The 542692-nt window shown below is 32.2% G+C and overlaps 18 protein-coding genes and 2 non-coding genes across 50 annotated transcripts; 10 read left to right on the plus strand and 10 right to left on the minus strand.

Moving 5' to 3' along the window:
• Window positions 1-26735: 26735 nt before the first annotated feature.
• On the minus strand, window positions 26736-30139 carry LOC146540964 (uncharacterized). The gene is made up of 4 exons (XM_085193996.1): window positions 30072-30139; window positions 29719-29784; window positions 27026-27148; window positions 26736-26814 (listed from the first exon to the last, which is right to left on the minus strand). Exons 1-4 carry the CDS (start codon window positions 30137-30139, stop codon window positions 26736-26738), a joined length of 336 nt encoding a protein of 111 aa, XP_085050122.1.
• Window positions 30140-86729: 56590 nt separating this feature from the next.
• On the minus strand, window positions 86730-147520 carry LOC146540965 (irregular chiasm C-roughest protein-like). 5 transcript variants are annotated; one of them, XM_085194549.1, is made up of 20 exons: window positions 147386-147520; window positions 112606-112843; window positions 108743-108893; window positions 102670-102750; window positions 101394-101545; window positions 99515-99606; window positions 98828-98936; window positions 98523-98696; window positions 96987-97089; window positions 96630-96763; window positions 96232-96358; window positions 93949-94094; window positions 92832-92985; window positions 92329-92552; window positions 91627-91776; window positions 91379-91470; window positions 91010-91158; window positions 90665-90763; window positions 90033-90092; window positions 86730-88539 (listed from the first exon to the last, which is right to left on the minus strand). In XM_085194549.1, exons 2-20 carry the CDS (start codon window positions 112777-112779, stop codon window positions 88481-88483), a joined length of 2430 nt encoding a protein of 809 aa, XP_085050675.1. In that variant the 5' UTR covers window positions 112780-112843; window positions 147386-147520; the 3' UTR covers window positions 86730-88480. The 5 variants fall into 5 exon arrangements, with proteins under 5 accessions (XP_085050675.1, XP_085050757.1, XP_085050839.1 ...); XM_085194631.1 differs by having other exon boundaries at window positions 90020-90092; XM_085194472.1 differs by lacking the exon at window positions 86730-88539 and adding an exon at window positions 88973-89092 and having other exon boundaries at window positions 96232-96355.
• Window positions 137964-142610, plus strand: LOC146540966 (uncharacterized). Its single transcript, XM_085194118.1, has one exon. The coding sequence runs from the start codon at window positions 137964-137966 to the stop codon at window positions 142608-142610; it is 4647 nt and encodes a 1548-aa protein (XP_085050244.1).
• A 55458-nt stretch (window positions 147521-202978) lies between the features above and the next one.
• Window positions 202979-205172, plus strand: LOC146540967 (uncharacterized). 2 transcript variants are annotated; one of them, XM_085188397.1, is made up of 3 exons: window positions 202979-203112; window positions 203271-204163; window positions 204837-205172. In XM_085188397.1, the coding sequence occupies exons 1-3, from the start codon at window positions 203110-203112 to the stop codon at window positions 204943-204945; spliced, it is 1005 nt and encodes a 334-aa protein (XP_085044523.1). In that variant the 5' UTR covers window positions 202979-203109; the 3' UTR covers window positions 204946-205172. The 2 variants fall into 2 exon arrangements, with proteins under 2 accessions (XP_085044523.1, XP_085044530.1); XM_085188404.1 differs by lacking the exon at window positions 204837-205172 and having other exon boundaries at window positions 203271-204285.
• Window positions 205173-205750: 578 nt separating this feature from the next.
• Cbl (E3 ubiquitin-protein ligase CBL) lies at window positions 205751-271741 on the plus strand. Its single transcript, XM_085198982.1, has 13 exons — window positions 205751-206488; window positions 254726-254872; window positions 257596-257739; window positions 258730-258855; window positions 260190-260305; window positions 260677-260783; window positions 261308-261420; window positions 261612-261694; window positions 262052-262143; window positions 266461-266698; window positions 266931-267046; window positions 267126-267696; window positions 268071-271741. The coding sequence occupies exons 1-13, from the start codon at window positions 205947-205949 to the stop codon at window positions 268286-268288; spliced, it is 2613 nt and encodes an 870-aa protein (XP_085055108.1). The 5' UTR covers window positions 205751-205946; the 3' UTR covers window positions 268289-271741.
• On the plus strand, window positions 233276-233346 carry TRNAS-GCU (transfer RNA serine (anticodon GCU)). The gene has a single exon. It is a non-coding gene; the product is annotated as a tRNA-Ser (tRNA).
• Window positions 271742-272055: 314 nt separating the features above from the next.
• Uvrag (UV-resistance associated gene) lies at window positions 272056-282456 on the minus strand. Its single transcript, XM_085197846.1, has 10 exons — window positions 282193-282456; window positions 280859-281006; window positions 278349-279460; window positions 278020-278188; window positions 277377-277549; window positions 276765-276988; window positions 275656-275820; window positions 275361-275484; window positions 274938-275027; window positions 272056-274523 (listed from the first exon to the last, which is right to left on the minus strand). Exons 1-10 carry the CDS (start codon window positions 282265-282267, stop codon window positions 274002-274004), a joined length of 2802 nt encoding a protein of 933 aa, XP_085053972.1. The 5' UTR covers window positions 282268-282456; the 3' UTR covers window positions 272056-274001.
• A 5538-nt stretch (window positions 282457-287994) lies between these two features.
• Window positions 287995-292350, plus strand: LOC146540971 (uncharacterized). The gene is made up of 10 exons (XM_085194143.1): window positions 287995-288000; window positions 288303-288374; window positions 289450-289521; window positions 289599-289664; window positions 290008-290139; window positions 290725-290775; window positions 291177-291227; window positions 291343-291453; window positions 291792-291872; window positions 292038-292350. The coding sequence occupies exons 1-10, from the start codon at window positions 287995-287997 to the stop codon at window positions 292149-292151; spliced, it is 756 nt and encodes a 251-aa protein (XP_085050269.1). The 3' UTR covers window positions 292152-292350.
• Window positions 292351-292485: 135 nt separating this feature from the next.
• Window positions 292486-294643, minus strand: LOC146540972 (uncharacterized). Of its 3 annotated transcripts, XM_085187957.1 has the most exons (4): window positions 294117-294257; window positions 293793-293900; window positions 293320-293441; window positions 292486-293078 (listed from the first exon to the last, which is right to left on the minus strand). In XM_085187957.1, the coding sequence occupies exons 3-4, from the start codon at window positions 293362-293364 to the stop codon at window positions 292527-292529; spliced, it is 597 nt and encodes a 198-aa protein (XP_085044083.1). In that variant the 5' UTR covers window positions 293365-293441; window positions 293793-293900; window positions 294117-294257; the 3' UTR covers window positions 292486-292526. The 3 variants fall into 3 exon arrangements, with proteins under 3 accessions (XP_085044083.1, XP_085044075.1, XP_085044066.1); XM_085187949.1 differs by lacking the exons at window positions 293320-293441; window positions 294117-294257 and adding an exon at window positions 294505-294643; XM_085187940.1 differs by lacking the exon at window positions 293320-293441.
• On the minus strand, window positions 294070-296676 carry LOC146540973 (zinc finger matrin-type protein 5). Of its 2 annotated transcripts, none has more exons than XM_085187979.1 (4): window positions 296147-296676; window positions 295834-295968; window positions 295196-295447; window positions 294070-294565 (listed from the first exon to the last, which is right to left on the minus strand). In XM_085187979.1, the coding sequence occupies exons 1-3, from the start codon at window positions 296271-296273 to the stop codon at window positions 295206-295208; spliced, it is 504 nt and encodes a 167-aa protein (XP_085044105.1). In that variant the 5' UTR covers window positions 296274-296676; the 3' UTR covers window positions 294070-294565; window positions 295196-295205. The 2 variants fall into 2 exon arrangements, with proteins under 2 accessions (XP_085044105.1, XP_085044096.1); XM_085187970.1 differs by having other exon boundaries at window positions 294070-294811.
• Window positions 296677-297450: 774 nt separating this feature from the next.
• LOC146540974 (uncharacterized) lies at window positions 297451-298969 on the minus strand. Its single transcript, XM_085194228.1, has 3 exons — window positions 298907-298969; window positions 298000-298681; window positions 297451-297860 (listed from the first exon to the last, which is right to left on the minus strand). The coding sequence occupies exons 1-3, from the start codon at window positions 298967-298969 to the stop codon at window positions 297451-297453; spliced, it is 1155 nt and encodes a 384-aa protein (XP_085050354.1).
• Window positions 298970-299430: 461 nt separating this feature from the next.
• On the plus strand, window positions 299431-307118 carry LOC146540975 (proton-coupled amino acid transporter-like protein pathetic). The gene is made up of 10 exons (XM_085194241.1): window positions 299431-299439; window positions 300834-300949; window positions 301276-301420; window positions 301800-301930; window positions 302284-302417; window positions 302936-303052; window positions 303713-303910; window positions 304636-304741; window positions 305070-305286; window positions 306737-307118. Exons 1-10 carry the CDS (start codon window positions 299431-299433, stop codon window positions 306932-306934), a joined length of 1371 nt encoding a protein of 456 aa, XP_085050367.1. The 3' UTR covers window positions 306935-307118.
• A 1528-nt stretch (window positions 307119-308646) lies between these two features.
• Window positions 308647-407547, plus strand: RyR (Ryanodine receptor). 17 transcript variants are annotated; one of them, XM_085188063.1, is made up of 118 exons: window positions 308647-308846; window positions 326508-326633; window positions 334055-334204; window positions 334557-334610; window positions 335009-335026; window positions 335999-336076; window positions 340409-340527; window positions 341245-341314; window positions 341534-341733; window positions 342542-342724; window positions 343015-343186; window positions 343305-343474; window positions 343569-343693; window positions 343812-344015; window positions 344142-344311; window positions 344708-344898; window positions 345454-345594; window positions 345926-346080; window positions 346242-346383; window positions 346879-347089; window positions 347199-347276; window positions 347570-347700; window positions 347922-348012; window positions 348367-348516; window positions 348831-348984; window positions 349582-349709; window positions 349970-350050; window positions 351321-351420; window positions 352502-352619; window positions 352711-352791; window positions 353206-353318; window positions 353499-353610; window positions 353790-353926; window positions 354252-354377; window positions 354837-354954; window positions 355254-355392; window positions 355847-355918; window positions 359381-359526; window positions 359973-360116; window positions 360590-360764; window positions 361022-361219; window positions 361615-361720; window positions 362617-362728; window positions 363191-363331; window positions 363606-363743; window positions 364265-364417; window positions 364927-365042; window positions 365241-365415; window positions 365826-365929; window positions 366348-366481; window positions 366750-366839; window positions 366961-367085; window positions 367173-367355; window positions 367624-367671; window positions 367958-368075; window positions 368387-368601; window positions 368691-368838; window positions 369084-369278; window positions 369366-369497; window positions 370374-370503; window positions 370864-371012; window positions 371286-371434; window positions 371794-371956; window positions 372358-372550; window positions 372733-372810; window positions 373203-373326; window positions 373517-373610; window positions 373821-373958; window positions 374535-374549; window positions 374895-374912; window positions 375228-375384; window positions 375531-375853; window positions 376175-376207; window positions 376846-377000; window positions 377324-377501; window positions 377759-377894; window positions 384645-384769; window positions 385203-385323; window positions 385539-385728; window positions 385870-386119; window positions 386339-386483; window positions 386797-386909; window positions 388003-388074; window positions 388871-389029; window positions 389288-389515; window positions 389938-390050; window positions 390944-391037; window positions 391328-391456; window positions 391693-391830; window positions 392094-392114; window positions 392434-392613; window positions 392840-392960; window positions 393470-393580; window positions 393882-394009; window positions 394458-394588; window positions 394892-395052; window positions 395370-395571; window positions 395940-396101; window positions 396429-396585; window positions 396809-397011; window positions 397405-397608; window positions 398785-398870; window positions 399771-399797; window positions 400131-400230; window positions 400445-400576; window positions 400857-400950; window positions 401109-401144; window positions 401737-401895; window positions 402255-402348; window positions 402738-402880; window positions 403218-403348; window positions 403714-403872; window positions 404294-404501; window positions 404764-404895; window positions 405296-405452; window positions 405822-405931; window positions 406338-406440; window positions 406841-407547. In XM_085188063.1, exons 2-118 carry the CDS (start codon window positions 326577-326579, stop codon window positions 406942-406944), a joined length of 15501 nt encoding a protein of 5166 aa, XP_085044189.1. In that variant the 5' UTR covers window positions 308647-308846; window positions 326508-326576; the 3' UTR covers window positions 406945-407547. The 17 variants fall into 17 exon arrangements, with proteins under 17 accessions (XP_085044189.1, XP_085044197.1, XP_085044205.1 ...); XM_085188071.1 differs by lacking the exons at window positions 392094-392114; window positions 399771-399797 and having other exon boundaries at window positions 398785-398912; XM_085188079.1 differs by lacking the exons at window positions 376175-376207; window positions 392094-392114; window positions 399771-399797 and having other exon boundaries at window positions 398785-398912.
• Window positions 381584-383871, minus strand: LOC146540977 (uncharacterized). Its single transcript, XM_085193563.1, has 6 exons — window positions 383842-383871; window positions 382804-383673; window positions 382601-382714; window positions 382184-382376; window positions 382008-382039; window positions 381584-381930 (listed from the first exon to the last, which is right to left on the minus strand). Exons 1-6 carry the CDS (start codon window positions 383869-383871, stop codon window positions 381637-381639), a joined length of 1533 nt encoding a protein of 510 aa, XP_085049689.1. The 3' UTR covers window positions 381584-381636.
• Window positions 403954-404026, plus strand: LOC146540978 (U4 spliceosomal RNA). Its single transcript, XR_014878723.1, has one exon. It is a non-coding gene; the product is annotated as a U4 spliceosomal RNA (small nuclear RNA).
• A 367-nt stretch (window positions 407548-407914) lies between the features above and the next one.
• Window positions 407915-412217, minus strand: GPHR (Golgi pH regulator). Its single transcript, XM_085188263.1, has 9 exons — window positions 412023-412217; window positions 411711-411874; window positions 411492-411598; window positions 411267-411370; window positions 410673-410794; window positions 410032-410252; window positions 409583-409764; window positions 408879-409064; window positions 407915-408361 (listed from the first exon to the last, which is right to left on the minus strand). The coding sequence occupies exons 1-9, from the start codon at window positions 412062-412064 to the stop codon at window positions 408101-408103; spliced, it is 1389 nt and encodes a 462-aa protein (XP_085044389.1). The 5' UTR covers window positions 412065-412217; the 3' UTR covers window positions 407915-408100.
• A 559-nt stretch (window positions 412218-412776) lies between these two features.
• LOC146540980 (uncharacterized) lies at window positions 412777-415107 on the minus strand. 2 transcript variants are annotated; one of them, XM_085188249.1, is made up of 3 exons: window positions 414955-415107; window positions 414567-414841; window positions 412777-414483 (listed from the first exon to the last, which is right to left on the minus strand). In XM_085188249.1, exons 2-3 carry the CDS (start codon window positions 414747-414749, stop codon window positions 413185-413187), a joined length of 1482 nt encoding a protein of 493 aa, XP_085044375.1. In that variant the 5' UTR covers window positions 414750-414841; window positions 414955-415107; the 3' UTR covers window positions 412777-413184. The 2 variants fall into 2 exon arrangements, with proteins under 2 accessions (XP_085044375.1, XP_085044369.1); XM_085188243.1 differs by lacking the exon at window positions 414955-415107 and having other exon boundaries at window positions 414567-414934.
• Window positions 415108-416871: 1764 nt separating this feature from the next.
• Window positions 416872-421912, minus strand: LOC146540981 (transcription initiation factor TFIID subunit 4-like). Of its 3 annotated transcripts, none has more exons than XM_085188224.1 (2): window positions 421646-421912; window positions 416872-419030 (listed from the first exon to the last, which is right to left on the minus strand). In XM_085188224.1, exon 2 carries the CDS (start codon window positions 418990-418992, stop codon window positions 417001-417003), a length of 1992 nt encoding a protein of 663 aa, XP_085044350.1. In that variant the 5' UTR covers window positions 418993-419030; window positions 421646-421912; the 3' UTR covers window positions 416872-417000. The 3 variants fall into 3 exon arrangements, with proteins under 3 accessions (XP_085044350.1, XP_085044356.1, XP_085044363.1); XM_085188230.1 differs by having other exon boundaries at window positions 416872-419188; XM_085188237.1 differs by having other exon boundaries at window positions 416872-419116; window positions 421644-421912.
• A 222-nt stretch (window positions 421913-422134) lies between these two features.
• Gk2 (Glycerol kinase 2) lies at window positions 422135-444168 on the plus strand. 4 transcript variants are annotated; one of them, XM_085188218.1, is made up of 14 exons: window positions 422135-422308; window positions 433679-433761; window positions 435030-435186; window positions 435658-435759; window positions 436046-436263; window positions 436686-436795; window positions 437310-437415; window positions 437589-437778; window positions 437954-438131; window positions 438522-438602; window positions 438752-438876; window positions 439205-439342; window positions 439568-439654; window positions 441644-444168. In XM_085188218.1, the coding sequence occupies exons 2-14, from the start codon at window positions 433687-433689 to the stop codon at window positions 441739-441741; spliced, it is 1665 nt and encodes a 554-aa protein (XP_085044344.1). In that variant the 5' UTR covers window positions 422135-422308; window positions 433679-433686; the 3' UTR covers window positions 441742-444168. The 4 variants fall into 4 exon arrangements, with proteins under 4 accessions (XP_085044344.1, XP_085044333.1, XP_085044337.1 ...); XM_085188211.1 differs by lacking the exon at window positions 422135-422308 and adding an exon at window positions 426290-426450; XM_085188207.1 differs by lacking the exon at window positions 441644-444168 and having other exon boundaries at window positions 439568-440493.
• A 672-nt stretch (window positions 444169-444840) lies between these two features.
• Window positions 444841-448244, plus strand: LOC146540983 (uncharacterized). The gene is made up of 3 exons (XM_085188275.1): window positions 444841-444979; window positions 445057-446226; window positions 446599-448244. The coding sequence occupies exons 2-3, from the start codon at window positions 445093-445095 to the stop codon at window positions 446686-446688; spliced, it is 1224 nt and encodes a 407-aa protein (XP_085044401.1). The 5' UTR covers window positions 444841-444979; window positions 445057-445092; the 3' UTR covers window positions 446689-448244.
• Window positions 448245-542692: the final 94448 nt, after the last annotated feature.

The following is a 542692-nucleotide window of genomic DNA, read 5'->3' on the forward strand; positions in this document are numbered from 1 at the left end:
TCAAAATGGCATATTGAGCCTCATCATCATCATCATCAGCCTGTCTTCGTCCACTGCTGGATATAGGTCTCTCCATTGGCACGCCACTTATTCAGCCTACTTTTTAGAAATTTATTCTATGACTTTTTGACAATATTATAAGCTAAGTACATTAGGGTACTAGTATTTTTCTGGTCTGGTGAGACCCGCGCTGCGTTAAGTTTCGCCCTTCCATACACAAGCGAATGAAGTTTCAGGGAAGGCGTGAAGCTGAAAAACTATATATAGTCACCATTTTGGTTCGAACTTCGAATCTATGACCATTTCTCTCAGCAGTGCCTAATATGCTAATTTTTATGATTTTTCTCTGCCAGATTTATTTTTACATACAAATGTCTATAATATGTACGAATACGTATAAATGTTTAAAATATTATCATTTTTGTTTTCTATTGTATAGGAACCTCGAGGGAGGCTGCCGATATTTTATCGTACACTAAGAACTAACATATTACTACTAAGATACACAGAGATATAAATCAATTTCCCTGCACGTGCCAGAAACTTGAAAGGGAAGACATACTACAATTTATCTTCTGCAAATACTTCAATGGAAATAGAACTTTATTATCATAAATATAGAGCCAGTTTTGAAATAGCAAATTTAATCCAAAATTTTCAAAGGCTGTAACGGCAAAACCCTTGTGATGAGGTACAAAAGTGTTCGACGCTCTAATTTACAGAGGAACGATAGAAAATATTATATGTGGGGTAGTTTACACCCCCGTGGCTTGTACGATTGTTAGATGAGATAGTCGCCCTTTTATATAAAATATTGCTGACTTTAGTAGCTAAATTTTAGTCTTATTTCTAGTGGTAACACACTTTCCTTCTCCATTTTCCGCCAAATTAAGTATTGGATGTTAAGAAGTGAATCTCAACGCCGTGCTTAGTCTCGTTAGAAGGAGGAAATAAAAATAATGAACTCGAGCAGCGAAGGTACGTAGTAAGTATGTCACAAAAAAATAGCAAATGAAAATAGGGAACGGAGTGTCCTAACACTAGGTTCCATCTGCCTACCTTACTATATACAGAATGCAGCGTTAGGCTGATTTGTATTTGCTGTAAATTCATTATATATACAGTAACTTTAATATTTTTACGAACTTTTAATAAAATGTAAGATGATAATTGATATTAATAGTTTACAGAATTTATTCTTATATTTATTTGATTTGCTACAGTAAAAAAATATTTTTCATAGCTTATGTCACTTTTAGTATGACGAACTCGTAATACATCTTTTATGTAAATGGACCATCAAAAAGTAACGGTGGTTGCCAATATTCTAACTTTTTCTTCCGTTTATATCTTCATAAATAAAATTTTAGGACATCGAGTAGAGCGAGCAAAGCCGAATCATAGCTTAAAGTACCACCTGTAGAATATCGAGAATCCTTCTCTACTGTATAGTATGAGGACTGGCTGATAAAGGTAATGGATTTTGTAGTGGTTTCGAAACTTATTTTTTTAAGTTGGTATTTTCTTTTTTCTTTTTGAGGTGCAATGTAATATTTGTTTATTCAAACGTCGTGGAACATAGCATTTAACTTTTAATGAGTTCAACGTTAAATGAGATGATTCTAAGCATGTTGTATAAGGTACTTCACTCATTAAAAAAGTCCGCTTAAAATGCAGCGTTGAGTTCGGCCACTCAACACGCAATGTCTCAAGAATTCGTAGGTAGGTTCGAATACTAGGTTCCTAGATTGCTTTTGCTTACTCTGATGTGTGCGGAATACAGTGTAAAGTTTAAAAAGTATTAACAAAAATAATTTAAATACTAAAAAAAAACTTTAAATAGATGAAAGATTCAACGTTCACCCCTTAAACTATTTACCTGGATTACACCACCAGTAACCGGACAAACTGCTACAAATACTGTCGGCTGAATACGTAGAATAAAGCCAACGCAAGAGTTCCGAGCGCGGGATTTAGAACGTTATGTCGGTTTGCACTTTAACAATGTTTTATACTTTTTTACACTTTCGATAGTACGTCTATGCAAATGTATAAAAGAGTCATTTTCTAATCTTACATACATTTTTTTTAATTAAGCATTATTTTTAATGGAATTCGAATTCACAATTTATCGACTATACAGCCAGATACTCTTAACTGTGACTAAAAGAATATTCAAAATTCAAAATTCAAAATATTCTTTATTCAAATAAACTTATAATAAGCACTTTTGAATCGTCGAATGAACATATGAACAAAAAGCTCCCACCGGTTCGGAAGGCAGTTCTGCTGAGAAGAGCCGACAAGAAACTCAACAGTTGCTCTTTTCAAAATCAATGGTACAATCTATTACATTAGTTGGCAGCTATCCTGCATTACATTCAATAGACATTAATTCCATACATGTTTGTCCTCTAAGTATTCTTGAACAGTGTAATAAGCTTTACTTGTCAGAATTTTTTTTACTGATATAAAAGTTTATTCAAAATCTTTTACCTTATTTTACGATCCTAATTCCTAATTAAAGACAATAAATATCACATATCCTTTTCAATACGCTTTATTTGTTATGCCATTATTTTCCAATATTCTATAATTCAGATTTTTGTAATTTTTTATCGAAAAAATAATTTACCTTATTTAAGCCAGTCATAGCGGGGCCTAGCTACCTTGCAAGGGATAAGCGTGAAGATAAAAAAGTCAATGCATTCAGGATAAGCAGAGAGTCCAGTGACACATCACTTTTTTTCTAAGGACTTCCTTTTTTCCTACAGACTTGCGAAATATCAATTATATTTTTTATATCAATTATTTTTTTTAACTATTCACTTCACCTCAAGCAAAATAATCTAAACCTAAACTTTTTATCCTTTCAATATAAAATGAACGGTAAATAGACAAAGTCGTGGGCAGAATATTAACGAAGTAAGTTTAAAAAGAGTTCAAAACCTCGCATTGTTTTTGTTTAACGTGCGGTTGAACCCTAACAAACAGGTGAACGTGAATGAGCAAAAAGCAGTTACGTTTTAAGTTGCGGCCAGCTTTGTCCAGTGAATTACGGTTGCCAAATTAACATTTTATTTTTAAAGTTTTTTTGACTTTTTACATAAGTGTACATATATAAAAGTATGTGTAATGGTTTTGAAGTTATTTTTATATTTTCTGTATATTCCCTTATATTTAGTTGTAAAAATTATGTCAATATTGTCAGCTTCACGCTTTTTCCCGCATATAGAAGGGTAGATAAAGAAAACCTACTTAATGCGTCCCGAATTCGAGAAATTGGGCAGAATCAAGGCTGCCGAAAGGCAAAATAAAAATAATTCATATCCCCAAACGAGATTCGAACTTGTGACCATCGTGTTTTCAATCAGAAGCAGTCATTCTGAGCTTCCTCGTTGCCCAGATAGAAGCTCTTTGCTAACGATAACTATCGTTATTGTGTTATTTTATATTGCCAATAATTAATTTTAAAAGTGAATGTAAATAAAAACTATAATGTAAGGTAGTTTATTTCAATTATATATAAAACTAGCGCAAAGTAAACAAATTATAATAAGTTTGACATAGTGTTTGTTCAATGGTCTTTTATTGATCTCTAATTTTTTTTTCTGGTACTAATTTTACGGAAATTAACACAAACTCAGAGCTCAACGGAAGCCTCGCAAGCTGTAACTTGGTATTTAAAGACACGTCTGCCTCTCAAAACTATAATTTTGAAATAAAATAAATAAATAAGCTTCACGCTATATCCCGCACACAGCAGGATAAGCAGAGGGAACCTAGTGTTACGATACTCCATTCCCCTATTAATATTAAACTATAATTTGATATAATCTAAGCCGTCTTTTTCATACAGTTCTCGTCAAGATCACTCTACTCTCATTAATCAATTAACATTAATTTCATAATCCCCGGGTCTTAGAAAGCCCCAAATCACGCTATCGATCCTCTTCGAACAAATAACGATACTAATAACAAATCATTCGATAATCGTAATACGAAAAACGCTTCTATCGCTACAGTAAACAGAAAGTGCTTATCTAATCCCCCGAATCAACAATCCATCCAATTGGGACTCCATCCGGATGAAATTGGAAAATACGACAAACATCAAAATTGTTACATTCGGCTATACCAATTTCCATAATAGCACCCTCTTCATTACGTTGAGAAAAACATTGGAATGTAAAAAGGGATATATTTTTCTATATAAATGTGGTAAATGGGGCAGGATGAGACGTTTTTTACCATGTTTTCTTTTTGGGTCGCAGGTCCTAATTCTTTATTAATTGGTTGATGCAATCTTTAGTTTATGGTAATAATTTAGATAAAAATATATAAATCCCAAATTTGTATTTGGATATGAAATAAAAAATTGGGAAACAAATATAAAAATAAATTTCATTTTTTTTTACTATACAATAAAAAAAATCTAATTAATACATATATACACCTTTAAATATTAGGTACACAACTGCTATATGACCAAATGGAAATACTAAATTAATTTCTATTCATAATGTAACCTTGTCGAGAAGTCTCAAAAGTTTTGATGTAACTATGATTAATTTATTATTAGGTTCACTGAGTGTTAAGGTCAGTTGGTCCTTAAGTCTCTATTACTTACCCCACATATATTTATATATACATATAAAGATGGCATAGCCTCTTAGTGTAAACACGGCGATTGTGGGTTCGATTCCCTCTCGGGATCTAATTTATTTGGAATTATTTTAATTTCCTCCACCATTCAATCATTCAATTCGCAATGCCTCAAGGATTTGGCGAAAAATATGGATGGGTAGTACTGGGTTCCATTCCATCTAGTAGGGATCGAATCGACAACCGTCGCGTTTACAATCGCACGCTCGTAACCCTACACCACGACGACCTATTCCATAATAATAATTATAATATAAATACAATTATAATCACGAGACAGTCCACATTTCACTTTGAATGGCAAATTTGACTCAGCTTTATAATATTTTGAATGTACTAAATCAGTTTGTTAGACGTTTCGCGAGATCAGCAACAGAATTTCAAACTGCCGACATTCCGCTCGTGATTCTGACAAAATTGGACTCATTACCGTATCTCGTGTCAGGATTATTTGATTAGAATTCCTTGGAAAATTTTAGAAAATATTAAATTCTTGATATTTTACGTCTGCTTTTCAGCGTTGTGCTAGTTTCTGCTTAGCCAGCTGGATGTTTAGATATTGGAAAAGAGTAAATTGGAACTTATTCTTGTGTAAAAATTGAATTGTAGCAATTATAAATATTTTAATTTAATTTGAACATTATTATTAAATTAAATTTGTACAAACGAAAATTTATATATAGGGAACAGACTTAACGTTGTCTTTTCAATATATTTATTTGTAAAAAATATTCATTACTGTAAAATATTAATTTAAACAGAAAAAATAATTTTAAAATATATATTTTTTTCCATAATGTTATATAATAATAACAAAAACATACTATAACTTTTATCATACTAAACTCATAAGTAAGCGTACGCTAAAGGACCCTTCAGGCCATAATTCGGGACGGACGAGCCCACAACGCTACAGGGACAACTTTTGCACGCACTCTTGTTTTATAACGGCATTTCAGTGTTAGAGGACATACCTAGCTTGGGTAAAATATAATAATAATAAATAACATTTTTTTACACTATATGGGTATTGGGTGGGTTTACGATACGCATTTTTCACGTCAAAGGCCTGCCGTAACATGTATTAATAGATTCGGGTATTATTTTTCAATATATTATTGGGTTTTTAGGTAATATTGATAATGGTCGGTCGTAAATGAATGGGTCCGGTACAGAGCTGTTGCGGATTCCATTTTTACTTTTCTCAAAGAAATATCCAGTGAAAAAAGTGACTTAACCCTATGTGTATATTGACTTTTCGATTAAGTTTATTTCTTCAGATACATAGATTATGCTCATCCTCAATTTCAATTAAACAAAGATAAAAAAGCTATTGTTTTATTTTTACATTTTTATAATGTAAGTTAATATAAAAAGACGTATGTTGACAAAAAATAGCGGTAATATTTAAAAATAGACAAAAATTCACAATTTATTGGGATTTTATAATTAAGGATAGTACGAGAATAATGCTTTTAAGCAAATTTAAGCATTAAGCTTTAAGCAGACCTTATGGTAAAATCGTTTAAACAAAACCTCAAAATATATAACATACGCATGTAGAGGGATAGGCAAGTGGAACAAATTGTCGAGATATTCCGTTCCCTACTTCCAGCAAAACTCAATGTCGCGCTGTTGTTCTTTTTCTGTGTTTGTTTTATCAGAGAGAACAAATGATAATATTAAATAATTCATTCCCACAAATAGGAATCGAATCCTCAACCCAGTCCTCTATATAACATATTTGGGTATAACGCACTAAATTCTTATATGAAACCATCTGCCCCATGTTTTGTACCGCAAGCCTCTAGAGACGCACCGTTTATCTCTGTCATAGTGTCCGTTATAATTTCGTACAATATCCCCGAATAAAGCTATCTTGTGTTGGTATAAATTGTATAAGCTGTACGCGTAGTTTGTGCTGTAATCGATGTTAGTTTATATTTAACATTTTTTTTGCAGCAGGGTAGGCAGAGAGTTAGTGTAAATCCGCTCTAACCTCCACTTTCAGTAGGATTCTGGAGGAGTAATTAAAAATAAAAAAAACTATTTAACAGTTTCTTTTCTCGAGTGGGAATCGAACCTCAGCCTATCGCTTTTACAGGCACACGCTTGTGCTCCTGCGCCACGACTGGCCTCTATTTTTGATATAATAACTAAGTATTTTTTCGAAAATGTATAGGGTTATTCTCGTAGACTTACCATTATGAAATTTGGTAAGAAGTACCTTGCAATGCAAATAAAGGAAAAATTCCGACTGTATAAGCTTTATTTCCCGCTGATTTACCATTCTAAAATTAATACAGAACTCTCGGTGAGCAAGTTTAACTCGCACTTGACCAGTGTTCTTAAATCCATATCCGCGCTCTGTTAGATAAACTGCGGCGTTAAGTTCCACCACTCGACACACAATATCACTAAAATTGGGAATAGAGTGTCACATAGGTTCCCTCTTCCTTTCATGAGGAAAAAAAATATGAAACTAAAAAATATTCTACTCTACAAAAATACTCCATATAATGAAACTATTATATACCGAATATCTCTGAAAATATTCCTCCACTATCTCTCACTGGTATAACGCCGCTAATCTGGTTATTTATCAACCAAAAGGCACAAACTTGGCTTACCATGGTCCATCGATCGACCACTAGAACCCATGCGTCAAATTGATGGGAAAATGCTCAAAAATAAATTGAATCTTATCACCAATATATCTTTGTGCCTAATGTTGGGTATATACGTCGGTATATTTTGTACGACTGTCGCAACTGATACTTATAAGGAGTTGTCTTTGTGGGAGTTTGTGTTGTTTAGAGTATGAACATGTGTTTAAGACCCTCGTCCCCGCTCTGATACTTTGATTTTCCGCCACGATCTCGAGACATTACGTGTTGTGTAACGGAACATAACGCCACGCTTTATTTTTTTCTCAGAGCGAAGAAATGAGAACATAAAGTATTTCATTCCCTCGAGCAGAAAATGAACCCACAACCGTCACTTACCCTCTGCCTATATGCGGGATTCAGCGTGAAGCTGAAAAAAAAGCAATCGCAGATATAATATACAAATATACGCCCGTGTGCAACCGCCCTAATGCGTCGGGTTAACTAACTAAGCACAAATATATTATGGCCTTACGGAAGGTTTGGCAAATGCCTGAACAATAAAATTCATGGGTTTTTAATAGCATTCGAATAAATCGTTCCGAAATAATTCTCTCAATTTCTATAGGTTTTGTTCGCGTTCGTATGTACATACAGTTACATTCTATCGACGGACTGTTATATAATATTCGTATTGTAGATTATTTTTGGTGTGTTTATTAACTTTTTTAATATATTAGACAAACGCGAGGGTTATGGGTTCGATTCCATGACTGGCCTCAATTATTTAATTTGATTATTTATGTTGTTACCATCAAATGAAGTAAATATATTTAAATATACTTTAAGAATGTTAAAACTATTTTTATGATGATGCAAAAATGTTAAGATTTTTTGTGCCACCTAAAAACAATTTAACGAGATATTGAATCAAGTCGCCCACACTTTTGATAAAGAGTAGGCGTTTGATGTCATCTCCGTTTTTGGCGCAGGCTAAAGCCTTGCGATGCATTTAAAGTTATATTTCCACTAAACTTTTAAGTGATATTTTTCTAGATTTATTTAAATTTATATTTTTATTTCTTTGCTTTGGTGTCGAATCAAGCGCGGCGTTGAGTTACGCCACTCACGCGCCGCTTTGCAACATGCAAGCCCTTCAGAACTTGGAAAATAGTCTTAACACTAGGTTCCCTCTGCATATCCTGATTTATTTTTATATTTTTGTATACATTAGCTGACGCCTTTAATTGTATTTATCTATATACAGGGTGTCCCAGGAGTCAACGATAAAACGAAAACAGGTGATAGACCAAGTCGTCGGTGATAGTCGTGACAGTTATGAGAAAAATATAAAAAAAATCTGTGTCATGTATTTTTCATATTATATTGATTTAAAAAAATATCGGAAAGCCACTAAGTCGAAAAAGTTCAGGTATCTTAGATCCGTCATGCACGAGTCTGGAGGCATTGATCACGATCTCCAGGGTCGGATAAGCGTTGCCTGGGCTAAGTGGCGGGAGGTCACTGGTGTGGTCTGTGATAGCAGGATGCCGTCCAAACCTTTTCCGACTTAGGGGCTGGCCCAGGACTTATAAGGATAGTGCTCGAGTCCGAGCTCTCGCAGGCCATATACTCGGTCTTTGACACATTGCCAATATGCGTTTCACTCATGGAGAATGGTAATGTAATGCTAATGCTGCAGCTAGAATGTATCGGAAAAGGTACCAAAACGTTGAACATCATCCCGATTATCGTGTATTTAGATTTTTCTCTCTTCAATAAAGAAGTAATCCAGCAAGTGTCGTACCATTTCGGAATTCAGATTAAATGCGCCAACTTTTAAAGTTACTTGCAAAAACAGTGTAGTACATTTTTTTTATAGTACAGTTGGTTAAAGTTGGGTGTACTAAATATTTTGAATTTAATGTTTGGCAAAAACACGGCATTTTTTGAAAACCGATACAGGTATGTTTCAATCTTAAACTGTAATTCACAGAAGGATTACTCATGATTACATTTTAGAAAAAAAATGAAAAAAGAGTAATATTTGTAGTCTTAGGACTTAAAAAATCATCACAGGGTGTCGGTTTTTCCGATATTTTTTTAAATCAATATAATATGAAAAATACTTGACACAGATTTTTTTTTATATTTTTCTCATAACTGTCACGACTTGGTCTATCACCTGTTTTCGTTTTATCGTTGACTCCTGGGACATCTGTATATCCTGTATATAAAATTGAAAGGTCACTCACTCGTCACGAAATCTCAGAAACTACAAGTGCTAGGAATCTCAAATTTTGCATAGGAGTTACTTATAGGACGTAGATGCTCGCTTAGACGGGAATTTGCAATATTAGAATCCTAAAGGGTTGTTTTTGGGGTCGAAAGTTTGTATGAAACTTCGTTATTACAAATGCTAGGAGTCTCAAATTTTGCATGGACGTCACTTATAGGACGTAGGTACTCATGGACAGATAATAACGTAGTTCACGCAGGCGAAGCCGCGAGCGGGCCGCTAGTGTACCTATATTCTTATTGCAAATATGATGATTTTATTAATAATATAAATTTCGAACTGTCTCGAAGTTAAAAAGGTTAGACTACGTTTCTTCAGGCTATTTTGTTCAAGTATATTATTATATGTACAAACATACTATCAAATAAATTTTGCTATTGACAATATGAACAGTAAGTTTTTTTTATATATTATCATATATTTATAATCATCAAGTGTAGAATGTCCTAAAGCAACCGCCCCCGCAAATACCATAACATTTGACTCACGTTCAAGTTTTTTCAACATGGGAATTGTGCGATTCTCACTTATCACCTACTTTTTATTTTGCTTATTGTTTTAATAATTTATTTTATATTCAAACGAATCGTAGCTCACAAAGTGATTGGTGTTGACTATTAAGCGTAAAATCTAGTTTCCAGTAGGCGAACTTGAAATGCCGTTTTTATAGATTTATTAGAACGCAAGCTCTCAAACTCTCTCTATACATCGATCTCAGAGTTGAGAGCGATTAATGAATACGGGTTTTAGCACTCATCCACACCCGCCAAGGAATCTATATGCTATTTTTCTACGGTGGCTACATGCTATGTGCCAGTCACTTAGTAAACGACAGAATTTTGTATAGGGTACGCACAGCCGTAACAGCTCATGTTAAAAACGTGAAATTTGGAGAGATGTTTATTTCCGTAATGTAGATGCCCACTATGAAGGGATTTTGAAAAATTTTAACCCTAAAGGGACGAAATAGGGGTTGAAAATCTGTATGGATTTTTTTTAAATCGCCACCGATTTTTATAAAATTTTGAATTTCAAATTCTCTTAAAAATATTTCATTGAACACGTGTTTCACGGTTTATTAGAATTTATCTCGTAAACTGAAAAAAAAATCATAAATATATTTAATAAATATTCGTATGATTCAAGCGGTTGAAGCCGCGGCGGTCTACTAGTATAAAGTTTCAAAATCGAACTTAAAACTTTCGACACGACGGTCGTAAGTTCAGGTGGTGCCCCTGCGTCACGAATGGCCTCAGTTACTTTTAACTATAAACATTGTCTAAACTAACTACAACTATTAACAAATCAATATAATACGCGCACAAATTAACTTAAATTCGTCTCTGTATCAATTACAATATACGATTATTTAATCTAAGTTTATCTTTTAATGTTATTTAAAAGATAATCCTACTTAGATCAGATTACAATCTCTATTTAATCGGTATTAATAACATACATCACCATTACTAAAAATACATCTATTAACGGTATCTAATATATTGTTATTACAGAAGAGTTGTAAATTATCTAACTCGCCAGGATAGGTTTATGTGTTCAAATCCAGATATTGTTTTTTTTTTTTTTTTTGTAGACTAGCTGCCCGCGCTTGGCTTTGCCTGCTTTTCGTAAACAGTTTATTTTCTCATAGGAACTAAATTCGTGATATAATCTTATGTTAAGGGAAGTTTGCCAAAATAAAAAAAATGAGAAATAGAAGAGAATGCTGCATTTAAATCAGTGAAGCTGTTTCTGACATTAGCGTAAACAAACACTCATAAAAACAGATAAATTTTAATAAATAATTGTTTTGGGTTCCATCTCATTAATAAGGCCCCTAATAATATCTTTTTCTTATATATCTTCCATGTACAGACACCCAACCGGTACGATTTCATCATAAGTACATATAGTATTATTTAAGCATTTATGTGCCCTAATGGAAAATAACGAAATATATATATAAACAGGAAAAAAAATATAATTATAGTTGACCTGAGCTGTAAGGAACAGTAATACTAGTATTTTGACACAAATTAAATATTTAAACATGTAAACAATTCAACAAAATATTTACATTAAATCAAAATTCACTCGAAATAATCGTTCCCATTTCATTATTTTAATACTTTGTTATTGAAAGTATACTAAAATATTTGTTTCAAAACTTGACACTGTATCTCTCATGGGGGACAAGGGGAACCTAGAATTAAGTCACTAAATTCCAACTTACGTTCAAAAATAAGCCACTCCAATGAACATAAATCGAATCCACAACCGTCGCGTTTACAATCAGACTGTACCACTACACCACGAAGACCTCATATTTCACTTCAAAGCTACAAATAAGTCAAAAAATGTCTTATAATATTTTTAAATGCAATATTTACTTCTCATTTACGGCCTACAATATTCTCACCCAACATTCAAATACTATTTTCCAGACTTCGCGACGGCTAAATCTACGTTTAAACCTTTTCTGCCAACTTGACCTAGTTTTTGTGTGGTTTGAGTTATAAGATTTTACATTACAATATTTTTTTATGCTTGCCCTTTTTTTGGTTTCACGCTGTATCCCACATATAGCAAGGTAGGCAGAGGGAACCTGGGAACCTAGCATTAAGATTACTCTGTTGCCATTAAGACACTTTCGTTCCTCATTTTATGCCAAATTCTAAAGCCATTGCGTGTTGAATGGCGCAACTCAGCGAAGCGCTTTGCACTATTACCAAAACGAGGAAATGAAAAAACAAATTAGCTTCACGCTGTATCCCGCCCATGGCAGGGTAGGCAGAGGGACCTAGTGCTAAGACACTCCGTTCCCCACTTTCCGCCGAATTTTATTTATTATGGATTGAGTGGCGTAACTCAATGCCGCGCATTGCCTCGGCACGAGAGCGAAGACATGAATATATAAATTTAATAAATATTTAATTTCTTCGAGAAAGGATCGAACCCCCAACCATTCGCGAGTGTCTCAACTTTATTCTTTTTACTTGTGAATGTATTTCATACATCAAAAAGACAAAAGCAAACCGCCTCCGCTTATAACTTAACAATGAAGTGGCCACTTCAAAAAGTTTTACGTTGATTCTAAATAACTTTGCTTTTACTTGGTATTTATTGGTTGGCCTTATTACGACTAGATAGAATTACATACTTAAATGAGAAATTTGCAGGTATTTATTATTATATCATATTATTTTATTCTCAAACTTTTATTTTTACATTGTATACTTTTCTATGAGGCTGTGTGAATGTGACTGTAATCGCGACAGGTTGTGGGTTCGATTCCTACTCAAAGAAATTACATATTTAATATTTCAATTTCTTCGCTCTAGTGCAGAAGCAAGGCGCGGCGTTGAGTTTCACCGCTCAACGAGCAATTCCTTCAGAATTCAGAGGAAAATATCGTATCATCTTAGTAGTCTCTCTCCTTGCTGAAACAGAGTGAATAGAGTGAATTGAATTCAATTTTGAATAATAACCAATAATAAGATATTAATAAGACAATAATTTTTGAGAATATGACGTATATTATAGTATAAGTTTTATTAAAACAAAGCGAACCAAAGGTGGGTCACCAGATATAAATAATTACAATTTAAAGAAAAAAGAATAGTTTCGAAGGCTTTGTTCCCCATTCAATAGAACCTAACAATAAAATGAAAGAAAAGATTGTCAAAAAAATGCTGAAATTTTGGGAGACTGAAAGCTCTTGAAATTTACATTTTAATAATCATTTATATATTATGAATACAATATATATATATTTTTATTTTTTTTTGAACTCTAATGACAAATACATTATCTATATATATAAAATCGAAAGGTCACTCACTCATCACGAAATCTCAGAAACTACAAGTGCTAGGAATCTCAAATTTTGCATAGGAGTTACTTATAAGACGTAGGTGCTCGCTAAGACGGGAATTTGCAATACTCGACTTCTAAGGGGTTGTTTTTGGGGTCGAAAATTTGTATGAAACTTCGTTACTACAAATGCTACGAGTCTCAAATTTTGCATAGACGTCACTAGGACGTAGTCATGGAGACAGAAATTAATAATAACATAGTTCACGCGGGTGTAACCGCGAGCGGGCCGCTAGTATTCAATATTGTTGTTAATCTAAAATGGCCGCCCTAAACAAAATGGCGTATTTTGTATTTTTGCACAACCCTTTTATTTGTAAAATACACCATGAAAAATAACATCTAAGTACATATAAAAAGTTTTTGAAAAGATTTTTTAAATTAATATTTTATTCCAAGTATGAGATCTTACTAAAACTAATGCAATTAGTAAAATCAATAACACTAATATAAAATAAGTACCGTATACACATATAAAGTTAAACAAAATGTACAATAATATTTTTTATTAGATCACATCGTCGCCTGTTACAATCAACGTTCTCGTGTATTGGTGGGACAGGCGGGCGGACGTAGTCTGTACTCTGTACGCTTGTCATACGAGTTACGACTAAGATTGTATTTACAATGGCATGATAAAAAAAAATCTATATTTAAGAAGCCGTCGTAGTGCAGGGGTCAACCTCGACACCAGAGCGAAGAAATGAAAATATAAATTTGAATAAATATTTCATTTTCTCGAATGAGGATCGAACCCACGAGGGCCAAATGAAAACGGAAGCCACTTATCAGTAAACTTTAATTACCTTATATTTTAATGACTATTTTAAAATTATTATTGTTTCACCGTTCTGGTACACGAAACACAGCGTTGAGTTCCGCTAGTCAACACGCAATGTGAGCAAGCACTAGGGTACCTCTACCTACATGCGGAACACAGCGTAAATTTCCTCAAGTAGGAATCGAATCCACAACATGTGTCAGGTGCTAAGTATAATAAAATACTTAATAACCACAATTTATTGTTCCTCTTTTACGTATACACACTTCTAACACTGTTTCTATATAACACTTTACACTTATACACGTTTTAAAACTCATAGTTCCAACAATGACACTGATTTTAAATACTTGAACACTGTCACAATTTTACACCTTACGACAGGCAGAATAACGACGTACTGACTCAATCCATCAAAAACGTCACTTTTTATAGCCGTTCCCTTCCTCTTTTATAAATAATTATGTGGGTATTATTATTTTATATTCTGTAAAATACCCTCACACTGACAATTGTCTTACACATGTTACATTTAAAGGGCGCCACATAAATATAAATATAATTTTATATTTTCAAAGAATATCAAGAAATATTAACCGCGATGAGCGCATCCTAGCTTTAAGTCGACTTCGCAGATAACTCTTGACAAGAGTCCGGCTTCCGAGGATTTGGCTTCGGGAAAATGTCATTGTTTATTGTATTTGAAATTATATTTTATTTTAGTTTTACGAATTGTATTTTATATTTGTTAGGTCTTAAAATTTTATGGCCCTTTATACAAATACATATTTTCTTTAACAAATAATGTAGGATAGGATGGTCGTTGATTCGATTCCAGCCTGTGACCAATTTCTGTAACTAGGACTAAGCGTTGCGTTAAGTTTCGCTCAATATTTTTTTATTAGCTTCAAGCAATTTTACATTTTATCCCGCAAATAGCCAGAGTATGAAGAGAGAACTTAGTGTTCTCAATTTTCCTGTTCTGGAGTTTAGTTACGCCTACTACAAGGTGTACGTAACTTATACCTACTGTAATACATGTAACTATTCCATGTAACCTTAACAATGGTCCCGTATATTCACAGATATAGTGTAGGTAAGTACAGGGAACCTATTGCTAAGACGTTCCCCACGCACCATTCAATTTTACAGGCATTGTCTATTGTATCACATAACTTAACGCTGTGTTTTGTGACTCTACTAGAAGGAGGGAAAAAAATAATTCACTCCATTCAATGGGGATCAAAATCAGAATTATGAGATACTTAAATTTATATTATAGAGCTCAATATAGTTTTACTTTGTATAATTCCACAAATTACCCGGAAATACCTATAAATAATTCATTAGAATCGAACCTACAATCTTCACAACTCTTAAAAAAAACCTCTACACCTTCTATTACATCGTAGAAAAACCTTTTCCCATGTAAAATGTATGAAGCTAATATAGTTACTAGCAAAACGATATAATGTTTTGAAATAATAAATCATCTTGCCTTAGTATATCTTAGAACGACAACTTTACAAATTTTAACTTTATCCTGTAGGTATAAGGTTCAATTTCCATTGAACTTGTGTTGGCACTTTTTAAATTAATCAGTCGATCAATTTGCAAGTTTGCATAATAACGAAAGAAATTCATACTGTATACGTGAAATGGGTTTTATTAAATTATTGTGTCGTGTTAACGGGTTTTTTTTACTCATTTTTCAGTGTTTATAGTTAGTTGGTTTGTGTTGATTTTTTTATGTTTTAATTATAAGAGAATTGTTGAAAAAAATGTGTTCAAAAGAATTCGTTGTATAATTTTTGCCTGAATTTTAAATATTGTTTGTTCTGTGGCGGAATTCGGCTATAAAAATAATTAAAATAATGTAGTTTATAATCATTTTAGTGGGAACCGAACTCTAAAGCATTTGACGGGGTATTTTTTTAAAAAAAAAACCGATTAAGCACGAGTCAAGGTCACCTATCGAGGATTCCGTGCAAAAATTGGAGATGGATGGATGAATTTTCTGCGTGCTTAGCCAAAGCTTTCTTTCTTTTCATGTGATACCTCACTTTTAAGGCTACTTTGTTTAAGAATTTAACCACAAATGTATAGTTTCTGATTTTTTCCTGAACTAGTTCTGTAGATGCTAGCAAATGATTAAAAAAAATTAAATCAGTTTCTCGCTACATCCCGCACACAGCAGGGTAGGCAGAGGGAACCTAGTGTTAAGATACTCCGTTCCCCACTTTCTGAACGCAAACGGTCATATGTATCAAAATGTTATTTATTTATTTCTTAAAACTTATAACTATTATACTTTATACACAGTATTTATATAAATGAACATAATATTTTATACATCAAGATATACGACGTGACGTGATAGCGTGACGCGGAATCTGCTAACGTTTTGAAACACTGACAATATTGAGAGCACCCTTGGGTTTTTCGCCGCGTGGCTTTTTCCTGTGAGTGACGTCTTATTTAACCCTTTGACAAATATATAACCGCCCCTCCCGTTGCGGTTGCTGGGGTGAGATCGATCATTGATATACTTATCTTATATAATTACTAGCGGACGCGCGCAGCTTCGCTAGCTTATTTAGGGGTGAATTCTAATAAACCATGAAACATGTGTTCAATAAAATATTTTTAAGTCTTAATTTCAAATTTTATAAAAATCGGTGGCGATTTAAGAATTTTTCCATACAAACTTTCAACCCCTTATTTGCACCCTCAGTGGGTGAATTCTAAAAAACCATGAAACACATGTTCAATTAAATATTTTTAAAAGTCTAAATTTAAAATTTTATAATAATCGGTGGCGTTTTAAAGATGTTTCCATACAAATTACAACCCCTTATTTGTACCCTTAAGGGGAGAATTCTAGAAAACGATGAAACACGTGCTCAATTAAATACTTTTAAAAATCTAAATTTAAAATTTTATAAATATTGGTGCTGATTTAAAAATTTTTCCATACAAACTTTGAACCTCTATTTCACCCCTTTAGGGTTAAAATTTTTAAAAATCCTTTCTTAGTGGATGTCCAGATTACGAAAGTAAACATCTGTCCAAATTTCACGTTTCTACCATCGCGGTTAAGGCTGTGCGTGCGTCTTACCTCAGTCAGTGAGGACAAGTCCTTTTATATATATAGATGATACCTTAATAAGACGCATAAGTTTCCCTTTTGTCGCCACATTGTCGAAGTACCTTTGTCTCATTATCAGATCAGGAAATAAAAATATTTCAATGAGAATAGAACCTACAACCATCGTGTTTAAACTCGCACGCTTGTGGCCCTACGCCACGACTGGTCTCAAAATATTTTAGACGTAGTTAAAGTGTTTAATTCTACAATCGTCGCTTAGAATCTATTACTTTATAATATAACCATTTTTATAGCTTCCAGCTGTACTCCCCATAGCACGGTAGAAGGAGAAACCTAGAGTGAAAACTCTGTTATCTACTTTATGCTCAAGTTTCGAGACATTGCATCTTAAAAGGATGGAGAGAGAACTTCACTCCACCATTTGCCTTATTATCAGAATTAGATAAGGAAAATAATTTCTTCCTCCGAATGGGAACAGAACCCACAACCTGACGCGTCTCCATGCCTGTGCCCCTGCATCATAATAGATTTTCCTAATCTTTGTTGATTCATTTATTTTCATTATTGGATCAAATACCCCATGTTTTTTTGGAATACCCATAGGATTCTTACGTAAGCTATTGACATGTGACGACTAATGTAGTAACATTTGTCAGGAGCGACTGTTACAAGTTATTTCAAAGGGAGAGATCTCAACCGTATGTATACGTTGTTTGGATTTGATATATTTTTTCTATTTTTTAAATTTTATTAATGAAAATAAGATTTTTTAATTGGGTTTTTTATCAACTTCTTGTTATATAAAAAATAGATATATATATTTTATTTGTATAAACGTTTATTACAATTTTTAGGGCTCCATGCCATAAAAGTGAAAGCGACCCCAAAAAGGGGGTTCTTTTCTTATGATCTACGAAACCCTAAAAACAATAAAATAAACATTCAATTTCCAAAGCTACATCCAACAAACATACAATTAGGTAGTAAAAATGTACATAATTAGAATGTAAAGCCCAGACGACCGTGACACTTGATAGATCGATATTTGTCGTGCCCTTCGCACCGATAAGGGTTGGGATCGTGGGATACAAGGATTGTTATTGGATATGGAAACGCACCAATTTAAATTTTAAACCTACTTTAACATTTAAATATTTTCTATTGTTATTTTTGTTGAGAAGTACTAAATCAAGTATAAAATTTATATGTTTTAACGAAATTATTGTTTAATTATAAACGCCTTACAAAAAAATAAAAAACTCCCACTCGAGAATTATAAATATTTAATATTTTAATTTTTTCCCTCTGGCAACGAGGCAAGGGGTGGTATCGAATTCCGCCACTCAACACGCAATGTCTCTAGAATTCGGCGGGAACCTTACGTAACTTCTTAGCGTAAGGTTCCTGAAGTGAAGTTAAGAAAACAGTGGTATATGCCATCTAGCGATATCGATTCTGGTTATATGTACTGATTAGATAATAATTGAAGATCAAAATAATATTCCACAGAGTCCTCCATCAAAACGCACAAGTACATAATATTATAATATATTCTTAGTAGAATTTCACTCCGTATATTTTCACAGATATGCAAATGGGAGGTCGAATATAAACTTGTAATATTAAATAATTGTTTCCTTAAGATGTGTCAACGGCGACTCTAATTGAATATAAAGTTCAGAATTACGTATTTCATTATCATTCTTAAGAAATACAAAGACCATTTTGCTTATGGTAATAGGAAAATTAAAAACTGTACAAGAAAGTCTTTTATAATGAAATATGCTGTAAAGTGGATAGTGTAATAATACATTTATTTTCATTTCTTCTCTTTTTGTGACAGAGCGTGGCGTTAAGTTCTGCCATTCAATACGAATTGAAAATGTGTTAGAAAGTGGGCAGAAAGTAAGGAATTGAGAATTTTAAGTCTAGATTTTCTCTGCCTAGCTTGGTATCTACTCTACGTTCAAAACTGGGCAGAAAGTGACGGTTTAAACTATATAGAGGGTTTAAACTATAGATTTTCTCTGCCTAGCTTATACTCTACGTATACGTAAAAAGCGTGAAGCTGAAGAAGACAAAAAGAAAGAAGCTAATCGAAAGAAGAGAACAGCGTGTTTCAACATTAGGCTTCCTCTGCCTACTCTGCTGTCTGCGGGATACAGCGTGAAGCCGATTTATTTTGATCAATGATACACACTTGTGAAGTCGCGTGTTGACTTTTTATTGTTACATGCATACTTAAGTAGGTATGTATGTAACAATAAAAAGTAAACACGCAAATTCACAATGAAAGTTCACATCAGCCTATAAATATCACTAGATTTAGTGATATTCTCTGGGGATTGCGTGTTAAGTTGCGGAACTTAACGCTACAAACGCTGCAAACTAGTTTAAGTATAAATTGAATCTACGACTACATCCATATCGACTTTAACTATTTTGCCCTATACCAAATAGTTTCACAATACGAACAATGGAGGCTTGTTTGGACTTTTGTTCACGAACAACAATAGAATTTCTTTTTATATACCAAATTAATGGCGAAAATTACTACCTGTATAAAAAAATGTTTCATTTTACATCTTGTTAAATTAATGCTTAACACAATAGTGTAATTATTTAAGTACTGTATAATTAGGCATCGTTAAATGTTATTAACTTTGAATACAGGATGTTTAAAATAGGGAAAGTTGGGTTGGGAATTGTACCAGTTTTGAAATAAGGGCAGTAGATCGTTTATTTGGAACGTATTTTACTCGTCCTTTATAGTAATAAAAAAAATAAAAATTAAAAAATATTTAGAATCGTCGCTGCTGTATAGCCTCTGGTGGTACTCGCAAACTTGACGGTTGTGGATTCGATTACCAATTGGGAGAAATAATTATTTTCATTTCCTCACCCTCGTACAAATATGAAACGTTAAGCTCTGTTACTCAACATGCAATTTTTTTAACTAAATTCTTTTTTAATACCAAACTTACTTGTTTTCAAGAATATTTTGTTTAGCAAAATAAGTGCGAATAGAAATATCAGAAGTTATAATACGAATAATAAGACCCAAGTATAAGAGATTAATCCTTTTAAGAAATTTGTATTAAGCGATCAATTACGTTACTTACATGCACTTTGTTTTTCTCTATTTTTATTAATACTATTACATTATATATCTATATATATAAAATCGAAAGGTCACTCACTCATCACGAAATCTCAGAAACTGCATGTGCTAGGAATCTCAAATTTTGCATAGGAGTTACTTATAGGACGTAGGTGCTCGCTAAGACGGGAATTCGCAATATTCGACTTCTAAGGGGTTGTTTTTGGGGTCGAAAGTTTGTATGAAACTTCGTTACTACAAATGCTAGGAGTCTCAAATTTTGCATAGACGTCACTAGAACGTAGTCATGGAGACAGAAATTAATAATAACATAGTTCACGCGGGTGAAACCGCGAGCGGACCGCTAGTATATATATATTTCTTTATTTACTTAAGGTACTAATATTAATAATATTAAGTCCGATAGAATGGATCGAACCCACGACCGTCGCGTTTAAATCGTAAGCGCCTCTGATACATATTAATTCAATAAAGTTTTTGACAACCTAATTTGCTTATAAATTTAATTAATTACCACCAACGAGCCCTTAAAGGGACGTTACAACTTTTTATAGGGTCCTTAAAAACTTGCCAAAACTTAACGACACTTTTTTATTTTAATGTCGGAACCAGGGATTGACTGGTGTCGTGGGATTAATTATGGTGGTTTTTTTTTATTTGCAAATTAGGTGAGTAGGTTAATACTGTAGAATAGCAATTTTGTATAGAATCATTCTTATTTCTATTGATAAATATACATAAAAAGAAGAAATTCCAATAGATAGAAGAAATAAAAGTAATAGAATATTCCAGAGCGGGAATCAAACCCACAAGATTACAGCCAGGCGCTGTGGCCTTTGCTGTAGGCGGGAGAAGGGCGAAGTTAATATAAATCGACAACTTCGTCCGTCTAATTATACTTGCTTGGCTAAATTTAAATTCCATTAGAGATAATATTGAGTTTCTCTTTAGATCAATGAGGGGAGGGGAGAACAGAGTGACAAAACACTAACTACATAAAAAGGCCTGGATTAAATTGATGCTATCGTCGTATTATATACATGTAAAGACAAGTGCGATTCATACTCGACGAATGAATTATTTTCATTTTCTAGCATTCATCACAAACAAAGCGTAGCGTTGAGTTCAGCCACTAAACATGTTAAGGTACACTAGGTTCCCTCTGCCTACCTAGCTACGAAAAAAGTAAACCTAAACAACTTTAAATTTAAATATTCTAAAACAACTAAATTATATAAGCATTTATATCAATTTTAAATCAGACGGCCATTGTTTCCCGCAAAACGTAGAAACAAACATTTAGGGGTGGAATCTACGAAAGTGAATCGCGAAATCCGATACAGTCTATTTGTAAAGTAATTAAAACTTGCTCATTAGTACCAAGAAATGTTGAACTTATTTATTTTCGATCAACCAAAGTGCTTTAAGTTAAATTACTTTAAGCTTTATATTGGATTGTTTTCTTGTTTCTGTACAGTTAATAGGTATTTTAATAGCGTCGCATGAATTTTTGAATTATTTATTTTTCTGTTTACGTACTCTATTTTTCTTATTTAGCGAGGTATTAAAGAGATTAGAATTAAATCAATGTGTTTTTTATATTCCGTCTTTCAAGAATCAAAAAATCTAGGAAAAACCAACGTTAATAGGTGTTATCATAAAAATTCCCATAACATTGTCCGCTCATTGTCCGTTCTGGAGGCATTAAGTTCTGTTACTCAACACGTGAAAAAATTTAAAATAAAAAGTAAACATTCTCTGAGTGGGAACTGAACTCAAAGCCAGGTTTACAGTTGCATGCTTGTGCTCCTGCACCAGGACGGTCTCTATTGTGGAGATCTGCATCCACAGCCATCACAATTTCGCTATAATGACAATGATTTACAATTCTAATAATGTCTCTGAACGTCCCATATATTATACTCATATTATTAGCTGACCTAAGACTATCTTCTATCCAAGTTATCAATATTCCCATAAAGAACCCCAAAAGAGCAAAAACCCATTCAACATTTATCACATGTACGAGCACGTGTCATACGGAACATAAAATTATGAGGTGTTACAAAGAAACCGTGTCACTTGTACAATAAATCATATTCTATTAGACTCCACTTGACCCTTGTCAATTTCAGATACGGTGTGCCTGTTGGAATTTGTCTTAAAAAGCTAAGTTAATATATGGTGGTATATAATATTGTTTTATCATTAGTTTTCTGGAGATATTAGTAGATTTTGTAATAGATTAAAGTGAGATCGTTGTGGCACAAAAGTACCACAACGTGTACGCGCGAGCTATAGCTGTAAACGCGAAGGTTGTGAGTTCGATTCACACTTCTTCCTTCCCTAACTAGATGGCATTGAATTCTGTCACTCAACACGCAACGCCTACCGAATTCAACGAAAAGTGGGGAACGGAAGTGTCTTAATGGGAACGAAATGTAGTGATACCAGCTTCCCAAGTTCCTTCTGCCTACCTTATGTATGGGATATAGCATGAAGCTACATAAGTGAGAAATTTATAAAATAAAAAAAATAAATTTAATATTTATTTTTGCAGTTCTGTGCTTTTTCTCATAAAGGTTCATAAAAAAAATCGACGCAGCTTTATAAGAACCTATGGCTTAACAATCTCTGCGCTTGGAGAGCGGATTCGAATTCCACTACGCACAAATTTTGGTTGATTGTTTTAAATACTATTAACACATATATGTATGTATGTATATATATTTTATAAAATAAAAGCTTTTAAAATAGAAATAAATATATACAGCCTTTATTAATCTTCATAGTTGCCTCAAAAATATTCTTACGAAAAAACCCGTCAATTAGCAACTATCACAGAAGAGAAATTTTTCCACAAAAATTACAGAATATTTATGTTAACTTCGCGTCGCATTGTTCAAATGTTTGGATGCACAAATTTATGCGCATTCATTATGTATGGGAAGCGTGAAATTGCTAGTAGAACATGTAGAACTATGTTGTTCGTGTATATGTATATAGAAGCGTATATTTTATTGTTTATCCGTATGTTAGTTTAAGATAAAAAACAGAATCTATAGAAATATATACATACTTGTATATACTTGCAATAATAGCCCCGCAATATCCATATACTAGGGCATTTGAAAGAAATTAAAGAAAAAAATAATTATTTTTACGCATATAGCAAAGTAGGCAGAATCGACCTAGTGTTGAGACACTGCTCTTTATAATTTCCGCCCATTTTTAAGAAAATTGCGCATAAATTGTAATAAACAAATACATGCTGACTGTAAACGCTACGGTTGTTTTCAATATCCACTTGGGAGATGAGTTTTAATTTCTAGCGGAACCTAACCCCGCATATTAACCAACCAACTTAAGAAAACAAAAAGGTATTGTCTGAAAATTGCTAAATTAATAACAAACCTTCAAATTTAATCGAACCTACCATCATCACAATTACACAGCCAGATATTCTCAAACTTTACTAAACAATAAAATATATATTTACATAAATGTAATTTCCTCTGAGCGTCGCGTTGCATCCAACTTATTTTTCCACTGCAGAATGTTCTTCAAATAAATTATCGGAAAATAGTCTCACGTAAAGCATTTAAGCTATTCCCGCACTTTGCAAATTCTACATGTTATACGTATAACTGGTATTCGACGGTGGGATGGTGAAAGCGTAGGGGGATTTGAAAATAGCTATGTTGCATAACTTAATAAAATTTAAAAATATATTATTATCTTTATATTACGTATTGTGTCAGTGGTGAAACGTTATTAAATATAAGTTTTTTTTTCAGCTCCACGCTGTATCCCTCATATAGCAGGTTAGGCAAAGGGACCTTAAAATTATGATATTCTGTTCCTCCTTTTCCACCGAATTCTGAAGGTATTGCGTGTTGAGTGGCGAAACGTTGCGCTTTACTCGACAAGGGAGCAAAAAAAAAATTTTGTTGGATTCCACCAGGGGGAGTTAAATATTAAATATTTAAATTTTCTCGCTCTGATAACGAGGCAAAGGTTTGAATTACGCCATATAACACGCAATACCTCAAGAATTTGCCAGAAAGTAGGAAACGGAAGTGTCTTAACGAGAAATGATCGTATCACTACGTTCCCTCTGCCTATCCTGCTACATGCAGGATACAGCGTGAAGCTAATGAACATATATATCGTACTAATATAAGAACAATAGTTCAGTTAAGAATCAATTGACCCAATATGTGTAGCAATTCGCTAGAGACGTGCACTTGCACTTGCCGGCTATTGAGGAAGTTTGAGAAGCGCTCAAGTCCAACTAACTGTAAGAGTTTGTTATACAAGCAACCCCTTTGCGGGTGAACTTACGAGTAGTGATATAACACTATGCCTTTGTTTTAGAGTAATGATGGAACAAATGGTTATTCAAGGAAATATTCTTAAGTAACGACCCGCATGTGGCTTCGCTCACTTAAAATTGTTCATATATTATAGCCAAAATATATTTAAATTAAATTGAATTGAATTGAAATTGTAGTCTATGCGTTTGTTTTCTGATGTTTAAGTTTACTGTAAAGTTTTATTTTAATATTTAGGATACTAGTAGAAGAGGTTGATAATAAGTTTCAAGTATTTTTTCAAGGTTTTCAAGTTTTTTTTTTGATGGTAAATGATCACCGCCGCTTTATTTCGAACTCACGACCATCGCATTTCCACTCACATAATAGTAATTAAGTCTATAGATGATATAGATGAATTGGAAGCTGGACACATGAACCGTGCTATTATAGAAAAAATAAAAAATATATATAAATGTTCGTATATTACTTTATTACAACAATTTCAATAAATATATTAATAAATACGTACTAAAACCATTTTCAGAGGTTAGAAAAAAAAACCAAACAAAAACATAATATATATATATAAAATAACCTTATCAAACAAACTTTCTATATATAACGCACATATAAAGTAAATGGAAGTTACAAAGGCACTTCCACCTTTATAATCACAGGGATAGCAGTTACAAAGTGAAGTATGGAAGCCTTGTCTAATCTCAGGTGAGCTACTTGCCGAATTGTTCTGAAAGGGGAAAGCAAGAACTGTGTTATAGAATTAAATGTTTATTTTGAGACTAAAATTTAAATTTATGTATAAGTTTTTGCTGTATTTCTCGTGTAGTTAGTCAGTTCTAGTGTTAAGACATTCTGTTTCTCAAGCACCATTCAATTTTTGAGACATTGCTTGTTGAGTGACGAAATTGAACACCACGCTTTGTCTTGTTGCCAGAGCGAAGAAATTGAAATAATTAATACTCTCTAGTGGGAATCGAATCCACAACCATCGTGTTTAGAGTCAAACGAGTACTCAAACGAGTATTCAAAAATATTTTTTTATCTTTACGCTGTATATACACATAGCAGGGTAGGTAGAGGGAACCTGGGAACTTAGTGTTAAGGCATATCACTCCCACTAAGACATTTCCGTACTTCCCTTTTCAGCGAATTCTCTAGGCATTACGTCGTTTTAACTTTGCCTTGTTACGAGAGCGGGGTAAAGAGAATGAAAAAATTAAATATTTCATTCCCCGAGTAGGAATTGAACCTAAAACCCTCGCATTTAGGCTTGTGCCTTCGCCAATATGGCCTTGGCATTTAACATAATGCTATATAAATTAACATATAAACGATTACCTAATAAACTAACAGACGCCGAGTTACAAATAGTGCGGGCACAACCGTTGTCTATCCCCAGGGAAACTTCCTTTGTCGTATCACCTTTACTTTTGGGCTGGAACAGGCAAATTAATTTTGGTTATGGTTTCCAAGTCTTGCGAAAGCAGCAAAGTTTATGTTGAAATTATGGTATTATATTTTAGCTATTCGTCTCTAATATAGATTTAGAAAAGTGTTAATGATAAATTGCTTCGTTTTATACTTTGTTTAAATCTTGCCTGCACCCTGTCCATAATTTTATTTATTTATATTTAAAACGCATCAGTTACTTAGTCATTCAGACAAAGTTACACTTGAACTTTTCGTCATATAAGCTTAAGAGGAGTATAGGAGAACACTAAGAGAGAGTTTTTTTTAATTTCTTGCGGGAACGGGGAATAACAAGAATTTCTATTTTAAGACTTAAAGTCTACGCAAATTTAGTTCTAAATCAAAACTTACAAAAATATATAATTCGAATTGGAATGTAATATATATACTACGTACATACAACATGATCGATTTTTTTTGTATGGGAAATATGTATTTCCTCATTAATTGTATTAATTTGTGTGTTATATTTTTTTATTACCTGGCACGATACACTGTTTCTTTCTTAGGCGGTAGGTAGCCCTTGCTGGAACCAAACTTTGCAAATCTGTTTTTTCTGCAAACATTTTTAAACTTATTTTACTTCATTTTAAATTTTTGTGGGTAAAATTGCTTAGAACATAGAAAATACAAATACAATTACGCACAAAAGCAGATTTTTGAAGTGAAAATAATTAAAAAAAAACATATTAATTTAATAATAATATAACAATAATTATAAGCGGGCGAAGCCGCGGCTACGTGGCTAGTATAACATTCATACAAACTTTTGGGGATAATGTATAGTCACGCCTCTGGGTGTGATTTTTTGTTTGCACGGCCCGTTGTTGCCGCACGGACAGCCTTTGCCAGGCTTTAGAGACGCGGGGTAGGCGGGGATGGGGACGGCCCTGGAAAATACGAAAATAGTCAATTTTAACCTAAATTACACTCTTTTTGCCTAGCTTTATGCTGTATCTTGGATATTATATACAGGTTGAAGGGAACCTAGTGCTGAGACACTTTGTTACCCACTGTGCCCGAATTTTTTGGGATATTGTGTGTTGAAAGGAGGAAATCAACCCCGCACTTTGTCGTTGTCGCTGAAAATGATAATAACTATTTTCTCCGAGCGGGAATCGAACTAATACCCATCGCGGTTTCAGTCAGACTCTGTGTATTTAAATATAGGCTATATAAATTTCCACCCACAAACATAACTAATAATATAAAATAAATAAGCACTTTTCATTTCTTACTAACAATGTTCGTATACGAAAAAAATCTTAGTAGGTATTAGGAAAATTGATACGTTTTAGTGGTGGAAATATAGTTTCTAAAGGAATGGCGTCAGCAGTCTCGGTTCATTAGCTTTGGGGTTAACGTGGTTTAGCCTGTGTTCTAATTCAGTAATTTATCTGTTCTAACATATTATCATTCAGTCAAACATTAATGTTATAGAATATAGAGAAAGAGAAGTGGGTCACTATTGAAAATTATAAATACTTTGTTAGCCCCACGCAGTATCCCACATATAGCAGGGTAGGCAGAAGGAACTTAGTGTGTAGATGCTCCACTCCCCCACTTTCTGCCAAATTTGTTTTTTGGCTTCACGGTTTATCCCGCACTTAGCAGAGTGCAAGAAACGAAGTGTTAAGACACTCCCTCCCGAAACAAATATTCTAAGAAAACCATCTTACATCCAAATATTTTAAGTCAAACCATGTTTTTGTAAACCTATATATCTTCAAAACATGCAGTTTTCTATCTGCATTACCCGTCGCACTCAATTTCGCGGTACATACGAGTATGAGGGCTCTTAGGAGAACTTTGCTGTGCATTTTAAAGTTACATATCATTTCTACATATGATTTTTGAAATTTGGAAGGAATTCGACTAAACTACCGTCAAGTAGCATATTTTATACACATAGCCTGATTGTAAACGCGACGGTTGCGGGTTCAATTGTGTAACAAAATTCAACGTCACGCCAGTCACTTAACGTCAGGTTCTTTCTACCCGTACCTGCCTACCCGTACACTGTTTCCCATTTCCTTTTTCCATGATTAGGAGACATACTGTACGTAAATGGCGGAATGAAAAGATGTCAGTCCCCCGAGAAGAAATAAAACTTACCACTATCGACATTTACAGTGAGATTCTATATTAAAAACAACATTTTCTTAATGAAATTAAACCTTAATACTCTATCGAGTTCTAATATCCAATACACAATGTTTTCAGAAAATAATTCTTGAAAGAAAAATTCTAATATTTTTCCTTCCAATACTCGCTACTATAAGCATGTTGTTAATTAATTGGACATAGCGTTGTTATATTTTATACTAGCGGCAAACCCGCTTCGCCCCCCTTTTACGGGTTTTCAAGCGTAAATCCAAATACTGCTGGAATTCTAGGTATAAAAAGCATTTTGCTCGACATTCTTCTCTATCTACCAGTGAAATCCTCAAAAAATCAGTATAGATATTCTGGAGATTAGCCAGGGACAAACAGAAATACAAACAGACTTAGAGAGAGAAATTTCAACATCGTTTGATCTTGTAAGTAGTTCTGCATGCACTTGAAAAACGCAATTATTTTATGGACAGCCACAAACAGACACCTCAATTGTAAATATGTATAGATTTAGGATTTCATATTATTATATTTCTAGAAAATACTAGAAATTACTAGAATATTCTGCTGTATTGAACTTGGGTATGCAATATGTCGTCTGTTATTAGAGATAACTTTGTATTAGTACTCGTAAAACACATCTGTCTCGCGGTCTAATAGTTTTTGTGGTATTAACAAGGAGGGAGTTGTCATTTTAGATGGAGTTTCGTGTAGGTTTATTTATATATAGGTATATAAAAAAAGAAAAAAGCTCCGCTGTGAAGCAGTTGGGATGTATTTGCGTGGAAGTTGTCATAGATTGGAATCCCTAGCTATTTTGCTTGAGATAAATTTGTTGAAAATGTCAAAAAAAATATCGATACAGTCTTCCTAAGCCAATTCCGCAAAATGTCGGATTTAATAGTCATCGAATGTAGCATGCTAAACAGAGGGAGCCTAATGTTAAGACAATGCGTTCTCCAAACACCGCTCAATTATGAAAAAAAAAAACATAATACAACCGTCAAAGAAAAATGGTGTAAAATTTAAAAAGGTTAATATCAATAAGACATGCCTAAGTTTATTTAACTAAAACATTTTCTATAAGGTATACTTATCTAATATAAGTAGTTTTGTAACAACAAGTAGTTTAATTCTCACAATTATCCGTGAGAAATGAACCTATGAACTGTTCATGTTAAGTATGCCATTTATACTGATATTAAGAGTTTGTTTGATTAACCGCGCTAATCTCAGAAACTAGTGGTTCAAATTAACAAAATCTTAATTTATTAGGTAGTCCGTTTATTAATATATCAAGTGAACTACGAAAAAACTAGTATAAATCATTGTAATAGTGACTCACTCTCTTTTCCTGAAAACTTTCCATTTGGACTTGTCTGCGTTCATTACATATCGAAGATTGGATAAGCTGTAAAAAGAAAAATAAAATTATTGTATAAAATATAGAGATCGAGTGAATGAATTATTTGTATTTCCCACTTTGTAGTACATAGTATAGCGTTAAGTTCCGCTATTCAAAAACGCAATTCGGGGTGAATGAATGAAAAAAAAAATAGAAAATATTATGATGTAATAAAAAGAACTATAAAATTTTAGGTTAAAAATGCGGCGTTAAGCTCCGCCGGCAGAGAGCTAGCTAGCTATATATATATTATAACAAAATTATCTTTGATAACAATATACATATATAGGTACCTGGAATTACTTGTTGCTTCATCGATTTTCCGACGGGCGATCATTACTTTGCTCCCCGTCAGCCCCATTGCCGCGTCTCATTAATTTTTCTTGTAAAATTGCTTATTTTTATGCATTTTCAATGGTTATTTTTTTCACGTTTTAAAACTCACATCGTATACAATTTACTTTAAATTGGCAGATTAATACTGACAGTAAGAAACGTGTTTTTAATAATTCAAAGGAGTTTTTTGTGCTTTGTTGAATGAAATTATTAAATAGTTTTTTCTTCGAGTGGAAATCGAACCCACACTGTACTTGTGCCTCTTAATTAGCTATAAAAGTTCTAACTAAATTTTTGAATTACTATCAAATGAAATTTTCTATGAAAACTAGATTCATCCTGAAAAAACATTAGATGCTTGTGTAAATACATAGTATATTTTACATGTAGGTTGCTATCTGCGTTCGTAGAAATTTTGAAGTCTACCAAATAAGCTGAACAAATACGAAATTTTGATAACTTCCCTTTATTTTAAATTTAAATTCATAATGAATTACATATAATTTTGTAATATTTACCTATAGAATTTATCGTGGCAGACTATTTTTTTAATACTTCCTTATAATTGCATTTTAGTGGGGATAAGTAGATGAAATCTATTGAAACAGTCGCAAACAGAGTGAAGAAATGAAAATATTAAATATTTAATTTCCTCAAGGGGGGATCGAACCTACAACCTGACGCGCTTACAGTCACACGCTTGTGTTCCTACGCTACAACTGGCCTCTATTTTAGTGACTAATATAAAGCTTCCTCTAAGCATTCTTCTTTGTCGACACACTTTTTATTCCTATAACGTAATATGTATAACTTTCTCAGTATTAAAAGAGATCTATACAAAGTTTATGTAATAAGTATACCATTTCACTTCAAAGAAGCTCTCAAGAATGATTAATTCCCAATATCAATAAGTTACGATATTAACATCTTTCCACATACATCAAAAATTCGGTGACAAAATCTAATAAGATCTTCAATGTAATTGATTATATGGAGAAAAAAAAATTCTTACGAAAATGACAGCGCCCCAATTGACAATTTCAGTGCCTATGTGGTTCCTTTGTCGGTATTGTCACCTGCAAGAATGATTGATACGACGCCCACATAAAGAGGTTAGGGTGTTGTTAAGCCATGGGAGATTTGACAACGGTAAAATATAAATGATTTCGATAATAGGCTAAATGATAATTATTTTAATTATTAATATTATGCTTATTTTTGTATTTTGATTTTCATCTTAATTCATCGTTAGTATAGAAAAACACTAACTAATCCTGAATTATTATACACTTTTATTTCTAATATCCACCGCAATTTAATGTATGCTTTCATTTTATTGTTTGAACCAGTTTGTACATTAAATAATACGTAATTTATAAAAAACTCATTAATTTATTCACAAAATGTAGGTGGCAATATGCATTATATACATGGTACCATCGAACTGGTCTGATAATGGAATCAAAACATGAATGGAAGAACTAATCACAGGTTACTAGAAAACTACTACTACTATCCTATACCACTTGTAGCACTTGGTGCAGTACGTGCGCCTCCTGGTTTTTTATTTATTTGTTATAATAAACTAAGCATAAAATGTCGACTAAACTAATTTATTTTCACAAGGACAGAATTATTTGAGGCAAAGTGGAGAACCAAACATATTTTCTCAGCCTCTCATAAAGTGTAGAAATGCAATAATATAAAAATTTAAATAAATCGCTATAAGCTTATGACGTGGAATCCTTCGTAGTTGTACTTCTATTTTTCATAAAGACTAACAAGGCGTAGAATATTTTCGTGGGTTAGAGATATATTACTTTAGTAAATAGATTCGGGGGTTGTATTTTATTATTATGGCTATAAATATGCTGTAATAAAATATATTATAAATATTATCGTCATAAATTGTTAGTGTCCTGAAAAAATCTTCCTTAGGTTTTTTATACGGGTAAACAGTATTTTATATAAGTAATAGTATTAGCTAAGAGCTTATTATAAAAAAGCAAACTAAATTTGTATACGAAATTTCAATTTAATCGTCAGTAGATAAATGACTTATATTACTAGATTGGTTTAACATATAATAAGTTATTTATTCAGCTTCACGATGTATCCCACATGTAGCAGAGTAGGCAGATAAAATCTGGGAAACTAGTGTTAAGTCACTCCGTTTCCATTAAAATTTTCTTATTATATTGAAATGCCGTTCTAATATAGTGGGAGAACTTCTCACGATAGGCGAGGTTGTAGATTCGATTTCTATTCAGGGAAATATTTTATTATCGTATCCGTGCTCTGATAGACACAGGACGGCGGTGAGTTCTGCCATTGGAGACAAATTTTCCCAGGCAGAATGTGGAATATCTCTACATTCGACTCTCTTAGATATCCAGCTAAATTTCCCTAAGTGGTAATCGAACCTATATACAATATTTATGTATGCGCAACCACATTTTACCCCTAGACAGTTAGCTCATATCACTTTCAAACGTTCTCAAAAAGGCTTACATTAATTTAAAAATTTACAAATTAAATTAGGTTGGCTTTTACTAATTTAGCCTTTGATATTTAAATCTGGGTTTGATACTTACTAAAATTCTTGATTCTGTGAAAATATTTAATTTATATAATGTTATTTTAACTTGAAGTGCTATTTTCTGTCACTCCCCAAAAGGGGATTTAGACCTTTTTTAGTGTTAAGTATATAGAGCCTTAAGGGTTTAAACCAAGTTACTTTATAATCAGCTTCACCCGCATAAAGCAAGGTAAGAGAAGACAATCTAGTGCCAAAACACTCCATTCTCCGCTTTATTTTATTTCGCTCACTGGCCATTTCCGATAAATAAAATAAACTGTATTTGTAACATTTAATTTATTTGTTGCAGCCGTTATTTGAAACGTACGAAAGTAATTGTTTCTAAGATGGACATTATTTATTTTAGAATTAATACCTATGGGAACGTTTTCTTTTCCGATCTCCTTTGTTTAAGTTGTTTAACTCGTTTTAAATCTTTGTAGATTTAAGATATATTGGCTGTGTAGGAAAGATTTATCTAATGCAATAGAAAAAGAAGAATTTAAATTATAGTGCAATTTTTTTTTTAGATTGGTGTTGTATTTAACGGCCATGGTTTTATGACTATAAACGCAATTGTTTTAGGTTCGATTCTCATACGGGGAAAAATATTTTTATTTCCCACTCGAATGCGAACAGAAAATGGATATAGAAGTTGCCATATATAAACCTAGTGTAGGTTTATATACATGATAAAGCATGAAACAAGGGCACCGAGTGTGATTAGAACGCGACTGGTTCTGGGTTCGATTCCCACTCGAGGAAATGTAATATTTAATATCTTTATTTTCTTCGCTCTGGTAAAAAGGCAAAGCGTGGCGTTGAGTTCCGCTACTCAACACGCAATGCCTTCGGAATGCGGCGGAAGATGAGGAACGGACACTAGGTTCCCTCTGCCTATCCTGTTGTGTGCGGGGTACAGCGTTTTTTTGATTAAATTGAATTCATGATATTCTGTGTATTAATTTGGTCCACCCTTGCGATAACAGCTCTTTTTATTATATAGCTTACTAGCGGCCCGCTCGCGGGTAACCGCGAAAGAAATAATTAATAATAACATAGTTCACGCGGGTGTAAACCCGCGTGAACTATGTTATTATTAATTTCTGTCTCCATGACTACGTCCTAGTGACGTCTATATAAAATTTGAGACTCCTAGCATTTGTAGTAACGAAGTTTCATACAAACTTTCGACCCCAAAAACAACCCCTTAGAAGTCGAATATTGCAAATTCCCGTCTTAGCGAGCACCTACGTCCTATAAGTAACTCCTATGCAAAATTTGAGATTCCTGGCACTTGTAGTTTCTGAGATTTCGTGATGAGTGAGTGACCTTTCGATTATATATATAAAGATAGATAAACTTTCTTTTAATTTATATCAGAAATAAGGACAGGAAAGGAAATGAAAAAATTCTATATAATATTAATATTTTTATATGACAATTAATATATTTTAAGTATTTTTTATATATAAAAAAAAATGAATGAACCTTACAAGTTCATACGTTTGTCGAGAACACTCGCGGTATCTGTTCCGAATAATATAACGTAAATATAACGTACAGAGCTCTCTAAGTATTATAGCATGTGTAGTGATACCATGGTTTTTGAAATTTGGCAATTTTGTTAAGTGTTTTTTTTTTAGGCTACCACATGATTTAAACAAAAATAAAGGAAAACAACCATTTTTTTTTCAACTTTACGCTATATCCCGCACATAGCAGGGGAGGCTAAGGGAGCCCAGTGTTCAGACACTCCGTTCTCCATTTTCCGATGAGCTCTGGAGGCATTTGTCAAACATTTGTGCCCATTTTTGTAAATTTTTGTAAGTTACACATGAATATAATTTATTTATAGACATAAAAATGTAACGTTTACCTAATTATCATTTGTGGTTTATTATGTTCTCCACAGCAAGACTAGTTTGTTAAATTTGAAAATGATGGTGTCATTTTTCAAGTGTCGTCTCAAAGCCCGCATCCGCAAAGTGGCCTCAAGTGGTACTACTTTGTCTTTTGTCTACAACCTCTGTGCGGCAAAGAAAATTTTTATTCAAAACGATCGTAAAATCTTACCTTTTACTGTTTTAGCTAGGTTCTAAAGATATAATATTATTATATAGGTCCATATTATATAAGAAAATATTATAATAATTTATGTAGGGTACAATATATAATACCTTATTACATTACGTGCCTCATATTGACAGCAGCTACGCACAATACAAATATGCCTTAATATGCCCATGATGATCACCAATGCCTGGGACTGGATGATAAAAGCTAATATCATCGAATTTAATTAATTTAAAAAAGTTTTGGGTTCGAACTGAACCCAAGAACCCAACCCACTCGGGGAATTAAATATTTAATATTTTCATTTTCATTTAGTTCCAACCCTAAGCACGCAATGCTTGCAATGAAAAAAAGGTCGTAACATGAAGTGCCCAAGTTCCTTCAGTCTACCTTCACATAGCAGTAGGCACCGAGAACCTGAGAACCTAGTATTAAGACACTTCGTTCCTTTTGTCTTCAATTATAGAGCCATTGCATGCTGAGTGACGGCACTCAACACCACCACTTCCTCCAAGTGAGAATCGAACCCACATACCACGACCTCTAACTTACAACTTAATTCAAATTTTCAGGTTATGAAAAATCGACTTTCTCATACACATTCCGTAACTTTAGCTGCACATCACATTACAAGAAACAAGAAAAATTGCATGCAATTTATATGAAAAAAAAAAACCAAAGCAATTGTAGCAAAGTTGTTAGAAGAGGATAAATGGAGCAATCGGCAAGTCGCAAACTTTAGATTGAGATGGCATTTATCATTCAAATGCTACTCGGATTTCCTTTGAGCGTTCTAGCTCTAAATTGTTAAGTTTCTAAGATTTCTTTTTGTTTTGGAATATGACTAAAAGTTTTTGGGTTTTGTTTTGTTTTACGCTACCAATATAATAAATGTGAAGGTTTGCGAGGATGGTTGTTTGTTCCACTTTTACTCCAAAACGAACGGATGAATGGATTTGGATGATACTTAACAGTAATATAGCTGATACATGATAGTAACGCATAGGCTTTAATTATTGTAAAGTTTTTTTTATTTGGGTTTACTATTACAACAATCTTAAGTAAGCAAAGTTACGTGTAAGTCGCTAGTATTATAAAAGGATAAATCAACCACTTTTGCCGAGGAAAGTTTTTTTTATAGATTATTGTAGTTCTATAGGCACAATATTGCTAATGTTAAGACACTCCCGCTCACCCCATCCATCGAATTCTGGAGGCATTGTCTGTTTAGTGGCGGAATTCAACGCCGCGGTTTGTCTCGTTACCAAAGCAAAGAAAATGCAAATATTAAATATTTTATTTCGTCGACTCTTAAAGTAGATAAAAAAAAGTAATCATAAAACTAAATATCTCCTTAACACAATACATTGTTAAAACTCTTATTCCATAAGAGATAAATCAGCAGTAACCTACAAAAAACCAATTTTGAGAGCAAAACCCCGACCATATGGCAAAGGGTGGCTCGATGCTAAGATAATAGCTATTTATTACGTTTTCCTGCACAGGAAATTAAAGAACGCCGATATTATAGGAGAAATCCCATAGTATGCATTCACTTTGTTTACTTCCTCGATATAATGTGAATATGAGAAAAAATGAAGAAAAAAATTATATTCATATAGATAAACGTCTGATAGTAAATGTGATGGTTGTAGGTTCAAATTCTCCTCAAAGAAATGAGTTATTCCATTTTCTTGCTCTAGTAGGTAACATTTGTTAGAACCGGCGTTGAACTCCGCTACTCTACTCTAAATGTCTCGAAAATTTGTTATAAAGAGGAATACGGAATATCTTAATATTTCGATTTTTTTTATCTACCGTGCTCTGCCTTGACGCAGTGTAGGAACAGTAGTTTCCCAGGTTCCCTCTGCCTACTTATCTATGTGCGGAATAAAGCGTGAAGCTAAAGAAAAGAAAAAACAAGAAAATATAGTTCAAAGCTTTAATATCAACTCTTGCATAGTTAATTAATTTTAAATGCGACCGTAATGGTAAATAAATAAATCGTTTATTAAATCACGTGTTTGCGTAAATTAATTAGTGTACATAAAAATATGATTATCTGCTTTAAGTATTTACACAGTGTTAAAGATGAAATTTTACCTTATTTTTATTAAAAACAATAGCAAATATCTTGTGTAAATACCATGATTGTGGATTCGTTTCCTGCTTGAGGAAGTTATTTATTTCCATTTTTTAGCTTGGAGAAGCAGACAAACGGCCACTTTTAAAAGGTTCAAACTATCAAAAATAAATTATAAAGACAATTTTTTTTCCAATTAACAAAAATCTACAACTTTATTTTTTTAACTCAGCTAATGGGTATTCATATTGTCAAATATATGTATTTATTTAGCTCATTTTATCCCAATTCAAACTAAAAAAGAAGACAAAAACATTTTCCCCAATAAAATTGGAACCTGTTACCTTCAAAAAGAAAAGAATCACTGTACCAATATAGATTCATACATAAAATAATATACAATTATTAAATTAAACGTATCCCCACAGACTGAAAGAGGAAAGTTGTGGTACATTCTGAATTAATGATGAGAGGACGATATTATCTCGACCATTTCGTTAGAATAGTTCCTGCACGATCGCCATTTTCTGGCAAATTGGGAAAGATGGGACGGAGATATGATTACTGTGTTTAGCGCTGTATAAAAATGTTATCAAATGATAATTTTAGTAGTTTACTATAATTTTGGTATTGGAAGATTGGGGATTCTGTTTCATATTATTAGTTATAGACGGCGTTAAGTTCTGCCATTAATCTTACATACTTGGCACTCTTCACTTCTCACTCTGGTTATCTCTTCATAAGCTGTTCGGTTATGGCTTGGATTCCCACTTGAAACAAAATATTTAATATTTTAATTTTTTCGCTCCGGTGTTGAGGTAAAGCGCGGCGTTTAGTTCCGCCAAATGCATTCATTCACAATTCAATGGAAAGGCCGATTATCAAAAATAATTAAACTTTAGTAATTCTAAATACTTCAACGATTTACTGTTGTTGAGTTAGCAAGTGCATTAGTTCATTGCGGGTAGTAAATTACGCAAAGTTTAAGTAATTAGTTGAGGGCATTATATTCAGATATGGTCAGGTAAAGTTTTATAGCTGCGTGGAAAGAGTTGGCTGGTATTGTAATTAAATGGAATAAATTCCATTCTGTAGCCTTTTGGCTTAGTAGTTAGTAGCTGATGTTCTTAAGGTGGGTTCGATTAAGTAATAAATAATTCATTCCCCTGAATGGAACCCTACGCCGTCGTCGCGAAGGACGCTGGAGTTACGTAAACATTGAGAAATTTGAGTATACAGGCACTCATTTTGTATATAATAACTATAATTATAAGCTTGTAACAGATCTCTTGCAGGAAATAACTAAATAAATAAATTTCAGTTGACACCACGCGATCTCGAGATAAATGGTCTAGGCAGCGGACGGACATCAATCGTTATCCTATAAGGGTTCCGTTTTTCTTTTTAAGGTACGGAACTCTAAAAACAGATTTTTCTAAATATACTGTAAAATGCATAAATATTTAATTTAAGTATCTAAACAACCAAATATCCAATACGATGGTCGTATTACCTACTTTGCTATATGATAGAGGATGCCGAAGTACACTTGAGAGACCCTTTTATTTTAGATACGGGATAATGTTTTAGGAATAGACACTTATCGACGTAAAGGCATTGGTAGATTTTTCTTTTTTTTCTCATTTTTAAATGAGTTATTTTTTTACACGTTTTATCCTGTACAGAGCGGGGTAAGGTGAACCTAGTGTCGAGACATTCCGTTGCCTATATTTCAAACAGTTTTCGAGATTTTGTGAGAGCGGCGAAATAAAAAAATTCGTTAACCTGAGTGGAAATCGAACCTGCGGTCACGTTTACAATCAGATACTATGTTACTGTGCAGCCTCGCCAAGTTGAAGATATACCTCCATCATTCATCAGTCTTAATGGACATCGAATCCACAACCATTGTGCTTACTAATACTTGTGTTAATTACTTATCACAACCTAAATTAAATAGCTAATTAAATCGGCTTCTAGCTGTATCTCGCATGTAGCAGGGTAGACAGAGAGAGACTACCACTTAGCCGTTTTCTGGAGACATCGGTTGAGTGGCGGAACTCTACCCCACACTTTTGCCTCCACAGCAGAACGATCGACCAGGAATCGAACGCACGACCTCTCGCGTTAACACACGCTTGTGCCGCTACGCCACTACAGGCCCCAAACTAATTAAATTAATTATTTCTTTTATTACAAGTTTAATGTAATTAAAAGCGAATATAATTATAATGCCCATCCCGAGTGCAGGATTTTAGTCAACTTTTTGACACAGCGCTACCCAACTGCGAAACTACTTTTGTCAAATTAGCGGCTTTTAGCAACTTCTGTACTTGAATTTACAACAAATTACTATTCTAATGGCGCTCGAATATTCAGAACGCTTGTTGTGACCGTTTATTATGTTTCTTTGTGTTCTACGAAGCTTAGTGACGCGTCATTATGTTTTTATATTGTTCTGTCATCGACTACTAATAAAAGTACGATTTAAAGAATCTAATATTTTGTTTTAATTTCATCCTGTATTCCGCAAATAGTAGAGTAAGCAGAGGGAACCTGAGAACCTAAAGTTCAACACTCCGTTCCCGTTTAGACAGAGTTTCAATTTTATAAATATATTTTATCTTAACTTTTATAGTATTCAATGTTAAAATCATTACTGTAAATTTGTAGCACATGTTAATCTATCAGCTTTTTCTCAGTTCAGCATTGGCTTGGGTCCAAATGTAAAGTTTTTATACTGTACGATTATTTAATGATCTTTTTTAGGTTCTATTTATAAATTTCCCCTTATATTCCACGAGAAATAAAATAGAAAAATTGATTAAGTAAATAATAAGAACTAAGTTCAAATGTAGCAATGGTGAATAAAACGTTTTTAAATTAAATCAGCAGCACACTGTAGGGTAGGCAGACCAGAGCAGACCAGACCTAGTGTCAAGACACTCCGTTCCCCACTTTCCGCCGTATTCTGGAAAATAACTCCAAATATGTCACACTCCGCTATGTTTCTGTACCTATAGCTACATTACATGTTGATCTAACAACGGGAGCACCAGTACAAAATTTAAAAAAATAAAAATAAAACAACAATTATTACTCTACACTAGTTATTAGAGTTAAAGAAATGTCCACATTTAAGAAAAGGAAAGAGAAAATAGAGTGACTTATCAAGTTCTGACTAGAAACCTGACAACAGCTGGGGTGTGAATTTAATTCATACTCGAAATTAATAATTTTCATTTCCACACTCTGGTAACAAGACAAACCGAGACGTTGAGTTCGCTCTGCCATACAGCGATAAAAAATCGTATAGTCGTATAATATAAAAAATCGTACGGTATAAAAAGTATCCACGGCCGGTACACTTCACTACCATAAATATCTTACGCCACGAACAGGCAAAACTTAATACGAACTGGAAATGCGTTTTTGCACTTATTAGATTGATGCAGTAAGTTTGGGTATAGATTGGTGGATTTTTAATACCTACAGTTTAGGTATACCTGGCTATATGCAGCTATTCTACATTGTTGAGGCCGTTGGGGCGCAGCAGCACAAGGGTGTGACTGTAACGCGACGGTTGTGAGTTTGATCCCCACTCGAGGAAGTGAAATGTTTATTTACGTATATATTTCCATTTCTTCACTCTGGTGTCACGCAATGCTTCCAGAATTCGGCAGAAAGTGGGGGTCTTGGGAGTGGTTCCCTCTGCCTGTGCTGTGGGCGGGATACAGCGTGAAGCTGATTTTTTTTTGATTCCTACATTGTTATTGAGCATCAATTTTTTGATTTTCCAAATAACTTAGAAATACAAATTATTATGATATACTAGTCGTCATCTCTATGAACTAAAAGAAATCTTAGTGCTCTAGTATAGAGACACTCGTTGGATGTCTTCAGAGCAAATGTCAGCGTTCAACGCCGCTTGTTAGTCATTTTAGTTATCTGAAAATCTTCGATAAATTGAATAAAAAATCCTTTATGTAACATGGTTGTACCAAAATTAATTAAAGGAATATGCCCCATATTCCCGTAATTTCCGTCCACCCAATTCACTTTCCATCAGAATCGTCGGTACAACAAATTTAATAATTGGCCGATTGTTTATCGTTTACTGAATGAACTGAAAAATCCCAGGTTTTTTTTTTCCAGAAGATTTTCCTTTGAATTATGAACACCGCTATTAATTTACCTCCCATTGTTTGTCCAGCTGACGATAAAAACGTTTTTGAATAGGCACTAGAGATTTATCGTTTTTTGTTTAGCATTATGTTTCAGGTTTTTTTGGGTTAGGTAAATATTGTTATATGTAATTTATGATATGGTTGATAGCATTGTCTTATTGCTTATTACTATTATTTTGGGATTCGAAGGAGAGTTTTTTTTAGCTTCACACTGAATCCCGCTCACAGAAGGGTAGGCAGAGGGAACCTAGTGTTAAGCCACTCCGTTTCCCATTTACGCCTAATTCTAGAGAAATAAACTATGCTGATTATAAAGCTATATGTGCTATATGTGGTATAAGATGTATGTATATAAGATTCAAGTAGGTACTGTAAATATAAACAAACAAGCTTACTGCAATTCGTTCGTGTAATAAAATAGCTGTATGAAACGATTATTGATCTTTTTATATTCATATTTATATGTTACAGTAATAACATGCACATATTTGTAAGGGTTGTTCGTGTTTTGACAACGTATACGGAGATTTCGTTTGTATATCGTAAATTGTTTAGTTTATTATTTTTCCTCTGTATAAAAGATCTTTGTATTTGGATAATGGAAGTTGTGGATTTTCTTTGTTTAATTTAAAATAAAGTTATGATTTTTAAGCAGGGTATGTAGAAATAGCTTATTGTCGAGATATTTCATTTTCAGTTCGATTATGAGACATGGCGAGTTAGGTGGGAGTAACTCAACGCCGCACTTTAACATGTCAGAGAAATTCCCAGTGTGAGACTGCCATAAATCACATGAAAAATCGTTTAATTACAATTGCACTTTCTTTCCTCAGTGATAGGTATTTACTTATAAATATATCTCTATAATGAGAATAAAACATAGTGTAAAAACACTGCGTTTTTAGCCTTGGAAGCAGAGCGAAGGAATTAAAATATAAACTTATTCCCCCGAGTGAGAATCGAATCCACAATCGTCGTTTTACAGTCACACGCTTGTGGCTCTGCCTCCAAACCCATATTTCCTTATATATTTTTTTTTTTCTTTAATAAATTCACTAATATTTATTTCAAATAATATAAAACACTGCTCACCCAACCTTTTCCTAATCAAAATAAACAAGCATAGTTTCCATTTCCTTCTCATTACCTTCTTATCAGAAACGTGGTACGGACGATAATTCGCAAAATTAAATTATATATAGCCAGAAGGCCAACATATTAACATAATACAACTGTACCGATTCACATTATATTGTTATAAATAATTCATAATGCTTGGACTTGGTTTATTTAGTTTATATATTTAATTATTCTTTCTGCTGTAGTGTAATAAATTTGTGGATTTATATAAGATTTATTACTGACATTGTACACTAAGGCCTTTATAGTGGAGTAAGCAGTAACTGGCTGTCAAATAGACGGTTGTGGGTTCGATCCACACTTGAGAGAATAGAGTGAGAGAGTGGAGAGTTTCATTAAATACCTATTTTTCACTGCGAACTCTGCATATTATCTCAAAAGAAAATTCGCGATCTCTTTAATGAAAACAAACAAAAACATGTTAATAAAGCAACACATTTAAAATGTAAAATACTTACGTAATTAATACAAACCTATGTATATAATACTATACGTAGCGTAGTAATCTACACTAGTCGTCGAGGCTACTTGAAAATTCCATTTACAGGCTTTTGTTCCAACCACTCGTCCAACTGGCCGATTATTTGGTACTGGTACAATGTGATATTGTGAAACTGACAGGACTGACATTTTGTTAATGTTCTATTAATTTTGACTTTCCTAATTCCTAGGTAATGATCTCTTTTTTAACCGACTTCTGTAAGAAAAGGAGGTTATCAATTCGACTGTATTTTTTTTATTTTTTTTTTATGTTTATTACCTCATAACTTTTGACTGGGTGAACCGATTTTGAAAATTTTTTTATTTGAAAGTTGAAACTTCCCGAATGGTCCCATTTTTTTTTTGGTCCATGTCTGACAATGGTATCTATGAGAAAATCACATAAGTCTTCAATTTGCATTAGGTATGTGCGCGACGAATAGCCGAATAACTCAATGTCGCGCTAACCGATTTTGATGATTCTTTTATTTAAAAGGATACACTTCAAGGATAATTTGGTGAAAGTTTGGTTAGGTTCCGATTATGGAATCCGGTGAAAATTGAGAAAGTTTGAAAAAAAATTATTATACTGTAATAGTTACAAGCAAAAACTTTTTAAATTGATGTCAGAAGTCAGATTCCTGATCGTTGCATTTCTTTTAAACCAATCTCAAAAAAGAGGATGTTCTCATTTCCAACCAACTTCAAAAAAGGGAGATTCCGAATTCACCCGAATACTTTTTATGTATGTTCTTGTCAATATACCAAAATGTAACTTTGCACAAAAATAATACCTAATTAAATGAAGTTTTACATAGAACAATCACAACCACTCGTTGACAACCACTACCACCACCATCACCACTCGTTCAAGAAGCATCATTTCAAGATCTACCCATCACTAAAAATAGTAAAATAAATTAATTTTTAACAAAAAGAAAAACCGACTTCTAACAACGAACTAAAAAGTGAAAAATAATTATATAAAGATTTTATAATTTTGAAGTCGGTGTCAAACTAATGCTACAACACCTTTACTACAATATCTAATTACTAAGCCTGTTTGTTTTACTTGGCACCGACTTCAAAATTATAAAATCTTTATATAATTATTTTTCACTTTTTAGTTCGTTGTTAGAATTCGGTTTTTCTTTTTGTTAAAAATTAATTTATTACACCTATTTTATAGGAAGAAGAAATTAAAATAATTCACTTCTCCGAAAGGGATTTGAACCGCCTACCTCTTTCGTCACGTCCACTTCCATTATCTTCTTCATACTCACTTTATGGTGTTTTTTATGTTATCATCATTTTTATATATGGTAGGTGGACAACCAAGTATTTCAATATATTCTCTTCATTTATTTAAATAGTATCACATACACTGTAAGCTCAACATCCAACCTTTTATAACTTTTATTAAAATTTAAAAAAAGTTCAAAATAAGCCAACACTAATTAAGCTTTAGATAGACGAAAAAAATAAAAGAAACAATAATTAGCTCACATAGGAGCCAAGCCAAAAGCATTTGATGCGGTGTTTACACAAAACCACTACGTAATTAAGAAATAAATTACTTGATATATTCATTTTTAAGAAAATACGCTATGTTAGTGTTTTATCTTTAAGAATCTGTTACATATCGTATATAAGTGAGGATATGCGGAGAGAATTTAGTGTTAGGATATTCCGTTCTCCATTTTTGGCCCACTTAACCTTTAACTATGGACGTGACTTTTTTATAACACACATATGGACGTCGGGTCTGTCAGACCAGTGTATTTATTGGTCATATTCCGTCTGTTTTTTAAAGGAAGAAGACAATTTTATGTTTTAATTTACATGAATAGCCTCAAATCAAACAAAATCAATATAAATAAAATCGCTTTTTATTAAACTTTACGCATCACAACGATTTAAGTAACTTAAAGTCACAATTTCAGTCTTTGGCCACATGGGATGACTCTTAAGAAAATAATACTATAAAAAAAAGACAGATAATAAAATAAATATTTTTTTAACAAAATATAAAGTCTAACAATTAAAAAAAATAAAGAAATTACATCTTATGGTGTAAAATAAAAATTTTGACAACACCTCAATATAAGGTACAATTGAACATCGATACACAATGGCTTTCAACATTGTTGGCAAACAGGACGATTGCAGTCAACATAAGTATGTGTTGTCTTTCTATATATCTTATGGGGGCAAAGTATACATGTTTTTCAAGAACCCAAAACTATTTTTTTAGCTTCATGCTCAATAAATGATAGATCAGATCGCGAAACGCGAGTCAAAGTCATTCTTAATTCTTAGAGTAGTTTAGTATATGAAACGCGTCTTTTTATTTGATAAAGTGTTATTTTCTTTTTAAAATGTCGTCGTCCAATTCTTTTGTTTGATGTTGATTATAAAGTACCGATATATTTGTCCCTGACATGCTTGGTCGATCATTTTTTTCCATTTTATCATAAAAACTAAAAAAATCTAATCTTTTTTTTAGGTAAATAATATTTATATTACTAAAATATAGGACAAACAATGCAAAATAATATATGATATATAACAATAAAAACATTTGAATACAAATAATACAATTAAAATATTAAAGTATATTTTGTAATATTATAAAAATATATGGTGTTTTGAAATCATTATGTATGGGAAACATGGACGTCGGGTCTGACAGACCCAGGCCCCGTTTAGAAAGTTAAATACTCACGTGTTTTGAAGCCAGAGACACAACCACTGCTATCTACATTCATTTTGGCATTAATACGAAAGGTACTGAGCGACTTAGTGGCGGAGGTCACCGAGAAGTGGCCGATTTGTAGAATTCGTAGACCTAGATGGGTCTGTGAGACCCGACGTCCATACTTAAAGGTTAAGGATGTACCGTTTCGAACAAGTTACAACATAATTTTTGTGTCAAATAGAGTTTTTTTTCTATCATTTGGTCAGAGAGGAAAGACTATTTATTCTTTATATTTTAAGACTCTCTTTCTTCAAGTATGCCATTAAAAAAGAAGATCCTCTTTCTTCCTCCAGGTTGCCCTCTTCATTGATATTCAAAAAACACTCGGCTTCTTTGTTCTGGGTATTCAATTATTTTGTTACATCTATTAAGATTAAGTATAATTATAATTATGATCTTAAATTTTTAGTTAAGCCGTCAAGCAAGTCAACATGCATTCAGCATTTTTCTGGGATAATTCTAAAATGTTACACACAAATATATATCCACAATTTATTACTTAAATAAAACTAAATTTTACTTTCTTTCTTTTTTTAGACAGTAAGAAAAAAAAAAGACAAAATAAATAAATATTATGGCCTATTTTACAGCATATTATATTTCAAAATTCGGTAAATTCGGTAAAACCCTAATAAAAATGTAAACATCGACTCCAAGCCAGTTTCAAACAAAACCCGACACGCGTTAACGTATTAATAAAACATGAAATATTAATAAACATAAAAAAAATCGACCGAAACAAAATTCCGTAATAAATATACTGAAATTATTTTCCACTCATTTCTATGCAAATTTCCCTTATCGCGGCCCCGCAATTTCATGCGTGGCATCGCGTCGCGTCATGTAAAACCTACCGTTACCTTTGAATTTAGGAATTTTAATATAAATCGTATACTTTATATGTCTTATGAGGTTAAGTTGAGAAAAGTATGAAACTTTTAATATAACTTAGAGAAAATTTAAGCTGTCTCAGCCCTTTTAGGTTTTAATTTTAAATAATGCAAAATATTTTTCTTATATGTTTATACAGAATGTAACATGATCGATGGATCAACGGTTGTCTTTGGGTAGAGAACTTCATTACCTATCCATTTACATACATGGGTATGTAAGCCGATTTTCAGAAATTACAGTTTTTTTAAAAAAAAAACAAATTCCTGAAGAAAATTGGCAAATACAGCCTGTTGAATCTGCGCTCGTGATTTTTCAAATTCCCAAATATCTGCTGAACCACTAAAAGTCAGTACGCTGTCATACATGGCCACGAATACTTTTAACGATCAAACAAAATAACTGACCTAAAATCCCGTAGACCAAATACTGTATCGACATCACCATTATAAATAAATCGCTGCACCAAAGATATATTGCCAAATAAGTAATCTTGTATACCGTCAATTGCTGTAGCAAGTCATCCATAACCTATTTATATAATCCCATTTCTATCCAAATCTGTAGCTTAGTTTAAACTTGAAGTTATAGGGCGTTAGCGTTCATTAGTACAGATTACGTTTAGACGGTGATATAATACAAGTAATTTACTAAATTATACCTTATTTATATCTAAAATAAAGTTTAAATTATGTCAAAGCGTATCAGAAATGGCGATACTTAATCAAACGTCAATGAATAGGTTGTGTTGAAAGTAGGGTAACTAGATTTTCGTTGATAATAAAACAGTTTGCGTAAATAGGTTACGGCGCTTTAAATTTTATGATAAAATACTCTCTTAGTTTTAAGGGGATGGGGTAGCTGTAATCTTTCCTGCATTCTCGCCCTTATTTTTTGAAATAATTTCTTATATTTCATTTGACATCCGTCAACATTGCTAAAAGTTTATTCAAAATCTTTATTGTTATTCTATTGCTGCTTATTAACGAAAGAACTTATTGAAACATCATTTATTTTTCAATTATTAAAAAATACTGTCCCTCTATGGGCTGATGGAAATGGAAAACAACTAATGAAATAAAAATATTTTAAAGATGAATATTTCCCCGATCAAAAGATTAGTGATTAATAATCCAAGATAAATGCTAAATTTTTGTAAATTGAATCTAACATTGGATACCTGTCCCGATATTCCCTAAATTAATTTTAAGGAGAAACAAAAGAATCTCGTTATATCCTCAAGGAAACCTCCACCCAAACCCTCAGCTATTTAACACAAGCCTATTGAAAACACTAAGTAAATCCGATTAATTATAATCATTAGTCCACAATATTAGAGGGCAAAACGAAGCAGAGTATTGAAAGGAGTGATATATAACCAGCTCCTCTTGTACTTCGGCAGATTGCCAAGATTGAAAATGATTTTTCACACTTCAGCTCGAGTGGCTTTATAAATCTTGCGGTTTGTCGGTCTTAGTTGGTCTTTGTCTAGCAACCTTTTAGGAAAGTGAGCGTGGATCTAGATTTAGGTTGTAACACTTCTGCGTTGGTGTTTGACGATTTTTGATTTTGAAAGGATATTTGCGAGGCTAGTGGTGTGATATTTTGTTTAATAATCGCTTTTGGATAAAGCAAGGTAGATCGGGAACCTAGTGGTAAAACACTCTCTTTTTCGTTTTTAAATCAATCTAACCTCCACTAACTTTATCTCTCAATATGCTATGTACAAAAAAAATAGATAAAATAATGGTACGAAATAATTAGTCACTTAATTTAGCGAATTAACTTTAAAATTAAGGTCGTCATGGCACAGCGTCTGCCTATAAGCGAGATGGTTGTGGTTTCATTCCCCGTTCAGCAGCATGAGTTATCCAGACATATTCAAATCCACATTCAACCCGCAGCTCAAAAATTGAACGAAAAGTGGGGAACAAAATGTATGTACATTCAGTTCTCTTTGCCTAGCTTACGAATTGTGGAATACAAGCTGAGAAAAATAATTTAAAAATAAACCTGCAAGCAACATTTAGAATTTTACAAATTCTCAAAATATTTTAATAATAATCCAGTGAGGTAACGAGCAAAAACCCTGTGCATATATAAAGAGATTTTTATGATAAAAGATTTTTAGTAGCTGTTTTAGTTGGACGAAAAATCTGGGCAAAGTGCATGGAATTCAAATCAATATTCTAAGAGAGGAGGGTAGCGCAAACATGCGTCACGGGAATTTCTAAATGAGAAAAGTTTCTAACACAACTTTAAATATTTTCTACATAGGTGTATAAATACGGGATGCTGTTTATTTTATTATATGAGATGAGAATAATATAGTTCTGTTTTTGTGGCAAATACTAATTGTGTTAAACGATGCTTAACTTACTCCATTATATGGGTGTGAAATAATTATTTGAAAATTAAAATCGTGAAAATATTACTTGAAAATTCATTTTTTGATTTTAATTTTTGAAATGATAATCTCAGTTCAATATAACTTTAAAAAAATATTAAGTGATTTTCGATAGGTAAAAAGTTTTAACTTGCATATAAAATAATGGTTGAAAAATTATATTTACATATTAGCCGCAAATTTGTTTGAGTTCAATGACTTCCATGTAACATCAATAAATCTTATAAATTAGATATATTATAATAACTTAATCCCCATTAGGTCATCATTTAGTTTACAGTTTATTTTTTCTCTATAAATTAAAACGCGGCATCGCTAAAAAAAAGAAACGGTGTACCTTAACACTAATTCCTCTTTTTTCACCCTGCTTCTTCACATGCTAGAAGCTATAATAGCTCAGGATATCCTAACCTCATCCTCATACCTAGAAACCAGCCAATCCGCTAAGACAATATTATCTCAAGTATACATTTTCATTTTAAAATATCACAAATAGACATTGCAACTGCTGGGGACCGTTGGAAAAAAGTAAGCGAAAGGCAACAATTTTCTAGGAGGGATTGACAAATATTGTTTTTACGTTTTGGATATCCGCCGTTGGTGTAGGATAATTGGGTATACAGTCCAGAGAGATTGGTATGATGCCGGATTAGACTATGATTTTTTTCATTTATTTACACGTTCGCTTAGGTAGTAGTTAGTTTTCGTTTACGTTTGTCTTTGTCATTTGTTTCGTGCTTTATATTTTTAATGTTTGAGAATGTGATTGCCTTCCTCATATAGAAAATAGATGGGGAAGTTAGATTTAAGACACTCCGTTACCCACGCACCGTACAATTATTTGGACATAGTGTTTTGACTAGTGGAACGTAAACGTTGATGGGAACCAAAGCGATGCACCTAGTTAGCTTTCAATATTTGTTAATTATCCATTTATTGAAGTTTCCTATTAATATGACGTAATAAACTAATATTTGGGAGTCAGTCGTGGTGGAGGGGCACAAGAATGTAAACACGACTGGTTATGGGTTCGATTCCCACTCGAAGAAATGAAATATTTATTTAAATTTTCATTTGTTCGCTCTCATCAAGCAAAACGATTTTGGTCCTCACTGTCAATACTTAGGTAACTTTTATGAGGTAAAACATGGTAAAAAAGACAATTACAAAGAAATCATCAAGATTTAAATGACAGAAATTCCTCACACAAATGGCTTTAGAACTAATTAAAAGAAAAGTACAAGAGGTAGATCATTTAACATCTCAGTAACTAAGAAGTCACATTAATTCCTAACTTTTACAACGTCGTTTTGAAATGATTTAGTAAAAACTATGTCACCGGCTAGGACATTTTCTTGGGATTATTTTTATGTAAAATATGTACATATGTTTTTCTTTTTGTTGTAGAAAAATGCAATTTCATAGCAATATTCGTATATAATAAAGCTTAGTTAACTAATTTTAAATGTGTAGTTGCTTTTAGCTTTGTGTATGTAAATATAAAAAAATGGGGTATCCCCCAATAAATAGAAAGAGTGGGAAATTGTATGTCTACAGTCCCCCAGTTTTTTTAGGTGACGACGCTGCAATGCTGAAAAAGAGTGAAGTTGATAAAAATCTGTATTTATTTATATAAATTCCACAATTCTGCGGACAATATCTTGAAAATCGAGAGGAGGAGTTTGAAACGTAGGGCATTATTATTTTTATGTTTTCTCTGCCTATTCTGTTGTAAGAGAATACACATTTATGATTAATAGTTTTATTCAAGCAACAAAATCCTAACCATATGGTATCTATTTCCACTAATGTAAATGGATTTTTATTCTATATTAAAAGTAGACCAAAACAAAAAACGAGTTTTATTTTCAATCACAAAGTCTAAAATAGAGGACTAGCTGTCTGTGATGTTAGATTCTAAATTGTACGTAGTTCTGTCGATAGTATATTTTTAGTTTAATTTAATGAACCTGTGGCAAGTGTGGAAGACACTTACAATTGTAAAGGCGACAGGTTGTGGATTCGATTCCCACTCGAGGAAATTAAATATTTAATATGTTCATTTCACTCTGATAACAGGATATAAGCGCGGCGTTAGTTTGCGCCACTCATCACACAATGCCTCCAGAATTTCTTGAAAAATGGAGAATGACACTACCATTTGGGGGAACGAAGTTTCTTAACACTAGGTTCCCAGGTCCCCTCTAGCTACTCTGCTGATGTGTTAAGACATTTCGTTTGTACTTTTGGCTCTATTTTAGAGATGCTGCAAGTTCAAAGATGTAAATCAACGCCGCGCCTTATTTTCTTTTTACTAAAGCGAGAAAATAAAAGTAATTATTTACACCGAATAGGAATCAAACTCACAACCGTCTCGCTTACAATCAGGTGCTGCCTTAGGGAGAAATTTAGAAAAAGAGAGATTAGAGAAAAGATTCAATAAAAAATATAAGAAAAATGTTAAAACTTATATTATCAGGTCAAATAAACAATAAACCTAATAAATGTAAGTAAACGATTTCATACTTTTGTCTTTAAATCTACATTGTTTTCTATTTCCTTTGTAGCATCGTCATTGACGTTCTCATTGTTAAGAACAATACGCCTTAAGTCGTTTTGCTTTAACTGGGAAGTTTTAAATAAATTTTGGGCGAGGCGCCTTTTAAATTCATGAATCTACCTTTAATTACCCCCCACAAAAAGGGGCAAAATACTATAAGGGTAACCTTAGATATTTTATCCGGAACAACTTTTCCAAGAGTATCAGTTTTCGCTGTAAATTATTAACTTTGATATGAATTAAATAACTAATTTGTGTTTCCTAGAAAGGAAATCTCGTCAGAGTTAGAAAGCGACTGTTGAAATTGAAATGTTATAGTTTAAATATATGTATAGATACTAGTATACATTTGCCAAAATTTTCCTTGATTCAATACAAACAAGACATAATCCACACCCCCCCATTTCCCCTCACAACAGCCCCAGGAACATAACAAATCATATTATTACCTACAAGAATAAACAGGTCAATTACAATACCTAGGTTTTCTAATTAGGAATACAATTAAACTGAGTGTTCAACTTCGATTCGAGCTCACTACTTATGTACTTACCAGCGAACCGCAAATGACTTGATTGTTTGAAAGCTCCCGCAAGCCAAAATAAGCTTTAGATTAAAGGGACAAAGATCTATAATAGTATACGTTTTCAGCTGTTACGTGAAAATGCTTAGAAAATCCTTAGTTCAAACTTAAGAAACACGATAGAGACGTGACTTGCTGAAAAATTGTTATTGTTTTTGATAATATTTTCTAAAGTTATATAAAATTATTAGGTATATGTTATTCTTTTAAATCCTAATGGTATAAATTTATATACTTAAGTATAATAAAACCACAATTCTATGTGCGGGATACAGCGGGAAGGTAAAAAAATATGATTATATATTTTGTTTGACTTGAGAAAGTCGAAAACAGTTTTTTATTAAAATATCTGTGTTATGTATGAAAAGAAAATTCTAGCCTATTCGCATATTAACCGTCGTGGTACACCGCTAGCGTGCAACGTGACCACAAAGTAGTGGAAGCCAGTAGCTGCTGTAATTGTACAAGCTAATACCAAATAAATAAGGCGATTTTTCCCAATCTAGCAGAATAGACAGAGGGCATCTAGTGCCAAGATTAGATTCTGCACTGGTCGCGTAACTCAACGCCGCATTTTGACCGTTACAATGACAAATAAAATATTTTTCCTGAGCGGATACGAACCCACAACCAAAGGTCTAGTCTAGTCTAGTCTAGTTTGCAGTCAACACATTGTCCACGTGTGCTACAATGGTTTCACGAAAAAAATACATAAAAATATTTTGATAAAAAGTAATCGGTAGCTTCACGCTTTATCCTGCGCACAGCAGCGTAGCCAAGCGAAATCTGGGAAGCTAGTGCTGAGACACTCCGTTCCCGTTGAAACACTTCCGTATCCCAATTTCCGCCGAAATCCGGAAGAATTCAGTGGGTAACTAAGTTATTAAGTGGCGGAACTTAACGCCGCGTTATACCTTGTTACCAGAGCGAGAAAATGAAAATATCACACACTGGCTAGTGTGTGATATTACCGCTACGCCATGACTAGCCTCAATATACCATACAAATTTCCACACAAACATAATATAATATACTCGTATACCTGTAATAGTAATACATCCAGGATTTAGGGCGTGGCGATACCTAATCCGACGTATGGATGGGGTATAACGTAGTGGAAATTGAAGCTAACTGCTAAACGTGCCTTTCTGTGCATACAGGGGATGAACAGGTCGTTAGGGGTTGCGGTTTTGCATCTGCACTGTGCTGTGCACATGGTTTTGTTATATTACTAAAAAATCTATAAAAAATATATTTTTTTAGTTATTCGTATGACTGTAGGTGGTTGTGGATTCGATTAGCACATAGGTTTGGATATATTTTAATTATTTTATTTTTATTAACTTCTGATTGTCAACGTTACGGTCGTGGGTTCTATGTTTATTCAGGGGGATAAATTTTATTTATTTCCTCGCTATTACTTAATGTTTGGTCAATAAGCACGAAATGTCTTGAAAATTCAACGGAACAGAGTGTCTTAATATTAGGTTCCCTCTGCCTATCTTGCTAAAATAAGGAAAGAAAATTAAAATAAGTTACTAGTATTAACTTAACGAACCAAGTGGCTGAAATGTATTGAAGGGATTGTAATTAATGGAAAAATGTCTATTAAAATTACTATATTTTGTATATTATTAAGAATAACAAAGTGACCGCGTGTGATTGTGAGCGTGATGGTAGTGGGTTTATTTCCTATTCAATGTTTATAATATTATAATTATTTTCATTCCTTTCTTTTTTAAATAATCTATACAAAAAAGACTTTCAACTTTCTCTTTGCTTTATTTCTTTCTTCATTCACCGACATTTATGTACATTACTATGTATATAACCCTGAAAAATTAAATATCAAAATAAGTCAAGGAAATAACCAAAATAAGTATGCATTAGAAGCACATTATCCTTACTCCTGTATTGGATAGGATATGAATTATTTACTCCATTCCTGTATATTATTACCATATTGTTTTTGATTCTATTGCCTAATACCTGTAGGTTGCGGCGGATGTATTCCCGGTGTTTAATATTTATTAGATTTTTTTCCTATTCAAAATATTTTTTATGTATTTTCGTTAAACCATTCTGGCACGTGGACAGTGTGTGACTGTCAACGCAATGGTTGTGGATTCAGATTCGCTTAGAGAAATTATTTATTGTTATTTAATTTTTAATTTTCTTGCTCTGGTAGCAGCGTCAAACTCAACTAGGCGAGTTACGCTCCACGAATTGGAGAGACGTTCAGATGCTAGGTTTGGCAAAGGTTCCCTATGTCTATCTCTAGAATTGAAAAAAACGTACTCAACGTCGCGTTTGCCTCGTTACCAGGGCGAGGAAATGAAAATATTAAATATTTCTCGAATGGGAATTGAACCCGCAACCTGTCGCTATTACAGTCGCACTTGTACCCCTGCGCCACGACTGGCCACAATATATGTATAAATAAATAATTTAGTTTTCCCTCGACTCTAGTAAGCCACTCGACATAGATCACGAGAGCTTTTTGTACCGTAATTGATACTTTCCTTTCATTACGTATTCTCTGTACATCACGGGATTGTCAGTCGAAACTTGGGAACAATGAAGACTTTGAAGGAATTCATTTTATTTTGATCTTTGATTTACTTGTATAAGTATGTTGTTGTCGGTGCTGTTGTTGCTGTCTTAATTTACTTTGTCGTTACTTGAAATTTAAGATTTTTTCCTTGTTTAAAAAGTTTTTTAATGATTAAGTTGAGACATGTATGTTTGTACGGCAGATGTTTCTTTACATACAAATTAAATTCAAAATAAGCTTACTTAACGAAATAATACGTATATATATATATATTGTTACAAAGTTATTCTAATTTTATTTACTCATACTAGGTTTATATCACTCACCACGTAATGTCTCGAGAAATTGGCAGAAAGTGACTAGGTTCCCAAGTTCCCTCTACGTAATAGTGTGTGTGTTTTTTTTGAGTAAATATACATTATATAACTAAATATTCTGTGAATATTTCACGCGACCAAATAAATAAATACATCATCTATGAAAATTTCAACTACATAACTATCACGGTTCATGAGATACCTGGAGATAGACAGACAGACAGCGGAGTCTTAGCAATAGGATCCCGTTTTGCCCTTTGGGCACGAGGACCCTAAGAACGAACATTTGAAAAACATTTCAAAACGCGACAAGCAATTATTTTAATTCACATTACATAATATAGTCGTGACATTTTAATGCCCAAAGTCTATTTGTTTAAATCCCGTGGCACCTCGCTAGATCGCTTTATCAGACCCTACTCAAAGGAACATCTGCCAAGAAGATTAATATAGCACGATAACGGTAGTGCCGTTTAAATAACACTTATTTGGTATGAGTTTAATTTGTATTTACTATTATATTTGTTACAAGGTAAAAGACTGAATTGGAAGTAGAAACTGCTTACGGCAGTTCCGCATTCATCCTTTGAATGTTCTTAACTTTGTTAGTCAAAAAGTCTGATGTTTCTTATTAATATACGATTTTTAGGAGAAAACCTATTTTTTTCAAAATTTATTAAGTCTTTGAAATGATAAATCTCAAATATATTACAAGCAAATCAAGAAAATCGTTATACCTAAATTCAACGAACAAACGAACAACAATGAATGGCTATATTATTAGAAAAATTATACACACTTTTTACAATAGTACAGTTGTAGTACAGTTGTTGTGTACGTTTACAGATGTCTCAGGCTGACCCGATATTTAAAAGGAACGTGGAGAAAATAGAGTCCTGAACATCGCTGCTCTACCCAGTTATGTCGAAAAAAGCTCAAAACTGAAAATAAAAATACAGTATATTAACTACAATTTTATGTGCAATAAAGTATATTGTATTGTATTGTATTGTACAATATAAAAATATTGACATATACTAATAAACTAGATATAAATATTTTAATCATTATTGACGGCGTTTACAACAATATAAATTATTTTAGTCAGATTTCAGTGAAACACAAATTTGTTTTATGCTCATGCTAATACCATTTTATAAATTAATTGCGTGATTTGCATCAGTTAAGTCTAAATATGGCGAAGCGTTTGATATATTAATTGAGATTAGTTTGAAATTGAGTATTTATGGCCATTGGGCAAAGTTGCAAAAGAGCCAAGTTCATATAAAATTAAAAAATTGCATAATATACCAAAAAAATATATTTAAGTGAAGGTTTACAGGAAAAACATGACTTTGTTTAATTTTTTTAAATTATTTTTTTTATAATAAAACATTATATAATACTCATTTTATTATATATTTGAGATCGCTTAATTTATTTATTTTTAATAATTATTTATTACATTATAATTTATTTATTTACTTAATGTAGTAATGTGCTTATGAACTACTGTACATCACTCATATCTTAAGATGAAAAGAGCACCTAGATCGGTACTCATAACATGAGGACTCGTGATCCCTGACGTTTATTAACTCTCAATTAGAATAATCATGTCTTATTTCAGAAACTACCTCTTGTTCTCACTCTTTCTTCAATCTCCCCCCTATTGGATTTAATTCAACATATGCATGTATTCTTGAAATGTTCACTTCTCAGTTTTTAAAAATTCTGAAAAAAATGGTTGTACATGTATTTTAAACTAAAAAAGTGTTACTTGGTAAATATATTAATAATGAATTATTTTTATTAATTCGCTCTGGTAAGATGTCAGGATGCGGCATAGAGTTCCACCACTCAACACAATACCTCGGAGATTAGGCCGTGGGAAGGAAACGGAGTATCTTAACACTAGGTTTCCTTTGCAAACGCTGCTATATACGAATACAGGTAAAATAAGGTAAAAAAAAACAGAACATAAAAATTCCCACCACGCACAAAATATCCATACTAAATCACACAAATCTTACATACCTAGTAGGTTAACTTAACGCCCCGTTTATTATAACAATCACTAGCTTAGCACCTTTATGGGTGGCAATAAAGGAAATCGAACCTACTTCCCGTCTTAATGGCCTTTATTTGAGGGGTAGAAACATATTTTATCACGTTCCAACTTGTTTTATTGTGTTGGTATTACGACTTTTGATTTACTACGGAACGTATGGCCGAATATTATATTAGTTGCTGGTGTATTGAGTAATGTTTCTTCATTACTGTTATTGTAATCTGTAGATACTATATCTATTTATTTTGATTAATATATTCATATACACATTTTTTTAAATTAAAATCTTACGTCCTTTCTTTCTGTCCTCTAAGATTTTGTCTACAAAGTTTCGTGATAATCGGTTAAGTAGTTTTAGCTTGAAAGCGTAACAAAGAAACTTTCATTCACATTTATAATATTAATATGATTTTTAATAATACATATTAGTTAGTTTTTGAATCCCCTACCTGTCGCTCTTACAGGCACCCGCTTGTGACCCCCACAACAGCCCTCTATATTTCTTAGACGTATTCCCTAATGTACGATAAAGGCTTACAAATATAAGTGCTTAGTATCATTTCTTATTAATATATGAATAATAAATCAATTTCCTGCAAATTTCAAACAAAAAGGTTACTCCATAATTTCAACTCCTTGTTAAACCTTAGAATAAAGTAAATTAGAAGTGGTAAACAATATTTAACCTTGTAGTTTGATTATATGTATATAAAATATTATTATAACAGCTCTTATTCTAAATTATTATTTTTAGCTTCAAGATGTATCCAGCACATAACAAGACAGAAGGAACCTAGGAACCTAGTGTTAAAAATCTCCATTCCAATTGACATATTTCTATTCCCCATTTTCACAAAATTCTGGAAGCTTAGAAATGAAATTATTAAAAAAAGTTACAATCGAACCCAGAACCTGTGTTTACATTCGCATGCTGGTACCCCCCCTACGTACTACTGGTCACTATTAGTTATACATATAAAATTATTTCCACATCTCCCTTCCAATTCCCATATTTAATCTTAGTCTAAAATTCTAACCGATATCGGCTCATTAATTATTGCGTTACCGAGAGTGCCTTCAAAATAATCCGCTTTGTTTAACTCTCTAAATTATGAATCACTCATGCTCGTAGTTACGTATTCTTTTGAGCAAAGTTACATGTTACATACAATTTTATGTATTCAATTATCAGTGAATCAGGTTCACGCTGTATCCCGCACACAGTAGGGTAGGCACAGGGAACCTAATGTTAAGAAACTCCGTTCCCCATTTTCCCGAAACTCGCAACGGGATGTTTATCTTGATACCAGAGCGAAAAAATGGAAAAATAAATTTTAATAAATATTTAATTTGCTCGAGTGGGGTCGAACCCACAACCAGTCGATTTTACAGTCGTCAGTTACTCTGTACAAGAAAATATTTTTTTATATAAATCCCAATATGTGGGTTCAATCGAGAAAGTAGATTACGTTCATTTTCTTGGTCTGGCAAGTCAAAACGTTGCGTTGAGTATCGCCACTTAATATGGAATGTTTCGAAGAACAGTTGCAAGCGTAATATTTTGACACTAGGTAGACCTAGTGTCAAAACATTCCACTAGATCCCTACCCTACTATGCCCTACTATAATATACCCTAAATACAAGAAGAACTGAAGAACTGTTAAAAAAAGCAAATATAATACATTTATGGACATACACACGCTACACATCCCGTATATGTATGTCCATCTAATCAAAAAGATAAATATTCATACAACATGTTAATAGGCGCCGTGATCTCGGGCACGTCGTTATTTATTCTAAAAATGACCTCTTTAGTGCAGATTAATTAGGGTTGCATCTATGAGAGTTCGTGCTCAGAAAATTAACTCGTTAAAAGATAGGAGAGAAGCGAAGTGACAACTCTCTCAAAGGTGGAAGGAGTTAAAGATTCACCCTTTTTAATTCCCATTTGCCTTCTATTACTTTGCTGTTATAATCCGGATTTAGGATGGTTGCTAAGATACCTGGCTATTCTTGGTTTTTATATTGGATAGTGAAGAGCTATTGAAGTCGTCACCCAGTCCTCACTGGAGCTCTGGTATGTTAAGCACGGCTTGAATACCGCTACTCAAGACTTCTTGAAAGTTAGCCGGAAGGAGGAACAGAGTGCCTTAACACTAGGTTTCCTCTGCCTGCTATACGGAGAAAGCGCGCTTTGAAATGGTTGTTGTAATCTAACGATACCTCAATTATGTAAATTCGTTTAGCGGTTCTGGAGATATGAGTTAATACAGAATATTACACACATACTCGTACATACAATATATGCGCTAAAACACAATTCTTTCTTTTGCAGTTGATAAAAAATAAATAAATATATAAGGACTACAAAAAAAGTCCGGCCAAGGTCAGTTTTAATCAATTGATTCAAACGACCCTTTGATATTTCAATCCTTTTAGAATACAAAATTACTCGATTGTTCGCCTCCACGAGTAACAATTTAGTAAACTTTTATAGAAATTGTCATGAAAATTGCGTTCGATTTACTTATAAAATATTTTTTTTCTATCTTTAGAATTTATTAATATTTTTTTTACTTCATACGTATATAATAGGGTAGATAAAAAAAAATACAAACCAAATATACGGGACAAAGTATCAAAACATTCCGACCTTTACTTGTATTTTTTAACCGACTTCTGTAAGAAAAGGAGGTTATCAATTCGACTGTATTTTTTTTTTATTTATTTTTTTTTTTATGTTTGTTACCTCATAGCTTTTAACTGGGTGGACCGATTTTGATAATTTTTTTTTTATTTGAAAGGTATAGCTTCCCGAATGGTCCCATTTTTTTTTGGTCCATGTCTGACAATGGTATCCATGAGAAAATCACATAAGTCTTAAATTTGCATTACGCATGTGCGCGACTAATAGCCGAATAACTCAACCGATTTTGATGATTTTTTTTTTATTTTAAAGGATACTTCAAGGATAATTTGGTGAAAGTTTGGTTAGGTTTCGATTATGGAATCCGGAGAAAATTGAGAAAGTTTGTTTTTTTTCGTCAAAAATTAATTATACTGTAATAGTTACAAGCAAAAACTTTTTAAATTGATGTCAGAAGTGAGATTCCTGATCGTTGCATTTCTTTTCAACCAATCTCAAAAAAGAGGATGTTCTCATTTTCAACCAACTTCAAAAAAGGGAGATTCCGAATTCACCCGAATACTTTTTATGTTTGTTCTTGTCAATATACCAAAATGTAACTTTGCACAAAAATAATAGCTAATTAAATGAAGTTTTACATAGAACAATCACAACCACTCGTTGACAACCACTACCACCACCATCACCACTCGTTCAAGAAGCATCATTTTAAGATCTACCCATCACTAAAAATCGTAAAATAAATTAATTCTTAACAAAAAGAAAAACCGACTTCTAACAACGAACTAAAAAGTGAAAAATAATTTTACAAAGATTTTATAATTTTGAAGTCGGTGTCAAACTAATGCTACAACACCCTTACTACAATATCTAATTACTAAGCCTGTTTGTTTTACTTGACACCGACTTCAAAATTATAAAATCTTTATATAATTATTTTTCACTTTTTAGTTCGTTGTTAGAAGTCGGTTTTTGTTTTTGTTAAATATTAATTTTCTTTTTAGCTTAGTCTAGTGCTCTAAGATTTTCCGTTCAATTTTCAAGACATCGTGTGTTGAGTGGCGTAACTAAGCGTCACGCTTTGCCTTGTAACCATAGTAACAAAATTAAAATAATTCATACTTTCGAGTGGCAGTGGCCATAATGGTCACGTGCACATGAATTTAAAACTTCAATATTGGCATTTGAATCATATCATTTACGATACTGTAGAAACACTATTTTATTTTTACATTTCTCTCTATTTTTATATTTCTCTCTGGTGTCGGGACAAAGCACGGCGATGAGTTTCAGCGCCACTCAACACACAATGCTTCGAAAAAACAGCGGAGAATAGGGAACGTAGTGTCTTAGCATTATGTGCTCTCTGCCTATCTTTCTTTATACGGGATTCAGCGTGAAGCTGGATAAAAAAATAACATCTCGTATTATTAATATTTAACCAACAAAAAACCGAACCGAAATAAACCGAAATAAGACTTACCTATACTTTTCTCCCTCTATAATAGAATTTAAATTGTGAAAATGTGGTCTAATAGAGTCCCTCGGGTAAATATTTAAGGGTAGACCGTCAAGTTTGCGTGTTAAAGGTCGATTCTGTATCGGCTTAACGTACCCCTAGATAAGATTAGAACACTGAAATTTTACAAGACCACAATATTCTATTCAATTAACTATACTTTTGACATAAGACGCCATTGTTTCCAGATAGCGTTAAAAATAGTTATATATTTAACTTCTTTTGCGTAAAGCTTAGGAGGAAAGTCGAAAATATCGTTTTTGTTGTCCCCGTAGGAATTTTGAGACTTTTTTCTAGATTTCCATTTTTCGGATTTTTTCCTCTTATTTGTACTGTAAGTTTTCTTGATAAATTTCAGAATTGTAGGTCAAAAGTGCTCCTCTATACGTCTACTTAAATTTCAACTTTCAAGGTCCAGTAACTTCACATGTGCGTGGTCTGTCAATCACTAAATAACTGAAAAGATTTATAGATAGACTAGCGGACGCGCGCACAGCTTCGCTTGCTTATTTAGGGGTGAATTCTAATAAACCATGAAACACGTGTTCAATGAAATATTTTGAAGAGTGTAAATTTAAAATTTTATAAAAAACGGTGGCGATTTAAAGAATTTTCCATACGAACTTTCAACCCCTTATTGGCACCCTTAGGGGGTAAATTCTAAAAAACCGTGAAACACGTGTTCAATTAAATATTTTTAAGAGTCTGAATTTAGAATTTTATAAAAATCGGTGCAGATTTAAAAAAAAATCCATACAAACTTTCAACCCCTATTTCGCCCCTTTAGGGTTAAAATTTTTCAAAATCCCTTCTTAGTGGATGTCCAGATTACGAAAGTAAACATCTGTCCAAATTTCACGTTTCTACCATCAGCGGTTTTGGCCGTGCGTGCGTCTTACCTCAGTCAGTGAGGACAAGTCCTTTTATATATATAGATATATTGATGAGTATGAAAGAGGGGAACAGGAGTGTGCTACTGGTAACGGAGCATCTTATCTCTAATTTCCCAGTTTCAATATTCCAAACCTGCTATCTGCGAGATATAAGCGTAAAGCTAAAATAAATATGTATAAACCTATTTAAGAATTTCGTCATATTTGACTGAAATTACTTTAAGATGAAAATTGCTTGAAACTATAAGGATAGTATTACGTACCCTCAAAGTGAGGAGTCATCTCCCAATAATAAAGATCTCGTGATTTATCGCAGCATCTCTTCACCGTTTGACGTTTCCTAATTTCCAGTCGCTAACTTTTAACAGGGTTATGTGACAATTTAAAATTCCCTTTGACCTTTTTCTTGAAGAATTTCTTCTTTGAAAGTTTTAATATGCTTAGGACAGATACAGAATAATCTCGAGGAAGGGCTTCGTTTTTTTATGTAATTAAATTGTTTGTTTTTACAGTAAATTCAGATTAAGGAATCGTATTTGTTTCGTTTCGTATATATATATTTTTTCAAGTACCCTCCTAAACGCTAACATATTTGCTACTTAGTTTTTTTACATGTTGTATCCCGCACATTGTAGGGTAGGCAAAGGGAACCTGGATGTCTAGTGTTAAGGAGTTCTCAATAAGACTTCCATTGTCCACTTTTCGTCTCAGTCTGTCATTGCGTGTTGAGTGTTGAAACTCAACGCCGTGCTTTGCCTCGACCCCAGAGCAAGAACAAAATATATTGCATTTTCTCGATCAGAAATTGAACTCACAACCTGTCGCGTCAACATTCACGCGCTTATATACTTGAAGATTCCTTTACAAATATAAACAGCTTGCACAAGCCAACCTCCAACGGACAGGAAATTCTAAACTTTGCACGAGACATTGTCAATTTGTATAAAAGTTAGTGTCGCCCACGAGCAAACTTGGGAAGCAGTGTGGTGTTTTAATTTTATCACAATGTTTGTACACTCGGGAAGCTTTCGTTACAAAGTCGTACAGTATACGGAAAATTTTACAAAAAAGAAATAGGAAAAACCTATCTACTCCTTAAGGTCAAAAAAGCCTTTCTTTGTACCGCAAATTTTTTGGGGTCGTTGTGGCTATTCCCAATCGAGGAAGTGAAATATTTATTTACGTTTATATTTCCATTTCTTCGCTCTGGTGTCGAGGCAAACGCGGCGTTGAGCTTTGCCACTCGTCATACAATGCATTATAATTGAAAATTCCGCGGAAAGTGGAGATTGGAAATCTACTAATGGGAACGGAATGTTTTACCACTAAGCTACCTGTCACTCAGCCTACCCTGCTATGCAGCAAAGAAACGTGAACCTAAAAAAAAATAGTAGTAATGTTAGAACATTCCGATCCCATCTAACACTAAGGTCACTGTCATAATAGAGAACGGAATATTTTAATACTACATTCCCTCTATCTAACCTACTTTGTAAGAAAAAGCGTGAATCTGCTTTTACATACATTAAAACAATATCACAGTTCTAACACGTTTTGGTGCTCTATAAAATATTATGCACAAATATTTTAATAACTACAATTCCATGGAATCAGTAAATCAAGGAGAGTTATAGCAACAAGAAGCACGACGATTAGTGAAATTCATCTTACCTAGTAAACGCTATTGTTGCCGGACGTTCACACTGGTCTAGGACTATATAGGGTGTTTAGGTTAGAGCAAATTAATTAATTGTTTAATATATTAATGAATTATTTTAAATAACTCAAAAATTAATATGTAAGTTTTTTTTAGAAATGGAAATTAGAGTTTTTTTTACTGTGTTCGCTCTACCTAAAGTTACAGAAAACATCAGAAGTTACAACAAAATATAAATTTCGAAAACAACAATCCCACCAAATAACATAAAGAATTGCATATTCAACGAAAAATATGACCAAAAAACTTCCACTGAATTCGTGTTTATATCTCACGTAATTCTCTTAGCAGAACAATAACCATATATTGAAATCGTGAGCAATTATAAATACACTTTATATATTTTTTTCAGCTTCACGTTGGGATGTGTGTGTGGGTAACCAGAGGGGACCTAGTGACAAAACACTCCGTTCCCCACGCACGTCCCATGACCCATGTCTGGCGTAACTCAACGCCGTTCCTTGTTTTGTTACCATAGCAAGAAAATGAAAATATTTAACTATCCAAGTGGGAACCGAACTACATGTGTACGGATACTGAATTCGGCGGAATATAGGGTATAGAAATGTCTTAATGGGAACGTATCATCTTATCTTTAGGTTCCCTCTATCTACCCAGCTAAGTGCGGGATACAGCATCAAGCTACTAAAAATTATATACCAGTATATATGTACAAACATACATTTGGTCGTTATTTTCGAAATCGTGCGACATTCGAACGGATAAACAGTTGAAAAATGGGCATGTCACACTGACTGTGAGATATTAGCAGCTATCCTGCATTGCAGTGAACGTACAGCAGTTTTCATCCTGTCTTTATACGCTTTTCATTTAAAATTTATCGTCAATATACTGCTGTGGCCATTAAGAAAAATCTATGTCGGCACTTACTGAGATATTATTTTTATTTATTATTTATTCGGTATTAACGTGTTTTATGTGTTTGTCGTGTGTATGCAAATGTGTGTTTGTTTTAATCAGCATAAAGTTTCAATCTATATATATAAAATCGAAAGGTCACTCACTCATCACGAAATCTCAGAAACTACATGTGCTAGGAATCTCAAATTTTGCATAGGAGTTACTTATAGGACGTAGGTGCTCGCTAAGACGGGAATTCGTAATATTCGACTTCTAAGGGGTTGTTTTTGGGGTGGAAGGTTTGTATGAAACTTCGTTACTAATGACATTTGTCTTTGTCATTCGTTACTAAATGCCAGGAGTCTCAAATTTTGCATAGACGTCACTAGGACGTAGCCATGGAGACAGAAATTAATAATAACATAGTTCACGCGGGTGTAACCGCGAGCGGGTCGCTAGTTCTATATAAAATTTTGACATATTAAAACGTTGTTATTAAAAGGACAAACAAAATCCATTAACAACATAAATAAGTAAACAAGCCTATAAGGATTTCGATGTTGCTTGATGAGAACATATGGATTAGTGGTTAGAGCAGTTGGACGGCTTTCAAGAGGTGCGGGTTCACATCCGTTGAAATCTTTATACATTACATTATTTGCCAATGTCCGCCTAATTCTTGAGACGTGTTTTCTCAGCTGTGTGAGTGATGTAACTTGATTTCACGAGGAAATTAGAATAACTAATTCGCCTGAGTACGTGGTACAACCATCACATATCCCCATGAGAAATCCCAAAAATATCACTGCGTTATTTTCAATCAAATAATTCTAGCAAAAATGAACTATATATACCAAAATAAACAAAAGTATCTACCAAAAACTATACTAGGCATATTATATAAGAAAACCGTTCCCAAATAAGAAACAGCCAATTGTATAAGGCCATAACTTTTTGTAACTCCTTACATTCTAATAAATAGTTTCCCCTGTAATCCAACAACGCTAATGGTACAGGAAATTAGCCCTGTTTAATGTATCGTGGCGGGTGAATTTGGCTTGCAATAAATACTTTAGTAGTTTAGCTAGTACTAAAATTAAAGTGATGCTAATTAATTGAAATATATCGTTTTAGTACTATGCCAAGTGATTTGGTGGAAGAAGCTTTTTGGTGCTTAATTTTTGAATTCAAATTCGAAATATTCTTTATAGAAATAGCTATATACATTATGTTAAGAAGAGGAGTCAAGAAACTTAACAGGTATTCTTTTCAGTGTCAATGTTAGAATTAAATTATTACATAAACTGGCAGCAGCTGACTTTCGAGAATTCAGTATTGATGACACTTAAGGAGGGTTACATAAAAAACTACTTGCTAGGAATAAAGAGTGACGTTAAATAAAAAAATCCTAGAAATATTACTGAATATTGTGAAAGATTTTATAGTTGATTTAAGAAATTATATAGAAAGTATTTAATAGCAATTAAAAATATAGAAATTCAAATTTAAATTATTATTACAACATTAACGGAAACAACTTCATAATTAACATCAAGCTATTATTGAGCACACAAAAGCGAAGCCATTTTATGGAGAAAGTATCGAATATAAAATTTAAATTTTGCACGTCTTCTCCAAATAACCCGCACTAAGAATGAGGAACTCATTTCAAAATGCAAATGTTGAGAAATTCAAAGGTGTGAGGATGATAGCATACAAATTGAATTCAACAACGAACTGAAAGGTAATGCGTCAGAACAATCTATTTTCGATGTCGCGATTACTTGGTAATGGGTTTTGTAAACAGATTTTCGTTTTAAAAACTACATAACTTGTTTTATTTTTTGGTAGAATGCTTAGTTAAGATATTCTGGGAGAAAGAATCTAGTGTTAAGATACTCTGTTTTCTTTTGTCTGTGAAAAGTCACTACGTTTTATTAGGTAGCTGTAACTAACAACGCGTATTTCATTAAAAATGAAAAAACAAGTGATTTTTATATTTTAATATTGAAAATAGCTCTTATAATCCCGAAAAATGTCCAAAAGAAAAAAAATTACAGTACATTTTTTAAAAGCAAATCACTGTCGGATTCAAAACTGTAGCGTTTTAATAACACTGTCTCGGTGGCTATACACATATTACATAAGAGGTAGCGGAAATTATAATAGTTTATATACATATATTTATACTTATAAATTAAATCAATCATTTAAATTAACGCTTAAATAACTAAAAGATTAATTCAATGAACTGAAGATTTTCTGTTTCACATATTAAACAGGCCAGGTTGAAAGGATCTAATAACTTAAGACAGTCTGTTCTCCATTAAGACATTTTCCGTTCCCAATTCTCAAGGCATTGCGATGACATCACGACATTATGAAAGCGTATAAATAATTAACAATATCTTGATTATTGCTGGATCTACTTGATTTTGCCCAATAAATATTTAAGATCAATCGTAATTTTTTTAATAATATTTCTACTTGTCTGTCTTTATATTATGTACATTTACTTTTTTTATAATATTTATAAAAACCGCTACTCCCCCCACTATATCAGCGAGCCAACACTTCTACAAAGCCGCATACAATGTCTGCCATTACGCAGTAATTATGAATAATGACTGGCCCCGCTTTACGCGACGTGGACGGTGATAAAAAAACGGACAAAAGAACAAAAATCACCCTATTACTAATTGTGACGTGGAAAATAAACGTGATTTAACGTGACTGGTTATGTTATATTTAAATGGTTTACGTAGGTGTTTTATTTTTGTAGGTCAGAGAGTGAAAAGCAGAGTTTCTTGGAACCCAGAAAAAAAACTTTTAAGTAATTTATGTGGCATGTATCGTATTGCATCCCGTTGATCTAGGGTCATAAAATTCGGCAAAAATGAAGAATTTTAACACTAACAAACAAAAAAACTACTACAATTATATTAGTAGTTATTTTAAAAAAAAAACCAGTACATATGGCCCCAAATTTAAATTTGTCTTTTATAAGTTATATTTTTCATTCCAATACAATCACGAAATTAGAACCCTCGGTGCGTGTTTAACTCACACTTGACCAATTGTTTACTTAATTATATTTTATATACACATTTAATCAGTTCATATTTTTTTTTGTTTTAATGTTCAAAGGCTGTAAAGAAAGAAGCGTTAAGTCAATAGAACTCTATTTAATGAGGCTACCGTAATACGATCACAGTACAAAATTTATCTTAGCAGGAAGCAAAAATTTTTGAAATTAAAGATCCCAAGGGCCTTGCATCAGACAAGGCGACCCAATGTAAACATTATAAATACACAAGGATATTCCAAGTATGTTTGTTCAACTTAATTCTCTTACCCTTATTAATAAAATACACTCTGTTTCGTGTTTGTATACTTCAAAATGTATTTTTTTATTTTCACCTGTTTGAGTTGTAGCGTTAATAAATCATTGGACCAGCGAAAACGGACCAGCCCCCGGGTCAGAAAATTAAATTATTCCATTTCTTGGTCCATCTGCGTACTTTTGCCAAAATTCGTAATTGAGAGTCGGATTTCTGGTTTAACATAAAGTAGATGTTTGGGATTGATGTTGGGATTGATGGGTTTGGAGCAGCGGCATTTGTTGCGGATGATGGCAGATGGTTATGGGTTCTGTTCCAATTCGAGAGAATGAATTATTTTCATTTTTTCGATCTATTAAAAACACAAAGCGCGGCGTTGAGCTCCGCCACTCAACACGCAATCTCCAAATATAGGTGGAAAGTGTCAAGCGAATTCTTGTGTATTTAATTAGGTTTTTATATTCCAGTCTTTTCTATAGTAATAAAACTATATGTAACTTTTATAAAAATTGAGTACTTTTATTGCAATATTCTTAAGCATTATTATTAAGATCGTCTTGCTTGAAAAGTGTCAAAATAAATCAATTTAAAATATATAAATATATATAGGTAAAAGTACGAAAATAAATAATTTATATTGTAACAATTCATGTAATCATATTGAATACGTGAAAAATATAAATTTCCCATATGATAATTCTATTTAAGGTGGTAATAACTGCTTTGAACAATTTCGCCAAATTGTGTGTGACCTAATTTAAAGGGCACAGCGAGACGCTACGTTCATTTTAAAAAAACATACTTTTTACTTTAAAAAAAAACTCAAACATCTTTTTGACTAATAGAATGAATTGTAGAGGACCTTGTAAATTTTCTTATTAACTTTTTACACAAATTCTTTGACTATAAAATTAAGAAAGGTTCAAAAGGAATCTACAAAGCGTGTTTAAAAATTAAAAATGACGTGTAAGATTGTGTTTTCTAAGCCCCGCTTTAGATTTTCCTTTTGAAATATTTTTTTAAATATTTTTATATCCTTGCTCTGGTCAGAAGGATAGCGTGGCATTGAGCTCAGCCTCTTAATACGTAATGCCTCCAGAATTTAGTGAAGAGTGGGGACCGAAAGTATCTTAATTGGAACAGAGTATCATTGATTTCTGCCTCTCAACAGGTAAAGTCTTGAAAATTGTACAGAAAGTGGGGAACGGAGTCACTGACTGAATAGGTTCCCTCAGCCGACGCTACGAATTCACCTTTTCTGCGGTTTTGACGAGAACATTTGTTTATATTTTTATTATTTTATTAAGTTTATTTTGTTTTTGTCAGGTCAAAATTTCTCTTTGATTACAATTGTAAAAAATATCAGTTATTAAAAATGAAAAATAGTGTTGTTCTATTTGAAATGTATTGTACAGGAATATACGCACATTTCAACGCACAAAAAATCATTTTTGATTATAGAATAATTATAACTTTCATATTTTTTCAACCTAGCTCTAAATTTGGTAGCTATTTCCTCTGCAGCTTGCAACCATTTTTATTGGGATATTCATTAGAGTTCGTTTTAAATGCTAATTTGGGCAGATTGGCCCATTCGATGTATCGCCATATGTTCTGAACATGAAATAACTTGTATGGCCGTCGATATTTTGATATTAGGTTCTGTATAGAAAATATTATTTTTAGATCCATTTTTCACCAAGGGAAAAAGAAAAGTATGTAGGGTAAGGGAAGTAGAAAAGTATCGATAATACTGAAGAAAATTCACATAAAAGAAGCATGTAGGGACCATAGCGTTTGTTGCTCCGTTGTCTCTCGCTATACTGTAATGAATAAAGCGTGAAGTTATAACGGATTTCAATAAAATTAAAAATAATTCTTCATTATTTTATATGAATAAAATAAATGTGTGACATTCCTACCACAAGGGTGTGACTGTAACGCGACGGTTGTGAGTTCGATCCCCATTCGAGGAAATGTAATATTTATTTACTTTTATATTTTTATTTCTTCGGTCTGGTGTCGAGATAAATAAAGAGCGGCGTTAAGTTCCGCCATTCAATACGCAAAGCCTCCAGTATTCGGCGCAAACTAAGGAACGGAGTGTCTTAACACTAGATTCCCTCTGCCTACCCTGCCGTGTGCTGGATATAGCATGAAGCTGATTTGTTTAATTCCTGATTTAATTTATTTCTCTGGGAAAGTAAGAAATCCCCTGCGCCACATCTAAATTGAAAAAAAAAAACAAAACAAAATGAACAGTTACCTACTTACAAGCTAATTTAATTAATCCACCAGGACTCAAGAAGTTACGTGTTGATTGGCGGAACTCAACACCGACGCCACAACAATTGGTCTGGCTTGATGATTTTGAAATGAAAATAATTCACTTCCCCCAATATTGTGGGTTCCATTATTGATAATCATAAATAACCCTCATATATAGTATAGAACAACTTCTCGTCTTATATCTCTAGCCATCACAATTCAATAATGTAGCGAAATCTAACGCCGCTTTTATAACCACTCGATCGGAACACCTATATTAAAAACAAGAAAAAAACACTTTTTTTATATTTTTTATACTTTTCCTTATCATCCAAGCTACGGTTCCCCAAAAGCAAATAAAAATAAACATCAAATGGACGGATTCAAAAAAAAGGGCGAAATGGTAGAATATTCCAGATTTTAGATAACGATCTTTTAGAAACGTGTGCTTAATCACGCTGTCGGTTATTTTTTATTTGAATTTCGCTGGAAACCCCTTTTAAATACGAAAGCGAATTAATTTATGGTATTACTCTAAATTGCTGATTCGTAGATATGTACTCGTATATATATTTATATACGTAGTATATGGAAAATATTGCTAAATGACCTACATTTTTACTGGCGAGGATGTTCCTAAGGTGAGAATGAAGAAGAACGCACTAGGTTCCCATTTCCCTCAACCTAACCTGCTATATGTGGAAGATAATAAAACAAGTGTATCGTTCGAAATAGCTGAGTCTATTTTAATATTTACTTTACTTTCATGTGTATTTGAATATTTTTTAAAATATAATATTATGAGTCCATCATAGCGCAGCTACCTGACTGCAAACTCGACGGTAGTTAGTTCGATTTCCACTCAGGAAAATTTCTTAACTCTGGAAAAAAGACAAAGGGCGGCATTGATTTTCTCCACTAACAACATAATTATAATGTCTTGAAAATTGTACTGAAATTAGAGAACAGGGAAGGAACGTAGTGTTAAGACACTCCCTTCCCTTATAGACACTTCTGTTCCCCACTTTGTATTCTCAAAGCATTGCGTGTTGAGTAGCAGAACTCATCATGGCACTTTGCAAGGACTACTAGCGCAAGGAAGTGAAAACATTAAATATTTCATTCCCCAAAGTAAGAATCAAACGCGCAACGGTTAATAGTGTCAGTAGTATCTTAACATTACTAACTAGGTTCCCAGGTTCCCTCTTCTTACCCAGCTATCTGCATTAATAGCAAGCTATTATTTAAATTAGAGCTAACAAACTAGTATTATAAACGAAGTGAAAACTACACAGCTTCTTACTCAGCTCTAAGAACAAAATAGAATATAATAGGTCTCAAATTACTTCTACGTGCGTAATTGTGAAATTTCGTTTGGGGAACAATTCCGTTGTTTCATAATAACCTTATTATGAACTCTTATTCGTATAAGTACTTTGAAAAAAGCGAAAGTTTGAAATGGATTTTTGTTCCTTCTTCTCCATTCTTACCTTCATGACGTTAGACTTCACTAAACGTAAGGATTGTGAGTTCGATTCCCATTAAGGTTATATTTATACTTTAAATAATCGTAATTCTAATTTATAAGAGCGATGTTAAGTTACGCCACTAATCATGCAATATGTTAATATTATGCTGGAAGTGAGAAACAGAGTGTGAGCACAGTTCTATCTGCCTCCTCGCGGGAAAAAGAGGGAAGTTTTCTATATAATAAAGTATTTTGTTAATGCAGTATTGTATTATATGGATGAAAAAGAAAAAGTAAGTTTTTATTAAGATTACACCACGAGAAAAAAAAAACAAAAAACATTGAAGTCTCACACCCACCACGCCAGAGGGCAAGATACAGTCTGTTCATTCTGCAATATTCTAGGGCAGTACGCGAGACAATTATGAAATCGTTGGCGGTAGTTTGATATAATAATTATGTCAACTGACAGACGAATGCCACCTCAGTCTACCCGCGACCACGGACTGTAAAATGTTCGAAACGTCGGGTTTTTCAAGTGTATAAAACTAAATATACGCAATTAATTCGGTTAAAGACTTTCATTTAAAACGTGTAATTGTGTTGTGATGCTGTGCTGCAGTGGTAAAGTCCTGACTGAAAATACGATAGCTGTGAATTCGAACCCCACTCAAGATGGTAAGTGTTCATGTTTATCAGAAGTGTGCCTAAGAGTTTTTTGAAACTAGATAAGCTGTACTATAATTTTAGATTCACACTGCAGATTCCCACATATAGCAGAGTAGATAGAATTAACGTAATGTTAATACACTCCGTTCCCAAAAACTTTTAAAACATCTATGTAAGATAAAAACATAAATATACTATAATACTAAAAATAATATTATATAAATATTGCAGTGGAGCAATTTAAAAATGTTCACAATTTTCTATGAAAAGGTTCTTGTAAACAGCAGGAATCGAGCTCTTTTGTGCTGAATTTATAACATCCGTAGTTTAAAGAGGAAATAGTCCGTGTCGAAATGTGTTACTTTTTATTTATATACTTGAAGTTTCATTTCCGGGAGACCGGGACGGCGTGTTAATGTAAACGATGGTTGCGGGTTCGATTCTCTTATTCAACAGAATGAATTATAAAGATAGCAAGAGAGAACCAAGCGTTACGGTCTCTGCATACCTGTCCACTGTCATCAACCCCTTGTCGTCATCAACATGTCCTTCGGGGGATTCTTCATGCCTCTTACATATTTTGTTACTTATATAAAAGAAAGATTTCGTAACAATTATTTCAATGTATTACTCAGCACTATTTTTGATATTTACGTCAAAAGAAACCTTTGATAAGTTGATTAAGTTCAAAGGTTTCCCATTAAACATCTATAATAAAACATTATACGTCATAGAATTGTTGCATAGTTATATGTGGAATACAGCAAGGTAGGAAAATAGTGTCTAGTGTTTCGAGACATTACGGGTTAAATGGTGGAACCCAACACCGCGCTTTGTCTCGTTAATAGAGCGATGGAACAAGTCGTAATGCCTCCAGAATTCAGTGGAAAATGAGGAACGGAAGTGTCTTAATGAAATCGGTGTGCCTTAATACTATGTTCCCAGGTTCCCTCTGTCTACCCTGTTAATTACGGGATACATCGTGAAATTAAAAAAAATCAGCGATAAGTCTTTATTTCGCTAAATTTAACTTTTAAACAAATGCTTCCACGATTTCTTACATTGTTATGATAAATGAGAGAACATTGTTCTGTAATAATGTCGATGCAATATGCAACGTTGCTGAAACTTATATTTAATAGAAAAGTTATTTATTTACGACAGCAAATTTGTGAATTTCAGATAATATATTTGTAATATTTTATGATTTAAGTCGGGAACTGAAGTGTCTTAATGGGAACGGAATGTCTTAACATTAGGTTCCCAGGTTTTGTTTACCTCTCCTGCTATTTGGGGAACTTGGCTGGGCTTGGGATGAAACGTGATGAACAAAAACAAAATTATTAATTCCCTTTAAAAATTGGAAGGAAATGAGGAACAGAGTATCTTAACAGTAGATGCCCTTTGATGCTCTGCTGTACGCGTGTTATAATAAAAAAAAACATTATATAAAGTTATTAATAGAGAGAGTCAGGTAATTCGAAATTATAGAAATTAATTTCATTTTTCACAGCGACGTTAACTGAAAGGTAGTTAAAGTGTCACGACTCTCGAATAGTCAAACTCGAAGTTTAAATAATCTAAAAAGTATTTTCGCAACCAGACTAACTTAGTATTCCTATTTTCGCACTAAATCGATATTAAATTCTAGGACAGTGATATGTTTGTTCCGTTTTTGTCAAACTTCGGGCTCAGAACCCCATAATAAGAACCCCAAAGAACCATACCATATGGCATCGGTGGTGGTTAATGGCAGTAGGGTCAGTGGTTGACATTGTGTGTTCAAAATCTACTTAAGGCAACATTTATACTTTTTGCCCAGTATTTTTTATTGTTTGAATTTTCTTACACTAAAGAAACAGCATTTAGTAATTAGTATTTCCGGCAACCGCCGGCAACTTTATTTGTGTTGATTTACGATCATTTCCGTACTACTTCCATTTACTATTACCGTTATTGTTGAAATTTTAGAGTCTTATTGCTATTCATGTGTGGAACTCAATCCGCTTTGTTGTACCGAGGAGGTAAAGAAAATAACTTACTGTCACACCTCGAATGGAAATCGACGTTATAACCATACCATTTACAGTCAGACCCTGTCCTATTGGACCACAACGGTGTTGATTTTCAAAAATTTTTACTTCTCAACGAAAACTGCCTACCAAGAGGAATAACTTTTACTTTGTGCCATTTCATTATTTCTTGAACTTTAGAATGGACCAGCTACTACTACTAGATAATTTTATATATCGATGAGATATTTCTCGGCACCAAGTCAAAAGCCCGACGTTGAGTTTCGCCAGTCAGCTCGCAATACCTGGAACAAATCGGCGGAAAGGGGGGAACGGAATGTCTCAACACTAGCTTGCCTCTGCCTACCCTATTATGTGCGGGATACAGCGGGAAGCTGAACAAAAAATCAGGATAACAAACTAGACCATATACTTTGCAATACCTATAAACCTGGTGGAAACTATAACAAAATACAGGTCACATCTTCCAATCCATGAATAATAGAAGTTATTAGCCGATAGGCGAAAATGGAATAAATCAATATCGCATTGAGTGACTCGTCGGCTTTCTAATTAAAATGTTTTGGGCGTTGCTTTCATAAATCACGGCCGGCGTGGATGTAGAGAAATGTGTGCTGATAGTTGGATATGAGGAGTTCAGATTTTGGATTTTGACAAATGGTTTTTAAGAAAAATCTTATAGGGTGTAGCAATTGGAGGGTGATGTAGGCTTCTTTCCTTTGCTATGTAGAAACACTATGCTTAATGCATCTTAAATTTTAAATTTGTTATTATATTTTTTTATCTCTTAATAAGTATCTCTTTAGACAATCCAGGGCCGTAACATATTATCTATATTCTAATTTAATAAAGTTAAAGAATTCGTTTGGTTGACCACGCCAATCTAAGGAACTTACTAGTTCGAATTGATTTTTTTTTCGATTTTTTTTTTTAATTATACCACCTACATTACAGCACGTTTTGTTTTTTTTTATTATGGCGTTAAAAAAAATATAAGTATTGTTATTGATTTAATTACACTGATAAATGCCTACAATAATAGGTTTTCTCTTATACTTTCCATGTACACGCAGCAATCAGTTACAACTTTATATTTGTATAGATTATAGCGATTCCCTTAAATCGAATCCACAATCATTTTATATAACAAACAATCCCCTTCTAGTATTTTTAAATCGCCATCCTGTTTCACGAGCTCGTCTCTATATGAAAGGTGAAAAATGTAGCGTTCGCCGACGATTTTTCACGTCGTATTCTCCACTGTACTAATACTTGTTTGTCCCCTTTGTGGATTACAGATCGATGTTCCGTATATTTTCTTGTTTATAGTATAGAATTGTATAAAAAAAACTTTCTTTAGTTTCACGCACTATCCCTCTTATAGTATGTATACAGAGAGAAACTGCGTGTTGAATGATAAAATTCAACGCAATAAATTATTACAAAAAATTAGATATAGTGCGTTGTTGCTCAGACAGTTTTGCTTAAACAGGAAAATAATGTTGTAAATAATGTTACAACAATTGTAAATTCGATTCTTAGTGGAGAGAACAAATTATTTTCATTTTCTCTTTCTAGTAACAACAGAAACCATAAGCATTGAGTTCACATATTCAACACGCAATTACTCGAAAAATTGACGGAATGTGAGGAACGGAGGATCTTAACACTAGGTTCCCAGGTTCCTTCTGCCTACCCTACTACATATGGCTATTCCACACACTTAATGATTTACACATTCCAAGACTACTACTACTTTTTGTTTCTACCTTACATGAAGCAAAAAGTAGTTCTACCTTAGAAAATTACACCTAAGTAAGTATTTAGCATTAGATGAGTCTGCGCCCGACTCAAACAAGCCGCAACAAAGAACGCTACGGCGTTTAATTAAAATCTATATTTTATATAATAGTTTCTTTATTATTAAATTCACTTTGAGCTAATTTGACGTGAAGCTATGTAAAAATTGCAATTTTTTAATGAATTTTACTTTGCTTTTATAATAGCCTTTCTTTTGTTTAGTTCCATATTATAACCTGCTAGGTTAGGCAGAGGGAACCTGGGAACCTAGTTGAAGGTTGAACTGGATCTGGTTGAAGTAATTTAAATAGTGGTGTGGCGTTTGATACCTCTATTTGACCTACGATCGAAGTTGAGTAGAAAGTGGGAAAAATAGTGTTTTAAAACCTGCCTAACCTGCGATGGATACAGCGTGAAGTTAAAGTTAAGTTAGAAAAAACAAATCAAGGAGAAATCTCTATGTTCTCTTCAAATGAATTTGTCACACAAAACAACACGAAATGTAAAATATATACATATACATATATGTTTGTATATGTGCATACATCCAATTTCAGTGTAATACTAGGTGTATTACTCAGGTTAATTAAGACTGACCTGGCTCAGGTTATTATATTAATCTGGACTGTAACGACAGTTGGAAAGGGTCCAGGTTCAAATCTAGAAATTATTACCTACATAGTGGTGTAGACGTGATAATGTGAGTGACCTTTTGTTGGATAAATACGGGTATAATATAATAGTGTATTATTTACTAAAATCCTATTGAAAACACTAAATTCACTGACAGTGATGCTACTTCTAGTTATATAGAGTGTAGTGCGGTGAGTAATTTGATTTTTGAGATGTTTATACGCTTTAGTCAGAATGGAAAGTGAAGTTTTCAGTTCCGTTACCATGCACGCACTACTTTATGTAATTTAAAGGCAAATTAGTGTTAAAACACTCCGCCCTTCACTTTTCCTCCCACTTGATATAATAGTATAGTTATCTATATATATAAAAGGACTTGTCCTCACTGACTGAGGTAAGACGCACGCACAGCCGTAACCGCTGTACGTAGAAACGTTAAATTTGGACAAAAGTTTACGTTCATAATCTGGACATCCACTAAGAAGGGATTTTGAAAAATTTTAACCCTAAAGGGGTGAAATAGGGATTCAAAATTTGTATGGAAAAATTTTTAAATCGGCACCGATTTTTATAAAATTTGAAATTAAGATTTTTAAAAGTATTTAATTGAATACGTGTTTCATCGTTTTCTAGAATTCTCTCCCTAAGGGTGCAAATAAGGGGTTGGAAGTTTGTATAATTTTTTTTTAAATCGTCACCAATTTTCATAAAATTTGAAATTCAGACTCTTAAACGTATATAATTAAACACATGTTTCAGGGTTATCTAGAATTCACCCCCTAAGGGTGCAAATAGGGTTGAAAGTTTGTATGGAAAAATCTTTAAATCGCCACCGATTTTTATAAAATTTGAAATTTAGACTTAAAAATATTTCATTGAATACATGTTTCATGGGTTATTAGAATTCACCCTTAAATAGGCAAGCGAAGCTGCGCGCGTCCGCTAGTATAATATATCTATAGAGAAATATAGTAGTAAGCTGAAGCATTGGAAATCTGTCTTATAAGTCAACTATAGCAAGTACAAGTTGGCATAGGTCCAAAACGTTTCAGTTTTGTTACAACATAACAATTTTGTCTTCAAATAGTAGCAGAATTTCAACAATTTCAAGACGCTGAAATAAACAAACAGATCTTGAATTGGAAGTGTTTTTAGACTCTGGTAGAATGTGTCTCTATGATTTTCTTAACAATTATATACTACATATATATCTAGACAATAAGAACAATAAGAAGCCGTTGTGAGTCGTGATGGTTGTAGATTCGAGTCCCGCTCAGAGAAATCATTGTATTTAAATTATAGTTTGAGTAGTTTCGTCCCGCTTTGCCTCCCTTTGTTAAGGAGGCAAAGCCACTCAACCCCCAATGCCTCTGAAATTCGGTGGAAATTGGGGTAACGAAAGTGTCCTATTAGGAACGGAGTATCTAAGCACTAGGTTCCCAGATTCCCTCTACCTTCCCTACTCTGTGCGGGGTACAGCGTGAACCTATAACAAATATCTTTAATAGTTTTCATATACAAAATTTATTTAGCAACAAAATTTTAAAATGCACATCAAATTTCTTATTCCCAAACAAAGTACTATACATTATTTAAATTATATTTTCAAGGAAATAGTCCGTGGCCCACTCCAATTAACATATGAACATGGACGGTACAAGCGACAGCGCTAGTACAAAATTATTGTATAATTAAATTATTTATTATGAATGTTATATAAATAACCTGTTTAAAGCTTAAAGCTCAAAAATTTTGTGTTAATTTATTTTCAATTAATTATGGTTTATTGATAAATGTTACTTTTAAACGCTTGTATTTTCAACGTAGTAATAAGAAGAGTATGATTTTTCGTGCATATATATACTATGGATATGTTATATTTTTGACAAAATATGTGTGTGTGTTTGAAAAATATTGAACATATATATTTTTAGGTGAGAGCGGAGTGTCTTGACCCTTGGTCCACTTGGTTAATTAAGCTATAATTTAGATTACAACATCAGTTCTGATGACAATGAAATTACATATAATCAACATTGTTCTCAATCCAAAATGGCCGCCACAACAAGATGGCGGTATACAAATTATTGCACAACTCTGTTGCAAATGCTGTTATTTTTTCCTTGTATGGCAAATAAATAAATGAAAAAAAAAATGACAAAACTAATGACAAAAAAAAATTACAAAAATAATTTCTTGACACTCTGCAGCATATAATCTTTACAATTAACACTGGTGTGACAAATTAATGTCGGCATTGTGTTAAGGCGCACCCACAGCCATGTAGTGACCGTATACGAACTGCAAGTACCTAATATTAGCTTTAAATGTAAAATATTCGTTTTTGATTTTGTTCTGGTGTTGAAACACTCTGTTCTCCGTCGAAATCACTTCATTTTTTTATTGGTATTGGATTTTTTGTTTTTCTAATTCTGATTTCAGACATAAAGTAGGGGAGAGCGGGGCTAAAAGTTACCGAGGTAAGTTGTTCCGATGGAAATAATTTCGCGGAGAAAAGTGATAGGAATATTTAGTAACCATATAGTGAAATGCAATGTGATAGCGCACCCATGGCCAGCATATTGAACAATCCAGTGGCATCCGAAACCAATGGAATAGCACACGGGTGTCGTTGGTGCACGATTGTAAATATTTTTGCATTTCATATTTTTGGTCTATCTCACAAATTTTAACGATTAGCCTCGAGTATGTTAGTGTTTTTTTAACATTATATTACCTACTATTTCGGAACACTATTTGTAAATTATTTATGTTTTCTATATCTTATTTATATTTAATTTTTTTTCAACACGTGTTTTTGGGGCTAGATGTTCCCTTTGTTTGGGGCATGTTGTGACCTATTGTTGTGACGAAAAACTTTCGCCAATTCATTTGTACCAATAATGGGATGTAAATATTGTAATTTTTCATACTAAAAAATATTGCAATTTAGTAACATGCGGACTTATGCTCGGAAATCAACTCGAGGTTATGTGTCATATGAGTTGATGCAAAAAGCAGCGGATGTAGTTTTCAAAGATTGCAGGAATAAGATAAAAACTGTTACCATAGAATTACATATACATATTAAGTGCGAAAACCTAAAGGTATAAATTTTTTGTTTATTATTTTGGTTTAACAAACTCTAAATTAGTTTTATTTTATGTAAAATTATCTTTTACTTTTTACTTCCGTTGTTTTTCGGCTCGGTTTTTTTTTCTTCAAAATTAATTCTTTCACGATTTTAAGTGATAAGTAACCTTAAAAGGATACTTCTTAAACGAGTGTTGGTTGTGGTGGTAGTGGTTGTTAACGAGTGGCATCTGTTGTGATATGTAAAATTTGACTCAATTAGGTATTATTTTTGTGGAAACTAACATTTTGGTATATTAACAAGAAAATACATAAAAAATATTCGGGCGAATTGGGAACCTCTCTTTTTTGAAGTCGGTTGAAAATGAAAACTTCTTTTTTTAAGGTTGGTTGAAAAGAAATGCAACGATGGGGAATCTTACTTCTGACAATAATTTTAACAAAGTTTTCCCTTATTCTACTATTATCTAACTATTCCAGTATAAGTAATATTTACCAAAATAAAAACAAATTTTCTCAATTTTGACCGGATTTTATAATCAGAACCTAACCAAACTTTCATCAAACTATCCTTGAAGTGTATTCTTTCAAATAAGAAAAGAATCATTAGAATCGGTTGGCGTGATATTGAGTTATTCGTCATTTTGTCGCACACGTACCAATACAAATTTAATACTTATGTGATTTTCTCATAGATACCATTGTCAAAAATAGACCAAAAAAAAATTGGTTCCCACATGGGAAGCACTACCTTTCAAATAAAAAAATCATCAAAATCGGTTCACCTAATCAAAAGTTATGAAGTAACATACATAAAAAAAAGAAACAGTCGAATTGATAATCTTTTTTTCTTACAGAAGTCGGTTAAAAAAGATTTGTTTTTGCGCCTAGTAATTATTATGATACTGTTGATTATTCCTTAAATAAACAGGCTTTGTTCGATTATTTATTGTTTTTTATTTTGCAAATAATAGCTTTAAAAATATGGTAACAATTTACCCCGGTCTGTTAACAACTTGCCCCAAGTCGGGGTAAGTTGTTACTTTCCGACTTCAGTCATAAAAAAAATCATAATAAAAAAGTCTTACAAAGAATACCCCAAATTACTGTTTTAATTGCAAGTCTAGATGTGTAAGTTTAATTTGATTATATTGTATAAATACTAAAATCAAGTATTCGTAGCAATATTTGAGGTTAAAAAAAAATCGGAACTTTTGGCCCCGCTCTCCCCTACGTAGCTTTAAGATAAGAGATGCTACCCTTAGCTTAAAGATACGTACAGGTTCTATTATAAGATTAAATTACTTTTGTTACTGATACCATCAAACTCGGTAAAGTATTTTTAATTATATCAAACAAACAGCTTTTTCCCACATAACAGAATAGGTGAAGAGACTAGAGTAAAGATACTCCGTTTCACACTTATGGACCAATTTTTAGACATTACGTATTGACATGCATAACTTAGAAACGAGCGTTGTCTTCTTTAAAGAGCGAAAAAAATAATATATTTCATTTGCCCGAGTAGGAATTGAACCCACAACCATCGCGTTTACAATCACACGCTATCTCACTGTACCAAGGGCTCAAAGCGTAACTTAACGCACACGAAGTAATTTATTAATATATTTAACTATTTGAAAAAAAAACGCAGTTCAAAGTAAACATACAACGCTATCACATGTCGAGGATGTAATAGCGTATCTCGATATAAATCGAACTTCCTCTAAGAAGTCACTTTAAAACTTCTTAACTGTTTGTCTTTATTAAGATCAAATATCAAAGTCTAAATGCTTAGAGATACTCGTATATTACTTTGCCTTGTGACTTTTTCTGTTAATATTTTTATTCCATCGTCATAGTGGAATAGCATTCATTCTAGCATCTAAGGTCGTGGGTTAGTTTTTTAGGGTAGACAGAGGGAACCTGAGCAGCTACTGTTAAGACACTTCGTCCCCATTTAGACATTTCCGTTCCCCACTTACCGCTGAATTCTGGAGGCATTGCGTTTTTGGTAATTTGCATCGTTATCAAAGGGAGGAAATTTAATATTCAATTTCCACGAATGGTAATCGAATCCACAACTTCACAGTACAACTGGCTCTTTAAAAGCTTCTTATAGCTAAATAATAGAAAAACTTTACATATGTTATTCCGATATATAAACTATATTATTGTAAAATTTCATCTAAATTCGTTCAGTAGTTTTTGTATCAAACAATCAATTAACCTCACGAATTTTCTTATTTATATAGAAGAAGGACAAGACAGAAAGTACCACTAGCTTACAATATTACTAAGTCACTGTTTACTTCGACGAAGACCACGTGTTCTATTCCAACATATGCAATTGTTTATTAGAAATGCAAGTTGCTTCAAAGCGAGGCTTTGAGCACGACTCAATAGGCATCGTTATATAGCAGACGGAAAATTCAGAATGGGAATCTCAGTTGCTATATTCCACTCTTTACAGCAATATGTTGCTTTTAAACATATTGTATTTTAAATGGACGACTATTTTTAGAGTTTTTTTTAGAAATTATAAGCATTAGAGACATTTTGGGTAGTAAATAGAGAGAATATAGGATAAGGACACTCTGTTCTTCATTTCATGTTTGTTTTTTTTTATCTTTTCTCGTTTATTCCTTTAACATTTAGTGTTTGTTTATTTACATATTGTATCCAAATAATTAAGCTATTAAAACACGAAAGTAATTCAAATAAGTATATAAATAATTGTGCGATTAAAACGAGCGAAGCCGCGATGGGTCGCTAGTCTATAAATATATTTACAGTCATAATTGCAATAAATATAATTTAATTCTATATTTATTTAAGCAGACTCGAGATAAATCAGATAAGTCCACTACACGGCGAATGAACGATTGCCACTTACCATTCATTTAATACACATTATAAACACTCGAAAACTACCATTTCTCTTACAAATCAAGCAAATTTAAACCCAAACACCACGCCTGAAAGATCATAATGGTGATAATCTTCAGAACAACATCCATCTTATACCGAGATTCAATTAAGATTGGTATAAGTTGAACTTTAAAGCTTAAGATTTAAGGCCTTTAAGGTTTTTATAGCATTTCCAAAGCGGTCCGTCTGCATTCTGTGGATGGATCCCCTCCACCGCAATGGGGTCCTGTGGTCAACAACCGTATATTTAGTACTGTTAAGTGGAAATTTCTAGATTTCTTGGATATTCTATATACTTATCTGAGTATTGGTTACGTTTCTAGGAATATCAGTGAGTTGTATTTTTTTTTATTTTTAGTCATATTTTATGGGAGGAAAGGTTGAGGCATGGATTCGATTCTCACATATGAAATATATGGTAATTAAATATTTAATATTTTCATTTCGTCGCTCTGATAACAAGACAAAGCTCGGTGTTGAATTCCGCCACTCAACACCCAATTCTTTTAGAATTCTGCAGAACGTGGTGAACGGCAGTATCTTAATGGGAACGGAGTGTCTTAACACTAGGTTTCGAGTGATTTCTGCCTACCCTCCTATGTGCGGGATACAGTGAGAAGAAGCTAATAATAACATTTTAATTAAAATGAAACACAATGAGTTAAACATCTACCTAATTAGAATATTTCATCTGGAATACTTAGTTCAAGCGAGATAAATTAAGCAAATAGTTAAAGTCCGCCAACAACTGTTGTTCTCACGTTCATAGACGAAAAATTAAATGCTATTATTATATTCTAGGCAGTTTAATATTTAATGCAGTAAATTCCATTTGATATACTTGGTACAGTAAACGCAACGACTCTGGGTTCGACTACCATTTGGGGGAATTAATTTATTTCATTTCCTCACTTTAGTAACAAGACAAAGCATAAGGATTTCTACTCACTACTCAACACATAATATCTTTAAAATTGGACTGGAAGGGGGGAATGAAGTTTTAACACTAGATAGATAATCTATTTACTTTTCTCTTTATTTTGAGTGATTTTTCTGCTGTAATTCCGGAGAATAGTGAGGAATCAAGGAAACAAATTTCAACAGAAAAAATGTTTTTAGAGTAAACATCCCATTTATAACTCAGGACTGTGGTCCACAGAGTATCAACAAATATTTGTATCGCATGGCTTTTATGGTGGTAGCATGGTATTATTTTACCTACTTACGGTATATACTAAGATGTAAGATTTATAGAAGTGTCATACGGAACATAATATTCGTAATATATATTCGTAATTATGTTTACTATTGTATGCTACTTTTTGGTGTGCTACCTAGATATTTAGTAAAAAAATTAATCAGAAATTTGAAATTTTGTGGGTCTAGTTAAATATTTTTTTATAATATCTATTTATTTATTTTAGAATATTTTTAAAGTAAAGTTTTGCCATAAGAAAGAATATTTTAATGTTGGTGATTTCAAATCCCAATAGAGATAATTAATTGTTTTCATTTATTCGCTCTGGTAAGAAGACAAAACTAGACACTTAGTACTTACTCAAATATTAAAAAGTAGGAAACGGAGTGGAACAATAGGTTCCCTTTGAATACTCTACTATATATGCAGGATACTCTCAATCTAAAATAAACCTCTTTAATCTCTATAAAAAACTTCTAAATTATTCTATGGGCCCCCATACGTATATATTTCGTTACATCAACCGTAGTACGTCATAAAGTATAGAAAAATATTGACGTCTCGTAAACGTAACGTCCGCATAAAAGTTAGGCCTATTACACGGTTATTAATACTTAAGTAGCTATTGCTGTTTGTATGTGAAGCGGTAAATTGCTTAATTTGTGTTTAACCTACTTGTGGGAAAAGGGAGTTTTGACTTTTTTATTTTGGGACGAAGTTCCTTACGGCAGGCTTGGAAGGGATAGGGATTTCGCTGCGTGACCGAACTGAAAAAAATGTGATAGTAAAACCGTAAGAAAAATGCGTGGAATAAAACCGTTAAATGAGACGTGCGCAGGCGCGACAGTCGCATACACAGACGAGTAGTGTATAATACCTTTCTCTTTCTCCCTCTTTCTTTTTTTAGTTGATAATTTGAATTACGATGTTTTTTTTATTTTAAGTAATTTATTATTTCCTAAAATACTGAATTTCCTAAATACTTTCTTGTACTTAAATAAAAACTAATCAGCAAAATTTAAGAGAAAAATCAAGAAAACCTACATAAAATTGAGCACGACTTTTTTGCAATTTGTGTCGATTCTACATTAGCCGAAGGAACTTCGTTCCTACCTGGTGTCCCACGACACCACATTTATTTTTTTTATTTTATATTGTTTTTATGAAATTTTATTTTACAGTGTCTGCCTGAATTCCAGACATTGGCTGATGAGCTTTAAAGCCCCGTTTTGTTTTAGAAGAGGGTAGAAATAAAAATAATTTTAGTATGATTATTATCAAATTAATACGATAGTTGCAAGTCCACGAGGAAAGATCCGCGAGTGGGAATCGAACCTACAACAATCGCGATCGCGAGAGTAACCGCGTCTGTCTGTCTGTCAAGTGGCGAAACTCAACGCCGCACTTTGTCTTGTACAAGAGAGGAAATTAACTTATTCCATTCATACAAGTGCATATGTGGAATACAGCCTGAAGTAAAAATAAATAAATAAAAATAAAAGAAACAAATAAAAAAACATGTAACTTACACTCGATAGGTAGTAATTAAAATTGAATCGAACGAAACAGTCAAATAAAAACACAAGCCGCCGCTCCAAGAATTTAATTAAGAGCTTTGAATATTCGTGTCAAATGAATTCGCGTAAAATGATAATATTACATTACATTTAATTTTTCATTATATTACATTTATTTCTTTACGCAGAAACCATAGTGTTTCTCTCTTTGTAAAACTAAAAAAAAAAATTATACACAGTGAAAAGAAAATGCTGAAATAAAATTGACATATCCTATATAACGTCATCTCATATAACCTCATATCTTCTCTCCTCCATAGCCTATATAACCTCGTCGTGTTTTCTCCATATAAGGTATTATTTGTTTTAGCTTGACGCTGTATCCTGTAGATGGCAGGGTAAATAGAAGGAACTTGGGAACCTAGTGCACTCTGTTCCCATAACAACACTTTAGGTAATCAATTCAAATAATTTTGGCATCAGTACAAAATATCTCAAATTTTAACATAGAAATTGATTATAGGAACAGAACCCACAACCGTCTACAGTGAGACGTTCCACTGCGCCATAATGACCTTTATAAATATTCACAAAGGCGTATATATGTAAATAACATTGCAATAATAATAACATTGCGATATAAAAACAGACATTACAACTTGATGTCTTAATAATGAAGACGTCGTAAAGTAAAAAGTAATAACTCAGATGAAAACAGTTTTTGCATTTTCAATTATTGATCTACATCTGCGTTGTCTGGGAGTTTGCAATAAAAATTTAAATACTTAGTTATAACTTTTTATTATATCTAAGTATAATATTTCATTTTTATTGTGATGTGTGGGATGAATTATTTGTTACAAGATACTCAATTTTTCATTTTATTTCCGTAAGATTTCCATTTAGAAAGTATCGAACATGTCCCCCACATATTATATACCATACCAATAATTGCGTGTATTAAATATATTATATCATAATACTATATTTGCTGTATTATTTGAGGTCGCATAATGGAACAGCATCTGAATGTAAACGTAATGGTTGTAGGTTTGATTCCCACTCGGGGATTCATCTTATCTTAATGTAATCATTCGATCATATTTAAATTATTTTAATTTCTTGCTCTGATAAACAAACGACGGAGTTGAGTTTCGTGTCTTAACACACTAGGTTCTCTAGGAGAAAAGACTAGAAGAGGTTTCAATTTTGCTGTATTATTTTATAATAATCTTAATATTTATTTTTAATTTCTCAACAAATTGTCATCATCGATCTATGAAAGCGAATATATAAAAAAAATCTAAAAATACCACAAAGGGAAATGAAAAAAATATATACTCTTTGTTATATTTATTTGGAGAACAAATAAAAAAAAATGGCAAATTATATTCGCATGCAAACGAGAACACTATCATGCAAATATTAAAGTAATTCCTTAGCATTCCATGGATTCATGGGTGCATATATATGTACATAGTGGAGAGGAGCTCGGAGCAGTGCCTGGGACTTCCAACCCAAGGTTACACACCTTAAGGGGATTCCACTATCAGAGCTCCTCTCTGTCTAGCATATTTAGCACAAATAAAAATTGTAACTAAACAATTCAATGGTAAAAATAATATAAACACACAATAAACTGTTTTGCAATATAAATATTCATACAGACTTTATTTGTCCATTCTATTGCATAATATCAACCGGATGTGTAAACTGCTACATTTATTTTGCATATACGTAAGTAAATTTTCGTAAGAAAACGCCTTGTATTTTATGATGTAAGCAAAGAAAGTGATATATTATTCCTTTCTCCTCTCGGTTATTGAATGGCGGAAAATAGCAAGAGAAAATTACCAAAATCTTGCCTGAAAAGGTGCAACTATAATGATTTTAATTACAACAATTATATAAATATAAATTATATTAGGCTACCAAATGCTTATTAAAAACCCGTTTAATAATAATATAATTTAGGTACTTGAGGTATCGTTTAAAATATTTAAAATTATTTAAATTTCAAACATACCCACTGTTTACTTAAGACCGGTTGATATTATGCAATTAGAATGACACGTTAACACAAATAGGCCAATATTAATAATTAATATAAATCTATTGGATTTTATATTTTGACATCATTGGTTAAGTCAATTATAAACTTTATAGTATATAATCATTTAATATTAAACATTGGCACATTATTCTGAGATAAGTCTACAAAAACATTTGTTTTCCATGTGTTAAAGTCTCTGTTAAACTATACGATAGATATTTATATCGCTCTCCTTTTCTCATTATAATAAACGAAACGAGACAACTATATAAATATCTGAAAGTTAAATTAACATTAACTTATCAAACAGAAAAGGAAGGTTTCAGTATAATAATAATTGAATTCTTTGTCACTATAAAAATTATCACAGAATTATTTTTTTTTCTCTAAAGTGGCATTTTCCTAATATATTTTCTTCTATCTAAATTTAATTGATTTATCGTCTACAATATTTTTAATCGATTCGTTTTATAAAAATTGGTATTTTAACAGCATTTTCTTTCTATTTCAAAGAAACATGGCTAATGTTTTCAAACAATTATAATTAATTTGATACAACAATGACATATTTACACTTAAAGTTCAAATAATCTTTCAGCGTACATTGATATATAGTTTTTTAATCGCACTTACGTCGTTATTGCACCAAATGGGCAATTACATAGATTGACATAAAACATAGTTTCATAATACATTCTATTTTATTATAACAACTATTGCATTTTGAGCAAACTATACAATTATATAATTAAAATTAAAATATGCAAAATCAAAAAATAAAACTTATACGGTGGTTCATGCAACATTGATACTGACAAAAGCCGAAAAGTTTTTTTAAATACTTTTTTTATTCCAATTTTTTTTTCCATTATAAAAAAAAAAATGTCCATATATTCTCTATTTACACCTACACTATATATTTACATTCAGTCGTAATACTTGAGGAACAAAATATATTACAAATACTATATCAATTAATACAATTGTATAGAAATAGTCCTTTATAATTTTACACAAGTCTTATATTACACTTTTGCTATACGTGCGTTGCTTGCGTTGCTTGCGTTGCTGTCGTCGTCGTTCGATTTCCACTTCCTGTTAACAAAAACATAAATATATATAAAATATATTAAAAATCAAAATCTCTCTTCTCTTATTCAGTTAGGCCAAAAATCACTTTGGAATTTTCATACTGATTGAATGAGAATGTCAGTAGTGTCTGTCCTACAGGGAAGCTACTACCAGCTCTGAAGGCAGTTCTTCTGAGGAGAACAAGCAAAAAATGAACAGTTACTATTAAATATAATTTACAATAAACCAACAAAATTAAATACCAGACATTATTATCAAATTATCTAGTGCGCTGTAAATTTCAATAAATTAAGTATTTGTTTATAGGTATGAAAGATGAATAATGCTTCAATTCGTATTTCTATAGAAATAAGACTGGATTTAAATCTCTTTTAGGACATTTTAAGGTTCAAAACCTTTTAAAGCGTTTATTTAATAGTTTATAAAAGAAAATAATTTAAAATATCATTAATAAATAATCTAAAACTACCAAAAATCTAAATCTACTGAGTCAATGCACACTCACTGTTAGTTCGGTTAAGAATTAACAGCGTAGATATTGCAAATGGTAATGTAACTGCAATTTTAATCAAAATAAAAACGTGCTGTTAAAATCGTAAATCATAACTTCAAAATAAAACATGCACATTTACGAAAACGACAAAATATGAATTACATTAAAATAAAAGGCAAATATTAGGAGTTATTTTTAACAAGAAAATTAAAAAAACTACTATGTCTACATCTATGTGTACTTTGGTATGTTATAAAAAACATCAGCATCACGCTGTATTCCACATGTAACATGAAAGATAGAGGGGAGCCTAGTGTTAAGACACTCCGCTCTCTACTTTCCGCTGATTTCTTGAGGCATTGCGCGGTGAGTGGTGGAACTCAACCCCCCGCTATGCCATATGCTATGCCACGACACCAGAGCGAAAATATTCAATATTTCATGTTAAAATGTAAAAATTAAGTTTTATTTATTTATAAACACTCCGAAATCTTTATTGATTTCTTAAAAAAATGTTTTGTGCATTCTATTTAAGGCATAGAAAATAAATAAAAAAAAACAATATTCGTTATTGATTATTCAAAAACTTAACTATATTAATTAAGTTGTTAGACACGAAAGGCAATAATATAATAAATTATACATTAACATTAATTCAAAAACAAATTCCTTGTATATTAAATTCACTACTTACACCACTCCATGCGTAAAACTCAAAAACTAAATTAAATAAGTAACAAACGACAACGTGCAAAAAAAAGCTTATACTATGCATAAACAATAATAAATTCGTTAGATACTAATACAACTAATTAGACAGTTACATAAAAAAATCATAGTCTAAAGAAAAATTGTTAGATACTGAAGAAAGATTTATACAATTACATAATAAATTATACAATAGCATAACTAATTATACAATAACATAACCAATTATACAAACAAATAACCAGCTAGCAAACACCGTGCTTACAAATAAGCTTTACCTACAATATCTATGTACCTGGTACACGGGCGGAGTACGGCGGCGGGGCGGGTGTCGACGCCGGTTTCGCTGTGTTCACTTTTAGGATAATTTAATGTATTTTTTATTATTTATATAAATATTTGTGAAAGATAAATATTTTATGTATATAAATGTAGCTTCTCATATAAATAAATATAGCGTATATTTCCTAGCATAACAAATCAAAATTGTTTCGACGAGCTATGTGTTAGCTGCGAGCACGAATAAGTTAGAAGACAGATGATGCAAAGGCTTTAGAAACTGTATAACTTTATGATAATTTACAAGCTAATTTTAACACTACGTCTTAAATAATTCTATTTGTTTTTTAATATTATTTTCTAATTATTTTTGATATATTATATATGTATTTTAACTTTAAAACAACTTTTACTAGTCATATACCTATTTCCATGAGTATATTGAAAAGGTTAAAGGTTACTTAAGGTTACGATTAATCGAACGACAAAAAAGTGCCACTAATTAAAATATTTGTTGATTTTTTTTTATCCCATACCGTAATTAAAAATATTAAATTAAAATAAAAAATTAATTAATAATTCAATAAAATGTATTAACTAAGAAAATATATTAAATAAAAACTAAATATATGTTACATGAAAGCTTACCTGCAGAACTATTTCTAAGGTAGGGATTCCCATATGTAGCGGAGTAACGCGGGTCGATCCCGCCTTTACTTTGCTGACTGTACACTGGGACTTGTGGAGCTAAATTAAAAAAAAAAGAAATTATAAGACTAATATTATGTTCTTAAATATTTCTTCAATTTTATATATACAGTATTTACCGAAAGTTTAAGCTTATCTTATATTATAGCTAGTATAATTGTACAAAATCTTTTCTTTCTTGTGTATAATTATGGTAAAGTTTTATCTAAATCCGTTCAGTAGTTTTTGCGTGACTCACAAACTTTTACTTTTAAAATATTCGTAAGATAACATTGAAACACTTACCCTCCCCTCCACTGGGTAACCCTAAATGGTTTATAGCATCTGTATCGTGTTTCGTTCGTTGTAGCGAGTTGCTTTGTGACGGCGAGCCCGTCGACAATGGTAGAGTAGACGAGGTATCCACGCTACGTGTTAGAGAGCCTTGGAGAGACCTGATTGCGTGAAACGAAAAAAACATTACTTCACACTTTTAAACGCATATAACAGGGTAAGCAGAGAACCTAAACTTAAGAAACTCTGTTTGAGTTTGAGTTTTGAGTTGAGTTCGCCACTCAAAACGCAATTTCCTTTGTCTACCCTGATATGTACAAGATACAACGCCAAGCTAAAAAAACAAATTAACATTAAAAGATATAATAAAATATAACTTACCTAGTAGGCACGTCCAATGTCGGCGACTGTACTCGCAAGTGAGGCGGCGGCGCGTAGCCTTGCGGGTAGTCGTAGATGTAGGCGTTTGGATTCTATTACAAAGTATACAATAATATAATTGATATATTTAAAAAATATTGTTTTAAAAATATACAAAAATTTAGAAAAATTGTAGGTTTTGTAGGTGAGGAGGAGAATGCCAAATTTTCACACAAGATAATTATTAAAAAATAATCAAAAACACTTACTTTAAAATAATTATCCGCGTACGCCGGATCTGAATAATCGTTGCTATATCTAAACTGCATCATTGGCTCGTCGTGTATGGGCAGTGTCACAGGCCCGGCGAGGGGAAGCCCCCCGTTCTTGGCGTCTGACCGATCGGAATTTGTATATTCCTAAGAAATGGAGTTAGCTAGTTTATTTTTTATTAATATTTATTATTTAAGGTCTTATTGAACACACAATGTCTCGATTATTATATATTTATTTAGCAGGATAGGAAAAAACCTACAGCTACGACTCTCCACTGTCTAAAATAAAATTACTAATATCGTTTTATTTATTTTAATTTTACAATCTCATAAAAATCATCCCACTATTATTTACATCAACGTTACATAGACAAATTAAATTGTAACCGATTCTGTCGTAATCAGATTTTAGTAATTTGGCGCACAATTGCGCGTTTAATAGTCTCTTGAGTGACGTGACATTAATAGCGTAAACTTTGTATTGTACGCGTGACGTACATTTAATTTTCTATTTATAGTGGAAATACAGTATACGATCGATAGTAGCAATAATATTAGTTTCACGCACTTCCCGCATATATGTAGGGGGTTAGGTAAAGTGAAATTAGTATTTAGAGTATATAATATGCGTGTTAATATAGGGTGGTTATAGGATGCTAAGGGAAGATTATCCACAAAGAGTAAAATTTTACTTACCAAATCGTAACTCCCATCACTTTGAGGCAACTGTAATTTCAAATCACTTATATTCGAAGATCGATCGCTTTCTTTATACATATCGGTAACTGTCACATCGGGTTTTTCGTTTACTGGTTTCCTCCTTCTTCTTCTGTGACAGAGAATCAGGAGAATGACGAACGCGGAGAAAACAATTATACCAGATGTTACTCCTATTAATATTATGAAGAGCGGTAGTGTTTCTGTAACAAAAAGTATTTTTTTAAAATAAATATTATTATTTTTTTAGCTAAATAGAAGTTGTTGAATAAAATTACACGACCTATATACATGTGAAAAAAATATAGATTAATATAGTAATATAAAAAGGACCAAATAATATTTTAAAAATTCAAAACATTTAATAATTTAAATAGTACTAAACCAGTAACAGTACTAAAATATCATTTACAAGTAACGGTAACAAAACATCACTAACAAGTAACAGTAACAAAATATTATTTACTCAGAGCAATACTTACTCGTGGGCTTCAATGTGATAGCAGCGTTTGAGTTCCCATACTCGTTGGTGACACTACAGTTGTAAACGCCGTAGTGCTTAGATTGACTTGCTTGTATCACTAGACTGGACTTCACTATACCACCTGGTAAGAATTCTTCTAGTTTTGCGTAATCCTAGAATACATTTTCTATTAGAATATAATAATTATATATTTTTATTGCAAAAATATATATTTTGTTTCGACAGTCAACAAGCAATGTGCTCAAATTAGACGGAAAGTAGAGAACGGAGTGTCTTAACACAATTTTTTTGCACATTCTACTATAAATGAAAATATATTATATTATACAACTTATATAAAACAATATATTTATATTATACAACTTATATAAAACAATATATTTATATTATACAACTGTTCATACGTATGTAATTTTATTAGCAACCGTTGTATAAATTGATTGAACGTAAGTGGCCAGTTAAAGCTTCGTATGAGGTAAATATGGGTAGCCATTCGTTGTAATATAACAGTAGTGACAGCACCAGGTGGTATATTACGGTACTAAAATTGAATATACTCGTACTTCATATATTTTATAGTTTTAGTGACCTTATGTGTGTTTTGGTAATTTTTTTTCTATTTTCACGCCATATCACAGAGGTAAGCTTTCCGCTCAATTTATGGATAATTGCGTTTTAAAAAGCGTAACTTAACGTCGCACTTTTTCTTGTTATTAAAACCAGAAAATGAAACTAATTCATTCCCTTAAATGAGAATCGAACCCATAGCGCCCACTTAAAGAAGCTGAGCTAAATTTCAGCTTTGAAACATAGTTACCAAGTTACGAAAAAGCTTTATTCATTTAGATAACGACTACATACAAATCATTCTATGGATATAAATTTATATTACGATTAACAAATAAAAACAAAAAGAAAATACAAGGGTTGTTCGACCCTAAGAACTTCCTCATTTTTATAGATTATATACGGGTGTATATAAATTTATTTAATTAAAATGAATGCCAAGTTCAAAGAGAAAGGATATAATTAGGTAACGTATATAAGTGTCCATTAACACCCCATGAAAATTTGCATAATTTTAAACAGAAATATAAAAAAATATATATATTTACCGGATCTTGAATAACGCTAATTTCTTTTCCTTCGAAGTACCACCGTATGTCGTCTGGTTTGGGGACGCATAGAGCTTCACATTCCACTATCACTTTTTCACCTTCTGATCCTAGTTGTGTCCTATTAGACAGGATTTTGGGAGGACCTATAAGAAATATTCTTATTATTTAACAGCAATTATTATTTTTTATTAATAAATTTGGTGATAAGCATCAAAGGTTTTGTTAGCACATAGCGGGGTAGGTAACCTAGTGTTAAAACATTCCGTTTCCCACTTTTAGTCCAACTTTCGAGATATTGCGTGATCTACGATACTTCCTCACAGTAAAAATAAACATAATCATATCCCCCGAGGCAATATCACTCCCACAACCATGACTGTCTTAACACTAGGTTGCCAGGTTCCCTCTACCTACCCTGCTATGTGCAGGATACGTGCATAAATAAAATGAATAAAAAATTATTATGTTAAATAAACACATTGCATTTTAATAATTATAAGAAGCCAAATATGCTTTTTGCTTGCTCTTCTTTGCTTAACCGGCTCTAGAGGCAAAAAAAACGTAGATTTGAACCCAAACCCAATACGATTTAGTACCAAGATAACACCATTTCTATTTTACGACTATTTTACGTGTACAATTTTGTATGTAATACAATACGTTAATACCCCCATGCTCCGTACTAATTCAGCTTAGTAACGTTATACAGCTCATAACGTCGGGTTGATGAATAGAGTGTCAAAGTAATAAATTTACATCTTAATTATTAATATAATAATTTCTTAGAAAGGAAACTATAAAACTTCTGTATATCTACAACTTCTATTGTAATTTATATTGTTTCTACGATAGATAAAGATTTGAGGCCAGTGGTGGCGCAGGGGTATGAGCGTGTGACTGTTAACGTGACAGGTTAGGGGTTCGGTTGCCACTCTTGGAATGAAGTATTTAATATTTTCATTTCCGCGCTCTGGTGTCGAGGCAAAACATGGCGAAAAAATAATAATAAAGAATTCAAGCAAAAAATATGTAAGAATATCCGGATTATAACAGCAAAGTAATAGAAGGCAAATGGGAATTAAAAAAGGGTAAATCTCAACTCCTTCCATCTTTGAGAGAGTTGTCACTTTGCTTCACTCCTATCTTTTAACGAGTTAATTTTCTAAGCACGAACTCTCATAGATGCAACCCTAATTAATCTGAGCTAAAGAGGTAATTTTTAGAATAACTAACGACGTGCCCGAGATCACGGCGTCTATTAAAATGTTGTATGAATATTTATCTTTTTGATTAGATATATATAGCATGTGTAGTTTAGCTTAGCTAGTTTTGAGTAGAGGTTGAGGGAACCTGGGAACCTAGTGTTATGAACGGTTTCCATTTAGACGCTTTCGAGGGAATCGAACCTACAGTTGTCGCGTTTACAGTGGCACTAAAATATTAAACGTAATATAAAAAAATAAAGAAAACTGATATATTAAACTAATTATAATTTAGATGAAGCTTGTATAAAATTAACATAATTTAAACACCAAAAGTGAAATTAAGTGTTCTATGCATAAATAATTATAAAAAATCTACGAAATAGTAAAATTTGTATTTTAAATACACATAATACAAAAAATAATAGTGGTTGCTTCTGCAGTACAACGTCTAATTGTAAACGAGACTTTTTTAAGTTCGATTCCCACTCGAGGAGATGAATATTTTTCTTGCCTTCCTCTGGTAAGAAAACAACAGGACAAAGAATGGTGTAAAGTTCCGCCAGTTCACCCAAAATGTTCTAAAATTTGGACGGAAAGTGGGGAGTGAAGTGTCTAAACACTAAGTTCGTTCAACATACCCTACTATATACGGGATTCAACATAGAGCTAAATAATATGAATTACATTTTTGAATATAAAATTATTTGTGTAAATCAGTTGATATGGACGATATCGTGGCTTAGTTGTGTTATGCATGAACGAACACGATGGTTATGAGTTCAAATTTCAATTGCGGTAATTCCCGGTGTTTTTAGACAAAGAGGATTGGATTCCACCGCATAACATGAACCAACGTATATAGTCTATTACGTTTATGATTTTAAATATTTAAAATCGTTATTAATTTTTTTGAACATTTTAAAAATGTGTTTGGTGAGACAGAATGGCTAAAAACGCAATCATTTGTTAACACTAGTTTTTTTATACCTACCCCCATAAATTCAGAAAAATGTAAAAGATAAATGCTCGGCTTAAATTTATTTAAAAATTTATATTAAAGTTATAAACAACTAACCTTTAATAAATATAGTCGCTTCACTCTCAATATCTGGATAACCTTCTACACTTGCTTTACAAATGTATCGTCCGGCGCTTCGTTCGTCGACGTACACTTTAATATTTGGGGACTTCCCCTTGACCTGCTGAAAATATTACTCGTTCATATAAAAACGTTACATTTATTTTTTGAAAGTATCTAAAGGGTCTGATTTTTTAGCACACCTAACCTAAATCTCTTTATTAATATTTTCATTTCATCACTCCGACACCAAGGCACAAGCCCGGCGGAAAGTGGGGAACAGAGTGTTTTAGCACTAGGTTTCCTCTGCCTACCATTCTCAGTGCGGGATACAGCGTGAAGCTAAGTTTTATTTATTTGTTCACAATATAATAGGTGCCATGGTAATCACTTACCCCGATCCGTCCCGTCTCGTGGAACAACCACCGTATCTCCGGTTGCGGGTGACCGTCGACGTCACAGCTCAAAGTGACGGTAGAACCGACAGCCGCTTCGATGTCTTGAGGTCGAGTACGGAATGAGGGTGGATCTGTGCGGATTAAATGTTAATTGTATGTTAATTTCATTGAAATTAAAAAATAAAGAGGGTAATTACTTCTTAAAAGGAATTAATTTTCATTACAGTTTTTGTATAAATAGTGTTATTTTAAATATCAAAAAGTATTATAGAAAAATTAATTAAAAACAGAACCTATGAAATGTTTAATATAGAGACGGGACACTATGCTTTCTCCGCAAAATAAAACACTTACAAGTCACGTTAAGAGTCAGTGACGCTTCGCTTTTGCCCGCGGAGTTGCTTACTTCGCATTTGACTTTCGCCTTATTGTGTTTTCGTGTTACATTGAAGATGATCTAAAACAAAAGACTACATATTAGAGAAAATTATAAAAAGTAATAAATAAATATACTTATGCAGAAATATATAACAGTTACTTATAAAATTTGAGTGGCGCGGGGCACAAACGTGCAACTGTAAACGCGACTGGTCGCGGGTTCGATTTCCCCTTAACGAAATTAAATTAATATTTTCATTCCTCGCCCTGATATCGAGGTAAAGCACGATGTTGAGTTCCGCCTACTAGGTTCCCTAACACTAGGTTCCTAGGTTTCCTACTAAGCAGTGCAGTATACATCGTGAAGCTAAAAAAATAAACCTATAGTAGGTCATATAGCAGATATAACCATTCACGTGCGCACGTAACACGTAGTACGTAGTAGCTACGTTTCATTTAAACAACCCCCGCCTTCATTTCGAATTAATACTGAAGCTACATTGCTGTTCTGTGTTTCTAAAGCTTGTGATGTAGTTGTAGAAAATGCTATAAAATATTTTCGTTAGCGTTTGAACTATGAAGTTAAATTGTATATATAAAAATTTTTATGCCCTTTTCATATTTAATCCATTTTTCATTATTTTCCATTGCGATTATGTACTTTCCACTAAGAATAAAAAATGAAATATCAAAAACTATCTAGCCGTTTGCGATGTGAGGTATGCCAAACAAATGTACACCCAAAATAGAATATCTTCCTTCGGACGCAGTCTGGTAACAAAATTTGGTCTCATAAAATGGTTATGATAATATTTAAACTACCAAAAATACTTGTATAAGCGAAAATTGTAAAAGGATTAATTTCAGTATATAATTCACCATCAGTAACGCTTAAATTTTTGCTTATAAATGTACAAAGAAAACTTTAAGTCCATCAAAAAGTAGGTTCACAAAAAAAAACAATATTGAAAAAAAGCTGTATCGCATTCACTGGAACTAGTACTGTACAGCACCCTGAACTATCCTGTTAAATATGAAACACCCATATGATGATGCTTTACGTCTTGAATCCCTAGGCTATTAGCTCATACATCATATGTACGCAGGTACATGTAAATCAACTTCACGCTGTATCCCGCATACAACAGGGTAGGCAGTGGGAACCCAGTGCTTAGACACTCCATTCTCATCCACTTTCCGTAGAATTACGGACTTACGTGAATCAAGACATTACGTGTTGAGTGGGGGAACTCAACGCCGAGCAATTGGCTTGGTGCCAGAGTGAATAAATGAAAATATTAGTGGTGGAACTCAACTTGTTATCAAAACGGAGAAATTAAAAAAAAACCCCCGAATTGGAGGGGAACTCACAACCTTCACGTTTACAGGCATATGCTGTGTTGTAATTGGGCGGATAGAAATAAAACGGGGTGTTTTATCACTATGATTCTACTGCCTATCCTACCATATGCGGGATACAACGAAAATTACTATAACCTTAAAATAACTTACCATTTCATCAGTATAATCTCCAACAACAGGGTTATTGTTTATATACCACTCGTACAGCTGTGCAGGTGGATTTGCATCAACCGAGCACCGAACCCGTGCTTCACTGCCTTCCGGGATCTTCTTATTAATTACTTGGGAAACAACCGATATGTTTATCTTTGGAGCGTATTTAACCTGTATTTAAAGGATTTAGAATTTTAGTATGAAATTAAGAACAGAAATCAAAATGGGGTTCGAATTTATTACCATCGCTAATAAAATCTAATAAATCTACTAAGTCAAGATATTTAAGTTAATTTCCTTACTTCTATATGTACAGTGGCCATCCTATACGCCCTGTCCGCGGTGTTCTGCGCCTGACAAGTTATCGTTTGGTTGTGGTGGTCCTTGTTAGGTATTAACCGCAGGACTGATCTGTATAGACAATCGTAATAATTAAATAAAATAAATCAGCTTCACGCTGTATCCCGCACATAGCAAGGTAGGCAGAGGGAAATCTAGTGTTAAGTTCCCGTTCCCCACTTTCTGCCGAATTCCGGAGGTATTGCGATTTGAGTGGCAGAACTCAACGCCGTTTACCTCGACTTTAGAGCGAAGAAATGAAAATATGTAAATTTGTATATAATGTATATAAAAGTACTCGTAAAATAGTATATTTAATAAATTTAATATTGTATTTAATAAATTAATTCTTGTTAGTTAGCTTGAGGCCATCGTGGCGCAGTAGGACAGCATTTGGCTGTAAATACGACTATTGTAGGTTTGATCTCCACTTTAAGGAATGGTTACATATTATTTATTTTCATTTCTCCGCTCTGGTTGAAAATTCAGCTGAGAAAAAGAAGTGGAGAACGGAGTATCCTTAGTTAGGTAGTAACTTAATTCGTAAAACTGTTTTTTTAATTACAACTGTATATAGCAATAAAAGCTTGCCAGGAACAATGATGTGATGAGATTAAAGTTAAGAACTTTATTCATAAAATAGGGCTCACCTAGTTTTGTATCTTAGTTCATCTGGTAACAGTTCTATCCTGCTTTCAACATTCTTCTTTATGACTACTTGGTTTCCATCGACCCATGTGATCTGTTGAAAAGAAAAGTTATTATTTTATTTTTCATTAACAAGTATATTTTTTTAGCTTTTTGATATTATTTTCTTTTCATCCGTATAAACATATTATGTATTAAGAAGCGCAACTTAACGCCGTAAGTATATCTGTCTAAAACGTGATTTAAATCCATTCATGACGTAACCATCACATTGAATTACAATAAATATATTAAATAAGGGTATAATATTAAAATACAAGTACAACTAAATTATAAATATTATAAGAATTTTCTTAATTAATATTTATTAATAAAAACTATTTAGATATCTCTACAATAATATACTTGCTAATATCACAGCTGAGGTGTTAATTACGAAACGTATACGCGCCGTATTTATTATTATTTAAATCGAATTCAGATCAGATGTTAATTAAAAATTTATCGACTCTAGTATAATTGTATTAATTAGTTTGAATTTTAACATATCGTAGTATAATAGAGATTTTGATACAAAAATTGAATTGTAATTGATTTTTCTCTCTATTTTCAGAGAAGCCAGAGAAAATCTAATATTATATATTTTGCCCACTCCGTTACCCATTTGTCTCACAATTTTTAGGACATTGAGTGTTACGTTGCTGGCTTTTAGACAAAACAGCGTTGAGTTCTACCACGCTACTCACATCCAAAGAGCGTAAATTAAAATAATTTATTCTTTCGAATGGGAATCGAACACGTAACCGTCACGTTTCTCTCAATCGCTACGATACGATAACCCAACACCAGCATGTCAATATATTATTTGTAATATGTACTTTATTTAACTATTATAATTGGACATACAATTATGAAATATTTCCTAAGTATACCAAATAGCCATACCAATAAAATATAACAACGTAAATAAACTTTAAAAACATAAAATATCATAAATATACATCTACCCACGTTTTGCTCTAAAAAGATAGTATTTACTTATTTATTTAATCTACAACGCCTACTTAGATATCATCAATCAAGCTTACAAAGCTATAAATTGTTAGAGCTTTTTAAAATCAAAGAACTAATACTTAAAGCTACTATTTTTCATTTGGTGTACAAATTAATAATATTTTTGTTATTCAGTGGTTAAGAGGTTATCGAGACAATCGGACGTAATGGTTGTGGGTTTGATTCCCGCTCTATGGAATTGTTATTTTTATATTATTTTTACTTAACAATAAAATAAATAGCACAAAAACAAAAAGCGTAAAGTTAAAAAAGTATGTTTTAGTTAAACCTTTATTAAATTAGTAAAAGCTCTCCTACGGCACAAATATTCCTTCAGATGGAAATCGAATCCACAATCTTCACCTTATCATTGTAATTTGCTATTACATCAACAACGTAAATAATTGCGTCATACTAAAATTATTACAATAAATTTATGTTTATACTTATTATGAGTATATTTTAAACTGACCTAATCTGATTTATGTAATTTCAATATAATTTTAGATGAAACCCATTTGTTTTGTTTAAAATATTTGATGATAATTCAAGTGGGTTTTACAATTTTGTATAGCGTTTGGGAAAAAATTTGCAGAGATTACAGTAGTTTAAGAATTACATAAGATTTTTTTAGACTACTAGCTAATATTTTAGTAACATTTTTAAAAAAAATGTATCTAGTATTCATACGTCTCCTTCTCAGTTTTCTGGACTATAGTATATTTGTACATATGGGGCAATCATAAAATCTCCTAAATTTTGCTGTGGAAAATGAAGTGTCCTAACACTACGTATTAGTAATTATATAAAATAAATTATTTCACTCACTTCTGCAGCAGGTTTTCCACCTTCAGAAACACATTCTATATCTACAGGCTGGTTCTCAATGGCATCTATGAAGGCACCTTGTAATATCCTCGGAGGTTCTGGCGCTATTAGCACAGTGAGTTGGGCGTATCTTGAACGGATCGGTGGTTCACCTAGAATAGAAAAAAATATAATATAATATATAATAAAGTAATTAAGGCAGAAGGCGATAATCGAATTTTTTGCAAGATTCAAGAGCGAAGAAGTACAAATATTAATAAATAATAATTCATATCTTCCACTGGGGATCGAACCCATAACCGTCGCGTTACAGTGCCTTGTCCCTTGCGCCACGCCGCGACGGCCTCGAAAACTCTAGAAAAAATAATATTAACTATGTAGCAATACTTGCCTTAATAGGGAAAGGTCTCGTTTTTTACGGCCAGTAGCAAACAACATTTATACGTTTTTACGATCATTTTAATACTTAATGACTATGAATAAATTAATTTAAACTATGAAAAAAGTATAAATTTTTATTAATTAAGTATTCAATATGACTTCTTACATATAAAATTTAACGAGATAAACATCTTAATTTAATAAATGATAAGTAAATTGACATTAAATGGCAGTCTTTAAGATAAAAGTCGGTACAGACTAATTGCAGTAATTCGCCGGTACTATAATTTTTTACTGCTGTTGGATGCGGGAGGTATAGGATCGCCAAGGAAGTCCTTGGGGGGAGTCTATGTAGAACGGGGAAAGCTGGGATAATGATAATTATGATTTTTTTAGCTTCAGTCTAGTTTTAAAATACTCCATTCCCATTAAGACACTTTCGTTCTTCAATTTCCGGCAAACAAGAAATTAAAATATTCAATATTCCACTTCCTCGAATGGGTATCGAATCCAATACCTGTCACGTTCTGCACGTTCTGCTGTGTTTATGGAATTTTGTATGCATTTTTCGCATATTTGTAGCATGTTGGACATAGGCCTCCCCTAATTCAAATTGAGATTTGATACATATTATATGGATGGATAATATGTATCAAATCTCAATTTGAATTCAAGACCTATTAAGGCCTACTAGAAATCAATATTTACCATTTAACAAGTAAACTTCGTAGTTTGGTTGGCTACGAAAAATAGAGTAAATCCTCTTAATTCTTAAATTTTTCAAATCAAAGCTACATTCATTTGAGTAAAAAATAAAATAAAAATTGTACATTACTTGTCCAAGAAACTATAGTAAATAAAAAGAAAATATGTTTTTAAAGAAAACAAAGCTTACCGTTAAGACCGGAGCTAACTTGACACTGGTACTTCCCGTCGTCTTCTAGAGACACTTCTCTTATATCTAAGGAGTAATCACCTGTAACAATGAAAAATATGTGTAAAAACTGTCTTTGTAAATTGTACGAGATAGTTTTGGGTTTAAATCTTATTTGGGGGAATGTAAGTACATATGTATACATTCCCCAGGTATAAAATAATTATGATTAAAAGTATCAAAGCTCAAAGTAATCTGAATAACTTTATATCTTTAACGAGTTAGGTTTTCCATTTAAGCAATTCCTCAGTCGCTTTAATTTAAAGAAACGAAATTCGATCGAATTAGTTTTTTTCTTTAGCCAGGTACTTTATAAAAGAAATAACCAATTCATAAATAAATCGAGAAATAATTTTAATCAAATGAAGCTATACAAAATCCGTAAGAAGTTATGTAATTAGTTTATTGGAGAACATGATCCCTTTGATGGGATCCTTTTATTGGAATATAAAGAAAACCATTTACTTAATTAGAGTTAGCTTTTGAAAGAAGAGAAATAAATGTACGGAACACAAGGTTATTTTATTTGTAAATTCTTATAATACTATTTTATTTATTAACTCAAGTATAAGTTACAACTGCGGCTTTAACGGGACAGTTGTGAGTTCAATTCTTACTCGAGCGAAAGAAATTTTCAATCTTTTCAGTATCTTAATAAGAAACGGATTGTCTCATCCCTAGGTTCTCAGGTTTTCTCTGCCTACACTGCTATATGCGTATAGCTAGAGTATACCTGGGAACTTCACTTTACATCATGAAGCAAAAAAATGTAATATATTCAAAGAAATTGAACTTAACCTACTAGTAAATGTATTTATGAAAATTGGCATTTACTCATAGCTTGAGTGAGTGTATAGTATCACGAAGCTGGTCTGATGATGGAGTCAGGGCCTGAAGGGTGAAACGAAGAAAACCACTCGAGTATAGGCTCATGTAATAAAATTTAATACTTTTTAGAACACGATAATATATTGGCATACGTAACCTTTTTAAAAAATATATTGTTTAACGAAAAACATAAAAATATTAATAAATAAATTAAACAATCATCGCGTTCTTAATGTTTTTACTTCTATTGTATCCAATAATGTACATCGTTGAGAGATATCTCAAGACCTAGGATTTTAAAATCATAACAATAGGTTAAGTATTTTCGTTGAGAGAAAAATGTTTAATGTATTATTGACGATCGATACAGTATGGAGGGCGGAGTTTGGATATCATGTTAAAACAGCTTTCAAGATATATAGGATATAAAGGATATATATATAGGATATAGTTGTGGCACAGTGGTTTAGTTCTTCTTAGGGAACCTACTCGGGGGAATGTATTACTTTAATTTCTATCTCGTGGAGGGGGAAATACGCAATACACCTTTTTATTAAAAAATGCATCAAATATACCATTAAATACAACTAACAAATAATCTTTATTTTATTTTAGTTCTAGGTCGCACAAGAGAGGGTAGGAAAGGGGAACCTGGACCCCTAGTGTTAAGACACTCCTTTCTCTTTAAGACACTTCTTTTGCCTACTTTCTGCCAAATTCTGGAGGCATACCGTGTTAAGTGGCGAAACTCAACGCCGCGGTTTGCCTCGTCACCAGGCGTGGAATGAAAAAAAAACATTTCATTATCTCGCGTGAGAATCGAACCCACCACCTGCTGCATTTACAGTTGCTGTTACTCTTGTTCCATAACTAAGATAACTTGCTCTTAATTCAGCTCACTAGCTTAATTCAGCCCCACACTACCCCACAATATAAAAAAGATAAGTAAAGAAAGAAAATATTACAAGCTATCTTTCTCACGTCCCTCATTTAAATATCCCAGTAAAATGATACAGTCACACTAATTAGTTTCCTGCATAAAACACCTGGATAATTATACGTCCATTAGACGCTGCTCCAATCTTTATTCCAGCGTCATAATTTAAAGGAAGTACTTTTAGCTGCTATATAAAAGCTAGAGGCCCTTGTGGTGCAGGAGTACAAGCATGGTTGTAAATGTGGCGGCTTTGGGTTGAATTCTTACTCGGGGGAATGATGTTGTGGGCTATAGCATCGGGGTGATGCTAATGATACGAGACTTAATATTGAACTCTTTTATTGCATATTTAATTTGGTTATTTATACGCTACAAAACAATAGTGGAACATAATTTCACAATTGCATTTGTAGCGAATAAATTCAGGGCGCTGATTTAGCGTGTTTATAAAGAATATAATAAGACTAGTGCAATACCCCTACAATGTATTTAAGATTTTTTCTTCCTTCGTAATAAGGCATAGCGCGGCGTTGAGGTCCGCCACATAACACGCTATGCCTCCAGAATTTGGCGGAAAATGGGGAACGAAATTTAATAAGACTAGGTTCCCAAGTTATCATTGCCTACCCTGCTATGTTTAGGATTCAGCATGAAAGTAAAAAAAAATACGAGACGCTTCCTAGAACTACATACACAACTGTCGCCTTTAATAATTGTCTTTCTTTAACAGGCGGAGTGTCCTAACACTGGGTTCCCTCTGCCTATTCTGCTATATGCGGTATATAGCGTGAACCTGAACTTCTTATAAAATTAAAGAGATGCTATAAAAGTACCATACCTACGCCACAGAGTACTAAAGAAAAATCTATATACCTAATAATAATCCAGCTTCTAAAAGCTTATTTTATTTCATTAAAATATTTTCATATGAAACGCGTATATTATTAGAAAGTACGTAACAAGTCGGTGAACTCTGGTTTTTGCTTTTGATTCTTGATTGTTTGACGCATCCAGCTGAAATGTTCTCAAGGTTATGTTTATTTTGGCAGGTATACCGAGTGGTGAAGCAGGTTTTTTTTGTTTTTATGTTCCGCTATATCGCAAGAGCGGAAGTCACGGCTTCGAATCCATTTGGCTGGTATTTTAATTTTGATTAAAAATTATTGTCTTTCTTTTCAGCTTCACACTTTTTTACGTAGTCAGATAGAAGCTTGCGTCATTACACTTCGGAAAGTGGAGAACGGAAGTGATTGAATGAGGTACGGGGTGTCAAAAAAAATAAATCCGATAATATACACGTGAAACAAAAAATAGATCAGCTTCACGCTCTATCCCGCATATAGCAGAGTAATAATTCGTTCCTCCAAGTGGGGGTTACGTTACAGCCAATCCCTCTGCCAAGACATCATTAAAAAAATTCATAGTGTCTGCTATTTGTATAATATTAAAAAGTTTTCCGCCTAATAACTAAACGAGGGTATTTGAACCTCTGAACTATGGCATTTAGTTGAGTACATAGGATATATTGTTTCCATTTGAACGTACAAGCCAAGGCCCTGGGTACCAGTTCTACAAAGTACTCCCATACTATATTTGTAGATCACGTAAAAATTTTAAAAAATTAGCAATTTAGTGAGAAATTTAGTTGGCACGCACCTATATACAAAATAGAAAATATTTATGTAAATAGCGTTTCAACGTGTATTTTATTTGGACTCTGTAATACGGTTACGTGCTGTTTTCGTCTGTCAACACTTTTGTAAATAAAGGCAACCGACGTAAAATATACAGGTAGTCAAGGCAAGATTGCGCAATGCTGAGTTAAAATTGAACGTAGATCTTGTATATAGATCAACTGCGAGGTTAAGTTACGGTATATGACCCATAATGTCTATAAATAAATAGTTGGGATGTTGGAGTGTGTCTATACACTGTATATAAGGGACAAAAATTTACTGTACTTATTTAAGGCGAATGTAAAACGAATTAATTAAATATTAGTAGTAGGTTCGATTTCAAATTTCAACTAATCTATAGGAAATTTTTACTGTTTTTATTACTTAATCGTGGCCAAATACCTTAAAATAATTTTGAAAAAATATATCAGTATTAAAATATAAGCATGAAATATCATGTATATAATTTAAATAAACAAGTAAATTATATACTTAAATTATAAAATTATCATAAATTTAAACATTAATAATTATGTTAATCATATTATATATTCAAAATTATATCAATAAATATGATGTCCGAATAGGTTAAGCTTCTACAATAATTAGTAAAGTAAAAAATAAAATTGAAGAGAGCGAGAGAAAACAGGTTCAAATCGTGCTATATATTTTTAAAAAATATTATGGGTAAACAAAACATACTGTGAAGAACTATTTTGAAAAGTATCTCACTCCGCCCCAATTAGAAAAGTATTTAGATGAAGACAAAACCCCATTAAAAAACGACTATAGAAAATAATACTAAATCTAAACCTACCAAATTATCTAGACGGCTACTGATATATATGTAGATACATAGAATTAGAATAACACTAAACTAGAATGCTGACCGGTTTCTCGCAACCGAGTCATGGCCACAAAAACGCTGATAGTAAAACTAAAACAACATTAAATATTGTTATACTTTACAAATTTAAAGAACTACAATCATTAGTAGATTTAAATATATAGGTATATTATTCCCGTTTTCAAAGGATTTTCGAGAAATCAACCTCGTAATGCTATTGTACTCTCTAACCTCCCTTCATCAGTAACAAAAGAATTATTATTTCATATTTACTTATTTATTTCAGCTTCACATTTTGCTTCTATTCTCATTTGAAATCTAGTTTTAAGACACTACGTTCCCATTAAGACACCATTTTTGTCTACCATTTTTTGCCGAATTGCTCTGCGTGTTGAGTGGCTACCTGGTTTTTGTTAAAAAAACTAATTTTGTACGACTAACAATAAAAATATAAAATACTATTACCGGTTCTCTCTAAGGTCTCTACTAAGGTTCAATTCTGGAAAAAAAATATTCAATTTCCAATTCCAAAAGTAAACAAATAACAATCATATTTAAAAAGTAGTTCTTACAGAAATTCAATGGTCACGCGCGTCTTTTGTCACATTTGTGCCGCTAAATTGCTTTTCTACTATATTTACTATAAAAACATCAAAAATCTGATGAAAATTTAGATTTTTACTTGGCACGTACTATGCAGGTCGAAACGTGATCCTCATTTTGGCTGAAAACCAACTTATAATGAATGCATATACATATATAGACATGTATCTGTATGGTTTTGTACTGTCTAATACCCGACATGAAAGGAGGAGTGTTATAAGTTTGAGCTTTATGTCAGTGTGTCTGTCTGTGACAGCGTAACTCATGAATAAATAAACTAAGTTGCGTGCGGCTTTTTATTGCAATTTTTAGAAGATTTTTGTTGTTGAACGGCAGAAATTAACGCCGCCCTGGGCCTCGATATACACAAATTAGACGCTTTTCCCCTTGTGACTCGCCTCTAAAAAGCTTTCTTAAAGAAAATTATTAAATAATAATATCTTAATCCCGATAATAAATTACTTTTGTATAATGTTATCGACAGAAATACCAAATATCTAGACGGTAAGGTATTCCTAACTCGACAGGTCTCTAAAATGTCTGAGCACTCTTACCCGATCAGAATAGATCGGACTTTCGACTCAGACAAAACCATTTGAATTCTTACCAAAGATAGATATTAAATTAGTATTGGAAATTGTAGAGTTTAATTAATATTAGAATTTATAATTGTTATTGACTTCTATTAGTTTTACTTTTTGTATATAAGTGCTTTTTTTAGCTTTATGTATTCTGCACACAGAGGGAACCTGGGAACCTACTGCTAAGACACCCATTTCCCGCCAAATTCTGGATTGGAATTCTTATATAAATATATCTCATTTTTTATTTTCATATAACATAAATAATAAAATTATAACATATGACTTTAATTTAAGCTTCACTTATGTTTTGTAAAATAATTAAAACAAGTCTTTATGAAAATTTTGACGTTATAAGATTTGTACCTGATCCGTTTGATATCTGTTCACATTTTTACCATGAAAGTACAAAAATTATGACATACTCGTATGACTTACCTTACCTTACTGATATAATTTTTGTAGTCTTAAGGTTTAGCTCAGCTATCGAAAAACATGAAAATTTTCGAAATACATCTTCAAAGTTCAAAGCTCTAAATGGAAACTACAAAATCCAACTCACCCTCTTCATCGCTACCGATCATAGCATATCGTTCGTAGCCGCTCAGGTTGCGGTGCGTGCCAAGTCCGAAATCATCCTTCGTCCACTGCAAGCTGCCCACTTTGTTCTCGACACGACACGGCAGGGTTACTCGGGAACCCACGATTGCACTCTGTGGGGAGAGGAAATTGAATTTGTACTTGTATTTTGTATGTTTTTTTGTTTTATTTTATTTAAAATTATTGTTTGGTTTTGGGTTTGGTTTCCTTTTGACTAAGAGTTTACATTTAAAATAGGTTAGTTGTTTTTATAATAGTGGTTTCATAAATATGGTAGCTAGCTTCATAAATATGGTATTGAATCTGGCTTCCAATAGATAGAATCAAATTGCCAAGGCTTCCTACTGTGTCCCGTATATTAGGGTGGACAAAGGCAAATAATGCTACATCACCCGTTTCCCACGCATCGCCAAATTTCGTCTATGTAAATTTGTAAATTTCGTATATGTCTTCGCTCTGGTGACAAGGGAAAACTCTGCCTCAAAAATTCGGCGGAAATTGTGGAACAGAGTGTTTCAACACTAGGTACCCCATATACTGGGAAAAACATGTAACTATCAAGCTAATTACCAGACGAAAAGTGAAAAAGAGAGTACCTACTTAACACCAACTTGGTGTTACCCTACTATGAGTATATACAGGAAATATCGAAAGCAAAAAAAATGTTCTCTGACTCAACTAAAATAAAACGTGTTAAAATAAAATGAAAAATAAGTTCAATAATTATAATTCAGAAGTCAAGTAACATATTCCCTTCATCTTATTTCCATCCTTGACGACTTAAGACCAGTTCCATTTAGCATACCGTTACTGACAGGAAGTTGGGCAATGTGTTAATGTATGTATTTTTATTGTAAAACGAATGTACAGACCGACGAAAAGACTGGTTTAGGTCCTTTTTACTTTGAGAATTAATTTCTGTTCTTATTACATTTTTAAGAGATTATTTTAGCGGTTTCTTGGAAAAGTTTTACATTTTTTTTGTGTTATTCGATATTTTTAATAATTATCGATCATAAAAATATGCATACATGTTTTAATTTATTACAAGTTTAGATGATTCATATTGTTTTATATTTGATAAAGGTTAACTTGGGCAAAGTACGGCGTTAAGTTCCGCCTGTCATACAAGAGCTCAACCTAAAGAAATATGAAACAATAGGTCTTACTTCTTCAATTTTTTTAACAGAAATGAAGAAAAAAAATATATGAAAATATAAAATATTTAATTTCCTTTGAGGAAATCGAACTCACATCACACGACTGACCGCAGTACACAATTTACTATTAAACCTATGCGATGTTAATATACTAGATACTACACAGATAAACCTGAAATGTAAACACTACTAAATAAATACCTTATTTAAACAGATATCTCTATGTAAATGAACAAAATAATTATCAAGTCAAATTATAGAATTTCTAACGTATAATTTATAGACTTCTGGCGAAAGTTCCAAACTGATATAGGACACGTGCTAAGAAGATCGTTTTTTTAATAATAATTGATACGTTTATTTAAATTAAAGAATACTTGAATTAATTATATCGCTAGAGGTATAAGAGTTAATCAGGTTATAGTAGGTTCGTTTTTTATTTGGATTTTAATATATAAGAAACGCGTCGTTGGCTTCCGTAAATAGATAGTAGTGCTTCTAAAATGGAGAGAAAATAGAGAATAGAGTTTCTTATCACTAGATCAAGAGCACCTAGGTATATATACCTTATATTATTTGTATTGGACATTCTTATTATATTAGACTGAATTTGACAATAAATTCTAAATGAATTCTAAATGATAAATAACGTAGACAAAGTAAAACACTAGTGACCTATAAAAAGGAAAATATTTTTGGTGTTAATTAGCATGGTGCAATGAATACAATTCTAACTGTAAATGACAGTCGTTGGTTCAAATTCCACCATTAAGAATGTTTATATTTAGAATATAGATATTTATTCTATAATTAAAATAATATATTAATATATGCTAAACTTTTAACTAATAACTTTGCCTTAATCTAATATGGTCATCTCTTAATGTAGGGTATAGAACTATTTTATAGAATGTAGACTATTAATATATTTCTTTTATGACGCTAAAAAAGGAAATATTTTAGTAGTCCACATCCTATACAGGCAAAGGGTTTAGTGTTAAAACACTCCGTTTCCGTTCCGCGCCCTGACGCCAACTACGAATGACAACTTTCGATGGTTGACGGTCGTGGGTGAGATTTCCATTTATGGTAATAAATTATTTTTTATAAAAAAAACACACGAAATATCCATGTTTACAAAGTAAAACAGCAAGGTCGACGGTTTTATTAATAAACTATAAGTAGCTAACTTACATTCGGATCCTATTCCATATTCATTGGATATAATTATTCGAGATGTATGATAATTTATGATGAAACTTTCCTGTCGTGTCGTGTGCTTTAAGAATACACGCTTTTTAAATCAGAATTTGATACATTTTTTAGTATAGGCAGAGATAGCCACGGAACCTAGCGTTAAGGTTCCCTTTAAACTTCCGTTTACCAATTTCCGCCGAATATTTGAAGTATTGTGTGTTGAGTGGGGAAACTCAACATCTTGCTTTGCCTCGTTACCAGAGCGAGAAAATAAATATATTAAAAATATTTTATTTCCTCAAGTGTAAATCGAATCTACAACAGTCCGCGTTTACAGTCAGGCACTCCTTTACTACTGCACCAAGACTGGCCCCAAATTTTATACTAATTAATGCTTTTTTTCCTAAGAGATTTGTATATTCTTGCATAAGTAAAAAGAAAATCCAACTCTACATATTCTGTTATAACCTGCATACTATTTAAAACAAAAAGTAATGAATAACATTAACATTTATATCAAAAACAATATACCAGTCTGAGATTTGAACCCATTAAAATCACAAACAGTAGCTGGCAAACCAAAGTTTTAATTTAGTTCGACTTAATTATTTCAACTTTTGTCATTAATATTATATTATTTATTCAAAATTGGCATCTGCTGCATTATAACTAACAGTATTTATAACTGTCTGGAAATTAATTAAATGATTCGTATATACATATTCTTACTACAATAACTTGGCAGTTCTGTGTTCGATTTCCACTCGGGAGATACAGTGTGAAGCATTTTTTTCCCTTTCTAGCCATCATATATGTGGTTAAGGAAAGATAATATAAGATAATATTTTCTGCTGTAGAAAAAACTATTACATAATATACGTTTTCAGATGTAGACACTTAGATATATAGCAGAGTTCTTGCTTCGCTTTCTGAGTGGCGCAACTAAACGCCGCATTACGATATGTTTTTTTTTCTTCAATAAAACGTCAACAGCTGGTGATAGTTTCCTAGATTCCCACTCCTCTCTAACAACATGTACATACATACATAAATCTAAATGCACTCTTATAAGAATCACAATAAAAATATTTTTGTTTATACTAAAAAAAATTTACGAGTGCATCGACCCGAATTGATAACCATTGTCGTTAGAACAGTCGTAAAATATTTAATAACGGTGCATTTTATATACACAGGTTTCATTAAAATTATTCATTTATTCTGATCGATACAAGAGCTATGTTTTTTTTTATTTCTGAGATGCATGTATTTTTGATGATTTTTAAAACAGATATTTAAGTTTTTTTATTACTATATTTTTAAGAGTCACTTTATCTCGAACTCGAAAGCAATGATATATGCTAGATATCCTTTTAGAAACTAAACAAATATGAAAAGTCTACATATATTTCTGAATATAACTGAAAATTTACAAAATTTTTCACCAAAAAACTTTAAATTAACTCACTTGATCCTGTGGCTCCATGGCGAACCTCTGCTCCTGGTAACCATGACATCCGAGATGGAAACTAAAAGTCAACAGAAGCCAAATGCACGCGTCCGGCCCGCGGTACTTCCGGTGCAATCTATTTCGAAGTTTCCTATCATTTGGTGCGCGACCCTCTATAGTTTTGTATGCCATGGCTTATATGTGAGTTGCATTGTCAGTTCTGGACATTACTATGCTATCTTTTTGATGGCATTATCTGAAAAGAAAGATAAATATTATGTAGATTGTATAGATAGATAGATACATTTTTAATTTCAACGTGACACTTCTGCAGTTTCAGAAAACAAGGCAACGAAATCATACTAAGATTTTAAATGTGAATATTTCTTCCACTTTCACGCAAAAACTACTGAACGGATTTAAATAATACTTTGCAATAATATAGCTTACGTAGGTACCAGAATAACATATAGGCGGGCAAAGCTGCGTGTACGACGATAGTAGTTTTATATATATAAATAGACATCCTTCAATTTAATATTAGATTTGAATGAAGGTCTCAAAGTAACAGAACAAATAATATTTAACCAACAAAATAACTATAAAATATAACTTTCGATGGAACGTCTTCTTTGTTTATATTCATTAATTCGTTATGCGCATTAACAATAATCTACTAACGATCGTATCTAATAAATTAATTCATTAAATCTATAGTTTTGACCTTAGCATATAAAGATTAAAAATATCCATACCTATATTATAAATTCGAAAGTAACTCTGTCTGTCTGTCTCTCTTTTACGCAATCAGGGCCAAACCGCTAATTTAATTGTGATAAAATACTCATATAGAGATCCTTGAGGGTCTCGGGATGAACATAGGATACTTTTTTTTCTCATATTTGTAATTTTTTCGATATATACCAATATATTAAAATAATTAATTTGACATGCAGTTTATTCCGCCATGTTAATAACAACCGCCGTTGCTAAGCAACGATTTGCAAAGTTTGTTGTTTTAAGAAAACGTCACCCAAAGTGAGTTTGCTTAATGCATACATGGATATACATTTGTATACATTAACAAAAATTAGATGATTTCTATAATTTAATATTCATCCTTATGAAAATAAATATAAGAGTCACTTTTAGCATTTCATCTTGATGGAAATTATAGTTTACTGTATAATGTTCTAATAAATAATTAAGATGTCACTGATTCCAAATGACCTAGCCTACGAGTGGTATAGTATGACCGACGCGAACGGGCAGATGACTTTGATGATTTTGTAAATTTTTATATATTTTCGAATTACTATTATTTTTTATGCAATTATTTGCTGCTTAAAATTAATTTATCTCAGTTCGGTTATCTATACCCAAATTTTTTATTCTTAAAATATCGTAATTTTAATCATTTGGGATTTTATTTAATATTGTTCGCAAAAATTAATAATTATTTAATATAGAAAAAAGTTTAGTACGCGGGCACGGCAAAGTTTAGGTACCTTTTCTAATATTAAGAATTTCCTTTAGTTACTTTTACTTCTTTTGTTTGTTCATTTCGGTTACTCAGATATTTTTTCTAATAACAAATCTCCACTTATTATTATCTTTTAACTTATTTTAATTATTTAGGTTTATATCTTCGCGGGCGTAGCCGCGTCCGGGCCCACTAGTATATATATATATATATATATATATTTATATATTAGTTAATACAGCGTTAAAGGTATTCAACAACGCCTCCAGAATTTGGCGGAAAGTGGGGAACAGAAGTGTCTTAACACTAGGTTCCCTTTGCCTATCCTGCTATGTGCTAAAAAAGAGAGGTTTTCATTTTGAATAATTGTTTGCGCAGTTTAATTACGTTCCCTAGTATTAATCCTTTCTATGTAACCCAAAGCTTCAATACACATTTTTTCCTGAACCTTTATAACATTAGAATAGGTAATATTTAATAATTCGTACTAATTTAACTACAATTATTATTTTATTTTTATCAATAGTATCTATATTATAGTATAGGGTATCCACACTATCGCCATATTTCACAAATAGATATACCGCAGTAATATGTCCCGCATCTGTCATAGCCATGTGGTTACAAGGGAAGTCGTTATTAATGGATGCGTTCATGTATTATTATTTTGTGTTTTTTTTTGTATGTAAAATAGTCATTTTTTATTTATTACTTGTATAGTTTGATATTGAATTAAGGAATAATTAACAAGGAATAATTTATAGTTTCCTCGCTCTCATAAGAAGATAAAGCACATCATTAAGTTTCGCCACTCTTTGCGCAATATCGCTAAAACTAGGCGGAAAGTGGAGAATAAATTAGAATAAGCAATAAATTATATTTTTCTGTGAAGCCCAACTATTTCGCAGTACTTTGAAACACTCGAAATTTTTTTATATTTGACACCTCTTCAACTAATAGGACATATGTAAGTAACCCTCAAGTTTTTTGAATTTTATCTCAAGAACATCTTCATATATCACGATTCTCTTGAACTCTTAAGACACCCAAGACATATGGTTTTAAATCTTTTTTTTTTAACTTCATGCTGTATCCTAAGATCCCGCACACAGCAGGGTGGGCCGAGACTCTAATGTTAAACTACTCCGTGGACCTCGTTGCGCCTAAAATTTCAACATATTTATTGAATGGCGGAACTCAATGCTGCGATTTGACATGTTACCAGAGCGTGGAAATTAAAATCCGCAACCGTCCTATTGTTTAAAGTTACTAATATTATACTAAACTATGTATTTCGCAATAAAGCACATTCATGTTGCTCCAAATAGATATGAAGAAGTCTGTTTTGTCACTTTTTTAACTACATATATAGCGTAAGCATACCTACTAAGGATGTGGGCTCAAATCCCAGATGCGTAATATTTTTAGTCTATAGAAACAGTATTGCTGTATAAAGAACAGTATAATATTATAAACTAAATTATGTTAAAAAAAAACAAAACCAATAAAAAAACAAACAAAACATACAAAGAAATTTTAAATCGAAAAAAAAATTGCTTACATTATAGACCAAGTCACTTCTAGTAACTTTACCGCACATGTGGCTAACAAATATTATTTTAACGCCAACTTTTTACGGTTTTTTTGTAAGTTTGTTGGTACTTTAGTTAATTATCGGCTGCGGACAGCATGGTGCCGCTTCCCATGAAGTCGGTTTACATCTATTCTATGAACTACTATGATGAAATATTGATGAAAATATTTACTTATTTATATTCTACAAGTTTTTGAGAGTTCTTCTTCGATTCCTATTGGGAGTAACGATTATATTAATTTACATTTCCTCGCTTTGGTAACACTACAAAATTAGTGGCGTTGAATTCCGCCACTCCACATGCCTTCATGTTTCAAAAATCGACCGGCAAGTGGGGAACCTAGTGTCTTGACTCAAGGTTCCCTCAGCTTACTCTGCTTTATGCGACAAGTTAAGAAAACAAAAGAAAGTAGTTAAATATACAAATTTTGCTTACATTTATTCATATGTTCTATTAGATATACTGTAACGTATACTTAACCGTCCAAATCCAACTTTAATTATCTCTAATTAGACGAAAAATATTTTTAAAAATCACTATATTCTCACTAATAAAAAAAACAATACATAAAAAGAATAAACTTTAATTAAATACCAACAAACTTCCACCTATGTATATAGCACTACAAATATAGGAGTCGCGATCCACACCGAGACCGTACGATACCACATTAATTAACTATCAAAATTTCACGTCCGAATAGCACTCTATCATCACAAATTAATTATTGTCATTTGTTCAACGCCCCTCGTATATACGTAATGGCAATTCTGGCTGCGGTCTGTCGCAAAAAGTATCAAATATCAGTATATGATAAATATGCTGTTCTATATGTTATAAACTCTTCTGTTGAGGCCAGTCCTGTGAACGCGGCAGTTGTGGATTCGATTCCTATTCGAGGAATTGAAATATTTAATATTTTCATTTGTTCGGGCTGATTACGAGGTAAAGTTCCATGACAACACGCAAAGCTTTCAGAATGCGGTGGAAAGTGGGAAATAGAATATTTTAAAGTGTCCCGCATATAGCAGGGTAGACATACACCCAACAGTTATTAGTTCCATGCAGCTCATGAGAAAAAAATGATTTTATTTTATTTTTATTTCATGTTTCTAATTTAGTTAAAGGAAGTGTGGTATAGAGTTCCACCACTAAACGTGATGTCTTTAAATAGAACGGAAACGCCGAATGTTGGATGCTGGAGTCATTACGTGTTGAGTGGCGTAACTCAACGCCGCACTTTATCAACATCAGAGTGAAGAGATGTAAAAAAATGATTTCTTCAAGTGGGAATCAAACTAACAACCCATGGCGATACACCGCCCTTGAGTCCATGCGCCAGGACTGGTATTTAATTCCACGCACTATTATCATTAAAGTCATCTTGATTTGAATGATAAGCTTTGCTTCTTAACCTTTAAGCATGGACGTCGGGTCTGACAGACCCATCTAGCTCTACGAATTCTACAAATCGGCCACTTCTCGGTGACCTCCGCCACTGAGTCGCTCAGTACCTTTCGTATTAATGACAAAATGAATGTGGATAGCAGTGGTTGTGTCTCTGGGTTCAAAACACGTGAGTATTTAACTTTCTAAACGGGGCCTGGGTCTGTCAGACCCGACGTCCATGTTTCCCATACATAATGATTTCAAAATCCCATACATTTTTATAATATTACAAAATATACTTTAATATTTTAATTGTATTATTTGTATTCAAATGTTTTTATTGTTATATATCATATATTATTTGGCATTGTTTGTTATATATTTTAGTAATATAAATGTTATTTACCTAAAAAAAGAATCGATTTTTTTAGTTTTTATGATAAAATGGAAAAAAATGATCGACCTAGCACGTCAGGGACAAAAATATCGGTACTTTATAATCAACATCAAAGAAAAGAATTGGACGACGACATTTTATAAAGAAAATAGCACTTTATCAAATAAAAAGACGCGTTTCATATACTTTGACTTTGACTCGCGTTTCGTGATCTGATCTATCATTTATTGAACATGAAGCTAAAAAAATAGTTTTGGGTTCTTGAAAAACATGTACACTTTGCCCCCGACACATATATAGAAAGACAACACATACTTATGTTGACTGCAATCGTCTTGTTAGCCAACAATGTTGAAAGCCATTGTGTATCGATGTTCAATAATACCTTATCTTAAGGTGTTGTCAAAATTTTTATTTTATAACATAAGTTGTAATTTCTTTATTTTTTTTATTTGTTAGACTTTATATTTTGTTAAAAAAATATTTATTTTATTATCGGTCTTTTTTTTATAGTATTATTTTCTTAAGAGTCATCCCATGTGGCCAAAGACTGAAATTGTGACTTTAAGTTACATAAATCGTTGTGATGCGTAAAGTTTAATATAAAGCGATTTTATTTATATTGATTTTGTTTGATTTGAGGCTATTCATGTAAACTAAAACATAAAATTGTCTTCTTCCTTTAAAAAACAGACGGACTATAACCAATAAATATACTGGTCTGACAGACCCGACGTCCATATGTGTGTTATAAAAAATTCAGGTCCATAGTTAAAGGTTAATAATATCTTTTACTCCAACTTTAAATCGTTGAAGTACGAAATCTAAATCGCTAGTGAAATTTCATTAAATATACATAATCACAATATCTAGTAATTATAAGTGAAAATTTGGGATCTTTAAGATGAAATAGCTTTACAAATATCTATAATACTATGTGTTCAGTTCTTTATCAAAGGAATGAATTATAATAATAATTTTTGAATTGACGTTAAGTTTCACTCAACACACACTGTCTCGAATATTGGGCTATGCAAGGAGAACCGACAGTCTCAAAATTATGTTTCCTATCCGGCATATAAAGTGAACAAAAAACAAATTAGTCTTATTTGAGTTAAAAAAAAACATAAACCCTCAAATTGAAAAAAGAGACCATTTTCAATAATTTTCACTAGTTTTTCTTATGACAAAAAAAATATATAATAGCATGTTATACGAGCATATAAATCCAAAGGGATTTGTTCAGGAAATTCCTCCCGTTAATTGCCTTTCTTCTGATCGCTTTAAGCGTTAGGATATGGGGATGGACGCGGAGACGGCGGCAGCGGCGTCGCTACGTTTTACTTTTGTTTCCCATTCTCATCTATATTTGTAAGAACGTTGAACTCTTACTAATTTAAAGTCGACCACATGCGTTCTTTAAATTTTAGTTATGTTTCTTTTTCTCAATTTTCTGTGTGATTTTTTTGTGAAATGCAGTTATGGATGGATTATAAGGAGTCTGTATATTTTTTTACGTTGAACCCCGCATATAGCTAGAAGAAAATGTACTGTTAAGAATCTCCATTAACAGTTGAGGATTGGATCAAACCGGCAGCAACCGCGTCTGCAGTCGCGTCATTAACACCCTGGGTCACTGTGCCTAGGAGACCAAGAGTTCTCCCCTAATATATCTAAGAGGATATATTATATATATATTTCAAATATAAAGTAGCTGTCTCCAAAGTTTTTTTGCCATGCTTTTTGCGGCAGAAGCAGAGGCAAAGACTAAAAATACTGCACTTCGCTCGACGTCAACCTATTAAAGCACGATGAAGAGATCTATAGAAGACCACACGTGTCTAATAAATAGATAGAACTAAAAATCACGTGGTTATAGCTTATAGAGAAAATGAGCGGAGATAAAATGGTAAAGATATATATGAAATAAGAAAAGTTGATAATATTTAAGATTAGTTTTTTTTAGAGTAATATGAAGGCATAAGGCTACCCTATCTTTCGGAGGGCATATATGGAGGGTTGATGAAGAGAGATTATCTTACCACTAACTGAAAATATACCGCAGACAAAGTTTTTTAGTAATATTTAAGTTAATTTTTATTTAAATTAAAATGACCTGAACAAAATCAAAATTTCATTTATAAGATAAAGCAACGAAAAATAATATATAATCTAACTAAACTAATCTAACCAAAATTGACTAGCATTAAAACTAGTATCATTGACCTAACTAATGCAGGTACATACAAACGGTTGGTTAAATTAAACAATATAACAGATTGGTTCAGTTAACTCGCTGTTTTCATAAAAGCTAAGTGAAATAAACTTAGGTTAACATAGAAATGTTTATTTTCGAAGAACTGTGTTTAGATATAGGTACTTATTTTAGATTTCTTCAATATTTTTTGTCAAAATCTAAAAAAATATTCATAATTAAAGACTTTTGGGGTGCTGTCGTAACTCTATGGCACTAGGTGTGAGTCTAAACGTGGAGGTTGCAGGTTCAATTCCCACTCTGGTAATAAGACAAAATGCGGCAATTATTCCCGCCACCCAACATGCAATGCATCAGAATTAGCGGAAAGTGGGCAACGGAAGTATTTCAGTGGGAACGGAGAGTCTTAACATTACGTTCCCATGTTCCCTCTACTACCCTGCTACTAATCTCACGATGTGTCTAAAAACAGAGGTTATGTTCACTTTATGAACCTTTCTTCAACCATTTCTGCATAGCAAAGAGCACATAAAATATTACATTTACAGAATTTGTTCTATACATAGTTTGTTCTATACGATTTACTTTTAGAAACCAGCTTCTAAGATTCCTTTAAGGAATACACTTGAGTTTTGTTACTCTTCACCATGCAAATAAAACAACTCTAGCGCTTGGAATACCTCACCTCGTTGCTTTTAGATGGTCGCCGGTTCAAATCGCAATTATATACGAAAGTCGTATTAAAAATTATGAAATAAGGGGGAGGGCGGAATTTGTATAAACTAATTTAGTATTAAATATATTACTATTTTCCATACATTACTATTTTCATAGTGTTATGAAATGCTCGGCGCTACGTAGGAACCGAAAAATCTAGGTTATTACACTCTTTTAATTTTATTTACGGACACGTTACGATTGTTATTTAGAATTTTTGACTCATGCCTCATAAAACGCCTCATATATACCTCTAAAATATACAAGAAATATTCTCAATAAATAAGTACTTTCAATAGATATATAATTAAGAATAAAATAGTATTAAAAAAACTTACCCAATTCTCAAATCGTACGTAAAAATATCACACAATGAACTCAATAGTGTACCATATCGTATTTAGGCACGGGCCGGCGTCGCGACGAAACTGACTCAACTGGACGCACGTACAGATGAACACTGTTCATTATATTTTTAGAATACGCCCCCTGTGCAGGATTGAGGGTTAACACGTGGTTTTTGAGGGTGAAAAGTCGTATAGAATTATAAATAACATCGGCGTCTTAGATGTCGTCAAACGGAAGTGTTATTTCAAAGGAATTGTCGTTGAAATTCTTGTTTTAATCGTTTTTATGACGGAAAATGTCAATTTATTATTGGCGTCATTAAAATTGTTGCCATCATGATGAAATTTGGACATATTTGGATAGGATTTTGGGTTGGATTCTCCTTCAATATTTAAAATAATCCCCCCGTAAACCAGAGCATAGTTTGATAAATTGCGGAGTTAAGTTTCGCCGAAATGTTGCGTGAAGATAAAAAGTTAATTAAGTCTAAAGCTATTAATAAATTAAAAATAAAACTGCTATAAATATGAATCACATTCCCAGTATACGTATAAACATAACGTGGTTTCTATGTTTAGAACTAAAATGTAAACATATACATCATCGTGCATATCTTTAGTGAATTGGGCAGAGAAAAAGATAGAATTAAATTTAACACCTTTTACTAAAAACAAGAAACGATTACATTTAAACTAACATTATTCACTCAACACAAGCATGATTTGAAAATTAGGCTGAAGCGGGAAATGGAGTGTCTTAACACTAGTTTCCCTCTACCTACCCCTCTATATGCGGGATACAGCGTGAATCTGATTATTATTCAAATTAATAAAACTAATACATACTCGTACATAATTTATATGTAGTTTACGATAAAGTCCTTCGATATAAAGTGGCCCAAAATTTTCTAAATGCCAAACTATAAAATTATTATCGCACTCTACTCGTACCTCTTGTAATAGGAACTGCGTTGTTACGTTTATTTAACTTTTGCGGCTAGAATAATTAACTAGGATATAACGTTATTAACCGCTTTTGGAGTACGTTTTCATGTTACCCCAACGATATGGTTAAAGCACATTTATAATTTATACTTGATATTTTTTTACCGCGAGCGGAATACTTTACTCACATGCTCTTGGCAGGGTAAGCAGGTAAGGCAACTCCGGCAAAATCTGAAAAGGCATTGCCTGTCCAGTATCAGAACTCAACGCCTTACTTTGTCTCTTTACTATTAATGAAATACTAAATATTTCATTCCCCTGAGTGGGAACCGAACCCACAAGGACGGCTTCGATTTATCATTTGATAGATTAAGAATCAATAGCAAAATAATATCCAAAAAACAATATACAAAACAATTTACTCATTGTAAAGCATGTAAACTAAATTCTACATACAAAGTCATGAATAAACATCAACACATTTAATTTAGCTTTAGACGATCAAAAACCACACCAGACAAAATGTAAACGGGATACACTCGTTAATTTACATACATACATACGTTCCCATACTAATTGAGTCATTGTAAAAAAATTTCAGCCTCTAATGATTCATTCGGAACATGTCCTCGCACGCTTGGAAACTTGTGAAATAGTATTAATTATGAAACAAACAAATACAAGAAGCCTTAGTTAGCTTTCATATAAGTTTTGTGATATTATGAAGCTTTTATGAATGGGTTGAGCTTATTTGTATAAGTATATCTTTGTTTTCTTTTTAAATTGATATAAAGATTAGTTATTTGATGTTGAAATGTATTGAAATTCTAATATGTTGAAAGAGATTGTATATGGAATTGTGGACCGGAATATTTCAGGATATTTCCACATTCCCAACAGACGATGCAAAATAAATGAAATAAAATAAATAACTATAACTTCTTTGGCCATCCTAACTTACATAGTTAAAAAGACTACCTTTAAATCTAGGTATGTACACATCTATATGGCGTAATAGTAATTAATAAAAATATTTACGCCAAAAAAAACTTAGAGTGAACGACCGGGTCCATTCTGAACGGAAGTTGCCAATGCTTATAAATTCCATTTCAAAATACTTATAATAATTATTTCAAACTAAAGTTGCAAACCTTTTGCGATTTAAGGCAAAAGTATTTTTATGGACGCCATCGTGGTGTAGTCAAATAGCGTCGGAATTTAAACTTATTATGGGTTTGAGTCCCGGTCGGGGGATTTAAATATTTATTTTTCTAACTCTTGCAAGAAAAACGCTGCTGTGAATTTCGCCATTCAACCGAAAGGGAACAACAGATTATTTTGACATTTCAAGTACAGCATGCAGAAGGAACCTAATGAGATTCCTTCTGCCAACCGTTCTATGCAGAATGAAGCGTTAAAAAGAAAAAAAATTGTCCGATTTAAATAAAAAATATATTATTTCAATATTTTGCATTTTTCTTTATTAATATCAAAACTATACGACGTATCAATTTTAAATCTATTATTATGTAATATTTCAAAGTAACGCTTTTATTTAAACTAACTAACTGACTAATGTGTACCCGACACAAGTTAAAGCTGAACTTCCAATATATTAAGTTTAAATATAGTAAATCGTGGGAGTGGAAAACTAGGATCCCAGGTTCTCTCTGCTACCCTGCTATTCGCGGAATACATGAAACTAAAAAAAAACAGTTTCTCTATATTATATTTTCATATAAACTAAACTAACATTGAAAAACACAACAAAAATAAGTCCCTTTTCGCTCTCGTCTTACTATATTTGCACACACATTTTTTTTATTCCCTACAAAGCGACGACATGGTATAAATTTAATTTCCGTTTTCAAATTCAAAGGAATTTGAACCTTATTGAAACTAGAATAAGATAGAGTTGGTATAAGTTTAGATAAACCATAGTTTGTTCATTTTAAACCATTTAATACAACATCTGGATTGAAAAGTCGCGTCTATCTTTTTAGCTTATATTTTAGGTGATGTGCGGATGGAAAATAAATGGAATTATATTTGCTTTAGATGCATTTATATTATACTAGTTGTGGCACGCAACTTTGCGTGGACTTTAAGGCGTAAGGTGGAAAATGCTCATATAATAATTCCAACGATTGAAAATTGAACCCACACTCATCGCGTAGATAGTCAGTCGATATCCCTTTACACCTCTCAGAAATTTACATTTACTGCACATAGCAGGGTAGGTAGAGGGAACTTGGGAACCTAGTGTTAAGTCACTTGATGCAGTTCGATGATATTATAATAAAATAAATATTTTTCCCCAATAACTTTTTTACATAATTCTACGCACGACACTAACACGTCTCAGTACTCGATATCACAAGAACATCGCGTACATTGATAATGGAACTACTAAACTTGTTTCAGCTCGTTTGATTGCTATACGAGTAACTGTCACTCAAACAATATTAATATTAAAAACTTTTCTTATAATCCCTTAAAAACTTTCTAAGTATACTTTAATATAAAATTCAAATAATATAACGGTATTTTAGTGACTTTTTTTTTTATTTCAACTATCCTACTTTTACATTTAGATGAAATTTTACAGTTTATGTAAAGATTTTGTAAAATTTTACTATAATATAAAAATACGTATAAGCGGGCGAAGGTATGTGTCACTAGTTTCGTTATAAAAACAATAAATTCACAAAGAATAGTGACTTCTTAATAACAATACGCTGTACTTATTAAAATAAATTTGTATAAATATGATTTTTTTTTACAAATAAATCCAATTTAATACGATTATATAATTATGAACATATTATATTAAAATTGTTTAAATTAAATTAAATTTAAATAAGGCTTTAAAAAAATCTTAATAAAAGCACATCGAGAAAGTCTGAAATACTTCGGAAAGTACTAATTAAACTAAGATATATATTTGAACAGCTGTAAGACTTAGGGTGCCAGGAATAGCCCAGACAGTTATGTTATTTAGAATGCATTCGTATAAACTTGAGTTAGCATTAACTTTGTTTTAAAATAAGAAGTTATATTCGTTTCTCTCAGTGATAAATCCCTCCGCTCTTCTTTTACTCTAAATAATGCTTCTTTTTATAGTTCTAAAGACTGACGAGACGATTTTGATTAAGGTTCGATTCTTAAGGTATATCGTAAAGTAGACAGAAGGAACTTTCGACCAAATCTTCAAAACATTGCTTGAGTAGTGGAACTCAAAGGCCACGCTTTGTCTTATAAACAGAGACCGAGTAATTGTTAATATTTAATTATGCCTTGCTCCGAATTTACAACCGTTGCTCTTACAGTCACACGTTCTACCACTGCGCCACGAAGGCCAACGCCACCACCATAATTAATACAAATATTATTCAAATACATACAAAAATGTTAAGAAAGCCATATTAATATTCATTAAAATTAAAACACAATTTAGAAACAATGAGATAGCATCTAAACAAATATAACGCCAGTAAAAACGACGCGACGATATCTATTGCTGTTATAAAAATATTTATTATCATATATATGTGTAAGCAATTATGGCTCTTACGAGACTTGTAGCAGGTGTTTATTGTTTTCTTGAACTTAGAATAGTAATTATTTAGATGTGGCGTCATATGGTAGATTATAAATAAAAAAAAAAATTGTATCGAAATAAATCGTTTTTTTGGTTCACGCTTTTTCCCGCACATAGAAAAGAAGGCTGAAGAACCCTAGGAACCTGTTATAAAGACACCTTCACTTCACGCTGTATTCCGTACACAGCAGGGTACGCAGAGGAACCCTAGCGTTAAGACATTCCGTTCCCCATTTTCTGCCGAATTCTGGAGGCATTGCGTATTGAATGGCAGAACTTCCTTACACCTTCATCCAACACCTTCACCTTTTGTATTATTTATTATTACCTACAGTGGCACCTCCGAAATTTGTTGAATTATCGGAAGTTTATTTGATTTTTTATCAGAAGTTGGAAAACCTAATAATCTTATCTGTTGGATCTTTAAAACTAAAAACCCTTTCAAGTACTGATGCCACTTCTACTCAGTTCAACTATGCCACAGCATGTTGACATATTCATATAATTTATTGTACAAGATTGTAAGGTACAATTATTTTTTTAATTCTTAAAGCAGTAACTATTTGTTTTTCAAGATTTGTTTTTTCACTACAAATTTCACTACGTCTTAAATTACAGGCGACGACTAGATAATATATAATTTACATATAATATACAAAATAATAATTTGGAAAATAAGACAAATCTTCTTTCCTAATAATAACGAAAGAAATTTCTTCAATTAATTTAATAAAGTTACATCAAAGCAACCACCCTATATAAAGTGAGATCTGAATACAAAGATGCGAAACCAATTCACCACGAACGTCTTCAGAAATAATGAAGAAAATCAACTTCATACCTACTTCACTAGATTTCTTATATAGGAATATAAAATATGATAATTTTAACATAACTAAAATTTAGAGGCCGTCATCGCGCAGAGAGAGAGAGAGATTGTGGGTTCGATTTTCCCCTCGAGATAATGAAATATTTTCATTTCTTCAATCAGTGACAACAAGGTAAAGCACGGCGTTGAATCCCACCACTTAACACGCAAGCCTCAAATTCCATCAATAACAATGTTTAAAGAATCGAATCTATAATCTTTATGATTATACAAAATAATTCATACGTTACAACTAAGCTACAAGTGCGTGATAAAGCACTTAAGTTTTAAATATTATTTCCAAACCGCAAGCCTGTTTATCAATATATTAGATTTACTAATTATAAAACTTGTTTGAGGAATCTGATCGACTTTTTATTACTATCAAACTAGTTTAGCGTATAGCGGCAACATACATAAATACATACATACATACATACATACATGATTATATATATGTAGTATATATTAAATTAGTAATAACCCAGTAGTAACACTTTGAATATTAATTTTTTTTTTTTCTGATACGTTTTTTTTTGCTTCTCGATACTTCGAGCCTACTGACAAAGAGAGCAAATTAGTAGGAAATAGAATAAGCCTGATTGATAGGAAGCGGAGAGAAAACACGAGGAAAGCAGACCCCACCATCAGATGAGACTAATAATGCACAGAAGATAAAGAGAACGCCGTGATTGTGGGTACGGTTCCCTCTCGGGGTTTTTTTTCATTTCTCTACTCTGGCCAAACGCCACTTGTCAACGATTGTCAAAAAATAAAAAAGACAGCTAATTAATTTGTTTATTTATTGCCTTATATTTTTAGTTACAACGCTTTCTCCAGCAACTTGTTCTCCGCTTTATATTTTAATTAGAGATTGATTGGCGGAACTCAACACCGCACTTTGCCTACCAGAGAGGAAAAATGAGAATTATTTATTCCTCTTAGTGTGATTTAAACCCATAGCCACACCACCACGGCCCCTCATATAAAATACTGTTATAAATATAATATAGTCTCTAATGATAACATTGCTTCGCTACCGGATGTCCACATAAGGCGATCGAGAACGGCTGACCAAGCTCGAATATCTCATATATAAAATATTTAAAGATTTTTCCAATCGAAAAATCTAATAAGTAATTTTGCCAATTTACTATAATATGATTGCAATTTATTATACAAGTTTTGAATATTTTTAGTAAATTAGGACTAATTTGTATATGTTTTACTGATTTGTTCTCACGATCCAAATGTTGACATATTGCAACACAAAATTTTATAATGACTTCTAACTATTAAAGATTAATAATTTATCTTTAGTACATTTTTGATTAATGATTTATCTCACAACATAGCCTAGTGTTAAGACACTCCACCTCCCATCTTCATCGACACCAGAGCGAAGAAATGAAAATATTAAATATTTCATTTCCTCAAGTGGAAATCGAACCCCAACCACAGTACGCCACTACAGTTACGCGTTTTTAACGAACATATGTCAAAAATATAGTTAAATCTGCATGTAGGCTTAAGCTTAAGCAACTTGAGTTACTAACATGCATAATTCTGTAAGACTTTAAGTATTTTTTTTTTTCTTTTAACCTTTATTTCACAATATTAGGTAACTTAACGCCTTAACTAAAATATTTATGGTCATCCTAGTGCAGAAGAATAGTGTTTGAATGTAAAAACGACGGTTATGAGTTCGATCCATGGGGATCGAACTCATAACCGTCGTTTTTGGGGGATTTATTAAATTTATACGGCGCCGCGGCGTTGATACGGCGAGAAAATGTCTCGAAAATTGGGTGACTAAATGTCTCAAAAATTGGGCGGAAGTTCTCTCACTCTAAGTTCCCTCTGCTTACCCATACTGTACGGAATACTGCGTACCTAACCCGTAACGCGGGAAAATGCGTGAAACTCGTTTTTTTAATAAATTAAGTAAATAATATTCCCTTCTTTCAAACGTCATTCTTTGACTGACTTATGGGCGGCAATGTGTTGTAAATTCTTCTTACAGAGGTGTTAATAACAAAATATGTGACAATCATAAAAGATTTTTTTACGTAACGGCTTGTCATTAATAATTAGCTTATTTAGCTAGTCGTACTTAAGGAACGTATATTCAAGTTTTTTAATAATTAATAAAAAAATATATTGAGGCCTTCGAGACCCAGGCGCATCTCACTGTAACCCGTCTTGGTTGGTTGTGGGTTCGACCGGCAGAAATGAATTATTTTCATTTACGTGGTATTTCTCATTCGCTGAAATAGTGGAGTACGAAGTGATTGCGCTGTTATTCTCTCTATCTCAGCTTCAGCGCTGGACCCCGCACACAGCAAGGTAGGCAGAGGGAACCTTGTGTTAAAACACTCCGTTTCCCACTCTCCGCCAAATTGTGGAGGTATTGCGTACTGAGTAGCTGAACTCAAAGCCGCTCTTTGCCTCGACACCAGAGCGGAGAAATGAAAATATAAATGTAAATAAATATTTTATTTCCTCGAGTGGGGATCGAACCCACAGCCGTCACGTTATAGTCACACCCTTGTGCCGCTGCGATATGACAGCCTCTATCTACCCTGGTATATGTGGAATAAAGTGTGAAAAAAAAAATCCTAATAACCACTGAGCGAAAATTTTCTCAAGTCCAAGTCATAATATTACTCAACGCGGCTAAACTGCACTCAGAAGTGAGCATTCATAAAAATGCACTATTTAAAAAAGTTTTACTTTTCCTTGCACCTGTTAAAAACTTTCGCCTTTAACGTGAAAAGTTTGAGAAAATATTTAACAAATATTCATAACAATGTTAGTAGTTTGTAATTATGATTTTATTTATTTTATTGAATTTACTATTGGGTTTCTTTCATTTGGATGTGAAATCTGTAACTAAAAGTATTTATTTATGAATTAATTATTCCCCGAATTTCTAGGAGAACGATTGTATTGTCATTTCTCCACTCTGGATGACTACAACGTGTGGCGTTAAGTACCGCCATTCAACACAACAATAAGTTGAACACATTTATGTCTCAAAAATTTGCCGAAAAACAGCGAACGGAGTGTCTCAACACTAGGTTCAGAAAAAAAACACATTCAATGCATTCAACAATATCTCACTAAACACCAACCCCCCTCAATATTGCTCGAACATATAAAACGTATTACGAAAACGTAAATTGTGTACGTGTGTAGCACCTTACACGTTGTATGAGAATGTGAAAGGCAAATAGCAGGTCGTGATGGGAGCACACGGGCCCATTTCACGTGTAAATATATGATAAAATTAAATTAAGTCACGATATAAGGCCAGGTTTTCCTTTCCTTGTGTAAATGAACTGAGCCTATCGTACTGTAAGCGTGACGGTTGTAGGTTCGATTTCTACTTGGAGATATTAATCATGTTTGATTAGACGAATTATAGCCGTGGATACCGGTTTTTTAACATGTTACAGTCTTTCTAATGGAAGTAAAGAAGAAAATAGAACACCTGGGTTTAAAAAAATAGTTTTAAAAAATAAAATGCCCAGTTTTTAGCATATTTATAAATAAATTATTTTTTAAAAATAAATGTTAATAGATTAAAAAAGTAACCTAAAATATTATAACACATCTACATTTTCTTATTCGTATATTTTTCATAAAAGAACACCCTGTTCATTACATTATTAGGTTAAATTAAGATAGAATCAACGGTATATCCCACCATGTTTTCCACCTTACGTTTTTCTTAAAGCCTCCGTACGTATCTATGCAAATTGTATTACGAAGAGCGTACGTACCATTTTGTTTTTGCTATGGCAAAACACACCGACTGTTAACAAGCAGGGGAAAAAATTAAGATATTCTCTTGCGTATTTTATTCTTATTGTTATTCTTAGACGTTTTGTACAATCTGTCACTAATGAGGGGAGGTGGATAACGTAGTGTCTCAACACTAGATTCTACGAAAGTCAAAATAATATACATACATATGTTTCGTGGTACAACTAATTATAGCAATCTCGGAACAAATGTAATTTTGTACTTAGCCAATCCACTTTTACTATGGACAATCTTCTCTTTTCCGATATTTAAAATTATTTTGTTTTACCACTAACTTGCAAGAAAGGAGTGTCTTAACACTGGACACTATCTGTCAACACTGGCCGACAGTGTCAAGACATTTAAATTCTAGAGAATAGTTAAAAGAAAAATGAAAATAGTATAAGAATAGGCCTGACGAATGGAATTAGGTCATTAAATAAACATATATAAGTACATATATATAAAAATAAATTGCCCTGTTCTCAACAGCAACGGTAGCTGAGAAGCCTTTCTACTAAAATCTTGTTAAATATAAAAGAAAGAAGCCCCACAAGCCACCTTCGCTGACTGCGTCGTTTTGTTGCTTACATGTCAAATTAATTGCGCGATATATCCAATTAATATAAAGTGTTTACATTATATGACACTTTAATCTTTAGTTTATTATATACTAGTAATGCGTTCTTGCTTCACCTGGCTTATATATATATATATATTTTTTATTGAAGATGGGTAAGCATTTGTCCGCTATCTCACCTGGTGGTAAGTGACGATGCGAACGATGGTGGAGCATGCTTACCCAGAAAATGCCTATTCACTCTTTCCTTGAAGACGGCCAGGTTATATTTAACGGGGAACAGTTGAGCAGGCAGGGAGTTCCACTCCTTAGCTGTTCGCATAAGGAAAGTGGAGGCGAAGCGCTGCGTACGAGAAGCAGGCACATCGATAACATATGGGTGAAACCCCAGCCTACGTCTAGTGCTCTGCTGATGGAAAGGAGAAGAGGGTATCAGGTCATGCAACGCTGCTGCACACTCTCCGAAATGTATCCTATAGAATACCGACAGGCATGCTACTTTACGGCGGTGTTCGAGGCTTTGCAGCTTTGCCTCAACAATCTCCGATATTTCTAGGTCAGAAAAATATTTAATAAAAAAAAATGTACGCTCTTTCGCGCATACCAGGATAGACCGAGGGAATGCAGTATTAACATACTCCTTTCTCCACTTACCCCTCTGCCTACCCTGAAGGGAAGCGTGAAGCTGTTATAATTATATATTTTCTTTCATTTCATTCGGCTCTTCATTTTTGACTACTTTAAAGCATTTTGAGCTAAAATTATCAAAGCCTACAGCCATTACGAATAGACAGAAACATTCAAAAATTTAATATTTTTGATAATTTAATTGGAATTCCTGCTATTGTAGAATTAAATAGCGTGAAGCGTTGAGAAAACAGTTAAACAACAAATCGATTTGTACACGTCCGTGGGAACCATTACTGGATGAGTCTCGTGCCACATTGTATCATTAATTCACAGTAAGTATATACAGTAGGTTATTTTAACATAATTGCATATATTAAAGACAGAGTAAATCTAGTGAACAGTTTCTCTGCAAAACTCTTTCTCTTCTTAGCAAAACTCCATATATTACCAACTCACTGGCCCTGGAACGCCATGTTTCTAGTGTTTAAAGGATATATATCTTTTACTTACTCTGCTTAGATTAGGGTAGGCAGAAAGATAATCGTAGTAGATTGGAGGCTCTGTGAGTTAAGGTGTCAGAACTTATTTAACCTACAATGCCTATAATTTTAGCAGAAAGCTACCACAGATTAAATTAAATATTTAATCTGTGGTAGCTTTCTGCCTTGTTTACCAGATCTATATTGCTGAGTGTTATTATCTAGTAGTCTATCTATTTTTTTTCTCTCCTCTTTCTCCTCATTCTAGTAAGAATCGAACTCACAAACAAAACGTCCCTATAAAGTGTTAATTTAAAACAATCTCGTGTACCACATCGTAAAAAATATCAATAATAAATATCCCAGTATGTACATTATATGTTAAAAAACATAAATAAATTTCACGCTGCAAGGGATGCGGGAAACCTTATAAGGTGACCGCATAGGATGCAATGGTCTTGCTTACATGTTCAATATATGAATAATTTTATTTCTTATATTTACACATTTTCTGCATGAGACCCTGTTTCTCATTTTTCCCCCTTTTTGGAGATAGATTAGATCGGGGTCCACAAAAAAGAATCTTCTTGTTATTTATTTCCATAATTTACTAATTCTCTCTGCCTACCTTGATATGAGGGAAAAAGCACATAGACGTTTTTGTTCATGAAAGATAACTACCTAATGGATGTTATAGAAGGATGCAACCTCATCTGTAAGAAGGAAATTACTATTCTATATATATTTAACTTCTATATATTGAGCTATTATATTCATAGCAGGGCAGGCTGAAAAAACTTAGTGTCAAGACACTCCATTTCCCACTTTCCGCAAAACGAAAGTTTTCATCACAAAGCCCATTACTAAATCTTTTATCACTAAGCCTTAGTGCTTAAAATGTACGATACTGAAATGAGTAAAACGCATGAATGATTTACGAAACAGGGCGTGGGTTCCAATCCCGCTACGTCCACTTTTTTTTATTTAAATTTACAATGTGTCAATATGTCAAAATTCATTTATTATATTTCAATCACTCTTATATGGCGGTTATTTAGTAATATTAATAAATGGTTCGTTGCACTTTTATTTAAAACAGGCTTAGTAAGTTTCTTTGCGGTTACATAGGTATAGTATACGGGTCTTATAGAAGATAGTTGTTTAGAATTTTTACTAGGCATATTATATTTTATATATAAAATTGTTTTTTCGTAGTAGACTGACGGTGCTAAGTTACGGCACTCAATTAGTAAATCGAATTGGGCGGGAAGGTTGGAACGGAGTATCTTGACACTAAATTCTCCCTATCTTACTATATATGCGGGATACAGCGTGAAACGGAAAATAATAAATCTGTTACATACAGTGTTAGCTAAAAATATGTCAAATAATGTTTTTATGTAAAAAAAAATTGAAACTGGGTAGAAATATTTATTTCGATCATTCAATTTGTATAGGTTTATCGTAATCATTGGCAATATACCTAATTGATGTTATAAAAGTAAGTGCGGGTTCGATGCCCGCCTCATATACTTTTTATGACATCCTTGTGGCAATAAGATAATTTTATTATAAGAGTATCCTACTGTGACCAGTAATAAACTGGTATCGCCATATTATTTGATCAGATATGACATTTTGATGACATTTAACCTGTACTTAAGTATTTTAATGGGTTCATAGGCCATAAGAACACCATTCCAATTTATACATTCATTTAAGTAAATCAAATTTAGCGTTAGGCCTAAATAATAAATAACATAAACAAAAAATAGCATACCATTTTCCAGTAGAGTAGGGTTGAGGGAACATAGTGTTTAGACACTACCCCACACGGTGGGCATTCCTATTTCGGAGACATTGCATTGTATTGATTGGCGAAACTAAACGCCGCGCCGTAAAAAAAAAATTTTACCTCCCCATTTGTGTCCAAAATAATAAAAATCATAAAAATATATTATTCACCTTATTTCTATTTATAAATTGTATATAAAGAAAACCGGTAAAAGAATTTCCAAGCATAAACCATAACAAATTCACAATGTTTATTCGGGGCTTAGTCACGGTCAAGAACCTTTGTTTTTTATTCGCGACCCATCGGTAATTAAAAATCTGTTAAAGCTTACTTTAAAATCAATTGTAACAGATAGCTCGGTGGAATTTTAAATGATGACCATCTGCACGCGATGGTTCAAGGTTCGATGCTCACTCGGAGTAATGATTAAATATTTTATAATATGAGTTGGCTAACAACTTACAAGTCTCAAATTTAATTAAGCAGCTACATATATGTGAGGCCAATGTAGCGCAGGCACACAAGGGTCCGATTGACGGTTATGGGTTCGATTCCCACTCGAAGGTATAACATTTTTAATATTTTCCTCATCAGTAGCAGACTGTAGAAACGATGTTTGTGGGTTTGATGTTTAGTGGGAGAAAGGTTTATATTATTTTAGCTTCTTGCTATATTCCAAATATATATATATATATATATAATTTACAGTCAGAACAAGACAAAGTAATGACTAAAACGAGACAATAATCAATAATATAATTTATATTATAACTAGTGGACCCGTACGCGGCTACGCCCGCTTGAACTATACGAATATTTATTAAATATATTTATGAAATTATTTTCAGTTTTCAATAGAGAGATGCGTTAAGCAAGCCCATTTTGGGTGACGTTTTCTAACAACAAACTTTGCAAATCGTTGCCTAGCAACGAGAGTTGTTATTAACAAGGCGGAATAAATTACATGTCAAATTAATAAGTATTTTAATATATTGGTATATATCGAAAATATTACAAATATGAGAAAAAAAGTATCCTATGTTCATCCCGAGACCCTCAAGTATCTCTATATGAGTATTTTATCACAATTAAATTAGCGGTTTGGGCCTGATTGCGTAAAAGACAGACAGACAGACAGACAGACAGACAGAGTTACTTTCGAATTTATAATATAGGTATGGATTCGTATATATATAAATATATATATAATTTTAATACATTCATAAAAAGATTAAATATAATCTGACTCACTCCAGCCTTCATCCTGTACAGACGACAGGATCCATTAATGAACACTTATTAAAATGTTTATTTGGACATAGCGACGGCATAACTGTCATAGCTTAATTGGTCGATAGTTAGCTATAAAAGATAGTTACAATATTACAAAGATATGTACATATTTTTTAATTTTTTTTTTACTTAAACTACATTATATCCTTTACATAGCAGAGTAGGCAGAGGGAACCTGGGAACCTATTATTTTCCACTCACGATCCCGTGTAACTCCAGAGGAGCTTCAGATGCGTCGCCGGCCTTTAGGGTGGCCTTTTTTAAAGGTACTACGTGTCCAGGTGATGAGGATGTGCTTTGGCTTGTAACCAGAGCGAGGACATTAAAATATTAAATAAATAATTTTCTCGAATGGGCGTCGAACCTACAACCTGTCGCTTTTACTGTCGTTCGCTGTTAGCAAGTTACAATGATCATCAAAATAATTACATAGATAGGCATCGTAGAACAGCGACGAGACGCCATTTTGAGTTATATTAATTAATTAAATTAGAAAAAAAAAACACTGGTTAACATCTTAATGATTAAATACAAAAATATATACAATCTTAGATAGTATATATAAAATTGAATATTCCAAGCACATTCCTTATCCTAGAAATGAAACCTGTTTCTTGTTGAATTTAAATTTACACCAAGTCAGTCGTACTTTTGAATAAAATATGCAAAAATAATATAGGATTTCCCGTTTTTTAAGATATAAATAAAAAAATAATCGACATAATAATTATTGAATATAAATTTGTATGTCCGTCCATCCGGCTTGCCATGCTTCGTACGATAGTTGGTAAGTGCGAGTGGTTATTTTGTTTTCGATTGCGGCGACTTTTATTCTATTAAGTAAATAATAATTTTTTTTTAGTTAAGTGAAGAATTACCCTAATAAGGGATAGAGCCCACAACCATTGAGTTTACTATATATATATTTTTTAAAATTACGTCAGAATAGGCTGAGGGAACCTGGAAACCTATTCTGGAAGCTTTGCATGTTGCCTCGTTACCAGAGCGAGGAATTTTAAATATTAAATACACTCCCCCGAGTGGGAATCGAATCCGTAACGACCGCTCACTAGTGCTTGTGCGCCAGAACGGCATCTACAAATAAAAATTAATATTTCTATAATTATATTAAACTAGTGGACCCGAACGCGGCTACGCTCGCTTGAACTATACGAATTGTTCGCGACAACCGACGCGCATCATCGGCTGTGAACTCGTCACAACATGTTAGAGACTGTTTAGTTTGGCAAAAAGTGACGTCATACCACTCTCGTAATTTTGAATGTTATTATTAGTGTCTTTTCTAAATTAATAGTGTTTTTTCCTTTGTAAATAAGTAATTACATTAAATAATAAATATAAATAGATTTGGGTTCCGTTTTAGATAATAATTTTCGACTTTATATCTTATTTGTATAGTTGTACTATGATTTGCCGCATTAATCGCTTTTTATATAATAGTAACTTCCGTATAGTAAATTTTATTATTAATTATTGTTTGTCATAGTTTTCTGTAACAAAATAACAGATTTGTATATTCCTAATGTGTGTAATTAATTTTAGAGAGAATTTTCATTGTAAAAACTCATGTAAAATTCGTCATCGTAACAGCATTTTTCGTAATTTAATAATAGATAATACTTAAATAGTATAATGTTTTATACATAGATAGATAGATATTTTTATGTTCTTTTAATATGTATAAATTGTAAAAACATCCGATTTTTAGTTATTAAAATATAAATGTAAATGTGTGATAATCATAGTAAAAATATTGTTGTAAATAAAGATAAAACGGCTCGGTGGCTCGCGGCTCTCGTTACCGTTTAGCTCCGCGCAACGGAGGTGCGCGTCGGGCGAGACAGAGACAGTCGGCAATCAACGGTGAGCACAACAGGAAGAAGATAGAATCGGAACAAGACACGAATAGAGCCGACAGTCACCGACCGTTATACAGTGATCAACATCTTGTTTCAATATCCTGTTTCAACATCCTGTTTCAGTATCTTGTTTCAATGTATAGCAAGAACGTCTCGCAAGAACGTCTCACAAGAAGGACTCCCAAGAACGTCTCACAAGAACGTCTCACAAGAACGTCTCACAAGAACGTCTCACAAGAACGACTCACAAGAACGTCTCACAAGAACGACTCACAAGAACGTCTTGGGGTCTCAGCATACTCCGTGTTCCCATGATCTGGAACCTATAGTGTGCAGGGCGTCAGCGGCTCATTCACTTGAGTTCCGCCCGTCCGGTACAACGTGCTGGTCCTTCGAGCCGGATCTGGGGACTCCTCACCGAAGCTGAAGCATCATCCGTCATCGTGCAAGTTATCGCAGTGCTCCGTCGCGCAAGTGCTCCGTCGCGCAGTACTCTATCGCGCAGTGTTTTCCGTCGCGCTCGCAAACGCATTCGCCGTCGCGTTTCGCATCCGTATCGACTGTCGCGCTCGCAACTGCGCTGACGTCACATATCCCGTCACGTCGTGAGTGTTTTGTGCATCCGCCTTCGTGAGTCTTCGTAAGTGCTCCATCGCGTAGTGCTCTCCGTCGCGCCGTGCTCCATCGCGCAGTATATTCCGTATTGACTGTCGCGCTCGCAACTGTGCTGAAGTCGCTTTACTCGCCTGTAGTCTTCGTGAGTGTTCGTGCATCAGCCTCTGACATCCGCCTTCGAGTGTTATCGTGAGTGTTCGAGAACCTTCGTGCATCCGCCTTCGAGTATTATCGTACTACATCGCGCAGTGCTCTCCGTCGCGCAGTGTTCTCCGTCACATAGCGCTCTCCGCTGCGCTCTCCGCCGCCTCCGTTGGCGTCCGCATTGACTGTCGTGCTCGCTACTGCGCTGACATCTATCGCGCCGTAAGTCACGTCGTGAGTGTTCGTGCATCCGCCTTCGAGTATTATCGTAAGTCTTCGTGAGTGTTCGTGCATCATCCTCCGACATCCGCCTTCGTGTGTCGTCGTTCGTCTCCGAGAATCTTCGTGCTTCCGCCTTCGAGTGTCGTCGTTCGTCTCCGAGAATCTTCGTGCATCCGCCTTCGAGTATTATCGTTTCGTCTTGGTGAGTTTTACCAATTATCGTAGGTTTTTACTAAGAAAACACTAAGGGATACTTCAATGAAGTTGAAAATACAGCCAGAATTCGAAGAAGCCTAACTGGAAAAGCATTGGAAGTCGTCGACACACAACTCATAGCTCATTCAAAACCGGATGCCATCATAGAAGAGCTTGAAATGAATTTCGGTCGTCCAGATGCAATCGCATATAGTGAATATGACAAGCTTCGATCTCTACCTCGTTGTGCTGACAATCCAAAGGAGATACATGCATTCGCCAGTAAGGTAAGAAGCAGTGTTAATCTGTTTCGCGCCCTCGATTTACACAACTTTATCACTGCGCCAGATATAACGAGGGCCCTTCGTGAAAAGCTACCATCGTCGTTATGTACCAGGTGGTACGAGGAACAAGCATCTATATTCAAACCAGACCTGACGCACTTCAGCGAGTTTCTCACCAAACAAGCAGCATGTCGCACACCTTATTCAACAGAGATCCCGCACTCAGAGCCTACTCGTCGTGTGATACATAGAACGCACAATACTACCGAAGAAAGGAAAACTAATAGATTTCATGGAATGGTGAAAAGTACGTGCAAAATTTGTAACAAAGAAGGTCATCACAGTATTAGCTGCAAGAAATTTCAAGATGCCAACTCAGATAAAAGATGGGAACTCGCCAAAGAACACCGACTGTGCTTCAGATGCCTGCGGTTCCGACAATCAGGACATTCCTGTAAACCACAGAAGTGCAATATTAAGGGATGCATCGGTACTCATCATCGATTACTACACTATGATAAAAAGGAGAAATCAGAAATTCGAAATCAACAAGAAGAAAAGGAAACCGTGGCCAACGCATGGGTACCGTCAAAGGCGCATGCTTATCTTAAAATCATACCAGTCAGAGTTCATGGACCGGCGGGAGAAACCTCCGCATACGCTCTATTAGACGACGGATCAACTGTATCTCTCATAGATGAAGCTTTGGCAAAGGAAGTCGGTGCTGAGGGACGGCTGGATCCTTTAAAGATGGAAGCAATCGGGGATATAGTTATTGAAACGCCGGGATCAAGGCGTGTTACCGTGACACTTGCTAATTCACAGAAAAAGAAGATTAGCTTTACAGCTCGTACCGTTCCGCATCTTAATCTTTCCCCGCAAACAATTCGTGAAGAAGACTTAGCTGCCTGCGATCATCTAATAGATTTGAAGAACCAGCTCACCTACGACTCAGCCACGCCTAAAATTCTAATTGGTCAAGACAATTGGAATTTACTACTCGCCGAAGATGTCCGTATAGGACCGAAGAACCAACCAATCGCTTCACTCACGTCGCTCGGGTGGGTGCTACATGGTGCGCACAATAGGACATTGGGTCAGAAAATCCATTTCGTCAATCAAGTTACTGCTATTGAAGATAGAATGGATGAACAACTGAGAGATTACTTTGCCTTGGAATCTCTTATCATTAATCCGCGTCGGCCAGACTCTGATCCAGAAATAAAGGCTGAAAACATTTTGAAGAAACACACACACCGTTTACAAGATGGGCATGTTGAAACCACACTTTTATGGAAATCAGAGAACAGCATCATGGTTAATAATTATGAGTCGGCGCTGAAGAGGCTCATATCAATAGAGAGAAAAATTGATCGTGATCCTGAACTGAAAAGGAGATACACCGAACAAATGGAATCACTCGTCCAGAAGGGCTACGCTGAGGTGGCACCTAAAAGTATCTCTCCAGGCAGAACATGGTACCTGCCACACTTCGACGTGCAAAACCCGGCTAAACCAGAGAAGCTTCGCATTGTTCACGACGCCGCTGCTAAAACCAAAGGTATGTCACTAAACGATTTCCTCTTGACTGGACCAGACCTTCTTCAATCGCTTCCTGGAGTCATGATGAGATTTCGCCGTCATGCTTTCGCTGTATCAGCCGACATAGCCGAAATGTTTATGCAAGTCAAAGTAAGACCTCAAGATAGGGATGCCCTTCGCTACCTGTGGAGAGGACACCGGCGGGAGGGAACTCCTGAAGAATATCGCATGACGTCGCTTATATTTGGAGCTGCGAGTTCACCATGCACCGCGATATTCGCTAAAGATTGGAACGCAAAAAGGTACATCGACACGCATCCAGAAGCAGTGGAAGCTATCATCCACAACCACTATATGGATGACTACCTAGACAGTTTCCGAAGTATAGAAGAAGCTATAGAAACTTCCAAAAAGGTCCAACATATCCACGGAGAAGCTTGTTTCAAACTCTGCAAGTGGGTTTCAAATATCCCGAAAATAATAAATGAACTTGAAAAACAATCAAATATGACAGAAACTATTAACCTGGGTACCAAAGAAGAAAAGATTTTGGGTTTAATGTGGAGACCGTCAACCGATGAATTACGATTCAATTTAAAACTAGCAAGATTACCGCCCAGTTTATTAAAGAAAACAGCTCCTACGAAGAGAGAAGCTCTGAAGATAGTTATGTCACTCTATGACCCACTTGGTTTCGCTTCACCCGTTACTATTCGTGCTAAACAAATTCTTCAAGAATCTTGGCGAAGAATTATAGATTGGGATCAACATCTGGATGAAGATCTTTCCAAGCAGTGGGCAGAATGGATGCTACACCTTCAGAAATTGAAAAATGTGAGCTTACCTCGATGCTACTCTGGTTATAGTGATGCCACATCTGTACAACTACATATATTCAGCGACGCCAGTGAAACAGCCTACGCAGCAGCTGCCTACTGGAGGGTGGTTGCTCCGGATGGAAAAGTCCAAGTCAACATGATCATGGCTAAAGCGAAAGTAGCCCCGCTCAAGGTTATGTCAATTCCTCGTTTAGAACTACAAGCAGCCGTCATGGGAGTTCGCATAGCAGAAGCTGTCATAAAAGAACATCGTATTGCGCCGGAATGCAAAATCTTTTGGACAGACAGTAAGACAGTTCTGACGTGGATAAGAAATGGAGCCAGGTCTTATAAGCCATTTGTCGCACATAGACTAGCAGCCATTGAAGAATATACCAAAGTTGAAGAATGGCGTTGGGTACCTTCTAAGCTCAATGTCGCCGATATAGCCACCAGAGAAGTACCATCTGATTTTGGAGCTGATCATGAATGGTATCACGGGCCTGCCTTCTTGAAAGAAAATCCGAGTACCTGGCCTATCGAAAAACCGGTCGTGTCAAATAATACTGGTGAAGAACATACTTTTACCGTTAAAGAACTCCAGCTGAAGACAAAATTACGTGAAGCAATTCCTGATCCACAACGCTTCTCAAAATGGGAGCGACTACTTCGTGCCACAGCTAGAGTCTTGCAATTTTTAGATATTTGCAGAAATAAAAAAGAGAAGATCTTTTATAAGCGAACACGTAGAAATATGGAATCAGATCCTACGTGGAACAAACGAAGAGAAACATTGCAAAAGAAATCTACTACTCTACATAGCAAGAAATCTATGGATTCCAACAATTTTCTGATATTGGATTCGAAGTACATTACAAAAGCAGAAAATCTTCTCATCCGAACATCTCAAGAAGAATCTTTCAATGAAGATATCACAGACTTAAGATACAACAGGACTATTGCCAAACAAAGTCGCCTTCATTCATTACCCGTAGAACTCCGAGATGACATTGTCGTTCTTCGCAGCCGTATAGCCGCCGCCGAGGGAATAAAAGACGAAACAAAGAAACCACAAGTCTTAGATGGAGATAACTACATCACACAGTTATATATTGATTGGACCCACCGTTGTCTTCACCACAGCAGCACCGAAATAATAGTAAATGAAGTACGTCAACATTTTTGGGTAATTCGTCTTCGTCCCACCGTGAAAAGGATAGTTCATCAGTGCCTCAAGTGTCGTATTCGCAAGGCACAACCCCCACAGCCTTCTACGGGTGATCATCCTAAATCCCGTCTCGCTCATCATCGAAGACCATTTACATACACCGGCTTAGATTATTTTGGCCCTCTCACAGTAGTCGTCGGCAGACAACACGTGAAACGTTACGTCGCACTCTTCACGTGTCTTACCACTAGAGCAGTTCACCTGGAAATCGCCGCCAGCCTAAGCGCAGACTCTGCCATACTTGCATTGCGAAGATTCGCTGCACGTCGAGGATGTCCTTCCGAAATTTACTCAGATAATGGTACAAACATGCATGGAGCAGACAAAGAACTTCGAGAAGCATTCAAAGAAGAAGCCAGTCGTCGAGGCATCGCATGGCGTTTCATAACACCATCTGCACCATTCATGGGAGGCGCATGGGAACGTCTTGTTCGCTGCGTGAAAACAGCTCTATACACTATTCTTCGTGAGAGATACCCCCGAGAAGAAATTTTGGCTACATTACTCTGCGAAGTAGAATATACTGTGAATAGTCGTCCCCTCACACATGTTTCTGTAAACAATGACGACGAAGAATCTATAACACCCAATCACTTTTTACTTGGGGGTTCAGCTCGTCTACCTGTACCTGGCACATTTAGTGAGGACGACATCGATAGCAAAAAGCAGTGGAGACGCTCACAGATATTAGCGGACATGTTTTGGAGACGCTGGGTTCGCGAATATCTCCCTGAACTTCAACACCGGCGGGAGCCTCATGGTCGAGGCCCTACTTATGAAATAGGTGACCCGGTACTTATAGCCGACTCACAACTTCCAAGAAATACGTGGCCAAGAGGACGCATAGAAAAAGTATATCCAGGTGCAGATGGACAAGTGCGAATAGTTGAAGTACGCACTAAGGGTGGTCTTCTGAAAAGGCCAACCAAAAAACTCGTTCCGCTTCCAAAGTAAGAAGACGTCGTCGCTCACCGCGGGAAAGATGCAGCATCACATCGAGACCTGATTCTGCACGGCGGGAGAAATGTTCGCGACAACCGACGCGCATCATCGGCTGTGAACTCGTCACAACATGTTAGAGACTGTTTAGTTTGGCAAAAAGTGACGTCATACCACTCTCGTAATTTTGAATGTTATTATTAGTGTCTTTTCTAAATTAATAGTGTTTTTTCCTTTGTAAATAAGTAATTACATTAAATAATAAATATAAATAGATTTGGGTTCCGTTTTAGATAATAATTTTCGACTTTATATCTTATTTGTATAGTTGTACTATGATTTGCCGCATTAATCGCTTTTTATATAATAGTAACTTCCGTATAGTAAATTTTATTATTAATTATTGTTTGTCATAGTTTTCTGTAACAAAATAACAGATTTGTATATTCCTAATGTGTGTAATTAATTTTAGAGAGAATTTTCATTGTAAAAACTCATGTAAAATTCGTCATCGTAACAGCATTTTTCGTAATTTAATAATAGATAATACTTAAATAGTATAATGTTTTATACATAGATAGATAGATATTTTTATGTTCTTTTAATATGTATAAATTGTAAAAACATCCGATTTTTAGTTATTAAAATATAAATGTAAATGTGTGATAATCATAGTAAAAATATTGTTGTAAATAAAGATAAAACGGCTCGGTGGCTCGCGGCTCTCGTTACCGTTTAGCTCCGCGCAACGGAGGTGCGCGTCGGGCGAGACAGAGACAGTCGGCAATCAACGGTGAGCACAACAGGAAGAAGATAGAATCGGAACAAGACACGAATAGAGCCGACAGTCACCGACCGTTATACAGTGATCAACATCTTGTTTCAATATCCTGTTTCAACATCCTGTTTCAGTATCTTGTTTCAATGTATAGCAAGAACGTCTCGCAAGAACGTCTCACAAGAAGGACTCCCAAGAACGTCTCACAAGAACGTCTCACAAGAACGTCTCACAAGAACGTCTCACAAGAACGTCTCACAAGAACGACTCACAAGAACGTCTCACAAGAACGACTCACAAGAACGTCTTGGGGTCTCAGCATACTCCGTGTTCCCATGATCTGGAACCTATAGTGTGCAGGGCGTCAGCGGCTCATTCACTTGAGTTCCGCCCGTCCGGTACACGAATATTTATTAAATATATTTATGAAATTATTTTCAGTTTTCAATAGAGAGATGCGTTAAGTAAGCTCATTTTGGGTGACGTTTTCTAACAACAAACTTTGCAAATCGTTGCTTAGAAACGGTCGCATAGCGACGGTTGTTACTGACTTGGCAGAATAAATTGCATGTCAAATTAATAAGTCATTTAATATATTGGTATATATCGAAAATATTACAAATATGAGAAAAAAAAGTATCCTATGTTCATCCCGAGACCCTCAAGTATCTCTATATGAGTATTTTATCACAATTAAATTAGCGGTTTGGCCCTGATTGCGTAAAAGACAGACAGACAGACAGACAGACAGACAGAGTTACTTTCGACTTTATAATATAGGTATGGATAGTTCCTTGTGGAACCCAAATGGAATATTTGCTATAAAAGATTATCCGTACGTACGGACGTGCGACATCAATTCATTCGTCTGCATTTTAATCATGCATTATAATTGGTTGGTCTGTCCGTGTCGTTTCGAAGGCTTGTGGACTTTCGAACTTTATATATTTATATTTTTATGTGGAATTGTAAGTTATATTCGAAATTCATTTATATTTGAAGCTTTTTTTGAGCCTCATGCTACACAGCAGGGTAAGGGAAGAGGTAGCCCAATTTTAAGACACTCTGTTCTCCATTTTCCGAAGAATTCTGGAGACATGGCATGTTGAGTGGCGGAACTTAACGCTGCGCTTTGCCTTGATACCAGAGCGAAGAAATGAAATTATTAAATATTTCATTTTCTCGAATGGGAATCGAACCCACAACCTGTCGCGTTTACAATCACATGTCTGTGCCCCTGAGCTACGATTGACCTCAAGCTTATAAAGCTTATTAAGCTTAAGTCTTTTTTTAAATTAATAACATGTAAAAAGAGAACACTTTCTAGTAATTGAAATATGAGTGACAGAAATCTATTATTTTTTTTAATGATGTAATTAAAATTTCAATACTATTTGGACCACCGCTTTGAGTCTCAAAGACGCATTCGCATCGAACCCGCTACCATCACGTCTATAATTAAGCATTGAATCACTGGACATCTACCCAATATTATATATTAGCTAATAACATCCCTTATATGGCGAATTCTAGTAACAGGCGATAATTACTTAGAAATTCACTATCGATATATCAAAGAATAATGGATTTAAATCTTTATGTAATAAAGATAGTTTTTATATGTTTACTATATTTTATATCTTAGTTCAAAAAAATACGATTTATTAAGAATGCAGATCCGGATTTAATAAACGAAAATAGATTAAACGGTTATTTTGGAACGTTAATTCTTAATTTAATAAAATATCATTAATAACCATATTATAACTGTATTTGGTAACTTGATCCCAAACTAGACACTGTCTCCATTATGGTGATAAGACAACCAATAAATATACATAAATGGTTATAAATGTATGTAAATAGATACAGAATTAATAATAATGTGTTTTAAACAAATATATGACTTGAGTGGGAATTGAACTCGCGACCTATGGCCTAGAAGTCACTAGACTAAGACCATCCATTTATAGGTAGTAGGACAAATAAGTAAGTAAAATAAAATGTATATAAGTTACTTATATACAATTTATTTTACCTTTAACTAACTTAGGTTACCTAGATTACTTATATACAATTTATTTACCTTTACCTAACCTAGGTTACCTAGGTTTTACCTATACATGTGCTACTAGCTTTAAGAACGGTAAGTGCTAAAAGCTGTCACACGACGCCAATACATTAGAATCCACATCGAATCTGAAGCCAAGAAGAACTCGTATCAAAAATAAACGAGATAAAATAAAAAAAATGAGAGGACCCGATATGAACACCTGCCCTAATTACGTAGGGAAACTTAACCTGTTATACAAAAACCGTAGCAAAATTAATATGCATATAGAAAAAAGTAATCAGAACCTTATTTCAATAGACATATAAGCTATTTTTGTGTAAACTACGAGGGTTAGATAGCAAAACTTGTTGTCAAAACACATTTTTACACAACACTCTGTAAAATATTTATAGCTCTTAAATTAACGTAATAAGATCGATTTTCCAATGAATTTGTCAATCCATATACATATTATAATATTGTACTCATCTCAAAGTAAATCTACTTTTTGTTGCAACTACTTGTTAATATATTTTTTATAGGTTTGTTTTAAGTTGGACAGGGACTTGAAGTTATGTGATTTTATAAGGCTTCTGATATACCCCTTTTTTTTAAAGTTAGTTAGTTAGTTAGTTATTTAGTTACTTCTTTATTAGGACGTTTGACCATATTTGGAAAGTTACTCCAATGTTTTTAACTTTTTTGAGCAATTATGTAGATCAATTATTTGAAATATCAGTAGTTGTTAAAACTAGTTGTGGCGCAGTGAAACGGGCGTGCGACTGTAAAGGCGAAAGGTTGCTGGTTCGATTTCCACTTAAAGAAATGATATATTTATTTTTCATTTTCTCTCAGTTACGCCTCTGAAAACGCAATGCCTCCAGAATTCGGCGGAAAGTGAGAACAGAAGTGTTTTAATGAGAACAGAATGTCTCAACACTAGGTTTCCAAGTTTTCTTTGCACTTCATACTATGTGCGTGATATAGCACGAAGCTAAAAAATGTTTCTTATTTAGTTATTTCTTTATAAGGACCGTTTGTGGTCAAACGTCTTTCTAAATTTATTCGAATTGTACCTCTTTTGAGCAATTATGTACATCAATTGAATTTAAATAATTATTTAAAATATCAGTAATTACATCTTATATGTATGTGCTTAAATTAATTAAATAATAACATATCAAAAGAGCTTTAAATTTATAAATAGCGCTTGGAAGCTTTCGCGCGCAAATCCAATATTTTCTCGTTGAAGTTTACTTTTAATATAGAATCGGTATTTACTTTTTATTCAATTTAAATTTGAGTTAGTTATAATCTGTTAAAAAGTAAGAAAAAAAATCGAGCTTCACAGTAGATTTTTGGGGAGGGAGGGAGAAAGTTATATTTTAATATAATAAAAATATTAAAATCATAAGTATCTTTTGGAAAACGGAGTGTTTTAACACTGAGTTATCTCTGCTTACCCTGCCCTACTATATAGGGGATAAAGTGTGAAACAGAAAAAAGTTTGTTAAATAAGCTTAGAGCTTTCATATGGAAGTTCTTAGTTCTATACACGCAACGCCATCTTTCAAACGCTTTCAAACTTAAATATCATTAGAGAATATAGTATTATAATATATTTTCTTAAATAATTTATTTTTCAATAGCATATGCAAAAATGATAAGCCATAAAAAATATTTGTTTTTAAAAAATATTTAACAATAAAGTTTTGTTTTATTTGTTTATTAACTCCAATACAACTTTTTGATTGATTTCATTTATTGTATTTATATTTGATATAAGAAAAAACAAACAATTAAATCTAACATTAAAATATACTAAAAATATGTATATAAAAAAATGTGTCATAAAACTTTTTTTTACCAAAAAACTCGACAAAAAAGCGCGCTAAAACAATTAATCAAAAACAAAACACCAACCCTAATCAAGAACAAAACAAAAAACAACAAACTTACCGTTAAAACAATATAATCCAAACAAATCCATATAAAACAAAACAATTGTACATACAAATAATGTTTTCACGTTACACGTACGTACATACACACAACACTGACGCGACCGTCGCCGCGGCGGTTTGACACCGGACTGACATGCAACTTGCACTATGACTTTGATAAGATTTGGATGCTGTAAAATAAGATGTTTTTCCATTTTTTTAAATTAAATTATATAAATTAATATAATAATTATATGTAATTCACTTTGGTATAATTTTTTATTATTAACTAGCGGATCTAGGCGGCTTCGCTCGCTTGAATTATAGGAATATTTATGAAATTATTTTCAGTTTAAAGAGTGAATTCTAGATAACGATAAAACACGAGTTCAAAGAAATATTTTTAAGAGTCTGAATTTCAAATTTTATAAAAATCGGTGCCGATTTTCAATTTTTTCCATACTAACTTTCAACCCCTATTTCATCCCTTCAGGGTTAAAATTTTTCAAAAATCCTTCTAAGTGGATGTCCAAATTACGAAAGTAAACATCTGTCCAAATTTCACGTTTCTACGCACAGCGGTTACGGCTGTGCGTGCGTCTTACCTCAGTCAGTGACTATAGATTATTTAATCTAAGTCAATTATAATATTTACTATCTTACGTTATATATAGACAATTATGTAACAGTATTCATTTAATTTTCAGAATAGACAACTTCCCTTGGCGCAGGGGTACTAAAGTGTGAATGCAAACGCGACAGGTTATGGGGTTGACTCTCGTGGAAATTAAATATTTAATGCTCTCATTTTCTCGCTCTTATAACGAGGCAAATCACTGCGTTGAATTCCACCATTCAACACGCAACGCCTCCAGAATTAGACGGATAGCGGGGAACGGCAGTGACTTAATGGGAATGAAGTGATCTCCTACACTAGGTTCCCAGGTTCCCCACGCCCCAGCTAAAAAAGACAATTTTTATTAATATTAAATTAACTATTATATATATTATATGAACTGTTAAATTATTTCTCATATATTTTTTTTTGACTCTACCTTGCAAATAATTTATTCAGTGATCTTAGGTCACCGGTAGAAGTAAAGAATTTATTAGAACCTTATTCATTACGTTTCTAAACGGACTTCGCTTGTATATAGAATGAGGAAGGTATTTAAGATACCATGAGGTGGACGCCATTGTGGCTCAAATGTAAAATGTGATAAGTACACGAATAGTGTGAGTTTGATTTCTGGATACGAAGGATGCTTGGGAGAAGGAGGCGGGGGAGAAACAAGAAAATATTTCCTTTCATAGCCATATCAAACAAATATTTTTATTTCCTCAATCTAGTTGAATATAGCGCGACATTGATTTTACCTGCCGAGACATTAAGTGTCTCTACAAATTAAGACAGAAGGAGGAGTATGTAGTGTTTTAACACTACTTTTCAAAAAATTTAAAATTTTAAATACCTAAAAATATAAAAGTTAAAACAGAATTTTCTATATAACGACCTAAATATACATATAGTTCATGAGAATCACATACAAACATATGCAACCCATGTCCACAGTCACGTTACACCGTACATACTGAAAAGTAAGAAGGCATAACTTCAAGTATAAATATATTATTATCGCAAATTTGCTCTCAATGGGAAACCAAGTCAAGCAGTTCTAAGAGGTAACTAGCTTGGGCTTCCACTGAATTCTATACTTTTTTTTATTTCATGCGATTTTTCTGATTTAATAAATATAAACATTCTACCGGGGCTTGAGGCTGTCGTGGCTCTGTGGCGCAAAGGTGTGACTATAAACGCACTGACTGTAGAATGAAATTTTTGTAATATTTTCATTAACTCGCTCTGGTAACTAGAAAGTGAGACGTTAAATTCCGCCACTCAACACACAATGCCTCGAACTCAAGAGAAAATCACTACATTTTGCTATAGATTCTCTCTACCTACCCTTATGTGATAAAGCATAAAGCTAAAATAAAACATAGCGCTATAAAACAAGTGGACACAACCACACGCCAGCGACATGTCCCGCAAACAGATCGACCTTTGTCGGTCTCAATTGAAGTTTGGAACCTTTCCATTCATTTATTTTATTCATGAAGTACCAAGAAGTCGACATGAACTTCAATACGTTTGGGAATAATGGTAGCAAAAAATGCCTTTTGTCCATTCCCACTGTGTTAAGTGAAAACAGAAATATATTCGTTGTTTTTAGTTGTGGCCGAAATATTTGTATTAAAAACTGTAATGAAACTGTCATTGGTGTACGTTTCGCGTTCGAAATGGCGACGTTACGAGTATTTTGTATGAGTTCGTCGCGGCATAGCGGCAATGTTTGGGAAACGACGAGTGTGGGTTTCTACTTGAGAAAATGAGTTATCTTTTCATTTCTTCTTTCTGGTAATAAGATAAAAGTTTAACATTGCTGATAGACTGATTAATATTCACTTCACAAAAATCAAAAGTAATTACGAAAAACACAGGAACAATAAATACACGGATGATTTGTCTGTGGCGCAGTTCCCAGCTTTACACCCAATTTCCCAGATCTTACATAAGAGGCAAAACTCAATGGCGAGTTTTGTCGCCATTGAGTTTTTGTTTGACGAAAAATAAAAATAATTCATTCCTCAACTTGGAAACGAAGCCACGACTGATATGAACCCATGACCACTATCTAAAATATTCGTTATGTCGTTATACATACATACATATATATACATCTCGACATTACCATAAAGTAAAACCAGTAGCAACCGCCAACCGTCATTCTGTCCGCATTTTATAGGAGCCAAGTTATGTTAGCCTATAATCTTGTTCAATGACTAGACTATAAAAGATTAAAAATGCATGATTTTTAATTTAAGGGGATTTCAAACAAACGTTAGGCTTTTCAGTCAATATAATAGGTAAATAACTTTTTTAATTGTTTTTGACGTAGTAAGTATAATATTCTTTAAAAAATTGTATTTTACTACTTTAAATTGTCAAACCAACCGCCGATTTTCCCAAAACTACTCTCTCAAAGGTCAATTTAGAAAAATTTAAAATTTTTTATAGTGTAAGCTATTAAATAAAAAGAGTGATTTAGCATTAAAATCTCTCTGTATTTTCTACCAAAACCATAGCTAATCTAAAAGAAACATAATATCTTGTACCAATTAAAAATTATTAATACAATTGCGTTACTTCAAATGTCAACCGCTACAAGTACAGTTCTGTCGCAACGCTGCCGTATCGTGAGAATATACTCGTAAATAATGTATGGTTAGTTCGTCTCGAGACGCTATTTATGTGACCAATTATTGATTGTGAACGTTTACTACTGTAGTTGCTTACTCTAGTCGCTATCGAACGCGTTAATTTGACATAGTTGTAGCATTATTTAATTAATTTGTGTGTAAGTTACTATAATTAATAATATTTAAAGAATATTTCGTTAAAAGAGAGCTTAAAATTCAAAATTTTTGCAAAAAATCATCTTAATAAATACAAAATTTTCACTATTAAAAAGGTAATAAGCATTATTAAAATACTAAAATATAATCCTGGAATACCGCCATACACAGCATGTCTGTCGAAAATACTTTACTACAGTAGTTAATTACTAACTCATCGATTACAAATAGTAGTTACATATTCTAGTTTAGTTTTTTAACCACTCGCCACACCGGTTAAAGTTAACCAGTTGACGGAAGACGTGCAATTCTTCAAACGCGTAAAAGGTATTTTTAATTTCTATTTCAATCTAATGGCGGGTTTAATGAGTGGGAAATGAATGAAATTATTGGTATTTAACTCGATCATTATATGCGTCTTTTTCTTCGTTTCTTTATTTCTATGCATTCTCCATAATTTTTCTATGTTCTCCAGTTTTTACTTAACTAATTGAATATTTTATAGGTATATGGAATAGCCTACCCGCGGCAGTGTTTCCAGGTCGGTACGATATGGGTACCTTCAAAAAGCGCGTCTATCTCCACCTCAAAGGCCGGCAACGCACCTGTAGCTCCTCTGGTGCTGCACGGGGTCGTGGGCGGCGGTGATCATCATCAGGTGACCCGAACGCTCGTTTGCCTTGTCCTTCTTTTTCCATAAAAAAAAAAAAAAAAAAAAAAATACTAAGATATGATAATAATTTGTTTCCCTGAGTTTTCTCTGAATTCCACCACGCAATACGCAATGCCTCCAGAATTCGGTGAAAAGTTAGGTACAGAAGTGTCTTAATGAGAATGGAGTGTCGTAACACTAGGGTCCCAAATTCCCATCCTGTCATTCTGCCATGTACGGGATAGCAAAACAGAGTCCACGGACAGCGTGAAGATAAGACAAAATATAGGAGAATTTTGACACTGGACACATTCTAATAAAGAGAGGTAGCTATACAATTATGACATAGAGGTTTTAGAAAAGAAAAGAAAATTACACGTATCTAAAGAATAGCTGTTTCCATGGCCTGGTTAAGAACTGTACGGTATTGATTGACGTGACCGTGAACTACTGTAAAGTATAAAAAAACCTACCGTATAGTTTGTTTCGAAGTAACTAAAATACATTTTTTTCTTGAAAATATTTAATTTTTCCTAATTTTAGTTTTTAGAAAACAATATATTTTTAATAAAAACGGCAGATAGGCCGCTAAACATTAAACTATATATAGTATTCCTAACCGTAGCTCAACCTTTGACTATAAACACGCACATAGATGGGTGGGCAGAAGGAACCTAGAGTCCATGAAGACACTACGTTTCTTTCTTTCCGTCCCATTGCCGAGACATTTACTGCGCCGTATCGCCAAGAAGGCCTAAAATTCTTATTTCTATATATTAATTTAAACAGTTCTTAAAAAAAATATATTAACATCACAGATGAAATATCTATAAAAAATGTGTGTAGTCTTTTTCTAACACCCATATGGTGGTACTCGGTTGAAAAAACCACTGTATTTTTTGTCTCAAGCAGGTAGTCGCTCTATAAGTGGAAGATTGAAACGTATTCATTTTAATTAATACCATCTTGAGTTAGTATCTGAATACCGTCTTCTCCTTAAGGTAGCGAGTTCGATTCCCAATTTTTTTAAAGACTTTTTTAGCTTCACATTTCTTTCATATGTAGCAAAAAAATAGAGTAAGCTTGAGACACTACGCTGTTCTAATTTTAATGGCAGAACGGCGAGTCCGACTCGCATTTGACCGGTTTTTTACAAGCTTTTATCTGACTTGCTGTCTTAGTGAATATATGTGAAATCTTGCAAGCTCAATTTGAGCCACTTTCCAGTCTTCGAATGAGCTGAATTTTGGATTACATATAATCAATATTGTTGTGAACACAAAATGGCCGCCGCAACAAAATGGCGGATTACAAAGTTTTCACAACCCCCATAATATGTGTATCAAGTAAAGGCCTTGATAAATTAATTAAGAGTTTGTAAAATACGTAATCGAATTATAAAAAGTTTGTTTTTAAAAAGGTTTTTTAATCATATTTTATTTTAATTTAATAGAATCACTTTAATGAATAGTAATCGAGCCCAGAACCATCGCATGTTTTAGCACTAGGTTACATCTACCCGCTTGCGTGAATCTAAAAAAAATATTTATGAAAATATAAAAAGATGTAATGAAATTTTACACCTCGTATATACAATCTCATGTCTCACTTTTTTGTTTTCAACAAAAAAATAACAAAAGGCAGTCTATATTGCAATTATGATTTCTCTGCGATAAAAATATAAATGTTAGAAAAATACTTATACAAATAATAACTTGCAAAAATTAATTCATGTTCATGTGATAAAGCTTTAATAATCGAGATTTTAATGAGAACCGGAAACTGCACCATCTTTTTTTTTCTTAAATCCTTAAAAAATTAAGATCTACTTGTCGTGATCTCAAGATCTTACTGTGCAATACCATATAAGGCCATCACTGCATTGTTTACTTCTACACGTAAAGATCAACTCTTGAAAACTTTCTTGTATAAACCAATCTTCTATCCTTCTCTCGCGCCACGCGACTGTATACTCATCTCTTTCCTGTTTATATATAATTTATATTGCTATCTCATTTTAACGGCACGCTTATTACCCATCTCTTTCGCACTGGGTGAACGCACGGAACATCCGCTAAGAACGAGTCGGCCCAAGACAGGTGCAAAGGAATACATTCTTTAACCTGTTTTTAACAGCCAGATGGCTTTTGGAACATTGCGAATTGGTCTCCAATCTCTTCGGTACAGATGGTTTATATAGAATTATAATTTAAGATTAATATTTTATAGATGTACATACAAATTTTTATAGTTTTCTAATGTTGTTATGGTAGAAAATTATAATTAAGCAATCAAGTTTATGTAAAAGCCATAGTAAATAGTGTCTGACTGTAAGCGTAGTGATAGTGGGTTCGATCCCAACTTGGGGAAGTGTACTATTTTTATTTAGAGACAAAGCAAAGAGTTGAATTTCGTTGCTTAATATGCAACATCCCATATATTTGGCGTTAAATGCAAAATGTTGACCTGAACTAGTTAACGTCAAAAATGTAACGTTGATTTTGGTTGTAAAAAGTCTTAACGGAATAATATATTTGACCTGAATAAAACAAACTCACTGCCTGTCTTAAACATTTACTTATCAAAACAAGAATAATATTAAACTGAATGACAATTTTATATAAATAAAAGTCACAACGTAAATAAAATATATATCTATTTATAATCCAATATCTCGTTCGTATGTTTGGATTGTGAGTTGTAACATTTCTCAAGCGACACTGATTTGCAATGTCACTTGGTAAATAGTTTCTTAATAAAACCGGTCAAGAGCGAGTCGGATTTTCGTATTTAATAAATTTTCATCGACATTAGTTTTCATCCAACATAGTCGAAATTAATGATAACATGTGGCTTAGTGGTCATAGCGCTTGGACGGTTTCCAAGAAGCAGAGAAGAAGGCATTGCTTTATTTTGCCTCGACACCAGAACAAAGACATAAAATTATTTAATTTCCTCGAGTCGAAATCGAACCCAAAACCTGTCGCGTTGACATTCACACGCATAAACTTCTTTTCTAACCCTAAAATAAGAAAAAAAGTATACAGTACATTTACTAACAACGATGCTTATATGGCTTATATTTATAGGTTTATACTCCACTCGAGGGAATGCTTATATATCCCAGGTCTTAGACAAAGGGGGTGTTTTGTTCCGCCACTCAACACGCAATGACTGAAGACAAAGAGAACTGGAAAATAAAGATGTGGGAGGAAATGGAAAATTTTATACCTTTTTTTTAATGTACCTAGTGAAGCCTTTGCTATTAAGAAGTAGGCATTGAAAAAGAGTTCAGATAAAAGAATAGAATATTTTTATATGATTAATTAATAGAAAAAAACAGCCAGTCGGACGTATTATATTCAGTTTCAGCTCTGATAAGATAAAGCATGGCATTTAGTTGCGCCAACCACCACATAATATCTCTAAAGAAACGGAAAATAGAGAACGGAGAGTACCAATGTTAAATAACTAGTTTTCAATAAAAGCTTATTATCAAAAACTTTTTTCAATTAATATTTTGCTTAAACTGTATATTTTATTATTATGAATAAACATAATACTCCTTCCACCTACTCGACGCGTAGTGTCTCGCACTCGGGCGGAAAGCAGAGAACGCAGTCTCGACACTAGGTTCTTTCCCTCTGTTTATCTTGCAGGAATAAGCGTGAAACTAAAAACAAGAAAAAATATGTAAGTAGTAAAGATATTAGGAAATAAAAAGTCTATTTGTTGTTTAAAGTAGTTTCATAGTAACGCATCGCCCGGACGTGTACAAGTCCCAGGTGCACTCGTTACAAGTAACACAATAACTACGGGAACGCTTTCTTAATTTATTATTACTATGTGTTTTAAATATCTTCTTATGTTTACTTTAAGACGTTTATTTTTTCATATGGGTTCGATTCCCTCTCGGTGAAATGATTATATACCTATGATTATTTTAATTAGGTACCTCGCTCTGGTGAACCAATCACAGCGTTAAGTTCCGCTTTTTTAACAAGCAATTAGAATTTAGAAAATTTTGTGGAGAGTAGCGACAGGAGTGTCTCAACACTAGGTTCACTCTAACTGGTCTGCTATGCGGGAAATAAGCGCGAAGCTTGTTTTTTTTAAAATAGTTTTTTTTCTTGAATTGTGTAAAATTTTTTTTTTTTAAATAGTGTTATTGACAGACATACATAATATTCTCAATTTCAGCTATTTCAGACAAAAGATTCATTTCGAATTCATTGAAGAAACATTTCAAAATATTATTTAAATACCAAACTACCCCCCAATTTTCCATTTCTATTACACTCAACGCCCATAGATTGCGTATTTGGCTAACTTCACCAGTATTAGACGACAGTTCCTTAAGTCAGCAAGATACCCGCAAACTATCTAACGCGATCTAGAGGCATCGAAACTTTATTGTAAATATGGTTAAGCTGCTCCATGAAAGGCTTAAAACTGAAATTAGTGGAACGACCGGGGCACACCGAGAGCTATATTTTTGGCGTAATTGCTTAAATTTTATTATTTACCATGTTGTAATTGTATTTCAGTAAAAAAAATCAGCGAACATTTAAACTATATTAAATACAATTAAAAATACCTCCTTTTTAAATCCGCATCGCGAAAATTTTTCATTTATTAATTGATTATTTACCACCATGTAATTGATTCCTTACATACTAAAGGAGATAAAATACTAAAATTAAATGAGGATCGAATCCCACTATAGGGAATGTTTATATTTAAGAACGTTTCCGTTTCCGCAGTATCAGTTATTAGACGTGGCGTTAGATTTCCGCTACAAACAAAAACTAACTCTTGAATATGAAAAATTTAGGCAAGTAAGGACAAGACTAAGCGAGGCGTTGAAATCCAAAAATTGAGATAAAAATGGGAAATTGAATGTTTTAAAATCCTCTGTCAGTCCTGCTAAATCCAGGATACAGAGAGAACCTGAAAATAAAACAATAGCATATTAGAGCTAACTGTATTGCAATCTTTCCTCTCTGACCCACACCGCTACAGGCTTACACGACTAAATACAATACCGGTTTCACAAATATATGGAAATTATTCTCAACACGCAGCCAACGCCTGATCTGGGCTTATGAGGGATTACACTTGCCTCTCGCTTCGGTAATATTCGCTAAATATGTCGCGTTAACTACTGGGTATCTATTAGTTATCTTATATAGTTGTGTAAATCTATTTAATAATAAATTAAAATAAGTATAGCAGCTTCACGCTGTATCCCGCACAGACAGGATAGGCAGAAGGAACTTAGTGTTAGGACACTCCGTTCTCCACTTTCCGCCAAATCTCCAGAATTCGGGCATTGCGCCAGAGAAATAGAAATTAAGTTTAAATAAATATTTCAGTAAGGATCCATTTAATAGTATTTAACTATTGCCAGTATGTACAAAAATGATGGGAATATAGATAAATCTCAACAATTATATTCCTTATTTAGTCTGTACGTGAAATATATTATAGCTAGAAGTCGTAATGGCTCAGTGGCACAGGATCTCGCTGTAAACGTGACGGTAGTGGGTTCCATCGCCCAACGAAGAAATAAATTATTTTTATTTTCTCGCTCTGGTGACAAGGCTCGTCGTCGTTCGTCGTTGATAAAATATAACTATATAAATTCTCACGATCAATGAAGAAGACACAGCCATAATAATCTATAATATGCTATAATTTATACAAACAACAGAAATACAGGTAAAAGAAATGTACAATTGATTTCTATTTAATATTAAATATATGGGTATGTAACAAAACTATTCAATATAAAGACTATTACGAATCACAGGCGCACCTGCCCGGCTCGACCGATGTGTGAGGTACCTACGGTTTTTGTCTGTCTGTATATATCCAGTTTCCGAGCTTATACTTGAAGCTTTATGGTTTTATTAATTTACAACTTTTTTGTTTTGTATTTCTCACATCATTCAGTGATAGGCAGAGAGTGATAAAGCACTAATAGAATTCAGTGACAAAAGGATCACGTATTTTTAACTTCACGCTGTATCCCGCAATTAGCATATAAGGCTGAGAACCTAGTGTTAGCACTCTCCGTCCCTATTAAGACATTTCCATTCCCGATTTTCCAACGAATAATGACGAAAAAAAATAACATAATAAATATTTCATTCTCCGAGTGGAAATCGAACCCACAACCTGTCGCGATTACAATCCACGACGACTGGCCTCATCCTGCACTTAGTATGCAAGTCCAGTGCAACGCAGTTCAATGGGAATGTTTCGCCAAAACAAAAAACATATGTACATACAAAATAAACGTCTGCTTTTCAAATTTTAGCGAATCAGTTTCATTTAATGATACATACAAAGTACACAATCTTTGTGAGTATCGGAATTATTTCGTTTAATGATATTTTCATTATTGCAATGCTTCGTCATTATTTTAAATAAGTTTTGCATTCATTGATAGCTTGTATTATATTTTTTTATTTTTTCTTTACGTTCTATCTCGCACATAGCAGGATGGACAAAGAGAAAATGGAAACCTAGTGTTAAGACATTCCGTTCGTAGTAAGACACTTCCGTTGCTCACTATCTGTTGAATTCTCTCGGCATTGCTTATTTTGTGACGAAACTCAAAGCTTTCTAAGCTAGAATGTACTGATTTAAACCAAAAAGGATCATGTCGACATAGCTTACAGTTTCCAAGAAATTTTTTGACAAATACGTTTATGAATTTTTTTAAGCCTATTAGGCAATTCTAACAATAGAAAAAAAAAAAAAGGAAATACAATAAAAAAATGATTATTCCAATATAACGATCCTTATTTTCATCTGGTCTCGTTTTAACAGTAAATTACAAGTACGTGTAAACATATGGACACAATTGCGTGCACCTCGTGGGAAGTGCGTGATGGTAATTGAGCTTTTTGTTGGCCTTTGTACCTTTCTTTGTAAATAGAGCATTTTTATGGGAATGTACTACATTGATATCTGTTTATAGTTTTACGTATATATGCTTTTCTTTGTTTTTTAGGTTCCCGATTTATCCCTAGCGGGATAGATATAATGAAAGAAGCGACAAGTACGACGGTTTATGCTGTAAAGTGAGATGATGATAAATCGTTTTTTGTGTGATTTAGAAATTTTATTACTGTAACGTTCATAAGTTTCTTAATATGTTTTTCCAAATTTTTTGTGGACGTTAAGTTTTTCAGTTTTCCCATCACCAGTCAACATTTGACTTTCTAGTCTATTTTAACTTTACATTTCTTATAATATTAGCATTGCATAAGCAATTTCCTTAAATGTCATTATCAAATAGTTAAAAATAGTGATGTGACATTAAAAATAGTTTAAAATTTCCATTCCATTGAACATTAAAACACCCACATCACTAGTCAACAAAAGCGTACCAAATACCGACGCTGTACCAATCCGCGCTCGATAACCGTCGCTAATGTGTCCTGAAACCACAGTTTATACTGACAAATGTTTTACATTTCGTATGTACTTTGTAAATTAACTATGTATTTTATAGTTTTACGCTGTATCTCACATACAGGAGGGAGAGCCGAGGGAAAGTAGTGATAAGATACTCCGTTCCACACTTTCCGCCACATTTTAAGAGGTGTTAGCGTGTTGAGTTGCGAAACTTAACGCCACGATGTGACACTTAAATGTTAGAACACAATTATTACAATAAAGTTACAGTAAAAACTGTTATTAAGCATTTTTTTAATTACTCAAGGCTCAACGCTGTTGTCTTCTTGCCAGCACGAGAAATAGGCAATTATTAATTATCTCTTGATGGGAATCGAACCCACAATCAGAGTCAGAGGTTGTGCTACGAAGCCACTCCTATTTATAATAATATCAATTTTTCACTCAAATTATTGTTAAAAGTTTGTTCACGGTAAAATGTAACAAAATTATGAAATTGGTCAGTTAATTAAAGTATTGGATCGCAATGTGGTTAACTATTGGGGGTAGATGAGAAATTACCCGGAAATATTTTAATTTTGGTATAATTTTACCTTTTGCACAAATATAGGTCACAATGTTTAAAATAATATAGTATTGTATAGCATTTCATCTATAATTAATTAATAATAATTTTTAACGCATCAAATTTAAAATTTTACACTTTAAATTCATCTAATTTTGACTTCAAAATAATCATTTTATACTCGGATTTGAAGTTTAAAAATATTAATTTGGAGTGAAAAATCACTATCTAAACCTATAATAGTTGGTGTAGATAAGCATGTTTTTTATTTTATTTGTAAATTATATCATTTATTTATGTTAAAGATTTAGAAACATTCATACATATCAACAAAATGTAAATCTTGGTCTTTTTCCCATATGGATGTGTGATACCAAAACGGGCGAACCCTGTACTATGGTGACAAGACAACTGATGAGCATACATACATATTTATAAGTACATACATAAATAAATAAATTCACACTCAGATGTAGAATATAATGCTCATAAATAAAAGAATGAATAAATAAGACAAATATACCTAACGTAACATGTCCTGCGTGAGAATCGAATTGACTACCTTCATTTTAATTGTTTTAAGGATTCCATATCCAAAGAGTCCAACGGAACCCTATTACTATGAATCCGCTGTCCGTCTGTCTGTCTGTCCTTCTGTCACCAAGATATGAGACACATCCTACGAACCGTGGTAGCTAGACAGTTGAAATTTTCACAGGTGATGAATTTCTGTTGCCGCTTGAAGCTAAAACAGAATAAAATCAATGAAAATAATTAGATTTTACCATCAAATGTTTCTTAAGTGGGGGAAAGAGGAGAATGGAGTGTCTTAACACTACATTCTTCCTGCCTCTTCCTAAATGCAGCGTTAAGCTACAATATTATATATGTACATATATTGTACATACAAAATATATGGTCATATGCAGTTGCATCGTTTGTTCTAGTGGCTAGTTTATACGGTTATATTTGTTTTGTCAATGTAAATGTGTATTCCGTTTTAGTAAAAGCAAAATTTAATGTTAGATTTCTCTTTAGCATAAGTTGGATCAAAGAGGATTGTCAATAAATTGGGATCCCCATTTAAGCATAAATGTCAAGTAAAACAAACAGGCTTAGTAATTAGATATTGTAGTAAAGGTGTTGTAGCATTAGCTTGGCACCGACTTCAAAATTATAAAATCTTTATATAATTATTTTTCACTTTTTAGTTCGTTGTTAGAAGTCGGTTTTTGTTTTTGTTAAAAATTAATTTTCTAATTTTCGAGACACTGTTTTGAGTGACAGAACTGATCGCTACGCTTTGTCTACTACGAGGAAATGAAAAAAATATATAATCATTTAGTGGAGTAACACTGAAACCCACAACCATTACATTTACAGTCAGACGACAAATATTATTTTTAAATTAGAAGTAAATATTTTATAAAAACACAATTGAAACTTAGACATGTTTACGGGAGCGCGAGTGGGCTTTTAAAAATAACTAAGGAAGTTAAATTTAAATTTACTTTAATTAAAATAAGAACAAAGGTATATGTTCTTGTAACTAACTTAAAATTAACTTAACTAGTGAATCGACCGAGCAGAAGTGCATGCTCTAATCGACTAAAGAATAAAATATAGAATAATTAATATTAAAACACTACGTTTGTTTCCCATGGCATGAGGGGATTCGCGTTACATACGCCGAACGCGGATTAGGCGTTTACCGGTACCGTTCTCACGCCATGAGGCAACATAACTACTTATTTAAATTGTTACAAATCGTTCAATATAAATCAGAAATAGATATAAGAAATTCAACACGAAAACCTCTAACAAAGAGCTTACTGACACCAACAAAACAATATTACCTCATATTAAAAATCGACAGATATATATATTAATTTATATTTAAACGCAAACATAGATAGAAAAGGCAAACAAAAATATCCAAAAAATCTTGTACAAACACAGAAAATGATAAACATAAAGGCATTAAAAGTGCAGCGGGTGTGAGAGCAACAGTACTAAGGCCTTACGAGACTATGAGCGAAATTATTATTTCAACATGAAAATGTTCATAGTCTTAAATGAGTGCACTGTAGTGCTCTAACTTGCGCTAAGTACCTAAGTAAAAGTTATGGCAACATACAGAGCATTAATTGTTTGCAAAACGCAGCTTTTGTTGAATGCCACTCTCCGCTTCTCGAAATCAATATCGGCAAATAAAGAAAGGTGAATAATCTAACGATATCTGTTTTAATTTTAATTTACAATATTTATTTCAATTTTTGGATGTTTTCGCACGTCCATAATAATCTATTAACAGAATCTATCCATACATTGATTTAATTATTTTGATTTAATTATACCAAATTTATGTTACATGGCAGAACCTATCGCTATATTTTATCTATTCAAACCCCTTTTTCACCATGCCTAATTCAAATGTAAAAATTTTCATACACATAATTATTATTAATTCTTCGAACGGAACGACTATATTCTGTCATAACTACGAACATTCTTAAAACGGAAGTCACCATTAAATCGAAACCTCATAAAAAATAAATTAAAAACAGTTCATCCGTTGACCATTTGGCATACAGATACACACAGCCAGGAACATCGTACCCTTATCCTTCTATTTTCGTTGGGCAATACACGTTAAAAAAATCACAACTTTTCCTGTCAAAACATCCCCCCGTAAGTACACACGTAGTCGTAAATATGAGCGTACAGCGCTAACTTTGTGAACGTTAACCTGTTAGGCGACGTCAAAGTTCCCACTGAGCTACTAGAACAATACATGTTGCAACCGACTGTGAAGAGCACAGTGCTGAGATTAACTAACTCACCTAAAAGTTACTTCAATTTATTTGTAAAATCACTTTATGGGTGATAGAAGCTGTTGTTGTTTATATTTCTGGTTGTTTGCAAGTAAAATTTCGTATTATATATGTTTCTACATATTATATAGATGCATAAAGAAATAAAGGTTTTATATTTTTTTATATAAAATTATATATAAGAAAATACTATGTTATTACCAAAAGAAAGCAAACCAACGAAAACTACAAAATCGCTGAACTTATTAGGGTCTACAGTATTTCCTGAAAAAAATGCTGAAACTCTCCCAATATTCAAATGTAAATTGAATCTTCTCCTCATTTGCGATAAAGCGCCTATGCAGAATTTATTTTACTCCATTAGCATATTAAAATGTATTTGTACCTGTATACAGTTGGCATGTAAATGATATTTTATTTTTTATTTTCATTTTTATATGTGTAGGTACTGTTGACAGAAGTGATATTACTAAAAGTTTTTAGAGCGTATTGTATATGCGAATATAACTAAATGGCTCTTTAGTCTGCACTTCATTATGTATTTTCTTTTTAGGGTTCCGTACCTTTTAAGGAATATAAGTAAGAATCTTTGTAAGATTATTTTGTTGTCCGTCTGTCTGTCTGTATGTCTGTCAAGAGCATTCATCTCAGGAATATTTGAAGATATTGAGTTGAAACTTAAACCATATACTAATGATTATCTGAAAAATAAAACGTATTTTTATATTTACTTTAAAAAATATATACTGTTTATATCGCAAAAAACGCTTATTACACTATAAAAAGAATGAAAGTTAATAGGCTACTTCCGATTGACTTAGAATAATGAAATTTTGCAGCTAGCATTTACAGATAGTGCCTTAAAAGGGAGGCAAAATTTGGCATTAAACTCCACTAGTTCAAGTGAGGAAAGCTTCGAGATCTCCAATTTTAGTACGGAACCCCCGGTGCGATTTCATGGAATAGTAAGTAGCTTCAGGTCTGTAATGAGAAATAAATAAACGCCAATATACGATAGATCCAAAAAATTATGGCTGTTTAAAAGATTAAAAAGAAATTGTATTTTTTTTTGGTAACTGTACCAACTCATGCCCCTAAATTAAGTGTTGATCTTATTTTAAGCGTGCGGTTTGCCGTTACGTAAGCGGTGGATATTTTTTCCTTCTAATGATGCCCATATATTTTTTATACTTTTTAATTGGTTACGTTTTAAATGTAAATTTACAAAAATATAGATACATTAAAAGAGAATAAACTAAAAAAAATAAGTACTTAACGTTTTAAAGCTTTCGTTTATAAATACCCTTTTATGGTACAATGTTTATACACATATAAATTTCTTCCGTTACACAGTGAGAAACAGACAACGCACGGCCAAAACTACGCGTAGAGCAATGTTCTACGACAATAGCTAATAGGTTATATATTTAGTTTTCTTTAAAGTTTTGTAATGCAAAAGAAGAAAACAGGCCCTCAGGATCACTTTCTTGTTTGCTCTTCTGTCTGTCAAGTGCTTCTGGAGACAGAAAAAGTAATTTTCTAAGTCCATGTAATTTTATATAAGAGAGTTAATTATCAGTTTTTCTCCCTCTACGCATTTTGCGGTCTCGTTGCAACAGCGAGGAATGAAAATAAATCGTTCCCTCGAACGGGACTAGAACTCAGAACCATCACGTTACAGAGAGACACTATCCCATTGCGCTACTGAGGTTTCAAGACGGCCTTATTATTTGCATATTTCCACGTTATCACAGTACAAATCAAAATACAAACACGACGTTAATTCCAACCTGTTTTGTTTTACAAAATAAATAAATTTAAACTGTTTAAGTTTAAAATTTATCACAAAGTTAAAACACACAAGTTGGCACGCCACGCTTTGTTTATAAAGCACGCGAAAATTTTTAATAATGCACAAATTGCCACTTTTATATGCTTTTTGGGAGTAATATTTAATATTCTCGCAATTAACAACGTAGATACTGGAAATCAGGTTATGTATTATTTAGTTTCTGCCTGCGCATTCGTTTGAGTAGATTTTTAAATTGGGTGCAGGGTGAAATGAAATATGGCAGTGTATACACTAGTTATTTTTTGCTATTTATCAGCTACTCGATACGTAACATATAGCAGGATAGGCAGAGGGCCTAGTGTCAAGACACTCCATTCCCACTTTACATTGAATTTTCAAGGCATTGCTATTATATATTCAGCGTGAAGCTATTTTATTTTTTTTCGTTATTTTTAAGCTTTACGCGGAAACCATCGCTTCCGTTGCCCACTTTCCTCCTAATCCTGAAGGCATTGCGTGTTGAGTGGCGGAACTAAACGTCACGCTTTGTCTCGATATCAGAACCAAGAAATGAAAATGTTATTAATATTTAATTTCCTTAAGTGGGGATCGAACTCACAACCGTCGTATTTACAGTCACACCATTAAGCTCCTGCGCCACGACTGGCCTCAAAATTTAATTAATAATTTATTTTATTTTTATTTAAATACATAATATAGTTATCTATATATATAAAATCGAAAGGTCACTCACTCATCACGAAATCTCAGAAACTACAAGTGCTAGGAATCTCAAATTTTGCATAGGAGTTACTTATAAGACGTAGGTGCTCGCTAAGACCGGAATTTGCAATATACTACTTCCAAGGGGTTGTTTTTAGGGTCGAAAGTTTGTATGAAACTTCGTTACTACAAATGCTAGGAGTGTCAAATTTTGTATAGACGTCACTAGGACGTAGTCATGGAGACAGAAATTAATAATAACATAGTTCACGTGGGTGAAACCGCGAGCGGGCCGCTAGTATAATATAAAATTAATAATTTTATCTAAAGAACCAGAGGATTACATTTTCGTGTGGCACATTTAAAATACATACTAACACATCATTAGCGCCAAACACTACACTGCTCTTGCAGACTCAATTCGAGCAATTTAAAATATTCTTTTGAAATATAAATTCTCACTAAATATATTTTGTTGTGGCGTCGACACATGGCTAGCGTTTGGACTGTTTGTAGAAACGTTTTTTGTTAGATTTTTTTTTTATTACTGTAATAACAACGTAACTTAATTTTTGTATCTATGAGAATTGAACAATGATAAGTCGTAAATTCATTAAAGTCAGTAATCGACTTGTTTTAGCTCAACGTTCTATCCCATAGCAGAGTAGAGGCAACCTCGGAACCTAGTGTTAAAACATTCTGTTTCTTACTTTCAGCTGAATCCTGGAGCTATTGCGTGTTGAGTGGTGGACCTGAATGCTGCGCTATGCCTTATTACTAGGGCTTGCAGGGCTTGGTTGCTTGGCAGGGCAGGAAAAAAGCTAAGTGTTATATACTTTTACATATGGCGTCTATAGAATCATATTCTAATTAAAATGATAAGAATATTATATTTTTATTTCTAAGTTCAACATTTGGTAAAATTAAAATAAGTGAATTACATTTTATTCGATTTGACCCAGTCGATGTCTTAATATCAATCGATTAAATAAGAAAGTATAGCAGTGATTTTTCATAAAATATATAATTTTTGATGAAAGCGTCGTGGCGCAGCAGTTGTAACCGCGACAGTTGTGAGTTTAATTCCTATTCGAGACATTGAATTAATTTCATTTCCTCGCACTGGTAACAAGACAAAGCGCGGCAATAACTTCCGCCGCTTAAATCAATACTCAATGCCTCAAAAAGTATAGGAACAGAATGTTTTAGCACTAGGTTTTCTCTGCCTACCAGCTATATAAAGGATACCATGATACTAAAAAAAATACAACTAATACATTACAGAAGAAACGTAAAACCTAAAAAAAATAACATAAATTATATTCCATCACATCCAATATAATTAATGCGCTGTAAATCTGAAAATGGTTTAATACCACTTGAACTTAACGGAAGTGTTGCTACGCTTGCCGTATTGCATGCCGTTTTAAACTTATGATTTTTCCATTCCTAACACCTATTAGTGGCGTTTAATTTTTAATTTATGCTTATCTTATATTAAATTAATTATAATACAGTGGTGGAGTGGCGCAGATATCCTGCGTGTGATTGCAAACGACGGTTGTAGATTCAATTCCCGTTTTGGTTTTGAATAGAATTATTTTCATTTGCTTGCCATAGTAAAAAAACAAAGAATTTCTCGCAATGTCTCGAATATTGGACTGAAAGTGAAAATGAAAATTCATATCTTCGATAACAGCTGCATTCTTTTTCGCGAGCAGCAGGGTAGGCGGAGAGAATCTGGTGTTAAAACAATGAAGTGTCTCTGCACTCCGCTTGAATATTGTAGATTTATAATTATTAAAAAATAGTTCCTATCCACTTGATATTTATCAAAGGTCTACTTATACATTTCACTGTAGGATATAGCACGAGAATAGATGTCTCCTCAGTAAAACCAGGTAACAAGTGCCCTTAAGAACAGAAATACGACATCCGTGTTCAATTATTATTTAACAAATTACTCTATTATTTAAAAAAATATATAAAAAAATAACTATTTCTAAAAATTTCTCAAGTAAAACCAAACGTCTTAAATCTGAAGCGACGTTATTACACTCGAGTGTGCAAAGCGGAACCGTCGCGAAGCAAGACGTATTGGAAGCTGGGGCCTCGCGCAAAAGAAATTTTATTTCCCAACGACCCTTGTGAGCCATACCTGGCTGCCTTGAGCGTGGAGTGCATCTGCTACTATCATTTTGTATGTGAATTAAAAATATGCATTTATTGCGCATACTAAATTGTAGTTAACTTGTTATCGCTCGTGGTTTTTCGTCTGTTAAATGTATAAAATATTAATCTATACCAGTATTATAAAGCTGAAGAGCTTATTTATTTGATTGAAAACACTAATCTCAGGAACTACTTGCTTTAAAAATTACTGGCTTTAACTTTCTTTTTAATTTGATATAAGATTAGCTAATTACCAAAAACAATACGTATTGGTTTAGTTATTGTAAGCTTAGAACACAAAATAAATGATCAAATTCATAATATTAATATTTCTTTGTCTATAACCTAAAGATGTTCAAACAATAGCAAAAAAAAATCTAATTTACTTCATGAATAAATAAATAACAGTATTTATTATTCAACAGATTTTATTAAAAACAATATAAATTGTAATCAGCCCACCTTTATAAAAAATTATAATTTCAAGGCCTCTTGTAATAATGAAGTGTTTTTGTCTAGACCATCTTTTTATACTGTTTTTTTATTTATTATAAGATTACAAAACACTATCCAGATTGAGGTTTTAGTCGTTATTAAAGGAATTGTATAATAATGAAACCGTTGTGCCGCAGGAGTACAAGCGTGTGACTAAGCATGGCGGTCCTGGGTTCGATTCCCACTTAAAAAATTAGATTATTTTTTAAATAGAATGTTAAAACTCTTTCATATGGTTTATGTACCATTATTTTTTTATCACGCTGTATCCTACATATAGATGGTTAGGCAGAGGAAACCTAGTGTTAAGGCACTCTGCTCACCATTAAGACACTTCCATTCCCCACTTTCCGACAAATTTTCGAAGCATTACGTGTTGAGTTACGACCGAAGAAATGAAAAAAATCTAATATTTCATTTCCTCGAATAGGAATCGAACCTACAACGCACAAGCAACGGTCCCTAAGCCACGAAGAAATAAAATTTGAAAAGGTTGAGAAATTCAATACAAATAAATGTAGGAATAGTATAGTCGTACCTTATAAATAGTCTCCATGTCGCCCTTCACATCGCTACGTGCTTAAACCTTAAAGAGAACATTTGAAATTTAAATCCACGTTTTGGCAAATTGAGAAATCTTTGGCGAACATCTCTCAAACGTAGGGTGGCTAGGATTTTTGTATTATTGGGATTTTTTTTATATTTTTAAATGTATATTTTGTTTTTTTTTTCCTAGGTGGTGGCACAAGCGTATGTGTTTTGGGTTCCATTCCATCCATTCATTGAAAATACAAGGTGTAATACTTTATTATTGAATATGCTTATATACGGAAGCGAACATAAAAAATTTAAACATTAATATTGAAAAGGAAAAATAAATTGTAATTTTAATTAATTCTTAAAAAACATTTATAAAAGTGTGTATCGATTTCATGCAAAAAGTACTGATTTGATTTAGAAGATAGAAGATTTTGTAAAATTAGGCTATAATATAACAATAAGTTGAAGCGGGCGAAGCCGCGTGCGGGTCGCTAGTCCTCGATAATTACATATCATGGCACCCCTCACCAGATACCGCCATTTAGCTCGATTGCTATTTGCGATGACACCTTATCTCGAAATTACTTTATTAAAACGCTTACGAGATTTTGGTATTTATTCTCAAAGGTGGGAATGATAAAGTATCTAAAGAATAATTTAGGGGGGATTGTAATAATAAATTACTATAAGTATAATATAATAAGTAGATGATTAAATAATGATTATTACTACCACGAAAAGTGGAAAACTACTTTGTTTTCATTTCAGTAGTGTTTTCACTGTGTATATCACTAAATACATAAGATATGTATATCATCATTGAGTATTTCAGTATATTCCCTGAGGTACCTGGTAACGTAGTGCTAAAACACTCCGTTCTGCTCTTTCCGCGGAATTATGTAACAAAATCCGATATGTATAGGTATGTTCATAATTCTCACGTAACAAAACAAAGCATATTTCAACCCGATTCCGTAGCGAGTACGTTGCAAGGTAATAATTAGCATCTGTATAAGATTTACGTGTTTCCGCGCCGTGCATTCATTGCTAATACTACGTTTATTTGTATAGGTTTCTAGGTATCTGTTCATATTGAAGCTATCTTTGTTCTGTTTAATTTATTCTGTTAATTTAAATGATCAAACGCAACGATTGCTGGTATAAATGTATTTTTTTTTTCAGCTTCACGCTGTTTACCATACGGGAACCTCGGGGACCCTCTGCCTACCCTGCAATACGTGCAGGGTAGGCAGAGGGAACCTATTGTAAGACTCTCCGTTCCACATTTTCCCCCGATATTTTGAGTGCGTGTTGAGTGGGGGAAACTTAATAGAACTTTAAGAAGACGAGAGCAATAAGCGCATCTTCCAATTCTATCATCAGATCAGCTCGATCGTGACTGTACTGCCATCTAATCTACATATGTATAATTGCCAAGTTTCAACAGGACAAGGATTAGAAGAGATTACAGCTCGCCCTAATAAAAGGGTGTTAAAATTCATCTTTTGCATAAGTTTTTCGTAAAGACCCACAGTATTTGGGTAGGTTTGAGGAATCCCTATAAACGCTTTACCGCAAGAATTTTACACGAATACAGCGGAATATACCGGTTTTTGTATTGAGTTAATATATTTAGAAATATGTCACAACAGTCAATCAAAACCTCAAATTAAAATTATTATAATATACTTCGTATTCGAATCCGCTACCCTACCCATTTCAATTAGGACAAGCAATGAGCAATACTAGGTTAAACACACTACTACCCCTTTACCGTAACATCCACAGAACATTTAACATAGAAACACGCACGCAAATGATAACCTCTTTCTTTTATAAGTCATTTCAAAGGCCCCTTTCTACATATACCTACTTGCAGCCTAGTTTGTAGGTGACCTAAGTCCGACTGAGGGTAGCCTAGCATATTTTTATAAGGGTTTTATCTTTTAAGAGATCTGTTGCAATTAATGCTTATAATGGATTAGCTTAGTAATAGGTTCATATCGACTATGTTTTAAAATGTTTTTTTTAAATTCTGCTAGATAAAATAAAATTAATGTCTAGCGCGGCGTTGAATCCCGCCATTCAATACGCACTGACTGAAGAATTCGGCGGTAAGTATGGAATGGAACTGTGTTTCTTAACGCTAGGTTCCTAGGTTCCCTTTGTATACCCAGCTAAGTGCGAGATACAACGTGAAAAAAATCTTATTAATATCATCGCGTGTCATATAAATATTACATACACATATGTGTACATATACTTTTCGATATTTTTTTATTTATCGCCACATTGTTCAATTTAATACTCAATTCCTTCGACTATAGATTGTCGTCTCTGCCAATAAATAATATAGACAAGCGTAATTTTCTTATGGCTAGATAAACAATCCAAGTGCAGATTCGTTAATTTAAATGTTTTAATTGTTTTTTTTTTATCTCCGCATTCAGAATGTAGCAGGGTTGACAAAGGGAACCTAATATTAAGTTGCTCTCTTCCCCAAGCACTGCCTAATTTACGAGAGATTGCATGCTCAAGCGAAAATTTCCCCCAATTAAAATTGAACCCACAACCGTAGTGTCTACATCCAGACGCTGTACCACCACGGCCTGGGCTGGTGTTTTTCCATCTGACTTCATTATAAAACTTCCCAATTTACGTTTTTCCAAGAACCATTTTAATTCCTCATTCGACCCTCATCTCGTGATGTGATTCGGGTCCTCTATCCGAGCGTGAACGCTGCGACTATTCTCATTTTCCTTTTGTTTTACTTCCTAGTATTGCAAATTTAACTTTAATATTTCATAAAAGATAAATGGTAAAATTCGGACTAAAACCACGATTTCTACATAAATGATAATTATTATGAATCCGAATATATAAATATATATTTTTTAAGTTCACACTATAGCCTGCACGTAGCAGAGTTGATAGAGGGGACCTGGGAACCTACTCTTAAGACACCTCGTTAAATAAATTATAAAATACTTTAATATACGATATACTACTGAATCTGTTAATGCCCAACGTTTCTAAAGCCAACAAGATCTCCATATTATTTTAAAATATATAATAATTTTATACGTTTAAATTTTAAAATAATTTCCATTTTCCGTGAATAAAGCTGTAATTTAAAATGTTTTTACCGTATTCCTAGTATAATTTATAAATCAAAGGTTTTTTTTAAATATCTCATAGTATTTATAAAATATTTAGATAAAATCTATTCAAAAATTTTATACACATATCTCGCGCCATTCAAGGTAAATAGAAAAAGCCTTTGATGCAATACTTCTTTTTATAGTTTCCATAACATTTTACACCTTAAACCATGCTATTCATTCTTGCTAATGAAAAAAATATTTAAATATGTATCAAAAAATAAATAAAGGTGTATTTTGTAATGTTTTTATACATTATTTACTAACCCGCATTCTAGCCTATTATCCTATTAATATTGTAGCCTATTATATTTATTTGTTAGTTTTAAAAAGTGAATAATAATTTTAAAGTAATTCATTAAGAACTATACGAACTTAAGACGGCTTAAATCTTAGACGGCTAGAACACGAAATTCGAATCCCGACACATTGTTTTTTTTAAACGTACATCTCTTAACGTATACATACCAACATATTCAAATCGAATTTGAACTAGCAACCATCGCCTGCACAAAAACACCAAAAAAGTATCTAATATTTTAATTAATCTACGAAGCTTTCGACAAATATCGAAGAACATCTCTATTCTATAGAACCTACATAAAAGTAATTTATATGAGCTGTCACAGACATCAAGACATTGATCTACAGAGTATCGTCGTAATTAACCGCATATGATCCCTGGACGTTCATACGTTACAGGTGTATACTGTATTGACAGGTATATGCCACTAATCTCGACAAATTGACTAGCTGGTACAGTGCAGGCCAATATAAGTGTAAACACTATTAATTATATTATTATTTGTTAGAATTTTTTTTTTTAACGTAAACAGAAAGTTAAGTATATAGTTTTGTTTAGGATTAGATTCTCTCTGCTTACCTAAAAAAAATTTTGTTTTCTTTTTAATTATATCTGCTTATTGGTGTTAAGTAAGACACATGTCAATTAGTCTAGGATGTTATTAAAACAATAGCTCTCAGGTTATTATATTAATTCAGTTTCTTTTCTATATGTATTTAGTTTGTTTACATCTATCTCTAACAAAGATTAATACACTTATCAGCTTCACGCTGTATCCCGTACACGCTGAACACGTAAGCAATGACAACCCAGTGTTAAAACACCCTGTTCCCCATTTTCTGTCAAAGTCTGAGCAGCGCTAAGAAATGAAAATATTAAATATTTCATTTACTCGAGGGGGGGATCGAATCCACAACCAGTCGTGTTTACAGTCACACACTTGCGCTACAACAGACCTCGTTAATTTATTAGTACAAATTGTATTAATTTATTTTATTGTATTGATATTATACAAAAGAAAATAAACAAACAAATTTAAATTGCTAACAAATAAACAAAGGGTGATTAGGCGGATGTAAAACAATATTGTAATATTGGTTTTACATTCGAGAATTACGCCCTGCCTAAGGGCTGACAAGGGGAATGGGCGCCAAGTACCTTTTTCGAAATATATTTGATTTTTTTTTTATTTAACACTCTCTTTTGTTCTTATGTATGTACATGAGAATTTACTTTGTCCCTTTTTGTTTTAAATTGTATTAAGAAAGTTGAAGAATTAGCTGGTTGAACCAGTATAGTTGGGAATTTAAATTCTACTAAGTACTAAAGATTCCTGGTGCAGGGGCACAGGCTTGCGACTGTACAATTCGATTTCTACTTAATAAAATGAAATATGCAACATATTATTTTCATCGCTCTAGTAACGTAGCAAAGCGCGGCGTTGAATTCCGCCATTCAACGCGCAACGCTTACCCTGCTATGTGTGGCTACTGCATGAAACTAAAAAATATCTACTCGGTGGCATCTTCATGTTAAACAAAGTTTTTAAAATCTAATTAACCAGATAGTACAACCGGAGAGAAAGCGTCATGAAGAACTATAACTTTCCTCTCAAAAAAAATATATAGTTTTTCCTTTCATACAAATATTAGAAATCTATACTTTTACATCAACAAAAGCAGAGAGTAAAGTGATATATAGACTTGTCTACACTAATATATTAGATCACTAACATGCAAATACTATTCACAAAGTACCCAACAAATGAACACAGCAAGATTGTAAAGCAATATTTCCAAAGAAAACGATAAACCAAATTCTAATCGACAAAGCGGTAATGGATTGGAAGGAAATGCATTTCGAGCATTGAAATGTGCATCAGTCCTTAGGAACAACTCAACGGAGGAATACAAATTTATTACCAACACCATTCACGGAAAATTGTTATGAATATCGATAGCAGCAAGGACTATTATTGGTTGTGTTAAAATGAAATATGCAATGGCTCACGGCAAACATTGTACTCACTTTATAAGAAACTTGAAAATGAATTTTGACAATATTCTCAAAGTAGCTCTTAGAATATTAGTCTATATATTTCGGTATGTACGATTAGTATTTTTAATACTTAAAATATTTTTAAGAGTTATAAGGACATAATTTTAAGACACTCTGTTTTCTACTTTCTGCTTGAACCCGAGACATTGCATGTTCCTGCAAAAATTTTGATGTTTGGGTTTTTTTTTATTTTAAAAACGTATAGCTAAATTAACCAAAGTGCTTCAAGAATGTCAAGGGGGCACGAGTTCAATTCCCGCAGTGACTAAATTCTTCTTCCACAGTGATTCATTCCAAATTGGACTGTATAGAAGTATTTCTGAGTAGACAACTGTCACAAAGCTTATTACAGAAATAACATATATTAGAATATGTACTGAATATATTTTATTCAAGTCAGGATTCCCTAAGGAGGTTTTTATTTTAGAAATTTCAGTTTCGTTGAAAGCTAAATAATTTACGAAAATATACTACTAATGTTTAATTAGTAAGTAGTCTTTAGAGACATTACCTTTTAATTTATTAGCTGTAACAGAATCGTATCGTAGGTGAGTAACTAAAGCTATGAATAGGTATAGAGTTGATTTTCAAAGTAATTGATCATCTTTGTAAAATATTACTCTTAGCTTATATTATTTTTAATTCTCCGCTCCATTTAAATTAGGCCTTCTGAAATAATAAAATAGAATAATTGTATAAAACGTATTGTATTCTTCATTAATTTCTTATTCTCACTTCTCTTTCGCATTATATTCATTTGTATTCTCATTTAGCAAAACACATCGGAATTTATTGAACTGAAGTTAATTGCTACGTTTGTTTAGAGCTTGCTAACATACCGCAGTCTACAAAGTAAATTCAACGTTTATATTATCAATGTTATGCTTTACAAATGTCAGCTATTTCAATTTTCAGCTTTTGTAAATATTTTGAGTGTAATCTACAACAAATAATTTTAAGGCGATTAAATTTCAAGTTAGGTATAGAAGTATATATAATAAAAACATTTTTTTTATTAACACGCATGAAGCGAGATAGACGGTTATAAATTAGCCCAAACTAAATATTAAATTTAAATAAAATATATAAAACAGCGTGCAGTTATTGTGCACTGCAGTGTATAATAGAACAATAGCACTCAATGCCTTGGCCGCTACGTCAGTCTCTGTAGTGCAGTGTGTCAGTCATTATCATCATTAACTGAGATCGATACGCCTCGTGAATACGTAAAATGTCATCCAACCACAAATTTGTCATGTTACTGTTGAATCATTAATTAATGATATTCTTATAAAAACTGAACACGTGTTATCTGATAAAAGGACATGTGTTTTTTTTATCTATTATACAACGTTCTACTTTTACAAGTAATATTTATTTCGCATAGTTATATAAATTGTTCATATATTTTTGTATAAGTTAAATTTTATAAATAATATTTTGAGATCTTCGTTTGGCCCGTTTGCACAATGATGTGACTGTAAGCGCAACGGTTGTGGGGTCAGTTCCTACTCCAGGAAAGAAAATATTTCATAATAATTATTCTCGTTCTGGTAACAAGGCAAAATGAGCGGCATTGAGTTCTGCCCTTACTTTAGCTATGCCTTACTTTAGATTCCACCGGAAATAGGGGCACAGGAGTGTGCTAATGGGAACAGAGTGTCTTGTATGGAGACTCTTAATACTAAACTCCCTCCACTCTCCCATCTACGTGCAGAATACATCATAAAGTGCAAAAAAGTTTTTTTTTTTCTAAAAATAAAAGCTGCAAATATGATAATTTTCTAACATTCTAATATTATTTCCAACCTAAAACTTCTTCTGTATAATTATGTATGTCCCTTAAATATACAGCGTATAATTTATTTCAAGTTTTACTACCATATTACAGTTGGTACCTACTACTTATGTATTCCGTACATAATATATTAGTTTACAAGTTATAAGCATTTAAATTGGTCTACATCAAAGATAGAGCTATACATATTTCGAAACCCGGCGTTACTAACATTTTGAACCAGTCAGTGGTCACAAGAACTAACTACTGCAAAGTGTTAAAAAGTCACATTTACAAATACGCGTACTTCTCAAAATTTTCCCCCATGTGTACTAGGGGGGAAGGGGGGAAATTACATATAATATTTAATTATACATAGAATATTTTCCAATTAGTCTTAATTCGCGCCTAACTGTAACATAGATAATGAGATGTCAAATCCGCTAAGATAGATAGTGTAAATAGATTTGCGGATTATATTATTGACTCGGGGATTATGTTCCTTTGCGAAAATAATTAGGCCGACTGTGTATACACGCCTCACCGCCTCAGTTTATATTAGTTTGATTAAAGTTAATTTATGTATATGTTAGTTATATGTTAGGTATATGTTAGGTATATGTTAGGTATATGTATGTAGTGGAAGCTGCAGGTCGATTATATAATTTGTAGATTTTAGATTAACTGTAATTAAAGTTAATGTTATTTATATTTTTGGGAATTGAATTGAAACTTCTTATTTAAAATTATACATCGCCAATTGAAAAAAAAATTATTTTTACTTTCTCACTTTATAAGGTAGCAGCGGAGGCAGAGAGAACCTAGTGTCAAGACAATCTATTCACTGCTTTCAACCAGAACTCTGTCAATTGAAAAAAAATATTACTATTTAGGCAATATATCAGTACCAAATATCACAACAATAAAATGAGCTGTATAATGTAAAATAACATTATTAATATTAATTATCTTTTTACAGCGAAACTTTGTGGAAAATCTTTTTCATGAAGCGCTAACAACAGAAATTATGATGTTTAGAAATAACGACGTTGAGAAATGAGAATGTATGTGTAAGTTAATTGGCTTAAGCTCTTGGGCGTGTAATCCATTAAGCACAACTTCAATTCTTACTTATATATTTTTAGCTTTACGCTGTATCCCGCATAACAGGGTTGGCAGAGAGATCTGGAAAAGTTCCGACACTCCCGTCCCATTGGTTGTTAATTGCAGAAGTCAACGCCGCGCTTTGTCTTGTTACTGGAGCAAGAAAATTAAAATATTAAATATTTCCTCGAGTGGAAATCAAACCCACAACCTGCCGCGCTTAGTCACGCGCTTGTGCCCCTGCCTCACAACAAGCCTGTGCTATAATATGATAAATGCCTCTCAACAATAGTTTTTATAATAATTATTGTTTGTAAAAATTACGCAGAAAAATCGAACCTACTATCATCGGAAGCAGCTTGTTTGGCAGCTAGAATAGCCCTAGTACCATTGCCAAGGAAATTGTACAGGTCTCAAGGATTACAGCTATGGATATATCGGACAGCCAGCATGCACTAGGGGGCAATAGTCTTTTATGTGACCTGTACGATGGCGATTACTGTAACACTACCGACATTGTACACTCCAGGACTAATTAAGTATACACAAATAATATTTTACATATATTTTAATGATTATCTAGTAATGATAATTTGACTAATTACTATTCTGTTTTGTAACCGAACCTACACCGTAATATTTTATATTAAAAAAGAGAGTAATTACCCGCCTACATGTAAATAAGCAAAAATATTAGGAAATTAAATCAGGATACAGCGTGGAGCTGATCTGATTATCCACGTCATGCATTATTTTTTCTGACTATGTATATTTTTATTTTATTTTTTTAGCTGTACACCTGTATCTCTCATATATCGGAGTAGGCAGAGAGAGCCTAGAGCCAAGACACTCCGTTTTCCACTTTATGTGTTAGGTAACGAAACTCGACTTTATCTATATACATTTAAATGGGGATTGAACTCACAACCATCACGTCGAATGCTATCCCGCCATTCCACGAAGGTTTCAAATAACAAATAAAATGAATATAAATATTTTTAGTCAAAATACGTATTTGTGGCCGACGGTGTAATGAAGTTAACTGCCTGTTTATGCCTGCTTATAGGCCATTTGCCTAAGTGTATTAGCCTTATAAAAACAACTTCTATTGTTTTACTAAATATTTGTTACGTGGTTTTCTTACACTATTATTAAAATATAACACATGATATTATGCTGTAGCAATTACATTTTATGTCTCACTATACATTACTAAATTGAAATTGTTGTGAGAACAAGACACTAGTAAGCGTCTCCTAGTTATATGGACACTCAGTATAGATAATGCTACCTTTGCACGAAATATGAGATTTAATTTTATTTTATTTGGATATATATTTTTTATTCTAATCAATTAAATAATGATTTTTTGAAAGATAAGAGATAGCCATTTTTCTTTATTTATTGTTATAATAAGTAAAGTATGAAAACAAAGCCACAAAAGCTACGAATTAGTATTTGGTCAGCAACATTAGACATTTCAAAAACCTTACGCTACACTACCACATCAGCACACCGCTTAGCAGCAAATTGGCATGGTTAACCTGTACATGCAATTATCCTCACGCGTGGACATTCCCACAAAATATATTTTTGATCAATAGACTATAGATTAAAATCTAGACATACTAAAATTAGTTTTGGATTCTGTCTCTACCCTTTAATATCTTTAAAATAGTCAAAAAATTAATACGAAATGGAAATATAAACATTCTTACACTACGTACATTTAGTTATATAACGACTGTATCACGGCACCGTTATATCAAACATTATAGGTACTCATATATATTGATTATTGCAGTTCCCAGCTTAACCTATATAAACCTTAAAGAAAATCTTAAGGAAAAGTGGAAAAGCCAACTTAAATTCATCTAAAAGAGCAAGTATAGATGGTAAGTATGGATGGTAAGTGGATAAACATAGGAACGCAATTTGCCCGTCACTTGTTATGCTGAATGCCTAGGCACTAGCACGGTAGAGGTAACGATGGTAAAAAAAGGGAAATTTTATTGTTTACATATTTTTCGCTAGAAACGGGGCACCCGGGAAACGGGAAACAAGGTCTAGATCGTTAATAACTATAGAATAATTGTGAATTATGTTACTCTAGTTTATGTTTAAATATTTTTTTTCAATTAATGATGCTTTTGCTTTTGGTTCGATTATCAACTGGAAATACTGGAAATATATTATTTTTATTATTCCACTCTACTAACAAAAAAGACGTTGTGTTCCGCCACTCAACACACACCTACTATTTGCGGAATATTTCCTGCAATGAGAAGTAAAAATATAAAGTTTAATAATTTTTTTTTGCCGCTAGTACTTTCATAACGTGAGTGTGATGAAAAACTGGCGCTAGGCAATGGGTACGTAATCATTCCGATTTGAATTCGTAATACTTGAACTATGTTTTACATATTGCTTGCTTAACATATTTCTTTTGTTTGTGCCAAATGAAATTGGCTCTTGCAACAGTTTCGGAAAGTTTGGATAAAATTATTTATACTACTTTCCTATATAACAAATGTACTTTATTATTAAAAACGTGATTGTATATGTTCCACACGTCCAATAACTTCTTTTCATCAATTTTTTTATTGCATATATAAGATTCAAAAAAAAATTTTTTTGCCTCAAGGGTGACTGTATGGCGATGGTTACGGGTTTAGTCCCCCGAGGAAAACACTTTACGCCTCGCTTTTACTCGTTACCAGAGATAAAAAAAAATATATTTCAATGCCTCATATGGAAATCGAACTCAGAACCGTTGTTTTTACAATTGCTTGTGCTCGTGCCTACGAGGGCCTCACATTTACAAATATTAAATTATTATTTATTATATTTATTATATTAAATTTCAACTAATATTTAAATTGAATTCAGTAAATAACTGGCTCGTTAGCTATATGTCTGTCAGTCAATAAGGGAAAAGTTTGATATACATAAATATACTATTTCGTACCGTTATATAATTATGTTGATTGAAAAACAACGATCTATTTTGAATAATATATTCAAATAAATCTAGTGAATGTCAGGAGCTGTACCGTCTTAATTGTAAATTGTACTACAAAATGTCGTTAGATTGCCAATCAGTTTATTTTTCTTCAATCGTGTTTTCAAAGTTTGATGATGCGTTTTATCTTTTAGCTTCACACTTTATAACTGAAAAGGGAAGAAGAAGAGAAAAGAAGAAAGTTTTTAGATCAATTAAGGTAAACTTTCATATATGACGTACAGAAATTCAACCACTAATGAATTACAACTGTGTAGAAATTGAACCCATAACTATCGCGTTGGCATCTGAAAGAAATATGAATATAATTTGAAACACCAACAAAAAGGGAAAAATCTTCACCCATTTCGCAAACTCTGATTCAATAAATAAATAGAAATTTTAGTTACAGTTAAATAAATAGTCTAATAATAATTGAAAGCTTGTAAACACCGTGACGCTTTAACCGATAATCTTTAATCAATTTGCTCAGTAAGCTCGAACGGGTTTCACAGTTACGGTTCGCCAAGTGTTTGTTCGTGTAATGATCGCATTTCTTTTTTTTATTAGAATTTTTTGACTTTGAATAGTTTATAATGGTGTCACAATAAGTACGGTGGTTGTAAGTTTGATTGTCTGTTGAATGTTTTGTTATAAAAAACTTAAAAATTTTAAAAAAATATTTCAAAAAAAATCTTTCTAGGTGTTTTTATGGTGTATTGTATTTTATAAATTAAGCGCTTTCATTTAATACCCATATTAAGTGGGTTGTGTAAAGATTTTGTAATCTGCCATGTTATTGCGGCGGCCATTTTGGATTAACCACTTTGATTGATGACATGTAATTTCATTGTCATCAGAACTGAAGTCGTAATTAAAATTTCAGTTCAATCGACACTGGCAAGTGGGTCAAGTTAAATAAGATAGGAGCAATAGAAGATAATTAAAGTATTGAATTGAACTATTAATACATATTAATATTTAATAAATATTAATTGTTATAGGGAAACACATAGTACCTACATTAAATATTAATGTTTACATTAATTACATTAATTTTTGGGCTAAAACCTGGGCACTGTCGTCTCGAATGTGACCCGAAACGGTCGTAGATACAAAATCTATTAGATAGAATAAAAAAAATCCCCTAGTTTAAATCGACCAAATGTGAAATAAATTTACATCACCCCGACACCACATATTTAAATTTGCGGCTCGTAAATCATTTGAAGCCGTCATGGCGCAAGGGCACAGCCGCTTACTGTAAACGTGACGGTTGTAGGTTCCATTTCCACTTAGGAGAATAAATAATTTTAATTCAAATTCAAATTCAAATTCAAAATATTCTTTATTCAAATAAACTTATAATAAGCACTTTTGAATCGTCGAATGAACATATGAACAAAAAGCTACCACCGGTTCGGAAGGCAGTTCTGCTGAGAAGAGCCGGCAAGAAACTCAACAGTTGCTCTTTTCAAAATCAATGGTACAATCTATTACATTAGTTTGCAGCTATCCTGCATTACATTCAATAGACATTAGTTCCATACATGTTTGTCCTCTAAGTATTCTTGAACAGTGTAATAAGCTTTACTTGTTAGAATTTTTTTTACTGATATTTTAAATTTTGGAAGTGGCAAATCTAGAATACACTGTGGAATTTTATTATATACACGTATGCTCAGACCCATAAAAGATTTATTAACTTTTTGGAGGCGAAAACTTGGAGTAACAATCTTATCTTTATTTCTCGTTTCTATCGTATGATTGTCACTATGTTTACTATGACAATGTATATTTTGTCGGACAAAGAGAATATTATAGTATATAAATTGGGAAGCAACTGTAAGAATACCTGCATGTTTGAAAACATCTCGCAGAGAATCCCGCGCTCTTAGTTTATAAATATATCTCACGGCTCTTTTTTGGAGGATAAATATTGAATTTATGTCTGAAGCACTGCCCCATAGCAGCATTCCATAAGATAAAATACTATGGAAATAGCTATAGTAGACTAATCGGGCAGTGTCGACGTCCGTCATTTGTCTTACTTTTTTAATTGCAAACGCGGCAGAGCTGAGTTTATCCGCAAGTGCTTCCAGATGAGCGTTCCACTGGAGTTTGGAATCTATAGTAACACCTAAGAAAATAGCTGATTCCGACACATTAAGAGGTTCTCCTTTAATTATTACATTAAAATTATGTTTTTTAACATTTGGTAAGGCAAACTCGATGCATTTCGTTTTTTTAGCATTTAACATTAGATTATTAACATCAAACCAACGAAGAATATGCGATAATGCACTATTCACTTCGTCATAGTTTATTTTATTTCTGTCAACCTTAAATATTAAAGAGGTATCATCCGCGAAAAGTACAATATCACATAGGTTCTTCACATAAAAAGGTAGATCGTTAATGTAAAGAAGAAATAAAAGGGGACCAAGAATGGATCCTTGTGGAACGCCCATCTTTAGAGGAGATCCAGATGATTTTACATTATTTATACTAACCTTCTGGATTCTTTGGTTTAAATATGAGGCAATAAGGTCAAGGGCAGTATCCTGTATACCATAATGTTTTAATTTTAATAACAGAGTTACATGGTCTACGCAATCAAAGGCTTTGGATAAGTCACAAAACACTCCAATTGCATTTTGTGACCTCTCCCATGCGTCATAAATGTGCTTTAGGAGTGCAGCACCCGCATCCGTAGTGGACTTGCCTTTGGTGAAACCATATTGCTCACTATGGAAACAATTGTTAATATTTAAGAAAATTGTGAGCTGGTTGAACATTATTTTATCAAATACTTTACTTAAGGATGGCAAAACAGAAATCGGTCTGTAATTTCCAGGCTCAGATCTATCTCCACTTTTGTAAAGCGGCACTATTTTGCTATATTTCATTAAATCAGGAAAAGTACCGGATTCTACACAATTGTTAAAAATTAAAGCAAGGTAAGGAGCAATATTAGGTATAATTGAATTAAAAACTTTAACAGACATGCCCCATAAGTCACCAGTTTTCTTTAAATTAAGGCTTTTAAAAGTTTTGACAATTTCTTCTGGTGACACATTCTTAAACACAAAATTTTGTCTACAACTATTTACATGGGTTTTTAGTATTAATTCTGCTTCCGAAGGAGATGATGGCAGTGAACGTGTTACTTCAGTTGATATATCAGAAAAAAAATTTTGAAAAGTATTTGCCACTTCTAAATCTGAATTTAAGATTATATTATTAACTTTTAATTTAATAGGTTCACTGACAGCTCTAGATCTCCCAGTTACAGTAGTAATAGCATCCCATGTAGCTTTAATTTTATTATTAGAGTTCAAAATTTTTGCTCTTATATGCATAGACTTAGCCTGGCCACATACCTTTTTAAATATTTTTGAAAAATTTCTAACTTTTAACAAGAACTCCGGATTTTGATTCCATTGCCTCATATTATATAATTCGTATAGTGTGTTTCTGCTAATTTCCTCGCTATAGTGAAAAAAAATTAAATACAATCACTAAGCATTTGTCTCTTTCTATTTATTCTTCTTTGTCGTTTCGCTCTTGACAGAGCGGTCGTGGTCGTCTTTCTTTTTTTTTTTTAAGGTTGGTGGTGCGCCACACAGTCCGACGCCATTCTACGCGGTTGACTGTCTGCCTGGTGCACTCGTAGAGAGGGTCATCGAGGGCAGCCTTCACTTAGTCTGTCCATCGCATGGGGGATCTACCGCGTAGCCTGCTACCCTCAACTTTTCCCTGAATTACAAGGCGTTGCATGCAAATATCTTCTTGTCGAGAAATATGTCCGAAGAAAGTGAGAATCCGTGCTTTGACAATGGAGGACAACCGTTGTTTTACGTCGAGTTCCCGGAGTATGGATTCGTTCGTTCTAAATTCCGTCCAAGACACTCCAAGCATTTTCCTCCAGCACCACATCTCGAGAGCGTCTATCTTCTTCTCGTCACTCTTCCGAAGCGTCCATGTCTCGCAAGCGTAAATAAATATAGGAAACACTAGAGTCCTGACTAATCGAATTTTAGTAGTTTTCGTGATGTTTCTGCTTCTCCATATTTTCCTTAACTTACTCATCGATGTTCTAGAAATTGCCATGCGTCGCTTGATTTCGTCTGCACAGCTTCGACTATTTGAGATCAGCGCTCCGAGGTAAACATATGATTGTACGACATCACAATTCGCGATATATTTAATCTCTGGCGAGTTGTTATTTGCACGGTCGACAATCATAACTTTTCTATATATAAACAAGCCAAAAATACACGTACAAACATACAATTTATCTTTAGCGTGATAAAGTTTTATAAGCGAGTCGCTTCATTTGTTTTACAGCGCACACTCTCGAGCCAAGTTAATTGTATTCACAATAGTAACTCAGTTGAGAAATTCACGTTAAAACAAATTACACAGAAATACTTTTAAAACTAAAAGGGATTCGTTAATTTATGGAATGGAATGGACGGCTGTTTGTAAATTAGCCGGGTTTTCATACAAACGTGTTAATAAAGCGTATACACGCTCTCTCTAACGATTTTGCTTATATATATTTTTGCTTTTTATTTTCTTACTAGTGGACCCGGACGCGGCTACGCCTGCTTGAACTATAAGAATATTTATTAAATATTATATAATATATTAATTTTTATAAGGATGAATATCAAAATATAAGTTCATTTTGGGTGACGTTTTCTTAAAACAACAAAGAAACTTTGCAAACCGGTGCTTAGCAACGACGGTTGTTATTAACATGGCAGAATAAATTGCATGTCAAACTAGAAAGTATTTTAATTTATTAGTACATATGTGTAATGTAATGTTATATATGCCTATAGCACTTCTGAAGAATGCAGCTTTCATACAAAACAAAAACATAGTAAATCGGACCAGTAAATCCAAAGATCTTAGCGTCCAAACAAACAAACAAACTCTTCCGCTTTATTACATTAGTATAGATATAAGAACCTTAAATATATATTTAAGGTTGTCGTGGTGACGACAGTCGTGGGTTTTATTCTCACTTGGGGGAACGTATTATTTAAATTTTCTCGCTCTGGTAAGTAAATACGCGGTGTTAAATTCTGCCGCTCAACACGCAATTTCTTCAATTCGTATGGAAAGTGTTCAGAGTTAATTGTCTATTCTTCGTTATATATACCTAAGTGTGAACACAAACATTAGGTTCCCTCTTCCTAATCTATCTATATATATAAAAGGACTTGTCCTCACTGACTGAGGTAAAACGCACGCACAGCCGTAACCGCTGATGGTAGAAACATGGAATTTGGACAGATGTTTACTTTCGTAATCTGGACATCCACTAAGAAGGGATTTTGAAAAATTTTAACCCTAAAGGGGTAAAACAGGGGTTAAAAGTTTGTATGGAAAAAAATTTAAATCGGCACCGATTTTTATAAAGTTTGAAATTCAAACTCTTAAAAGTATTTAATTAAACATGTGTTTCATGGTTTTCTAGAATTCACCCCTTAAGGGTGCAAATAAGGGGTTGAAAGTTTGTTTGGAAAAGTCTTTAATTCGCCACTGATTTTTATAAGATTTGAAATTTAAACTGAAAAAAAACACGTGTTTCATGGTTTATTAGGATTCACCCCTAAAAGTGCAAATAAGCGAGCGAAGCTGCGCGCGTCCGCTAGTATATCATAATAATAATAATTTTATATATTTTTGTTTGTCATATATTTCCAACCCCATTTCTCAACTCATGATTTCATGAAATAATACCATGTAAAACTTAAATATCTCAATTACTTGGCTCTAGTACCCATGCAAAGTACGTCGTTGAGTTCCACCTCTCAACATGCAATGCCTCTAAAAAATCGGCGGGAAGTGAGGAACGGAGTATCTTAACACTAGGTTCCCTCTGCACTGCTGTATTTGATAAACAGCAAAGAGCTGACAAAAACTAAGTAACTATATAAAGATATGTAAAACAAGAGGTCACTGAATATCGATCTTAAGTTCACATATAGAATTGCATAAATTCCGCTTTACTTAGCAACTCCAAACTTAATAGTAACTTACATTAACTATAAAGGAAATTCATATTGACCAAGTTCTTGCGAAAGCTAGATGAATATTCGGTCTCTTGAAACTACTGTAGTATTGAAGTGCGGGGTACAAGAATTAAAGGATTATGTGGGGACTGATCTCGATAGCTCAGTTTTCAATTAGAACTATGATATGGGGGGGGTTAGGTTTGATTTTTGTTTTGAGTTAGCTTTGCTTTCTCCGTTCCGTATGACACATCAAAATTTGTGGCAATGACTGACTTAACAGGTTCCCTCTGCATACCCTCCTAATAGAACATGCAGAATAGAACATATATTTATACATAATTTAAATATAATCATTCCCTCTAATGGAATTCGAATCCACAACCAACGCTTTCACGAAACACCCCTATACTAGACACAATAGCGACCTAATACACTTTAAGCAAATAGCCCATAAGAAGAAATAAACAGGCGTTTCACAGTGCGAGGTGGCCATTACACCGGCGGACGCGGAAATGGTACATTTTGATTGCAAATGAATAGAAATAAGGTGTTGAATATTAAATATTTATTATGATTATGTGTAAGTCCAGATAGTGTTCTTTTTTTCTTTTTTTGGATTTTTGTAATAGTATTAAAAAACACTGAGTTTTAGCAAAGTAAAATATATATTTGAAGTCGTCGTGATATAGCCCAGTCTCTGATTGTAAACTTGACTGATGTGGGTTCGATTCCCACTCGGTGGAATTAATTATTTTCATTTCCGCACTCTGAAATAAGACAAAGCACGGAATTGAGTTTCGTAATTTTATACATAAAATCTCTAAAATTGAGCAGTGCGTGGGAAAGTCAGTGTTTTAATACTAGCTGTTATATACAGGATACAATAAGAAGCTAAAAAAAATATTAAAATCACCTAACTGGTCTAGTTGAGCATGAGTGAATTGCGTCAGTGACACTTTTAAGACTATTTGTTTTACTGAAATATAGAAATTCGCATTCTTTTATGTAAAAGAAATTTTACATGAAAATAACGTAAATGAAAAAACAAGGAACCTTTTTAATTCGTTCGTATGATATAACTATTTTTCGAAATCAACATTAAAAAGGAAAAAAATAAGTTTCTTATTTATTTTTATATATCTATATTTTTTTACCAAAACTTCTGGAATATTGAAATAAGTTTACACATAATCTAGCCCGTACATATAAAACTAATGTTATAGCAGCATACATAAAAGACTACAGCCCCCCAGCGACCTGGCCGGTACCTACAATCACGGTTATAATACTTGAGAATACTACCTTATGAACGTTGCCAACAGATGAACTCATACATTTTATATGAACATGCCTGCGGTTTCGTCTGGATACCCACTTTTATAGTACTGTTTAGACCTAGTACTTACTTTTAGTCTCTAGGTTGGGTATATGTGAAAATGTTTGTTAAATTCAATGTTATTTGTATATGAAAATGTCTTTTGGGTGCTTTTTTCATATATGGACCGTTTATTTTGAGAGTGGTGTAAGTCCATTTTCTTTTGTTTCGAGAAAATTAAGGGTTAGTATGCCGCTGATTATGCAATTTCATTTACCAACCGATTTTAAGTTGTTCAAAAGATGGGTTTTTTTTGAGAAATTAAACACGGACTAGTTATATATAAAAAAATTACATTAAATTAAGCATGAATTACGTGATAGCTCATTTTTCTCAAAAAGGGACTTACACCACTTTCAAAATAAACGGTCCATATATTACTACGTTTTCATGTAGCGTTTTTGTAGATCATTGAAATTATATTTTCTTTAGCTTCAAATTGTATCCCATATAATGTAGTGGAATCTAACTCTGAAGACACTCCTCGTTTTATAGGGAGGCCTGGTGGGTCGTGCCCACACCAGAACAGTCTTGAGGTCAGCAGCTCACCCCAGAAAATTTTGTAAAAAATTAACTCTGAAAAAAAAAACATTTCGGTTTGTTATTCATATATCTAGACAGATATACGAATAACAAACGTAGACGTCTGTCTCCTGTTTATGACCTATTATGCTGTATATTATATGAGATTCACAGTGTTAGCAAAACCTAGGTAACCGTTGATCTAAAACCATAAAATTTGTAAAGTATAAGGAGTTTACACTAGAACTAAAGGAAAAAGTCATATTTCACTTTCCGTTGGTTTATAATCATAAAATTAGTACAGAACCATCGGTACGCGAGCTCGACTCGCACTTGACCGTTTGTTACAAAATAAATTCAACTTTTCCAAAAATATAAAGTGAAATTCCAATTTTTTTAAATAGAATTTACAATTTTTATTTTATTCCAGGTTTATTTTTACAAAAAATACCTCCCGTAGATAGTAACCTAACTATATTTATTTTCATACAATACAAAAATCAAGCCCAACTTTTAACGTGATATTTTTTTGTCAATAGTTTACTTGTCACAGTGCAAAATGAAATTTTTACAATTCGACTCGCAAACATTCACCGAGGATGTAAAAAACGTATAAATAAAAAAAATATTATATGCTTTTTTTCTATTATTGTTTTCAAAACGTTAAAAACTGTGCGCTTTTGTGGTTTATAGGATAATATCCATATGTACAATGTTTGTAAGTTCGATTCCTGTTTGAGGAAATGAGAAATATCTTAACAATGGGATTTAATATGCAAAAGATGTGTGAAATAAAAATGTGTAATTTTGGTTCAAATTAAAGATTTATTTAATATATTAAATATTAATTGATCCCTGATTGGATTTTGAATCCACAACAATCGCGTGTACCGTCAAACACTATCTCATAGTGTCAACGTCGGCGAAGTCGCTTCTATTTATATATAAATTACAGATATTTTCCGTTCTAAAGCTAAAGAAGTATCATTATCATAAATTGCAAAGTTTTGCGGTAACATTAACAGGAATATATAGATGGAGTCCTTTAGTTAGGAAGTTGGTGCCTTCCCACAACTCGCATTATTTCTACATAGATTTAAAGTTGATAACAGAATGTTAAGTCACTGTAACCTGTAAGGCACAACATCTCACTGTAAATGCGTGGATTCGATTCCCTTTCCGGGGGAATGAATTATTTTCATTTCCCAAAACTAGACGGAAAGTGGGGAAAACAGTGTTTTGACACTCCGCTTACCCTGGCTATCTACGAAGCGTGAACCTAAAAACCAATTATGTTCTTTGAATTAATACAAAATTTAAGTTTATAAGAACAAGGATCGCAGAAAGCCAATAGTTTTTATGATAAAACATGAAAATACTTGAAATCAGTTAAATAAATGCACCTAACACATAATGCAAGCAAAGAGATATACATAATGCAAAACAAAATGCAATTTTCAATTAGAATCAATAGTTCCCGAGATTAGCGCATTTAACCAAATACACACTACACCTTAATAATATCAATATACGAGTAGAGTATAGATGTTAATACACGAACAAACCCACAAACGGGCGCTAGTCGTAACACAATATGCATATTCAAATACACTTGATCCTACGACCTAAGTTAAACATAAGCGCTCAGTAGTTGGCGGACGCCCAGAAACCTAACTGGATTATATACATATTCGTATAATCCCTTCATATGAAAACTACTTGTATAGTATAGGTGTGGATAGGGGTGGACCTGGAGGTCGGTACAGGTTTGATTTTATATTGAAACTGGTAACCAAATGAAAATAATTTGTTACTTTGGAATCGAACCCACAACCATCGCATTTATAGTTCTCTAGTGTTATGACACTCCGTTCCTCGCCCAATTTTCGATGTTGAGTAATAGGACACTTAATAAAAAAATATATATTTCCTTGAATGAAAATCAAACCTAGAATCATTGCATTTACAATCACACACAGTTCTACGACGGCCTCAACTTCGTATAATTAGTAAAACAATAAAATCAATTTCCTAAACTTATTAAGCCCCAAACCCATAGAACCATTGTAAATCAAAATACCAAATGAATTATAAATATAAAACATCGTTAAAAATTACGAAAGTTATAAATTGCCTTTCAATTTAAAGATTGAATTAGCATTAAAAAAACCCACTGACGTTTCAAAATGTTGGTTTGTGAGGGGTTATTATAGATTTGTGATAAGTCACGAGTGATTGTAGCGAAGAAATAATATTTTAGGATATTTTTGATTATCTAATTATTTTGATTATAAAAGTTTCTTTGCCAAGTTAAATATGTTAAAAATAAGAATTTCTGTAGAATATATTGATAAATATGAAAATAAGCATAAAGCAGAGTAGAGTGGCTGCTGTTAGGATATTCATTCACTTAACTTTTCGAGATATTCGATGCTGTACTTGCCTTTTAGTATGGGAAAATACAAAATACCTTAAGCATAGTGAATCCCTATCATCAGGAATCAAACTCACACTCATTCCATTTCCAGACACCAGCTCACTCAATACTCATCATTGAATGTCTTACAACTTGGACCACACACAAATCTCACAAACACCGATCATATTGACCGGATATATCAATAGGTAATAATCCTATCTAGTATCTCTGCCAACCAATTACTTTGTCTAATATTGTATCCAATATTGGAATCACCGCTGGTGCTGGTAGTGCTGGTCGGTACTGCGTAATGGCAGGCTGTATTATACTGCTGGACGTAGGTACGAATTATGCAACACCTCAATTATATTTTTGAAGTATTTCCTTTAAATCATATAACTTAAAGTTACTCTCATATATACGTACTTATTAAGAAACAATTGTTCTATACATTTACGTTGGTCCAAATAAATAAATGTAAAGACGAGGGATATTGTTCAGGAAAGACTACAAAGTCGGGTTATTTTTGAGCATAAAGTTTTTTTTAATTGACTTTTCGAGTATATCGATCCTGTTGTAGAAATTATCTACGCTATTAACATATTACAATTACATAATTTTAAAGAACATTTCCATGTTATTTTAAATGGCAGTGGACGAGACATATCGCAAGGAAAACCGATTGCCATTTGGGCGGAGAGGTTCTCGAGTTGCGGCCTAGAACCAGATGACCGCTCAGTGAGCAGGACCAAATAAACCGATGATCTTCAGTAAAGTGTGTTAGCTACACACAAAAAACATATAAATTTCAAAAACTTAAAAACAAATAACATTCAAAACATGAGTACTTTCACCGTTTACCCCAAAACAAAAGGAACCAACTTATAAAATAACTTCAAAAGTAAATCCCAATATATAAGAGTAATACATTATTTCAGCTTATCCATCCAGATCACGTCCTGACCGCGTCTCACATAAGCCATGTGTAGCTTCTTATTTCTATCGATGGCTACTTTATTTGTTTTGTGTCCACGGATAAGTCTTTCTACCCCTTATCACTAAATTGAATTGGTACAGGACAAAAGGATGACGGAACCACCCAAAATGTAGGGTTGGGTCCTTTTAGTTTATTATAGAGGTTTTTTGGGGTGTTTTCGATAGACATCTATGGATATGTAAGATATATATCATAAGATAAGAAATTTTGTTTTTATATATAGAAAAATTATATTTTTATAAGTGCATTATAAGATTGTATAGTACTGTATAAGAATTGTCGTATGTACGGTTATATAATATCTTTAATTTGTTTATATATGTTTTTACCTTAATGTAAAACATCTGCTATTAAAAAGGAATTTAATCAAGGAGGTAAATCCTGAAAAAGAATTCACATATTATGTTTTATGTCCATTGTGTTGTTTGTTTTCTATCCAGGTTTCTAAATAAACCAGATAAATAAATAAAAAATTATAATTATTAAATAATAAATATATTTTCTATAAAATTGCATTTGAATCCATAAACATAGCGTGAAATTAAATATTCCACAAAAGTTTTCACAGTAAAAAATAAATAGTTTTAGAATTTACAAGGCATTGTTGTATGAATCATTCACATTTTGTGTCAGCCCTAACAGTCTTATCTGGCGCATGATTAAACTCTCGTGCAAGTTCTTGTAGAAAATACAGGAAAGCACCCACTTTTCTTCCTGCACTACTTTTTTATTCCGTATAACTGGATGTAGAGCTAGCAGAAAACTATATTTATATAATATTGCAAAAGATCTATTTATTTTAAGTAGAAAATGTAGAAAAAGTAAATTTATCAAAATTAACAGGAAACTATTACATAGGATCTTATTTATTTTGCATTGCTAGAGTATATTATGTCATTTAATTTTTTTATTATTTATATTATAATATTGAGGACGTTATGAACCAGTGACAGCGTGTAGCGAAATTTCCACTAGGAGGAATGTATTAAATATTTTCATTTTCACACTGCGGTAACAAAATGAATCGTGGCATTAACCTCCAAGTTTCACTTTCAGTAAAAGTGGGGATTGAAGTATCTTACCACTAGGTTCCCTCTACTTATCCTGATGTGTGCGGAATACAGAGTGACAAAAATAAACTATATATTATTTTGCTATCCCTACAACTACATTTTGATGCCAGCAAAATAGCGTCTAGATAGGCGTTCCATTACAATAGCCCGATTCTTCACCTACCTGCAGTCCTGTATGCACCAAATTTTATTCAATACAACGACGCGACGTCAAGATTCAAACAAAGCGTGAGAAATTGCTCGGATGTTCATTAGAGGTGGAGATTTTGAGATTTTTATGTTCCTATATTTTAGTGACATGTAATTTTTGGAACTTTTACAAATATTTTGAGTTGATTTTATCATAAAATATACAAAATCCTGTAAAATTTTGAAAGAGAATTTGATTTGCAAGATGAGAAAAGAGAATTTTACAAATTTTATGGACGATCAATATTAGTTTCACCACGTGTTTTTTTAAAAAACAGCACTTTCGGAAAAAGGCTGCCATTATATGAGACGAGACTTAGACAAACTTTGAATATCTTAACACCACCAAATCCTATCCGTTTACTCTGCTTTTAGCGGGATACTGCGTGAAACAGAAAAAAATACTAAAAAATTCCTTTCCTTGTAAAGTAACCTTCAATTAATTATTATCAATTACAATACAATTTTCCCCCTCAATTTAAGAAAATGAAAATGAGAACTCATTTGAAAAATTGAGTTTAATTTCAACCCGACGTAGCGTACAGCGTACAGGCAAATAAGAAACCAACTCGCTATTGTAGCATCGATTCAATTTGCAAATGATTTTGCAAATCTCTTTAAATCTATTGAGAACCGTTCAATTGGACTATAATTGTGCTGGATACGTACTGCTCTGTGTGCATTTGCTGGGGATTTGGTTTGTGGGTAGTTATTTCTTTAATGGTATTTATTTCTATTTATCACTTAGTTTTAATATAATATGCCTCGATATTGGATGTTATATAAATTTACACCTTTTTGGAAACCCTATGTTTCAAAAATATGCGATTAATCCGCTTTAAGAATTTCATATAATTTTAAAATAATTAAACATGTCAATGTAATGTAAACTTGACATTTGCGATATCATTTTTGTCATCAGAGAACTGAATTTTCTTAGCTTGTGTTCTCTGTACCTATTTTCCTTTTCTTGACAGCCGGTGTTTGGAAAATAAATTTAAATCTTAAAATACTTATGAGCATATTAGTCTGTAGTGTCTACAATTTACTCCTATCCTACTAATATTAGAAATGTGATCGTTTGTTGATATATGTTCGTTTCACTTTCATGTCAACATTATTAACTACAACCTGTACACGTACAGCAATACAACTTATAAATCAGAATAAACTAAGACATTGACTACAATTAATGTAAAGGTTATATATAACAATAAAAAAGCGGGCGAAGCCGCATTTGGGTCGCTAGTACTTTAAATAAATTAAAACTAGTACCTCAATACGAAAGCTACGCCGGTAATTCGCAAAACGCTTCGTTCAGGTGCAAGTAATAAGGTGTATAAACACGGAACACGTAATAGCGAACATACGAGCTGGTGGTACAATATTTGTTTTCACTTTTAAATGCGGACCGTATTTTAGCACCAGCGCTATGTACGTACTCACTTTGTTCAAAAGTTTTGATTAAAATTAAATTATATGGAAAAACTACTGCTGGTGTTGTTTTTTGTATAATTATTTTTTAGTTTTTTTTTCATCTGATGCATATAGCAAGGTAGGAAAAGTGACTATAGTGTTAAAATACTTTTGGACTCTATGCTGGGTGACGGTCGATAATGATAAATATCTTTCCATTGTGTATGTTTATATATGATCTTGATGAAATTTTGGTTTTAGTTTGAAATTCAGTATATTGATTCAATTTAATAGTGGAAATATTTTTTTTGCAAAAGAGTTTTCCTTCAATTGTATTTGCATCTTTGTCATATTTCAGATTATTATATTATCAATATTTATAGTTTGAATTACCATTCAAATCATTGTAATCGAGAAAACCTAATAATATGTCATTTTTATTAACAACATTTTTGTTGAGTGGTGGATTTCCAATCTGTTTAATGTTACCAAAGCGAGAAAATGAAAATAATCCATTCTCCTGTACGGAAATCGAACCCACAATCATCACGTATGCAGTTAGACGTTGTGCTGTTATCATCTTAACTATATATATAAATTCATCATCTAAAGCCAATCAACACACTCCTAAGCCAAAATTGAATCCACAACCATAACCAATCAGCTACAGGCACAACTGTTCAATTTCTCTACCTATATAAAATCTAGAATTGTAAATTTTCCTTTCAAATATTCCCTTCCCTTACTCTGAACGTGCAGTAATAGGAACCCGGTCAGAATAGCCCTCGTAAATTTTGATGTACATACTGAAATGAAGAGCGTAGCCATCGATACTGCTCTTACGAATTAAATTTTACAACTAGCGAGTGAATTTAAACAATATTTCCGTATAATCTATGTATATGTAAAATAAAAATGTATTTGATTGCTGCATATGGAAGGTATATGAAAAACAACTATTGGGGGGGGGGGTTTGTTGGAGGCATTTATACATGTGATACAATCCATAATAATGGTAATTTAAATTTATGTCTGTTTATTTATGTGTTTGTGCACGTTAATCTCAGAAACGGTTTAACCAATGTACCTAAATGCAGTCTTGGCTATTATATTTTGGCATCACTCTCTAAGCGTTTAGTGTTTGTTTCATTTCAGTCCATTCATATTCAAGGAAAGAAATTAAAAGTAGGCAGAAAGAACCTGGTGGTAAGACACTCCGGAACTTATTTACTAGAATGGGGAAATGTATATAAAAAAAATCATTCTAAAACCACGTTTGCAGTCAGACGATTATCGACGACTGGCTCACTCTCTCCAATACTGTGTACTAATTTTACTACAAACTAAGTGTATTACATAATAATAAACGTTAAAATTTCAAAGTTTAGTTAGATAATACTCTTATTTTAGAGACAATGCGTCTCAAAGGTCCGTATTTGTTAACGGCAGATGCATTTAATGGCCGGATGCTGGGCCGAATCTAGAGTCGTTAGTTACACGAGATCATTACTTGTGGAGTATACTTTTAATATTTCTCTTTATTTACTATTTCTGTTTAGTTTTCAATTAGTTCAATAGAAAAACAAGTTTTTTTTTAATTTATACATACTAATATTATAAATCTGAAAATCTTTGTTTGGTTAAACGCGCTAAACCCCGATGCACTGGCGCGTAATACTACCCACAGAACCCAACGGCAACCCTCTCCACCAATATGAGGCAAAAGCGCTCACGCATGCCATTACGATGCCTCGGTGGAAAGACCACCAATTGCGGGCCGCCGTCGTATTCAGAATGCCCTGATCCCAGGGTAACGGAAGCCTCAATGTCCTGCCAGAAGATCATCATGACCTTCCCGCATTAACTCCTCTACGGTAGAGGAAGTGACCCAATGACCCAAGTCGACAGAGTCGGCAGACGCTCCGCAGTCGCCTTCATCGCTATGACTGGTTCACATAAGGAGACCATTGCAGAACCAGTTCCTCTCCATAACCAACATGAGTACCACCACACTGAACAGTAAGAGGACACTGGAGAGTAACTCTACCCAATACAAACGACAATCCATGCTTAAGCAATTTAAAATTCAACAAAAGCGTCTTCCACATTGTCAAACCACTTCATACGTAATTATAGGGCTAAGTTTAAAAACAGTAGAGCAAAAACATCAAAAACGAAGGCTTCTACACACGTCCGGTTGTTACGTTTGAATTATTCAACCAAATTTTAGGTTCGCCTTCAACTTGATAAGACACGTATATGACCGACAATTTATAACCGACTTGGAAAAAAAAGGGTTTTCTAAGTGCATTATTAATACTTCAGCCGTAGTAGCGCTATGCTGCCCAGCATCAGACAGTCAGATGACTGTAAGCGCGTTGTGGATTCGTAGTGTTTTAACATTAGGTTCCTTTTGCCTACCCTGCTGTGTGCGGGATAAAGCGTGAAGCGTAAAAAAATAGAGTTATCGACGCTGAATAAACAGACTCAAATCAAAATAAATAGTAAGATAAATTGAAAAAAAAACACAGAAATAATATTATAATTACATATAGTATAATATTATCTATACAATATATTTATAATTGTAATATCATCAAAGAGCCGCGATAAGCACTTATGAAAACGATCGACGGTTAATTAATTCAATTAATATATTAATGGAGGTTGTAATAAAGCTCGCTGTATCGAGGAGCTTCATTTTTAATAATATAGTAATTTTATTACTATCTTTATATGTTTTTCACTATTGTATGTTAGTTTAAGCACAGGAAAATATGGAGAACACGTCTTGTCTATCTTAGTTATTATTAAAAAATACCACATACAACAGGGTAGGCAGAGGGAACCTAATGTTAAGAAACTCAATTCCTCAATTTCTGCCGAATTCTGGAAGCATTGTATGTAGAGTGGCGGGACTCAACGCCGCGCTTTGCCTGAACACCAGAGCAAAGAAATTAAAATATTAAATTATACTCATTCACTTATTTTCTGGGGCGGATTTGAACCCACAACACGCTCGTGCCATGCTCGTGCCATTTGTATATACACATACATCACAATATTGCGTGGCGTTGAGTTTCGCCATTCAACACGATTTAACAAATTCCCTGCAACAAACATAAAAACCAATATAGATAAATTTATCTTAATTATTATTGAAATTATTATATTATAATAATAAAATGAAATATTAAAACTAGGGGAATAACCGCGACAAACAAATAATAATAAGGCAATCAACAAAACACCGCCGTGTTGGCAATTAATTTGACTAATACGAATAAAACAACCGAAACTAACAATCGTAGCTAAAATCAGTGGAAAATATTAAACCCTATTATTGCAAACATACATCAATTAGCCGAATTGGCTTGGAAACAGGGTTGTGTGAGGAAAAATGTATATAATATTATTATATTATTTATTTAATAGAGATTATTACTAATAGTAATTATTATTTATTTAATAAATATTCAGTAGATAGATAGGTACATCACTAATGACTATATCGAAAAGAAAGTAATATATTAATAATAAATCAAGACGTCGCCGAATTCTGGAGGGCATTCTGCAGAATTCGGCGACAAGTGGGGATCAGAAGTGTTATATTATGGGCTCTGTTGTCCTGGACTGTCTGTGTTGGAGAAGATATTACGTACTAAGAGGCGGAACTTAACGCCGCGCTTCGTCTATCATAGCAGAGAAATGAAAATAAATTAAATATAATACTTTCCCCAAGTGATGTAGATCGATCCTGCAACCGTTGCGTTGTCTTACTACGCTGCCTCAAACCAACCACAAAAATACCCTTAAAATATGTATTCTACACTGTATATCTCAGAAAGTAGAGTGTTTTAACACTAGCATCCACCAAACTTCTTTACTCAGAAGATGCATAAAGCTAAAAAAAATTAACTTGCTAACCCTAAAAGTTATATGTACTTAATAATATGGCAAACTAAAGTCCCGCTTCATAATGATGGCCCGGAATGAGTTCGTTTTAACTACTGAACTGTTATCACAACACTATTTTCATTTACTAAAATAAAATGTTTCAATCGTTCAAATAAATATAGCTAATTGTTATTATTCATTTAAATATTTAATTTGTAAATGCAAAATGAATTTGTTTATCTGTTTATTATTATTGGGTGTTGGGAAATATAGATATCGTTTGTTTTTTTTCTGTTATATTCATATAGAAATGTTATTGAAAAGTAATTAAATGATTATTAAATAGTGTTTTTTTTAGTGCACGTAGTTATTTAATACACCAAAATAGAAATACAAAAAAAAATATTTTTTGTGTGCCTTTCTGTTCGTTCCGGAATCGGTAATCTGTGGAATAGCGGAACCAATTTTTATACCTCCTAAGCCATATGGGTAAAAAAATATTAAATAATTCATTCCCCCGAATAAGATTCGAACTCCCAACCGTCGCATTCACAGCCAGACACTTTGCTTCACGCAATATCAATATCATTAAACATATTAGAAACTTTGACGAAATTCTTGCGTCTTGACCTTATTTGACGACTCCTACGCAGAACTTGATAAATGCATGTTAGAAGTAACTTATTGTGGATATACTGTGTTTTTCTTTACGAAAAGTTTACTTTTTATTTTTTTTTAAATATTTATTTAAGAGTTTATGAATAAAATGTTTACTTTGTTAAATGATTTGTTATCTAAAATTTATTATTAAAGGAATCGATGTGCTTTGCTCGCTTTTATTTTACTATTATTCTTTGTTTTTTATTTTCTGGTTCTGAGACACAAGAGTGCGACTGTAAATGCGACCAGTTGTAGGTTCGATTCCCACTTGAGGAGATGAAATATCTCATTTCTTAGGTCTGGTGTCAACGCGAAAGCGCGACGTTGAGTTCCGCCAAGTGGAACTGCTTAATGGAAAGGTGTGTTTTAAGATTAGGTTCCCAAATTCCCTCTGTCTAGCTTGTCATATGTATGTGGGATCCAGTGTGAAGTCTAAAATTAAAAAAAAAACCTAAATATATAAGAATGATTATGAATTATAAATATATACCAACGCTTTATAATCCTGCATTATTATTGATACAGATAGATTGTTTCTACATCTAAGCATTAGAGAGCAAGATTTTTCTATCATGTCCATATTATTCGATCATCCCAGGTGCCAGCGCCGGCGCCTCTCAGTCGCGCGGTTCGCGAACTAACCGTTAGAATTGAATATTTGTACATAAATTATGATATGAATTTTAATATAAGTGTTTTTACTATAAACTATATTTACTTTCGAGGCCACTCGTGGTCCAGGGGCACAAAGTGTGACTGGAAAAGCGACTGTCGCACCACTCAAAGCACGGCGTTAAGATCCGCAACTTAACCCGCAATGCCTCCAGAATTGGGGAATTGAGTGTTTTGATACTAGGTTCCCTCTGCTTACCTTATTGTGCCCGGGATGCAGGGTGAAGCTGATTTATATTTACTGTAAACACCATATTCATGCAGTAGTTGCTAAGCCTGAGCAGAGACATGAAGACTTGAGTGGGATTCGATTCCAATATCATTGTATTTTATTCATTTTAATTGAAACTCTTTAATCGGATTAATCGCATATATTTAGATATATGCGACTAATCCGGTTAATTAATCGCGTATATTTAGATTATGAGGGATTGAGAGTATTATAGCAGGGTAGGCAGACGGAACCTAGTATCAAAACACGTTCCCCACTTGCTGAAAATTTTCGAGGCATTGCGTGTTGCATGGCGGAGTTCAAGGCCGCGCTAATGCCTTAATACTAAAGCGAAAAAAGGAAAATATAAATAAATAATAATTTATTCCTTCAAATGAGAATCGAACCCACAACCATACGCTTGTGTCTCTTTGCCGCATAGGCCTAAATAATAATAATTTTATTAATAAAAAAATACTTTATATTTTCACTACTCAACAATGAAGTAGAAACAAAGTTTCTTCATTTCGCTGGACTTGGGTGCCGAATCGGTCGAAATACTTGAAGAAAAAAAACGGTCAAGTGATCGAGGGCCATTTACAATTGCAAATTAATCTAGTTTACCGTTAAAACTTTTGAAGCTCTTATTGAAAAAGTTTTTTCTTACAATTTTAGTGTTCTTATCAACGATTTTCGAGGTACCTAATGTATATGTAGGTATGATAGTTGAGGATTTGATTCCCACTCGAGGGAATGAATTATTATTTTCATTTTGTTGCTCTGGTAAAAAAAATAAAGTGCGACAGTGAGCTTCACCACTTGACACGCAATATCTCGAAATTTTTGGGTATCTTAAGGGAATCTTAAGGGTACTCTTTTTTTAATGAAAAACAAGGCAGAAAGCGAAAGAGCATGAGCGTATCTAGAGATATTTTCTAGAGGGGCCTGGACTTTACGTTGAACAGATAATGTTCGTGTAAAGTTTTATTTTTATTTTTTAGGATATATTTTTTTTTATAAAATTTTTGCTATGTGTACAAGCCTCTTCTGGGATGGGCACGGACCACCCGGCTCCTCCAATCCCTTCACCCATGCGTAAGGATCATCTGATGGTAAGTGATTACCGCCCATTACCTCCCTCTGCGTTTCCATGCAGGAGAGAACTTGAAGTTCTTTTTATCATACATTTATAAAGACCTGATTAATAATCTCACATCTCACGTACAATTTATAGACATAAAGTAGAAAAAAATAAGTTCCATCTTCCATCTTAGACAAAATTACAATTGAATTGAAGAAATTGACAGAGTTTTAAAACTTTCTTCTTGACTCAAATGACAATCTCACAAATTAGTAAGACGATTTATACAAAAGGATTAAAATCTTTGAAAAGTGGTAAATTGCAACTATCCGTCGACCGCTCTCAACTTACCTTAAGAATTTCCATAATAGTCAAATTGAGGCGGCCATTTTACGTAGAGCTTTCGTACGCCTTTTATCCTGTCTTTTTATAAGAATAACTAGGTTCAACTTAATTTAGACGTCTTATACGTTTTTGCCAGCTTTGTTTTTCAGGTAGATTGTATTAAAAGTTACTTTATTATAAGGAAATAAGATGAAATTTAGTTTTTAGACATTAGATTTTAAATTTGAAGGATAAGGTGGTTTCATTCATTATGTAGTGACGCAGGTTGGTGAAAAATGATGTCGTTCGACCTTACCCAAGCTATGAATGGACTAAAGCTAAATATAGACACTAAACCTGAAACTTTTCTAATAGGTATATGCTAAAGATGTTCTTAACACGCCGTAGTATATTAAGTCGAGGTTAGATAAGTTCCTAAGGCATTTATGAAATTTCATCGAATAAATGATAGTGTATTTAGTCATTATAAACATTTATGGCGCATTGGCACAAACGTCTGACTGCACACAGTTTGGGTTCGATACTCAATTGAGGAAATGGAATATGAAATATAGTAAGCGAAGTTTCTTAATTAGTGTTAAGACACTCCGCTCTCCGCTCCCTCTGCCTTACCTGCTACATGGGGGTACAGCATGAAGCTTTTTAGAAAACGTACAAAAAAATTAACTAGCGAGTTCCTTTCCGATATATCTTAAAAGCCATTCGCTCAAACCACTGAGCCATATGTTAACGATAACGTTGTGACACAGGTTCCATCCTTTTATACGAGAATAATAATAACTGAAAATATTTTCGTTTCTCTATATCAGTTTGGCCATTAACAAATAAGAACATCGAGAAAAGAGGATAAAAATATAAAATGTTTATTTTATTAATCTGTTGTCTAATTGGACGAGACAAGACAGAGTTTTCCCCTTTTCTTGTTATTTTCAAGCGTACCTTATTTATTTTGTCATCATTACTATGCATTATAAATATTTTAAATTCATTAAATTATAAGTTTAAAAATTGTTGATAATTTTATTATAATTATTATACTGTCTACATTGTAAATCTGTATATCGTTTACGTAAAAACTTCCGATAAATATCTATTTTCATCAGCCTATCGCCGTCCACTGCTGAACGTAGGCCTCCCTCATCAAGCGCCAAGCATTCCGGTCTTGGGCTTCTCACATCACCCGATGCCAGCCACCTTCTTTAAATCGTCTGTCGATCGTGCTGCAAGGCGTCCTACACTACGCTTGCCTAAGCGCTATAAATATCTATAACGTATACTAAAACTTTTCAAATAAGCTTTTCAAGATATAGCTAAAGGCTCTGACAATAAATCGACTCTGTCCTTTAAAAATAATATATTGATCTTAATAAAAATGTAGGTAACCTAGTAGGAAATGTAGTAAAGTGGATGTGGTAAAATTTTCAACTAGACTAAAGTAATAGATTTGGAAACGGTAAAATTTACGGCATAATACTCTTTCTATGTGCGCATATAACACTTTTATGGTTGTCAGAGACATATAGTTTTTTAAACTAAAATTGAAATCGAATTGACACTATAAATTTTGATTTTTATTACCTTTTTAGTCCATTTGGTAATGTATTATGTAATATGTAATATGTTTTGAATGAAATCTAAGTTTTGATGTTTCTTGTTAACTTGTTTAAAATGGTCAACTTGTTCGTTTAACCTCTGTTAGAGATGTCAATTAACCCTTAACTTAAATTAAGCAGGTTTAAATAGACATAATATAAATATGTACGTTTATAACTAATGTCTTTAAATAGTTTTCTTTATTTTAATAGTTTTATATTAAATATTAAAATAGATATAAACCAAAGTAGAACTATAGGTAAAATGAGCATCGAGTATGATTTAAAGAACTTCGATTTTCAATTCGATTTTCAAGTAGGTATTTTTAAACATTAATTTAAAATGTTATTCCACATTAAGGAAACAAAAATTATTTTTAGGAAACATATTGGAATGTCGACGCAACGGGATTTAAAGACGGGACGGCTTAGACTATTTCGAAGAGGCACCAGTTCAAATCCTGTTACGTATTTTTTTTTATATATTTCAGATATCTCTAATAAGGCAGTAAACCTGGAAATAGAAAAGACTTAGGTACTTGCTTGTTATTAGAATATATTAAATGTACCTATTTAAACCAAAAATATTTAATCTTTCTTCAATGCTATTTAATTGTAAGAATTATTCATATTATTTACGCATTTTGTATACGATATTTATAAGAATCGATTGTAATTTGTCAATAACGTGCACAATGAAACAAATATGTAGTAACAACATGCTGTACATACGGCAACATTTTAAAGTATACTATAATATATATTATTTTTTTATAGTAATCTCTTAGTAGGAAAATAAAATAATATTTTGTTAACAATTTTAAGATTGCGAATAAAGAAGAAATTTATTTAATTATAAATAAAAATACTTACAAAATTATATATTTTTAAAATGTTTATCTACTAAATTAAAAATCATTGCATATCGAGTAGCGAAACTTAACACCGCGCTTTATTTTATTATCGGAGTGAAAAAAAAATAGTTTTCCCTACGAGTAAGAATCGACAAACTGTCGCCTTTAAGAATATTTTACGAAAAAAATATTAAAATAAACATAACAATACTGTAGCTGACTGTACTTTCATGTATTTAACTGATACGCTAATATAAACATTGTCATTAGGGAATAATAAATGTAGCGATAAAGTGCTGTGAGAGAACTTAGAGTAAGCGTGTTATTTCTTACAGTCTAGTTTTGAAAACCAGAATATTTTAGAAACATTAAATTAAGCAAAATGGTATGTATTTATTGTTTTTAGAGATTAGCCGTTTTTAAAATGTTTTCGGAAAGTATTAGATATTTATTAAATGACTTATTTAAGGATAACTTTCATTTAATATTCCTAAGTAATTTAGTCCCTCATAAAATTTAGAAATATCTTATTTCTTATTTCAGATGCTAGCACCAGTTTTTATCATAGTATTCACAATCACAAACACCCTATCAAGTCCAGTAATGACACGACAGGGTTTAATGAAACAGGCACACGAAACGCAGTTCTGTTCTAATTTAATACATTTCAATAATTTCTACTATTCCAAAGACGAGCCTATACATGTTCAGGGAACACCAGCCGATATGAGCGTGCATTGGAAAACCGGCAATGTATTCTACACATTAATAAGCGACGAAATGAAAATGAGCCTCCAAGTCTTACATCCCAGTGGAGAAATGGAGACATTAAAAGTTTCCGGATTAGGTCAATCAACCACGGTTGATAACCTCAACGATATTGTCTATCTGGCGACTGATAACGGCGTTTACAAATACAAAGATGACGGTTCTATTGAATTGTATACAGCTTTGGGTGAGGATGTGATGTATTTGACAGTTTCTAATGATGGCAACACCATGTTTATAGCGACATGGCCGCAAAATCGCGTTCAAAAAGTATCAAACGATGGGCAAAAGCAAGAGTCTTTTTCATCTATCCCAAACGGTCACGGTTTAACCATGGACACGAGGAACAATATATTTTTCGCGGCAACAAAAACCTCGCATGTACTAAAAAATGGCCAAAATATTCCCATAAAAATAAAGGGGTTGCCAGACGAAAGGATGACCAACGTGTTTGTCAGTCGATCAGACGAAATATACGTGATGGACGAAAATGGTAATTTGTATAGTGTTGATGCTGAAAACGCGAGCGCCAAGCATTTAGGTACATTCAATGTAAGTGGAGTGAATACGTTCGGGATGGACTCATCTGATAATATTCTCATTGGTGTAAAGGGTCGCATTATGAAATTCACAGCGTACGAGGACAACCCGTGTAGCAATCTCGAAAAGTAATTTTTTATTATGTTTATTTTATTAACTATTTATTTCTTATTAATTAATGTGTTTTGTAAAAAAAATCTATTCTACACTATTTTGATTTTTAATCGCTCTTCCGTTATTAAAACACTTTCATAACGTAGAACTATATGCATATTTACTTCCTTACTATTTTATCTCTTATTATAATATTAAGAGATGTGTTAGTGTCTCTACAACTAGCACATCTCTTAATATTCTTACAAAGAAAACATCAGACTATGCTATTAGTAAATTCTTTTAAATTTGTATACAAGGACAAACTTTAAGGGTTAATTACTATCCATTTAACTGTACCTACGCTGTCAATTTTTTTTTCTTATTTTTACGCTCTAGTAATAAGACAAAGCGTCGCGTCGGGTTGAATTCCGCTACTGTCTATCCGTAATATTTCGAAAATTGGTCGAAAACTGTGCACCAGAGAACTTTATAGCAGTATTCAAAATATTAGGAACAATAGAAATTTCAAAATTATTTTTTAATTTTCTAATTTATAAATATTAGATTTTTAAATAAAAAAAATCTAATTCCCTTCACGCTGTATTCCGCACACGGCAAAGTAGGGTTGAGTTCCGCCGTAAGTTAATTAAAAATACATAAAAAAACAAGAGAGTATTTATATATCTGCCTTTTAATGTCATACAGAGAACAAAGACGAAGCAAAGTTGGAAAACGACACAGCAAACACCGTAAGAGCCGGCCCACCACTTCTACCTCCACTACTGAATCGAATGACGAATATTACGAGGAATAACTTTTATAATGAACATTAAATATAATTTAAATTTTGAAATGCAATATAATAATAGTATAACGAATTTTTCATAAGTAAATAGTATTTATGTAAATGATATTTTGGTATGCCATCTTACGATATATCAATAAACTACTTGTCTCTTTATGCAACATTTTGTATAGCTACTTAAGCCGTATAGTTATCGCAAGATGGCGCGCTAAATATCAGTCCTCTATATATAATATTACTCTGGTCTTAAAAGGACATAGCCATTATATGTTAGGTTACTTTTTTATTATTTGCTTATCAATATTGTGATAGTAATGTAAAGTTTTCCCATGTTGTTAATATACAATAAAAATATTTGTTCAAAAAATATTTGTTTTTATTTTATTTTTTTCTATTAGAAACACAGAGCTTAGCTTAGTTTGTTGTAACTAGATGGCTTTAAGGTCGACTGTATTTTTCTGTAATATTTAATGCATGAAAACATATAAATAACGATTTTTTTTATATTGAATATAGAATTTGAGAAGATAATCATGAAAATTTTATAGGAGAGAACTTGTACTAACTTGGAAACAAAAATTTATAGGACCAAATAAAAACAAATATTTAAGCCTTAAGCTAATTAATTTTTTCCTTTAATTATTTAAAAGTTATCAAATCACATTTTACCTATTTTTTAACTAAACTGCATTAAGAAAGAAATAGTTTAAGCTGTATTCGTTAAATTATTTATAATATTTTATATGGCAACATTAACTTTAACGTCGAATCCCAAGCGCGACCAAGTTGTCATTACATAAAATTGTCAAACAAACTTGTCATACGCGTTCGAGATGTGTCAGTGAGCGATCGTATGCCGCTTGTGTATGTTATATCGTAAATGTGGCGCGTTTATGTGATAATGAGAAAACACATATTAGATTACTTAATTATAAAGTGATGACAGTGATATAAGTTCAGTGTCTTGTTATAAAAGTTATTTCCTTTTGTATGTCATCGGACTCTTCAATATGGCGGCTCCCCGTCACAAATCACAACAGAAAAATATATCTTCGATATTTTCGAAGCTGCACGGTGCTTTCTCTGATGCCGTGTGCCAGACAAAACTGGCAACCGACAAACGGACTCTTGATAAAACTTGGAAATTAATGGACAAAGTTGTTAAATTATGTCAGCATCACAAAATGAACTTGAAGAACAGTCCGCCGTTTATTCTAGATATTTTGCCCGATACATATCAGAGGTTGCGTATTATTTACTCCAAGTACGAGGATAACATGCAAGAGTTGAATAATAATGAACATTTTAACATATTCATAATAAATTTGATAAGAAAGTGTAAACAGGCTATAAAGTTGTTCAAGGATGGCAAAGAGAAGATGTTCGATGAAAATTCACATTACAGACGTAATTTGACGAAGCTTAGCCTCGTTTTTAGTCACATGCTAAGCGAATTGAAGGCAATGTTCCCGAATGGAACATTTGCTGGCGACCAGTTTCGTATAACGAAAAGTGACGCCGCGGAATTTTGGAGAACCAACTTCGGAAACAGGTAAGGTTATAACTATTTTCTCTTGTATTTTAAAGCTAGATACTTAAATTAAATATATTATTAGTCAACATGGCATCAGTAATGTAACTACTATAATAATACTACTTAAATAAAATTTATCACTATTTATCAATATTTATAGTTCATACATATAAAATTATTTACATATAAAAATGTAAATAAATTATACTTTTAAAGATTTACCCCTTAGAAAAAGGTTTTTTTATTAAAGTGAATAACTCACATTTAAACACATAAGAAAATTGGATTATAAGCAAAGGTATTTTTGTTTTTATCAATATGTATGTTGATATTGTATCCCGCATACAGCAGGGCAGTGCAAACCACATTTTACGAGAGTAACAAGACAGTCAAAATAATTCATTCCCCTGAATGAAATGAAAACTCTAGTAAAGAAACAAACCCACAACTGTTGTATTAACAGTTAAATGTCAGAATGAGCTCAAACTGTTTTTATCATAATGTTTTATCTACAAACAATATCTACTATACATACAAAACATATTATATTGATTTTTCACACCATACATTCTGATGTTAGATTTCACTTCCTATACTTGTAAATGTCTTTTAAAGGTATGTGAGAATAAAGATTGCTTTTTACATAATTATAGCTTCCTCTATTTACATATTCACATAGTAAAAAAGGCATACTTATTTTCCTGCATGGTAGGGTTTACACTGTCTACCATTTGTCTACAAAGGCTAGTGTTAACTCTGTTTCTCACATTCCCCTGAATCATTGAGTCATTGCATATTGGGTAGCCAAGCTCAATGCCGTGTGTTTTCTACCAAAGAGGGAAAATTTAATTGTTATCATAAAATATAATCCCTTCCACCTTGTCTTGATCAATTGATCACCATCAAAGCTGCAACCAGAAAATAAAATTTTAATAATATATGTTTGCACTCTTTTATTTGGAATAAATTTATATGGGAATATTTTACTTAATGAGGCTATTACTGAAAATTTTCAAGTTTAATGTCATCTTGTATTATATAGTTATTGTTTTTTTGTAGGTATTCAAATTGCTGTAAAGTTATCATTTCAGTACCAAAACACTTCCTAAGCGATAATACCTTTTGATTGTACTTTACTAAGAAACACAATACATTTTTTTTATTGTAAAATATCTTTTATCCTCATATTACCACCAATGGAATGATTCATTCATAAATTTTATATATTTAATCTTATCTACTATATTTGATAGTAGGTAAACTGTTGTGATAATTTTGTAAATGTTATCATGTATTATCATTATTGATACTGTGTTTCCATTCATAGATATATATTATATAGATATGAGAGATCCGGTCTGGTTTCATACAACATTTATATATTTGAGGAAATTGTAGCACAGTCAATAATCGGCTGGCTGTGAACCCAACAGTTGTGGCTTTGATATCAGTCATGGGAATAATTTATTGTTTCCTTGCACTGCTAATAAGAGAAATAGTCCCACTCAATACGCAATGTCCTGAAAATTAGATAGTAATTGGGAAATAGAGTCTCTTAACACTAGGTTCCCTTTGTCTGCAAATGGTAAAAAATATTATGAAAGGAACAAAAAGTCCTTAATTGCATGTAAATGCATTATCCAGTCTTGTTATAACATGCTATTTCTTGCTATAACTTTTGTTGCTTAATGAAGATTTAAATTATGTAAAATACTCTTAAAAGATATACTATATGAAATAATAGGTGTAGCCCACAATTTTGCTTATGTTGCTTGCTTCCTTGTTGACTATAAAATGTACAATTCAATTTGTTTCATTTCTTTTGAATTTATGGTTAATCTTCTCTCCTCTCTGACTTAAGTTTAATATAATGCATGAAAATTTTATATATAAGAAAGTAAAATTACACTACTAGAAACACACATTCTAGGTGTCATATGTTCAATTAACAGAACTTTTATGTGTTTGCAACTGGTCATAACTTTAATTGAAGACTTGTAATTTATTTTTAATTAAAACTTTAATTGCTCATCAGTCAATATATTTCGAACAAATCATAAAATATAAATAGAATGAGTGATATTTTGTTCTTTTCCTATGGCATATACTACAGCGATTCATATAAGGTTTCTTCTATGACTATATGATTATGACCATTTTGGTTTTTCTCATTTTGGCTGAAAATGTCACAAAAATATTTATAACATTTTTAAAATTAACATAAAATAGAGAATAAATCCAAATCTTTTGGACCCCCTCCCCCCAAGAGTGCTGAACACTTCATTCTCTTTTAAAAAATTAAGATAATTTTGCAATTGAGTAAAAGCATTTCTTACATATAAAAAAAAAATACAGTTGAATTGATAACCTCCTTCTTTTTGAAGTCGGTTAAAAACTATTATAAAAAAGATAACAAGGTAAATAAAATAATGAAAATTCTTTATATATAGTTTTTTATATAACAATAGGGACATTTGATAAATTAAAACAGGAAGTACAGCCGGTGATAATATTATCATTAAAATAACGTCATTAACGCTAGATAATGGTAATCACGCAATTTTAAATACACTTGATACTTTGGTATATTATCTTATATCTATAGGTAAGTATTTATGGACGCTTAAAACGACGGAAGTGTCTGACTATACATGCGATGGTCGCAGGTTCCATCCACATTTGGGGTAATGTACATGTTGCTCGTTTGGGGCAACAGTTTTGTATTTATATTCTGTATAATATGTTGATCTATTTAACTTTGCGTTGCCAGATTTTACCTCAGGGAAAAGAGGGTTTTTATCTATGTTAAGTACCTAAATAAAAAAGAATTTTCAAAGTTTGTGAAATAATTGACGAAAAGCGGTACCAGATTTGTCTGTCCCGATCGGGACATTTAAATTTTGAGCTTAAAATCGTCCCGATTTTATTGCATCTATCAACGCTGCCCTCAAGCCATATTCTATTATAGGTACATAGATTAAAAATATACTTATAGAATAAAATTATTATCTACATATACCTAATGTAGATTATCTATAAAAATAAAAAGTAATCACCGTTAATAAGTTCAACGGCGGCGGAAATGCGGCGTTTATGATTAGTTTGATCGTCCGACCGATGCTCTTCCGATCGAGCTCGACGCCCGCCAGTCCATAACTCACTGGCACTAACGTTTTATATACTTGTACGTAGATAACTACATACGTCCCGTTAAGTTAGTCTATGTAATGTAATATTTAATTTCCTGTTGGCATAAATGTTGATTTTGATTTATTGTTGTGGGTGTAGGTTTGAATTGGATTTCTTTTTTTTTTGTAGTTTTTTTTTGGGGTTTGGGGTTTAGTCTTGCATGTATTGGGAATTAGGATATAACGAATTGTCGAGATACGTCTTTATACCATTAGGTTATAATTAACTGATAATAAAAATAGTATGTGTTATATATATATTTTAATACGTTTTTGCAGTTAAATAATGTAGAGGACTTTTGAAATCCGATAACGAATAATTCTTATATGGATTGGTATGTATTGGTTAGCTTTTGTAATTGTATATTTTTTCCTTATTTGACACATGAAAATAAATGTTATTGATTTTACTGTGAAATGTTTGGATTACTTTTGATGCAGTGTTGCATAAATTAACTGTAATTGCGGCGGTTTTGGGTTCGATTCTCACCTAACTAATTAATTTCACTACCTCGCTCTAGCAATAAGACAAAACAGCGCTGAGTCCCGCCACACAATATAAAACTCAATATCAAATCAATAAACTTCCAATGTCTCGAAAATTGAGCGGTGAGTGGGAGGGAATGTCTCAGCACCCCTTCCTTATACCTTCCATGCTATAAGTGGGATAGAGTGTGAAACCAAAAACTACCAATATTTGATAACAAAAATCTAATAACATTACAATTTGTATTACAATACACACATATTAGACCGAATGCATGGTATGCCTGAGTCACGACGGATGCAAATTAAAACGAGCCCGAGCACATGTTAGTTTCCTTCCTGTTATTGAATAGTGTGACAGATGGTAAACGAAGGGAGCCTGGTTAAAATGACAGATCAAAATTGTTCTTATAGTCAGTTGGTTAAATTATAAAGATTTTGTTATGGGAAAATGATATAGTTTTTCGATTTTTTTTTGTTTAAATAAAGTTGCTTTAATTTGGCATTATTTTTATAGGTTTACATTAATATCTTAATAATATAGCAAATATGTCAAATATGTGATTTTCGAGCAATTATGATTGTTATGACGTGCTATTGGGTAAATGTTTATATTTAAAATAAGTATATGTTGGCGCTTCCTCAAATTGTGTCTAACTAAAGACAAAGTGCAGAGTTTTTGTTACATAAACAAACAAACTATTTTGTTAGTAGTAAGAAAGGGAGGGGGATACCTCGGTTGATCTTTGATAACACAATATCTATACTGCAGGAAGGCCAAATAAAAAGTATCTGGATCATCCGGAAGGCATATATGAAGGAATTGATGACATTGGAAAAGGCGAATGGAAACCGTATCACGAAACCGTAGAGTTTGGCTTTCCGTTCTCTCTGGCTATCCTGCTAGGGCCTGATGAAGCCTGAGGTTGAAACTAGTGTAATATGACATATTATACTCAAAAAATTCCTTCTACAAAGTTGTAACATAATTAAAGTCCCATATTGTTTGTTTCGCCGAAGGACAAAGGTCGCAAACCTAACGAATAATTCTTATACGTTTTCATTTCGCTGTGGCTATGACACGTTTTTGTTGGCAAGAGAAAGCTCGAATGTTTTTGCCTATATTAAATGCGAAAACTTTAATGTATTCTAGAAATCATAGTTTTAGGTGGTTTCTGGGATATTTCTTGTTAAACATCACAATTCTAAATATTTATGGTACGTTCTCTCCTTCAGATATGCTTTGCCTATTGTTATTACGCTATATACCGCAAATAATAGGATGGACAAAAGAAACCTAGTTTTAAAACAATCTGTTCCCCACTTTTCACGTAAATTTAGAGACATTACATTGTATTGAGTGGCGAAAATTGATGTCTCGCTTTGTCTAATGAGCACAGCAAGGAAACAATTCATGTATTCAGCTGTACCACTGCAGCCTGAAGCCTTATATCATTTTTTTTACGTCTTAGTTTTTTTTTTAAATTCATTGCAACCCTCCATTTAACGCTAGGTAAAAAGAATACCTATTTGTACTACCGGTTAGTTATATAGATAATTTCAATATATTTAATATATATATATATATATAATTTTTAATTCATAATATTTATAATCTTACAATTTTGAAACTAACTCTATAAAGTTAAATTACCCTGAGCATAGTTGCTAAACTGCACGCCGAGCATCATTAGATTTTCAAAGTAACAATTTCACTGAGATTCTTACCACCAAAAGCTCACCGAAGAAACTAAAGCTCTAAGTTTACGTACCTAGATATATATCTAGATATATATATATATAGGTACGTAAACTTAGTACGTAAGTGCAGCTATAAGGTATTTAAAAGGTATATTTTGTCTTAGTTCAGAAAATAAAAATAAATAATGTAATGTTAGATTTTGAATTATCAAACAAGACTTTTTGTACTGAGGCCGTTGTGGCATAGCGTCTGATTATAACGCGATGATTGTGGGTTCGATTTCCACTCACCAGAGTGGTTATGAATTATTTTTTATTTCCTGGATTGGGTATCAAGACAACTAGGTATGTTTAGTATTTAGTAATTCAGTTTAATTCTATTTTATTTATCATGCTTAATCATTTCTAGACATTTTAATATTTCTAGTTTAATATCGAGCTTTCGACTGACTGAATTTAACGACTAATATGGCGTTAAAGGACATAAAACAATGCAGTGCACGTGTACACAAACCATTCCTCTTCTGTAGAAATCAGATATGACGAATTGAACATGATCTAGTAGGTATTCAATTCTCACCTTTGAGGACTTTGAAAAAATAAAATGAAAGAATAACATATAAAGAAGAAAATAAATTACGCCCTGCCATTCAATAGTTCATTACAATTCAGACGGAAAACGTAGAACAGTGTCTTAACACTATGTTTTCCCTATCTATCCCGCTACAAGAGGGATACAGCGTGCAACGTCCACCTACAGTTTTTATGAATGTACGAACATACGATAGCAATGACGTAAGTGCACGGGCATGGGGGTCGTTACGTCTGCCGGATGTTTGGCGGCGGATGGAGTTCCCGATAGTTAGGTTAGTTGTTTTTAGATTTTTGCTCCTCCATTATGCTTGATTAGCTATGATAGTGTCGCTTTTGACGTGAGTGTGTGTTTCCTACTTTAGTTTTTTTATACTTCGTCATCTGTTCTATGATGATCATAGGATATATAGCTGAAGTACTCTTAGTAGGATGTACTCGTATGTACCCAACCCCTAGTATATAAAAACTCGATAGTCAATTGTTTCCTGATTTGGATTAAGTTTTAATTTAAATTAAAAATGTTATTAAGCTGCTACCACCGGCTTGGAAGGCAGTTGTGCTGGAAGTACTTTTCTTATTACTCACATTAGAAGTGGTCCTGTTTCTGATTGACATCCATTGCATACATTTCTTTAGCTTCACACTGTATCCCGCAAATAGCTGGGCGGTGGGAACCTGACTCTTTTACCTCGTTACCATGGCAAGAAATTATTTTGATTATTGACTCTTACTTAACCTAGAATAATATACTTACAAGTAACCTCAATAAGTTCCAGAGGGTTATACTGAACGGTGCAGATCGCGCTTATGCAGATATGTCACAACTGTGTCACAGTCTACTTATCATTTTACGAATGTTTTTTAAAATAGGTATACAGTGTATTATGTATCCTCGTCTGTCATCTGATCACAGCACAGGCACTTTATCTCTCCCTAATTGGGATCGTATAGCCATGTGTCACTTGTCAAAATATTTTATAATAATATGTAATGTTCCATTTTTAAATCGGCTTCACGCTGTATCCCGCACACAGAAGCGTAGGCAGAGGGAACTTTGCCTTAACATTTTAAATTTTTAAGTTTAAAAATTCTTAATAAATTATGCTATACCGAGTGTATAGCATAAGTAACCCTTTTTTTTCTCAATATTTAGTGATTTGGCACTCACTGCATTTTAGTTATGTCGCGAGTTGGTTCCCTTATTTGCACTCTAGACTAAGAAGAGAAATTGTTCCATAAAAACGCCTACCTTATAAATGTAATGTTTCCCTCGTACCGTATACCAACCCACAGTCATCACGCTCAGACATTATGATTATACAATGATAGCATCTATACCTAGTCTATACTAATTTATAAAGCTGAAGAGTTTGATTGGTTAAACGACGGGTGATAATCTCAGGAACTATTGGTACAAATTGAAAAATTATTTTTAATGTATACGGTATATTTATCAAGCAAGGTTTTAATCTTTAATACAGATTTATTAATGTAACTATAGCCGCGATCGTAACAAATAATTTGACCACGCGGACGAAGCAGCAGGTAAAACTTAGTTAAATAAAAAAGTCTTCCTGTCGATTCATTAGTCCATAAAATAATTCAAAAAATCATTAGTAATTTCTCGTTAGGAGCTATATCGTATGTTTAATTTGTAAAAGATCGCTATCGACTCGCTAATGTCTTTCCTGGGATAAAATGTAACCATTATATATATAAATAAATTGATATTTTTTGCCCTAAACAGCTCTGTACTCGTTTTATAACCGACCAGTTTTAGTTTTATAACAAGACTTATTTATGAACTAAAATGAAAAGTAAATGTTGGAACGCCTTCGTGGCGCAGTTGAGAATTGTCTGACAGTTCAGGATTCGATTTCTAATTGGGGTAATGCTATATTATCTTTTTTACGTAAGAACCTACACAAAGATCTTTGAAACTACTACTAGGACTAAATATTAAAATTTTTGTTTAATTTAATACAATAAAAAAAATACTTCCAATACACAATAAATACGCAATGCCTCCCACCAAAATGAGCGAAAGGATAGAAGAGGTTATGCATCAGGTTTTCTTTGTCATTTACAATTTTACAAAAAAATATTTATAACTTAATTTGTAGTTGCAATAGGAAAATATTCGATTACAAAAAATATTGGTGTATTGTTCAACGTTCAATTTTATTGCGTTGTAAAATCAAGTAGATTTTTTGTATGCATGGTTTTATTACATTTCATAATTGAACTTTATAAAATTTTGCAACACTTGTTAGCTATAATTGTTTTTGTTTCTTTTAAATCTGAATAATATTTGGCTTATCTTTTGAGATGTTAAGAAATATACTTTTTTTCTGCCAAAATCTTCAAATGGCTCCGGAATTCGGTAGAAAGTGGGGAACGGAGTGTATTAACCCTAGGTTCCCTCTGCCTACCCTGCTGCGTGCGGGATATACCTTGAAGCTGAGATGGTGAAGATAGTCGAGCAATATAAGCGTATCACTCAGTTTCACTAAAGCGACTATATCCATATAAATCCACATATAAATACAGTGTTGCAAAATAGTAACTTTATTGTAGATTAGATCCACAGTGGGTATAAAATAAAAATGCTAATATTTAAAGTTTGTTGCTAATTAAAACCATTTTTATCTATGAACCATCGTTTAAATGTATAGTTGATGTATATAGACTACTAACGTTAAAACTTAAATCACGTATATCTCGGTATTTTCTAAAAGCTGATTTTAATTACTAACACAAATATTGTTAAAGGTACATGCTTTTCTAAGCTTTACAATCCATCTAGTCAATGTCAGTGAAGCAGATGCAAATGGATTTTAGGCTGACGTTCTCTTCATATCACAACGGTTTATGTGGAAATTAAGTTCAGAGAATTTCTTGACTCTGCCAACGTCTATACTTCTGAAGTGGGATCACGCTAAATTCTACTTGGTGCGTTAATCCTTAGAAGCTTTACACTTCACAGAATTATATGCTTGTAGATATTATTATTAATTGGTATATTTTTTTATTTTACATGTGATCTTACATTGGATAATGTAAGGGAACGTAGGTAATTAGGTGCTTTACGTCTATGTCTCTTTCCTGCTCATTTAAAGATATTTTTCGATTGAATTGCATTTTTAATTATAACTGTTATAGCGCCAATGTCATTGAGAAATCAAGAATCAGAAAATCCAATTTGGTACGATTTCATGAACATAGTTCAAAAGCACCATCCAATTTACAGCGCCCTGAAAATGATCGAGTTATATTTGGACAAAATACTATAAGTCAGTTCAATGTTGTGAATTATTTCTGTTTCGTGATTGCTTAAATGTCAAGTAGTGCAGCTGACATTTGAATGGAGCGTCCAGTCAAATAGAATATGAATAAGGCATAGCTAAGAGAATATTTGAATTATAATATTGGTTAGGATTTGTGTCATTGTAACTGATTTATGTTCGATCCTGAACAATTGGTATAAGGTATGAGGACCCACTTTCATATTTGGTGGAGTCCATGTTGTCATAATCTTAATCGTCTATTTTTATTCATATTTCTTATGTGGGTAAAGCGAGTAAATAATTTTTTTTTTTAAATAAGCATTCAACCAAATCGTGTTCTTTCTAAAGTTTTAAATTAAACGTCATTATAACAAATGCACTTTTTACGTAGAACATACCACTTTTAGCGTTACAGAATGTTCAGTGTTGCGTTTGCACGTCAATAAAAGGACACGGCAGGTACTTACTACACATAATCTCCGAGATCAATAAACTCTCAAGGTGAGTGCGAGCACGAGACTCGATACACTCTGGGAAATTTTATCGTTTTAAGCTTTGACGAAATGAGGACCATTTCCTGCCGAAACTTCATTACGTCTTCGTTTTAGCGAATTAAGATAAAATGGGGGTATCAGGTTTTTATTTCTACTTGGATTCTGGTTTTTTTTGTAAATTTTTTTGCATAAAGTTAATGTAAAATTTTAAGTTTATGCAGGTGTTTTTTTTATGTTTAATGTAAGAAAGTAATGTATTTTACTATAAGAAACTTTGGAATATTAATAATTAAGTGCTAAAGGAATAATGAAAGCAAATATTGGACATTAATATAATATTTTTCACAGTAAGATGTACGTATTTTATTATAAAATTAAACAATCCCACGCAGATGCAATCGGTATTCCTTTTATAATCCAATTAGTAGCACTACAAGTTGTTATCGTAGAAATTATAAGCCTATTTTGCATAATTATCCAATGATTTTAACATGAGAGAAATATTTTCTATATATATATATATTTTTTTTTTCAATATGTTGTAAAGCCATAAAATTACCTGACATAAAAGGTAAATGTTCAGTAAATTTAAAATAGCTTGCCGTTTTTATGATAAAATACTAAAATATTTTAGCGATGTTTTTCATGCGAACTAATTTGCAGATAGTGTAGCTCAAGTAGGTACCTCGCTACGTAACCAAATTTATTATATTAATTTAAAATTTTCCTCTATTAGTAATGTACTGGGTTATAATTTTTAAAGTCTACCTATTTTAATATTAATAGTTCACAAATATTTATTTTATAAGTAATGATAATTGGTTAGAGTAGATTTGACGGTTCCGAGATATCAGAACGAGAGGAACCAGAATCTACAAGTGCAAACTTTTTCGACACACCAAATCCGCTTCGTGCTTTATCAATTTTGTTATAGAATTGGAGGTTGATTGTATTTCCTATGGAGTGGCGGGACATGTTGATAAATCAACTTCAATACGTTCCCCAAGTTTTTGAAATTTCTTCGTATTGACCATTGTATAGTACTTTTTATATACCATAAGTTTGTCCATATGAAATAACTATAATATAAGAATAAAATAACCTCCACACAAAATTACACTATCTGCAAATACACAATTTATTTATTACCCAATTGCTTTAGCCCCGAACTTGACCCCATGTACCTATCTTCATTGACTCGTTTCTCACTGTCCAATCTGTCAATGGAAAATCAATTCTGTTCTATACTACAACTAGAATATCTTTTGCTTTACGCTAGCACTAAATGAATATATGGTTATATACAATCTGGTATAAACATAATGTGATATGAGTCTTCAGTTCGCCAATATAAAGTCTCGTTTTCATCACAACCTCGCTCCCAATACATTCTCATTCATCGTGCCCGCTTTCTTGAATGTATTTATTTTTGTTCCCTTTGCGGGTACTTTCACATGTACATCATTGCTGGATATCTGCCAAGGGATTTCGGTTATTCAACAACGATACAATTTATGCTTCTTTTTCAGTTTTGTCCCCATTTATTTGCGAGATTTGAAGGCAGTCGGTTGAATTGTGCTGTTTTTTTTTCTGTTGTTTTTTATTTATTTTACTCTAAGGTAAAAAGAGTGATAAGTCACTGTGTTCTTAACTTTGGAGTTATTTAGTAACGAAGCACCTATTTATTTTGATACCCAATTAAATGTTTTGTTTGAACAACACAGTTAAAACAAAAACATTTTGTTAATACAAATATTAGTTTAAGTTGAACCGAAAATCAATACATTTAGTGTGACTCGCCCTGACCACAGTGACGCACAATAAACACCATTGTTTATTATAATGTTTTTATTTCATTAACTATACGTAGTTTACTTGTAGCGAATACTTTCCAAGCTTACAAAGTCTAATAATAATAACTTATTTGTAGGTAGGTCCATTGCGTGAGCTTAGAGAGTTAAACGTGAAAGCGTGCATTATGTAATTTAGCAAATTGTTATTTTCTATATTTTTTGTGTTTGTGTGTGTCTGTCTGTGAATGCGATGATTTTTGTTCGATCGATGGTTTTGGATCGATCCGAGGAAATGATTATGTTAGAATTATTTTCATACTAACCACTTATCAGGCAATATTTCGAAATTTCATGGAAAATGTGGAAACGGAATGTGATACATTAGATTTATTCTAGTTTGCCATACAGGAAAAACTTGAAGCCGATTTTCCGCCCATTCAGTAACATTCAACAACGGCTACAGAAAAGAAAATAGTATTAAAATATAATCTAATTATAAATTGTTGATCGTGAAGAAGCGTTGGGACTACATACATACAGTACGTGCCCTTGGTGCGACATTTGTGTTGTACGCACACTTTAATTTATGAATGGTTACGCAGTTTCATAGATACGTGGCTGAGAGGCGTGACCGACGTATTTATAGATGGTATTGGACTCGGTCCACCCGTGCGATAAACTTTTGTAGTCAATATAAAATTTGGCATTGCCTATAAATATTGTTACGACCTTTATATAAATAGATGTAAATGATCGTTTTGTTAGGACAATCTGTATGTTGGTGCAAGTGGTTTGGATTTTATTTTATTTTATTTAAAGTGATTTTAAATTTTTGGATATATTTGTAAAGAATTGTTTTTTTTGTTAAGAATTTCTGATATTATGTATGTTTCTTTTTGCTTGCTTAAGTGAAATCGAAGCAATATTTAATATTTTATATTCTACTACAGAATTAAAGGTGTCAGATATATCATACAGGTTTTAACTACAGTGTTACGGTGAAAGAAATTGATATAGGATTTCTGTTTCAACCGCAGAAAAGGGTCGCCTTACTCAATGCTCGTGTTCACATTTGGATAGACAGATATGTCAATCGATACCACACGAAGTAAAAGTTATTATAAAGAAACTGACTGTGAAATAAGAGTATAATATACATACATACACTTGCTTAATGTAATTTTGTAAAGTGGTTAATTATGCATTAATATATTATATCGATCTATTATAATTTACAGGGTAGGTCCCACATTCTAATATAGCTACAGCTAAAAAGTATTAGTATTAGAAGTGTACTTTCAGCAGCAGACCAGAATAGGCCAGAAGATCTATTTTATCACAGAGAAAACACTAATGTAATAGTAAAATGTAATAGTCAACTGTCAAACATATATCAATTTAAATATAAAAACAAAATCAACCAATAATGGTCAGAGAGAACCTAGTACTACATTCAGTAAGTAAATTCTGATCTCCACAAAAAAAGGAAACATGTCAGAGGAACTGAAATACATTTCTGTGAACGTCCTTTAAGCTTAATGATAATAACTATCAGGAAACGTTTTCAAGATAATAAATACCTCAATCAGTCGTTAACCCCCACTGGTCCATAGATCCTGTATCACATTTTTTGCTACTTCTTAAAGTTTCATTTTATTTTGTCTATGTAGACTAAATAGGACTACTCCTTGTTGTCTGATTTCTGTGATATTGCAAGTTTTAATAGAAGATCAATTATTTTAGGTATATTTTGCAAATTGTTTACATTTTAAACTTACTTTGATTACTGACACCTTTGTGGTGCAGTTGAAAATTTCAATCGTGGGTAATATTTACGATGTTATATATTTGAAACCGTCGTGGCGCAGGAGCAGAAACGTGTGACTGTGAATGCAAAATTGGTTCGATTTCCTCTCGGGTAATAAATTATTTAATATTTTAAATAAAAAAAATCGCAATTAGGAACCTTTTGCCATTCCAACCATTGACTTGGCTTTGTGTAGATATTTTATTGCTTTTTATAGAGAAATAAACAGTTTGTTCGATATTTCATGATTATAAATAACCTTAATTTGCCTTTGAATAAAATAAAAATATTAGGAATTTAGCTATTTATTTACTATCTGAGAGTTATTATCTCAAGTTATTTTCTGTTTATTCTGCATTTCCGGTGACTAAGAGGGAAATTCTAATAGTCATCTTTCAATCGTTGATCGATCTACGATTATCGCCCGCAGTACTTTCCCGCGATAACACTATCGATAGTGCGTGTGCACTAAATTATTCACCAACAATTTATGTAACTGTCTAGATTAAAATGCCTTCCTGCCGATCAATATCTAGTAGCTATTAAAATTGCTTTTGAAATAATAATATATACGTGAAAGGGCTTGTTTAGCTGAACGCCCTAATCTTAGGAACTACTGGTTCGAATTGAAAAATATTTTTATGTTAGTCTTTAATAATTTAATTATACAGAAATTAATCTTTGTTGTACTTACCTATTAATAATAATGTAATAAATCTAATCGAAAATTTAAATTATTAATATTGTTAATTTAATTCATTTATAGTTATGAAATTATGCACGAAGAGGTAGCTACCGTGTAAAATAGTTCAATCTCGCCGTACGATGTGCCGGATGTTTGCTTTTATGAAATCAAATACCTAAATTGATAATAACCTTTAATATTCGTTATTAATACAGTTATGGGAAACATTTTATCAATACACACCGATGAAATGGAATATTCGATTGAATTTGAAATCAGATATAGCCCGATCCTGTTAATTACATAAAATGTTATATAAAAAAATTTACTTATAATACCAAAATACTGATACAGAGGTATTTCTAGTAGACTAATAAATCAATGAACTTAGCGATTTTATCTTCCAAGGTTGTTCGATCAAAACAAAGATTGGGCAACGGCCGTTGATAAGTTTCATTCAACCTCGCGTTACAGGCATTGACTAATCCATACGTCACAATATGATAACGTAACACCATGAGTTGTCAATTGATACACTGTAGGAAGGACGTATTCTTTTTTTTTTATACCTTTGATTTCAAGTATTACTTCAAGACTTGATTAATATTTGATTATAATAAATCACTCCGTTTTCTATTTTTATACCTTAGATATACGACTAAGTGACAGTGAAAAATCAATGTAAATTGCTTAAAGAAACAATAAATACTATAAATATTCCTGGGCCCTGAAATTTGATGGCATAACTCTAACGTTCAGTTCTAGTGGTTAAATAAATTATATTTCATAATCATCAATAAGAGTAATAACAATTTCTTTGAAACCAGTAATGAACGGAAATTATCCCTGAAGTCTCAGAGGAACTAATTATTAAAATGACAAATGAAAGACGGCGAGTTTACAGTGAAGGATGTTATATTTTTAGAAATTATTTCATGATTGAAAATTAGTATAATAATTATTTAGGAACAGGAAAAAAAAATATAAATTTAAGTAAGAATTATAGAAAAAATCATTGCATATGCAAAAACTTAACGTCAACACACAGTTCTCTACATTCCGCCCAAATTCGAAACTTTGAACACAGCCCCGAAAAATAAAGAACAATTTCAAAGAATTCATTCTTCGAGTCGAAAACGAACTCACGACAAATCACACGATGTTCCACTGCGCCACAATGGCTTCTTCACTTATTTCAAACCTACGAAAATTGTAGGTTCTTCTACTCTGTCTAAGAAAAATAATACGCCAATGATTTTAATATGAAGTTGGTAAATAGAATATCTAAGACTAGATTCCCTTTTTTCATCCTTCTATTTAAGAGAGAAGTGTGGGAAAGTTTTCGTTCAATTTATTAATGTAAGTACATTTACACTTTACAACCGTTCATTCGTTACCTTTCCGTTGCAAGGCGGATGTGCAAATGTCATGGTTACGGTTGAATACATTCCTTTGGTTTGCAAATGGCAAAAGAGTGTATTGTTTTTTTTTTTGAGTGTTTTCTATAATTATTGTTATGTCTTCGTAGTTAATACCTAATAAGGGAAGTGAAAGGCAAAAGAGAAATAAAAGTTAAGTAGTGCTTTTAAAGGTATGTTAGTTGTTAAGTTAATAGCATTTGAGCTAACGTTCATGTTAGTTTTAACCTTTAGAAAAAAACCGGGTATCGTAATATCTTAGATTTTTTTTAAGAGCTAATGATCAAATATTTTCAAGTAACTCTTCGACGATAGAATTTTTTCTAATTATTGCGATAATAACTTTAGATTCTTAGAAATAATCATTTAAGTAGTTCTTATAGGATAAGTAAAGCTAATTAGTCTTTTTATGAATTATATCACATACACGCTTATCTAGTTTTACCTGTTATAGAAAGCCGGTGTATCTAACTAACGCCATAAAATTGGTACACGCTCTCAGTAATGTCTCGAGCATTGGGCGAATCGTGGTGAACGGAGTGACTAAACACTAGGTTGCTTCTGCCAACCCTGCTGAGTGCACGACACAACGTGAAGCTAATTGAAATGTCAAATTATATCCATAGTAGGTATATTCAATTCCCACGATATTTAAGCCGTTTAGGTTTGTGCTTGAACTTACTTTTAGCAATTTGGCATATAAGTAGCTCTGGTAATCAGAGAAGCGCCTATTCGGATAATTAAGGTAATTTGTGAAATGAATCGCGTGTGCTTGTTAACTTATATGCTGAGATAATAAGACAAGTTAAGTGGTCGGCACGATATTTGGAATATATTTTCATATTGAATCTACGTTTTTAAAGGTGAAATTTTTCTAAAAAGTTAACAGGTTGAAGTTTGGAGTTTTTTTTTATTTTTAGTTTCAGGTTTTGACGTGAGAGCGATTTTTTTAGAGCTTTCTCTTTTTTTCTATTTTGAATTTGGCGGCTACGGTATATGTGCAAAAACAAAGTAGAAATTTTATCGTTTATATAGGTATTTTGTTTTCGGAAAAGCTTCAAGACCAAATAAAAAATTTGGACATTGCCATTGAATTCAAATAAATAAGTTATTTTGAACGCACCTGCTTATAAACAATGTAACGAAGAGTCGACACAACATAGCAAAAAGGCGTACAACCGGTAATGACCACGTCATCTGCTCGCCGGCCATGTGAGTTTCCGTTCCAACAAGATTTATGGTTTTATCTTTTATTTTCGTGTTAAGCGCAGTGATTTGTAAAGCCTGGGGATGCTTAAGTCTGCTCCAGATAATGCATACGTGACTTTGTTTCTCCTTTGATGTTGTGAATTGTGTGCAATTTAGATCATAATGGAAAGTTTGTATGGAAATTAGTAAGTGGTAGTTATTTATATTCGTAGTGTTAATTATTATCTTTTATTTGAACACGGAGAACTGTTGTTTTATCATTTTTATATTCCATGATATCCAATTCCGAAGCTAAACTTAGTCTTATAGATAAAAGAAACGAAAGTTTTTCAAACTAATGTTTTTTAAACCTGAATGGAAACAAATTCAGCGTATTTTATAGCTATTTTCTTCTCGATTTTATAAATAAAATAGTATACAGTTAAGTCGAATTATTAACTTGCAAATAAATAAAAAAGAAAATAAGCTATTATCATTATCTCTACGCTTGTCGAGTATTTATAATAATATAGCATCGTCAAAGTAATCGCCTTATTGGATCATAATCTTTTTATAAATAAGTTTATATATAGGTACATGTGAGTAGTAAAGCCACATAGTACGAGCTGTATACGAGGTTTTGTATTTCGCATCATTTTATTAGCTGTATAATGTCTCTTTATCGGTGACCTACTAAAACTAAGTGTTTGGACAGAGTGACAAATTACTTGGTTTCCTTCACTTTGGATGTTTGATGTTGGTAGTTGGGTGAAAAATTTGTTTTTTATTTTCCTTATAGAACAACCAGTTGTAGAATAAGGATTCGTGGTTCATCATTTCGGCTACACTAATATATTTTTCAGAAATGAATTGTTTATAAATTAATATAAACGTCGTATTCAGACACGTCTATTAGGTCTTAACTGACTTTAAATAATGTGTGTATTTATTCGTGGTATCAGTATTTATTATTGTTATTTTTTCTACAAAATTTAAAGTGCAGTACACTTGTAAGAGTGTATAATATACGAGGTACCTATGTTATTTAAACGACGTGCTTAAGCAACGGTCACTTTATAACTGGTCGTTACAACAAATTACAGTTTAAAAAGCTTGTATGTCTCGTTCGTACACACACACAAATTGTAATGTTTACAATTGATGTGTACATTATTAACCTACACATACCGACTTAGACTTAGTTTTTTATTTTCAATACAAATGTTCCATCTTTGTAGTGATCAAGCTATTTTATTTATTATTTATTCTATCTATACTAATATTGTAAAGCTGACTCGTTTGTTTGGTTGAACCTGCTTGAAAACTTATTTTTGTGTAAAATATTAATAGTTTCTTTACTTCTTTTATTTAACATCTTCACCATATTGTAAAAATTGTTTGAAAATATGAAAAGTACCTACAGAAAGACAAATATGAGCCTCTTTAAAATTCTAAATACGGATGTCGATACGATTTACTTTAGTATCTATGTTTATTATTATTCGTTTATGTTTTTTGTTTCGTCATTCATTATCAACTTTAATAAAATGCGAGGAATACTAAGAAATGAATGACTTGTGCCTTAAAACCAAAATAACACATTTATAACCACAATTATAACAAAACTAAGTTGAACAAAAATGAAGTTTCCCATAAAGCAAAACAGCTTTAATCAATCAAGCATCAAGCTCTTAAGCATCAACCTTCATTAGGTCCATTACTTTGTTTTATCATCTCAACTACTGTTTACCTCCGTATCGGCTCCCACGGGAGGTTGTGAATTGAATGCCTCTTTTTTTTGCTTATTTTTAACATTTATGCTGACTGGTAGTTTGTGGATTCGATTCCCAATAAGGGGATAAATTATTTTAGTTCCCTATTAACAAGAAATTCTGAGTTTTCTAGTTTCAAGAGAAATCGCGGCGTTGAGTTTCGCCATTTAACATGTGATGTCTCGATAATTGTGTGTTGTGTTCGTGTGGTTAATGGTTCATTAAGTCCATTACATTATTTTATGGTCGGTTCTATTTATGTACCTCCGTCGTCGGCGCGCTCGGTATCGGCTCCCACGGGGAGGTTGTGAATATTTTTCTTTTATTTCATTTGTAGGTGCAATTGCAATGTGAATGAATAACGTTTGTGTGTTAATGTGTGAATGTCCTTTTGTGATGTTTGTATTGCGTATTTTGTTATTATATTTTTAGGTGCCCTAGTGGCCTAGCGGCACGACGCCTGGCTGTAATACGACGATTGAGGAAGTTGATTCTCAGTCAGGGCAACGAATTACTTTTATTTTCCCATTACGAGAACAATCAAGTGTCCTTGTAACAAGACAATTCGAGGCGTTAAGTTCCGAAGCTTAACACGCAATGTGACGAAAGTTGGGCGGAAAGTGGTGGACTCAATTGTTGTCTCTACTTAATTATTCCTTGGGCCCATTATTTTAGTTTATGATCTACTAACTACTATACTATACTATGTTATAACTACTGTTTACCTTCGATGTAGGTGCGCTCGGTATCGGCTCCCACGGGAGGTTCCGAATTAATTCTATTTCATTTATAACAATTGGCACTAAAAGTACCTACACTCTATGTGAACTAATAAAGTTTGTTTACTAATGTGTGAATTTCTGTTTTTGTTGTTGTTGTTGTTGTTGTCCTTCCCCTTTGTGGGAATTGCACCACAAACGGTAATCTATACGTTTAAGAAAATAGTAAGAAAATTGATTGATGTCCGTGCATGGAAAATAAATGAGAAAAAGCTGTTACTTGTGACCTTATCAATGTAAAAGAAACTAATTTAATTTCTTTTTCTGCTTGTCTGTGCGTTTGTGCACGTTAATCTCAGAGACTGCTTAGCTGATTTAAATGCAGTTTTCACTATTGTTTTTTAGCAAGCTTTCATTAACATTTAGTACTTGTTCTATTTCAATCGATAATTATAAAAAATATCTCAATTGAAGGTATTAAGTTGGACAACATTTTTTAAACTATTTAACATAAATAATTTGTTTGAATCTTTACTTTTCAATATAAACATAAGATCATTAAAATGTTATTGTTATAAGAATACTACAGTTGTGTGGTTCAAGCGGGAGAAGCCGGGAGCCGGTTTCTAGTGTTCATATAAAATGGTTTTTCGTGTAATCTATTTATTATACAATTTCATGCCTCTTAATATATAATAACGTTGTTAATAATATTGCGTGCCCTCTACGTCGTCGGTGCCCTCTTTGTTGTCGACATCTCTTATTAGAGTTGTAATTGAAACAATTACATACGCGCCAACATTGTACTCGTTACCATGAATCATATACGAGTACATTTTATTATTTATTATTGTTTTTCTGGTACTTTTTCGTTTAAGACGTTCGTTTTCCCGTTAGTTTTCTGCCTTTTGTGAGTATCTTATTTAATTTTGATTTTCTTTTTACAGGTAAGATGTTCACGATGGGTGGGGATGTTCTCAGATGCTACCTGAAGTAATTAATGTAAGAGAACACTTTTTTTTTTTTTCTTCGATTGAGAATATTTTTCGTGTGTACACTTTTATTCGTATTGTTATTACTCCAGGAACGCGGTATTAAATTTAATTGTGATTATGGGAAAAATAAAATGTATAATAAAATATCATATAAGGGAAAGCTACGCAGATAGATAGGTATATAATATCCAAACTATCTAAAAGTATGAGAACGAAACTGAAAGTGAAGACTTTCTTATAATATAAAAGTTGCTTACAAAAATAATAAATCTATAAAGTAACATTTCATGAATCCATTATTTGTATAGACAAGGTTGTAAACAAGTTTCTTTATAAAGATCAAAGTTAGTATTTCTCAACAAAGGATCGTAAGACGATCCGAACTTTCAAACCGCCAAGACCGCCTTGAGCAAAACATGATTGTAACTTAAAATGCACATAAATATACGCAATTGATCTACAGATAACATGTACAGTATGGTTGAGAAATTATATAGAAGTTTTGGATTTTTTACTAGTGGCGCTTCTTCATGCCTTTCCAAGTCAGCAAGTAGTTTTAATAGTTAATTGTGAATTCTATACTAATATTAGCGCGAATTTGTTTAGTTCAATGCGCTAGTCTCAGCAACTACTGATTTGAATTGTAAAAAAAAACCAAGAAAGGTTATAGACATTGTTTTCATCGTTTTGATGGAAACCACTGTAGGTACCTGACGTACTTAACTTTTTTTTCATGTATTAATTGCGATATTTGATATTATACATTTTTGGAAATGAATAATCTTATAATGTAATGCAACACAACTCTTAGTTATTTGACCACGCGGGCATAGACGCATATAAAAGTTTGTAATAAATATAAAACTTGATATATTAATAAGATTTTATAGAAAATAGAAGACTATTTGTGCAAGAAATGTTGCAATTTTGTGCAAATCCTGCCGTTGATGGATCCTAGTAATCATTTCATAGAGTTATATAATTTTCTACCAAATTGAGGCTATTATTGACCATGTAGTTCGATAATGACATTACTTCATGGCGCAGTTCGTGTCCCTTACAAAATGTTTTTTTTTTAATTAATTGTTGTTTACGTTTAAGCCACCCACGCTGTTTATTGGGCGGCTGAAAGCAATTTCGCAATTTGTTTGTCCAATGGGCATTTAATTCTCTATTATTATATTCATTGAGGCATGCCCTATCTAAGATAGTAGTAACGTTGTTATAGACATTTTTAAGATATAATTCGTATTTCATATAGCAATTAATAAAATAATTTAAAAAGCTAAATTACATTAGTATTATTTTTAAATAGTTTCGATCATCCTAGCAAGGACAACCGGTTGATAGTCATCCTATGAAAATATTGTATCTACTGCCTTCGGATATGAACGTTGTGTAAATTTTCACGAAAACCGGATGGCAAAATGTAGGTCTAATTAGCTTTATAATATTTTTTTCCTTAATAGGTAGATAGGCATATAAAGCTAAAGAAAATATATTAAAAATAATAACATTTTTGATTTTCGTGATTTTTCATGTTTTAACTATTGTAAATACTTCAGGTCGCGTCGGGTTTCCAAACATGTATAGTACTCATATATGCGCAATTAATCCGATTAAATAGTTACATTTATATGAGGTCAAAGTGGCGCAGTAGCACAAGCGAGTCACTATAAAGACAACGACTATGGGTTCGATTCGCTTGAATAGAAAATGGGGACTAGATTGTATTAACACTAGGTTCCCTCTGAAAAAAAAATCTACCATATTATATTCCTTCCACTATACCTACCATATGGTGGTCTAATAAAAACGAACAAAACACTTAAGCAATGGTTACCTGCCTGTTGCCTGTAAACAACTCGCCTCGTACACAAACGATCTTACCCAATGTAATTGCAAAACATATGGTGGAAGCGAATTGAATTAATTTTACCGAGTGGTTTTTTTTGTTTGTACTTTTATATATACATATATGTTTGTTTTGTTCAAGATAATGTTTTATTAATTGAGCATAAAAGATAGATAATGTAAGTTTGTGTAGTAGGTATATGTTACTATTATGCAGTAGGTATTTCTTTTTAGCATCGCCCTGTATCCCAGTAGGCAGAGGGAATCTGGGAACCTAGTGTTAAAACATTTCGTTCCCGTTAAAACACTTCCGTTGCGCAGTTTTGCCGAATTCTGGATTCTTGATTAATTTTGAAATCTTATTTTTACGTGTTACTAATAGCATTGGAAACTTGGTACATTCGATATTTTTAACTAAATTCAACATTGCCAATCTCTCTTTACTTTGACACATTAACTCTCAAATGAACACACGACATTAACGATACTCACACACCCCCCAATCGAATTACACCTTCGTCGTCCTTAAACGAACCAATTCGGGGTAACGTAATAAAATCACAGGAAATGTCAACGTGGAACTAATAAAATTATAATCATTGGGCACAACTTATGTTTTCAGCCTGCCATATCCGAGGGGAGGGCCCTTTGATGTTAAAATCCAATTTGTTAAGAATGAAGCGATAAAGGTCAAGAGCTGGTGCTCGTTGAAACGTTAAATTTGGGAGTCCAAGTCCAAAATTTGTCTTGTGTTCCTCTTGTATTGTCGTTTAGTAGCTTTTCGTTGTTATTAGTATGATATACAAGATTTTAAATTGATTGAATTACATTAAGTATACTTTGATATGAAGAGGTTCTTGATGTTTACATATTAGATAATAATTTAGATTTATTCTTACATTCTCATCTCATATTAGACATAACTCCTTGAATAAAAAAAAATACTATATTTTTTCTTTTAAGAAAAAAACCATTAATTTCCATAAAAAAAATAACATTTGAATATTTCTTTTACTGAAATATATTTGAGAATTCAATTACAAAAACCTTCGTTATGAAATGTCGTATTCATTCGGTTAATATAATTTCCAGAAATTTAGAATCACAATCCCGCCCCGGGCCCTACTTTGTTGCTACTGTTTGGCTTTTGCAAAATTACAAACATTTTCTTAATCTAATGTAGAAGAAATTACTCCAATAGTTCAATAATAAGATTTACCTAGGTACATTACGGTATTTGTAATGTTTTCATTTTGCCGTAAGCACATCGTTTTTTTTTGCCTTGTTTCTGAGAAATAAAATTTTATTTTGTATTAATTTTTATTTATGAAATATGTAAGAGATTTAGCAAATGTGTTAATTTCTTTTTCATTTTTATGTAATGTAAAAAATAACATACTTAATGTATTAAGTATAGGTATTGTGAATGAAGAATGAGTATGTTAAAAAGACAGAGCGTGTCGTTGAGTTCCGCCATTCAACACTGGAGATATTGCATCTCAAAAATTGGACTGAAAGTTGGACACGGAGTGTCTTAACACTAGTTTCCACTAGCCCACGCTGCAGCAAAAAACGTGTAGTAGTCCTGGTTTTTTTTTATTCATAAAATCGTTTTTTTTTTCTACTAGTTCTGCATCCCACTATATAGTGCAACTCAATTAACAGTATAGAAAACGTCTTCCATTAAAAGCCATCTAAGCGTTTACAATGTGTTCATAACAAACTAACTGGTGTTCCACCACAAATGAGAAATGATGCCGAGATTGCCGTGAAAATTGCCTTCGAGCATCCAATCTCATTTCGAGACATTAGTGTTCGAACAAAACAAATTGTCTCGAGCAAACGTACTAGTGCCGCTGGTTGGGTTTAATTACGTCGCGTTTGTCGCTTGTGGTGCAGTGGTTGTTAGTGTGTGGTGTTGAAGTGTTTTAGGTCGGGGTTTGATATTGTGTGGGATATATCTTTTTTTTAGTTTTTGCCGTTTGCAAAATGTAATCTTTGTTTATTTATTATTAATGTTTTTTTTGTGCGGTAGATAGAAAAAAATCTATTTTATTTCACAGATTCTCATGGAAAGCGAAGTGATTTCCATATTCTCCCTACCTAATACCTACTCTGCCATGGGTGGAAAACCTATGTCTAAAACTGATTTTCTTTTAAGGTCTTTATTCTTAAACTTTACGAAACGTATAGTTACAGTTATACAGTTTGCTAAATATTTGACATTCTTCAGTAATTAAAACTTAATTAACTCCCATTTAGTACCTACTTAACTGCAAGATAAACAGCTGTCATAATTGTGTATGTTTAGAGATATTACAAACAGTTGAAATAGTTATAAAGAGTGTTGTCAGTCGGCGTTTATTTTTTCATTTTTAATTTGTGTCTATTTATTTTAGTAAATATCATTTGTTTCTAATTTGATTTGTGAGCAAAAGTTGCCTATTGGGTCGAAGTAGTCGTAAGTTCAAAGTTTAGGAAGTATCTGAAGACTAGGTTCCCAAGTTCCCTTTGCCTATCCCGCTTTGTGTGGAATACAACCTAGAGCTAAAAAAGAAATAAATGCATATTATAAACACATTTGTCATTGTAAATGACACATATTAGAAATAAATAACCAAATGCGTATGTAGTTTCAAAGTAATGGTATATTATAAAAGCCATAAACAAAGAAATGATTGATTGACAAAGTTGATTTACGAGCGGTCGTATTGAATTGGAAAATTCTATAGTGCAGAACGGTTCTAACGGTTTACTTACTTTGATTGTGCCTTAAATGAACCTTTTTACAGATGTACTAATTTTTTTTTTATTCTTTAAGTGATATACAATTTCGTATACAATAGTAAGTATATGTATCTTTCTGTTTCTATTTAATGTGGTTTTCACTAATAAAAAGTGATTTAAGAGTAAAGTTTCTATTTATAATACTCCCAAATTATATTTGAGTAAAGTCGATTATAGGAAAGATTAATAGTATAATGTCGTAAAAGTAATATTTTATGCGCTCGCCCTTTCAAAATGGATGATAACGGAATTAACCATAATCGTGTAGAATATGAAGGCAATGTTGCGACTGGAACACTAAACTTATTAAAAGGTCATAAAAAACTATAAAAAATGTTGTTTATTTTTTCCATTGTCGTTTTGGAGTCATTAAATAAATCTGCTTCTCCTTCTTTCTCACTTCATCCCCCGAATGGGAAACGTACAACTGTCGCGTTTGCAGTCAGTTTGTGCCGCTGGGTATCGTTGTCCAGGCCTCTCAAAGTTTTGAGCATTTTGAAATGCATTAACAAAAGACCATAATTAGAAATCGTCGTATTTAATATAATATTTTTTTTTCTTCCTATTTTCTTCCTGCCTTCCTATTTCCTACATTTTTAGTAGAAATATTTGTCCTTTACTAAATTTCATCTACTTAAAAAAAATAATCTACAAGTGTAAAAAGGAAATTCATTCGGTTTCCTATTATACTTATTTATAAACTAAGCATTCCATTACAACTGAATGATGATTAATGCCGCAATAATTTCACTATACATACTACATATATGTATGTTTGTATGTACGTAGTCCTTATTACATATATCCCATGTCCCATAAGGCACAAGCGCTTAGCAACTAAGTATCATCACACACGTAAATTATATTGTTTCGCGATTTTTACCTCTAATGAGTCGATATTTTAATGATGTCTAAATACTTCAAATTATTATTTAAACGGATTTTGATTCAATTTTTTAAATGATTATTTAAAATTATAATATTGAATCCACTTTCAAATCTTATTAATTTAATTTCCGCTGTTTAAGTTCATAATTAGAAACTAACTATTACAGCAGTCAGTTAAAACATTTCTTAACCTACTATTATGTCAATTACAACTAGACTTTGTGTGAATTCGCTTCAATCACGTCTTCATTACTGGGCATGATCTAAGATTGGTTATGGTGTAGGTTCTTTTATCCTTATGTCGAATTAACCAAAGATCTATCTATAGTTTGACACTTTTTTTATTTGTTTTAAATGTAATTTCACATCATCCTATCCTATATCTTATAAAACAAAGTCGCTTTTTGTGTCTGTCTGAACTTTCTAACTCTTCTTCTTCTAAACCACTCAACGGATTTGGATGCGGTTTTCACCATTAGGTCGAGTATTTCTCAGGGAAGGTTTATATATAGTTTATTGTTTGTACATTCTTATGTAAATTACCATAAATACGATAAATGTGTATAAAGTACTACCCGCTGACACACTTTGGCGCATGCGCTGCTTTAATGGTAAATACTACATGAAAAAAATGTACTGGAGTATTGTTCCTCTTAATAAGATCTACAAAAAAGTCCGCGATGGCATATTCGTATCTTTTAAGAATAACGTGTAGTGATCATATTTCTGTCTAAAAATAGTAATTTCAATATATTTTTTGTTGTGAGGGATATTTCTCCATAATGGTATTAATCCTTATGCTTTAAAATACTTTATTAAATTTCTACGTTAAACGAAGATAAAGTTTGCTTTTTAAACTATTTCGAAATTGCGAATAGTTTTAGAGAAAAACGCATTTAATTATTGACACATCACACCGTTCACACATCAACTGTATCGAGTCAAGTTTCACTTATCCCGTACTCTCAGCATATAAATAAGTATATTAGTTACGTTGGCCATTTAATGTAGATCAAAACTGTCTTTTCTGTTTTTCATTTTAATAAGTACTTTAGAAGTTGTTACAATATCAAAAAATCCTTGCTGCGAAACGCGCCTCGCGACGTTATGCTTATACAAGCGAGTCCGCCGCGCCCGCCTGCCTTACACGCATCGGTGGTGCAGTGGTAGAATGCTCGCCTGCTACGCGGGCAGCCCGGGTTCAATTCCCGGCCGATGCATTCTATTTAATTTTCGTCACAGGCAGCCACGTAGTGCTTGCTTTTCATCAGGGACAGAATACCCTCTTCAGCATTAACCACAAGCTCGAAAAAAAGAACCCACCTGCCTTTATAACAACGAAGATTTAGATGCGTTTGCACGTATTGGATAATTCGAGATGAATGTATTATTTAATGTCATTTAACTATCTAAAAATAGTAATTTAAATATATTTTAATAAGTACTTGAAAAGATTAGTAGCACAGATATAAAATTACGGTACCTACTAAAAAATCCTTGCTGTGTAAAACAATTGGAAAATCCTTATTGAAACTACGAAAATGCGGGTTGCATTAGGGTTTAATTAATTTTCACATTATCTTAAGTGATTTGCAAACATACATTATATGAATAATCCAGTAGTAAAAGCGGGCGAAGCCGCAATAGGGTCGCTAGTCTAAATATAAAACATTAATTTTTCAAGTCGCCACTACTAGAATCTAGATGTCGAGGGGAGCGTTAATGCGCATTTCAAAGAGGCCCCTTATGTGACTACACTTGGGCCGTAAGTCCCAGGCACTGATCCGTGCTTCTCTCCTTGCAACACGGGCTCTTGCACGGTGAATCCATGAAATGCTAAGAATTTTCTTCTCGTCTCTTCAGATAAGTTTTCCCATCGTCTATTTGGCTTGGACAATATCTAGAAATGTGTAAATTAATCTCGCCTTAATATCAAACTATCCATTTACATTTTACATGATAAAGTAATGTTAGTATACGACGAGGGTCTCAAAGTAAAAATGTGAATATTTAGATTTTTTGTGTAAAACTTAAAGGGTAAAAATATTTAAAACGTCAGACGGACACTAATGTGACTTTAATGACAAACAGGAGACAAGTAGCAGCAAGAGATATAAAGTAAAATTTAAAATAGTAAAACATAAGTGTGTACAATCTGGTAAATTTTTTGTGAAGAGTTCAAATGAAATGTTCGTACCTTTTAAGGTTTCTCCTCTTCAAAAAATCTGCTTCATGTATACCGCATACAGCAGAAGAAGGCAGAAGGAATTTAGTGTTAAGACACTCTGTTCCTCACTTTCCACTAATTTTTTCGAGGCATTGCGTGTTGAGTGGTGAAGTTAAACCCCGTGACTTGTCAGAAGTGAAAAAAAATATACTTTGATTCACACACATCAATCGCGGTTCATATTTCGGTTTATGGTATTAAAATTAATAGATATCGTTATTAAGGTATTGGAAAGTAAAAATCTCAATAAAATATTAGCACCAAGTAGTATATTTACAACGGAATCATTAATAAACTGGACTCAACCTGCACCGCTACTTCGAATGCAATATTTAACTGTCTTTTCACCGTTACTTTACAATGTCATTTTATTATATTTCTTTTAATGATCTAAATTATAGCTCCATCGTTTTTTATTGCCTCTAACTGTTTTCGTTTATGGTTGTTATTAAATTGAATATGTTTGTGCTAACCTATTGAATATTGATTTGCATTTTTCTTCGGATCCTAAAAGGTATAGTTTTGATTTCCTGGCGAAGAGAGAACGACGGAGAGTGCAGGACGGTGACTCTATATTGTCAGTTGTGTCTTTTATCAATTTTTAAATAAATATTTTATATTATATGAACCTATTTTATGGCATACTAAAACGAAAGTTCAGTTTTTATTTTCGGTCTCATTGACCGACCATATACTCGTACAAGCTGCTTGCCAAATAGTTTGATATGGGATTTGTTACATTTTTGATAGCGACATTTTATTACTTCTTATTGCAATATGACCTATTCTCTAGACTTTGTAAATAATATTAAGATACCTTGATTGTCAGTATAGAAAATCAAATTTCTCTAACCTAGTAAAATTAAAGTTCCATTATTATAAAATATTATTCGCGCTATATTTACATTACTTTCTATCATTAGTTCTATTAAAGTATATCTTAAATAATTTATTTGTACCTGAATGTAACTCTAGATATACAGTTTTTTTGATACATAAAATTATATATTCAAAACACTCTCATTTACATAGTTAAGTGTTTTAAAAGCTTTCTCGGCATTTCGCAAGAATTATATTAGTGGCGGCTCGAGCCCCGGCTTTGTAATGCCGCGGTGAGCTTTGTGTGCCCCCTGAAACGATTTAGATAAAGTTAAGTATCCATCTGTAGTTAAACATGAGGTTTATATTTTATTTTTGTACGAGATGCTATGAACGAGATGTTTATTTTTTTTTAATAATTGTGTACCTACTTATTTCTTTGATTTTTTTTTATTTCTCTCAGTTTATCAGTTTTCGATACTGCACTTCCTAGAAATTCTGTCAATTAAAAAGTTAACTTTTATCTTTTGCTTGTTAGGACCATTACGATTGCGAATTGAGTATTTGAACAATTTTCCAGGTAAATTTAATTTTGTCTTTGATCTTGGATTTTTACTCATTTGAATAGTATCTTACTAATAATTTATATTTCTTATATAAAATATTAGAAATGTCTGTATAGTATATACCGTTAGCTATTAAAAATCAGCACGATCTCGTTCGTTTTCTGCAAATCTTCCAATTTTATTTACACCTAAAAGCGTTTCTGTGTTAGGGGCCATGGAGTATATTAACTGACTCATAACGCCCTCGACGCCATGAATTAATTGTGGAATGGGAAATGGCAACCGTGGATAGGTTTCGATTCGATCACTCTCCCACAAAGGTCGAGCTTAACTGTGAATTGGTGTACGTACCAAGAAGGTTTCTTTTTGGTACTGACGTGTGGACTCTGTACGTGCTTGTGCATGATTGATGGATTGTATACAATTCAAGATAAATTGAGTTTTGATATTTTGTATAGACGTTATATTAGATTGGTGGATAGTAAAAAATTTAATTATATTAATTAGATTTTTTTTTAATAATTTTTCATACTTTTATTATTCTATAGAAAAATATGTACCTACTAAATATTAATTGATTTCGTGTTTCTTAAAAGTTATACCACAGAGAAGACAGCGTATCAAATCAAATTCAAAATATTCTTTATTCAAACAGACTTATAAGCACTTTTAAGGCACTTCGTTCCCCACTTTCCGCCCAATTGTCGAGAGATTGCGTGTTGAGTGGCGGAACGTAACGGCGCGCTATTCTTGTTATTAAAGCGAAGAATTTGAAATATTTCATTCCTGAGAAGGAATCAAACTCACAGCCGTCACGTTTACAATCAGATGCCACCACGGTGTCATATATCTATCTACATAAATATCTATTTCTTTTAGAATTACTTAATAGATAATCTCAGTTTCTAAACACCATAACTCGTCTCAGAAGAGCGTTCCGCAACTATAAATTGCAATACCCCCATTTAAATACAACGGCATACCATAAAATACAAAACGCTAAGCGTTTCAATGCAACCGACAGATCTAAGATGCGCCAACAACTTAACGGTTTAAGCTATTAATTGATCCGGCCCGTCTAACGGAATACAATAATGGAACCGCCGGTGGAATATTCTCAAGTGTTTGTTTTTTTAATTATCATATTTGTAATGCTTGTTTATACGCCTTTTGGGTAACATAATGACTGAATTCGAAGGTGTTTTTGCGTGTGAATTGAGTTTTTTTGTTATAGTAATATTCTTTTATATCAAATAAAAAGATAAATGTTGGATTTGAACCCTTAAACATTGCATGTATATACACATAATCGTCAATCACTACGCCACACTAAAACCATACAATTATTGCCTATTAATCCTAATTACAAACTCATTAAAGCTCATTCACTCACGAAGTTTATCCTCCATTTCGTCTCATTTAACCTGAATTCATGAAAAAAAAAAATCATAATCAGCCAGAGTCGCGCAGTCGTTGCTTAATAGTGCTTTTCACGTCTGAAAAGCTGTTTTCGAAATAGAGAGATAGGTAGATACATATTTTGTGCCTTGCCTTGCCTTTGTTCGAAACTGGGGCAGTGTTTTAATTAATAACGGAAACAAGACCTCGGCGAACGATGCTCGATTACCCTACCTACTTGTTGGTGAATCAAAATGGTGTGAGACGTTGTAAAAGTGTAAACGCAAAGCTATAAGGAAATTTTAAATGTATGTGTAAGGTACATACGTTTAAAATTTCCTTATAGCGTACAGGTTGGTTAAGCGTGAGTCGGATTTTTGTTGATGTTATCGCTGAAATATTATTTTTTAATATAATATTATGGTTAGCAGTGATGTGGAAATTCTGCTGTAGCTATTCCACATTTCGTCATTTCTAGGTGATATTACAAAAGTACCTTTTTTTTGTTTTAAATTTATGTAATAGAAGGCTATTATTCAAGCTCTTCATTGTTTTATTATTTTGTAATATTTTAAATTAGTATTCACACATTTATGCAATTACTTTTTCTACTTAATTCTACTTAAAAACTTATGTATGTCTATTATTCTTACTTACGTTTTACATACATAGTCGTACATATAGATATCATTGTTGTGCAGTGCACGTTTGATTATAAACGCGATGAGTGTAAGTTCGATATCCAAACTCGTAGAAATTATATCTCTCTCATATCATATCTCTACCCTGGCGTTAAGTTCTTCCATTCAACGCACAATATCTCTAATTCAGACAGAAAGCAGAAAATGATTTTTTTTTTAATAGTTTTAATTTAAGTTAAATCGCCAATTCTATACCAAAGAAAAAGTAAAAAAATTATGTTCACCTTTTATGTCTACTGCATTCACAAATGCCCATGACACCTCTTCATTAGACATGCGTAACGATACGGCTCCTTCTTCTAATTAGTATCGTCTTCGTTAAGTATGCAAATTCTCTTTGATATTGCCCTAATTAGGCCAGGAATGTGCATTAGATGTTCGCCTTCTGTAGTGGCAGGGTGAACGTTAAATGTGTTAATTTTGGTACTGCTATAATATTGTCGGATTTTGATATATTGTTTATTTTTTTATATTTTTAACCTACTATGGAAATAGAGGAGTGCTATTGGCATGTTTGTGTATAGGCGTATGTCTATGTGTGGCATCATAGCTCTCAAACAGATGAACCGATTTTGATTATTTAAAAAGTGATTTAATCCAGTGTGTTTTAGTCATGATTCGAGATACTAATATGTTGAGACGTTTGATGTATATCAACTTTTATAGGCTATGAAAAGAAAAACATGTAGTAATCACGAAAATCAATACAATTGCTAAAGATAAATATACACCTAAGTTTCAAGTACTACAATCTGAATGATGTATTAATTTAAAGGCAGGCAGGTACCAAACAACGAATTGTATTTAATGTGTTGACTTGTTAATGTAAATTGAATTAATGAAGGCTAGTTGCAACCAAAACGTTTCAACCGTTAAGGAGTGCGTGCGTAAACAGACGGGCAAATACGTTTATAGATGTATTAATTTGTATGTACATATGTAAAAATATGTCTTTTAAATAACTTTAATTGATAGCAAATGTAGATTATATTTTATTCTATTATTCTAAAAGAAAATAAATTTCTCTACTACATCGAAAATCAATAAATGAAAGCAAACAAAATCATAGTAAAAGTTAACTTAATCATATTCGATAACTACGTGCTCATAGAGTCGCCTGGAAGCTGTATATTATATCGTTCAATCTCTTATGACACTGCTGAAACTGGGTCGAACATCTCTTGGTATTCTAATGGCGCGTCACACGAAGCTGCACGATTTAAATTTATATAGTGCATTTCACAAAGGAACTACAAAATTTGATATGGCAACTCGAGTGCCTTGGTATGTGCTGTATGAAATAAATTTAAATTTAAAATGTAATATAATATTTTTTATTAATTGCGAGTTTTAAAAGTTTATTTATTTGACTTTTTACATTTTGAGGGTAGATAGAAATATTTTTTTATTTATAATTTTATACGTTTAATTATTAAGAAATAAACTTGTGAAAGCCAGAAATTTTGACTATTTATATTGGAAATATATAAACGGACTCATTACTAACCAATCAAGATACAAAATATCAAATTGTACCGCAGTGACTTTAGCTTTTTAAATGTAATTAAAAGCTTCTTGAAACTATTTATAGTTTTTTTATTATATATTTAATTATCTTTAATGAGTCATCTGATAATTTAAATAATATTAAGTAAGTAGATTTTATATAAATCGCATAGACGTTATTATTTATTTATCTGATGATAAATAAAGTGATATGAAATAATACACAATTTTTTCAATTTGAATAATCTTGACTGTAAAGTAAAAGTGTATTAAATCTTTCTCGAAAAAAAAATCCGCTTAAAATAGCCACATTTCTCCGTGTCGTTAGATTTTTCCGCTTAAATGCCTAGATGTATCGTAGGAAATAAAGAGAGTAATTTTATATCATTAGCTTCTGTTAATGGAACCCGTAAGGTCACCTATGTATCTACGATTCTAGTAGGAATCAGTCTAGATTGTGTCTGTATTCCGCATACAGCAAGGTAGGCAGAGGGAACCTCGTATTCCGACACTCCGTTCCCCAATTGCCGCCGATAACTGGAGGCATTGCGTGTTGAGAGGCGGAAACCACAACGAAAAAATGAAAATATAAATTTAAATAAATATTTCCTTTCCTCGAGTGGGAATTGAACCCACAACCAGTCGATTTTGCAGCACACATTGAGCCTTTGTTCCTGTGTGCTACGCCTGGCCTCAAACTGACTGGCTTTTTGTTAAAGATATTAAAGTGTGAATGAGTGTTCATGTTGACCTAATATGCATTAACTAAAGACGAATGTTCATAAAAGTTACTCCCAATCGTATTACATTTTTTAATTTCTTAGAAGCTATTGCGAAATGAGATGGAGTAGTGATTAGATTTTTTCATACTTCTTATACATAGCATATGTAGTAATAAATTATTTTACACTTGGACGTTGTAAGTTCGATGCCCACTAAAAGGAATATAATATTTTAAATTATCTTTATTGTCATAGCCTTATTTCTCCGCGCGTTTTTTTAGGATAGCTGAATATAGCGGAGTGTCTCATCAACTACGTACTCTTGGCGTGATCTTCATACAAAAAAATATACACGAGTATGTGTCAGTTGTAATTATTCTTGTGTTGTAAGGTTAAAGGTCAGATGTCAACAGAAGCCATGTTCCCTAAAATTTTGAAAGCCCCAACCAAACTAAGCGTAGAAATGTATACGTACAATATATAGGCTCTCTCTCTACTCCGACGAGTGGTCGACCCCAATGTGTCGCCAAATGTAATTAAATCCGCATTAATTACAGAGCAAGTAATGTGCGAGGCGAATATTCGGATTTCATTTTTGAAATCTTGAATTTCTTATACGAGTTACGTTAGCAATGGTGATTTGGTAATGGTGATAGCAGTTGCAAAGTCGTTTTGTGCACAATAATATTTGGAACTTTCTGGAAAATCCTTATCCAATTATTGTTAGCAGACCACATTTGACAAATTAACTGTAGGTACTTAAGAAGAAAATATTGCTCGTGTTTCACCATAATCAATTGCAGGTCAGTCCAGTTGCAACCAATATAAAATAAAATAGCTTTATTTCTCCCACAGTGTTCAATTCTTGTAAGCTTTTATTATTTCTATTTTAGGATTTTACGATTTTAGAAATGTTAGGAATGTAGGAAATGCGGTTAGCTAAGTGAAGTTCCTTCAGGGTAGTGTGGATAAAAACTAGGTCACGTGTTCGCTAGATTGGAGTTTTAAACTTTAAACACCTTTACAGTCTTCCGGAGGTGGATTTTAGCATCACATATCGATTTGCAAGGGGATCAGGTATAAATTTAAGTTTAACACTAAAGTTTTGCTTTTTTTATTTTGGTACTAAAAAGTATTCATGTCTTTAAATACATTCTACATTAGTAAGCTCAGTGGTACGAAACCTTTTTAGAATTTACTTAGACCAATGAATTAATAAAAGAAATATACTTAGTTTTTGATAATAAGTAAATCGATTTTCCAACATCTCATTACTATGTTAATTCATCAACGCGGCTTATCACGTTGAAGCTTAAGAATTTCCAATTCCATTTAATAATCCCACTGGAAATTAATAACAAAATGGATACCTGTTGTCTGTTGTGTAACGTTAATTTGGGAAGCCTTAAATTATAACGGAGAGTGACAGGATGGGAATATTGAAATTGCCTAAACATAGTTTGGCATATTGATTGATCGCTTTGTTGTTTGGAATTTGCTATAAAATCAATCTTCCAACTTGCTCATTAAAATTTGTTTGTAGAAGCAGAGCCGTGTACTTACTTGTGATGAAAGTGAGAAACTTCGAGCTTGTTTAATTATGTTTTCATATATAGGTACCTAAAGACTTTTGCGGGTTATATGAGACTCGTGTTTAATTGAACATTGTTTGTCATTAAGATGTCTTCGTGTGTTGAAATCGATGATGCTGCACTGACTATTCGTATGTATCGATCTGCCTTTTTTCTTTCTTCGTTTTTCCTTTATTGTTTGTTCCTTTGCACTCCTTGACGAACCTTCACACGAAATTTTGGTTGCGGCTATGCCTTGTCTGTCTCTCAGAAATTGAATAGTTTTATGTATACGGATGTTAAATGGAAAATCTCGTTTTTCCCGTTCCCGTAGGTGTTTCGTGGAATCTTCCCCCTACACTCTCTAACACGCCTAACTTAAACATTCTAAGCCCAATAGTTTCGTCTGTGCGTTGTCTGTCTGTCACTCAGTAACGGAAGTTTCATATACACAGTTAACACAGGGCATGAGTACTCGGTACTAATATTAAGGACCTACGCATTTCCTATTGCTTTCAACGCACAATGACAATATCAAATTCTTGGTACGTGCCCACGTTTATTTAGTCATGCTTGCCGAATCATTCTGATGATGGATGGCTTGAGGAAATATTTGTGGTTTGTATTTCTTATATTTGTTGATTTATTTGCTCATATATAAATTATTGTAGTGTTTTTTTTTTTCAGCAGTATCCCACATATGTACTATGTGGGTAGGCAAAGATATTCCGTTCTCTACATTCCGCTCAAATTCAATTCATTAGTGTTGAATGGCGCCTTACCAGAATGGGGAAATGAAAATAATTCATTGGTTCAATTTCATACATACAAAAAAAATGTTAGATGATGCTATTAAAACGATTTAAGTAAAAATCAAAATTTTCCATGTCTCATACGCTCACCGCTGGACATAGCCCTCAAATGATCACCTGCACAAAACCTCATCGAATAATATCAAACGCATTTAGCAATTTATTAATTGCCCATAGAGTTATAAAGTCTTGCGACCATTTCTCGTAGCACTACAGATTTAATATGAACTTGTTGTGCTGCACTTGTCCAACTAGGTCAGTTTGCAGCGACGTAGACGTATTATATCACAAATTCATAAAGGTTCCCTACTAGTGTTAAATTGAAATAGTTGTACTACTGTTGCAACTACAATGTAGATGCTTGGTCGTACTCTAGTATTAATAGCACGACTAATTGTCTTCTGTTTAACCTATAAGTTCTTAGTACTTTATATTGAATCCAGTAAATGCTTTTTTTTTAAATAATATTAATATAAGTATCGCTTTATTTTAAATCATTTAAGCAAAAGCTATAGTATTATTAAAAAATTGTAATTGCAAAATGTAGTTAGTTTGTATTGTGTTGTGATACGTAGTTTTTATATGTATTTATCCATCTTTATACTAGCTTTTGCGGCGTTGAGTTATGCCACTCAACACGCAATGCCTCCAGAATTCGGCAGAAATTGGGGAACGGAGTGTCTTAACACTAGGTTCCCTTTGCCTACCCTACTGTGTGCGGGATACAACGTGAAGTTGATTTAATTTTTTTTATACTAGCGTTTTAAAAAAATAATGCATACTCAATGTTAGTAGTTCATCCTATTTACAAATCTCACCAAGTTGTGCTACTAAGATAAGTTTCATCTTTGATATACACGATAATTTGGATAAGCCACAAAGTCAGAAGGCAGAGTGCGTTCTTTGTTTCAAATTAAAGTTGAAAGTTTTTCTTCATCAAAACGTGGCGCTCCTCGTCCCAACCAATTATGAAGCGCGAAACAATTTCGCGGTCGCAATATTACCTTTCTCAGAAAATTATAAACATGCCAAGTTTTATTATTACTCGAGTGGGTATTTTTATTTAAGGTATACGCATCTCCTGCATATTGATGGTTGGGTAAAAGTGTTGGGTTATAGTGCGGAACTTAACGCCGGGCAGGTGTGATCAGTGGAACTGGTAAGCTTATTTGAAATTACTGATTAAATTAATAGATTGAAAATGAAAATAATTATCACTGGAGAGGTGAAATTTTGCACTTTTTACAAGTTAAGAATTGGTACTTGATCCAATTTAGCTGACCTAGTGCTTTTGAAACCTAAAAAGTTTGATATATATATATATATATATATATATATATATATATATATATATATATATATATATATATATATATATAGTAGGGCACTATATTCTAGGAACAAATATATTGACCTACCTAACCTAACCAAATATACTTTTAATTAAAGCACACGCATAGAAACAATATACTGTAACGTGGTGGAACTCACCGCCGCGCTTGGCCTCGTTACCAGAGCGATGAAATATTTCATTTACTCGAGTCAGAATTGAACCTACAACCTGTCGCGTTAGTCTCAAAAGTTTATACATGTTTTGTCGTAATAAAAATAAAATCTTCCAATTTAACGTGTTCTCTGTTTAACGAGCAATATTTACTGCTTCCTTTATCTGAAGGAATTTTATAAGGCTTTTAATGCGTTTAACGTTTACGACTGCGAATTTATCGTTGGGAAATATTGTCTACTAAACAATAAGTGGGGCGGTCCTCTAGGTGGTATCGTCGAGTTACTTCTGGGGATATCTAGTATTTTCTAAGTATATTAGATAGCTTCTTAGCTGGTGGTGCATGGTTAGATGATCAAATTAATCTAAACTATATAAATATTTTCATCTAAACCGTTTCTGAACCCACGAACAAGTGACAGTGAAGACAAAATGTTTTAGTTCCGCCACTTAACAAGCAATGTTTCAAAAATTGCGTTGAAAGTTGGGATCGTATTTTTTTAACATTTTTCTTTACACTTCGCTCTGCATATCCTGCAGTTATACGAGAGGTGCAGCGCGAAGTTAAAAAAATCTAGTTAAAAATGTTAAATGAGATTTAATCGAGGATTTTCGAAAATCGTTTCTCGTAAAAAATGTATTTAAATTCTTAAAAAATATATTTAAATTCCTACGACACACTTCCTGTTATGACGGACGTTGACGAGTCCCTTTTTAATTTGAAGAATTGGGTCGCGCAATCAATTGGAAATTGTTATATTTGGAAATTTGAAAGCTATGCCTAAACTTAATGTGGGCTAAAGAAAGCTATTTTTTATAGATATATGATTTTATTCTGTCTTTTATAATATATCGACTGTAATTATATGTTTGTCAATCTGTAGGTAGGCATGGATTCTCACTTATTTTGTAGAGACGACGATTATCCTTGTTTAAACGGTCTCCGAAAGGAAATTGAACTGTTTACCATTAAATCACATCCAAATCACGCCACTACGACGTTTTCTACTAATTTTAGAAAAACCGAAGCGAATTAATTAAAAGCACGACAAATTAATTTGGAAAGCACGATAGGGGGTGATAGGTCGAATGGGGAGATATCAATGAATCTATCAACATAATCTCAAGATCTCAATATCGTAAAGTACTCTGTAAACAAAATTTGTCTCGGATCGTTCATTCAGTTTATTGCGTCGTAAATAGAATGGCATCAATCTCGTTCATTCATTAATTCAGTTCATTCATCGTGGATTGAGGTGTTTGTTTATATGGTTTGTTTGTTTGTCGTCGGAATCATTTTGTGAATGCGTATAAAAGTATAGATAGGATATCTATTTTATATTTTTATCGTTGATTGTAAATGTACAGGAGCACTTTTTAAAAAAAAATACTTATGCTCTATTCTCTCTCTACTCTACTGTTTGCAGAATACTAAAGGAGAACTTAATTCCCCCGAGTAGAAATCGAACCCACATCTTGTCGCGTTTACAGTCACACTATGTGCACGTGCGCCATGACCGGCCTCTTTAATAATCTTTTCAATTCTTTTTGCCACATGCTCAGGTTCTGTTATCGTAAGGCGAAACCTCTACAAATATTTATCATAACATTCATATGATTCATACTAGCAATGCGAATTCAATGCAATATGAAACCTCCCACCTTAAACGTATTAGGCGTGGTATAAATGTGCTGTATGTTTGTGTATGTAGCTCAAACGTAGGAACAAGCCGTTGTGCAAACTAAACAATGAGTGTGAGAATAGTTAACGATTGTATGGGAATACTAGCTTGTACTCGCGGCTTCGCCTGCTTTGTCAAATGATTTAGAGTTGTTTTAATAGGGAAATACAATGCAACTCACTGTACGTAGGTACAGCTTTCCTTGAAAAATGGAGTATCACATTGACCTAATTGACCTAACAAATTCTACAGTTTTATATTATTAGTATTGCTTTTGTTTTCTATATTCGACATATTTTTTTTTCCCACAATGTTTATTGAGAGAGCAGAGAGAACAACAAGAAACACTATTTTTTTTATATTATTTGTTTCGTTTCATACAAAGCGCGGCGTAGAGTTTCGAAGCTTAGAATGCAATGACTCGAAATGGGCTTTGCTCGGGAAACTTAGTGTCTTAACAATAAGGTCCTTGTCCCTACCATACTATATGTGGTGTAGTGTAAAATATTCGAAGCTAAAAAATATATAGGTATATCACTTATATCACAGTAGGCACCTATACCGTGACATATGAGTGTTACCGCAGACATACAAAAGTTTCGAAGGCTTTATGTTGTTAAAACTCGCGTTTAATACAATCCAATGCGACGTTATTGTTCTAGTTCATCGTATTTTAGAGTTGTGTAACTCGCGGCGATAACTTTGCGACGCGAGGATTTAACTTTTGTTGTAATTATATTTATTTAAATTGGATTTAAATATACTGCTTTGTTGAATTTATGTAGGTACAATTTTTGGTTTATATTTTGGAAAATAATGGAGAATGGAGTGCCTCAATATACCATATGTCTGCCTTTCCTCCTATATTTAGAAGCAACTGCTGACTGGCTAAAAGAAATAAATTAAAAAGGTAGTGTAGCCAGAGGGAACGAAGCGGCCAACACTCTCTCATCTCGTCTACTGTCCTCAACCTCTTCGTTCTTGTCCTCCCGGTGGTCCTTAGGCTTTTTATGTGTTTAATAAAATACATAATTAAACCTCCTTGATGTAAGTTAAATATAATAATAAAAGATTGTTCGAAACATATGATTACTATTGCCTGTCTTTAATTCCATAGAATAATATAATACAAATATCTACTGTATGAATTAATATTAAAGACCACGCGCTCCTTACGGTACGGCGGTAAAGTGGAACACGATTAAGGATTCACCTTAGGTATTTCATTGACACATTAACTGCAATTTTATATATATAAATGGTACGTATGGTCATGTGTATATATTTTTTTCTTAGCTTCCTTAGTTGTATCCCGCATTCGGCATTACGTACACAAAGTGGAATCTAGTGCTAAAACACTCCGTTCTCTATTTGTTGCCCAATTCTCGAGACCTTTCCTGTGCCACTGCGAACTCATGTTATTTGTTATATCTTGCATATTTGTAATGGCTTTCTATAAAATTCTAATAAGAATTAGGTATTATTTCTTTTAGTGTAAAAAGAATGTACGTTATAAAGGAGTTCATGGAAAGTCTGAGGAAAGTATGGAAAATATTTCAGCTATACTTGTTTTCGTCGAAACAAACAATTTAATCGCGTTGTCGCTTCTATCTATACATTATCAATAATACATTTTTTTCACGAGGGTTTTACGAGGTTTGTACTAAGTTATCAAAGTTCTTGGAAAATTTTATAAGGGGTCATTTTTTTTCCTCAGTAGGTACGGAACCCTAAAAACGTCAACGTCAGAAGTTAAAATTAAAAATGATTCAAACAATAACTATTTTAAGGTTAAATTTCCTTATACCCTGTACTAATCTACCAGTTTTAAAGAAATAGTTACTTACAAAGGAATAAAATCGAAACACTAAGTTTAAATAAGAAAGTTATTTCAGCCAGTAGAAAATCACAGAGCGGTTTTTGTATAGACCGTAATGAGAAAAGGAAAATGTTTCGTATTTAAATAAACTTAATGTGGGTACTTGTTTTGTACTCTTGCATTTGAAAAGTTGATTAAATTTTTTATATCTTTAATTATTTTGATTATGTTGTTGTTAGGTAAACAAAGGAAATAATGTAAACATAATAGATAACTTCCTACGAAGATTTCCTTTACTACACTTACTTATTTTTGCTTTTTAGTTTCACGCTTTATCCCGCTAACGTAATGTTAAGACACTCTGTTGACATTCTTGCGACATTACGAGTTGAGAGGCGGAACTCTGAAGATCTCCAATAAATTTTCATTGATAGTTTTTTTTTTTATTTATTTTTCATCAAAATAAAATCCACCAAATGAATTACCACTTAATTTAAGTTAATTAATTAAGATAAGTATTTTTTTCAGGATAAAGTCTTGCATTTTTAGGTGACTAGAGTTACGATTAAAATATACTCGTACATACAAAACGGACAGTTGTAATTTAATTTACTTCTCTATGTAAGTAAACATTTGTAATGCTTATATACGTTTACCGTACACCTTTATATTATTTAAGTAAACTTAACTAGACGAGACGAGCGTACCTATAAAATGTTTAATTTTCTGCATTTTAACTTCGAAACGCGGTTAAATTTTATATGTTCAACAATTATAATGATTACTTTTCAAATAGAGCTAAATATTTAATATAACATTAATTCTATTAGTAGAATATGTAGTTACAGTAATTATGGTATAAAATAATGAATGTTTTTTTTAATAAAAGAGCTTCTCCAACACCTACTAGCTTAATTAAATTGGATTAAGATACACACATTCCAAAGCTATAACTCGTTTAATATCCTTTCGCTTCAAGTAGCCATATAACCTTTATTGCTTTTTAATCGCTTTAGCCATAGGTAAGTACATATACAGCTAGCGCTCTAATTTCGCTTTCATACATGACATTTTTAATTTGTGTGGAAAAGTATAAAATTTAGTTTTTTTTTTATATTTTTTATTTAAGTAGTTTAAATGTGAAAAAAAGTTAACACAATTTACGCAAAAATGTTTGTACGTAATCGATTTGAATGCGGAATTCACAGTAAAAATAATTTAAAAGGCAGGTTAACAGTAGCGTTCACCTCTCTGCTCTCTCTGGCTACTATGCTAGGGGTAAAACGTGAAGGTAAAAAAAAGAGAAAGTTATATGTAACTACCATAAGAAATGATTATTATTATAATAAAAAAAATGGTCAGACTATAAATGTTACTGTTGGGGGTTGGGAGTTTGATTCCCATGGGATAAATGAACTACTTATTTTTATTTCCACGATCTGGTAAGAATCCAGCGCTGCGTTTAGTTCCGCCGTTTAATAATTAGTGAGGGTGGGTATATGCTAATGCTTCATAATTTATTGCTCTATTAAGACCTAATCCAATTCTATTAGAAAATACTCGTAATACACTCGCATACGAGTCCATATGTTATTTAGGTTAATGATGCGGCATTTGCCCCACTTGCCTTTTGAGTGGCTAATTTGTAAGTAAACGACGAGGTGTAAAAGTTGATTCACGACCCACTTGACCCGAGCTTTCTAACGTGTGTGTTGTACTTGAATGGTGATATGTATGGTATGGTATTGTTTGTTTGTTTTCGCGCGTATTTCTAGTGAAGATGTGTGACTGTGTTCTCCGTTTTGGCGACAGAGTTTTAGAGTGACTAAACTTCGTAGTTATGATATTGAATTTTTCGTGTTAATTGAAAAAGGTAGAAATGTATATAATTTATAACGAATTTAATTGATCATTGTTATTTTTAGATAATTAATGGAAATAATATTGATCTACTTTAAATATAATAAATTTAGACATTAAAATTATTAACGAAATAAAAAAACGAATTATCAAAACCCATTACCCAAAGAATAATCAAAATCGACTTTAAAACGGGTAAAGAAGAAATATGGCAGCATTAGGTATTTTATGGTATTTACAGATAATAAAAAAAAAATAAACAAAAAAAACACGTAAACTTAATTTACGCTTCATCGAGCTAGTATATTAAAGTACAGGATAAATTGTACAAGAGTAATTACAAGTAGTTTTCTCTTATTAGATAACATTAGGTAGGTATGTTTGTTTATTGAATTATTATATATAGAGGAAATAGAAGATTATTCTTTCTTACGTGAACTAGTTTTTTTTTATATTTCGCACATATGGATATGTATTGAGGCCATATGCCATAGGCGCGACGGTTGTGGGATGCTTTAATTTAATTTAATTGGTTTTGTGTAATTCAAACCTGCTACCATTTACCTCCCGCAATTACACCTAAACCAACAAACAACCGCGCCATCACGACATACATGTACAGAAATGGGTAAAAATGATAAAGAGCACTCGAGTCGTATCCTCAAATTACCCCCCCCCCACTCGTTTGATCGTCCCCATTGTCAGCCGGTGACCGCTTTGTTCACGTTCGAGCACCAGTCGATTGCAACGCCCGGTGCCAATCGATATTTCACTACTTTATCATAAGTGTTGGTACTCTATGGGTTTTGTAATTAAGTGTATGGTGGTATTTGTGTTCGAGTTGGCGCTTGTATTTTAGTTAAAGGGACAGAATCTAGTTGTTAAACTATATTTTGCGTATGGCACTGGGTAGGTAGAGGGAGAAGAGTGATAAAACTATTCGCTTCCGTAGTATAACGCTGCTTTGTCTTGCTGTCAGAGCGAAAAATGTTCCCCGCAATTACAATCGAACCCACAGCTGTAGTGTTTACAGTCATATACTGTGCCGCTGCGCCACTACGGACCTCTTGAAAATGTTTATCTTACAAAACATTTTATTTTACTCCAAATGTAGACGAAAAGTAAAGAACATGGTAAATGAAATATTTCATTTATTTTCTTCCCGACTTAACAACGAAAAACTAACTTCCGGGCGATCGCAACTCCATGGCACTCTGTTTGATTCTGCTTAGTACTACTATAATGTAATTACGCCCTTGAATTGATCGAAAAGGGAAACATTATGTCCTCATCACGTTTGTTTATCGATAACTACCTACCTATAGGAAATATATATTGCAAAGAGAATTGTGTGATAAATTGTGGGTGACTCACATCCTTTCGCACAACGACACCGCCCACTTGTACGGCCGCAAAGGATGCTATCTGTACCAATCAAGAATTTCAGCGAAACCACAAATGACATGATGATTTGGAGACAATAGGTTTGTCATCGTCTTGTCGTTTGGACGTCGTCTGGCTGAAAGTGAGATGTGAGTGTGGGGGATTTGGGGGTTGGTGGGATCACTTGACGTGTGACGTCTCGAATGTGGACGACGGAATGTCTAGTTTTAGTTTAGAATGTCTAGTTACTAGTTTCTTTCTGTCGACCCTGCTGCATTGCGGAATACAACGGAGAACGAAGCAAAAAAATATTTTTCTTGTCTTATGCAATACCATTTTTTTTTTCAGAAGAGTTTCTTTTCCATATACACCGATATGATAACAATGATCGTCATATAGTTTAGCAAAAAAAATGTGAAAGTATTTATTTTTATCAGAATAGCGGAAAGATATATCTAATTGAATATAATTATTATAATGTCAGAAAACGTGTTAAACAGAGGTGAAGCCTTAGGTTATTTTGCGTATGGCTTCGGTGATGTTTTAAAGCACTTAATGGTGACACTTTTATATGGTACATCACGAGTTTTTTTTTATACCTACTGTGATTTATGATTTTGGTAGATATATCAGTTTCACGCTGTATCCCGCACACAGCAGGGCAGGAAGAGGGAACCTAGTGTTAACACTTAACACTCCGTTCCCCACTTTCTGCCGAAATATATCTAAATATTAATACGAGAAGAAAAGTTTTGTAAACGAACTTAAACATTTGCTTAAATTTTGCAGTTTCATTTTGCAGTTTATTCGTATTTAAAAATGTATGCTACCAGCTATACACGTGTGAATGAAAACGCTTCTGGCGTTAGTCTCCTGTCATTTCTCAGTAAGCTGTCCGTCCGTCAGGTGAAATGTGGCGTTAGATATTTCTGTTTAGGTATTCTATATTCCAATGAAGCACAGTTTTAATGTATCTGGCAGAAGATGGTTGTGGGTTTGAATACCACGTCGTGAAATATTTATGTTATTACTAGGTTACTCCTAAGTATCATAATTACTTAGATTTTAGGAGCCGTCATGGTGCAGGGGCACGGACGTGCGATTGAAAAGACAACGGTCGTGGATACGAGTACCACTCGAGGGCATGGGATGTTTTCATTTCCTCGCTCTGGAGAGACGAAAGAAAATATGTGTATGATAGAGAATGGGAGAACGGAAGCGTCTTAATAGGAAAGGAGTGTCTTAACACTAGGTTCCCAGGTTCCCTGTGCTTACCCTGCCATGTGTGGGATATAGATTGAAGCTAAAAAAAAGTATTAAACATATCTACTGGAAAGTTAAAAGCTAAAGTTTATAAACAAATAGTATGCATATCAAATAAACTGTGAAACAGTATTTGTACAATAGGTGTATCTGTGACCGCAAAAGCGTGGAATATGCAATAAATGATTTAAACGCCATTACGCAACCCGCCGATGTCGAGATATCATTGTGTTTTTGATTGCATTTCAAATACACTGCCATTATATGTTGCCTCATGGGATTTGGTTTAATCTTCAATTTAGAGAATTCTCACGGGTTTTTTTTTATATATTCATAGGTAAAATGTAATTTTAAATTATACCTACCATCACATTATTTATTAAAGATGTTTTTTTTCTTGACGCTACAGCGTGTTCAGCGTTTCGCACATAGCAAGATAAGTAGGGAACCCAGTGTTAAGAAATATCGTTTCCATTAAAACATTTCTGTTCGTTTCGTTTTTGTTTCGCCGGATTCTCGAGGCATTATGCGTGGAGTGGCGGAACTCAACACTGCGGTTTGAAATGAAAAAATGAAATATTTCTTTTATTATTATTGCCCCTAGTAGGAATTGAATCCATTACCGTCACGTTTACAGCGCGCTTGTGCCCCTACAAATATGCGAAAACTGCTCCAACACATCAAGCAGACATTTTAGACTGAAAAAAATATTCAATAAAGGTAGTATCCACTAAAATATACTTCCACTTTTTTAAGGATGGGTAAAAAATGCGCAATAAGAACAATTCAAAATAGTACACCGGTTTTAGTATGAAAGCTCTTTTATTTACGGACCTTTGTCTGAGATTGAGATATTAACTTTTCATTCAGTACTTTTACAATATACCCGAGGTACTTGTTTTAATGACTCGCTTAACAATTAAATGTAGACAGATTGTAATACTGATTATAAATATTTATACGGTTGTAGGGTCTCTTCAATTAAAAAGATAGAGTATAATCTCTATCTTTTATTGAATCGCTCGTCTATATGTTAATAGTAATATTATAAAGCTGAAGAGTTTGTGTGGATAGATACGCTTATCTCAGGAACTATTGGTGTGATTTAAAAATTATTATTTTTGTATTTGGTTTTCCATTTGTTAAAGAAGGTGATAAGCTTCATATAGGATCATGTTAATCGTGCCGATAGCCCACTATAATTGTAGTAAAAGTTAAGTAATTTTGACTATGCAGGCGAAGCCGCAGTTAAGATATAGTAATAATTTGTTGTGCTCTCTTAGTTTTCCCTAAATAATTGTTGTAAAGGTTCTTACTACTTTACTACTTCTGTGACTATACTTATACCTGATGATGATGATGACCAGTTTTACCGCAAGCTTGTCAATAGTAGGATAATGGCTGTTGCTCCCCATTAAGTCCAGGCTACCTTCTTAGGAAGTAGTTAGGAAGAAGTCTTAAAGCAAATTGACTGACATTAAAAAACAGTTATATTTACGTCTAACTTTACTTTAAATTGCTGCTTGTGATGACGAGTCCGTAGGTACTTAGTAGTTCTTGCTACTTTAATCTACCGTTATCGTTTTACTTTGTGATAAAAGTTGATGTTGATTATAACAGGTGGTGATCTTAAAAGAATATCTTATTAAAAAAATGTTATTTTCTTCACTCTTAGATAGTTACCGCTTTCTGTTAATTTTGGGCACTGTGCGTTGGATGGCGGAACTTAACGCCTCATTTCTGTTGAGAAAACTATTAATAGGAAATTTATCGAACTTCAAACCATCCCGTTTACTCGTATTATAATTAAAAGCTACACTTTTACATCATTAATTATATAACTATATATATAACTCGGGGACGTATCGTCTTATTAATGAAGCATTTTTAATCGTAATTAAGCTACAATTTCAATGAATCTAAATAAGCACAGCTACTGTAATAATTTCGGCTTTTGGCATATTGAGAGAGGATCAGTTTGATTAATAAGACCATAAACCTATCAAAGCTTCAATCATTTGTGGAAATTAAAATTATGTAATTATTGAATTTTGGTTTGTGAAATTTTAGTGTTACGTTGAATGATGACACATAGAATGATGACAGACATAGGGAACCTGGGTACCTAGTGTTAAATACTCCATTGCCTTTAAGACACTTGCGTTCCCCACTTTCCGTTGAATTTTTATTATTTATTATTTTGAATATCAAAATAATAAAAATTACCGAACAGAAGGTAACGAGTCGGAATTTACCGTTTGGGAATTAGAAAAATGATATATTTATACAACATCCCGTTATGTTTTTTCCCATGGGATATCTAAACAAACGATATTGTATGGTTTTTCCTAGTTATATTTTATACAAATACAATTGCATTGCAATACGCGTGGGACGTCTTTGAGACTATATTAAGTGGTGGTAATGATAATTACTAATATTAAATTATTTATAGATTCTCAGTCGATGCTAATTTACCGAAAGATTGCAAATGCTAACATTTTTTATGGTATTTTCAAAAATGATGGTAGTAACTTGCCTATAAAAATATTTTGATATTAAACTTTCAAATTTTTTTTTATATTAAACTTGCAAAGCCCGGCATTGAGTTCTGCCACTCAACACGCAATGCCTCCAGATTTCGGCGGAAAGTGGGGTACGGAGTGTCTTAACACTAGGTTCCCTCTGCCTACCCTACTGTGTTAAGCTGATTGTTTTTTAAACTTTCACTTCAGTTACTATAAGTATATTTTTTATTTGTTTCAGCACACTAGTCCCCTGGAAGCATTTTCGTGAAGAACTCAACAACGTGCATCCCATATCTTCTGGTTTGGAGACGATGGCCCTCAAGACGACAATAGACTTGACGTGCAACGACTTTATATCTAATTTTGAGTTTGACGTGTTTACGAGGTGAGTTATATACTCATATATCCTGGTACACCCTGATAAGCCAAGGGAAGAGAAAAAGCGGCCCCCCTCTATTTCCCCAAGAGCGTCTGCATTTTTTTTACTTTTATTTAGATTATAGCCAACTTTTGCATTTGCAGGGATAAAGCGTGAAGTTAAGTTTTTGCATTTGTACATTTTGTATTAATGCATTACGAAATAAAATGTATAACTAAAACGGGACGTACCTACATTAGAGTGGAATGCACGATGCAAAAGGACTAAATGAAAGCTTTTAATAATTTGCCATGCCCCATTCCTTAGGCTACGTACGTATCTTGTGTTTAAAATGATCTAAATTTACGAAGTCCTATTTTTAAATGTAACAGTTTCTATTTTGGATATTGTAGTTAAAATTAGTTATGTATTTATTTTTTTGGTTATAGAAATAAAATATGCAAAGCTTGTTTGAAATCCATCAGGTATTTAGATTTTAAAAGTCATTCGCTTTTAAGACTTAATAATTATTCTCTCTCTACTTATTTAGAGATAATTGGCCAATAATTCGTCTTCGTCTCTAAATAAGTAGAGAGTAATAAACAGCGTGACTTATTGACGAGTTCACTACCAACTATCACCACAAATTAAAAAAAAGCCACCTATAGTGCGATCACGACCTTATTTATACATTTATTGTATGCGTACTTACTACCTACGAGTACACCCAACATTTTCCGTCTGGCGTATTGTATAGAGCACCGAAGAATAATCCGTAGTCCGTCGGGTGAATTCTATTCAGACATTATCAAAACTGCGCAGCCATTTAAACTGGTCCGCTACAAAGGAATGCGTGAAAATTTATAAAGAATATCCTCTATTATATAGAAATATGGATTTTAGTGCTCAGTGGTCTGGTATATATAAATTATGGGTGTTGGGATTTTTTTTTTCTATATATTTTGGGAAAATTATGCCTAAGATTTTTTTTTTATATGTGTGCAGTTCAATCAATTTGGGGTTGGTTGGTTAAGTTATAATGTATAGTAGAATATTGTTACACAGAATAGTAAATTTATATAAATTACTAGCTGTAGCGCGCAGCTTTGTTCGCGTGGACTTTAATACGTTCCCGTTGAAATTTCGGTAAATCATCTCAGTTCTCCGTTACACTACCCAAGAAGTCTACTAAATATAAGCGTTCTACGCCGCATAGTTTTATCTATCAGTAAAACTATGCGGCGTAGAACGCTAAAATTTGGCGCTGAAAATATTGGTACATACTAAGTCTTAAAGCTTCTTACACTATGTTATGTCTTATAAGAGACTAGCGGACGCGCGCAGCTTCGCTTGCTTATTTAGGGGTGAATTCTGGAAAACCACGAAACATGTTCAATTAAATATTTTTAAGAGTCCAAATTTAAAATTTTATAAAAATCGGTGGCGTTTGAAAGATTTTTTCATACAAACTTTTAAACCCTTATTTGCACCCTTAGGGGAAGAATTGTAGAAAACCATGAAACATGTGTTCAATTAAATATTTTTAAGAAACTGAATTTCAAATTTTATAATAATTGGTGCCGATTTAAAAAAAAATCTATACAAACTTTCAACCCCTTATTTGCACCCTTAGGGGGAGAATTCTAGAAAACGATGATACACGTGTTCAATTAAATACTTTTAAAAATCTAAATTTCAAATTTTATAAAAATCGGTGTCGATTAAAATTTTTTCCCATACAAACTTTAAACCCTTATTTCACCCCTTTAGGGTTAAAATTTTTCAAAATCCCTTCTTAGTGGATGTCCAGATAACGAAAGTAAACCTATGTTCAAATTTCACGTTTCTACGCACAGCGGTTACGGCTGTGCGCGCGTCTTACCTCAGTCAGTGAGGACAAGTCCTTTTATATATATAGATTAAAGATTTTTACAAGCATTATTTGGTGAAAAAGGAGCTTAAACAAATTTTCGTATCTAAAAGTTTAATTAACCTCACTGGATATTCGTTCAATAAAAAATAACGTACCTACATCCAACGTATATTTCAATAGAAAAGTTGAAAACTTTAGCTGCGAGCTCTTTTAATTTCCACAGCAGGTTACCCACGGGGCAGTTCGTGTAGAGTAATTATTTTTTTCATAAAAAAACTCGTATATTGATTTTGTTTTTTTTATTACGTTATCTCACGGGCTCTCCTGATTTTGTTGGTACTACCTGATAATTAATATAATTTTAGGTCCCAATAAAAAAATACTTATTTATTTTATTTATTTAATGTTAATTAATGATCTCTATAAAATGTATAAAGAATATGCTATATTGTATTTAAATAGAAGTTTAATGTTGAGTAGTCTGCTCTATAAATAATGGATGTTAGGGTTTTTATTTTTTTTATATATTTTGGGCAAAGTAAATTGGGTAAAAAGTACGCCGAGTGGATAGCGGAGTCTCTAAATAGTAAATTTTCTATACACAATAAAAAGTATATAAAGAAAAGTAAAATACGAGACCGTTAGTGGTGCAGTGGCAAAGCACATTAATATATGCATTTCCTCGCACTGGTTACTACAAAGTACGGCGTTGAGCTCCGCTATTCTATAGGAGCAATATCTCGAAATTTCCGCGATGCGGGTGAAAAGATTGTCTTAACTCTAGACTTCCTCCGGCTACCCTGCTATAAACAAACAATCGAAGACTAAAAACAGTAAAATATACCTATATATAATTATAAATAAACAATAATTTCAGATTATTTCAACCCTGGAGCACTCTACTGCGTAACTGGCAGCTACTTGCCGTGACGCATCCCGGCTACGTAGCGTTCCTCACATACGACGAGGTGAAGGCGCGCCTACAAAAATATATACATAAGGCTGGCAGTTATGTTTTTAGGTAAGTAGATTTTAGTAAGTTTGATTTTTGAGTTGAATAGGCCAATTATCAAGAAAAATTGTAAACTATATTATTAACCGTGTCTTTATAACCACTGTATTAGTGGTCAGACTTATCTGGAAATGCTAGAATGTGTTATTTATGATAGTTCGTTAAATTTTGAACGAATTTTTCTTTTTCAATATGTTTTAATATATCGATGCTCTAAGCGCTAATTGGGGACAGAACGCCAGGAATAGGGAAGCCTTTGATGATGACGATATCGATATTAATAGGAGTCAACTAAAATTACGTAACAAAATTTCGTTACCTAACAAAAATAAACCTAAATACGTATACTTAATAAAATAGGTTTGTGTGTCCTTCTAAAGTTCTTATATTTTTAATCGGAAAAGCTTTATAAATTATAAAACTACTTATAATGCCACTTTTTGCTATTTAAGTATTTTATATAGGCAATGGAATACCATCTCAAAACGTTTGAGCCATTCTTACTTTATAGAGCACTTAAGGATATGCAAATTCGGAAAATACTCGGATTGCATCTCATATTTGCATCTCATGTGCTAGAGCTTTAAGTTAATGCGGGGAGCTTTTACTTGAAATTGAAAGAATTTGTACCTGCTACTGTGAGTTATGAGTGTTTGTAAAGTATGATGTTGATTTGTGGCTTTGCCTTATGTAATGGACGGGTGTGCATTCATATTCTTTGCGTGTAGAAGTTGCTAACTTCACTTTAGAAGGATTTGTAGATACATTTTAAACTTTCATTTCTTCGCTCTGGTATCGTCACGTAAAAGCGCGGCGTTGAGTTATGCCACCCAACACGCAATGCTTCCATATGACATCCCCATTAAGATACGGAAGTCTTAATGGGAATGGATTGTCTTAACTCTAGTTTCCCAGGTTCCCTCTGCCTACATTACTATGAGCGGGATACAGCGTTAAGCTAAGAAAAAGCAAGCCTAATAACATATTGATATTTTACAGGTTATCGTGTACGCGGCTAGGGCAGTGGGCAATAGGTTACGTGACAGTCGACGGCGAAATATTACAAACTATACCGCAAAATAAGAGCTTAGTACAAGCCTTGCTGGACGGTTATAGAGAGGGGTTGTAAGTACTTATTTTGTTATGGTTTTATTATGAGCAATTGCATTAATAAATTTATCATTACGTATAATCATAGACGTAGCAACTGTACCATTTTTCTAATTTAAGTTAAAGATTTTGTTTGGTTCAACGCGCCATTCTCAGAAACTACTGAATGAAATCGCAATTTAATGTGATAGATAATCCATTTATCAAGGAAGGCTAATTTTTATATTTACGTATTGTTAATCCTTCCCATTTAAGACATTATGCCTGCGGTTCTGAGTTACCTGGGACTCTTCGAATTTATCATACACTCCTCTTATTGTCATTTGACTATGGAGTCAAAGCCGTAGGAAATAGCTAGTTTTTATGTAAAGTTATCTATTATTAATTAGTAGATTTATGTATTACTAGTGGGCCCGGACGCGGCTACGCCCGCGAAAATATAAGCCTAAATAATTAAAATAAGTTAAATAATAATAAGTGGAGATTTATTATTAGAAAAAATGTCTGAGTAACCGAAATGAACCAACAAAAGAAGTAAAAGTAACTAAAGGAAATTCTTAATATCAGAAAAAGTACCTAAAGTTTGCCGTGCGCGCGTACTAAACATTTTTGTATATTAAATAATTATAATTTTTTGCGAACAATATTAAATAAAATCCCAAATGATTAAAATTACGATATTTTAAGTGTATAACATCGGTATAGATAACTGAACTGAGATAAATTAATTATAAGCAGCAAATAATTACATAAAAATAATAGTAATTCGAAAATATATAAAAATTTACAAAATCATCAAAGTCATCTGCCCGTTCGCGTCGGTCATACGATACCACTCGTAGGCTAGGTCATTCCGAATCAATGACACAGTAAACTGTAATTTCCATCAAGATGAAATGCTAAAAGTGACTTTTATATTTATTTTCATAAGGATGAATATCAAATAATAGAAATTATCTAATTATTGTTAATGTATACAAATCTATATCGGCGCGCGCCATGTACGAGTCTCGTATGCATTAAGGAAAAACTCACTTTGGGTGACGTTTTCTTAAAACAACAAACTTTGCAAGCCGTTGCTTAGCAACGCGTAGCGACGATTGTTATAAACATGGCGGAATAAATTGCATGTCAAATTAATTATTTAAATATAGTGGTATATATCGAAAATATTACAAATATGAGAAAAAAAAGTATCCTATGTTCACCCCGAGACCCTCAAGTATCTCTATATAAGTATTTTATCACAATTAAATTAGCGGTTTGGCCCTGATTGCGTAAAAGACAGACAGACAGACAGACAGAGTTACTTTCGAATTTATAATATAGGTATGGATTGTATATTTCAGCTACCTATATCCAGACGGTCGCGATGTAAACCCCGATTTGAGTTCAGCAATAATATCACCTGCGGAGGACCATATAACTGTCACGCAGGAACAGTACGAGTTGTATTGCGAAATGGGTAAGCTTCCTTGTAATACTTAAACTAATATTGATTTGTTTTAAGAAAGGGCTACTCTTACTTAATCCAGAAAAGTATGTAACGTATATGTCCGTAGATTGTATAAACTAAGATTTAAAAAAAAAAATGGATCATTTTAATTTGTGGTAGTGGAACTTAACGCCGCGTTTTGTCTTAATGAAGTATTTTTTTTTCTATTTATAAACTAAAAGCTTGAAACCATTTGTGGCGCTGGCACACAAGCGTGCGACTGTAAACACGACACACGGATGCAATTCCCGCTTGAGGAAATTAAATATTTAATATTTTCTTTTAATTACTGTAAAAAAACATGCTTAGTTTTAAGGATTATGTTCATTTTAATATTTCAGGAAGTACGTTTCAATTATGCAAAATATGCGCCGAAAACGACAAAGATATTAGAATAGAGCCGTGCGGGCATTTGTTGTGTACACCGTGTTTAACTGCGTGGCAGATTGTAAGTTGAATTTTATTTTATTTATTTAAGGTTTTGTAATGGCTATTGCATTATAAGAATAATTTATATTACTTGAAATTTTTGTACCAATACAAAGCTGGTTGAAAGTAAACACTACATGCTGTGTAGGTACTCAAATGTGCCAGACATTTGAGTAGCGAGAGTCCACATTGATTAAAATTACCTATTACTTAATTTTATTGTTATTTTGCTTTGATATGGCTAATAAGAATAATAGATCATTGTAAGTTGTTTTATCTTTGTCTAGATATGAATATATTAATAGTTGTGTACTCAATAACTAAATTTAACATTATTGTTACATAATTACTTCTTACTACTTTTTACTATTAGATTGCAGTTTAAACTCCAAATTTTATTATTGAACTGTTCAAATTAATATATTTTGTAAAATAACTAATAACGCTATTTTCAGAAGAGTTTTACAGTAAAAAAATCATATTGGTAGTATAATTAAATAGTATAGCATAGTAATAAATAATATTACATTCCTATAATTCCAGGACTCTGAAGGCCAAGGTTGTCCGTTCTGTAGGGCGGAAATAAAGGGCACTGAGCAAGTGGTCGTCGATGCGTTTGTGCCGCCACGACCTCCCAACACCACTTCGGAAGTGAAGTTAGTATATTTTTATATATTTTATAATCTATATATTCCATTTATATATATTTTCCGTGACATGAGAAATATTTTTTTGAATACCTTGTACTAAAACATCAGATATTTAATTCCCACGAGTGGGAATCGAACCCACAACCGTCGCTTCTCAAATAAAATAATAATATCTTTTTTATAATTTATAATTACAGAGTAGCAAACACAAAGACTGCAGTGAAACCGGTTTCGTCTAATTCATCCGGCTCGTCGGGGTCCTCAGGGTGTAATGGTTCAAGTGAGTTCTTTATTCATTTACATATGAACTGTATTTACATCTCTTTTTTGACCTTCACGCTGGATAGACAGAGGAACCCTTGGAACCTGGCTTTAAGACACTCCGTTCCCATTAAAACAATTCCGTTCCACACTTTCTACCGAATTCTGGACGCATTGCTTGTTGAGGTGACGTAACTCAACGACGCGCTTCGCCTTGTTACGAGAATCGAATCTACGACCTTTTTGTGTTTAATGCCGCACGATATGCCCCTGCGCCACAACTAACATTTTTTTACATTAATTTTATTCAATAAATACATTTTCATATAGGTGTATTTTACTTATTACTTATTACACACGTTTTCTACAATTTCAGGTTCTGAAACAACGATATCGAGTAATTCCAACGGTTGGTCCTCTAGGAACACCACTTTCAACGGATTGACCGACGACATTGACGATCCCGAGGTAAATATTATATTTTAAATAGATTTTTAAAAAAATAATCGAGTTATTTTTTTAGGAGTAAGTAATGTTTTTAAATTATTCATAAAATCTTAACGATAAATATTTGATTTTTGATAGAACGTCGATTCCGGTAACGTGGATTTTTGTTCCGAATTATAAAAAAATATTTTATACTCGAGGCCAGTCGTGGCACAGGAGCACAGAGTGTGACTGTAAACGCGACTGGTTGTGGATTCGATCTCCACTCGAGGAAGTGAAATATTTATATATTTTCATTTCTTGGCTCTGGTATCGAGGCAAAGCGCAGTGTTCAGTTCCGCCACTCACTCAACACGCAATGTCTTAAGAATTCGTTATTCCTTCTAGTGGGAATTAAATCCACAATCGTCGCGCTTTTATAGTGACGGCCCCAAAATTATATTATATTTTAGAAATTTCATTACAATTACGAACTTATATGAGGTTATTATTATAATGATATTAATAATATTTCTTATAATGATATTAATAATTATTATTTTACAAGTTTTATTGTCTCTGACAATCTGTAAAGAAAATGGAGACATTTGAATTTTTTTATAAATTTGTTTTAAATTTAATAACCCTTTACACATTATTTTAGTATTTTTTTAGTATGTCATAATTAGTTACTGTGATACAATCTATGTAAACATGGCAGTTAATTGCAATTTATCGTTTTTTTTTATTTCTGTTTCCTCAGCATGTATGCATATTGTTATATTTTCAAGCATGTGTATGTTTGTTTGTGGGCTTTTAATATGTCATTTTATTTTATTTGCTCGGAAATCATTGGTTATTTTTTTTACTATTAGATTGCAATTTGCATTGTAACTTTTTAATATTAAGTAATAAAGTATGACTAGTATCAAATAATTAATTTATATTAATTATAATTTATTTTAGTTTAGGTTTATATATATATTTTTTATATTTGCAATGCATATTGTATTTTTAAACAAAAAGCATGTTCATACTATTATTGTGATTGTTTTCGCAGAGGCGGAGAAAATCGCCGCATGCTTAACGTACGACACGACGGACACATTACATTGATATTTATATATACATAAATACATTTAAATACAGTAGAAATTCGATTAACTAGACTAATTGTTCTTAGCGATCCGGATAATTGAAAATCCCGTTAATCGAATGTAAGATGAAAAGTTAATTAAAAATAACAAATACATATCAACGAAAAACTATCAAGAAATATAAATAATAATATAAGAAAATATATATAGTAGTCCGGATAATCGCGAAACTGAGGAACAATTAATCGAGTTTTACTGTATAAATAAATTATACATATATTTGAAAACATGCATGGATGAAAGTGTTCTGTCGGTTTTCTTCTAATTTTCGCAGTTTTGTGTTTGAATGAAAGTTTTAATTGTTCATAAATATATCTCTTTTTTTTATAAAAATAATAAATTTGAAAAATTAAAAATGTGATAGTTCCTGACCGATTTCGGCCACAGCGACTGACATCTGGCTAACAAGAGCTTCGTTGATAAGCTCTAATGTGACTGACATAACCGACTTTACCAGAAAAATTTCGGCCACATTCACTACATGTCAGCACACCCCCCAAATAATTATAATCATTTGAAAAATTAAAAATGTACTTGGTTCATAAAACAACAACCTTTTTTTTAATAATAAAACCATCAAATAAGTTACTTAAAATTTTCATTAAGAAGAACTTAATAATTATTTTGTACAATAAAATACTATATTTTATGTTCGTTTTAAATTTTGGGCGCAAAATTATTAATAATAAATAATATTTATTTTTTATTTTCGATATAGCATATTCATACATGTATGTTTTCAATTATAATATTTTCATACAAATATCCCGCATATAGCAGCCTAGTAGAGAACCTAATATTAGTAATAGTGTTAAGACACTCTGCTCTCCACATTCCGTTCTTTTTATTGATATTATTTGTTAAATAGCTGAACACGACGCCTTGTCTTAATTTAATCTTAATCGGGGATTATATATACAGTTATTTTTTTCAATAGGTCTAAATAGTCTCGGTAGGTACTTAACAACTGATTATAAATAAGATGGTCGTAGGTTCGATTCCTACTCGAGCGAAACAAAATAATATACATTTTCCCGCTCTGATAACAAGGCAAAACGCCGCGTAGAGTTCCGCCACTCAATGTCTTGTAAAACGAAGTGCCTTAGCACTAAGAGCCCACGGCTATGCGCGGGATGCGGGGTGAAATTTAAAAATTAAATGAAAATATTAATTCCGTGCCACATGTGAATAAATTAATAAATCGACGAGCATTCATTATGTTTTCAATGATATAAGTTTATTGTATTGTTTTTGTTTTACTCATTTATTCCCTAAAGACTATATATATGCTTTTCGACTTTCCTTAACTTATTCATATCTGATTAATAAAGTTATCTCATTTTAATCATTGATATGTACATACATTCAATAGCAAAAGTGTTTCTTTTTTTTTTTTTTATCTTTAGTTCGGAGTAATCGTTTATTGAAAACAAACAATTTTAATAATTTAAATTTTTCATACATTTTATTATATGAAAAATCTTTGTATATTTCCTGTAGAAAAAAAATACAAGATATATTTTCGATGATATATGTGCATTTAAATACTGTAATGGTTACATTAATAATCATAATTTCTTTTTCATCATTCACAATTGCTATTCACAATTGCTATTGAATACACGTTATTTTCATTTAAAATAAGGGTGGAACTACCTGAATTTTCAAAATAGATTCTATGTTTTTAAATAAGTTGTATTATATTTGTATTTTTTTTTGATAAGAAAAGATCTGCTCACTATATTTAAAATATCGGACTGAATACTAAAATATTTTACATTATCATAATCACAATTATTAAATTAGTTGAATAATATATAATATAAATATTTGATTAAAATTTGTTTCATATAAAAAAATTAATACAATTTTTTTAAACATTTGAAAATTTATTTTAATCAAATGTAAGTTACTTAAATTCTGGTTATCATTATTATTTTGTTTTTTTTTTAAATAAATAATATCTTTATTATTTTTTTATAGATAACTTAGATTTCATTAATTAAGAAGTTATATTATTATAGATATTAGTTTAAAATACGACAGTGATTATTAGTTTAGATTTTATATAATACTACAAATAGACTTTGAATTTTTATTATTAAATGGACTTTATTTTATTTTGGCATTTAACGTCAAAGTATTATTATTTTTTTTAAATAATAAAATAATGCAAAGCAATTGAAACAATGATTGTTCTTATAGTGCTTAATTGAAATAGTTATTATTTAAAATATATTATTGTATCTTATTAATTTATCTTTATTATAATAATTTTTCATGATTATATTTTATTTCTTACAAAAAGTGATAATTTTGGAGTTTTTTTTCTTATTAAATTGTAAGCAGCTATATATATAAAAAAATTCTATACTATATATATAATCTAAAGTTATTAAATTAATTATTATTATTTTTAGTATTTAATTATTATTTTGTACGGTTTTTTGTCTATCATGAATTATTTATTTGTAAGTGTAATTAAATGTTGACAATATATGCTTGAATGAATGTGCTTTTTGTGTTTTCTTTTGCGTTTGCATCCTTTTTTTGCTTTTTTGTGTCATTCAAAAGATTTATTTTTCTTTTTTCAAGTTATAATGTTTTATATATGCATGTGGCATGTATTAACTTTTTACTGGTGATATAGAAATCATTGTTATAGTATATTTAAAAATAAAGAAAATATAAACGTTCTTAAGGTTTATTTCACATTAAAAGAAATTTAAGCAAAAGTTTTATATAAATGTAACTTCTTATAAAATTACAATATTCATAAATACATTTTAAACAAATTTAATTATCTTATCAAATAAATTTAATTTTATATGTAATGTCAATATTTTCATATCATATAAGAATGGCCATTTTGTAATATGGTATATCCATTAATTTTTCAAAGTTTTTTAAATTTTCTTTAAAGGATATATAAATTTTAAATTGCGTCTTGGTAACATTTACATAGAGTAATATCCAATTTATATTGTTGTGAGTTCGATTTCGATACAAGGATTCGATAAAAAAATCAAGTTAAATTAAGCCATGAAATCTCAATACAATTATTACATACTAGCGGACAATGGAAATTTTAACAATAGGTTCCCTATGCCTGTCCTGCATAACGGGAAAAAGTGAGAAGCTAAAACAAACAAAATCTTTTTTAACAAACGAAAATTTAAAGCTCCAAAAAAACCATTCGAAGGATTGGGCAGAATTCAACGCGGCGACATCAACAATCGACGCTCTCCGCCCCGGCGTTAGGTCAGCCGGGGCTTCACCGCGACACTCTCCGCGTGCTACACGGAGAGTGCCCGCGCCCAATGAGAACGCGTACGGAGAGCTGAGAGCTCCGCCGTTACCGCCTAGGAAGAGTTTGTCACCGGCGGAGACCATCGCCACTGCGTCTAGTGTACAGGATATTGCTTCAGCGAGTATTATGGGTGAGTGTTAAGTAACTTTTGGGGCACTAATATTCCTACCACTGAAATTTCGGCAACCGTATTGATCGTCCTATAGTAGCCAATAAGCCTTGAAGTTAGGCTTTTCGATGTTTTGCGCAATATACAATAGGAATCCTCTGCCTACCTTGCTACGAGCAGTATATAGTATAAAATTTTAAAAAATATATACTTCATAACTTTTTTATTATTTATACTTCCTTTCTAATTCTAGAGCCCCGTCGAAGATCTTCACTAGAACCTGAACCGGACTCGAGACATCGACTCACATCCGTCATAACGGGATCTACGGAAACTATTACCGGACTTATTGATACTAGAAATCATGAGGTAATTATAGTTTAATTTTTTTTTTATGTCTTGTTTTATATGGCATAACTATATATCTTTATTATTAATTATATTTCAGGTACCACCCGATCCACGGGCCTTCGAAAAACCCCGACGAGCGTGTACCCCACAGTCCAATAGTCGACCCCTTCCCCCACCCCCCGACAGACCAGAGTCCAAACCAAACGTAAACGAACGACTGCTCCCAGACAAAGACACCAGAGATCGAACAGATAGACCCAATGACAACAGAAATATAGACAGACACACTGACAGATCTAATGAAAATAGAAATCTAGACAGACACACAGACAGAACTAACGAAAATAGAAATATAGACAGATCTAATGAAAACAGAAATCCAGACCGACATACTGACAGATCTAACGAAAGAAACCTAGACAGATATATGCAAGACAGACATGATTTTCGAAGTCCCCCCGAGAGACCCGACAAACCGCTAGAAAGAGACAGAACTAGTTTCGACAAAGAGACAAAAGCCCCTCCACGACAAAGATCGCTGCCGATAACCAGTAGTGGGAGTTTAGACCAACCGACGAAGTCTACGACGATGCCCAAGTTTCCGTCGGAAGAGGTCAAGGACCCGCCGTACGAGAATGTGGCCGTTGAGAATGAATTGGCTGTTGCGCGTAAGTTGTATTAAGGTTTTCTTTTTACATTTTTTGTTTTTATATGCACATGTATCCGACGGGGAATCAACGATGGTCTAAGAGTAAGGGACCTCAATACTTATTAATTTTACCTTCATAATTGTTCAGCGATCATCAAAGCAAAAAAAATCCTTAGCAAAGAACGAACGCTCGGATTTATTTAACTTTTTTTTCAATAATTCGATTACAAAAATCAAAACCTCTCAAATATCTGCTGAACTAGTGAAAATTGCCGAACATACATTAGGTCAAATGGATACTCCCTTACTATTGATAGATATCTTTATCCACATATAAAATAATGGAATATTTGTATATGAAGATAAATATTAATTTACATTATTTCTTTTCAGCTAAGAAAATAAACCCGTTAACCCACGACAAACACGGCAGAAAGTACGGTGACAACGTCTCATATGAAAACATTAATTTAGACTACATCGCCCGCTTAGTTAGCGAGGGCTATCCAAAAGACATCGTGGTACGAGCGTTAGGCATTACTAGAAACGATCTAGAAATGGCTTGCGATATTTTACACGAATTCGGGTCGAAAGTACAACATAAGTGTTAGTTGTTAAATGAGTAACGCGGGTTTTTAAATATTTATATAGATTCAATTTAATTTGAAATTCCAATTAAATGAATGGGTCGGCATTATTCAATTCAATTTCATTGAGCGTGTTTCACATTTAATTGGATAATGTTGAGAAATTGATTTATTTATTTTTATTTAAGATATTGGCAGTTTTTAATATCGAGCGTTTATTAACTGTCAGTATCTTTGTATGTTTAATAATGGCACCCAAAAACGCTGATTAAGTGTGACTAAATCGGTACAAATTTATGTATTCCAATTCAATTATAGTTGTAACTAATCAATGTATCTGCGTGAAGCTGGAAGACAAATATTTTCTTATAATTGTTTTATTTATTATATGTATAATATATAATATAATTTAACATTTATAATAAAATATATATACTTAATTTTTCTTTCACAAACAAAAATATAATAACTAAAATAAGATGACAGAAAAATTAAAGATGGGTATATATAGGTAACATGTTTAGCTCGGCCTCTTATTAATGATACCAGAAACGATTATTATTAGTTTGTTTACCTAATTTATGAAATGAAAGATATTTCATTAACATGTTATTCCGTGTAAGAAAATAAACACAAATATTTTTTTTTACTCAAAAGTTAAAAACCCGCATTACACAGTTGTTCGTGGCACTAATCGAAAAATCTTAGTCAGTTGTTCGAATTAGCTGATTTTTATTGTAAGTACGATTATAGATGCACGCTTTCATTTCATTAAAAAATCTTTTATATTGAATCGTCGAACAATAATTTACGTATTTTTAACATATTTAAAATGTAATTCCACACTTAGGAATGAAGAATTACTTTTTTAGATAACGCATAAAAAATTGAACTAAGTTGATAAAAGGAAAATTTTCAACTCGATTTTGGAAACCGTTCAAGCGCTCTGACCAGCTGAGACTAAGCCATACGTTCTCTCTAGCCAAATCATAGGTTTAAGCAATTATACTTGGCTCGCGGAAATTTATAAAAATCTGCCAACAGAGATGCTAACAACATAAATTTAAGTTGTAACAAGCGTATAAGAATTTTGACATAGCTTAATTAGACAGTATGGCTTAGTAGCCAGTGCGCTTGGACGGTTTCCAAGAGGCGCGGCTTCAAAGTCCACTACGTTCAAAATTTTCATACGTTTTCTAAAAAAGTAATAATTTACGTATTTTAATAGTAAATTTTAAATTATTATTTTTATAGATTATAGGTCTGAGGGATAAAATTTATTAGCGTTCTTGATTTATATAAAATAAATTGTAAATACGCGTTTTTAATTCTCAAAATGTTAAACGGCCGTTTATGTGGCATACTTTTCATTTATTGATAGTATTATAGGTTTAATTTTAGCTTTCATTTTGGACTTTCTATGTTAATATGTTTTGCCTTTTATAGTGAGCTTGAGTATAATGAAACGTGGCCATGGCGTGCATTTTTAGTGCCAAGTTATTTAATATCGATTTTTTAGGTTTGATTACGATTTAAACTTATTAATCATAAAAACACCAAATAAATGGCTTTAGATATTAACATAGAATAACCATATATATATTTATTTGCATTACGAATTTCCAGTGTTTCCGCTGTCAGTATTCGATTCACTAACTATTCTATGTATATACATAATATTATAATATAATTCACTATATTTTCTTAGTACGCTGTCTTTAAATGAATATATTTTTTCATATGTGTGTATCGACTAGACACTACTTATGATATCGCAATAACTTAACTTACGTATGTAAATATTTCCAAACGTATTCGATTCAATCGTTTAAGTGATTATCGTGGATTTAATATATTGAACGCGGCAATTTTTTAATTCGAAATACAGATTAAAAATGCTAAGCTATTCTTTTTGACAACGTCAATGTCACTTTGACTTGTGCAATGACATTTACCTGTCATTTTGCCTACTTTATATATTACCTCCATGAATATTTTACCGATGAGCTTAAATCAGAAACTTTTTTATATTCGATCTTCTTGATATTTTTCTAATAATTGTTACTAATTGAAAATGTGAAAAAATAAATAAAAAATCGATTGTTCATTTTTATGATTGGATGGTGAATTGACTGAACTCCTAGTGTTAATGTACGGCTAGTCTACTCTTGCAGTGATTTATGTAATGTAACGTCTGTATTTAACAATAGATTTTCATACAATTGTATGAATAAGCCGCCATATTTACTGTAAGCATTAAAATATGTAGACTTTCAATATAATTAAAAGCTTTAGTAATAAAATAAGGCCTTAATTCTCTTTCCATTTAAAATAATCGCACAAAGGTTTATTCATATAATTGTATAGATTAGTAATAGTGTAGTTACCCACGAGCCTTTAGATTGTATGACATATCCACCAAGTTACTAGTCAAAATACGTTCTTAATATATAAAATATTAAGCTTACTCACTAATAGATGTTCTGGCTCTTTCTTTTTTGGTACGTGCGAGCGAAACGGCATATAATTAGTACGAAAAGAGAAAGAGACGGAAATACATGTTTATATAAAAGTGATAACTTGGTTAAGGTTAATGCTTTTTGGGCTAATTATCTTAACAGAGTACCTTTTAAATCTTTCTTTTATTGTAAATGGTTTTTTATTTAAAAATGAAGCCAAATGCTAATTTGATAAGGAACAGAAAAAAAACGAATAATAAGATAATTAGCCTATAAAGTAACTGTTATAGGCTCAAAATTATAGCAATTATAATGGACTATTAATAATAATAATATAATTGAATCTGAAACGTCTTTATAATTTCATATGCACATTTGTATAACAATAAAAACGATATTTAAAACACGTAAACGATTTCTCGATTATTTGTTAGTATAAAGTTATTTTATTTAATAAATTGAAAATGGCTCTGGGTACTATTTCATTTGAGCCTCATTTAAAAAAAATAAGTGTTGCCAGTGTTTATTTTGATGTAATTGTGCAATATTATTATTTTATTATTATTATTGGAATATTAATTTCGGTTATGATCAATATTGTATATTAATATTTGATTATATTAATAATTGAAATGATTTGTAAAAATATAATGAATTACTTTTTTATTGTTTTTAATTGATGTGTAAAATATGACTCATTCGAAATATTTTTAGCGAGGTATGTATATGTATATTCTTCTATATTTTGTTTTGATATGTCAATTAATCAGGCCATTTATTCACAAATAAATACATTAATTATATGTCTTAGAAATTCACAACCAATAGCTTTAAAATGGCAACACTTCATTATTTTATTTATTTATGGTAGTCTTTTGTAATATACAAATTTTGGCGAGATTATATTTTCTTGTATTTTACAAATTCTTTCGGCTAAATGGAGTGTGAGTTTGGGGAGGCTAGGACTTGTTTTACGCTTTTAATCGAGATATGTTTCAAAATATATTTAAGCAAAATTTACATGACTTTTATTCATATCCTTTTACTTTTATTTATTTTACCTGAACGTTGGGAATGGAAATGTCTTAATCTTCTCTCTGTCTACCTCGTCATGTGCACGATAACGCGTGATGCTTAGTTAGGCTTTATTGGTATTGAATCTTTTTTTTATATTTTTTTGTCATACATTCCTTAAATATATATATAAATGCTTACTTAAAGTAGTCCAATTTTTTTTGTTTAAATTATCATATTTATGTTAATATAAATTATCATGTTAATAATTAATAAATGATGCTTATAAAAATAATAAAATTTTTCAAATAAAACAAATTTAAATTATATTTACTTTTATTTTTTTCTGTATATATATAACAAAGTAGAACAGTATTAATGCATATATAAATAAATATAGTTTAATTTATACTATTTTCTGTTAAATTTCGTTAATTTCACATAAGAATTGAGAATTTTGGTTGAAATATTGATATCATTTAATCCGAATAAACCTGCTTACATTATTTCTATAATACGATTATAGTTTTTAAATCGATATTTACCACAAAAATCATATTATTCAATGTTACAATATATTATATTCTAGCCAATTACAGTATCAAAAGATTTATTCATTTCCAATATGTTAAATATTTCTAATACTAAAACAACCGTATTTTGATTCTATATACAATATACATATAAACAAAGTTTCATCTAGCTTTTGAAAATATACTGAAATCTATACTCTATATTTAATGCAAAATGCACAGCGTCTGTAATCGAGACGATTGTGGGTTCGACAGACCAACTAAAACCAAAGCAAACCGCGGCGTTAAATTCCGCCACTCAACACGCAATGTCTCGAAAATTGGGCGGTGCGTCGGGAACAGTGTCTTATCACTCCACCACTCTACCATATCTGTATGGGGGGTACAATATGAAATATTTAAAAATGTCACGTTTAGCAAAAGCATTTATATAATTATAAATTAAAAATATATAATTTGGTCATTAACATAATATAGTATTTATGTATAAGCAGAACAATGTAATTTTAAGCTTTACAACAAAAAAAAATACTTTGAAATGTAGAAATAATTAATTTTTTTGACCTAATTTTTATTCCAAAGTTGGCAATTAAACGATCGATCCTTTTCTATACATGTATGTATGTTTTATTAGAATCGATAAAAAATATTTGATGAAGATAAAGCTATAATAAAATAAAATATTTCAATCACTCTATTATTTAATTAAAATTTCCCTCGAAAGTAGTTCACAATACATTATTTTGCTACAACAAAAATCCATCTTCAATGGAAAGTAAAATTATTTTGGTATCGATTTATTTAATCGATATCAAAACAATTTTGAAGAATAATAATAATATTAAAAAATAAAGGTAATACATTTTCAGTTATTTATCTTTTAATTGATTAAAATCGATATTGAATCAACTTTCGAAATCTTTCATAAATAAATTAATACACACAGCCAAAAATTTATGTATTTAAATTTACAGGATAAATATCTATTGAGGTTATGCATTTTACTTATTAATAGGAAATATTAATATAATTCAGCTATTTCTTTTATAATAAGAGCATTCATTAAAAAAAATAAAGTTTTTTAAAACATAAGTGTTTTAAATGTATTTTTCTATTTACAGGCTAAATAAATATTTATTTGAGTAAATTATATTTAAATTTAGGAAAATTATATTTCTCAATATTTTATTTTTCATAAATTACCTAATTTATAATTATAAAGAAAACTATAGCCATATTTTTTGTTGAAAAACAAACAATTTAAATATCGGGTTTTAGTTCCAAATCTGAAAATTGAATGCAGCTCTAAGTTCGAAATAATGAAATTAATATATAAAAAAGAAGTTATTGTCGCAATACATCGCGTACATTTTGACTATTAAAATGCCTTTTTTTTCAATGTTTGAATACGGAAGTCTGTAATCACAAACAAATTATACTCTAATCTCTCTCAATCTACATCTAATAAGCAAATTATACTCGACATACGTATGTCCATTAAAATAGTTTTATTTAATTTATTATTTTTATTTTATAAAAGACGACCTTGAAACCTAGTAATGCAGTTGAAAAATAAGACCATTTTTTATTGTAGAACGGTACAGTGGAACTATTCTTCTATTTTAAAAAAAGTACTCGAAATTAAAATCTTGCATTCCATTTTCAAATTGTGTTCAAAATTAAAGCGAGTGATTATTCCATATGTATTTCAAAAACGTTTTTTTTATATCACTAGCTCTCATGTTCTATTTTCAAATCCTGTCCTGTATCCAATATGGCCTCCGCACTCGGTATCACTATCACATCTCTCACACTATTAGCGCATTCGATATCACAATGCCCACCACGATTCTTATCACACGATTCGCACGAGACATCGATATTCTCGATTTCGATGCTCGCTTTCCTCTCCATATATTTCGCTATATCGATACTACTCGATTCATAGCTTTTTTTACTGGAGTTGGAACAAAAATCGTTTATTTCCGAACAAATACGTTTGACATTTTGATCGAGACATGTCGAACACGTGACTTCATCGTCATTATTAATCGATATTCGCACTAATTGTTGTTCTTCCTCACCTAAAGCGAAACGCACGTTTTCAATTCCGCCATCAGACAATTTCAATATCTCCGAATCGGAATTATGTGGTTTTAGATTTTGATTTTGTTCTGAATTTGCTAATTTCATATTATAAATATTTGACTCGCTTCCCATAATCGACATTGTAGAATCGTTTAGTGATGAATCCTATAAAAGAAAATTTTGTAATGGCATTTCCATTGTATAATAATTTCTAAAACTATCGGCATAGTACATAAAGCATTAATCACAATTTCGAATTCAATTAGTATTGAAATACATTTATATACATATTATGTAATAAATCTACATATCGATGGTCCCCAGGTAAAGTATCGAAAGTGAAAAAAGAAGGGTTGTTTTAATAAGGATTGAATTAAGGAATTGATAAATTCAAAATTGTTTATGCATTTTTCAAACGTCTAAGTAATCATACCTGTATTAGTACTGTACTGTATTAGTACTACCCCTAGTTAGAGTCTGTGCATCTGTGCGCTCAAATATCAGACACACTTAAAACTGAAGTGACATAAACTTAAATACTAAAAGTAGACACTATTATACTTTTATAATGAAACTCACTTGATCTTCATGATAACTACCAACACTCCTAGAATGCTTGTGTCGGTGGATGTTCGCCGTTTTTTGGGAACAATGTGGATCTAAGGATTCCTAGAAATGTAAATATTTATATTTAATTTTTAACTAAGACAAGACCAGTCGTAGCGCAGGGGCACAAGTGTGCGCATTTAAACGCGATTACAATTAATTTATTAAGTCATCATGGCACAGCATCTGTCTGTAAACGCAACATTGTGAGAGGATCTCCCGTCCACACATGTGATCTGACGTACACTCATGTGATTATAATTTTACACTTTTTGATGGAATTAAAAAAATATATACTCAAAATGTTACTCAACAACAACTTTTTATACTATGTAATTTTTTTTTATTTCCGTACAATAAATCGATTCCATTTTATATAAATATTTATGCACATACCTTAAACCTATTGAATTGTCTATATTTCCCTCTTTCGGTCACCAAGCTCCTCAGTGACTGAGTTCTTGGACACTGACTGTCTGTCAACCATCGGTAGGTGCCAAATAGTTTTGATGTATCACATCTGTGAATGCAAATTATTTATACATTAAAATATAAGTGACTTATTTTTTTTATTTAAATAAAAACAAAATTAAAATAAATCTATCATAAAACAAATACCTTATTTTTATATTAAAAAAATAAATAAAAACAAAACTGTCGAAACAAACATAAAAAAGCCAAAAAAACTTACAAATTGCTAGGCGTAGTTAATAATTTATGTAAATTGGCCAAAGTCGGTCTCATATCGTGTATCGAAAGTCCTTTCCCCCATAGTAATTGAGCTATACATTTGTTTAGTAAAAACATGGCGTATCTAAATAATGTTATATCGCCACCTCTTGCGAATAATGGTATACTGTAATAGAAATAAAATTAAAAAGAAAATATTATAAAATTTGTTATTAAAAAAGTCTTTTTATATACAGACTAGTGGACCCCGACGCGGCTACGCCTGCTTGAACTATAAGAATATTTATTAAATATATTTATGAAATTATTGGATGAATATCAAAATATAAGTTCATTTTGGGTGACGTTTTCTTAAAACAACAAATAAACTTTGCAAACCGTTCCTTAGCAACGACGGTTGTTATTAACATGGCAGAATAAATTGCATGTCAAATTAGAAAGTATTTTAATTTATTAGTATATATGTGTAATGTAATGTTATATAGCCTATAGCAATTCTGAAGCATGCAGCTTTCATACAAAACAAAAACAAAGTAAATCAGACCAGTAGATCCAGAGATCTTAGCGTTCAAACAAACAAACAAACAAATTCTTCCGCTTTATTATATTAGTATAGATAGATTATGACTATGTCAATTAGAATAATGTGTTCCATTTTCAAATTCTTTAAATACTATAATTCGATAGTCTATTTCAAACAACAAACTTAATTATTTTATTTTATTTTTCATATTCAAATAAAATCCTTACTAAAAATAACCACTGCACGGTCGACAAGTCGCGACCGTCCTCAAGTTAGATTGTCGGAACTTTTCATAATTGGAAAAAGAAATGTTGAAAAGTAAGAAAAATCCTATAACGGCGGCCACGACTCGTTGAGCCTATTATACTAATCTATTTCAAACAACAAATTTTGCATTTTAAATATTATATCATTACCTCTGGCAAATAAATGTACATATATTAAAATAAAATAAACCATAATAACAATATTGTATTATTTATTTAAAAAAATTGAGCTATAAATTCCACCGTTAAAAAAATATCCCAAGATATTAGAACACGATGCAATTAACAATCAATTAATCAAATTAAAACACAAATACTTACTTCGGATCGGGCAATTCAGGTGTTATATCCAATATCTTACTGGCGGAACCCAATAAAGTTATTTTATATCGAAGCGGCTGATTCAATATGGCGGCGGCCAGTGACGTCACTTGCGCTACAAAACCCGCCGCTACTGAATCCGGCACCGGATTCGATGCCCGGGGGTTGTCATCCCCACATATAGGGAGGGGGACGTCGATTATTGTCCAGTTTGTTGTGTCTTTCTGTTTACAACATTAATTGATAGTTAAATAATAGGAAAACAAAAAAAGTTAATAGCGAACAGTTTTGCGCTTTTGCTAAGGAAAATGAATTTACTACTGAATTCTCTCCCTCCTCCGGCTCTCTTTAGTCCACTTTCTGTTAACGGAACTCAACGCCGCGCTTTGTCTTACCAGAGGAGGAAACTAGGGCATATAGGTAGATAGTGTACAACTCCTTCACAATAACATTTATAAAAAAGACAATATGTTATAATGTTTATACATATATTGTATTTTCGTAAAAAGAGAATGGAACGGGAACGAAAGTTTTCCTTATCCGTTGCCATGAACGGAGTGTCTTATCACTAGGTTCCCAGGTTCCCTCCGCCTACCCATAAATAAAACATACCTGTTCTATATAAAATATACTATGTAATTGCATCAACATATCACTTCTGTAATTCGCTAGGGCCGCGTGAGAGCGAGCCGCGTGTTCTCTTAAAGAGTAACAAGATTCCCTTGTTTCTTTCAAAGATTCAGTTCTACGTGACAATGTGTGGTAGTTTTGCATTAATTCTGTACCTAAAAACAATATAATTAAATTGTTTTTATTATGGATAGTTAAAAGATTATTCGTTAAATTAGAAAGTCTTCTTCCCCACTTTCCGCCGAATTCTGAAGGCATTGCCAGTTGAGTGGCGGAACTCAACGTCGCGCTTTGCCTAGTTAAAAGAGAGATGAAATGAAAATATTTAATTCCCCCGGCTCAAATCGAATCCACAACCATCGCCTCTACAGTCAAATGCTTATGCTACGACGGGTTCAGCAAGAAATATAAATATTTACAATATGTTTAAAACATAGCTTATATAACTTAAAATTTAAAAAAATCTCATCAAAATTGTTAATAATACTTAGTTATCTATGATAATATATATATATATATATATATATATATATATATATATATATATATATATATATATATATATATATATATACACTTATGTTTACTTATCAAAATTAAATATTACAAAAAGGTTCATCCTTACCTATATCTTGATTTTCTTCAAACATTTTAGCGTGTTTCTCTTTCAATCTTCGTATATTCGCTAATTTGCTATCTCTCTCGTCCGAGAGGATTAGCCTTTTGAAATGTAATATTTCTAATTGTTTCGTAAGTCTTACATGCTCTGCCCTTTGGAAGGGAGAAGGCTTAGACTGAAAAATAATTTAAAAAAAAACCTTTAAAAATTTTAGAACTACCCTCCATTCTTTGCTAACTCAGGGTGTGGAGATGTTAAATTTAACATTAAAAAACTTCAAGACCATTATTAATTACCTAATTTAAAAAAAATATCTGTATCAGATTAATATATACCTTATAAGATAGGAGATCATTTAATTTCAAAGTCAGCCGAGGACCGTTAGACATTGGCGTCTTTTCGTCTTTGATTTTTCCATTTTTGACATTCAAATCAGTTTGGGACGACGATTTATCTTTATTTAACGATTCATTATCATCTGGCGAAAACAAATTTCGTTGAGATTTACTTTTGCCTTTTAATTTTAATTCAGAATCGGAACTAAAATTTTCAGTTAAAGCGGACTTTTTGTATATCTGTTCCTTAATTTCTTGTACAGCCTCTTGTCTTTTCTTTATAGAGTATTGTAATAGATGTAAACATTGCAATTTCGTTGCGTTATAACTCGGCCTTATTTCCGATTTTAGGAAGCTAAGCGCCAAATATCTGTACTTTGGCACACCATCCGACTCGTTTCTCAAGTCGTAACTCTCCGCCGTTTCACTCAAATCTATTTTATTCGACAGGTCCTCCTGGGACGCTGATATATCACAGTTTAAATCACTGGTTGTAAATTCTCTAACATCTATATTATCTGGTGAATGCTCATATATGTGATTGGGGTCTACTTTTTTCTTTTCCACACTATCATCTCTACGTTCTCCTCTATGACTTAAGTTTAAACTAGAGGAAGATTTTAAAGTAGGAAAATTCTGTTTAAAACCTCTTTCGATTGGACTATGACTTTTAGAATATTCTGCATCGGATCTTCTTGAAATCTTCGCAGGTGATATCGACCTAGATTCCTTTATTAATTTATGAGTATGCAACATTCTCGCTGAATCGATGGTTATTTTGGACACATTAGTTTTCCCTGACGAGTCCGAAGACAACGATCCTTGTTCCATTTCATTTTCTGGCGGAATTATGTCTAGTTTTAAACTTTTATACGAACAAAAGTAGCCACCTTGCATTTGGAACACCAGAGTATTGCTTTTGAAGCAATCCGAGGTAAAATTTAATGCTAAATTAGCCCCTATGTATCTAAGACCACTAAAATATACACCCCATGTTTGGATGACAGTGTCATGGATAGGTTGTGATTTGTCATCATCCTCTCTGGGAGGCAAGATTATGTGACACCAAATACGTATTACAACATTAGTTGACGACATACGTTGAGTTATTTCTGAAATAAACGAAATAATACGGCTGAAAACTATTGTTTTAACGTCAGTAGGGATTTCCACTCATAAAATGACGCGAATTCATCATCTGATGATAAAATGTTTAATTAAAAATATTCCCTATAATAAGAGACATAAAGTTGAAAATTAAATAAACTTCATTTTAGTCTGTTTTATCGACATACATAGATTATGAAGGTCGCTTTGTAAAATAGAATGGGATCCATCTATCAAATGAATCATTTGTGGGAGATAACAGTTTTACGTCTCACACAATATAGGTCAAATGCCGTGTTTTGAATGATAAAGCACCAATAAACAATCAATTACATTTAATTGATACATTTTTTCAAAATATTTCTTATTTGACACCCCTATTGTAATATTACGAGGATAAATATATAAATAAAAGAATCAACATTCTCATATAAAATTTGACTGCAGACTTTAAAATAATGGAAAATTTAAGCATTTAATAGATCAATCAGCCTTTAACAAAAAACAGGTTATTAAATAAATAAATGTATACTATCATTTTAATTATTAATTTATTATTTTATTGCAGTAGTACACTTTTCCTTTTACTCAGAGGGAACCCCTAGTGTTGAGACAGAATTTTTCGAAACATCAAGTGTTGGTAGGCGAAACTTAACGCCGTTTTATCCACCCAAACGAGGAAATGAAATCATTCTCCTGAGCGGAAATCGTACAGACATGCATTGTGTTTAGTCCTACTATGTTATGACGGTCCTATTACAGTATGCTAGACGACACATGGTCGCTTAAAGGTTTAATTTTAAGAATTTTCTTATTTTTGATTATTTCCTTCCCAAGTCAACAATGGGCAAAATTTGTAAACTGTAACTTCAGGGCAGCTATGACTCATCGACTGTATTGTATAAAAATAAATAAACAATAATTTTATCTTCTGACAGAATATTATTATAAAAATTAATATTAATTAGAAATCTTGTATATCAGATTCATTTGTAAATGTCTAGACATGAAATTATAATATTTTCTCACAGCAACTTAAAGTCACTAACCTCTAAAGGTCAGTTCTGTTTAAAATCTATACAAATTATGTAAAATAAATCTATTAAAAGCATAATATCATTTATTAAGCATTTATATTTTATTAAGTCACCTGTTTATTGACAAATATCTATCTGTTCTTTAAATTATGATGAAACAAAAACTGTAATAGAATTTAAATACTTATTTGCAGAACCTAACCCTGATAATATTATATAATATTTTTTATTTACAAAAATTGTTTTTTAAAAAAATTACCAATATCTAAATTACTCTGCTATGTGCTGCAGACAGCATGAAGCTAAATAATAATAATAATATATTCTTTATTGTACACTCGAAAAATATAATACAAAAATACTTACCAGAATCAATTTCTTTCCATTTTGGATGTGGTGAGAATATTCTTTCGCTAGTATAAAATGGTGCTGACATAGTAGTATGGTGTAGCGTCAAATAATAACTGCATTGGTGATGACACCACTCGGGTGGTCTTATGTTGTAGCCTACAATCTGAAAAAAAAAATGTATTATAAATTAATACAATAAATATTAAAAAGGTTATTAAGAAATATAGAGATAATGTTATAAAAAAAACAATAGTTTTCAAATGTGCAATCAGTTTTTGCAATCACATAGATCTATCTCCTTTATAGGCAATTAATTATTAACATTAATGTATATATTACTGTTAACTACCACTTATTATAACATAATGATTTATGGCATAAATATTTTGTCAGTACATTAGGCATTTGAAACATTGTTTTAATGGAAAAAAATATTTTTTGGATATTTTATTGAACTTTTTTTTTGTTTTTTCCTGTTGAGTACAGGATTTATTTTGATATAATTGTTTTATTTCTCAATGCTTATTATTTTTTACAGTTGCTGTTTGAGTTGAACCCATAACTATGTTATTTCCACTGCACCACAATGGTTTCAAGTTTAAAGCTATTTTATTATAACTATCAGCTCTACAAGAATGTTATTGATAAACATTACAATATAAATATTTTCACCTGGACTTGATTCATTGCAATTGAATGATATTTACACTCAAGTGCCTTTCTCTCTACTTACTTAATGATTTTTCAATATAAAATTGTATAATTTTATTTTCATATAGATTACAAACAGTCAAAAGCTAGTTACAGGAATATTTTTATTAATTGTTTGACTCCCACTCAGCAGAATGAATTATTCTCAATTCCTTGCTCCGGTACAACATCAAAGTGTGGTGTAGTCTACCAGAGAAATAATTTAAACATCATTTTTAGGATCAAATGAGGATTGACCACACAAACATCACATTTAATATGAGATGCTGTCTCTGCCCCATAATAGATTTTCATAAAATGCAAGTCTGACTAATGTTTTACTTACACAATAATCATATATTTTGTAATATTTTATGCAATTAAATGAAAAAATAAACAATGAACTGCACATTCTATGTAAATAAATATTGTTGCTGTAATTGTAATAAAAAAATAATGTTTATTTTTTGGTAGATTATAGACTGCGCAAAGTCGTGTGGTTTATTAATAAAAGTATACTCATTAAGATATCATTTAACTCGGGAGATATATTAAAAAAATGACGTATGACAGATGAGTGTAGGCGTTTGTTGGTAAATTCTTACCAAGAAATTGGCACGTGAATAAAATAATTTAAATTCGTGTTAATCTTATTTTACCTGAATTAAGCTACGAAGACGTAATTGTTGAGTGGTCAAAGGCGTCCACTCTCTGCATCTCGGCCTTCCAAACATTTTAATATAATAAACACTATACACTAATTAATAACTTTAAAACTAAAAGGAAAATAGGGGAGTGTTTCAAAAATTAACATTGAAATATTAAAGCGCTGATCACCAGCTACATGCCAATAAATTTTAATCACAAAATAATAAATAAATAAAGATGCATTGTTCAGCTGACTTCTACTTCGCTTTTGTCAATTTGCTTATGAACGATCATCTGAGTGTTGCCAATTGATAAATTCTTTTATTAATACATTTTTTTTAATAAATTACCGAAGTAAATATAAATGTTTTCATTGTGATGTGCAAAACTGATTTTTTATATTATTATTGGAATATAGAAATTATATATGATTAATAAAATGTTAAAATTTAATAATTACGTTACTAAATCCACAGGATATTAAATTCTTATCAACTATGAATATTGATGAATGTAGCATTTACGAGGAGTGTTACAATATCAACACTAAAGAAATTGTTAAAATAACACAGAAAATGTTCTGGTTCTCGTTGGTATTCTAACATTCCTCGTAAAGAAATGTTATGTAGAATACTTATATGATTTAAGGAAAACCAATTAAAAGTCGGTATTTATCGGATTTAGTCATTAATAAAATAATATTTTAAGGGCCATCGTATCACTGTTGGTTGGTAAGTATTAGACTGCACTACAATGTATGTGGAACGTATACGTGGACATATTTGTATATAATGTACTAATATAGTATCGTTATGATTGTTGGTTCCATATCCAACACTTTACTTCTGGCTTGGTGACCCATCTATTGAAGTGGATGGTGTTGATAAGCCTTAGATGGATGGACATATTTTTATAATAACAAAAAAGTTAAGAGAACAATAAAATTTAATTAATTTATAAGGCAAGAGATGTATTAAATTGCTAACAGCAGTGCCACAGACTACATGAATATAAATTATATATTATGTAATGGGTGTATTTAAAAACATAAGTTCATCAGCTTCACACTGTGCCCGCACACTGTGCAGGGCAGGCTGAGCGAAACTAGTGCTAAGACACTCCGTTTAACATTTTTCGCCGAATTCTAAAGACATTGCTTATGTTTTGAGTGACGGAATTCCTATATAATATACAAGCTCCTTGACAATAAACAACTTCATAATAACAAATACATTTGTAAAGGAACAGAAATTGCAGCAAAATCACAAAGTTAATGAAACAATAAAAAACTTATCATTAAAATAGTCGTAAAATTTTCTTGCAATCATACTCACTTTAGTCATGAGCTTCAAATATTTCATTATAACGTTGCTATGTGTCTACAGAGCTTATTGCCAGGTACCTATTGAAAATTAATTTTATTCTACCTTTACCTTTTTTAGGTTCACCTGAATCTATGTTAAACAATGAGAACAGTCATGGCACAGTGGCACTAAGTATGACTATAAACACGACTGTTTGTGAGTTCGATCCCCACTTGAGGAAATGAAATATTTATTTAAATTTATATTTTAATTTAAAATTATATCTTCGCTCTAATGTCGAGGTATAGCGCGGCGTTGAGTTCAGACACTCGATTTGCAATGCCTCCAGAATTCTGCGAAAATTGGGGAACGGAGTCTCTTAACACTAGGTTCCCTCTGCCTACCTTGCTGTGTGCGTGAAACTGATTTATTTAAAAAATAAATAAATAAGTAATAATACTAAAATAAAAAAAAAGTAATGATACTAAAACATACCTATTAGTTACGTTTAATCTATCTAACGATAGTTTATAACGCAATAATATGCGTGATGCGCCGTCCTTTTAGTATCTATTAATACTCTATTGAACTCTTTAAGTTTACAATTACTTAATTTAAAACTAATTCTGCCTTCCTTTTACGATGGAAAAAGGGTAAGGATATAAAAATAAATTTCAATTTAACTAAAATTATACATAATATATTTCTCATATTAACGTGGTACGGCTAGAACGTGTGTATTTTAATCAATTTTAATAATTATGTTTATCAAAATATATTTCACAGATTGACATGTATGACAATTCAGGAGAAAGTAAAGAAAGGGTAATCATTTATATTCTTTAAAAGAAAACGTACGTACGCCTTTGTATACGCTAACCTCAGAAACGGCTTAACGAATTTAAATGCAATTACAAAAATAAATATTTTGTTCGAAAAAATTGCTGCATAATAATTATTTTATTGAATTGGCTGAAATAATAGATTTCAATATTCCATTTGTTTTTAAAATTATATTGTTAATATAACAAGAAAATATTTCAGAATATCAAATAAATATTTTGTTACTTCAAGCAGTCGAAGCAACGAGCGAGTTCTTATTTAATACTAGCGGACGCGCGCAGCTTCGCTTGCGTAATTAGGGGTGAATTCTAATAAACCACGAAACATGTGTTCAATGAAATATTTTTAAGAGTCTAAATTTCAAATTTTATAAAAATCGGTGGCGATTTAAAGATTTTTCCATACAAACTTTCACCCCTTATTGGCACCCTTAGGAGGTAAATTCTAAAAAACCGTGAAACACGTGTTCAATTAAATACTTTTAAAAATCTAAATTTCAAATTTTATACAAATCGGTGCCGATTTAAATTTTTTTCCATACAAACTTTCAACCCCTATTTTACCCCTTTAGGGTTAAAATTTTTCAAAATCCCTTCTTAGTGGATGTCCAGATTACAAAAGTAAACATCTGTCCAAATTTCACGTTTCTCCCATGAGCGGTTACGGCTGTGCGTGCGTCTTACCTCAGTCAGTGAGGACAAGTCCTTTTATATATATAGATAATTAGCAGCTAGAGATTCGAATAATTGAGTTTCTATTTTTTTTTTGAAAACTTTTCTCTTTAATAACATGTCTATTAAATATTTATTTTTATTTTATTTTTATCTAGGCTGCTAGAGACAATTCTTATTCACAAGAAAATGAACATTACGAGTATAGCTTAAAACAGAATCTAGTAAGTACTATATTTTTATGGTCCTAAAGTTTTTTTTTATTATTTAGGTCGATACCAGGTCCATGCCCATTTTTAACTTTATTATTATATCTAATTTTTTAAATATATATTAATTAATAATAATTGTACTTTAACTTAAGTAGTGTCTCTACACTACTTCAACACTACTACGTCTCTACGTTTCTTTGCTGTGCATTCTCTCTAGTATATCATGGGCATTGTTGGACTTGCCGCTGAATTTTCTAACCGCATACTACGTCACAGATGGAAATGTCATTTCCACGTCCTGAAACGTAGCATGGAGTACCAATAGTATGCGGTTTTGTAGGAGCTCACATTCTGTTGTTCTGTCACAACTATTGAATGGTCTACCTATTGTAGTGTTTCTAGGTGTATCTCCACCTTAAAGACCGGTAACGGATTCTGGTGTTACACGGGGTCGTAGATCTTTACGCTCGCTTGCCTTGTTTTTTCAATAAAAGAAGACATACTTTTAATGGAACTCCATGCGGTGGGAACCCATGATGGGCGCATTCTCACTCTTATGAAAACAAGCAGTCAGTCCTGAACAATTAAGCCGTAGGTAGAGCGAACCTAGTTAAGAGTTAAAACACTCCCTCATTCACTTTCCGTCGATTATTAGAGACATTGCATGTTGAATGGCGGAATTAAATTGTCATAACTTTATATTTATAAAATTTAGCAAATTCAGGATATTATTAAGTATCTTGAGACCGTCTTGAATTTTGTAAAAATATATAATATTCTATATACATCTATTAACAGATTTGTAATTTTCTAGACCAATAAAGAAGATTCTGGATCTGCTGAACTAATAAATTTTCTTTCTCAAAAAAATAAAGTACGTAGCATAAATTATAAATAATATATATAAATATGTATATAACTATATGTAAGTAATTAATTTAAGTATATGAAACTGTCCCTAATAATGCTGTAGCAGCTTATAAGTAAAGCAACACTAAGCTAATAGTTTTTAAGACGTGTATGTAATATGCGATTAACTGTATGTTTTGTTAGTTGTTCTTAATAAATAAATAAATAATTAAAAAATATATTATAATTATATATTAGATGTCTTTTACCTACATAATATTATAAACAGTACAGTTGACTATTTGTGATTGCCCTAAATTTAGGCGTTCTTGTCTATAGCGTTACTGTTCACTCGGGAAGATATTATAATGAAAAGTAAGAAAAATCCTTGATTGGATGGAACTGTCTTACCTTGCTATGTGAGTGAATCTAAAAGAAATGAAAAGTCCAAAAATCAAATCCGGGCAGCCTTCTACCTTCTACATCCAACTTCAGAGCAGCCAAGACTCGTCGGCCGTACTGTATATTATGTAGGTTAGCTGTACGCTAAAGTTACTTGGTTAAATATATAACATTTACATATAAATTATTTATTGTCTAGGACACTAAAGGAGATTCTGAAGAAAAAGAATCAGAAGAAATGAAAAAACAAGTAAGTTAGCATTTTAAAGGTAAATCTATCTATATATATAAAAGGACTTGTCCTCACTGACTGAGGTAAGACGCACGTACAGCCGTAACCGCTGATGGTAGAAACTTGAAATTTGGACAAATGTTTACTTTTGTAATCTGGACATCCACTAAGAAGGGATTTTGAAAAATTTTAACTCTAAAGCGGTGAAATAGGGGTTGAAAGTTTGTATGGAAAAAAATTTAAATCACCACCGATTTCTATAAAATTTTAAATTTAGATTTTTAAAAGTATTTAATTCAATACGTGTTTCATCGTTTTCTAGAATTCTTCCCCTAAGGGTGCAAATAAGGGGATGAAAGTTTGTATAGAATTTTTTTTAAATCGGCACCAATTTTTATAAAATTTGAAATTTAGACTCCTAAAAGTATTTAATTGAACACATGTTTCATGGTTTTCTAGAATTCTTCCCCAAAGGGTGCCAATAAGGGGTTGAAAATTTGTATGGAAAAATCTTTAAAACGCCACTGATTATTATAAAATTTGAAATTTAGACTCTTAAAAATATTTAATTGAACATGTGTTTCATGGTTTTCTAGAATTCACGCCCTAAGGGTGCAAATAAGTAGTTGAAAGTTTGTATGGAAAAATCTTTAAATCGCCACCGATTTTTATAAAATTTGAAATTTAGACTCTTAAAAATATTTCATTGAACACATATTTCGTGGTTTATTAGAATTCACTCCTAATTACGCAAGCGAAGCTGCGCGCGTCCGCTAGTCATACATATAAATCACTACTGTATGTTTGTTTGTTACTTTATCAAACACTTTTTAATAGGCTGGATAGGTTTGAAAGCAATTTTGTGAAAACATTTGAATTAATTTCTAGACGGCTTAATTGAAAATATAATTGGACCCGCTGTAAAGTGTTGCATTAGAACAGCCACTATAAAAAAATAGGAAAAAGTGCGTCAATAACGGCTATTCTAAGAAATTGATATACAGGAAGTGAAAATTATCGTTAAAAAATGTAAAAGAGTAGCATAATATACAATACAAGTAAATATATTTTATATTATCGACCCAAAAGCGGCTTCACCCGCTGCACTTGTAACCAATAACAATCAGTTTCTTGTTTTTTTATATATCCTTTATATTTATTTATAAGTGAATTGTTTTCTAGGATTCTGAAGTAAACGCCGAAGAAAATGCCGTAGAAGATGCCGAAGAAAATGCTGAAGAAAATGCCGAAGAAAATGCAGAAGAAAATGACAATAATGCTTTACATAACGAGGATAGTCATGCAAGTAGCTCATTTTATATACCTACTGATATGTTACTAATATACAAAGAGGTAGAAATATATTTATATTTTTTTATTAATAGTGTATTTTATATAGATATGTACCTAATAGCCACCCATCCACAGACTTTATGTTATTCTGATGTACAAGCTATATAACTGTGAAGTTTAATCTAAATCCGTCTAGTGATTTTTGCGTGAAAGTGGAACAAACATCCATCCTCGCAAACTTTTACATTTATAATATTAGTACGCAACTAAGAATTGTTGTGCCATACTTATAAAGCAAGAAAGTTAATTTTATAGGAAAAATATCTTGGCCAAGTGAAATCAAGAGAAGAACATTCTGGGCAAGATTTAAACGATGATGAAGTCAAGGTATTGTTCTTTGACTCTTTGAATTTGATAGTTTTTATTTATATATTCATTATGATAGTTTATTTATTTTCGTTATATTTTTTATTAATACTGTCTTTTATATATGTACATAATAGCGACACATCCACGGCTTTACCCGTTTAAAGTTATTATTATACTAGCGGACGCGCGCAGCTTCGCTTGCGTATATAGGAGTGAATTCTAATAACCCATGAAACATGTATTCAATGAAATATTTTTAAGAGTCTAAATTTGAAATTTTATAAAAATCGGTGGCGAAATAACGACTTTTCCATACAAACTTTCAATTTTTGCACCCTTAGGGGGTGAATTCTAGAAAACCATGGAACACATGTTCAATTAAATATTTTTAAGAGTCTTAATATCAAATTTTATAAAAATCGGTGGCGATTTAAGAATTTTTCCATACAAACTTTCAACCCTTTATTTGCACCCTTAGGGGGAGAATTCTAGAAGACGATGAAACACGTATTCAATTAAATACTTTAAAAAATCTAAATCTCCAATTTTACAAAAATTTATGCCGATTTAAAAAAAATTCTATACAAACTTTGAACCCCTATTTCACCCCTTTATTACATTTTTATTTCACCCCTTTATACAAAATTTTTCAAAATCCCTTCTTAGTAGATGTCCAGATTACAAAAGTAAACATCTGTCCAAATTTCACGTTTCTACGCACAGCGGTTACGGCTGTGCGTGCGTCTTACCTCAGTCAGTGAGGACAAGTCCTTTTATATATATAGATTATAGCCTAGTATATTACCTATATTAAAAAAAACTGCTTCACGCTGTGTCCCGCACATAGCATGGTAGGCAGATGGTGTTAACAAACTCCGTTCCCCACTTTCTGCCGAATTCTGAAAGCATTGTGTGTTGAGTGGCAGAGCTCAACGCCGGGCTTTGCCTCGACACCGGAGCGAAGAAATGGAAATATAAACGTAAATAAATATTTCACTTCCTCGACGAAAACAACCATCCTCGCACACTTTTACATTTATTATATTAGTATGAAAATGTAAATTGTACCATACTTATAAAGTTAATTTTATAGGAAAAAGATATTGAAAAATTGCAATCAAAAGAAGATCATTTTGTGCAAGAGTTTAACGATGATGAAGACGAGGTATTGTTTTTTGAGTTTTTGAATTTGATAGTTTTTGTTTTGAATATTTTTTTAATAATAAATTTATTATTTTCTAGGATATAGAAGAATTTAAGCATCATGAATCTGATGAAAATGAGGAAAATCTTCTAAAAGAAGAATTGGTATGTCACATATGTTTGTAAATACGTGTAGCTATATATTTTATATGAATAATAATGCATAGGTACCATACCAAGAGATAAAATCAGCTTCACGCTGTATCCCGCATTCACAGCAGCGTAGGCAGAGGGAACCTAGTGTTAAGACATTCCGTTGCCCATTTTCCATAGAAATGTGGAGGCATTGCGTGTTCAGTGGCGGAGCTCAACGCCGCGCTTTGCTTTGACACCAGAGCGAGGAAATTAAAATGTTATATTTATCGTCATTTAACCAATAACATCATTAAAATCAAATCATATTAAGATTTCCCCTCTATTATAACGTTGGAATTCACTTTTAATAAAGGAAAAGGAGCGTGAGAAGCAAAAATTTGCCGGTAGTGTAGCAGATTATTTTGGAACCAACCAACATTACGAGATACCTGAGAATTTTTACGAATTTGGACGACGTTTTGTTTTATCTTATCCTTATTTTGAGGTAAATATTAAAATATAGCTATATGTTTATAACATTATCTGTCTAGTTAGTTTGTAAAAATGTGATTTTTTTGCTTCACGCTGTATCCCGCACACAGCAGGGCAAGGGGAAGCTAGTGTTAGGACACTCCGTTCCCCACTTTCTGCCGAATTCTGGAGGTATTGTGTGTTGAGTGGTAGAACTCAAGGCCGCGCTTTGCTTCGACTTCAGAGCGAAGAAATGAAAATACAAACGTAAGTATTATTTCACTTCCTCGAGTGGGGATCGAATCCACAACCGTCGCGTTACAGTGACAGCCTTGTGCCGCTGTGCCACTACGGCCTAGTTTGTCTATCTTTTTGTTTGTCTCCGCTAATCTTTGGAACCGTCGCGCTGAACCATTTTTATGGGACTTTCACTTGAAGATAGAGGAGGAGCATATTCACTTATATTTTTTTATATAAAACCTCATTGTAATTCCTATGCCTTCGGCTACGCTATTAATTTTCTTTTTTTAACTTTTAAGTGATATTTATAATAAAATTTAAAATAATTTTAACATTTACTTAGCACTAGAAACTTGAAAATAATGTTTTTTTTTTAAAGAAAAACAATACCGTAGATCCCGCTGAAATGAAATTGGACAGAGATGTAAAGGTATTTTACTACAAATATTTATGTTTTCTAATTATAGTCTTCACATATAATCCATATTTTGTACTCTGAGTACACAGGACTGCTACTGTCTAGAGGATCGCTCATAGTAGAGGTCAAAAAATCTTTGTGAAGACTCTCCGTTTCCCACTTTCCGCCGAATTCTGGAAGCATTGCGTGTTCAATGGCGGAACTTAACTAATATATATATACTTAAAAAATATAAATTTAAATAAATACTTCCTTTCCTCGAGTGGGGATCGAATCCGTAACCAGTCGATTTTACAGTCACGCCTTGTGCCCCTTCGCAACAACTGGCCTCACTACTACTTACTAGTACTACCTACTACTTACTTTTTATATGAAAAATTATCTATAATTTTAAATTTCTATAAAATTGCCAGGAACAGCTGCAAGTGACGAAACATTACGTTAACCATTTGACTCCTTTGAAGGTAATTTTGGATATTTACTTTCATCTATATGTACCTAGCACCTATTTTTTAAAAGCTTGTACTAAAAAACTGAAATTACGTAAATATGTATTAACAGTTTTTTTTTATTTCATAGGCACCACCAGAATTTGTTCTAGCAGTAGCTAAACAGTCAGCTATTTTAGAAGGGACGAAGCCCAAAAATCCAAGTGAAGATGTTATTACAAAGAATATCTTAAGAACAGGTGTACGTGAAATATTTTCATTTTTTTTTCAGCTTCACGCACCGCTCAGTAGGTAGAAGGAGCCCAGTGTCAGAACACTGCGCTAACCACTTTCCGTCGAACTCAACGCCGCGCACCAAAACGAAATGAGAATATTAATAATTCAATACCTCGAGTTTGAATCGAACACCCACAACCAGTTTACAGTCACGCACTTCTGCTCCTGCGCTACGACTGGCATCATATTATCCATTTCTTCTGTTATAAACATATATATTATCTGTAACGCATTAGGAGGATATCTTTTTTTGTCTATAATTATAACCGTTAAGTGACTGATATAATATTTTACATTTCATAGAATTTCTGGAATGGCGTATGGAAAGAAGACGTTGATAAAAAAACATTATTAAGAACTTCAAGTAAAAGTTCGAATAAGCTGGTACGTATATTTTCACACCTCTTTTTTGATGTATTAGTGCAATAAAATCACCAATCAAAGATAAAAAAAAAGAAAATAAATTACTAAAAAATTCCATCTGCCCATTAGGTGTTAATCATTTTTTTTAGCTTTTTTATTTCTTATGTTAGATAATATTTATTACAGGAAAAGGTGACAGTTGATATCGAACCAGGATCAAAATTATACGAACTCGTATCTGTATTGAAGAGAAGATCACCCGTTTTACTTTATGTTATTAATAAATACAATGCTGATTAACATAAATTGTAATTAAATAAAATATTTTGTCCTATTACAATACCTACAAATAATTGTTTATTGTATTACGTTATTGTTGTTAAGAAAATAAGGCCCTCGCTTTGGTAACGAGGTTACAAAAAGTAATCCTATCCCATCAAAAACATAAATATAAAATGAGAGCCAAGTTAAATGTAAATGCGTCGTTCTTAACGACAAAAGAATGTGAGATCTATATCGAGTACTGCGTTCTTTATGAAAGTACCTACACTAAGAACGGGGTGTCATGTAATGCTAGATCCTCTCTGCACTGCTACATGCAGTGTTAAGTTGAAAAAGAAAGTACCTAACAAGCTTGACTTTAAAGACATTTATTATGAAAACGGAAACTACAAATCAGTTTATAACACCATCGTTGAACGGGTCTTTTATGACATTTATGACCATATCATTCATTTTTTGATCCCAAATATTCGGCTGTTCATCATGACGTTGATGCTTCTGAATATAAGTAAATAAGTTCAAAAACCTTTGTTTTATAGAATCCCATTTCGGTTTTTCTAAATAACTGACCATTTCTCTTAGACGATCTTTAATTTGTCTAGTTCTTTTGATTCTTCTTACTTCATCGTGTAAATATTTCGTAGTCATCATATGATCTTTCATAAAATCTATTATTTCTTTCATTCTAGCTTCATGTTCTCGTTGGACAATGACTGCTTTTGTATCGTAATTGACACGTGCTATTTTCTGATTTTGCTTAATATAATCGTCTATAGGAATAACCATTAATATTCTATCATTATTTAATTCATTTTGAGCTTTGAAGGTATTGTACTTATCAATAGTTTTTTGATATTTAGCGTCCGCATCGCCAAGTTGGAATAATGTATCTTTTAAGGTCCGAAGAATGGCGTGTCGACTTGTACCCTCACAAATTAAGAATATCTGTAATTTAAAATAGCAAGATAATAAAAGCAAAGATGTTCAATTTTTTTCGCCTAGCAGGGAAGGCAGAGGAAAATAAGGACTCTCCGCTTAAACCATTTAACTTCTACTTTCATCAAATATATTTTAGAATAACATTGAGCCTTACTTCCTTACTGAATATTTTTTTTGACAGAACGTTACAAACAAGTTTTACTGGCAAGACTCTAAATTTATAGACAATAATAATACAGCTATTTACCTTTAAAAATAATATAAGAAATTGTTTATGTACATTTTCTTTCATTCTTCTTCTGTTCTGTTCTTTAATTATGGCGCTTCGAGCCTTTTTATTTTTCTTTTCATAAATCACTAATATATTAACTGCAATCGATCTCACTTTATGACATAAGTATATAAAGTTCTAATTAATTAAGGCTATTGAAGTTAATTACTACTTTTTTAATGTTCTATAAAAATTGCAATTTAAGCTGATGAGAGTACCTATTACTATGGGCCAAACGCACTTGACAGATGTTGCAGTTCAAATTATCCGGAATTTTAATACGATATTAAAATGAAAAGATGTTATTTCAGATTTATTTATCAAATATTGAAAATTGCTCAAAAATAAATAAAATCGTAAAATAATAAATAACTAAATATTTTTTAAGTAAAACGGGTCATCTGTTTAGTTAGCTATAAACTTAGCAAATATTTTTCTGGGTTCAATACCTCGAGAATTTTGTGGATGTCGGGGAACGGAAGCGAATGGAGTGTCATAACCCTAGGTTCCATCTGGCTATGGAAGAGTTACCCGCTATGTGCGAGATACAGCGTGAGCTATAAAAACATCATATTAAATAGTCAAATATATAACTAGTGCTATAATAAAGTATTTTTTCTATTTCGTTTAAGAATTGAATTTTGTTAAAGCAAATAATATTTTTTATAGTTTTGTTGAGGCAGTAGTAAAATGGAATTCTTTAAGATCGAAAATAAATTGCTTATGTTCATTTTTATGTTTATTACATTACAATGTATAAATAAGGTTTGTACCTATTATATATTATTCCTTATCTTTATTCCTCAGTGAGGATCAAAACAATAACTATTGAAAATTTCAAGAAACATTCCATTTCAAAAAATTACCCATAACTCAATTATAAATTGTAAAATTGAGTTATATTTCTTTTCTTTTTTTCATTTTCACTCTGTATACCACATGTGGCACGGTATGTAGTGTTAAGACACCCCCCATTTTTCACCGAATGCCTCCATGGCATTGCTTGTGGCGGAATTCGTAGGCCCTTTGCCTCGACATCTGAATGAATGGAACCCACAACATGTCTCGATTAGCGACGCGCTTGTGCCTCCACGCCACTATTGGAATCTGTGTGGCTGAATTGCTTACTTTATGGTTTATTTGTTACAGATTAAATCTTACCATTGTGCTTTATATCCAGAATTTAGATTTATAAATTATCCAACCTATAAATATCTACTACCTGCAAAGAAAATAGTTTCAAGAAGTACAAGACCAAAATGGTTGACAAGACTCTAAAATTTCATACAACTTAATAAATATGATATTAAGAACTAAATAATGCTTTAATTGTCTTTATTAGTTATGTTTTCAAATAATTTTATTTGAAAATTCAATAAATTTTATTTTCATTTTTATTGTCTCCTTTTGATTGTATTTGAATGTGTTCCAGTCCATTCACTATCTCATGTACATATATTTTTAATACCTAGAAAAGGACAAAGTCATTTAGTTTTTCAATCTATACTAGTATTATAAAGCTGAAGAGTTTGTTTGCTGATCTCAGGAACTACTGGCATAAGATAAATAAAAATTTAAAAACATACATTTTAGATGAAAAAATTAAAATAACAATATTACTGGGCAAACATAAATACCAATATCAAATAAAATATACAGTATTTACTGTCTCGTATGTACGTACTTACAAGATTATTTTAGTTTGTAATTTAAATATTAAATTATTTAAATTAATGTTTGTCATAAGAATGGTACCTACAGCCATTGCATGTATGTTTAGGCTCTCCCACTACTCTGTCATTGCCTTACTAAGTTATTAATTATTAAAAATTTTAAATAAAAAATAACTTACATAATAAAATTCAGCCCCATGTAGAAATATTTAGATCAATAAAGTCAGTGCTTTTCAATCTTTTCATACTTGGAGGTAAATTATCATAATTATCAAATAAATCATTATAAGTCCAAGGAAAAACATGTGTTACACCATTTTCATCTAACATTGTGGTATATTTTTTATCTGTATTATTTGATTTAATTTGTTCTTCATTATTTTTCTCAAATAAAGTTTGAGGATCTGTTTTCTTATTACTTTTTGCAGCAACTAAAAAAATAGGTAATATGGTGTTAATTATGGCAGTTGTCCTGGCACTTTGACAATTGTGGGTTTGATTTCCACTTTTTATATGTTACATTTATTCATCTATGCATATAATAAAATTGTAACCAATCGCTGTCTGTATATATATATATGACCATATCTATTTTTGGGGGCATACATCTATCAAATAGAACCTAAAGCAAATTAACTCAATGCTGCCATTTCTTTAGTTTATTTTCATTGCCTAGAGTGGAGGTTGAACCAACAAACATTATATTAACAGTTGCATACTTGTGTGCCTGGTTTCTAAAATATGAAAATATTATTATAAATTTAAAAGGCTAGCATCTTTTTTTAACAGCTAGATAATTTTTAAATATATTTTATACCTTTTAATCTTATCTCATTTAGCTCATATGGTGTATAATGTGAATATCTACAAATACTACCAAAATTGCACTGTCCCCTCGCAAATTTGCTACATGGTTTCTTGATGCTTTCCTCTTTTAATACTGTTTCAGGATCTATAAAAAGATTTTATTTTATTACTTATTTTACTTGTTACATTATTTAGTGATTTTAGAAATATTAAGTTCACATTCAGCAATGGAAATATGGTATTTTTTATAATTGACTTATTTACTATATTGACTTTAAATAATAAAGTTATACACAGAAATAAAACTATAAGTAAAATTGTACCTTTGTATTGTTGATAATGCTCGTTAACCAGTTTTTGATGGGGAACACCTTTCATATGTGTTCTTATAATTGATATTGAAGACACCATAGTTTTATCACAATAGTCGCAATAATATCTTTTACCCATAATATAAAATGTACCTTTATATTTACAAATAGGCAGATTTCTTTTAAATACAATTTATAGCTCAAACTATGCAAAGTTCGAACAAACTTGGTAATCAGTGTTGGCAGCGATTATATTAATGATAGTTATAATTTAAACTAGCTAGTAAAATTACAAACGTTTAATGTAGTGGTTTATATGTAATGATGTTTTTTACGATAGAAATGGTTGTTGTTGCTCTTTATTTATGGCGTCCCGAGCGTGCCAATTCAGCACTAATCACTTCGCCAGTGTCACGTTGAATGGAAAACACACAAAGGAGAATGTACGGTAAAAAAGACAATATAATAGGAATGGTAAAATGATAGAAAATTAACAATATCAAAACAAAATTATAATGAAATTTAATTTGTCCAATGTCAATGTCATCATGAAAGTTGACGTATCGTGCAAAAACGATAAATATGAAATAATTTTTTTAACAAAAATGTATAAGAAATACACAATTAAAACAATCACAATGAAATACACATTATATATTATTTTTAAATATTAATTGTTTATTTATAGATATATTTTTAATAAGTTTTTTTTTCTATATAGGCAAAAACGAATATCGTACGGCAGGGACCATAAAATGCTGGGTAATACTTACATAATTATATTTACAAGGCTCTTATTTATCTTAATTGAGTTGAACGGAATTTTCACATAAACGCATTGCATTATTTTAATAGTTTATTATCAAACTCTAACTTCATACCGTAAATAAAGTCACATTCTAACATATTTTGCACTTTTATCCTCTCTCTAAGTTATTAATTACAGTATTATAATTATTTATAATTTTCTCTTTAAATACAAACTATATTGTAAACAATGCACAAGCGCGTGTAACTCCACAGGATGAGGCCAATTTAGATAGATTGATATTTAAGAATCTGCAAAACAAATACATTATTACTAATTAAATTTCAACTAATTAAGCAGTTATTATATAATTAATATTTCCTTCCTTTCTCTTTCTTCTTCTTCTTTTCTCCAGTCAACAATCAATGCTTCCAGAATTTGGCGGAAAAGAGGGAACGGAGTATCTTAATACTAGGTGCCTAGGTTTATTCTGCCTACCCTCCTATGTGCGGGATACAACGTAATTCGTGAAGATGAAATAATAGTATTATCATAGAGTGTATTATACTTACTTAGGTGTAGCTAAACCGGCGGAATTCTTGTTCATCCGGCGTCCATTTCTTATAGGCTGTCCAGACGCATCAAACAATTTTGATAGAATATAAGCAGATTTATTTATCGGATTTTGCAATACCGGTGAAAAGTAAGAAGGAATTAGGGGAAATTGTACAGGAATATAATCATCCATATGCCTGTGCCCTTTATAATTTAATGGTGTCTGTATAGGCCCAAAATTTCTTCTTGCAGGTGCAGGTGAGTTTTCTACTATTCTATATATTGAACTTCCTTCATTTTGTATTGCATTTGTTTTAGCTGGATTTACAAAGTAGCTACGAAGTCCTTCTGGTTGATACAGTGGACCTTTTGTGGGATCCTTAGAAATGTTTGGTTGACGTATAATTTGAATATCATCATTTCCTGAAAAAATATGCTCTTTTAATACAATATAATAAAGAACAAGTGCTTTAATATACATATAATGCCTATATTTCTAAAATTTAAATGTGTATTAACTTTTATTATAATAAATAAACAAAAATTGTTTTGACTTCCTCACCTTTCCTAACTTTAACTTGTTCATTTCGGACGGAATTACTTTGCCTACCTTCTAGAGGCTTTACTGTTCTTGAATCTACTCTGCCTGGAATTATTTCAGACATTTTTTCTCCCTTTTTATCTTCCAAGTTTGACATCATTCTCCTAGTTGGTATTAAATCATCAAGCACATCCCATGACTCGTTTGACTCATCACTTGGCTTTACTGATTCAGGCTTTGTACTTCTAGATTCTTCTTCTGGTGCGTTTTTAGTTTCTATTGAAGAATCAGTTGGATTCTCTAAATATTCAGTACTGTCGTCTTCCATAACTGCGGTTACACTTTCAATGCCAATTGCTTTCTTCTCTTCTAAGTGTAATGATTGTGTACCTACTTTATTTTCAGGCTCTAAGTTACTTACAAAATTTTCATTCATTGGTTCATTTGTTGATTCTATAGATTTAGTTTCTATACCTTGTTTTTCTCTTTCTTCTAGTGCTTTTGAATAATGTTTATTATCATCAACTATCTTATCAATGTTATTTATTTTAATTATTTCACTACCGCTAATTATACTATCAACAGTTTTTGAAACTAAACCATTTTCTTCGTCAACGTTGACTGCTACGTGGCTTAGTGGTGTGAAAACCTGAGAGTCATCTCCGACTTTGGATACGCTTACATCGCTAGCAAGGCTTACCTTCTAGAACGAAAAAAATAAGACAATCTTTTATTATTTTTATTATATCAGCAATAAAACGAACTGAAACTGTGTAAGATAACATATCCACCATATATTACTAGGAAAACCGCCACGAAATATCTTGAATTTTGGCGGAATTCGAAAAGCTTAGAATGGAGTGTCTTGACCCTATGCAATATAAATATGCAACTAGAATTTAACAAAATAATAGAATTTAATACTCACATCAATCGGATTTGATAAGCTTGAGGCAATTAGCACATGTATTAATACAACACTGTTATTCATTATTGATGGAAATTAATTTGAGCATATTTGTTAATTACGTTGAGACGTTTATAATAAAGCGCGTACTAACACAATCGTACAATATATTTAAACTTATTACCCATTTCAATTGATGCTGTGTAATTCATTCGGTACGCCTGTTTAGTGTAAAAACATGTTTGCGTCATATAAAATGATTTATGTACTTAGTTTTTTGCAGGATTTTTATTTCTAATCTAGATTACGAAAGATTGAAAATGAGAAGTCGTAAATTTCAAAATACACAGTTTAATTGAAGTGTATGTAAGTAAAGTGTTAGGTGTAACACATTCTATTAATGCTGATTAATTTTTACGCATATTAGCTTTTTCAATGACGTAACTAAATTCCGTTGATAAAATTAGTTTGATTTTACACTATGTAATTTTAATTATAATGTATGAATCAAAGTCGCATTAAGAGATTCTCTACGTTTGTGAGTTATGGACAAGGTATTTTTTTTTTGTTATTAAATCATTTTTTTAAATAAAATAATAATATTATTATTGTTAATGTACTTTCTATCCAATTTAAATATATTTAAATACTTTGCTTAAATAGTTTTCTTATTGCAATGTTAAATTGATTTCGAATTTTTATTATTTTTATTACTGGCTTGTGAAAACGCCAAACACTTGATAGAAGAATTACTTTGATTATTGTCTTTCTATGAAAAAAGAATTATTAGTGACACATTATTTTATTTTATAATTTTTCAATGTTTCTACAATTATTTAGTTATTGATTAGTATTTTTTATTCCATAAAAAACAATGGTAAGTAAATAATTTTTTACATGTTTAAATTTTAATATAATCAAATTTAGCATATGTATATACCTTGTATCTTAGTATAGGACACGAATTACTGACGCTACATAAGAGATGTTCTGCTCCTGATATCGTTAGGACAATTGACTTTAGTTTGTATTTTAAAAAAATCATCAATAATTTAATTAAAATTTTTAAAAAGGTTTTCCTATATTAAATGTTTCTACAAAAAAGAATTAAAGTGATGAGATAACAGTACCAGTAAATGACAGTGTAGTACACACATAGACTTTTTTGGTCTGTCCGTACACTCACATATTTTGAACTACTTGAACAACTAGGACTTATTGAACTTTTACTAGCGTTGAACTTCGCTACTTAATACAAGCAATGTCTCAAATTTATTGAAAATTTCAATAATAACGAGTAAGTCTTATCGGTCACTATACCAATATTGGTTTCCAATAAAATCTTAAATTATTGTAAATCTACAAAAAAATAACTCTAATTACAAATAGTTCAATTTTTTTTACGCGTAAGTCTCTAGGCTAAAGTGTTTTTATAGTGGCATATTTAAATGAAAAAAGTAAGCGTAAGGTTTTAAAAATTGATTCAGCACTCTCTGTATAATTGAAAATTTTATTAATAATGATTTATTCAATGTCAAGCAAGACATGGGTATATAATATTCAACTTCGTTATTATATTGATTACTGACGACACGCAATACCTCCAGAATTCGGAAAGTGGAGAACGGAGTGTCTTAACACGAGGTTCCCTCTGCCTACCCTGGTGTGGGCGGGATACAGCGTGAAGTTGATTTTATTTATTTTTTATTTAAGTATCTTAAACAGAAAAAAACAGAGAAGTAAGAGAGATAGGGGAAGACCATACCTGACCTTCAGTTTTTGTGAATAACAGCAGATAAGGCGAAATTCATTCCATTATCTTTTTTAAACTTCAAATAGTTTTATCAATTTTTCAAAATAATTCTATTGATCCTTTGAAACGAACGAATTTGAAGTTTAAAATATATATACACATAAATTTGTATGTCACAAATATTTGAAACTATAGGCGGGTCCTCAACCGTCGGGTGCAAGTCGTGGCAACTGGAAGAACTTAGCAAACACTCAAGAGGAGGAAGACGCCTTCGATTATGTCAAATTTAGAAATCAACCTCAGCCATCGGGGTACGTTCCACATCTGATTTACTTTTGTTTTTGTTGTTTACGCACCAGCCTGGATATTGTAGAATAATCAGAGCGGAACTCAAGCTGCGGGATTGAGTTCTGCTACTCACCGCAAGACGTCTCAAAAATTGAATAGAAAGCGAAGTACGCAGTATCCGCAAGTTGTATCCCACATATAGCAGGGTAGGCAGAGGGAACCTAGTGTTAAGACACTCCGTTTCCGTTTACTGAATTCTTCCAACCTAAAACCTTCGCGCCTACAGCCCCAAGCTGTGTCTCAACAGTATTTCAATATACGAGTACATTATATTATTTTAAATATTCAGGGTGGTGGGCTCCGTAGCGCACATGGTGAAGGGCGCTCTAGGCGGCGGCATTCTCGGCGGTCACGTGGCCTACATGAAAGGTGGTCTATTCATCGGCATACCTTTCAATCTGCTGTTTGGATTGTACATGACTTATTGTTTATATGTAAGTATGCCTAACTAAATAGTAAAATTTCACTTTTCTATTCCCACAGGTTCTATTCCCACTTGGAACAGATATTAATTTATTTAGCATAAACTTAACTGTCTTAACTGTCTCGCGCATGGATGTCCATATAGTATCACTACATCTAAACTTCTATATTAATATCTATAAGGTAAAAAGTTTATACGTTCGCTGTGGATTGATATAATAATTATGTCAACTGACAGACGAATGCCCACTTCCGCCTACCCGTGACCATGGAGTATTGTGAAGTGTGAAGTTTTCGAAACGTCGGCTTTCCAAAAATGGAGAATACTGATTGACATGGTTAATGCGGTTAAATCAAACCAAAGATCCATATTAATGTTGCATATTACAGATCTTGGTGTTATCAGCACAAGTGCTCTACAGAAGAACTCGAGTCACTTTTATGTCTTATCCAGACGTCGGCGAAGCGGCGATGGCGTGTTTCCCAAATCCGAAGGTCGCCAGATTTTCTAAGTTCTTCAGGTAATTACTGAACTATTTATATATACTAACTATAGACTCTATTTTTTTTAATCTTCACGCTTTGTCCCGTAATGATCATCTATCCCGCATTACCGGGAATACCGTCGGAATCGCACTCGGGAAAATGAATTATTTTCATTTTCTCGCTCTGGTAACCAAACAAGGCGTATCGTGGAGTACCGCCGCTCAACACGTCTAATAAAAAGAAGAATAACATTCATATACTTCTGGTGTTTGACCATCATTTCTGCTATCTTTACTATGTTTTTTCGTTTGTTTTTGCGACTTTTTAAACCAACTATAACTACTAGCGTTATTTTTTTTTATTGAGATAAATTTGTATAATTTTTCAGATACTCTATAGATGCCATTATATGCATTGACTTGTTTGGTTCCTGCGCTTGTTATCAAATCATTATAGCGAAATCTATCAAGCAGCTCGTGGAGAACACCCAGGTGACGAGCATTGAAGGAAGTAATGGTAAGGGTATATTTAAACTTTTGGTAGCTATATATTAGAATTGATTGTTCTTTTATATTTCCATTTCTTCGATGCAAAGCGCGGCGTTCCCTCTGCCTACCCTGCTGTGTGCGGGACACTCTTTTATTTTAGGTTAGATAAAATCTAGTGTTAAGACACTTCGGTCCCTACTTTCCACCTAATTTTCGAGACATTGCGCGTTAAGTACCACGCTTTGTCTTGATCAGAGCAAAGAAGGAATACAAACAATAAATTTAATTCTAAATCGAGCCCGCAATCATTGCATTTACATTTAGAGCCAGTCGAGGGCCGCTGCACCACGACTGGCTGGGAAAAGTTAGTTTCACGCTGTGTCCCGTATATAGTAGGCATACTCCATTCCCCACTCTGCCCAATTTTAGGGACTTTGTGTGTGTTTTGTTATGAAAATAATATATTCCCTCGAATGGGGCACTTTTTAATCGACGACGGCCTCTTTTTATTTGTTTTTAGTTATAAATAATAATACAACTACTATGTTACAGGAATGCCTGATTTAAGAGTGTACTTGGCGTCTATGATAGTACCGATTATTTTGATCTGTTTGATAACTCACTTAAAATGGCTCGCGCCTTTCTCGATCGTTGCTAATATTATTATATGTAAGTTTTATTCCTTATAACTAGCGGACTGTTCTCGGCTTCGCCCGCTTTAACTACTGAATTGTTTACTTAATTAGTTAATACGTTCCTGAAATCTGTTACTGCATTGAATTACGTTCCTGTTTAAAATTATAGGTAATGTATGTTTGCAGCACATTTAAGTTTCCTAATGGGAAAATTATTAAAACTTTTCGTAAGGTTACATTTTCGTAATTCCAATAAAAATATTCAATTGTTATAAAAAAACTTATCTGTACTTAATATAGAATCATTGTGTGTTGCTGTACATGGATTTCATTAGTTTATTTCGGGTTGTCTGGCGTTAGGTTCTGCCACTCAACCCGAAATAAAAGCGAAGCAATGTATTACCCTAATTTCCCTCCTCCATTCTAAGAGACACCCCGTTCTCAACTTTCAGTCGAATTCGGAGACGAAAAGATGAAAAGAATTTAAACATTTCTAAATTAAGTTTGGATTTTTCTTTCTTTGCTTCAAGTTTTTCTTTGCTTCAAGGGACCTAGATATTTAACAAATCTCGATACCTCTATAAAAATGAGTCACAAAAATGAGTTGACAGACATACAAATGGACGATAACGTGATCTAACAGTTTTTTTTCTATTGAAGTACGGAACCCTAAAAACTATTGGCTTTATTACAGTGTTCTGCATAGCATTGACCGTTTACTATGCATTCATGTTGAACCCTACGTTTTCAAACACGGTGGCTGTAACGAAGATATATAATTTTTTTGAATACGTCGGCATGTCGGTGTTCAGCATGTCCTGCTCTGGCGTGGTAATACCTATCGAGAATAATATGAAGGATCCGAGGAAATTTCCACAGGCTTTGTTCTGTGGTAAGATTTAATGGTTAAAGTTCCATCAGTTCAACTCATTCAATGAATATTGGTTTAAAAATGTTTTTTTAGCTTAAAAAAGGTATATCCTGCTTATAGCAGCCGAAGCAGAGGTAAGAGAACCTGGTATTAAGATACTTCGTTTCCCTTAACACTTCCGTGCCCTACGTGAATTCTCAAGGTATTGCAAGATGAGTGGTGGAACTCAACGCCGCGCTTTGCCTGATGGCCAGAGTGAGGAAATGAATATCATGAATATTTAATTTCCTCGTGGAAGTGGGATTCGAGCCCACAACCGACGTGTTTACAGTTGCTGTGGCACGACGGCCTTCAAATCATTTTTACTGTACTGTACTAAATAATAATATCTATGTTAATACTAATCTAATAAAGTGCAAGATTATGTTTGTTTGTTTAAAGGCTAAGACATCTGGAACTACTGGTAGGATTAACATTTTTGTTTTGTATGAAAACCACACTTCTCAAAAGTGGTTTAGGTATTATATATTTATTTTGTTTAAAAAAAACTATTTCATTTTTGGGAAGAAAAAAAATTATGTTTACGGAGGAAGGAAGAAATTCTTTTCTTTCCAGTTAAACGGACTATGAACCAGTAGTTCCTAAGATTAACGCCACCACCAAGCAAACTCTTCAGCTTAATAATTATAGTATAGATGTCTTAATGTCTTGATGTCTTGATATCTTAATTTTTTATGTTTTTATAGGAATGGCACTTATTATAATGTGCACGTTTTCGGTATCGTTCTTTGGATACGTTGCCTTTTTAGACGCTTGTGAATCTCCCATAACTGTCAACTTCCCTATGACTCTGTTAGTACATTTTTACTTTTAATTTTCTTATTAACAATTTAATCGTTATTTTAACACATTTTTTCATTTTTCTTTATTTTCTCTTTTAATATTCTTTATATAATAATAACAATCAACGTTGCTAATACAAAGAAGTGTAATTTTAATTATTTGTTTTCAAAATTTCTAAAAAATTGTGATTTATTTTAAAAAGTGTATGTAATCAAAAACTACTCTTGTTAGTAGTTCAAAACAGCAATAACAGAAATTTGCAATTTTTGACTTTTCAAGTTTCGCAATTTGAAATATTTTAGTACATATTATATTTTTGCTTTTAATATAATTTCAGTTTCCCCAAAATATTGAAAGGTGGTATAGCTATCATGATTTACGTGACCCACGCGCTGAACTACTGGGTGCCGTTCAATTTGTGCTTCTACTACATCAAGCCGTTCCACAACCAGAACAAGATTTTGATGTGGGAATTGATTTACAGGGCAATATTTGTTGTGATCATTGGCATCGTCGCCATTGTGTTTCCCAATATTAATGCTCTTATGGGTTTTGTAAGTTTTTAGTTTGATACTGTTATATTAGGTTTTAGCTGTATATTTACTTCTTTTTTTTTCAGCTTTACGCTGTATCCCGCATGTAGCAGGGTAGGCAGAGAGAGCCTGGTGCTAAAATATTACGCTCTCCACTTCCCGCTGAATTCTGGTGGCAATGGGTGTTGAGTGGATATCAGAACGAATGAAAATATTATATATTTCATTTCCTCGAGTGAGAATCGTGCCGACAACCTGTCGCGAGTCACCCACTAGTCCTTAACGCTAAGTTATCTTTGTTTATCTATATATATAAAAGGACTTGTCCTCACTGACTGAGGTAAGACGCACGCACAGCCGTAACCGCTGTGCGTAGAAACGTTAAATTTGGACAGATGTTTACTTTCGTAATCTGGACATCCACTAAGAAGGGATTTTGGAAAATTTTAACCCTAAAGGGGCGAAATAGGGGTTGAAAGTTAGTATGGAAAAAATCTTAAATCGCCACCGATTTTTATAAAATTTGAAATTTAGACTCTTAAAAATATTTCATTGAACACATGTTTCATGGTTTATTAGAATTCACCCTATTTAGTATTATATATGGAGAAAGAGTGGAACTAAAAAATTGTACTGCTGTCAATACGATTTTTCTTAGCTTATATAACTATTATAGTATACTAGCGGACGCGCGCAGCTTTGCTTGCTGATTGCTTAGGGGTGAATTCTAATAAACTTTGAAACACGTGTTCAATAAAATATTTTTAAGAGTCTCAATTTCAAATTTTATAAAAATCTGTGGCGATTTAAAGATTTTTCTATATAAACTTTCAACCCCTTATTTACACCCCTAGGGGATGAATTAAAATAAACCACGAAACTTAAGTTCAATGAAATATTTTTAAGAGTCTAAATTTAAAATTTTATAAAAATCGGTGGCGATTTAAAGATTTTTCCATACAAACTTTCAACCCCTTATTTGCACCCTTAGGAGGTGAATTCTAGAAAACCATGAAACATGTGTTTAATTAAATACTTTTAAGAGTCTGAATTTCAAATTTTATAAAAATTGGTGCCGATTTAAAAAAAATTCTATACAAACTTTCAACCCCTTATTTGCACCCTTAGGGGAAGAATTCTAGAAAACGATGAAACACGTGTTCAATTAAATACTTTTAAAAATCTAAATTTAAAATTTTATAAAAATCAGTGCCGATTTAATTTTTTTTCCATACAAACTTTGAACCTCTATTTCACCCTTTTAGGGTAAAAATTTTTCAAAATCCCTTCTTAGTGGATGTCCAGATTACAAAAGTAAATATCTATCCAAATTTAACGTTTCTACGCACAGCGGTTACGGCTGTGCGTGCGTCTTACCTCAGTCAGTGAGGACAAGTCCTTTTATTATAGTATATTAGGCCACCAGGTAGTAGCATACAATTATATAATAAAAAATCATATATTTTTTCAGCTGGGAACATTTTGTCTGTCAAACATGGCGTTCATCTGGCCGAATATGATTTATTTAATGACCATATGGCAGCGACCAGGCCTCGGCAAGTACAAGTGGAGGTTGTGGAAAGGAGTAGTTCTAATCTCGATTGGCGTCTTCATCCTTATTTGCGGATCTGTCGTCAACTTCAATGAATTATTATCTGTTTTCAGATAAATCATGTATTTAGATTCGATTTTGATTAATTTTTTGAACGTATATGACAAATTGTTTGGCTTCTTACATTTCGTCAAATTGAAGTGTTGAAGGATTTTGTAAGTCGCTAATGTTTGCTTGACAAATTGTAAAAGTTGAGCTTTCAGCTTACCTGTACGAACAAATAGATTTTTCTAGCTTTTAATATCTCGTTGTTTATTTTTTTATAATTTGATTTAACTGTTGTTGGTTGTTATATTGTGATTTTTATGATTATGTTATTAAATAAATGTTTTTATTTATTTTGTCCTTTCCATCTTAAATAATAGGTACTGGCAACACCATATCTTCTTTATGGATCGTCATTTTACTGAATTGTAAAGAAATCGGATTTTAAATTTGGAATTTATAAATTTCAGAAGATTTCATAGATGCATGATGTTTTAAAAATTGTCAATTGTCAAAAATTTTAAAAATTGTCGTATTAAAAAGGAAAATGCTTAGTTTATTTACTGGGCCTACCTAACGTACCAGTACGCGCACGGTAAGCGCGGTTGCATAAATCTCGATCCCGCTTAAATTTCAAGATATAAGGTAGCCTATATGTTGTTCCAAAACCTCCTTCGAAAGAAAGCCCCATAAAAATCGGTTCTGCTGTTCCAGCGATTAGCTTGGTTTGTTTGTGTTTTAGTATCGTGTACTACATGAAAAAACACAGTTATTTTGAAATAACAGACAGGCATTTCAATTTTATTTATATACAGTAACAAGTAAGTAAGTATAGTACATGTGACTGGATCGAAAGATATAGAGATACCTGTCTACAAGGAAGCACTGTTGCTTTTATTTCACTTCTATTGATATGTCCGACAATTAACCTTATAATTTTAATGTCATGTTAAAACTTAAATAACAAAACAATGTCGATTTTATTTGAGATAGACCAGAGTCGGGGTCTTTTGGATATTTATTATACGAAACAGTGTGGTAAGCGACAAGTGTAAAATGAACCGCCATTACGTTGATGTTTCACATGTAATTGTAATAATAGGTTTAAGCTTGGTATTCAATGATTTTTAGTAGAGGATTGTGATATTATCTAAAAAATACGAGTTCTAATAATAATATAATTTCTTAATAATAATATAAATATATTAAGTAGAAGCTATTAAAGATTACTTTTAGATAGTAATAAATAGGTACGGAATTTTAATTAAACTTAAAATTCATTTTCATTTAAAATTATTTCATAGAAATTTATTAATACTAAATTTTTTTTGGAACATAATGCTCTCTTCCTCAATTCCTTAAAGTCTGTGGATCGAAATGCCTCTGAGAGTAAACGTGATAATTGTGAATTTCATTCAAACTCGTGGAAATTATTTATTTTCATTTCTTCACTGTAATAATAGAGCTTCGCGACTCGAAACATCTCAGAAATTCAGTGGTGCGTGAGGAATGAAAGTTAATAATAATATTAAAAAACATTAAACATTTGAATATTCTCTAAGGGGCCTCTACGTGTTGGACCTGTGCCCTCACGCAAGCCTTCCAAAGGACCGGGTTCTTTTGAACCCTTGAATCTTTAAAGAGAAACATAATAATAATAATACGAATCACCCATGTGTCCACACGCTTATTCAGAAATCACAGCTCAATTGGAACTGGCTAACCAACATCCCCGGCTAAAATATAAATAGATTTGAACGCGTGCGTTGCTTCGTTCTAAATACCGTCCGGCGGTCGCGCTGCCCGGACTATAGAGAATTCCTATTATTAGGGATTTTTGACGAAATACGATTTTTTTGATTGGAAAGGTATCCCTTTTTGTGTGTTCATTATTTAAATATATATACAATTTTGTTGTTTGTTCAGTGATAATGTGTGAACAGTGCGTTCAGCGGTAGTGTATGGATGTGCCTAGTGATTTTTAGTAAGTATTTTATTTATATTTTATTAGTTTCTAGTTATACACGAGCCACGAGTTTTTGTATAATAATTTTCATCGTCCACAGATAAAGTAAGCAAAGAGAATGTAGTGGAAGATGGTTATATTGTGTAGTGGCGGAGTTAAACGCCACACAATTTTTATTACGGTGTTTAAACGTAAAGAGCATTATGATGGCATCAATAGTCTGTCCCCTTAAAGAAGGTCTACTATAGAAAGGTTCTTCCGTTCTTAAGTGATTGAAAGACGACGCACTGACGTTAGGTACTACTAGTGATAGAAAGTTGAAATTTGGCATCTAAAAATATATGGAAATTCTTACTACACTATTAATTACTATATTTTTTTTAAAATCACAAAACTCAAACTAAAGTTACCTTTAACGGACTATTAATTGCAATATCAAAATTTAAACAAAGGACTATATTTTCAAAATATAAAAAAAAAAAATGCAAAATATTTTCTTTCCCTATATAGAAACTTAGACTACTAAAGGAAGCTTCGTTTAATATACTAGGTAGTGGTAGGTAGAGTTCGGGTGCCGTAGTCTACCTATAAGATATTCATGCGGAAGTAGCAGCCTGGCGTTAAAAGATGAGAGCTAACAAGATTGGAGCTACCTTGAAACTAAATTATTTTGTTCGCCCTTCTTGAAAAAGTAATTTAGGCTTTGATTAATTTAGGCTTTGATTAATTATTAATATATAATAAACAATAATTTAATTATTTAAAATTGATAATTAGCAATTAATGTTGAGTAGAGGCCGTCACAGCAATGAGTGACTGTAAACCTGATGGTTGTGAATTCGATTCCCACTCGATTCATTAAACCGATAAATAATATTTTCATTTTCTGACTCTGATAATGAGGCATTGAATTTTGCCACTCAACAGGCAATGCCACAAGAATTCTTGTCTCCTTCTCGTCTCCGGGATTGGAGTGTCTTAACACTAGGTTCCCTACCCTACCCTGCTATGTGCGAGATACAGCGTGCAGTTAAAAAAAAATGATAAAAATATTAGAGATATTACCAATAAAAAGTTAATTGAGGTGTTTCATGCAATATTTCTATGCAAAAATCTGAAAAGTACAAAGCTGCAAAAAAAAAAATGTCCGATTTTTATACATAACATATAGATTTTCGATAAGTTTAAAATGTTTGGCGTGTGAAAAACATTTTAAAGCATTGCAGTAAAAAAAATATTTTAAATATATATTTTTTATATTGAATCAGGTTTAATATTTTATTACCTTCATGATTTTATCCCGCACATAGCAGGATAGGCAGAGAAAACCTAGGTTAATTTTTCACTCCCTCAGTTTTTGGAAGCATTGCGTGTTGAGTAGCGGATCTGAACGCCGCGCTTTACCTCGACACCAGACGAAGAAATGAAAATATTGAATATTTCATTTCCTCGAATGGTAATCGTATCCACAACCTGTCACATTTACAGTCACACCTGAGCATTTTACTTTTAAGATTCTGGTAGCTAAAAAGCTTATTAGTTTTTAGTTAAGGAAATTCCACATGAATTTGAGGGTCATGCTAAAGTGAAAATCGAATTTAAACTCGTTACAATGCAGTTGTCAACAGTCGGTGATCTGTATACGAGAATTGAATTTTCCCTATAATTTATTAAATTTTAATAAAATAATAAGTTTTTACTGTTATAAAATTCTTGTTGTGTCATGTTTTTTAGTACAGTTCGCCTTAGTTTTTAAAATAGAGAAGTAATGTGGACATACAGACTAACAGATATAATAGATTACTAACGGATCTTGACTCCAAGTGTTGTTTTGACCTGTCTTCAAAAATAAGCTCTTAATATCGCCTAAATAAGAGGATAACACATACTATATTAATATTTTAATTCTATATATTAACATAGACACTGTAAAGCCTTTACAAAGTAACCGTGGAACATGAAAACTATGGTATCGTATAATTTGGCCGATCTCCAATATACGGCGAATAAAATAAGCATAATATTACGACTGTCGAAGTAAAAAACTTTGATCATTAACACGTCCATTATTTGTCTTAATTAGTTTTAATCTGTGGAAATTGGGTTTAATCTGTGGAAAATGTTCTTAATGACATCACTATATGTAAATGTCAATATTTATGAGCGTTTATTTTAGTTCGAAAAAACTACACGGCTACAGTTTAAGATATTTATATTAATAATAATAATAATAATAATGCTTTATTCAGTAATTAAATGTTACAAATGCACTCTAATTTAGTAGAACTATGGAAAAAACAAGACAAGAAATTAGTAGAGGTGAGCGATGGCAGCCGTACTAGTGTAAACTGTGTCACAGCTGCCAGCATCTTTGCCCCTTAAGACACTAATTCGATGACAAACGTGAAAATACTCATCAATTACATATTATTATGTTGACATAAGCAAAATAAAGCGATATAACAACGTTTAAATTAATTATTGAGAAAGAAAAACAATTAGATTCTGTATTATTACCACGTGTAGAATGTGTGTGTGTGTGTGTGTGTCTGTGTGTGCGTGTGCGTGCGTGCGTGCATGTGTGTGTGTGTGTGTGTGTGTGTGTTTATGCGCGTGAATGTATGTACGTGTCGTGAATGTAACTTAGCTACGAAGAAGATTCTCCGTATCCAAATAGGACAACTTCTGCAGCCAGGTATACATAACTGCTTTACATTTCGTAGAAAGCAAAGGGTAAATGTTGATAATTTTATTAACATCATTGTATAAGCGACTGCTTAGGACATAGAAGTGAGAACGAGCTAGCTTGGATTTGCAACATACCATATCACAAACTTTTGGGTTATTGCGCTTGCATATGGTCTTAAAAGGAATACTCCTGTGCTATGTGTGTATTACGTAAAGCTTTGTTATTTCTTATTGAAAAATCAAAATTGACATAGGTATATAAGTAACTTTTGTTTTTAAAGTAAATTTGAAATCATTGTAAGTTTATAGTGTGCAAAAATATTGTGACGACACTTTTTGTCGTAATAAATTTAATAAATAATGAAAACATCTTTTCAGTGTCGTTGTTAAAAATATTACTTTTTTTTACAATTTTGAGAATATAATATAATATTCTCTATAAATATTAACAAGTAAAATTTATCAAATAAGTTAGCTAGCTCTATCTCGCTCTAGCTACTGTCACATAAATATATTTCTTCGTCTTTTTTTGGTTTTCAATATTTTTACCTCTTTCAAATTTATGCAATGATATTTAATATTATTCATTATTTATTTAGTCATTTTAAATATTATAATTAAACAAAGCCTATACCAGTACATTCCGTGAAAAGTGGTAAAAATTTACTTGTAGCAACTCTGAAAATTCCCGAAGGCAGGTTTGCGACTTTGCGGGTTTCAGTATTTCTGCGGCACTCGGCCGTATAACACGCTATCTAATAAAGTGAATAAAAATGTGTTTCCTTTGTTTTTGTTATAAAAAGTAACGTGAGATTGTGCCATTTTAAATAGCATATTATAATAATAAGTGATTGTGAGTGTTATATTTTATAATCTGGATTTTATTAGACTTTATAAAGGTTAGTTTATGTCATTTTTGATTGCCATTTTAACTATTATCTATAAAAAAAGGATATAAGCGATTTTGTTTTGTCGTTCTGCGTGATAAAGCTTATTTTTGTGTGTAAAAATGTTCTTTATGCTTTTATGTTTTGAATAGACAGCTAACTGTTATTTATTATATTTTGACATAATTCGGTCGCGTTTAATTATTATTATATTTGTAAAAAGAGCAATTTTGCGAAAATTTCCATCGCTGAAGAATAATTTTAATTTAATTGATACTAAATTAGTTGTTGCTTATATATATTTTTCTATATTGTCAGTCTATTATATATTTTACGTCCATTTTGAAACTTCAGGCACCAATGGTGCAATTTAAAAATATTTTTTTAAGCTTCACGCTGTATCCCGCACACAGCGAGGAGAGATGTAATTAAGTGTTAAGAAGAACGAAGAACGGTGTGTACCGTTCTCTGTTTTCCATCCAATTTTAGAGAGAAAATGAAGTTTTTATTTATGTATTTATTTGTGGCGGAACTCAACAGCGTGCTTTGTCTTGCTATAAAAGGCAGGTAACGAAAATAATATATACCCTCGAGAGTGAATCGAATCTACAACCGTCGCAAACAGTCAGACGGTCTTAAAATATATGTATAACTTACCATAACATAAAAAATCCACACAGCAGGGTAGGCAAAGGGAACTTAGTGTTAAGGCACTCCGTTTCCCACTTTCCGCCGAATTCTGGAGGCTTTGCGTGTTGAGTGGCGGAACTCACCGCCGCGCTTTACCGAACCCACAACCAGTCAATTTTACAGTCACACTTTATGTTCATGGGCCACGAATGGCCTCTACCATAACATTATATATTTATTTCTATATTAGATAACGAAGCTTTTAAAATTAAAATTAGGTTTAAATTATTTGTTTGTATAATATGTCTTCTAATGTCAACGAGTAAGGTAATTGGCGTCTTTTTCACGGTCAATTTTTATAGTTCAGTGGAGTTTTTTAGACACATTCATATTAATTTTGCAGTAAAAACTCGGGGCGCGGCGTTGAGTTCCACTACTCAACAATGATTTCAGAAATTTACTAAAAAGTATTGAATGACAGTGCTTTAATGGGAACAGAGTGTCCTACACTACACTGGGTCCCTGTGCTTACTCTTCTATGTGCGGGATAGAGCGTGAAGTTATTAGTTATCAAACTATAAAACGTGTAATTGCAAGCTCATCTCAATATTCATGCGGTAAATCCAACAGAATTCATGGCCCGTAAATATTTTACCCAACAACTACAGTTGGAAAAACATGGAATAAGTAATACGAAGGTGTAATGAATCCGGAGAATGATTTATGCTTCGTTACTTTTCTATGAAAGTGATTATGGGTTAATTATATTGTACTTACTTTTATTAATATATTTGTAATTTATTAATAGGATATATAGTTAAATTATCAAAATAGCATTTTTTTTAGCTTCACACACCTCAATTTTCACTTTCCGCCTAATTCTCGAAATGCTGTGTGTTAAATGGCGGAGTTCAGCTACGCGCTTTGTCTGGTCACCAGAGCGGATAAATGAAAATAATTCAATGCCTCGAGCAGGAATCGAATCCACAAGTCAAGGTCAGTCACACACTGTGCTATTACTGAGTTACAACTTCCTCAAGCTTATTATTATCTAATATATTTCGTTTTTCACGTACAAAGTTGTAAATATAAATAATCGTTATAGTGGTATTCAAATTCGACTTTAAACGGATACAGTCAAATTAACTGTGACATGAACAATAACTTAAATAATAAAAAAATAAATGTATTAACCAAATGAATTAATTAAACAAATAAATTTAAAAGCCGACAATGCCTTGGTGGTTTCTCTGAGGCTGCAAGTGCTCATGGGCAGCAGTAACCACTTGACATCAGGTGACCCACTCGTTTCTTTGCCTGGACGAAAATGTAGAAAAAATAATTATTAAGAGTCCAGTGGCGCAGGTTCATAAGCGTCGGACTGTAAACGCGTCAGGTTGTGAGTTCGATGGCCAGTCTAGGAAATTAAATATTTAATATTTTCATTTCCTGATTTTAGTAACGTAGCGCCTCTAGAATTGGAAAGTGGGAAACGAAAGGGTCTCAAAAGGAAGGAAGGAAGGAAGGAGTGCCTTAACACTAAGTTCCCAGTTTCCCTCTGCCTAAATAAGAAAAAAAATAAAAATTGCTAAAAATATTTGTTCAAAAAGTAAATGAATATATCTCAACTGTACTAAGACATTTTAAAGTTGGTTAGAAATTCAAAAATAAAACGACAGGTAGTCTGTGGAGTATTAATAAAATAGTTGGCAGGCGCACCTGTGGGCGGGCCTACACCCGTATGGCGGGAACGCTTTGTTTAGAGGTGAAATTAAAATGGCTTCCTATTTTTTTATTTAGGAATTAATTTTAGATAATTGAACATGCTTGCTTATATGAAATATCATAAGATTAAATTTATTATAAGTTAAAGTTTCCATATTATTCCATACGTTCTTTCCGCGAAATCGAAATAAAATAATAGGTATTTTGATATTACTTCGTTACGAAGGTGGTCTCTTTTTGATTATGGCAATACTTGTGAGATATTTGCTTCTAAAGTGTTTACCATTTCAGTTACCAAGTGATCGTATTCTCCCTCCCTAACTTTTGAAATACGAAGTGGAAAATTGTAAAAAAGGGGATTTTACAATTCAACAGACAATTTCAAACGAAAATTAGTTTAAATAACATTAATTTCGTAGATTTCGATAAGAACCTCCCCCTGTTTAATGTCGACTGAAAATAGCATATCAAGAACAGTTTAATGGTGGTATTGGTAATATAGGTTTTCCCAACTCACTCTTGGCCGATTTTTTGTGATTAATAATAATTACTTACCAAACTTTTGTTATATAATGGTTTGATCCGTGGAAGGAAAGAAGTGAACTGTGAAACTAGGTCACACTTTTCTCCAACGAAAGTAATTTATCTTTTGTTTTTTTATTAACGATGCTACGAGAAGCGACGGGCGGTATGAAGTGTTTTTGGTACTTTGAAATTTTTAGAGTTTTTGCTTAAAGTTAGAAATATAATAATAAATATATAATATTCTTTATTTAAAAGTCGTGCAATAAATATATAGCTGGTGGCAAATTTAATTTCTTGTTTACTAGACCTTTCTTGTTTACCGCGCGGTTTCGTCCGCTTGAACTATACATATATTTATTTTTAATATGATTTAATTAATCAGGTATACTTATGACAATATTTGAGTATGGTAGTCTATACTTATATATAGATTATAATTCTTTTTTGAGATTTTATTTGATTCTTTTATTTGAAACTAGCGGCCCTCTTGCGGCTTCGCCCGCTTTTACTACTGGATTATTCATATAATGTATGTTTGCAAAGCACTTAAGATAATGTGAAAATTAATTAAACCCTAATGCAACCCGCATTTTCGTAGTTTCAATAAGGATTTTCCAATTGTTTTACACAGCAAGGATTTTTTAGTATGTACCGTATGTAAGTATTTAATATGTATGTATTTAAATCTGTGCTACTAATCTTTTCAAGTACTTATTAAAATATATATTTAAATGACTATTTTTAAACGGAAGAAATTATAAACAAAAACCTACCTACTAATAACTACTACAAAAAATTTGAAACCAAATATATCGCGCTGAAATAATACATTCAACTCCAATTATCCAATACGTGCAAACGCATCTAAATCTTCGTTGCTATAAAGGCAGGCGGGTTTTTTTTTCGAGCTTGTGGTTAATGCTGAAGAGGGTATTCTGTCCCTGATGAAAAGCAAGCACTACGTGGCTGCCTGTGAGGAAAATTAAATAGAATGTATCGGCCGGGAATCGAACCCGGCCCGCTCGCGTGGCAGGCGAGCATTCTACCACTGAACCACCGATGCGTGTAAGGCAGGCGGGCGCGGCGGACGCATGGCAAGTGGCGAGCCGTTTCGCAGCAAGGATTTTTTGATATTGTAACAACTTCTAAAGTACTTATTAAAATGAAAAACAGTAAAAGACAGTTTTGATCTACATTAAATGGCCAACGTAACTAATATATTTATTTATATGCTGTGAGTAAGGGATAAGTGAAACTTGAGTAACATACACCTGAGGTGTCAACGGCGGGATGTGTCAACAATTAAATGCGTTTTTCTGTAAAACTATTCGCAATTTCGAAATAGTGTAAAAAGCAAATTTTATATTCGTTTAACGTAAAAAAATAATAAAGTATTTTAAAGGATAAGGATTAATACCATTATGGAAAAATATGACTCACAATAAAAAATATATTGAAATTGTTATTTTTAGACAGAAAAATGATCACTACACGTTATTCTTAAAAGATACGAATATGCCGTCGCGGACTTTTTTGTAGATCTTATTAAGAGAAACAATACTCTAGTACATTATTTTCATGTAGTACTTACCATTAAAGCAGCGCATGCGCGAAAGTGTCTCAACGGGTAGGACTTTATACACATTTATCATATTTATGTTAATTTACATAAGAATGTACAAATAATAAACTATATATAAACCTTCTATGAAAAATACTCGACCTAATGGTGAAGACCGCATTAAAATCCGTTGGGTGGTTTAGAAGAAGAAGAGTTAGAAACAACAGACAGACACGAAAAGCGACTTTGTTTTATAAGATATAGGATAGGATAGGATAGGATAGGATGTTGTATTTACTAGAAAAATGTTTTATATTTCTCATATATCTAGGTTGACAGTAGGCACGCGCTCGGGGTACACGCAGTATTTTCCGCTAAAAATCCAATCGTTCAGGAATTCCCATGTAAAAAATATATGTTCCTCTACAACCACCATTATCTTTCAGTTTTAGTCTCATAAAAATCGGTTCATAGTTTCGGAGATAAGCCCGGTCAAACAGAAAGATAGACAGTTTAACTAATTCGGCTGGAAAATGGAGAGCAGAATGTCTTAGCACTAACTCCCTTCTGCCTACCCAGTCAGGTAAGTGCGTGAACCGTAAACAAATAAGTTACGTGAAGAAATTACTAATACATTTTCTTTCTTTTGATAAAGATTCTCATCTGATAAATGGGATTCATCTCATACATACATTGATACAATTAATTCTTATAAGATAACGTTTTATATTATCATAAATAACCTATTATTAAGGCAAAGTCGATGAATATTCAGAGACTCTTGACTCTTGAGGTCTAAAGTACCTCATATGTACATACAAATATGTGAACCTTTTGCTAGAACTGCACGGTTTTTCTGCTATATATTACGTATTTCTTTGAGTACGTCGTATCGCTTTGATGCAAACAAGGTTTTGTATGTCATATTTACAATTATATATACCAATTATTTTCCTGGCCCGGCTAGACGAAACTTGACATTGAACTCTACTATCCAGTTCGTTCTGACGTATTTCTTAGTGTATCTTCTCAGCTTGCTTCTCAGATTTGCGGAGTACGCAATTTATTTGAGGATAAAATATTGTTTAAATAAGATGATAGCCTCTAGGATATCTAGGCTATAATATAATAAGAATTTCAAATAAGTTTGAGAAAGTAGCAATTAACCATTTATTGATAAAAATATAATAAAATAATGTCAGATTTCTTTATTAATCTACACCAATAGGTGTAGATTTATAAGAACTATATAACAGGCTCAGCTTCACGCTATATTCACATGGAGAACAGTGTTAAAACACTCCGCTCTCCACTTTCCGCCGGATTCTGGAGGCATTACGTGTTGAGAAGTGAAACTCAATTCAACCCCGCCTGGACGTCAGAAATAAAAATATTAAAGTTTCCTAGAGCGGGAATCGAAACCACTACCGTCGCGGTTACAGTCACACCCATTACAACTACAATATACATATTAGATTAATATTACATTACTAACATTTGCATTATATAGCATTAATTAGCTTTTGTTGACGTCACACGGCCACAAGCCATCAACTGTTGTATAACAGAGTTATTTGTTACCACATATCGCAATATTGGAAATGGAAAGCTGTTATAAATCTAGTTTAATCTCTTTTTAGATATTCGGATTTAAAGTTATATATTATTTATGTTATATTTATTCTTGGCAGAAAAGTAAATTTTAAAAACAATTTTATAATTGAGTCTTAAGTTCGTGTTGTGTTCCCCATCGAGATTTTTTAGAGTTCCGCACCGTAAAAGGTAAAAACGGAATCCTTATAGGATCACTTTGCTGTCCGTCTGTCAGTGACATTTATCTCGAGACCGAGTTGAGTTATAAAGCTGAAATTAATATCAAATATTCATATCTACGATCCCTTTAAGCACAAAGAAATTAATTATAAACTACTACATTTCATACAAAATGAGTGTATGTGCCCACAACTTTTATAAGCTACCGTACTACCGTACTTCCGATTGACCTATAATCCTGAAATTGGTACAGAGGCCTCGATGACCGAATTCGACTGGTACTTCATCGGTTTTTGTGCAATTTGACAGAAGACACTTATGAATCCGATGTCCATTTTCGGGACATTGTGTGTTAAATGACGCCATGCATTGTCTGGTTACCAGAACAAGGAAGGGAAAATAACTCTTACCGAGAGGAATCGAACTCACACCCGTCCGTCTAAAGTCAGAAGCAAATGGAAGTAAAATCCATCAATTAACAAAAGAAACTGATTATAAGCGAGGTTGTAACATTTTCAAGGAGGAAACTCCTAACTTCCCTATAAAATCTCTGTAAAGAATATGGAACACTATTTTCGCCATCTCCTCAATAGGCACGTGTTCCGTACACATCTATATTCTACATGCAATAAAGCAATCTATCATCGCCCAGCCCATATTGTAGATCCAATATATGTAGAAACACGAACGTTATATTTGTGTGTAGATACTCGTAGGATATACCTACGAAGATTGTATGAATATAAATATACTAGATCTATCCCGCATATATCGGGGTAAGCAGTGCCGCAGTAGGAACCTAGGATTAAGACAATTCTTTCCCTACTTTCCGCCGATATTAGACTTTCCGTTAAGTGTTAAGTGGCGGTACTCAACGCCGCGCTTGGCTATAAATCAATCTAAATAATTTTTTTAGCAAAATGTTAAAAATTAATAAAAGAATCAGTGAGTGGAATAACAAGTATCCATGGACCATTCGGTACAGTACAGAAAAACAAAAGACGCTGTTTTTTTCTTATTTACTTAGTCTAGAATTGTGAAAGATTGTGTAAATATATTTCTTTTATGTCAGACAATCATATTAGATATCCATATTTATTGAAATGCCAATTTATGTTAGGTAATTTATATAAGTAAGAACTATAATTACCATGGTTTTAGTGTGTCATGAAATTTGTGTCTCAGCTCTCCGCCTATTTTTCGAGGCATTGCGTGTTGGATGGCAAAATTCAACGCGTGGAAATCGCCGACTAATAGAGCGATGGAAATAATTCACCCCCGAAAGAGAATCGAACTCACAACCATTGCATTACCTGTCAGACGCTGCTCCACTGCGACTTGATGACCTCATAAAAAATAGTTTAGATTAATTTATTTGAGTACATTGACCTGATAAAGAGGTTATGGCCCACCCGTCCCTTGAAATTTGCTTTTATTGTTAATTGGATGTGATTACCAAACTCATATAAATTGATGGGCTTGGTGGGTATAAAAACTGATTATTATAATTAGCTAGCTTTCACCTACGGCTTTGTCCGCGTGGTCAATAACTCGTACTTATTGTGGGAGGTTCCTCGTGAATGAGTGGGTTTGATGAAATATAGGTGAAGCATATGCAGTGACTTCTTCAAAATCTCAATAACGTTATAATTGTATTATATCATGTTTTCTTCATACTTCATAGTAAAAAAAAAATCTTCAAAACAAATTACCATTCAAATGGCAAACGTTCTTTGGAGACCTCTTCAATTCCACGTTCTTCAATTTATTTGACTTAAGGATTCTCGGAGGAGACGTGAGGAAAAATTTGATATAATTTTGACGCCTTGTTTACTGTCAATGTCAACATTTTGTTTTTGTAATATGAAACTGTATTCACGTTCTTTGTATTCTATGAGAGTGGCAGCACCTTTTTTTCATTTATATTATAAATATATAGATATATATATATATATATATATATATATATATAGAAGTCTGTTGGTACTTAATACGTCAAGTCAATAGGAATGTGAACCTAATGGTTTTCCCGAATATACAATTCTTAACCCTCGCCATATAACAGTGTAGGCAGGTGGAATTTAGTGTTAAGGCACTTTGCTACTTACCGTTTAGTTTTCAAGACATAGAGATTTGAGAGAGAGATCGAGATTCAAGACATTTTATTATCAGAGTGAAGAAAAAAAAGTAACTCGTTACCCCGAATTGGCATTGAATCCACAACCGTCGTATATAGTCAGAGGACTTTAAATGTGTATACATACATTTTGAATTAAAAACCATACATACTATCGCGGCAGGCGTGTTAGCCGACACGCACATGAATTACACGTCAGATTCACATACATAAATCACCCCCTACCCCATATTATATTCAGGTTCAATTCAGGGGCTGCTCTATCTGTACAGTTTTTATTTTGATTGCATATTGTTGTAAAAAGCTCTCTTTTTTTTGTTTTTTTTTTTATATCTATGCGTATTTTTATTAATTTACAATTGCAATTGTAAATAAAAACAGGTTAAGTGCAAGTCAAAATTGCTAACCGAGGCTTCTATATCAATTTTGGATTGTAGGTTAACGGGAAGTATAACTTATAAAAGTTGACAAAGTTTGCACTCATTTTGTATGAAATTAACTGCTAATATAAGTTTGCAATTATGTTTTTCTTTGAAACATCTATAGATTTTCACTTTTCGGAATTTTCCTTTATTTGTATTGTAAGTTATCAATTTCTGCCAAATTTCATGACTGTAAGTCCACGGGAAGTACCCTATAGATTTTAATTACGCGGAAAATTTCCTACAAAATACAGCAAAGCCAAAATATTTCAAAAATGTATAAATATGGGGTATCAACGCCCTCGTTGAGAAGTATCGAGGCCGTTGTGGCGCAGTGGACCTGTAAACATTGTGCTAGTGGGTTCTGATAAAACGTAGCGTTGACTATAAGGGGAGTCTTTACATTAGATTTAAATTCAACATTAGGTTCCTTTGTCTACCATGCTGTAACGAAAAAGAGTCAAGTGGTAAAACATGGTATATATTTCAGTAGTTTTAACCATAAAATATTTGTAAAATATTTAGGAACAGCGTGAACTTTGAAAATTGCATAACCACGAAGTACGTAAACTATCTGAACCGGTTTTATTGCTTGAGTGCGCTTTCAGTATTATTCCATGTTTCAGTTTTGGGAGTTTGGTATAAGGGTATTAGATCCTAATCAGTACTTCGTATCGTACGTAAAATTTAATTTATTGGTATTTCGTAGAAAAACATAAAATTTTTTTTTTGTATTCACTTTTCACATTTTCTACTTGCTTATATTAAGTGAGAGCACTCGAGCGACGAAATAAATGGGGGATTCCCAAGAAATAAGATGTTGCCATTACACTAAGTGATCCTAATATTTAGTATAAATATTCAGATTTTCCCTTGTTTTGACATACAAAGATCAAATGAGCGTATATTTCCTAATATAAGCTAGCAGAAGGTACTTCTGTATTTCAAGTAATACCTAAGTAGAATAAACTTGGTTCTTTTCACTTTATGTTCTTTCTAACTTATACGTCGACTTCGTAAACAAGATTCCGGAATGTAATAAATTTTGTACAAGTATTATTGATGTTCGCTGTTGATCAGTTAGAACATTAGCTTCGGGTTTGTCTTTATTTTTATTTCTTTATTTTATGTATGCGAGATAGAAAACACTAAGATATTAGAACAGACAAACAGCTTTTTTAGTTTGACATTTTATTCCTCATTGCTGTGTAAACACTCCGTTTTTTACTTTCCGTCCAAAATCAGCTTCCGGTTTAGTGGCGGAACGTACCCACAACCATCGTTTGCAATTAGATGGTGTTCCATTGCGCCATGATGAAATCTTTATACATGTAGAATACTAAGATCTAAGAGGTACCTTCCTCTTGATCCGTTTCTGTCGGAATTTTGAGAACCAGATTCTCAGACAGAAACGGAACAAAACGGGGTTGTCTTACTATATTATTTCTATTTTCTTTTTATATTTGATCTTATTTTTTTTTCCTATAAGTAAATCTTATATGTATATTTTATATATGGGATATAAGTATATAGAAGAAATAAATACTAAAAATTCAGTACCATTTTACGCACTATACTGATACGTCTTGTCAATTTACACTTACATAGAAAGCTATAAAATTGGGTGTGGTAAAGCATCGACAGTTTTATAGCAGGATTTTGTTTTCCACCTCGGATGTTCTTTTGGATGAAATTTCCATAAAGTCTGTAAAATATTTTCGCTACCTGGAAATATTACATTGGAAATTAGGTCACTCATAAATTTAATAAAGTAACGTTTAATTTAAAAAAAAAAAAAGATACTTTTTTAAAGAGCTTTTAGGTACTAGTGTTTTTTATTTAAAGTTTTATTATTAGTTGTTGTCATAACTCAAGCGCGGCGTTGAGTTGTGCCGCTTATCACGTCACGCAAGTGCGGCAGACTAGGAAACGAAAGAGCCTAAATGGATACGGCGTATCTTAACACTAGGTTCCTAGGTTCCCTCTGCCCATCCTAATATATAGGGGGCTGTGTGAAGCTGAAAATATATTAGGATTTTCCAAAAGTACCTTAATTTTCTTTTACGATTTCCTCAATCGGGTTATATTTCGTCGCAATAAAGCACAATATGTCGAGTTAATTTGCAATAAACTTTAACGAGAACTGCCATAGCCTTGAAAGTTATGCAGCTAAGTGGATTAAGTGTTCTGTCGTAGTTCCATACAAATATATTATAGGATATAGATGATGTAGGTATATTATGGCGAGAAATCCTCGTGGCTATGGGTTCGATCCCAACTATACGCAATATATTGTTTACATTTCCTTTTTTACTTTCTCCATTTGATACTTTCTTTATTTATAGTGTTTTTAAAGTAAAATTTATAAATATTTGATATTTATGTTGCGGTATTTGAACCTGCGCTTTTTAAAAACCGTCGGATCGCTCTGATAACCAAGCCATACATACGTTCTAACAAATGGCTCTTAAAGCTACGTAATTTTTTTGCACTTTACTCTAAAAACTTCATATGTTTTACGAAATATTTTTATTATCTACAGCGTGTTCTTTTTTAAATTAAAACATTATATGTATAGTTGTTAACATAAATATGTTGAATGCAAAAGAGAATCTCTTCAGCCTTGTTCACAAAATATTTTTTAAAATATATGAGTACTTAGGAAAAAAGCGGTAAGGCCAGCTGTGACAGAGAGGTACAAGCGTACGACTTTAAACGCGACAGATTCTGGGTTCGATTCCCAATTGAGGAGTTGAAATATTTAATATTATATTTCTTCGCTCTGGCAAAGCGCAGCGTTAGGTTCCGCCACTTAATACGCAATAAACGCGTCCACGATTCGATGTAAAGTGGGGAACACCACCACCTCGTATTAAATGAAAGGGAGTGTCTTAACATTAGCCTACCAGGGTAGGCAGAGGGAACCTTGGAACCTAATGTTAGGCAGGCTAAGGGATAAGCTACAAAAAATATGAGGATAAGCTAAAAAAAAGTCTAAAATGCTTGTTATAAATTTCATTATGTTTCATAATCGTGTTCGCCATTGTTTATAATGTAAACAAATTTCATCGCAGTTTCAGAGTAATGTACCGAGTTTACTTTACTCTTTACTTTTTACTTAAGGAAATTATGAGCAATTTATTTAAATTTGCACGTTATGTGTGACGAGAGTGTTAAAATGTGAAAAACGACTTATTTATTTTCTTTTTATTTTCTACCAAGAAATTCCTGTTTAGAATCCGTCCATTTAAAGGCATTTATGTATATGTTGCATATCGGAACTTAACGCCACATTTTGTCAAAACCAGGGAAATGGTATTTAAATATAAACATTACCTTCAGTAGGAATCGAAGTCACAACTCTCGATTTAAATAAATATCTATTGAAATAAAATGTATATAATCTTTTTAAAATATATATTTCTGTAGTAAATTATAAAACTATGCTATGCAGGAATGAGACAAGTGTCATAGACCACGCGGGCGAAGCCGCAGGTAAAAAATTATATAAAATAAAATGTAAAGCAAACGAAAAATGTATTAAAAAACAATTAAAAAATTATAAAAATATTCAGCTGCTTCCTTATAGTAAATTCCAAATACATTTTTGTAAACGATGATAAAGGTTTGTAGGTCAAGGAGTAGCGTTGAGCTGGGAAGGTATTCGCTACATCATTTTATTAAATCTTATAAAATACGAAATAGGTGTACTTCTTACCTGTTGGATAAAGGAATATTTTTTATTATTTCCTTATTTTTTATTATATATTTGTTGAAGCTACTCTGAATATAAAGAAAACTGAATAAAAAAAACATATAATAGATAGGGTGGAGTAATATATTGGGAAAACATATAGTTTTTCGGCAGAGGCCGTCGCGCCGCCGTAACCGCGGCGTTATTGAGTTCGATTCCCACTTGGGGAATTATTTTCATTTCCTCGCTCTGGTAACAAAAGGGTAATCAGAAAAGACCTAGTGTCTATCTCCGAGTCATATCTTCATCCTCTACTTTCTTCAAGATATTAATTGTTGAGTGGTGGAAGTACGAGGAAAGGCCGGCGTTCGTTTTGTTGCCACAGCGAGGAAGTGTAATGTAAAAATCATTCCCCCGATTAAGAATCGAATCCACACACATCGTTTTACAGACAAACAAATCAGAATCAATTCAATATTTAATTAAAATTCTACAATACTAAAAGTAATACGCATTCAGCAATGACCTTAAAACGTAAACCAATGTAATAACAAAAGTATGTATCGTAGGCGCTTGTAATTCAGCTTTATGACTCAACAGAGCACGCAAGGTTATAATTTTCCTTTTGCATAATATTATTATACTCTATGTCAATTATTATAATTTAAATTATATTTCTCTTTTTCTTCCTATGACGTAGTGGTGGTGATGATAGTACACAATGTTGAATGATGATAGTGTTTATGGATTCGAATCTCGGTTGAATTAAATGCTTATATTGATTTTCTTGGTTTTATTAAGTTTTCTGGCATTTAGATTACGTAAGCGATGTTTAAGGCGTTAAAATCTGCGTATTTCATAAGTTCTGTAAAATGTAAATAATTAAATAGCTTTTTCATTTATTAGTAAGACATGAAATGATGTCTTGTACGGATTAGATGGAGAGTATTTAGTTAGTAGAACTAAATGTCTCCTACAGAATTATGATTATGAAAACAATACTATGAAAGACTTCAATTATTCTCAACTCTCACTTTACTAAACTGCAGAGAAAGTTCCTATCAAAGGCATTTTAACCCTATTCATTTAATATATTATAGCTTATATACATATATTTTGTATGTACCGGCTTAGAAACAACCCGCAATTAGGCACTTTGGATATAAAAATATAAAAGCACTTAACCGTAGTAGCGTAGTGGGACCAATTGTGGATTCTAATTTCACTTAAGATAATCCTTAATTTAATCATGTACCTACATTTATGTGAAGTCGTCCTGGTGTATAGGCATAGCGTCTGACGGTTCTGGGTTCGATTTCCACTCAGGACAATAAATTATTATCATTTCCTTGCTCTGGTAACAAGATAAAGAGTGGCCTTCATTACCGCTGCTCGGCAGTCTGGAAAATCAAGCGGAAAGTGGAAAAGAGAATGTCTAAATACTAGGTCCCCCGTGACTACCCTGATATATGCGGGTAGCGGATCTCAACGCCGCGCTCTGGTAAGACGACCTCTTACCAGAGCGAGGAAGTGAAAATAATTAATTCCTTTGCCTGAGAATCGAACTCACAGCCAGCGCCACGACGACCTCTTACTACTTTCATTAATGTAATTAATACATGTTTCCTTTGTTACAGTTATGCATGTCGAAAGGAATGAATACGAATTGATTTAATTATACGTTCGAGTAACAAAAAGTATTCAAAATGGCGGAAGCGGAAGGAGGAGCGAGCGAGCAGGATGACGTTTCATTCTTACGAACGGTAAGCTATAGTTTCATAATATGTATATGTTAATATTAATTGGAGAATATTTTGTTTACATTTTTTTGGCACTACAATTTTTTTTTTCTTAAACTTTCCTAATTATAAAGATAACTGTCGTAATCGTTTTACGCTATTATTGATATGGATTCAAATCGGACATATTTGTACAATAAATAATAAATATTTAACTGATATTCCCTGATATTTCGTCACAGTGTAACATTGATATTGACACGAGTCTTTTAATTGATAAAGGTATAAAATATATTTTATTTACCAGATGTCCATAATGTATCGAGACTGTATACAGTTTGTCCTAATATACAACCCCTAATATGATGGCAGGAGGATATCCTTAAAAATATTCTAACCTTATAGCGAATATAATTATGTAAAGTTAAGTTATATTTTTAGAACTGTAAATGGGTACAAATACAGCTTGAAGTTTAGTTTAGCAGAATTACTTAAGTGGGGAACGGAGTGTATAAACACTAGATTCCCTCTGCCTACCCTACTGTGTGCGAGATACACGCAGCGTGAAGCTGATAAAGCTGAAACAATGAATTAAAATTTAATTCTCCTCTACAATAGTTATATATATATATATATATATATATATAGTATTATAGGAAATACTTCAAGAGCAATACATTTAGCTGCCAAACGACCGTATAATTTAGATCAGCGGGATAATTACGGAGATGTAACACTATAGCTATTATTTGATTACGAGTGACGTAAGAGTGGCTGCTGGGGAAACATTGGGAACTTTAATTAAAAATATCGATAGTTGCGATAGTAAATTCTTATCAAAATGTTTAAAAAAAAAACGTAGGTAAGGATGGTTGGGATGGTTATGAGTTTCATATCCATTAGAGGTTATTCGAAACAAAAAGTATAAAAATATGACCGTAGCGAGATTTGATTCTAATCACGTTCAAATTCTTAATATTTTCTCGTGTAGGTTTTCCTAAAAAATATATATTTAAGTTTAAATGCCCCGATTATACAGCACGAGGCATAATAAAAATAACAATAAGAACAAAAAGAAAATGAAATATTATATTTTCATTTCTTCACTCTAGTGTTGAGACAAAGCGCGGCGTTGGGTTTCACCACCCAACATGCAATGTAGAAGGATTCGGTGGAAAACTTCCAGCGCGACCTTTAAAAATCAGGAACTTGGAACTTTGTACAATAAATAAGGCTTATTCCGACACAACTGTATTTACCGCGATTAAAGTTATGTTGTTATAATTATGAAAATGTATAATTTATTCATAATTGGTTTGTAACAAAGGAAGGCTTTTAAATGAGGCCACTCGTAGCGCAGGGGCTCAAAGTATGACTGTGAATGCGACAGGTTGTAGGTTCGACTCCTACTCGAGGAAATGAAATATTTTATTTTTGGTGCGGTGTTGAGTTCCGCCATTCAACATGCAATACCTCCAAAATTCGGTGTGAAGTGGGAAACAGAAATGCCGTAATGGGATCGGAGTGTTTTCACTCTATGTTCCCAGGTTCCTTCTGCCTACCCTGCTGAGGGAACAGCGTAAAGGTGAAAAAAGTTCTTAAGTAAGGTTGTAGAATCCAAAAAAAAACCTGATTTACTAGTAAGTATTAGTAGGCAAATGCGTTATTTCGCATATAGTTGCTTAACACTTAATGCCTCGAAAAATTCGGCAGAAAGTGGGGAACGGAGTCTCTTAACACTAGGATCTTGATTCCGCTATTTACGGGATACAGTGTGAAATTATTTTTTTTAAATCGTATCGTTCAGGCGGGCGTCTGTTCTCGTTGACTCTTGACTCTTTCCGGATTTGAATCCTAGAGGATTGAACACGTAGAACAAATTTTCATAGATATATATTATATACTATCAACAGTAGCGTACATAAAGTTCTTTTAAAATTTTTGAATGTTGAATAATAAATAAGCAACGAAAATATTTCAAGCAAAACTCTAATAAAAATTTACGATCTTAATATTCTTCTTATTGTTACACTGCAGCTTTAGCTTTTATGTCGTTTCTGGAGCTGCAATTTTTTGTATACCTCATAAATAAAATTTATCTTTTAAAAACATAAACCCTCAAAGCTCAAAACTTGACGTTATTTTTTCCCCACTAAATGTGTATGGCCTTTGGTTCAAATCTCTTTTTATTTAGCTTCATGCTTTATACGCTAGCGAAGTAGACAGAGAAAATGGAGAGCCACACGGTAGTCTTTAATTCCATTTATTCATAGAAACGTAACTTTTTTTAACGTAGCCTGCACTACTTGAAAACCGTTAGAACATGTGGGAGAAGTGTGACAATTTATCTTAAAAAAAAAACATTTGTAAGGAAAAGTGCAGCGTTGAATTCCGCCATTCATTACGCAACGTACTTACCGTTTCAAGGTTGCCTCCGCGTACTGTGCTATATTCGGCATACAGGGATAAAAAATCGTTTCTAATATTTTAATTATCAGACAAGTAGGTAACTCTTATGTATATATACATAAAATCTATTCTATTAATATATCAGCTTATATGAATCACCTCTGGGTTTTGGCAGACCATGTTGTGGCTAATTTTAACTTTTAAATCTACAATAAGTATGTGAATTACATTATAAAATACTAGCTTTGTATTTTTTCTTCAGCTTCACGCTTTATCCCGCTTATTGAAGAGGGAAGACAGAAAATACCTTTTAATAAGACACTCCGTTCTCCGCTTTTTTATAGAATAAAACTGCGTGTGGAGAGTTTAAAGGCTCAAAGTTAAAGGCTACTTTAAATTTTTTATTATAAGACGTAGAAATTTAAAGGGGAACGTAAGAACCTTGAAGAAAATTTTCTATGCAAATGGAATTACTTATACCTACAAAGCTTAAAGTAAACCTATAAAACAAGTCTTTTTAACTACTCCTAAAAACTTTGCAACTAAAAGGCAACATTAATGTTCTTTGAGGAAAACGAGATGACTATCTTTATTTATTTATTTATTTCTTGAAAGAGTTATTTATTGTTGGTAAGAAAACTATTACAATACAACGAAAACTAAAGAAATGGTTTTAATTAATTCCCTTATTTTATGTTCATAGATCTTTTAATTATCACTAGTTCTATTTGTCCAATTGAAAGTTTGTGTTGATTTTTTGAGCTTCAAGCTGTATCGCGCATTTAGCTGGATTTCTTTAGCATTTCTTTTGGAGTAGAGAAACTCTACGCCATAATCCATTCGCAAAAGTGACAAATGAACCCACAATCGAAGAAAAATTCTTTCTTCTATTAGTATAATGTATTACATTTAAGTAAAGCCGAGAATATCAAAATCTAGGCAGATATAGCCGAAAGCGAAAAGCTTATATCAGATATACTGGAAATGAATCCCAATACCTTAAAATTAAAAAATCATATTGGCAAACTGTGATGAAAAAATGAACGTCCATGAAAAAGTAATATTATTAAATCCTCGCAAAGTTATCACAAGTGAATGATGGTAAAGTATTTTATCTTTGTATAAAATCTTGGTGCTCTCTCCAGCATCGAGGTCGAACACCCCATCCCCTATTCAACTTTGCTTTATCATATCAGGCTATTATATTGAGAACAATTTGACTATAGAATTTATACATATTTATGAAATTCCTACATAGTATTTCGCTTGAATTTAAATTACTTATTACTTGTTTAGAAAATTCTGTAGGTATTGTTGGTGGTGTATCTTAATTCTTATGCAAATAAAGAGAGTGCGGACAGATTTAATTCTGTATTATTTTTACTAATCTTAGAAACATAATCTATTTACGGGTTCTATTCTCCAAAGTCTCCGCTAGAAACTTTCACATTATTTTCACTATTTTTTATGTTTTTGGCATATTTGCAAGTTAGTGTACTTTTTGCTTGTACTGAACTACTAAATAGAAATTTGATTTGTGCCTGGCAGTGAAAATGGCCAAGTCATATTTAGAGCTTGAATTTTATCTATGAGAAACAAACACACATACAACAAACTTGCAAATATCGTCGCAATCATCCATTGGTCCACTGTGCCATGATGACCTCTATATTCTATTAATATGAATTTAAAATATTTTTATTATTTTAACCTAGTTTTAGAATGATATAAAAACTACGGAAGAGCGAGCTATGGAGGTATCGTTAATTAAAGCGCTTCTATTAAACCTTTGCAACCGATATTGCCAAGGGTTGGAAATTTAAGTTTTATAAATGTTAATGGAAATTATATTATGTAAAATATAATTCCTCTTGTAATTTTAATAGGAGAGGCCATCATGACAATGGTACAGCGTCTGTTTGTAAGTGTCAAAGTTGTTGGTTCGATTCCAACTAGGACTAAATAATTATTTTCATTTTAGGTAGACGTTGTGGCATTGAATTTCACCTCTCAACAAGCATTGTCTCTAATTCGGGCGGAGAGCGTACGACACTAAGTTATAGAGAGAGAGAGTATATACAATTATACATTCCGAGGTTCCGTAAGGAAATTGGAAACATTGCCTCACTTGAACTAGTGGCGTACCAAATTTTGCCCTTATAAATTCCCTAAATAAACCCCTCTAAATTCATCAATTATAACAAGGTTACAGCTCAAACTTTGGTCACCATTTACATAACCTTCAGACAGCTTATAGAATTTCGTATTCTATGATAGGACACTATTAATGATCTTACTCTGAAAATCCTCGTAGCCTAATTTCGCAGAAAGTTATTAATTACTCAAAGATTATTGTTTCCCAGAATGAGTATGGCTTATATGATTTTTTTATTATTATCTAAAACGTTTATATATTTTTTTTAATTTAGGTCGGTCTTTAGGTAAAAACATAAACATATACCTAAATTGTCATTCCTTTTGCACTTTCTTTATTCGCTTCATCACATCATACATACAATATTAAATATTTGATTCCCCAGAGTGGGAATCGAACCAACAATCGCCGATCGATAGTCAACAAATATTTCATATTAAAAACTATCTTATTAAAATAAACTGCGTCGCTCAGATTTAAACGCAAATGCAATCCTATTATACATATATGAAATACTACTTACCTATAATATAAATGAATTGGAAGATGAATACGTAGAGCATGGAGTGTGGACTGTGTCATGCGTTTCAAGTGGCCAAGTTAAATATAACTCGTCTAAGAATAATCTAATGCAAGAGTTTATTTCTGCCTTTGCAGGTTGCGTATTATAGCAGTACTGTTGACGTCAAATTCTTAAGTATATTTTGGAAATATAGACGTATTGGATATCCACAGATAAAATATACATGAATTTTTCGTCTATTTAACAGACAGCGGTTCAACATATAAATAGCGATTGTGGATTTGAACTCCACTTGTGGGAATGAGTTATATTCATTTCCACCTTTTGGTAACAAGACCATTTAACATGTTTCAATAATGTCTTGAAATTTGAGCGGAAAGTCATGCTTGCCATGCGAAAATAGCGTAAAGCGTAAAACTGTTATATTTAAAGGCTCCGTTCTTTTCATTTAAGAGTACGGAACCCTAAAAAGGAAGCTTGATATATAAAATACTCAACGACAAACGAAGCTTTAAACAATGCTATATACGAGTTGGAACGTCGATTCATCAATTATTATAATAACATAGCACTCAGTGTCATTGGCATTTCCTGACACCTACAACTTGGCACCCGGTCAGTGCCAAAAGCACGCCACCACTTACATATTATTATTGTTATTCATATAAAGAATATTTTTATACATTTGAAATCAAATCTATACTTCTATACTTTAATAATATAATAAAGCGGAAGAGTTTGTTTGTTTGAACGCTAAGATCTCTGGATCTACTGGATCGATTTACTTTGTTTTTGTTTTGTATGAAAGCTGCATTCTTCAGAAGTGCTATAGGCTATATAATATTACATTACATATATATACTAATATATTTTAAAGTACTTTCTAATTTTACATGCAATTTATCCTGCCATGTTAATAACAACCGTCGTCGCTACGCGACCGCTTTCGTTCATTTTGATATTCATCCTTATGAAAATAAATATAATATAATAGTCACTTTTAGCATTTCATCTAGATTGAAATTATATTTCTATAGAAATTATATTCTCATATTTCAAGCAGGCGTAGCCGCGTCCGGGTCCGCTAGTTTGTTATAAAATACCTTAATTTGGTTATGATAATGATATTTCTGTTTCTATAATTTATAATTATTTATAAAATCTGTCGTGGCTGTTAGACTATATGTGGCGCTGAATTTCGCCAGTCATATCACACAATTTCTCTAATATAGGTAAGAATAGGATAAAGTACGCAACGTGACTTAACACTACTCTGCCACGCAGGTACCTGTATACCTACAGCTGCTTTTTTAAATTATATATTTCCCAATCGATACAATATGTTGGTACTGTCATATATTATTTCATTAATTAGGTAGCATGCAGCATGCCTCAACTTTTCCACAATAACAATTATATACAAATAATCTTAAATAAATTAACAAATCAACATATTTCTTTTATTTTCTTAACAATTCAAGAAATAATTTGAACAAAAACTGTCACTAACAAATTACTCAACGTGACAACCCTAGAGCCATCAATCATTCGTCTTTTTTCATTAGCTTCAGGCCACCACGGACAAATAGAAGCGAAGTTCAATTGAATTTGGTCAATATAGAAATATTCTAATACTGAAACCTTATACAGCCTATTTTGGACCGCGAGTGGTTGTTTTTACCCATGTTGTTTATAATATCATTACATCTCTAGATACAACAACATAGATATATCTACTAACATAATCTGTGAAATATATGTTTTTATATCACAAAATATGTCTCGGCTGCGGAAATGAAATAGAAAGGAAAATATGGGGCGCGAATTGCTTAAGCTTGTCACATAGGTACTCTTATATAAATTTTTTCCTTATGTATGTTGGGCGATTTGAAAGGAGCTTATTGTATAAAAAAGATTTTGTTAGTTTTATTGTTATTGTGGGTTTTTGAAATTAATAATTTCATTTGAATTTTGAAAAACAGAATTTGAATTTGAATTTGAATTTGAATACGGTATTTCTATGAGGCCGCCGTAGCGCAGCAGTTTCCAATCTTAAATGAGACGCTTATGTGGGTTTCAGTCCCATTCCTAATGTTCCATTCCCAATGAAGTTAATCCTATGATAATATTTTATGGAATGTTCATCAATAGTGTGTTGCCATGGTAATGCTATTTGAAATTAAAATCGTGAGGCCCTCAGGGCTATTATAGGCATTCGGTTGTTAAAAAGTATATAAAATCTGATAACTTAATCCAAATAACATTTTTTTTATATTTTTTTATATAAAAAAATATCTTTAGATAATTAGGACTTTTACTTATAAGATATTATATACCTTTTTTGTTTTCTATCCACAGGAAGACATGGTATGCCTGTCGTGCACAGCGACTGGTGAACGTGTGTGTCTTGCAGCGGAGGGGTTTGGTAATCGACATTGTTTCTTAGAGAACATAGCTGATAAGAACATACCGCCGGATCTATCTCAATGCGTGTTTGTTATTGAACAGGTAAATATGTTTTTTATTTTTACTTAGATTTGTATGTACAGTACGGCCAATATGTCGCTACCTAAGGCGGTAGCGAGGTTAGACTTTCTGGGTTTTTGCGCATTGTTCATCCAGAAAAATCTTATTTTCTTAGGTACTACTTCTTATAGTATTATTATTTATATCAAAATATATTTTGAACTTACATCGTTTTTTTTATAAAAAAATTGAAAATGAGAGAGTAACATATTTTCGGCAAGGGGAGAATGGAGTTTCCTGGCACTAGGTGCTATTTCTCCATCCTCATATGCATAAAAAGGCTAGAAGCCTAAAAAAGTTAATTATGATAATATATTAACGAACGATTTTCCAGGCGTTGTCGGTAAGAGCTCTTCAAGAATTGGTCACCGCCGCCGGCTCGGAGACCGTAAGTATTCAAAAGATGTTAACTTTAAATACACATGTAAATTATATAAAATTAACATTTGAACACCTATCCTTATATTACTGTTGCCTTTTAAAATAATTTTCAATGAATATTTCAACTAAAATTTTGTCTTAAATATTTTTCAATCTAAGATGATAATTTTGTAATACGTTATTTTATAAAATATTTATTTCTTATTTAATATATTAAATTAAATATCTTTTTTTATTTAAAAAAACGTATTGCAAAATATTTTAATCTAATTTATTTTACTATAAAGGTTTCAAGCAGCAAATCTCTATATTCTACACATTGTAATATTGTAATTAACATAAATGTGTTCATTTGTGAATAATATTACCCTTTTTACGTACTAGCTTTGTATTTAAATTTTCCAGGGCAAAGAAAACTTATTAGTGAGTATATGAATATATGAAATATCGGTAACAAATACGATCACAACGAGTTATATCTTAAAAATTTCTACTAAATTTCCACTTTTTCCGAACTATTTCTATAATTTTCCATAATATTTTTTCCAAGATATTTCTCGTGGTGACGTTTTGCATGACTTTGAAGTCACATTCTTCTTATTGTGACTGACCAAAGTGATTATTCAAAATTTTTCTTTTTGTCGCTAAACTGTTTTTTTTTTATAACAATTTCATATTCGTTTCAATATTTTGACACTAATTTTGAATAAAATAATTGGTTATATTTTATTTCCATAATTTTAAATTTTATATTCAACACATTAGTAGAAATATACTACAAAAATATTAATTAAATAAATATATGTTTCAGAAATAATACGTTTATAAAATATACTTTAAATAAATAATATTTTCAATATAATAAACTTATAAAACAAACTTTAAAGAACGTTTTCTCATCAAATAAGTAGTTATTAGTTTTCTAAAAAAAATAAAAACATAACAAATTAATATTATCCAGTACATTTTGCACTTTATTTTTGGATTTATTAATTTAACTAATAATTTTAATAAGATTTATTTAATTCTAGTGATATTTAAATTTGTATAGCGATTATAGACACGCATGGTAATTTAATCAAAAATAATAATTAAAATTGAGCAAGTTTGAGCATGAATAATGAATTATATTTCTTAATACAAGTTTTGTATAACAAAACTAAGTTACCAATGGGTGTGTACAAAATTAATACTGCTTAGACTTATTATTCTCACATTTTTGATTTATCATTTTTAAGTCTATAAAATCCTTAAGATGAATAAAATAAACATTTTTTTTATTATTACTTGTTATTTTTAGTAATATAAATACATTGTTAATATTTTCACTGTAACTCATCATACTGAAAATATTATTTTGAAAAATATGCCAAAAAATCGTACATTTATTTTCAGGGCAAAGGAACTGGTTCAGGTCACAGAACGTTGTTATACGGCAATGCTATTCTTTTGCGTCATCTCAACAGTGACATGGTGAGTACAATTATTTTTTATTTTTTTTGAGGAAAATATGCAGTTTTTTTTTATATATACATAATAAGGTAGTGCAAGTTGATTTCCTACCAAACAAATATGAAAAAATGTATACATATATTGAAAAGTGCTACCTTTTCTCCAGTACCATTCTACCAGAAAACGTTATACTTTTTATTTACTCTAGTTCCATGATACATAAGAAATAAATGAAATATTTTTTCAGTACCTCGACCGACAATCGAACCCATAATCTTACGTATTTACAATACACGCTTGTGCCCCGGCGCCACGACTGGCCTAAATTAATTTAGAAAAAGAAAAAAATGTAACGTACGAAAGTACTTTTCATATATCTTATGTTATGACATTGTTGCAAAAATGGTTATTCAATTCATACTTTCAGTATTTAGTTAAAAGCTTTTTTCCTCTACGGCGTACATGGCACGACTCGCTTGCCACATAAAACCTGAAAGAATTACGTTCACAACATACCTACTCTTCTCTAATGAGGATTACAAAGTTAATATTTCTGCAAAAATGTTCACTTTATCTTTTATGGTTTAAATATTTTCTACTCAACTCTACTTGCTATATATCTTTTTTATTATGTTAATAAAGATATAGATATAGATGATAGATTATTCATCAATAAGTTATTTATGAGGCCGGTCGTGGCGCAGACGCGCAAACGTGCGAATGTAAATGCGACAAGTGGTGGATTCGATCCCGCTCGAGGGATTGGAATATTTCATATTTTTATTTCTTTGCTCTGGCAACGAGGCAAATCGCGGCGTTGAGTTTCGCTATTCAAAACGCAATGGATCCATAATTCGGCGGAAAGTGGGCAAGGGAAATGTCTTAATAGGAACGGAGTTTGTTAACACTAGTTTCCTAAATTTTCTCTGCCCGGGAACAATGTCAAGTGCGTACAGCGCGAAGCTAAAAAAATAATTTATTAGATTTATCTTCTAGCTAAATATTGAAGTTTATTTAGCATATATGTTTGAACGTACGTAGGCCTATGAAACCCAGTTCTGTGATTTCCTCACGTTGATTGCCTGTTGCATGACAGGACCCATAATATAGAACAAAGTACAGTATAATCTAAACGGGGTTTTAGCTAAACTAATAATTAATATAGTGTACCTCACCTTACACATCGAGGCCGTAGTGGCGCAGGGGTGTAAACTGGGACTGTAAATGTGACAGTTGTGGGTTCGATTCCCACCCAGAGGAATCTGCCTGCTTTAATCCTCTAGATTTTTAATAAAAAAGTAATTAAACGGAGTGATGAACTAGAATTTAATTCGTATAATTTTAGATAAATAGTGTAATTAGCAAATGCCATACGATGAAAACTGTATAGCTTCATATTACAGAGAACCTAGAACTACTCTGTTTGGCCTCAAGGAAATCAATAGGTTGAGGACAAAAATTTGAAATTCTTAAATATCTAGTTCGGTAAAACGCCTGACAATAAATGCGACGGTTGTGGGTTCGATTCCCACTTTCGGTAACTTAGTATTTTCATTTTCCTGCTCTCGTAACAAGTCAAAGCGTGGTTGAACAACTTCGCAAAATCGAAATGCAATGCCTCGAATTTAGATGGTTGGAAACGGAGTGTCTTAACACTACGTTTCTACCTACTCTGTTAAAGATGTAGAATAGAGTTTGAAGCTAATAAATTAAAAACAAATATTTTAGTTTTAATAATAGTTCATTTGCATAAAGTTTTAAGTACTAAAAATCATTTATTGCATTGCAAAATGCAATCGTATAACTTGAATTGCAATCTCTGCAATGCGCAAACCTTAGGTTGTAAAGTAAACAATATGATTGTACTTATATAATTTAAACACGCTCTTGATTTCAAATTTACATATTGATTGTATTGAATTTAGTTATAAGTTATAATAATGTTTTGTTTGTTTGTTTGTTTTACCTTGACGTTGTATCCCGTACATAGCAGTAGGTACGTGTAGGCAGAGGGAACATGGTAACCTAGTGTTAGGACACTCTGTTCCTATTAAGACACTTCACCACATTTCGTCGATTTTTTGAGTTTTGAGGAATTCACCGTCGGGCTTAGCGTCGTTACAAGAGGGAAGAAATGAAAATATTAAGCACTAGGAAACTACTAGGTTTCCTTTGTTTATCTCGCTTTGTGCGGGATACAGCGTGAAGCTAAATAAAATATCCGTGTACTTTCAATGATTTCAGGCAAAAGCCTAAATGAAAGCAGCCATTGAATAAATAAAAAAATATTTATACGAATATATTACACTTTACGGTATATTAATCCATCCATCCATACCTATATTATAAATTCGAAAGTAAAACTGTCTGTCTGTCTGTCTTTTACGCAATCAGGGCCAAACCGCTAATTTAATTGTAATAAAATACACACATAGAGATACATGAGAGTACCGGGATGAACATAGGATACTTTTTTTTCTTATATTTGTAATATTGTCGATATATACTAATATATTAAAATACATTTAATTTGACATGCAATTTATTCCGCCATGTTAATAACAATCGTCGCTACGCGTTGCTAAGCAACGGCTTGCAAAGTTTGTTGTTTTAAGAAAACGTCACCCAAAGTGAGTTTGCTTAATGCATACATGACGCGCGCCGATATAGATTTGTATACATTAACAAAAATTAGATGATTTCTATAATTTGATATTCATCCTTATGAAAATAAATATAATAGTCACTTTTAGCATTTCATCTTGATGGAAATTATAGTTTACTGTATAACGTTCTAATAAATGATTAAGGAGATGTCACTGATTCGGAATGATCTAGCCTACGAGTAGTATAGTGTGACCGATGCCAACGGGCAGATGACTTTGATGGTTTTGTAAATTTTTATATAGTTTCGAATTACTATTATTTTTTATGTAATTATTTGCTGCTTATAATTAATTTATCTCAGTTCTGTTATCTATACCGATGTTATACACTTAAAATATTAATAAGTAATTTTAATCATTTGGGATTCTATTTAATAGTGTTCGCAAAAATTAATAATTATTTAATATAGAAAAATGTTTAGTACGCGCGCACGGCAAACTTTACTTTTTCTAATATTAAGAATTTCCTTAAGTTACTTTTATTTCTTTTGTTTCTTCATTTCGGTTACTCAGATATTTTTTCTAATAATAAATCTCCACTTATTATTATTTTTTAACTTATTTTAATTATTTAGGCTTATATTTTCGCGGGCGTAGCCGCGCCCGGGCCCACTAGTATTATTATAAAGTACTTAATCCATACCTATATTATAAATTCGAAAGTAACTCTGTCTGTCTGTCTGTCTGTCTGTCTGTCTGTCTGTCTTTTACGCAATCAGGCCCAAACCGCTAATTTAATTGTGATAAAATACTCATATAGAGATACTTGAGGGTCCCGGGATGAACATAGGATACTTTTTTTTTCTCGAATTTGTAATATTTTCGATATATACCAATATATTAAAATAATTAATTTGACAAGCAATTTATTCCGCCATGTTAATAACAATCGTCGCTACGCGTTGCTAAGCAACGGCTTGCAAAGTTTGTTGTTTTAAGAAAACGTCACCCAAAGTGAGTTTGCTTAATGCATACATGGCGCGCGCCGATATAGATTTGTATACATTAACAAAAATTAGATGATTTCTATAATTTGATATTCATCCTTATAAAAATAAATATAATAGTCACTTTTAGCATTTCATCTTGATGGAAATTATAGTTTACTGTATAACATTCTAATAAATAAGATGTCACTGATTCCAAATGACCTAGTGGTAGACCGAGTGGTATAGTATAACCGACGCGAACGGGCAGATGATTTTGATGATTAAGTAAATTTTTATATATTTTCGAATTACTATTATTTTTTATGTAATTATTTGCTGCTTATAATTAATTTATCTCAGTTCGGTTATCTATACCGATGTTATACACTTAAAATATCGTAATTTTAATCATTTGGGATTTTATTTAATATTGTTCGCAAAAATTATTAATTATTTAATATAGAAAAATGTTTAGTACGCGCGCACGGTTAACTTTAGGTACTTTTTCAAATATTAAGAATTTCCTTTAGTTACTTTTACTTCTTTTGTTTGTTCATTTCGGTTACTCAGATATTTTTTCTAATAATAAATCTCCACTTATTATTATTTTTTAACTTATTTTAATTATTTAGGCTTATATTTTCGCGGGCGTAGCCGCGTCCGGGCCCACTAGTAACTTCATAAAATCGTGACAGTAATTCGTAAGAAATTCATATTCTTTACAAAATCGCAAAAGATGACAAATCTTTAAATTCCAGTACTTGGCGTGCCTATCTACGTCGTCCTCTCAAGATAAGTTGGCGTTTGACGTCGGTCTGCAGGAGCACTCTCAGGGCGAGGCGTGCTGGTGGACCCTTCATCCTGCTAGTAAACAAAGGTAAACTATATTTTTTTATTATTTTAGTATTTTTTTTCTAATTATATTATAATTTTAAGTATTGGTAAGTTGTTTGTACTTAAGTTAGGCATTGGGCAATTCGTAATTATTTTTTTCTGTTTACAACATATTTTTTTGGTCCTAATTTAGTCAATATAATTACATTTTATCCCTAACTATAAAATTAAATCATATAAATAGGAAGTATGTATATTTTTTAAATCAATCCTTCAATGCTTCAACGCGTCTATCCTTCTATCCAATCTTTTTCCAATCCAATTCACAAATGGAGTACGATTAATGGTTTGTGTGGGGTTGTCTTTCACTAACGTTCCAAAGGGAATCCCAGTGAACTTTTGTATACGTGTGTACAGTATTATAAGAAAATTGAAATTCATTTTCTCGAGTAGAAATCGAACCCGCAAACTGTCGCATTTACTCCTGATGCACTTTGCTCCTGTGCCACAACTGGCCTCTATTATTTATTATTATGTTATATTCCTTATATTGATTTCTTATCGAGAAAAACATGGTGTTTAGTTCCTGCACTCAGTTCGCAATATTTCAGAAATTGGACGAGAAGGGTTGCTTCTGCCTATCCTGCTAATATACGGGATAAAGCGTGATGCCATTTTTATTTTAATTTTTTCTGCTATTTATAAACTTAAATGATGGTGTCGTATTTTGTATTAAGAAATTATATTTTAATTGTTATAGATCTGAGGGTGAAAAAGTGCGTGTGGGTGACGATTTGATTCTAGTGTCTGTCGCTACTGAGAGATATTTGGTAAGTCTACTGTAAAAAACTATTTGAGGTTTGTGTGTAAGCGCAACAGTTTTGGGTTCGATTTCTTATTGGGGGAATAAATTGTTTAATATTTTTATTTCGCTATGATAACAAGACAAAGCGTTGAATTGAAAGTGGGGAACACAGTGTCTAAACACTCTCCCTTATACACTCCACTGACGCCAATGATATATGTACTAATAAATATTTATTTTATAGCACACAACAAAAGAAAACGAAGTATCAATAGTGAACGCCTCGTTCCACGTAACCCACTGGTCGGTGCAGCCGTACGGGACCGGCATATCTCGTATGAAATACGTCGGTTACGTGTTCGGAGGGGACGTGCTCAGGTTCTTCCATGGGGGGGACGAGTGTCTTACCATACCAAGCACTTGGAGTAAGGAAGGGGGGCAGAAGTAAGTTATTTTTGTTTTCTGCTTTTTTTTGGTTTATTATTTATCACAATTCGACTCAATTGACTCATAGAACCGGCTATTAGGGACAGCCCATTTTTGTTTTTCTTTCTTTGAGTAATCTTATGAGAATATAGAGGCTTGTTGCAAGTCCTCGAGCCTCTAGCTGCTTTAGGGGAAACCCTGGGGCATTCTGGAGGATAAGGTCACCTCAAAACTGTACTCAAGAATGTAAAAGGAAAAAAAGAAACTATTTTATGATCAAATATAACAAATCTGAAATTTTGATTATAATATCTAAAATTATGCTATGTTTTTTATATTTTAGCTATAGTTACTTAGCTTAAATTTGAGTTATGATTAAAGAAAATTTTCAATTTTCTTTTTTTAATGATTTTATGAATCTATTTCATATTAGTAGATACATATTAAAATAGGTCTCCAGAATAAAACGTTTAAAAGTATTCCAGTGTAGTAACAGCAACTAGTAGTTATATGTCTGAGTAATTGGATATAAAACAAAAGATGCAATTGTTCCGCTCGCTCAGTAAATAGCGATGTTTGTACGCATTGTCTGACAAGTGCAATCTTCTTCACGAGATATACTCGTACCTCACTTTTAGTAAAAATAAATAGTAAAAAGTTTAAAATATTTGTATACTAACTTAAAATATAAATAAAATATCAAGAATTTTTTAATCTATAAAAGTTGAGTTAATAGTACTAGTGTCGATTATCAGTTAGGTAATAGTAATTAACGAAAAACAAAAAAAAATATTGTTTAATGAACCATAAAATTTTACAATTCCAGCATCGTAGTCTACGAAGGTGGTTCAGTAATGTCTCAAGCGCGTTCCCTCTGGCGGCTCGAGCTGGCGCGCACCAAATGGGCAGGAGGCTTCATTAACTGGTACCATCCCATGAGAATTCGACATATTACCACCGGACGGTACCTCGGTGTGAACGATCAGAATGAATTGTATTTGGTTAGCAGGTACGTTTATTGTGATTTATTTTTGATTTTTAAATGAGTTATTTTACTTTTGTATTTAATTTTTTATGCACAGATTCTCTATTTTTGTAAATATGCTATGTATAATTTAAATTGTGCATATACTCGTAGGTGCACAGTTTTTAAATGAAAAGTTGTTATTGTGTATTTGTAAAGTGTCTCTACGGCTTATTCTCTCCGCCTACCACGTTGCATTTGAAAAAAAACGAGAAACGTGAAAAAAATGTATTAGAAATATAAAAAAAACATCATATTAACATTTGCTATAACAGAGAGGAAGCCACAACAGCATCTTGCGCCTTCTGCCTCCGCCAAGAGAAGGATGACCAGAAAGTTGTATTGGAAGACAAGGATCTAGAAGTTATAGGTGCACCCATTATAAAGTACGGTGACTCCACTGTCATTGTACAACATTCTGAAACTGGTCTTTGGTTATCTTACAAGGTTAGTTTTAGTGGTATTTTTATATATATGTTTTGGTTTCGTATATCTTATATCTTAAAACTTGGAACTAGGAAGAAGAACCTTATGATTATGTATTTATTATTTTTTTTAATTTCAGTCATACGAAACGAAAAAGAAAGGTGTGGGTAAAGTGGAAGAGAAACAAGCGATACTACACGAGGAAGGCAAAATGGATGACGGTTTAGACTTCTCTAGGTCTCAAGAGGAAGAATCTAGAACTGCTAGGGTTATTAGGAAATGTTCTTCGCTTTTCACTAAATTTATAAAGTAAGTAGTGAATTATTGTCATTTTTTTATTTGTATACAAAATCGCTTGATTTAAAAAATTTAAGGCAGTATTTATTTAAAAACTTTATTTTAGTGGCCTTGAAACGTTACAAGAAAACAGACGTCACTCTATGTTCTTTGCGTCTGTCAATTTGGGAGAAATGGTCATGTGCTTAGAAGATTTGATCAATTACTTCGCACAACCTGATGAAGACATGGGTAAGAGATTGCTATATACTTTAGTAGTTAAATATTATACAAATTTAGCAGTCGTAACGCACAAGAACAAAATATTTCTGATTCTTTTTTTTCTACAAACATCCTTATTTCTTAACAGAACACGAAGAAAAACAAAATAAATTCCGAGCACTTCGCAATAGACAGGACTTATTCCAAGAGGAAGGCATTTTGAACTTGATCTTAGAAGCGATAGACAAAATCAATGTTATCACATCCCAGGGTTTCTTAGCTGGTTTCTTGGCTGGCGATGAATCCGGACAGAGTTGGGATATGATATCTGTATATTTATATCAATTGTTGGGTAAGTCATTAAAACTAGAGTTTAAGTCGACTTGTTGTAAAGTTTAGAATTGGAATTGGAAATGGAATTTCTTCACTGATGACATCTTCTTACTTAAATGTACCTACTGGTGTTTTACATTCACAGCTGCCATAATCAAGGGTAATCACACAAACTGCGCCCAGTTTGCAAACTCCAACCGTCTGAACTGGTTATTTTCAAGACTTGGTTCTCAAGCCTCTGGAGAAGGAACGGGCATGCTTGATGTATTGCATTGCGTGCTCATTGATTCACCTGAGGCTTTGAATATGATGAGGGTATTTGAAATTTTTTATTTATTTGTTTTTTTTTTATTATTTCTTTACTAGTATATACTAAAATATTAATTTAAGTTATTATTAATTGTTTTTAGAGTATTAAAAGTAGTAAAGATTATTTTCAAAAATAAGTTAGTTAATAATTACAAAATCGTATAAAATTATGGAATAAAAGTTTAACTACATATCACACTATGCTTACTTGTAATGGATTTCTATTTTTATATTTTTGTTAAATATATATTATATTTTTGTAAAAAAAAAATATTGTGACTGCGGTAAATTGATATTTGAGTTCAGTAAACTACGTAGGATTTTCGAATCCAAAACTTTGATTGTTTTTCCTTTCCAGCAAGAATTACATTTCAAAATGTATATAAAACAATTTCCTTACAGGACGAACACATAAAAGTAATAATATCGTTGCTCGAGAAACACGGTAGAGATCCAAAAGTCCTCGACGTGTTATGTTCCCTTTGCGTGGGTAATGGGGTTGCAGTGAGATCATCTCAGAACAATATATGCGATTATTTACTGCCTGGCAAGAACTTGCTGTTGCAGACGCAGTTGGTCGATCATGTTTCTAGGTAATGATATAGAATATGTATAGTATAGTTGACGAGTTGTGGCTGCTCTGAAGTAAACCTTTCTGAATATTTGCGGATTGTATACTCGGGAATATAATAAGCAAAAGTAAGAATCTATACTAACTTCAGGGCGGCCATAATTTGTTGACCGTACTGTTGATTTTACGATAAAAGATAGTGACAAGTCACAAGGTCTTATATTTTTTTTAATTTTCTCCTAACCCCACTCCTCTCCCACTCTGGGGAATGAATTATTTTAATTTCCTGCTCTACTGATATATTAGAGATGTTGAGATCCTCCATTCAACACACAGTCTCACAAAATTAAGCAGGAAATGAGAAATGGAGTGTTCTAAAACTAGGGTAGACAGGACTAATTCTGCAATATACGGGATACAGCGTGAATCTAAAACAATATAATTTTATGTTCCTTTGTGTTAATAACATTTTATGTTTATCCATGACAGTTTTTGGTCATTATCTAGTACGTAAGTTATACATTTCTTTGTTAATATAACATTTCTACTACTAAATAATATTATAACATTTTTTTAGCGTACGACCTAACATATTTGTGGGTCGTGTAGAAGGTTCCGCAGTGTACCAAAAATGGTATTTCGAAGTGACAATGGACCATATCGAGAAGACAACACATATGATGCCTCATCTAAGAATTGGATGGGCCAATACTTCTGGGTGAGTATTCATTTTGTTCTAGCATTTGAGTGTTTTAAGATAAAATTAAGTTTTACCCTTAAAAATCATAATTATTATTTCGCTAAATGTTACTAGTAAATATGTTTATATATATATACTACAGTTTTTTTTACATAACATCTCTCAGGAATTGAATTATGAAATTCTTTCTATGGCTGATGCGTGACTGTACCTGCGATCAGAGTTACCACGTGCACTTACAATTTGTCATATAAAACTTTTACTTATTTCTATTTGACCACAGAACCGATGCCGCGTGTAAAAGCTAGTATATGAATGTTTAACTACGTATATGTATTTTATTCTTCAGGTACGTCCCCTATCCGGGAGGAGGTGAGAAATGGGGAGGCAATGGTGTAGGCGACGATCTGTACTCCTTTGGCTTTGACGGCGCCTTTCTTTGGTCGGGAGGAAGGAAGACACCTGTCAATAGGTCTCATGCTGAAGAACCTTTTATTAGGAAGGGTATGGATTTTATTATTTTTATACTTATTAGACTTTCTTTAAGGTTTCGTTTGCTTACCTGCTATATGCGGAATACAACGTAAATCGGTAAATGATACATATTTTGTGTACACTTGTTACTTATTTAAATAATAATATTCATTCCATGTATATAATTCCAGGTGACGTCATAGGCTGTGCTCTAGATCTGACAGTGCCCTTAATCAACTTTATGTTTAACGGCGTGAGGGTCACAGGTTCGTTTACCAACTTCAACTTGGAAGGCATGTTCTTCCCTGTGATCAGTTGTTCGAGTAAACTAAGGTATATGAATAGAAAAAATGTTTTCTTATTACTAGAGGTATTGAAGTTAGTAGAATTTATAGAATTAATATTATAATAAATATAATTTTGAAATAGATGTACCTATGTATCTAAATCTTTAAAGGTATTAAAAATTAAACGACTGTAACTTGATGTATCGATTACGGCTTAAAGTGCAACATTGGATTTCACGATCCGAAAACCAAGTTGAGAAAAGTATAGTAAAATATAGAACACAGTTATATTATGAATCTGTTATTTAGTCTGGCTATGCATTCTTGTAATGGTATGCAGAGAGAATCTAGAAATAAAACTTCGATGTTCATTTCCCGCTTTCCGTAAAATTTTTGGAACGTTGCATATTGAGTGGCAGAACTCAAAGCCGCGTGCTGTCTACTAAAACAGAGAAATGAAAATAATTTAAATATAATCATTTTCCCCGAATGGGGATCGAACAACCATAGTTACCACAATTTTCTTTTTGCTTCATCACAGTTGCCGGTTCCTTCTCGGTGGAGAGCATGGTCGTCTTAGATACGCTGCGCCTGAAGGATATTCTCCATTAGTGGAATCATTATTACCTCAACAGATATTGAACCTGGAACCTTGCTTTTATTTTGGTAACTTAGCAAAGAGGGCGTTAGCTGGTCCGCCGTTGGTGCAAGACGATACGGCGTTTGTACCGACGCCGGTTGATACTTTGTCTGTAAGTACTTTTTTATGATTAACTAGAGACTGAAATGCGGCTTCGCCCGCCTACAGATTTTATTATATTATAGCCAAACTGCACAACTTCTTTAAAATTATATTTTCAGATCACCTTGGCGACTTACATTGAGCAAATTCGCGACAAACTCGCCGAAAATATTCACGAGATGTGGGCCATGAATAAGGTACAGGTTTAGATTTTATTATTTATTCTTAATAAAATAAAATATTTTCTAGGAAAAGTGTTTCATACAGTTTTTACCGCATATTGAACACATACTTTAATCTAAATAAATCAAAATTTTATAATGAATATTAGTATATTTGCGCCATAATGATATTATCTGGTGCCCCAATTGTGTTTTCATTCCTAAAACGGAACATCTCTTTTTTTTCCTGTTCCCGTTGGAATTTTGAGAAATTATTTATCATTGTCTGTCAGTAACGAAGAAGTCTTACATAATATTTTTATTACCAGATCGAAGCCGGTTGGTGTTACGGTGATAACCGTGAAGATGCTCGTCGAATTCATCCCTGTTTAGTACCATTTGAACGACTGCCCGCAGCGGAAAAGCGATACGATGTACAATTGGCCGTACAGACTTTGAAGTGAGTTTATTGAAGTACAGTAAATAAATATTTTCAAAAAAAATCTTTGATCAGAAAATAAAATTAATACCTGAATAAAGTCACATTTGAGTATTATATTGCTTTACCTATGAAATAATAAACAACTTCTGTAGCTATTGATATTTAAATATTATTTAACTACCCAATTCTTATAATGTGTACTATAAACAATTATGTATAAATTTACAATATTTTTATAGAACAATTTTAGCGCTCGGATATTACATAAGTCTGGACAAACCGCCAGCGCGCATTCGCAACGTCCGTTTGCCTAACGAGCCGTTCATGCAAGTAAGTGATATTATTTTAAAATATTTACAAACAATAAATTAAATATATTATGTTGAAATATAACAAAAAAACGATTTGTGCTCTCAGTGGCTTTTTTACGAGCAGGCTGAGTAGGTATAATAGCCTAAGGTTGATTTTGAATGGCGGCCAATTTTGTTGGTTAATTTCTGTTTTGCTTGTTCATAGAAATTAAAACCCTATCGTTACCTCCTGTAATTTCTGTAATGTAATGTCAAATTGTAACTGACAGTTGTGGAAATAAGGGCAGCAAAAACTAAACAAGCCTTTGGCCTCAAATTATTACATATACTCATATGTTTACAATAATAACTGAATTTAAAATCCCTTATACAGTCTAACGGCTACAAACCAGCACCTTTGGACTTGAGTGCTGTAACATTAACACCGAAAATGGATGAGCTAGTGGATCAGCTCGCTGAAAATACTCATAACTTGTGGGCCAGAGAGAGGATACAGCAAGGATGGACTTATGGACTTAATGAGGTACGCATATAGTTTTTTATCTAATATTTTTAAAGATAAAATGTTTTGTATTTATTAAGTCTATACTTCTTACCTAAGTCTTAAGTCTATATTTATTACTAGGCAAAAAAGAATGATTGTAAGTGAGAAAGAAAAGAAAAAAGTATCTTCAACAATATGGTTACTAATAGTGAGAAGATCGCCTTAGCATGCCATAGTTATTTTTTGTTTCTTTAATTCAATTTGTGACTTTTATTTTATTGTAGCCACAAAATGTCAAAAATACTACAATATGAAAGTTGTCTAATGGAAATCAAATAAATTCTAAATTTCAGGACCCAGAAATGCACAGATCTCCACATTTAGTTCCTTATCCGAAAGTAGATGATGCGATCAAGAAAGCCAATCGCGATACTGCATCAGAAACTGTAAGAACTTTGCTGGTGTACGGATATAACTTGGATCCACCGACTGGAGAACAACATGAAGGTATTTAACTCTAATATGTACTGCACTGTATTCTCTTCCTGCTGTTTGAAAGTAGTCCACTTCCATTGGTTGGATGAAAAAGAGTTCCTTTAGAAATAAATTCTTTTAGAACTTAGTTACTTCAAAATATAAATTAACTCGTTTATATTTTGAATTTTATGAAGTTCTATTATATATTTTATTGTAAGAAAAAATATATATTTTTTTAATTTTAGTAATTCATTTTCGGATTACTTCTTAGAAACATGCGAGACTATGATTTTAAACAAGGATTACTTATAATTTGTACTACGGCATCTTACTGAGTTACAAAACAGTAAGATAATTAATGAACGGCCATTTTTACCCCGTAGAGGTCACTCCACAAAAAATATTTCTTATGACTTTCTTATTATCTGTACCTTATTATCTTTTGATTTCGCGTGAACATTTAATTTCTTATTAAAATTAAATTTGGCGGCCGATTCAAACTCTACTCGCCTGGTTAGCTGGAATAAATTTGTTTTAGAAATAAGTCTACTCGTACATTATTAGGTGACCTTGTAATTTTATACTTCTTACATGTTCTCTGTGCAATAAGGAATATTTTTTTTTCAGCTTTATTGGCGGAAGCATCTAAACAGAAACAAGCGGATTTTAGAACTTACAGAGCTGAAAAGAACTACGCTGTCAGTTCCGGAAAGTGGTACTTTGAGTTCGAAATTCTGACCGCTGGACCAATGCGGGTTAGTAAAACTTTATTATTTTATTTATTATTTATTTTACAATTTTAATCTTATAATAAGTAATTTGATCAAATTATTTTCTGTACACATTGTGTATCATTTGAAAATAATAAATTATTATTAATAGCACAATTGATGAGCCCTGACCACCCTGAAGTAAGCTGCGTAGATTTCATTTTATTATGTTTCTTACTTTTCATTGTCTGCTTCCTGCACAGAACTTCAGATAGACTAACATAAACATAATTTTATATTCTTAGGTTGGTTGGGCCCATGCGGATATGCCTCCCGGCATGATGCTAGGACAAGATGAGAACTCATGGGCATTTGATGGATATAATGTAAGTAATTTGTTGATTTTCCTTTAATGTAAAGTAGTTCTATATCCTATATATAAATATAATTTAATTAAAGAGTGCGCAAACATGTGGCCATATATGTAAATGTTGTTATTAAATATACCCATAACAATTTAGCAAGTTCGATTCTTGCTTGATCTATAAATAAAATACCATACCTATTTAATGTCAGTTAAAAACTAAGTGACGTCTCAGAGTGATAACGTAAATTAAATAATTAATTGAAATACAGTCACTAAAATGGCACGGTGGTACCAGCGACACGTTTGGACAACAATTGAAAATTGGTGACATAGTCGCTTGCTTCTTAGACGTGATCGACCAAACTATTAGTGAGTCAACGGAATAACGGAAAACCCTTGTCTGATAAATGTTGTATTTTGTTATTAATGTTTATATAATTATATATCATCTATTATTGGCTAACTTTGTCATTTGGCATGTAAGTAGATCGATGTTGCATACTAAAATGTATGTGTTATCTATGTGTCTGATTAGACAATATCGTATGTTTTGTGGGATGGGTTTAGAGGAAGTTGTGATTAATCTTTCTGTTGTACACTCTTTGCCATAAAATTAATGTTGATGATGGGATCTCACTGCCACATATTACCATCATTTTCCCAAATTGACGGGAATTAAAAATCCACAATCATCGCGTTCATTAATTAAATTAATATTTTAGGTATAAAAATTTTACATCTTAAAAAATCCGTAATACAAAAAAACGAGCAATAAAAATTAAGTAACCTATAAAATAAACGTGGTATTCACACTAATTAAATATGCAACAAAATTCACTTTACATACGAATATACTAAATCAGAAATTTAAATATTTTCTCATTTCGATACACACTGTATACTACTATTACTTATTTAATCTACTGTCAAACATTTATCAGACAAGCTGATGTCGATGTCATTGTGTTTTATGGTATTCAAAGTGTTAGAATCCTGTGGTATCGCGTATTTATGAGTATGTTCAGAATGGTACATGCATTCCCTTTTCCGGAGTCCCCCAAAGTTAGTCATTTGTAAATATTTTCCTACATACCCCCTAATTTTATAATTCATCATTACATTACAAATGTGTTTACAAAATTACCTATATCAGATTGATGAAGTCTTATCTAAATTTTATAGAATAGATTTTAGGTTATATTATCTTAAAAATATATATTCCTTTAAACTTTATGCGACGTATTCAATATTTACGATAAATCCTAAGAAAAATGGTTTAACTTTTTAAGGAGGAAAAAGTATACTCCGGTAGTACGGAGTCGTTTGGCAAGCAATGGGCGGTGGGGGACGTTGTAGGCGTATTCCTAGATCTCATTGATAAAACGATAAGTAAATAACTTTTGACTGGCAACACTTAGCTTGCTTGGAGGCGTGGTGGGAGCATTTTTACATATGGCAAGTCATAGAAATTTTCATAAACTTCTATTTTTTTTATATTTGGCTTGCGTCAAAATTGACAGCAGCCTTAAAGGTTTTAAATAACCCTACAAATATGTTCACAATTCGTGGTGTAATTTATGTAAAAATGCTCTAGCCACTATCAAAATGTCACGCCAGGCTTCAACTTAGCTTATAGACAAATCGGCAAAAAAAGCGTCTGTTGGCGTAACATCATCGCTTTGCTTTGGGAGAATTCTAAATTAGATTTAATACAATTTGACATCGAGCATGTTTAGAAAATAGAGGTCAACTCACAAACAGTTTAAAAAAGCATTTTGAAACATGATAATGTAAATATGAACAACACATAGAATAACATTAACTGCTTTTTTTCGCGAGATAAGCAGCAGGTATTTAGTGGTAAGACACTCCTTTCTCCACTTTCCGCCCATTTTTGAGACATTGCGCGTCAAGTGGCGGAACCCAACGTCGGGCTGTTTCTAATCAGATTAAAAATGGTGATTCAGATCTTAACAAACGCGTTTACATTGAAATAATTCAGTCGTTGGTGTTAAATATGAATAATATTTTAAAAATGATTTTTTTCTCAACCACAATACAAGTATTTTCAGTTTATTCCTTCACATACCAGTATCTACTCTACACAACGACAGTAGACAATTTTATTTTACTGTTTTTCATTTCAAGACATTATGAAAGTCCCTAAAAACCGCTTGCTAGTAATTAATAAAATGATTAACGCTTATTTAGTCTATATTTTTGTGTGAATAACTCGTAAAGTTAATCGAATGCATGATAATTATCGATTTATTTGTTTTCGATATGTTGTAATTTAATGATGTAGGGTAGGTTATATTCAAAGATTTTTTTCAATTTTCATATTTAATCCAATATACATATTTACCATATTGTTCGATTAGAAACAGGTAATTTATTGTTAACGTTTTAATTTTTCGTTTTAATCCAAGCTTCAAATATAAAGCATATTCTAATATGTGATAATTATTAGGTTTTTCCCTAAACGGAGAGTTATTGATGGATGCTCTGGGCGGCGAAACGACCTTCGCTGATGTACAGGGTGATAATTTTGTACCAGCTTGCACTCTAGGAGTTGGTCAAAAGGCAAGGTAAGAACCTTTTTATAAATACATACACACATTTATGTTTTTACTGTACGTATCTGAATATAGTAATACATATTATTTTCTTTTATTTTAGACTCTCATACGGTCAGGATGTGAATTCCTTAAAATATTTCACGACATGCGGTCTTCAAGAAGGCTACGAACCATTTTGTGTGTAAGTAGTATTTATTCATCACAATTTAATAATAATAACTCTAAAATAACGGTAGTCATGACGCAGAAATATAAGCGTGTGACTATAAACTTCACCAACCCCCAATCTCCAGTCATCAGTTCAACTCCCACTCTAGGAAATTAAATATTTAATATTTAAATTTCTTTATACTGGTGTCTCTACACTACTTTTTGCCGCGCTGTGTCGCAGCATAGGTTCGCCAGTTGGAAAAAATTAAATTAGCATTTACTGAGCAGAATGTGAACGTAGAGTTTCATAAACGATAACTTTCGGATATGTCAAGAGTGCCAGGATTCAAATCCCGCCACTATTTTACGTGTTATTACTATATGCCCATACTTTGTCCATAATACTTAGAATATATAAATATGCATATTGTTAAATATTTTCCAGGAATATGAAACGTGACGTCACACATTGGTACACCAAAGACCAGCCGATATTTGAGAACACAGACGAAATGGCCGACACTAGGATAGATGTTACTAGGATACCTGCTGGGTCAGGTAAGTTGTTTATATTAATTTATTGTAAATTCTTATACATACATAACTGTACTAACTGTAATAACAACAATAATAGTACAAAAAAATACTGAGATAGATTTGGTATTAGTGTGACAGAGTAAAAGCATCAGCTTCTATGTTTTACATATACAAATTTCTATATATTTTTCTTTATTGTAGATACACCTCCATGCTTAAAGATTTCTCACAACACATTTGAAACGATGGAGAAAGCTAACTGGGAGTTCCTTCGTCTTTCCTTGCCAGTTATATGTCAATCAGAGTTTATAGAGTAAGTGTTTATTGTCCATTTTCTCACACTCATAGATCTAAGATGACATTTTTTTTTAATAAAATGAATTGAATTTGTTGGTGGCTCTTCCTCTGATGTTTCAAGTTAGTAGCAAGAGTATAATATAATAAAGATTAATGTAATTTTGAAACGTATAAAAAATAAAATACATATTTCAGTGAACAAGAAAAAACTCGTCGTTGGGTGGAGATCAAAGAACGCCAACAAATTCTAATGAAGGAAGCCACTGAAGCTCAAATGCCAGCTCATATTGATCAGATCATGAGGAGTGGGTTTACTATGAATGATATTAAAGGTATAGTAAAAAAATATGTAGTTGTATAGCTAAGTTTTTGATTTCACAACTGCGCCATGATGAAGTCTTTCTTCATCATTCTTCTAGTTTACATAGTAAAATGTACAAATATTGTAGAATATTGCGAAATTGAGTTACGGAAGCATCTTAAACAATATTTTGTAAATCAAATTTAAAATAATGAAATTATTTAATTTTAGTTTTTTTATAACCAATTATATCAATAAATCTATACCTTGTATATACTTTTTGAACTTCCAATTTCAACCCCTAAATGTAGCTTATTTGCACCTCTGTGTGACCCCTATATTTTCCAACCCCTAAGGTCTGCACTATGATGAAAATCAAGAAGAAATGCCGACATCAAAAGTTAAAAAACAACCGCCACGGCCTCCCCGAAAAGGTTCTATCCCTCGAGGGGTTACGATACAGAATTACAATTTGCAACCAGGTTTTGTAGCTTTAAGCTCCATAATAACCTGTGCTTCTTTCTACTCTTCCTTAACAATATGCTTTTAATAATTCTCGAGACAACTTTTGGTTTAGAGATTTTTTAAACATAGGAGAAACATAATCTTTAAAAGAAATGCAATTGCATAATGACAGTATTAATGTGCTTAAACAAAAAACTTAGTGCCAAATTAATGTTTTTCAAATATTTTATTTGTTATATTTTAATTTACAAAAAACATTTACCAAATGATGCCAAGAATTTTCTATTTCTTATTCTTTATCAGAACCAACAATGAAACTTTGGATTCTAATAACATTCCAGTCATATTAACTGATCATATTATCGGTACTACCTAAATTAAAACATTAACAAAGCCTGTTATATTACACGTTACATACTTTTTCACTGCGGATTGAATTGTAAAAAAATATGTTAAAATTTATTATTTCATTTTAGGTCCAGTAAACGGTATGCATCGATCGACAAGTGAAGCGGAAATGGCAAAATATGAACTTGGCGTTCAAAATCTGCAAGAAGATAAGAAAGCCGATAAGAGAGGGAGATCTCCTTTCAAGTATTTTTGTTTTCTTATTTTCTTTTGATTTGCTTAAAAGTTAACTTCTGCGATATCATTGACATCGTTGGACTTATATATGACCCATGCACAAAGATTGCGTTAATTATTTGACATATTGTTTACAAGACAGTATGACGTCAAATCATGGCTTCTGCTGTTCTGTGTATTTGAAAATGCAAATGAAACAATTGAAAAATTTAATACTAATTTTAAAAATAATTTTGTTAGTTCATGAAACCTTACATACCTTACATCACTGACACCTTCTATAATAAGCCTCAATTCAATTTCCGCAGATTTTTCCGAAGCAAACGTGGCGAAAGCGGCGATCGTGGAAAATCGCGTAAATCCAAAACACCAGATCCGTTCAGCGATACGGAAGTGTCGCCCGAGCGCGGCATGAGACGACCCAATCCACAGATAAGAGTATCTCAGGTGATTGAAAATAATATTTTAATTAATAACTTTTAATATTCCTATAGAATTTGTTAGAATGGAAGGCTAAATATCGTAAGTTATTTATTTGATATGATAATGTTCTATTTTAATATGTTTAATACTTTTTCGTATAATGAAAAGTTTTTGATATTTTTCTAAGTATGATGAATTATTCATAATAATAATAAGTAACTTACATATATTAGTAGACCATTTGGAATTATTTTTCAATTTGTTTGCATTTTTAGTTTGTAACTAGTAAATTTGTTTTTATTTTAATTTTTTGAACCTTTTGTTAAACCTGAATGAATCCTTCGATTTATTTATTAAGTGCCATTTTAAAAAATATATTTTTTTATTAATAAAAAGCATTTGCATTAAAATAAGCCCTGATTGAAATTAAAACTGCATTTTGTTTTGAATATTTACTTTAATAATGTTTTTTTCTAAGGCGAATCAAAGGTATAACACGCAAGCTAGGCCTAGTAGGCCCAATTTGTACGGAAGCCAAGGTGGCTTAAATGTAAGTTTGTCGTTGAACTTTGCCTAAGTTGTCTTGGACTACTCTGTTTTGTTGCTTCTTTTTTTTAAATTCTAAACATACTTCTAACATTTCTACTTATTTTTTAGTGTACGATTTCTATGTGTAACTTTCTAATGTATTTTTATAGTGTATTTCTAGGTTAATTTTCTTGCTTCATAAAAAATTACGAAAAGAAATATTTTTATAATTCAATGGGACAATTATAAAGTATGAACAATACTCGATGCATTGAGAAAAATTGCAATATTAACCCATTAGAATCTGTAGCTTTTAAAACAACTTCTATACGCCTATTTGAAACTGACACACTACTCAGTTCTCGTTATACCCTGAGATCCGGCCGTTGAATCCTGCATAAACGAGTTTTCTTAATTAAACCCATATTAATGAATAATACATGATTAGTAGAACAGATTACACCTGGGTTGCCTGGAAGAATCCTGCCGCAATCACCTTTAATTACATTTTTTCGTAACTCGTTTTTGGAGAAAATTGCAGCGATACGTTTTTTATATGAATCGCACATCATTTGAAAGATAATCGCATAAGGAATTGGAAAATTAAGGGTTGCCAGCTCTCAGTCTGCCGCAAGTTTAGGGTTGCCTGGTTTAAACATGTCACTAAATGTTAATAATTTGCACTCATGTGTTTTTTTAATGAATTATATATCAAATTAAAGCTTATTTTTTTCTGAACACTATAAAACAGGGTTGCCTGGAAAATTCCTGCCGCAAACAGGGGTTGCCAGCGTTTGAAATATTTTATTCCGGTTCCGTTTGACTATGAGAATAGACGATGAAATGCGCGGTCTGCCTTATGTTTTAAAGTTAAATATTATATAATAGAAGGTCAATCTTAAAATCAATGTTTATTCTAATTGTTCACCTGTTAAATGATGATTTTAATCATATTAAGTACATGCAGAAAACTATTTAAAGATCATGGGGCAGCAGAAATCATCCTTATGTTTCAAGTAAAATAATGAATCTATAATATTGAGTCTTTGCAAAATCTATTTTCTAAATACTAATATTTATTTATTAATTTAAATTTCCATTTTGAAACAATTAAATTATCTAATTAAATAAATGTTTACAAATATCGATCTACTATAAACTATTAATATACATACATATACATCATGTTCCCTTAATATAATGAAGGGTGACCATTATTGCGGATATTTTTTTTATTAATTATATTGAAAAATACATTTCAATGAACTCTCTCTCTCTCTCTCTTCGTCCTCTACTTGTTTGATTTGACAACGCTTGCCGCAATTTTTTTTTCTCACGCAATTTTTAATAATTTGCATAGGAAAGAAATATATATAATAGAATTATAATAAACAAAACTAAGTTAGCAAAATAAATTCGAAGAAAATCCGACAGTAATGCCGACTAATAAATGCTATTTACGGTTTATGACCAAGAGTCGGCAAATATCAATTAGTTGGCTATTTTTTACTATAGATAAACATTTTGCGGCGCGATACAAAGCAAACCAAATGCAATAAAATTATTTTCGAAGATGTATTGTTTCTAAATGCAATGAAAGTGCAGATGGCCAAATGAGTTGTTTTTGAGCATATTACTTAGTTAGTTACCTTTCGTTTTGAAATAAAGACGTTTTTACTTGACAAAAATGAAGACGTGTTTTTTGTGCGGCAGGAGTGAAAATGTGATAGAATTTAACAAGGAATCTCTCCAAAAGTGTAAAATTATGTTATTGTTTCGCCAAAAAATGAATTTTAAATACAGTGACATTTTTTTAAATAGTGACACGATGCACGGTTATCATTTACAGTGTTACAAAGAGTTCATTGTTTTAAAACAAAAATATAAAGAAGTATTTTTTAATTATTTTCTAATGCAAAACGTAAGTATACTTTAATGTTTAATATTATATAGTTTAATAAAATGTAGACAATTGTGGCCGTGGGAATTGCCTCAGTTTTGATTACACTAAGTTAGGGACGTGTGTGAGTGATTACGCTTTATTATAATTATAAGAACAATTCTTTCAGACCTAAATGCCTTAAAAACTATCAGCATAGACGGACAAGTTCTTGCTAGCGACATTTTTTATCTATATTTTAATAGTTTTTATTAGATGAAATTAGTTTTATTGGTGAATAGTTTTCATTTACTTTCCAAAAACCTAAATATTCGTACCAAAAAGATGGGCGCCATAGTTATTTCTACGGATACGGACGGCGTTGTCAAATCAAACAAGCAGAGGGCGAAGAGAGAGAGATTGTTTATTGAAATGTAATTTTCCATATTTTCTTAATTAATAAAAAAAATATCCGCGATAATTGTCACCTCTCATCATATTAAGGAAACATGTTGTAATTAATATCTTATAGTAAATCGATATTTGTAAACATTTACTTAATTAGATAATTTAGTTGTTTTAAAAGGGTTATTTAACTAAATATTATTTTTTATAAAATAAATTTTGCGAAGACTCAATATTATGGATTATTATTTTACTTGAAAAATAAGAATGATTTCATCTTTAAATAGTTTTCTGCGTGTACTTAATATGATTAAAATCATCATTTAACAGGTGAACAATTAGAATAAACATTGATTTTAAGATTGACCTTCTATTATATAATATTTAACTTTAAAACATAAGGCAGACCGCGCATTTCATCGTCTATTCTCATAGTCAAACGGAACCGGAATAAAATATTTCAAACGCTGGCAACCCCTGTTTGCGGCAGGAATTTTCCAGGCAACCCTGTTTTATAGTGTTCAGAAAAAAATAAGCTTTAATTTGATATATAATTCATTAAAAAAACACATGAGTGCAAATTATTAACATTTAGTGACATGTTTAAACCAGGCAACCCTAGACTTGCGGCAGACTGAGAGCTGGCAACCCTTAATTTTCCAATTCCTTATGCGATTATCTTTCAAATGATGTGCGATTCATATAAAAAACGTATCGCTGCAATTTTCTCCAAAAACGAGTTACGAAAAAATGTAATTAAAGGTGATTGCGGCAGGATTCTTCCAGGCAACCCAGGTGTAATCTGTTCTACTAATCATGTATTATTCATTAATATGGGTTTAATTAAGAAAACTCGTTTATGCAGGATTCAACGGCCGGATCCCAGTCTATTAATAGGTCTTAGCCTACCTAATTTTCCAGCTTCACTGTAGGCTTTAGGTGTTTTCGCAGAATACTAAGTTATATAATTCTAAAGACTTTTAGGACTATTTTTTTTAGCTTTAAGTAGCTCTCTTCAGGCGGAAATAGCCCAAATGATCCACTGCGCCGTACTGCGTTTATGCAACTTAATACTATTACTGAAATTGAATCTGGAATCGAATCTACAACCGTCGCGCTTAAAGTGACATACTGTGTCACGATGAAAAATCCTTTAAAAATACAATTTTCTAAAACAAAAGTTTCTAAATTCCTTCACAGACTAACTTAGCGGTAACAACGCCGACTCAAGAGCGTAAACAAATGACGGCAGGCACCCTACAAGCGGCTGCTACGGAGACGGTCGGCAACGAGATATTCGATGCGGATTGCTTGAAGCTCATCAATGAGTACTTCTATGGAGTTAGGTAAGTATTTCGTCAGTAAAGAATAGGATTATAATATAAACTTTTTTTCACCATGACAGAAATTATTAATAAATCTAGTTTTAGCCTTTTCCCTGATGGTGGACTTCGTGACCATGTCATATCATTCACAAATTTTTGACAATGTAATTTTGTGTTTATTTTCTTTTCTCATGTACATACCAGGTACGCAGGGGGAACCTAGTGTTGTACACATCATCTAATATTGGAGATAATGTGTGCTGTGCATTACTCAACGCCGCGCCTTATTTTTTTTTAAAGCTCAGACTTAAAATAATTATTTTTCCCGAGTTGGAATCAAATCCTCAACCATCGCATTTTAAGTCACACGTAGTCCCACGATGGCCTCAATTAATTTTGTATTAATATTTTTAGATATAGATAGTTTTTTTTTTCAGTGTAATATACATTAAATTATATTTTTTTAGGATTTTCCCTGGCCAAGACCCAACCCATGTGTACATAGGATGGGTGACCACACAGTACCACTTGCATTCAAAGGACTTCAATCAGAACAAAGTGACTAAATCATCTGTTATCATCACTGATGATTACGATCGTGTTATTGAAAGGTTTGTTTTTTTTTTATATTATTTATTTTGTTGTCAAAAGATATTATAATTTGTAAAAATCAGCAAAATATGATTAGATTCTTACTAATTTATTTCTGTGCTGGTAATATATTACTTTAAGAAGATTGTAGTTGAGTCAAATTACAAATCTTTAAAAAAATATTTTATATATCTTTTTGTAAGAAGAATGTATGCCAATAGTTTCTTTTATATTTTTAATAGTTCATTTCATATTTTTTGGTTGGGTAAGCCCACGAAGTTAAAGTTTACATGACGATCACATTACAACTATTTAATTTTTCCCGCTTATTGTCTGGCGGCCCTGAAGTTACCAATAGACAGGCTACGTAGACATTATTTTAGAATTTTTGTTACTTTAAATTTCCTCTCCTGGGCCCTACCGTAATCTTGTTGTCCAAATGGTTGGAGCCGCGAGTGCAGTATATTTTTATAATTTAAATCTTTATTTTAAGTGTAAACCGTCAATCTTGCTACATGGTTCGCGCAGATGAGCTATACAATGAAGTAATGGCTGAAGCAACAGCGAAAGGGGCGTCCCAGGGCATGTTCATAGGATGCTCTGTAGATACTTCCACTGGTACTGTTGCTTTTACTTGTGAGGGGAAAGAAAATAGCATCAAGTTTAAGGTAAGCTTTACGAGAAATGTGGAGAAAATGATCACTTCAGCTATAATAAGCACATAGAACTCTATGTGTTTATTTTAGTAAAATTGTTTTGTTATTTTGTGAATACTGAGTTTAGTTATACTGAATAAATACAATATATTATTTTCTCATTTGGATTACTTTTAAAATGTTTTAAACATTACGAGAAAATTTAAATAATCATCAATCATTTTTATTAATTAAAGAGCATCTGCTGAAATTTTCGTCCGCTCTTTTAGATGGAACCAGAAACCAAGCTCTTCCCAGCAATCTTCGTAGAGGCAACTTCCAAGGAAATCCTACAAATAGAACTAGGAAGATCTTCCACCAGCTTGCCACTAAGTGCTGCGGTATTACCCACTAGTGATAAACACGTTAACCCTCAATTCCCGCCAAGGTTGAAAATACAGTGTTTAAAACCGCATCAGTGGGCTAGGGTATGGACCATTTAATTTATATAGATATTTATTTTTACTGTTAATTTAAAAATATATTTCAAGGGAATAGAACAAGAAGACAGTTAATAGAAAATACTGTTTGAAACTGGTGTGTCTTCGATTTAATTCTTTAGTTACCTTTATTTCCACTAATAAACTATCTTAAAAATCTTAAACATAGTATTTTTTTTTGCTTGGAAGCCAGCATTGGTAATGATTTGAAAGAAAGAATGATATTCGTATTAATAAAATATAACATAAAAATATAGCAGAGTATACTGAAATATACGGAAATAGACTGAGTTAAACTAACTACTTCTTAGATAAATCATAAATATAATTCAAATAATATTAATATTTTTTCTTATAACGTATTACATTTTGTTAAATTTCAGGTACCAAATCAATTCCTACAAGTGCACGCGTTAAAACTATCCGACATCCGAGGATGGTCCATGCTCTGTGAAGATGCGGTGTCCATGTTGGCTTTACATATACCTGGTGATTATGTCTTATTGGATAGTTTCTGACTCTACAAGGGATAGTTGTGGTTTCGATTTTCACTCGGGGAAATGCTCTCGTTTTCTATATATATATATATACGAGTACTTCGTATGGCGTTGTCATTCTACATTCAATATTTAAAATTTGAGTGGAATGTGGCGATATTCGATATTCAGTAGGCATTTTTATAATACAAATTAAATTAGATAATATAACAAGGCTAAAATTTTGAAATTATCTGGTCATTTAGGACAGCTTGTAATTTAATGACTATCAGTAAATATTTTATCCACTACATAAATAAAAATATATATATACTAGCGGACGCGCGCAGCTATTTATATCATTGTCTCATCTCTCAGCTATTTATATCATAGTCAATCGCGCGCGCTTGCTTATTTAGGAGTGAATTCTAATAGGTAATCCACGAGACATGTGTTCAATGTAATATTTTTAACAGTCTAAATTTCAAATTTTATAAAAATCGGTGGCGATTTAAAGATTTTTCCGTACAAACTTTCAACCCCTTATTTGCACCCTTAAGGGGTGAATTCTAGAAAACCATAAAACGTATGTTCAATAAAATATTTTTAAAAATCTAAATTTAAAATTTTATAAAAATCGGTGCCAATTTAAATTTTTTTCCATACAAACTTTGAACCCCTATTTCACCCCTTTAGGGTTAAAATTTTTCAAAATCCCTTCTTAGTGGATGTCCAGTTTACGAAAGTAAACATCTGTCCAAATTTAACGTTTCTACGCACAGCGGTTACGGCTGTGCGTGCGTCTTACCTCAATCAGTGAGGACAAGTCCTTTTATATATATAGATTCCAAAAGAATGATGAATTTATATTTGTATTTGTCATTATTTATTTTATGTTTATTTTTACAGAGGAAGACAGATGTATCGATATTCTGGAATTGATCGAGATGGATAAATTACTAAGTTTCCATTCTCATACACTCACTTTGTATGCGGCGCTTTGTTACCAAAGTAATTACAGGTAAGGAAAATCATAATTATTTATAAAAAAAATATTTAAATAAAACAGATATTACTCAACCTTTTTATAATTCTTTGCCGTGTATTTTAATAATCGAAAAGGTAGGATAAAAAATTTAAATATTGTTACAATTTAAAAAAAACTAAACAATAGGAACATTATATTTTCCAAGATAGAGTACCCCCTAAAGGTATATAATGAGAAGGAATCTCTATTTGTTCTTCATACTCATTGAATTATCCAATCCTGTTCTTTTGCCGTTTTATATTTCATACATATTATATTTTTCTTAATGCAAAAAAACTGCATACTTACGACTAGACTCATAGACGTATTTCTGTGTTCTTTAAAAGTGTCAAACATACACAAGTTAACAATTAAGTAAATGACAATAACATAAAAATACATATATAATTAATAAAATATGAAAAAAATAAATTCTAGTAATATATCTCTTTCCAGAGCCGCACACGCATTATGCCAGCATGTTGACCAAAAACAACTTTTATACGCCATCCAGTCTCAGTACATGTCGGGTCCGTTACGTCAAGGCTTCTACGATTTACTGATTGCCTTGCATTTGGAATCTCATGCAACTACTATGTAAGTCTATCTCCACCTTAAAGGCCGGCAACGCACCTGTAGCTCCTCTGGTGTTGCACGGGGTCGTGGGCGGCGGTGATCACTTACCATCAGGTGACCCGAACGCTCGTTTGCCTTGCCCTTTTTCCATAAAAAAATGTATATGAAATTATTATTTTCATTTAGACTTGGAATTCATTTTCCTACTAAACACGTAAAGATTGAAAAGTGATAGCAAAGCAAAGCTCATTCAAACATCACAAGATATAACAAATTAAAATTATTTTCTTTCCAGGGAGGCGTGTAAAAATGAATTCGTCATCCCCTTAGGTCCTGAGCTCAAATCGTTGTATGAGGACACTGAAATGAGGCACAGCTTAAGATCACTTCAAACTGAAAGTGTTATACCGCAAATGAAAATGACTGATATTGCGTGAGTATCCATTTTAATGTAATTTTTTAGGACTTTTTTTTCAAAGAACCAAGTGCTAAGCCTTGCCGTTCGTTGCCCACCCATTTTCCAATTTCCAATTATTGTTTGCCACTTCCAAAATTTAAAATATGTGTGAAAAAAATTCTAACAAGTAAAGCTTAATACACTGTTCAAGAATATTTAGAGAATAAATATGTATGAAATTAATGTCTATTGAATGTAATGCAGGATAGCTGCCAGCTAATGTAATAAATTGTACCATTGATTTTGAAAAGAGCAACTGTTGAGTTTCTTACCGGCTCTTCTCAGCAGAACTGCCTTCCGAGCATTGTTTAGATGTTCATTCGACGATTCAAAAGTGCTTATAATAATTGCCTAATTGAATAAATAATATTTTGAATTTGAATTACACATTACGTATTGAGTGAAGGAACCTAACGCCGCGTATTGTCTTAAAACAATCTAATTTTAAAACACAATTTACTTTGTCTTAACACAATCTAATTTTATTATTATTGCAGTGAAAGTATAACAGAAATTGCCAATCTGTACTCTCCATACTTCCCACTAGAAGTTGTGAGGGAGTTCGTAATGCAAGCGTTGGCTGAAGCGGTGGAAACTAACCAAGTGCATAATAGGGATCCGGTTGGTGGTAGCAATGAGAATTTGTTTTTGTAAGTTTATTTTGTTTATTTATTTTATAAATATAGCTATCCCTATATATTGTCATTTATATATATAAAAGGACTTGTCCTCACTGACTGAGGTAAGACGCGCGCACAGCCGTAACCGCTGATGGTAGAAACGTTAAATTTGGACAAAAGTTTACTTTCGTAATCTGGACATCCACTAAGAAGGGATTTTGAAAAATTTTAACCCTAAAGGTGCAAATAAGGGGTTGAAAGTTTGTATGGAAAAATCTTTAAATCGCCACCGATTATTATAAAATTTGAAATTTAGACTCTTAAAAATATTTCATTGAACGAAACATGTTTTCGTGGTTTTTTAGAATTCACCCCTAAATACGCAAGCTAAGCTGCGCGCGTCCGCTAGTCAGTCTATATAGTGTCATTGTTAAAATTTATTTTTTCTTTAAAAATATTTTATTGCTTTATACTAGTTTCTCTTTCATATTATAGTTTTTTTTTTGTATAATTGCATTAATATTTCCAATAATTTTCAGGCCACTAATAAAGCTTGTAGACCGTCTTTTACTGGTAGGAATGATGCGAGATGAAGATGTTGAAAAATTGTTAATTATGATCAACCCCGAGACCTGGGATCCTACTTTTGATAAAGGTTAGTATGGATTAAAAGACCTTGCTATTGTCACAGCTATTGCCAGAGTACATGTAAAAATAAAAATATTTAAAGTAGCCATAATGGCTGTTGTCAATGATAAAAGCCTTGTATTCTATTATTATGTATAATTTTTATATGTCCCTATTATTTTTTTTGGTATTGTTGTTTATTTTAAAAATTATAAACAAATTGCAGAAGGCAAAGACGAGCACAGGAAAGGTTTGCTTCACATGAAAATGGCGGAAGGCGCTAAATTACAGATGTGTTACTTGCTACAGCATCTCAATGATATACAACTGAGACACAGAGTAGAATTTATAATAGCTTTCGCCCATGACTTTGTGGGTGATCTGCAAACTGATCAGTTAAGGTTGGTTAAACTGTGTTTATTATTAATAACCTATGTAAACTTTATAGTGTTTTAAATTACAGTTTAAATATATATCGATCGTGTAAAATATTTTATAATATACAAGCAATTGCTTGTTCAAACGTTACCTACATATATTTTTTATGCAAAGATTCAAAATGTCTTTTTTTTTATAAAACAATTTTATTATCATGCAGTGGTGCAATTAATAGAATAAAGAATTTACTTTGCTATTTAGAAGATGGTACTTTATTTGATTTACATTCTCTTCCCTTTGTCAATGTTAAAAAACGAAACTTCTAATTTAATTGTATAATCGTATTCTTCTTGCAAGTTGAGATGGACTCTTGAAGTGAGTTATAAATATTATTTTAATATATTCACTTATTCGTATTTGTTCATATTTTTAGACGTTATACGGAAATCAAGCAATCTGATTTACCAAGTGCAGTCGCCGCTAAGAAGACCAAGGAGTTCCGTTGTCCGCCAAGGGAACAGATGAACGCTATACTTAGTAAGTTCCGTTTATTTTTTTTTCAATATATATGTTGTTGCGATAGTAACCACGATCGTTGTGAGTTCGATTCCTACTCGAGTGATTCCTACTCGAGTATTTTGATTTTTATTTAAGGTATATTTTCATTTCTACTTAAGTTAGAACACGGCGTTGAATTTCGCCACTCAACACCTTAAAGATTCGGTGGAAAGTGGAGACTGGACTTGTCTTAATGGAAACGAAGTGTCTTAACACCAGGTTCCCAGGTTCCCTCTGCCTACTATGCTATATCCAGAGTGAATATAAAAAAAAGTTTTTATCACGACTATCCCCATATAGTAGAACGTTCTCTACATTCTACATAATTTTCCAAATATTCATTGATTATGTTCATTGACGGATGACAGATTTAACTATTCAATACCTAATCCCCCAGGTTTCAAACATTTAGAAGACGATGATCCAGAAAATAGTCCATGCGGTGAAGAACTTATTACCAGGATGAACGAATTCCATGAAAATTTAATGACGCATGTGTCTTTGAATGCTCTACAGGAACCCGATGGCGATGTTAGTATTTATTTACATCTTATAAATTATAATTAGAGCGTAGATGCATTCCTCTTACACACAGTAAGGTCAACGAGTTGTGGTCGCCTTGAAGTTAGGTAGATGATGGCTGTATTATCCGTCACCAGAGCGAGGAAATGAAAATATTTTAAAATGTCATTCCCCTGAGCGAGAATTAAAGCGACAACTGTCACGTTTATAGTGGCACGCTTGTGCGTCATGATAGTCTTTTATTTTGTTAATATTATAGAATACTTTTTATTTTTAGGAATCATCAGAGCCCGAAGCTAAGCCAGGTGCGATGGGTAAACTTTACAATATAATTAATACTGTAAAGGAGCTGGAGGAAGAGCAAAAGGTAAAAAAAGTCATGATTTTTACGTGAAAATAAAATAAATTCGTAATACTAGATGGTTAACCTGCTAGATCTGAAGCTAGCAAATATAAAAATGTAACACACATAATATTTAAAACAACAGGCACTGGAAGAGCCTGCAAAGAAGTCACCAGAAGAGAAATTCCGTAAAGTTCTCATACAAACAATAGTGACTTGGGCGGAGGAGTCGCAGATAGAAACACCTAAACTTGTAAGGGAAATGTTTAGGTAAGAATAATTAAGATATATGTTTTATTTGATAAAATTTGTAAAAAAATACCATATAAAACTAATTTTAAACAAAAAAAATTCCAGTCTACTCGTCCGCCAATACGACGCGGTAGGAGAATTAATACGTGCCTTAGAAAAGACATACGTAATCAATGCTAAAACAAAACAAGATGTCGCCGAAATGTGGGTCGGACTCAGTCAGATTAGAGCATTGCTGCCCGTACAGATGAGTCAAGAAGAAGAGGAGCTGATGAGGAAGAGGTTATGGTAAGCTCCGCCCGCTTAAACTTATTTTTATATTATAGCCAAATTATATAAAATCTTTGCATATAAGCTTTGCTCCATAGTTTCATTTCAGTAATTTTTGCGTGAATATAGAAGAATCATCCATCCTAATAAACTTTCATATTTTAAGTATCACTTAAAACACAATCATCGCGTTTATAGTATGTGCCCCTCTGGAGGATTTTATTACAATATTAAAATTATAAGACAATAATTAAACATATTGTAGCTTAATATTATTTTATTTTAGGAAACTGGTGAACAATCACACATTCTTCCAACATCCAGACTTGATAAGGTGATAACTTTAATATTATTTTTAGATTAAAATAAAGTTAAAACAGTAAAAGTAAAAATAATATTAATTATTTTTACTTTTACCAACGACGATGATAAAGAGATGCCTTGCATTGCGTGTTGAGTAGCAGAACTGAATGCTGCGTTTTGCTGTCGTTTCCAGAGCGTACAACCGCCCAAGCGTACCTACAACCGTCGCGCTTACAGTCCCACGTTTGTACTCCACCGCCCAGGCCTCTTTAAATTTATTTACATATGGACTAAAAGTTAATATCCATTCTATTCAGAGTGCTCCGCGTCCACGAGAACGTGATGGCGGTGATGATGAACACGCTTGGGCGGCGAGCGCAGGCGCAGTCCGACGCGCCCGCCGCCACGCCGCCCACCGCCGAGGACAAGGAGAAGGTGTTAATTTATTAATTATTATATATTACAGTTATTTCTATTTTTTTCATCAAAATTATAAAAAAACTAATAATCATTGAAAAGTTTAGGGTACTTCCTCGTCGTGTCTCGTGGGTCGTTTCCATGAGTATTTGAGTTCGTTACTTTTTTTACACGTTTTCTTAAAATACTTTTTTATTTTTACTGTGTAATGAAAAACTATTAAAAATATACTTTAGTTCCAAATGTATATAGTATAACATGTTTGTTATAAATATAATATGTTATACAATATTTAAAATAAAAAAAAACTAATATGTGCTCAATTTCAGGATACCTCACACGAAATGGTGGTAGCTTGTTGCCGTTTCCTCTGCTATTTCTGCAGAACAGGTCGACAGAACCAGAAGGCCATGTTCGATCACTTTGACTTTTTATTGGAAAACTCTAACATTCTTCTATCACGACCTTCTTTGAGAGGATCTACTCCTTTGGACGTTGCTTATTCGAGTTTGATGGAAAATACTGAATTAGCACTGGCGTTGAGGTTTGTATATTAGAAGAAATAGATATTTAATATTTTCATTTGGAGAGTGGAGGGACAAATTAATAGTCTATTCATTTTTGTTTTTACAGAGAACACTATCTAGAAAAGATAGCAGTATATCTTTCTCGTTGCGGTTTACAAAGCAACTCTGAGTTGATAGAGAAAGGCTATCCCGATTTGGGCTGGGATCCGGTGGAGGGCGAACGATACTTGGACTTCCTGAGATTTTGTGTTTGGGTATGATTTTATATTTATAAAATTTTAATTTTGATATTGTTTCAATCAATATCATTTATTGCCTTTTTCTTTTACTTTGCTAGTAATTTTAGTCTTTATATTTCTCGTTTATATAAAGGGTTATTTAACATTAATTATTGCTTCATTTATCTAAACAGGTATTGTGCATCAAATTAATTTATCTACAGCGCTTTTAATTACCACAATAAACAACATAAACCTACATACATTTCATCACCCAACAGGTAAACGGCGAAAGCGTAGAAGAAAACGCCAACTTAGTAATACGTCTCTTAATCCGTCGTCCGGAGTGCCTCGGACCAGCTCTGAGGGGGGAGGGCGAGGGTTTGTTAAAGGCAATAGTCGATGCTAATAAGATGAGTGAAAGGATCGCTGATCGAAGGAAACTGAGGGAAATGGAACAGGAGGGTGATATTTCTGTGAGTTTATTTTTCATTTTAATAAAATATAAGGTATTTCTTTTTTTTTCATATTAAAAATTACTAAAAAATATGTCATTTCCACAGTTTAGCCATCCCCTCCCGCAATCAGATGATGATGAGGACTATATAGATACCGGCGCTGCCATATTGAACTTCTACTGTACCCTTGTTGACTTATTGGGAAGATGTGCACCAGATGCAGCTGTTATAGCAGTGGTATGTATTAATATTTTTATATTAATATTGTAAAGCTCTGAAAAGTTTTTGTTAACGGCGGTAACCTCAGGAAATATTGGTTCGAATACATTTTTTTGTTTCGGATTTTACATTTTTTGAGAAAAGTTACAATCTATATATATAAAAGGACTTGTCCTCACTGACTGAGGTAAGACGCACGCACAGCCGTAACCGCTGTGCGTAGAAACGTGAAATTTGGACAGATGTTTACTTTTGTAATCTGGACATCCACTAAGAAGGGATTTCGAAAAATTTTAACCCTAAAGGGGTGAGATAGGGGTTGAAAGTTTGTATGGAAAAAAAATTAAATCGGCACCGATTTTTATAAAATTTGAAATTTTGATTTTTAAAAGTATTTAATTGAACACATGTTTCATCGTTTTCTAGAATTCTCCCCCTAAGGGTGCAAATAAGGGGTTGAAAGTTTGTATGGAAAAATCTTTGAAACGCCACCGATTATTATAAAATTATAAATGTAGATTCTTAAAAATATTTAATTGAAAATGTGTTTCATGGTTTCCTAGAATTCACCCCCTAAGGGTGCAAATAAGGGGTTGAAAGTTTGTATGGAAAAATCTTTAAATCGCCACCGATTTTTATAAAATTTGAAATTTAGACTTTTAAAAATATTTCTTTGAACACATATTTCGTGATGTTTTAGAATTCACCCCTAAATACGCAAGCGAAGCTGCGCGCGTCCGCTAGTATAAGATATGTACATACATTCGGTCTGATATCGGCAGATAAAAAAAACAAATTGTTGAAACAAATTAATATTTACAAGTTCGCCCTATAATCCAAAATTACAAGCTAAAACTTTTTATAATTTTACTTATTTCATGCAATTTATTTCAGGGAAAGAATGAATCACTAAGAGCAAGAGCAATTCTACGTTCTTTGGTGCCATTAGAAGACTTACAAGGAGTTCTCAGTTTACGTTTTACTCTCAATAATCCGGCTGCTGGTGAAGAAAGACCCAAATCTGGTAAGGAAATATTCTTTTTTAATTTGAAATATAAAAGGTTTTATCATTCGATAATAACAAATAAAGGATGATTACAAATCATTGGTCAGGTTGTTACAAAATTTTCCTGTGTTGACGAAGTGTCTAAATATTATTTTTTTATTTTATAAAAAATAATCTTCTAAATTTTAAGTCATAACTTAGCTATTGATATAATAATTTTATAGCTATATTTAAATTGATAAAATAAAAATAGTCATTAATGCTATTTACAAGTAAAATACATATTTAATATGAATTATTATAATTCAAAATATTATAAACTTGTTAAAAAATATATTACAATACTGTGCTATAATCGATTATAAATTTCTTTTACAGATATGCCTTCCGGTTTGATTCCCGGTCACAAGCAAAGCGTCGGTTTGTTCCTGGAGAGAGTGTATGGTATCGAAACTCAGGAACTGTTTTACAGAATTCTTGAAGAGGCCTTCTTGCCTGATTTGAGAGCCGCAACTATGCTTGATAGGGTAAGTATTATTTCTATTTTTACTGAAGAAGTAGAAGTTACTGAGGTAGTATAAAAAATTTATTGCCTAAAACGTTACGCATTTATAAAAATGTTTTTAATTCTGATTACTGTTGTTCTTACTACATTTTTTTTCTTATATCCTTTATTATAAGACCATTTGTTTCTATGCAGTTTCAAAATTGAGCTTTGTCTCCTAGTGGAAATCGAATCCACTACCCATCCACTGTACCACTAAAACGTATCAATATTATTAAAATATAAATATTTCCAGAACGACGGCTGTGAATCTGACATGGCGTTATCAATGAACAGATACATTGGCAACTCTATATTACCTCTTCTTATCAAACACGCCAACTTCTACAACGAGGCGGAGAACTACGCTAGCTTGTTGGACGCTACTTTGCACACTGTTTATAGGTAAATATGTCTATGAGGTATTTTATTTTTAATTCTACGGAATGAAGAGAGAATCTACTGAAACTTCGTTCTCTACATATTGATTGACTAACGGAACTCTTATAATAAAAAACCGTAAAATTTGAATAAAACATTAAAACTACAATCTTGCAGGTAATCTATGATAATTTAAATCATAATTATATTCTTATATTCTATGATTATTGAAGTTACATCGACTACAATTAAATGTATCGTAAATTTTTTCCTATAAACCTTTTTAATGAAAAAGCATCTTCATGCTTTTGCCCGCATGGCAAGAAGAAATCTACTTTCTCCAATTTGATGAATATTGAATAATTAAAACATATATATTTCAGATTATCCAAAAACCGTATGTTAACTAAGGGTCAGCGTGAAGCAGTATCAGATTTCCTAGTAGCTCTGACGGCAGCCATGCAACCCTCTATGTTGTTGAAGTTACTGAGAAAACTCACTGTTGACGTGTCGAGATTGTCTGAATACACTACAGTTGCTCTGCGGGTGAGTGGAATTCATGTTATATTCATTAGACCTTAAACATTTCGGCTGGATGCGAAGAGCTGAAGATAGAGCTCAGTGGCGTGCCATTGGAGAGGCCTATGTCCAGCAGTGGACGAGGACAGGCTGATGATAATGATGATGATGATGATGAAACATTTTTGGGAATATTAAGACTCTAATGTTATTATTGAATACGAGTATATGAGATAAAATATATTTAAACTAAATACAACGGACTCTTGTCATATTATAACGCAGATAATGACAACTGTCTCCACATTTGCTACTTACCATAAAAAAAAAATTATAAGACTAAAAAGATTATTATATATTTTCCCTAAACTATAATAAGACTACTGCGATGCCTGAGAACCTAATAACATTTTTTATCCCCCCCTCAGCTCTTAACCCTCCACTACGAGCGTTGCGCGAAGTACTACGGCAGTACTAGCGGGCAAGGTATATACGGGGCTTCTTCCGATGAGGAGAAACGACTCACTATGATGTTATTCTCTAATATATTCGACTCTCTGAGCAAGATGGATTATGAGCCAGAGCTATTTGGGAAAGCTTTGCCTTGTTTGATTGCTATTGGTGAGTTTTTCGGTGTTTTTTTTTTGGGTTTACAAAAATTTTCAAAAAAGGTTTTAGCAATTAAAAATAGAATATTAGTTTAAATAAAGAAAATAGTAGAAAGGCTGACCTAATTATTTTTATAAATATGGAGATATTTATGGTAATCATTCAAAAAATTAATTGGGTTTTGTGATTCACAGGTTGTGCCTTACCGCCTGATTACTCCTTGTCGAAGAATTATGACGACGAGTTTTACGGAAAAGAAACTCAATCTACAGGTAATTTAAGCGCATTAAAATTACATTACCAAGAATTTAAAACATATCTTTAATTTGGAATTTGAAACCTCAACTCTTTACAACCGAGAAAAAAATATTTTCTCTCTAAAGTTAATAATCCTGTCCTATCTTATAGTATATAATGTACCATAATATGAAAATTAAAAGAAGCGGTTTGTGAGGAAAGATGTTTGTTTCATTTTCTCGCAAAAACTACTGAACCAATTTAGATGAAACTTTACAGTAATATAGCTTATACGTCAGAATAACAGGTATCCTACAATTAAAGTAAAGATTTTTATAATTTTGTTATATATAGTTATAGCCGCCTTTGCGTCGCAAATAATTTCTTAATCTATCACAAAATTAAAAATAATATTTTTTTAATTCAGCAGGTGCAGACAACCCCCAGTACGATCCTCAACCTATTAATACATCGTCGGTGGCTCTCAATAACGATCTTAACACCATAGTGCAGAAGTTCAGCGAACACTATCATGATGCTTGGGCATCTAGGTGACTAGCAGTGTCTTTTTTAGATTTATAGTTTTTAAAAAAATTTTTGCAAAATTGTTAAATTTCCTGTTAAAACAATTAGTGCTGTCTCAATAAACCAATTGCTTATAACTAGAAAGCTAAAACATACAAATTACTTAAACAACATTTTTAATTATTTGTCTAACGCGACTGAAAATACTTTTTTTAGGAAAATTGAAAATGGTTGGGTGTACGGTGAGTCGTGGTCAGACAGCCAAAAGAGTCATCCACGACTGAAACCTTACAACATGCTTAACGACTATGTAAGTAAAATACCTCAAAGATAAGAGTTTAATTGAATATTACATAATTTTATTCCAATGTTCTAATAAATGGAAGTGGACAACATATTGGGGATTAAAAGAATTAAAACTTTGATTATTACATCAGGTTTCCGATTCCCACTGGTAGACCACCAGTGTTTACTTAACTCAACTTTTATGTACTTTACCTAAGATTTCAAAATTTCTTAGGAAAAAGAGCGCTACAAGGAGCCGGTACGTGAATCCCTGAAGGCACTTCTGGCTATCGGATGGTCGGTGGAACATTCAGAAGTTGATATTCCAAGCACCAACCGTAGTTCTATGAGAAGACAATCCAAATCTGGCATTGTAAGTATTGATATTTTCGCATATAGCAGGATAGCCCCTCGTAACATCCAGTTTTCGTGTTGAGTGGCGGACCTCTACCCCGCGTATTGTCTTGGGCCCAGAGCGAAGAAATTAAAATAAAATGAAATTAATTATATATTCCCCAATTGGAAATCCAACCCAGAACTACTGCGCTTACAGTCCAGAGATGTGCAGCTACACAACGACAGTGTAAGTATCTTACTTTATTTTTTCTTTTTTTCAAAATGTGATTAACATTTTTTTTTTAATCTGTTTACTTTTTATGTATTGTTTTTGGGAGAAATCTATATTATTTTCTATTTTTTTAAATAAAACTATACACATTTATATTACGGTATTAAATAATGTATAAAATTGTACTATAAACTACATTATAGAGTAATACATTATTTTAGTTTATTGTTTAAAAAAACTTTTTAAAAAAGTGATTAACATATTTTTATCTGTTTATTTTTATATGTATTGATTTTGGAACAACTTTTTTAGTCTATGTCTTTTTCTTCCTTTTTTATTTAAAACTATGTTTTAATATGGTTATTTCAATTTTCATGGCAGCACGAGGAGGGAATGGTAATAATCCTTGATTCTATTTAGATGAATGCTTATTATGAATTATATAACTATTTTATACTAATCTAATATACTTTCGCCTACAAAGTCCGTTGAAGGGACTATTTGCATGACAAGTAAAGACTGTGTGTTAGAATAATTTATTTCGCTAAATAAATATAGATTAAAATATATTTACTGTGTTTATTAAAATTTCATGAAGATGAAATTTAAAACTCAAAGGAATGAAACGTAAAGAATAAAATCCGCTGCATTTATGTTATTATATAAAATATTAAGAATATTTTATTATATATTTTGTAAAAATTTTCATAATTACTTAAATTTTTTATCTGCTGCTATAAGCGTGCACCAGATATATTTGTAAGTGGGAAACTATTTATTTATTTTTAAAGTGCTATTCCTCACTTAGGAAAGATAAAATTATTTTTTCAAATATATACCTGATAAAAAAAAATCATCTTAAATATTTTTCTAAAATTAATTGAATGTTATGTAATAAAAACTCTGAATTAGATCTAAATTTTAATAGCTTTGATTGGTTTTCTAAAACAGCTGGAAGCTACATAACATTTCTTTCTTCTTCAAAACAAATCACGACTTTTAGCTTGCAATACATTTTTTTTTGTGAAAATAACAAAGTATATTTTATTTATTAATTCTTATTATTTTTAACAGACGGATTCAGCTACTCCATTCAATTATAATCCTCATCCGGTGGACATGACTAACTTAACGTTGTCCCGTGAAATGCAAAACATGGCGGAAAGATTGGCGGAGAATGCGCACGATATATGGGCCAAGAAGAAAAAGGAGGAATTAGTCACTAACGGAGGTGAGTGGGTGACGGAGGTTTCACTATCCACACACTTTCCTTCTTTTTTTACATTGCATTATATCTACATTGGCATTATTCTTCAGCACCTGTTTGTGTCCAAAACAAAGTGAAACCAAAATTAAAACAATATTTTTTCTTCTTAGGTGGCATCCATCCTCAACTGGTGCCATACGACCTCCTAACAGACAAAGAGAAAAAGAAAGATCGTGAACGTTCTCAGGAATTCCTCAAATACCTCCAATATCAAGGGTACAAGCTCCATCGGCCAAAGACATCACAAAGTGACACAGAACAAACCACAACCGGAGTCGCCATTGAACTTAGATTTGCTTATTCCTTGTTAGAAAAGTTAATACAGTATATTGACAGGGCGACCATAAATATGAAGTTGTTGAAACCGTCGACTACTTTTAGTAGACGTAGCAGTTTTAAAACTAGTACGAGGGATATTAAGTTCTTTTCTAAGGTATTTTTTTTTATTATTTATGAATTTCTTGATAATGAAATTACTTACTTCTTTAAAAATATGTTTTTAAATTATTTATACTCTACTAATTAGTCGAATTTCGATTCACTTTTTTTTATACTTGACTTTTACTGTAAATATGCATGTTGGAATAGATTTTTTTACAATTTGGATTTTAATTATCATAAGTAGCATGATTAAATTTAGTTTGAAATGTATTAAAATTAAATATCTAATATAAAATATTTTTTCTCACGTTCACTATGTACACTATTTTCTTGTCTATCTATGCTTTAAAATTTCATATCTTTATATTACAAGCAAAACAAATCGGAATTAAAGTATTTCAAAAAGGTACTATTATATTTTTTGTATATAAGTGTTTTTTTTTTTCTTTTTTTTTATTATTATTAAGGGTTTATGCCACTATATTAGTATTATTTTTTACTTATACTTTATAGTAACTCTAATATTCTTTTAAAATTAGTTTCTCATATAGCCTTTATGTTAATGTACTTTTTGTTATTGAAAACAGTCACTGTATTTCTAAATGTATATATTATGATTTATTGGAATTATAAAATAGAGGCCGTGCAAATGCAACAGGTTGTGGGTTCAATTCTCACTCGAAGAAATTAAGTATTTAATATTTTCATTTTCTCGCTCACTCACGCTCTGGTAACGAAGCAACCGTAACGTAACTTTAATAGGATCTGAGGGTCTTAACACTAGGTTCCTAGGTTCCCTCTGCCTATGTGTATTATACAGAGTGAAATAAAAAACACGACTACTTACTATATTATAAATGTAAAATTTTTATGAGGATAGATGTTTGTTCCACTTTCACACAAAAATTGTCAAATACAGTGTCAAGCTTCCATTTATATAAAAAAATTGTACGATATATCTTCGTCTAATACAACAATAAGTTTAAAAGAGCAAAGCGGTTTTGGGTCGACAGTATGAATACAAATAAACAATTTTCACAACAGGTGGTTCTCCCTCTAATGGAGAAGTATTTCTCCACTCACCGCAACTATTTCATAGCGGTTGCGACAGCCACCAATAATGTAGGAGCAGCGAGCTTGAAGGAGAAGGAAATGGTTGCGGCGTTGTTCTGTAAACTGGCTAGTTTGTTGAGATCTAGGTAAGACATGAGGAACAGCCCTTGTTTTAGTTAATATTTATAATTGTAGACTCAGTTTTAAATATACATATTATGTATGCAATAATTGAAAAAATATTAATAACTGAATAATCCAATAAGTCCTTAAATTGTTTAAAATATGACCATATTATTATTTATTATTTTGTTTGTTACATTACTTAGATAGAAGTTATTCGTTTCATTTATTTTCAACCTCAGAGAAGGCCAAAAGAATTTTATAATTTATAGCAATCTTTATTGGACAAGACATCTTTTTGAATAATAATAATGTTGTTTTTATTTACTCAACCTCTCTCGAACAGGCTAGCTGCATTCGGTCCAGATGTTCGTATAACAGTGCGATGTTTACAAGTGCTGGTAAAAGGCATCGACGCTAAATCCCTGGTGAAGAACTGCCCTGAATTCATAAGAACATCTATGTTAACATTCTTCAACAATGTGGCTGATGATCTCGGCCATACTATTATGAATTTGCAAGATGTAAGTTTATTTCTTTTGTTTCAGGGATTTTTATTTTTTATTGACACTTTATTCCCTGTTCCCGCCCAATTCTTGAAAGTTTGCGTGTTGAGTGGTGGTGGAACTCTCTCTCTCTCTCCTCCAGAAACTAACGTCTACGAGTGGAAATCGAACCCATAACCATGGGGCTCCTAATCTTGGCTTTATAAGATTTTAGGACATTTTTAATTAAACTTAAATATTAACAATTAAAAAATACGTAACTTTTCAACACTCAGGGTAAATATGCACACCTCCGAGGAACTCATCTAAAGACATCTACATCTCTTGGTTACATCAATGGCGTCCTGCTACCAATACTTACTGCGATGTTCGATCATTTGGCCAATTGCGAATATGGCGCTGATTTACTGTGTAAGTTTATTTTTTTTTGTTGTTATTAATGTGAAAGTTTAATTTTTATTATTATTAAAGAAAAGGAACTATTGAAGGAGGAGAGTCCAGTCGTGGGGCAGGGCACATAGGATTGTGAGCTCGATCTCCACTCCAGGAAGTGAAATATTTAATTAATAATTTGTCTGGTAATGCAAAGAAAAGAATTGACACTCGCGGCGTTGAGTTCCGCGACTCACTATTGATCTATATATATAAAATCGAAAGGTCACTTACTCATCACGAAATCTCAGAAACTACATGTGCTAGGAATCTCAAATTTTGCATAGGAGTTACTTATAGGACGTAGGTGCTCGCTAAGACGGGAATTTGCAATATTCGACTTCTAAGGGGTTGTTTTTGGGGTTGAAAGTTTGTATGAAACTTTACTACAAATGCTAGGAGTCTCAAATTTTGCATGGACGTCACTTATGGGACGTGGGTACTCATGGAGACAGAAATTAAGAATAACGTAGTGCACGCAGGCGAAGCCGCGGGCGGGCCGCTAGTATTTTATATTAATTTACAATTTTTTTCCTATAAAATATGAAACAGTTTTCTCATATAATATAATTTTATTACATTATATCATTAAGTATTCGTCATCACTTGATTCGCTATCAGTTTTCGCTCTATACTCCCTCTTACATATATCTGTGCATGCTTTTCTAAAATACTTCCTTTTAGAACTTCCACACCCGTAAACTGAACAAAGTTTCCGTCTTACCATTGAACAGGCAATAAGACATTTGTTTGCAGATATTATTTGACATTCCCTTTCGGATTTGGGGTCGCCCTTGCGAAATATATGGGTGTCGTACATATGTTTTGCTTTTCTTTGTTTTAACTGAAAAAATATCAATTTAATTGTATAGAATCACCGTTGGGAATATTTACATGATAAATAAAGTACGGTCGATGAATCGTGGGCTTGAGAGTCTAAGGTTTTGTGTATTGTGCAATTAGGAAGATGGAATCATCAAAATATTTTTTAAAAAAACCTAAAATAGAGTCAGCTAACTTCAGGTCAGTCGCGAGACGTAACTTCTCTTCAGCAAACATACCTTATCAGTAGAATAGTTAGTTGAGAACTTAATGATGTAACACTATGAACTCTCTGAATTAATACAGAATAATACGTATATGTAGTTTTTTTTTTTGTGATTACCTTCAATCCTTGTATCATCAACGGTACGCACAATTGTATGTATCTCTTTCTAGTTGCATGTATAAATTCAGCTAAAAATAAAATTACTTTTAAATAAGAATAATTGCAAGATAATTACAAATACAGTAATTGTAACTTTTGATTTATAGCTTCACGCTGTATCCCGTACATGTCAGGGTACACAGACGGAACCTGGGAAGCTTGTGCTAAAACAGTCCGTTCCTATAAAAAACACTTCCGTTCCCCACGTTCTGCCGAATTTTCGCATCGTTATGTGTTGAGTTGCGGAACCCGACGCCGCGCTTTGTCTCGTTACCAGAGCGAGGAAATGAAAATATGGAATATTTCATTCCCTCGAATGAGAATCGAACGCGGCGCCACGCTTATAATTTATAAATTTTAAAGTATAAATAAGGGTGGAACCGTCTGCGTTCCTTTCCGTTCCTTCCCTTTCCTTTTGCATATAGGGAAAAATATTTCAAACCCGGTATGGGTTAAAAAATAATTAAAATTTAGAAATTATTAAAAAATATATTTTTCATTTTATGATATTTATCCATACGTAAACACTACTTCAAAAATATTACTAAATTTTAAACAACATTGAACTTTATCGCCAATACCTACGACTCGATTTCGGAATGAGGCATGTGCGGCGGTGTCCCTTAACCCTTTGATAGGTTTATGTGTGCGTGCGTCGTTCTTGACAAATGGCGTTTTACTTTACAACGATCATTTTATTATTTATGTATTGTTTAGGCAGCGGGATACAGCGTGAAGCTGATGTATGTTCTTTGCTTGTCAAAAAAACTTTTTCATTTTTGGCAAAATCTGGTTTCATTTAAAGAAGTGGTGACAAAAACACTCTGTATAATTAAATAACACATATTACAGCTTACCAATTTCTTTTTTGTTTTTTTGATCTGTGGTAATTTTTGGTATATATTTGCTATAATCGAATTCTACGATCGCCGCTCTTTTGGCTGCTACTTTGAAATCATCCTTAAAGTCACGTTTACACCGAAATGCTAATTTGCAAAGTTTATTTCTAACGCTCAGTAATGCCTGGAAAATACTTAATTGCTCTATATTCCTTTTTTCATTATATTATCTATATATATAAAATCGAAAGGTCACTCACTCATCACGAAATCTCAGAAACTACATGTGCTAGGAATCTCAAACTTTGCATAGGAGTTATTTATAGGAGGTAGGTGCTCGCTAAGACGGGAATTTGCAATATTCGACTTCTAAGGGGTTGTTTTGGGGGTTGAAAGTTTGTATGACACTTCGTTACTACAAATGCTAGGAGTCTTAAATTTTGCATAGACGTCACTTATAGGACGTAGCCGTGGAGACAGAAATTAATAATAACATAGTTCACGCAGGCGATGCTGCGGGCGGGCCGCTAGTAAGTAATAAATGTCTTATTTAAATAACAATAAATGTCTACTGGCTATTTTATATAAAGTATAAAAACTAACATATTTAGGTCTAGGCTAGCTAGAGGTCGTCGGGGCGAGCTCAAGCGAGTGACTGTAACGCGAGGATTGTTCGATTTCCACTCGGGGAAATGAATTGTTATTTTATTAATATTTTCATTAGTATTAGTAGATTATTTCGTCAACACGCAATGCCTCGAAAATTGGGGGGAAAGTGGGGAATGGAGTGTTTTAATGTTAGGTTCCCTCTGCCTATCCTGCTGTGTGCGGGATACAGTGGGAAGTTAAAAAAAATACAGACTTACTTTATAACATTTTCTTATTGCTACTTTTACACATGCGTCTGCGTATTTTCCTCTTAGCGCTTTTTCTTTTTTCGCTTTTTCTGGACCCTTGATTACTTTGACGCTGTACACCTCTTGATTAAGTAAATCAGACAATCTTCTATAATTCATCTAAAATTCACAAATTGTTTTTTTATGTTAGTAATTACTCAAAAATATTTTCATATATTTTTTTTACCTTTCCATTTTGGTCAACGAATATTATAGTTTTTGGTAAATCTGTGATGTTTTCTTTATTATATTCTTGTATATTGTCGACTTCTTCATTATCAATGGAACTAATATATTTTTCTTGTAATGACTCTATAAAAATATTCCAATTTAACTGGAAAATCATGAAAACTTGTAAAAAGTATAAATTCAGTAATATAATGCAGTTGTACATATAACGTAACTTACAATAAAAACTAAAATTGCAAATAAGCGGAACGCTTCTCTGTAAAACCACATTTAAAATAATGTTTTATCCATTTCTAATATCACTTGTTTTAAATTTGAAATCAATCAATCAAAAATACTAATGATAATAAAAAATTATATTATTTTTATTTTTCTGTTGTTTAATGCTTCCTTTCCTAATGTTTTTTATATCCTGGTTAAACAAATTCAAGAACAAATGTTAAGTTTTGTCACCTATCCCAAAAATAGCTTCCCGTTTACTACATTACTAAAAAATACTAGGAATAAAAAACTATTCATACATTTATAATAAAATATATTGACTATCCGCGTTTATAATTAATCTATGTACTTCTACTAGTCTTCTTCTACTAGTCACTGGCTGTTTCACTCTCGCTTTCACTCTTACTCGAACCACTTTCATCAGTGTCTTTCAGAACTTGAAACATCTTTTTACATTCAGTTTTACAACCCTTCTGTAATCCTCTCTCTTTTCTATCTTCACACGTATGCTTGGAGCAGGTTTTCTCCACAGCATAATTACAAGCTTTGATACATTTAGATTTTGATTGTTTCTGGCATTCCCTTTCGTATTTGTCGCGAAGAGCTGTTTTATCTATTATAATGTCATGTCGATTTTTTTCAGATAATTGTTTGAAATTGTTCTGAAAGTTAAATAAAATTTTCAGAGGCTATTTTCAGTGTTTATACCAAAAAAAATATACTAAATTATTTATTTTACCTCTTCACGTAAATGTTCTTCAATTTTTGCTTCTGAAACGAAAATATATTAATAGTAAATTGTCTCCTTAAAAATTTTCGTTTATTGCAATATTTGAATAGCTATTGAAATATTCTCACCAATTTAGAATTAAATAAAAAATGAGAATGAAAGAGAGCTGTTGGATAGAATATTACCATCTCGCTTCCTAACCAGAGGTTGAATTTTATCTTCATTAGATTTCTTGTCATGCTTATTTTTGTCATCCGGCTGTCTAAATGAAAATTCTCTTTCACATCCTTCGTCGCCGAAGTCCACGAAATCAGATTTGAAATCTGATTTACATTTAAAACGAGACTTGCATACGTTTTTATTGACAGCTTTTACCACCTAAAAATGATTCAAGGCGAATTAAAATTATTTTCTTTTGTTTACTACTTAAAAAAATCATTTTGTAAGTTTGTTGGGTTGTTATTGCCTTTGTATTAAAATACTTAACACGGAATGTCTCCAGAATTCGGCGGAAAGTGGGGAGCAGAGTGTCTTGACACTAGGCTCCCTGTTCTAACCTGCATGCGGGATATAGCGTGAAGCTGAAAGAAAAAAATACTTACTTTCTTGCATTTCGTAATGGGAGTTCTCAAACATGCTTCGCCGTAGGTACTTCGAAGTAAATTTTCTATTTCAATGTTTCTTAATTCACTTTCTGTGCGTTCTTCACGTGATTCCTAAGAAAACATTTAATTTCATATCTCAAATCTGGGCTGATAATATTTTTAATACAATCAATTAATAATTATTTATTACACGTTTTTACCTTTGTACTTGAATTCAAAATATAAACTGAAAACTTTTCTACTTCATCTTGTTTCTCATAAGCTTTTGGTTTTGGTTTTTGTGAAAATGGATCTATATCTATATTTAACTTTATCGGTTTGTTTATTACTTCATACCAAATATTGTACGGAGAAAATAATTCTGAATACACCACTTTCTTTATTCTTCTAGTATTTGTATCATTGTCGGTCCGCAGATTTTTATGTTTTTGTTTTTTATGAGATACTTGTTTCAAAATGTCGAACCTTGTTTTTTCTCCTAAACCATTGTGTTTACTTTTACGCTTTTTATTAAACAGTTTCTTGGGATTCACTGCGTTTTGGGTTTGTTTATTGACTACATATTTAGTAGTAGGCATTTCTAACGGTAATTCGTCTATTTCATCGTTAGATTCACTTTCTTTAGATTCAATTACTTTAAATGCTTGTTTTTTATTATTTTCTAATATATTTTCGAATTTTACTGTCTTTTGACTTACATTTTTACCAATGTTCTTTTCATCTTTCGTTTTTTCTACAGAAATTGATACTTCTTCATGAGATGAAGCACTTCCGTATATCATTGCTGTTCCAGGGCGTAGACTAGTTCTACTATAATTTATTATTTTTTTTAACGATCTACTTCTATGTTTTGTTGTTTTCACCACTTGTGGATTTTTATATGTTTTATTTACTTCAAAAGATGACGAGCTGTGAAGCATATCTTGAGATTTATACATGCTTGTAAGAATCTCATAGTTCTGTAGAAGTTTCTCGATTATTTTATTCGTCAAAGTAAGGTTCTGGTATTCTTCTGCGAGTGTTTGTTCATTGCCTTTGACTTTCGAAGCTGCATTGAAAAGCAATATTATCTGTAATAAACATTTTTGTTATAAATATTAAAAAGTAAAAATATGTAATTTTGCACTTATTTTTTAAAAGTAAAGTTACATTTATAACAGAAAATATCAAACTCGCAATCTGGTGGGAAACCATTGAATATTTTTTACAATAAAACGATAAAATAAATCGAATCTCACAGATAAGGGGCACTTTATATTTTGTAGCATATAAACCTATTTAGATATGTATACTTTGAAATGTGACTTTAACAACATAAAGAATTTTTGCAATTACTAAGAATAATAATAATCATGTACTGCAATAATATAATATAGAATATTAATATTATATAATAAATATCTGAAAATTAACATTTTCTTATTAATTGAGGCTATCGAGGCGCAGGGTCACAAGCATGCGATTGTTGTTGTGGGTTCGATTCCCACTTTTTCCTTTTCTTCGATATCATAATATAAGAGGCAAAGCGCGGCGCTGACCTCCACCACTCAATGCCCCAAGATTTCGCTGAAAAGTGAGGAACTGAAGTAACTTGATGGGAATAAAGTATCTTAACATTAGGTTCCCAGTTTAACCTGCTAAGGCCTACTCTGCTAAAAAAAATAATTCACAAAATATTGATTAATTTATCGATTTTATGAGTAATGGTTTAAATTTATATAATTTAGTTATTTACTTTCGCTTTATTATATTAAACATTCATACATCTACACTATAATTTATTGTTAAAAATATATCACTAAAAACTGTATAGACTGATATATATGTAAATGCTAATATGTACATTCTAAATTGCCTTGGAAAGAAATTCTTTAAAAAAATATTATTTTCCCGCTTTAAAAGGGTCAAAATGAATGAATACAGTCAAAAACATTAAGTTTTCTTTAACCTATAAAGTATATAATTATAGTGATTTGACACTAGATATTATTGTCTGGTATGCAAATATTAAGGATTTTTAAACAGTATATTCATATTTCAGTGGATGAAATACAAGTGGCATCTTACAAGATGCTGGGTTCCTTGTACACGCTGGGAACAGACGTCAGCCTAACGCACGACAGGAAGTATCTGAAAACCGAAATAGAGAGACATAAACCAGCTTTGGTAAAATCAACGATTTTATAATTTTTCTTTTTATATTTTTAAGCATGTGTTATATTTATTAGAAAGCTTTAACCTTTTTCCTCCCTCTTTAACTTCTGTTAATTTTTTAAAAAAATACCATTTCTCTTTTCGCTCACGTTAAGTAAGTCTTAATAGACCGATAATATAAAAATATGTTATTTGAATAAAAATCCACAAGGATCGAACCCATATCCATCAGACGCTTCCCCATGTCAAATACAATTTACATTGTACAAATGTGGATAACCTCCCGGTGACCAGGGACTATTGCAAAGTGTTGGAAACGTTAGGTTACACAAAAATGTTAGGTACATCTTTGTGTAACTCGAAGTTGTGCTATTTTTTTTTATTAACGCGATTAACCCAATTAAAGAGTTTATTTAAAACATAGGTATGTTACTCTTCCTTTCAGGGTTCATGTTTGGGCGCCTTCAGTTCGACGTTCCCCGTTGCGTTCTTGGAGCCACATTTAAATAAGCATAACCAATTCTCACTTCTTAACAGAATAGCTGATCATTCGCTTGAGGCTCAAGGTAAATTACATGTTTTATCCACATATATTTCTTATGTCGTTATTATTAACTCAAAATATGTAATATATAAATTTAGTAAGATTTGGTTTCAAAACTTGAAATATACGTATACCTACATAATAAAGAGTCCATATGACAACGACACATTTTTTATTACAGCTTCAAGTTAAAAAAATTATAAAACTATAAAAATAATTAATTTCTGTTATTTCCAGACATAATGGCAAAAATGGAACAATCAATGCCCACACTAGAAACAATACTGAACGAAGTAGATCATTTCGTAGAGTCAGACAAAACATATAGTGAAGCCCCTCATATAATAGACGTGGTGTTGCCATTGTTATGTTCTTATTTACCTTTCTGGTGGGCGCAAGGACCTGATAATGTTACACCGACTGCTGGGTGAGATTGCTTTTTGTTATTTTAGGATAAAAATTATGGATACTATTTATGTTATACTTTACAAAACACTATTTTTCATTATTTCTTAATTAAATATTTAATATCAGTAAAAAAATACTATAATATGACTTCACATTCCAGAAACCACGTGACAATGGTAACAGCGGAACATATGAACCAATTACTCAAAAACGTATTGAAACTCATCAAAAAGAACATCGGCAATGAAAGTGCGCCATGGATGACTAGAATAGCTACTTATACCCAACAAATTATCATAAATAGTTCGGAGGAGTTACTCAGGGAGTCCTTCTTGCCGTTGGCAGAGAGAGTGAGAAAGAGAACTGATAATATGTTCCATAAAGAAGAGAGCTTGAGAGGTTTTATTAAGGTAACTTTTTCTATTGTTTTTTTTTGGGCACATATTTATATATGGGTACTAGATTGTTTTTTCTTTAATAATTAGGTAAAATAGATACTCATTATGCTTGCAAATTTACACATTTTATTCCCAAAAAGTTTTTTACAAACATTGGAGCAAATTTTATAATTTATGAACGATATAATTATTTTATCTTTATTATTATGTTTGTATTTTAACAAATTCCAGTCATCAACCGACGACACGTCGCAAGTGGAATCCCAGATACAAGAAGATTGGCAGTTACTTGTCAGAGACATATACTCGTTCTACCCTCTACTTATCAAATATGTCGATTTGCAAAGGAATCATTGGCTTAGGAATAATGTTCCAGGTAATATTTTTTTATTAGTAAGTGTTTTAAATACTATTCTGTTTTAAAGTATCGATACTTAATGTTTTTATACTTTTTCTCAATGTAAAGTATTTTTTGAGTGGTAAGTTTACTATTACAATTTTCGTTTCGATTTTACGGTTACATATTTACAATCGTGAAAATGGAGTATAAATTATATAAAAAAAATGCGACAATACTTAATATGTTAATATCACAGAATTTTTTAAATATTTAATTCATCCATCTAATTTATGATAGTGTGCCTATTTAAATGTAATAAATATAATGTATAACATTTTTCTATATACAGAGGCGGAAGAATTATACAATCACGTTGCAGAAATATTCAACATTTGGTCCAAGAGTCAGTACTTCCTCAAAGAGGAACAAAACTTCATATCGGCAAATGAAATAGACAATATGGTAAGATTATACGTAAAACTTTTAGACAAAGTTATACATATACAACATAATGTATAATTAATAATTATTATTTAAACCGCCATGGCACAGTAACGGTTGTGAGTATGATTCTCACTTGGGGGAATTATTTTCTTTTCATCGCTCTGGTATTAAATAGAAGCGCGGCGTTGAGTTTCGACTTTTAACACTGAACTCTAACAGGTAGAAAATGGGAAACGGGGTATCTAATTAGAAATTTTCCGTCTGTTAAAAAATAGTTATATATATGAACTAGCGGACGCGCGCAGCTTCGCCCGCTTATTTGCACCCTTAGGGGTGATTAAAATAAACCACGAAACATGTGTTCAACGAAATATTTTTAAGACTCTAAATTTCAAATTTTATAAAAATCGGTGGCGATTTAAAGATTTTTCCATACAAACTTTCAACCCCTATTTTACCCCTTTAGGGTTAAAATTTTTCAAAATCCCTTCTTAGTGGATGTCCAGATTAAGAAAGTAAACATCTGTCCAAATTTCACGTTTCTTCCATGAGCGGTTACGGCTGTGCGTGCGTCTTACCTCAGTCAGTGAGGACAAGTCCTTTTTTTATATATATATAGATATATATAGATAGATAGATATTATATATGTATCATAATTACGCCGCAATATCATTTATTTATTTCTCTATCCATATACAAATACATGTTTGGCGTTACTTATTTTTTGTTTATTATGTTTGTATTGTTACTTGGCTTCACTCAGACATATTTTTTTTCATTTGTTAAAAAAATTACAGCAAAGACAAATTAATTTAGACGTTTTGAACATCAGTGCAGGTAGATTTAATTTGTAATGTGACCAAAATTTTTGCATTTTGTTATTTTATTACTATTTCTTAAAATTTGGATTTTTAAGATGAAAGATTTTAAGAAACATTTTTCTGGATGTGTTTGATTTCAAAAGTATCCAATATTGCATTAGACATCTATTTTCTGACCTGTCTGTCTGCATCTCCAAATATGAAAATAAATGAAAGATCAATTTTTACACAAGTTTTAACTATTTCCTATTTAAATATAAAATAAATGATAAAAAAAACTTTGATATAGGTATTGATTATGCCCACTGCCACTCGAAGAGTCACGACCGTAGTAGACGGAACACCTCAGGGTGGTGGAAAGGTAAAGTTCTTGAAGCTGTAAAATATTCTAATTAACTCTACTATTTGTATTGCTTATTAAACTACTGTATTTCTTTCTTACTAATATAAGTTTTGTAAATAATGTTTGTATATTGTAATTTTAGTGTATAATATTTTTTCTTATGAAACTTCTGTGTGACTAATGACAAAATTATTTCCCAACGAAGTGTTTTTCTCTAATATGTTTTAGAAGGTTGTCACTTTTTTAAGCTAATAAACATTTTTCCATGTTTTTTACATACAATTTGCTTGTATCACGTAGCTAGTTTTGCATGTCGACTATAAAAAAATATTAATTGTTTTTTATACACATGTAAAAACATACACATTCTATTTATGTATTGACTTTATGCACATGACTATTTAATAATCATTTAATTTTCCGAATTGAAAGAGAATTATAACCAGTCTATATATTTATAACATTCTACACGCTATAGTTGTATTAAAAAGAAAATACCATAAATACTATAGAAATTTTTACATATACGTATATATTTAATTAAATTAATCTACTCATTACAAATAAAAATACAGTGTAAGAAACCATATGAAAATTTTCATTTAGCGTTAAATAGAAGAAAAAAACTTACATTCATCTAACATCTTTTTTACGCATAGAATAAAAAAATATATAATGAAGACTATAGTACGGTCCAAAAATTTTGGCCGCCTTGAAGGCTAGACTTTAAAAATTTTTGCATATTATGCATTCAAAAGGAAGAAATAATCGACCGTACTGTATATAAATCTAAAACGCTTTATAAATATTATAGAAAAAGAAGAAGCATCGCGACAAGAAACGTGACAAAGACAAGGAAGTTCAAGCGTCTTTAATGGTGGCCTGCTTAAAGAGGTTGCTGCCAGTGGGTTTGAATCTGTTTGCGGGTAGAGAGCAGGAGCTGGTACAGCATTGTAAGGATCGGTTTTTGAAGGTAAGTTTGCTTGTGTGTTAGATATTTTTGGTTAGATCCTTTAAAAGTAACTCCATGGTTAATCTAAGTTATGTTAGATGTTTACTTAAAAATTGCAAGTTAATATTGATTTGCATATACTATGTATGTATAGATCATGTTACAAAAAGTAATAATATTATACAGAAGTTCCATAATTGTATAAAAATTAATTACACACATACCCTCATATAATATTTAACCTAATAATTGTCTGCAATTAAAACAAAATGTCCACAGAAAATGACAGAACAAGATGTATCAGAGTTCGCAAAGACCCAACTAACTCTACCAGATAAAATAGATCCAGCTGATGAAATGTCCTGGCAACACTACTTATACAGCAAACTAGGTTCAAAAAGCAAAACCGCCATCACTGTTGAAACGTCAGAAAATAAGGCCAAAATTATAGATGATACTGTTGAAAGGATCGTCGCTATGAGTAAAGTTCTTTTTGGATTGCATATGGTGAGTTGTATTTTGTTAGAAAATTGTTTATTAACGATGGGTTTTTAAATTTCAACTGTCGGATTCCAAAATTTTTGCTTTAATTCCATTTTTCTTTGTCATATCAGTTATTTCTCAATTTTGGTTAGATAAATACAATATCGGATACTGCCATCCTTCATGGGATGTATTAAGTATTTCTTAACAATCATTCTTTTCTTATTTATTCTTTAAAAAGTTGTTATAAGTAAAAGAAATGGTGACATTACGGCCAAAATTGAGTCTGTTTCAATCCTACAAAATAAAACAGGATTATAAACTTATATTTGGTGTAACTTAGAATTTCTTCAACTCAAGGTTTTATTTAGAAATTGATTATATTAAAATAAATTACATATATTTATTTATTTATTTAATTTACATATTTACATATATTCAACTAGATCGACCACCCCCAACAAATGAGTAAAAACGTGTATCGCTCAGTAGTGTCCATACAACGTAAGCGCGCTGTCATTGCCTGCTTCAGGCAGTTGTCGCTGCACTCGTTGCCAAGGTTCAAATGATAGTGTATCTTGTGTTCTGTGTGTTAGAGTTGATTTTTGTGTGTCGTTTTGTAATAATCATATGTTAAGTTCCATTGCCTAATAATATTTATAATATACAATGTATATATTAGAAAAGCTATTGGTTTCTTTTATTTTTATATAATTATGTATAATATATAAACGTCAAAAAAGAAGGCTCTTTTTTGTCTCTTATCATAAAAAATTTAAACTTTAATATATGTAGATGTCTTAATAACTTCAGAAGTACAATTTGATTTCAGCATGAGTTTTATATTGTTTTTTATAATTCCTATAATGTTTTTAAATACTAAACTAAATAGATATATCTAATTCGTTTGAATGCGTCTTAAGTTATGTGTGAGTTTTAATCCAAATTTTGACATGTTTAATTTATTAATTCAATTAAAAAATATAACATTTTAAGCCAAAGTATTTTTTAACTATTAATAAATAAGTATAAAATATCCTAAATCCTAAGTAACACGCATGCCGCATTGGATTAACAAGGCGACGAAGCCGAAACAGAGATCTGATAATTGGAAGAGGGTACTTTGTGCCGCGAGAAAACGGGCGGCCATGGCCTGCTTGAGATCTCGACATCTCTATAAGATAAGTCGGTAATGTATATGTACTTTTTTTTTAGATTCATGCCGTTCTACTGTTAAGACATCACGTTCCCGTTATGACACTTCCCCAATTTTCGCCAAATTCTCAAGGAATAGCATGTTTAGAGGCGGAACTTAACGCCGCGGTTTGTCTTATTACCAGAACGAAAACGGCCACGACGGCCCCTTATTTATTAATAATCGTTATAATTTAGTGCGTGTTTTTTGTTATTAAAATATTTTTTTTATGCTTTTATTTTTAAATTTAATTACAGGCATCGCGCTTGCAATATATTTGCAAGAACATACTACGAGTTATGGCTGGAAGAGGAAAATATTGGACAAGAAGTTATGATTGAAGATTTAACGGTAAGCGTTTATCTTGAAAACTGTGTCTTTTCAAATCACACTGTATTCCATATATAGCAGGATAGGCAGAGATATCGTAGTGTTAAGACACTCCGTTCCTTCCTCACTACAGACAATTCTCTAGACATATTTAGAATGGTGGGACTCAAAGCCCCACTATCTATCGTTTGCAAAGCGAAGAGATAAAATTAATTTATACCCCCGAGTCTGAATTGAACCTAGGACCGTCACGTTTTGCAATCAGATAATATAATTCTATTTTATTTACTATTAAATTATATAATTTGCAGCAATCATTCGAAGACGCAGAACTAAAGAAGAGTGATGTTGTAGAAGAGGAAGGCAAGCCGGATCCTCTAACACAACTAGTCACTACATTCTGTAGGGGCGCGATGACTGAACGTTCCGGTGCTTTACAGGTACAAAAACGTTAAAAAATAATAAGAATATATAAATTTTATTATATTTTTTGGCTTCTCTCTGCATAGTAGAGTAGGCAAAGGGACACCAGTGGTAAGACACTTCGTTTCCCACTTTCAAACATTACATGTCGGGGCTCAGAGTTGAAATTGAACACATAACACACTAATAATAAATGGATGTAAAATCTGAAATAAATTGAATGATCTTAAAAATTGTTCATATCAACTTTCAGGAGGATCCTCTATACATGTCCTACGCGCATATCATAGCGAAGTCATGTGGAGAAGAAGAAGAAGAAGGTGGTGAAGAAGAGGAAGGTGGTGGTGGTGGGGAAGAAGCTGGAGAAGACGAAGGCGGCGCTAGTATACATGTAAGCTTATAAATACGTACATATATTTAAATAGAACACTTTAATATTGATTATTATTAGTAAAAAAAAAATATTAGAAATAAAAATAAAAATTGGCATAGAATACATTGACAACATCTTAATAATTATCAGTAATATTTAAGATGTGTCAATAGTGACCTAAATTAATTCATAAAAAATAATTTATTCTTTGTGTTTAAAAGATGTTGATAGAAAAAAATAATAAACTTTTGTATAAAAAATCTCGATTGTGTTACAAGCAGAAAACTATGGACATGTTTATGGTACGTATGTATTGTATACTTGCTTCAACAAATACAGGGCTAAGTCTTTTAATATATTTTTATATGTCAAAATTTATTATGTTATAGCTCTAACTTTATGTTATTGATTTGACACACCTAGTGTGATTTTAAGTATTTCGACATAGCTTGATGAGAACGTATGGCTTAGTGGCCAGGGCACTTGGACTGTTTCCAAGAGGCGCGGATTCAAATCCCACCACGCTCAAATATTATACAATTTTCAAAAGAAAAAGACATTTCTTAAATTTTTTAGTATGAAAGTAAAATAACCTATAAAAACCTATCCCCTATCCCTCAGGAACAAGAAATGGAAAAACAAAAGCTCCTTTTCCATCAAGCGCGACTCGCGAACCGAGGAGTTGCTGAAATGGTCTTGTTACATATATCGGCGTCCAAAGGAGTGCCAAGTGACATGGTCATGAAAACTTTGCAACTAGGAATATCTATACTGAGAGGCGGTAACATTGATATACAGATGGTAAGTGTAGCTTCACACTGGAAACCTGGAGACCAAGTACTAAGACACTCCGCTCCCATTAAGATGCTGCCCACTTCTTCCCACTTCTTCTTCTCCACTTTGACACATTCTGTCTCTTAAGTGCTTAATGGTTAATATGTGTCTGAGTGTGGTCTGAGTAAGCATTTAATACGAGTATGTAATGTGCATTACAATATGTAAACATTTTAACCTTAATGTTTTCTAGGGTATGTTGAATCACTTGAAAGATAAAAAGGATGTTGGCTTCTTCACTTCCATAGCTGGTTTAATGAATTCGTGCTCAGTGCTCGACTTGGACGCCTTCGAGAGAAACACCAAAGCTGAAGGTTTGTCGATTTTCTACATTTTTGGTCTTCACATATTATCTTTTTTGCAGCTTCACGCTGCATCCTCCGTATACCGCTGATTTTTAAGATGTTAAGTGGCGGATCTCAATGACGCGCCTTGTTTTGTTACCTGTACGAGGAAATGAGAAGACACATTTTCTGCTATATTTTATTCTATTCTCAAGAGCCAGATCTTGACAAGAAACCTAAATAATCTTTGAATTATAATGAAAGAAAGGAGACAAAGAGAGATTCAGATTTTCACGTTATAATGTTCTGTTTATAAAATTCAGATATAAAAAACATTTTCACACAATTTCCCGCAATGTGAAAATGAAACTGAGCCAAGCACTGATTATTTTCGAGATGGTTTGGATTGGAGGTTAATTGGCCATCAGAGCGGGAAAATGACTAAGTATTTAAAGTTTTTAGAGCAACGCCACATACACAGACAAAGCATTTAGTTTTAAATTTAATTAAGATTTTAATTAAAATTATCTAATTTCCAGGTCTTGGTGTGGGCCTAGAAGGTGCAGCTGGAGAAAAGAACATGCACGACGCGGAGTTCACCTGCGCGCTATTCCGCTTCATACAACTTACTTGTGAAGGACATAATTTGGGTGAGATTTTTAAATGGGTGTTGGTTGTTAGAGCTTTGTGACTTAGATGTTTATTTATTTTATTAGCTTTACACCCCCATATAGCAAGGTAGTCAGATGAAACCTAGTCACCTAAGCCACTCCGCTCTCTGTTTTTATCTCAAGTTTCGAGACGTTTGCGTTGAATGGCGATGGTTATTTACCAGAGCAAGAAAATGAAAATATTGAATAGTTCTTTTCCGCTATGGGAATCGAACCCACAATCGTTGCAATTGCAAATATACATTTTTATTTATTATAACTATATTTTTTTCAATTTCAGAATGGCAAAACTACCTTCGTACACAAGCGGGTAACACTACAACTGTCAACGTAGTTATTTGTACCGTCGATTATTTGTTGAGATTACAAGAGTCTATTATGGACTTCTACTGGCACTATTCTAGTAAGGTTAGTTAAGTGGATATATCAATTATAATTTCCCAAGAGTAGGTGGAGTCAGGACTGGACTGCATCCATGATATTTACTCTTCTGGTCTTTTTCTTTTTTGCTGATCCTTTATTGCCATGCTAGGGAAAATTACAAGACTTCCTTCACAGCAAAGTGACAAACAATGTCCATAAATGTATAGTAATGTATATACGAAATTAATTCAGTTAAAATACTTACATAAAAAAAATTACAATACTAATGAAGTAAGGTTTTTTTAACAGAAAGTATAAGATTTTCGATGTAGCAATGGCTAGTCAGAGCGCTTGGATGGTGAACACGAGGCGTGAGTTTGATTCTCGCTATTTGAAAATTTATACATTTTCTAAAAATATGTATTTCTTCTTAACTTCTTAGCACTTAAAAAAAATTAAGAACGTCCTTATATGTTGTTTTATTCTCTTCCAGGAACTTATAGACCCAGCGGGTAAAGCTAACTTCTTCAAAGCAATCGGAGTAGCGTCTCAAGTGTTCAACACACTCACTGAAGTAATTCAAGGGCCGTGTACGCAAAATCAACAGGCTTTGGCACATTCTAGGTGAAAAAATAGAAATATTTGCGTAGTATTTGTTTTTTTTTTTTATTTTAGCTTCACTCTTTATCCCACATGGCAATGCGAATAGGCAGAGGGAACCTAGTGTTATGACACTCCTTTCGACGCATTGCAATTTTTTTATATATTGTGTTTAGTGACGGAATTTAACGCCGCACATGTGAGAAGAAATGAAAATATTTCTTTCCTCGACTATTTCTTCTTACGCCGTACCACTCCACAACAAAACAAACATAAATTAAACATCAAAGAACTAACAAATTAATTTAATTTCTATACCTATTGCAGGTTATGGGACGCAGTAGGCGGTTTTCTCTTCCTTTTCTCGCATATGCAAGATAAACTATCCAAACATTCTTCTCAAGTTGATCTTCTCAAGGAATTGCTCAATTTGCAAAAAGACATGATTACCATGATGCTTTCCATGCTTGAAGGAAACGTTGTTAACGGTATGTTGGTCCTTCGTTCGACTCTTGGCACGTTTTTTATGAATTTTCATTTAAATATTATAATCAGCCACTGATTGGAAATCGAATCTACTATTGTAAGCGTAATTAATCGCGTTTAACTTTCAGATATTTCATGTAATAACTTCTATTATACTTTAAATACTATAGATAAAAGAACTTACTTAAACTTTATATCTCTTTTATAAAATTAAGTAACATTTCTGCTGTGTACTTTTTAGCTTTACACTATATCCTAAAATCGAACCCACAAAGGTTTCAATTATTGTAATATTTATCCAAAAAATTTATTATTTTAGGTACAATTGGTAAACAAATGGTAGACACGCTAGTAGAATCTGCCTCCAATGTGGAGCTTATTCTGAAATATTTCGACATGTTCCTAAAACTCAAAGATCTTACATCAAGCGCCAGTTTTAAGGAAATCGATCCAAACAGCGACGGATGGGTGCTACCGAAAGACTTTAAGGAGAAAATGGAACAGCAGAAGAGTTATACGCCGTAAGTTGACTGTACTAATACCACAAAATTGACGTGGTGTTTGTTTGGTTGAAAGCGTTAATCTCAGAAACTTCTTCTTCAAATTGTTAAATTATTTTTGTGTAAATAGTCCATGTAAAAAAAGTTTAAGAGTTCACTGTATGGTCACCTATATAGAAAGTTGGCCAACGATAATTGTTGAAATGTAATCGAAATATTTGATGTATTTTTTTATCTTATTTATTTATTGTATAATGACAATAAATAAGATTTAAGCTTGAAAAATTTTAACTTGAGAAATTTAAACTTGTTTTGTTATTATAAGTATTTATTTCGTGAAATATGATTCTATTTATAATTAATACCTTCATTTTATTTATATATTTCAGTGAAGAAATAGAATTCCTCCTAGCGTGTTGTGAAACCAACCACGATGGTAAATTGGACTATGTGGGCTTTTGCGACAGATTCCACGAACCCGCTAAGGAAATTGGCTTCAATTTGGCCGTTCTACTTACAAATCTGTCTGAACATATGCCTAATGAACCTAGGCAAGTATTAATAGAAATAAATAAAACGTATTTTGTTTTAATGCAAATTGCGGTGCTGTGTTTTACCACTCAACACGCCCCTTTAATCTATTTCGGCAGAAAGTGGAGAACGGAGGTGGCTAGGTTTCCAGGTTCCCTCTGACTACCCTGCTATGTGCATATATTTTTTAGCACTGTTTACAAATATACAAAAACTAAAAAAGATTTTTGTGTATTCCACAATCAGACACAAAAAAAAAAAACAATTAAAAAATGTTGCCTGTTACAAACTATTATTTCATATTTATAGATTAAAATGGTGTCAAATTTTACAACATTATTTTACAGATTAGCTCGTTTCCTAGAAACAGCGGGTTCAGTTTTGAACTATTTCGAACCTTTCCTCGGTCGTATTGAAATAATGGGCGGCTCCAAACGTATTGAGCGAGTTTACTTCGAGATAAAGGAGTCTAATATTGAACAATGGGAGAAGCCACAGATTAAAGTATGTATTTTAAGTACTAAATATATAAACTATTATTACTCAACACGGAAATTGGGAACGAAGGGTCTCAACACGAGGTTCTCTGTGCCTACCCTCCTGTGTGCGGGAAGTAATAACGAAGCACTGCATTTCAAAGTAGTATTATAAGAAATTTATATTTTTTGTATTTTTATCTAAAAATGCCAAGGTGGCATATTAAAATTACATAAAACAATAATTTCAGGAATCCAAACGAGCTTTCTTCTACAGCATCGTAACAGAGGGTGGCGATAAGGAGAAACTCGAGGCCTTCGTTAATTTCTGCGAGGACGCGATTTTTGAAATGACACACGCGTCAGGGTTGATGGCCGCATCTGAGGAAACAGCGGGAGGACCGAAGAATAGAGAAGCGTATCATATTTATTTGGGAGATGATGAGGAAGAAAGGTAAGCATGTATGTGGTAATAGGTTCGATTTCACGAAATCTATTAAATAAACAAAAATAGTCAAAAACGGAAACTTATGAAACATTAATTTATATATCTATCTCTATACTTTCTGTTTACTCAGGGAAGATGGGATAAAAATGTATATTTTTAAGAATTCATAGTGTATATTGAAAGAATACAACAAAAATAAATATTAAATTGCGAATATTTTTTATAATAAGACAAAGAAAAGTAAAAATATATTGCCTTCATTCTGTTTCCTACATTCTACTGAATTGTGTGACTCAACGCAAGAATAATTAATTTCGTTTCTCCCTTTCTATTTTGCCATTGCTTTTAAAGTGAGGGATGTAACACGAAAATCTCAACGTACTATCTTTTTATTTTCAGAGCTGGTAAAGATCCATTCCGTCGTGGTTTCCAATCAGTAAAGGAGGGCATATCCACCGCATTCTCATCTCTATCGCCATCCAGCATAAAGGCTAAAATGGCGGATCTACAACAAATGCCGCCTGCTGAACTATTTGTCGGATTCTTTAAACTGTTCTTTTATTTCTTCTATTATATTGGATATAGCTTTGTTGTTGTTATAAGGTGAGTTATTTTTTTCTATGTTTTTCTATTAAGAATTTTAATATAAATATTTAATTGTTTTAAATAACTGCCTAACATATTTCACTTTTCAAACAACCTTTATTGAAAACCTTTATAGGTTTTCAAGTGCGAAAGTCTACTGTCCATTGTGTTTAATATTTAGTTTTGTTTGATATTTTTATATAATACAAACATTCAACAATTTTAAAAAGCGAATTTTAATTAAAAGTGTCGTTCATGTCTCTATGTAACACATACTCACAATAATTATTTTAATTCATTCAGTCATTCAATGTGAAAAATATTATTATTAAAGTATAAAAATAAAGATTTACGCAGATTAAAAATATCCTCGAGAATATGATAAATAACATATAATAGCTATCTGCATAGATCTTTATTTTTCTCATATTAAATAATAAATGGTTGTCTCATTTCACGCAACAAAATCGATGCACAGTCATTGGTAATTTATTCATTATTATATTTAATATTTGATCATTCTTTATATTTTAAATATTTTTGTCTAAATACTTAGAAATATTTAAAATAAATTTACAATATTTGTAATATTAATCATAATTTAGACGTTTTTTAGTTTTGATGTTAAAGTTAATTTAGGCAACAGTATTATTCTCATAATCTCGTTATATTTTTTGGAATATATTTTAGCACCTCTTGATACCTTTAGCACTTTTTGACTTTATTAACTTTTCTTAGTGTGGTCACTCAGTAACATAAATATTTCATACCTTTATAGCCTATTTAAATGTCTCTTTTGAATAAATAAAATTATTCTGTCAATATGTGCATGGTATGACCAGTTCTAAATCAAATAATTGTGTTACCATATTGTTGCCAGTTACAACATTAATTACCTAATCGTACTTTATGGATGTCATTAAATTCTTAGATTCCATTATAACATACATATTTAGAATTAATGATAACATCTACAATATACCTTTTTCCTTTCCTGTAATCTTTTCTCGTTAATAGTATGTTTAAAATTATTATTGTATATATTGCGATATATCAAATATAAATCTTTTCAAAGATTTTATTCAATTTATTTATATTTTATTCAGCTATATATTATACTTTTAAATAATTTTATTTAATATAATCACAAAATATAAAGAATATTTACATATTACTATTATATTTTTTATACAGGTACATATTAGGAGTACTCCTCGGTCTAATGCGAGGGCCACAAACCGAAGAGCCGCCGCCAGAACCGACTGAGGAGGAGAAAATCGGTCAGTTGAAGCTATCCCTACACACGCACAGATTAGCTCAAAGTAAGGCAAATTATACATTTTAGTGGGCAACAAGGAATGACGCTTCAGGATTTAATTGTTTGATGCTTTAATTATTCACACAAGTGTTTCTTTTTATTATTTACTTTCAAAAATATTCTGTATAGTAAATTTTTTTAAAAATGCCATTATTACCAAATTTATTTAAAAACAACACTATTTTGTCGTTTCAACAGCAAATAGTATTATTAAAATATTTCTATTACTAATATATATAAATAAAAGGAAAAGTCGAGCAGTCTATCAGCAATCTCTACATACCCACATATACAAGCAAGAAAGCAAAGAAAAGCAAATTAGACCTAACACCATGATAACACACAAATATTCAAATGAAAACTATTATTTTTGACAAATATTTTCTCATATTATATAACAAAAAATGTAGTAAAATTTTAAAAACAATTTTAAAGCAACATTGCAACAATAAATCTAAAAGTTAATTTCTATTTCTGTCAAAATAATGCCTAGTTATAACTTTATGGGATAGATTCTATATTTTTTCTTTATTCTATACAAAATAAAATCTAATTGATTATAAAACATAAAATCAAATATTAAATATATGTATATAGGGTAAAACTACCTTTTTAAAAAGATTTTTCAATGTAGAAAAATCTAATATAAATAATATGAGTACATAATCTAAATTAATTAAATATTAACCTTTGGTTCATTAAATTGGTTTCAATGCCTGGATATAATATTAAATTACTGAACCAAAACCATAAAGGCTCATTTTTAACAAACTATTAATATTTTGAAAATAAAATAAAAATATAATAACTTCATGAAAATATCTTATTTATTTTTTATTAATATTTAAAAAAATGATTTTAGTGGAATCTGCTTTTGGATTAACAAAAGGTATGAACAAATATTAAACATTAACATTTTAATTTTGTGATTTAAAAGATATTGCGAGTTCGATTCCCGTATGCTCTTTTATTTTTATATTTATATTCGTCGCTTTTGTTTACTTTCTCAAATATAAGGAAACATTATATTAGTGATATAATATTTACTCAAAAAATAAACACACAATATGAATTTAAATCTCGTTGACCTTACTGTAGTACTATTACTCATAACAATGCCAAAATGTCATATATTTAAAACCTATGAAATACTTTACTTTATTTAATTTGTATACACAAAATTTATAATATTATTTTAATCCTATTTTTAATTCGTATCTAGGTCCCGTTCGACACTTGCCGGCGTTACCGGCGGCGGACGACACGGGGCAGATGCAAGTCTCCGCTTTCGGCTTGGATATCACTAAAGAAGATAATGGACAGTCAGTTTCAATATACATTTTTTGTTTTTGTATTTATTTATTTCTTTTTGTTCCTATATGGTCTTTATTTTAAACTACGTTAGAAATATGATTTAATCAAAAATTATAAATTTACCTATTTACCTATGCCTTCAATAGGCATATTTGATATTTTTGTTTTTGTATGCGATATTATAATAAAATATAACATATTAAAGTTGTAATTTTTTTTCAGGATACAAGTAAAACCACACGAGTCTCCCAGTACGTCGACGCCGTCATCTGGTGAAGAAGCAGAAGTGTCTCCCGATGAAAGTATTGAACACACTGAGGAACAACAACCACCTTCTCTTATTGATCTTTTGGGGTAAAGCATGCTTCATTGTTTTCTTATTTTCTCAAGATAATACTTGGTCGATATTTATTTTTTGCAGTATTTTACGCTAAAGTTTTTTAATATCCAATTCTACTTCTTGTAATATATGTCAATGATGACCTATTATAATTTTGAAAAAAAAAATTTCAACAAGAATTAGAGGAATTATTAAAGTCCAAGTTAGTGATTATACCTGTAGAACAAGAAGTTATATATTCGATTCCAAACTAGGACAGGTATTTAATCATTATATTTCTCTTCTTTGTTTCAGTGGAGAACAAGCAAAGAAAGCAGCGCAGGAAAGAATGGAAGCTCAGGCTGTACAGCAAGCTGCCATGTCCGCTATCGAGGCTGAGAGCAAGAAGGTATGGCTGTTATTACTTATTTATGTATTGAATCCTTTTAAAGTGCAGGAGAGACGTGTATAATTATTCAAATAAAGAAACTTAATATGTATTTTAAATATCATAAATATAAGCATAACATGTATGTATCTAAAATCTGTATGTATTTTGCTATGCAGCCAGGATTTGACAAAAAATACTTTCGTTACAAAAAGGTAATAACTATAATTACACCAATTGAAAAATGTCCCACATTGGGTGCCAATATTTTTTTACTTTACTACCACATTTAAAAATTATGTAAAATAAAGCCACATTATTTACTTCGAACTACTATACTTAGTTAAAATTCTAATTAAAATTCCTAAGATCATCTGTAAAAGGTCTAATATTGATAAGGTCGACCTTACATGGTGCTTTTATGCATCTGTAAAATATTTATTTTATGTTTGTTTACTTTTATATTGATTCTTCGAGGGCATTGTAGTGTAATGGCACAAGTGTAAACGTGACGATTGTGGGTTCGATTCCCACTCGGGGAATGAATTATCTTATATTTTCATTTCTTTGTTCTGGTAACAAAGGAAAGCGCGGTTTTGATTTCTACGACTCAATACACAATGTCTAAAAAATTTGGCGGTGTGATGTCTATGTGCATGTGAGTGTGTTAACCCTAAGTTGCCTATCCGGATCCTGCTTTATGCGAAATATAGTGTGAACCTATAAAGAAAACAGTAATTTTTTTTTACTTATACGTTTATATTATAAATACAATAAAAAATCTATCTAGCCATGTCTTCTTTCCAGCAAGCAGTATCAGGACCCACGCCGTCTGCGCTATCACAAGTGGACTTGTCGGTCTACACTCGCAAAGCAGTCTCATTCCTCGCCAGAAACTTCTATAATCTGAAATACGTGGCTTTAGTGCTGGCTTTCTGTATTAACTTCGTGCTGCTGTTTTATAAGGTAAGTTGAAAAATGTTGGGGGGGAAATAAAAAATAATTGTCGTGTAAATTACTTATATCACGCAAAGAATAAATACATAGAAAAAACATAAAAGTGGTTCCAAAACTACGTGGAATTATTTCCCATATATGTATATTTAAAGATATTATAGGTACTTTTAAAGTAATCGTTCACTCATATTTATTTATTTAATTTTTTTGAGAATTATTGAGTTGAAGTGAAGGTGAAATCGTGGGATATACCAAAATTTTAAAAATTGTTTAATATACAACTTACTCCGAAGTTGAAGTCGGTTTATTTTGTAACCTTGTCTCTGTAACAAAACATTTGATAAATGTCTTTTTAATTTAATGATTAGGTGTCAACATTAGAAGGTGAACGTAGCGAGGGTTCTGGTGTAGGTGACATCATCGGCGGGTCCGGCTCCGGCTCGGGATCTGGAAGTGGAGACGGTAATATAATATAAACAAATTTAAACTATAAACGAACACTATTAAAATTAATTTTAACTTTAAAAATATGATGATATTTCAGATTTATGATATATTGTTTCGCCGCTCAGCACTTAATGTATCGAATTTTTTTCGGTGCATGAGTAACGGACTGTAATCGTCTCGTAACACTCAAGTTCCCTCTGCCTACTCTGCTAAATGCGGGATTCAGATCATCAATAAATAATAGATTACATCTAGAGGCCAAATAAATTAGACCAGCTTCACGCTGTATCCTGCACCTAGGAAGAGAGGTAGAGGGAACCTAATGTTAAGACCCTCTGTTCCCCACGAATATAAATTCCCCGAAGTATAAGAAAACCTACATACATTTCTAAATAATTCACCAGGTAGCGGTGAAGAAGACGACGATAGTCTAGAAGTAGTATTAATAGATGAAGATTTTTTCTATATGGAACACGTTATCAAGATAGCAGCAGCTTTACATTCTGTCGTTTCTTTGGCTATACTCATTGGTTATTATCACTTGAAGGTTAGTTGGTTTTTTTATTTGTTGCATATGATTTAAACCTGCCTACCTACCTATTATCATACCTAATTAATTAATTGAATATAATTTTCTCACAAATGGACAATTTTTGTGTAAATTTACCAAAAATTATAGGGTATTTTACTTTTCAAGAAGCAAAATTGAAATTCCGCTTCGTAAAAAAAAACATTTTTTTTGAGACTAATTTAATTTTATTGTAATGAATATAATAAGTCTGTCCCACATTGGGCGCCAGCTTTCAAATCTCCCCATTTAAATATTTATTATATTAAAACTAATATATTACTTTCTTAACCGACTATTATTGTTATAATTTAAGGTACCTCTAGCTATATTTAAACGGGAAAAGGAAATCGCGCGTCGACTGGAGTTCGACGGTCTCTACATCGCGGAACAACCGGAGGACGATGATTTGAAAAGTCATTGGGATAAACTCGTTATTTCTGCTAAGTGTGTATAATAAATATAATATAAATAAATATAAGTCCTTCCTTCTCCCTTCCTGTTATTAATCCCGGGGTATCTTGCCAGGGTCTGCCTTCCTGCTTAGTATACTCCACTTTACACGATCTGTATTTTAAGTATTTTATTTATTAATGAGTTATTATAAAAATGAAATTTCATAGGAAAATGCTATTTTCATTTCTCACCTCTTATATTGTGATAAATATACGTAAAGATATTATTCAATGAACATTCATGAAAATTCTTTTTAGGATAATAAGAACGTCAATTTTGTAAATTTAAATTATGTATGTCAAAGTACATGTATGTATTTTTCATAATCTGTATTATTTTATTTCTTTACTTCACAGGTCATTCCCAGTAAATTATTGGGATAAATTCATTAAAAAGAAAGTTCGAGCAAAATATTCGGAAACATACGACTTTGATTCTATATCGAATATGTTGGGAATGGAAAAAACATCGTTCACTGCTCAAGAAGAGGAAGGCAGCAAAGGATTCTTTCACTAGTAAGTTTATTTCTCGTTTATTTTCATCTTTTTTCTAGTGTTTCTCGCCCATATATAGCAGGATGAGCAGAGAGAATAAATAACTTTGCGCAGAGGCAATATCGTAACCAATGAGGTTAATCCGAGGTGCGATTATTGCTAGTTGAAAAACCCAGTCCGCTCGACGACCGCAAGCCGAGGTTCGATCCCCGCAGAGGGCGCCCTTGCGTCGTTGGCACCCCCACAGGCAGCCACATAGTGCCTGCAATTTTTCAGGGAATGAGTACTCTCTTCCCTACCCACCCGGTGTCGCTGTAAAGGCCAATAGGGCTAACAGCATTAACTTCAAGTCCGAAAAAAAAAAAAGGGAATAAATAATTATAAAAATATGCGCATGTAAATATATTTTTTTCTATTATAAACGTAAAAACTTTTATTCCAGCATAATAAACATAGACTGGCGTTACCAAGTATGGAAAGCGGGAGTGACTATTACAGATAACTCGTTCTTATACTCCCTCTGGTACTTCTCATTCTCTGTGATGGGGAACTTCAATAATTTCTTCTTCGCCGCACATTTGTTGGACGTTGCCGTTGGATTTAAAACGTTGAGAACCATCTTGCAATCTGTCACGCATAACGGGAAACAGGTTGATTTTTTTTTAAATGTATTAAAATAAAAATTTTAATCGCATTTGATATGATTAATCTATCTAAATTCATTTAACAAGTCTTTGAAATTACTTAGTGGTATAAATTACTAAGACCTTCTTAAAACTACTCTTTAATTTTTGAATTTATGTTATACAAAAAGTTCAAGTAAAAAAAATCATAGCAGTTCGTTACTATAGTGCATGAAATTATTAAAAAAACATAAATACCGCTTTTATACAATATTACTTCTAATTCCAGCTGGTGTTAACGGTAATGCTGCTAACCATCATAGTGTACATCTACACCGTGATAGCTTTCAACTTCTTCCGCAAGTTCTACGTGCAGGAGGAGGACGACGAAGTTAATAGAAACTGTCACGACATGCTTACTGTAAGTAAATATACAAATGTTATGTATAAAATATAGATTTTTTAGGCAACAAGGCCTCACCTTTCACCCTCGTTAAAGTAGGTTTTAAATGAAGAACGGAGTGTCTTAACACTCTAGGTGACCTCTGTCTACCTCGCTATATACTTCCATAGGAATTTGAGAAAATCGTTTCTTATGTGCATCTATCTATCGAATAACGCACCAACGCTAGTGTAATGTAATTATTAAGTGCATAGAGTGCCTGGAATATACTCCATAATTATAGGTACCATAATGTCCTAAAGACATTGACTGTTTGCAGATTATCTAACAATAAATAAGAATATATATATATATATATATATATATATATATATATATATATAATATATTTCTAACTCCATATTATATGTCTCCGTAGTGTTTCGTGTTCAACCTCTACAAGGGAGTGCGCGCGGGCGGCGGTATCGGCGACGAGCTGGAGCCTCCCGACGGCGACGATTCAGAAGTCTACCGCATTATATTCGATATATCGTTCTTCTTTTTCGTTATTGTTATTTTGCTGGCTATATTGCAGGGTGAGTTGCTTTTTGTTTAGATTATTAATTTAAAATTGGTTGTGAAATTTCATAGATAAGCATAATATATATTTTTTTTATATTTTCATTCCTTTGCTTTGGTAACGAGGCAACGCGTGGCGTTGGGCTCCGCTGATCAACATGCATGCATTTACATTACCTTCCCAATACCAATTATTATTTTAAAAATGCCCATATCAAAAAATAATAAATACTTAGCTCAAAATACTCATTAAAAGTAGTAAAACATATTATACTTGTCTATTCTAGTCTAGTCTGTCTATTTAGAAAACTACTATTTGAGTAAATTTCATAAAAACTGTCATTATCTAAAGTAATATAATATTCATGTAAATTATATTATTTAAGGTTTGATCATCGACGCGTTCGGTGAGCTCCGTGACCAGTTGGAGTCGGTAAAAGAGGACATGGAGTCCAACTGCTTCATATGCGGAATTAATAAAGATTACTTTGATAAGGTGAGGAGGTGTTTTTTATTAAGTACTTAAATGGAAAATAAATAAGAGAGTATCTGAAATGACCTTAGAACGCATGCTACGAAAAACATAAGACTCAAGTGATTTATGTACTTAATTGCTCAATTTTTTTTTAAGTATGTCTTTTATATCAAACCCCACTAATATTATATATGTATGTATGTATGTTTGTGAGGATGAATGTTTATTCCACTTTCACCCGACAACTACTTACTGAACAGAATTAAATGAAACTTTACAGTATTATAACTTATACATCAGAATATCGCATAAGTTACAATTTATGTAAAGATTTTGTATGATTTGGTAATATTTTTACTAATAGTTAGTTTTAAAAATAAGTATTTTAATTTTCTGTATAATTTCACCCTTCTATTGTACATTCCAGGTCCCGCACGGTTTTGACACACACGTGCAGCGGGAGCACAACCTCGCCAACTACATGTTCTTCCTCATGCATCTCATCAATAAACCGGATACTGAATACACCGGTAAATGGAAAAACAAAGAGATAATACACTTAGACTCCGTTGTAGAGACCATTGTGACGCAACGGGACGACTTAGTATAGTTTTTTAGACAAAGTATAAAATTTTAGGCTACAGCGGTTATAAAATTCGGAAATAAAATTCAATAAAATTTCCTATCACTTTCAAATGACTATTATCACTGTTATTTGTAAAACAAAAAATGTTATAACTATACGGTTAGCTGGAGGTGGCTGCTGAGATTTTAATTTTTCCTACTTTTCTTCCGGAGTTTTCAATGCGCAAAAGCTCACACATAAATACTAACTTCAGGTCGGCCACGACTCGTCGACCGTACTGTAATTAATATTATAATCACTTTTTAATTTAATTTCTATGCAATTTCCATTTTCCATATTTTCAGGTCAAGAAACATTTGTATGGAACATGTACACGCAAAGGTGCTGGGACTTCTTCCCCGTCGGTGACTGCTTCAGAAAACAATACGAGGATGTTATGGGAGAATAGAAATTATTACTTTATATGTATATAATATACGCCATTACTTTGTATAGAACTCTTTTGTATAAAAGAGATACAAAGATTTATTTTTAAATTTAATTTTATTAAAATGTACAAAAAATGTGTTAAATTCAATATCAAGATATTGCTCAAAATTAAATTCTGAAGTTGTTTGATCGAAATAAAATATATAGATGTCCGAAATTATTTTTATATGGCAGTAATTAATAAGATGTTGACTTGAGGGCGGCATAGTACTGCAAATGCAACGGTTGTGGATTCGATTCCCACTTGGGGGAACTTATTATTTTTATTTCCTGGCTGTTGTAATAAGACAAAATGCTTGAAAATTGGATGGAAAGGGGAAAACGGAGTGTCTTAACTAGGTTCCCTCTGCCTACCCTGCTATAAGTGTGAAACTAAAAATAGTAAGATTTGAAAGATTGTGTACATTATGTAATCTGTGACTTCACTCTCTTCAATGTTTCTATTCTCCGTACTAGTTAAGGTGGCCTTTCCAAAAACGTTTCTATTTCATCTTTTACGATATAGTTTATTTAAGATAATTAAAAAGTGTTAAATAATGAATAAATCTTTAATTTATTGAAAGATTTTTGATTTTTCTATATTCATTTATTAATGTTTTTTGTATATTCACAAAGTAGATTTTAAAAGAATTTAGTTTGTAAATTTTCTTAAATTTATAAGAATATAAAAGGAAATTAAAAAGTTTTTACTGCCGGAGTTCTCAAAAATGTAAGAGCTGCGTGAAGTTGTGATAAAATATAAGATTTTCTGAAATATTATTTTAGTTTTGGCTTCAAAAAATAGTCTGTGGCCATTCGTGGTTCAGGGGGACAAAAACTATGGGTTCTATTCCTACTCCAACTTTTTTAGCTCTGGTAGAGACAAAACACGGCAGGATGGACAAGGCACGGCGTGCAGGATACAGCTTTTTGAAAAATAAACCAGTGTATGCTTATAATAATTTATTAACAGATATTTACAAACAATATAATCACTTTTCTTAAGCTTAACTGTATCAGTCTTATTTACTAAGCTTTTTCTTTTTTTTAATTGTTTATTTTTTCTAAAACTTCAGAGCGGCCAACGTTCCTTCGACCTTATTGTATCTTTAATTTTTAAAACTTTTTTATTCCGCTTAATTCACAGATGGCTGTTTATGAGCCAAGTACAACGTAAATATGCTCGTCAAAGCACTTACTAGGAAAATAACATCAAACCAACGGTGATAGAAATTGAACTGTAAGTCGCCGAGAACTTGTGTTATAATTATTCTGTACTCTGAAGGCATATTCATCCTCATTAGGAGAACGGAGGAACAAAAATACATGCCCATTATTTGTGCTAATATCATTACTATTATATTTGACGATTTCGATGACGAGATTTTGTAGAAGAACTGTGAAAAATGAGAAACATAATTAATGTTTATTTATATTAGGACAGTAGACAGTAATCTGGGCGTAGAAGGGCAAATTAGTGGAGTGTCTTAACACTAGGTTCCCTCTACCTACCCTGCTATATGTAGAGTAAAGCTAAAAAAACATCTTAAGCAATTCTCTTATACCAGTCAGCTCCAACAAAAATGAATGAGGCATGTTGGGACCAAAATGATATATCAGATCTATGTTCAGTATGAGAATGTACTACTAGTTCTATGCCGCAGGAGCAATGCTTTTATTTACTTTATTTCTATTTCCTTGGTGTGGTTACAAGACAAAGCTCGACGTTGAGGTCCTCTCTACACAGAATGTTCAGAAAATTGCGGGGTAAGTGGGCAACGAGTGTCTTAACACTACTTTCCCTCGCTACCTCAGTGCAAAGGTGAACAAAATATAATAAAGTATTTAAGGTAATCTAAATTAAGTAACTTAATAAAAACTAAAACTAAAATAAAAGAACCAAACCAAACTTACCTTAGTTAAAGTCAAAAGCAATCCTCTAATACTAGTCAGAACAATACATCCCACCAGTATGAAGGAGACATGTTGGGACCAAAATGATACATCTATGTTCAGTCCGAGCCAGTGAACCACAATTTCAAGGCCACGGGTCACGGGATCCTTTTTGCCTACTCTATCGAATACTATGTTTATTGTTGACTGAAAAAAAAATTGAATTGTCATTCAAATTCTATTTATTAGTACTCAAAAAAAAACAATTTAATTCAACAAAGAGTTAAACAACTGGTACAGATAATTAATATATTCCCATAGTTTACACGAGCTCATCCCTTTATAAGTTGAATCTAGTAAATATGAGGCGTGAATTATTAAATATTTTCATATTCTCGCTCTGGTAACCAGGCAAAAAAGCGCGGCGTTGAGTGTCGCTACTCAACACACAATGACTAGAATATTCAGAGATGTGTTGGGAACAGTGTAGAATTCAGGTTAGAAATAATTATGTTTATTTATAAAAAAGTTGTTTTTGAACTAATACAATTATGAAAAAAATTAAATCAATAGTGTACAAACATAATAGTTTGGTATAGGTAAAAAGTAGGGTTGCCAGTAAAAAATATATTCATCTTATAAAATTTTCAACTAATTATGACTTCCCTAAAAATGTACAAAACTAAAGTGCATAATTTGTAAAGATTCTTTCTTATTATACTTACAATAAATATCTTCCAAATACAATACAAAGAGAAGAAATAACCTAGAAAGTTGAAATATTTCCCCTGAAATGTTCTAGACCATTCTATTTTCTCTCTCATTGTTCTGGCATCGTGCGCTTCTAAGAACAACTGCCTGCTTAGTTCTTCCAATCCTGATATCTCTTGTCTTAGTTGATTTATATCTGGAAATAATTTTCAAATTATATGCATATAAATACTAATCAATACAAAAATTCAGCCTTATTATTTAAATTAAGGCAATATTACTGATGCTAGACAATATATTCATCCAAATTCCTTCGTTTTTAATACAATATTACTCTCACATATATCGATTTCTAACCAATCTGACTGTATATAAGAAAAACTCATTACATTGTTTTTTGCCAGTTAATTACCACCACAAAAGGCATAAATACATACAAATAACCATAAATACAGACACTCACTCTCAGCCCCATGATTCAAAGGATTGGCAATATTACCAACACTTGAAAGTATATTCGTCCAAAATCCTCTATTCTTAACACCAGATTGATCTAACATATATTGATTGCGGCCCATAGTGTTAGCTTCTGCTAGTGCTATACGTTTTTTCTTAACCAGTATCATATCCATAGTTTGTAGTAACTTTTTTTCTATAGATAAAACATCTGCTTGGGTTACTGGTCTGAAATTGTATAAAAATTTGGTAAAGTATTTTATATAACTATGGAATAATGGGTATTTTGTAATTATGATATTTAAAGTGATATATTTAAGAGTTCTATTTATAAGATTATATAGTCAAATATTGAAGTTAAGCGATAAATATTGTCATTCTTATCAATTAACTCATAAAAAATAAAAAAATCAGCTTCATGATGTATCCAGCATACAGCAGGGGAGGTAGTGACCGAAACCTAGTGTTAAGACACTCTGTTTCCCACTTTCCTGGGAGGTAGAAGTCAACACCAGACTTTTGTCTTGGTGCCATTATATTAATAAAACTAGTTTGGTACATGCTCATCACAGATTACCCACCCTAGAAACTTTACTAACTAAAAATAACCCTTCTTAATTATAAAACAGTATAAAAAAAATAGCTTACCTAATAAATATGGCCATAGATGTATAAGGATAATTAACCGCACCAAAACCCGAAAGTAACGCCATTACTGTAACTCCTATAACACCTATACGGGATACTCCTTGCTCTATTGAAAATATACCCTGAGAATATATAAAGCATATATAATTTTCTTTATTAATAAAATTGGGTCAATACAATATATTATAATAACATTATTATACATAATTTTGCCAGAAAATAATCTCTGCCTACCCTGCTGTGTGCGGGAAACAGCGTTAAGCTAATTAATTAATTAATACATAATTTGTATGGTATAAGGCCTTTGGCACACACCGCAGTTATAGTTTCAGTTCCTACTCAGAGGAATGAACAATTTATATACCCTCTCACTAGTAAGACAACATGTCACAATGAGTTCTGTTACTCAATATGCATTTTCTTGAAAATTGGCTGATGAATAAGGAATGGGGTATCCTAACACTTGTGTTGAAAGATTTTTCAAACAATATCTTTTATATGTGTAAAATACAAAAACATACAAACATTTACTTATTATTAATTATAAATAAGTTTACTAACTACTATACAAAATAAATTTGCAAAAATACTTACTTGTTTTGGACTTAATATTGGAAACGGATCTCCAATTTTCCAAAAAAAGTAAAGATATATAAACCAAACAAACATTGTTAATGGTCTTATCATATTTTTTGACACTGAAATACCAAAGTGAAGTTTTGTATATTCAATTATTTTTAAATATAATAGTTAAGAAAAGAAATATTTAAGGTATTCCATCTGGTAAAATAGATTTATTTTTTATTTAAAAAAACTTACCAAATCTAATATTGCTGATGCAGAAGTAGGCAATATAAAATGGAATTAATGCTATTACCATAAAAAGCAAAGAATAAAGACCCAAATTCCAATGGAAATATCTGGAACTATAAATACAGGTTGTTGATTTCAATATGTTCAATATCAATAAGTTGTGTATAAACTAAATGAACATAGCTATTGTCAAATTATTTTATCTTTAAATATTACATGACTTACCTAGAATCTAAATATCCAATGATTTCGAATATGATTAATTCAAACATTGTACAACTTAAAGCAAATGTTACAGAAAATATTAGTTGGACCAATCTGTGATGAACTTCATAGTCGCGAAAGAGCTGCTTCACGAAAAATATCCATCCCCCGACGAAAAAAATCGTCTGTAATAATAAATAAGTAATGATGTTAGTAAAATCTTATAAGACTTCACTGTTTTCAGAATTAGAAATAATATTTTTATTGTAGCGTAGTCCAATGTAATTATTATAAAGTAAGAATTGTATTAGTTCTTACTTTATAAGAGCTTACCTGAGAAATTAATATTATAAGTGTATCATCTAATAAAGTCATAATGGAGATTTTAATTGACGATTAAAGAATTTTAAATAAATGACATTTTTTTACTATATTTTTCTTATAATATAAAAAATGAAAAAGCCGACGAATGCGAAATAAACCCCACAATCCACTTAGAACTGTCAAAAGTCATAACGTCAAAGTTCAATGTCAAAGTCACTATTAAAATGGCTTAGATGTAAGCCTTTTTGCTTTTGCTATATAATTTTTTAAAGGCCTTTTTTGCATTTTGCTATATAATTTAAAAAACGATGCTGTTTACGGTACGAATACGATACGCATAGAGTTATTAGACAATATTGTATACTATACCAAGCCGTTAGCACAGTAAGTACTGAGAAAAAATAGCACGCTACCTAGTTCAACAAATATGAATGAATATTACAATATTATGAATTAAAAAATGGCACTATAGAATTACATATGCTCCAAATTGTTAAATCTTTATACGAATTCATTCATTGCGATACTTCTTAAATGTTTCTATACAATGTTATCAAAATATTTTCAATTCAACGTTATACTTATAGAGATATAAGCAATATCGCAATATCTATAGTTTTACGCTTATGCAAGGTAGGGAGAAGGAATCTCATAGTGCGAGTGAGAATCGAACCCACAACCATCGCGCTTGCCAACTCACGCTAGCGCCCCTAAAACTCAAACTTATTAAGAACATTTGAAGATATAAAAAAAAACAGTAACAGATTTTCTTTTTATATTTAAGAAAAAAATCATCTTATAAAAATCATAGACATAATTAAACATACATTGAATATGATAAAGTTGTACAAGATAATGACAAGCCAACATAAAATAATTGATTTGAAAAGAAATTGATTTGTTTTACAATATGAATATTGATGATTGATGAGATCAATCAAGTTTGCTTATTGATTATAATTGAATTATTATTTTTTTTTTTTTGCAAGGAAGATAAAATGAATTCACAGTTTATTATAAACAATAAACAATAAGTTAATGCCCAAGTTTAAAACTATACATTTAATGTTTATCTGAGGCAGGTGTAACAGCACAGTACAAATGATTGCATTTACATAATAAGGGAATTGTTTTCATTTAGTGTTCAGTTCGCCACGTGAACACATATTACTTAAACATTATTCGCTAAGTAATCATCATCAGAAACTTCTAAGAAAATTTCATCTTCTTCTGACAGACCTTTTGGAAGTTGTAAATGTAAAGTCAATTTATCTGAATTTTCATGGGTTTTCTTGTGTTTTTCTAAACAAATTTGTGTTGTATACTTTATATTACATATATCACATTGAAATGTTGCATCAGAATGATGACGTTTAGTATGATCAGCTCTTCGAGAAGCTGAAAGAAATCTGCTATCGCAAAATTCACATTTATAAGGCTTTTCACCCGTATGAGTTCTAGTATGATATAATAAAGACTCTTTAGACACAAATTTTCCTCCACACATAGTACAATGAAACTTTTTTTCTTGAGTATGCTTTACTATATGAGCTTTAAGACGACTCTGAGCCCAAAATTTTTTTTTACACCATTTACATTCATGTGCCTTATAGTTACCATGTTCATATTGAATATGTACTCTCAGAGACACTTTCTGTGTATATTTTTTGTTACAATAATCACAAGTGAACTTTGCATCAGCTGGTGATGCTCTAGTCTTCTGTCCACATATATTTAAATCTATATGTTTTTTAAATGTTGTTTGACTTTTATAAACTCTACCACAATCCTGGCACACTAATTTTAAATAATGACCTATTTCATGCATTTTAAGTGTATGACGGTTATGAAAAGTTTTACCACATTCTGTACATACAAGCGTACAATGACTTTCACTTTTATGAGTTTCCAAAAGTGCTATAGAGCCAAATTTTCTATCACAAATTGTACATTTATAGTTTTTTGGAGCATGTACTCTTATAAAATGATTTCTTAAACTAGATAATGAAGGATAAACCTTCATACATACTTTACATTTCAAGTTTTTCCTGTCATTTTTATCATATAACATTTCACTTGTTCTTATAGGTAGGGAGAAATAATCTCTTCTCTTTTTTCTATTAATGTTTAATTCTTCTTTCTTTATTGTTGGTTCTATCTTAATGCATGGTTTTGTTTCAGTATGAAATAGTGACTGAAATCTTTTATGTGCCATAGAAGTTGAGGTCACGGGTGGCTTATTGTCATAATACTGTTGTGTAGCCCAAGTACTGTTATCCAGTGTAACAAACAATGTTTTACAAACAACAAAACTATCGCTGGTATTATCAAAACAACTAGATAGATTAGAAAGGGCTTTGCTTAATAATTCTACGTTTTCTTTGGATGTTGTTATAAACTTATAACTTGCCACAACGGAACGAGTGCATTGTTTGCATAAAATTTCAAATGCCGATATATTATTACATGTCTGAAACAAATCATATGTTTACTTAATTATCATTCTAAACATTCAATTATTGATTAACTATTATTCTAAAAATATGTACATACCTGATAACCTAATACTGATATTAATATATCTAATATTTTGAGTGTGCTTTCATTATTATTGTCTTTTAAAACCACTTCATCCTGAAGATTAACGGGGTTACCTTCAATTACTTTAAAACACAGGCAACAAACGTTATATTTCCTTGTAATAACACTATGTAAAGCATGATTTAGAGATCCCATTTTAGAATATATTATTTCTTTTGATAAATTCTTAATGCCTGTATCTTTATATTGTGAAATAGTTATGGAATAACAACATTCCCGTTCCGCGTCTGTGAAGATTTTTTATTAAATTTATAAGTCAAACTCAAATCTCAAATCACTTTTGTCAAGTGTCTTGTCATAATTCAAAATAGTAGTGTAAAAGTAAAGAAATCGAGCGTACCCGTATGTATTCGGTACTATAACAACTAGTACTCGTTACTTTCGTACAGTTACGTTACTCGTTACTCCTGATACCGTATAACTTGCTATGTTCGGTTCGAGTCGTATTGCGTGAACCGAAACAGTGTAGGTAAGAATGATACGAAAAATGCGAGTAACGAAATGCATTAGTGAGTAACGTTTCGTTACTCGGTTACTTAGTAACGAATACGTCGTTACTTAGTAACGAATACGTACGGTTTGCTGCAGCTTTACAAAATAGTGATGGGTATAAAGTGGGACAGAATATAAATTTAGTATTATTTGTACTTACTACATATTTAGGTTTACAGAAATGACCTGAACATAAGCGATTTATAAATCTAAGCGATTTATTTAAATATCGCATAGGATATTCATCTCAAACTAAATACACGCGGAACAAATCTTTTTTGTAAATTAATCTCAGCAAGAAATAACTTAACAAGAAATGACTAACTCATAAGACTTTTTTCTTCTTTTTTTGTTGGTGGTATGTAACGTATACTTCGATGAGATAATTTGTGCAATAACTTAAACGTATTTGATAATACATAGGTAATCTTATTATTCGTGTCCATGTTGAAAAGTTTCAAAGCACTTCAAGATGGTACGAATATAGCCAAGACAAACCTTTGCTTATTAATTATATATTAGACAAATTAGACAAACCTTTGCTATAATTTGTAGCTGTGTTTGATTCCTTCTAGCAAATCATATTAAAAATTAAATAAATTACAAACTATCTCATGTTTGTTACCTATTCAAAAATAATTCATTCATCTTCTGGCGCCTACAGTACTACTTCAACTAATAAACGATAACAAAAGAAATAAATATTATATATTTTTGTTCGTCGTAAGTTGTTAGATATGTAAAATTTAAAAAAATACGTATGTGGATGTTCATGCAGCGGGAGCAGATGGAGTTGCTGCCGAGATGATCAAATATGGTAGGCCACGCGTCTTGTACTTATTCTGGTTTTTGTGCAATTTATGGTGAAAATCAGGGGAGGTTGCCGATGATTGGCGAGCTGCAGTCGTCGTGCCTTTGTATAAAGGCAAATTTCTTCTCTTTGCCTCGAGTGAAAATTGACCTAAGAAAAGTTAGTTGTAAGCGTTTGGAGTTACAGTTTTACAGTTTTCTTAAATGTGGCCAGACAATTACGACAGACGTCTATTGTCCGCAATAACAAAAAAAAGCTGCTAAGCAACCGAGGCTGGTCAATCGCTCTATGCCACTACTGCTTCACGTCGACGCTAGACCACACACTGCATAACAGACGGCGACCAAGTTAGAAGAGCTTCAATCGGAAAGTCTAAGACCTTACTACCAGGAAAGTCTAAGACCTTACTCCAACAGAATACTATTTATCTTAAATTTGGATAACTTTCTGCAAGGAAAAAAATTCAACTCCGATCCGTCTTCTCTATTGATTCACGTCTGAATGGTTTTTTTTTAGTGAAGGGATAAATAAACTACTTACTGAGATGGCAAAAGTGCATATAAATAATAAAGGTTCATACATTGATTGAATAGATATGTTATGTGAAAAAAATATTGTTCTTTGTGTGCCTCCCATACCAAAAGCTAATTTCATATGTAAGGAACATACATTTTAAAATGTATAAATCGTCTTGGCGTCTAAATTTTTTTTTTAATTTACAACAAAGTTTGAGTCTAAGACTTTATTTATTTATTAATTTGGGAGTATATTTTACATATCAAATTATATGGTGTTCGCCTCTAAAAGTATTTTGCCCCGGGCTCGAGTTAAGCTCGTTACGCTACTGTAAAGAAGCTCCAGAGCTGGGTTTTATAACGGAGTTTTCTCTCCGGCAATTATATACCTAAGTGTAGACGAATAATTATATCTATAAACAAATAAAAACTGTGCACATTATAGTAAACAGAGCAATTATAATTGGCAAATTACATTTTTACAGAAGTAAACAATGACGTTATTTGTCATCACAAAAAATTGCCGAATCATTTAAGATTATTATAGATCTTTAATTCTTTTAACTTATTACTTTAAATAACATTTATAAAGCATGACAGTGCGTGACGTGTCCTTCTCTTGTTCTAGGAGGTATATCATATCACGGAGGTTGATACGTTTTAGACGAGTACGAAGGGCAAGTTGGCTGCGACCCGACAATCCTCCGCCATGCCCTCCCAAAGAGTCACTGGTGCCCTCCAACCGGGGCTTCTTACGAGGCCCTATCGCTTGCAGGGCTGTCAGGTTGGCCTCCCTTTGTCTTAGTTCTTCTAGTTCAGCGCGTTGCATTTCTTTTGCCTTAACCTTCAACTTGGCTTGTTCCGGATCCTCATTCTTGGATCTTGACTTGGCTGCTCTCAGTAGCATTTCTCTTTCAGAATCCTCTCGTCTTTTCTTTTCCATTCTATCTAATTCTTCTAAGAACTTCAGTTGACCTTTCACATCTTGAGTCACTTCGTATCGAGTATCAGTCTTAACAAGTATATCAATCCTTTGCTGGGCTATCACAGCTAGCTTCTCCACTATAGTCTTCAATCGCTCGTGGACCGCGTAGCTCATGAGGCTAGCTATCTCCAGCGAAGGTTCCTCCAAGCCGTGCTTCGCAGATATCGCCTTTATACGAGCTTGCATCAATTGTGTGGGGATTAGATACTCTTCTTGGCACGATCTAATCTGCGTCCCAATCATATCTGTTGAACCCAAGATCCTTTGCGTCTCCTCAGCCAAGTTGACGCCTCCCATAGCGGCTACATCGTTGATATCATCATCGCCCGCCATCTTATCATCGGCGAAGGGCTGAGTAAATTGAATACCCGACTTCTTATCTTTCTCTTTCTGTTTTAATAAGGACTTGCCGGCCGTCAGTACCGTGGATAAGGCGGCCGTCGAAGTTGTAGGCTTCGTAAACGTCTTGCTATTCACTGGCATAGTTTTTTCCACTTTACTAATATTTATCTTAGTGTGAACTGGAATGTTCTGGAGCACCGCGATTGTACTACCCGCCTTCGGTGGAGGCTTTTGCACATTGATGTTATTACTAGGCACCGCCTGGGCGGATGTTGCGGGCAGCGGTGAAAATGTCGCATGGGGCGATGGTGGGTTTATACCCTCGATCAACAGTTCCTTGGTGACGAGGGATTGTCTCAGAAGTGGCAAGCTTTTTTTCAGGAATCCAATGAGACAAGGTTGCGGACTCGCATTGAGCAAGCGCTCAAGTCTATCACAGAACTCCTCCGGTTCCACTTGAGCGTCAATCAATTCTTGGATCAGATTTCTGACGCTTCTTTCCACAGATTTTGGTTCTTTGCTAGACAGGTCCAGGAGATTCGCTAAGAAGTTTCTGCATTTCTCCTTTGTATTGTCTAGAGGTTTCTGAGTGGTGACAGTGGGCTGTGAGGTGGCAGGGGTAGACAGGGTGGTCACCGAGGCCACTGGTACGGGAGTGGCCACAGGCCCGGTGGGCATTTGACCAGCCATTTGTCCCGGCGCCGCGACACTTGTCGATATGGTTGATACGCCAGAATGAGCCGGCACGGTCGAGAGCCGGAGCGTCTGATGTGGCGCCGTGAGAGTATTGACGGGCGCCGGCCCTACCCTCAGCAGCTGGTACTGACCATTTTCAGTCTTTAATAACAAATGACCTTGATGCCCCTGTTGTAGATTTTGCAGTGTTTGCAGCGTTATTCCAGGCGCGGCGACTCTTGTCCCGACCACCTGTGGTGTTTCAGTCACGACGCGCGGCGAAACTGTGGCCACTGACTTTTGCGCAGCGACAGCCGGTGCACTCGGCCTCATGTTTAAAATTTGAACATTAGGCAAGATCGCGGGCTGCGCTGATCCCAAGTTTTGCGTTGTAACTACCACATTCTGTGCTTCAGACTTGTTTATTGTCATAACATTCGGTATAAAGCCTGACATGCTAGAGTTAACTGTCAACGGAACCGTCACCATGCCAGGTTGCATGCTCACTTGACTAGATGTTTGTCCTTGTTTATTAACCAAAGGATTGCTGGATTGCATTGTAATTGTTTCTTATCCTGGTTGACTATACCGTTCCCCTGTAAAGTATGAACGATTTGAGCTTGTGAACACGATAAACTAACACAACCGTTCGCGAGAAACTGATTTTTTTTTATTATTATCACTAAAATTTCGAACTTATTAATTTTAACGTTTCAACCTTCGATCAATTATACCCTAGATGAAGGATTACAGTCTAAAAAAAATAATAATAGCATAATTTATTCATAAACAAAATTACAAAAAAAAAACAATTTATAACGATAACCGCATTAGTTACAAACTGTGTGTCAGTTATTAACGCCCGCCTCACAAGCGTCCATTCATAAATTAGTATGACCAAAACGAGTGCATTACAAAAAAAAAAACTTTAACATAGAACAAATAATAAAACAATAGTAATTAAAAAAGCAAGCAATAATAGTATTAAAAAATAATTAATTAAAAAAATAAGGATAAGGAAATATAATTGATTATAAAAATAAAACATTATTAGTGATCGATGTGCATGATGTTTGTGTGGTGTGTAAGTTTGCGTGTGTGCGTACGTGTGATGGATCTATCGATATCAAGCTATATGATCAAAATGTTATCTGTCTGATCATAATCTAAGTTTAATAACCAGTCAGTTAATTTAATTTTACATTCATGTAACGTTAGGGATATATTTTTGATTCTTTATTTATTTTATTAAATAATATGGGACTTAAGTAATAAAATTGGCGATTTGCAGAGACAGTGCGTCGAAAAAACAGCAAAAAAATACGAGCACGAAAAATTATGTGTTCTTATTCGATTTTAGTATAGTCCAACCTCAGCCAACGTGCGGACGTGCCGAAATGCGTCAGTGTGCTTTATAAAATCAGTATTAAACAATTAAATTCAAATATCATAATTTGGCCAATATTTGCGACTAATATCGGTTGGTCTGGAGACTAAAACACGCATGGAGTGGATGTATTAATTTTTGAAAAAAAAGAAACGACTAGGACTAGAAACTAATAACTAAACTAGGACACTTGGTTCCCGATCAAGACATTTTCGTTACCCATTTTCCGCCAAATTATTGAGGTTTTGCGTGTTGAGTGGCAGAACTAAACGCCGCGCTTTACTCGTTGGCTGTTAAAGTCATTGCCAAAACGAGTAAAAAAACAAGCCACAACCATTTACAATTGCACGCTTGTGCGCCACGATAGCCTCCTCGCAAGGGGAGCAAATGACCACACGTTAGAAAAATAAAAGATTATTTTTAGTAAATTTACTAAACTTGCCAACATATCTATACTTATAATAAATCTGTAGAAACGTCGTTTCTGTACATTGAAAATATTTAAGGATAACTTCCAGAATCCATTTCCAGCATTTTTGGATTTTTTGTCTGTTTGTCTGTTTATGTGAAGAGCACATATCACGTAAAAAGTACACAATAAATTTAAGCAACTTTTATACATAAAAATTATAAGTAACTCAGAGAAGGTTTTAGATTTTATTTCATTGTAATCACTTCACTCTATCAAAAGATAAGTATTTAAGTTTTTAAAAGGTTCATATTTGAGATAGTAGAAATAGACACATGTAACACTATCTATTGTCAACAAATGGTAGGTACTAAAGTGAATTAAGCATTCATTTCGTCTGGAGGACTTTTAAACATTCTAATACTTTAGTACAACATAAATCCTCGGGTGAAGCTGCAGGCCAGATGTGGCTTAATTTATACAATTATACTGACGCAGTATCATTTTAAATTTTTCGATTATGATGAGAAGAAAAAGTCTTTGTTAGGTTTTGACTATTCTTTAGAAGTAAAATTTTATATTTTTATTTTTAATATTAGCATAAATAGCTCTATTAAGAGAATAAGCATGTATGGAATTAATGTCCATTGAATGTAATGCAGGATAGTTGCCAGCTAATGTAATAAATTGTGGCATTGATTTGGAAAAGAGCAACTGTCGAGTTTCTTGCCGGCTCTTCTCAGGAGAACTGCCTTCCGAACCAGTGGTAGCTTTTTGTTCATATGTATATTCGACGATTCAAAAGTGCTTATGACAATAGTCTATTTGAATAAAGAATAATTTGAATGTAAATTCAATTAAATTCTAAAATAATGGGAAATAATACAAAAACACACATTATCTAAAAAAGGAGAAAATATAAGCATTCTACTGAGATGGTAGTCTAGTATCTTAAGGTTGATGTGGCAGTCTTGTGGATACTTTTCTCTCTCTAAGCACCCGTGCGCTCCCTGCGACCACTTGCCACACACTATCCTCTCTCTCTCATTACGATAAGGTACTGAAAGCTGCGGTGCTTAAAATTGAAAATCAACGGTAATAAGCCGAACTTTATTTTTCATGGTGTCTTTGGGAAAACCACGTCAATTGCAGAGGGTTAAAAACAGTTGAAAGAAAATTTTGATAGATAGATAGGATATAGATTAGGAATAAAAATGTTTTATATCCATTACGCGCTATACGAAACTTAACGCACTGTTATAAGGTTGGATTTTATTGAAATGATCTTTTGTCATAAATCTGTGTGTAATAAAATATTGAATTTCTGTTTATATTGACTGGTGCCATATTTTTAAGCCGTATTTGTGTGCAATTCTTTATCTAGTGTATAATTGATCGAAGGTTTCAACACACACATTGGTAGTTCCCACTGCTTATTTCATCGTCACTTTGGTCCTTGTTATATTTTTGTCCAATAATGGTATTTTCACTTCTTGTAATGTTTGTTATGGTTCTTTAATTATAGCGTTCTGAGCGTGCCAACTGAGCAAATTTCACTTCGCCAATGCCACGTTGTATAGAAAAGATATGAAGGAGGTAAGGCTAATTTGATTTGGAATAACATTTACTAAATCGTTTTGTTACGATATTGACGGAATGGACGTCACTGTCAAATGATTTTCTGATTAGTTACCTAAATACCTAAGTAAATATAAATTGAAAATCATAACACAGAGTACAAATAAAATTAAAATAGTTAGCAGGTTGGTAAAGCTTAAATATAACATCATTTTGAATATGAATAAATTAAATATTGATTTATTGCATGAATAAAAAAAAAAATTTTTATCATATTATTATAAATAGACACTTAACGTGTTTTTGTTGACGTTTTAATAATCTATGTCACTTGTCAGTTATTCCGCGAATGTTGGGGTGTGAATTTTTTTCTCCTGAAAAAATTCCGAAAACGCTTATATTATATTATGATTAATGTTATGTGTATATAAATGTAAATATATTTAAAAGCAGTGATCATTTCTGAATTTTATTGTTGCTGTAAAAAATTGCATCAACCGGTAAGAAATATTTTTTCTACAATTGGTTATACAATTCCGTTTGAAGAATGTTTTGTAAAATCGATTTCTATTTTCATCACTTACTTTCTTTAAGTATACGCGAGTGAAAGTAAAAGTTAACTCTGGCAACAACAATAGCAAATATAATTTATTTTATTTTAAAAGATAAACATATTTATGTCAATAATTTGTATGTATTAATTGCATGCATTTTGCCTTAAAGGAAATTCTCTAATTTAGTATGCTATAATGATTATGTAAAAATATTTTATTATTTTTCTAAGAATAATATAACCTGCTCTATTTTATAGTAACGTTTGCTAAAATTGTCCTATTTTAAAAAGTATATATTATCCTTACCATATAAATTATGTAACTTTATGTTATGAAATATTTGAATATAAAGTCAATAAACTCATAAATTTAGCAAAATACAGCTCTTCTAGAGGATTTAAAATAAACAAGCTATTCTATTTACACACTGATAATTAAATTGTTATACGAAAACAAAAAAAAACATAGTTAATATTAATCAAAGGGCAAAAGTACAAATTGTGTAATATTTTAATAAATAATTTTATCATTTGTACTTTGGAAGGAGTGACCTTCTCTTATCTATAATGCTTATCCTATCATTTTAATAAATACTAACTGTATTAACATATTAAATTAATAATTATCCTTATTTAGTAATATTTTTTATATATAAGTCAGCTTCACTCAGTATCCTGCTTATAGCATGGTAGACAGAGAGAACCTAGTGTTAAAACACTCCATTCCCCACTTTGCACAGAATTTTTCTAGGCATTGTATGTTGAGTAGCATAACTCAATGCCGGGCTTTTCATAACATAACTATATATTTATGTAAATTTAGAGATTTTTAAATTTGAATGTATGTACCTACTAACATCTGTGTCTATCTATATGTAATAAAATGTAACTCATTACTATCTAAACATGAAATATATTTGAAAAAAACAAATGAGAGTTTGTGAGGATAAATGGTTGTCTGTTACACTTTCACACATAAAGTACTTAACAAAAGATGAAGATTTGCAGTAATATAGCTTATATGTCAAAATAACTACTTTTATGTGAAGATAGGCTATAATTTACGTGACGATTTTGTATAATTTGGCTATAACATAACAATAATTATCAGCAGACAAAAAAAAAGTAAAATAAATTTCACATTCTGATCACAAGAAGTTATCTTGAAATCAGTGAGGCTTAATAATTGCTTATATATATATATAGTTTATACACACATATATATCTATATGTTTATAAATAGCTTGAAGGGTGTGTGCTTTTATGGATGTGCTTTATTCTATGGAAGAGAGCTAGAGATATATGTATTAAAAGGTGACATTACATAGTAAGATTTTCTTTCCACAATGATTCCGCACATAGCAGGGTAGGCAGAGGGAACCTAGTGTTGATGCACTGTTCCTCACTTTCTGCCGAACTTTCGAGAAATTCTGTGTCTCGAAAATGTTTGAGAGATTTGCACTTTGTTATGTTACCAGAGTAAAAATGTAAAATATTAAATAATTCATTCCCCCGAGTGGGAACTGAACTCATCCTTTAATAAAGGATGCTGCACTTTAAACTTTATTTAATCAGACATATTTTAATTATAAACTTTGCCCTCTGTGGAATTTGAGACAAATTACAATCGCGTACAACACGAAACGTGTCATACATAAACTAAGTATATGAAAAAAAAATACCACAAATACAGCGTCTGAATGTTAAGCGACGGTCGTGACTTCGATTCCCACTCGGGGGAATGAATCGTTTTCATTCACATTCTCCCGCTCTAATAACAAGACAATGCGCGGTGTGGAGTTCCGCCACTCATCAAGTAATGTCTTGAAAATTTCCCTTGTCTAGTTTAACTCTGCCACCCTGCTATATGTGAGGTACAGAGTAACGTAATGTAAGATTTTACAAAATTATATTATTTGTTACGTAAAAAGACAATTAAAAAAAATAATGAACGCTAAAAATGGCCCGTGCAGACGACAATGGCATTGTCGAAATTGTCTCTTGACTCGTGACGTCCACCGAGTAGTAAAAATAGCTCGTGAAAACACGCGGATGTGTCACAAACATGCAGGTCTTCTCCTATAATATTAATTATTCTTTTGTTTATAGCGGTTTCTTTCTGTTTAACTGCTAAATATTTTTTTTCTCGATATTCTGGTCTTCTTAATCTAATATATTAAGTTCCTGCTATGAAAATATATAACGAAAAAAATGGAGTCAAAGATTTTCTTACGTTGATTGATACATTTTTTTAAGGAATACGGCTTTTTTTTTCGAAACAAAGGTGATAAAAATGTATAATTTATTTAAAAAGATATATATTAGGTCACTTGTTTACCTTTAAAATCAACACAAAACCGAACTGAAAAGATTAAATACAAATTTTCCTACATAACATAAAATGTACTGCTTTATTTTGCATTGCAGGGTAAAGACAACTTAGTGATAAAACACTGTATTCTCAGTTTCCACCCCATTCCGCTGATGTCTGAAAGCATTGCGCTCACACGCAACGCTGGTAGAACTCAACACCGCGAATCAACACCAGACTGAAGAAAATGGAAATATTAAATATTTCAACACCTCGAGTGGGAATCGAACCCAAAACCAGTTGCGCTTACGCCCCCTCCGCCACGACTGTCCTCAAATAAGCCATTTAATTTATTGAATTTTCAGTGCAGAGTCGGCTTATACTCTCATAGCTTAATTAATTAGAGCAAACTAATGGAATGCTTAATGGTGGATCACTGATTGCGTCAATGGATCTTTAATTATTAATTTTATATTTGTATATTAACATGTTCCGTATAATAAATTAAATATTATTATTTTAATAGTAGTTACAAAAACCTTTTTAACCCCGTTGGTGTTTCGTCGTTCGTCTTTTCTTTTTTTTTAATCCTATTGCTAGCACAAAGACATCTCATCGTTCTATTTAAAAATCTTAAATATATATTTTTTAATTTACTATTGTTAAAGTTACATTGCCTTTTTTTACTAACTATGGCCTAGCGAAGTGTAAATTTCTACAGTATCATATAATAAAAAAAAACCTAGCATTTGCGACTTTTTGTGTACCTTGATAAATTATTGCAAAAACTATTTCATATTACTGTGTTTTTGGTTTACTAAATTATTTATTACTGGTTTGCACTTGTTTGCAAAAGAAGACTTCAGCAACTAAACACTTCAGCAACTAAACTGAAGCTGAAACTACTGATATAGTTAGATAATATTAGTTTATTATTAAAATGACGAATGATTTCCAATTCACTTGTATGCAATTTTAATAATACTATTATTAGAATGAACGATGTCTCGCCAAGTCTTTCGAAATCTATATAATGGTTTTAGTTTGTAAACCGTTATGTGATAGTACAGGTGCGAGTGATAATGAGTGTTAAGAGGATATTGAAACGTCAGCAAAGAGTTTATGGTATTTATTTATTTTTTTTTTTAAAACTTCTGAATTCTGAGGTGCGTAGCGTAGGGTGATTTGCAGAACTCAACGCTGCGCTTTTGCCCCGTTACCAGAGCGAGGTAATGGAAATATTAAATGTTTCCTAATGCTCGTGATGCCGACAACGCCGTTTGTTTTTTGTTACAATTATATTTATTGTATTTTTGCTTTTTACAATGTAATAAATACCCCGGCGCCACGACAAATGACGATAAATTATATAAATAACAAAATGTAAGTAGATAAAATAATAACATTTTGAATATAAAAGTTATTAAGTTTTTTTTATGTTTACAATATACTATTTAGATAAACATTTACAGTATAAGACGAAACGTTGCCGACATAATATTACATGTTATAATTTATACTAACCCAACAATAAAGATACGTAGGTTCAATAAGCGATGACGTTGACATACGTCACAGCGTGGCTGAATGTGAACGGGCCGTGAGCTCGCGGGCGTGCCGCGCCGCGCCTCCCCAGTGTGGTTACTCGTTTGCGCGGGAAAGCCCGCGTTGTGTCAGACGGACAGATATTGACGTATTGCTTGTTTTTTTTTTTAAATTATTGTTGTTGTAGATTGTTAATTATTGAGGGAATATTTTTTCTTAAATGATGAATGATGGTATGTTGTTTTTTTTTACGTTGAATAATATTAGAAAGTAGTGTTATTTTAATTGAATTTGGTTTAACATTGTTAGAAATAAATAATACATATAATTAAGTTATATTTTTAATATGTATGCTTAAATAAAAGGTAAAGTATTTAAAAATAAATTGTAATAATGTTAACCCGTTTTTTTCGCGTATTTGACCTTTCCTGTTACTTTTTATTTAGATTTTTAATTATATTTGAATGTTTTGTAAATATTTTATTATATTTACTTACTTCTTACTATATTTTTTTGAATACATTATAATATAAATTCTAAACGTTGGTTGGTTATCTTGATAAAGTGTTATTAAGAATTGACTGATGACGGCATTATCGCCTAGATAATATCGATATAAATTAAATATGTTAGGTACAAACAGCACTGGTTGTATCTACTTACATATGAATATAAGCGGATGAAGCGATTCCGGAATGAGCGTTTACTGGTTGACTCAATAGTTAACCAGTAAATACTTATTCCGGATAGAGTGATAGTCGTAGGAAAATATATTTTTTTAGCTTCACGCTGTATCACGCACATAGCAGGGTAGGCAGAGGGAAACTGGAAACCTAGAGTTAAGACAATCCATTTACATTAAGACTTTTGCGTTTTGCGTTACCAGAGCCGGGAGATGAAAATATTAAATATTTCATTACGATAAGTGGAAATTGAAACCACTATCTGTCGCGCTTACTGTTGCACGCTTGTGCCCCTGCGCCTCTACTGATTTCCAATATGAGAACATAATATTATTTAAAAAAAACCTACTTTTATATACATTTATGCATCAATTTAATAATTTTTCATCTATACATACCAAGTTTAATCTTACAAAATATGTCTATACTAGCGGCCCGCTCGCGGTTTCACCCGCGTGAACTATGTTATTATTAATTTCTGTCTCCATGACTACGTCTTAGTGACGTCTATGCAAAATTTGAGACTCCTAGCATTTGTAGTAACGAAGTTTCATACAAACTTTCGACCCCATAAACAACCCCTTAGAAGTCGAATATTGCAAATTCCCGTCTTAGCGAGCACCTACGTCCTATAAGTAACTCCTATGCAAAATTTGAGATTCCTAGCACTTGCAGTTTTTGAGATTTCGTGATGAGTGAGTGACCTTTCGATTTTATATATATAGATAAAGAAAATGTCAAGTAAACATTCCTTATAAGGTATACGAACAAATAAAAATTCCTTAAACATTAAAAAAGGCAAAAAAATTAAAGGTCACTTTTTGTTTTTAGTCGATCTGTCCTTATAAAGGTCTTTATGTAAAAACTCGTATAAACAAAATTGTGCATGCTATTAATATTTACTACCAACTTAATAAAAAAAATACTTTTAAAAAGGGTTTTTTGATATCTGATGGTTGGCCCTCCCTACAGCTTTATTTAGTTTTATCACATCGGATAAGAAGCTTAACTTTTTGGTTATATCATACGTATTTGCTTATCACAGTCTAAAAATATTTGTAATAAAATAGATATTAAAGAAGTATATTTCTCGTATATATTTCATAAAATATTTTTTATATTTTTTCGGAAAGTAAAGTAATTTTTGCAACGGTACTTTGGACTTTGATTTTTCACTATGTTTTTCTAATTGTCTATACGTAATCTCTAATAATTATTATTTCTGTCGGTGACTCCTGTTTATTAGCGCTAATTACTACTGCGATTTGTGTTTTCGGTTCAAAGTTCAAATATGAGACAGCTGTTAAAACTCATACGTAATAGGTATTTATATACAGCATATTGTATAATTGATTATAATATTGTAGAAAAATACAAAAAAAAAGAACATTGTCTCTTGCACATAGTAAGGTAGGTGAAGGGAACCACCGTTCCCAATAATACACTTCTGTTCCCTACTTTCCGAGGATTTTTGGATGAATTGCTTTTTGAGTGGCGGAACTCAATGGTTCTCTTTGCCTTGATATCAGAACGAGTAAATGAAAATATTAAATATTCCATTTCCTCGAGTGAGAGTCGAACCCACAACTTGTTGCGTTTACAGTCGCACGTTTTTGCACGTTACATGCCCAACAAACAATGTTTCGAAAATTTTACGGTGTGTGGATAATGGAGTGTTAAGACTAGGTTCTACTATTTGTTTGTTACAAATATCAAAAACTAAGTTCACGAAATATATTTTATCTATATATATAAAATCGAAAGGTCACTCACTCATCACGAAATCTCAAAAACTACATGTGCTAGAAATCTCAAATTTTGCATAGGAGTTAGTTATAGGACGTAGGTGCTCGCTAAGACGGGAATTTGCAATATTCGACTTCTAAGGGGTTGTTTTTGGGGTCGAAAGTTGGTATGAAACTTCGTTACTACAAATGCTAAGAGTCTCAAATTTTGCATAGACGTCACTAGGACGTAGCCATGGAGACAGAAATTAATAATAACATAGTTCACGCGGGTAAAACCGCGAGAGGGCCGCTAGTTCTTATTATTTATATACATTTTACTTCTATTTACAATTATGAAAAATACCTACAATTATTTGTCGTCTATCGTCGTTGTATGTTCGTTTATATTCGTTTGTCGTATGTTGTCAAATGGAAAATTTACATATTAAACTGGCTGAAATTAACATTTTATTAAATCTCTATTATCGCGCTAAGCCCGACATTATAGTAGATAAGCAATATAAACAGATAAATTATATTGCTATGTAAAGTAATAACTATATTGTGTTATTCTATACATAGGTAGATATAGTACGGTCGATGAGTCGTTGCCAAGAGGTTAGGCTCTCTGAACTTTTGCGCATTATTCACTTAGAAAGAAAATAATTAAATGTACGCCACGACTCGTTGGCGGTATTGTACATATGGTTGAGATAGAACTACTCGCAATAAGTTAATACATGGGTAATAAGCCGTGGTTAGATTAATCTTTATATAAAATGTATGTTTCCTTGGTTTCATCATGTTTCATTGGAGAAATATTTTCAGTGATCTCTTCAGATTTTGCAATACTCAGAGAGAGGAACTGTAATATGAGTGTAGAGTGACGGAACCGAATTTACATTGTAAGAATTGTAAGAAAATTCAGCCATATTATGTTCACAAAAATACGACCACGTCGAAATTCCTTCCTTCCTTAGGACTTGAAAAATCATCACAGGTGTCGGTTTTTCCGATATTTTTTTTTAAAATCAATATAATATGAAAAATACATGACAAAGATTTTTTTTTATATTTATCTCATAACTGTCACGACTTGGTCTATCACCTGTTTACGTCTTATCGTTGACTCCTGGGACATCCTGTATATATATATATACAAGATTATGAATTTTAGTTCATATTGCAAGCAAAGCGCATTGGGACGTAGCAATGCAATGGTTGTCGCAATGGACGTGGATTCATGTGGCAGCTAACTACGTGTATAGTGCCGTAGTTGCGGTTTGATCCCGAATTTGGGCGGAGAGTAGTTTGTCATTAGGTTTTTTGAAAGTTAAACATATTTTGTATACGAAATGGGTACTTTTAAAAGTTTTTCATATATTAGGGTCCTATACATAATATATTTTAGGGTTATGACCTATTGCTTAGCATTGCAAAGTCACGCATGACCAGACGTCACACCTCAGGGGAATGACCCATTCCACTTGACAACTTGGATTATTTACATTTAAAAGTTGTTTTAAATGGAAATAATTCTCAAAGTTTTTTTTACATTTTTTGTTTATTTATTTTGATATAATTTTTTTTTTCCAAGTTGTCACTTGTCATAGGGGCCTTTTCTCCTTAGAAAGTTCGAGACGTATCAGCACAGATGCCTATTTAAATCTGTAAATCTTATTTTATATTGCACTTGTTATTTTCTGTTGATATATGGCTTAAATTCACAATCATTATATTTAAAAATCAGCTTCACGCTGTATCCCGCATATAACAGATTAGGCAGAGGGAACTAGTGTTAATACACTGCTTTCCCATTTAGATATTTCTGTTCCCCACTTTCCGCCAGATTCTGGAGGCATTGCGTGTTGAGTGGCGAAAAACAACGACGCGCTATCCCTCGACACCAGAGCGAAGAAATGAAAATATAAATTTAAATATAATATTTCGTTAATAATTAATTTAATAATTAGTATAAATAAAGTAATTACTTAAAACACATATGTATATGTATAGGTATGCAAATTTGCAATAAACCACAATTTAGCGTTAGCGTAAATTGTGTTAGCGTGTAGAATGCAGTTCTTGTATTTGCGGTCGGTCTGCTATGCATTGTAACGTGACTGGTTTCCAAGTAGAAATTAATGTTGAATCTGGTCTATATTCTGTGGGTATTGTTTCTTGGTGAAATTTCTAATTAGTGTTATTTTTCAAAATATTGGGAAATTTGATGATATTTTAATTAGAATAAGATTTTTTTTATCTTCCACTGTATCCCGCTCATAGTAAAGTAGGGAGATCGAACTTAGAAACCTGATGTTGCACCAAATAATACGAAAAAAAAAGAAGTTTTATAAATTATTATTATATTACCATTTTATTATTGGAAATACCAAGCAATTCCGTGTTATTTATTATTTCATAACTTTTAAATAAATGAAAAATTTAGTATTACATATAATTATGTATTTAGATACGCATAGAAGTTTTGGCGATTATCATTTTGCTCTACGAGGAACAATTACATAGTTACATAATATAATTTGCTTATTTTTCCTCCACGCGGGAAATTACCTAGTATGAAATATAAATGATGCAAGAGCCTACGTTTGTATTGCTTATATTTATTATCCTTATATTTATTATACGACAATCAGTCACTATGTTATAAAATTTAATAGAAGTAACTAAAAGCTTAATTTGCTGCAAATATTCTCAGTTTTCGCCCTGGTGCGTGTTGCGTGTTGAGTGGCAGAACTCAACGCAGCACTACACACGCAATGCCTCCAGAATTCGGTGGAAAGTGGGGGGGCGAAGTGTCAACCGTAGACTTCCTCTCCCAACCCTGCTACATGAGGGATACATCGTGAAGCTGAAAAATATTTTTTTTTGTAATTGAGCGGTGCATTTTAGCGGTGCTTGAAAGACATTTAAAAGAAAATTTGTTATTTGGGGCATTTAACAATAAAATAGAACCCAAAAAATTTTCTTTTTAATTTTTACCTATTCGTCTGTTTGTGTGTGTCGTCTGTGTGTTACGCTAGTCTAAGAAATGGTGAACCGTTTTATATGTAGTTTTTAGTACTATATTATGGCAAACATCCTGTAACATATAACTTGTATTATGATTTTGTTTTAATTTTTATCAAATTAAAAATGTAGGTCATGCGTTGGCAATTTTTATTTTATACCAAGGACTTCCAAGTATTGGTAGCAGTTCTAGATAAGGATGGACAACAAGTAACATTCAATTTATATTTTACTTGTATCTTAATTATATTTTTAGAAAATGTATTATAAGAATGTGGAAACTCTGAAATGGAATCCCAATATGAAAACTTCAAATTTTCTCTGCTTTCCTTCCACAAATTAAATAGAGAAAATGTAGATTAAGTATTAAAAAAAATTAAACTTATCATAAGTTTAACAAAGTCATCCATTACATACATATATATCATTATTTTTATAATACACTTCAAATAAGATAGTTCATGTAATATTACATTGGGGATTAATTTGTGATAAGGATTGGTTCACATTATTACTAATAAATAATCAGTATGGTCCCAGCCAAGGCTGTTATTGTGTTATTCTATACTGGGGCAGCTAGTCAGGTAAAATAATAATATTGTTATTTTATTACAATCCTTAATCACCATCGACTCTTCCTTCTCTCTGGAAGGGGGGTACTCTTCTGGAAGGGAGAGGGAGAAGCTAAAAAATTGGTGAAGTGATTTTGCACTCAACTGGCAAACTGAAGCTAAAAACATTACTATCATATAACAATTGGAATATGCGATGATTGTAGGTTCCATCTCGAATCGTAGCTGTTTATTTTAATTTTTCGGGTGTTTTTATTACGCGATGCCCCCCAAATTGGCGGAAAACATGTTTAAATTTCAATTCTCTGCCTAACATTACCGTAGATTCACTAGGTACTCTACATTAAGATATTTAATATATTAGATTAGATTTAGGTCTTCCGTCTTGCCTGAATTTCTACATAAGTATATGATACATTTTTCATATTCATCTCTGCACCTACAGAAATGACAACTTATAATTATAATCTTTCTCTCTTCTCTCTACGTCCTCTTTGTATCTACATTCTGAAGTGTAAAGTTAGATTATTCGTTAATAATTTATCGGTCACACCATATTATCTATTTATCAATGTTGATAATGATAATGCTCAAGAATGTGAATCATCACATTTTATGCTGAAGCATATAACATCAGCTTTGTCTTTGGTTTCTTATTTACAAGATACGATTTTGAACAGGAATTGTATTTTAATACATACCTATATATAAAGTAGTAACAAATCCTAAGCTATCCACCAAATTCACACACTAGGTTCCTAGGTTCCCTCTGCTTACCCTGCTATGTGGGCGTAAAATTAAAAACTTTCTGTCTGTCTGATTAAAGATTTCTTAACGTCTATCTGTTACAATATAAATATTATTATAGCTTATAATTACTAAATTCCACGTCAAACTAGTAATATATTTTTACGTAACAGCCTTGTAAAATAAAACAACGCACACACCTTTTCCTTATATGTATTTTCAAGGCCATGTTTATTACCGTTTTTATGAAAACTTGGAAAACTGAACGAATAATACCTAAGTTATCTTATTTCTTGTCACGTCTGTATGACATTGTTAGATGAAAAATGAAATGGGTTCTACCTATTGTTCTTTTTTTATTTTCTTTCTTAACACTTATTAACGAATAATATTAGTTATGTCATATATATATATATATAACAAATATGATATTAGTTATGTCATATTTAAAAATAAACACTTTAACTTTAGCTCAGTTCTTTTTTTCTACGAAACTGCTTTGGACGCCAAAGGTCGGTTAAAAATTAAGACGCAATTTGTGTTCCAACATTTATAGCTAAAAATATATAAACTGTGTGTGTGCATATAAAGTACCTGCTTTAAAAACGATCTATAAGTATTTAGTATCGATATTTAATGTTTAAAATAACATCTTATAGTTATTTATGAATCAATGAACAATATTGTAATTTTATATTTCAGAGGACGAGATGCCGGTCCGAGACGCCGCCAAAAAGTCTCTCGTGAGCGTCATCGACGATGGAACAAAGACTGTCAGATTTGTGGTACGTGACAAAGAGGATTTTATAAATAAATTGTAATTATTAGATTTAGAATATTTTAGAGAGCAAAAGGGCTGTGACACGATGTCTTAAAAAAATAGGGGAATGTAGGAAATAGAGAGTTTTAACACTGCGTTCCCACTGCGGTACTATTTGCACAATGTAATCCAAAATCATCGAATTTAAGGGATGATGGAGAACGAATGAATCATCAGAAAACTTATTTTTTATTAATTTTGATTTCGATTTTAGAGCAGGCAAAGAGGGAGGGTGTTAAGACGCTTTATTTTCCACTTGCATCCCTTAGGGGAGCGGTCAAGCAAATATAATTATTTCCACCAAATATCAAATCTCGAAACGTCGTACTTACAAACAGACATTGTTTCACTGCGTTATGTCCGTAGCGAATTTTACTTCATAGTACTTTATATTCTATATTGTGTTAACGTTTTGCTTCATATATTTCACTTTATAATAAGTGATATCGTGACTTCTACATATACCTACAATATGTTTAATATCGATATGATAATAATCGTTATATTGCTGTTTGTTTGATAACGTTATGTTAAAATACATTATATACCTAAAGAAGTGCAATAATACTATGATAATAAGACAAAGCGCGGGGTTAAGTTCCGCCTCTTAACTATGCATTGTCGCAAAAATTAGGCTATATTATTCTCAGTTATGGTTTTTTATTTTTAAATGATTTGTGAAATTATTTAAATCCTATATCGAAGGGGAACTTTGAAATTTATCACTTATTACGTTTTAGCATTTTATCGCTAATTTAATTAGCTACCTTTAGAAAATTTAAGTTATATAGCTACCTCTATATTTCTGTTAGTTCATGATATCACAATTTACTGCGATGGTTGAGTATAATTTGTTGTTATAGTATATTAAGCTGGAATTTTGCTTTACTATATACACTTTTATTTTCGTACATTTGACTATCGAACGCAAAGAGATATTTGAGAAACTCTCTCTTAGTATTCTAGTATACTCCAAAAAATACATTTCAGCTTTTTACAGTTTACTAGTTTTGGATCCGTTTAGAGGCAGAGAGAATTCAGTGTAAACACACTTCGTTCGCCACTATCCGCTCAATTTTTAGTGGAACTCGACATCTGGGGCTTTGTCTTGTTATAAGGAAATGAAAATAATTCGTATTTAACACTGGAAATCGAACCCCCAACGGTGACGTTTACAGTCTTTGTGGCGGCTTGATCAAACTATTTAATTAATTTATTTCTTTATTTTTGCAGATTTACGAAGCGGAACGTTCAGAGGAATTAGTTTCTTACCAACTAGACAAAACGGAAGTGCAGCCTCAAGAAGGATGGTACGAGCAAGACCCCTTAGAAATTATGCACCATATAAAACTATGTGCAGAAAACGCTATAGATCAATTGACTGAGTTAGGTAAGTTTTTGTGTTTAAAATGAAGAGAAAGTTTAAAAAAGTTAATTATATCATGAGATATGACCGTAACCGAGGTGGTTGTGGTGTCGATTCCCGCTTGAGGGATTGAGTTATTATTCCTCTCTAGTAAAATAAAAAGCATATTTGAATATTGGACAGAAAGTGAAATTTTTTGTACTTTTTTGCATAAATATTTTAATTTAAGTATTTCCTTAAATATAAGTCAAAGTATACGAAAATTAAAGTACTCTATTTTTCATATACTTTGACTTGTGGTGTGTGGTTGTTTAAAATTTAAAGTTCGGTAGATGTGTATAGATAAATTTATAAAAGTATAAATAACTATAAATTTTAAGTTATGCTAATAGATAAAATAATATAATTAATAAGACATACGTTAATGTTGTTAACGTATAATTTTTGTTCTGTTTTTTAGTTTTCTTTTTATTAATTTTGTTTTATTTTTCACAGGTTATACAAAAGAAGACATTATAACATTAGGCATAACGAATCAACGAGAAACAACGATAGCGTGGGACAAGTTCACGGGAGAACCATTGCACCCTGCCATATGTGAGTATATGTACAGGAATAATTTTAATAATTTAAATAAATATACAAGTAATGCTTTAAGTCAACAAAATAATATTAAATTTTAATAAAAATTATGAGATTGAACGTCTATTTATTGCTTTTAATTTTAATGTAATTTATTTTTTTGTTTCATACATAATTTTGAACGTGGATAGATTTGTTTGAACCAATACTTTGAATCTTTCCATATGATGTTACGGTGAAATTGTTATATCAATTTAATTATAATTTTATTTTTTTACTTAATAACAATATTATTTTCCAGCATGGAACGACATACGTACGGACAGCACAGTGGACGCAATCCTAGCAAAAGTCCCGGATAGAAACAAAAATTATCTAAAAAGTATATCCGGTTTACCAATAAGTCCTTATTTTAGTGCGTTAAAAATGAGATGGCTAAAGGATAACATAAAGGCAGTGAGACGAGCGAGTAGAGATAAGAGATTGATGTTTGGTACTGTCGATTCTTGGATAGTTTGGGTGAGTTGTATTTGTTTATTCTTTCATTTATTTATCATTATAAGAGGTTCGGGAGGTGGGGGTGTGGTGGTGGTGGTGGATTTCTTTTGGATTTTATTTAATAAAATAAAATTCACAATTATTGGCGTTGATCGTAAATAATTTTCCATAATTAAGCCGATTAATGATAAAAATATATATTTAAACAATTGATATGTAAAAAAAACTCTAAGATCACAAATAAGCAACCAACTGATGTCAGTTTATACGTACATACATATAAACGCTCTCAACTCTGGACGTCGAATTTCCATCTTGGTTTTTTTATAACAATGTCATTTATTTTACACAGTTTAACAAATTTTGCTTTGTTGCCATATTTTATTATTATCTGTTTATTTTTAATAATAATAATAAAATTTTTTATTATTCTTTCATTATAGAATTTAACAGGCGGTCCACACGGTGGTCTTCACATCACAGACGTAACCAACGCTTCTAGAACTTTACTCATGAATTTGGATACTTTGAATTGGGATCCTATGTTGTGTAGGTAAGTCTATTATTTTTCTTAGTTTTTCTATGTTTTTTTATGTTTTTTTTTTCTTGTTTGTTTCTTAAAACACGTTATTTTTTCATTTCTTTGATGAAAAAAAATGTTTTTCAACAATCTGATTATTAATACTAAGCCTTATAAATTTATTTAGCTATATGTAGATTCTTTTCCAATACATAGTTGGACGAGTCGTAATTGAAAATTATGATTTTATCACTCGGCGAAATTATAAAAATTACATTATTTATATTTTGTTTCTAGTATGGCGTATACAAAGGCGTTGAGTTTCGTCACTTAACACTGTCTTAACATGTCTTCAAAGCATCAGACATTGAGGCAGTGCGTAAATAACAAATTTTCTTAACACCAAGTTTCCTTTGTCTAACTATGCAATTCGGGAAACAGCGTGAAAAAGCAACTATAAACAAATAAATCTTCTTTAAATTAAATATTCAATTTTAGGTAGGTATGTATCGAAATCCACATACATAATTAATTTTGTTATTTTCAGATTATTTGGTATACATAGGGAGTCGTTACCGCAAATACGAAGCAGTTCAGAAATATATGGTTCAGTTAAAAATGGAACTATTTTAGAAGGAATTAGGATATCCGGCGTAAGTATTTTTATACTGAAATGACAGTTTGACAGAATTTTTATTTACAACATTCTGTTTTATATATAGATTTTGCTTTGGTCTTTTGGGTTAGAAGATAAAAAAAAGTATAATAAAATATATAAGATATATTTTCATAAGAAAATAACATAAAAAATATATAATATTTCTAGATATTAGGCAACCAACAATCAGCGCTAGTCGGTCAAAACTGCCTCCAGGCCGGCCAAGCGAAAAACACCTACAGAAGTGGTTGTTTCCTCCTTTACAACACGGGGCAGAGGCGAGTGCAGTCCACGCACGGCCTGCTGACTACTGTCGCCTACAAAATGGGGGATTCACCTCCTGTTTACGCTTTGGAAGGTAATATAGTGATATTGGGAACCAGACGTGGTACTTAAAAGTCACTAAAGTCGCTCAGGATTGGCATGTATATTTCTTTGTTTTTGTTTTTGGTTCACTGAAGTCCAGACAATCGAGTTTATATTGTATGTATAAAAAAATTATAATAATGAACTACTTTCATCCTATCTCCCAGGATCAATAGCAGTAGCGGGTGGTGCAATGAAGTTCCTCCGGGACAACCTAAACCTGATCCAGGACGTGTCCCGGGACACAGAGCACATAGCGGGGCAGGTGTTCTCAACCGGGGACGTTTACTTCGTGCCGGCATTGAACGGGCTATATGCGCCGTACTGGAGGAAGGACGCTAGGGGGTAGGTTTTTTGCGCTTTACGTATAGTATTGTTGATGAGTCGTGACTACTTTGCAGATTTGATTTTATTGTTTTTCTTATGTTTTTGGACTTGGGCTTCGTCACCTAACACACAGTGTCTCGAAAATTCGACGATTCGATTATTACAAAGTATCTTAACACTAGGTTCCCTATATTGACATTTATAAAGTTATTCCACAATTAGTAATGAAAAACACTTATTTAGAAAATGTATAAACATTTGAACGTAGCGGGATCTGAACCTGCGCCTCTTTAAAATAAAATCCGGCGCAGGATCAAATTCCGGCAATCTTCAAATTTTTATATGTTTTCTATGTAAGTACTAAGTTCCTTTTGCCTATTTCAATATACACATATTTTTTGGTTTCAGTATAATTTGTGGTCTAACTGCATTCACAACCAAGAACCATATAATTCGAGCTGCTTTAGAGGCTGTTTGTTTCCAAACTAGGTGAGTTAATAAAATATTATATAATACTGGAAGGCCCAAAAACGGCATCGCCCGTTTAAATTTTTTGTTATATTATGCCCAAATTTTACAAAATGTTTAAGTATAAATATAAATTGATATTTGATTTAAATATAATTTGATATTTACAGAGATATTCTAGAAGCAATGAACAAGGATTGTGGTATGCCATTATCTAAATTACATGTGGATGGTAAAATGACATCTAATGATCTTTTAATGCAATTGCAAGCTGATTTAATTGGAATACCTGTTTGTGAGTATTATTACTATTAACATTTTTATATAATTACTAGCGATTCACCCGCGAGTTACCCCCTTTATAGTTATTGTGATATAATCCAAATAAAGTCATATAAAGTCTCCAAAGTGAGTAAGAAACGGAGAACGAAGTATATTAAACATCGTCCTGTCTGGAATTATAAAGCATCATCCTACTAATATTATAAATGTGAAGTTTGTCAGTTTTGTTGTGTTTGTTACACCCAAAATGTTATCCAAATCAGTTCCAATTTTAAGTTGTAGTAAAGAGACAAACACATACATAAAAATATATACCAATATTTCTTTTCCTAAATTCCCAGTACGAGCCCACTCATGGGACATGTCAGCGCTCGGTGTGGCGGTGGTCGCGGGTGCAGCCGTGAACGTTTGGAGCATGGACAGGTGGAGACACCGCGCCACGTCCACTGATACCTTCCTGCCTACTACTACTGATGATGGTAGGAAGTGTTTTTATTTTTTGTGGCGTGTTGAGTGGGGGACCTTAACGCCACGTTTTCGCGCCGATACCAAATATTTCGTTTACTCGAGTGGAGGTCGAACCCACAACCATCGCTTTACAGTGACACCCCTGTGCCCCTGCGCCACGATGACCTCAATATAAAAAAAATATTTACTTTTTAAAAAAATCATATAATTGATAAAAAAATATATTTGTCAAACAGATCGTGACGCAAGATATACAAAATGGAAGATGGCGGTGCAACGCTCCCTCGGCTGGGCAACCACAAAAAAATCTATCACAATGACAGGTCAGGCCAAAAGAAAAAATAGCATTTTAAACGAAATCCAATCCCCACCCCAAAGTAGGAAAAATTCAGGCATAGATAAAAATATAGACCTAGCCATAGATAAACCTGTGACAGATGAAGGCGTCGAGGATTATATTCAGGAATTAATTCAATATTCCGCTCGAAAATTCTCAATTTTTGTTCCATTACAAACGCATAAAGACGAACACACAATATTAGATGATATAGACTATTATAAAAATAAAAAAGAATGTGATTATGGTATGTGTCAGTGTTGTCATAAGAAAAAAATACAAACCGACTGGGAAACCATAGAGGAAATTATAGAGAACGATCCAGAAATTATTTTCGATAGCGATGACAACCCTATCGTGGTTGAACCTAAAATAGCACCCATAGTGGGTTATAAAAAGAGATTGCCAGTGGAGAATATACCCGCCTTGTTCAAAAATATATGCCAAGTTAGAGATACGTTAACGTAGTTGCCTTTTTTGTATTGTTGTATTAGGCTGTTAGTGCGATGATTTAAGTCATATTTTTTACATGGAAATTACTTTTTGAGTAAGTCGTTTTTTAATTTGATTTCTCGAATAATAATCGAATAAATTTCGTATAATACAATTTTTGTGTAATGTTACCATAACTATTTAATAATCTTTGACTTTTTGTGTGTAATTTTAAGAAATAAAATATCTAAACTCAGTATTTTCAATTTTATATAGTATTATTAAATTAGACCAACCATCTACTGACAGCCATATTTAGTTTAATTGTTAAATTGTAACGGCGCAACGACTTAGGCTTTGGTCTCAAATAAAAGTATTATTTTACCTACTAAAGGTCTTTAATTTTATTTTTTATCTTTTAATGCATGTTTTTTTATGCCTATATCTTTGTTTAAACATATAAATTATTTTATTTAAATTTTTTCATATTAAAGATTTCATATTAAACTATTATAAACAAAAATACAAACCTACATTATATTATTAATAAGTAGGTGGGTTTTTTTTAATTAGAGCTATAATTTTTACATAAATATAGTAAATCTGTAAAAGAGAAAAGATTACATAATATATTATTTATAAAGCACATTAGATATTCAAAACATTAAACATTTTATTGTAACACTATGTGGCTTCGTCCGCTTAAATTTATTGTCATATTATTGATAAATAAAAATATCTTTACATAAATTGTAGCCTATGTGTGATGTATAAGTTATATTACTGAAAAGTGTCATCTGACTCCGTTTAGTAGTTTTCCCGTAAAAGTGAAACAAACATCTATCCCTATAAAGTTCCACATTTACAAAAACACAAAATAACTTTTACATTTATTTAAACATATAATATATATTTTTAAATGGGCATGATTTTTTTATATATAATTTACTGGTTCTTTTTCTCAATAACGTGTTTCAATTCGGTTATAAGATTCAACGTGAAACATCGTGAAATATCATATAAAGATAAGTGATTTAATATTATTTTGAAGTAAACCTTTTTGGGAAAAGGAGCTTTGTTTTAACCAATTTATTTCTTTTTCTTCTAACTGTCTACGCTAATTTATCTAACCAGTTTTGCTATTTTTTGCTAAGTATGTCCTACATGTTTTTTTAAATAAGTTGTCGAGTGGCTTACACCGCCTTTTTCTTAATAAATATTCTTTCATTTTAATGTTGAACTCATTACTATAAACTATACATAAATATTACAGAAATCGGAAGAATAATAAATTTAATTTTTGCAACGCATTTTATTTTTTTATGTGGCAATACTAATACACAGTATGGTCGACGAGTCGTGGCTATTCTGACAGTTAACTATAGCAACCTGTGCAGATTTGATTTCGCGATATTTTCTTAAGTTTGATTAATTTCTTCCCAAGTGCGCAAAAGTTTAAAAAGGCTGACTTTAGAGTTGCCACTCACATCGGCTTTACTATACAAATATCTATTATAAAACAAATAATTTTCTTTATTTACAGAAGAGCGATATAAGCTGTTAGCTTCAATTCCTGCAACTGTATACCTCATTGGTACTTTCACTATGCTAGTCGTGTCCACATTACTCAAGAATAGGTGATAAGTTTTATATTAAAGGTAGTACGGGTTCAAATATTTTATGTAATTATATTTTTTAGTTTTTATGTTGAATTTTGTGCAAAAGACATTTTTTTAGTATTATATTTTTTTGGTTGGGCATTGGGTGTAATTTTTAAGAGCTATGGTATTTCAACGATATGATGCTCAAACTATAATGTTGCTATATTAATAAATCATCACTTTTGCATCAAATGTTGCCATACTTTAAACATATTTTTAAGATAAAATGTCATTTTCGCAATATTTGTAATTAATCATGATTAATTTGATATGTACATAAGTAAGAATTGTGAATAACTTTTATTACACTTTTGATTTTGTAAGCATTTTTTTGGGTTATTCATATTTTTAGTGAGGCATTTATTTATTGACAAGTGACTTGATTCATTTTATTTTGATATAGTTATTGATTTGCTTTTTTATGATCGATTTTTTAATTTTTTTTATATCTATACATACGTATATAAATAAGTTTATAAGACAAACGATGAAATCACTTTTTTCAAATTGTATAATAAGACACATTTCTTATTTATGCTTAATTTTATTTTTAAAATTCTTTTATTGTAATACTTTTTTTTCCTCAATTATATTTTCTTAACTTATTTTAGTAAATTGAACATAAGCCATTATTGAAATGATGAAATTAAGTATTTAAATAATCTATGCACAAACATCATAAAAGTTGACTTTCATTTTAATCTTATCTAATTTGTAATAGACATGTAAGAATAATAATATAATAATGTATGTCTGTAATTTGACCAAAATGTGTTGTTGTTGTAGATGGCTGCTTAAAAAAGCCCCACGGTTTGAATTTATACTTTAAACTTATTATACATATGCAAACTTATGAACATATAAATTTAGTCATATATTTATAAGTAATAATATTGATAATATAAAAAAAGTTCATATTTTTAAAGATTTATTCCATGCTTAAGAATTTTTGATTATCTTCTTCCACAGCGAAAAATTCAATATGTTCAGAAAATATAATTTCAGAGGGGGTAAGGTCCCCCTTACTGTATCATTTTATATAAGAAACTATTAGTAGTCTTAGCTTGACATTTGATGAACATTGTTTAATTTATTATTTAAATAAATTTTAAATAAAGTAATGCAAAGTATATTTATTATTATTTAATTACAATTATTTATTGATTTAATTTATTATTGATATTAAATTTAAGGAATAAAAGCCATAACAATCGTCTATAACATGCCTGGTGTTCACTGTGTCGATGGCATACAAATTATTCAAATTTATTTATATTTCTTGTTATTTTTGTAAATAACCTACATAATCCTTATTCAACGAATAGGCCACGACTCTAGTCTTTTTGTTTTCGCATTAATTTAAAAAGTTATATCAGTTACACATTTTAAATATTGTTTTTACTTTAATTAAATAAAATTAATGAGTGTTAATTGTATATTATGATAAGTAAAAAAATATTATTGTTGGTGTAAAAAAAATTGTCTATCATTCCTATGATTTGTTTGCATTTAGGGTATTTCAGGTTTTTTTAAGTAGTGATTGGGGTATTCTTCTAAAAGATTATCAGTGCAAGATTTATATATTTCAAAATAATATTATTATTTTTTAATTTAATTACTTTAAAAAAAATAAAAATCATTTTATAATTTGACAATTTTTTGTATAAAATTTTTATATTTTATAAAAAGTTTTGGTTTAAGTGTCTATATGATATTTATTTCAGTCTGTTATAATTTTAACACAGTATGTGTTTCTAACTTACACACCCACACTGAAAAATGTCTAATAACATCAGTTTTTCCTAAATTCATTAAAATAGTTTAAGATTATTTTGCCAAAGTATTTTTAAAGTCCTATTTTTGAATAATAATTCTTCATATCTTTTTTATATTAAATTTCAATATAAATTATTGTTATCTTTTAATTCGTAGACCAAGCTTGCACTGATATAAAACCTAATGTGATATTAATATGGTATCCCTATTTTTTCTTTTTTTATTCTTTTTTATCGTACTTACGGTTTTTGGGGTGAAATATTTGGGTTTTGTAATTTTTTAAATCTATTAATATAATTTATAAAGCTATATCAATTATCTTTACACTATTATTGCTTTAGCAATATAAGTTACTATAATAATACTAAGTTAATATAATACATGTATGTTATCCTATTGACCTTATAGTACGATCGACGAGTCGTGACCGCCGTGAAGTTATCTGTAGATGGCTGCGCAGATTTAGTTTTCACTTCAAATCTTACTTTTCATTATTTTCTTACCGAGGAATTTGGCGCAAAAGTTTAGAAATTTTAACTTCAAGGCAGCCAAGACATATCGTTCGTATTACACATATTTGTTGATTGTATATATGTATCAGGTATATTGTAATAAATAATTTGTTGGTTTACTTTTGTTTTATTTTATTAGCTTCATGCTACAGTATACAGCAGGGTACACCCGAGCTGGATAGGCAGAGAGAATCTGGGAACCGAGTATTAAGGAGTACCGAGTAACCGAGTATTAAGACAATTCCGTTCCCCTTTTCTAACTTCCACACTAATTCTGGATGTCATTGCGTGTTGAGTTGCGGAACTCAATGGAGCCCTTTACCTCGTTACCAATACGAGGAAAATGAAAATATTAAATATTTCATATCCTCGAGCGGAAATCCAACCCAAAACCTATCACGTTTACAGTCGCACATGTTCTTGCGGTACGACTTTGTTACATTCGCTATTTTATAACTATTGAGAGAAAATCGTTATCCATTTCAAGAAAAATAATATTTAAATTTGAAATTTCTATCTTTTTTTTACGCTTTTTGTATTTTCCTGTCGCAAGCCGTTTTACCATACGACTTTTAAAGTCATATTCTTTAGAGGACTATATAATGTGGTCATACCTTAAAAAACGATTATATATTTATAAATTTTAAAAATGCCTTTAAGTCAATAGTAATATAAACTATCATTTATTTAAAAGAATTTTATAAATTACAATATAAAATAAATTATAAATTACATAAATTTCAATTTTCGGGCAGTAGTTTTTCGAACTAAAATCAGTTTAGCCAACATTATGTACATAACCGCGAAGGAGCGAAATGTCAAAATCACGGGTTTTGTATTTGTAAAAAAATAAAAATAATGTATGTAATATTTTGCTAAAACCGTTTATAAAACATAACTAATGAGCTAAAAGCTGAAATAACTTTAACGGTATGTAAAATTTATATTAATAGTATACATTCTGTTCATTACTATTATTTAATAAATATATTTCTATTGCATTTCAGTTTCTACTAAAATCATCATACGATTTAAATCAGAAAATGACTGAAACTTTAAATTTGAATGATCTTCCTTTAGAAACGTTTATTGAGATATTACTAAAAATTGATGGCACTACATTAGGTCGATGTAGAAGAGTTTGCAAACAATGGAAAGAATGTATAGACGAAATAGATCCTTTATGGTTCGAAATGTGTAAAAAGGAGTTCAGACATTCATCGAAACTAGCCAAAACGAAATCTGGTCATGATTGTAGTTGGTATCATATATTCAAAAATCTGAAATCGTGGTCTGATGTGTCACATTATGAAATCAATGTTAAAGAATTTTATAAGTTTAATATACATGACAGATCTCATTTATTGAATATTGACTATGGATTATTGCCTTTACGGGACTCCAGAGGTGGCGTTCTGTATGATATGAGTACATTGAAATATATTCCTGTAACTCTACCCGACCAAAACATATTGAAACTTGCTAATAATGATTTTGTTACGGTAATACAATTGAAATCTGGTATTTTAATTCAAAGAACTGTTGACACCCCTGAGTTTGGGACAGAGGAATTTTTTAAAGCTGACAACTTTATTCTCACAAATGATGCCTTATATTTTCACAATCATAGAGATATTTTCAAATGTGATCTTTTAAATGAAAGTTTAACACCAAAATTGATAATTCACTGTGATTATGATATAAAAGAAATGCAGTATTATGAAAGAATACTACACATTTTTACAGATTGTGGTAAAATTGTAAATATAAATAAAAACAAAGAAATAACAGTCCAACCATTAAGATGTCCAATAGAATGGATAAGACAAATAAAGTACATCAATGCAATTAATGATAAGAACTTTGTATGTTATTCACGTAATTTGTTTAAAATAGAAACTGATAAATATCAACACTTATATTTAGAATTTCCTCCGATAACTGCTTTATTTTTTTATGTGGATGTAGTATTAATAGGTACTAGAGAGGGGGAAATTCTGCTTTATAGATTATCTAGTCAAAAGAAAGCTACAAGACCTATTTTTGAAACATTAACAACTTTGCCAGATGGTAAATTTGCAGTTCAATTGGATGTGTGTGAAAAAATAACAGGACCTACCATTGTGGCATCTACATTTTTTGAGTTATTCCATCTGAACATTAATTTTTTTCCTAATGTAAGTCACTTTTGTTTACTTTTATTATTATTGCAAAACATGCACACACTATATTAAACTTATTGAATTCACTCAACACATGTGTCTTGGGTAGAAAGTGAAACATAGTGTCTTAACTCTAGGTACTTCTCTCTACCTGCCTTTCTAAATGCAGGATAAAACATAAATCTAAAAAATGTGAAACTTATATCTGTATAGTTGATGTACATAGGTATTTACATATAACTTTTGAGCTTCATCCTGCTATACATTTTATGATACTATAATAATAAAATATTGTAATAATGTTTTTTTTTAAGTATATTATTGAATAGTATATCAACTATAAGTATTAGCATTTTTTGTACTTAAATTATTTGTATTTTTTTTCAGGAGCAAAAACCAAAACAAACATTTTCAACACACAAATGTCAAATGTACAAAAGATTATTGAAATTAAATAGTAGACTGCAAAATTCATAAATTACATGTTTTAATAACAGTATAACAAAAATTTTAATACTTAATTGGAGGAATAATTTTTAGAAGGATTCAGTCACTAGGACAGTTTTGTCACTACTGGATAACAACATTATGTGGTTGTCTTTTTTTAATAATTTATATTTGGTATGAAAATAAAATAATTGTAGCCTACTAAAAAAGAATTGTTATAGGTTCAATATCCACTTGGGGAAATAATTAATTATATTAATAATAAATTATGTTCATATTTAGGTATAAGTATAATGTGATATAATTTATTTTATGTTTAATGAAAAAAATATTAAATGTTGAAAGTTAAAAGTGTTAGTATTATAATAGGTAAATTAAAGTTATTCTAAAAACCAATTTCTTTTGCTTATGTATTTTTTAAATTTTATTAATTTTGTCATATTACTAATATCAATATAAATTTAAAATAAGAGTATTATAATATTTTGTACATTATCGAAATTCGATGTCACACAAAAGTTCAGCGGTTCAATTGTAGTGGTTAAGAATCAAGGATTTAAAATTTTAGAAGAACATTTTAAAGATCAACAACTGTGACTGTAAAATTTGAACAATTTTATATAATAAAATAAAGAATGTAAAACATGTTATTTGGTGTATTTAAAATAATTAGTGACTCAAGTGCAATATACTATTTATTTAAATTGATGTGGTTTTTTTATGTTAATTGATTTAATATTTTGAGGCCATTGTGGCGCATGGCACAAGCGTGCGACTAAATGCGATGGTTCAGTGATTATTTCATTTGTTTCTTCAAAAGATAGAATAGCGATTATGGTAGAAGGAAGACTAGGAATATTGCGAAAAAACAAATAAAATTATGGAGAGATCAAAAGAAATAAAAAATGTAATAAAGAAACCGTAAAACCAACAATAGAATCGTTAAAATACAAAATACAAGAGTTCTTGCCACTTATTTTACTTTCTGAGAAAGGGAAAAATAACTTCTATCACGTAAATCCCATATTAATTAAAGTGAATACCTAAAGAGCATTAATGGCTTACACAATAATGAAATAGGCATTGTCTTTGACGAATTCAGAGAACTCTGATCTTAAGGTTTGCCAACGTGTTCAAAACACCAAAAGTAGAATCGGCAGACCGAAACGGAGATGGCGAGACAAGCTGGATCATCACAGACCTGACTGGTGTACATAAAGCACAAAATAGACGCGTGAGGAAGAAATGGAGAGAGTCTATATTTTTCACACAGACAGTGTCGATATTTTTCCTTTTTGTTACGAGCTTTTTGTAAAAATCATTGTCCTGTATTTTGAATTTTACAAAATTTAATTTAAATATCTATTTTGCATTTTATATTTTATTGCTTTTCTCGTTATCTCAGTGGCATAACATTAGTAATAACAACTATTCTAGTGAAATTTGTTTATAAAGTGACGAACAAGAAATTATTTTACCTATTATTTATTAATGTGATAGAATTAAGCGATCTTTTTGTTATTTTTTAAAAAATGTTAAACTTATCTTTGTCATATATCCCAGAACAAGTTGATTTTGTTTCAATACCTGTTTGTTTTATTTCTGTAAAAATTTTAACGGTTTAAACATTTTTATACCTTTTCTAAATAAGTGTTTTTCTTTCTCTTTTTTTTATCGACTTTTACCAATGTACCTTAATGTGCGATAAAGTAGACAAAGCATTCGTTTAAAAAAAAAAGTAATTAGTTTAGTTTACTAAGAAATCAATTACTTTCATTCGTTGATAGTCATTTTTTTGGTAAACTTATAGCGTATAGGGTTATTCTCAGTGAAATTAATTCTCGGCTTAACTTTATTTCGGTACAAATTAATGTTACTCAGTACATTTTTATCTAAAATGAAAATCTAGGAGAAGTGCCACTTCGCCAAACAAAACTGCCCTTGGAGTAGGAAAATATTTATTAGATATATAACATAAGGTTTGACGACGTCTTGGTGTAACGTGTCAGACTAATAACACTGGGTTCAATCCCTGCTTTGGGCAATATTAAATATAAGTCTTTTTTTGTATGCCTAAGAAGAAATGTACATAAATCGACATTATTGCTTAAATTAGCAACAAACGCGTCTTTGCCAATTTTATCTGTTATATATCTAATAGCCTTATTATACAGAATCTTTACATAAATTGTAGCTTACTTATGTGTTTTATTGTATAATTTATGCTTCCTAAATACTGACTACTGTAAAATTTTGTTTAAATCCGATCGATAGTTTTTTTCCCTATTTCCCGCTGAAATCTGGAAGCCTTGCGTGTTGAGTGGCGGGACTCAACACCTTGCATTCTCTCGTTAGCTCCAAAGCGAGGAAGTGAATATGCTTATGAGATAAATATTTCATTTAACACATGGCTACAATGTATATAAAAGATTTTGCATAATTTGGCTATTAAATAACAATATATATGCAGGCGAAGTCGCGTGTGAGTCTCTAGTGTTAATTATTACCTACGAGAATGTCAGATATCGGCTTAACTGAAAACGTGTAATTAGTTCGCGTAAGTAAGTTTCTATTGAACGTCCTGAGGGCACAATTAAGGTAAGACAGCGAGATGCGTTTAAACCCATCCCGTTTTCATTCTGCGTTATATGTAACAAATACAAAACGAAATGACTATTTCAAGGATTTTAAGTATAGAGTAAACTAGACTTGACTTGACGATATGGTTATGGGTTCGATTTTTGCTTAACTAAAATTTTATAATATTTCTATAGATATAAAATTTGTATGCTATTTTGATATAAGTTGTATTATATCTAAAAAAGGGCAGAAAATTTAAAAATCTATAATACACTAGCAGGGTAGTCAGAGACAGTAGCGGCGTTAGGGTAGGGCGAGGCTGGGCGGCCGCCCAGGGGCGCCGGATAAAAAGGGCGCCGTAGACGCCCGTTTAGGGCGCTTTGCGCAAAGATGTCTCTTCGCTGCAGTGGCGTAGCTAGGGTATTTGCTGGCCGGTGCGGCTTAGGGGACTTGATGCTCTTTAAAATGGTCTAAGATCTAAAAAAAAACAAAATGATCGTCGACTTTGATTACGGATTACGGGGAGTCTTCTGGAGAATTGTTTGACCTATTACCTGCTGCCGAATTTTCTAACCGAGGAGGGTTTTTCAATAGAGTTTGCAGATAGAGGGGCTAGAAGAAGTGAAATTTTATTAGTTTTTTTCATTATTATTTTTTAAATAGATGGTTATTTCGTTGTACCCATTCCCTTTTTTGTATGTTATTGAATTGTAGTTAGGGGGCGCCGAAAAAACTTCGCCCAGGGCGCCGGTAGTGCTAAAACCGGCACTGGTGAGAGAGAACGGAGCGCCAAACACTACGGTCTCTACATACCTCTTTCGCCTCGTCCACTGTCATCAACCTCTTTATACATATCCCCTATAAATAAATATTTCACTTCCTCGAGTGGGGATCGAATCCACAACCGTCGTGTTACAGTCACACCCTCGTTGTACTGCGCCACGACGGCCTCATTCAATTTAATTTCCAATAGGTAAATAAAGCAGATTAATCGATATCTCGCGCCATCTGTAAATAATGTAAAGATTCACTGATAAGATAACAGTTTGATGGAAATGCTGTCGAAGTTTAACCGTCGTTTCGTTTTAACTTCAATACAAACTTTTAACTTTTAACCGGGATAACAAAAATCGAATGAAGTGGTCCAAGATTGTTTCAAAGTAATTTACAAAGTAAATTTGCCGTTTATCCACTTCTCTGTTTGATATTATGTATATATTTAATTTAAAGTGCTATTGGCACAGTTAGCATTGGAAAAAAATAAAATATGTAGTTCAAAGGGATTTAAATAGATTTTATGATTCTATTCCTTTTTTTCAAGTTATTTCTTATATAGCAAAGTTGGCAAAGGGAATCTTGTTTTAAAACACCCCGTTCCTAGTTTTTTTTAAGACTTAGGAGAATAATTTTAGCGAAACGTTCTTACATATTTTATCACAGACACAGATTTTTTTTATTATTTTCCATTATTTTTTAATTAATTTCCAAAATAAATATTATTTACGCCAAAGTATTTTTAAGTGTCTTACTATAGTTTATACAGTAAACCTAGAGACTCATTCCTCTATCTATGTATGTATAATGAATAGGTACACTAAAACAAATTAAAAATCCAATGACAATAATTTAGAAGCGATTTTATTATTTCCACATTTGTTTAAAAAACATTAAAATAATAAAAATGTTAAAATTGTGTCTAAGCTATAGTTATTTATTTATACGTTCCAATAATATTTATGTAAAGTAAATAGTTATATGAAACTCCAAATAAGGAATAACATGTATTTTGTATTTTACGGAAAAATTCATATTTAATTTCGCGTCATTATAATTTTCGATTGTTCGATTCCCGCGTGTTAATATTTTGGTTTCTCCAATCTGCTTAATATAGAAAATAAACTTGAGCCAATTAACAAGAGGTAAAGAAGTTGGCGGGAAGCGGATGGGTCCGAAAAGCTGAGGATCGAGTGTGGTGGCGAGAATTGGGGAAGGCCTATGTCCAACAGTGGACTAAAGATAGCTGTTGATGATGATGATGATGATGATGATGATGATGATGAACTAACAAGAAATGGCTTTTTTTTTGTAAATTCTATAATATATTACATTTGTAAATTAGACAAAACGAAAAAAAAGTTTTTGAAATTATTTCTTTATCTACTTTATTAAAACTAATTTGGTCACATTATTTCCAATATTTACAGCCCTATATAATATGATGTAATCATCAAAAGTATATGTAAATATTTAATGTGTCTACCGAAATGAGTCTTTCAAATAAAGTCGTGATTATAACAGGTGCTGGCTCTGGAATTGGAGAAGCTATAGCTTTGCACTTTGCTGGACTCTCCGCTAAACTATATTTAATAGACAAAGACAGGGAAAACTTAAATAAAGTAGCAGAAAAATGTGAAAACTTCAATACAAGCAAAATTATGAAAGCTGTCATCGACGTTTCTAATGATGACGATTTAAAAACATCAATAGAATCAGTGATTCAAGTATTTCACAGAATTGATGTACTAATAAACTGTGCAGGAATTGGTGTAACTGGCTCTATAACGGACCCAGAATTTTTAAATGTTTTTGATGAAATGATGAGTATAAATCTTCGTGCTATCGTTGCTGCTATTCATTTTGCAGCGCCGTCTCTGATTGAAAATAGAGGATGTATAATAAATATTTCAAGTATTTTGGGCACATTGACAATGCATACTACTACAGCTTATAGTACTTCAAAGGCTGCCGTCACGCACTTGACTAAATGTGTTGCCATGGAACTAGCTGAACATGGTGTTAGGGTGAATTGTATATCCCCTGGACCTGTTGATACCAATCTTATGATAAATTCTGGTAAAACACCAGAAGAAATTAAGTTTCTACAAAATATGATGTTGAAACAGTCACCTTTAAAGCGTATGGTGAAAGTGGAAGATGTGGTGGAAATGGCAGGATTGTTGGCCAGCGATAAAGCTACTAGTATTACAGGAGCAAATATGTTTATCGATTCTGGATTTGCGGTTGCCTACTCTTTGAGGTTACCTGAGAACTTTTCAATTTTGGTCTACAACAAAAGAAAGTATAAACCCTAATATTTAAAAAAATATTTAAAATATTTATATAGTGACAGAATTTTTACCTATATGACTTTATCACCTTAAGTATAAAACAATATTTTTTTCTTTGTTTCTGCCTTAACTATATTATCTACTTTTAAATAAAAACAATGCCTTGCCACAAAATTATTTCAAGTTGAATTGTAATATCCCATTTGTTTCTAGTAATTAACTTATAAAGATTTGAAAAAAGGTATGAAAAATTATCGAATTTCATGAATACGAAATACAAAATTGATCCAAATAGTTAATAATCTGTAAATTTGCTATCCATTTTAACTAGAAAAATAAAGCTGTATTTTAATTCACAGACTCGGCGGTATAATTCCGTGAACGTGGAAATGTTAATGAGACAACTTTGAAATTAGAAACTCCATTCTGGATTTGTAAGCTTTTAAACACTTTAGATTGTATTTTTTATTTATAGAGAGAGTAGAGTAGTTTTATTTATGGAGTGTTTATGTCAGCACCACTTTAAATGAAACTACAATTTTTTTAAAAAAATCCCAAAAATGAAAAGTTTTTTTTCAAATGAAATAAGTAAATAATAAAATTATCGTTGTAAAATAAAACACCATTTGTCAAGAACGACTCACGCCCACATAAATCTATCAAAGGGACACCGTCTAAACTGTTGAGATATCTTGATTAATTTCTTAAGGTAGGGGTTTGAAATATTTTACCCTAAATGCTGTTCCCGTAAAAGGAGCGCTGACGCTTCCACCTGTATAGTAGCCAATTCTGGCGTTTGCACGAAACAGTGCTTTCTCTAGTTTGAAAGTTTTAATATGAAATTTTGTGCGTATAAAAATATGCATTAAAAACATGGATAACCTGGTGAATTATGTCGGATAAACAAAGAAAACTTGATAATTATGTTTTTAGAAAGGCAAATCTTGTTTCTGTACTCTTATAATATATTTTTTATCGTTATAAGGACATTTTCCAAGACACAGAAGAAACGGCGAATTATGCGATATTTAATATTAATTGAACTTTTTTGAGAGAGTACGTCTAGATTAGGATATTTGTAACTAATCTTCAACAATTAATAAACTATTCAATTCTAATATAAAATCGATATCGATAATTCCAACGCCATTACAACTCATGCTTGAAGAAACGTTTACAATCGTGCTGTCTACTTCAATTTAATTTCCACAAACCACAGTACAATTGTAACCTGTGATTGTTTCTTTTCAATTAATATAGGAAATGAGTAATTTTCACGAAGCGTCCATCAACTTCCGCTATAAAAAAACTTCTACGCCGTTAAAATTTTCATGTTAATTCGGTTCGAATTTTAATAGCGTTGGGCTTCCTTTGGTTTAATTAGTTATTTCAATTGTTCTTCCAACTTTTGTAATTATCATCTATTTTTGGACGTTGAAAGGTGAATGTTTTTAAGTGTGTGAGTTTTTCCATAATTGATAATATTTCTTCTGAACTTTTAATTAAAGATCTATATTATTACAATTTTTGTATGTAAATACGTTTTGTATGTTCGTAGATTTTTCTTACTATTTATACACATATAGATAGATACTTTAGTAAAATGTATTTAGTTCCCTTTTCAGATTTTCTTTTGTATTCTACATTTTAGCTTAACACTTTATTATGCATATAGTAGGGTAGACAGAGAGAACTTAGTGTTCAGACACTTTGTTTTCCGCTTTCCACCTATTACAGACATTGTTTGACAAGTAGCGTAACTCAAAACAGCATTTTAAGCGTACCAGAGCTATAAATTAAGAATAATTTATTTCTGAATGTAGAAATTGAACTCCATATTACAACCGAATTTACAGTGAAAAGCTGTCCAGCTGGTCACCATATTGGTCACTTTCATTGACATATTATATAATTTATGGTCAAAAATTTTAACTGGTCATACCTACGATACAAATTCTACACTGCACTTAGTTCGTCCATGAATCTTTCTCCAATAACTTTGCAACTATAATCTTTGTGTTATTATCATCAAAACAGACTAATTCATTTGAAAACTTTGAAAAATATGCAGAAATTTCTCAAGTTAACGACAAGAAATATGGTCATAAAATGCGTCGGTTCAGAAGGTTGTAATTTAATTCAATAACGTAACCGCTGATCGCATCTTAAGGAGATGCAAATTAGCTTTAATGAATACTCCACCCCCCCATTTTGTAGGGCTGTCTGTTATCCCTTTATCTGGTTGTAACAATGTATTATTTATGACGCCAGTTGTGGCGTAGGGGCGCCAGCGTGACTGTACGTGACAGGTTGTGTGTTTATTATTGGAGGGATTATTTATTTTATACACTGATACTTTTTTTTAACTTTAACACTGTATTCTGTGAGATGAAAATAAAGATATTATTATTATTAATGCAGGGGCCAGAGGAAACCTTGTGTTAAAACACTTCGTCTCCACTTTAAGCTAAATTTTCAGGCATGTGCTGAGTGGCGGAACTACATATCCGCGCTTTTGCCTTTCTACCACAGCGAAGAAATATAAATACTAATAAATAATAATTCATTCCCCCGAGTGGGAATCGAACTCACATCCGAAACAATATAAGGCCTTCGTAGCTCAGTGACAAGTGTTTACTCAAGGCGTACATTTGCGGTTATATCCTTACCTAATGATCATTATCATTATCTATATATTTAATGATAGAAAGCGAGAGGTGTAATGTAGGTCGTCGTATAAATTATCGTTGTTTTCCCCTACATATTCAATGGACGAGCAAATTTGAAGGAAATGAGAATGTTTCCACATTATTTCTTCTACGGAATGATATACTGTGTACTAATTTGTGATAAAATATAATGATTTATTATAAATAAATCCACAAATAGTATAATTTAAGAATGAAATATTACCTGAAGTATAATTAATTATATACATTATACTAGCGGCCCGCTCGCGGCTTCACTCGCGTGAACTATGTTATTATTAATTTCTGTCTCCATGACTACGTCCTAGTGACGTCTATGCAAAATTTGAGACTCCTAGCATTTGTAGTATAACGAAGTTTCATACAAATTTTCAACCTCAAAAACAACCCCTTAGAAGTTGAATATTGCAAATTCCCGTCTTATCGAGCACCTACGTCCTATAAATAAGTCCTTTGCAAAATTTGAGATTCCTAGCACATGTAGTTTCTGAGATTTCGTGATGAGTGACTGACCTTTCGATTTTATATATATAGATGAATCTTTGTCTTATTATAATTTTGTAAGTATTATTTGAACGACGAATTTTGTTAAATTCCAATATAGAAATTTATTTTTAATCCTTAAAATTGTATTCTCTCATTCTTGAGACTGTTATGGCGCAGTGGCACAAGCTTGTGATGGTTAACGGAACGGTTTTGGGTTCAATGCCCACTCGGGGGAATGAATTATCATTTATCAATATTTTCATTTCTTCGCTTTGGTATCCATGGCAAAGGGCGGCGTTGATTTCCACCACTCAACACGCAATGCTTCGAAAATTCGGTGGAAAATGGAGAGTGTCTTAACACTACGTCCTCTCTTATCCTGCTAAATGCAAGATACAGCATAAATATGAAAAAAAAAAATTGTTTAAAAATATGTTTCATGTACCTACATAGTAAGTAAATTGTTAATATCTTTTATACTTACATAAATAAAACATTTCAATATTTAAGCCTCAACAATCAATTTCTAAAGACGAAATATCGTAAAAAGTCTCTCAGTACTACTTATACCGTGTTCAAATGGATTACTTATGTCAGGAATAAATCAAATTACTTCGAAACTAATGTCGAAATGCCTCCAAATTTGTCATATTTATTAAGAAAAAACAACTTGTATCAGTTGCAATATTGAAGAGTGTCAAATTGATTTATCGTATTAAATTTATCTATTAAAGAATAATACCAAACTAATATTTCACTTTTTTCGAAAACGTAAAAGTGGTATTTGAACTCACGCCTCTATTTTACCGTCTAAGCACTCTGACCTCTAAGCCATACGTTCCTATCAAGCTATATCGAAATCTTATACCCTTGTTACAACTTATTAATATATCTCTAGGGTCATTACATTGTTTAAAAATAATTTTATATCTGTTACTTTTAATTTTTGGCCAGCCCTACACCTCTAATGACCAGTATATGAACATTCAAGAGATTGATGATATGAAATTATGAAGAATTCACAAGGATACTACCATTTTCTAAGTGCCATATTAAGAACCATTGCTTCTAATTTCTCACGACCGTGTAATTCCTTTGCTCGGGTTAAACATCTAATTTATCCTGTTAGCTGAATGCATTTTGCCAAATTATGTTTTTAGGTAGTCATTTTAATATATAGTTTCCGTATATTTTAGTTTTGAATCCCACTGTATCCCGCACATAGCAAGGCATTAAAAACTTCTGATATCACTTGATTTCTTGTAAGTTTTTTTTATATATTTATATATGCTACTAGCGGCCCGCCTGCGGCTTCGCCTGCGTGAACTACGTTATTATTAATTTCTGTCTCCATGAGTAGCTACCTTCCTATAATTGACATCCATGCAAAATTTGAGACTCCTAGCATTTGTGGTAACGAAGTTTCATACAAACTTTTAACCGCAAAAACAACCCCTTAGAAGTCGAATATTGCAAATTCCCGTCTTAGCGAGCACCTACGTCCTATAAGTAACCCCTATGCAAAATTTGAGATTCCTAGCACTTGTAGTTTCTGAGATTTCGTGATGAGTGAGTGACCTTTCGATTTTATATATATACTAGCGGCCCGCTCGCGGTTTCACCCGCGTGAACTATGTTATTATTAATTTCTGTCTCCATGACTACGTCCTAGTGACGTCTATGCAAAATTTGAGACTCCTAGCATTTGTAGTAACGAAGTTTCATACAAACTTTCGACCCCAAAAGCAACCCCTTAGAAATCGAATATTACAAATTCCCGTGTTAGCGAGCACCTACGTCCTATAAGTAACTCCTATGCAAAATTTGAGATTCCTAGCACATGTAGTTTCTGAGATTTCGTGATGAGTGAGTGACCTTTCGATTTTATATATATAGATAGATAGATATAATATAGATTACCTACATATGCAATCAGCTAAAACAACTGAATGAAATAACACATAGTAGGGCTCTACAACGTTAAATAACTTGGCTTAATGACAGCCGTCGTTTATGTTATCGACCCTACTGATGTCTCTCAAGACGCAATTTGGGTTACACTAACAAACTTGCGGGCAAATACTAAATACATACTGTTATTTACAGTAATGTTTGTAATATAATAATTATTGTATAGGAATTGTCAAAATAGGTTAAAATAAGGTAATAATCAAATAATCAAAAATATTGAAATTAAATATGACGACTTCTGTGTTTATCATTAAAAAACAATTATGTTTTTTTAAGTTCAATTATATGTTTAAATTTTTCTATATAATTAATTATATTGTAGATTCAAATCTACTACCATCACGTTTATTACAAAACATTATCACAACGCCAGAGTAATGTAAATTAATTAATTAAAATTTATAATAAAATTTTATTTAAAGTTAACCTTATTAAAAATTCCGGTCAATAATAAATGGATAAAAGTATGGAAGTAAGATAAACATCTATCTAAGTATGATCGACACAAATCCACAATAAGAGTTCCGGATAAAAGCAAATGAAACTTTTCACGAACTTTAAAATTCGCTTAAGGTTAAATCATAAATTAAGTTCAATTTTGAAAACAGTCTTTAGCTCTTTGTAATAAGAGTTCACCTGGAAATGGAAGTTTGCTATGAATATCTATGATATCGTTTCCATTATATAAACGGTTATGGCAAATATAAAAATTGAACTTCAGTACAGTGCGATTGTAATCGCGATAGTTGTGTGTTCGATTCCCACTTAGAGAATTGAAATATTTAATGTTTTGAAGCAATTCCTTAGGAATTCGGCATTCAGTATTGATTGAGGAATACAGTGTGTTAACATTAGGTTCCCAGTTTCCCTCTGGCTAACCAGCATTGTGGGGGATACGGCGTAAAGCTAAAAAAACTGATTTATATATATACATTGAAAAAAAATATATTAAAAGTAATTCGCAGTCTACTTAATATATATTTTTTATATTCCTAGATAACTTAGTTCCCCAGCTCTCCATTTTCAAGATATAATTTCGTCTGATATTACGTGTTGGACGGCAGAGGCCAAGGCCGCGCTGTGGCTTACCAGACACGTTCAGCCTCTTAGTGGAAAGTGGGTGACTTCCCAATTAAATTACGATGGCTTTTTTATGCATTTATATAAAAAAGAAGTGAAATTTTATATCAAATTAAACTTTTCTAAATTAATAAGAATAATTTCATTAAAATTTGTCTCATTATGAGAGCGTATCATTACTTTCACTAATATTTAAAACACACACAATTTCTTATATAGAACTATTTTAAATTTATTTAATTAAACATTTAAACTACTTATAAGTAAATATATTACGGCTATATTTTCTATATAATTGTATTGATTTTCATTTTAATTCTAAGTTATATGGTACAATTTTTATGACATTTTCACTTCCCGTCAATACACTCCACCATAGATTTAAATGAATAGTTAGAGTAGGTCATTTTTAGGGAAGTGTTTTTTTTTAAAAGTGTGACTAGGCTCTTTGCGTTCTTTGGAAAGTATAAAAATGGATAAAGAATTAAAAAATAAATAAATATAACGATATAATTAAAAAAACTAATATAATGTAATAGAAGTTATTTAAATAAACAGTACAAACAATAATAATGACATGGTAATTAGAAGTTATCAAAACATTAAACATTAGTAGGTCGCGTTTCATAAATAATGGAGCACTTTTATTGTATTGCTAGTGTTATTTCACATTTAAATGTTACAATTCTGAATTTTATGCTATTATAATTTATTTGTTTTACTGTTAATAGTTTTTGATTATAATTATATAGGTTTCGTATAAAGATATTTTTTTTTTCTTAGTTTTAACTTAATGAAAAGTTCTTTTCTTTTTACTTTAAAAGATTGTGAAATTCATAATTAATAAATATAGGATAATCTAGGCATTATTTTAATATCTCATATATTAAAATTTTGTATCATTATTCATTTATATCATTTTTCATTTTTATCATTTTATACATTTTATAACCGACTTTGAAATAATATTACTGACTTTTCCTTTATATTTTAATTTTCTATACGAAATTTCTATTTTAAATCATATTTGAGGATGTCACGGTTCTGTGGCATTTGATTGTTAGCGTGACGGTTGTGGGTTCGATTCGCACTCTGAAGAACGGGTTATTTTAATTCTCTCGCTCTAGTAACAAGACAAATCGCAGCGTTGAGATCCACCACTCAACACACAATGTTGAAAAATTGGGTGGAGTGAGGAATGTAGTTTGTTAACATTAGCTTTAGTACTAGATGCGGAATACAGCGTGGAATTAAAAAGAAATAAATAATTTAAATAAGACAGACTGTGGAATGGAAACAAACTCATTCAAAATTGTTGGATGATGGATACGAAAATTTTGCAAAGGGAAAGTTCTTCCAAACAGCCAGTTGGCTCCAATATAATTTTCCAATTTTCTTCCTAATTACATTAAAGTTGGTGCCGATATAATATAAATGATTATATCGAGATATATTAAACTTACTTTAACTTGTTTGAAATAAGTGTTGGATTTTTGTTTGATCTTCATATTTTGAATTTCATTTCCTCGAGTGGTAATCGAACCCATAACCTGTCACATGCTAGCCCCTGCACTACGACTAGCCTCGAAACTGTTTATTTTATTAAAAATTTATGAGATTTTACTTAGATACATTTATTATACTTTAAAATATTACTACTGTCTGTCTGTTACTTATCTAAGAATTGGCAGAACACCAACGAGTTCAGGGAGATTTTTCTTATATATAACTGCATATTACACAAGCTCAAGAACATCAAATGATTTGCATTTTTATGTGACGGACATAAGACTGGACTATTTCATGTTTTTCAAAGCTATTTTAATAAGAACTAAAAAAAATTAATGTAAACTATAGTGATGGAATGTTTAATGTCACAGACATTTCTGTGTAATACTATAATTATGTATATAGCTGGGTAGGCATTAAGAACTCAGTGTTATGAGATTCCGTATTCTTCTTTCCGTCCAAATTCGAGACACTGTGTTCTAAATGGCGGAACTTGACGCCGCACTTAGTCTACCAGAACGAGGAAGTAAAAATAATTTATTCCTCTTTCCTCGTAAATTGTTATCTATGTGCTATTCTGTTTAATAAACCTATATTATTGGAAAGTTTTACCCAAATTCGTACAGTTAATTTACTTACAAACCTGTACATTTATAATATTATTAGAAGGTTTTCTCAAGCTGCAAGCGAACATAAGTAGCGTAATGGTTGTTATTTGGGTGTAATTATTTAAATGTTTTAATCTCGAGTATCGCTGCAGGTCGTGCAAGATTGCACTTGCACTTGCACTTGGGTAGATTTTCATTGCTTAAATTCAAGATGACCGATAAATTTGTGTGGTGTAAATAAATAAAAGTGCAATAAAAATTTTAAGACATAAATATAGTAAATTTTAAGTTATTTAGCGTTTTGTAGAAATCAAACCGTTTTAAAATCACAATCGCCGTGCTTATGCCTTAATACCAGAATAAAGAAACAAAAATGTTAATAAATTCATTAATTTCAATTCATTCCCCCGAGTGGGAATCGAACCCACAAGCACGTTAAAGTCATACGCCTATGTGCGACGGCCTCAAGAACAAAATTTTAATAAAGTTATTTTTTATTTTGGGTAGGTATCATATCTTAAAGTCCTTAGATGACTTAAATGAAATAATACAATAGACGTACAATTCTTTCGATGTAAGATTGCGTTTAAGATAGCGACCCAGCCGCGACTTTGCCCGTTTGAACTTTATGTTTTTATATATGTATCGCGCATATACCATCTTTTAATATAAAATAATTCGTAGTTTCAAAAACCGATGTTACTTTTCTCGGTCTCCAAAGAACACACAAACAAAAACATTTTAGTGTTTAAAATATTTAAAAAAACAATAAAATTTCGCCATATCTTACAACTTGTGCCATATTAAATGTTTCGTTAAACAGGTCAAGTACATTCTCAGTGCACTTTCTGTGCAGTCAAAATTGGAAACAACTAAATAAGCACCGGCTCTTACGTTTACAAGTATTTTGTAGTCCGCAATTTTGTTCTTTTACTCGTAGAACATCTGGCTGCAACTTGAAAAGTTAATTATTAAAATTAGCTATCAAGTAAGAGGGTTTTTGTTGTAGTGTATTGTTTGGGAATTATAGCTTTTGCTTATACGTTTAGATATAATCATTTCTTTTTTCACGCTGTATCCCGCACATAGCCTGCAATGCGCGGGCGGGGTATAGGCAGAGGTAACCTAGTGTTAAGTCACTCCGTTCCCCATTGAGACACTTCCGTTTCGCACTTTCCGTCGAATTCATGATTCATTGCGTGTTGAGTGGCGAAACTCAACGCCGCACTTTGCCATGTTACCGGAGCGAGGAAATGATAATATACTATACTTAATTCCCCCAAATGGGAACACGCATTAAGAACCCGCAACCGTCGCAGTTTGAATTTGCAGTCGCACGCTTGTGCCCCTCGACGACGACGGTCGTTGGACGACCTCAAATATAAATGAAAAAAAATACCAAAAAAATAAGATTCCTAATCGTACACCAAATAAATACTTACTCAACCATTAAATTCTTTGATTGTTGACTATACATTATAAATATTTGCAAAGAGGGTGAATGCTCCTTTTGAAGCGCCAGACGGAAACGGAAACAGGACATCCATTTTCTAAGTGCCAGTGTACTGACACTTCCTGTAACTAAAAGGTTTAGGCAGGTTAAGTGTTTATTTTGTATACACTGATATGTCCTAGATAAACCTGAAAAAGCCTTTTTTACTGAAGAACTAATAATATACGGTCAGCCTTAGAGCCTTATATGTAGATATCTTTTTGTTGGAAAATAGCAACAACTTAGTCCTATTGAATATTTAATAAGTAATGTTTTATATGCAATTTTGATACTGTTTTCGAAGGTCAACCGCGGTCTCCCCCCTATCTCTTTTACCACTCTCTTTTCCATGATAAATATTTTTTGTCATTTTTTCATCACTCATTCGTTCGACGTGCCTAAACCACCTGAGCACGTTCTTCTTCATTCTCACCGTGACATCCTCGCTAGTACCTCGCTTTTTCTTTGCGGATTCGTAGTGTGATTCCGATTCACTTGAAGAATGCATTATCTATATTTTCTTACACTGGTGCGAAGACAGACACTCAACTCGCAATTTTTCGATAATTGGGAGGCGCGTGGGGAACAGAGTGTCTTGCCACTAAGATCCCTTACCCTGCATATTATAAAGCGTGAAGATAAAATAAAACAAAACAAAATCTTCTGAACCTGAAGACCAAGGTAAGCTCAATATTTCTCGTAAGCACCTTTAATTCTAGACCTGAGGGATTTACTTTAGAATACTACCCGACTTTTCAAATAAACGAGTGAAATAAATAATAGCAACATCCAATGCGAATTTCCTTGGGAGAAGCGAAAATAAATTGTCAATTGAAAAAGTGGACTGTGATTTCTTCGCACTTATACCAGGAGTACCAGGCAGTTGTAGCTTGACTATTTCATAGCAAAATCATCCTTAAAATCAAAAAGCGAAAAGCTACAATTCTATTCATTTTTACATCTGGACTGGACTCAAATGTATTGAATAGGATCGCGTTTAAGATTCATCGTGAGAAATCGTAGTATCTCGAAGTATGTCTGTACATTCTTCTTTTTGTTTTGTGTTGGTTTACTTGACTAAATTGGTCATTTCTCAGTGTGGATAAGCTGATAGGTTCCTCGAGCAGAGAGCAGCTTCATATATTTTCCTCCACGGTAGGGTAGGTAGAAAGAACTTAAGACATTTTGTTCCCCATTCTCCGCCCATTTTTTGAGACATTGCGTGTTGAGTGGCGAAACACAACGTTAACTAGAAAAATATATGTTTTAAGAAGGTTTTAGATAAAATTCGATGTTTTTTTGTTGGATGGTTTTGCATCATTAAAGTATATATATTATAGATTTAACAAATAATTAAATTTAATATAATTATATTTGATAAATAAAAAAAAATGGTTGGGTGCAGAAGGACGAGAATCCGTGTCTTTTGGATACTATCCAAGCGATGTCTCAAGCCAATCAAGCTACGAAATTTTTATACGGTTGTTATAAGTTTTATAGTTTGCGACTCTATTCTTAAAAATTGGATAATTCTTTAAACTTTCAGTAAGGTAGTATATTAAGGTAAGATAAGTAAGGTATGGTAAGATTTCAGTGAGGTATATACACTTTAAAAATTATTAGCATGTGATATATTACGTGCCTTTCAAGGACACAATTAAACTTTTTTTATGGCCTCGTTTCGGAAGAAAAACGTCTTTGAGTTCCACCACTCAACGGGAAATGTCTCACGTGTGACCACTTAACGTGAAATGTCTCAATGTCTAAAAAATCAGGTGGAAAGTTGGGAACGGAACATCTTAAGATTAGGTTCCCTCTCCCTACCCTGCTATATTCAGAATATAGTGCGAGACTGAAAAAAAATATTCCTCTATGTCTACTTACATATACATATTTAATTTTAAAGATAAAATTCAATATAAAACAAAAAACCTCAAAGTATATTTAATCTTTCAATACGATTATATTTTTATCTACCGCAAAAAATACTTGGAATCATTTGGTTTTAGAACTTTCTATTTTCACTAGATCGATCCGAAAGAGATCCTATTAACTGCGTCTAGGGGAGCCTTCTGTCTAACGTTGGCCGGAGGTCCTTATATAATGTCGCTTTCACCTACACCTTTATAATCGAAGTGCTCTTATATTTAATTATATATATTTTTTTGTTGAATGGCATAACTCAACGCCGCGCAGTTGCCTTGGTCTCAGAACGAAGATATGAAAATATTAATAAATAATAATTCATTGCCCCGAGTAGTAATCGAACTCACAACCATCGCGTTACAGTCACACGCCTTTTATTATAATATTTTTTATTAATTTTTTTTTCATAAAAATCACACCTCGGACTTTCGTAGCACGTTGGCGTAGCGTCTAATTATAAACGTAACGGTTCTGGTTTCCCATACAGGGGAATAAATTAATTTTAATCCCTCGCTCTGGTAACAAGACATAGCGCAGTGTTTAGTTCCGCCACTCGACACACAATTAAAAAGAATTTCAGAAAGTGAAGAAAGTCTCGAAAAATATCGGGAAGTGGAGAACGAAGTGTCTTACACTATATACGGAAGACAGTGAGATCTAAAACAATCAAATTAGAAATAATTATTTTCAGGATTTTTTCTTATTAATTTTTTAAGTCCATTTAAAGGATACTTTACGTTTAAATTTAAACAACAAGTCTCGATGTATGTAACTGCCCACTTGACAATTTACCCTATACAGGAAACAAACCCGCGAACGTTATAAGTATTATAAATGCAAGATTAAAAAGAAAAGACACTTTTGTATTTAAAATATTCACCATTTCTTCGCCTGTATAATAGAGGGACGGTCTTACCTTTCGTTCAAATATCAAAGAGATTGAGAGCCTTTGATAAAAAAGGTTCGACTTTATACAATCTAAAGCGATTCCTAGCGGTTTCCAATTCCTCGGTTAAAACTGTGGCGACTCTTAGTGTTATAAGATATTTTAATAATAGTTTTATATTTGACACTGTCACTGCATAATTGGCAAGTAATTGGACCCTCTATATCTTCCTGTATATAGTAACCCTACTATAATAGACAGAGAGTGAGGACACCCCGACGCTTTCGCGCTAGATTTCGAGACCAGCCAGTTGTGTGAAGAAACTGAACTTGGAGCTTTATTTGCAAGAGCGGAGAAACGAAGTAATTTAAATAGATTCTTTACTCCGAGTGGAGATCGAATCCCTTATCATGTCAGAGCCAGGAATTTAAATATTAATAAATAACAATAATTATTCCTTCAGTGGAAATCGAACCCACAACCCGTTGCGCTTATAGTCACGTCAGTACACGCTCGAGCCTCTGCGCCGCGAGTGACCTCCTCATATAAGCCACAATATATATATTTTTTATTTTTCTATCCATTTTGTATCATCAGTTAAATATCAAAAGGGTTAATGTAAGCCGGTCCTAATACCGAAGATTATATCGATATACTGACATTTAGAGGACACCATTACGTGCCTAATGATTTGGAACTCTTGGGGGAATTCGTGTATCGTTCTGATATCTTTTACTGGTTTTTAATAAAAATGGAAGTTTATCATTTTTATATAATAATTGGTCATCAAATCTATTATTTATTGAAAAATAATGTTGTTTTTTGGGAATATTTGATTTTTTTTTCTTCTCTAATAAGTCTTTTCCTTTTCCGGTCCTAATTTGAGATTTCAAAACTAATCGTGTTTTCCCAAAGTGCATATAGATATTTATACGATTTGTAGATACGATTATCTTGTTTGTCTGTCTTTCTGTTTGTCATAAATGTGAAATATTGTACCGATGGACTGATGTCTGCTTCTCTATCACGCGAAAACTACTTAACAGATTTAGATGAAACTTTCCAGTAATATAATTTATACATGTAAAAATTATATAGGCTATAATTTATGTAAACATTCTATATAATTTGGCTATCACCACAATTTCAGAATATTACTTTACGAGGTGCTAGTTTACAAATTTGACTTTCTTTCGTAGGCACTTTAGTAGGCAGTATACATTTTCAAAGTAAAAAATAGAATAAAATGTAGGCTTTTATATTCTCTAGACAACCTTCTTGGGCAGAACTAACGAATCGTAAGCTCGGATCATTGCTTCAGAAACCAACGCAATTTATGCTGTCCAAATCAAATCACATGGGCCAAAAATTTCTTTGTTAACTAACATTCACAAATTTGACTTTGCAAATTTTAATATTCATTTGAAAGCCATTATTTTCATACGTATTTAATTTTATTTTATTTAGAGAATTTACTGATACACTGAGGCCAGTGACCAGGCCGACGTGGCGAAGTGGCACAAGGGTGTCACAAGTTGTGGATTCGATTTCTTTACAGATACTCTTGATTTGTATAGTCCTGTAATTTCTTAGAGTTAGTTATGCTTTTATTTAGCAGGATAAGTTATGAAAACAATTTTTTTAGGTGTAGGGCGGTGTACGTGAAATAATGTAGGTATATATAGGAAATAATGTAGGTATATGTAGGTAGGTATATTCAAAATCAGTTCCTCCTTCAGTAGGTATATAATATCAGATAGACATCTGATCTGAGAAATGAGAAATATTTACACTTCTTTTATATTAATCTTCTTCTAAAAATTATTTGGTGTCAGAGCTGTCTTTAAGGGAATAGTGGAGAATGTAGGGAAACATTTTGTATTTCTGATTACAGAAATATTAATAGATCAAATTTCTTCTCCTAGAAACTTGAATTTGGCTGTAGTTAGGCGGCGTAGAAAAGCGGTAAAAGATAAATTCTGGAACTTCCTAAGGGAATGCAAAAAAAACGAGATATTCCATTTTACATCTTAACCATGCCTACGCAAAAAGGCTTCGGGCGACTAATCAAATATGACTATAATATTTATTATATAAAAAAAATATGAAAAAGTAAAAACATAGCAAAGGAGAAAACATAAGTAGTAATATCCAGATCCTATATGTGACAGGTTCAAAAGAATTTCTCTATACGACAAAACCAAGTTAGAACTAGAAGTAACAAGCAAATATAGCTTTTTGAACATGTTGAAACGTGAGGGGAAATCTTAATACATTATTTACAATATTAGATTACTTCCAGGTCTTCTCATAACCTGTTTTGGCTCGAGGCCTGATTACTAAATTTGTTTTATTTATGAAGCCTATCTTATTGCTTTTACGTGGGTATACTTGTTCTTCTTCTACCTGGCATTAATCCCGGCTATTACCAGGGTCTGCCTTCCTACTCAACCTACTCCACTTTGCACGGTCTTTTGCGTCTTCGGTGGTTAGACATGGGTAGTGGTGGTGGTGGGTGTATACTTGTTCTATAATAGAAAATTCATTATTTGATTTTCATTTATAGTTCTAAAGTTGTGATAATATTAATTTCTTTTTAAAGCTTCACAAATTTAGAAAATACTCCGCTTCCTGCACGAACAGTGTGTTGAGTGGTGTAAGTCATCACTGGAAGTCTTACGAGAATCGTATGGGAATCGAACCTATAGCCATTATAATTTCATTTTTAATTAAGAACATTAAGAATAAAGACTATATAATATATTTTTTTAGCTTCATTGAGTGGCGGAATTCGACATCAGGTTTTTTTTTCGTCACCAGAACGAGAAAATGAAAATATTAAATATTTAATTCCCTCGAAAATTGAACCCACGACCGTCGAGGTTATAGTCGCACAAGTGCCATGCACAACTAGGGTTTGTAAATAATTTTCTAGATTTTTAATTAGACTTTTCCTACTGCCATATATCAATGTCTCGGGAGATGGATTCCTCTGAACGTGATACGTCTACTTCTAATTAGTGAAGAGTGATTCTAAATTAGATGAAATAACTTGATTATTTAAATTAAATTCAAAGTGTGGAATATTTTAAAAATATATTTTTTTTTGTGAGTGAACTATGAAACGACAATTCTAAAGTGCTTACAATAGTATATTTGAATAAAAAATATTTTGAATTTGAATTGAATATAATTATTATTTTTAGATTGGGAAAAGAGAACAAAGGGACTCTAGTGTTAAGATACTCTGTTCTCCGCTTTCTGCCCTATATTCTGTATGCTGGATGAGTGGCGTTTTGTTTGCGTTTTCGTTCAAGCAAGCGTGAACATAATCGAACCCATACTTATCGTGTTACCATATAAACATAGTCATAATATCTTGGTAAGCTTAAAAAATTAAGATAAATTTCATGTTAGAACGCATTTTAAAACAAATTTAATACGACGCTAACATATTGAATGAATACAAATATCCACATATTTCACAGTTCAAAAACAGATGCTCAAACCGTTTTATTTTATTTCCATATTTTTTGCTCGTTTCCTTTACAAATAGCTTTAAAACTTCGACTTTAGAATATTTTACTTACTTTGTTTTTATTTGCGGGTGAATTCTTTTTTTATTTTGATTTTTAGATTGAAAACGTTCAGTTTTTGTCTGTAACCATCATAAATGTTTGAATCTGTTTGTTCTTTAAATCTTTTGAATAAGATATTTGCCATATTGCGGCGGGAGTCGCCTTGGACTCGGATTTTACGGTTCTAAATAATATAATACGATTTAAATTGCTTCTTGAGCTATGGCGGCGTGGATAACATGTTGTAATTAAAGTGTGAGTTCAAATGTAGATGATATTTAATATTGTTTAAGTAGAAAAATAGCTCTTTACTTTTTCCGCATAATAGGGTAGGCAGACACTAAGATACTCCGTTCTTCACTCTCCGCCTAATTTATGAGACATTGAGTGTTGAGTGGCGAAAATCAAAATCAATTAAGTATATACATATTTCTGAATCTAAAGGCCGTGGTGATGCAGGACAACACTTGATTGCAAACACGAAGATTGTGGGTTCGACGCCTATTCGGGGGAATAATTAAATTAAAATTATTTTATTTCCCCGTTCTGGTTAACAAGTTTCGCCACTCAACAGACAGTCTCAGAAATTGGACGGCACGTGCAGGACGGAGTGTTTCAACACTAGATGTCTAAGCTAAATTCTTTTAAAGCTAATAAAATACTTTACTAACAATATAAAATTATTATACATACCTAAATTACACTCTTATATGGAATACAAAAGAACATAGTATTTCCTAGCTTTTTGAGGTCGCTTAGTGAAACACAGTTTAATAAGAAGTGCATGTGAAATTTGCATAGTATTTTTATGCAAAGGAAAAATAACGCCAAAAGCGTTGAATAGATCGTAGTGCACTTGCGCCGTCTGGTATTTTTAGCGGTACAAAAGCTAGACCAGAGCGAAAATGTGATGAATATTAACTTGTTTAGCTTTCTATTTCCTATGTTTTTTTAAATTACTAAATGAAAGTTTGTAGCAGTTTTCTATTTAAGTGGAAATAATTAAAATTGATAATTTTTACTGTACACTGTATATAAACATTTTTAGCTTAACGCTATGGACTGCACAGTAGGGTAGGCAGAGAGCACCTAGTGTCAAGACACTCCGTTTTTAGATATTCTACGCCGCGTTTTTAGGTTTCCATAATTAAAGGGTAAAACGGGACCTTATTACAAAGATTCTGCTGTCCCTCCGTTGGGTTTGGTTTGGGCTGTCGGTGCGTCAGCTTGCTGTCTGTCAACATGGTGTATCTCATGAACCGAGATGATAGTTGGACCGTTGAAATCTTTATTTCTCTCGCCTCTGCAACAAAAACATAAATTAATTTTTAACAAAAACAAAAACCGACTTCTAACAACGAACTAAAAAGTGAAAAATAATTATATAAAGATTTTATAATTTTGAAGTCGGTGCCAAGTAAAACAAACAGGCTTAGTAATTAGATATTGTAGTAAAGGTGTTGTAGCATTAGTTTGACACCGACTTCAAAATTATAAAATCTTTATATAATTATTTTTCACTTTTTAGTTCGTTGTTAGAAGTCGGTTTTTGTTTTTGTTAAAAATTAATTTATTTTACGATTTTTAGTGATGGGTAGATCTTAAAATGATGCTTCTTGAACGAGTGGTGATGGTGGTGGTAGTGGTTGTTAACGAGTGGTTGTGATTGTTCTATGTAAAACTTAATTTAATTAGCTATTATTTTTGTGCAAAGTTACATTTTGGTATATTGACAAGAACAAACATAATAATAAAAAGTATTCGGGTGAATTCGGAATCTCCCTTTTTTGAAGTTGGTTGAAAATGAGAACATCCTCTTTTTTGAGATTGGTTGAAAAGAAATGCAACGATCACGAATCTCACTTCTGACATCAATTTAAAAAGTTTTTGCTTGTAACTATTACAGTATAATTAATTTTTGACCAAAAAAAACAAACTTTCTCAATTTTCTCCGGATTCCATAATCGAAACCTAACCAAACTTTCACCAAATTATCCTTGAAGTGTGTCCTTTCAAATAAAAAAAGAATCATCAAAATCGGTTGGCGCGACATTGAGTTATTCGGCTATTAGTCGCGCACATGCATAATGCAAATTTAAGACTTATGTGATTTTCTCATGGATACCATTGTCAGACATGGACCAAAAAAAAAATGGGACCATTCGGGAAGCTATACCTTTCAAATAAAAAAAAAATATCAAAATCGGTTCACCCAGTTAAAAGTTATGAGGTAACAAACATAAAAAAAAAAAAAAAAATAAAAAAAAAATACAGTCGAATTGATAACCTCCTTTTCTTACAGAAGTCGGTTAAAAAAAGGAATCTCCTATATGACAAACGTGACTTTTTTTGGTTGTTTTTATTGATAATGGGTGCGGAACCAATCATGTGCTAGTCCAACTAAGAATTGACCAGTTTTTTATCCCTAGCGCGAGAACGAAATCGAAAATAATTCATTTCTCATTCAATTCAAGAGATCAATTCTCAAATATTTTCACAATATATTATGAGAGTTTTTATATATCTGCCTCGAGTGGAATTCGAATCTCCTATCTTCTAAAACCACTATCGTTTTTCACATTATGATAAAACGTTTAGATTTCTCTAATGGTTAATTTCAAATCCAGTTAGCTAAAACCACAAATGCCTATTAATTACACACGTTAGTCAGTACTAATTAATACAGAAATAGGTTCCATATCTATCGAAAAAGAAATTCATTTAATATATAAATACACGTTGTATCGTATGTATATTTAGTAATGAAGGGAGAAAATGCCCAGTGTCAAGATATTCCGCTCACCACTTTCCACCTAAATTTGAGACACTGTTTGTTAAACAGCGGAATATATCGTGGATATATTTTATATTTTAAGTTGATAAAAGATATCATATTTATTATCTTTTAATATCTTTATTATAATAGTTAATACATTAATAATCACACCTTAGTGTTACCGGATCACGACGACCTCAAATATAAATTGAAAACAATAAACATATTCAAAGAATAACCGGAGGATCGAATCTACTTTTACTAATTTAATTAATTAACCACTAACCCCAATAGCTAAGAGAAATAATAAGAAAGTTTATCTTAAAAATCAAAAGATTAGCAATTTGTTTAGCTTTACGCTGAATCTCGCACATAGCAGGACAGGCAGAGAGAACTTGAGAATCGAACCTACAACCTGTCACGTTTACAGTATATATAAACACTAGTGGACCCGAACGCGGCTACGCCCGCTTGAACTATACTAATATTTATTAAATTATTTTCAGTTTTCAATAGAGAGATGCGTTAAGCAAGCTCATTTTGGGTGACGTTTTCTAACAACAAACTTTGCAAATCGTTGCTTAGCAACGCGACGATTGTTATTAACATGGTGGAATAAATTTCATGTCAATTTAATTAGTATTTTAATATATTGGTATATATCGAAAATATTACAAATATGAGAAAAAAAGTATCCTATGTTCATCCCGAGACCCCCAAGTATCTCTATATGAGTATTTTATCACAATTAAATTAGCGGTTTGGCCCTGATTGCGTAAAAGACAGACAGACAGACAGAGTTACTTTCGAATTTATAATATAGGTATGGATATGTATATTTATAATAATTTAAAAAATATATATTCGTTCAAAAAGCAAAAAAAGAAATGGTTAAAATAAAAATATGAGAACGTAAAAGTAATTTCGGCGGAGAATCGTTTCATTTTCCCATACGAGTGCATACACAACATTACTTATTTCATGGAAGTGAGTGTATTTTACATGCATGGAAAACATGTTTTTAATTTGTTTTCTTTTAATATTATAGTTCAGTTGTTATTTATTTAAGTGATGGGTATGGGTTCAATATTATCTTTTAAAGTCCATATTTTTAAACTTGCAATGTATAGCATATTATTAAATACAGTAACACTAAAATGTAGAGAGAGAGAGAGAGAGCGCAGTCCTAAAAATTTAATAAGTGAAATATCTTAAAAGAAAAAAGATCTTAATCATACAAATTTTGCATCTGAATAAATCAAAACTTCAAAAGGCAAAGAAAAAAGTGAAAAAATAGTCATATTTACTTTAAAATCTTGAAAAAATCGCTTCTTGTCTTTGACTTGGAAGTCACCAGCAAGGACACGTCTCCAGCTTCCGTAGCACCTCATTATATGTCGTCTCGCGGCAAGATTTGAAAACTTTAACGCAGAGTGCACTTTTTTTCATTTTTGCGGCTCACACGTACACTGTCCAATAAGGAGAATTTCCGTCTGAAATTTTCGCGTAAAATAAGAACTGACGCCTTTGTTTTCTTAATAGACCCGTTGCGTTGTGAAGCTTGGCTCGTTGCGGGCTATTTGTTCTGAATTATTATTTTCTCGTTCACGGAATATTGTAAAATTTAATTTTGTATGGAAATTCTTTTTATTTTAAGATATTTTATACGTTATTGCATATTGGTTTACAGATCTAATTAATTGTTTTATTTGTCTAACCAAATGTAATTATAAGAAAATAAAAAATAAAAGTAATTTCTTCTATAACATATTTGAATCTAAAACTAACGCAATTTAGACCAACGAATTACAATTAATTACGTAAATTTTAAAAGTACCTGTACCTAAATACTATCTGTGTTCAAATTCTTCGAGAATTCGGCGGAAATTGGGGAACGGAAGTGTCTCCAAGTGTTCCCAGGTTTCTTCTGCCTACCCTTCTACGTACGGGCTTCAGCGTGAAGCTAAAAATGGCTATAAAAAGATGATTTTCATAGGAATAGAAATAGATAGAACAAATGAATATATTTTAGAGCAGTAATATATGGCTAAATATTCACTATATTAGATTTAGACCTCCTCGCCGCCAGCTAACTAACGATGCATTATCATCCAGACTCCTAGGGATAATTGCTTTAACATTTTGTAGCAAGATTTGATCCATGCATTAACTAACGAGGCAAATTAATCGAGCGTATGAAATTTAATAGTTTATATGGAACAATTTTAATAAAGATTTTTATAGAAATTGCATTATTATATATTTTTTATTTGCTTCTTTGATTATCAAGTCCAAAGATATATTTAAATGTTGAATATAAGTGTTCTTGAAATTGGTAGTCGAACCCGGGGGATAGCATTAGTCAATATAATTTATAATATTTGTTTTTGTAAAAGTCTTATATTTCATTCGAAATAACTGTATTACATGTATATAGATCAAAGTATACTAAGAATTTAGTGCCCATAGAAAACTCTACTGTAGAGTAAAAATCCGAGACTTTAGCACGTAATATTTTATATCTACTGACTCCTCGTAAAATCTTTTAAAATATCCAAGACTTTTATGTTCTTAAATGTTGGATAGTATTCGACAAAACTAGTAATAGCCATTTGTTTGAATCGAAATTATTTAATTGGTTGATGCTGTGAAATTGCATTATTGCTGTGAAATTGCAGAAAATGTTTTTAGCTTCTCGCTGTATAACACTAGTTTCCCAGGATCCATCTGCCTATGGTAGGCTAATACCTTCAGGTTCCCTCCGTCTTGGATAGGTTAACTAAATAGGACCCTGTTTCGTAATTATAATTGTTAATGAAGGAAAGTCATACAACATAATTTTAGAAAACTTAAACTTCCCAAGAAAGCTAGCTAAATGAGATGTTTTTAAAGTACAAAACATGTATAGAATTTTTTTATGCAAAGAAAAAACAACATTTGAAAAGCTGAAAGTACGAGGCACTTTCGCCGTCTGGAAGTCCCTTAATGGTACAAAAGTAGGCTTCAGTTTTAGTTTCCCAGAAAGTTGCTCAACATGTCTAAATTTTAAGTAAACGTGAAAAGTAAATTCTGAAGTCTATATAAAGAATTCCATGAAATATATGAAATAAGTCGTCGGTTTAGAGTGTAAACCTGCTAACCTATATAATATGTATTATTAGAAGGTTTTACATTTTTAAAAATATTTTTAAAGTGTTATGCCACGCTTACAAAAAAAAATTTTAAGAAAATATATAAAAGTTTAAAATTTTACCCGCTACGTTGAAATTTTTATGTTTTCTAAATAGTAAATTAAAATAAAATTTTATTTTTATTTTTTTTTTATTTTTACAGTCCTGCTGCATGTAATAAAATTTTATTTTGTCTTTTTTTACATGTTTGTAATAAAATTTTTGTTTTGTCTTTTTTTACATGTTTGTAATAAAAATTTTATTTTTATATTTGTACAAATTGTATATTAAACATATGAATGCGCCATATAAATAAAGTAGTGTACAAATATTTGTTTTAATAGCTTTAAAAAAGAGAAAAATAATAATTTAAATAAATATTTGTATTTGAAGTACGTGGAAAGTGTTTAAATGTAGGTATCAGTGCTATAGGAGCTATGATCGATTTATTTATTTCAATATCATTTAAATTTTTCATGTTTGTTCAGATAAAGTGCATTCCGTATATAAATATATAAACCGGCTAAGTACGAGTCGTATTTACGCAAGGGTTCCATATTATAAAATTTATTGTATTGTGATTTTCAGTATTTGTTTTTGTAAGCAATAAATCATTTGTGATAATTTCAACTGTCCATCTATTACGAGATACATACAGACAGACGGACAGACAGTAATGTCTTAGTAATAAGATCTTTTAATACTTTGGGTACGGAGCCCTAAAAATAAGTAAAAAGAAGAGAATGGCGATCTTGATGAGAAATGAGAATATAAAAACAATATTAGATCTTTGATGTTTTGTTTATCTTATAAAAGTAATCTGTTTATACTTAACTAAGTAGAAGTTCACATTTTGTCTAAACATACCCAATCATTACTATAAATATTTTATTTTCACAAATGAAAATCGAACTCACACCTATCACTTCTACAACGAGACGTGCATACTACTAAACATAATCGAGTAAAATAAATTTAATAAAAACGCTTCAGCCTATAACTTAAATAGTTGCTGTAAGGACCCGTATGCAGCGTTCGTAGTGCCTCATTATAGGTCGGGGCGCTGTATTTGAAAACTTCTTTGTATGTACCGTATCTCATTTCTACGTATTTTCCAATAAGAGTTTTGAAATTTCTTTTTAAAGTAATTTCTTGCTGATTGTTATACAGGATAGTCGTGATTTTGAATTCTTGTATTTAGAATTATTGTATTTAAAATAAAAAAGAACAAATATGCAAATAAATAAAAAAAATGCTAGACGGCCTAGTTCTATAAATAACTCTCTATATTTTTCTTTTTAAATATTAAATATGTTTACAAAACTTTGAATATTATGAAACTAAATGTTAAATGCGCGTTGAGGCGTACGACAAGTTGTGGGTTCGATTTCCACTCAAACAAATTAAATATTTAATATTTTCATTTCTCACTCTGGTGCAGTGGAGGTACGACGTCGAGTTCCGCCACCCAACACGCTAGGCTTCCAAACGGAAATGTCTTAATGAGAACGGAGTGTTTTCACACTAGGTTTTCAGGATCATCTGTCCACTCTGCCTGCCCATTGGCCTAAAAAATATAAATGTGTGCGATATTTATTCATTTAAATGTAACAAAATTTCTATAATATTTTGATTATAACTTAACCAAAATTGCTATCAAAATTAGAAACAAAGTCAATGCATAATAATGAAGCTATGCAAATGAAATCTGCACCAAACGTTGACCAGAATTAAGCTATTGATCACGTCCTCCATTTTTGAGTATAATGAATCTAATTGTAGAGCAATATGGCAATGATATTTTAAGTTCATATTTTGAGTTAAAAAATGTTCTTAGAAAAGGGAAAAAAATAAAATATAAAATAAATATAGTAATTAAAAACTGTTCTGGTAAAATTTTATTAAGACCATTTAAATAAACTAGTTGAGGCCAACGTTGACGACTCTTGTTTTTTTTCTCTTGTTTAGAGGTAACTGTATATTGAACAGTCAGATTGAACTAGACAAATTCTAACGTTATATTAGAAATCTTTATATCAAAAAGGGAGAAGTTCTATATTTTTTGCTATATATTTTTTATATTTATCCGTTTATTTCTCTGTCATTTGTAGACCGATTCTGAACATTTTTTTTTTTAAATTACGTACTTTTCCATTGGTCCCATTACTACTAATCCTGGATTTGATTGTGGAAATTCATAGAAATCGAGGGAATCCTTAAAATTTTATAAACACGTAATATTTTCCATATACTTTCTTATATAATAATGATATATTTCTTTTTCTTCTCCTAGTCGTCATCTGAGAACATTACCGAGTTAAACATTACGAGAAATACCTAGGTTTTACTACCTAAAATTTACTACATTTTCAGTATATTACGAAACCCAATAAGAAAAAAAAACATCGTTTTACCAATTTAAGTGTCTTGTGTCACCCATTATGTTATAGGCGACAGGCTTGAAGAGGGTAGGCATGCGATTAGGATAAGAATGCGATCCTTTCAATATATTATTAGCTTTTACGTGTATTTTTACATGATTACAATGAAAATGGGCTAACGTTTAACGTTTTGCTTCACGCTGTATCCCGCACACAGCAGGGAACCTATTGTTAAAACACTCACTTCCCCACTTTCTGGTGAATCCTGGAGGCATTGCGTGTTGAGTGGCAGAACTCAACGCCGCGCTTTGCCTCGATACCAGAGCGAACATTTAAAAAAGATAAAAAATTGGTTTAATAACAGACAAATATCTAAATCTACTCTAGATTTGTTTTTCAAGCTAAACTCTTATAGTTTAGGAAATATTTAAAACGTCGTCCTTACAGTTAAGATGCCTTTTCGCATCGCAACGATGGCCTAAAGGATAAAAACATAAATATTTACTCACGTGAGAAACGAACCCACACCCACAATCGTAATATATATACTCAGATTCTATTTATATTTATAACATATAGTTTTCTATATATAAAAGTTTCTACGACCAAGTAAAGTAATTCTGTGCTCGTCCCACAATAACCAAGAGTTGTATAAGTTTTCAGCTCAATATATGTTCTGTCTACGAGCTGTAGTCATGTATAGACTATTTATTTGTCTGAAAGGCATAATATTACTAAATCTTTGTTTTCTTAGGTTCACAATGTATGCCAAATATAGCAGGGTAGACAGAGGGAACCTAGTGTTAAGTACGGAGTGTCCGTTTCTCATATTATTTCGTAGATTTTATGAAACATTGTGTATGGTTAATGGAATTCAACGCCGCGCTTTACCAGAGCGAGGAAATGAAAATATTAGATAATTTATTTCCTTGAGTGGAAATCGAGCCCATAACCGTCGCGTTTACTATCACACACTGTGCCATGATACCACACACATTTTGTAAAAAAAATATGTTTCTAAAAAATATTATTAAGCTGCTGCTTTAAAATTGTATATAAAATATTGACAATATCATAAAAATATTAAAAAAAATATTTGTTCATACTCAAACGACATTTTTAATCATAATATTTTTGTGTATTTTATTTTTAGAGTTGTTGATTGTAGATTGAATATAAAAAATATTTACATATAGAGCAAGTAAACCTTATATATTTTCGTTAACTGTCTTTCTTAATTAATAATGATATTTAGTATGCCAAAGAGTTCACTCGTTTCATTCATTATCTTAAAAATGCAGACGAGAAAAAAAACGAAACCTAAAAAGTCTAAGCATTAAAATAAATGTAGGTCACTCGAAAAAAATGGTTTTGCATTCATAACTAACACGTAAATTATGACTTGAGATGTGCTTGACAGGTTAACAAGCGAAAGAAACCCTGGCCTGTAGGAAAAACGTGAGAAATCGTACAGTTTAGAAACAGATTTGACGGTTTAAATAAAATAAGTGATATTTTTGTCTTTTTCTTACCTTCACAGTGTATCCCACATATAGCAAGGATAAGTAGAAGAAAGCTAGTGTTAAGATACTCCGTTCTGTATTTTTCGCGCATTATTTGAGACATTCGTATTCGAATTCAGAACTGTCATATTACAGTCGAATGTTGTGCCACTGCGCCATGAGAGTCTTTTGAACAAAATTGATACTAACAATAGCAGACTTACTGAAGTTCCATTACTAGATGGTCGTCTAAGCGCCAATTCTAATCATTTAAGTTAAGTCTTCTCTATCGTCGCTTCGGAGTTTGTTACAACTATAATTAACCATTCAAAATTATAATAAATTTTGTAAAAATGGCAATATTAAAAATTTTAGTATAATAAAGCAACATAAACATATACTTGTAGAACTTTACAAATATCACGAGTCTTTATACAGGTAGAAATAAAACGGAGAATTTAGACACAACAATATCAGTAACAAAACCATAGCGACACAAAAAGACCATATTATCCCATCCAATTACTCTATAAACGTTGTACAGCATTTCTCCGATATTCATTTCGCCGAGCGCCATTGCTCGAATCCTAAAAAACTAATAAAAACAAACTTCACTTCTTATAAATTCGGTATAGCGAAGTCAAAACTTAGTAAAAACAACTTTGCCCATTACAGTCGGAGGAGGAAATACTATTTTTTTTATTGCAACGACTCTAAGCTTCATAGAATCGAATTATGTTGCAAGTGAATAATATTGCAACTATGTCGATATTGTAGGCACTTTTCAATTTTCCTTTTGAATATTTTTCAAGTTTGATGTGTACATTTGTATGGTATTTGCTCGTAATGGTCGTCGGTTCAAATCTTAGTTATAGTTAATATATTTGTATAAAATATAGAGAAAAAATGAGCATAGTTTTTGATTTTACAAACAATTGTAATTTTTTTAGCTTCATGCGTTTCCCTACTATACTGTAATACCGTAGTGGAAGAAATTTAGTGTCAAATCAGATGACGTAGGGGGAGACCTCGTTTGATCTTTGAGAACACACTATCGGTGATACTGGTGGAAGGTCACGAAAAAAGCATGAATATATATGTGCATCTTTTGTTTCTTTTATATCTTTATGTACAATTAAGTACATAAGTTACAACTGACGTAGACTCCACAATAGACACTTTTGAATTTTATTTTTAAATATTTCTTCATTTGCCAGATTGGTTTGAAAAGATTTGTATGGATATTGTTGCTTACAACTCGAAATGTAAAATTTTAATATATTTAATGTAGTTTTTCTTAATGCGAAACTGAAACAAAACTAAAATGGGAATTTTTCGACAGTAAATCAATGCAGTATATCAAAATTTTGAGTAGTGTTTAATTATTTCTCTCCTACGAATATTATAAATATAATATTTATATGAAGCCAGTCGTGGCGCAGGAGTACAAAGTGTGCGGTAAACGCGACTGGTTGTGGGTTCGACGCCGACTCGAGGAAATGAAATAAAATGAAATAAATTAAATCAGCTTCACGGTGCATCCCTCACACAGCAGAGTAGACAGAGGGAACCTAAAGTTAAGATACTCTGGACTCAAGGCAAATTGCGGCGTTGTGTTCCGTCACTCAACACGCAATGCCTCCAGAATTTGACGGAAAATGGAGAAGGAAGTGTCTTAGCACTAGGTTCCCTCTGCCTACCTTTCTGTTTGTGGGATATAGCGTAAAGCTGAAAAAAAGAATATTACGAACCAATATTATCACGAATTAGATTTTATCTATCACAAAATATGTGGTTGGCAAAAAGAAATACTGATTACAAGGCTAATATTGTATAATACTTGCTATTCATGACAGAAAAATGATGGGCATAACCTAATTAATTGCAATGAATCGTAGCAACCAGCGCCAGGCACTGAAAAAAGCCTTTCCTAATATTTCCATTTTTTATTGATACAGTTGAATATCAGAGAAAATAGCGATTGAATAGAGCATGTATTTATAAATATGTATGTAATTTTTTTTTCAGCTTGAAGCTTTGTCTTTAGATGGGTAGGTAGAGAGAACGGAGAGACAACGTCTCTGCATCTGTATTCTTTCGCCTCTTGCACTGTCATCACCTCTTTATATACGGGGGTCTTCATGCTTTTTACGTGGCTTAACTATAGCACGATCGACAACAATGTCGAGACAGCGTCAAAGACGCTCTTATATCAATCGAGGTCTTCCCTTACCACTCTTACCACTCACGTAAAAATAGTAAAAACGACTTATTAAGTTCTTACTTAATAAGTCGTTTTTACCATTTTTCATTCTCTCGACGAATCCAAATTACTTGAGTACGTTATTTTTGTTCTCGCTGTGACCTCCTCACGAGATTTGCCATTTTGTATATCTCATTCTTGTGGATTCGATAAACGTCATATATTATTTATTTTTAAGTAGGTAGTATTATACCAAAAAAATATTAAAAAGACTAATTTAAAATTATAATTTTTATTTTACTATGTATACTTTCAAAGTCTACGCTTTGAAGTATCTACATAGTAAGCTAACGTTTGATCTTATTAAACTAGCATCTCACAAAGTTTAAATTAAAAACGTGACTTCCATTACTTCAAATAAATAAAAAAGAAATATATTGTTTTTGCATAACTTATAGAAAATTTACAATCAGTTCAGTTACAATGTAAGAGTATGTGAAGTGAACTAAATAAAGTTTTAAGTTTTTGTTTACTGATGGTATGACGTCATAACATGGTCGATAGCGTTTTTGATATTTGAACCAAAAATACATTTTTAAATTCTATTTCTGTTTTAAATTATTAAAATCATCATTCGATTTTTTAATCTAAATACTATAGCAAATTAGTAGTCAAATATTTTTTTTGAGAAAGATAAAATTTCAATTTGTAACTTAAAAAATATCTTCATTAAAAAAAACAAAAAGTTCATCCCAAGCAGCGCCTAATTATTATTTTATATTCAATTTAAATTATAAAATTTATGTTAAGCTAAATCTACAAAAAATTTAAATAAAATATTCACACTTTAACAATTTCTTTCTTTTTTTATTTGAGTGGCAGCAGAAATGGTTAACGTGAAGTACCTATACACAATTAAAACTACTAAATTTAGTTAAACCCAAAATTCTACGTAAAAAGAAGTTTTTTTTTAAATATTAAATTTTAAATAATATATATATATATTTTTTAAATTGTAATGTAAACTGTCACTGTTTATTTGGTGGTGTTCCTTTTCCAGCCAGATCGTGTATAGGTATCTTGCAGAAAGAAAATTATACGAAACTACAAACACATATATAAAACAAAATTAATAAATGTAAATTAAGTATTATTATTTTAATACAAAATAATTAATTTCTTAAGCATTTTTTAAAATTATTTTGTCCATTTTCCAACTTGTAAATGTTTATAGACCCTAAACGGGCACCACTACCGCTAATTACGTTATGAAGTGCGGCTCTCCTACTGACATAGAGTTTGACAACTTGAAATATTGGATACTGAATTGAAACGTACAACTTTTGTATTTAATTTGTTAAAAGGTCAGGATAATTAATGTTTTTTTTTATATTGGTAGTTCTTCTGAGGGATTTTATCTTAGCCTTGTTCGCTTCGTTTGCGATAAAGACCAACAAAAAAAAAAATCTGTGAAAAACAAAATCGTATTTTTTATTACAGCATTATTATATGCTTTTGAAAGTTAAAAAATACTGTGACATTACTACTAAAAAAATATTTTTATCTAAGTCTATGTTCTTACCTTGCCGGGAGAAGAGCCGCAAAAAACCTAAAATAACCACACTCTTTAGTCGTTTCGTATAATTTTAAACTTTTATATTACAAAATAAATTGTAAACGCGATCGTGGAATTAATTATTTTATTTTCTCATTCGACAAGAAAATATCTTTAATTCGGACAAAAAGAGAATCTTATTGTCTTAATAGTAGGTTCTCTCCACTCTTTGTATATCCAACATAAGCGATAGAGGAAATAAAAAATATACCCAAAAAATTGTTGTTTAATAAAAATTTAAATTCGTAGTTTCTGTTGAGCAATGCGGTTAAGAGTTTGGCATTAAAATTTTTACTTTATCGACGATAAGCTAACGCGATATTGATCTCTACATCAACGGAGTAAAGATTGAAATAGCTTAAATCCTTAGAAATATAGTCCATTAATTCGATATCCAAAGGAACAAGGTATCTTGGAACGGATATTAATAATTCAAAACGTAGGCAACGCTTGAATTAAACAGTTTCGCATAACAAGAATGATGGGGGTCGAACTTTTGGCTGACAAAGCAGGTCAATGTTAAATAACAATACGTGTCAAAAAAAGTATTATTTTTTGGGGTTCCGTACCATAGCTTGTTTTAACAAGCCCTATCACTAAGACTTCGATGTTTGTATGTCACCAGTCTGTATCTCATGAACCTTGGTAGATAGACAGTTGAAATTTCCATAAATGATTGATTGATTGATTGATTGATGATGATTGTGTATTTCTGCTGCTGTTATAACAAAAAATAGTGAAAAGCAGAATAAAATAAATATTTAAAGGGGCTCTTCTACATAAAAAATATGTTTTGCTGTATTTATAGATAGTGGTATGGAACCGTTCATGCACGAGTACGACCCGCCCTTGGCCGGTTTTTTCACTTAACGTTGTAACTTGCATTAATACTTATAGTTCAAGCGGGTGACGCCGGGGCCAGACTGCTAGTATATTTATAAATCGGTGGTGGCGCTGTAGGTTGCCGTCTCTGAATATACAAGCGACATTTGCGGAAATATATGTAAAAAATTTTGTCCTTAAAATAATCTGAAAAATTCATATTTTCAAAGAAAAAAAAACTGAATATTAGCAAGTACCTCTGTGTTTCAGGTATAATGAGTAGAATAGCTAAGAAACTCTGACTTTAAACACTAAGCCTCGCATTTTCTAAAAGGCGCTATAGAGCCACGCAGAGTTTCTAAACACAAATGTGTTGTGGACAATGATGCACTGGAAGTGGACTATACTGCTATTTTTTTTTTATTTGACTGACTGACTGTTACTGCACGCTGTTGCCCGCATGTAGCAAGTTAGGTAGTGGGAACCTGGGGAGCTAGTGTTTAGACACTTCGTCCCTATTAAGACTCTTCTGTCCCTACTTTCCGCTGAATTCTGGAGGCATTGCGTGTTGATGGAGAATTTTATTGTTATGCTATATTTTATTGCTTAACGTTTAGTGTTATGTCAATATAAAGTATGTTATTCGACAGAATTGCTTCAAAATAACTGTTTCACTGGATTGGCTGAAATGTAGGAATTTGGTTCAATGAAGTAATTAGATCGCGAAAATAATTCAGATAAGAAAATAAATAACAATGTAGTACAAGCAGTAGAAGGCGCATGTTTATAGGAATAAACTAAATAAATTATTACTAGGAAGTAATAATTAACAAATTGTAATCTACGAAATATATGTAAACAACGGGACCAAACCACGACGATGATAAAAATATTTTCAATATAAAAGCTTATTGCTTAGTGTTTACCGGAGTACCTACTAGGAGATCTATCGGGGTAATTGAATAAAAAAATGTAGACTTGCAAAGATTACATTTATATTATTTATATTTTTTTGCTCTGGTAAAAAACATGAACAACATCTGCCTGCCTTGCATGTGGCAACTAAAAAGAATCCCAAATTAAAATGCATCTCCAGTATATTCTATTTCTTGGTATATGAGCATTATATAGCGTACAATAGAAGCTTATCGTATGTACGAGTAACTTCTTAAATTACGTTATGCTTTGAGTTTGTATAAGGTTAGAAACTGTTTTGACTATCCACTGTCTAGTGGTGCAGAGGTTTAATAAATTAAGAACTTAATGAGTAATGAAACTTAAAAAAAGAAAAAAGATAAGAAAGAGCAGTTTTTAGATATATATGTACATACAGTGCTTGTGGGTTCGATTTCCACAAGAGGATTTGTTGTTCTTTAATTTATTAACGATTCAATAGCTTGATCTAGTCGGATATATAATACAATATATAAAAAAAGGACCAAATAGTGGCAAGTTTTCTTTATCATTTTAACTCTCTACAAATAAGGTTTGAAGGAAGTAAAAAGAATATTTAGTATTTAAAAATAACTAAATAATCTTTAAATAACACGGCCTAAAAGGGCAATTAGTTCAAACTTCAAAGATATTTCTTTAGTATGAAAACGATTACGTTCATGAAATTAAACAACGATTTTAATTGGGTTTTCATCAATAGACAAAGTGGTTCAAGAAAAAAATGTACCTGTAATAATAAATACATAAATATTATATAAGTGTACTACTACGAGGGGAATAATAGTTCAAAGTATATATGGATTTAAATCAAAGTTTAATATGGAATTATCTACAATAACTTTGCTATAAACTTTTAATTAAAAGAGTAATAGAAGCGAAATTCTTACTTAGAATAAAAAAAAGATAGAAAAGACTGTGTTGTATACTATAAAATGAAATTAGTTTCAAATTTTATTCTACGAAACAAAATGAAAAGCTCCATTAGCATCGTAACAAACCGTATTTCAGGGACTTTCAAGTCGTTTTCATTTGAGCTTTAGTATTTTTTGGCTTGTACGAAAATATGTTTTGCCTCGTTTACTCAGTAGTTTTTTTAGCTTTATCCTGCATCCCGCATATACTAGGCTAGACAGGTGGAACCTAGTGTTATGATACTGGGGCACAGCGGTAAACCTAACGGTAGTGGGTTAAATTCCAACTGGAGTTGGAACCAATAGATTATTATCACATCTATGTTCTGGAAACAAACCAAAGCGCGGCGTTGAGTTTCACCAGTCATCACACAATGTGTTGAAAATCGGGCACAAAGTAGGAAACGGAGTAACTCAACACTAGGATACACCGTGAATCTAAACAAAACTCCAGCTAATGTTATGTAGTTGTTTTATGTCGGTGGAAGAAAATTAGAGGACGAGAACATGGGGACGCTATATTGTTATAATTAAAAGATTTTCACATTTACATATTTTAAAATTACCAACACGTTTCATATAAAAATCACAGAAAAGCATAAAAACATACTTAAAACGCGTCGGAGTGTTTGCCGTACGGCCTGTACTCAGGTGGTTAGACGCCAACGCTGAAGGCTCGCTACTATCGTTATCAAAATGTAACCACCCAATTTATAAGCTATAGCGATTATATATTATTCACTAGAGGCAGCCTGCAATTGCGTTTAAGACCTAAAATGGAAAATCTCTGTTTCTCCGTTCCGGTAGGAATGTCTTGAAATGTCCCTTAGGGGAAGGAAACACTTTCTTTAAATCTAGTAGTTTCGTTTATGCTGAACTATAAGACATTCCGTTCTTCATTTGGAGGAATTGCATGTTGAGTGGCGGAGCTTAACGTCGCATTTTGCCTCCAACCAGAGCGAAGAAATGAAAATATTCATTTTAATAAATATTTTATTTCTTCGAGTGGGGATCGCAACCACAACTGTCTCGCTTACAGTCCACACGGTGTTCTATTGCGGGACGGCAACCACCATTTGTTTTTATACGTAATGTCTGTAAAATCATGTCTGAAAATAAAGATCGGCGAACTTTTAGACTTAGTTGCCTTTGCCTACCAAGCTATATGTGATATAGCTCGCAGCTAAAATAACAATTTAGTCGTAACTTTAGAGATATCGCTTATTACTTGCACCACATACCACCGCTCAGACTGTAAGAGTGGTGTACATGACCTATTCAGAGCTTTCGACGTGGAGCTAATGTATTCTTATGTGTGTTTGTTCTTGTCTGGTCCTCCTTACCATGCCTCAGATGTTTGATGAACTTCTCAACATCAGGCAGCTTTCAATGTTTGCTTACTATTCCATACAAAGAACAAGTCTTACTGTTTTGTTAGGCTTTGGAAATGCCGGAGTTTTCTATTTTAGTTTGGAATGTAAATAGACTTTTCATAATTATATGTGAAATTATTAAAATTTGTAGCATTATTATTGGATTTTATAATTTAATAGTGGGTTTAATTGTATATCAACACAATAAAACGGAATTTTACCTTTGATCAGTAATAGTATTATTACGAGTAATTAATGTTGTAAATATGTAATTTATACGTTAAAATTTAACGAGACCATAATTTAATAAATTTAATTTATTAAATAGTACAATTTCTGTAGTATTCAGTAATATTCAGGCTGATCTCAATTTAATGATCTTACACGCTTATTATATTTAATCAGAATCCATGATTTCTTAATGCGCATTAGAGGCTTAGATACAATATTTGACACTTACTTTTTATTTATTTTTTTATCTTCACGCTGTAACCCGCACATAGCAGGATAAACAGAGGGAATTTGGAATCCTAGTGTTAAGACACTCTGTAACGAGAACATTTTAAAATATAAAATGAACCGTTCCCTGTCTCAGAATCGAATCTAAAATAAACTCAAAGTAAATGCAAATTAAGCATGCCCCAAATATACTAAAAATTCAAAATTTAAAATATCAGTAAAAAAAATTCTAACAAGTAAAGCTTATTACACTGTTCAAGAATACTTAGAGGACAAACATGTATGGAATTAATGTCTATTGAATGTAATGCAGGATAGCTGCCAGCAAATGTAACAGATTGTGATTGTACCATTGATTTTGAAAAGAGCAACTGTTGAGTTTCTTGCCGGCTCTTCTCAGCAGAACTGCCTTCCGAACCGGTGGTAGCTTTTTGTTCATATGTTCATTCGACGATTCAAAAGTGCTTATTATAAGTTTATTTGAATAAAGAATATTTTGAATTTGAATTTGAATGTGAAAATATGAATACGAATACGAATAGTATGAATGGAAAGCAACTAAATGCTATCTTAAATAAAATTTCCTAACTGGAAGACCTTTAGAGTGGCTGCAGATTTCCTTTACATTTCTTCATAGGTAAAAATAACCTAAAGATACCCTCATTGCATACAAAATTGAATGTATGTTTTCGATGCCTTATAAAAATACTGGGCTATATGCATTGAGAGGCAAACCACGTATTACTGTAATAAGATTTTGCCACGTGGATTTTTAGACAAGATAATTTTAGTTTTTGAAGGTTCTCTATTATTATAAGTTATTTTTTTGCAGGGGAACTCCTTCATTAGAAGATATAGGTGAAGAGGAATTACTTTTGATTAAAAAATTCCTTTTTTCATATACCGCCCAAATATTAGATTATTGAAGGGTGGACCGAACCCAGGAAAACGATAATATTTTAATAATAATAAAATCAGTCAATTACCTAAGACCTACTATATCTAAAAAATCATAACTGAACCAATTTTGTTGAAACTAGAACTGTTTCTTTAGTTATAATATTATTACTATTAAATAAAAAAAAATCGCCCTATAACTAATAGATTCCATAAACACGTGGGTAAACTGATAACACCATTTTTTTAAAATCAATCTTGATATATTAAATAGCGAACGAAACGCGGCTTCGCCCGCTTAATTATTGTCATATTATATTATAGTAGAATAGTAGGATATAAAACGTGCGAGGCATACATTTAATCTAAAAACTGAATGGCTTTATAAAACTGCGGTCGTATTTTTTTCTTATTTATTTTATACTGCTATATTTTTTCAGTGGGTGTTTATTTCTTTGAAAGATTTATGTTGCTTGTGGCCTGAAATTTTACTCTTGGGAACGTTTATATTTTTAATACGTGTTCGCTCGGGCCAGATTATTAAACAACCCTAATACAAACGGTTTTCGATGATATCTCATTTTAAAAAAATATAAATAACAGGAGGCCAGTCGTGGCGCAGGGGAACGAAGTGTACTGTAAAAGTGACTGGTTAAGGGTTCGATCCCCACTCGAGGAAATGTAATATTTATTTAAATGTATATTTTCATTTCTTCGCTCTGGTGTTAAGGCAAAGGGCGGCGTTGAGTTCTGCCACTCAAGACGCAAAGTCTCCAAAAATTCAGCGGAAAGTAAGGCACGGAGTGTCTTAACACTAGGTTCCCTCTGCTTAACCTGCTATATGCGTGTGACTTTTATAAAATTTGATTTACAAACAACATACAGGTAAGACAAAATCACATTCAGGTAAAGAACCTAATATATTAATATGTTCTTGATATCTGAACCTACACCCTTAGTTTAGCAACTGCATTTTCCACTAAACTATCATCTCTTTCAACATTCACCCTATTATAAAGATAAAAAAATATATTATGAACTTATGTAATTTCTTCAGTCATATTTCAAGCGAGCCCAACAGTTCTGAATTTTCTGTAAGAGCTTCTCAATTGAGCTGTCAACATCGTGTGTTCCATTCATCACAACCATTCACTGTTAGGGCTGCAGTTAACAAAAAAAATATTTTATTAATGAATTCCTTTAGTTTTTTTTTATATTTTCACGCATGGGAATAATTTTTACAGAATCAGGGTTATCAGAATCAGCAGAAAGTGATAAATCTCGTCGGTTTATATTTCATAACTAAGATAGCTTATACCATAACCCAGTGAGGTCAATGAAACAGAAGAGACATACTATTTACATTATAGAGCTATAAATATAAACCTGGTAGAATTTGAACCAAATTTTGCAGCATAGAGATACATATTTATCACTTTCAAGCCAATGGAAAGCTATAGCTTGCTTGCTAAATATTTTTACATTAAAGAAATTGCATTTGTTACAGACGAAAGAGAAAATTACCATAAGGCATTCGTTTTGCTATCTATTTATAGCTTAGTAGCTTTTTCCATTGGAAATTAATTAATATACAGGGAGACATAATATATTTCAAATACAAATATTATGTTATTTCAAAATTTAAATAAAATTCTATAATATGCTTATATATTGTTTTTTATTTTCATAAATCCCTCATAAATCCCTAGGGGAGTCGCTCACCGCGTAAGGTAGACGTGTGCCGTTTTGCTCTGAGTTTAAATTCGTTATTCATTAAAAATAATAAGTTAAAGTCGTGAAAAAAGTGCTCATAGTTTAAAAAAAGTGTTATGCTAAAAATTAGTTGTAATAAAGTGCTTAAACTAACGATTATAGTGCAATTTGGGACTTTTTTACAAGTCAAGTGCGGTCAATGACCGGTCATTGACCTGCATTAGAAATTCTTGACCTACCTGCAAAAAAATAAAAATTGCATACATTGATATATGCTTTTTTTGCCACAATTTGAGTAAATATAAGCACTGTGCTTCAGTAAGTGAGGAATATCAAGAATTCTGTGAGGATACTGATACGTGCTTTTATCTAAGTTTCATAAGAATTGCGGCCTTTTTTGCTGAGAAAAATAAAGCAACGCCATCTAGCGACGAATAGCGGTAGTAGCAAAAATTTAACAAATCAATTAATTGGCCCATTTCAAAATGGAAGAAATTATGGAGGCACTTCGCAAAATCCAAAAGGATATAGATGCACAGAAAAATGCAATCCAGAATAGCGTCGAAATAGTTACAGAAAAAGTATCAAAAAATATAAACACAATTTTAGATAAAAAATTTGAAACTTGGCATCAAAATCAAGTTAAAATCAAGGAAAAAATAGAAGATCAAGAACAAAGACTTAATTTATTAGAGAAACAGGCACGGAAAAGAAATATAGTGTTCTTTGGCATAGAAGATAATGAGAAATCTTATTTTGATATGGAGAATAAAATTATTAACTTTATAAATGATTATTTCTTACTTAACCTTAACTGTGATGACATACAAGAGGTAAGACGAGTAGGCAAAAAATCTGAGAAGCCCCGACCAATTACAGTCACCTTTGTGACACTTAGCACTAAAATCAAGATTATGAAACAGAAAATGGTTTTAAAAAACACTAACTATTATATAAAAGAAGACTACCCCACACATGTATTAGAGAAGAGAAGAATGCTTCAAGAACAACTAAAAGTAGAGAGAGCAAAAGGTAATAACGTAATTATTAAATACGACAAAATTATCATAGTTAATAAATATGAAGGAAAGGACACCAGGAAGAGGCACCTTTCTACCTCACCACAGCACAATGAAAATACCAGTAATAGAAACATATCACGTAACAGTCAAGTTTCCAAGAAAAATAAAACCTTTTTGACATGTTCTGCATCTCAAAGATCTTCTAGTTTCTCAGAAGGTACGACTAAACAGACTATACTTAATTACTTATCGAATAAAAATGATAAAAGTCAAGAAGGGAATAATATATAGCAACCACCGACACCTCTCTCATGCAAAAAATATACAAAACAGAAACCAACACACACTGATTTATATCCTCCAAGCCGGCTGGTCACCGAGGAGGATTACGACCACTACCTTCCAAAGGAGATGCACCAGTTAAACCAGCTCTACATATCCACCTATAATGTTAGGTCATTATCTTCACAAGAACGACTTATAGAATTAACTGAAGCCTTATCGAATATAAAATATGATATCATTGGAATATGTGAAACTCGACGACTCGGCAATGAAATAGCCGAACATGACAACTTTATTCTCTGTCACACAGGAGAAACACCAGGCATGTATGGAGTGGGCTTTATTATTAAGAAATACCTAAAGCCATACTTAGCTAGCTATATTGGCATTTCAGAACGAGTAGCACTGATACACTTGCACTTACCAAATAAAAACCTTACCATAATTCAAGCTTATGCCCCAACTGAATCTGCAACCGAAGAAGAAATCACGGCATTCTATTCGGCATATTTCATGGATATACAAAGCCATGGATGTAGCGTACAAGGATTTCATTCTAATGGGAGATTTTAATGCTAAAATAGGGCAACCGCAAAAAGATGAGTATTTAATAATGAGAGGAAACGGCTACGGAGAGAGAAATACCAGAGGCCAAAAACTCATTAACTTTGCTCTGGAAAACAAGTTAGCGATTATTAACACATTTTTCAAGAAAAAATTTAAAAAAAGATGGACATGGCGGTCCCCAAGCGGACAATATAAAAATGAAATCGATTATGTACTAACCAATCGACCACAACTATTCCAAAACATTGAAACTCTAAATATAACCTACCCATCGGACCATCGACCACTTAGATCAGTAATTACGCTCTCAAAACCAATAAAAAGTAGAGCAGGATATAATAATAACAACAAATTTAGTACACTAAAAACGGAACAAGAAATCACCTCGTATATGGAATCTCTACATAAGTATATACCTACGCTAGTAAATGGGGACGCGGGAGACACAGTTCAAAATTATCATGACAAACTAATTAACGCTATGCAGGTCAGCTTAAGAAGAGCACGAATTACAAAACTACATGCAAAAGATCGGCAAATATTATCGGAACGCACAAAATATCTGATAAAAATAAGGCAAGAGTTACAGAAAACTAAAAATAAAAATAGAGCAGTTAGAAACAAACTTAAAGCCCTGTATAAGCTAATAAGTAAATATATAAAATTCGATTACAAAAAATATAGACTTAATGTCATAAAGAAACATCTTGAAGTAAAGGGGAGCTTAAAAAAGGGTTATAAAGAATTGAGATCAAAAAAAACGTGGATTGAAGGATTAAGGGCAGTAGGTAAAATAAAATACAATCGCAACGATATTATGAATATTGCCACAACTTTTTTCACGCAACTGTATAGTGCCGAAAGTAAAACTGATATTATTTATGAAGAACATTTGTCGTATACACCAACACAAAGTGGCATAAATCCAATAGAAGGCAAAGAAGTAATAGAGGCCATAAAAAAGCTAAAATCTGACAAAAGCCCGGGATCAGATAATATTACCAATGACAGCTTAAAAACAGGTATCACCATACTAGAAGCTCCATTGGTAAAATTATTTAATATGATCTTGGATTCTTCCGAAATACCTTATCAGTGGTCTGAATCGCACATTATACTGATTTACAAAAAAGGCGATTCTAAGAATATTGGAAATTACAGGCCCATTAGTCTTATGTCAACCATATACAAACTTTTTGCAACAATTATAAGCCAGAGAATAAGCTCTACTTTAGAACAAAAGCAACCTATTGAACAGGCGGGTTTCAGGAAAGGATATTCAACTATAGACCACATCCATACCTTAGAATTGATAATTGAAAAGTATCAGGAATTTCAAAGACCCTTATATATAGCGTTTATAGACTATCAAAAAGCTTTTGATACAGTGTCGCACGAAAGCATATGGGAAACTTTAAAAGCTCAAAAGGTAGAAAGAGAGTACATCACGATTCTTAGAAATATTTATAATAACTGTACTGGTAGAGTGAAGCTGGAAACTATTGGGCCAAGCTTTCCTGTAGAAAGAGGCGTACGCCAAGGCGATCCACTTTCCCCCAAAATTTTTATTGCAATACTAGAATCTATAATAAATAAGCTAAACTGGAGTAACAAAGGACTATATATCAGAGGGAAATGGTTAAGTCACCTCAGATTTGCAGATGACTTGGTATTGCTCTCTGAAAATAGCGCTCAACTGCAAGACATGGTCGAAACACTTCATGTAGCTAGCAAAAAAGTGGGCCTTGAAATGAATGTCACCAAAACAAAAACTATGTCAAATTGCACTAAAACAAATATAAAAATAGAAGGTGAAACAATAGAATATGTTGACCAGTACACATACCTAGGCAAACAAATTAGTTTAAATAGGATCAATAATGAGCTAGAAATAGAAAGAAGGGTCAAAAACACATGGTCGAAATACTGGAGCCTCAAGGAAATATTTAAAAATGATATACCTATAAATCTAAAAAAGAAAGTGATGGATTCGTGCCTGATCCCAAGTCTTACATATGCATGCCAAACCTGGAAATTCACAAATAAAATTCGAAGCAAGATAACATCATGCCAAAGAGGAATGGAGCGGAGTATGATGAACGTTAAAAGGTTACAAAAAATAAGGCACACTGATATAAGAGCTGAAACAAAAGCAATTGATGCTCTGGAGCAAGCACAAAAGCTTAAGTGGAAGTGGGCCGGTCATGTGGCACGACTCCAAGATAGTAGATGGACAAAGATGGTGACGTTATGGCGGGGACCACAGGGTAAGCGTCATAAAGGCAGACCTTACACACGTTGGGAAGATGATATTAAAAAAATTGCTGGACCTAAATGGATACATACGGCCCAGGACCGAAAGAGGTGGCAATCCTTGGAAGAGGCCTTTACCTGAGGGGGGTTCCTAATTAACACAATTTAGAAATATTATTTTTTTTATTAAAATAGAATAGTAAAATTGAATTGAAGTTAGTTTTTATAAAGTAAAAAACACTGTAAAAATTTTGTTATAAATTAGGAAATAAAAGGCTTTTTTATTTTTTTATTTTATTATTTAAATCCCTTGTAGAATCTTTCTCGCTCTGTATACAGTGATCATCCTATACTCACTTATATAATGTCAAATGATGAAATACATTATCACAGTTATTATACCAAATAAAAATAAAATAATATTTTTAATTTAAAATTATTATTTTCTGATTGTTGAACGAAAATGCAATATATATTTTTCATTTTTGACAACCCTACTCATCTAACCACCTAGAGCTATTAGATAAAGTTGTACTTGTAAAGTAAATAAAGAACTTATTGTTTCTACACGTGAGTCTGTAAACTTTTAAACCTCTTTTTACAAGTTTTCATTTAACACTTTTATTTAACTTGCGTTAGTTAGTGTATGTGAAATGTTTTAAGCTTAATTTGACCTACTTTTCAGGGTCTGATTGAGCTGAAATTTGGATTACGAGTTCAGTTCTGATGACATTGAAATTACATATAATCAATATTGTTGTTAATCCAAAATGGCCGCCACAACAAAATGGCGTACTACAAATTCTTGCACAAGCCTAGGTAATTTAGGATTCAAATAGTTGTTTGAATTAGTAATTATTAACATTTCATTTTGTAACGATTTTAGTGAACACAATCTAATAATACTGTAAAGAGGCATATGTAATTATTAAATTAATATTTTTTGTAAAGCTATGGTGTCAGAAATAAAGGTCATTGCTATTTATTTTACATTATAGAAATGAAAAAATTAAGAGTAACACAAAAGGGTAAAAATATGGCTTCTTAAAAACAAGTCTTATTAAAAAGGTAAGTTGTACTAAAATGAAAATAATAATTTTATGAAATTGAAAAGGCTTGTAGCGCAAATAAAAACAAACTTGCGCGATACTACGAGGGTTTGCAATTTCATAAAATTATTAATTTTTTTTTTAGTAATAACAACAAACAAACAAACTGATATTTTGAAAAAAAAAATTATAATTAATATTTTTTACAACAAACATTTCTTGCATTTGGCGCGGTAAGCAGTAAGAATCTAGTGTTAAGAAGTAAGTGTCTTAACACTAGATTCTATGCTTGCTACGGAATCTGACTGCCGTTCTCCACTATAATCCTTAATTTTAAAACCACTTTGTGTTGCGTAGCGGACCAACATCCCGCTTTGTCTTACAAGTCCAGGTAAATTAAAATTAATTTCAATATAAACATTTTCCCGAGTGGTATTGTAAGAAAATTTTCAATAACTATAATAGAAAAGGCAATACAATGTAAAATGCCAATACTTATAACATAAAATAAAAATTACGTGAGTGCTTTTGAAATAATAAAAGTTTTACTAAGCTTATTTTACATAGCAATTATAATTTGTTCCAAGTACGTTACATTGTTAAAAAAGTTGATATAGGTTTTTATGCTAGAGAATATATATTTTTTATGGAAAAGTGCTTTTTACTTTGCTTATTAAATATATAAAGTAAGTAAAGGGAACCTGGAAATTTAGCGTGAAGATACTGTCGCGCTTTGCCTCGTTACCAAAGCAAGGAAATGGCAATATTTAATAATTTGCTTGAGTGGGAATCGAACCCACTACCTGTCTCTTTACAGCCATACACTTGTGCCATTGCGCCAAGTCTGTTCAAAAACCTTTGTTCATTTATTAATTTATTTATTATATATTATTGTAGTGTTTACTTGTGGTAATAAAAAAAATATTATTTTATATTTACTATGAAAAAAATCACTAAGTTAGAGCCAATTGTCAAACTTCTGGGATAATAAGCAAAAGTCAATAAGTTTTCTAAGACAGACAATAAAGAGTGATTGATCACTTATTTGAACGTCAAAATAAACAATCCGATTAAATAAAGTGGAAAAGCAAGAAATGAGATCATAACAAAGATTATATAAATTGAGGTCACATTTCACCTGAGTTTAATTTAATTTCACAAAAGAATCAAGGCAGAACAAAAATATATGGGCCGAGGTAGTTTAATTAAAGGTATAATATATGTAATTATATACAGGATGTTAATTTTCCGGAGGTACTGTTTTGTTCGAAGAATTTTTGGTGTAATTGGAGCAGTTTAATTTATTGCTGGAAAAGTGATGTGTATTTATTTGAATTTTCACGTTTTCTTCTTAAATATCATTAGAAATAGATTATGTTGTTTTTTTTGTTTTTTATGTATTCTGTGGTAGAAAGAGAGAATGAAGTGATAAGTCAACAAGTCTCTCTACTTTTTCCAAAGAGATTTTAAAAGTTAATACAATGTTGGAAAAAAATAGTGAATGAGATTTGAATACATATCAAATGCTACTAAAACATACTGTGCAGGTATAATAAACAATAAAATGTATTAAGATTTTTAATACACTATTTTAAATTAAAATGTCAATTACTAAACGTCCCCTGAAAGTCAATTACTTAACTTGGCTTGTTAGTTCTTGTAAAAGCATTTTAAATCAGCGGTTCACAATAGTCTGTTGTTTTTATAAAATTTCTATATTATACGCAGGTAGAGAAGGGAGTATCAAATATACATTACGTTCTCTTTCTTAATGAATTCTTATCCTGCTATATGCGGGATACAGCGTGAAGCAAAAAAAAAAAACAAGATAATGATATGACATTTATAATTTATCGCTAGACTACCTCACGTTTCGCAAATAAACTATAGTTTAATAGAAAAATATGTAAATTCAAATTTTCTTTATGCACCAACAAAAATTTTTCATAAACTTCGGTAGGATATTGAAAAATTATTCTTTTAATCAAGAGAAGATTTAAAAGACGCGCTCGGAATAAACTTGCGTTCGCCCTTTGCATACTAAACAATCAATTTGCAGTAAAAATATTTGACATAAAAGAAAGAATTTCATTTTAACTTTCGTGAGTGATGTCGTTTACACAATTTTTGGGCAAACAAAATGAAGAACGATGAAATCTTCGGTATTATCAACATTGTTGATTGTATTTGTTTTTCGCTTAAATTCTCATATTAGGTTAGACGACGGATTCACAGCGAGTTGTGGGTTCAAGGGAATTTTAAAGTAGATCCTGCATGTAGCACATTTATTTACAAAATTAGGTAGGTAGGTAGGTAGAGTAAGCTTAGTGTTAAAGCACTCCCCACTTACTACCGAATCCTGGAGGTATAGCTTGAGTTTCCTATAATAAGAAAGTCGATGAATTCGGCGGAAAGTGGGGAATGAAGTGTCTCAACACGGTTCGAGCAGGGTAGGTAGCAGAATCTGCCTACCCTGCTGGAACCGTGTTGAGACCTAGCACGCTCTATCCTGGTATATGCAGGATACTCCCGAAAAAAAATATTGACGTCCAATTTTAAATTTACCAATGACTTCATAGATTGGAATATATTTTCTTAAATGAATTTATTCAAGCTAGTAGTTGTGGCACGGCATAGAGATTTCTAAAAATAGATAAAAAATCTTACAGCCAGTTTTAGCAGATTTTTTAAGAATATTTAAAAAAAATACAATGAATAGTAAGCAAAGTTGTAGAAAGGTATATGTAGAATTTTGTATTATAACAGTTTTATCTCATTTACAATATTAAATGTCAAATAAAACAAAAGGGAAGCCAGCGAGCTCCTCAGCATGAATAATTAAAATGAAATTATACTACTCCCAGACAATGACCATTATGTATAATTGAAAAATTATAAAAATTATATTAGGTACCCACTTGCTGGGTATTTTATGTTCTTTTTTCTAAAAAAAATATTTTTTTTAATAAAGACTATGTTTTAGCGTATTTTGTAACAAGAAGAATATTTTTTTGCATTTTTTTTCTGTTTCGCACCGCACATTTTGGAGGCATTGGAGGAAAAATGATCATAATTTATTACAATGAGTCGGAATTGAACTCTTAACCATGCCAAGATGATGTCAATGCTTCAAGAAACGTTTATATTATGAGTATATTATAATTTTAGTCTCTAAAAATAAAAGTAATTAACTCTTATAAAAATAAATTTAAACATGTATTGACACACAATTGACAGAACAGTTTGTCAGAGTACTTGGCAGGGTCCAGTCGTGTCGCGAGGGCAAGCAGGCCATTGTAAACGCTACAGTTTTTTTTAGAAGATAAATATATTTAAAACAAATTTTACAAAACAATCCGTTAAGTCAATCGCCAAATTGAACTCGATTTTCATCATCTGCCCTCATATTAAATTACACAGATTAAACATAATTCACTAGAGATACAAAGTAGAATAACCAATGCAGCTTTCTAATAAACTTAATAGGTTTAAGCAATGAAGTCTTATAATGTGTATATTTATGATTAAAACTAAAAGTAGTGCAGTTTAATATCTTGTTTTAATACTGGTTAATGGTATGGTAAATTTACTTTGCAAATGATAGGTCCTCCGTTATCTTTCTATTAGGTATACAGGGTGGAAGAGGCAGCGCTTCTTTTACTGAAACTGCATATAGGGTAAAATATTTCAAACCCAGAATTAAAAAAAATAATCAAGGTACCTCAACGGCTGGGACGTAGGATTTTTTTTTCATTTCACGATTTTTATCCATACCTGTATTTCGTGTCACGCACACATACGTATGCGACGTTGCCACTTTGACAGGTAAGTGTGTGCGTGCCTATGTTATACTTTACAAATGGCGTTTTATTTTAAAACGATAATTTTATTATTTATTTTGTTTGAAAAAAAAACTTTTTCATTTTTGAGAATTATTTTTTTTCCGAATTATATTAGGCTTTTATAGAGTAGTTAAAACTGTGGTTTCATTTAAAGTGGCGCTGACAATTCCACCCTGTATAAAAAGTTTTCTGTGAGTTATTTTTATTAGTTATATATCTGTGTTAAGATATTCCACCAGCCCCTGTGCTACGACTGGTCTGGCTGTATGTTTAGGAGCTCATAATATAAAAAATAGCATCAAACGGAGGTTGGCAAGCGAAGCAGGTAATAGGATAAGCCTTTAAGTTCTACACTCCGTAAAATAAGAGTGATTTGTCACTAAATTTTATATAGATTTTATATTACAATTTATAGTGGAGATGAAGCATGAAGATACAAGTAAGAGAATTTATGTATGGCTTTTTGGTGAAAAAAATCTTCTGTAGATTCGTATTATTATTATTATAGATATATTAAAATTCATAATTAGATGCATACATGAACCTTTTCTTTCACCTATTGTATATTTATATTAAAAAGAAAAATAAAAGAAAAAGAATAATAACTTTCCCAATCAAGATACAACGTGGTTTTCTTTGAAAATAAATATTTGAATATACATATATAACAGCGTTGTTGCAGTAGTGTTAGGTTATCTCATACTAAAGGTAATTAACGTGCTGTTCTTACCACGTTGTAAGCGAACTCACAGTATTATTGCAGTAATTATGTTCCATACGGGCAATATGTTGGACTATTATGGCTTAGTCAAGGAATTGCTGTTAGCATAGAGCTAAGACTCGCTTCGACTTCGAATTGTTTTATAATAAATAAAAGCTAATAAAATTATAATAAATAGAAGAGTAAAACCGAGAAAAATAGTTAATTTCCAGATCTCACAAAGAAAAAAAAATGTAAAATCCTATTCTATCCTATAGGATTTGAACTAAAATGACGTACGTAATTTCATTATCATATTTTATTAAAAATGCTGACGTTTGTTTTGTTTAACACACGTGTTCGTGAAAATATCTTTTTTTAGTACTGAAAATGTTTATTTTACATAGTGGAAACAATATATAATAGTGTAAATAGATCCATACTAATAAGGTGATTGGTAATAGTAAGTAGTTGTGTTGTCTTATAGATTAGATTAGTTTTAGTTAGGTTATTTTTATTCTAAGATGGATCCTGATCCTCCACCTGACCCCCCTGATCCTGGGGGGAGTAATGTAAATTCTACAGTTAAGAGAAAAAGACAAGTTGAGGAAACATCCTCAAACCAAGATGTTATTAAAAAAACGATCATAGACCCAGCCACTGCCACTCCTTCCATCCAGAATGTATGGACCCACCCTGCCTTATCCGATGCCCCAAAATCCTATATTAGTACTGATAAAGGTCCTTTTATTGTGTATGTGTCAAGGGAATCTCCTGATCCATCTGCAGGGACCTCTATAAGAGCCATTAAATTTGGTCAATTTCTCCATACTAATAAAATCACTGATATAGTTAATGATGGAGTTAAAAATGTGGGTCGCAATAAAATCAGTGTCCAATTTACATCTGCTGATGCAGCAAATAGATTTTTGAATAACCCTGTTCTTAGTCTATGTAAATATGTTTGTGTAATCCCGACATTTAATATTACAAGGATGGGAATTGTAAAAGGAATTCCCGTTGAATGGTCTTTGGAAGAGTTTGTTGGCTCACTGATATTCCCTAGTGCATGCGGAGAAGTTATAAAAGCAAGACGAATGAACCGCAAGAATGTAAGTGAGGGTGTAGTTACATGGGTTCCAACTCAAACTGTTGTAATTACTATACGTGGCCAACAATTGCCTGAAAGAGTGTTCTCCTATAAATCTGTCCTTAATATTGAACTTTATAAATATCCTACAATCCAGTGCCTTAATTTCTGTCGTTTTGGTCATGTTAAGTCACAGTGTAGATCAAAGCCAAGGTGCTATAGGTGTTCAAAGTTTCATACTGGTGATGCATGTGACATCCGGCAGGAAAATTCAACCTGCATCCATTGCACAGCTAAACATTTTGCAACTGATAAAGGGTGCCCTGAGTTTGTAAGACAACAGAACATTAAAACGGTTATGTCGCAAGAGTGTATTTCCTATATGGAAGCATCCTCTCGGTTCCCATCTGTCCAACGTTCCTATGCAAATGTTGCTAAGGAAATGTTCTCACCTCCTGTTTTCACAAACCCCCAACCCCAACAAAGCAGACCTGCTACTTTCTCTAAATCCTATTGTAAAACAGTTTTCCAAGCTCCCCGTCCCCACGTTCCTATGGCAAAGGCATACAATAGACAAGCTCACCAGTCCATTATTAGCAATTGTTCCTCGTCCCTTCCTAATGGTTGTGCACTAAATCAAGGTTCTGACAGTCCAGCAGAATCTACAAAGGATCTGTTAATTGCTTTGACTGACACTCTTGTGAGCATAATCTCAACTGCTGATGAACTTCCTTTACCGTCCTACGTTGCCCAAAACCTACTCAAAATCTTTAAAATCCTTAACAATGGCTCCACTATTCTTCCTGCAGTGGAATAGTAAAAGTATTCGTGCTAAAAAGCATGAACTACTTTCTATTATTTCTCTGCATAATCCTGTCATTATTGCCCTCTCAGAAACATGGCTGGTGCCTGACTCCCGATTCAGGGTGCCAGGTTTCGCCTGTTTAAGGGAGGACAGAAATGACGGGTATGGAGGTAGTGCTATCCTCATCCAGCACTCTTCTCCATATTCCCGTATTCCTCTCCCTTCTCATAGTCAACAGTTGAATGCTGTTGCTGTGAGGACCCTTGGTATTTCCTTCCTTTCTGTTTACATCCCTCATCCTTCCCCTTCCATCTTTCTAGAGCTTAAGTCTATTATCTCTTCGCTTCCCAGCCCTGTGGTGGTCCTGGGTGATTTTAACACCCATCACACTTTGTGGGGGTGTTACTAATGTGATGGATTCTCTCCTTCGTTGGTGGAAATGATTGATGATGTGGACCTCTGCATTCTCAATGATGGGTCACCGACTCGTAGGGTTAATCCAAATCAGAACCCTAGGTCTGCTATTGACCTTTCCTTATCTTCTCCTTCTCTTGCTTCCCAACTATCATGGTCTGTACTCCCATCTACCCATGGTAGTGATCATTTCCCGATTTTGCTGTCCTTAAATAATAGACTTCCTCCCACTCCTACTCCTTCCCTTCCCCATAAATTTAATTTAAAAAAGGCCAACTGGAACGAGTACGCCGACTCTGTGGATTGCATGTTGTGCAATCTTTCTGAGTCTGGTAATTATGAGAGTATCTCTGTTTACTATGAAGGGTTTGTCTCTGCTATTATGTCTGCTGCTGACCTACATATCCCCAAATACCGCTCCATTCAGAATTGGATGCATTTCAATCCCTGGTGGGATCAGGAATGCTCTGATTCTGTCCTTTGGCGAACATCTGCCGAGGAGTCATACGCAGCCTGTATGACTATGGAAAATTTTATCGACTACAGACGCAAGGATGCGAAGCCTTCATAGTATTTAGAAATTGCATTTGGAAAAAGAAAAAACGTGGTTGGATAAGTTTTTGTGAATCCCTTAGTCCTCGTTCCTCGTCTTCCCTTGTTTGGACAAATGTTAAGAGATTTCGCCGATCTCTTAACAATGTCAGCAGTCCCAATTCCAATAATCCTTCTGTTTGGCTCAACGATTTTGCAAACAAATTGGCTCCCCCTTTTGTCCCACCCCAAGATTTATTTATATCTACGCCGGTTGAATCTTCGGAGGAAATGGATCTTCCTTTTTCCTTTGAAGAACTTAAAAACGTCTTAACGGATTTAAAGGATACCAGTCCAGGTGAGGATGGTATTTCTTACTCCTTTATTACAAAATTAAATGATAACTCTAAACACCATTTTCTAAACATGATAAATAAAATATTTCAATCAGGCAATATACCCAACTCATGGAAGTCCCAAATTGTTATCCCTATCCTCAAACCTGGAAAATGTCCTTCAGATTTTAATTCCTATAGACCCATTGCCCTGGCATCTACTATATCTAAGATTGTTGAACGGCTTTTGAAAAATCGACTGGAATGGATAGTGGAAAGTAGGAATATCTTAGCGCCCTCTCAGTTTGGCTTTAGAAAGGGGCTAAGTACTATTGATAGTCTCAGTATTCTTACTACAGATATTCGACGAGCCTTTGCCAAAGGAGAGTATTTGGTTGGTGTCTTTTTAGATGTCGCATCTGCATATGATAATGTTCTTCTTCCGGTGCTCAGGCAGAAATTGCGTCAGCTGAGTATTCCGCCGAGGATGTCCCATTACATATGTAATCTGCTGACCGGGAGATCGGTATCTGTAAGACATCGACTTCTTACTAAACCTTCCAGACTTGTCTGGAAAGGTCTTCCTCAAGGTTCAGCTCTTAGTCCGCTGTTGTATAACATATACACACATGACCTTGAATTATCTGTTAATAATTTCTGTAACATTCTTCAGTATGCTGATGACATCGTCCTCTATTACAGCTCAAATTCTGTGGAGGACATAACTTCTCGTTTAAATACTGCCTTGCACTATCTTAACCAGTGGCTCTCTGAGCATGGCCTGGCATTGTCGGTAGCTAAATGTCAAACGGTCGTGTTTACAAAAAAGAGAGTAATTCCAAATTTTCAAATTTTGTGTGATAATATTCCCATTCATCTAACAGAAAACGTCAAATTTTTAGGCATAATACTTGATAAACGATTGAACGGAGTTGCTCATGCTGAATATCTCAGCAGGAAATGTGAAAAAGGCATTAATGCTTTGAGAGCTGTGTCTGGTGTGTGGTGGGGCGCACACCCTTATACTCTAAAACTGCTGTACAATGCTATAATTCGCAGTCATATTGACTATGGATTATTTGTGTTAGACCCCTTTAATAAATTACCTACTGAAAAATTAAACCGAATACAATATAAATGTCTTCGGATTATCCTAGGTGCGATGAAGTCTACTCCTACCAATGCATTGCAGGTGGAGTGTGTAGATCCTCCACTTCCTATCCGCCGACAATTCCTTTCCGATCGATTTGTGAGTAAAATGTTGCAGCTGTCTTCCCATCCTCGGTCTAAGCTATCTAAGCTAGCTGATCTCATCCCTCAAGGCAAACCTTTACCATACCTGCTTGATACCTTCTTTAGACTTACATCTCTCCCTAATCCTTTGACTTGTTTTCCTTCTAATCCACTGTTCCTTACACCGTATAACGCCCTAGTTCATTCTCCTTGTATCGTCACAAATCTTGGCCTAACCAAGGGAGATCCTGGAACCAACACAAAATTTCAATCCATAGTAAATGAAAATTTTTCAAATCACATCCTCATCTTTACAGATGCATCAAAGCTTTCAAAAGAAAGCTGTGTTGGTGCAGCTTGCTGGATACCAAAATTCAAAATTATATTACAATTTAAATGCCCTCCCGAATCATCTGTGTTCACAGGCGAGGCTGTTGCTTTGTTAGAAGCAGTCCTGTTTACACATTCCCACAATTTTAAACAGACGGTTATTTTTACTGACTCACTAAGCTGCTTAATGGCCTTAAAGGGAAGCCCATTTTATAGTAGATTGAGATCTTCAATTGTTTTAAGGATTCGTAAAGAATTGTACTCTTGTCATCTAAAGGGTTTGGATGTTACTTAGGTGTGGATTCCAGGACATTCTGGAATCAGTGGGAATGAATCTGCAGACTCCTGCGCTAAATCAGCTATTCAGTGTGGCACATTAGACCATTTCTCCAATTCCGCCCAGGATCTGATGTCCCTTGCGGATATTTATCTGCATAAGTCCTGGAATAATTCCTGGAGTGAGTCAAAATCACATAAAGGTAAGTATTACGCCCTTATTCAACCTGATATTCCTAGGCGACCTTGGTTTTATTCTCAAAGGTTTATTGAACGGAGGATTATTACAACAATCTGTCGCTTACGTCTTGGGCATGCTTCTACTCCTGTACATCTAGCTAAGATCAGGGTCAGGGACCACTCTCTGTGTGAATGTGGCCTGGACGACGGCTCCCCTTCCCACATCCTTTTCTCTTGTCCTAAGTTAACTCGTCCCTTATATGATGTCCTCCCTCATAAAGTCCCTCGTCCTTTAAATGTTCAGTGTTTGTTAATGTTTGTGTTTAGTCCTTTATGTAAATTTTTATGTAAATATATTAAACTTAACAAAATAAAACTTTAAATTAACCCCCATGTAAAATATTATTTATTACTAATCTAATGTGCTGTGTATATGGTGGGTATGGGTGAAGGCTGTACTTACACAGGATCTCTTTTTTTTACATGTATTCTATAATTGTGTATATTTATCTTTTTTATTACCGGTCAATTTCCTTCGTGTGTTTTCCATACAACGTGACATTGGCGAAATGAATTGTGCTCAACTGGCACGCTCGAAACGCCATATTTCGAGAAATCAATCAATCAAAAAAAAAAACAATAGTAAAACAGAAAATAAGAAGTTTTATCTATTTACTTACGAATTTTGGGCAAAATTTGGGGTAAAGATTGTTTAACACCAGGTCCTTTCCACCTACCCTGCCATATAAGTAATTTATGTAAGACTACAATAAGAAACGAAGCAAGACGTCCGTGTACTAGCAGTCCTGCCATAGTTTTAAAAAGCTATTCCACCTATAATTTAACATATCTCCCTACACGTAGCAAGCGTTTAGCCGTAAAAGGAAACGCTTTATTCGAAGAACCCCGGGGGATAGGCCCATACTGTGCAAGTTTAATCGGCGCGATATAAAATCCTGGTTTTATTGGATTAAGCCAACTTGTAGGGTTCAAGGTATGTGAGAGGTCGCTAGCTCAATTCTAACGTGTTTTCTTATAATTTATAGATAATTAAGGCCGTCGTAGTGAAGTAGGATAACGTCTGACACGATGGTTGTGGATTCGATTCTCACTCAGGGGAATTTATTACGTACATTCCTTTCCTTTGATTAGAAGAAAATATGCAAGTTTTGACAGTTATCACATAATGGAGTGTCTTAACACAAAGTTCCCTCTGCGTAACCGGATATATACGGGTTATATATGACGTTATTCTGCATTTTTTGACAGTTACTCTGTCCACTTTTTTTGGGCCAATAAATTTTAATGGTAATGTCTGTCTTAAAATCAACAAAAACAAGGAAACAGGAAATTAGCACTAAGTTCTCTTCGCCTATTTTATTTGTTCTTGATATAGAAACTGTATCATTATCTCACAACTCTAAAAATCGGTTCAGATGAACCGATCATGTTAAAATTTGAAATTGAAAAATTTTTCTAAACTTAGAAATATATTTTCGGTGAAAGACTAAAGAGAAAAATAGAGAACGCCTAACCAACTTACAAAGTACAATGCAATAGGTATCTTTGTTTGTTCGTTCCACAAACAAACGATGGAACCCATTTATCGGAAAGATAGATTGCTGTGTTGTCCCTTCCCTCCGCTTTATTTTTAACCGATACTTCATACAAACTCTATCATATGTTAGGATTTTTGAAATGGCTTTTAATATTTTTTGAGTTCTAGTGCTTAAAGTTGTTCGATACTACGTTGAAAATTGTTTTGAGAGTGATATTGGAATTGTGTTTAGTATTAAGAGGACAGTCGTGGCGCAGACAGGTTGTGGATTCAATTCCCATTCAAGGAATTGAAATATTTAATGTTTTGCTTCGCTCTGTTAACGAGACATGAGCAAAAGGCCTCGACACCAGAGCGGAGAAATGGAAATATAAATTGAAATAAATGTTTCATTTCCTCGAATGGGAATCGAACCCACAACCAGTCGGTTTTACAGTTTGTGCCCCTGCGCCATGACTGGCCTATTACACGTTAAAATAAATTACATACAATCATTATTTTTTTACATCTAGTTTAAGTTTATCGTCACATTTACTTACAAAATAGGCGTGAATAAGCTTGTTGCTTCTTGGTAGTATCGTTTCTCTTACCGTGTAGTTTTGAACCTCGTACGAGAATCGATTGAATTTCGATTTATTATATTACTAAGGCGAACGATTTAAATTAAATGAATTGGTATTCGATATTCCTAAATGCCTCAAGCACTAAGGTTTATTCCATGCAAGTGAGTGTTTTGTTTAATTCTTTTTTGTGGCAATAAGTGCTCTATAGGTAACTTAAGTAAGTAGAGTCACGTTTGTTCAGCTAGATGATGAGTGGTCTAATATAATATTTTATCTAATTATTGAAAGGAACCTCGATATTTTAAACATGACGATGATGATGTGTTAGTTTTGGGTTCGAATTCCATGCGTGGCAATATGTTAGTTATAAAATACATTCATAATTTACATATTGAAGTTTAGTGTTAGTTTTCAGCCAGCACGTATACTAAATAGTAGAACAGCCGCGAATATTTTTTTTTATTCTGTTTTCGGTATTACTTTTTTTTCTATTTCCAATAAACCGAACAATGCAAGGGGATAATTGGTATATAATAGAGATAAAAAAAGATAAATAGTTTTCCAGATCATATATAATTATTTCTTTAGTCAGACGACTTTCAATCTTAAGGCTAGTACGCATCCGTAACCCTTTTGATGATAACATCACACAATGGTATTTCTCACCATCTCTGTCAGTTGGTCATCTTATCTGCCCCTTTCTTTTTTTTCAATAATAAAAAGGAGGGAGGGAGTCGAGGGATTTATAATCAACCCCCACCCCATGTGTGTACACACATATATTGCAAGCGGAGTCAGTTGTCACTACAAGACAACTTAAACTCATTGGAACAGATCCATGTCCCGATACGGAACCAATGATAGATACAGTATTTAGATATTATATAAATAAAGTAAATTGGCCAATATAGTATTGAATAAACAATACTGATTGCAATAAGATAATTGCAAATAAGCTTATTGTCGTACAAATCTTGTTAGAATGTGTACCACTTTTAAGTGAAACATGCTTATTCGTATAAGTGGGTTATTTGTTTTATATGTTAAACGTTTAATATATTTTTAAAAATATATTTTAAATAATAAAATGTCGGATTTTAATAAAGCTGGTTGGTTCCAGAGCTTTCGGAGAGTTTAGTGACAGCACTTAGACGGTTTCCAAGACCTGGGTTCAAGTCTCGCTACGTTCCAACGTTTTATACGTTTTCTGGAATATTTTGCTTTTCTTAGAGTAAAATATCACTTTAAAAATGTTAAAAAATTATTAGAGTTCCGTACTTAAAAAGGAAAAAAAATAGCCTTTAAAGCACAGAAAAAAATCAAGATTTTATGTCGACATGAACAAAAGATACGGACATTTACGCAACATTTTTGTTGAATATTGTATGAACATCATCTTAGAATACAATCATAATAAATTCATATCTATAATTCATTTAAAACAAAATGAGTGCATACTCGCAAACTTACACTTGTCAACTGCAATCGCCGTGTAAACAAAATAACAACAATAAAATTTGGCAAAAAGTGAGAACTTACGCTAAGCTAATGGAATTTATTATTTATTTATTATTAGAGTTATTTCAAAGAATAAAATCAACAAAAACACCGGTCTTACAAAGTTTACATGATGATAATTAGTGCTAATTGAAAAATCCTGTTTTCTTATCTAGCTTCATTTACTTTCTATAATGTCGTAGGACTTAATGTTGTTTAAACAATTTAATGAACTTTTAATTTTTTAATTAAAAGCTATGTTTTCATAGCTATGTTTTCATAGCTATTAGAAAATGCTTTGCTAGCTTTGTTTTTAACTACAAGTATAATAGTAATAAAATATTTTAATGAACACGAGTTTCATGGGTTATTAGAATTCACCCCTTAGGGTGCAAATAAGCGGGCGAAGCTACGCGCGTCCGCTAGTTAATAATAAAAAGGTTTATTTTGTTTTAGCTATGGAGGTTTATGGTGGTTTAATTTCATTCTTAAAAATGTTCTTGCTAAATTTATATTTCACTAAATTTAGATTTAGGTAAATGTCAGAATTCTCTAAATTATAATACCCCAGAGAGTTTATAAGAAGAACCATTGTGCTATGAGTCAACGATTATTCACTTATTGCCGTACCCAGGATACCCGCAACTCGCACGTGTTCTGAATATCACATAGGAAATTTCACACTTACGATATAGATTCGCAATTTTCTGCTATTAGTATGGTTTTTATGCATCCTACTTATAGCACAATAGGCAGAGGGAACCTGGGAACCTAGTATTAAGACATTCCGTCCCCGTTAAAACACTTCCTTTCCTTAGTTTCCACTGAGTTCTGGAGGCATTGTGTATCGAATGTTGCAAACACTCGTCGTCTTCGTACCCTTGTACTCCTGCATCACGGCGGCATCTACCTATGAGACGACGGTGTTAAATCTAGTTATTTAATATGATGAAATATAAATCGAGTTCTTATAATGTTCGATTCTCTCTCTCTCTTCTCCGTCCTCAGAAATAATCTCACAAAACTTTGCCATCACAACGCAAGTGTAAAAGGCATTCTATTTGCTATAGAGATTTGGAATGGGGCAATTAAAATTATCCTTTATGGTTATTCCCTATATTGCGATCGAATTGAGACCAGCTTTTGGGAGGAGGTATATAAGTGTTTTGTGGTTTACTACTAGATAATGCCAACTAAGCCTTACGTTTATTAGAATTGCTCAATTGATATATTTTGTCTGTATTGAGTTAAATTAGTTTCATAGAAATGTATTTGTAATAATGAATCAGTTTAGTCAATGCGTAATGTTAAATTCGAGTGGAAAGCGGTGGACGGAGTGTATTGACACTAAGTTTTGTCTCCTATAAGATTGAATAAAGTGGACAAAACACTAATTTTACCATATTAAAGTTATGTGTAATAAAGAACACATTTCTTGCTTTAATTTTTATTTACATTCCAAATATTGTGATATTCAGATCTGTAGCGAAATGATATAAAGACCTTGGTTTCGATAACAATGGACGAAATCCAAGTGATGAAATATTTTTAACAATTTTTCAGAAAATATGGTTAAGTGCGAGTTTGACTCGCGCACCGACGGTTCTGTAGTTCATGATTGTAGGTGAAAGCGGAAGCGCATATAAATATTAGATTGTTATAGTTATCTTTGTGATATACATAACTTTAACTACAATTTTTGGGTACTTTCTCCTCAGTAATGCTGGTTAAATTTCTTACTTCTTAAAATTTAATATTCTATGTCAACGAAGAGTACCCTATAGGATTTAATAACGCCGCAAGCAGACAAACAAACGTAACAAAGTGACCCTATAAGAGTTCCGTTTTTATTGATACGCTACCGAACCCTAAAAAGTGATTTATTAGGCACCCTCTATATACCTATTCTGTAAAGTGATGCGTAAAAATAAATAACGATAATATTCATAATCCAACAGTTATTTCAATGATACCAAAACCGAATCTATAATAAGCAATAACCTGTATAAAATATATTCAATAATATAATTAATTGATTGCAAAAGGGCACTCTGTTTATGTGATCTGTATGAAAATTATAAATTAACATTTATAATTAGCCTATTCGTTATATTTGTTTTTGAATTAAATTTTATAATGATGCCGATATTTATAAACAAGTTGCTCAATAAGTGATCATTGGGCGTGGATTGAAATGAAATCGAAAAAACCGGTCAAGCACAAATCGGACACGCCCACCGAGGGTTCCGTTGCAACTCCATGATTGTAGGTCAACGGGAACTATGACTTAAATGATGACAAACTTATATTTACGGGCGTTTGCACTAGTTTTGTATGGAATGAATTACATATATAAGTTATTTATTTTCTGTGATCAGAATCCAACACTGTATTTTTTTTTTACAGCAAAAAAAAATTAAAATTATGAAAAAAAACTTCAAATACATCGTTTCGTGCTGGGAATGAATCCACAACTTCTGCACCTGTAAAGAGAGATTTTTAACCTTTTTAACCTAATTTAATAACTATCAGCTAAATTAATTCGCACTAAGCGGCACCTAATAAGGAGTAATAGATAAGGAATGACTAACAAAGACGCCTACGCTTCGCTACCACCCACATAGTACCTAATACAATTTATCTAATAAATTGTATAGAAATATAGTTTATATTGTAAAAATAAGTCATTGGTAAGAATATTATCGTATATTCTATCATATTTTATATCTTTTATCAAGCAATATCTTGAAATAAGGGAGAACGAAGGGTCTTGACACTATTTTTTTAAAGCTTCACGCTGTATATCGTACGTATAAAGGTAGCAAGAGGGAATTCGATAACTTAGTGTTATATTAATCCTTTCCCATTAAGACATTTTCGTTCCATTTTAAGACACTCCTTTCTCACTTTCGCGAATTGCGCATTGAGTGGCGGAGTTCAACGCTGCGTCTTGTTACCAGAGGTAAGGAAATGAAAACATTAAATATTTCATCTTAACGTTTACAGCATTGTGAAACTCAATAAAGCTTTTCCTTCCTACATTTAATCATAGGCAATCAAGTTAACCCTACATTACAAGTTACTAGTACCAGATATCGTACCACAATGCTCAGCATAAACAAGACCGAATGGCCTATTGGAATAAGTAATAGGTTAATTTAAATAATATATTCAATTGAGGGTGTTGTGGTAGAATTGACAAATCCTTCATCACTTTTTTGTCGATTCTCTTTTGGAGTGATAGAAAACTTCAAAATTCTGTGGTTTGAGACAAAATCTAAGACTGCACGTGGCCTAACTAAACGAGATAAATAATTTCTGAATTTTCAAGATATTGTATGTTTAGGGGCGGAACATAACACCGCACTTTGCTGTTTATCAGGGAGGAGAAATTAAAATATTATGTAATACTTGCTACTGGCTCACGACGGCCTCGATTTTGTTATTTTAGTCTATAGTGGTAGACTGGCTGCCAGTAAACATGAAAATTGTGCCTTCCATCCTAATTAATAGAAATAAATTATATTTATTTTTAAATAAAGAATAAATTGTAAAATATAGTTGAAAATATATATTTACAATGGCGGGTTTATTTTTTAAAAAATCTCTTCCAGCTAACCAATAGAAGTGGATGAATGCCAAAAAGCTCAATTTGATTGGAAAACAGCGGAATACGATCACAATATATAATAAGTGCAATCATAAAAATAAAAGAATAAAAATACCAAAAAAAAAAACACAATACATACATAGAATATATATAAACATACATACAAATAAATACATACTCCGTTAAATTAAAGTACCTTTAAATTCTACGTTTTTCACGCTCGTCTCAGGTGGAACGTGAAAATAAGTCATGCTTTTTCGTGCGTGCAGTCGGCTTTCATCGATTTGTAAGACGTAAAATGAAAATATTTACGATACTATATTAAAATTCTTCATAATAAAATTTTCCTTGAAGTAAAATATACTTTTCCGTATTTTCCGTATTTTGCTTCAACTAGTAAAGTGTCGTCTAGTTTACTTCTTTTAAAAAGCAAACGAATGTTAAAAGTTACAGAATCTGCTGTGTTGCTAAGACCCAAGTTGAAAACAAGTTGAGAACTTCTTGATTTGTTACAAACATTGAAATACGCTTATGTGGATTTTTATATTTCGAAAAATATTTGCTAAATTACTTTTTTTAATATATCTACTATTTTTTTTCTACTACACTTTCATGCATACTAGAAGTACAGCACTAGTAGCAGGGCATGGCAGAGGGAACCTAATAATATAATTTATTTGTCCGAATGAAAATTGAATCCACAACCGTCGCGTTTAGTCGAACGATGTACCACTGGGCCACAATGGCCTCATTTATAATAAACAAGCTTTGATCAATATTTCAAGAGATTATATACTAGCTGTTGGATTAAAAACTGAGTGCAGATGACAGTATAAAAAGACTTAGCGCTGAAACTTCCTCAAGATTATTCAAGAATATCCTGACCCACTCACAATGTCTAAATATTTTATATTAAAATAAAAATCAGCTTCCCGCAACACATCAGGGTAGGCAGAGGGAACCCAGTGTTAAGACATTTCGATCTCCACTTTCTGCTGAATTCTGGAGGCATTGCGTGTTGAGTAACAGAACTCAACGCCGCGCTTTTGCCTCGACACCAGAGCGAAGAAATGGAAATATAAACGTAAATAAATATTTCACTTCCTCGAATGGGGATCGAATCCACAACCGTCACGTTACAGTCACACCCTGGTTGCACTGCGCCACGACGCAATTATTTTTATGTATTTTGTATTTTGTATTGATTAGTTTTATTGCCCAAGAATCACTATCATATCTATTTCCTTGTTAATTAACTAACATCGATCAAGTCGTAAGTCCGGGGAACATAATATCCGGGATTCGGGCCTCATTAACAAATCTGCCCCAATCTAATAGGGTTGTGTAGGGGCTGAACTGATCGTTCTTAATCATATTGTATTAAATCTATGTGTGGGTTATTACTATTGTTATTTTATAAATAAACTTTGAAATCTCATACAATTCTTATAATAATTAGATATAAATGGTTTTTTTACAGTTAGTTTAGTAATAAAAATAAAGCGTTTAATTGATTATTCCCAAGACAATAAAATAAGGAAAATGGAATAATATTAAAATAATATGAAGAAATTTAGAGGTTTTCACGAATGATTTCTTTTACCTTTAGGAACTTCACAGCAAGAATTACTTTCCGCGTGAATTTGACACGTTGCATCTATATGCAGTTAGAGGCCAAACTTTGACCTGGCAGAGCAGCAAAATGAAAATAATGAATTTTACTGAGAATATTGAACCTACAACCATTACGTTTACAGCCAGTGCCCAATAAGAATAAATATTACATTTACTAATCTTTATCTATTTTTATCTTTTTACTATATATTTAAATTTATACACGCACCCATAACCGTCAGCCGTGCTACAACTTACGACGTCTATGCATTTCCATAGATAATTGCTCAATTAAAAGCGCATAGAGAACAAGTAAACTTAACTAATTCACCAATTAACTGATTACTCCAAGCACCGCTTCAATTTCCTGAACCAGTTGAGTTTGCTTCCTCATTCAATATACAGTTCGGCTTTCGTTAATGCGAAACAAAAACTTTGTAAGTCTTCATTGACCTTAGTTAAGACAGTATTGAAAAGTTAACGAAATTTGGTCGGATTTACAATTGGCTATTCTGTGTAAATGAACTAAATATCGTTTGTAGATCATACGAAAATTTCCTAACATAAAAAAATGGTGGTGAGATTAATAGTAAATGGAGATATGTATATTAAAAATATTTAAGGTTGTTTAGATTCACTTACGAGTATATCGACAACACGCAGCGTAGGGCTCCGTTGATTATTTTTACTTTCACGTCTAATCCCTCATAGCAGAATAGGCAGAGGTAGAATTATAATACTCCATTCTATACTTTCCACCCGAATTCGTGACATGGTGAATTCACCATGTCCCGAGTCTCAACGTTGTGTTTTTTGTTGACAAATTGAAATTCAACAAGGGGATAATTATGGACGTTTCTTCTCCTTCGCGTATAAAAATGGATAATGGACTAAAATATCTAAAGTAAAATGTAGATTCAAGATTCGATATTTTGAACAAATGTTGTTACTTCCTTTTATTAAGGCTCGTGGTAATAGCGCGTTAAATTTTTTAACTAATGTCATTCTGAAGCCCTAAATATATATTAGAAACATAAAAAAAAAATAAACGGCTGCTTATCTGTTACTTATAGTTAAATTTACTGTATTACGAGCACATCTGAATCTTTGATGAAATGAATACAATTCAATAAAAGTCATAAATTATGTCTATTGTTTTATTCATAAGTCATTAAAAATCCTACAGTTAAAGTCGTTAATTACTTTAAAAAATCGTAAAAAAATATAAAAGGTTTAGTGCGAGTATTTATTACAACCATTAATGAATATTGCAAAGCAATGCTATTGTCAAGAAAACTATGTATTTATATTTTTTTAATTTAGAAATCAGTAGTCCAACTGGAATATGTTTTTTTTTAGCTTTACGCTTTATTCCACATGCACTAGGATAGATAGAATGAACCAGAGCTGCAAGAGAGAGCTGATCCTATAAGGGTTCCGTTTTTTCCTTTTGAGATACGAATTTTTATCTATTCTCGTGGTCTTCGTCCAAAAATGCAGGAAACACTTAAAGTTGCGAGTAAAAGATAAACAAGTAAACATACACGTTACGTTAGTTTGCTTGAACTGTGAAAATATTTTTGATATTGTTTATTTTGTTATCACCTGCGTTATTAACACGAAACAGTGTGTAAAAACATCATTTTGAAGTTTACTTTGGTTAATAAAATGAGGGAATGTTCGATAGAAGCTTATACATATATTGTTTTCTATACTTACTCGCATTTCATTTGACAGTTCCTTTTGTAATATAAAGCTTCGCATGAAGTTCCATTACTGAACGTGCAATATCACGGAGTTCAGACTGAAAGTTGACTCTTCATACTGTGCTATGTACGAAAATATTACTAGTTAAAAAAAAGAAAAATAACGCGCTTTTTCATAACAGAAGTATCCAGAGGGAACCTTATGTTAAAACACTCCGTTTCTACTTTCTGCCAAATTTTTGAGACCAGAATGAAGAATAGAAAATAAATTAAATATAATTTCAATTTTCACATTCCCCTAATTGTGGATTACGCCCACGATCCTCACATTTAGAATTAGACGTCATACTGCATCACGACGGCCACTAAATACGTATTAATAAAAAATATGAAAATAAATTAATATAAAAACAAATATGAGTTCCGCCACTCAACACACAATGCCACTGAAACTCTGCGGAAAGTGTGGAACGGAGTGTCTCAACACTAGGTTTCCTCTGCCTACCCTGCTATGTGCAGGATACAGCGTGAAGCTGATTTGATTTTTTTTTTTATAAAAATAAATGACGTAAAATGAATATATCTTTCTCTTAAAACTAAATTAACTTGAACTAAATATTCCTATATCTTGTTAAAATACTTTCATTATTTAAATAGTCCCCTTTTAATAGCATTTAGTAATCACACAATCAGCTCCTTATCTTAAACGGTTCGATAAAAATCTTTGACACTTGCGCATATGTTTTGATTTTTTAATCTTTCTTCTTAGATTATTTTAAAATAGTGTCTAATGTATATTTAATCTGTTATCTATTTCTTAATCTTTCCAATGATGAAATAAATTGTATGACGTTCGATCCATTTACTGGACCTTAAATGGCTGTAAGTAATATAGAGAAAGCTATATATATATTTCTAAGATAGATCTACAATTTTAAATTCCACACTTATGTATTTTTTCTAAGTCATTGTGATACATTAGACAAAATATCAATATTTCCACTATATCACAATTTTTATTTTCATAGTTTTACAGTATTAAGCTGGATTATCTATATATATAAAAGGACTTGTCCTCACTGACTGAGGTAAGACGCACGCACAGCCGAAACCGCTGTGCGTAGAAACGTAAAATTTGGACAAAAGTTTACTTTCGTAATCTGGACATCCACTAAGAAGGGATTTTGAAAAATTTTAACTCTAAAGGGGTGAAATAGGGGATCAAAGTTTGTATGGAAAAAAAATTAAATCGGCACCGATTTTTATGAAATTTGAAATTTAGATTTTTAAAAGTATTTAATTGAACACGTGTTTCATCGTTTTCTAGAATTCTCCCCCTAGAGTGCAAATAAGGGGTTGAAAGTTTGTATAGGTTTTTTTAAATCGACACCAATTTTTATAAAATTTGAAATTCAGACTCTTAAACGTATATAATTAAACACATGTTTCATGGTTTTCTAGAATTCACCCCCTAAGGGTGCAAATAAGGGGTTGAAAGTTTGTATGTGAAAATTCTTAAATCGCCACCGATTTTTATAAAATTTGATATTTAGTCTCTTAAAAATATTTAATTGAACATATGTTTCATGGTTTTCTAGAATTCACCCCCTAAGGGTGCAAATAAGGGGTTGAAAGTTTCTATGGAAAAATCTTTAAATCGCCACCGATTTTTATAAAATTTTAAATTTAGACTTTTAAAAATATTTCATTGAACACATGTTTCATGGGTTATTAGAATTCACCCTTAAATACGCAAGCGAAGCTGCGCGCGTCCGCTAGTATTTTATAATATTGATGAATATTTAATAAGAGATAAAAGTAAATAATAAAAGGCGATTGATTAACGCCCAATGTTAATAATCAATCCTAATCCATAAATTGCAAGCATAGATTGAAATAGACAGAGATGGAGGACGGCATGCAGGTTAGTGATTGGATACACATGTCGAGCAATACAAGATTGACGTTAACTGGAGATCGGAGATACATTATTAACATTGGGCGTAAGCAGATAAAAAAAACGTTTGTATGAAATTATAATTCTAAAAAATTCATCGTTAGGCAACCGTCCAATGTTCACAACAATATGGTCAAACAATCATTTGTTATATTTATAAGTACCCACTGCATTATTCTTAATAAATATTTTTTTCATTAGCTTCACGCTGTGTCCCCTATCCCATCCATTTTCCGCCACTCTCCATTTTCCGCCGAATTCCCGAGGCATTACGTACTTATTGGCGAAATTTTCAGTTTCAGTGATAGAGTATATATAATTTGTTTTATTATTTATTATACAAGTGCAGCAACTATTCTGATTTTATCATATTAATAGAAAATATGGATAACTATATTCGTTACATCTAGACACTCTGTTTTCTCGCGCTTTTTCTTGACTAGGTCGGGAAATTAAAATAATTATTTTTACGAGTCCATACATCGATTTTGTCCACTATCATTGATTTAGAAGCTAACTAGGTAGCTGGTTCCCACTGCACTACGATGTCCGTATTCTATTATCTACACAAAATATACAAGATAAGATTAAAATTATGGAATAATTTGATATCCAGCGATACTTTAAAATCAATAAATGATAAACAAATAACTAAAATATAAACAGACTTTATTGGTTTTTTGTATAATTTTTTAATGATTTTTAATTTAATAATTCACTTTAGCGTATATTTTCCTTAAAAATAAAATATAATAATAAAGCAATGTAAAAAATATTACTCGGTTACAACGTTTGAAGATATTGTCAAACCACTATCAATTGTAAATTCTGCGCCAGTTACATTGCGAGCCTTATCACTCGCTAGGTATAGTGCCAGATGAGCTACTTCCTCTGCTTTCACGTCACGCTTTAAAGGACTACTGTTTATAGTCGTTGACATTAAATATTCTTCTACATCCTCAGTTACGAGATCTTTCAATATGTTACTCCTTACAACTCCCGGAGAAATACAATTAACTCTTACATCAAATTCAGCTAGGTCCAAAGCTAAAGATTTTGTCAAATGAGTGACTCCAGCTTTTGAAACATTATATGCTATTGCATTTTTGCAAACCAGCTTCGACATTACACTTGAAATGTTGACAATACAACCTTTGTTTTCTATTAGAGTTGGCAGCGCAAAATTAGTGATAGCCACCATAGATCTAAGATTCACATTTAATATCTTATCAAAAGCCCCTAAAATATTGGCATCTGCTATTGAAGTCACAGTATAAATGCCCGCACAGTTTATAATAACGTCAATTTTGCCAAATTTATCTATAGTTGCACTTACTGCTTCTTTCAAGTCCTTATCGATAGATACATCAAGCACAATTTTGAGCACTTCGATTTTGCTTAATTTTTCACAATCTTCTGCTACTTTGTCTAAATTTTCCTCGTTTAAATCAAATAAGGATAGAGATGCAGATTCTTTAGCAAATTTTTTAGCTATAGCTTCTCCTATTCCTGAGGCAGCGCCCGTGATGAGTACTGTCTTATTCATAAAACTCATTTTTGCGGACTAACAAGATTACGAACTAAATCCAAATAAATGATATCTACTAAGAGCACCAAATATATACTATGATATGATTATTTTGAACATATTAACTAAGCTGTATGTAATCTTAGGATAAAAAAGTGTATTTTTTTTTTAAATGTAAAAATGTAAATATGAAACAGTAAAATTTGCATTCACATGTAAAGGCGAACTAACTTTTAACTAACTTTTTTGTACGTCATTTTTTATGTTTTGTAAGAAACGCAGAATTAAGTTTGTAAAAATAGTACTTGTACAGCCACAACTCACGATGAATCAATATTTAATATTCATAAAATCTCGCTTTTTCATTAGATAAAGTCTGGCAACGCTGATCTCTAGGAGCTTTTTCTTCATCGATCAAGAGAACTTTGTTCTTAAGTTGCACTGCGTGCGTAAGACAACACCGACGTGGAGTGGCCATAGAGGTCGGCAAAGGCGAATATTTACTTCAAACTAAATTTTTTTTATTCGTTATACCTCTAAATTGAATGAACTATTAAAATAATACAAATGTAAACTACCGATTTTCAAACAGTCTAGAATACGAAATTATTTTGATAGGGATTAATATAAAGGTGCGGTCAATATGTTAATAAGTTAAGTTAAATAAGTTAATTTGTTCTCTAAAATATTATTATAAAATTAACGATTTGGTCACCCTAACTAAAATACTAATGGGAAAATTAAAATGTTCAAATACATGCATGCTCATAGATAATATTGATAAAAACAATATGACCGTTTAATATATTTAACCTTGGAGAACAAGAATTTAATTTAAATATCTTTTACAATGCACCGTAAATATCAATTTTTATTATTGTAATTAAAATTCTACTTTTTTAAGTGTGTAACAAACTCATTGTTTGTGTTTAGCGGGGTACATAGAACGTATGTTTTGTCCGTCTTTGAATGTGTCCTACGTTCTTTGTATTGCTAAAGAAAGAATCAAAATAATCGAACATTGAACCTATTACTATCGCATTTTCGACCAGATACTGCTCCTAATGCAACACGAGATCATTTATTTATGTATTCAAAAGAAATAAATAATTTTTTTTCGAATTTCATTACAATTATGAAAATAGGCCATTCATGGCGCGACTGTAAAATCCACTGGTTGTGGGTTCGATCCCTACTCGAGGAGAGGAAATATTTATTTTAAATTTATATTTCCATGTCTTCGCTCTGGTGTCGAGGCAAGTGGCGACTTTGAGTTCCGCCACTCCTGAATTTGGCAGAAAGTGGGGAACGGAGTGTCTTAACACTAGGTTTCCTCTGCCTACCCTGCTGTGTGCTCGAGCGTGAAACTGATTTAATTAATTAAATCAGTTGCAAATTAAATTATGAAAATTAATTTTGACAAAAAAAAGAGAAAAACAGATCGTCCAAAAAGAGATAAGATAAGATACAAATTTGGACCATTCCTCATCAATGTCAATTACATTAATGTTATGGTGTTTCAGATCTTCCAATCCAAAAATCCGTATTTATTGGTCGTTTGTGGTCGTTAAAAAATATAACGTAAATGTATATAAATATATATAGAAATATAAATACGTGGCCTACGTCTCTCTTTTCTCACATACATATTTAAAACATGCTAAAATCGATTCTCACAAGCAAAAAAACCTAACATGCACAAACATGCACTTGTCAAATCTTGCCTCATCAAAACATCGCTTTGTTATTCCAAAGTCAATTAGAACATTTATTTATGTAGCTTCCTGTTCAAGGTATATGGAGGATATGCAAACATCGTGAGGAGGATGCACATTGTGTGTCACTCAAACTCTCTGAATGTCAGCGAATGTCATACATATGAAGAGTCATTAGGAATTTTAATAATAAAAGTATATAATTAACGAGATCGTTCTGGCTCAGTGGGCTACTGACTGTAACTATTACGTTTGTGGGTTCAATTCCGCCACTCAAGGAAAATGAAGGACAGCTTGCCTTGTTTTAAAGAATACAGACACTGTTCCACTGCGCCAAGACGGTCTCCAACTTAAATTACCCCTAGGAAAAGTATTTTGGATACAACCATAAATTCCAGTGGAAGTTGATAACTGTCTACATTACGATGACGCCGAATTGATACAAAAGTTAAAAGTAATATTAAATTGTCATATGTATGTCTGTCTGTTCGCCTCTTAAATTTATTTGTTTTCTTCTTATAGCTATATATAAACTGTAATTAAATTGTAGTCTATGTGTTATTCTGATATAATTTTAAATGTGTTTAGTAGTCTTTGCGTGCGAGTGAAATAAACTGTGATCCAACCTCCCCACTCGAGGAAGTGAAATATTTATTTATGTTTATATTTTTCTTTCTGTTGGTGTAGACGCAAAGCGTGGCGTTGAGTTCTGCCATTCAACGCGCAATGCCTGCAGAATTTGGCAGAAAGTGGGGTACGGAGTGTCTTAACACTAGCTTACAGACTACTACTAGATAAAGCGTGAAGCTGAACCAATAATATAAATAAAAAAAAATTGCGTTGCCTTTACCTTATTATACGCATATACTAGTATTTCTTAATACAAAACATTATAAATAATATAAAAAATCAAAATTCTTCCACGAAACCCAATTTCGCACACATTTAGAATCTTATTCCCAGAACGCGTACACAATTTGTTTTCCATATACAATATACATATAATAATTTATCATTATCAAAGGAAGAAATGAAGTTGAAACGACTCTAACGCGTCTCGCGACTCGCAAACAAGAATCATTTATCATTGCTTCAAATTATGTAAGACATTTGAAGTCAAGCTGAAATCCGAAAGTACAAAAAATCCCGAAGATTTCGTTCTTCTTCATACATTTTTTATTTGTTTTTAATATATCAGTGTGCCCTTAGGGTTACGTCTCTCAAAAGAATACCTAATCTATATGTTTGTCTGTCTGTTAGGATAGTGGAGGTATTAAGTTGAATTAAATATATAATATTCAGGGCTATAGTCTTGAAGTACAAAAAAAAGCTTCTAAATCTAGGCATTATAAAAATAAGGGTGTCTATGCATTGTTTTTGCTGCATTTTATATGAAAATCAACATCTATGTGAAATTTAGTAAGAAGTTAGAAATTGAAATATAAATAAAGGGAAAAAGTCGATAAATGGAAATTTATGTGTACATGATAGAAAAATACATTATATACATATATCTTAACTCATTTCATACAAAATGGGTGCAAACGTTCGCAAAATTAAATTTGTCAACAATTACAAGCATCCTTTCTATTAACTTACAATAAGGAATTAGTGCGAAACCCTCAGCGGGAAAGACCAACTCGCGCTTTACCAGTTTTTATCTTCCGCTGAGTGCTCGATTACGGGATAAGCCGTAGGAAGATGAATAGATTAGTTTTAATGTACATTTATAATATGGAGACTTGTCACTCTTATCGGTGAACTTCCGTTGTAATAAAGTTGTTTTAGTTTATTACTAATGTCGTTACGTAGTCACTAATTCCAATTCAAAATATTCTTTATTTAAATAGACTTTTGCAAGTACTGTCGAACCGAAGGGACGATTACGATTTACTTATTTATTATTATCGGATTTTCCGCAGAAGAATCATTACACCATAATTAAAGTATATTTATTCACTGCTTTAAATAACTGTTTTTCCATTAAAAAAAATTAGTTGAATTCATTATTGATTAATTCCTTAGAATATTTTGTCGATTTTGTGTTTTTTTGTGGAGCTTATAATGAAAACTTACACTCAGAAGTTAATATAGAATAATATTAGATGTAACAATAAGAAATTATGATTAAAATAATCATTTTCAAAATCTGTCTCTTAACCTAGCATGATATATGTAGGTTTTATGTAGTTCCAGAATTGGCTGACATACCCACTTTTCATCAGATTTTTTTATTCTCGTCTCGCACTTCTTAGTAGAGTTAGTAGAAACTGAGCATGACCTCTATTTTCTCGCCATTTTGAGATATTCTTAGTTTGAAGAAGAAAGTTTTCATGAATGCAAGCCGAAAAGTAAAACATTTACACAATAAACTTGTGTTGAGGTTTTGATTTCCAACACTTAACACGCAATGTCCCAAAAATTGGAGAGTGGGTAAAGGAGTGTCGTAACTATAACTTTCCTTTACGTTTTGTTAGCGTGAATTAAAAAAATATATATTTTTGTTATAGAGCCAAGCTATGTATAACAAATGTAAAATTATGGCATACCTGCCCTTATTAAGGAGGTCTGAGCCACGTGCCACTTTTTGCTTGTTAAAATACTTCCTCAATGAACTCGGTTGAACCGATTCAATGAATGAAAACAGAAAAAAATATAAAAAAAACACAATTACTTGAGATTGATGTACAGACGTTTCAATTTGAGATAATGGAAAGAACAAAGAAAGTTAAAAATAGATTATGTTATTTGTGTATTAATAGGTATGTGTATGTTTGTTTATTTGGAAGATGCAAGTAAATTTAAATATAAGTTGTATTTTTCAAATATTGTACTGAGAAAAATATACGCCGTAACTCAACGCCGCGGTTATTTTGTTACCAGTGAGTGAGGAAATTGAAAATAATTAATTCCTCCGAGCGGGATGTGAACCTACAACCGTCGCGCTTACAATCAGATTTTATTCCGACGGCCTATGTTAAATTTCTCAAGTCAAATTTACTTGTATAAATAACAGCAATTTAGCTTCATGCTTTTTCCGTTCTCCGCTTTCCACTTGATTTCAGTGTACTATATACTATTTCGGTATATTATATATTGAAAACAGAGAGTTAATTGACATAATGTTAACAAATATTATACAAAATTTACATAAAATCTGCTTCATTTTAAAGGCAGGTGGTACCTTTAATTCGTCATACAGATATCGCAACGGGCGTCGCGCCGTGAACTGAATTCTTAATGTCTCTCCTTTCCCTTTGATGATGGCTAATAGCGTTTTAAAGAGTGTTATCTTTGTCTAAAGTTACTATGGCACAGTGGTATGTTTGTTTGTATAGGAACTGATATGAGTTATTCTGATAAAAGATATGGTTTTGTGTTTTTCCTGTAACAACTTCACGCGTTTTTCCGTATTGCTGAGCGGTTAGAGGATACGCAGTGATCAGACACTCCGTTCCCCACTTTTTATCTATCTGTTCAGTGGCGGAACTCTACGAAAAGTTAATTTAATACAAAATGAGTGCATTCTCCCGAACTTAAGTTTGTAAATTTTTATGAGTTGTACTTACTTTCCATTGACCTAAAATTAAAATTGACAAAACCCTCGGCGGGTGATTTAGCACTTGACTGAACTGAACCATAGAGAAAACCATAGTGGATAGTGTCAAGACACTGCGTGTTGAGTGGTGCAATTCAATGCCGTAAACCATGAAATTGAGAAAAGTCTCTCTATAAAAGTCTATTTTAGTAATTATCATACAAACATATCTTATAATTTGGGGACGAAACTGTCCTAATGAGAACGGACTATCTTAAAATTAGGTTCCCAGGTTCCCTCTGCCTATACTGCCATGTGCAGGATACAATGTTAAGTAAACAAAATAAACTTATTAATTAAATTCAAGTTAAGTTTAAACGAGTTAAGCTTAAAATAAAGCAATCAATGATTCCCGTGAACATGCTATTATGCAGTCAAATTTAGTTTGTACAAGTTGCAGTGAACGTTGTTAACATGTTTATACGAGGAGGTAACGTAAGGTGAATGTGTAACAATAACTATATTATAAACTATATTTATATTCTATACTTATATTATAAAGCTGTAGAGTAAGTTGGTTTGACCCAGCTAATCTTAGGAAGTACTGGTTCGATTTTTTACTGTTTTGTATGAGAATATGCTATATCTTTCTTTACTAATTAAAAAGTTAAAGTTTACCAAAATAAGAAATCGAAAATCATTTAAATGTAATAATTTTTTTTTTTTTGGGAATCGAACCTACGACCATACGCTTATACTTTCTTTACATTATATAAATTCTATGAAAGTAATTAAATTTTATTCGTAGTAAGTAATACAAAAACGTATTTATAGGAATACCGAAAAGTAATCAACGTCTTTCACGGGTGATTGAATTCCATCCAATAAACATTCTGTACGTAGAATAAAAATAAAATAAAAAAAAACAATTGTCAAACATTGTAAAATGTTGTAAATTTTAATTAATTTACGATCGCTGGGTCTATGTGACGAGTGTTTGTTTGGTTTAGTTATTTTATATATACGAGTATATCTACCAATACATATACATATAGTATGTATGTTATGTACATACATATATATATCTAGTTTTTTATAGCTTCATCCTCTATCCTGCATATTAGAGTAAATATTAGACTAAAAAAATTGAAATATAAACATGCGTTGCCCGTGACGTAAGTGCCCCTGAACTCCAGAATTCGGAAGTTCAGCAGAAGTGTCTTAATGGCAACGGAATGTTTTAAAAGTAGGTTCCATTATTTACTCTGTCTACCTTATCCGAACGCCGAATTTTAAAAGCATTATGTGTCGATTGGCAACATTACACTCAAGTTATCTTATATCAACTGGATATCTCAGAATTTTCAATCCTTATAAGGCAATCCGAACACTTAAAAAAACATCAACATAAAATGTAGCACAAGCATTCCGATAAATAACTACCACTTACAACTCACTAGTAAGAAACCATACACACTATCACGTAAAACTCTAGAAGGATGAACGGACAGCAAAATTGCCTGCTATTTCATTCAAGTTCTTCTCCATGGCGGTTAGAGCTTCCGGCTTAAACCTTGGAGAATGTACAAAATAATTAATATCCGTTCATTATCTTAACTGCCCGATACCGCGCTCCGATTAAAGGCGACCTGACAGCAGTGTAACATAAAAGTTAATGGTAAAAAAAGAAAAAAAAAGGTTTTAATACAAATACAATCTTATTTCTTTAGGAAAAAGATTGAAAATACAATAAAATTCAAAGCTGTAAGTTGTTCTGTCAGTAGATAACTAAAGTAGCGCTGTCAACTTGTCCTTCGGGTTTTCTCATACAAGATGGACGTAAATTGTTAATTATTGTATGTATGTATTAATTTAGAGTTACGACGTTTTTCGTTTAGATTTTGGGTGGTACCTGTTTGCTTTGCGAACTTTAATTTGATTGGTTCGTGAATTTCATTATATTTTTTTCTTAATTATATGCGTGTTTTAGTCAATGGCTGACATGTTTTTTTGACGTGTTAATTATAGCGTAGAAGTGTAATGTTGAGAATTAAATTATGTCTGTTTATTTTTTTTGGGTATAATTTTTTATACATATATTAACTTTATAATTTAAAGTATTTAGTGCTGTCTTATGTCGATTTTCTACGGTAACGAGGCGCGGCGTTAAGTTCCACCACTCAAAGGGTTTCCATTGCCAATTATGATACATGCGGGGTACAGCGTGAAGCTAAAGCACTAAATTCTCTAATTTGAAGCACTACGATTCACATTTATCCTATCTTTAAGATAAAAAAGAAAAAATGCAAATAAAACGTAATATCATTTGAAACCGGTCTAGTAAAGTTATCAAAACCTCCTTATCTAAAGATTTTCCGTACGTCTGTATGTTTATCAATTCAAAGAAATTCTAAAGTATACTTTAGATAATTTAATATTACATTAGCTTTAAGCATCTTCTTATATGTATAGCAGGGTTAGGCAGAAGGGCAAGAAGAATTTAAAGATATGTTGGGGTAACCTTGATGGTATTTAATTTTGTATGGTGGTGGTGTATATGGTTTTTTTTTTTTCAAAGTAAGAAAAGAAAGTCTAAGTTAAAAAAATAATATGAAACACTATTTTCTATTTAAATAACTATCGGTTGATCTATCGATCGATTTCTGTGATCTGATATAAAATACAAAGAAAAGACGCTACCTTTAGTTATTGATGGGATAGCTTTGGTTAAACGATTGGCAAATAGATAAGCAAAATAGAAATAAGTGAAAAAAATGTAGTATAATTATATATTTTCTTATAAATTTAAATAACCTTATGATAAGAAACTAGATACGAGACATCTTAAATATTTAATATGTTCTGCCAGTCAACTCGCAATGTCTCGAACTCATGTGAAAAGAGGGGAATGAAGGGAGATTTCGAAAAAAAGGTAATTTCAAATATATATAAGTGATATACGTTTGAGTGTTACAACTTAACACGTAAACCCCCATAAATTATAACCAAAAACGCTTAAAATTTTCATAACCGGTAGCGACATACGTACCTTAAGCGAGTTGTTATTATAAAGCTAATTATTTTCACGTCAAACCAGTAATGGAATGAAATATTATAGTGTACGAGAAACGAATGCCTTACCACCTTGTTGCTTGAAGGCATTTAAAGTTTCTAAAGAAATAAAATAAAAATAATCTAAAGATATGTTGTGATTTTTGTGTTATTTACGATATGGTTGGAAGCGTTTATGATCGTGGTTTAAATATGTAATTGTAGGTTGTAACTAACTTTGGGTTATAAAATTATGGCGTAGAGGAACAGGATCGTACTGTAAACGGAATGGTACAGGGTTCAATTTTTACTTTGAAATATATTATTTTCATTGTCCTGCTTTGGGAAATCAAAATTCTGCGTTGAGTTACGTCGCTTTTCGACTTTAAATCAGGGCAGAAAACAGTGAACGGCGTGTTTTGACAATATGTTATCTTTACTACATACTCAAGAGTTCAACGGAACCGGTAAGACGGAGTATCATTAGACTAGGTCCCCAGGGTTCCCTTTGCCTTTACCATGCTATGTACTATTATACCTATAGGCTATTTAATCTTTACATAATATAAAACGATTTAGATCTTTAAAACTACGCGACTGCTTTTAATGCGATTTTAACAAATGTAAATAATTATTCAAGGAAATTATACATGCATACCCTATGAAAGTAAAACCGAGAAGTATATATAGTATATTTAGTCGAAACTCCGAACTGAACACAAGCCTAATATATCCATTCAGTAATAGAAATTCAAAGAAAGCACGTGCGAGGTAAATTTAGACCGGCGAAGTGCTATTTAAATTTGCTTGCGAGAGTTCCGTACATCGCCGTAATGTTTATTATAGACGACGGCTACGGGTTCGATCCCCATCCGGAGAAATTAAATATTTAATATTTTCATTTCCTCTTTCTGGTAACGAGGCAAAGTGCGGCGTTGAATTCTGCCACTCAACAGAGAATGCATCCATTTGGCGGTAAGTGGAGAACGGAAGTGTCTTAATGGGAACTGAATGTCTTAATTCTAGGTTCCCATGTTCCCTCTGCCTACCCTGCTATATCCAGAATACAGAGTAAAACGTTAAAAATGTCAATATTTGCCATATCGACCGTTTTGTATGAAGATATTTTGTTTTCCGCTTTTCGCCTGGATTCGGGTTGATTCATTGTGTGTGTGTGTTGAGTGACAGAACAAATAGAGTTCGACACTATAACCATCGTGTTTACATTCAGAAATAGTTTTTCTCCACTGCGCTAAGATGCATAGATAGGTAGTACCAACTGATTAATAAATTTATCAGCTTTAGATTGAAACTAGTATGAGCCAACTATTAATAAATATACCATATTATGCTCATGGCGTCGTACAAATTTGATTACAATCAATTTATTAGACAGTCCAGTTAAAAATTATCTTTAATTAATAAATATTCCTAAAAGATAGAGACCATCTTAAACTGGTTGTGTTAATTCGATTAAAATCACTATACATCATATGAGCGCGCTAATAACTAAGTACTAATATTTTTAAAATAGCTCAGGTTTTAAGTGTTTTATTATGGTAATACAATACAATAGCAATATAAAGCCTTCGAGGCGCAGTGGAACAGCCTTTTACTGTAAACATGACGGGTGTGGGTTCGATTCTCACTCCAGGGAACGATTTAGGTTTTTTCGCTCTGGTATCAAGACGAAAATACAGTGTTGAGTTCCGTCACTCAACAACTTTACAAACTATGATTATTTTTTAGTTATTATTATTATATAATTGATATTTACAAATAATTTATATTTCTGATTCCTTTAACAAAATATAATATGTTGCAATAACTAAAATTTTGATACTCAGAATTAAATACTAAGTTATTAAAAAAGTAATAGTTTAAAGTGTAGAAAATTAATATAAAATAACCCATATAATAATATCGTGATACTAAGTAAGGCCTTGAGTATAATATTGACCTATTTGCAAAATCTAAGCGAGATATATACTTTGTATTTAAAAATATTTAACTTTAAAAATATTTAAATCTACTTTTTCCTAGCTTAATGATCATTATACGAGAAATATGGTGAAGTTTAAAGCTAAAATCTTGTTTCGCGGTTTCTACAAAAAAGATTAAAATTTATGTCAAGTTCAATTTTAGGATTCCTTAACGTGGTGGTTACGGTTTCGATGTCCACTCGGGGCAATGTAAATACGTCCGAAAATTTAAGTTTGCCAACTTTTATCTACTTCCCGTTCGCATACAATCATGAAATTGGTACGGAGCCCTTAAAATTCCAGGCCGACTTGCATTTGACCGATTTTTTTTATTGGCAGACATAAACTAAAATTATATATATACGAGAAGATTACATAAAAATATAATTAAACTTAAAAAAAATTCTGCTAATATTCTTTAAAATAATTTTATTTATTATGTCTAAAATATACTATATATATATACTATAATACTTTGTTAAGAATAAAATAAATATATAGAGCAGCCAAGATCTACTAAACAGAGCAAGCTGTTCAAACAACACTATCGTACATAACTTTGTGAGTACATCCTTAGTTATTTCATCTTAAAATGTTGTCTAAATTTTGCTATAAAATACAATAGATGAATATTTCGTTTTATTTGTTATTTTAAGTTCACGCTGTTTCTTGCAGATAGCAGGGTAGACAGAGAACTTGGGTAACTAGTTAAGACACTCTTATTTCCACCACCAGTCTACATGCAATGCCTCCAGAAATTGGGGGGGAAGTGGAGAATGGAATGTCTTAACACAAAAGTTTCCTATGTGCGGGATACAGTGTGACGCTGTTTTTTTTTAAATTCTCATTAAAAAAAAATCTGATATCATACTAAGATCGTCAGTATGAGAGCCTATTAATTTTAAAATTATTTCAACTAATTAACTGAGCAGGTAGACATTTTGTTATAAAACCATAGAAAAACGAATAAAAAACGAGTAAGATTCGGTAATAAAGTCGTTTACACCTAAAACCATATTTTAAATATAAAAACATTAGGTTCTATCCAGCTGTCAGCCATTTACCGTACATGGAATCTCTTACATCCATATATTATCCATTTTATGTTCCATACTGCTTTGTATTCCACAAAAACGCGTGCCTATTCACACTTGGCCTTTTGAAAGTATTGAAAAATGAATCTTAATTTTGTCTAATACGGTTTATTTTTCGAGAGCTTTGGAAAAATCGCTTAATTTTCGTTTGAAAATCGATATTAGTGAAAGAGTTCTACTTTTTCGATAGTATGATGATTTTTGGCACTACTTTGTGTTTGGAAACGAACTTAATTGGTTATTCGAACTCGAGGATAGTTTTTTCAGTATTTTCTTTAGCAAAAGTATACTTCATTATCGTTATCGCTTGTTTCGTGCCACAATTATTATAGAATTGTAAGAATAATTTGTTCTCTCTTAGAAAAAGCTTAGCGTAAATACAAAACACAGAGATTGGTCACTATTAAAATATTTACTGAAGGTTTATCAGAACCAAGTTGGATCTTAATTGGAGTATCACCAGTGTGAAATATATTTTTTGTATTTGTAACGGTAGTAACCTAAAGAAATAAGAGAAACTAGCTATCTCATTACATTCTCAGAGTGCATCAGTATTTACATATACAAGGTAACCAAAAACATCTTCTATTCAGGTTTGCTAATTCAGGCTAATGCATTAAAATTATATAAGTTTTTCTTATATTCACGTTGTACTTTGCACATAACAGAGCCAGAGGGAACTTGGGAACCTAGTGTTACGATATTCTGTTTTTATTGAGACACTGATGTTCTCCACTTTCGGCAGAATTTTCCAGGCATTGTGTTGAGTGGCACAACGCTTAGCCAGAGCGAGAAAATGAAATTTAAAAATATGTATTTCATTTCTGCGAGTGGAAATCGAACTAACGCGTTTACCATAACACGCTTGTGCTAGGGGCACGTATATAGCCATATCCGAAAAAAAAAATATTTTAAAATTATACATATTTCTTCAGCTTCAGCTTTTTTAACTTATATAGCTTTTGTCTGTATAATACTATAATTATGTATGTTTAAATTAACTCCAAATTAATATAATCAGAAAACACACAATTTTAGAATAACTCACCCAATTCCTACTTCAAAATCCAATTAATAATCAAACCGTGAATTGAAACCGTTTCAACATGATATCTTCAATCGTAATAACGGCTATAAAATGTAACTTTCATCAGGAAAGGATTTGAGCGGACGCTTAATGTTTGAGGATTTAACAACAAATGCTTCGAGGGAAGGTCTTTTATGTACAAGTGATGATCGGAAGAGCAAACTTAAAGCTGAAATGGTCAAAATATGGTGTTTTGTGATAGGAAAATCTGTGTTTCATGGTATATAGTAGTTCTTTTAAGTATTATTAATATTCTTTTTTAAATATATTTTTTGTTGTTTATTTTATCAGCTAATTAGGAAAAATATTACAATAAAAGTTACATTAGTACAATATAGGTGATATGGTATTAATTACTACAAAAATAGAAGCCAGTCGTGGTGCACGGTCACAAACGTGGCAGGTCATGGGTTCGATTCCCACTTGAGGAAATTAATTGGGAGAATAGGAAATCTTGTCGAAAAGCGCAATTATATTTGTGTTAGACAACTATTTCATTTGTAGAGGAATGTTATGGGCGATATAAACACCACGGGCCTCACAGTCACCTCGGCTTAAGTAGATGGCATGGAAAAATTATCCTGTTTTACTACAAAACTGCTAGTTATATTCATTTGGTGACGGGGGCGAAGCCCCAAGTAAATGCCAGCTAGTAATATTTTTAATTTGAATGCATAAATCTTACGACCCCTTACCCATTATTTCACTCTTCATACTATCGCTACAATTTTAGAATAACAAATGATACAGTACTTTTCATCGTTTACGACTTAAGATACGAGAATATTTAGAGCTTTTGTTTAAAACAAAAGGATTTTTCTAGGGTAAGACGCTGTCCCTATTTCTATTTTTTTTTATTATGGAAAAACGGCCATGGTTTTGGTTGCACGAAGTCTAGCCTATTTGGGGCGTTTATATATTTTTTCATTTTCTGATTTTACATAGACATTGAGAGGAAGTTATTTAATTTTTCGATTGCATTTATAGATTTTTCGCATAATAATGATAGGCGGAGTAAGCCTAATATCAGGTACTATAAAATACATTTTTTGATATTAAAATAAAAAAAAAATATTGAGCGTTAAATGGCAAAATTGAGGAAATTAAAATAATTAAATACTATCAATCAACTTTTGAAAAATCGAACCCACAACCGATGATAGTGCCTTATCATTCTGTCTCTATTACCATAATATAGAAGTTCAAAAGTTTAAAATTGTGTTTAATTTGAACCGGTACGGTAGGTAGTAGAGTAGGTACACGAGGCGGGTTCCACTTTAATAGAGTATAACAGAATCTAGTTACATAGTTAGACGTCGGTACGCTATGCCAACAATTACGGGTCATGGAAGCTTGTTTAGAATAACTTGATAAATATTCGCCGTTGACTTTCTAATTAGTGTTTTAAAATTTTAAATAGTAAAAAAATTATGATATATAATAATTGAGCGTTAGTAAAAATTGTATGTAAATAGTTTAGGATGTCTCGCTTAGACATGACATGTTGTTTCAGTATTACAGGTTTAATTTTGCTTATAATCCATACCTATATTATAAATTCGAAAGTAACTCTGTCTATTTACATGTTATTCTAAAATTTATAACGGCGTAATTGAAATGTAGCAATACATTTTTTTTTTTTAAACAAAATACTTTTTTTTTATAAATAAATGATCTACCCGAATAATAGTGATATTTTTTTATGTTATAGTAGTGCCTCCATCGTACACAATGTTCTTAATTTCCTTTTAATTAAACCACATACACACAAACAGTCCACAATTCTTTATTAAGTAAAATATATATTATCTATATATATAAAAGGACTTGTCCTTACTGACTGAGGTAAGACGCACGCACAGCCGTAACCGCTGTGCGTAGAAACGTTAAAATTGGACAAAAGTTTACTTTTATATTCTGGACATCCACTAAGAAGGGATTTTGAAAAATTTTAACCCTAAAGTATATCACCCATATAGGGGTTCAAAGTTTGTATGGGAAAAAATTTAAACCGGCACCGATTTTTATAAAATTTGAAATTTAGATTTTTAAAAGTATTTAATTGAATACGTATTTCATCCTTTTCTAGAATTCTCCCCTTAAGGGTGCAAATAAGGGGTTGAAAGTTTGTATAGGTTTTTTTTCAATCGTCACCAATTTTTATAAAATTTGAAACTCAGACTCTTAAACGTATATAATTAAACACATGTTTCATGGTTTTCTAGAATTCATCCCCTAAGAGTGCAAATAAGGGGTTGAAAGTTTGTATGGAAAAATCTTTAAATCGCCACCGATTTTTATAAAATTTGAAATTTAGACTCTTAAAAATATTTCATTGAACACATGTTTCATGGGTTATGAGAATTCACCCTTAAATACGCAAGCGAAGCTGCGCGCGTCCGCTAGTATAAAATATTTTGAAATATATTTTATATGGAATAACTAAATCAATAATTCTATACAACAAAAGAAATTACTAGACATTTGTTGAATTTACTTACGTTATAAAGGACCATATTCTACAATACAATTTGTATACAAACGAGTGCAAAATCAGTCTGAACTCTCAAAGGACCAAATAACTCTATGCAATTGTAGCGAGTGAGATTGTAAATTTTATATTCTATTCATATGAAATAAACTTTATTATTTTTATATGTCCAAATAAAGTAGATTCGAAGCTTTTTAGTCAAGTAATAGAAACTTAGAAATAAAACTATGAAGAATAATTATGGTGACGCAATTCGAAAGTATCTGATACTCCTGAAGGTATAAGGAGAGTAATAGGTTCATTTTAATCCCCGGATATGCATAGACATCGATTTTTGCAAGATGCTGTCATGCAGTTGTAAAAAAAACTGTTATAGTGCAAATCTTACTACTTACTGAGTTTCCAAAATGTATCTATTAGCTTTTCTGGAATTTCATTGTCTGTGTCTATTGTTAGTGGTAATGTCCAATTCCTTGTTCAAGTGTTGGTTGAAGTTGTTTTAACTAGGAACCAAGTTGATCCATTATATCCTAGATACCTTCCACACTCCCGAGGCCACCGTGACATAGTCCACATTGCGACCTCGACATGAAACTCCCAGGGAGGATCGACGTCATGATCCATTCAACTTCTTGGGGGGGTATCACTTTGGTGAATTTTAACGTTACGATTTTTGGAAAAACGAATTCCGGCTTTTACGTTTAATTAATATTTTTTAATTCTTACAAATATTATATATATATATATATTCTTTATTGCATAAAAAAAAACACACATACAGTAATATAAAATGAAAAAATAGTTGACAAGGGTGGACTTATTTCTAAAAGAAATCTCTTCCAGCCAACCAGTGGAAGTGGATATATATCAAAACAATATATATTATATTAATTATTATTAATATATATAACAATATATATTAATCCCTAGTTAAGCATTAAAGATATTTAATCCCTAACTAGGGATTAATATCTTAACAGAAAAATATTATATATTTATTTTTTCTGATTATCTATTGATTATTTTCATTAATTATTGATTATCGATTATCGGAAGAATATAAATATTAATTAAAAGGTAGTCATATACTATATTGAAATCTGTGTAAAGCACAGATATTTTATTAATAGTTGGTCACTTACGTTATTAGATTTGTAGCGACTCCTTAACTTTGCCTATACATATACATATAAACAATCTATACAGTGTCGATCTATAAAACAACGTTCGATTTGGGACAAGGATTTTGCAAAATTCCCAGCTATTCCAATAAACGGCCACCCATCTGATGCCTGGAGCTTGATTTTGGTATTCCTTTAAGACCAACAAAGTCATGCCTAGTCACTCGAATTACTAACGTTTAATCAAAATATTTACTTCATTTACAGCTAAAAATATAGACAGTAGCCTAATTTAGTTGGTGAAAGTTTCTATTTAAAATATTGAAGTTTTTCCAATCTACTCGTAGGCTTATAGTAAATATCCGGATACAGCTATCCAATACGCAAAGGAGTAGACCATTGAGTGCATTAGGACAGGAAAATGCGGCGTTGTCTTTGTTATTTAGCATGCACATGAAAGAGTGGAGAACTTCTCCTTACTCCTATTTATCTACCTTATTTTTTAGTATCCTGCTATATAGAACGTAAAGCTGAAAGAAAATTAAAGTGGTATATCTCTAAACAATATCTTCCGAATATTCCGAAAGATTTATTTCTAGGTTATGTAACCAGTAATAGTATATTAAAGAAAAACGGTTTTACATATGGAGCTATTAAAACTATACCTAAGTGAAAGAAAAGAAAAATGAAAAGAAATACTTTTTTTACCATCTCCAACCATGGCGTTCAGAATATTGGTATATTGGCCAAAAATATACCAAATCAGCTTCAGGAAATACAGATAAATATACAATAATAATAAACAACATAGATTGTTACATTTATTTAATATTTCTTTTCAATATTTAAAAAAATAATAATAAAGACAAAATAATTAGAAATTCTAAAACCTATACATAATTTCTAATAATTTTCTACTATAAACTCTAAAACGTCGTCAATCGTTCGAAAATTGGCAAAAGTGATACTCCAGCCAATCCACTTGACTCATTTCATACAGCATTTATTCGCTACAGTAATCTTTAGAGAGTGGCCGTATTTTTATCTTTTCATGGCATGCGAAAATTCTTTTGAGGCTAATGTTCTTCGTATCTACATGTGGGTCACGTAGGCCTTCACGCTCTGTAAGGTTTCTGAAACTTAGTGAAAACATTTTATTTTAAGTTTTTTTTTTTTCACGGTTAGCGTGTTTATGACGGTATACGGTGGCTTGTTTCAGCTTATAAGGCTGGGTGTACAATACGTTTTTTTTTCTAGTTGTAGAAAATGGTTGTGGATTCGACTTTCACTCTGGGAAATAATTAAATTAATTTCATTTTCCAGCTCTGGTAGACATGGTGATGACAGATGAGCGATATAATTTCACGAATATTAGATGATAAATGAGAAACGTGTTATTACCCAATATTCCGCAAAATGGGAATCGAACCCATAACCATCGTACAGAGTACAATCTTCTCTACAATACGACTGTATTCAACATACAATATTGTATGTTAGTCTCTAAACATTTATAAAGATCGTTTATGGGTTAGGGTTGTATGAAATAATTCATCCCACTATAGTCCTACTATGAATTTAGTATTTGTGCTCCACTAACTAGTGGGCTATATAGCGATGAATACATCGCTAGCTTTGTAGGAAAAAATAATAATAAATTTAAAAGGTGAATTATTAATTGTTAGAAAGCTAGATACAACCGAGGTTTCATTAATCCATTGTATTTACCAGGAACTTTTAAAATTTTATTTATTCATATGATTCTAAAAATTCTGATTTAATTTTCGCCCACTCATTTCTGTCAGAAAGAAGATAAAACGAATGAAATATAAATAAAGAATCTATCCAACCATTTTAGCATTATCCATATATATAAAAATCCTAGACAATCGAATATAACCTTGGGCATCGTAATTGCGCCATAACAGTCAGTATACGTTCATTTACTTCATATTCTGTTGTTCACTATTCGATCGCTTTATAGCACGTTATCCAGTGTACAACAAAGTTTACCCGTTACCAGACAAATTCGCTTATGAGAATCCCCCGCCCTATTTACCCCAGAACTCATTTGACCTGAAATTAAACGTAATGTATTCACCGTTTCGCATTCGGTCTTGTTCTAGATATTACGATTCAGTCTGTTATTGATTTATCTATGCTATGAAGAATATGTCAAGCTATTCTCCATGAATGAATAAATCTTTATTAATATTTGTATTTTTGGTTATGTGTTCAATTCCCATTCGGCGGAATAATAATGATGAGGTAACGAGGCAAACCGCGGCGTTGAGTTCCACCACCCAACACACAATGCCTACACAATTCGGAAAGTGGGGAACGGAAGAGTATTAATGGGAATAGAGTGTCGTAACATTTGGTTTTCGTGATACAGCTAAAAAATATATAATACTTTTATTATTGCATAGTTTATTTAAATGAATAAATTTTATTATTTGCTTTGAATAACGCGGTGAAACACTTCAATCAGTTCGCGGCGGCAATTGATAGGCATTCGACATACCTATGTTGTTGAAATAACCAACAGAATTAATAATGATAAAATTGTTTGTTTTTAAAAGTGCTTTTTTCAGCTTTACATTTTATCCCACCTAACAATGAAGGCTCTCTCCGCTCTCTACTTTCGGCCTTAGTGTTCAGTTTTGAGTTCCCGAGTGGGTTTCAAACTTACAACCATCAAGCTTTCACTTAGATAACGTCTCACTGCGCCATATGTATATAATCTATGATATTGTGAAATTCCTAGCGTGGCATTTGCCAAGGTCTTTTTATACAGAAAATATTTTAATAAATATTTATAAAAATAGCTAACCAACTCGATTCGCACAATATATATGGATGTCTCCATTGTATAAAAGACAACTTTTTTACAATGTCATAAAAGAAAAGATAATTAGCCACGTTTCATTAATTAGGCATCCTTTATATATCATGTCAATCAATAGCTTAATAGGCTTTTTTCCTGCGCATTAAGGAAAGAAAGCAAGAAGTATCTGGACGTTCTCCACTTTCCGCAGAAATTTAATATATTTTTAATAAGTGGCGGAACTTAACTATGTACTTTACAAAAAAAATGAGAGAGCTAGTTTAGTCCGAAAGAGGATCCAATTCACAATTATGTGAATTGGATCGCTTACAGTGCACCCTGGCTGGTATAGAAATATACACATATATATATCATTTTAATCTTTTTAACTTCACGCTGTGTCTTGCACATAGTAAGGTAGGTAAAGTGATCCTGGGAACCTAGTGTTAAGGCATCCCATTCTCATTAAGACACTTACGTTCCCCTTTCTCGGCCGAATTATAGAGGCATTGCTTGTTGAGTGACAGAACTCCGTGATTTCATATCATTAAATATTTCAGTTCCCCGAGTGGGAATCGAACTCACATACTGTCGCATTTACGCATGCTTGTCCCTGCACCATATCTGGCCTTATAAATATTAAAAATATATTTAAAAAACTTGTTTAATTATAGCATAATCAGACGACCTCTATTCGAGCAAGGGAAAGTACGTAACGATAATTAATAAAATCCAACCCTTATATCACATGATATGAATTTTAATTTTCCCGGCTTAAATACTTTATTTTTTTAATTTCTCTTGATTAATTGGTTCGGGATCGAAAATGTAGGGTTACTTTGTAATTGAAAACATATTTGTGGACATTGTGATGGGATACGCATTTATGTTTTCATTTTTGAACGGGAATCACTTAATTGAGTTTTTTATTTACTAACGAGTCCTGTGTGACTTCGCCCGTTTGAACTATACGAATATTTATTTAATAGTATTTAAATGTATTCAGGTAAAAATGGATGATTTTATAGTATAATTATCTATACTGCTATACGCATAATAAATTGTAATTAATATCTCTTGGGATTTTATTTGATTTGCATGCAACAGTTGTCGTTTTTGATATAAATATTGAAATATTTCGTAATTTCATATTTATACAGATATGTACACACTTAGATACATGCAGTTTTTCCTTGAATTCCTACGTAGCCTATACATTGCTCCACAACCCCCTCATCTTTCAGTGAAAGTCCTATAACAATTTGTTCAGTTGTTCCGGAGATTAGCCCGGACAAATAGTAAGACAGACCGACAAATTGCATAAATAGAAAAAAAAATGATTAAATCATCTATACGTACTTGAAAAAACACTCTGTATCATATAAAAATATTTCATGACTGACCTTGTCAAGACAAAGCCCAAGTTAAACATCACTACATCCAACGTACAAGGTCAAACACAAAGAGGAGTACAAACCGCTAAAATGACGTATAATCACTAAATCTTTATGAAAAATGTAATTTCATCTCCACATCCCCTTTTGTTTTCAATATAATAATAGTAGAAAGTATCATATTCCCATTATACTTGACGACGAACAATTCTGACAATGGATAGGTTTTTTTCGGTTTCGACAGTCGATGTAGGTCAACAGTTCTGGTTGATATGTTATGCTCGTCTCTTCTGGAGTATTTTTATTATGCATGTATAAGTACTTGCTGAACTTTTAGATACAATAGCGTTAAATGAGAAAAACCTTGGAAACGTATGACGTACTGAGAAAAATTAAAAATGGTTTGATTAAATTATTTCCTCGATCTGGTAATGAGGTAAATGGCGTTGAGTTAAGCCACTCTACACGCGCCAAATACTTCAGAATTTGGCGTTTCAGTTGGCCACTAAAATAAATAGAAAATTATAGATTTTATTTATTATGTAAAATAAAGTATTCCATAAGGAGGTCTAACTAATGATCTAATTCGTTTCTATGAAACGACAAATGACTATTAATGCATGAACCCAGGGATCCTGTAAAGTCATACCTAATCGCAGAGGTATATTTAATTACTTAGCTTTCCCAAAACCATTATTTATTCATTTGCGTTGACATTCAAGTATTTTGCATCTACAATATAAGGCTGAAGAGTTTGTTTGGTTTAGCGAGCTTATATCAGGAAGTATGGGTTCAAATAATAAAAAAAAAATTATACAGTTCACATATCGCGGATGTGACACAGTGACACATTGTGTCATGTGTCATTCGCAACTTATATACATTTGACAACGCGGGCGAAGCCGCAGGTTGTTATTATTTTAATAACAATATAGTATATCCATTTTAAATGTCTTAAAAAGGCGTTATTAAGTTTTCTTGAACCTTCATCTAACCATATAAGGTCAACATCATATTTAGGGCTAGTTATTATGAAATTTTGAACGGTCAGGATGACTCAACACAATGGGCACCCGATAGCGGGATCTTTGTCATTATAATACAGTGTCGGGCTCCGCTGCCCACGACACGCTCTATTAATAAATCCTTTGTCCATATATGGGCAATACCATGACCTCGGTCCCGCAGTTGGTCAGTCGTTTATTTTTCGATTTTCTCACGTTTCTGATTGAATTAATAGGATGCTCTTTTTAGGTGCTGTGTTTTTTTATTTCATATTTAGATTGCCAAATATGTTTTTTAAATTAGTTTGTGTTTAAAATTGTGTATTTCATCTGTTAAGTTAACTCACGCTTCCTAATTAATTTCCATAAATTGCAGGTTCTTCGTCGTGTTATGTAAAATTTTTAATAAGTTTCTAAATATTTTTCTCTTTCATTAATACACGATTTGTAAAGCAAGTATTGAATGATTTAGCAAAGTTAATTTCCATTAAAAGCACCAAAAAATAAGGAAAAATATTTAATAATAGAAAAAATACCATTTCTAAATTATCTGATTATAATTAACGAGATAGCAAAAGATATTTTGAATGGATATTAACATAATTTTATAAATCCGAGTGCCGAATCTTTAAGGAGATCAGGAAATAGATATTCTCGACAGTTTATTAACTTAGACTTACATTGTCTAACTTTGGCAAGAGGAAAAGTTGTTTTTACCTCTTCATAATGCCTTAATTTCGTCTTCTCAATTGGATATTTACGACAAAATCTTCAAAGGTTACTTAACTTAAGAGATCATTTTCATTTATTTTGCATTTTGCTTTTTTTATATATTTCTTTGTAATATTTGTTTAATATATAAACAACACGCATGTTTGCTTGGAGAATAGACAGAAGGAGCCTGGGAATTTAGTGTTAGGACCATCCCATTCTCGGTTCCCATAGGTCTCCGTTCCCATTGAGTTTAATTCCGTTACACAATTTCCGCCGAATTCTGAAGGCATTGCGTGTTGAATGGAAGAACTTAACAACGCGCTTTGCCTCGTTACCAAAGCGAAGAGATGAAAATATGAAATATTCTTCGAGTGGCATGATTAAAATTAATTTTGTTACCTAAATAAGTGGTGAACGGAGGAGTTTTGACTATAGAATACCTATAAAGTGGGATAAAGTGAAGTATATGAGAAATTATTCAAAATCTATATTAAATCTCGCTAAATTCTCTCCCCACGCTCAACTAAAGCTTTCACAATGTTTAGAGTCTAAACAAAACTAAAATATATTTTCTATGTTAATTTTACTCAGTGGCGTTACAAAGTAAAATGCAATTACTTAAGTAGACATGGGCTCTTAGTGGCTCGTGCGGTGCGAGTTAAACTTCAAATAAACACCCAATTGATTAATGTTAAGACATTAGACCGATAATTGTTGTTACTCAACATGTACATAAATAGGATATTTATATTAAAGCAGTATAAATAAATTATTATTTACAATAGAATTATGTAAATAAAAGTACTCTTCGCCCATTTTTGCTCGCTTCGCTCGTCAATTCTGGTTAGAACATAAATAACACCTTTTGAAGGACACCAATAATTTTTTTAATCAATAAATTTTTATTATTAAAACACATGGCCTATAGTCTAATTATATCTAAAAAATTAATAAGCAATTCCAGGATAGTGACCCAAATCTTTGAGAATAGAATATTAAATACAATATATTTAGTATATTAATAAAAATACTGAACATTCCTCTTATTGACATCAGCTAAACTGGTTGGCGCCGGCGTCTACCCTGATATTAATGTTAGACATCAATCCGTGGTCACTTCCTTCTAAATATACAAGGGGGTTATACAGTATGTACTGACAGCTTTATCCCTTGACCGAATGCCGACTGGAATATATTTGGAACATTTATTAAAATATATATGTATTTTTGTTTATGTTTTTCGTACAAAATCTGTTTTATTTTGTGTTATTTTTTGGGTAAGATTTTCGTTATTGATTGCTTTTAATATAATTGAATTAACATAAAAGTAGTTTAATATAAAAAAACTTCATATTTTCAAAATGTTAATCCACGGGTAGGGAAGAAAGATATTTTTTTTAGAAAAATATACAAAAAAATTTCGTCCGTTCGGCGAGGTTAATTTAATTTTTGAATTAACGAAACCAGACTTGAACCTACGCTTATTGGACATACTTCCGGTACACCTAGAACCTAATGTAAAGACAGAAGACATTCCGTTCCCCATTTGCCGAATAAAAAACTTTTTTCCTTTTCGATAAAGGAAAATGAATAAAACGTAAACGACGCACTAATCAGCATTTGGGTCATCAAACGTGGTCTACTAGAACCCACTATATGATTTACTTTGAAGCGGGTGCATTTTTAGATGTGTTTTGGTTTGTTTAAACTGTGTTGACGTAGCAATGTATGCTGGACCATAAAATGTTTGAATTACAACATGATTTAATCTTTTTAGACAGATTACGAGTGTGGAAATAGATTCTCGTGTAAAAAGTTTCTTTTTAAACTCGTGGTCCACTGATAGAGCGTCTGGCTGTTAATGGTTGTGGATTCCTTTCCATTCAGGGTAATGAGGTATTTTTATTTCTTCGCCCTAGAATGAAGACAAAGCGCAGTTACGAAAATTGGGCGGAAAGTGAGAAACGTAATTTGTCCATATAAGTTCTCTCTGCCTCTGTTGCATAATATAACGTGAAGCTCTTAAAAACTATTCATGTTGTATTTCGTAGGTTCAATCCACAATAAATTAAGTATATTTTTCAGCAGAGAAGACGAAGTTAATTTAGTGTCGAGACACTCCTTTCTTCACTTTCTGTCCAATAGGAAACATATAATATTATTTTATTACATTAAATAGTTTTTTTTAAATAAAAAAAAATAAGTAGAGACTACGACGGCGCAGCTTTTGAGTGGATCTCCGCTCGGGAGAATGAGTTATTTTCATTTCCTCACTCTAGTAAGAAGACTAGGAATAGGTTACTCCAGAATACGACGGAAAGTGTGGAAATAAAATCTCTTAATAAGAAAGGAATCTCCTCTAGTGCTAAATTTCCAAGTTTCCTCTGCCTACCCTGCTATGTG

The sequence above is a fragment of the Heliconius melpomene genome, chromosome 1 (genome assembly GCF_056956725.1).
Source record: "Heliconius melpomene rosina isolate 202511_hmr_F chromosome 1, ASM5695672v1, whole genome shotgun sequence".
NCBI lineage: Eukaryota > Metazoa > Arthropoda > Insecta > Lepidoptera > Nymphalidae > Heliconius > Heliconius melpomene.

What these genes read in the sequence shown, in the direction of transcription:
- LOC146540973 (XM_085187979.1), bottom strand. Translation starts at nt 296,273, where the DNA reads ATGGGTAAAAGATATTATTGCGACTATTGTGATAAAACTATGGTGTCT. An exon ending in GCATTATCAACAATACAAAG is followed by an intron (nt 295,969 to 296,146) that starts GTACAATTTTAC and finishes ATCTTTTTATAG; the next exon opens with ATCCTGAAACAGTATTAAAA. An exon ending in AAATGAGATAAGATTAAAAG is followed by an intron (nt 295,448 to 295,833) that starts GTATAAAATATA and finishes CTATTTTTTTAG; the next exon opens with TTGCTGCAAAAAGTAATAAG.
- LOC146540972 (XM_085187949.1), bottom strand. Translation starts at nt 293,855, where the DNA reads ATGGAACCTAGGGTTATGACACTCCATTCGCTTCCGTTCCCCGACATC. An exon ending in ACATCCACAAAATTCTCGAG is followed by an intron (nt 293,079 to 293,792) that starts GTATTGAACCCA and finishes TTTAAATTACAG; the next exon opens with ATATTCTTAATTTGTGAGGG.
- LOC146540980 (XM_085188249.1), bottom strand. Translation starts at nt 414,749, where the DNA reads ATGGGATCTCTAAATCATGCTTTACATAGTGTTATTACAAGGAAATAT. An exon ending in TATCAGTATTAGGTTATCAG is followed by an intron (nt 414,484 to 414,566) that starts GTATGTACATAT and finishes GATTTGTTTCAG; the next exon opens with ACATGTAATAATATATCGGC.
- Uvrag (XM_085197846.1), bottom strand. Translation starts at nt 282,267, where the DNA reads ATGTTTGGAAGGCCGAGATGCAGAGAGTGGACGCCTTTGACCACTCAA. An exon ending in TGAAGAAAATCAAGATATAG is followed by an intron (nt 277,550 to 278,019) that starts GTAAGGATGAAC and finishes TATTGTTTTTAG; the next exon opens with GTACAGAATTAATGCAAAAC. An exon ending in GTATATTTTATATAGAACAG is followed by an intron (nt 276,989 to 277,376) that starts GTATGTTTTATT and finishes TGTTGTAAACAG; the next exon opens with AAAGACACAACAAACTGGAC.
- LOC146540975 (XM_085194241.1), top strand. An exon ending in GTCAACTTCCCTATGACTCT is followed by an intron (nt 304,742 to 305,069) that starts GTTAGTACATTT and finishes ATATAATTTCAG; the next exon opens with TTTCCCCAAAATATTGAAAG. An exon ending in TTAATGCTCTTATGGGTTTT is followed by an intron (nt 305,287 to 306,736) that starts GTAAGTTTTTAG and finishes ATATTTTTTCAG; the next exon opens with CTGGGAACATTTTGTCTGTC.
- GPHR (XM_085188263.1), bottom strand. Translation starts at nt 412,064, where the DNA reads ATGACTTTATTAGATGATACACTTATAATATTAATTTCTCAG. An exon ending in TTATAATATTAATTTCTCAG is followed by an intron (nt 411,875 to 412,022) that starts GTAAGCTCTTAT and finishes TTATTATTACAG; the next exon opens with ACGATTTTTTTCGTCGGGGG. An exon ending in TTTGAATCATGGGGCTGAGA is followed by an intron (nt 409,765 to 410,031) that starts GTGAGTGTCTGT and finishes AATTATTTCCAG; the next exon opens with ATATAAATCAACTAAGACAA.
- LOC146540964 (XM_085193996.1), bottom strand. Translation starts at nt 30,139, where the DNA reads ATGGGGCTGACGGGGAGCAAAGTAATGATCGCCCGTCGGAAAATCGAT. An exon ending in AAAGTTTTCAGGAAAAGAGA is followed by an intron (nt 27,149 to 29,718) that starts GTGAGTCACTAT and finishes CGTATTTTCCAG; the next exon opens with GGCCGTCCCCATCCCCGCCT. An exon ending in ACTATACATTATCCCCAAAA is followed by an intron (nt 26,815 to 27,025) that starts GTTTGTATGAAT and finishes AAATGTTTGCAG; the next exon opens with AAAAAACAGATTTGCAAAGT.
- LOC146540977 (XM_085193563.1), bottom strand. Translation starts at nt 383,871, where the DNA reads ATGCTACAAAATATAAAGTGCCCCTTATCT. An exon ending in ATATAAAGTGCCCCTTATCT is followed by an intron (nt 383,674 to 383,841) that starts GTGAGATTCGAT and finishes TGTTTATTACAG; the next exon opens with ATAATATTGCTTTTCAATGC. An exon ending in TCTGGTTAGGAAGCGAGATG is followed by an intron (nt 382,040 to 382,183) that starts GTAATATTCTAT and finishes TTTTCGTTTCAG; the next exon opens with AAGCAAAAATTGAAGAACAT.
- LOC146540983 (XM_085188275.1), top strand. Translation starts at nt 445,093, where the DNA reads ATGACTGAAACTTTAAATTTGAATGATCTTCCTTTAGAAACGTTTATT. An exon ending in ACATTAATTTTTTTCCTAAT is followed by an intron (nt 446,227 to 446,598) that starts GTAAGTCACTTT and finishes ATTTTTTTTCAG; the next exon opens with GAGCAAAAACCAAAACAAAC.
- LOC146540981 (XM_085188224.1), bottom strand. Translation starts at nt 418,992, where the DNA reads ATGCAATCCAGCAATCCTTTGGTTAATAAACAAGGACAAACATCTAGT.
- Cbl (XM_085198982.1), top strand. Translation starts at nt 205,947, where the DNA reads ATGGCGGCTCCCCGTCACAAATCACAACAGAAAAATATATCTTCGATA. An exon ending in AGAACCAACTTCGGAAACAG is followed by an intron (nt 206,489 to 254,725) that starts GTAAGGTTATAA and finishes TATTTGTTTCAG; the next exon opens with CACACTAGTCCCCTGGAAGC. An exon ending in ACGACATTGACGATCCCGAG is followed by an intron (nt 262,144 to 266,460) that starts GTAAATATTATA and finishes AACCATTCGAAG; the next exon opens with GATTGGGCAGAATTCAACGC.
- LOC146540971 (XM_085194143.1), top strand. An exon ending in ATCTTCTAAAAGAAGAATTG is followed by an intron (nt 289,665 to 290,007) that starts GTATGTCACATA and finishes CTTTTAATAAAG; the next exon opens with GAAAAGGAGCGTGAGAAGCA. An exon ending in GTAAAAGTTCGAATAAGCTG is followed by an intron (nt 291,873 to 292,037) that starts GTACGTATATTT and finishes TATTTATTACAG; the next exon opens with GAAAAGGTGACAGTTGATAT.
- LOC146540974 (XM_085194228.1), bottom strand. Translation starts at nt 298,969, where the DNA reads ATGAATAACAGTGTTGTATTAATACATGTGCTAATTGCCTCAAGCTTA. An exon ending in GCTTATCAAATCCGATTGAT is followed by an intron (nt 298,682 to 298,906) that starts GTGAGTATTAAA and finishes TTTTCGTTCTAG; the next exon opens with AAGGTAAGCCTTGCTAGCGA. An exon ending in ACAAGTTAAAGTTAGGAAAG is followed by an intron (nt 297,861 to 297,999) that starts GTGAGGAAGTCA and finishes ATATTTTTTCAG; the next exon opens with GAAATGATGATATTCAAATT.
- LOC146540966 (XM_085194118.1), top strand. Translation starts at nt 137,964, where the DNA reads ATGAATTTCGGTCGTCCAGATGCAATCGCATATAGTGAATATGACAAG.
- LOC146540967 (XM_085188397.1), top strand. An exon ending in CCGTGTAGCAATCTCGAAAA is followed by an intron (nt 204,164 to 204,836) that starts GTAATTTTTTAT and finishes AATGTCATACAG; the next exon opens with AGAACAAAGACGAAGCAAAG.
- Gk2 (XM_085188199.1), top strand. An exon ending in TCGATTCTTGGATAGTTTGG is followed by an intron (nt 436,264 to 436,685) that starts GTGAGTTGTATT and finishes CTTTCATTATAG; the next exon opens with AATTTAACAGGCGGTCCACA. An exon ending in TGGGATCCTATGTTGTGTAG is followed by an intron (nt 436,796 to 437,309) that starts GTAAGTCTATTA and finishes TGTTATTTTCAG; the next exon opens with ATTATTTGGTATACATAGGG.
- RyR (XM_085188063.1), top strand. Translation starts at nt 326,577, where the DNA reads ATGGCGGAAGCGGAAGGAGGAGCGAGCGAGCAGGATGACGTTTCATTC. An exon ending in AGCTTTGTTGTTGTTATAAG is followed by an intron (nt 397,609 to 398,784) that starts GTGAGTTATTTT and finishes TTTTTTATACAG; the next exon opens with GTACATATTAGGAGTACTCC. An exon ending in TTTGCTGGCTATATTGCAGG is followed by an intron (nt 405,453 to 405,821) that starts GTGAGTTGCTTT and finishes ATATTATTTAAG; the next exon opens with GTTTGATCATCGACGCGTTC.
- LOC146540965 (XM_085194389.1), bottom strand. Translation starts at nt 112,779, where the DNA reads ATGGCATACAAAACTATAGAGGGTCGCGCACCAAATGATAGGAAACTT. An exon ending in GTGATGGGAGTTACGATTTG is followed by an intron (nt 91,777 to 92,328) that starts GTAAGTAAAATT and finishes TCCATTTCTTAG; the next exon opens with GAATATACAAATTCCGATCG. An exon ending in CCTTAGAAATAGTTCTGCAG is followed by an intron (nt 90,093 to 90,664) that starts GTAAGCTTTCAT and finishes TTATCCTAAAAG; the next exon opens with TGAACACAGCGAAACCGGCG.